General features: G+C 42.4%; 7 protein-coding genes and 1 long non-coding RNA gene across 21 annotated transcripts; 2 read left to right on the plus strand and 6 right to left on the minus strand.

The window, feature by feature from the left end:
* Nucleotides 1–16,155: 16,155 nt before the first annotated feature.
* On the minus strand, nucleotides 16,156–122,313 carry XYLB (xylulokinase). 2 transcript variants are annotated; one of them, XM_075082271.1, is made up of 19 exons: nucleotides 122,154–122,313; nucleotides 98,880–98,962; nucleotides 97,913–97,982; nucleotides 96,419–96,499; nucleotides 94,613–94,699; nucleotides 93,272–93,400; nucleotides 91,945–92,010; nucleotides 89,514–89,586; nucleotides 84,055–84,173; nucleotides 82,792–82,873; nucleotides 81,747–81,787; nucleotides 81,222–81,337; nucleotides 78,692–78,807; nucleotides 76,299–76,372; nucleotides 74,855–74,951; nucleotides 30,902–30,960; nucleotides 26,673–26,760; nucleotides 24,341–24,435; nucleotides 16,156–16,440 (listed from the first exon to the last, which is right to left on the minus strand). In XM_075082271.1, exons 3-19 carry the CDS (start codon nucleotides 97,922–97,924, stop codon nucleotides 16,357–16,359), a joined length of 1,419 nt encoding a protein of 472 aa, XP_074938372.1. In that variant the 5' UTR covers nucleotides 97,925–97,982; nucleotides 98,880–98,962; nucleotides 122,154–122,313; the 3' UTR covers nucleotides 16,156–16,356. The 2 variants fall into 2 exon arrangements, with proteins under 2 accessions (XP_074938372.1, XP_074938371.1); XM_075082270.1 differs by lacking the exon at nucleotides 122,154–122,313 and adding an exon at nucleotides 100,811–100,907.
* C2H9orf152 (chromosome 2 C9orf152 homolog) lies at nucleotides 111,422–117,508 on the plus strand. The gene is made up of 2 exons (XM_075082278.1): nucleotides 111,422–111,650; nucleotides 116,385–117,508. The coding sequence occupies exons 1-2, from the start codon at nucleotides 111,422–111,424 to the stop codon at nucleotides 116,954–116,956; spliced, it is 801 nt and encodes a 266-aa protein (XP_074938379.1). The 3' UTR covers nucleotides 116,957–117,508.
* A 28-nt stretch (nucleotides 122,314–122,341) lies between the features above and the next one.
* Nucleotides 122,342–139,017, plus strand: NUB1 (negative regulator of ubiquitin like proteins 1). 3 transcript variants are annotated; one of them, XM_075082268.1, is made up of 16 exons: nucleotides 122,394–122,468; nucleotides 124,556–124,595; nucleotides 125,898–126,017; nucleotides 126,100–126,261; nucleotides 128,298–128,356; nucleotides 128,940–129,010; nucleotides 129,873–130,055; nucleotides 131,580–131,668; nucleotides 133,047–133,153; nucleotides 134,019–134,205; nucleotides 134,555–134,662; nucleotides 134,825–134,977; nucleotides 135,947–136,093; nucleotides 136,369–136,464; nucleotides 137,205–137,397; nucleotides 138,333–139,017. In XM_075082268.1, the coding sequence occupies exons 3-16, from the start codon at nucleotides 125,901–125,903 to the stop codon at nucleotides 138,494–138,496; spliced, it is 1,836 nt and encodes a 611-aa protein (XP_074938369.1). In that variant the 5' UTR covers nucleotides 122,394–122,468; nucleotides 124,556–124,595; nucleotides 125,898–125,900; the 3' UTR covers nucleotides 138,497–139,017. The 3 variants fall into 3 exon arrangements, with proteins under 3 accessions (XP_074938368.1, XP_074938369.1, XP_074938370.1); XM_075082267.1 differs by lacking the exon at nucleotides 124,556–124,595 and having other exon boundaries at nucleotides 122,342–122,468; nucleotides 125,900–126,017; XM_075082269.1 differs by lacking the exons at nucleotides 122,394–122,468; nucleotides 124,556–124,595 and adding an exon at nucleotides 122,700–123,062 and having other exon boundaries at nucleotides 125,900–126,017.
* A 2,133-nt stretch (nucleotides 139,018–141,150) lies between these two features.
* WDR86 (WD repeat domain 86) lies at nucleotides 141,151–166,140 on the minus strand. Of its 6 annotated transcripts, XR_012658814.1 has the most exons (8): nucleotides 165,360–165,573; nucleotides 164,574–164,885; nucleotides 161,668–161,809; nucleotides 159,188–159,620; nucleotides 149,650–149,785; nucleotides 146,200–146,272; nucleotides 144,692–144,795; nucleotides 141,151–142,651 (listed from the first exon to the last, which is right to left on the minus strand). XR_012658814.1 is itself a non-coding variant. In XM_075082274.1 (7 exons), the coding sequence occupies exons 2-7, from the start codon at nucleotides 164,734–164,736 to the stop codon at nucleotides 142,433–142,435; spliced, it is 1,197 nt and encodes a 398-aa protein (XP_074938375.1). In that variant the 5' UTR covers nucleotides 164,737–164,885; nucleotides 165,840–166,140; the 3' UTR covers nucleotides 141,151–142,432. The 6 variants fall into 6 exon arrangements, 5 of the variants coding, with proteins under 5 accessions (XP_074938375.1, XP_074938374.1, XP_074938376.1 ...); XM_075082274.1 differs by lacking the exons at nucleotides 146,200–146,272; nucleotides 165,360–165,573 and adding an exon at nucleotides 165,840–166,140; XM_075082273.1 differs by lacking the exon at nucleotides 146,200–146,272 and having other exon boundaries at nucleotides 165,360–165,569.
* A 16,939-nt stretch (nucleotides 166,141–183,079) lies between these two features.
* On the minus strand, nucleotides 183,080–191,091 carry CRYGN (crystallin gamma N; the record flags this gene model as incomplete). The annotated part of the gene is made up of 3 exons (XM_075086263.1): nucleotides 183,080–183,279; nucleotides 188,805–188,950; nucleotides 190,747–191,091. Coding segments are annotated over 3 exons (627 nt in total), but the record flags the coding sequence as incomplete, so codon positions are not given.
* Nucleotides 191,092–200,904: 9,813 nt separating this feature from the next.
* On the minus strand, nucleotides 200,905–243,856 carry RHEB (Ras homolog, mTORC1 binding). Of its 2 annotated transcripts, XM_075082279.1 has the most exons (8): nucleotides 243,480–243,856; nucleotides 223,842–223,913; nucleotides 216,951–217,018; nucleotides 213,579–213,661; nucleotides 209,272–209,328; nucleotides 209,124–209,171; nucleotides 208,485–208,566; nucleotides 200,905–201,432 (listed from the first exon to the last, which is right to left on the minus strand). In XM_075082279.1, the coding sequence occupies exons 1-8, from the start codon at nucleotides 243,529–243,531 to the stop codon at nucleotides 201,340–201,342; spliced, it is 555 nt and encodes a 184-aa protein (XP_074938380.1). In that variant the 5' UTR covers nucleotides 243,532–243,856; the 3' UTR covers nucleotides 200,905–201,339. The 2 variants fall into 2 exon arrangements, with proteins under 2 accessions (XP_074938380.1, XP_074938381.1); XM_075082280.1 differs by lacking the exon at nucleotides 209,272–209,328 and having other exon boundaries at nucleotides 243,480–243,779.
* A 7,457-nt stretch (nucleotides 243,857–251,313) lies between these two features.
* Nucleotides 251,314–482,873, minus strand: PRKAG2 (protein kinase AMP-activated non-catalytic subunit gamma 2). Of its 5 annotated transcripts, none has more exons than XM_075082282.1 (16): nucleotides 482,494–482,873; nucleotides 411,655–411,726; nucleotides 400,138–400,417; nucleotides 326,792–327,006; nucleotides 303,982–304,069; nucleotides 283,642–283,751; nucleotides 269,641–269,722; nucleotides 268,069–268,127; nucleotides 264,701–264,746; nucleotides 263,817–263,871; nucleotides 261,807–261,933; nucleotides 260,940–261,105; nucleotides 260,569–260,606; nucleotides 257,556–257,702; nucleotides 255,088–255,181; nucleotides 251,314–252,427 (listed from the first exon to the last, which is right to left on the minus strand). In XM_075082282.1, exons 1-16 carry the CDS (start codon nucleotides 482,590–482,592, stop codon nucleotides 252,396–252,398), a joined length of 1,710 nt encoding a protein of 569 aa, XP_074938383.1. In that variant the 5' UTR covers nucleotides 482,593–482,873; the 3' UTR covers nucleotides 251,314–252,395. The 5 variants fall into 5 exon arrangements, with proteins under 5 accessions (XP_074938383.1, XP_074938387.1, XP_074938384.1 ...); XM_075082286.1 differs by having other exon boundaries at nucleotides 400,060–400,417; XM_075082283.1 differs by lacking the exon at nucleotides 482,494–482,873 and adding an exon at nucleotides 424,861–424,914.
* Nucleotides 482,874–497,861: 14,988 nt separating this feature from the next.
* Nucleotides 497,862–503,960, minus strand: LOC142053862 (uncharacterized). The gene is made up of 3 exons (XR_012659347.1): nucleotides 503,870–503,960; nucleotides 501,829–501,861; nucleotides 497,862–500,239 (listed from the first exon to the last, which is right to left on the minus strand). It is a non-coding gene; the product is annotated as an uncharacterized LOC142053862 (long non-coding RNA).
* Between the last annotated feature and the right edge of the window lie 9,555 nt (nucleotides 503,961–513,515).

Below are 513,515 nucleotides of genomic sequence, written 5' to 3' on the forward strand. Positions count from 1 at the left end.
CAGACCTGGGTCTGGCCAACATCTTGATCAATCCCTTTGATGAAGGGTCGAGAACATGCTTGTGAAATGTATGGTGGGACCCAGCCCAAAAAGGGCGCGAGTGCTTGAGAGGAAGGAGCAGAATTCAGACAGACCATGACCTGACATGCAACTATCTGAAAGAAGCAAGAAGGAAATCCAGAGAGGCAAGTTCAACCTCCTGCCCTCAGGAAGGACATCTCCAGAGCACAGGCACGACAAGAGGTGCTGGTTTATTGTCCGGGGAGCAGGCAAAAGGGCCACAAAGAGCCAGCAATGAGAGCAGCATCCCATCAGAGCTGTGGGATGTGCTGACTTGCGGGGTACACAGGGAGGCACATGAACCCACCATGGCATGGTGGGGTGATAACCCCCAACCTTCCCACTGGCGGGTTTGAGGGCAGCCCCATCCCTCTGGGCTCCCTATCCAAGACCAGGGATGCTTCCTGCTACCAGGTGAAGGCACATCCTACAATTAACCTAATTTGTTCTTTGGCCACTGTGGAGTTTCAAGCAGCAGCTCTGGCTTTGGGACCAAGCCAGCTTGTGCAGAGGAGACCCCACACGTCCATGGCATGGATTTTAGGGTGGTCGGTGCCCTGCCCCTCAGTTAGCAGAAGGTTGCGCACATACAATGAGCATTTAAACGAGGGGAAGGAGCCATCAAGATGTACAAAGCCAAATCTGTCCAAACCTGTGCAAAAGAAGGCAGTGGCGCAGAGGAAAGCAATCTGGCACCCTCTAGTGTGATGCTCTGAAAAAACCTCGTCCCTCCTGCACCCTTCACCATACCTCAGCTGCATCTTTCCTCGCAACCACACAGGCTGTCTGTGCCCGCAGGCTCAGTCTCGTCAGCCCTCTTTAATTGCCATCCACTGTAGCAAGACACGAAACTCATTAGCGTGAGCAGCATCGTGTTACGGTGAGCCTGTCAGGCCATTTGTGTCCCAAGACTTTCAGCAGGCACAAGCCTGATCTGCAGGAGATGCACAGCCCGGGGAGGCTTTGAAACAGACTTTCAAAGTTTTGCGGACATGGTGTGGCTGAGACCAATGAAGTGCCAACGCCAGGACACTGGGACCACTGTCACACACAGCACCATGTCTGCGGGTTGAACATGAAGGCAGACATGTCCCAGAGCACGCACTGGGAAATGAGATACATCACTGTTTGGCAGCATTAAGCCGGGAGAGAGCAGTTTCAGGAGACTGCATGACATCTGGGGTGGGACATTTGTATTAACAGAGTCTGAATCACGCAAAAAACCCAAAGGACTGGTCAGGGTCTCCCAGCCCAGCCCAGCCCCAGCGGCACACACAGAGCTACAGCTGCCTGAGAACATTTTGCCTTTTATGACTTGGCTCTCAAGCCATTGGAAGAAAACCAGCTTTCTTCCCTTCCTAATCACCTCCATAGTCCTCCAGTGAACTTTTGGGTAATGTATGCTGTGTCATCAAAGCAGCGCTGCTCTGTGAACGGGAAACAGGCACCCGTACGTTTCTCAGCATGTAAGTTCACATTAACATTGAACCCGAGGAGCCAAAGCAGAGCACAGGCAGGAGGAAGTCAAATATCGCCAAGCCAGAGAGCACCGTCCCCTCCCAGGGACGGGGACCACTTCCACAAACACTACTGAACAAAACCTCCTCCTTTCCCAGGGGTTTGGGGTCAGACCATGCAGCTGTGGGACGGTAGTTGGCGGCCTGACCTTCAGCGCCTGGGATGGTGTAGGTGGGAGAGCTGTCCCAGCAGTGACTGACCCTGTCAGAGACAGGACAGGGCCAAGCCCCAAAAGGCCATAATAGATATTGCTACTGGTACTGCAAACACAGTAATGTGAGTGTCCCTGTTGACCCTGGAGAACTGGCATCTAACCAACCTTTGCGCCGCTTAAGGTCACCCCTTCTTGTCACATCATTCTGGCATTTTTACATGTCAGAGGTTTCTATGATCTGCATAGAAATGGGTGTTTTGCGTTTGGTTTAGAGCAAACTTGTCACCCCAAGAGAGTCCTCTGTCCTTACCCCTTCTACCATGCTCTTCCTTGTCCTGTTAGCCCAATACCAAAGGACCCTGCTCGGGTAGGAGGTAAGACGGCGCCACGTGTCTCCTGCATCACCTCTTACACTCCCCACTGCCCTCCTCTGGGTCCTGGGGTTCTCTGCATCACCCTGATATTTCCCATGAAAACCAGCTGCTGGGAATGCAAGCCATGGATCTGGCTCAGCTCTGGTTAAAGCTGGATCCGATTTTACAAAACCCATCTTGCAAGCAAGTTCATCTATAAAGAAACACAAAACCTGGGATGTTTGCCTGGCCCCTGAAACAAAGGGGTTTTGCTACAGAGCTTAAATGTTTATTGCTAGTTAGTTTAAGAGAGGGGGAAACACAAAATCGCAAGCTGAGCCAGGATCTACTCATGCTTTTGCGGGCAGATCAGCCAGTGTATCCCCTTAATGACCTTTAAAATGCATCTTGCCTGTCATGCTAAATTGCGTGGCCATTTTGTGATGTGGATACATGTTCACAGAAGACTAAGCTGAGACCATCCATGAGACAGATTGCTCTCAATTTATACACATATTCTAAAAAGTGTGATTTTTCTCGCATAAAGATGTAAGATTCCATCTTAAAATCAACTTCTATTTTCAAACCATAGACTCACCAAAAATGAATATACTGAATTCAGCAAGCTAAAGTTCTCGGAGAGGTGACTCAGGCCATGTTCAAGACATCAGTTATGACCAGATCGCCAGCCCCCATGAGAAACAGCAATTTTTTTGGAGGCAGGGCAGGAGGATAAACATGAAAGTAACTCCCATGCACTGGCCTTCCCACTTGGAAACCACAGTTTCCTTGACACGTGCGATGCTTGTATCTTTTTGGAAAGCCACAGAAAGATACAGCCTTGCCATAAAAACATTACAGATGCAGTGCTTCATAGGACATCACTTTAAAAACAGGTCTTGGCAAAATGCAATGAGGATAAGTACTGCCCTCCCCGCTGCAAACCAGGCTGATGCTGCTCTGTATCCTGCCTGCCACAGCAGGAGCCTAGGGAAGAGTAGCAAACAGATGACTCTGAGAGTATAAAATTGGGTTGCATTTTCTAGTTATGCACTTACAGAAAACACAAAAGGAAGAGAAACAGGGGCCCAGGCACCATACTCGATCTACGTTGGTACAACAGTGCAACATCATGCTTGTCCACACCTACAGCTGTTAAGTGCTACCGCAGTACAGAAACTAATACAGTAATGCCCAAATCAAATGAGACATCTTTCATCTTTCCCCGACCGTCCCTAGAAGTTTTCAATAAGAACTGTTAAATGAAAGCTGGAGGGCAGGTCGTTGCTCAAGGTTAATTGATGCATCTCCTTCACAGTCAGTGAAGTTGCCTCTGGTGAGGGCTCGGCCACCAGATCTCAGGAAGGTTTGGACAGGGGCTGTGTTGGTGAGAGCAGAGTGAAATCAGTGACAAGATAAACAGCCTGAGCTGAGAAGCTGAAACCAGCTATCAGCTAGAAACAGAATAGAGTATTTGAGTTGGAAGGGACCTGCAACGATCATCTAGCCCAACTGCCTGACCAATTCAGGGCTGACCAAGTTAAAGCATGTTATTAAGGGCACTGTCCAAACGCCTCTTAAACACTGTCAGCCTTGGGGCATCGACCACCTCTCCAGGAAGCCTGTTCCAGTGTCTGACCACCCTCTCGGGAAAGAAATGCTTCCCAATGCCCAGTCTAAACCTGCCCTGGTGCAGCTCTGAACCATTCCCACGTGTCCTATCACTGGGTGTCAGGGAGAAGAGCTCAGCACCTCCCTCTCCACGTCCCCTCCTCGGGAAGCTGTAGAGTGCGATGAGGTCGCCCCTCAGCATCCTTTTCTCCACATTAGACAAGCCCAAAGTCCTCAGCCGCCTCTCATAGCACATGCCTTCCAGCCCTTTCACCAGCTTCGTTGCCCTCCTCCGAAGGCAATCAAGGACCTTCACATCATTCTTAATTTGTGGGGCCCAGAACTGCACACAGCACTCCGGGTGAGGCCGCACCAACGCTGAATACAGCGGGATAACCACCTCTTTTGACTGGCTGGTTCTACCGTGTTTGATGCACCCCGGCACGTGGTTTGCCCTCGTGGCTGCCAGGGCACGCGGCTGACTCACACCGAGCCTGCTGTCAACCAGCACCTCACCGACCCTACCTCTCAGCTGGGAACAGAGAGGAGTGTGCAAGCAATGGCATGTACCTGTGTTTGTGCCATTAGGGAAAAAGTTTTGAAGTTAAAGCATCATTTCTTGGTTTCCAACGATTAGTGAAACAAAGATAGATTTTTCTCAATATCCCTATTTCCTTATTTTTCTTGCTTGTTCTTTAGCCATTACTTAGTCCAACTCAAACTTACTGTTAAATGTACTCCCATCAATGCTGGTCAACAAAGCATTCAGGCACCTGCTTAACTCAAAGCAGATAACTAAGGTGCATTCAGCAAAACTCACCCATACACCTCACTTTTTTTTTTCTCTGAATAGGGGCCTTCCATCGTTTCAAAAGCTGTATTTCTTTTCAGCATGAAGTACTGCAGCCGCAAAAATCAATGCACTATGCTCCATCAGTGTGCATCTGTCACTCAGCTCCCAGCACGGGAAAAAGAAGAGGCATGCATAGAAAACACTCACACAGCCCCCTTCCTTTAAGAACAGCCAAGAGTAAAAAGATGCATAATTTAGCAGAATGGTTTTATTTGTCTATCAGGTTATTTTAAACGTCAGCTAAGGTTATGTTCTTGTCTTCAGTTGCTGCTGGGTGTTCCTTCAAAGTCATTCTGAGTCACTGCTCTCCGTCTTCATTTGCTGATGGGCCCCCAGGTAGTGATGGAAACATAACTTCCCTTGACATGGATAACCTCCAATAAAGGAGCGACTTCCCTTTTGAAGTGCTGATTAGAATACACGAGGGGAGGTGGAAGGGAAGAGGAAGGGGACCATAGCTCTTGAAAAGCAAAGAAAACGGGTCACATCCTACTCTCTGCTTCTGTGGCACCAGAATCACTCCAAGCTATTTGCAAAGCAGCGAGGAACTCATTAGGCTGCTGCTAGGGCTACTGATGGAAATGCAAATCTTCACCTACAGTACTTTATTCCACAGCAAATGAACAGCAGGGTGAGGAAAACCAGAAAGCTGTAGCCTCAGGTCCAGGAGTCCAGCAGACTGAAGTATCATCTGTGTTCTTCAGATCTCAGTCCAAAAAAACCCCAAGGTCTGACTTCACTCAGATTTTCCATTAGTTGCATCAACACTGACTTTAAATAAATTCCTCCAGGTTTCCATGAGCCTGAATAAAGGAGGATTGGATTCTGAGTGTTCAGTAAATCAGCCTCCACCTAGTGCAATATGAAAGGGCTGTGCTCAAAGGGATACAGTCCGGCTGGCGCTTTGCAAGACCAAGGGAAGTCTCCTCCAGAGTCGAGCTTTTGTTTTGGCCTGACATAAGACTTGCCAGAGCCAGTAATTCTTTCCATTATCTTCCATTGGCTTTGGATTAGGCTGCTTATAGTGAATTCAGCTTTGACTGCCCAAAGTGATACTTCATGAGATCATCTCGCTCAGAAAGCAGGTAGAAGGTTTCCAGAAAAATCCTGCCCTGGTCTTCCAAGGGATCCTGCTGAGACAATGACTAAGTCATTGCGCTGGTCCCAGTAAGGCTACCTGCAGCTGGATCACACAGCCAGGGGCTTCCACTCTCTAAGAAGGAGCATTAACACCCCCCCATCCTGACCCCTCAGTAGGGTCTGCACTCGCTGTCAGATACCCATTTTCCACACAGCGCCAAACATTGTCATTTACACCCATAAAAAGCTGAATTCAGCACTCTTTCCATAAAACGGATCATGAACCCTTAACACCACTTGTCTCTCCTTGGAATAATAAATTATGAGGCCAAATGGCAGAATCATTATCAGTTTCAATATCCAGTCATAAATAGTCTTGTAAGAACACTCAAATGATGGTGTTTTATTGCGTTAGATATCACTTGCTATTAATTACAGCATGAAACTTTTGTACTTTGATGAAAAGCATTTTAGCCAGCTCAGTTATAAATTTAAAACAGACTTAAAAGTCACCTCAAGTTGTGGGTTTTTTCTTCTCTATAGATCTGAACACAAAATAGCATTTTATGCTTGAAATGACACAAAAGTAAGGTTTTATAAAAGCTATTTTATCACTCACACATTCAGCTTTAGCACTTAGAGCAAACTAACAGTACCCATGGCTATTTTTTGCAATAACATTGTTGGCAGCTGGATTTCACTGCTACAGATACTTCGTACTTCGTTTGGTTTAGTAGGGGTTTTCTTACTAATAATGAAGTGGTGTTGTGAATCGATGTGATCTAGTTTACGTTTCTGCCCTGTCTCTCTTGTTTGGATCATTTCTGCTTCCTTCTGTCACTGTAACTCACCACGCAGGACAGAAACACAGCTGGTTGCAGAGCAAGCCTGGCATTAACAGGAGCTGGTGGGTTCAGCCCCTAGCAAATCTGGGATACCCACAGGACCTCCCATACAGAAGTCAACATCAGGGACAAGCCAAGGGAGTGAGGCCAAGACGTACATTTTCAAACAATTGTGGGATTAATCTTCAAATTGGCAGGATGAAGGGATTCAGGCTGTGGCAATTTAAGTTGCTGTTCCTGTGGAACAGGGTACCAGCCCGTGGCATTAATCACATTTTACGTTTGTTTGCAAAAGAGATTATTCCACCCTTGTTCTGGACATGGCAACCTTACAGCCACTGCAGCCAAATCCCCCAGAGACCAGAAATTAAGACCTCTGCTCAGCTGAACAGCAGTATATCTATTATTAAATCCAGACGGATTGCTATCATCCATACCTGAATGTACAGTCCCAAATCCAGATGCACAGCACCAGCTGTACTGGCTCCCATAGATTTTTAAGTAGATTTGGAGAAGACATTTTGCTTTCCTTTCCCAACCCTCCATGAGAAATTATGGGTGGCCCAGTTTTTAAACTATTCTCATAAGACCTGGGAGACCAAAGTTTGGCTTTTGTCCTGCCAAATGCTCTCCCTTTGCCCAGGGACACAGGAAAAATGCCCAGCTTCTCAGAAGTATGGTGGGAATCTGCTCAAGCTTAAGACAGCTAAGTTTAGGAGCCAAATTCCTGTGACAATCAATGGAGATCCGGTGACTGCTTGTCCTCACGTTCCTGGAGACGACCCCCCAGGAAGATTTGCTCTGGAGATGACCCCCAGGAAGATTTGCTCTGTAGCCTTCCTGGAGACAGAAGTGAAGCTGACCAGTTTGCAGTTTTCTTGGGTCCTCCTTAATCTCTTTGAGGATGAACCTAACATTAGCCTCTTCCCAGTCACTGGGGACCTGCACAATCATCACCACCTTTCAGAGGTGACAGAGATCGGTCTCACAATGACATCAACCAGCTTCCTCAGAACCCCTTGAACACACCCCTCTTGGTCCCACGCACCCGTGTATGCCAATTTTGCTTCAGTAGTCCCCAGATTGATCCTCCCCTACTAGAGGTAGCACCTATCTCCCCAAAATTCTGCCACTAGGCACAGAGATAAAGAGGCTTGACAGCAGACCTGGCCAGTTACAACAAAGGCAAAGAGCACCTCAGCTTTTTCCATGCCCTTTGTCACTAGGTTGGCCAACACATTCAGCAGCAAATCAATATGTTCCTGATTTCCTTTTTCTGGCGGTTCAACTATAGAAATCCTTATTCTTGCCCTTCACACCCCTCACCAGATTCATCTCACTTTTGGCTTTTTAAATTTCATCCACCTTGGACCATATCTGAGATCCGAGGACAAGCGACATTCTGCAGGACTCATCAGCACCTGTAAAAACAGATGTCATTGTCGCAACTCAACTGTTGCTTGAAATGGTGACCATTTGCTTTTTGACACAAAAGTGAGAAATTGAAGAAAAACAGTCTAATTGCTCATTTAAGGCAGCCTGTTCTTTCCCTTCTGCTTAGCCAGTTAAAACCTCATTTGACAATCTGAGAGTTTAGCTCCCAGTGCTCTTGCTTAAAATATAACAGATGGCCTCTAATAAGTAAATTGAAAAGTGCAAATAAGGTTAAAACAATTTTTCTTTATTGAATATCATTAACTTCAAGGCTGTCCACTTTAAAATGCTAATTAAACCTCACTTCCTTTTGCAGGGCTCTAGTGAAGAAAGATTGCCGTGGGGTAAAATCCTCTTGTTTGTAGTGGACTAACCCAGCAAACGGATAGCAAACTGGGCTATTACATGTCCCAAGCTTAAGAAATTGAGTTGGAAGCTTTCCATTCATTTCTCCCTTCCATACTAGTTCCTTCCCACAAACCAAACAAAGTCAAGAAGGAAATTCAAAAGAGGCCAAGTGTGAAACCCTGCTCTGTCCATGTGGCAAACAACAGTTTCTCTAAAGGTCACTTCTAGTCCAAACCAAATGTAGTTTTCAGCACAGGATTTCTGACAACGTGTTATAGCCTTACAAAATGTCATGCTGCAGGTATAGGATTCTACATTCCTGGCACCACACACAGAGTACAAGAGGTCCTTCAGCACCTTGCCCCCACATCATTCCTAATTTCCAGTTCAAATTTATTCCCAATCAGTATGTGCCACTTGCTCGTGTGCCAACATTGTTCTTTGGCTTGAGTAGCTTTCCCCCTGCTCTTTATCCCCAACCTGAAGGATTTATACTGAACGATGGTATTGCCTCCCAGCTTCCACTTGCTAGGCGAAGCAAGCTAAGCTTTTAATCTCCTCTCCTAGGACAGCCTTTCCCTTCCCTTGATCAATGTATGAGCTGTCTTCCCCAACTGTTCCAGTATTAATTCTTCTTTCCCGAACACAAGAGAGCAGATTTGCAAATGCCCTCTCAGACCAGATCTCACCAGAGCCTTGCGCAAAGCAGTGCTCCCATCTCAACTAGAAAGGCACACAGGTAAGATCATGGCCAGATCATACTCACAGTTTCTAGTCACTGTGTAAAAAAATCGAATATGTCAAAATCTTTCACTTCCTCTATCCCTGCTAAAGGTTGAGCTCCCAGTCCGATACAGGTTCAAAAGGCACCACAACTCAGTCCCCAAAGACAGCCTCGTGCTCAACTAAAAGCAATGGGCAGCCACCTTTTTGGGCAATGGCCTCAGGGTGACAGCACATCACTGGGAGCAGGCAGCTCCCTCTGGTGGGTTTGACCCCAGTTCCCAGTTTGCAGGCCAGCGTCCATAGGCTGGAGGAAGCTCAGGGAGGGAGCAGTTTCCGTGTCTCCTGCGATCTTGGGCTGCTGTAGAGGAAAAAAGCAAGATGCATCAGGCCAGAAGAAGGGGAACCTGAGTGAGTACTTGGGACTCCTCACCAAGCAATTCCCGAGTCCAGATGCATTCTCCCTCCCCCTCTAAACACACGATTCTCGCTCATCTGAGAAAGTAAATTTACTTTGTCATTTAAAGATTCAGAGTATAAATTACAAAATACAGAACTTGATATAAATTACCTGCCCAGTCTCACCTCAGTGATTTCACACATAGACAATCTGGCTAAACAGCAGCAACCCTTACCCCAAAATACTCGTGCTATGGACAATCCAGTACTGCCTGTCCAGTGACTCTGACTCACAGCAACATTTCTGGGCCAAGAGAGAAGGGAAAGAGTTCCTTGACACTTACTCTGGCCTTTACAGCAAGCACTTGCCCCATGGTGGCTCATGTCTTTCCCTCTGGAAGCCCACAAACGATAAGGGTTGGCTACCAACAGGCAGGGGAAGTTGTTAGCAACACTTGTTTAACTGGTCCATTTATAAAGCGCGGCAAAACCACACACAAAACAGATCAAAATGAAAAATCTGTATTCACAGGCAAACAGTAGAATGAGTCTATGCTGAAAGGCTTTTGGGAGAGTCTGCCATGCTGCAGACATGGTGAGATGGAATCAAACGCAACACCACAGCCGTATCTTCTGAGCCAAGGGTCTCTGAGAAAAACGCTTTCACAGCAAGGGAGGTCTTGAAATGCAGCTTATTCGCTTATTCATTCCGTTGAACTGTCTGACCAAATCACATTTTGGATTAGCTTCATTCAACATCTTCTCTTCCCTCTGCTTGCGTAGGCATTTCTTCTAAGGGACAACAGTGGCAGGGGCCAGAATAATTAGGCTGAAAATGGAAATTGGGAAAACATATTGTCGCCTTTCAACAACATCCTCCATGATCAAAAGGGTATATACAACTGTCCTCAAGTAGGGCAGGAACCTAGCAAAGAAACAATACCAGGAGTGACAGGGGAATGTCCCATCCTAACCTAACAAGCTATGGCAGAAGTGTGAAGAGATGCTCTCAGGAGGCATAAGCTGTGATATCAAACTTGTGTGAGAGACCTTTGCTTCTTCGTTGTTTTCTGCAACATGTTTTATTTTAAGATAAAAGTCCTCAGCTAAGAAGGAGCTCTGTTTCTGCTCCATTTCTCTCTCTAAGCCCTTCTGTTATACAACATGGCTTAGGCTATTTTTCAAGAAGAATTCCATCTTCCAATACACCAGTACTTATCAGATCTGGAACGGAGCTGAGGTTTCAGGAGGGTAGTGCATACACGTCAGTCAGAGAGTAAATATTGTCTCTGAACAGCAAGTTGAACAGACCTTTGTTTTCCTGTGCAATGCTTGTCTAAGTCTTAAGGGAGCTGTCTTTCACTGAACCGGGGTACTGAGCTTGCAGGCATAGCACAAACGCCTGAAAGAGTCCAGCTTGAAGGGATAAACACAAGCAAGGGCATGCAACAAAAGGACAAAAAGCAGGAGTGTGAGTAACAAAGCTCCTGACCTGTGTCTGCTGGATATCACCACGCAGGTGTACAGAGAGGAGTGTCTGAAGGGAGCTGGGGAGGTCGATCTCATGGATTTGACAGTAAAACAGAGCAGTCCTGGAACAAGTAAGCTTTCTAGCTGTACGATGGTAACTGTGGACAAATGGGTAACTTTTGGACAAGATGATCTCCAGAGGTCCCTTCCAACCCCTACCATTCTGCGATTCTGTGAAATCTTGTCTCCAAAGTTGAGACCAGCTTTCAAACAAGTCTTCAGGAGTTTTAGCACAAGAAGAAAAATTGGCTTTTTCTGTCCTCCACACAACCACCCTTCTACTCAGCAGGGAGAAATGGCTCACTCAGGAGAGAAATCACCTGATCTGTGGCAGACATCTGCCACAAGGTAAGTTGAAGAACAGCCAAACAATTAAAGGCCCTCCCCTTTTATTCTAAAAGGAGCCCATATGAGAGCAGACACAGATATCTACACTGGTCAGATGAATCCCACACCTGAGTGACCAAAGACTTTGTTTGGCTTATGAGATGCTAAAAGAGAAACGACAACCATTATTTAGATAATTCAATTAATTATACCATTAATTAGATAAGGTGTATTAGAGTACTAAGGCACAATATACCAAATAAAAGCAGAGTTAATCACAACATCTTAGAAAGAACATATCACAAATACCTGTCTTCTAAAGAGCTTAGAGCAAGAAACCTTGTATGCAATTGATAATATCCCCAGTTGTTCTAATGGGCAGGCTGACGCATCAATGGATGAGGCAACTTGGTGAAAGACTGAAATCAGAGATCATAGCAGCATCCATAAGCAGCGACAGCGGCTCCTTACCCCTCTGGTATGTGCTTCAAGAACACTGAACAAAATCATTGAGTTCCCACAATGGTTAAGCCATTCCCAGAAGTCTGGGATCACCACTGAAGCATCATTCTGTTTGTCAAGGCCAACTTTAAGAAGCAACCGAGGAGCAGAACAAGTAAAGCAAAACGAATTTTGGGGCTGGATCCCAGAAGGAGACGAGGTCACGCGGGAAAGTGTCACATAAAAGAAGTTCTTAGCGTCCCGCAGAAGTGGAGACAGCTAACAAGGCAAGCCATGTACAAGAAATGGTTGTATCTGCTGCAGGAGAGGAAAAAGGGTTCTAGGGGAAAAAAACCAAAACCTTAAAATCCTACACTCTGGTAACATAAGCTTTGATGACTGAAAGCTAAACCACTTGAACTGGCTAACCCAAGAGGCTTGACCAAGGCCGTATCAAAGCACAGGAGTGAGCAGGGGCTGTAACTGTTCTGAATGTCCCAGTCAAAGATGTCTTACTCACACGCTTCAGACACATGCTCAGAAAAAAGCTGGTTATCAAATAAAAATTCATCCCGAGTTTCTTTGCCTTGCACATCACATTGTGATTTTGTCCCACACAAAAATAGTGTAAAATAATAACAAGAGAAGATCCTTTGGTGCAGATACGATTTTGTACCCAATTTGCACAAGTATAAAACACCATACTAAAATTTCAAGCCACATGGAATCAGGACTCCAGTCACCTTCAGAGAAGCTTCTTAAGGAAACACTCCTCACGGGATATCAATCCCCTGATACCTGAGTAAATGTCCACCCACCTTCTAATCATCCTTAGCCATATTTTTAACTTGCTTGCCCGTTTCAACCCAATTTTAACTGAGGGTAGAGATCTCACCAAAATCAAAATCCTAAAGACTACATGAAAACTCAGCAGCTGGGGAGAAGAAAAATCCAAATTAGCAACTTTCTGGTAGGGAAGGGGTTATAATTTGGCCCTGTATTCATGACAAGCACCAACAGCAGACATTTTAGTTCTCTAAAATGTTACTGCCTCCTTCCCCCACCCCCTAAACTGCAAGCAGCAGTCTGGGGACCAAGGCAACAGAAATATGGATAAAACAAATTATTTGTTGAAAGATTTGCTTTGGTTTTTTGTGGCTTGTCCTCTGCTGTGCTGCTCTGTGATCAGTGGTGGTAGCTACAACTCCAGAGTAAAAGAAAGCTGAAGAACAAGGAGGTCCCACTGGGATCGGACATGCCAGTATTCAGCTCAATTACTTATTAAAGCACCGACAGAGCATAGACTTTTTTCAGTACATTACTTATTCAGTCAGAGCTCCAGCTCACTCAGACTGATCCCTTAAGAAAAAGCAAACATCTTTTCCTGTTTGTTTCCAGCTGCATCACAAAAGACTTTAAAGACTTCAGGCTGCAAAGAAAACTGTTTACCTTTGGGTCATGGTACACCAAGAGCTTGTGGGTGAATCCAGTGCAGCTCCGATTGACTGGTGAGGGCACAGGGCCATCGAACTAAGGAAGCTGCTTGGATTTTACCATGTAACTCCACGACCCACCTCCAACCTAGAGTGGCTTTGCTTTCATGCAGGACAGGAGCTGCAGGTGAGACAGCGATGAACAACCTCCTTGCAGCAATCAAGGTTTTCTTTCCCAAGAGATGAGATCAATTTTCCAGCAGATTAGTCTAGACTAGGAATAGTTCTGCAGGTCTTTAAATGTCTAAACAAGATGGGGATGCCATGTTGCTCACCTTGAAGAACAGTAAGGTAACTTATGGGGAGGGAATCAACCTCCATCAAATATTTTGAGGTGAAGGTATTGGCTTGCCTTTAGATTTCTGTTAGCTAAAATGTTAATTAAGTCAGTAACCTCTCTACTCCAGACAACCAGCATAACATAAGGTAGACAAGCTGGCAAAAGACCACGTGATTTTGGAAAACAAAAGGCACCAGATCCTTCCGTCACTGTGCCTTGTGAGAGCAAGAAGCCTGTGGCTCCTTGGTAGGCTAACATGCATTACTGGGAAGACAAAAAGAAAAGAGTCGTGGAAGTCTTACAGCAGCATTTATTCAAAGGACCTTTCTAGGGGGAGATTTATTGAGCCTTATTCTATCTGACACCAGTCAGTGAACATGTGCAACTTTGGTGAGCTGGAAAAAAAAGAGCTTGTCTATAAATTCTTATACTCCAGACACCATTCCTCAGAGGCCAGCCCTAATAAACCCATCACCACAATACTATAATTCAGTGGTGCTCAACTCCTGGCCCTTCAGAGCCTTGCATTGGAGTCTTTTCTCAGGGACTCCTGGAGCAATCACACAGTGCATCAGCTACACTGAGGAAACAGTGTTTTAATGCTAATGTTGGACACTTCAGAGCCCCAACCCAGCCCAACAAAGAAGGAAGCGTTCCTTCTCCCTGCCCAGAGAAGAGCTCAGGTCCAGAACGCAGTTAAACCATCTAGCCAATATCCTACTAGTACCACATAACACTCTGCTAGGAGCCAATATATTATCTAGAAATGTTCTGATGTGTGCTATGAGCTGGGAAGCATCATCTTTAACCTTCTTCAGCTGAGTAAGAAATTGACCCCGAGTCTCCCATTTCACAGGCAAATAAAGCTGCAAAGCTACAAGAGACATCAGTCTTCTCACTCCGATAAGCCAAATAAGCTACTCAAGAAATTGTCACCACAACTGCACAAAGCTAAAACACCTCTCTGAATCCCTTCCCTGTGTGGTTAACCTTGATGTCAAACCAGTAACTATAGACTAATGGTGATGGCATTGCTGCTTAAACTAATAGGCATTGTTTAACTTGCATTAATGAATCCTTCTGTACCTCTCTACAGCCTTGCTCAATGACAAAGCAACTGCTGACGGTGGAGGCCTGTGAGAAGTATTATACGGTTTAGCACTGTACCTTGGGACCCAGAATAATAAGCACATAAAAGAGATAGATGTGTATTTGTAATGCCACCTTTTAAAGCAATTGCTTAAAAGAAGCCTGCTTTAGAAACTCAGAAATGTAATTCTTGACCTTCCTGAGTAATCACGCTAATATCAAGAGAAGTTATAATTATTCGGGGGGGGAGGGAAAAGGCACTGTTTGTACTCACAAATGAAGCACTTAAATATAAAAAGGAGAGCAAAGGAGGAACGTGCCCATTCCCCTGCCACTCCGGAGGTGAGTCACAGCAAAGGGGTCCCCCCATCACCGCAGAGATGCAGCAGGGACAGGGAGAGTGCTCCTAGGCCACTGTAATGTGAAGAATCCAAATTTGAGTCACCCACATCCAGCAGGGATATAATCCAGCTTGGAAATACTCAGTAAAGAGATCCTCTACTCCCTGCAATCCCCTGGCTTACGCCCTAGGCACACTGCAACTTCTACAAGGGAAGGAAGAAAGGCTTCAGTCACTTTCACTAAACAAGTCTGCTTTATTCCCAAAAGAAATTTCATCCTAAGGGAAACACACTGGCCCTGCAGAATGGTGCAGTAAAGCGTTCCCACTTGCACAGGGTGATTTAGGATGTTCATTCAAATTCTGTGACTTCCGCACATCTCTGCAGAAAGATCTCCTGACTTGTATTTTCTCTAAGATTTTCTCAGCCAGAGTCTACTTAATCTGGACCAAACCAACTGAAGTGGAAGAGTACCAGCAGAGCAAGACCAGATCTGCTCAGGATCTCCAAGAAACAAACAGGATATTTGTGATATTAAAAAAATGCCAGTGACCTTCATGGCTTGTTGGGAGCAGAGCCCTACTCCTACAGTCACACTCAGCATGACACAACGAATTTCATAGCCATGACACCTCAAGGAGAAAAGGAAAAAGCATAACCCCAAAATGGTGTGCAGATAAACTGACTCTGCTGTTTGAAACAGAAACAGGTAAAACTTCCCACATTTGTTCCCTTCTTTTCTTTTTTACAAAAACTGATGTCAAAACATTGTGCAATGGCGTCCATATCACATAAGGCCTCTGTGCTTTCCACAATTTATAAAATCCAACCACCTCATCTTTTATCACATAACAGACTTTCCATAGTGTCACGTAACAAGAATTCCCCTTCTCTGAGGATCCCAGGGAGTCTTTAAAGACTTTAATCAGCCTTCACACCACAAATCTCCACATATTAAAGAAAGATGGGATTAAGTCAGCGTGCTTATGCTTTCTGTTGGTTTCCTATAGGCAAAGATATAAACATCGACAAGTTACAGATGTACAGAAAGATAGTTTCAAAAGATTTAAGCAGGAGAAGTTGTGAAATTAAGATACTGCTCTAGACAGGTATGCAGAGAGGCTGGCATGCTAAACACATGGAATCAAAGCTGACAGGGATGGGTAGAGTGATTCACTTAATACAATGGACTTGACTTTGTCATCCAGCTACTCCAAAACGGCAAGCACGATCTGAAAAGTACCCAAGAAAAATTGAAGTCACAAGCACACAGAGCAACATGATGCTTTTTTAATCAGGTTTTCAATCACAACGTAATTTTTTTCCACCAACACGCTCAAGCACAGACGGTTAAAAATTATTTGTCTACAAAGAGGAACAAAATGATTTAAACAACTCCAGTAAATTCTGAGCAAATCTTTTCTGATCTTCTCCTTGGGAGTCCACTCTTCAGCCGACTTATAAATTTTGTTTGCTTCTATTCCACAAGACAAGAAGAGGTTGGGTTGCAGATAACCTTCTGTTCAAGCTCAGCGTATCTTTTCAGAAGTGGACGATAGAGCTAAAATGGAAAAAGAAATATGTCTAGGTTGAAAAATTAGATTTTTAATTCACACTGCAGTTAAAAATCATCTTCAGACCTGAAAAACGCAGCATCTTCACAGGCAGATGAAGGTTTAGGGTTTTTTCACCAATTTGTTCAAGAAAATGCTGCAGAATCTTCCTTCTTCAAATGTCACAGTCCGTTTTACCATCTCCTTTACAGCTTAATTTTATGACATGCACAGGTTGTTCTTATTGTGGCTGTGTTCTTGCTATAAGCAGAAGTCATTACTTCCAGAGGAAGTGGCTCTGCTAAAGTCACCTCTCCCAGTCTGACATGCCCCCTCAGTAATAGCTGTCCTAATCACCCAGGCAGAACTCCTGTCCTTGCCTCCCTCCGTTACCTCAGGACGGATCAATGCCTCTGTCCCCTCCTCCTCTGCCTTGCTAATAAGCACACTGCCACCCCCTAGCACAGTCAAGCACCACCATCAGAAAGGTCCTCCTTGGCCAATATGCTGACCAGGGCCTTCTAAAATACACTTTGCGCTCCCCCTCCCACCCCTCTCATACTCCCGTATCTATTTCAGCTTCTTCTCTCCTTCACATCTTTCACAGCCACGACTTTTCCCATCTACAATCTGCCCCACGGCCAGGCTCCTCCCTCCCTGGTCCCAGGTCCAGGGGGACAAACAGAGACCCAACTTCTTTCCACAACTACACTGAGTATCTGAGTAGCTTTTTTTGTATTTCCCTAGCTAGAATTCTCCAGGAATTTTTAGATCCAGAATTGTTACAACCATAAAAAGCAGAATCAAGACTCAAATGTATTCAAAACCCCAGATTCAAAGACGCCCTATGCTTTTGGATACGGGTGAGACTTATGTTGGGATTTCTTTCATTCATTACTTCTTGCCCCCGCTTTGCTTCATATTCATCAGAGGACAAATTGCAGAAGATGAGCTGCCTGTATGTGACCAGGTTACATAGCAGAAACCCAGAATACAGCCTAGCCCTACTGCTGGCTCCAACCCAAAACTGTACTTCATCTAGATCTTGGAGATACACCTTCTTCCTTATCTCCTCTTTCCGGTCTTAACTGTCCATCTAATAAAACCAGTAGTTTGACAAGCCGTACCAGTACAGCTTCATGCATTTGCTGGCTCGAGCACAAGGAAGGGACTGCCAGGAGCCAGAATGGGGTCTGGTACAGGCTTGAGCACTCCTCAGGAGGATGCCATAAGGTCATATCCCTGCCGCAATGAATCCTAGGGGCCGCCAGTCTAGTCTACAAGCCCTCTGCACTGATGTTATTCATAATCAGGGCAGTCTCACTCCTGGCTCCAGGTTCAGAGAGGTTATAGAGCCATAATGAATCATAGCCAGTAAACTGAATTACTGCTCTCATCAATAAGCGAGATCCAGCATTTAAATGCATTTTTTCCTTTTCCAGATAAGAGCCACAGCCAACAACTGTATATGCATGAAAAATTCAGGAGGGAGATGTTTCAAGTGTAAACTATGAGGCCATAGGAAGAGACAGGGTTGTTCTTGCGCAGTTTTACGTACAGCCCTGCAGTCACCTCAGTGTCTCTAACAGCCACACTTTATCAGATGAAATTTAAAACAACATCAGGAGTTTGCAGTTTTCTCATCTAGGAAATAAAGAATTAACATGCTTTGGTCTTGTGTTTCAGTTGTTAGCAAAATGTCCAGTTTCTGTGTGTGTTTCTTCCTGAGCAATAGTTTCAGTCTGAACAGTGAAACCTGGAGTTATCTCTTCATTCCCGCTTCCACCTTCCATAATGGCAGGTGGGAGCAACTTAACGGGCAAACTCTGCAGAAGCAGCCTGTTATGATCAACTCCTCCCTTTTACCAACCATACGTTACAGAAGTTAAAGTACTTTTCTTCAACAGATTAAGTATATCAAGGGGAAGAAGAGAAGAAGCACCTACAGCAAATGAAGAGAGACACTGTTCAGTAGCCAAAGCCTCATCAGGACACTTTTTAAGCCTACCTCACAGTGACTAATTGAAGCTTGCAGCATCCTAAACTTGCACTGATTAAAAGAGAGAAACCAACTCACTCCTCTGCAACAGACTCATTCAGTGACCCCGGGCAAGTCATGTAATATGTATGTGTCCCAACTCCTCTTCTCCATAGGACAGTGACACAGAGATCCATGAAGACTTATGTAGATTTATGGGGTTAGAAAATAAAATGTACCACTGTTGTAAAATGCCACATGACTCAGCAAGGCATTTTTAACTAACTACAGGAGGGCCTTGGGGGCTCAGTGAAGTACACGTATATATTCTTCCCATCTTCCCAAAGAATATTATTGCTCCCACTTCTGCTAAATACACACATCAGAGTAAACAAAATACTGAGCAGGCCACTATGGCTACACTGGGAGTATCAGTATGTCAAACAAAACCAGCTCCTTTATTCACTGAACCATCTATAATCAAGCCTCGCTATTTCTTTGCTATTCTGTAAATCTGATAAATCCTAGGTGCTTCTCAGCAAAGATTCAGCACAACAGAGCTGCACTGGTAAGTGAGCTCAGCCACTAACAAAGGAGGCTCCATATAACTTACCCAGCAGTATTTTTACCAAATACACAACAGTGCATTTACGAGAAGGCTGGGAAGTATTATTGTTAATATATCACTCGAAATTAAAATGTGTCAAAATAAATGAACAACCACATTTATTGATACAGTTTCTTTTCCTGTTTATTGGACTTAAGCACTTAGCTTGCTAATTGAGAAACCTCAGGCATTTGCAATAAGCTTCCCAGCCATTAGTGCAAATGAATGCTGCATTATGGACCATCTGAAAAAAATGCAAACAAAAAATTAAGAACATTCTTTGTACTCTGCTCCTGTTCATTTGAGGTAAAAAGCAATGCAGTTCAGAGGGCTAAGTCAAAGTTTAAAATTCCTCTTCCTCAAGGAATTTGGTTGTAATACCACCAGTACATCATGGCCGATAAGTGCAGCAGTACTGCAAGCTTTTCCCAAGCAGTATTTTACATGTCAGCTTGACACCAGCTAAAGTTCGGGGCCAAAGCAGTGCAGCTCCCATGAAGTACAGACAAGAAAAGCCAAACTGCACCGACCGAGAAGATGGTGTGAGCGCACACACAGTTGTGCCTGTGAAAGATGCTCCTCCACGTCTGCCGCCACAGAACTGCCTCTGCAGAACCTCGGGCAACTCCTCCTAAGTGATTCCAGGAGCTTTTTTCCTGAGGCAATTATATAGATTTATTTTATAATTGAGGTCTAAAGGGAATAAAGAACTTTCAATGATGCATAAAAACTCAAGAACATAAATTCCCTCTCTGTCACAGCCTCAAACCCAATATATCAGACCGCGATATTTAACAGAAGTAATTACATGTATCACAACATGAACCTTATTATTGTCCATAATTTAATTGTCCTTGCTATATTGTGGCCTTTTCTCCTGCTTACCTCTGTAGCTTACTCCATAACATTAGCTGTACTCTGATGGCTTCATTTACAAACCCTAAACTTCTCTCCTGGGATAATTTGGCCACACTCCAGCAGTCCCACAAATAACTAAGAAAATGCTCATGATAAATACTGCATTATAACACAGAATAACTTAACCTGCCCTCCCTGGAAAAATGCATTCAAATAAATGTTACCTTGCTCTCTGGTCCAAATCAAATATGTCATCCTCAGACTATATCTCACCATAGTACCAGCCTATGAACTCAATAGGGCTTTTACTGTTTCTTGTACAATGTCTGAGACAATGAGACACTGTCCCTGCCGCCCTCCAAAAGCAAAACCAGCTACAAATTATTACTACAAGTGACAATCCACATGGATCCTTCCATCTCCAGCAATACTGTGTTAGCCAGCGATTGGAGCAATTCACAATTTACAAATTACAAGGATGATGCTGGTGATTATCTAATTTTAATCTACGCGAGTACATTTAATCTACACTGAATAGATTAAAATTAATCAGTCTCTCACAAACACTTACTACTTTTGATAGGTTCCTTTTTTTTAAACCAAATTCAAATTACTCAAAGACATTTGCTTAAGAAATCAAGAGATGCAGATGCTTTATTTTTACATCATAGCAGTTGTTCACCTTTCTTAACAGAAGGAATACTCTTAAAGCAGAAAGAATATGGTGGTGTCCTGAATACTCTGAAGACTCCTCCAAGGAACCACACCTCAAACTGTCACTTTATTTACTTCCGATATTCATTCTGCAAGCCTACCTTAATCAGTTTAATAGGTTAAAAAAATATTGGCTACACAAATCACCTTAATCAAACTCCCATCAATACCTATTAAATTTTTGTGGTTGTATTATTATTACCTGCTTTGCACTAAATTACCAACCTAAACCAATTCCAGAAAACAACCTCCCCCCTCCAAAACCTAACTCAACAAAAATATCATTATTTAAAATCAATAAATAGGTCATTATAACCTTCCTATGTAATAGGGTCACTTCTATAAATCCATCTACTTACAAGGCAATTCACCAAAGTCAAGAAAACCTGTTAGGTCTACATTTTCTCCTTCTTGAATTTTTGCAGGATTAATACATCTCAGCAGAGTCAATAACGCAATCAAAAATTTCACATCCAGAGGTAGTGAACTGCGCTACACCTTCTCCCCACAAAACTTTACACAACAATATCACAATAAATCTGCCAGTACATCATAGGCACATGGCTTGTATAAACAGAAGTGATCAACTCCAGATAATCATGTTCCCTCTCATGCTTTTTTGCTTAATTAACCAACTACCCTACCATCACTACAATAGAGCTGAATTCTAATGCCCGAAAAATAGATTCTTTCTGTCTGTTAATGTCTATTTCTTGCTCTAGAATCTCCTTGTTATTTCTGTCACACTGAGCGGTTCTGATTAATCTCTTTCCTTGGGGGAGAGAGGAGGCTCCAAAGAGGTGAGCTACGTTAATTTTTGCTATTCTGAAAACAGGGGAGAAGGATTCATCAGGTTAACCCGCAGATGGCTGACTTCAGCTAGCCTGGGTAAGTACGTGACCCAAGACTATCACCATGATGGTTACCACCAGAATACCTTATGATCTGTTTGGGTCTTGACAGAATTAGAAAGAAGCTCAAATTGGGTGAGCCCCCCACATCCCACAAATATACTGTGAAATCAGGTTCAACTAAGAGACCTAGGGTCATAATGACAAAGAGGGATTTATCTGCTTTGAAATGGTCGCTTCCAGGCAGGATGGTCTGCTGCAGGGTAAAGTCACATTTTTGCCAGACAAGTTGGACCTTACAGGACCTCGGTTTCCACTCATACCTCATCACCCACCACAAGCTCCATGTCTCCCACCTTGTGACTTCATTTTACCCACCCATCAGCTTAATTGAACCAGAAGATCTGGTTTGTGTGCCCTGCTTTTCCTTATTAAAATCACACTCAATATCATAAACGATCCTTCAGCAACCAAAGAAACACTTTTTGCATTTTTGGTTTCTGGAAAGCCCTACTGTGTGCATAAGCCTTGGCAATGAAGCTACATCAAACTGTTGTTTGACCTCTGTCTGTAAGAGGTTTTCCTCCCTCCAATGATCTAACACATGTTGCCTCCAACCTATACCAGGAAGAAAGGATGAAAACAGAGCAGATTGCTGTGTTACGACCTGTTTTTTCTCCACCCTGCCAAGATTTAGCTGTAGCCGTCCAAAAAATGTAGAGAAGTGGTCTGGGGAATTTCACATTGGTTAGCCAGACTCTTTCAGAAGAGCTCCTCAGTGAGACAGAACTTAACCTCAGGATGACTTTGAAGTTTATAAAAAGAACCGTCATTTAAGTGAAAGGCTCTAACCTCAACAGAATGAAATTGGAGGGACAGGGAGATGCAGCTCTGTAAAAAACAGAATCAAACTGACTCATTACATTATGAATTTTTACCGCACTGTTCATGCTAACACGCTGTATTACTGACAGGCCCTCTGGCTTTCTGCAGTTTCATAGCCATGAAACTAGCCAGGGAATCCACCATCAACTGCAAAATTATAAGACAGGAAGAAAAAAAAAATGGTGTTGAATACGTAATTGCAAGATGCTGCTTTAAATGGAACGAAGCTGGCAAGCTAAGCTAAAGCGCAGGAATGGTTATTCCTTCACATGCTGTTTGGCCACTACTTTCTCTATCATTCACTCCTATCTACTGGGGCAATAATTCACTGCTGTACATCATTTAAAACCAATAAAAAGATGTGCTATGAGAGCCAGGTCTAACCAAGTGGAAAAGGAGAAGAAAAGTATCGAGAGGGAGATAATTAACTCTTTTAGCTTCCAGGCCATTTTATGCAGACAGTAAAATAGAAAGAGGTAAATGAATTCCTCACAGATCTTTCCAGTGAGGTTAGCTTGGCCCCTGCAGGGGTACAAGGTCCTTGCTGCTCTTGCAAGGCCCCTGTGAGTGACAGCTGTATTCCCTGCCCTTGAGTTTTATAGCTGAAGCAGCACCGGGGGGTCAAAAGCAGGTCTCTGAGCACTCTCCACCTCCACACAAGCCAGCACGGCAGCTTTTCAGCAGACAGCATTTTTGGGGGGAACAGGGCAGCAGCGTGAGGTTGAATCAGACACAGGGGAACTGCTCCTGAAGTGTATTCCTTGCGGAAGGCTTCAGCTGCAACACACATGACACAGGCCATTGCTGTTAATTACTTTATCTTTTAAAATGAGGGGGGAAGGTTGAGTAAATGAGATCAGATCAATCAAGTTTAAATTATTCAATGTCTTAATATTTCTGAAGGGGACTTCTATTCGATTACTGAGCTCCTCCATCTCAGTTAATAATTAAATAATATGCTGGCAGGCACAATGCAGCATGATCATTTCTATTATTACTCATGATGATATCTGGTGCTCCACTACACATGTAGCTGGGAGTTAGTAGTTTTGGCAGATCATTAATTTCCCAGTTTAAATAAAAGCTTTGAAACCTTGTTGCCTGTAGTTAGGGCACATCGAAATCTCATAAATGGAGAGTGTAAGGCTGTGTTGATGTAAAAGAAGTTTCTGCACGGCTGAAGACAGAGTTGCATTCACCTTTCATTATTTAAACTTGTGTTCTCTAGGAATCTTGCTATATCGTACTGTTTATTTATTAGGCTGGACGTTCTGTTTCAGAAGCTGTTGTAAACTAAGGCCTTTGGCACCTGATAGCGAGAGGTGCCGGGTGGCACTGGAGAACCTGAGACAACCATTCCTTCCTTGGTTTTACAGGAGCTAGAACCACATAGTTAGCAACAATGACTACTTCTCTTGCTTCATCTACGTTCCCCATAAAGCACAAACTTCGCCTTCAGATGCGCTGAAATGCCCAGGATGGGCATGGTACCGAAGACCTGTGCCTACTGAATCCTCCCAGCTGGCACGCTTTCCAGCTGGGAGCTACAAGTGAAGAAATACAATTGCTGACCACTGTTTTAAGATCAGACAGGAAGGATTTTTGCAGATGTTTTCCAAGAGGCCAGAAAGCATCATCACCATACCTCTTCCATGCTGCTTGCTGTAAAAAAGTCAAGACTATTTTGTCAATATTGTCAGTTACAACCTGACTGACCTGTAACAAAATTCAACCTATTTTATAACTTTTTTTCTGTCCCTTAAGGAACAGATTTTGCTCTCTTTTCACACCCAGTTAGGAAAAAGTCACTCTCACAGACCTGGATGAAGCAATCAGATTATTGCATCATTACAATACTAAAGATTTCCCCAAATCAAATCTATCTTTACAACACAGAGTAAGAATTGTGTAACCAAATGTTTCTTAATCTATTTTACTGGAAGAATCAGTAAACCGCTACATTTTGAAGCGGACAGGAAATGAAAAAAAAGCATAGTATTCCCAAGCTTGCTCACCTCCTCAGCCCCAACGGTTGGTGTAACAGCCAATCTAGGCTCCGGGGCTAATTTCACGACATCAGCCAAGGACACATTCGTCTCAGCTACAAGCCCTGCAATGAGAATCACAATCCTGATCAATGTAAAAAGCACGATGAGGGATGTGCCTTGACTCCTTGGGAAATTAATACATTATATTGATCTTCCCTGGTCAGGTCAGCATTCAGGACTGAAGGATAAATGGCAGAAGATCTTACATTCCAACGCGCTAGCCCGGGAAGTGAGGACTCTGTGATTGAGTTTTCACCAATCACTCAATTTGTACCCTGGAGAATAGGTAAGCAGCAGAAATGCTACTCAACAATATCAGTAATTATTTATGGTTACAACAATACAGTAAACATCAGTAAAAATATGTGGAAGCACAGGATTCAAGGACAAAGTGTGACTAAACAAAAAAAGAAATGAAAACACTGTCAAGAAAATATACTACAAATTATTAAATATATTTTATATAGGGAAGCAGAATAATAGGGGAGCTCTGCTGCTACAGCTTTTTGTTTTGTAAGCAAATTGCAGCATTTCAGGAGTTCCTTGTTACACCTGCTAAGAACCCCAGGCTAACCACAGAACACCCTACTTGTAGATGTACACTGTAATATTATTAAGGAGCCCTTGCCATCAATATTTCATTTATATTAGCAAGTCTTCACTTTTACTCGATTCCTTTGCCTGGCCAAGAGTGAGTCAGCTGAAGGCATCAATCAAAAATGCCATTTAGAAACACACACAGCAAGCCCCTGGGGCTTGGCTGGCAGAGTACCTGAGCTAAGGAGTCACTCCATCTGCATGGCATCTCAAATCTTCACTCAAATGCTCTGTCAACCAAGCCTCAAGATTTCATATGCCAAACTGGCAGAGGGAACTCACATCTTCCATACATATGAAATAACTGCACAAACTTTAATGATGGCTCTACATTTTACATGCATTCACGGACAAGGGATTTGCCTGCAGCATTAGGTGCTGGGAAGCTTCTGGTGGCTTCTGAAGCAAAAGGAAAAGTTTGAGTACAGAGAAAAACAGTTTGGAAACTTGGCCCCGAAGGTGGGAAAATGGTCCCACTGTGGCTTCAAACATACTGATAACCTAACAGTGCTGTTTCCACTGTCCTGAAAAAGCGTACTTTGCCTGACAGAACCCTTGTGTCTTCTCTGGAAATAAAGAAGAGACCGTGCTGTGTGCAATAACACAGCGACTCAAGTTTTGGCTGCACAATTTTCTGTGCTGTTTTCAAATGCAAGAGAGCATGTAGCCTTCAGATGCTATAATGTGACAGCAGAATTTGCTTCTAAAATTAAAACTTGGCTGATTTCTTCTGATGGCTGATGTTATCTTGTCCATGCTTGTTGCAATCCCATGATCTTACATAAACTTGTAAAGAAGGTATCAATTTCTTAAGGTCCAAATCCTAAAGCTTCTAATCAGAAAAACTGAGGCTAACAAAAGTTGGCCTAAATAAGGACTTCAGAAATTGATACACATTTCTTAATTTGTTTTGCTGTAAGACACTAGAAACTCTTCGAAAATACGTGAATAAAATCTCCTGCCTGGGATCCAACTCTTAAATGACTTACGACCCATGCTTAACATACACCTGCATGCATTAATAGATATCTTAACACCTTAAATCTGGAACTTGGACTGCTGCATTACAGGGAGTGATGTAGTACAGCAACCAAAATGACTGGTCAACTTAAGAGTATCCCAAGATTTATGCTTTTACAAGAGAAAGTGCATGCTCGAGCGTGGAGCCCAGGACACCTTGCATATCCTTCTTCTTGATATTTAAAAGCTGGAAGATACATAGGTTTAATAACTTTTACTCAGCCAGCAGTATTACTGGTCCTGTTGTCCCTGCCCTCCCTGATCTTTGCGAGGATTGACCTCTTGTTTGGTTTGACCATTTCAGCACTCCAGTTTACAGCCTGCTCCACAAACCGGGGCAGCAGGCTATACCAGCAGTTGGCTGTATTCTTCCACAAGCAGCATGTGAAGGTAGCAACTCAGCATATTAAGGTCCTAGACCTTCCCCTGTCAGTATCAACAGTTTCCAGGCCTTATCCCTTTGTTTAGAAGCAGCCACCAGACTTGGTTTATAATGTAAATGTTACTCTTGGGCCTGATCCAAGTGCACTAAGAGCAAAAAACCTCTCTTTGACCTGAGTGACCTTCCAGTCAGATCCACACAGCTTTATTTTCCCCTTATTTTCAGTAATGATAATCCCAAGTATTAACCAACTGAAATTAAATGCCCAGACTGCTCAGAAGTATCTCCTTACAGTCTTACCATGAATTGCTCTGTAAGCACTTCCTAAACAAGCAGAGTTGGCAGTATCGATAGTGTACACCGGTGCGTTGAACACATCAGACAGGACCTGAGAAGTATCAAAGCATCAGTTATGCACGTCCATGAAAGGCAAGGGATAAGCAATCCCCTGTCACTGCTTAGGAAAACAAATAACTACCATACATCCCAGCCAAGCGTTTGGGTACCCACATAAAGAAGCACCACAGGCAACAATGAGTCCTGAACTTGTCACACAACAGGGTATCGGTAAATCTGAGCTAGAGATGTAACTGCAGCCAGGAAACAAAATCCCATTTCTCTCCAGATCTCTTTATTACAAGTTCAGAGGAGTCTGAGTTCAAGCATTGTCTGTCTCCCTCATAAGCGTACACAACCAGCCCATGCCAAAGGCTTACATCAGGGCAAGGTGATCTGGTCAGGAACCAACAACTGGTGCCTGTTTTCTTCCATCATATTTATGGCTGAGCCAAGTGGGAAGGAAGGAGAGAGGAATCAGTCATGGCTCCTCAGTTCTCAACTTTGATAAAATAAAAGCTCCAGCAGTATGAAGGCCTGCTAAGCCTGTCTTCTTCACCGCCACCATTCCCATCATATTAGGGTTAGCAGGAAGAATGACACAGGAGTTGATTATACATTCTCTACATCTACCAGGAATTTTCCTGTATTCGAGGCATCCTTAGCTGTGAAGATACACCACAACACTTCTCAAACTGATTTGAGCAATACAAAGAAAATTTTACAGGCAAAGAATTTGTTACAGTATCCAGCAGATGGTAAACGTATGTGACCACACATCGTTCTGCACTGAAATCAACACCAGGCATCTTGCATTCACAGAGGACATGTGCTCTTCCCCACAGTGTAGGTTCAGGAAAAGAGATACAGAAGGGGAAAAATGAAGACATATTTGCACAGGGACATGGGAGGTTCAATAACTCTTCCAAAAACATCGTCAGCAAAGTCTTTCCATTTTGGTTTCATCACCTCTAGGATTGCAGGTATCCTTCAGGCTGAGCAACACAAGAGGCAGGTAACAATTCAGATTTAACTTGTGCTGGTTTTATTACTTTTGCCAAAGGGAACAGTGTATCATCCAATTTACATCCCTACAATCGAGTCTAAAATAAAGCCAGAGTGTCCAGGAATCCAAACCATTTGGATTAGTGACATGCAACCCTGATCCAGGAATTTACAGCCCTACTTATCACGGGCCCCAGGGCTTCATAAAAGATGACTAAGAAATTCAATCCATATATGCTATAGAAAAAGTACTATGTGACATTTCTAAAGGATTTTGCCTCTTAAAGTTTGTGGGGGATCTGCAAAATCAAGACCTTTGAAAATCTCCAGTTTTCATAATTTTAAACAAAAGTGGCTGGTTGCTAACTAGAATCCAATGAAAGCCTGAGCTTATATTATACACTTAAAACATTCTCTTCTGGTACAATAGCCAAGTCAGTATTGCCTAACTTCACTTGCAAGCAAGCACTGAGCAACACATGAGCTCCAATGCTAGAGGACAAATGCAAAATTAATCATGGTATCTATTAAAAAGCCCTCCGGAAATGATACGGTCAAGAAGTGCTGGTTCACTGCCCATCCTGCCAGTCAATACTACCGTATTGTTTCAGCACATTCCCCATCTGCCTCTTCATCTCATCTCTAATAGGTATTTCTTGTCTTAAGCTTGAATTGTACATTCCTTTGGAAAACAGAGGTTGGTGGGTTTTTTTGCATCCCGGCAGAGCCTTATGCAATGCAGCTCTACTCTATACTGAATGCTAGTAAGCACTGCAATACTACAAATAACTACCTTCTATGCCACTTCATTATAAAATTAAAATTATTCAAAGTTCATACATTTAGTAAGTCATATGAAGCTGTTGTCTCTCGTGAATAATTTTAAAAGAAACTGTTAGAGGTTTTACTGTTAAAAATATTTCACCATTTTTCACGTGGTCATTAATCAAGCACCACGTATGATGCAAAAAGCTTCCCAGAACTGTGAAGAAAGCTGCCCTACTACATTTTTTTAATCAGATTTTCCAAAGTTGCCTCCTTTGTGGTGTAAAATATAGGAGTTACTGAATGTTGATTAATTAAATGATAGTCTTTTGTAGCCCTGGAACAAATTATCCAAAATTGACCATGATAAGGGTGGAAGCTGTTATTCTTCATGCAACTGATACAGTTTCTGAGGTTTTGATTAAATTAAAAAGGAGGATCCAATTAACCAGTGATTGAATTAAGTGGATAACACTGTATTGATCATATTATTTTAAGACACTTCTAATGAGTTTTAAAAGCAGCTGTATCGTTACACATGAAGACCAAGCATCACAGCCACCACTCTCCCATCCCCACAATTTTTCAGCCATGTATGTTGCAGAATTACATGTTATAAGAACATTCAGTTCTCTGCCCTCACTCCACAGCAAGGAAATCCTCCTGGCACCTAAATTTGAAATACAGCTTTAAAAACAAACTCATCTATTAATCCAATCTCTTTCCTGATGTATTCTTAGTAGAATTACTCCAGTAGGGACCAATGTTTTAAGCAATTAAACTATCAGTTGATTTTCCAACGTCAAGTTCCTAAGCAAAATAACCAAAGCAGATGAAGAGAAGTGACATCTATAGGCAAAACATGCCAAATTTGTTGTGTCCCAATCAGCTGTACAACCAACAGTTATACAAACATGTGGTTTAGATGCTTTAGGAGAGAGAGAGCTTTTTGGTCGGAGTCACATGGAGAGGACAAGGGGGAACAGACACAAGTTGCTCTTGGGGAGATTCTGACTGGACACCAGAGGGAAATTTTTCACAGTGAGGACAGTCACCATTGGAATAATCTCCCCAGGGAAGGGGTTGACTCGGCCACGTTGGACACCTTTAAGATTCGGCTGGACAGGGTGCTGGGCCATCTTGCCTAGACTGCACTCTTCCTAGAAAGGTTGGACTAGGTGATCCCTGAGGTCCCTTCCAGCCTGGGATCCTGCGATTCTGTGATTGGTCTTTGCTCTTCAACCTCCATTTATTCCAGCTCAGGTTTTGCAGAGGAGACAAGCTTCCTTTCATATGATTGCAACTGCCAAAGAGTACGGTATGTAGTTGAGGCTGCCCTGTAGACTGACAGAAAGGGACTGGCATCTCCAGAAAACAATTCACTCTCTGTTGACTAATTTCAGTACCAGGACTTAGCCCAAGATTAAGACAGGTGCCTTTTGTTGTAAACATCTACCCCCAGACTCAGTGTCTGCACCTTTAGTCAAAGGGGGGCTTGTCAAGGCAGTCAGTGGACTACAGAAAGCGCTTTGGCTCACCTGGAGGGAGACATCTACGTCTGATAAGTGAAAACACCATCCAGTTTTCTCTGCGCTGTAACTGACTGCATCTCCCCTGACTATTACAGGATTGACAGATCATATACAGACATCACATCACAGATGACTGGATTCAGGCAAGACAAATCCCAACCCAGATGCCTAGTTCTGTGATAGCAAAAGCCAGGTAAGAGGCCTCTCACCATTCATGAACAACGCTTTGCCATATCTCAACAGGCAGAAACAGAGAGCATGCAGTACTCTGTTCTCAAGAAGACAGAAGAAGGATCTTAACTAGGGCTCGATGTGTAGCAACAGCAGCAGAAGAGGAAGGTGGAAAGAGGGAGGACAGACTACACCAAAGTGTAGCCTCCGCCCAGTATGTGACACAATACTAACAAGTTAATAGATACTCAAAACAACAAGGGCAGGGTTTGGGGGTCTGTTTGGGTTTTTTCTTTGTTTGAGGTGGGTTTTTCTGAGTCTTCAGCACCAGCAAAATCCCCCTCTAGTTTAAATCCACGGTCCAGCTTTGACCTGAATGACAAAATCTACAAAAATCTCAGGTATCGTATCAAGCCTCTTCTTGATTTCTTTGCTGATTGATTTGATATAAGTGATGAGACCTGGAAATCACCAGTGCTTCAGATACACGTCCATGAAACTACTCGAGTGTAAAAAAACCTTTAAAGTTCAATACAAAAATCAGCATTGGGCTAACAGTTTCCACACTAAACCTGAAGAAAAGCCCCCAAGACCTGCAGCAATTCACAATCCCATATCCACATCTTCCTGTGCAGCTGCAGTGATTTGGATTCAGCACATCGAAATAAAAATGCAGATGTAACTGCAAGTTCAGTTCAAAGGATTTAATTTTCTACTTACCTGTAAGATCTTTTTATTATGGGAGGCACCACCAGTAGCCAAGATCCTTGTTCTGGGCACTGCAATGCAATACAACATATAGATCAGACTGAAAGTGCATATTGTTAAGATTTGCACTACTGAACCAAGCAATGAGAACAAGGAGGTGGGAGTCAGATGGTCTGGGCTCTCTCTCTCTCTGTATCTCTAATTTACCTTCTGTAAAAAAGGAGATAAGACTAATTACCCCCTTTCCAAGGCACATTAGAACACTTCCTTAGAAGAGGCAACATAAATATTGCAGATCTATTATTATTATAGGGCTATCAAAGTCAGGGAGATTTGCAGAAGAGATATACAGTAAGAAAAGCAGAGTGTTGTTATACTTCAGCTCTGGTTTGAGGTCAGATTGGTTTGCCTTATAGCTGTATATATACAAACTGACAGATAACCTTTAAAATCAGCAGTATTTTCCAAACTTATCTTCTCGTGATGTTCACAGTCAGAGTTCACTGAAACCTGGGCAATCCCGATATGCTTGAATGACAAGGAAGTGTGTGAAAAGGTAATTAGAGATGGTCTAAGTCACCTCAGTAAACTAAAAAAATATCTGAATCTTCATCCAACACAAACCCACAGCTTTGGGGGTGTTAAAAAATTATCCTGCATTCTTTAGTCCTTAAAGAAAGCCACCCTTCCTTCTCACATTCCTGAATGTCTGCCCTGTGCCTCATCATTTATTTGTGTGCATGCTCCTCTGGAGCACGGCATGCAACAAGCCATACATCTATCTATAACCACAATTCAGCAAGGCATTATGAATGTGAGTAGTCCAAATGATCTGACTGAAATTATTCAAAGGCCTAAAACAAAATAAATGCATAAATACATTGATATCATATATTTTAAAAAATCTGAACACTTTATTACCCTTATTTATGACAATAATAAGTGATACCACCATGTATTTCCTCCCAAAAGGGGAATTTTACTGTGGTTATTGTTTTGTTACCTTAACCTCCTTTTTAATAAAAGCTAAAGATAATTTATTTCTCACAGGGCAAAGTTGGTCAACTTATACCCTACATAACTTATTGTCATTTACCCTTTCAAGTATCTTAATGACAAAAGCCCTGAAGACAGATTAGAAATAAAGAGAAGATGTGGCTCACCATGCCATTTCTAGACCCACAGCCAGGTGCTCAGGTGGAGTCTAAGACCCAGACAAAGCACTGCATGGGGGACCCTGTTTTCCTGATAAATTTAATTTTATTTTCCTCTTTGGAGGATATTCAGTGATGCACAAATTGGGTTTTAAAAGCCATTAGGATCTCTGTCAATGTCAGTAAACAAATAAAACAAACAGCAGAGTGATTCCTCAGGGAAAACAAATTTCAATTATACCAACACAGAGTGACAGATCCCCGCCAAGATTATCACAACAACATAATAGCACAGAAACCAGTGAAAAATAACTAGTAAGCCTCTGTTCCTAGAAACCAAACTGAACTCTAAATGATCTGCCTAGTAGTCACAATTCTGTCTCGCTAAACTCTGCTGCAAACATAAATTCTTGCAGAACTACCATATCCAACATGAAAACACCACACTTCAGAGACAGACAGCAAGACAGAATAAGAAACAAAACATGTTTGCTACACTTCACAGCAGCTAAAACCAAAGAACCAGGCATGCTTGCTCCTCTCTCCCTTTTCCTCTGGAAAAGGGCTTAATAAACTGATGGTGTTAACAATCAGGAAAAAGTGGTGGACAATATGAAAGTGGTAAAGCCAAACAGCAACCACCCCTGTGAAAACTGCAAACATATCTTGGCTCAGCTGCTCCTTGCTCTTCCATCTGCATGCCAGCTCTGTCTTAGGGGTTCTGCTCCGCAACTTTACAAATGTTTCGGAGCTCTGTCAGTACATATTGCTGCCTGCTCGCACAGGCACTGTAACTGATGGGCCAGGCAGGGCTGATTCGTGCCTTCTAGCGGACTCCAATGCCCCTGCAACAGGTAAGATTTTTGCCTTAGGAATTGAGGACTGGAGAGGAAACTTCCTCCTTGGTAGGTCAAAAGATTTAGGTTTTGGGTATATTATCCATTTATGCCATCACTGTAATTCAGGATACTTCTATATAAATATGTTACCATAAGAAAAGTAGGGGTGAATTTACAGTGCATTAGCTATTCGATACAAACCACTCACAAGTATGCATTCACCTCCGTATTATTTGAGTTAGATATCTACAAAGAGGGCAAACCGATCTAAAAGTGTTTAACACCCATGTTAACCCAGACTAATTTTTTCATAGCAAAATACGAAGAATTATTTCAGTATATAGCTATCCTTCTTGCTAAAAGAAACTAACTTAATTTGCACTCTGAAGTTTCTAATGTTGGTTGGACATCTCAAGCTCTAAATTGGATCAACTCGTGAGTACGAACACACACAGATACACAGTACAAAAAAAACCCAAACCCTAGGCTGAAGCTACATGAAGGGCAAAACCATTCGTTCTCCTCCACTTCAAATAATTAGGAAGGTTCGCTCCACCAAAACACATCCCAGTAGGTAACAGCCTCGTGAACCTTAGCCATCGCTGTCTGACAACAGAATCTGACCCACTGTACTGGTGGGACTGATCCATCCAGGCCACGTGGAAGAGTGATCTTTGGTGAACCCGGTGTGCTGCGTTTCCAGAGGCAGCTCTGCATAGGGCCAGAGCAGAGACAACAGGTTGAGTTTAAGTCACTTCTTACAGGTGAGGGGTAAGTCCCAAAAGAATTTACCTGATTTTGCTGAATTTTAGGTTTACCTCTTATTTCAGTCTCTCTCTGGGAAGCAAGGAAAATGCATTGATCACTGATTTCAGGGATTGTCTTTTTAATGCCAATATTGTATGCTTTACTGAACGGTGGTCATTTGCTCTGAGATGTGTAATTGGATACATCTTATAAATAAAGAAAGCAAGCCCATCATTTATGTATACGGGGCATTAACAGAGACATCGTTCATCCATCACTAGCAGTGTTATCAGCCAGCTGTGTTTGAATCTGTCAGGAGCTACCATTTATTCCCCTATTGCAGCGCACAGAAAGAACTTAAATACAGTGTTACTGGAAAAACAAAAACAAAAAACCCAAACCAACAACTGTAGCAAACATAATTCATGAATTCAATTCTTTGACAGTTGAGAGAATCAGATTTAAACATCTTTTAATTAAAAGCTCCCTGCATAGTACCTAACCAACCAGTTTATTTCCTTCCTATTTAAAAATTAATGATTTTTTTAGGGAGCTGATACAGAATTTTAACCCTATCTAGAAAGATTTTGGAGCTGCACCTGGCATGGTGTTGTCCTGCAATATGCACATCTTCTACAGTTCTATTACAAACTGTGGAAGATGTCAACTGATCTAATGAAATTCAGTTAAAATAATAATTCCCAGTGGATGGAAGGAGGGGAGAGACTCAAGTACGGAAGTTCACTTATGCGGGAAGACTGAGCATAAGGCACTTTCCCACACAAGGCTGAGAAGTCAGCCCACTCCATGTATGTTAATACTCACACAACAACCCCCATTCTGCCTTTCACAGAGACCCAGCAAGAACTGAGTGACGTTAAAGTTCATCTCCTGGCTCTTGTTTTCAGCCAAAATATTGCTTTCATTGAAAGGCACATAAGGAAAAAAAGAAACCACCGTCACTGAGAAGAGAGAGAATGAACTGTGATTTGTGCTCAGCTGCTGTCAGTGGTCCCAAGAAGACTGAAGTCCCGCATCACACTGTATATACAAACACAGAACTGATGCCTTTCCGGAAAAGCAAGCAGATTAAGCAGATTAAGACATGAAGTAGAGGGAAAACCTAAGATTTTGGAAAGTGCAGGCTCAAAGAGCATTGCTCAAGTCTGTTCAGCACGTGAGACAGTGGAACCAGTAACCCAGGGTGAGTCTCACCTAAGCAGTCCAACATCCCCTCTAATGGCCTTGGCCATAGCTATTAAGAAAAATAATCACATAAGCAAACTCGGATCAATCACAAGGTTTGTGCTCATAATTAGCATCGAAGGTCTGCTGCCGCATCATTTGTGCAAGGAGACTGGAGGTAGAAATTCAGCCTCCTGTTCCACCAGGGGTGGGGTCAGCTCAGACTGCTAACAGGTCCGGATGCTGAAATCGATGGGATGACTCCTGACCTCAGGGCTTTTGGATCTGGCTATATTTCAACTGGACGGTAACAATGTTCCTGTGTCAGTCTAGAAGTTTGCTGGCTCATGCACCGCAGAGAAAGCAGAATTCGACCTTCAGTTTTGAGGCGAAAACTCTTCATTTTTTTCATCTAAATTTTTAGCACTACACACAGCCCTGGTTTATACCCCACACTCCAGGCACTCTTTCAAAACTGACTTTCAAAACTCCTAAAAGACATTTCCAAGGCTTCATCCAAGCAACTTCATAACGTCTTTTCTCATCACAACTGAATCCATAAATAAAACAGAACAATAGAACATGCATTCAAAAAGCAGCTGATTATGCTCATGAACCCACACCAGCTATAAGCATGATTGCGAATAACTGCAATTTACAATTTGCAAGCAACAAGAAAAGTATCAGCCCCTCCTTTATTTCTCTGATTAGCTCCAAACACTATAATTTCAAAAAAAGTATTTTCTAGCTTTTCATTCAAGAAAAACAAAAATATGATTATTTTCTCCCATTTATAAAACAAATGTTCCAAAATTGTCCTTCTTGCATATTAACTCTTCCAAAATTCATGCTAATCTTTCTTATTTGTATAAAGATTGTGAAATTAAACACCTGCTATGGTAAAAGGTTTCTCTTGTCCATACCCTTTTAAATATGAAAATGTACAAGGTGCTGAGTGCCCTTCATGTCCCTGTGAGTTCTAGGACTGGGTCCAAAGGCTCTTGCTTCTCTACCTCATTGTGCTGCATCACTTACACCATTTCCAAGTACTTAATAACAGAGAAAAAACAACTGCCACAAACCAGCCTTCAGCATATTAGACAACATCTACCTGATTGAGGGAAAAATAATGTAAACTGGAACAATTTTTTTTTGGTTTTTTTTTTCTTTTAGACCAATACAACTGCCGAAGTGAATAAATTACAAGCTTGAAGATAAAGATTCAAACAAATTCAGCCACATTTACAATTCTAAAAACAATACAGTAATTCATAAAAGCTATTCAGAAACTATTTTTTATATGTGTTTCTGACTTTCACTTTGAAGCATCAGCTAATTTATTACAGAGAAAAACAAGACATATTTGCCATATAGATTCGCTGTCTTCTTACATATAAGCAAAGAAGTTTTCATATTTCGGAACGTGCTTTAATTTCACTGAGGGTTTCAATTGCATAAATGTGTGTCAGAAATAGTCCAGACATAGAATTTATTCTTATTTTTTAAATGCAGTGCCTGGGGAAGAAAAACAACTTTTAAGGATAGAATTGATCATCAGCCTCTGAGGCTACAGCTACTATCATACCAGCTGTAATTCAACAGGGGAAAAAAGCCTTGATTTTTTCAGCAGCAGTGACAAATACGGCTAATATTCTCGACATTTATGCCACTTACATAGATAAAGTCTCTACAGTGATGTAGGGGAGAACAGGCGTGATTCTTCTTGCTCACACTGCTGTAAGGCAAGAATAATACCACTAAAATGAGTAGATATGCACACACACCCAAGTAAAACAGTACGAATGGTATCCGTACTCAAGACTCATATGCCACTGGCAGTCTGGGTTGCCTTACGTTCTCAAGCAACTTCTAATAGCACAAATTGTTCTTCATGAAGATGCCAAATTTGGCTTTCCTACAACCTTGCTTCAATAAAGACAAAACTTTGTATTTCACAACCTGAAGCTTAAAGATACCAAATCACCTAACTCTGAAAATCCTTAGTCTAGCTCGCTTCAGATATGAATTTAAAATTTAACATTGACTCAAAGCCTTCCCGTTTTTGATGGATTTCAGAAAAAGTAAATGTAGAAAAATGTGCATAAATGCTCTCTTAACAGCACCTTAAATTACTGCAGACCACCCAAACAATACACAGAGCCGAAGATGTACTATAGGAAACAAAAATCTACTCAAGATACAACCCCGCTGACAATTCAACTTCATTGACTTCCGCAGTTATACAGCAAGGAAAACTTTGGTACATGAATGGTAAAGACTTCTTTGGGAACAAGCAGATCAATAGTCATAACACTGTTATAACATATACATTGACACGCTCGCAACAAGAGCTCTGAAATATTTGCACTTCTTGTAGAAATACTGCAGAGCTGCAATTGCTTATCAATTTGCTGCCTTTTTTTTTTTTTTTTTTTTTTTTGAGACGCAGACATCTATTTGACAGAATATTTTGATGAAGCCTGGGATAAATTCCAGTGGTAATGTATCAAAAAAAATTCCCCAACTCAGCACTAGAGTTTACAGCAAGGGGGGAAAAAAAAAAGCAGCAGATTCAGACCAAAACTTTTTGTACATACAGGCTGAATATTTTGGGAAAATATTTCTGTGAAAGCTTTTAAGGAAAAAGATGGAAAACGAATTAGAAGGACGACTTAAAATCTGGTTGGTCAAGACTAAAAATGTACTTGGGGAAAAGTCCTCTCCTGAAGACATTACTAGAAGTAATTTAAACCCTTGCTGTCTCTAACTCGTGTATTTTCTTTGTTCTCAATTAATTCCTTAAAGAGAAAAGAAGTAATATGTTTAATAAATTGGTACAGTAAAATGGGTTTGTGTACCAATGGAAGTGGCTTACATGAGGTTTAATTTTTTTATTTTTTGGCCACTCAAAGTTTTCCTCTTTTGTCACCTGAAGTTTGGATATGGCAAGAACTGTGAAACAAGAATAGCGTGTGTTGGGGAAAAATACTAATCACCACAAAAACTATTCAGCAGTTGTCCAAACATCCATAAAGCAGCCAAGGCTCCAATTCAAGGCTTAACATAACAAAGCACAACCTGCTCTGATTTGCTCTGTGCTTCCACAATTATTCATAGACTCTTGGCAACACCTCTATCTTCACCTTCCACTCCTGAACTCCTGTCGTTCAGCAAATCAACATGAAATCTGGAACCAATGGGACAAATTAACTGATTCTCAAAAGATATTCTGAAGCAGGTGATACCAAGCCTGAAAACAAAACCTAGAGCAGATCGAGACGGGGCATTTGAAATCTAGCCATCCAATACAGCTATTTAATAACCTACCTACAGAGAGCTCAAAAAATGTAAAAGGTCAGAGTGGACCATTTGCTTCAACAAGATCACACAACTTTCACAGAGCGATCCCACCATTCAGCCCAGCTCTGTATTCACTGAACTACAGTGATCTGAAGAAGACACAGAACTTCAGCTGAAGGACTCAAAGTGACAGAGCATTTACTGTGCCTACTGGCTGTTTTCACGTTTAATACCTTTGAAGTTAAATCTATGCACTTTTCCCATACTTTATAGTTTTATTCTTTAAACTTCTAGTCACTTCATCTTTGTGGCTTTAGCCTTGCAGTTAAAACATTGCTATAGAATTGGTTTTCCCCTTCACGTGTTGGTACTTACAGACCACTATTAAATTGCATCTTGTCTTTTTTTTTTGAAAATATTAAGTTCTGGTACTCATTAAAAGGCATAATTTCAAGACCACAAACCACTGATGCTTAGTGCTGCTGGTATACTACCAGTACCTAGCAGAAATGTCTTCACCACTGAAACCACTATCAAAAAAAGAGCAGAGATAGTAAAAGCACTAAAAATGTCTACCCTAGAAGCACCTGACATGGCATGTTGTCAGTTTGCCTACCGAAATATTTAGTAGGAAAGTGCCAGTTTATAAAAACTCCTGATAAATTGCAGAGAACCTTGCACTAGAAAACTGCCCGGCTTCTTGGGAAAGTGTTCCGGCTTTGGAGGTCTGTAGCTCCAACAGACACAGGCCTTGCAGAGTCCTGTGGTAGGAGGTCAGGTGCCCCGTGGTCCCCGTCGCAGGAAGCCCCAGAATTCAGGAGGGCTCTGCACTGAGCTACACATCAGTGCCTCTGGGAACCCTGGAAGAGCAAACTTACAATCCCTGCTGCTCAGTTCCCAGGACTGGAGGTGAGACATTCCCCCACTGACAGGAGCATGCAAGATGTTCCCAGTAATTGTTGGTTGGTTGGTTTTTTTTTTTTTTAAAAAAAAAGGTCCACGGACTAAAACCGACATTTTTTTACATGTTCTATTGTAAGCACTGCAGCACAGCTCAGTATTTCCTCAAAATACACATGAGAAATTCGTGACTGAAACTCAGCAAAATATACACCCTCCCATGGCCATCATACTCTGATGTGTATAATTACCACATGTAGCTTTACAGATCACACATCGGTAAATAATGCTTGCTACTGAGTCATTTAGAAAAGAAAAACTATCATTGTTTCATTTTTAAAAACTATTTGTCCTCATACACAGCAATATTCAGCCTTGCAAATCTTCTAACAGAAACAGAACATTGCATTGGCAAATCAACATGACGTCATCCATCCAAGGTTAAAATGAGAAAAGCAAGGAAGGAGATAAATGAGCCATCCAAGGTTGCACAAAATCAGTAGGAAAACCAAGAACAGAACAAAGGCCTCTTCATTATTTAGGTCACAAATCCATTCGATTCTGCATTAGTTAATCTGCAGTCTGTGGATCAGTAACAAGACGTGTCCACAGGAGAAAATATAATAATCAGCTGCAAGTTCAGCATTACCAGGATATAATTAAAAGGTACAGGGTGTGATGACCTGACCTTGAATGCCACTTGAGTGAAGAGAGGAAAGAACATCCTACCCAGTATTTTAATCTTAGAAAAAACCAAACTGCCACAAACTTGGGGAAAAATCAGTCTGGGATCTAGATTTGCAAACCAGACCTCTACCAGATCTCACAACTACTCTGCTTCCCTCAGGACCGGTCTTTGGATCTTATCAACAACATTAACAAAGGCCTCTAGAAATGCAACAGAAAAGAGTCAAGGCCCAAGTATCATTTCATTTTTGCAAAGGATAAGCCAGGTGAAAAACAGAAAAGAACTTACAAAACAAGGCAATTTGGGCATTTTCTTTACAAGATTTTTCAAAAGAATTATTACAGCTATTTTGGCATCTACCAATATTGCCTGTAGCTCTTCTCCTAGTCCTGTAAGACTTTTTTGTGTTTAGTGTTAGTGAAGAATTTTTCTTCTTGATTTTTCTTTTTAATACCTCCTACTCCTCTGAATGGAAATAACCTACAGGTTGTAAAGCACTTTGCAAGAATAAAATTAATTGATAGGAGGGTGTACCTGCTCACAAACCACTAGGCTGAGGTAGCAGAAGATCTGTTGATTTTGTTTGTTCAGCAAAGTTCCTTATGCCAAAAGGGAAGCCATATATTGAGTAGGAAACATCTGCTCCTTTTTCTCTCTAGAAACTATACCAAACTTACTAGCAGGGGGCGAAAAAAAAGAAATCACACTGACCTATATGTAACTGTAGTGGGTTACTTCACTCCTCTGAACCTCCTTCTTTCTGTACCTACAGAATACAGCACTGGGGACTCCTTGTACCAGTTGAGGCTCTGAGCACTTCTAAAGTGTTCTGCTTTCCAAGTGGATTATTTATAAATGAATTTTGTGACCTCTGGCAGGCTAGAACTAAACAGAGAATAGAGTTTTTCCCCCTTTAACTGAAGAAGAAAGGCTACAGAAAGATGAATAGAGAGAAGCAATTAATATTTCCTAATAATTGTCATACTGAATGGGAGAACCACTACGTTTCTCGGGGTTTCTGCGCAGAAAGGTTCCAGGTAACTATTCATTCACAGGGCTGGGTTCATGTAAATGGGATGCTGTTGCCAAGCAACTATAGGTGCTAAGGAATGAAATACAGTCTGCAGAAACCTAATAGCCTGGAGAGAAAAAGAACTACAATCTGAGATTTATGGCATATATAAAAGGAAGAGAGTCATTCTCCCACACAAAAAGAACACAGATACTTTATTATAAATGTCCTTAGCGTGTTTTTTTAAGGCATAATTAAGCAATAAAATCCCCACTCCACCCCAAATCAAACAGGTAAATTTTTTTTTTTTATGTTTTGTTCATTAAGCTTTCTAGAAATAGATCTTGAGAAATTAGCTACCAAGATGAAAGCTAAAATTTAACCCAAAGATCTTTCTTTTTGTATGAGAAAAACATTAGCTATACGGACAGCACTGCAACTGCCAATCAGCTATCTACTTTACCTTCTTATGTTTTTATACCATGCTCATTAACATTACATCTGATCATCAGAAATTCTCTTTAAGCTTATTAAGATTTTAAAATATTTTTAGCAAGTTAATTAGAATACATTAACAGAGCTCATCTGTGTTCACCCATCATGCATATTTTATTTTATTCAGGCAAATTGCTTTTCAATGAAATATTAGACCGAGGAAGGGTATACTGTTGGGTACTGAACAATACAACCCTTTAGTATAAACATCCACTCCCAAACACCCTAATAACTTCATGCCACTGGGAAGTGGGAAGATCTTCTGATGGCAAAGGGTTTGTTTTAGTGCCTGCCCTTACCACGATCCCCTCCAGCTCAGGTGTGGGTACACAGACCTGGTGGATCCTCCTAGTACTCGAACCATCCTTAGCTGCCATCGTGTTCCCGTACAATCGAAAAAAGTTAAAGCCGCCAACAGACCATTGAAATGGGAACCAAAGGTCCAGCTAAGGGGAAGAAAAGAATGTCTTCAACCCCTCACACTGTAGTTCAAAGGCTTTTACAAATTTGGGTATGGTGGTATTGTTTTCTCCTGCTGACAGTCTCTGAAGACATCATTTGATCTTACGGCAGGAGCCCACTTAGACGCTCTGGCATGGTGTGGCACAGGTTCCTAACAGGCAGAGGTGCACGTGGATTTGGCAGAACAGCAAGAACAGCTCACAAAGAACAAACCTGAAATACCCTTTGCTTTAGCTAGCATTATAAATTCCTCCCTTTAATGTGCACTAAATGTCACCAAATCCAATCACATAAAATTAAATAATGGTTTTAAATAACAGGAAAAGGGAGACAACAAAAACTACCTTGGGGCATTTTCAGCATGCCACTTGAGATAAAGGCCATCAATGGACACTGAAAATTAACTACAGTACTACTATAATAAGACATTCCTCAAGCTCCTGCTATACTTTCACTCAATCCAGTCAAATATGACATCTTTGAAATTGTTCCTTCAGACTCCATACAGCCCAAATCGTTCCTGTTTAAGGAAGGATGGAAAATCACAGTAATTTCATCAATCATTCTCAAGTTAAGCAGTTACTTTGAGAGATCTGCAATAAATAAAAGGATGAACAAAGTTTGCCAACCTCATGCTTGATTCAGATTTTGCACTCTCGCTGCATTTCAATTAACCTGCCACAGATTGCAGAGCTGACATATTTGATTTAGATAGTAAAGAAAACACTCTTTAAAAAACAACAGGTCTGAAGCTTTTGATGAGTGATCATACAATCCATATCAAAACACACATTTAAATCTCAGTCACCACACATTTCATGATCTGCATCATTAACACTGTCTGGTTTGAGGGATTTTGATAATCTCTTTTACAATCTATAACAGTTCTTTATCTCCCAGGCACTGATGCCTTTTAACCAATGATCATTATTTAGGTATGCTTTGCGCCTGTAGCCTTCCCTGAGACATTAATCTCTTCAATTCTAGAGGCTGTTCTTTTATAAACCACTGCCATAGTCCCCATGTTTTCTCCCAGTGACGAACCCCCAAACTGGACGAATTTCATTTAGCATTTGGGGGAACACGTCAGCCATGCTGGCACAGGGAAATTTTAATCACAGCTGGGCAATTCTATGGTAAGCCCTTCCAAAGGCCATGAGAAGAGAACCATATCAATGGGTGGAGTCCCTTTTCTCTGAATAAATCACTAACGATTGCACTGAATCCAAAACCACCCTGTCATAACCTTTTCCTTCTATTTATTAATCTAATCAAACACCAAAAGCATAAGCAGTGGTCTGCTCTTTCTCCTCAAGCTTGACTGAGCAGAAGTTTTGCTTTTTCGAGGAATTCTTTGCCTTCAACAGTTGGAGCAGTGATTTCACCTCCCTGCCATGGAGCTGGAGTCCGGTAGCTGCCCTGGCCACAGGAATCAGCCGGGATCTCTACTGTACACTCACGGCATGCTAGGTAACGAGTCAAACAATCCCAACAACCTATTTGTTGGCATTAAAGAACACAAACTGCCTTGCTTTATTTTGTAACATTTATGCAGAGATATGTCCTATCCTAAGGAAAACACCCACCTAGAAATCAATATAAATTTCTAGTAGTATCCTAATTGCAAAGAACAGGGCTTGAATGAGCAGTGAAGGCAAACTGACATTTTAATGTCACTTTGAGTGACCAAAGACACTGAAATATGTTTACAATTAAGGGTATTCACTAGCAAAAGGAAGGGGGAAAGTAAAGCATGACTACCAAACAACAGTAAAATAAAACGTAATTTAGCAAAGCACATTTTGCCATTGGCCTACCCTGGTGTGCGCTCATTGTTCCTACAATGGAAACAGTGACTCAGTTATCCAAGCCAGCACAATTTTAACAAATCCCTATAATGTCACTGCTAGAGCTGCATCTATAGTACAGCTACGCGCAAGCTCACCTGGCTCAGGATTTTAATGAGAACCTGGAGCTCTCCACTGCTTACAGAAACCTCCCTGTTAACCCAGCCACCCTCAGAGCAGCTCAGACTGTGTTATCCACCCCAACCCCTAACTTGGCTAACTCTCCAAAGAAGTCTCAGCTACCTTTATTACACAGCTGCAAAAATGCTCCTGCCCATCCTCTTTCTCTTCCCCTTCTCCCAAACCCAGAGCACAGAGGGCTCATGACCAATTCTTTTACTGAAATTTTCTTCTGCAGAAACCAAAACCTTTCACTACTGAAAGAAAACCCAAACCCATCTAAGTATGGAACATCAGTGAATAGCCGCTGACAGTATCAATTCTTTTTTTTAAGTAAGTTTTTTTTAAGTAAGAGGCTACTCACATCTTCCTTTGAAATGGCAAAAGGACAAGGTTTTCCAGTCCAGGTACATCCTCTGGGTACCCAACATGTGGTTCGCCACATACACCAAAATACAGCATATTCTTTGAGTCCCATTCACTACATTCCAATCCTCGCATAAAAGAGCAGTCAACAAAAATGCACGTCTTTTCCCAATTCCTCACAGTTAACACATTAAGTGGCAATAAAGGGTGCAATGACTTTCCAAGGGCATGTACCTGTTTAATTATTCAAAAGAAAATTGACTCAGGCACCATGGTATGAAACACTAAAATATGCAAACGAAGTAAATTATGGGGGAAAGCAACAAAAGAGAGAAAAAAGGGATCATGGTGAGAGGAACATATGGGAGCAGATTCTGATCTCCTTGTGTACCTGAGTTTCTCTATATACTTGTGTATAAGAAGAAAAGGTTCTGAAGTGACAGAAATTATTATTTACTCATTTCACTACTCTGACTAGGGTCTTGAAACAATCTAACCATGCCTAGAATTCCTAAGAGAGTGTTATTTTCACCTATATACCTGAAGCAAATTCAGAAAAAGGAATGTTTACACCTTTCTAGACAATCAAATCTTACTGCTGGGAAAACACTTGTTTCAACAGAGGCTGTATAGAACAGAAGAAAATATGCAGGATCTGATCCATGAGTAGATCCTGTTTATTCTAAATTAAGGGCCTGAAATAACTCACTAAAATAATAAGAACAGGTTAACAGAAAAATATCCTAACACCAATTCCAGTTATTTGTCCATAAGACATGAATATCCCATTAAAACAAAGAGCATTTGATTTTAGCTTGGACCAAAGCAAATGTCTTTCCAATCAAGACATCCAGTGAATTGAATGTCTCTTGTAAGCAGGTGCTACTGTGTTATATTTTCATCCAAACTGCTGAGAATAAGCTAGAAGAAAATGACAAAGTAAATTGAACAAGAAAGTGTCTGATCTTGATGAATAATTCAATGATGCAATGCAACAAATACTGATTTTTTTTCCTGGTAAAGGCAGTTTACAACTGTCCTTTGCTTAGAAAAATGACCTTCTCTTGGTAATTATGTTTTTGTCTTTAGGCACTGGATGACAGTCTCAGTAATGCTCATGCTGCCAGTTCACAGCTCTGTTGCTGATCTCAAAGCACCCCATTCCTGCTATATCATCTAATCTTTTTTCAATAAGATAACCGAACTACTGAAGAACTTCACTGTACTATTAGGCACCCTGATCACTGACTGTTCTTTAGCTATTTTGGTCACTTTTCTTGGACCTTAAAAAGCATGAGAATATCTTTTAATAGAGCTCACAGATTCACAACCTGCACACGGGCATGAGCTGTAGTAACTGCAGTGTGATGATGTACTAATCAAGGCAGGAACGATGCCATCAGCCAGGAATATGTCAGCCCAGTGGACACCTAACAACTTCTTACAGCATCAGGGAGAACCTGGAAACTAAGGATTTTATGACCCACATTTAGGATTGTCTGAGCTCCAACAGAAGTACATTATACCTACTTTTGTCTTCTCTCTGTTAACAGGCATTAGACTAGAACTACAGCTGGAAAGCAGGATTTAGGGCTGTTGGATTGTATTTCTGCCGTACACCATCAATGATTTATTGTATTACCTTGGGCAACCTTCCTTCACCCTTACAGGTAGAGCTTCTACTTTTCTGAACAGGTAATATTAACATTAAACCTAGTGGAAACATGATTTAAGAAAGCATCCGCAAGGAGAAAGGGAATAAACTCCCTTCTCTGTAGCCAGGACTGACAGAACAAAGCCTGACAGCATTAAGCTTTGACATGCAAAAGTTAGATTTGTTGCAAGAAAAGCTTTTTAACAGTCAAGATAGCAAGACATAGGAATTGGTTAACCACCACTCCCATTCCCCAAGGAGCTAACTGATGGCACAGACAACAGTGCGAACACAGACAACCATCCCTCTTCCCTTATAGAAAAGTTCCTGTGCAGCCAGGGCTGCCACAGCCACAGCTCCAGAATAACCGTGGCCATATAGACTAATGAGAAGAGAATTTACTTGGGAAAGAGCTGAGGTGGATGCCAGTCTCTCTTCCCAGAAGAATGTCTTTTATCCCTGACAATTAAAAAATACAAATGAGGATTCACTTGTCAACCTTGTTGTGTCCACAGTAAAGACTGAGTCAGAAGAACCCCATCACTGGGGAGGTGGGCTCAGCCTGATGATCTGATGATCTAATACCCAGAGAGCCAGAGAAATCTTCCCTAGTGTTGTGGTACAGCACACTGTATTCAGGTCTTCCTGTAAGTGACACCTGGCATATAAGCATTAAAAAGGGACATACTTCACTAGGAGATCATGACTGAGAAAGGCTCATTTTGCCTTCTTTCATTTATTCTTTGCTAATTGTGCTCTATCTCTTTCTTGATGCATAGCCTTACCGTAACAAAAATATACAGCAAAGAATCCAGTCTGCAGTAGATTACCAATCCAGCCAGAACAACAATAACAAAGAAAAAAGCAATTAAGGAAAAAATTAACCCTACAAAATTTGTGATACTAGATGTAACCAGTAGGACTGGCTTAAATTCAAGTAAGGCCACAGGCTCTCAGGTGCATATTTTCTGTCCCTCACAATATATCAGTATCTCTTGCTCATGAATACTCAGATTACATTTGGCTAGTTGGCAGCACTTCTTAACACCTAACAATCTAATAAAAATATATTTTTTCTCTGTGCTAGACAAATCTGCCCACCTTCAACCTCTGCTACCCATAAAACACACTATTTATTCAAGTACCTTTACCCTGAGTGTAATTAACCTTTTCAAGGTACAAAAGCTTCTGTGCCTCTTAAATGAACAAAGAGCTATTAATGAACAAAAAAAATTACTTTCCTGATCAAATGTTTAATACTATTTCTGGGAATACAGAGTATAGTATTACTACCTACATATTGTATATAATACAGTAGATAGCTCATGCATCTCCTTCCAAAAGGTTCCTGTTTTCAAAGTATCATTGCATAAGACTGATTTTTATACACATGAGGATACTTCAGTCAGGTTACTGCAGATTTACACTGACAATCAGAAGCAGAATGACACGATCATGAAAAAGAAAAGGCCCATTTACCTTAGTTTCAAAGTCAAGGGGTGAATGTAAGAGGAAAACAAGATTAATTTTATTTTATTCATTTCAAGGTTAAACTGCAGGGAACCTTAATATCACACACATGGACATAAGTTTTCAGTGCATGGTCTGTGAACTCTTGGCAGCCCATAAGGTAAGAGAAGCAGGCTGGTTGTCAAGGAGACTGGAATTTACCATATAAGAGGTCCAGTCCCATACTGAAAAATTTATGGAACCTACAAATTTTAAGTTTGAAAATGAATGACCAAGAGGAAAGAAGGCAGCATGTGAGTGGCTTGTATCCTCCTTTTCCTAGTTTCTTACAGGGCTGAGAGATCAGAATTGGATTGGAAGGCTTGAATTCACCAGTGCCACACCTCATCTCTTCTGTATGGACGCTTTACATCAAAGCAAATGTTGGCTCTCATTCTGTATTTTTAGCTGTATTTTAAATGAAAAGATGCACTGAATTCTGCAGTAACACAACTGTTGATCACACTGTTTTTGTAACAGAAGTCCTGTCAGATATTTAGCCTTAGTTACCAAAAACTATCTTCAGGGAGTACAAACATTTCCCCTCTGGCATCCTGTCAGTCACAGCAAATCTGTAAATAAACTGTCAAACTCCATTCCAATCATTCCTGAATCTGCAAGGGGAAAAAGTAGTAAAATTGGTGCAGCTGGTTGTAGTCCCTGTAGAGCAGGGCTGATTTCACAGCTTTAATATGGTTCACTACTTCACAGCAAGTCTGATCTGATATACAGCATGCAGAAATGAGTGACACCTTTGCTAATCATTTTCTTAAACTTATCACATGTGGAGGTAATAACACATGCAATGACTTTTCAAGGGCATGGACTGGTTAATTTTTCAAAAGCAAATCGGCTCCAGTTCTGCAAAATTAAAAATCCACTAAGACACACTGTCAAGCTATCTAAATTATGGAGAATCATAAGAAAAGGGAAAAACAAAGCTCTGGTCATGAGAAAAACAGTGTTAGACCCTCTTCTTATATTGTCATATGCAAAGCAGGAATACAGCAGCTGCAAACAAGCCAAGGATCTGAACAGACATGGCGACTTTAGCAAAGACTTATTAAATAGAATGAGAAACCCTATGTACTATTACCTAGAACATATTGGCACCCTTGTTCTATAATACATAACTTACTGAGTAATTCTGAGAGAGCTGGTCAAGAATTCTTCTGCAGGATATTTTCTGTTGTACCATGATAGCTAATCAAGGAGTTTTTCAGGGCCACGAGAGAAAATGTGCAACAGAAGAAAGATCAGAAAGAGAGCGGATAAACACTACCACCTCACTGCCTGTCGACTCACTTAAGATGTAAATCACCTGATTTAGAGCAGAGACAGAACCCGAACCGGGGTCTGCTTTATCCCACAAATTTTCCTTCACCATCAAGTTATACAAAGTCACACTGTCTCTCTGGACCGGTGAATATTTCATAAGCAGCAGAATGGCCCCAAGCAGGAGACAGACTGATTCTAAACCCAATAGCAAAGACACTGGATTGATTTATGTCAAATCTGGGTTCGAGACTCATTTCTGTTATCAGTCAGAAAAGGGACCTCAGTCTCAGTCTCCAAAAGGAGATGCATCCTTCATGTTTCTTCACAAAAGCCCCCTCAAATGTGACTTTAATTATGAGACAGTTTGAAAAGAAATTTTGAAAGCACTTCATTTCTTATGAAACAAAAATGCAGGTATTTGATTGCACATGCTTACTCCATCTCCCAGCTCAGGAAAGCAAACTTTTCATGGGAATAGCTGAAGGCACCGTAGGAAAGGAAACAGCACTAAGGTCAGTATGACTGCAACGAGTTTGAAGGTGAAAAAAAAAATTAACATCACCCCCTTAATTAGGGTTGCCATATGTTCAGATTTCTGCTTTCATGTTTTATTTTTTGAGCTCAAATTATGACTGGCTGAAAAGAGAGGAGTACAAAACGCATCAAGATTTACCATATGTGCCCTGGCCTCCTGACACTACATGTGTCAGAGATCTGACATATCAGAGACATCATACTCACCATGCAAAGGCTACATGGCCTATCAGCTACTATTTCCTTCCACGAATTCCCAGAAGAAACAATGGGATCCCTACCCCACATCTTCCATTTTCCTACCACACCGAAATCCAAACCATATGCTACAGAAGTTTTCAGCAAAAGCAACAATTGCTGCTCTCCAGGATCGAGTGTCAAAGTGGTTTATTCTCCTCTACTTGTATACAAGCACCTCATCCAAGGTGCAAATAAACCACTGTGAACCTGAAAATGTCAGTGACCCTGGTCTAGACCCCTGTACGTGTTAGTGTACAGGGTCCTTAGCAGATCTTTTTTCTCAGAATTAACCCCAAAAAAAGAAATCTCTGGGCCTGAATCTCATTTCCCATATAAACTCCCTAGTCATTATAATCCCAGTCTAATAATAGTCAATTCATCCTCAGAACACTCTTAACAGATAGGAATTATCATCATCCTGATTTCAGATGTGAGAAAAAGATACAGTGAAGATACTCATCTAGATGAACTAGGACTGTAGGCCAAGTGTCAAAGCAGCACCTAAACTGCACCACCTTTTCATTGTGAACTACAGCCAAGGCTTTGCTTTAAAATCAATGCGACATCAAAATCCAGCCTGTACACTTCTTTCCATCCAAAAAAGCAACATTATTTCAATTTCCAATAAGAAAGCAAATGATTTATTGGATTGTACTTCCAGTATAAAAAAAGGAATGACTTTGCATACAAAAGTTTCAGCCCTACAGAAGTCCGCAGGGAAATACAACGCACTCTGGCAAACAGCAGAGCACAACACCAACAGCTCATGACATGAAATGAACCCAAAGATAACAGCTGACAAAAAGGGGACTTCAAGCAAAAAGAATGCAATCATCCCAATGGGAGTTGCTCCAGAGCACCTGTGCTAACTCCCCTGCCAAAAGTATTTTGAACTCTCTAATGGCTACAAATGATAAGAAAAGCTATGATGAGAGAAAGTCCGTGAGGCTACACCTGCAAAGTGAAGCATTTTTAAGAAAAATGCTTCAGATACCAAGACGGAAGCAATTAAAACCCAAAAGAAAAATGTGTACTGCTGTCTTTGTTTTACCCAAGCTGAACTTCCCCTGCAATTGAATCGCTGGCTCGCTGGGGCAGCTGGCTGACATCCTGAGCCATGAACAGGAAGAGCTTGTCTGGGAAATCAGCACAAACTTTAGGCTTGTTTGTTTGGAAACGAGCCCACACGTAAGCACACACACACACCCACACACACACAGACCAAGGTCTAGAGTGTTTGACTGCAAACTAATGGGACCTGGTGATAAAGGACCGAAGTTCCCAACGCCATCTTTGCCTCAGTCTTTACTGCTAAGGTTCACTATCAGGAATGCCAGGTCCCTGAGGCCAGTGGGAAAGTCCACAGCAGAGAAGACTTACCCTTAATGGAACAGATCAGGTTAAGGAACATTTATATAAACTGAACGTACAGAAGTTCATGGGACCTCATGGGATGCACCCATGAGAGCACTCTTGTTTATCTTTGAAAGGCCATGGCAACTGGGGGAGGCTCCTGAGGACTGGAAGAAAGCCATTGTCACTCTGGTCTTCAACAAGGGCAAAGAGGAAGATACCAGGAACTACATGCCAGCTGGGCTCACCTCAATTCCTGGGAAGATGGAGCAAAATGCCCTGGAAACCACTTCCAAACACATGGAGGATAGAAAGGTGATTGGCATTAGTCAGCTTGGCCTTCTAAGATGAGATGACTGTTTTGGTTGATGAGGGGAAAGCAGTAGATGCCTTTTATCTCAACTTTAGCAAGGCTTTGGACCCTGTCTCACACAATATCCTCCCTGACAAACTGATGAAGTACAGATTTGATAAGTGGACAGTGAGGTGGACTGAAAATGGGCTGAGCTGCTGGACTCAAAGGTTGCAGCGAGCAGCCCAAAGTCCACCTGGAGGCAACTCACTAGTGGTGTACCCCAGAGGTCAATACTGTTCACATTAATGACCTAGAGCGTATCCTCAGCAAGTTTGCAGATGATACAAAACTGAGAGGAGTGCTGATACACAAGAGGGTTGTGCTGCCATCAGCAGGAGCTCAACAGGCCGGAGGAATTGAACAACAGGTACTTCATAGAGTTCAACCAGTGGAAATGCAAATTCTGGCACCTGGGGAGGAAATGCCCCATCCAGCAAGTATCAGCTGAGGTCCAGCTGGCTGGAGGTCATCAGCGGGAAAGCAGCTTAGCAGAAAAAGACCTGAGGATCCTGGTGTCCAGCAAGGTAAACACAACCCAGATATGTGTCCTTGCAGCAAAGAAGGCCAACAGCATCCTGGGCTGCATTAAAAAGAGTGTTACCAGCAGGCTGAGGGAGCACTACTCAGCACAGACAAGACATATCTGGAATACTGGGTCCAGCTCTGGACAAGAGAATAGAGAGACATGGACATACTTGAGTAAGTTCAGAGAAGGACCATGAAGACAATTAAGGGGCTGGAACACCTGACATACAAGGAGAGGCTGAGAGAGCTGGGACCATTCAGCCTGGAGAAGAGAAGGCTCACGGGGGATCATATCAATGTGCATAAATACTTGATGAAGGAGAGTAAGACAACAAAACCAGATTCTTCTCAGTGCCATCCAGTGACAGAACAAGAGGAAAAGGGCACAAACTGAAATAAAACACTCCTTTTCAACATAAACTTTTTTTTTTAACTGTACAGGTGATCAAACGCTACAGCAGGCTTCCCAGAGAGATTGTGGAACCTCCATCCTTGGAGATACTCAAAACCCAGCTGGACACAGTCCTGGGCCACCTCCTCCAGCCGGCCCTGCTCTGACTAGACAGTCTTCAGAGGTCCCTTCCAGCGTTAGCCATACTGTGATTTTAACTACTTTTAGCATAACTCACTAAACGTAGCTGTAAACAGTGTAAAATACCCTGGAAGACTACTTTGCAAAATCATCCTAAACTGTGTGAGAAGTTAATTTACAAAGATCCATTTTTCATAATCATGGAATCACAGAATGGCAGGGGTTGGAAGGGACCTCTGGAGATCATCTCGTCCAACCCCCCTGCTGGAGCAGGCACACCCAGAGCAGGGGGCACAGGACCGCATCCAGGCGGGGTGTGAATGTCTCCAGGGAAGGGACTCCACAGCCTCTCTGGGCAGCCTGTGCCACTGCTCTGGCACCCGCACAGGGAAGGGGTTTGTCCTCATATTCAGGTAGAACTTCCTGTGTTCCAGCTTGTGCCCGTTGCCCCTTGGCCTGGCGTTGGGCACCACTGAAAAGAGTCTGGCCCCATCCTCTTGACACCCACCCTTCAGATATTTATAGGTACTTATGAAATCCCCCCTCAGTCTTCTCCAGGCTAAACAAACCCAATTCTCTCAGCCTTTCTTCACATGGGAGATGCTCCAGTCCCCTGATCATCTTCGTAGCTCTCTGCTGGACTTGCTCGAGCAGTTCCACGTCCTTCATAAACCGGTGGGCCCAAAACTGGACACAGGACTCCAAATGTGGCCTCACTAGGGCAGAGCAGAGGGGGAGGAGAACCTCCCTCGCCCTGCTGGCCACACTCCTTTCCATGCAGCCCAGGACACTGTTGGCCTCCTTGGCCCCAAGGGCCTGGTGCTGGCTCAGGGTCACCTCGCTGCCCCCCAGCACCCCCAGGGCCTTCTCAGCAGAGCCACTTTCCAGCAGGTCAGCCCCCAGCTGTGCTGGTGCGGGGGGTTGTTCCTCCCCAGGGGCAGGACCTTGCACTTGCTCTTGTTGAATTTCATAAGGTTCCCCTCGGCCCAGCTCTCCAGCCTGTCCAGGTCATAATCATATGTTCTAGTCTGTACAGACAAAAATACTAAACTGCATGTAAGAATCTACTTTGAAATACAGAAACTAAGTACCTAGGGAGCAAGTAGTCAGAACAAAACAGAAAACTGGGCATATGCCTGTAATTTAAAGTGCATCTTCAGTAGACTTAATGAAACCAGGAGAGAAAAAGCTCAAGATGACAAAATCACTCAAGAAAGCACCATTATGAAGGTAATTTTTTGAGTGGTAAGTAATGAAACTCTTAGGGACATGACAGTCATTTTGTAGACCAAAAGTTTCTGAACGTAGCCATCCCTGCTTTGCAGGAGCCTTTGAGCCAAGTCAACTGATTTCAATGGGAATTGGATGGGACGATAGCGCTACAGCGCAACTTTCAACTTGTGACAATATAGTCCTAAAGACTTCAACAAGAAACAAACACATTTAAAGCTGAAGACCCCAAAGATAGCTAATTCACAACTATACAATTGAGATCATTTTCTATCCCCCACTATAAAGGGAGGAGATTCCTCACCCTTTTCAAGTTCCTCATACAACATTTCACCAGAAAAAAATGGTACATCCCAGCATGCACAACAGTATGTTTTTTTTCAGTGAGGGAAAGGAGGGCAGAATACGCATAAAAGACATGGCTAAATTAATTTTGAGAACCTCCTGATTTTAAAGTGCCTGGTATTTAACACTGGTAACTCCAGGGAGGAGAGTTACCCATAACTTTTTAAGGAGGAAACAAAAGGAAGCACTTGGATACTGCAGAGAAACAGACAGACAGATTTACTTGACATGCTCTCTAGAAGCCCTGCAGGCTTCATCAGCAGTACTTGTAAGGCCTTTGAAGTGTAGCTGTTGCACAGCTTGTAAGTCCCCTCCTCCGGAGCTAGTGAGCTTGTGGTGTTATAAGCTACTTAAGCTCCTTAGTCTAGATCTAAGCAAACAGCTTGATGCACTTACAAGCTTCTCTCCCTCTTATTCTGAAGATGTTAAGCTGCTTAGCTTACTGTCTTCAACTTTCAAATTCCTACAACCAAATCCTACCCGTACACCCTGCGTCCACCTTTATTAGCCTGATTCTCCCCTCTGCTGAGGATTCTGAGTGTCTTGTGTCCAGTCAACGACAGAATAAATTATCTTTTTTAGCTTAGTCCTTCCAAAGTCACAGCCAATACCTGAATGCCTATTGCTTTGGGCACTACCACTCTGCATTTTCAGTATCCATAGATTCACTCTAAATCAAACATTTTATCTATTCCAACAAATCTCTTTCATTCAATAAAGTCTATTAAATATTTTCGTTATGATTTTCAAAAAAATTCTACACTGGTATAACTGTTCTCACAAATGTGAGCTTTTACTATTAAATCTTGATTCAGTAGGAACTGCAGAAGCTTTTGGAAGAAAGGTCGCTTATATGGGAAAGATGGTCTTCATCTAAATCAAGCTGGTATCAGAGTACTGACATTTGCAATTAATAATGTTAAAGGAGAATCTTTAAACTAAGGAGTGCATTAAAGCTGGCACAAATGGACTTGACACATTTTCTAGGGCTGAAATCATTACAACTTTGTATCTATAAATAAAAGATAGGGCCGACATTAAAAAATCTGAACAAAAAACCACAAAGAAGAAATAATTCTATTGTAACCATAGCACAAAAAATAAGCTACTGAGCCAAGCATGGAAGTGCTGCTATACTGATACTAGAAATCTGAAAAATAAGATAGAAAACCTTAAAATGCCTAGTTTTCAATGAGAATATTGACAGAAGCAGCATACTGGTGAAAGGCTGACAATCTTTACATGCTGTAAAATAAAAGAACAAATTATATTGCAAAGAGACAGGAAAACCCCAGCAGCGAGTGTTGCTATACATTAATGAAAACCTGAAGCCAGAGCAGACAAACAAGTTCATTGTACCAACTTGTAACATAATCCATAGGGTTTGAATACCACATCAATATTGGGACCATACAACAGACCGCTTGCGCAGAATTAGAATGACAACTAAAACGCACACAAAGAGATTGGAGAGACTGTACGGACAGACAATATAGTAACAATGAGATCCTACAGTTCTCTCTATATAAGTTAGGGTAAACACAAAGCTCACATATATTTTATGCTACAATTACTCAAGAAACCTAGAAAAAAGGAAGCAACTCTGACCAGGCTTACCTTAAGGAGAAAACTCATGGGTTCAGAAAGCTACTACAGAAGAACCACTTTGTAAGAGTTACCGTGAAGTACTTAGATACATTGGTCCATGAAGAGCCAATCAATCAAAATAAATAATCAATCCAGAGCAGAAATACATCGTTTCAATGAAGTAAAATAACACAAAGAGGAGAAAGCACATTAAAAAGAAATTAAAGGCAGCAGCCAAAAGCCTAAAATGCTCTAACTAACACTGAGACTGTTCAAGGGCAACGTATGAAGATGGTCTTAGTTTGGGATGTATTGGAAGACTTGTCCCAGACTGAGGTTTCAACAAGAGATGGTTAAGAACAAATCAGTTCAATAAATGAGAAGAAATAGATAAGATCATATGTTATGCACGCAAAAGTTTCATGTGAATCAAGTCCTAATTTGTTGAAGTGTTATGTGTGGAAAATATAACCTCTTGCTTAAAACTGGCTTAGTATCAGAGGCATGCTGGTGACAAACCTGACGCCAGTTATCAAAATGGGCTCCCAGTTGGACATGGGGAGCTGTCAATAACTGAGATCCATACTCAGCTAACTGGCAGGAAGCTCTGCAAAAAACAGACTCATTAGATGCTTTTACAAATGTGAATTAATGGGGGAGACTCGGCGCCTTTTGTAAGGCAAAGTCCTGCCAAACAGATCTCAAAAGGAGTCTCTGACTCTATTGCTTTACACAAGCATAAACATGGATTTCCGACAGTTTTTCTGATGAGGTCCTTTGCCGAAGTTTCTTGCAGAAAGAAGGCTGCCACAGGACGAGAATGGAAGTGGTCTTAGGAATTAATGATCTTTTTTAAAAAGAGATGAAACAAGAAGTAGAAGTGATTGGTTTTCACAGTTGCTAGTGAAAGGCGATCACAAGTAACGTAAGAAAGGGCAGAGAATGAGATAACACAGCAAACCCAAAGAGTTACAGAATGTCCTCACGATAGAGATGGGGTAAGAAACAAAACGGCAGATGAAATTTGATGTTGATTAGTACAAAGTAATATACATGGAAAGAACAGAACTAATTTGCACACCCAACAGGCTCTGAAGTGTTATCTTTGAGTAAAGCATGGTAAATTTTAATAATTTCATTAAAATATGAGATCAAAACTCAAAAATTGAAAAAGCAATTACATTAAAATTTTTATAGAAGGAATAAAACCAGAAACAGCATTATGCTACCTTTTAAATAAAAGATTAGTCTCTGTTTGAGTACTCCGTGCACCGCTGGTCCTACATCGTGAAAAGGACATAATAAAAATGGAAACAATACAGAGGCACAACAAGGCTGATCAAAAGATGTGGGACCACTTCCAACGAGACATGAGTAAGTCTTGATTGCAGTTCTTCAGCCAAGAAAAGAAATGGATACGGGGATACCAGAGGGAGGCCAGCAGAGCACAGGCAGTCAGCAGATGATAAATACAGCATACCTATTCACTGTTTCTCATAGTACAAAACCTACCGAGGAGCAAATGAAATTATCAGGTGACATGCTCAACACAAACAAAAACTAGGGACTTCTCACACAATGCACAGCTCAGCTGAAGTAATCAGTGCTACAGGATACCATGGGTGCCAAAAACCTACATGCTTTTAAAAAGTGATTGGAGAAGTTCATGGGAAAAAGCCCATCAACAACTGTTAAATAAAGAAAGCTCAGGCTCAGGAAGTTGCTAAACTGCAGACTGGTGGAAGCTGGGAGGACAAAATAGCTGTTCAAGCCTTGCTTCTGTATTAGTGACTGGCCACTGTCAGAGGAAGACTCTAGCCTAGCTGGCGCTTCAGCCTGACTCAGGATAGCCATTCCTACCCTCACCAAGGGCAGCAAAACTATTTCAGCCTTGAGCACTCCTCAAAGAACCTCCCCTTAACTCTGCCACTTTGGAATGAAAGCTTGCAAATCAGGTCAAACCAGGGGTGGTCTAAAAGAATTCTCAGTGGGGAAGACACACCTTGCATATTTTTCCTCTCCCCATCACAAAATACATGGAAGTATTTTACATGGAGTGTTTAAAAAAATCACCATCAAGCCAACAAGTAAGGCAGCTTCAGATCTCACTTACAGACATTTGATTGTACCAGCTCTAAATTTCCCAGCATAACCATTTTCCCCCAAAACATGTTTGTTTTAAAAGTTATGAGAAGACAAATATAATTAAGGTTGTAAGACTTTTATCATAATTCTGGAGATTGCAACAATCTTGACCTTTTTTCCCACATCCTAATGCCATTTCGAATTAATCTTCTCTGTTTAACAAGAGTTATCAAATGCCACATAGCATGTAAACTACATCTTCATTGCTGAGAAAATATCTCTTTGCCGAACATTATTTAGGTATGCATTTAAGTTTCATTGGCCTCACAGGTACCAAAACATTTTCTTGCCTAAGGCATTTCTAATCCTGACAGCATCAAGAGTTAATGGGAGCTGAAAGCCTGTACTTCAACCCCGAGACTTTCAGTCCATAATATCCTACCCAAAGGGTGGCTCGTCAAGATGCTGCTTTGCCTTTTCCACTGTCATGAAGGGCATAACACAATACAGCTAAAAGAGAAACACAATACAGCTAAAAGAGAAAGCATTCTCTATTTGTCAGAAGTAATTAAACATGTCACTGACTTTCTGTAAAACTCAAGAGCCATCTGGGAAAAGAGCAGTATGTCTCCACATCCGTCTGAGTGACAAGGTCAGAGCATCCCTCACTTCCTTGGTTGCATCTCCATCACTGACTGTGTTCATCATGCTGTAAATTAATCTGTAAAAATTTGGATACAGTACCTACTGTAATTAGCTCTATCTGTCCAAAGAAGGCAAAACGAGATGGGGTGGCAGCTGAGGGATCCAGTTGGTTCGTGGCTGCAGAGTGACAGAACTAGGTCAATACACCAACTTTATTCAGAAGGAGAACAACATAAAATTAGCCTTGTCTTGTTACATTTCTGAGACAAGGTGTCAAGACCTTCAGTTACCAAGAGCCCACTCATAAAAAGAGTTATATTTATACTCCATCCTGTGAAAATTTTCTTTTGTATGTCCCATTAGAAACTCTCATCTACCGATTTATGGACATTGTCTCACATCCTTCTGCTGCGCACTTCAGCAAAGAGCACCTCAGCAGGCCACCATTAGGTCCTCCTGAAGCCTCCTCTTCTGCAGGCTGAGCAAGCTTAGCTCCCCCAGCCTCTCTGCTCAGGGCAGGTCCTCCGGCCCCCAAGCATCTTGGTGGCCCTCCACCGCACTTGGTCCAGTTTATCAATGCATTTCTTGCATTAAGGGGCCCCAAAGCAGGCACAGTACTCCAGATGTGATCTGATGACTGCTGAATAAAGGACCGTAATTCACTTCCCTCAATTGCCTGGCTGTGCTGCTGTTGATACAGCCTGTATGCCGTCAGTCTTCCTTGCTACAAGGACACATTGCTGGCTCATTTTTAGCTAGACCTCCCACGTCCTTCTTAGCAGAGCTTCCCCCTAGATTCTTGTCAATGCAGGGAGTTTATGTGCCCCAGGTGCAAGACTTGACATCTTTCCTTGTTGAATTTGATGAGGCTCCCGGCAGACCATTCCTCTGTTTAACATGCAACTCACATGATTTATTCAAGTCACAAGCATGAGCTTCTCATCATCATATCAGAGGATAAGCCTGGAGATAGAGATGAATGTGTAACACAGGATTAGGTGTACATTGGGTGAAGTAGTATGATGCACGGCTCACCTCTTTGGCCTTTTCTCATCATATCGTAAGACCTTTCTCAATGTTTATATCCACAGTGACTAACACACTGCAAGTCTCTCCGCTAATAGTTCTCTGTTCTGAGAAACTTGGCCCAAGCCACACGTCCCTGTTTAAGGGATTTTTGCCAGCAATTGCTACACATACACTAGGTCACAAATGACACGACTCCGCTTCCTTGCTGGCTCTCAGCAGAAGGTGAAAAATTAAAGCTAGGAATGTAGGAAACCACTTCAGACCATGCTTAAACACAAGTAGCATCACTAGCATCAACAAGCCAATGAGATGACAATGTCTGTATTTAAATCTAGACACAAAAATTTGGCCAGACTAGAGATAAAGCCCATTTATATAAAAATATAGACATTTTCTTCTAAAGGTGCTTTCTTAAGTCAGAACTGGGAGTGATGGGTGGGGAAGCTTTCACTGCTGCTGTCTGGGCAGAACCTGTTCTGCAACTAAAGAAGGAATCGCAACTTCCACAGCTGTTGATCCTGTTTTCTCTTGGTTTTTGCTTGCCTTCCGTGAACTTTTAAAGCAGACAGAAGCATTTCAGGACTGGCTGTCTGAAATGGTAATGCTAAGTGAAAGAAAAGTGAAGGAAACTTTTTTTTTTTACAAAAAGAGTCTAGAAGACTTTCACAAATAAGTTTGAGGGAGGGGGTATCACTAAACTGACAAGTCAAGGAAGCGCATGTATTTGTACTACGTAAACCCATGGATTCTTACAGATATCAACCAAGTGTGTCTCAAGGTAAAATAATTTCTGCCACTAATATCAGAATAGCAGGACACCTATGTAATTTAAACACCAGTTTTAGAAGCTTTAGACAGCCTTTTCACTAAAATAAGCATTCCAAAATAACTTCCCCAGGATTATTTACTGAAATTATTAACAACGTTTACAAACTTGTATATTCCCTTTGAATCCTTGTCACGACTAACATATTAGACAAATGCTATGCTTGCAACTTAGAAGCACTTGTGCTTTTCATGCATGAGTGGCACTAGGTTAGGAAGAGGTTAATGTGTGCAAACACAAAACGGCTTTGGCAAGAAGGAAGAGGAGGAAACACTGCACTTCAGCTGAAGAATATGACATTTCAGCACATAAGGATACTAAAACATCAGTTATTTTCTTTCTAGGCAGCAAGGGAAGTGCACTGGTATATGCTCCATAGCTTGGCAAACTGATTGAGCATTACAATTTTCAGAAAACATGGAAGGGAATAAGGGAATAATTTCTCAGTACAGTGTGGAATTTGGATGAACTGGTGTCCTCTAAGGATCTGGAAATGTCCTTTTTTATCTCTCGGTTACAAAACAATTTTAAACATGGTAGGAAGGAAACAGTTATTCCCATCCTGTTCTGTAGCTGAACCATGAATCAAGACCTGAGGTGTCAATTTACCCTCAAGAACCTTTTATTGCAGTTTAATTTACTTTTCCTCCTACGTAATCCCGGTGTCACCTTACTGTTTAATATTGAAAGTTATTGACAAAGGAAATACTGATTCATGAAAGTGAGATTTTGCTCTAATGTATTCATGTGAAAACAAATGAGCGTGTACCATTACATGGTTCTTCCTCTTGCTCACATTTCATTTCAGCCGTGACAGAATTTCAGATGGGGTGAGTGAATCCTGCACAAATCCTGCAGCAAGTTTTCCCAGTCGTGGGCCAACAAACAAATGTGATTTCAAAGACAAGTTTCATCCTCGGTGCAACAGGAATTGTCCTTGGAGTGTAAAAGGGCACGACCACTTACAGACTGAAGCAGAGCTGTTTCTGAAATTATGGTATCTCTTTAGCTTGTTTCCTATTCATACAGCACGTTCTGCTCCACAGGTACATATTTGCTGTTGCTTAATCCTGATTAAGATTTATATTCTAATCCAGCAGTACCTATCCTCACTATTCATTGATACTGAGCTTGATTGCCAGGCTGGGTCACAGCCTGCAAACCACCTGAAAACAGTCTGTTTTGCAGGAGAAAGCAATACAAGCTCCTATTGTGCAGCACGGTCAAACCTTAAAGTTCAGTATCAACACACCCTTCCTCCATGCCAGTGCTTCCAGGACTTCTCCTTAATTTTTGATTCCCATTTATCTACTATGCATTGAAAACAATGCAGTGTTTGCCTCTCCTGGATGCAGAGATCCTCATTCTTTGCAGATTGCTGCAGTGCCATGCCATTCAATTCAGTTAAGCAAGTACAAGATGATGCCATTGCAGCATGGTGCTAGATGGCCAGAGGATCATTCTGGAAGTTTAGTTATTCTCCGATCACAGGGTGGCAAAAAGACCCATAAATTTGGAAGAAGCACCTGAAAACATCTACTTAAGAGCATTTTCAAAAATCTTCCAAAAGAGAAGCCCAAGCAGTCAGCCTCAAAACCACAAGATGTCTCCTGCAAAGTAAAGATCTCTGTTTGCAATCCAGAAACTTCTCATCTGCACACCACCAGTGCAAGGAGGCACTCAATAGCTGGCATCGCCCTCACCAACAAACCCAGCACAACACACAGGAGGTATCTGAGCTACAATGGTCTCATTTTTGGTCCAGACATAGAATAGGGATTCTGATGACGATGGGAACGGAGTAGCACAAATAGACGACACTGACAGACAAAAGTGTTTCAGATAGACATCCCAGAGCCACACTCCAAGGATTTGTGCAACGATGGTCACGGGAGGATAGCATCAAGAAACAGAAGAAGCATTTTGCTAACTGTATGGTAGCAGCTACTGAGCAGTCAAATGCATGAAACAAAGCAATATGGCAAATACTATCAGGTCCTCATCATGATGCAGAAAAGAGGGATTTTTTTCACTCATTCCAGTAACTAAACATTATCACAGAATCATAGAATGGAAGGGGTGGGAAAGGCCCTCTGGAGATCACCTCGTCCAACCCCTCTGCCTGAGCAGGCACACCCAGAGCAGGGGCACAGGACCGTGTCCAGGCAGGGTGTGAAGGTCTCCAGGGAAGGGACTCCACACCCTCTCTGGGTAGCCTGTGCCACTGCTCTGGCACCCACACAGGGAAGGGTTTTTTCCTTATATTCAGGTGGAACTTCCTGTGTTCCAACTTGTGCCTGTTGCCCCTTGGCCTGTCGTTGGGCACCACTGAAAAGAGTCCAGCCCCATCTTCCTGACACCCTCCCTTCAGATATTTATAAGCATTGATAAGATTCCCCCTCAGTCTTCTCTTATTGTCTCTCTCAGTGCCTTCACAGAACCACTCTGAGTGACTCTGGATGCAGGTTGATCCAGAACTTACAGAAACTGAAGAGGAGGAGGAGAAAGACAGAGAGAGAGTAGGGAAAGAGGACCGGTTTCCACTATTTGAAGTAGAATGGGCAGAAGTTTCTCTCGGCACAAGGTGAGAAGATTGACACACGTGCTTAGTGCCTTGTCCTACTTCTGCCACATGCTTCCCCATAGATACAGACATTGCAAATGACTTAACCCCAGCGCTAGAATCCCATCTCCCAAAGCCAGCTAGCACTTTGGATATACTAGCTATGCCCACCACATTAGCGTATAACAGAACAGCCACTACCTCACAAGCCTCTACCACATCAACTCCAAGAGTTATCCTGCCAGGAAAAGGTTAATCACTGACTGAAGCCAAATCAGTTTTACTCACATGGATGATTATGAAGCTACTAGTGCCATTTACCTCACACACTGGCAGAAAAAAAAAGTATGCACATACAGTGAAACCAGAGAAACTGCTGTAAACATCAGCTGTCACCACTGCTCTGTCAGCCTCCCACTTGCACGGATTCCTCCCCAAAGCCTAACAGTGCCTTCCAGAAGGTTGTAAAGCAGGGATGAGGTCTCATGTTTTCTCTCTACACCCTGCTGTAAATGCAGTGCAGCCAGAAGCAGAGGCAGCTCATCCACTTGCGTTGGACACGTGCCTTGACACTGCTAGAATAAATTGAAGTGAGGAGCATGCTGAGCTTCAAGTATTTTATACTACTGTACTGGCAAGCTAAGAACACTTCTGCATGGGGGCTCAACAGGACAGGCAAGTTCTTCCACACTATACGATAATACAGTTCCTCTAGCAGCTCATACAGCAGCTCTGGAGGACACCAGAGAAACCCTTCCGTCTTACCCAGAGCCATTCAGCACCAGGACAGGTGCAGTGTCCAGACACAAACCAGCAACAGCTCGTGAATGTGGGGCAGCCCTGCAGCAAGGCGCACCCTCGGTTACAGTGTCCTCTCTCCGCTTGGGACTGTCACAGGGTAGCTACGGGCAGCTCTGGCAGCTAGTTTGCTCAATTTCACCTTCCTGAACGGCTCCTGAGGAAATCAACAGCTTAAAAATTTAGAAAAGGAGTTTTACACCGATGGGTACCTTGACTGTGCACAAAGCAGACAAGCCCAAAAAGGGCGCACACATTTTTATCTTTCCTACCTAGATTTCTACTGATTTTGGTCGGTTTAGGATACAGAGTTTTATAAAGATATAAACCAAAGGATAAAGAACAACTTGGAATAATCTAGTTCTGATACCTAAAGAGACGCTTCATTTATTTTGGATGTTTTAATCATATAGAGAGATATATCATGTGAAACTAGCATTTTCCTCGCTAGCTACTACTATTTCAAGTTAGCACAGCAGAAGCCACTGAACATTTATTCAGGTGAACTCATGTATGTAATGGAGTTGCCTTTAGCAACCCTCCCTCGCTCCTGGGCCTCCTGTGACTACGCTACCTAAAGTTTACATTTATCTTTCTCTGATGATCACAGCTGGGCAGGATTTTAAAACTTTAAGCTAGAAAGCCTTGAAGCCTGCATTGTACACAGTGCTAACAGCCCAAACAAAGAGGCAAAAGCAGCAAGAGGTTTATTGTAATACTGGTATTTTCCAAGCTCTTATCGAGCAAAGCATTTAATCTAATGTATTACACTTAATGAAGAGTCAGGAACTTGTACTGCAAATAACAGATCAGATATAATTAGAATTTGTTCCACACCACTAGCCTACATATATCAATAAAAACAATAACCACATTGGATTTTGGGCTCACTTCATTTGCATTTCTTAATTTAGTGTTTAACTAATTTAACAATAGTAATGATTTAATTCAAATTAAAATCTAAGGAAAATAAAACAATTTTAAAAAGCCATTAAAGATTTCATTAAGTTCCATCTAAATTAATATTAGCTTTCTTAATATTTTCAGTAAATGATTTTTTTCTCTCACCACTGAAACAAACATGACGCTTCCTCTGTGCAGTCAAGCTTTAGACAAACCTTGTTAGATTTATTGGTATTATTTCAAGCAATTAATTAATATACATTAGAGTTATTTAGAGGAAAAGCACAAAAAATAGTAGGAAAATGGATGAAGCTGTTTTTAAAACACTGCATTCAACTTAGATAATTGTTCTTTGAGCGTTTTATGTGGAGCTCTTATGTATACACTATCCATTAGATCACATTTCACATACATTTGTGGTATTGCTCCTAAAACCAGATGCACGTGAGTTACCCAAGCCACAACAGTTTTACAAGACATTTTCTGCATCTCCACATGTAGCAGTCACTTGCACATGAGTGACCACCCAGAGAAAATAACTCGTGTCAGAAATATGTCAGTTATAATAACCAAAAGGTTTCTGTAAATCTCCAGTATTGCCTCCCATCTTCTAAATGATACAGAGAAGTTATTTGTATGATATAGGCATTACTATATATACCTATATATATATAGTGTGTGTATAAATACTTCATATACATAAAACTTTCTTGTTTTAACCAGTAGAATACAACACATCCTACCCCAGTCCTCAACATATTTTTGCTTTTGCAGTCTCCTGGAACACGCAGCTGATTTTGAGGTGATGGAGATGCCATCAGGCCAGAAAGGATGTACAGAGGAGGAAGATGCAAGAAGTCAAACTGAGACCTCTCTAAACTGGAACTGCTCACTCTATCAGGTTAGTCCTTTGGTTAAACTGAAAAACAGTTAAATGGTCAGGCCTCCGCGGAGCTATCTAGCTCATTTTCAAGCATATAACAAGGGTTGAAAATTAGGGTTATAGTCCTGCACTCTTCTGGTTCTCATGATTGACCTTTATTCATGCAAATGGCAACACTGAAATCAGCAGGAATGCCCTTGCAGTGATTATGCTTGTAAGTAACAGCCTAGATAACATTTAAAATTTGCACTGACCTGTATCACAGCTCAGAGCAGCTACTGTAGTTAAAAGAATTTATTAATACCTTTAAGTAATGAATAAAAAACAGGAATTTAAAACACAAAAATAAATAAGAAGCCACTAGGTCCTGAGTACTTGCAACTTATTTAAAAAGACAATTCTACCTTTCCAGATAGATATTCCAGCAATTTTTTTATTCTAATGTGTCATACTTAAAGACAATGGCTTCAGATAGTCACCTGCATTTCAGTGGGTACCAGTCTTTTATTTTCACAGACAAAATTAGATACGAAATACGAAGCTTTGTATCACTTTCTCAGCAGCACAAGTGTTCACTTGCAGGTAAACTTAAGTCATTTAACAAGAAGTGCACTTAATTTGAAGAGATTACTCAAGCAGCTCTCCACTTGTGCATTTGTATTACCATCATAATTAGAACTACTTCAAACCAACAAAAAGTTCATTTTTGACCAGAATAAACACAGAGGAACAAGATCAAGAGCACCTTCAGTGAAGAGGGTGAATGTTTTTGAAAATATCCTTTAAAATCCCTCCAGCTCTGAGACCCGTGACCACCTTCATTCCAACGCTAGTCACAGGGCTGCTGCTACACAGGCTAATACATGACATTATTTTCTGCTGTTCTGTATTTTTTAAGATGGCCACTGAAAGGACTGAAATACTTTGCTGATTTGTAACAATGCTGAGAGCCCTCTAGCTTTCCATAATTACTTCTTGAGATACATACCTGGAAATTGCTATGTACAGATAAATATTGACATTTACTTGTTTCGTAATAGGTACCAGCAAGGGAGAGGGAAGGAACTGAGCGACCCAATCCTGGAAACACAGAGGCGGCAGCCAAGGATGTGCTGGAACAGAGCCCCAGAAGCCTTCCTTCAGCACACAGATACCTCCAAGATCCAAAGCCCTCTACCAAGAGCCCAGACTGGAAATGTAACAAAAGTAATCTTAACCTGTTGAAAACAAGACATGAGAATCCCTTGAAGAAAGCTGCTATCAATTATGACTAGATAGGTAAGTTGACTAGATAGGTAAGGACACTGAAACTTTACCAACTTTAGGCTAAGGAAATTGAACGTATTTCCAAGTCAGTCCACTTGGTGTCCAGAATAATAGTGGCATTTGATACTACTTCTATAACTAATATACACTGTTTAGTATTGTTACCTTTGGTAATATTGCTGCTTTGTAAAAAGAAGGTATTCAATATTATGTGTTTGCAGGCATCAAACACCTTCTAGTGGAGTTTTTCAGACAGAACATTCAGCTCATTCAAATTTCTATGCAGCCATTCCTTTCCCTTAGTGTTACTGCAAAACTGGAAATACAAAAGCACACAGGTTTGTATTTTAGAAAGATGCCGGCTGATTTCTACGAACAAGGGCTAAATGAACTTTCATCCACCAGAACTTCTGAAAATGTCTAATAATTACGCATTTCAGAAGAACCAACTGAAGCAGGCACACCCAGAGGTGAAACATTAAGAGTTACGCCACACTTTAGTAACATTTCAGATGAAGATTGGCAAGTGCAGTTTTCTGCAGTAAAGGTATCCTCTAAAGATGTATTTCACTTTGCAGACGCTATCAAAAATAAAACCACCACAAACCCATCCTTTGCTTGTATGTATAGACACACTTCTATTTTTAATTTCAAATTTCCAGCTTTCAGAAATTTCTTGAAATTTCTTATTAAGCTTCAAATATTGTCAAATGGAAGACAAATATTTTAAAACCAACAGAAGTGGTAGAGAAGCGTCTATTTTTAAAGTCACTCTACTTGAGTAGTAACTGATGTACAATGCTCACAGCACTCCTGAGCTTAGTTTTACTTTAAGTCTGTCTGATGCTGTACAATCACAGTAAGTGCAGTTGGAAAAAGACAATTTCAGATTCTAGCAAACTTTTTCTTTGTGTTCTTTCATCCATTCTTTAGATTTTCCAACTAGGAAAAGTATAGCACTGATGAGCTGAATGCCACTGGAAGAGACTATCAAGTCCAGCCTTTTGAACATCAAAAAGAAAAATTGTATCACTTTCCAGAAGCTGGGATCAGGAATTTCAAATCACCTACCATATCATTAAGGGACTTCAGTCTGTGGATGTTCTAATCCCACTCTTCCAATTTTTCTTCTTTAGGTCAGTCCTGTCACTAATCCCAAATTCCAGCCTCCAAGTGCAAAGCTAAAACATTTCTGTTCTTACTCAGGTCAGAGAGAGAACTTTAGAAGTACATACTGCACTTGAAGCTTATTTTTCATGAACTTCCCATCCTTTGCCGCCCTTTACACTTGGACTAAACTGACACTGTGAAAGCCTTGGGGCTGAGGCCTGCCATTTTACATGCTCCGTGCACACCTTTGCTAGTGCATAAGTTAGACACACCACATACAGGCTAAGTAACATTCTAGTTTAAAGGTGGAAAAAATAATACACTTCATGTGCATTATTGAAAGCCAGGGGACAGAAATAAGAAAAAAACCTGCCCAAATTAATTCTTGCACATGTGAAGAGAATTAAAGTTATATAAGTAGACAGCAAAATTCCCCTGGTCCACAGACGTGTGAACTTTTACTTGGTGTTTACTTAAACAAGAAGTATTGGGGGTGGTTGGTGATTTTTTTCTTGAGATAATCTGAGTAAGCACTGAGGAACCCTCCTCTGGAAATCACAGTCTGGATGGAACCAAAGCTTTAGATACTTAAAATTGTTTTTAAAACATAGACAATAATCTCTTTTAAAGCAAGACAAAACTGTCTTGCTTAATCTCACGCAACAAACACAATCACAGCTGAAAATGACTGTACATGCAGGCAAGTGGAGTAGGCAGGGAAAGAATGACTTATCTTGCAAAACTCCTGTTAACACTGAAAAACCTCCAGTGTGGGTTGATGCAGTTGAAAGCATTGAGACACTTAGTGCTCAGAACTGATGCATAACGTGAGATGCGTAAAAGAAGCTGAATCACCTTAAACCAGAAGAAAAGAAAGACTGTTGGAGGGACTAGGGAACCTTGGGAGATCTGATTAGAGTTCATTAACAGGCCTGTCACATTTGAGCAACAAAAATAAAAATACAGAAAGACACAGGGAGAAAGATTTTAAATAAAAAAGTTGTAACATTTCACTAAGCGTCAGCTAAGGTAAATGTAGTATTTTACAAGCAGAATGATCATCAAAATGGGGCATCATTTACAGTGAAACAGCAGCTGCTATTGGTATAAATGATTAATACAAAGCAATGTATAAATAGCTGTGAATCAGATGAGCTTCCTAGCAATGGCATCGCTTACAGATTCCCGTGTGTCAGAGACAGAATGGACCACACTGATCCTTTGAACTCACGCTTCTATGATTCTATAAATGATCTCTTTGGACCAGATCACCTGCTTTTAGAAAAAAAACCATCCTATTTTCAGAACTGCCAGTGCTAAAGAATTCACTACACCACTGTCAATTGCTGCACTGTTTGATTTCAGTTGCTGGTAAAAATCTGCACCTTGCTTCACATTTGAGGTTTGCTCACCTTCAGCTTCCAGTTATTGAACCATAATGTTTCTGTCTGTAAGGCTCAAAAGTCCTATACTATCACGTTTCATTTCTCCAAGCAGGTACTTATAGACTGCAAACATGTAACTCCCTTGCTATTCTAAATGGATTTAAAACTATAGATCAGTCTCAAAAAAACAAGTGATAAAAAGAGATTTATTAGATAACCCAACTGATCTCCAAGTCCCCAGCTTCTAGAGATCCACGGAGCTCTAACAAAACCAGCCAGCTAACAGCCTGACTGTTTTTCTGAATACTACTTGAACAATACATCCACTGAAACGCTCATAAACAATCTCTCGTAACATCAGGGCACAGGAATTGAACCATTTACATACTTGGTCTTTTGCTGACCAAACATTAAAAGCAATTGTTTAAACAATGTCAACATTTTATCATTGTGTCAGGAAAGAAAGACAGATAATACCCCTTCCAATCTTTTTATTAACTCTTCAGATTTTCTGTCTTCATTGTGTTTCCTGTATATGTGTAACAATCATAAAACAAAATAAAAGCAAGACAATAGCTGCTGCATGAAAAATTCTAGAGCACGTAAGCAGCTTCCTTATAGCCCATTAGGTCATTTCCTTCAGAGACTTTTTATCTAACCCTTTTAAAAATTAGTTAAACTAATACTGTACTCTCCTGAGCCAAGTAATAATAAAAAGCCCTTTTTGTAAAACACTTGGTATGGGAATTGGTAATGAGCTAACCAACCCTTTACTCCAGATCACTGGCTTGAAACCAAGCCTTGCTTCATCATGCCTAGAAGGCTCTGCTACGTGATAAAAGTCTGATATCTGTGGGAAATAAAAGGGTATACAGTCACGTCACTGGCAAGGTATTGCCCGTCTCACACTGGCACTCTTATCAGCCAGAAGTTTCATCACAAAATACAAATATCCTCTGCAGCAGAATCACTGCCTTATCTGGGAGGAAGATCCTGACTTTGATGAATTTGAAAGTACTTCTTGAGCCAAAAATATAGGCTTAAGATCTAATGGCAAGCGTGATATTTATGGTGTGTTTGTACCATGTACCGAGTGGTATGCTCTGCCCCATCCCAATTCAGATCTGTTCCAATCTGACCATTACCGCTACTCACTACTATTTTAAACAGAGGACTTCAAAATCCCATCAAGGGCACTGTCTTCTAATTATTTTTAAACTGTTTTCACTCACTTGCTGAAGCACAAGGCCTCTAACAAAGCTGTCACCCTCATGCTGCTGAAACACCATCAGCACTCTTAGCAGCAAACAGCAAGAGACAAGCATGAAGCCAACACAACATTTTAGTATTGATTTCTCTAAGAAATTTAAATCCCGTAGGGCATAAACATCAATTTAATCTGTATGCAGCTACAAAATGGCCTCACTCACAGTGTTCCTAATTTCAGCCAAAACACTGCTACAGCTGGAGTAGAAACACACCTGGCGGCAAAGGCAAAGGCAACTGACGGAACGAGTACTCCAACATTCCTCATAATTTGTAAGAGTTTTGGAGACTACAATCACAGAGGCCGGTCAGTCAAAGACAACCACCAGGAGAAAAATCTGTCTCATAGCCTGACACAAAGCCACCCCCAGAGAATCCCAAGGATCAGTAACATCTAGCCTTGCCAAACCGGAGAGCCACTTCACCCTCCAACAGACCAACACTTTGCTGTGAAGTGACAGCCTCGTGCCTTGCCTTCGGGTCTCTGTGCCTCCACATGACAACATGAATGATGAAACACAATCGCTCCACATTATACTAATTGGTATTTTCTGAGCTCCCCTCGCTCCATCTGACTGCCTCCCCTGCAGACAATGAGCCACACATTATTACTACCTTCAACCTGCTGAAAGGAGCATCAGAAGAAAACACCCCCTGAAGGAAAAGGAAATTTGGCACCTTGGAGTTTGCCCTCATGTAATCTTAGACTGAGTTTTTCAGAAGATAAGTTCCCACTCTAACCACTGAGAAGTCAGCCCCAGCACGCTCTGACATTTCCCTTTTTTTCCTAGCACTGCAGGACTGCTGTTTTGTTTAAGGATGCATCCTGTCATATATGCAATCAAAAAGATGTCCTTTCACACATTTGAAACACTGGTAACATGTAGCACTTAAGGAAAAAAAATGGTTCATTCTTACACCAGTGCAAAGCCACAGGCATGTCTGTGTCACCCCAGCCAGTACTTAAGCACTAAGTACAGTCAGTAGAATTCAGGGCACCAGGGTTATTTGCAAGTGATGGATTTATGTACGTTAAGAAACTGTAAATTACATAATAAACACAGACGCAGGATTTTATTGACAAAGCTTACGCTGTAAAATTTGGCACCTTCTATCCATCTCCCCCTGCTGATGACAGTTAGGTGGCAGAATCAGATTCCTAAAGGTATAAATGTGAGGCGAACGGCGCATCAGGTAACACGAGTACTATGACCCACTGACAGGAAGCACGTGAAGGCAGAAAGCCCTGTGCAAAGCTAACAGCTGCAACACGGACCCCACCCCAGATAATCAGCCTACCTATGAGGCAGGATTTATTAATTGCTGCTGCAGTCCCACAGAAGCTTCTTTAACTCAACTCCAGCACACACCTGACCCAGTATATATAGACTTAGTGCTCAGATTACCATTGACATGGTTTCTATGCCGTAGACTGGCACAGCATTTAAGTATCCATTGACTACATGTGTGATCAACACCAGAACCCCTGCCTGTGTGCTGTTTTCCTTCGCCATACATACCATACATCACGGCAATATTTACTTCACCCATCAGTGGGCAGGGGGCTAGATTTTGCTCCCACAAATAACCAGTTTTGTGTGTGTTTACCAACTTCACTAGGTCCAAGCAAGGACCATTGCAACGTTCTCCAGTCAGTGTCAGTATGAATTTTAGGATTGCTTGGTCAGGAATAGAAGCAACTGTGAAGCAATCATCAAGATTATTAAAGTATATACTAGCAGATCAGTCTGAACCACTGACAGCTTTATAGCTGCTGTAATCACCTGTGTCACTGAGCTGCAGACACTGTCATTTCTCTACAAAGTTCCTATGGGTTTGACTTCAGAGAGTCCTCAAACCACACAGCAAGCGTGTCTGTATGACTAGCCTCTGAACTCCAGTTGTGAGTTTAGCTTTCAAAAGGGGATGGCTGCAAGCAGAAGGAGGAAGTGACAAAACAGAAGGTGTTTATGATAGAATCAAAATCCAGGAAAATAAAGGCAGAACAGCAAACCTTCACCTTATCTACATGAATCTCTGAATCGGAGGATGTAAACAACAGGGGCAGACCAAACTTCACTTGTTTGTTTCTAGATCACAACGCTCTATGCACCCCTTAAGCACATAAGCAAAACAGGATACAGGGTGTTACTGAATGATTTCCCCTGAAATCTGATTGAGAAAGATTAGAGCAATTAGAACACAGCAACACACACTTTTAAAACCCTTAAATCACGATTAATGAAAGGTTTAACTTTTCTCCTAAGGATCATCTGGTGACTCTGTGCCATTTTCAAAACAAGGCTGACACACACATCCCAGGCTCGAAGGAAAAAATCATGAGACAGAATCCCCTGCCCTCTACTGGCACACGAGCCACACTGAAGCCTGTGCACATGCCTGCAGGCAAGCACAAACAGCACTTGAAGAGCTGTTTTAAGAGTTTTTTTTAAACTATTATTTGTAATTTATGTAAGATCTATAATGTACCAGACACATCAAACTGGGAACAAAACCTCACGTATAAAACACTCTTTCGGCATCATCGCACTTCCTCCTGCAGCGCTAGCTAGACTGAGGATTCAAAATACTGCTCCTAGCAAGATAATATACTCATTAACTGAAAGTAAATTCTAAGGGATTATCTAATGTTTGTCATGTTCGCAGTGCATAACCAAGAACTCTATATCACAGGGGGTTTTTTATTTATTTATTTTCACAAGATTCTCTTCCACGTACGCTGCTGCTATTCAGATTGCAGTCATCCAAACTGCATTTCGCCCAAGAATAGAAAGGCAGGTTCAGGACTCTGCCAAAACAATTTTCCAGCACCTTGGTGCCAGAGCTGGGGAAATTCTTAGCCAGGTTTCTGACTCATTTGCACCACTGAGATGGCACCACACAAACCTCAGGACACCACAGCAAAGCATTTGTTGTGACTGACCGTGTCACTTCCATTTCTGTTACAGACCAATTTAATAGTTGTTATCATGTAACTTTCCAGATCTAGTGAGCAGCTATTACTGCTCTCCCATTGGTGTAAACAACAACAACAAAAAAAGCCAACATTTACACTGCTGTGATTACATTTCTGAATGTAAATCAGCCTGATTCCTCGAAAAATCAAAGTAAATTCCCCATGTAGACAAGCCCTAAAAGGGATTGAATAAACACAAGGGTCCTGACTGTATATTTCATCCAAAAGATAAATAAGCTTTTAAATCACACTAAAAACAAAAAGCAGCCTGAAAAACAGCAGCTATTAAACAAGAGAAAGTCTAGTAATACCAGAGTAATTCCCACAATGCTCATCCATACCCTGAAACACATTCAGAATACATCCTGTTTTCAGAGCTGTCACACAACAAATGCAGATGTAAGCCTGCCATCGCTACACAAATAACAGAATATGACATTTAAATAATACCACTATGGAAAAGTGGGAGATGCATACAGCTGACACCATGTACAGCAGTTCTTTTTTTAAAGCAACTCATCTGTTAGCTACCAAATAGCTTGAAGACCCTTGGGATGCAACAAAACAAAAGCATACAAGGTTCCAAGGAATCTACAGGAACACAATGCAATCCCACCCATCCCCTTTTTATTGTAGACATATATAGCATTAAAAAAAAAAGTTTTTAAAGCTTATTAAGCCACATCCTAAAACTATTTAGGTTTTTGGCTGTCCTACTTAGTCTAAATGTATGTACAGATAATTTCTACCTGTTTGTTTCTGTGTCAGAGTTGTCTGATATCTTAAGCAATTCTTCTTGCACTCTGGTGTTTGTCTAACCCCTGACATTTACAGAGTGCAAAAGTATCTTCAGCCATGCTCTTTCTAGGCTATCTAAGCCAAGCTTTTGGTGCAGCAGAATCTAAGAATGAAGGATAAACAGGTATTTTAAATATGATCTATGTGAATCTCTGCCTGTCTCCATAAATAACCTCCCCAAATAAACATGGTTTCAAGTATATAAGAAAATATATTAACAGGAAAATCTTTACAGCATAAGTTTATGAGGCGGTGTTGCCTGTGATTTGTTCTGGTACCTCCATACTTTCTCAACTTTCAGCTCCTGGAGTTTTCTCTTTGGAAAAAAAAAAAGTATTCTGTCCTTCATGATCATGCCTGGAAGTAGGAGTCAAGCAATGGCTTGTCAAGGAGGAGGTCAGCATGGGCTTGTAAAGGCGGGGGTCAAGGTGTAGATAAAAATAATATGATTTTTAACAATACAACATTGTTAAACCCTCAAGATGAGTTAATTACGTACGATTGAAGATGCCACTGGCTGATACATTGGCAGAAAATGCTAATAAAATATCTTACCAACTTGCCTGTATTCTTTTTGTGGAATTGCACAGCTAGTAATGATCTCATCCCACTTCTATAGGTAAAATACTGGCTGATTTTGTTGTTCCAATATGCTAAAAACTATTCATATTATAAATTCTAGGGAGCGAGATCTCTTGCTTTCTAAATCACAAGACAGGGAAAAGGCTTCAGCTTTATGAACAGAAAACTGAGGTCAAGAGGTAAGTGACCAGCTTATGGCAGGTCCAGGAACTGAACATAGATTTCAGATTTTCTGTGCTTTAGGCAGAAGGCTGGTCATCTTTTCACTTAACAAGCTATTGAGGCCCAAACTCTTATTTTAAAAATGGCAATGCAGCTCAGTAACAATAAAACAGCAAGAATGCTTCAAAAAGGAGTCATCTTAAAGTTAAACCATTGGTACTTCTACATGATATCTATACAATCGTAGTTAATATCTGCAGAAACTTGCCCCCAACACACCATCAAAAATTTTTCCATTAATTTAGAATTCATACCAGTTTCTGTATCCATCAGGCAGGACAAGAATCACAATACTGACATTACTGTCTGGATGACTCCTTGTGTTTGATCTCTAGTGCCATTAGCTCTGCAGCTTTTTCATCATACTTACTGACTTTGTATCCCAGCTTTTCAGCATGAATCCTCTTGGCCATGAACTGCCCTTCAATCAGTGCTCGTACTTCCACCTCCTTTGGAAAGTCAGAAACCTGTATCAAAGAGGGAACGCATTAAGTTAACAAGCATGCAGTATACAAGACAAGCTGGAGACTGGTTAAAAACACAGGACATTTATAGTTGATTATCCTTGTCTTCACCCTGAAGTTTGCTTTCAGCGAGGCCCAGTTCTTCACTCATACACACAAGATGGACCTAAAGACTCATGACAGGGACCACAACCCATAACCTCAGTGCCGTTGGCAAATCAAACTTGAAATCAACACACGATGGGAAGAGGCTCTAGTGCAAGTTCAAAACTCTTCTCTACGCATTTCTCAGCACCAAAGGCTGCTTAAGAATCAATATCTCAAAAATATAAAATTAAAGCAAGTAGATAAAATTTAGATGCATTAAGCAATATCACAAAAGTTTAAATCTATTTCTTCTGCACAAAGGTGAAGCTATGTAATATTTTCATTAATTTATTTAGTTGCTATATATAACATTTTTCTGTCCCTTTGTCAACCAGAATATGACAAAGGCAACAGAAGTAGGAAAATATTGAACTACAAACATATACAAAGAATCTTTCAGAAGAAGTTGAGTTTTTCCATGCACTACAGTAAGTCCCTACAACTCGTGTAACAGCCAGAAGCAATTAAGCATTAATTTAAACAGTAAGCATTTAAGGGACTAGTGCTGCACTGCAAACACGAGATGGTATCAATCTCTATTCATCTAGGTGAGGTCTAATCGACTGGGAGCCATGACTGATCAAAGACATCAGCTGAGTTTCAGTACCACCCAGAAAGCCAGACATTTAAACAACATCCATTCCTCAACAGAAAAAAGAAAAAAAGACACAAAAGAATTTTTCTTTCCATAACATAATTTCTATTTTAATTCCAACTGCGCTTCAGCTTGCATTTACCTGCATACCACTATGTAGCTTGTAGGTTACTCAAGACATGCAAGACAGCAAAGATAAAAGACAAAATATTATAGCCCAAAGTTTCAACACATCTTTATCTGTGTGTCTGAAACTTAGAAGATGGGGACTAAGTCATTTAAGTATACTAGGCTCTCAATAAGCTTAAAGTTAATCCCATTTCAAAAACAGCATTTGTTTCACTAAATCCACATTTTCCAGTAAAGGAAATATTTCCTAAAAAAATACCGTATATGTTACAGTTCAGACTTTGCACTGTAGATACACTGTAGCTACAGACTAAATACCTCCTTACGAAAATCATCCCAGGGACTCGCATCGATAAATTAAACTTGAAAGCAAGTATCTCAGAAGGGAAAAAAAAAATTTAAAAAAAAGATAATGGCAGAGACTTCAAGCGTTGACAGTTCTCATTCAAGGTTTGAGATGTTAACTAGATTATTACTACCTTTTGGTTGTCTCTGTTGAATCTGTGAATCCCAACTGCTTCAGGGGTAATTTCCATCACATCAAAGTAGAAACCTGCATCAAGGAACATTAAAGAGTGTCATGTTTGCTCCTAGCTCAAAGTTGGAACCTTATTTCAGCACACAGCTCAAATGATAATAAATGTTTATCGCGTATTTGGAAAGACATTTGAGTCACCACAGTCTGTTTCTTAACTAATTTCAGTCCACACATTTATCGAATATAACTACTTTCAGTTTCCAAAAATGTGGATGAAAAGCATGTCTGGCTGTGGGCATCCAAACAATATAATAAACAAGCCTACAGAAGAGCACGCATCCACCAGAACACATGCATGTAATATAGATAATATATAAATACATCTCAAGAAAGTTTCAGTAGGGCATATGCAAGGGTGAAAGAAAAAAAAATTTAAAAATTATAAGTTAGTGAGAAGAGCACAGGAATACGGGAACACTGCATGCACTGGATTAGATTTCATGAGCTTATTGGGGAACATCAGATATTTTAAGTCATGAGACAGAGCTGGTCTCTGAAGAGTTTTTATGAGATCTGAAGTAATGCAGTAACGCTTTGTAGACAGCTAGACAAAAAGTGTGAAAAATATTTGTGTTGATGGCAAGAAGGGTTGGTCAGAAAAGATATTCAAGAAAGGAGACAAAAAAAAAAAAAGAAAATGAGGACAGAAAAACTGAACAGAACAGCTAAGAAACTAAGGAGAGGTTCTAAGGTTCAGATCTCTGGAACAAGAGTATGCTGTCCTAGCAGCCCTAGGAATATTAGCCAAAACCCAAAAATGGTACTGGGCCTTAGCACACAGAGGCTTTTTGGTTAAACATTCTGAAAACCTGCCAGTAAGCAACACTGCGGGTTACAGATCTGCAGGCCCAAAATTTCTATTCTATAGCCCAAAATTTCCTTTCTGACCCTGTTGCCACATTGAGTCTGGCAGATGAGGTCTTCAAGTAATCTTGTTTTACCAGCCTTCCCAGGTACCTCCCAGATGCACCAGGACCCTCATCTGTTCACCGCTCTCCATTCTCTATTTGCCACCCCTGTTCCTCCCATTCTCCCAGCCTCACTCTAGCAGCTGCCTCTGCCCATCGCCAAACCTCCATAGCCTCCAGGGGCACCTTCTCACACAAAAGGAAACAGAAGAAACAAGTTATACAAGGGAGGGTGCTTAATCAGTCATTTCTTTGCTCTGCTTCCCTCGGGAACTCAGATAACTAATATTGCTGTACTTTAACATGTATACTATAACTTCAAGTAACCCAGAGGTTGTCTGAGCATGCAGGTTACTGAGGGTGGCTTCCACAAAAAATCCATTTTTGCAGGGGACTGAGATATCCAGGTGAATATGCCATAATACAAATTTTAGAACTTTTAGGCAGTGTCCTGGTACGTCCCTGAAATCAGTAGAAGTATTTTCATCAACTTCCACTGTTTTTAATCTGTCTAAAGGGGCTGACTTCTGGTTTTGGAATAACTTCTTCTCGTTTGCTGAAACACCTGAGTTGATCTGTCTTCTAGTGAAAGGAGATTCCCGGTCATTTTAAGACTCCACAGAGACTGGATTTGTCAAACATAACAGAGCTTCTAAAAATGAAATCAGTGCTAACCTCACAGTGTCAAGAAACTGTATCTTAAATTCACATTCCTAAGGAATGAAGTCTTCTTTAGCTTAAATATCTACATTTAAAAACTTTGCTACCTACAGGTTTTCTATATCAATTTTAATCGTATCAATTCAGATCTAGTATGATTGCAATGATTTCAAATCCACCTCTGTAAAGGTTAATTCTTCATCTTCCTTACACATATGCTCACCTTTGAGTAACTTTTTTCAGAACTATATACACCACCAGTGAAATTTTAAACTGTAGGTAAGAAAATAACTTAAAACTTCAAATACATGGGTTTGCTAATATTTTTAAAGTATTCCCATCATACTTTTTTTATTTCGTTCACTTAGCATAACGTGGGAGAAACAAGAATGGAATAACACTGTGACAGACATTGGGGAAAATGCAGGAAATCTAGGCACCATTTGATATTACTGCTTTGTTTACATGCACTGAACAAGATTCTAGAGTCATGGCTAGAGATCAAAGTCATTGAAGGTTGAGAAAGAAGTAGTATGAAGTTACTTGATCCATTAGGTTTTGAGTCTCCAACAAAAATAAACTTTAATGAAAGCCTCCTTCAGAAATTACTAGTTTTAAACATTCTACAGTGAAGATGCTACTAACACCCTCGCAATGACCAAAAGAGTTAACAGTTCTTGGCCTTTATCATGACCCAAGTAAAAACCCCCACAAAACCACATATCTAAGCAAACCCTGGAAATCCCAGCCCTGCTAAGGCTCATACCCAAGTTTCCATTGTTTCCAGCAACAGTAGATGATAAAGCTTTGGCGAATTCATCCCAGGAGCCTGAAGCACAGTCATCTCTGATCCTCTCCCTCATCAGAGAGCCATTCTTAAAACTGAAACACACAAACATACCCTATGCATTGTCCAAAACATTTGGCTCCAGATTTTTAGAACAATTTGTTTTACTCAATGGTGAAGTTTATTGCATCAGCTGAATACAGCTGGGCAAGCTAAAAGAGACAATCATTTCTGTATTATGGAAAGAGATGGAAGGAGAAAACCAGATAAGAGAGAAAACAAATATTACAGGATGTGTTGAGGAACACAGTGCAGAGATGCTGGTACACACCTCTCCAAAGAGTGGGCTTAGACCCAGTCTGGCAGGCCATGCTAAACCCAGGTTACCTCCAAACAGCTAAGACATCTCCTCAGAGCTCCATGCACAGGAGTTGCAGCCCAGTGCCTGACATACTATGGTCTCCTGGAGCTCAAGGCATTGGAGAACACATGGCACTGATGGAGCAGCAGCAGGAGCTCTGATTCTGCTGGAGCTGCGTTTCCACACTGTGCCAGCACTCCCATAAAGGGCTTCACCAAGTCTGGTGGCACCCCGCAGCCAAGATGAATACCTATGTTTGGACTATGCACAGATGAACCTAGTAACTGCTTTAGAGAGAGATGCTCTGTGCTGTGGCTGCAGAGGTAACTCTGCTATGCATTGTCAGAAGTACTCTGACACAGCGCTAAAAAAATCACTCTGACATCACTCTGCAAGGAGGAGCAAGAGTGTTTCTACACTGCATTTATGATTTCAGGAGCATGGTGCCAGTATGGAACCAGCTTGGGTCCAACAAGACTTATGAGGTCTAGCTCTGTGCCAGGATCTGGCAAAGGAAAGCACCACAGCTGCATCTGCATGGTTCTGGTCCAGAGCCAGTAAACCATGCTGTAAAACATCAATCTATTCAGTGTTTATGGTCTTTGCACCCTTTTTGCAGTCACCTCCTTTGCTTCCTCTGTGAATATAACACACTTGCAAAATACTGCAGCACTGGACTTAGACCCAGAGGAAAGCAGTTTGAATACTCTCCAGCACAGAGTTATCAGAGCAACTCAGCAGGAAAGGCGCAGAAATATCCAGAAAGAGGGCAAGGAAATTATTGAACTTGCTCAGTAGCAGCAGCTGAAGTTACTCGAGTTTTCTGTACAAATACTCTGCCTGGTAGCTCAGGCACTCTTTTCCTAGGCACTGTTTTCCACTCTTAACCCAGGTAAGTCCCCTATTAATTCCATTATTTTATAAAAAAGGAAGCATTGCTGCAAAAGGGGCAGTATCAGGGTAGAAATGGTTAGGCAGGGAGAACAGGAACTCCTTATATCTGCACAGCTGCAGAAATATCTTGTGTTCTGAAAGGCAGGTTTGGCCTTCTGCACATGTTAAGCTGCAGTAAAAGAATGGCAATACAACAGTTATTTAGAAAAATGCCTCTGCCTATATAGGAAAAATGCCCTTTCTATTACAAACAAATTGTTTATACAGCTTTTACACAGCAGAAGTGGGAAAAATACTGGGGGAAAGAGAAACTTGAATGCAAAACTTCAAAAAACAACCAACTGCTGAGAAATCATACTATGAAACTCAGTAACTTGCACTTGACATCGTGCTTTTGAACTCAGCTTCACAAGCACTGTTCCCACTGTCATCTACAGCATCCTATTGCTGTACAGGTAAGACTCAACATTACAGTTAAAGGGTGGATTTGAGCTTTGCTGAAGTTCTGAGTTACAAGCGTCTACAATCCAGGGGATTTAGTCACAAGATTTATCTGCATATTAGCTGTAAATATTTGCCTAAGCACGATGACCTGTTTGGGAAGTTTCTGCCCTGAATACAGTGACTCAGTGAAGGACAACGTAGCTTCAGGCCATCTTTCCACCTACTTGGCTGGCAAGGGGCCAAACAATAACCGGAATCACAGCGTCCAAAAGCTACCATGAGGATCATTCTCTCAGCTGGGGTTCTTGAGATCTCAGTATTTTCCACATGCGCAGCCTAATGTGTCCCTGAACAGCACTGATTATACTCCTCTATGAAAACGGAATCTTCACCTGCCCATTATGTCCCCTCTGGACCACTAGAAGAGCACAGAAGTTACACAGCCTGGTCAGGCTTCTGATACTTCACATTATTATATTTCAGAAGATTGTTATTCCTGTACATTAAATGTATTACCTTAGATTCATAGTGAACTGCCTCTATGTATGCATAAAAATAATTTCAGCTTTTTATTGCCATGAGAATTTATCCTCCACAAATCTGCAGTTTCAGTGACTCCAGGAATAGGAGTCACTGAACAATAGGAATGCTATAACGTTGATGCAAATGTTTCAGCAGTAGATTGCCATATACCGTACAGAATGCTGAATGTTCTATTCATTATCATTTTGCAAAAGAAATAAAAAACACTAACACAGAGAAAGAAATATGTTATTGATCCCAGATGTACAAAAAAATAAATGACATTACCATAAAAGTGCCATATATGTTTGAGAATCAACAGGATTGCATAGGATATGACCTTCTAAAGCAGGCGTTGGCTCTTGGATCCACAGAAACAATGTGTCACTTGTGCCAAGGCTAATCTGGAGGGGAAAAAAAAAAGAATAATTGAAGCGTTATCACAATGTGCATGGAAAGCAATACAGAAATTAAATTAAAACCATTTGTTATTACCACTAATTGTTTTTAAATTACACATTAAGTCAATTGGATTCGTGTTGCAGCTAGCTCTGACTTCGGTTGTCACGCCTTTGAAATACATACTAGATGGAGACTGAGGTTTTAATGTCTGGAGCATTAGTTAAAAATAGTCACAAGAGTTTACTTAAAATCTTTCAGGCAAATTGATAGAAATAAAATAACTGTGAATCCAATAAACAGAAAATCAACACCAGCAGATAAATATAACTGATAACCTACAGCTATTTTACGTTTCATATATTCCATTTATTTGGGGATACGGACATTTTTCAGGAGTATGTTTTGACTTACTGCAATATCTCCTTCTCGAAGTCTCATCCCTGCCAATGATGCTGAAAGCAAAGAGTCAGAACACCAGATAAAAAGTTACTTGTTTGATTCAATTACAGCGTGCTGCATGAGACATCATAATACATCGCATTCACCATCCCAAGGTACAATATAAATGCAAATATGCCATGGTGGCCTTGGCCTACGCACTGTAAAGGATGGGCAAAGCATTTGGGTGAGGGAGTGATTTTTAACAGAATCAAAATGCTCATGACAAAAGACTGCAGAACTGTGTGATTCTCTAACATTTTATGCATGCAAGTTCTAAATACAGTGCACCCTTACTTAACAACACACTTCAAGGGAGAAACACTCCCACTTACACATTTATTGGACTACGCTGGATTTAAATCTCTAGAAAAAACTTGGACTTTTGGGAAATGCAGAGTTTAACCATCTCCCAGAATATGGATGTAAAATATACCATTATGAAGCCTCCATCTTGATTCAAACCTGCATATGCCTTTGTAATAAGGGTAAGTATTTTATTTTCACAGTCTTGAGAACAGACAACTTTGCTTGATACTGAAACAGTCTCCAGGATTCCAAAAACTTACCCTAAATTAACTCCTTCCCTTATACTGAGATCTATCAGTCTGACAAAAGGAGATGTCTAGTCCTTCAAGAATGCCTATGAGGTCTACCCCCACCTTTTTCCTTGAAATGATACAACAGCAACTTTTAAATTCATATTTTCTAAGTTAAAATGTTAGCAGTAAGAATAGTTTCTTAGGGGCAGGCAAACCAAAACTGAAGTGATCAAGAAGCAAATGAAGTCACCTCTATTACTAGGCAAAATAGAATTCACTTGTTGTACCCAGCTTATCCAGGATGCCTATACCTCAGAAGAACCGGTGATGAAAGGCTGTTGGAAAAAGGTATTTACGCTGATAAACACGATATTCTTTCACTGTATAGGGAGCATCTGAGAATCAATGAGATTGACTTGGAATTTTAGTAGATACATAATCATCTCCACAGAATCTTACACATTTAATCATCTCACCTGGATTGTCTCCTGTAAATGCTACTATTTTACAGTCAGGGCTAAACCCATAACGCTGATTATAATATGAAGAAATTGGCCCCTAAGAAAAGAAAGAAAGAGAGAGGAAAAAGAGCTCACAAAATGGAAAGGAATCTTGCAGTGTATGACACAAGGTATTGTAACATAGGACTGAAAAACCCCAAAGCAGCTGCAATAATCATTTCTGTGTATTTAAGGTACGAATGAATATTTTAAAGATTTTGAACCAAATTTTTTTTGCTGTTGAGAACCTCACAGAAATACCCTCAGATCAGATTTTGAAATAGGTTAAGTAAATAGTAGCATTTCAGCTTTGGGTCTCTCTTCAGTTATTCACACCAAGTAACATAAACACATCCATCTATTTTGCACACATGAATATTAATACATAGAAATTAGAAATTCAATGCAAACATAAGCGGAAACACAACATTAATATCCATCACAACATCAAACACTGGAATATGACCCCTATTATTTTAAGGGTCAAGAACTGTATTCTTTTAAGCTGCATTTGATAGCCACAGATTAAAAGCATGTAAAAAATACAAGGGCATCTATAAGGATTTTTTAATATGTTCATTACAGAAGATCAGCACTGAATTCAGACGGATCAGGTGATGAGTATCTACACTCTCTTACATGTGCACCAACTAAAGCAATAGCTCTTTTTGTGCTGGGTGGTAAGACTAAATTCATTTACTCTAAGAGATGTGCAGCATGATTTGATTTCACTATTATGCTACATGAACTGAGGAGCTTTAAATATCCCAAATTATTCACAAAGATTACCTCATTAACTCTACAAACAGTTTAAAACAAGGCCGCTGTTAAGAAATGCAAATGTTGGGCTCTGTTTCTGCAGTAACAAATACTGTGCACAGTTCTGCAGTGACCAGGCGTTTGTGGGCACGAGGGGGGACCCTGAAGATTCTTATCATAGGAGTGTCTACCAAAACTCTTCTCATCATAGCCCAGGGCACGCAGGAATCCAATGATGATCCATGATGAAAGCTACGGCAGACATCAGCTACCAGTCAGTTTTCAAAGATGTCTGTTTCTGCTCTGGCATACACATTCACAACACACCTGGAAATATTAAATCAGGCAGTCTAGCTCTGAGGATAACTGTGCACGCATGTTTGCGCGCACACACAAATACGCTCCAAGAAAGTACTATTAGCAGAACTCTCAGCACAAAGCTCAGTTTGCTGCTTACAGCTCACCTAGACAGGCACATACCAGAACTGAATGGGATGGTACAGGGCATCCCAGTTTGTCCTCTAATCCAGGTGCACAAGCATCAAGGCAGGACCCTGACCATACCTTTTCCCAAATCTGCAGCAAGTTCATACCAGAACCTACAAGACAGACAAAAACAAGAGGCATGTATCATTGAACACAAGACAGTACCGTAGCAGAAAGTTCCACCGCATTACAGGCAACAGAAAATTTACGGATGCATATTTTACATTCAAGGAGAATGGTTACATCTCTTCTAAGCATAAAGGATACCCATGATTCAGTCTCTGGAGAGCTTTCACTTGTAAAGGTAGCAGAAAAGGCTTCTCTGATGCACAATGAACTAGACAATTCAGTTATTCCCAAATTAAGAGCAAAAAGAAGAACATGGATGCCTCCCCATCAGTTCCTCCCCAATCTTCCACCTTAGACAAAGACTTCATTACAGCAACTTAAGGTGATGAAGCAATGTCACTTGAAGGTGCATTGTGTCCATCTGAGACCTACCAACGACGGAATTCCCACCGGGTGATATGGCTTTACACGACTCCCACCTTTGAGTATCATATAAGCACCTAAATCCATACTGACTAATCCTTCCCCATATCAATGTTTCCCTCTTCAGAGATGACAAAATAAACGTTTAGAAGTTAAAAAAATAAAAAAAAGCAAGAGGTCAAATTTTCAACTGTACCCTTTAATTCTGAGGCTAGTTGGGAAAGCCCAGCTTTGAATACCAAAGTCATGATTTTCAGAAATGCTGAACAGCCCAGCTAAAATCCACATAATGTACTGAGCACGCCACATCCCTTGCTTATGTTTCTAAGAAGCCTTTAATTGCACATTTCATTAAACTTGAAAATCTGTATGTGTTTCTGGTCAGTACTGTTCAGGGGCACATTGGTCTTATTCTACATTAACATTTTCATTTCAAAGGCTGTTTAGACCATGACTTGTTTATCTCAGAAACACAGCCAAATTCGCAGCTGAGCACAGTGGAAAACCTGAAGTTTACTTAAATTCAATATATCTTTAAACTTTTAAAACACAAAGACAGTGAAGTTGACCTGACTTGCAGTATCTGTGGAATAAGACTATGCTTGCGATGCTGAGACACAGCAGAGGAGAAGGGATGCAATCCACATCTCAGCCAGCACATCACGAAGCTCCAGCAGCACTCGTTTTGAGGGGCACGCGCCTGCCAGACACTACTGCCGGTTACGTGTGCACTAATGAGCCCACCCTGTCTATTCCCAGCAGCGTTTTTTACATAGCCTTAACAATGAATTTTAAAATGCTTATAAATAAGGTATCTATCTGTGCAGTCTAATCCCAAGCACCATCAGCAAGGTCTGGACCTAGCACTTCACACAGTGTTATGAACAAAAAGTGTTGCGCATTCAAGCTGACACACTGCAATAACCCAAGCCAAACAGTAGGATATTTGGATTATATTTAATAACATATAAAATAGAATTAAATATATTAAATTTAATCAATCCCATTTCAGGTGAATTAAACACACTTAAATTATGCACTGGTTTATTTGGCCTATGATGCAACAGCAGGAATTTGACAGAGCATAAAGTGCAACCCACCTCCCACAGGCAAAGGGTGCATTTCCCTTTTCTGCTGTCAAATCTCTACCACCCACAGAAAAGGAAAGGCGGCAAGGTTTATTCTGGCTTCTGTCAGTTCTCAAATGAGACCACTCTTAAATCTAGCCATCCCCTCCTTCCAGGGGTAAACTGAGCCCAGCATCACTGTCTGCACGTCCCGCAGGCAGAGGGTGTGAGCACCTTCATGTCCCAAGCTCTCGGGCATAACAAAACTTTCTATGAGGAAATACATAATTCTATAAATTTTCCTGGAAAAGTCCCTAATTTAAAAAGCCAAGAACCCCTTAACTAAATTAAACTAACCAGTGAGTAACAGAAACATTTAATAAATATGAATTTTACCAGAGAAAGGTTAGTTGTTCTCTGCTTTTTTTTTAAAAAAAAAAAAAAATCATTCCCCCGCTCCCCCCGCAAGCCTAGAGAAACATCTAACTAGTATCCTCCAATGCAATTTTGCAAGATAAAAGGACAGCCTCCAATCTTTTCTGCAGAAACTAAGAAAAACTCTAACCTTTATAACTGAAAAGGTCCAAGTTTGTATTACACAGAAACAATACTTCAGTTTATAGACGGGTAGATATAGTTGCACAAAGACTTTCATATGCCCTCAGAAAAGAAAGATGAGCTAATTTACCCAGAAACTCACTTAAAAGATGTGAAACAAGTATTTTACAAGAACTATTAATCTGTTGGCCTGGATTCATCTTATCCAACTATGGATGTTTGCATGAGAATCTCTAGTCAGTAGAGATAAAAGCCAGAGCCGAAAGCTCCCTGGAACCGCTTCTCTTTCTCCTTTGATGATACAGGGAGTGAGGCACAGTGAGCTCCTCACTCAAGCACCTCCGGTCATGATCTACACTGCTAAGTTTAACATATCAAGTAAGTAATAATCTGAGAACTAAGGGGGAAAACCCCAAAAATCAAAGGCAGCCCTTTGACTTGTCACTCCAAATGGATACCCCATCAGCAATGAAGGTCAACAGCTGAGGCCACAGTCTGGTACGGACTGAGGAAACGGTCAGTACGTAGATGAATAGGATTCAGTATTTCACTGCAAGCTTCACCAACTTTTAACATAAAATGACCAGGAGCACAATCAGGACTTGCTAATATTTACTACATATACAAAAGTATATGTGCCTCAATTCTCGGGGGTGGGGGGGAACCAAAAAACTAACCAATTTCATTACAAAGACCAAACAATGGGGACTAACTGGTTTTATTAATCAACAAACTAAAGATCAATATCTGTATACATTTATAACCAGTTAAGTGCGTCTGTATTACAGCACTCTGGATTGCCTTTTCAGTGAGCTAAAATCATAAGCAGCGCAACTCTGCTGACACCACACAGGCTACGTTAGGAGTAAATTCAGCCCACCGTGCTTCCTTTTGAAACAGCCTCAGTTCAAAGCATCCTTGTTTGATAGAACAACAAAAACAAGTATGCTAAGCTATGATTTGCCTAAGGCTCTTAGAAAAGCATTTCAAAAGATAAAGCTTCTCTAGGTCAAGAGCTGAATAGCTGTTCTTTAAGGTGTCTTCTAAAAGAAACAATGCCTCAAGTGTTCGAGTTGTTTAGGTCCCAAATGTATCTTACTTTTAACATCTGCACAATATAAATGAAAATCATTCTTCATTCCACCAGAATGTAATTTGATTTTTTTAAAATCAATCACCCAGGGTGCTCAGCCATTCATGAGGAGTGATTTGAACCTTACGAGATTGGACCTTTAGAAAGAAAAAAAAGAAAAAACCTGAAACTGAATAGCACATTTCCTACAATAACCTGCAAATTTAAAGAGATAAGTTATTGTGCAGAGCTAAACAATTTGACAGGGTCTTTTAAAGACGATATGACCTGAAGTTAAACCTACAGAAATGAAGAATAGGTCTATTACCTGAACATTATTTTGAGAGATGCATTTTAAACTACAATATACAGGTGCAACGTAAAAGATCAAGTGAATTGCAAGAAATCGTAAATGACAAGAAAACAAGTTTTTCAGCTGGATACAAATAACTACTGCATACATTATAATTCTATTTTATTACTGGAATTAGAATTCTCTCTCATTACAGTAGCAGAAGAAAAGAACGAACAAGACAAAACAGAGCTTACAATGCCAAAAAATCTTCTGTCTTGTAAAGAGAACTACAACATCCTGCTTAGTTCTCTTATCTTTTTTCACACAAAGATTTAATAATCTTACATGCTATGAAGAGTAGATAACAATTACTCAAGTTCCGTAAATATCCAGAGGTGTAACAGCACAGGCTCTCCTAGAGATGTTTGAAAAATGCAATACATTTCCTAAGAAAATTTACCAATTATGCAATTTTTCATTTTCTTTAGCTTAAAATGTTTCAGTTTTCAAACACAGAAATTTTCATGTTCTGATGTTGAAGCAGCATGGATTTCCCCCACTTGCTTCCAAGTGGAAAAGGCAGAGATAACATTACCCAAAAAAAAAAACAAACCAAACCCTCAACCCCAAAACTAAGATTTTTTTTTAAATGCTTTTATTTTTAAACGTTGGAATCAACATTAACATTTCACTCTTACTGAAAATAAAAAGTCAACATATTTCTTTATCAGAAAAAGTACCCTGAAGAGCTCACCATCTCCCTTTGCAGTGCAGTACATGGAGCTAGCTCTGTGGGTTGCTGAGTGGCTGAAGTGCTTGGTATTTGGGCCTACTGAGGAGCAAAGTGCGAATCTCCAAAGAACTATTGTTGCCAATAATACACAAAAAAAAAAAATTTAGCTGTGAAAATACACGGCTAACAGACCAGGATCAGAAGATAGATGTAATAATCTCACAACTGCTGCAAAATAAGCATGGATTGTCTTGCAATTTTTAAGGTCTCAAGTATTACTGGGAGATCTGATATTGAATAAGTTGTCCACTAGCTAAAATTGAGGTGTCGTCCCTTCTCCTGTGAGCTTTGATGGTACAATGAAGGAGAAAAAATGAGCTGGTCTTAACACATAGGTGTCAACTATGGCTCTACAATGCAAAATTCCCTTAGAGAGCCTTGTTATCTAACCTTTCAGCTCTGAAATATATCTTCTCTTAGTTTCAGAGCAGGAATCAAAAATGCTATTTAGAAATAACAGCACAGCTCCCAGGAAAATGGTTTCCTTTGTAATTGCCATTTTAAATTGCCATTTAAAAGCTGGATAACTGAGATAACACACAACAGAAAAGAGAGACACTAGCCTTGTCACTTTTTTGTCTTTGTTATGATGAATAGAGAGATATGGAAGGTTAAATTTCTTTTTTTTAACTCAGTTTAGGATTTTTTTTTGCTTGGTTTATGCTTTTTTTCTCTCTCCGGTTCATTTTGAAAAGATATTTCTGTTGCAAAACCCACATTCTGTTTAGGTGGGGGGAAAAAAAAATCACAATAACATCTTGTTCACATCCTGTGCAACTCAGAGCTAAACCAGCAAAACTAAAGAACAAATACCAGAACTATGAAGTCTGGCTTAAAAATCCACAACTTTTTCACACTTTTAAACAGATATTTCCACATTCCTTTACACATCATAAAGTAATGAAAAAAAGGTAAAATTTCATTTAAAAGAATTTGCTGCGGATCCATTTTGTAGAGATGGGAATCATAGTATGATTGAGATAAATAAGCACAGCTGACAGCACTATCAAGAGTAGCAACAAACTGAAAGGAATAACTTAGCTTAAAATCTAATACACTTGTCATTAAAAACTGAAAATAAATAGCAGAAACCTCGTCCCCCTTTTATATAAGGTGGGGATGGAAAGGAAAATTTCCATGTTGAATTGTTGCTCCAAGAAAAGCTCACACACTTACCATCACTGTAATCGATGGGTGCATAAGCTCCTAGGAAAAGGGAAGCTGCAAAACTACTAACCAAAGAGATTCGCTGAAAGAAAAAGTGTGAGATAGTGAGTCCCATCAGTATTCACTTCAAAGAAAGTAAATAATTAAATAACTGGAAGCAGCAAATGTTAATAGATGCTTAGCGTTAGGCACAGAAAGCACACAAAAATACGCCTAGAAGGATTATTCAGTTCTATCTTGCTGCCTAAGTAACACTGGAGATATCAATCTAAAAGTAACCCCATGATAAAAGCTGTTAATAGCTTTGCATTCTAAACATGCAAAATACTCCCAGTATATTAGCATACCCTCTGTTATCATGAATTAATTCACAACTTCGGTGTATCACAGAACCTCATTTCAAGGAAATGCACTTACTAAGAAAAAAAATCAAAACACAACTCCCCCTTCCTGTTGACAACAGGGGAACTGCCCAGAAACCATGCACTGGGCAACCCAGAGCACAAGTCTGCAAGCTTTTTAGCAGCTCTGGTAAGGCTCTACTGGCACCTTTACGTGAACTCTTACCTTCCTCCCAGCTGAGACCCCAGACCTCCCAGGAATTACACCCACGAGCTGGTAATAATCAGCTTTGAACCGAACCACTACCCACAGCTCCGTCTCAGGGTATGCTCCATCAATGCATTAAATCCAGCTGTAGGGCTTCTAACAGCGGCCCAGAAATGCCCTGGCCACAATACACAATGCACTGATCCAACACAAACTTGCTTCCACTTCAAATCTGCTATACGGACTACCAGGTTAACCTGCTACCACCAAGCTTTCTGCAGGATCAGGTATCATCTGATCCCAAGAAGCTGGCATAAAAGCTCACAAATTCCTTATTGTGTGCTCTGACTAATTCAGAAGAAATATAAATGTCACCCAATAACTAAATCTCTATTGGCAGAGTGAGGCAGCAGGGACAGGTTTCTTATTAAAGATCACAAAACCACTGCTTCACACAGCATTCAAAGACGGACTATAACCAGGGCTCCACAAGGTGGTTGTAAGGGCCAGGAAACTTAATGATGCACTTGCTCTTCATGCATCTCTCCCCAAGAATATATCACATTGTGCTCAGACAATGAAGGCCTACCTTCTGCGGTGCCCCAACGGGCACTAGCTGCCTGAAATGGAAGGAAAAGGATGAAGTTAAACTGTGAATCAGCCAGTTTAGCAAGCTGACCTACAGAAGGAGAAATATCCACCTTCCACGCCACTGAGACTGCCAAGCTGCTACGTACTTCCCGAGTGCTCCCAAGAGCAACTCTGACATAGAGACATTTTGTGCTTGAACATATTTTGCATACCCTTTATTGCTAAAAGGTGCCACTGATGCAACCAGTCCTCAAAGTCCAAGCTTGGTCTGACCAGTTCTCAGTTCCACAGACCCAATTCCCCTCCACTAATGCATTTTCCTCCAAATTTAGCCTCAAGCTTATGATTGGTCTGTATTAGTGTTCTGTTTCACCCCGTCACTGACTAGCAATAGAACATGTACTTAGAAAGAAAAAAAAGGAAAAAAAAAAACCACTGTCCCACCAAATACAGAGTCAACTTTGCAACTCACTTCCCCATGAAGTCCCCAAGCGGTCCAATTTTAAAAGCCACAAAAAATTATGATTAATACGATCAAGAACTGCAGTAAAACAGAAACACGAGCAGCCTGACTTCACTGGTCTGGATGTTTGGCATATTCTAATCACAGGGCAGGGACCCTTGTCTCATTCACATCCTGTTTGCGTGGAGTTTTCACCCTGCTTCAAACCACAGCATTTCACATCACAGCTAGATGCAGACTCAATAAGCTGAAACAATAATGGAATTGAAAGCTGATTTCTGAAAATTAAAAATCAGAAGGAAACCAACTACACAATGCATTTCATTTGTAATAATCGAATCAAAGAAGCTCCGCAAGGGAAAAACTATGAAAAAAAGTCTAGAATCGATTGTAGGCTTTTTCCCGCACACATCCACGTGGGTGCCGGCTCTGTACAGCAGAGCAATCACATTTCTGCACGCAGACGGCCAGTTCTATGTGTGAACATTCCAACTGTGTGCTTAATTACCCACTTGCGTTTGAACTGCTCTACATACAATTTATTACCACCCAAATGAAAGTCTATTTTTTAAAACTTCTTCCACAAAGGTGAGATGCAATGGAGCCCGCTCTGTTAAATGTAATGTTCAAGACAGAACTGATGCCTGGTTTTTATCTGCCCAATGACTAGTAATTTAACAAAAGCAAAAATAAAATAATGAAAGTTATAATTTTAACCTTAAAACCAACACAAGAATCAAAATACTCTTTAGCAAAAAAAGTCTGACATCCCCCCAAAATTGATTTTAAAAGATTTTCAACCGTGTTTTCCAATAAGTGTATTGAAGTTGAGCCAACCTCAGTTTGCATGTAGACCTCAGGATTCTGGCTGTAAATCTTTGCTATCTGGTTTCCTGTAAAACGCTAAGAAAGAAATGCAAATGCTTAGAAACACAAACCTTAAATGGAGTCAATAATCATTAACTCTGTGTAATGAGTTCAGTACATTGCACTTTGGATATTTAATTTGCCTGATGCGTGATGGAAGTCAGCACACAGCAGGCAATCTGCACTAAACAGGCTATAACGCATAGTCTCATTATGGGAATCTTGCTCACCTTTTAAAAAAAAAAGCATGTGAAAAGGCATTACTATCCATAATTTACATTTCAGAAATGACAGTTCAGTGGAACGAATCACACTTATTCTGTGCACAGGAAACAGGACAATTCAAATGCTGCCTTCAAATCCTTGAAAAAGTTCAGGCTACCCAACCTATGCATCTCTGAGGCAGGTGAACTGGGAGCAAAGCAGGAAATTTCCTACTCAAGCCATTCCAGCACAGGCTAATAATAGTTGTAAGAATAATTATTTTTCATCTATGTATTATATCAAATAAGAGGAAACTCCTAACACTGAAACCTTAACTTTAGCAAGTTAAAACTACAATGTTAGTGATATGCAAAGTCTGAATTCAACACTGGCCATAAACCTTGCATGGCGATTCCAAAACAGAATCAGCAGTTTGGGAGGTTAGAGCCTTATTCTGCTGAACAAGCAGTAAGGGTAGCCAGGTGCTGAGATGCCTGGAGGGCAGCCGCACTCCCACTCCATAACTCACTGTCACAGTTAGGAGAGAGGGAAGAGCCAGGAAGAGATGAGGGACAGAGTACTCTCTGATAACATCCCAAACTTCTAAAACTCACTTCTCTTAGGTCAACAGCTGCTTGTTAGCCTTCAAGGAACATTACAAGGGCAATCTTTTAATTGCAGAAGTAACCTAGAGCAGCGATCCACAAACGGGGGCCATAATCCCAAGTAAACCTGTAACGCAAACTGGATTGCCATCCCAATGGAAGTGTGGTGGCACAGGAGCTCCCAGGGGAGATCCAGGCCCTGAGACTATACAGGTAGCCACCAAACACTAATTTGGGACCACTGGCCAAACACCAACAGCTCACCCCAGCTGCTTCCTGCAGCAAATTTCCAGCGTCTGCCTAATTTCACTTTAAAATTTCCACATCTTCCTTTGTGAGACTACTGCAAAGCAGTTATCACTGGAGTTTCTTCAAAAACTGTCTTTCATAGTTAATGGCTGATCATTGCTGCTATAGTACCACTTTAATGGCAGAATTGTTTCTGTCACAAGATTCTGCTGAGGACTTTCTTCCCATCCATTCCTTACCTCATAGGCTCGAGAACCAGTGATACTCGCTAGGTGCTGTGCTCCCCCCACAGCTCTCTCCAGAGCGCTGCACTGGGAAGCTGTGCTAGAATCCATCCAGACGGGACTGTTACTGACAGAAAAACAAGCCTGCAATGAACAACATCCTTTATTAGTAAGTCTGATCTTTAAGAAGTGCCTGCTAGAGTAATAGCGATACAGCAGACCTACGTATCAGCTCACAGTTCAGTTCTCTGATGTACCTTCTGGTCTCCCCCCAATAACTACAGGAAAATGCATATTGGGCAGCATGTTGGTCAGTGGTGAAAGGTTTAACCCCAACGTCACACCAGAGGGAAGCAACAGGCTTTTTCTGCTGTTACGTGACATAAACTGGAGCACAATGTGCACTTCACGTACCCTGCAGCATGATGTCTCAGTACTCTTCTGTGGTAGCCAAAGCCCCGGGGCCCTTTTATGCAATTTTAGCCCCACCTTTTAGAACTCCCCTCTAAACAATTAGATTCTCTTTCCACAGCTCTATTAACAGATTTGTCTTTAATGACAAGCATAACCATTTGGAAACGCAACTGGGGCTTAGTACATCACCAGAGAGCATTTTAACTCCATTTCCATGAGTTCTGCACAGATGAGGTATTTCCAAAATTAATCATTTAACAGATCAGTTACACAAATGTCTGTCTCTCAATAAACAACTGTCCTTTCTGATCTTGAAGTAAAGAAGGTAAGGGTCTTCAAGAGGAAAGCTGATTCCTCCCTACTTTTATTTTTAAATAAAAGTTTGTCAAGTGTATGTTCAAAACTTACCAACGACACACACACACGCAAAATGTCAAGGTTCAACAACGTACTTGTTAGGAGTTAGTGTGGGCACAGCATTACATTTCCATCCTTTCAGAAATAACTAAACTGGTCTTTTTTTTAAATATTAACATACTTAATATTTCAAATTTTTTTGTATTTTCTAATGAAATTGCAAGCACTGCAAGAAAACTCAGGTACGATAGCATTTTTCACCACAATTTTTTGTTAATACATATAAATGAAAACTGAAAAATATACTACGTTTCATAAAAGAACAGGCTGTTACTCTGATGCAAAGTCCACTCTGATGCCCACTGGCACCTGTAAGCTTTTAAAGCTGTAGATACTGTCACTCTGGAAAAAAGGAGACATCAAAAGCCCTGGAGCTGAAGGAATAACCAGCACATTTCACCTTATGCTGCAGGAGCATGCAACTCAGCCAAACAAGAGGAAGGGTTTGCAAGGAGAAAAGCACGATGTAAGGATCAGAAAAAGGACAGTGCATCTCTCCCTTCAGAGGTCTTTTATGCACATTACCTTTAGTGATTCATGTAAAGGCAGTTCAGGTGATGCATTCTTTAAAATTTGGATGCTTCCTTTTTTCCAGTACACACTCCCATGTTGCTGTAGAAAGTACAGAAACAGAAGTTGGAGACGCCCTCCCAAGCCATGAAGTTCATATCCTGATCTGAATTTCAAACTCTCAGGGGCAGGCAATTCTCTCCAAATTAGGACCAAAAAATGCACCTTTTCAAATCAAGTGCCTCATTAAAGACTCTAAGATTGAGCACAGCATATATTAACCCAGAAAATGTAGGAGTCAAGAGACAGTGATGATTTTGAACTATAGCAACTTCTAGTGGGAACTATTATTATACTGCTAATGGCATTAGATACTTCTCTGAGTGCTCTTTGAGCTGTAGCCAGGGCTCCACTGTTAGTTCTGTGCTATTTCAGCTTAGCCCCAGATTCTTCAGTTACATGCCTGCCCCAGTCACCACTAACAGACTGCATAATATTGAGAAGGTTATTTAAGCTCCATCTCTCAGGTGGCTTCCTCAAGCCAGGCACCCCTAGTTATGCACCTGCAGGACACCCTAGGCAAACTGCAGAGCACCATCCAGTGACCCACTAATAGTTCCAATGACACCAAGTGCACACAGAACCCCCTGGGCACAGAGTACTTGACCACAGTGCCATCCAGATCGTATTTCACATCTCTCTGCCATTTCTGCAGACAATCGAGACCAAGTTTGTCCCTTCTTTGGGACAAACACTGGCACATCAGTGCACCTCTGCAGTGATCTGCAGCATAAAGACAAGGTTCTTCAAAGAGGAAAAGGAGAGACAGTGTGGGTTGGAAGGGGCAACGAAACGAAATCTGTTCTACCTGAAAAAATTTGATTATAGCACCAGCTCGTTGGAGGATGGGTAAAATAAAGGAAATGCAATTTGGAAATGCACTTCCTTTTTTCATTTTTTTACTTGGCAGTCCCTAACTTCTCTTTCACTGAAGAATTCATAACAGAGCCTTGATACTGGCTATAATTTTCAGACACTTTGCTCAGACTTTCAACTGAAACCAATGAAACATGGAGATCAAAGCAAGAGTTTTGATTAATTAGTCCCAGATACATCAAGATGAATAACCTAAACCTCATGTGTCAGAATTAGCTATCGCTTTGGTGCCGTCCTCACCCTGAATATCATCTGTGAAAGTTATAAGAGACTTCCTTGTTTCACCAGAGTACTAGCAGACTGCCTAACTGACTGAATGTCAGGATGGGTTTTATAGATCTCAGAAAAAAATGCATTCTGCACTACAGGCTAAATCATGGCAGCATCTTTGTCATTTCTGCATCAAAGACTATCATCATTTGGTTTTTGTTGTTCCTAGACAGATCTCTACCCTAGCCAACAAAAAATGTGTTCAACAGGATGCCACTATGCCTTGAGCAAACTGCACGTCTCACTATTTTTCTGTCCCATTTCCATAAGCACCTGGATAAGCTGAAATTCAAAATGACCCCAGTCATTTCAGAATCTATATGTACAAAGAATTTAAACAACAGGAAACCAACAAGTTCTGCATTATACTGATCTAAACGACTGCATCGTAAATCTCATCCTCCACTCCCACCACCTTCTAACGATTGCTTTGTGTGCTTCAGATTTTAAGCTCCCCTGTGGAATGTGTCTTTTAATGGATACTTATATAGAAGCTTTGGTCTTGATGTCGTTATGGTATTCTGCAATACAATTATTTAAATGAAACTTATCACTATACCTTACAGTTTATAGAAGAAATATAGTAAGACTGATTTTTTTTCTTTATAAACTAACCTGGCCAGCACCAGACAGAGCTCTGACTTGAGAGAAGTTAAAGCCCAAAGACTTCATCTTTTCCAAAATCATATCCAGAGCCTACAAGAACAAACAGAATCAAGAATGACTGTAACGAGCTATCAAATTATGCATACTCACAATCTCTGGAATTAAACAGTAAATTCATGTCATCACTGATAAGAGTTCATTGGCAGATAATGAAGAATTAGCTAATGACTATGGACTTCTCAAGAAGCTGCATAAATTAATTTACTAAGTAAGAGTCCATAAAAGAAAAGTTGAATCACACAGAGGAAAATAAAAAAGATCCTTAAATAAGCTGAATCACAAAGATCCATTCTTTGAAACCTAAATAAGAGGCAAGAGTTAAAGAATTCCAATTCATCAAAAAGCCTCTTTTAGGAGTGCCAGACACAAAGCAGATTATCTTTTTCTGTTCTTACTTGTGGAAATCTATGAAATCTTAATGGGGTGCACCCTGCATCCCATCCTACAAGATGTTAGGTACCCTCAATACCACTGCCCTCAGTGTCAGCTGAAGACTTAGGGTCTCTTTAATGTAAGGCTAATTCAAGTGAATTTTAGCACTTGAAGCACCTAGGTTAATTTTGTTCTTGCCATATCTTCCTGAGGTTTAAAACCAAAAATTACCCTATCTTTACACAGTGTCATTCAGTTCAGCACTTCTCAGACTATCTTGACCTATGGACCAATGAAAGACTTCAAAATTTCCCAAAAAGCATCACATACCTGTATTATCACATCATTAATTGATTAATTGCAAATATTCCTGTTTGTTATCGTTCAAAACACCAACTGCAAGCAAATTTACCAAACTTTTGTCAGCTACTGTGGATCACCAGCTGGGGCTTCTGTGACCTTTCAAATATCTTAACTATACAAATGACACTAGTAAGACACATGTACATAGTACCGTGTGTGAGCAAGTGTTGCAGTGAAGCAAGGAAGGCCGTCTTTAAAACAGAAAAGAATGTTGTATTCCAAAATAAATACCAGTCAAAGTGACTGGGAATCACTGAATAAATTGCTCTTTAACCACTTAACATTTGAGACATCATTTGATTATCAAAGCTTATTCTAAAAAAGATTGAAAACCTGGATGACACAAAACCACAGATTTAAGCTAGGCAAAGCAACAGCTGCCCCTTTTGCATATGAAACAAGAAGATGAGGAAAAAAAGAATAGTCTTTTTACAAATGAGGGAAAGTCAGGAAAGAATTAATCCACATACATGCTATAATAGTAGAGAGTGAAGAAACAAAACCCCCCCTCAAAATGTTAGCAACTTCCACTACCTTTGTCAATAACATTAATATTTGCACACAAAAGACACAATACCACTTAAAAGAACCAGAATACAAGGCAAAAGACTATGTTGATTTGAATGATGAGTTTCCCTATTGTTTGGAATATATTTCCATTTCAATAACAGTAAGGAAGAAGTCGAACTATATAAAGCTTGTTCATACCTTGACCCACATCAGCACGGGAGAAGTGACTGTCAGTCTGTCACTGTGAATATAGACTCCACCTTGAGTCCTACAGAAAAATGGTATTTTCTCTTGGTAAATTCAGCAATTTTTTCCCCATAAAGCAAAATTCTTCAAGTTTATTAATAACCAAAGAGAGAGTACAATGCTTTTGTGTTAAGAGCAAGGATATGATCAGTGTCTGAAACCTGAAAAAGTGAATGCCAGCTCCTAGGAGGTGACATAAGAGATGCTTGACCCAACTGCAAAGGAAATAATTTGCAAGGAAAGGCTCGGATCCTGAAGATCTGTGAAAGACTCCAATGCTGATACTGCTCACTGGTTCCATGTAATTCATAGTTATTTCTAAGTTTCCTGACTGTTACCATTAGTGGCTTGAATCTAGAAGATGAAATTCAATTTTTGCTGTTAAACCACCAAGTAAATAAACGTACTTCACTGAATCTTGTGACCGCGAAGGATGACACTTGTAAATTCTAGTCTATTAACTGAAGTAAACACATACTGCCATCCTACATCCTATTGTGAGGTTTGGAACCACTGAACTTGTCTCCAAATGCCTTTTACAAGTTCCCTCATGTAATTTACTTGCTGTTATCATAGCACCCCACCCTGACACAAAGGTGGTGCTTACTTCTGTGTCCCAAAAAGAAACAGTCATGTCCACAAGTCTGAAGTCTCAAAAGAAAAAAAAATTGGTTGATTTATTGGTAATATTTTAGGGTAGATTTTTTTTACTTATTTCCTTTTGGGAGTTCTTGCCATATTTACCTACCAAGGAAGGCAAGAGTATACAGCACCCTTGCCAAGCATGAAACATGAACATAGCATGAACTTTTTCCATGGCTCCACACATATCAATGAGAAATAATACGGCAACAGCCCCCCTGCCCCGATCCCCAAAGTTCTAAATTACAGTATCCAAGTAAAATATAAGAAGTCTTACTTAAATTCCGGAAGGTCTTTATCAAAATGAACATTATCCTCATAAATGACTCTCAGTTGTTCGTCAATAGCAATGACTTTCAGCTAGAGAATATAAAACAGGATGTTAACAGAAACTAACAATAATTAAATAGCACCAATAACTCATTTATTATAATTCAGTTCTCACAGATGAAATGGGAAAGAAGATCACCTCAATCCATACAGCTCATTGAAAGTATGGCCAGAATTTTACACAAAACAAGTTATTGTGTGAATTTCCAGCCTGCCACCTATTCAGCAACATGTACATTTCTTTGCTTCTATTTCCCCCCCCATTTTCTGTCTCCTTAATCGCACAAGATTGAGATGCAGGCATATGCTAAAGAACAGCAAACAAGCGTCCAGGATTGTATCTTCCACCATGGTAGCCAATTTTTCAAATTTCTCCCAAGAATACAGTATCTTACATTACAGGTACCATATGACCTTTTTTTTCCATACCTCTCCTTTTTTGCCCCATCTTACCAAGGGCCCTAACAGACACTTAGGATTCCTTGAGGGCCTTCCCTGCTCCCCAGATGGTAAGTCTGGCAAAGTTCAGAGGGCATTATGCCAACCTATTCTGAGCTCCCGCAACATATGGAAGGCAACACCCCAGACGGGTAACTCCATAAAGCTGAGCTTTCTTGTAAGCACAAATTGGAAGAGTATCACAAACTTTCCTCCTCTATCTTCACTCAAGTTCACCTAGTACATAAGAAAAACATGAACAGCCTAAAAGAAAAGTGAGAAGGGAGCTCACTTTCTGCACATATTTCAACAAGGGAGTGTGTAATCTGCTGCTGAAAGGACAAAAAAAAAAAACCTACAAAGACTAAGTCATCTCAAAGAGTTGTATTCAAATCACAAGGCCATCCCCATTTAGGAGTGGCTTACATCAATTTTAGCTGTACTGATGCAGGGCCACAATTTATGCATTGGCACAACTCATTACCAAACCTGGTGCCCTGCGCTAGCTTAAAATTGACTCTGACCCACTGCAGCTTAATTGGCTTTCTGCTTGCAGCATGGCCCCTCAGAAAAACCCTTTATCAACCTCATTTGGGTAACCTGGATGTGTCTTTCCAACCTCCCAAACTTCAGCACAACCATAATGAAGGCATTTATGCTCATATGCCTATTGGTTAAACATATTCAGGCTCACGCACAACTTGGGCAGCATTTCTATTCGCACCGTGGCAATGTCTGGTATGCTGACAAATCAAAATTTCAAGAAGCAACCTGGGCACCCAGGTTCACAATCCTACTAATCTTGACTGACACGAGGACACTACATAAGCTGGACTCAGGTGCAAATCCCAGCTCCCAGCCTGCCCGATGCTGCAGGCAGAGGGGTTTCCATGCAGTCTGCATGTAGAGAAGGGCCACAGCACACCTTTCAGGATTAAATGCATCCCTACCTGGATGGGGAAGCAGGATAGTACATGAATCCTACAGCTCCAGGCAAGAGACAGGACAAAGAGAAAGGGACAAAGGACACACTTATGAAGGCGAAGGTAAGGAGGCATGTGAATAGCAGACACACACAGTCACTGTGGCCCACCGAAGCCTTAAAACACCTGAAGCACTGGGAATTATTTTGCAATAGCTGTGGCAGGCTGCTGGCACCCTGCAGCGCCCAGCCTGGCCCTGCTGTAAGCGAGGAAGCCCTGCAAAGCAAAGCCGGCGCTGGGTGGAGGAAAAGAGGCGAGGAAAGCTGCTGGGGAGGAGGAAGGCCTGGTCCCTTCCGTGCTGTGGGGCAGGGGGCCGCGATGGCGGGCCTTGCCTCCGGCAGCTCCCCGGAGCCGCCGGCGGCGCCAGGCGAGCCCCGGGCAGGCCCCAAAGCTGCCCCGCCGGCCCCGCCGCGGGAGGGGAGAGGAGGGACGGGGCGTGGGGAGGCGGCCCGGGTACCTGCTGCGTGCTGAAATCCCAGCCCAGGTAGCAGGGAGCGGCCATGGCGCGCCCGTGCCCGCCCGGCCGGCCCTCACCCTCGCCCCGCCGCCGGGGCCGGGGCCGGGGCCGGGGCGGGGGCGGCTTTGCAGGCCCGGCCTCCCCGGGAAGGAGCCGCCAGTCCGGCCCCGCGAGCGGGAGTACCGGAGGTAACGAGTGCTGAGCGCACACGGGGCCGGGCGAGCGGGAGTGATACACACACACGCACACGCACCCCCACCCCTCACACGGAGGGGCTTGTGCGAGAGCTGGGGAGCGGGGAGGGGCTGGGGGGTCCGCGCTGGAGGCTTGGGCGAGAGCTGGGGAGCGAGGAGGGGCTGCGCTGGGGACTTGCGCGGGAGCTGCGGAGCGGGGAAGGGCTGCGCTGGGGGCTTGGGCGGGAGCTGCGGAGCGGGGAAGGGCTGCGCTGGGGGCTTGGGCGGGAGCTGCGGAGCGGGGAAGGGCTGCGCTGGGGGCTTGGGCGGGAGCGGGGAAGGGCTGCGCTGGGGGCTTGGGCGGGAGCTGCGGAGCGGGGAAGGGCTGCGCTGGGGGCTTGGGCGGGAGCTGCGGAGCGGGGAAGGGCTGCGCTGGGGGCTTGGGCGGGCCCGGCCGCCGCGGCAGCTGGTGACGGCCGCAGGGACGCGCTGCAGCGCGGCACCCCCCGGGCGAGGCGGCGAGGGGCGCTGTGGCAGCCGGGCAGCGACCGCCCTGCACACGGAAGCGCAACAAGAAAGAGCCGAATTCGAACCGCAGCCCAAAGGGATTCGCAAAACTTTCATATTCCGTTAATACGTTCCAGTCCCCTTGCGGTATCTGGTTCGCACAAACACGCCTCTGCGGTATTCCATACAAAAATGCAGAATTGTTACTTTGGCTGGAGTTTTGTTTTGAGGTTTGCTCTTTTTTTATTACTTGGGAGGGTTTGGGGAGGTTTCTAGTTTTTGCGTTACCTGCCATAGCATGTGACAAGCTAAGTGGAATTGCTTAATCAAAAGAAGGCTCATCTAAAATGCTTTCATTCCGCAATCAAGGCGGTATCTCAGCAGAGCCTTAATGAAGGCAAATAGGTTTTGCATGCCCAGGGTCTTAATCTGTCTTAACAGTACAAATACTTAATTTGAAATGCCCTTTCAGCTATAAAATATTACTAAATTTTGTCATATACCAAACATTCTAAATACGTTTTAAATATTCCCAGTGATTTCTCAAAGCCCTAACTCCCATAGGTTTATAATTTTTAATATTTCTAGTTATTATTGCAAAGAAAAACCTTTAAAACATTAATCCTGAAGATTCTCTACCTACATTCTAATATACTTACTTTTAAACAAATCATATCACCTTTGAATATCCTGTATTGAGAGTACCTGTATGAGAAGTGTGATCACAAAATCTTTAAGTAAGACAGAATTGAAATTAAAGTTGTCTGAAAAATATTTACAGTGTAGGAATGCTTTCAAATGCATCATGTCATTGGCCTGCATTTTGGAGTCTAATCCTGCAAATTTATCTGAATAGTCTGCAGCCAGGAAACATCCCCATGAAGTAAGTGGAAGAACCAGTCCATTTAAAAATAAAGGTATTGTCACCCAGTTTGTGGTTTGTCGTCTTTAAATCAGATGGCCACCAGGCAGTGGTGGAATTTCCCTGCCCCTAAGGAGCTCTTGCTGGATGGACCTGTCCTGAACAAAGGTCTCACTTCACCAAGAAGCAGCTGTGAAAGCAAATAAAGTTTTTAAAATGTTACCAAGAACTGTTTCCTTAGTGTGACTCTTGCCAGACAACAAAGGATCAAATAGCACCTAGAGGCTGTTTTTTCATGGATGCAGACCTTGGCTGGTAAGCCAGGGAGGGGAGGCTCGCTCTGCCCTTGGATTTGCAGCGCATTCCCTGTAAACAAGTTACAGATACGGAGGCTGAGGCTTGAAATGCTGCAATTTTCAAAATAGAACTACTCGCAAAAATGAAGAGAACTGAAGTCAGTTCTGAAGAAAGCCATAAGAATGATAAATGATTTCAGCAAAAGAGACATTAGTGGATTTTTAAAAAATTTTTAAAGGAGGAATGGGTTAGTAGAAAGGAAACAACAGTTTGTAAGTAAATAAATCTAAAGAGGATGTAAGAATCAATTATATTCTTCTGCAATGAGATTGGAAGAATAGTCCTGAACAGCAAGAAATACTTTGCTTTATGTAGCACAGAAAAGTTGGGGCTGGAATAACTACCCCGGTGTTATCAGATCTCCTTAAATTAGGAACAAAGGTGCAAGACAAAAGGGTAGGAGAATCCACTCAAGGACAATGGGAATGTTAACGTTGCTACTTTCTCTAGAAAAACAGGGAAGAGTGAAAACAGGGAAGTTTGGAGAGTCGTTGCCTCACCCAGTCACTCTGTTGCCCATCCCTCCATCAAGGCAGCGTTCTCTTAAATTTAGTTGTTTGTGTACAGAAAATGTACATTGCTGCTGGTTTTTTGCATTAAAGTTTATGCTGGCAGATACTACCACAACCTCCAAAAATGTTTCCTGAAAGCAAACAAGGTTTAGCTGTGCAGTTACCAATGAAGTTACAGTCAGGTACTAGTGATGCTTTAGCACTTACAAATGCAGAATTTCCAGAGGGGATGGACAAAATGCCGTTTATAACTGAAATGTCACCACTGCAGTTTAACAGCTTGAGGCAGAGCACAGATTAATCGCTCAAGACACCCAGAGCAGGGTAAAGGGAAAAGCGAGTTTATTCCGCTTTTCCTATTAACTAGTTTCTGACCTGTTGGAGAAGCAATACTTCCATGCTCTCCTAAGCCCTTGGCTGTTTGATAAGTTACAACTAGTATATGAGTTAATGCTCTTTTTCTTCTTCCCCCACTGTCAAGTTAATTTCAACTGCACATTCATTGCAAAACATAAATTATTTTAAATGCATTCAGATTTTTCAATTTATATTCTCACTTCAAGTATCAAAATCTGCCTCTGATCTCAGCTGCACCCTGATATAAACTTAGATTTAACTGCATTCTTCAGCTTTACACAGGTGAACTCCTTCAAAACCGGTGACAGCCTAGCATGCTTCATTATCATCACACCATCTTAGATGTGCCAACAAGCTAGAGAACAGATAGACCAGACCTTTGATATAAATCAGGATTACTACATTGACAGTAGTCCAGCTATCCCGATTTATACTGGCTACAAAATTTCATGAGATGTTACAGGAAGTAACAGAAGTCCATGGGCAACTACAAAGCTACCAATCCTTTTGCTTCCAGCAGTAGATTTCGGGCATCTAACTACTTATTTTCAGTAGCAGGGCAGCCAAGTATTTCTAAGCCCCGAACAGGTATTTCACGTTTGTACATGAGCATAGGTTGGCATAGAAGACACAGTGGGACAGGTAAGAGTCACTGCAGACAGACATCAGTTATGCACATGCAAGACAACCGTGGCAGACTGTATTAGACTTATGCCTGCTGGCACCATTATCCTTTTCCCAATAAGAAATCTTGTGGCTCTTTAATTAGCTCAGAAACATTATACATACTAAGCTGGGTCAGATAAACACCAGCCTATTTGCCAAGTAACCTGACAGTCATGTGCAATGCTGCTAATTAGGTGGGAGATGTTTACAATGTTAAGCCCCAAGTAACACAACAACACATTAACACATCACCTTGAAAAAAAATCTCTCAGCTTGAGCACTAGACCTACCTACTGGAAAGGTATCAGAACAATGACAATGCTCTAAAGGTCATTCCCTTTCTACTTAGCATTACAGGTACTCCGTTATCGCAAAATCACCAGCAATGTTTAACCAAGTACTGATAATATAAAATACCACAGTACCATAAATAAAAGATGAAGTTGCCGTTCTTTTCTGTTGAGATGGCATTTTAACACCAAAAATATTTTCCTTTCCCTAAATATGCGCCTATCTGTTGAAGTTACTTCTGCACAATTTTGTGGCAGCCATTGTGTTTGTCCATACCTCCAAATGCTGCAGAGAGTCTCATTATTCACTCTGTAAGAACAAGTACTTGATGTTTAAAAGCAATGGATCGCGGTGGCTGTTGGCCACTGTAATTTTACTGACTGTACTGTGAACGGATGAAAGTATGTGTAAAGATCCAGCAAAAGCCCTAGACATGGGCTCCACAAGAGGAAGCCCAGACCACAGTGTTACATGGAGACTGAAGACATAGCTTATTTAGGTATAGTAATTACTCCACATATTTATTGGTTGATTTAATTCTTGACACGTGCATATTCAATATCCCAGGTGCAGTACTGCATTAACAATTAAGGCCCTTTACAGAACCCTCATGAAGAATTGGTACAGGATTCCATATAAAAGCATACACATGCACATGAGCAACGGGTACAAGAAAAGAATTTAAATGATGTCTCAACTACACAGTCTCAATTGTACTGCCAGGTTCATAGGTATGGGTCAATTTGCAGCTTTTATTTAATCATGCACAGAAAATTCTCCAATATCATTTCTATCCAATTCAACAGAACATGTGTTGACTTCAGCGGGTACTGAATCAGGCACTGTGGAACTGTATCTGGTTTTACATACTCTAGTTTAACAGATGTGATTTCATTGACTCAATTAGGCTACTAGTGATTATGAAGTGCAGTACAAATTCCTCATGAGATCTCTGCATGGAAGTGAAGTGAAAGATGTTTCTGAATAGCAAATTATTTTTAGGATACTTTCCTCCCCTGCACAGATTTCAGGTCCATATTCATTCTCACAATAGTAACAGTACTTAACCATCCTCTTTGGAGGACTATCTTAACTTGACTCATTTGCAAGGCTTATTAAAGTTAACTTATACACTCGGCAGATTTCCTTGAAGATGAATACTGAAGTGGTTTATGTCCTAATGCTCAAAAGCAAATATCTCAGAAGCAAGATGCTGTCATCCAGATAAAACTTTTCATTAACAACAGATTAACCAGTTCTTTCATGCTGTACTTGATTCTTATCAAACTCCACTTACAGATAAGTACATTTTATTGATTAAAAACAATCAAAGATAAACTCATTCCTACTCAAACAATGCCTGAAGTGGAAACTAATAAGGGCCAAGCCTTGCACTTTTCAGCACCATCCTGCAAGGATCAAAAATCATTTTGCAATCAAGAATGAATCAAAATCACATAGTCTACAGGTGGAAAAATCAAGGCACAAAATTTATATAGCTTATCCAATTTGCTTTACACCCTGCCTGAAACTCTCCCAGAGTTCCTACATGCATGTTATGTCTGTTGGGAGAAAGAACAAACAGGCTGCTCTCACCTTCCCGAGTGGTAGCCACCTCCCAGACCGCTAGCCATCATAACTTTATGGATAGGAAACTGTCAGAGAAGTAGCTGGTGTGGAAAAGATTCTTAGGTAGCAGTACCAGAAATGTGAACCCTGCTTATCAATAACTGGAACTTAAGGCATCTGTAGGATCAAGGAAGCTTCAATGAATTTCCAAAATCCTCTGAAGAGGACTATTGAAGGCCATTCAGTTCCCCCTCACCCTCTTCTCACGGACAGTTTTATGAGGTCAAAATAGAGTACACCTAACCATCTTGTTTGTCACACTAACTTAAGAAACCCGAGAACTAAGAAGGAAGCAAGGGAAATGGTAAGGAAAGATGTCAGGGTTCATTTGCTTAAAATCTAACTGGTAAATAACTTCAGTTTCTCCTTAGACTTGCCTCTGCACACTGTCACTTCTAAAAGAGAATCTCACAAGTAATCAGTGGGCAAGGACAGCAGAACCACAAAATTAACAACGACTCCTGACCCTAAATTTTGGATGCTGATGGTTTACACAGAGGGAGTAATAATGCAGACAGCCAACAGAGTGGGGGCCCTCTAGAAGAGCAATTTTCAGCATTTCGGTTTATTTTCCACAGCAAGTAGCACTCCAAAGGAAGGTTACTTAATCCTCAGCACCAACAGATTCAAGACAGAACAGAGTCTTTCTGAGGCTCTCTCAGCATTGAGAGAATGCTGCTTATGCCAGGCACAAAAAACACATACAGAACATCTGCTGCATTTAACTCCTCGCAACCAGCACAACTCGACTTAGATGAATCCAGTGATTTCAGCACGACTGCATTTACCATCCCCAAAATAAAACACAGGATATGGTTCTGCAAAGGGAACTGGATAGCACCAAGTTCTCAACACGTGCAAAGCTAGATATGCGAGTACTAATGGTGAAGCACAGGATAATTGGTATGAAACCCTCAGTGCTAACTTGGTATCCTCGATTTAAGCCTTCACAGCCACCCAGGCAGAGCACAGGATCAGAGATCCCAGAGCTCTCTACGGGTCTGGAGCAATTTGGAGCTTCCTATGGCTCCCATCTCAGTCTGGGGACACCAGTGTTTTGCAAAACCCCTCCCAGTCACTAGGACTGGATCAGTGGTACTGGATTCAGTCACCTGGGAAACTCAGGGATCTCAAGAATAGAAATTTGGCAAGCCTGTGCTAACCAGGCAACCTTCTCAGACCAGCTAACAAAAACCATACCTGATTTATTTTTGATATATAGATATATTGATATATACCTACATACACACACACTACCTAATTATATTTACATAACGCCCCCAAGGGACAAAAGGGGAAAGTAGAATACTATGAAGGAAATGTGAAGGTGGACTACATACGACCCAAGCTCACCAAACCTTCAGAGGGACCTGAAGGACAGCTGGGCCGCCCTCCCTCTGACACACGTGAACCCTTTATGTCTGTAAGCACATGAAAGGTTAGATCAGAAGAAACTTCTCAATATCATGATGAAAACTTGCATCGTAGGCTCCTTCATCCCATTAGCACGGACATGCAGGGAGCACCAAAAAATAATCTTGTGTCATCAGAAGGTCCTGTGCTCTAACTGCTTACACCAGTCCCTAACCGTGGCATGCTTTAAGATTGTGCTTTCAAATAATAGAAATATGTGTGTAAACAATTACTACTGATTCTATGAATACCGTCTGAAATCCAAATAATAGCAGCCACCCTGTTTCCACCTTTCTTTTTGTTATGACAGACATTTCCTAACCATGAAATAGTCACTTTCTAACACTTCAAGACTGCATTTAAATTAAAAAAAAAAAAAACACTATAGAAAGCTAGAGAAAGGGCATTGTCACAGTAACTTTGATTTTCTGTCTCAGTGCCAGTTACAAATCTGTGGATATTTGTATTCTATCTTTGTAACCTGCATGAACAGTGTTGGACATGTCTATAATTCTGCACATAAACAACATGAATAATCATATATATCTCTGGTCCCAGGTGTGCAGTAAAATCCAGTGTTACAGGAAGTACATTCAGACAGTTAACCATTATGAGCATTTTTAATTATCTTTAAATCAACAATTATTCCTATAAGGTCCTCCAAACATTTTTTTAATAAAAAACTAATTTACTACTCACAAATTAATTAGTATGAGATAAAATTAGTTCCATCTTTTTAAATGAGATTTTGCAACCAAGGTCAAGGGCAGTAAACATCTACTTCAAGTTCTAAGAGCCATTGCTTTTGGATTATGGAGTATTCTCAAATTTTTTTGCCTCGAGGAAATGAAGAATTGCTTCCATTGTGTGATGGAAGAACAGACTTAAGGGAAATATGGCACTTCAGACTTCAGTGGGTAATCAAACGAAAATCACTCATAGATGACGTTTTTGACAGGAGTTTGTTCAATTAAAGAAAGACAAGTTTTTACACAAACCTAATCATGGCAATATATTTTCAGAACCTATAGTAGTCTTAGGAAATATGTGTACCAGTGCTAGGGAATGGCTCGACTGCTTATATTCCTCAGCAACCCACACGCCGAATGGGAGCCTCTAACATTTTAGGAGCAAGGCAAAGATAGTCATACCACTCCAATAGTGCCACCTGCTGCGTATTTTAAAAGTATACAGTCGTCTGCAGATCCAAGTAACTCAATTTAAAGAAGCCTGAATGATTGATTTAAACAGAAGTCATAGCTTTGTGTGTATGTATGACAATATGAAAATTAAATTATTTCTTTTTATTAGTAATACCTAAACAGACTGGGGTACAAAGGAAGTTCTTCCGCTATGGAATAAGATCAGAACCCGCAGGGAATCCATTCCCCAGCTTCTGTCAGTGGCTTAACATGGATTAGTTACATCAGCTCACTACGCATCAAAACCACAATTAACCCTATGTACTTTGTGATATCATGTAGATTAGACCAGCAACTCATTTTATGAACCATATTCATCATTTGCAATCAATTGCAAATTATTCACAAAACACACACAGGTATACATGTGTGTGTAATACATATGTATTTTATATGTGTGTTTGTGTAATACATATATTACACACACAACGTATGCACCTTGATAGCAAAGCATATGCACACAAACACATACACACACGCCTCTTGAGACTGAATGAAGATGCCCTGTTCACAAGCTTTCCCTGAAAAGGAAGCAAACTGCAATGTTTATGGGATCGGCTCAGCAAAACAAAAGCTAATCCTGTGCCTGATTCCAGCGATCTGCTGTACCAGCTGGACTCGTTCACTTCATTTCACTGGGCATCTGGTTTCTTTTCCTGCTTACCCATGCAACTTTTTGGAAAGAGATTGCCTTGTATAATCCATTTGCATAACTAAATGTGATGGCTTTTCCATGATCCTGAAGGAACGGTACAGTACAAATAATTAATAATAATAAATTCCGATCAGATACAAACTCATACTTTAAATGTTTTTCTAATGAGAAGTTAAGCATACATCTTTTACGACAGAGCCTATGTTTCATGTTCAAGATGCTATCCCGGTAATTCTTTCTGCAACACATAGTCACGTTGCACAAGTCACTTTCACAGGAGGTCAGCGAGTCAAACAGTGTGACTGGAATTTTAAAAACGTCGGGTAACTTTTATGACCATTAATAATGTTTGTATTGAATGCCAGCTCAAACTGTAACGAGGTTAGTTAAATCTCCTGCCCCAATGTATAAACCAACTGCCTGAAGGTCCAAAAGAGGACTCCATGTGCCAACAACTCAGAACACTGAACAAACAAGGCAACTGAGGTACTCCTTTCTACAAGTGTTTGTCACTACTGAAGGCTGAATATCAAAGTAGATCTACCAAAGCCATGATACATCAGAACAACTCCAACATGACACATGCTTTTTCCAGGGTCAAGACAGAAGCTAACTTGAAGAGTATCTACAGTGCCTGACAAAGTATTGATTTTACTGTTCTTTCCCTGGCTAGGGCAGAAGACGACTGCAGTTGAGGTAGGCAACAGGATCTGCAAGGCACAAGCATATCGGGAAGGCAAAGGCAATTATTAAGTGAATTACAGCAGACTTACACATGTGAGCCTCCTGAGCCTTACCAGAACTCTATGCACTGCATAACTAGAGTCTTGTCACCTGCGTACGCTCAACTTCCAAAGGGATTCCAAGATCTGTAGGATTTGATCCTGATTCAGTAAATCATTTATGATGCAAATCATTGCATAATTTCTGGAAAAATACAGCACACCGGCATTCTTTCCACACCCTGCCCCTTCACAATGTTTTTTTATGCAACGTTTTTCATTGCAAGAGACGTAGCAGATGCACAATTATACTAAAAAAAACTGTTTAACTGCATTATTTTTTCATATACTACTCTCTTGGGCCCTTGCAACAGCATCAGATGGACATATTTGAGGGAGAGAAACTTGCAGTTCATAGTCCAGACACAGTCTCGTACTTTGATATGATCAAAAGCCATGTATTTTTAAAATTTTTGCCTCATTGTTAGATAATACTGTAACATGTATGGTAAGTTTTAAACTGTGGCTTACCATGTATTTGAAGAGTTTGCTCAGCTCTCAGTAAGGAAACGATTACTTCTACAGTTTATTTCATTTTATAGAAAGGCAGAAAAACTGAATGGGTCAGAGTAAGGCATTCCTATCTCCAGCCTCCCAATTCCAAGTGCCATTGGCACGTACTGTTTTGACTCTGCACCCAGGCCTGAATACTTTTAACACATTCTTAAAAGGGAGCAATAAGCACAAAATTATTCAGGTATAACAAATCCTCCCTCCCACTCCCCTCCCCCAAGGAGTGGCAGCAAGAATGAAACTGGATGAAAGTTAAGGAAGAGAGGGTGGAGGGGAAAGACACAAAATACATGGAAAGAAACTTGCAGAAAGATTTCCCTGGTGGAACTACTGTCTTGGGGAGGTCACCATGACAGCAACCCTTTAAGAATTAACATTACTACATAAACCAGTATTACCCAGCCCTTTGTGCACCTGTGTTCAATGGGGTTTTACATTTCACTGTTTTTTTTGGCAAAGCTTCATATGCTCACTACCTTAAGTCAATATTAAATCCAACTATCCAGTTATAATCATGAACTCTGCATGCAGTAGCTCCAGACGCACTGCATTAGAACAAGCTGACTGAAAACCACAACTTCACAGTGAACCACGCAGCTTCTAAAAGAAGTCAGCATACATAAAAGAAAATTACTTCTTCATTTAGGAAGATTTCAGATGCTTCATACTCAATTTACTTCTTTGCCAACACAATGAAGAAAACGTCCTGCTTCTGCATGACTTTTTCTTCCTTGTTGGAACAGCTGGCGAAGGCTTACAAATACATGACTGGTATTTTTTTAGTGACTCATACCTCAGAGCAACAGGCTTCAGATCATGATAAGCAGCCAACCAAGATGGATGTAAGCTTACTTGAGGAGCAGTATGACCACATAAAACAGAAGCAAAAACTGCAGTCACACATTATTGTATTTAAAACAGGTATGCTTATATTTAAAAGAATTATAGGAAACAATGCAAATGTAGATGTATAGACTAATGCTTTAAATCTTGCATAACTCCTAGCTTTGTTCTTTTTATGCTCAGCTTCAACAGAGGTACAAAGCGAGTTCCTTTTCTGTCATTTTGGTTTTTCGTTCATTTCACTGAAAGGTGGTCTTATGCTTACATCAATTAGCTTCACGGCAGTGAAACACTTAAGGTGAATTTGAAACAGATGAATGTATTTGAGATAAGGTCAGTAAAGTAGAATTATAAACATAAACGGTAACTCTTACAGGAGCCACGTACTTCATGTCTACCATCAGTGTTCTTTTGCAATGTATCCTGTAACATTTTTGCTCTCTTGAATGCTTCTATTAGAACAAGCAAATCTGGGTCTTCTGCCTCTTTTTCCCTTCTTCTTTATCTGCGTAAAGAAATGTGTCCTACAAGACTACAGGAAGCAGTGGCAAATATCAAGTGACTAGTACAAGTTGGGGTTTTGTTAAAAAATAACTTATACTAAGAGTTATAGCGGGTAACTAAGATAGAAGCTTTGAACAATAGGTCCCATTTTGAAAGTGTTTTAATGGCATATTGCTTGGAAAGTACAGAAGTAGAAAAACAAGTAATGATATGTATCACTCATCTACCTGCTACGTCAGACAGATTTTATATAAGAAACTTCCAGATATTTTAAAGTTTTTAGTTAGACTGCTGCTTACAATACTACACTGATATATTTTCATCTACTTTCCAAGTTAAAGTGATATTGAGAACGCCAAGTCAATTAATGACATTGTCTTCTGAATTTAATTGCAATACGAAAAACATGCTTCATTCACCTCTCATAATAGGATTTAGCTCAACAAATGCAGAACTTAGTTTATTTCATTCCTTACATTTTCCTCTATATTTTTCAGCAGTTCTAGATTTTCTGTCAGATTATATCATCAAAACAAATTAAAAAGCACACAGTTATGAACTATAGAACAGTTTCTCTTCTTCAACATTCTTTCATCCAAATGGCTAGAAATTCTTATATTGAAATAATTTAAATCTCTGTGAGGAAGATACATATATATACTCACACAAGCTTATTTTATCAGGTATGAAAAGGCAACTAACTTGAAGACAAAAAGCCCATCTAATCAGCTACAGCAAAAATGTAAGTCAGTTAAAGAAAGAATGCAGACGTCTGTATTCAGATTAAATTCAAATGAAGCTTCAGATATAATGAATGTAATCAGAGCAGAATTTTTGCAAGGACACCATTTGAAGATTAGAGAAGAGACATAAGAAAGTAGGACTGCACAGTTTCTGGGAAGTTTAAAATTCAGTAGGGCTGGAAGTTCACATACAAATATTTCCATATACATACACATAACCCAAAACATTCACAAAACCACATAACCTACTGCACTGAACTTCTATCTTTAAACAACCTGTGTGGAAAGGATTAATATTACTGTTAAAAGGAGCTGAAGTTTGGGGGTTTTTTGTTATGCTGAGTTCTCAATGTCCTGAAAGTTGATCTTACACATTCCTGTGGAAGCTGGGAAAACCTATTGTGTAGCTCAGCACTTTGAACCTGTTATATGCATCAGTTTCCACGAGTATGTCAAGCAGAAATTAACACTGCTATATCGGGATAGCCCACTGCCCTACACTGCTTAAGTTAAGAGCTTAAACTACCCAGAAATTCCACCTAGTACCAAAAGGCTGTCCATGTACGTACTAGGACTTTGTACTGGCAGCAAATTGTTTCCCTGTCTAGGGGGTAAGATTATGGCTGGGCTGGGAATGGGACTACAACAACAGCACCACCACAACCCCACACATACATAACACAAACCTCAGAGACCAGACATAAAAACTTTGTGAGATTCAATCATAATGGAAGGAGGGCACCTTTAGTCCCTCGTGGTCTTAAAATCCCTGCCAAAGGTCTTTATTGTAACTAGTAAAACCCTAACTTGTTTCTGCCAGACAGACAAGCTGTCCTTCTGTGGTACCACAGGGATTTTGAGCACTTCAGGTTTATTGCACCACTGCTGGAATGTTAACTCCCAAGTTTCCTTGAGGACTTTTAGCTCTGTATGTCACTACCTGATTGCCAGAGTCACAAAATTGCGGACCTTTAAACAGAACTTAAGATTCTCTGACTTCTCTAGGTTTTTCACTGGTGGATTAGTAACCTGAAGAAGTCACCTGAAACCAACTTTCTTCTGTTCCTTCCCCAATACATACAGCCATGCTCATGCTTCTGCCCATTCCTGATTATTTGAGAACAAAGAGCACAAGATTTGAAAGTCACTAGCGAGGGGATAGTACAAAAGTGTATTCATTACTTATGGGCTAAGAAGCTGAAAAAACAGTATTTACTTTAGGAATTAAATGGGAGCATTCAGCAGAATAAACACTGGGGCTCTGACTGCAGAAATCTCTTCCAAGAATTTCCCAAGCTAACTTGAAACAAGATTAACTTTTGTCACCCCAGAACCTTAGAAGTATCTGTCTATAATGACAGCATATGAAAAAGGCCAAATGGTAAACATCCCTGCAACAAGGCCACTATGCACATTAAAAAAAAAAAAAAAAGAACAAAACAAACAAAAAACAAACAACAGACCAAATATCTGTCTAATTAAAGCTTTGTTTAGAAGCGTGGAGAGTGCTGAATGTGTGTTAATTTAACACACAGTGGTTCAGGACTCTCACATTTCTAGACGTTATTGCTCAATTTTGTGTGCCGCACCTGTAGCCAAGGAGTCAAATCAAACCTGAACTCAAAACCAGTCCAGACTATTAAAACTGGACTAGATGCATTACTTTGAATTCTCTGATCAACTCAAGCCAGATCACAATTCTTCTGATGACCTGTTCGTAAGGTTCAAGGTAAGTTAAGGTTCAAGATAAAACCTGATGTTGCCTATCAATGCCAGTTCAGCCAAGAGCGCAATTACGTCCACAAGAATATGCCAAGCTGCATCACCTCAGAGTTTCTCAGTTCGTTCTCTCACTTTTTCTCTCACATATGCAGAACGAGCAGAACACGAACAAGAATCTGCAGAACACAGTGGGATCTGTTTTGCGAGTGGACTTTTCGCAGCCACCCAAGCTTAGCTTTATCTTCTGGATAAAGTCCAGTCATAACTTTGATTCTCACTGTTCCATGATAGAGAACTATGTGTTCTTATCTCTATGGATGGCTTCACCCCAGGAAATTCTGTTAGCACACTTCAGCGTATAGACATAGCACAAACATATCCACACTTCTGAGCTCTGCATGCGCTTTAGTCTCCTTTCTCCTGGTAACACTGCAGGAGAGCAGATGATGTGAGCTGACAGAGTTCTCACTCCCAGAGCCATGCTGCAAAGCAGCTCTTATCAGATCAACCCTACGTGGCCAACCCAGGGAGCAGAAAAAAATCAGTGCTGGTGGTGTTGCTTCAGCAGTGGGAGCCAAAGACAGCAGTGAAAGCCCCTCCTTAGCCGAAGCCCTGTTGTACAGGTTCATTTACTGCAAGTAAATCAGCCAGGTCTGACATCTTCAAATAGTTCCTTATACAGATGGTATGAAAAGCAGTTACAAAGGGGGCGTTGTGCTGTTGTTTTTTTTAAAGGCAGCATCCTGTTTGAAGGAGCTTCAAATTCAGGGTTACAATACTTTTAAAAGGGCTATTTGAATATTCTGTTTCAGAATATCACCAGCACTCTTCTATGTCTACTTTTTTTCACTTTAATACGCTTCATAGCTCATACTGCAACGGACACAGTTCCTATAACCCAGCCCTGTAAATAAGGTCAGCATTCTGCACAACTCCTACTTTAAACTGTATTTAACTGAAGTGTATTTCATTAATACTTGCAATGTCAACAGCACTGTTTCTCCTTAGTGTAATGTTTCTATTTATAATAGTTCAATTTCTCTTCATTTTCATGGCAGAGAAAGCCAGTCATGTTCAGTAATTTGAGGGCTGCTACATGTAATTAGAGTAGCATTAGCATTTCTGTCCCTAATACCTTCTACATTTCTAACAGTAACTTTCATACTGACCATATCGTCTCTCACTTTTACAGCTACTCTATGCCATTCATGGAGCAAGCACATTTTAACTCTAAGCGATCATTCAGGCAACACTAGTGTGATAAGCCTCTTTATACCATTACAGTGGCTACAATAGCAAAATTGCAGTAAAATATTAAAATACAAGCCTATATGTTAATGATCCCTCATCAAGAAGAAAGAAATTCACAATTTGTTTCATCTAGAAGCGGTCACGGTATTTTTAAATTGTGAATACAAGCTTCAAACAGTATCAAACAGCACATTTTTGTCTTCCAAATCACAGCACCTGCCAACACATGGGGCAAGTCCCTGCTCACCTTAAGAATTTTTGCTTACAAGAAAATAATTACTGAAAGTCAATTCTCAGTCTGTGTTGTTAATGAGTCTTAAGAGTACTGGTTAGATCAATATTGACTTCATAAATCTCCATTCTTATTTGACCAACCCTAGGGTACCATTTATGTCCTCAAAACTGCAAAACCAAGCATGAAATATTTCTACTCCATAACCTGGCATCAGAGGAACTTGCACTACTCTCAGCCACAGATGGAAAGTACAGAGAAACTCATCTGTTAAAGCTCTTCCATTGAGTTTATGCCACAGAAATTATACCCTTAGTTTTTGCCACCACAGTAATGTGCATATATGAATTTCTCTTGTAGGTGAATATGAATCTGTTCTCCCAGAAACAACGGTCAATGCTGTTTTAATTAATAAAAAAATTAGTAGACCAAAGTCATTTAGAGAACATGTTCCTGTCAGAAAGGTCAAACTGGAGATGACCAGCAATAGCAACGTACAAGACAACTCACCATGGCGTACCCACCTGGGAATTCACCGCCTGGGGCAAGCCCCTTGTCAAGGGGTTACCTGGGATCTTTCCCACTGCAAGGACAGACCATGCAGTTTTGACAATCAGAGACCGATTTCAAAGGGAAACAGCACACTGCAACCCAAGGAGTCAGATGGAGCCAGTGAACTATCTGTGCTCAGTCATCTGGGAAGTTCAAGCATGTTGAACAGTTTCAGCAAAGAGAACGGCAGCAACTTTTCAAGCACCTGCCAAAAGCCTCCTCTGAAATCAGCCGCTTCAGCAGTCTGGACACATCAACATATTTCTTCTACAAAATGCATGCCAGACTGCAATAAACTGAACTTTTACCCTTTCCCTAATAAGAAAGGGCCAAGAATTTCTGAAGCAGCAAGAAGGCTTGGATTATATGTCTCACAATGAGGACATTCAGTAATAAATAAAACTTACTCAAAAACTTGACTAAAAACAGCAAAGTAGTCTTCCTAGTTACACTGATTGACCTGCTGAGGGTCTACTAATTTTATTAGCCAAGGAAGATCCTTACTATATGATCTGATGTTTTACAGTACAGTGTAAAATGAGATGTTCTCATGAACATGCTGGGCTGCAATGACAGATACTCACTTCTATTATCTGAGACATAAGAGCCATTTAATCTTTTTTTTTTCCTATTTTCAGATTAGTGATTTTAGAAACTAAGATTTTATCACAGAAATATTGGAAATATCTGAAAGAGCTATAACAAAGACTAGTAGAACTACTGATGAAGCAACTAGGCTAAATTTCAGTATGGTGATATTTGACAATAAACAAGTAACAAATGAAACAGTATTGAAGGTGATTGGTACACTTAGCGTATGATTTCATCATTCACTTTCCTCGAAAAAAAGATGTTCAAGATACTTTCTGATGTGTGTATTTTTAAGATCAATAAATAAAACCTCTGCTTGTTTCTATTGTCGTTTTAATGGGACTTAGCAAATGTCACCTTTGTCCTACATATAAATTCTATAATAACATATTGTTGGTTCCCATCTATCCCCAGTATTTCATCAGGAAACAGAAGTCTGAAATACTTACTTAGCTCCCCAATACCATATATCAACATTCCTTCCAGAAGTATAATGCAGTTTTCTGCTGTTACAGCTGTATATGCACAAAGGGGATACAACCATTTCAGCTACACAAATATAACTGTAGTAGTACAACTACTTTTTATAGATAGGGTTTAACATTTTCTCTCATGGCACAACTGCACCACAAACCTATGCAAGTTTTTAAAAGTGACTAGTTATTCCTGGTCTCCCCTCCTGCAAGATCTTTAGAAGAAGACCCTCTTTTGTGGGTGCTTTTCAATGACAAAAACATGATCTATGTATCACCCGCTTCTGGCTGCAAGTATTCAGACAGGGATCTTTCTCAAATGTAGGCTTCAGAAAAACTGGAGACATGAAATTTCTCCCCCTTTCATTTCAAGCTATACACCTGGCAACCACTGGCTCTTCTGAACTGTTCCATATCTACCTGAGCCCTGAAAGGACAGCAAAATGAGGATCAGGTGGACAGCCCACAAAGCCCTTCATGATCTGTGCAAACACACATCCCCAGTTACCACCATTGCCTCAAAACCACACCATCCACACACACAAAAAACGCGAGCAAAGAAAAAAAAGACGCCAAAGATGCTCAGCTGTGGTGTATGCCCTTCTAGACACAAACTCTTCTCAGCAAGAAAAATAAAACATCCCCTCATAAGACATCTTGAAAAAAGAGTTAATACCAATATGCAAATAAAATCCTGTTGTCAAAGAGATAGCAGTGTTATCATTTCTAAGAGAAACTACTATTTTCTTTGCATCCAACACAACTTCAAACCATTGATCCTTCATACAATTCCACTGACTTCTGTTGTCCTTTATGGAGGATACTATATCTGGAGATGTTTGCACAGGTCTGTCAGAGCCTGCACTTCCGCTGAAGGACATTCACAGCTGTAAGTGTACCACAGTACTTTGTTAGGTCCACAAAAATAGAAAAAAAAAAGAGGGAATGCAATGCTATTTTAATCCCTCTGGGCAAACATCATTTCCTCTACACCACTCCACAGTTTCAGACCCAAACTCTGTAGTGTCCCACACCAATCCAGCCACCACCAGCGGGTAGGTAGGCACCTTGTCTCCTGGAAGTGACAGTCCTTAAGACAGTGCCAAAAAGCACTAGCTAGTACCACTAATGATGAGTACACAACAGTAACTCCTCAAGAATTCACCATTCATCCTCAATAAAACAGCAGAATCATAGAATCATTTAGGTTGGAAGAGACATTTAAGATCATCAAGTCCAACTGTTAAGCTACCACTGCCAAGTCCCACCACTAAACCATGTCCCAAAGCACCACATCTACATGTGTCTTAAATCCCCCCATGGATGGTGACTCAGTACCTTCCCTGAGCAGCCTGTTCCAATGTTTGACAACCCTTTCAGTGAAAAAATTCTTCCTAAAATCTCATCTAAACCTCCCCTGGTGCAACTTGAGGCCATGTACTCTTGTCCTATCGCTTGTTACTTGGGAGGAGAAACCAACACCCTATCCACGCCAGTGAGGCCACATCTGGAGTGCTGCGTCCAGTTCTGGGCTCCCCAGTTCAAGACAGACAGGGAGCTACTGGAGAGAGTCCAGCAGAGAGCTACCAAGATGATCAGGGGACTGGAGCATCTCCCTTGTGAGGAAAGGCTGAGAGACCTGGGTTTGTTCAGCCTGGAGAAGAGAAGACTGAGCAGGGATCTCATCAATGCCTATAAATATCTGAAGGGTGGGTGTCAAGAGGATGGGGCCAGACTCTTTCCAGTGGTGCCAAATGACAGGCCAAGGGCAATGGGCACAAGTTGGAACACAGGAAGTTCGCCCTGAATATGAGGACAAACCCCTTCGCTGTGCAGGTGCTAGAGCAGGGGCACAGGCTGCCCAGAGAGGTTGTGGAGTCCCTTCCCTGAAGACATTCAAACCCCACCTGGACACGTTCCTGTGCCCCCTGCCCTGGGTGTGCCTGCTCCAGCAGGGGGTTGGACAAGATGAACTCCAGAGGTCCCTTCCAACCCCCACCATGCTGTGATCCTGTGATGTACTTAAAAAAAATTCATTGTCCTTTGATATGTGGTATATATTAGCTTTCTATTTACTTGTCTTGCTGATTTGTACTCCTGCCTATCATTATACTGGAGTGTTATTTTTGTTATATCTCCAAGTCTGTGGACCACAAGAGAACCAAATAAAGCTAAAGGAATAACTGAAAGAAAAATCCCATGTTAGCAAGAGGCCACTATTAAAACTATTAAAAAAAATAATTCACGATCATTTTGTCTAGCTACTTGCAGTGATGCACTTGACATTTCACCGAATGCAACTTCAACCTTTAAATCTTTTAAATCATTATCACAGAAAGTTTATAACCTTATCTAGCCGCTTACCTACTCTATAAACCCATTCAAACTAAATTAGCGATATTATTTTCTGCTAATATTTTAAAACTGATTTCAAAGTGCTTTGAATTAGTTATCTTAATTAAACATGGACCTTGAATACCTTGATTTAAAACTCAGCGCAGGTTTATGCATGGACTAACTCCTTTGTAAGCACTTTCATACAAACACTTTGTCCTTTCCTGAGGGTCCTCTAGCATATTACTGTGCCTTGTACCGACTGGAACTTATTTAGAATAGGCATTTTGCCTTCAGAGAGGTCTTTCAGTTTAATTCTCAAGGACATTATGGAAGAACAATTTCAGTAAATTTTGATTTGTTAGTGGATTAGTTTCAGTTTTAAGAAAAGTTGCTCTATTTACATTTCAAGAGACTGAAATATTACACAGGCACATTTTCTAACGATAAAATTATTTTTTTTCCTAAAGCAGCCATAGTAAAAATGAAACAGGAAAAACATGAGAGAAAAAATGAAACCTTCAAATATTAGAAAGCCCTAGCTCTCAAGGGCAACAGATTTTCAAAACCCTTTACTGTTAGCTTCTTCACATTTGGAGATCGTGGGACAGGAACTTTCGTCACTCTGTTGCCATAGCTTTAGCTAAGTTTCAAGCAATTAACTCAAGAGTAAACTTGTTTTTATGGCAATCTTATTTTATCAGTAAGCAAACTTGACTGATTTATGCACACAGGGAGCCCAGATTCTTGAAATTCTGGTTCAGTGTCTTGTTCAGAAGCTCACAATACCCCTGACGTTCCCATTTCCAAAGCTGCAGTATGCAGCACCCCCACCTAGCCTGCATGACTGCCTAAGTAAAATGTTTTACATAAAGACAGTCCTGGAAGCCCATCCATTCTGGAATAAATAATACTCCAGTGCAATGATTTCAGTCACACATCAGAGCAGTTAGAATAAAATCCCTTTGCTGTCGGGACAGCTGGTCACAGGAGTTAATTATTTCAGGTGTAACCCATTAAAAGAGCACTTATCTCTTTTACAGGCACCAAAATGATTGCAGGAGCAAGCCTCAACCCTTTGAGGGCCCCCCATACAAATGCAACATTGAGCAGCCTATATTGTACAGCCAAATGTCTGTGTAGCCGTATACCCTCTCCCACTCTAGGACATCATGGGGCCTAGAGGCGACACTCCAGCACCACCTCAGCTTGAGGTGGGGTTTAGTACCAGGTTTTACACACACACACCCCATGTATTCTTCCAGCCCAGTCTCCAAACCCAGGTTAAGTCTTAACAGACCCACAAGCAGGCAAGAACCTGCCCACCACCCCTGAAGGGGAAATGTAAGTGCACATATGAAAGCTCGCTCCAAACACTGCCCTCAAAGAGCACAGTGAAAAAAATCACACGTTGATCCTCCCCAACGCCTTTCAGAGCACCTCAGCCCTTTGGGAGATGCTCCCCCTCAGCCCCTTTCGCCTCACAAACGGAGGGGCTGCAGCTGAGGGGTGGCTGCCGTGCCCCCCACCTCCTCCAGGCCCAACCCCTCCTAGGTGTTATCCTGAAAAGCACATTCATTTGCTTGGTGTGCAAAACGCCAAACTACACACAGAGCACAGGTATTTAATTTAATTCTTTTTAGGACCAAGATGGGTGCTAGGTGGTAACTCCACAAAGCTAGCACACCATGCTGAGAAATGATTAGGCATTTATACAGTTAAATGTGTCAGTCACGGCTAATATTCACACCCCTCAGCTAATAATTGGTTAATTTCTTTCTCATTTCAACTAAAAGGTACAGCTCCCTTTAAATTTACCACATATACTCAGAGGGTAAGGGTCTTATTGGAGGGGTGTTCTGGCCTACAGGTGTGATTTTCAGCATTGTAATGAGGATAGTTCACCCAAAGGACACTTAGTTTTTGTTCTTATCCACACCCCAATTAGTTGTTCTCCTTGACTATACACTTTATCACCCAGTTCTCAGCACTTTCTGAGGGGGGATGCTTGCTTTTATCAGTCTCTCCGCTCTCTTCAAGGTTATAGTCATAACAAACACTTCCCTATCTCTCAGCTCCCTTCTCTGGCCTCCAAATTCTGTTTTGCAAGGCTCACATGTTCATTGTTATTAGTTAAAAGAAAATTCTATTTTCTTCAGGATCTTAAAGGGATACTCACTCAGGTAGCCCAGCACCTGAAAGACAACCACTACCACGACCCCGCCACGTCCCAGGGGACGAGCACGCCAGGCTAGCCTATACAGCAGCGACACACAACCAGCGAAGGCTTCGCCTCCAAGTGAGGGCAGGGTGCTAAGATGGCGGCTGGAGCGTGGCTTCACCCACGTGACCAGCACCCGTTTTTCCCCGCGCCTTCCGGGCTTCCGTAGGACCCTGCTGTTTCGCTGGCGGCCGGTGTGAAGCGCCGCGGGTCCCGCCCCTCGCGCCCATCCCGATCCCGCCTCCCGGAGGGCGAGCGGTGGCGGGTGCGCAGGTAAGCGCCTGTCTCCCCTCAGCGGGGGCGGTCCTGCCGGGGGCTGAGGGTAGTGAGGAGCGGCTGTCTGGGGGCCCGAGCTCCCCTCGAAGGCCGCCTGGGCCCTGAGGCCCGGCCTCGGTGGGTGCCCGAGGGCTGGAGGCGGCGGGAGCCCCGTCCCGGGGGTGTGCCGGGGGGCGCTGCTCCGCCCGCCCCCTCCCCGCCGTGTCCTCTCGGCCTGCTCGCCTCGTCGTTGCCTCCTCAGAAACGGGGGCTGGTGGCATCAGCTCCGCCGCCGCCGTGGGAAGCTCCCGCTGCGGTTGCCCGAGCGCTCCCCGGCCGCGGTGCTCTGGAGGCGCCTAGAAAGGGATGGCGGCTTGTGGCCGTGCCTAAACATCCCCTGTGACACCGGTGCCTGGTGGTCTCGGCGCTGTCGCGGCAGGGGAGAGGCTGGATGCGCACTTGAGGAGGCCCAAAGAAGCCCCCAGGCCCCAGGCTGGGACTGGCAACGTTCGGGTTTCCGTCCTCTCGTTGAGCTCCTGGCTCGTGGGGTTTTGTTGCTTCAGTCTCTTACATCCCTCCGTGGCTGAAGGAGGGGTTTCGTGGTTGCACCAGGTAGCTTTCCTCCTTGTTTTTAGGAAAAAATGATGTGTACTGCTTTGTTAGTAAACCACTCGGAGTCCTCTGTTCCTTCCCTCAAAGCTTTGGGTTTTGAACCTTATTTCTGTAATTGTTTTCTTTTATGTCACATATAAAACTGGCTTTAGAAAGTGACATTTTTAGTTACAGGAGCTCAGTCTTGCATTCAAAATGTTTACTCAAATTTATCTTGAGAAAGTCCCTTTAATCTCTTAACTGAAAGTGAAATTGTGTCAGGAGCGCTTCGGGTGTTGGCTGATGTAAAAATAAGTCCAGTGTTTATGCTAAGGATTCTCTTGCAATTTAGTTGTGGTGAAATAGGAACTTAAGATAAATGTTAGAAGTGTTACATATAAAATAATAGCTTTTGTGTCTGTGAAAGCACTTTTTTTTTTTAATAGAGGGTTGGAAAGAATAAGCTTAGTTGGAGACTCAGGTGGTATTTTCTGTTTTAATAGCTTAGTAAGAAATAAAAACATGGACGATGAGTTTATAAATGCTTCTTGTATTTACAATTCGTAGTCTTAAGTGTAGGTTACAATTTCAGATTTTTTTCCTGGGTGCTCCAAAGCCATGGATACCTTTTTTGTTTCTTAACGTTAAGTGGAATTATAGCTATAAAATGGTTCTTCAGTGTAACCTATCAGTGTGAAAATGATGGTTACAGGTTGTTCATGAGGATTTCGTGGCACGTTTTGGAAAAGGAGAAAGCTGAGTTAGTAATTTCAACACAGTCTTTTGAAAATTGAGCATGTTTGTTGCTTCCTGCTTTGTAAATGCCGTGTTTTGCCTTGGCGCTAAAATAATAACATCATCCCAGCAAGAAAAAGAATTTCTCTCCTAGTTTGGACAGACACTATGCAAATTATAGCAATTGAGCAGGAAGGATTGTTAAACTATCCACTTGCTCAGTCAATCCTTCTGACTCCTCTTTAGGAGAGACTATTGTCTCTGCAGCATTCAAAGGTTCTTTGTAGCTGGCTAAAGCTGGGGTTGAGGTAAGGCTTAACAGTAAACTTAGCACACATTTCATGTTTACCAGCGGTTTTTTTTTGCTCTCACGTAGTGTTTTTCTGTGCAAGGAACAGTCTTTGAAACTTGAAAAATGCATAGAAATATTTGATTCTTTTCTGTCCCCTTGTCTCCTGAGAGCAATGTGCTAATAAACAAGAATGAGAAAATGAAACCATTCTGAAAGAGAAGTATTAATCAAACTTGTATGCCAACCTTAGTGCATATATTGCAACATTTTAAATGCTTTTCTGTATAAATTAAAGGACGTCATCTTCCATATGATTCCCGGTTTCTAAGAGCCAAAAGTCTCCCATGCTTTAATATGCACATAAATTTTCTTTGGTTTTTTTTCTGTTGAGATCACTGCACCTGCCTTTGCTTGCCCTTTCTCTGCCTTCCCTGTTTTGTGTCTTGTCTTTGTTTTAGTTTTGTTGGGTTTTGTTTTCTTTTTTCAGGGGCATGCTGATCCACTCACAGTGATTGCTACTTTCTCTGAGCTGAATGAGAATAACTTGTGATGAATTCAGCCTAAACTTCTACCTGTGAGCCAGGGAGCTGCTCAGTTCAGCTATCTGTCATATTCTTCCCAGTGATAGATACTTTAATGCCTGGGGCAGATTTACAGTACGCTTCATCTCTGATCTCAGCCTCTGCACTTTATGTTGCTTGTGCTCTGTGCCTTTCTAGCTCTGCAGTGGGAAGAGCATCTCCTGGGCTATGAAAAGTGGCACGCTCTTACCCAATCTTTGTCAAAACAGAATTTTACAATACTATTTTATGATACTGTTAAACTCGTTTGCTTGAGAAATGGTTGAGACTGGGGAGGGGAGGCATAGCTCATTGTCTGCTCTTTGGACTCTAGCTGATCTCACTTTGCGGGAGGGCAGGGAGCTTTACCTTGTGGTCTTACGGTGGAGCTGGTGGTTCTGAGATGTTCCCTCCTGACACTTCTGTCCTAGAATCATCTAGGTTGGAAGCCTCTAAGATCATCAAGCCCAACCATTAAGCTACCACTGCCAAGTCCCACCACTAAACCATGTCCCAAAGCACCACATCTACACATGTTTTAAATATCCCCATGGACGATGACTCAACCCCTTCCGCAGGCAGCCTGTTCCAATGCTTGACAACCCTTTCCGTGAAGGAATTTTTCCTAATATCCAATCTAAACCGCTCCTGGTGCAGCTTGAGGCCATTTCCTCTCATTATATCTCTTCTTACTTGGGAGAAGAGACCAACACCCACCTTGCTACCTTCCTTTTTTCTTCCCCTCTCCTCCCATCCTGTTTCTTTTTTGTGCTTAGCTAGCAATAATTCATGTTCAACCATCCAGTGGCATAGACAGGCTGTTAAAGTAGGGAAGTGGAAGAAGCAGGAAGGCAGAGGTACAGCAAGGACATGTTTTAGAGGTGGGGTGGATTGAGCAGCCGTGTCCAGGGCAGGGCAGAAGAACTGAATCATGGATTTTGATGAATTGGCACCTTCTGCAATTCCAGCTTACATAAGGGTCAAGAAGAGGTTTAGTTTGTCTTGAATTGACAAGGCCCAACACAGAGGCTTCTAATTACCCCTGCTCCAATCCAGGTTTCACCCCCTTTCCGACTTTTTATAATAGTTTGGACTCAGTTTCCCCTCCCCACCAAAATGCATGGAATGCATTTTATACTCAGCTTTTTTTATGCAGAATTCCAAAATGTCCCTTAGGCTTATTGAAAAAGTACAATATCTTAGTACAGGAAAGCTATATTAAAATATTATTTTTCTTTCTTTTCCTTTCTCATTGTTTGGTTTTTTTTAAGAATGGCACAGAAGAAATATTTAATAGCAAAACTGACAAGTTGCCTAAGAGAAGAGAAAATTCAGCTATGGAAACCACCATATACAAATGAAAAAAAAGAAGCTGGTAAAGAGATGAAGGTAAATAATATCTGAGTTGATGTCATGCATCTTCCATGTGGTACTGCTGGCGCATTTACCCATTTGCTTGTCGTTTCCTTAGGAGCTTGTACAAAGATACTCAACCAAGCTGAATATCAATGAGAACGATACAGAAAATATGCTTGAAGAAATACGGTGTAAAGCAATTGAGCGTGGAACAGGAAATGAAAATTTTAAAGTGACTGGGATTGCGAGACTTGATATATATCTGCCTCGTAGAAAAGTAAGTGACATTGCGGAAAAGTCAGGATAAGTAGCTTAGCTTTGATGGCCTTTTGAGTTCCCGATATGTACCTAGTGCAAATATTTTAACTTCAACTTTTTCACCTCTTTGGTATGAGATCTGTGTTAGGTATATAAAATATGGGGGGAGGGGGAGTTATAGTGTATTTCAGTTTCTCAGGTATGTGGGAATATCATGGCAGAGGAATGTAGTATTGGGAGATCAGTAAATCGCAGGATTTCATGAGAAATTATCTTTCATTTAAGAAAAGTAGATTTAAGTGTTCAGTTTGATTCCTTGTGATGTAACTGTTCATATTAGCCGTAAAGAGCAGATTTATTTCTTCATCTGTAGAATGCAGGAGGTTGAGTTAGCATATGAATATCACTATATTACCAGAGCTCTTGGTTGAACGGCAGCTTTAATTTTAAAAAAATTTCTCTAAGTGCAATAACCAAATTGAACTTGGTGTCATCTCAGGCCATGTATGGCTGATGACATTGAAAAGAACTCGTTTTGCTTTTAACTGTGGCAGTGTGTTCTTACAGTGATGGCATTATTCTTGTGTAACTATTCCAGCCCAGGCAGCTAACTAAACTTACTTCAGAATAGGTGCGTCCAGTGTTTGAACTTGGAAGTGAGAAGCAGGATTTTCTCTTGTGATGGTACTCATCTGTTCTCTTCCAAGTCAGGCTCCTAAAAGCATCACAAAGATAGAACTGAATTAAGCCTTGCCCTTTTAAAGCCAGGCTTCAACCTCTGTTTTCATGCATAAAATATGCCAGAATAATGATGTGAATCTAAGTAAATCAGTGCCAGACTGGTCACCATACCAGATTCTGCGTCTACCTCGCACTAGTCAGCTAAACACAGGTAGGGGACAGGCTGGCTGCTGTTTGATGGACGTCTGTACTGTCAGGCTGTTAGCATTGGCTCTGGTGCAGTTTAGCCCAGACCCCCTGGTATCCTGCTGAGCAAGGCCCAGGCACGGTGGGAGGGCTGACACGGGCCAGCGACTGATCTCCCATGGCACTTTGGATACAGCTGCTCTGCTTTGAAGGTTGAGAGGATTCAACCACAAGGATGTGAAATGTGCTATGCAGGTTGGTCACAGGACAGAGCAGGCCCTTGATGAGGTTCTCACTAATACAGAGCCTCTTAACTGGGAATATTTCACCCTTAAAAACAGTCTCTAGAAAGCACAACAGCAGTCTCCACTCACTTCCTAGTTTTGATCAAGTGTAGGAGCAGCATCTTCCCCGATGCTCTGTCTTCATCCTCTCTGATAACAGTGAAAGGGAAGTTCTTCATTTAGGTGCACTTCAAGGTTGTAGTCGCCTCACCAGCAGCAGAAGTGAATGTTCACTCTGGAAAAGGGCGATGCTGGGTTTAGGTTTGGTTTGATTTTTTTTCTGGGAAAAATCTTACATAGTAACCGATGCTTCAGAGGACTTTTTTTTAACTGAATACTCGTAAAAACGCAACACACAATCATAATCGTTCTCTCTTCTGTAGTGAAAAGTAATTACCAAGGAATGTGACGGGCTAAAAGATAGAAGGTGTTAAGTGATTGCTGTTCAGTTAAAACAAACACATAATTTTATAATTCCTCTTTAAAATGCTACTGGGCATAGGGGAATTAATTAATTGAAAATTCTAGTTTATCTAATCTGGGACCACAGGCACTAATAGGAATTAATCATAATTTAGCCAGTCACAGGTGAATGGCATAATTACAAAGCAGAATTAAGATTGGAAGTGCATAATTAAATTAGTCACTTAAAATTGTTTGCTTCTGAATTTAGATTTATCAAATTCTGAATATTCTGCTGTTATAATGTTTACTTTTAGCAAGTACAAGACTGCCTACCTGGAGATTACTAATATGTATGCCCAGCCATAACCCTGTTAACATTATTATTATTAGAAAAAGAAATTGTAGTTGTTGTAAAACAATTAAGAAAATGTCAAAAGTATCTGATAGCATGTTTTTGTCCTTCCATCCTCTTTTCCACCTCAAAATATAATCGCTACAGAGCAGAAAGATCCAACTGGAAATTAACCTGTTCGCTACAGGCAAGGAGCTCAGATCACAGTAAGTGTAATTACCCTTGGTTCTTCTCTAATGAGATAGCATACTGTCGTGCGGTACCTAAAAACAAACAAAAGACAAGCAGAGCACACTCTGTTAGATTTAAGCTTTTTGTTAGCATGTACATTTGTTCAGTATGTCTGACTAGGATGTCCAGTGTCCCTGTACGGGAGTTCTTCAAAGTGAGCAGCTGTGGTTTAACAGGCAGAAGCTGGGAAGTTGCAGCTGTGGAAGAGAGTTCTCTAAATCCCCAGCAAGTACCTGAGAAGGCCCTAATGATCAGTATCCCAGATCTGTAACTGGGCAGGTCTTCTGAACATTGAACACTAGCTTCTCTTTCTTTCGTGTTTTTTAAGCCTAATGAAATCAGATTCTTTTCTGTTTTGCTTCTTCCCTTTCTATATCCCAGATTTTCCCCATATGGTATACAAAGCTTTCTGATGATGTTATTTTACTTCTAGCAGCCTTTTATAGCAAAAATTTTAAGCCAGTTACGAGCATACGTATTTTTAAATTTTATCGCTATTCTAACAGAAATACTGTGTAGCCGAACAAATATATATTCATGGGTGAAATTATTTTACAGGATAGCACAGGAACATGCCTTGAAAGAAAATGCTATCAAAATAATCATAAATAAGAAGCAGCTTGACCTGGGTATGTATCTGTAGCTGAGTGTACTTTTATGATAATTTTCTAGTTTACCGAGTCTCAGAAGAAAAATTTCTTGCAACTCTGTTAGTTTCAGAAATTCCTAAGGAATAGCAGTTCTGTTTGTCAGGTTCTGCTCTACAAGAAATGTAACAAATTATAACGATCAAAATTCTTAGATAGAATCAGAGCAATTATAGGAATCCTGTAATGTTGAAACACTGAAAATGCATATTTAAGAGAAACCGTAAATTTTCTCAAAAACCCATATTGTCATACTGCGTAACAGCACATGTAAAACCTTTTTTTAATGCTTTACACATGTTCAACTTGTCAGATGTGTGTTGGGAAGTGATGGCAACAGCTTTCTCTATTGATGGCCTGAGCACCTGACATCTTTATTTACCTTAGAATGTGTCAGAATTAGAGCCATGGACTTGACGATAGCAACTGAGATTCAGTTCTGAGTTCCTCTGTACCGTTACTGTTGTGGTGTAGGATCCTGGACGTGTTGTTCCAATTTTTGCCTGAAGATCGAAGAACTGAAATAGAAACAATCATATTTTTTTGAATGTTTTGAAAAAAGCAATCAAAGAAACATACCAGTCACTTAAAAAGCGCTTTTAAGATGCAAGTCTGATTTTAATTTCTGAGTTTCTGCTGAATATGTCAGTGATTGGCAGGGGTTTTAACTGAGTTCTTGGGTCTAGTAATTACTGTAGTTCTTTAGTAGAGTACCAATAAGGCAAGGGGCTGTTTGGGTTGTTTTGTCTGTGGGTGTTGTTCCCCTCCCCGATGGCAATACAGTGTAAAAGGTCTCTCTTCACAAAGAGTATTTGGATTGTATTCATCATACTGCATTTTGCAGGCAAAACCCTTGAAGGCCAGGGTGTAACACACAACGCAAAAGTGATGGTGCTTCAGCTGGAACAGAGTGATGAGGAAACTAAAAGAAAGGTTCAGGAAGAAGAACTTCAATGCAGGAAAGAAAAAGAAATAAAGGACAAGATGCAAAGAACTAAGAAGGGTTTGGAAATTCTAGCAGAGAGAGGTAAGGCAGGGTGTTGGGGGTTTTGGGAGAGCTGGAAGTGGAGATGGGCATTCATTAATTCTTGTGCATCAAAAATTATCTTCAGTGGACTTTCAACATAGAAGAGGGCCTGTACCATGGCTGGGTTTCAGGTTATACTTTTCTAGGTTTCTACCTACTTGAAAACTGGATTTTAGGTTGACTAAAACTTCCTCATCTACTCCAACTCTTCTTACACAACTAGAATCCTAGAAAACGTTTGGCACTTTGAGAAGGATATGATATGAATCAGTTGTTACTTAACTGGCCCTTGACGGTTAAGGGACTGACAACTCTTGAGAACAGGCTTTAAATTTATTGCAGACATAAGCACAGTGCAATAATGTATTATAAGTCGTTACACACTTTTTTGTAGTTGACCTCGGATATGGCTGTGTGTAACCATGGTTTCATTGTGCAGAACAGCTCACTTGTCATTCTCATGTGTAACGTGGCTGTTCTGGTCTCGTTGCATTTGATGTTTATTGCTGGCAACTGTGGATTCAGTTAAAGGGATATAGTCAATTTAACAGTAATTTTTCAAAAGGAGGTTGTGTTTGTGAACTGCATAGCTAGACAGTGAGTTTAAATCATTTCTGTATTTTCTTGTTTCAAAAATGCACAAATGAGAAACTGTGAAACTGAGAATGTAATGAATCCCTGCCAAATGCAAAAATACCTGAAAAAAGCTTCTTTTAAGGGTCAGTGACAGCCTGTTTCTTACTATAATATCAGATTTTGAACAAATGAAAGAAGTGATTCCTTTTATGGATTTAAGGGGTAATTTAGCCCTAGATCCTGGGTAGGGCCTCGTTAAAGTATTTACCGCTACCTGTCAGTTACAGCACAATGACAGAGCAGAGAATGGAGTTCGTAATGGGCTCGCGGGCTGAAGGTTCTGTGTGAAGCGGAAAAAGGATTGAACAACCCTTTTGTTTCATCTGAGAAAAATTGCAGAGCAGAGGCTTTTAATCTCAGCAAGCTCCTGCTCAACTGTCTTTTGTTTATGAGAAAAGCATCTTTTCATTTTAAATCAGATGGAAGTGAAAACAAAATTGATAGTTTGGTTATAAGCATTAAAGATGTGGGGAAAGGAAAATACTGAGCTATGTTTTTCCTCAATTTTATCAACTGTGCTCAGTCTTATTTTACTTCTATGCTTTATTTGATAAAGCATTTCAAATACTATATCGTGTAAAATGTAGGTGTTTTGTCTTCTGCAAAAAAATTCTTTACAATCCATGTAACTTCTAATGTTGTGTCTAAATTTCTGGGTGAACAGGGCCTTTCCCTTAGTGACCTCTCTAAAAGTTCCTCATGTTTGTCTGATAAGGGCCATGTTTGGTAGGTCTCTCCCAAACACAGACACAGCCTTTATAAGTAAATCTGATTTTTTTTGTTGATGTTTACCTTTTTGGTTTAACCATGTACTTATTGACTTACTCTTGCAACAGCAGAGTTACTCAGTGATACTTAAAACTCAAACTGCCTTTTCTTCTCTTTCAGAGGAGTACTTGGATCCAGATTCTGTTCCATACCTAGATATAGCTAATCAGACTGGAAGGTCAATTGAGATTCCTCCTCAAGCTAAAAAAGTAGGTAAAAGTATCTTACAAAGCTTCTAAGACAACTCTGTAAAGCTTGATTCATGAAGCAGTTCAAATATGGGATTGAAATTCAGTTGGCTTTTTGGGGATGTAACCCTGGGTCCACTAGATGTTTGCTTAATAGAAATAATTCTGAAACAAAATTTAAGTAGACCTCTACAACTGGGAACACTTCAGTCATCTGGAGACGGCCCTCTCATTGTAGGGCTAATCTTGCACCGAACCCTCTGTGGTCCAGCTCTTATTTTTGTGTTTTAAGATGAGCTTTAACTTTGTTATATCCTAGCACTGATTTTAAATTTTGGGTGCCCCAGAACAGCATGAAAATAACTTGTTCATTAGGCCTCAGTTTCAGTTGGAAGCTCAATGAGTGTTGAAATCTTTTGCACTGTGATTCCTCTCAAATTTAAATTCATTTGCCTTTCAACAAAGTTCCACATTCTCAACTGAAAATATCTTTGGGTGTATGGATTGGATTACAGTAGGAGTGACATACCTGATGTTGGCTGCTGAAGCAGAAGAATAGTGATAGATGCTATCTTTTAAGATGGCTGAAGATAAATAAAAATCTTTACAAGTACTTGGAATTACATCCAGTAAGGAAAAAAAATACCTTAGGAAGAAATGCGCAGGCCCCAGAGCGTGCCGACTGCTGCCCTCCCTCTTCTGAGGCACGCTGTGTTTTCTGCATCATCTGGAGTTCCTGGATGACTGGAATAACAAACTGTCCACTCTCACAATGCGTGCTGTCCTGATGAAGTACTGAAAGTAGTAATTCACCTGAAGAGTTAAAGCATCAAATGTTCAAGTGCACAGGATTTCATCATTATTAAACGTGGGTGAGAAGAAATATTGCGGGTTGTTTGTGTGCAGAAATATTATTTACATTTCCATTTGTCATACTGCAGGAGCTAGAGTGTTTTCCTGCCATGTTCAACACTTAATTTTCAGTTCTGAGGTTTTGCAGGAGGTGAATCGTTGGGTTTTACAAGATAGTTGTAATAGCAAAGCAAAAGAAATTTGATGCTCTTGGGAAGTGTAGCACCCAGAAAAATGCCTAGCTTTCTGTCGCTCATTATTGAAAATCTGGGGTTGCAATCGTAAAATAAGCTTGGTGCAATGTTTCATGTGTCAGTAACATCCGTTGCTTTTAATTAGACAATGTCTAACACTAGTAGATGGGAGAAAAGTATGAAGCGATGTGAAATAGTGCTGCCCTTACAGAACTGATCCAGTGGTGGCGTTCTAGGAAGAGCAAGGGCTCTAGTGGGTTACCTGGATTATTTCTTTTTAGTTACAGAAGTGAGCTGGGGAGGTGCAAAAAAAAAAAAAAAAAAAACCAACAACTCTCAATCTGTGTTTCTAGGCGCTTGTGCTGGCAATGGGTTATCATGAGAAGGGCAGAGCATTAATGAAGAAGAAAGAATATGAAATAGCCCTGCCATATTTGTTGGATGCTGATAAACACTTCTGGTAAGAACCTTTTTGAGCCCTTGTGTCTCTCTTTACTGTTAATCAAATACAGGAGCAGTATTCTCTCTACCTGTGCATATAAATCAGAGCCTCTTTGCTGGGGATTACAGCACACACCCTCTGCAGATGGGAAACAGCAGACAAAGGCTCTGACTTCCGGTAACAGGTGGCTTCGTGCAGAACACCTGAAATAGATGCTGCCACTGGGCAATTTAATCTTTCATATCAACGTAAACAGAAACTGTCAATATTCATGTATTAGGCTATAAATTGCATTGGCTTGAGAGACAGTTACAGATACTCTTGCAATTGCTCCTGTGAAGTAATAACTTCTTGTAAAAGGTGGAGCAGATAGCTGAGGTCAGTAATAATACCAGGGTTTCTGCAGGTAAACTACTTCCCTGTCAGCAGTCAGAGCCTGAAATTGCTCTTTTGAGATTCCCCAAAGTAATGTTGTGCCCATCTGTTTCTCATCTGTGCGCACACGCAGGGAGACTGGCACAGGGCTCGGCATGTTCACATGCACTAAGGAAGACAGTTTCTCTCTCCCCCCAGAGATTACACAGGGTTTAATTCTATTCTGCTTTTAAATAGATTCTGTCTTAAATAGTAACAAAATAAGTTATGACTACTGTAATTCTTTGAGATACAGTGTTATCATTAGTGCCCTGTGTATTACTGAATGTAATGGGAGATCAGCTCTTTATTAAAGTTCCACTGACACCAGTTTGCTACCTCGAATACGAAGCGGGTCCTTTCTTAGATACCTGATCATGCGTATTTCTAGCATGTTGTTTCATCAGTGTTAAAGTGCAGAAAACTTAACCTCTCCCAAAAACCCCAAAAGAATTGTTTTATTTTCCAGTGAGTGTAGCGCAGAACTGCTGAACACCGTTGATAATTACGCAGTGCTGCAGCTGGATATAGTGTGGTGCTACTTTCGCCTGGAGCAGCTGGACTGCCTGGATGATGCAGAGAAAAAGCTGTCCACAGCGCATAGATGCTTCCAGAGGTGCTATGGGGAGAACCATGAAAGACTTATTGATATCAAAGTATGCTGGTTTTGATTTAATTAGGGTGGCTTTTTCTTTCTACGTATATTCAGTTATTGTTCAAGTATTACAAGACTGGCTTCTGGAAGTTTAAAGCCTGTAATCTAGTTGTGCAGTCGTCAGCAGTGAAAGCATTGGGCCTGACACAAAGGTCATGGCAAACGTGCATTTACATGCACAGACATCATCAGCGTGTTAGATCGATACTTCAGCCACATACAAAGCATCACATATTAGCGGCTATGTCGTCTTTAAATGTGTAAAGTGTTCTGTTGGTAATGAATTGATGTTCTACCATATGCTTCTACCCGTGTGCCCCTTCCCCTCCCTTGTTTAAACAATTCTTTAGGGAAGCTACGGTCGTGAGAAGGTTTTATTTCTACGGCTTTACCTCCTTCAAGGGATAGGACACTATCACAGTGGCAGGGAAAAGGAGGCGGCTGAGTACATTCAGAAGGTAGGACACCGTTAGGTAAAACTTTTGAGCTGTTTGCACTAGCTCCTGCGTTTAGGCTCTGTCTTGCACCTTCTCCCTGTTTTGCTTCCTCAGGAAAATGGGGAGATGTTTCTTTGTTAGTGACAGTGCAAGTGGTACAATTTTTTTCCTTCCTATACGCAGGCATCTCGTTTATATGAAGAGCTGTCCATAGATCCTGATAAAGTTTATCGCCTGTCACTCCTGGGATTCTCCGAACAGGAAGCCCGCCTTGCCCTGCGAGCGTGCCATGGGAATGTGGAGCACGCTGCCAACCTTATCACCAACAGGAGAGAGGTATGGTGCAGTGAAAGAATTAAATCGAGGATCGTATTAGTTGGGGTGTCCATGAGATCACGTCTTTTGTGACTAGTGCAACATGGTGCTAAATTAAGGACTTCGACTATGCTGCTTTGGTACTGTTAGCGTCACAAACAGTTTGACATCTGTTGCCGCAAGTTGGAAACCAAAACTTAACACAACAGGGGAAGCTCTGTCCCAAAACAGATGGGGCAAGAGAGCCAAAGACCTGCGGTTGTACTGCAGAAGTGCATAGGAAGACTTTGCACCAGCGTTTGCTAGTCAGCAATGCTCCATATAGGAACAAACCCACCACGATGGAGCTCTTGCCCCTGGGCGTGGCTGGTGTGAAAGACAAGAGGCTGCACAACGAAGTGCTACAAGGGTAACTGTGAAGCTACACCCTAGTATGGCTTTGGGCTTGGAAGATCTGGGAGGGGAGAAAGATTTTTTTTTTTTTTTTTTTTTAATGCTGAAGTAAAAAAGCTAAAATGAAGTGAAGAGAGTGTCATCCAGGTCTGAAGTACGTTTGGTAAGCTGAGGTGGTACTTCTGGACTTCAGACAGCAGCATGTAGATGGAAAAGTCAAATGGCTGAGAGAAGGGCTGAACAGAACTTGTTGGCTACATGCCCAGTTCTGACTGTATGTCCTTGGCAAGTCTCGTCTGCAGGTCCATCTGCCAAACGGGTTTATCACTTACCGCACAGGGCCTATAATAGCTGTGACAGCACAGGATCCGATCCGCAGAGACCGCGGAGCGGAAGTACGGCAACAGTGCTCCCTCATGGAAATGCAACTTTATTTAGTAACAAGTGTCTGGCAGCACAGGCTGTATTAAAAAAAAAATTCCCTTTTCCTCAACATATTCAAACTCAAAGAAGTAAATCCAAGAAACCCTGTGTGCGTAAGGGAAGGCTGAAGCATCCCCATGCGCAGAGAGCTTTGTAATGGCTGTGTTCTTGCAGGAAAAGGCACAGATAAGGAGGGAGGAGAGAGCTAAGAGAAGGCAGCGACTGGAAGACATAAACACCTTGAAAAGTATGGGCTATTCAGAGAGAGCTGCTCAAGTAGCTCTTCATAATACACAAGGAAACCTGGACCAAGCCTTTAAGGTAAGTGATTTTCAAGAGTAGTGCTTCTGTGCAAAAATCCCTTGTCTGCTTTTTTTATTTATTGTGTAGCAGAGTGTTATCTTCTGTAGTCTAGATTTGTCCGTTCATAGCTACGTCCTCTGAACTGTAATGACTGAACTTCCACTTCCTGACCCAAGGATATCCTGTGACTTGGCTGAGGGTTGCTTCTACCCACTACTGGGCTAAATGCATGTCCTGCCGAGGACTGTTATATTTGTATTTCTCTATTCTGATCCCTCTCTGTTTTATTGTAGTTTATTCTCGACAATCCAGAGTTACTGTTGGAAGATGATGATGATGATCCTGCGGCCGTGGACCAGTTCCAGGTTTCCCAGGAAAGTATTGATCATGTAAGTTAGACTTTTTGCTTTCTTAGGAGTTGGTAGTCTTTGTGTTTGAAGGTGTAATTCAGAAACACCAGGTATTCCTTAAGCAAACTGTACAAATTTTCTTTGACCACGTCACTCAGCTGTCACACTTCCGCTGTCTGGCATCTGCCTCTCTCAGTGAGGTCACGCTTAGGCTACGATGTAACCCGTGTGTACTTCCTGCCCTTTACACCAACCTGTCATGCACCGCTGCAGAGCAAGTCTGTGCACTCTAACGCTCTATCCCAAAAAAGACAGCAAATGAGAAATTCCTTCAAGTGTCTAAACATGGCAGTGAACAAGGGAAAGAGCTGGAGTGCATCTTTCTCATCGCAGGCTGTCTGAAAAACTCCTCCGCAGTTAGTGTGGCTCCGTAGTCAGTGTCAGATAGGCAAGAACACTGTATTGCCTAGAAAAAGTAAGTAGCACATGCTCGCTCCTGATAACACTGCAGTGCTTTGAAGTTTCTTTTTGAAAAACAGAAAAAGAATTGGTCTGCTGTTAAACAAGAGGCTCTTGATTCTGCTTCACATCCCCATTTCTTTAATTGGTTTACTGGAACAGTTAACAACAGTGCAGTGACGAGTCAGTGTCCTGGAATTCCTGGCATGCAGCGCTTTCCTCTGCGAGAGGGATGACTGTCAGATTCCTGTCAGATCCTGGTGCTGGATGAGCTTGCATTTCTCCAGACTTCTCTTTTTATTTTTTCCCCACTCCTGTAGCTGATGTACATGGGTTTCAGCCGTGAGTCGGCAGAGCAAGCTTTAAAGGTCTTCAAAGGCAACATCCACGTAGCTTCCCAAACCCTTGCTCATTATGGGGGAGTTCTTCCTGCTTCACTGCAGCTGTCTTCAGAAGGGTCCAGTCCATCAGAAGAATCGGCTTCATCAAAAGACTCACCTACAGACTCTGCAGGTAAGAAACGCTGCATACAGCATGCAGAGGAGAGGGAAGGGGGAAGGCTGTTGGCTTCTGTACAAAACGATTAAGTGATTATTTCTGCTTAAATACCGGCCAAGGGCCGCGAGTAATGCCCCAGACTACTTTTATTAGTAACGTAGTTACAGGCAGGGCATCCGTTACCCCGGATAAGCTATAGCCCCGCAGTCGGTGACAGCCACGTACGGAACCGTAGGGGTTGGCCACAGGGAGTGCGTGAGATGGATGCGTCCCAGGAGAAAGGGGTAACCCTTTGGAGGCGTTCTGGGAAGGGCTGGGAGGAAACGGCTGCAGAGTGGGCCATGGCTTTGGCACGCCAGGCAGGGGGCCTCGGCTGTCTGCGTCCGTCCTTCCCCGGCGAGGAACATGTGGCCCTCTCTAGCCCACAAGCAATTCTAGCTTCTCCTGCCTGACTGGACTTGTTCTATTGAAAAAGAAACCAACCTCTCCCTACCTGTACTCCTTCAGAGAGCAAGTACTAAGTTGCTGGAGCATCTTCCTGGCACCTGCTGCTGATAACGATGATTTTTTGGCTTGCTAATGGCCAAAGTTTATTCCAAACCTGTGCTATACAGTCAGCTGATTTGACCACGTACTTCTTCCTTGTACCCCTTATGTGGTAGAATTGTAATTGATACTTGCCGTTTAGCAAAAACTTGTGTGTTGTTTCTCTCCCTCTCTCCCTCCACCCCATTGTTTGTCAGAGCTGTAGCGATCCCCGCTGTACAGCGAAGGGCTTTCCTACAGCTTTAAATTATAGGCCGAAAAAATTGCCGTATCCTGCAATATCCTTTGCTGAGCTGCTTTAACGGAGGTAGTTTTACAGTAACGGATTTGCGGAGCAGTCACGCAGGTGAAAGAGGGAAAGTACCAACTTCTCTGAATTCACTGCTGCTTTTCTTTGCTGAAAGGTTCTTCGGGTTCACCGACAGATGAAGACATGGAGACTGATGCAGTCAATGAAATCCTAGAGGATATTCCTGAACATGAAGAGGATTATCTGGATTTAACGCTGGAGGAAGAGGAACAGATCATTCATGAATACTTATCCTATATACAAGTACCACAGCATTAAATCCCATTGCATCTACTTCAGTTCTGTGTATTTACCTTGACAAATTGAGTTCAGATTATAAATGCACCTTCAGCTTATCTCTTACTAAATGCCTCGGATTCAGTTAAACTATAGGTGGAACACTTAATTCCTGCTTATTTATAAATCTGCTTAAAGCCTACATTTGTGATACATTGTAATTTATCGTCATAGCAGAAGAATAGAAACATTTATTTTCAGAAGAAAATTTAATAGAACTAAACTATATTTTTATTGTGAAATAAGTTAATTCACTTAGTATTCAAGTAAAGAAGCATTTCTATACCATTTTAAAATACCAGCTTTAAAAAAAAAAAGTTTGTAAATCAGAAACGAAGTTCCTGAGGTTATGGAGGTATCCACTTACAAACTGTTCTCCTTTTCTTCTGAAAGATTTCTAAGGGTCACTTATGTATCTGTTGTGCATGGATCCCTACTGTGTTCTGCTTGTCACTTCATGCGGGTGTCACACAGGCAATAAAGGTAACTACGTGCTGCTTCGGCTTTTATCTCCCATGCTTTGGTTTTAAAAACCAGGAGGAGCTACCTGGCAGGGCCGTGACCTGTGGAGTGGTGTTGCCCTTTGTAAGGAAGTAACCAGTTTCCCTGAGCAGCTCCTCTTAACCTCTTGCAGGTGTGTGGCTTAAGACTGACGGATTTCATGGGGACTGCAAGATTTTCTCTCATGAGCTGTTGAACAAAACTTGGCTCACGCACCGACTCAGTAGTTGTACCCACTATTTCTGGAGAAATATTGGGGGATTTTTTTAAATGTGTTTTATAACATCCTGTTTTCTATGTTCCTCTACACTGGGAACAGAAGTTCCCCTGCTCGTCAGCTTTTCTTAAAAACAGTTTATTTCCTTTCCATAACTTCAGTCTCACAGCAGAGGGAGCTCATGCCCTGCCTGCTCCGGGCACGGTGTGGGAGCTGGTGGCAACAGGGGAACTGGAGCAATCTCCGCTTATAGCCAGGCCTAACAACAGCTGCTGGAACACGAACCTTCATGTGCCACCTTACCCAGCGTTTATCAGTGGGGAAATGGGGGCTTGAGCTGTTGTTTGGGCAAGCGTGATACTGGAGGAAGCAGAGCTTTGGCCTGCACAGTGACTGCTGGCTCCCAGTGGACGGACTTAACAGGCTCCAGGAGTGGATTCTTTTTCTTTCCCCCAGCTACCTTAGCCAGGGGCAGCAAAAACCAGGCAGTGATGATTATGTCTGTCATACTTCGGCATCAAGGCAAGTGCTATAAAAATTGAGTAGTTTTGTATCTCTTCCCAGAAGGCTGAAGCATTTCTAAGCCAGGAGAAAAAAAAAAAACATTATAGCCTGTTTCTCTATAGGAGAGTGCTGAGGAACCACGGGGTAAACCAGAACATAGAAAAGAACTGAAAATGAGAGAAACAACGTGGTGGACATAGTTTTAACAAGAAGTAGGTGGGAAAAGCACAGATTTATTCCTTCCTTTAGCCAGCGGGGTTCCCACTACTGGCATCACCTTACGGCAGCCCGTAGGCATGCGCTGAGGGCCGCGTTGAGCTCTACAGGCAGTATTTGTCTTTGAAGTGGCTGGCAGAGCTAAGGGGCAGTGACGTCTTCAGTGAATGTTTGTCCCTGGGGAATTTAAAATTAGCATCTCAATGTGCAGCGCTTGTTGGAGGAGCCATTCCTCACTGCTGTAGTTCTGTCAGCGCTGCCCACGAGTGACTGTGCGTGCAGTTTTTAGTGAGCAGCGGGGCAGGAAGCAGTGGCTAAAAGTTTTAAGCTGATTTTGACCATGTATTTAAAGACAGTGCGATATGTTTAGCAACAGCCAGAAGTGGTAATGGCTCATTAATTCCACTCTTTATGGGCTCTATGTCTAGTAGATCCATTGGTTAATTACACACGCAGCTGCTGTATGGCCAGATAAGCTCTCATGGCTAACATACTGTGTGTAAAGTTTTAAAAAGTGTAGCCCAAACCATCTGTGCAGCTCTGTCCATCTCTGCTAAAGGCCTCCTCATAGCATCGACCTCATAAGCAAAATAGTGAGCTGCAGAGCAAGCTGTCACCCCAGCAACCGAGAGCCACCATCTCACAAACGTTTCCCACGGGCCCAGGACTGAGCTGTGATGACAGTTTCCAGTGGAATTAAGTCTACGCTATGCAGATGACCTCCCAAATTAGTGTCTCTCAGTAGGCGTTTAACATAATTAAAGGAGTGTTTCCTCCTAGCTGCGGAAACCTGCCAGGTAAGAGCTAGCGAAGCGGCTCATCAGGAGAGGTGAGCAGGGTACGCAGCACCACTGACGGACCCGACCCACTGCCGCAGGGTTACGGGTTCAGCGTGGGGGGCTTCGGTGCTGCCACAGTGAGCGCTGAGCCAGCGCGTGTGGCTCTTCGTCATCCCCATTAAGGCCGGGCTTTGGATTGTGGCTGGTCGCTGCTTCCCCTCCGCAGGGGAACTGAGCTCTGGTGGGAGGAGGACAGCTCCACGGCACGTCTGACTCCAGTCCCAGCAGTGAGGGAAAGGCAAGAACTGTTTCCAAAAGCACTTTCTTTTTCCCATATTCCATCCATTCTTAACTGCTGTGCATCCGCAGCCAGCCAACTCCCCTCTAAAGGCGAAGAAAATAAAAAACTAGACAGTTAGTTGTCTGTAGAAGCCACATGTTTATTAGTCCATTCTAAAAAAAGATTACAGCATTTTTATCTTGCTGTAGTACAGAATAAATAAAGCCATAAAAATAAAAACATGTGGTTAGATATTTTTGTATTGGTTCTACAAAGAGTTATATCTGCAAATAGAAAAATATAAGAACCCTTGTTCATTCATGGCTCAGTGGTTATCAGAGAGGGATGAACCTGGAAAAAGCCTGGGAGAACTTCTCTTGAGTTTGACTGCGTAGCCGATGCTGCTACCAACCTGGCAAACCAAGGCCGGACGCAGCCTTGTGAGGAGGAAGGAGAACGAGTCTAGAGCACCCCAGAAATCGTCCCATTTCACTCCCATCTCCCCTGAAAAGAACACGCAGGCGTGGTGCCTAATGACAAGCTTCCAGCTCCTGCCATCCCAGGATGAGGCCCTTCCCAGGAGCCCATTAGGAGTGTCCCAGCTGGGGAACCGGCCCTAGGGTAAGCAGCAGTGGGGAGCGCACACCCCTTGCAGCACGCAGGCCACATGTGAGGCCGTTGATGCTTCCTTTGCTATTTGTGAGAGCATCAAAGGTAAAATAGGAACCCGCTGGGTTGTTAGGAGGAGGACAACTGCTGTGCCTTGGCAAACAACCGACCTCGGTACCAAAGGTCTGAGATTTAGCTTGCGCTCTAGCTTATGTTTTGTTAAAACAATAATTAAATTAATTTCTGTCCTCCTGCTCCCAACTTCCCAGACAGGTGTCCAGCCTGCTTTAAACTCCTGCTGAGCCATACCATCCTGTGCTAGTTGGTCTGATCTGCAAAAAACTGACCCAAAGGTCAGCTGTGAAAATGGGATTCGTCATCGTACTGCAGGGCACCTTTCAGTTCTGCATTCGGCCGAACAGAGGGCATGCGAGCGGGCAGCAGCAACAGGAGAAAACATTTCTCATTTGCTACTAGACAGGCAGAAGTGTGCAACACCTCTGTGCCACAGGGAATTGAAAACAAGCAGGCCTAAGGTCTTAATTACACCCATACACACGCACACACAGAGGTACATCACCAGACCCGCACTGCTGTCCCTCCTGACCCCGGTACTGCTCAGCTGAGAGGCATCTGTGGTGACAAATTCTGGCCTGAGCCTGTCTGACAGTTGCAGAGACTCCAGGCTCCTGAAAAAGAGCTTCAAGCAAAGCCACTTCCCATCTCTTTCCAAGTTCGGGTTTACATGGACACAGTGGTGCAGAAAACAGAAGGTTCAGCTTTGGTCACTGATGGAAAGTCTGTTCTGACAGTCACATTAGTTCAACGGCCTCATGTTCCCCATTTTCTTGCTGTACCATACAGCCGACTTTATTGTTGAAGAGACGAGACAGACTTCCCTTCTGAGAGCTCCTGCCCTGGGCAGACCTCTCCTTCTTCAAACGCCGCTTATTTCTCTTGCATATTCCCCGGATGTCCCAAATCCGTAGTGTGCCATCGTGGGATGCCGTGTAGAGCAACTCATTGTGGATCTGGAACAACAGGGTCACATTTAATACCAAACCGTACGGCTCGGAATCGGTACAATCAAACTGTCAAAAATCAGAGCAAACACAGCTTGATCCTAACACTTAAGGCCCGACAGCTCATTGCAAGAGCCAGTATAAATTATCACAAAAGCTGCTGAAGTGGGATGAGACATTACCAAGTCAGGACTCATTTCTCAGCCACTTCACAGAGCCATAAAATATAAACAGCAAGAGTTATTTATAACCTAAACACACTAGAAAAGCAACGGGGAGCTAAACTCAATGTCAGAGAAGGCTGTAACTGGGAATTTCTGTGCTGGTTTTGAAGACAAAGCTTAAGGAGGCACCAAAATCAGCATCAGTGGGCAGCTGGGGGGTTCGGGAATGCTTTCCTTCTCACGTTCCTTCTTCCTTTGCGGTAGGTTATGGGTACAGTTCCTCCTTCAACATGTGGTGTTCTTCCAAACCTGCAGTAATTTAACCGTGATTCCCCCCTGTAGTTTCATTTCCTTAATGAAACGCTGCTGTTAGTATGTTTCCAGTTGTCCTCACCCCACCCTAGAAGTAAGCTGTCGGTCTTGACCATCTTCCCCTTCCTACCTCAGTGTGTCGGCCACGGGCGCGCGCAGGCCCCAGAGGCGCGCCGTGGTAGCAGCAGGCAGCCCGGCTTACGTCAGCATGAAGCACCACACACGCGCTGCACTACCACAGTCCCCTCACCCATCCTTCATCAATATACTTAAGATGATATTAAGGTCGCCACTTCTCACTCACTCTCTCTTCCCACCAGGATTTTTTGCCCCGTACACTTGGAAATGGAATTACAAAAAAAAAGAAAAAACTAAACAAAGCCAAGCTTTGGGCTCGTCAATACTTAAGAGCGCCCAGAGTGATTATATCAATTATCACTGATATATCACCCAGGTGACCGGCTGCTACACAACCAGCTGGTCAATACCCAAGAGTTTGCAGTTTAAGACCAACCAGGCACTTGCTAATTCAGAAAAATATACAAAAGACAACCATATTTACAACTCTGTATGCTTGGGATCAACTCCAAAAGGAATTTTATCTCCTCTCCCTTTTCTTTCGACTGTCATCCTGCCAGAAATTCATAGTGTTTCACATTCTTAACCAAACTCCTCCTCCTCCACGCAGGTTTTACTGAGATCCTGATGCAGGGAGGTGTGGATTCTTGAATGCACAAAGCACCCAAGGATTCAAACCTCCCCCCCCAGGATTTGTTGCGTGATACTGGTCTTTGCCTTGCCACTAAGGATTACTAATTCCTCCCCTTTTAACTTTTAAACGCCAGTATCACTTGAGCCTAGACAATATGGAAGCAACTTTTCCGGGACTTAATTAACTCTCAGAAAAATTTTACGCCAGTGGCAGGGACTCTTCCATCTGTCTGGTAGGATGTGGGTCGGACATCAATACAGAGCTCCTCTGTCACCTTTATGCCTTCAGAAAGATAGATCCCGACGGTGATATTTTATATAAACCTTTATACACAGGGTAGCACATGGAACTCACCACCGGCCCCTCACTAAGATCAGAAAGGATGGGAAGCAGTTGCTAGGCTGTTGAGGGATGCCATGCCCAGGGCGGGAAGGGGTATAATGCTATATATTATCCTGCCTGGGTAAGGCGGAAGCTTCTTTTCCACCTGGATCATTGCAAACACATATCATCAGTGTCTTGTAACAGAAGGGGTCTCATGAGGTCAGAGTCCTTTCCCTGGCTCTATGCAGGATCAGTTACATCCCTCTCATTCCTTATGGTTGCTTGTCTAAGCAAGCAATTGACCTGAGCAACCTCTGACCACAGACGCAGTGTTGCCTCTGGACACTGCTTCTGGTTTCACTTAATTGAGTTTGTCTAAAATTGCAAAAGGAATATTCAAGTTTGCTACTTTTCGTCTTACCCCAGAACAACATCCAACGCAAGACAGGCAGAACAGCTAGCCACAGCAATTCCCCACAAAACAAATGAGGGAGCACTCAGAAGTGAGAAATCCCAGCAAAGAAACCCCTTCCTGACCTGGATGCAGTTGATGATGAACTTGTGCCCTCGAAATATCTTCTGCAGGACACCACTCTTGGAATTGAACGCTCTTGCGCAGGCGTCACCACTTCCTGTGAACACTGCAACGCAACCACATAACACGGCGCATGGCCAGATGTGAGCAGCCACGTAAGGTTGGTCCACGTGAGTTCAAAATGTACCTAAAACTAGTTCACAAAGGAGCACGACGTATCATTTTTAGGCTTGATTCTTTTCTTGGTATAACAAGTTCAGATCATTTTCATTTCGCTGACCCAGCATGCTTGTTTTCATTCATGTTTTTCAAAACACTGAACTGCCTTAAGCCTGAAATTCCTGCATACATCAGCATTTCACTCCACACGCACTTCAAATATCTATTTCTGCTCTTCTCTTCCACGTACATTTCCCTGCCTAAACACGCCTCAATAATTCTAAGCAGGCAATTTATCTCAAGTCTGCTCTTAAGGATTGCCACTAAGCCTTCCATTTGTTTTACCGTTGTTATTTCCAGGTTTCCATGCAGTACTACAGTATCTTCATCACCTCTGCTGCTGCATCAAGCAGAAGCGTCTGCACAGTGGAGCTGCAAACCGCAGTAACAGCCTTCTCACCTCTCATACTCATAATAGGAATTTGGCCTTAGCTTCATTAAAACATACCCTTTTTTCCCCCCCATTTTCAACCATAAGCTTACTCTCAATAGGTATGGCTGTCTCTGTTGAAATACCACAGTTAAATCTTCTGTCCTCAGAGGTGAGTGGCATGTGTAGACAGCTTAGCAAAGAAGCTTTATAAATTCTTTCAGTGTGGTAGATTTCTTCAGCTAAATCCTATAGCTTAGGATCTTTGCAAGCATTAGAGCCTTTAAGTGACTCAAGGCCTGGGCTATAATCTCTGTTTCAGTATGGCACAGAATTATTTGAGGGGTTTGGCTGTAACTCTTGCATTCTGTGTGCTGTATATTGTACCTGGCCTACAAGAAGGAGGGGGCGGGGGTTAAGTAAATTAAGCATGACCAGGGATTTTGGCTGTTCATCAGGTTTCATTCTGGTATCGTAACATGTCTGAAGAACAATTTCTCAACATTTCAGGATCTTCACATCAGATCCCCAGAACTGCTGCATCCGGAAACTGTAAGGCGGTGTTGAATATTTAGATTTTATACTTAGCAATGTGCCCAAAAAGGAGCACATTTGCGTGCTTTAAGGGTTACGAACTGTCTTCATAAGCACTCACTTTCCTTCACTTAACCCAAACTCCTCAAGTTTATCTAGAGATAAATAATTCAGAGCTGCAAAAAGCAATATATTCGCTGCTCCCTGCATTTCACATCTTTGCAAAAGCCACTAGCATGGAAAGATTTTTATAAAACTGAAGTGCCTGAAGACAACAGACTCATCTTTTGGGAGAAGTCAGGCACTGGATTCCTGAACAGCGGTGAAGAAATTATCATGGCAGTGAATTCAGGACTGCAAGAAGAGACAAGAGAACAGGCTACCTACTGCCATGAGCTTTTCAACTTCAAATCAAACAGCAGGAGGCTGGGTACTTCCTGGGTACACCTTGAAGAAACATCTGGATGTGGAAAATCAATGTCATTTTATACGGGCCGCTATAAATTCAATTGCCAACACAATCCTGAAAAAGCATCGCATCCCGTTCTGCAAACAATTAACAACAACATAAAGCAGGGAACAAGGTACAGATTTTTCTCCCAGTGAATGGAAATCACTTAATGCTATTACACACATGCAGGGAGTAGGAACCAATTAAGAGCCGTTTTCACTGTGCAGCTGTCAGTTTACTTTAGCTACTGCTATCAGGATTTTGCTTTTGACAGCCATCCTTTACGTCTTTTGAACTGTCACTCTAGATTTAGGAAGTCTCTTTGCACCTCTGAGTTTCAAAGGAGAGCTGTTGATCTAACCCAGACTTAGTATTTAAATATATGCTTATGTATACCACCTGTGAAACAAACAAGCAACAAAAAAAACCAACAATTAATTTTTATTTCTTACTTAAATTTCAGAGACCCTTGGGAGGGAGAACAGGTTTTAAATGTTCCCTTGGAGCTTTTGCAACATGAAAAAATATAAACCGTATTAAATGGTAAATGACTGTGCACATACTGTAGGAGAGAAATAAGCAACACAATATCATTAAGTAAATTAGATTGAGAACCAGCTTTAATATTCCCCCTGCTATTAATTATACAAGCAGACTGAGGAAAGCCACTAGAAACACATTCTGATGATTTAAAGCATAGCTCACAGATCTGTCAGGACTCCCTGTACAATACAAAGCCATTTTGGAAACACATACATATTTTTCTTCTCCTTCTTCTACTATATTTTCTTAGACCGTAAGCTCTTTGGGGCAATGAGCCTTTGGGACCTGATCAGACAGATCTCAATTCTGTTGCTTGCTAACAGAAAGTTACTACCTCTCAGCTGAGATTCTTTCCATGTTTTTGGGCTGGTGCAAGAGTGATATAAACCACAATAAACATAATTTACACTGAAGTGTTTTCTCTGCATTTCTGAAACAGCGAATGGAGACACAGAGCTGAGCTGTCCCGGGTCAACAGCTAGAATTCTAAGCTATGCTAGCTCCCACATTTGGTGTTCAGTGAACTGTCTTTGACCGCTTATTTACACAGTATGTAATAGTTTCATTTCAATTAGAATTACAATGTATTACAATGTACAGTATATAAATTCATTTTTAAGGGGGAATTTCCTCCTTCAAGAACTGAAACGTGTCTAAATTCAATTCATACAAGACCCTAATTTTTTCCATGACATTTTTTCTACCCTTCAAGTGGAACAATTCAATTCTCTCTGTTTGATGCTTTCAGTACTTTTGCATTTGATTTAAAATGAGATCTTAAATAACTCTGTGAACACTTCTATCTCACTATCAGGATGTTCTTCACAGGTCTGACTAAATGCAGCAATATTGCTTGCATTTTGAGGGGAAAAAAGAGTGTTATGGAAAAATAATGTATGTGTATGGCAGGAACATGGTGGTACGATGAGGGGGAAGAGAGAGAATGCTGAGAGCTGATGGGGGTGGCATCAGATAATGAAACTTTTGTTTGAGCCTAAACTTTATGATAGTTTTAGAGTCTGGTCAATTCCATACTGGTTGCATGAAAAACAGGATCAACACTGAAAAAAATGCAGCTCTGGAGGTCTCATTAATGAAAGAGACAGTCCCTCCATCTCCCACCCAGACATGAAGAGTCCTCACGAGATCAGGCCAACGTCAGCTTAGCACAGTTATCTCACCTTTGGGTAGGCTTGATTAATTCAATGCTTTGTTTTCTACCTTCATAATTAAAAGGAGAACACACACACACACAAATCAGTATTTCGCCTGCCAGTGCCCATCCTGGATTAAAAATTCTGGTTCATTTCTTCTGCCCTACCTGTCTGCATCTGTGAGCAATAACAACTTCAGGGTACAGCGTAAGCTCCTACCCTTTCCCCTTCCATTTCAGCCTTCTAGCCAACTGCAAAAGCTGAAATCAGCAGAAATCATAACCTGCAGGAAGGGGAGAGTGGGTAGTTCTGCAACATAGGTGAGGAGAGCTGAAATTAACCATAAATTACCATTACTATTTTAATGGAGAAAAGCAGTAGTCTAATGCTGAAAGGAAGACCAGATAAAGGCTTCCCGATTAAAATCAAAATCTACCTATGGGCTTGGTTACACGTTAAGTTTCCAAACATAATTAAGAATTCAATTCAGTTACTCGGCTATAAATGTGGTGAGTCAGCCACGTCAAGCATGGTGCTAGAGAACTGCCATTAAATTGTATCTGCCCGTGCAGGTACGACTCTCTTCTAATGTGTGCCACCTTGCATTTGCCAGCCATTGAGCACCACCATACTGGTGATCTGCCAAGAGAGGTATCAAGGCGCAAATAGCAACCGTTCATTTGGTGTTACACGTTGGTTTCATAGCTGAGGTACAGAAATGGAAATCAGAAAAGCACTGCAAATTTCTAGATTAGCTTAAGACAGGCATTGCCATCCTGGTTACCCTGAAGGAGAGAAGTTCTTGCTTGGGAAGCAAACGAAGGCACATCAGGTCTAACGTCAGTGGCAGAATGAGACCAGGATGACACAACGAGAGGTTCAGGCTGATACAAACAGAGGCACAGTCTTGCAACCCAACCCAGAAATGCATAAATGACATGCAGAAGGAAAGCCAACCAAGAGAGGGATTTAAAGAAGGAGGTTTCACGGTCAGAATATACTGTGATGTTAACAATGGACAGCTATGTAAAGATACCACTATTAACAGGAGTGTTGAAAGTAGGGGAACTGAGTCCCAAGCATTAGTACGGCAAGCAATACTTGGCTACAGCAGAAAGGTGGCTTGGGGAACAAACATATGAAAGAGAACAGAAAAAAGGGAAAGGACTTGTGGAAAATTAGTCTAGGTCAGAGTCTGAACAGGAAGCATAACTGTTAGAAAGAAGCAGTGAGCATCTGAGATGTGATTCTGGTTTAGGACAGTCCATTACACGGTACCTACAAGGCAGCAGAGGCAGGCAGAGGGCTGCATATCCGGCAGCAGCACTTGCTGTCCCTGAGTACGCAGCAGAAGCAGACTGACAGATATCAGACTAGCGAGGCTAAACCACAGCTATACAAACAACCCACAGACAGCTCAGGATTTAAGCCACCACCCTTGGTAACAGAAATAAAGCAACTGCCTCTTCATTTGCCAGAAGAGAGGGGTGGAAAATGGAGGGAAGATCTAAGCTTCCCACAGGGAGTAGCGCAGCAAAGTTTGATATTGAGCATAAACATGCTGGAGTTGAAAAAAGTGACAATTTTGCAAGCCTTCAAAATTATAGTACTCTCTAGTAAAAATCTTTGATCAAAGACAAACATTGAAAAGGAGACAAGGGATTGCTGAACATAGGAAAGGCAACTTACAGATCCCAGCGTGGTATTTCAAAGTGCTAACGCTGTGTTTGTGAGCCTTGTACGTTTGGATTCGCTCCCCAGTGTCTACTAACCAGCACTTCACTGTCCTGTCCGCGCTTCCTGAATACAAGTGCCGATTCACTAGCTGAAGGGAAGAGAAAAAAACATCAGCAATAATCTCTCAGGCACGTTCACGAGAGAACTGCACTGAAGTGACTCATCCGAAGTCATGGTTTCCAACTCAACAGCCTTTTACAAAGAGCAACAACTACACCTCGAAACAGAGAGATGGTGAGTAAAACCAACCTCCCATTCTTCACAATCACATCTCCCGTTGACTTCTGGGCCTTAGAAACAGCTCCTACATTTCAGAAGATAAAAAACTTAAGCCCACCTTCTGGTGCAAGCAGGCAGGATTTCAGTGAGCTTTGCAACGCCAACCCTACTTTCATCATTAGTTACATTAATACACCCTCAAAAACCACCCTGCAGTGTAGTGTCTGCAAAGCATATTTCACAAGAACTCTTATTGGATTGTAAGTTTTAATGACAACAAAAATTTCAGAACAATTTTGAGTCACAGAAAAAAGTAAATTAAAGTGCTGTGCAACATAAACCAGGGTTTAACATGATCACTCTGCACAAGGTCAGTATTTGGCAACACTAACTCTTCCTTGAAACTGTTTTGTATCTGCGTTTCCACAAGACTTTTTAGTCTGTGTTATCAAATGATTAAATAATTAACTATCCTTACATAGGCTTCTAAACATCTTCAAACAGATTGTCTTCTGCTGTGTGTTTAGAGCAACTCTAAACTTCAAATCCCAAAGAATGGTGCCTCATCACACGAGTTATCCTGCGTGCTGTGTGAAAACACTAGATGTGGATGCTGGGTTTTATTTCACACAGGGAGAGAATGGCAGAGGGAAGGATTGCAGATTGGAAACAGAGAGGAACTAATGGACCTGTGCAAGACTATAAAACTAGCCAGTACACAGGAACAAACTACCCAAAGCCTGGCAGCTCAGCAGGGAAACCCTCCGCAATGCAAAGAAAAATCTTGCATTCCATGTCCATCTAACGAAAACAAACTAAAGGTTTTGACAGCCATCACTGCGTACGGCTCTGACTGCATACTCCTCCAAGCAGAGAACTGGCCCGACTCCTGCCACCAGAAAGCAGTATCATGAAGGCAGCCAGTCATCGCACACTCTCGCAGCAATCTGCAGGCTGTAGTTTGAGGTAAGTTTCACGGATTTGCAGCAATCTCTGTATCAAAAGGATGGAGAGACAGGAGGGAGAGCCCTGACCCCCCACAAAGAAACAAAATTTGCATAAGGACTAATAATACCACATTACCCCCCTAGACAGACAGATCAGAAGGCTCAAGTGACCAGCAAAGCACTAACCCCTCATACTGTATCTGTAAGGCTGAAATGTTTTTCATGGTTTCCCATCTCCACCCCCATTCCCAAAAGCAATCACCCCATTCCCAAAAGGCCTACATGAGCTTTGCACAAAAGAACATTTGCACTGTGAACATGAAACAAAAGGTATTTTCAGATACAAAGCCTTACAGTGATGGGACTATGCTAAACCACGTAAGGACTGTATGCAGGCAGACGCAGGTGATCACTGGCCGCAGCTCCCACCAGCCCAGCTGGAGCAGTGCATGCCACACCTCCTACCAGCAGAACTTGGCCCATGGGACAGTTTTCATAGCTAAACGTCAGGAGCTTGTAAAACACGTACCACTGTTAAAAGCCAGCGGTACTTTGAAATGTCACATCCTATTACTTTCAAGCTGTTTTAGCAATGGCATTAAAACTACATCTCAGGAAGGAAAGAGAGGGAATGACCAGCAGCACTAACAAAAACTGCAAGCTATACAGTTAGTCTGAGGAAGGTAACCTGACTTTTAATTTCCAGGCTCAACCTGAATGGGTGTGAAGAGCACTGTCACATTGCACCTGCTAAATGGAAGAGGTTGCTTTGAGTCGAGATCCTGCTGCATTGTTCTTGACCAAGTCATTGCATTTCTTTTTCAGACACCTTGCTAGCAGTATCAACCCACCCACTGAACAAGGGAAAACGCTAACTTATAACTTCCTGCAGGTAAATGCCACTGCCTTAACAGTACATTATGTTATGCTGCTTCATTTCTACATTTATGTGGGTGTAGAAATGCTGAAGTGAAACAGAAAAGCTGGAACTTGCCTAGATTTGCTAATTTGCTAGATATAAAAATGTGTTAAATGACGTGGGCTTACTCAGGTAATTTATAGCACCAGGATCATAAGAGCTATAAAAGCTTCTGAAGACTGGTCAGAGATCTGGAGAGTTGGCTGACACACCAACCACCTTCATTAAATTCAAAGCCTCTGTGCTACCCAGGCTGCTGCATGACATACTTTTATGCACCTTCCTCCCCCTCACCAGTTTAAGCAGGTGAGCACAGTAGCAAAGGATTCCCAGCCCTGCATGGAAACAGAAATGCTAACCAGTTAAACAATCTACCAGATGTCATGGACTAACCCTGCAGCACAGCCAACAGCAAAACCCAGTACAGGCTCTGGCTGTCACACAGCCTCTCACTCCCATGGTATTTTTAAGACACAGAGCATGAAATAGCTATTAGTGGAGAAGTCATCAAGAGCTATCAGCTCAGGTCAAAGCTGCAAGTCAGATCTACCTGTAGTGATATGATGCAGGCATCTTCTCATATAAATTGATGTAGATATCTACCGCTAAGCCTCTTTATCGTCACTGTAGTCTAGGGCACGATTCACCTCAGCCTGAAGCAGATGTCTGAAACACACTGCACCTTAAAACGCACTCTTTCTCCCCTCTGACCAGGACAGCCTTCTTGGTTGTAGCCATCTACATCAATTTAGGTGATATGACTCCTCCTTCACTTGACTAAAGATAGGTCTAGTTTACAACTCCAGCCTAAGCCACAGTTCAGATATCTGTATTTAATCAAAATAATAATAATCAACACATACTGTTCCCCTAGCCAAAGCACCTTACAAGCAGGCCCCACACTCTGTGTAATATAAAATAAATACCTTCCCTACTTTGCAGACGGGGAACCATGATATAATGCAACTGCAGTCCACCCAAAAAAGGACTTGAAATTCATAGCATCCTAACTTTTGACTGCCCAAATCCCAGAGCGCAGTCCTGATTTGGGAGGCTGATCCAGGCTGCAACCACCCCTTTCTACAACGCACTGGAAGCATTATGTGCTTCAGGGCAGTTGTGACAAGCAACAGTGCACAGTACCCCTGAAACTGGTCAAGAGAGCATATAAAAACCAGATGAGACTCTGTCCAAGAAGAGCAAGACAGGCACCAATCCAATCTGACCCATGTCAAATCAGTGTTTCTACTCCAGAGCCTTCTTTCAGCATTTGCATCCAAAGGGCGTGGCTATGCCCCGACAACGCAGTCACGGCAGCCTTGGGTCTAGCTCGGCAAGGTCAGACACACTGTGCAAACGCCCTCATGCTGGCTGGGCACAAGCCACCTCTGCTGTGGAAGCAGTGGAGGTCTTAGGATCAGCCAGCAGCACAGGTCCTTGGCTCCTGTCATAATTTTTCTTAAGTCATGACTGTATTGAAAATGATCTAAAGAGCCCAATAAAGAGAGACTGTAACAGTTCCCCTGCCCACTTCCAGACAGGTCGCCAGATGACTGATTTCTAGTTAGGGCACCTTCTGCTGGCTCTCCCTCTAGGACTCTTGCGAACCTCCTTACACCAACTTGGCTTCTCCTATCCAGCAGTTATGGGACCCTCCAGATGGGTTCAGCCTGCCAAGGCCATTTAACCCAGATCTGCCAGTTCTGTTAGACTACCAGGCAAAACAATATGTTGCTGTTCCTTGGGTTAAACATCCCCCTGACATGTTAGGCTCAGCAGATCTGTCCCCTCTCAGGAGCTGGACCAAGTATACTGACTTCTTCACCAAAATGCGAGATCACGCTGCAGCTTCGGTGGGAGCTAAGCCTCCCCACTGCCAAGACAGGCACCCATTTTTGTGTATGGGCATCCAGGTGCAGTCGTTTTCAGCAAATACTTGTGGGCTAGGTCCTCAGGTCCATAACTACCAGGCTTTTCTAGCCCAAAGTCTCCAAACATTTACCCAATTCCGTAGGTCGCAGTCCTATTGTTATTTTTAAAATGTAATTTTCTTATGATTTAGAAGGAAAAATGTAAAATTTCACTCAATAGACTTTTCCAGATATACCCAAGTCTTTCGACACTTGGTTTAAAAATGATCAGTAGAAACAGTTACATATTCTAATCTGCAACTGCCTGGAGAAGCGGTGATATTTTCAAAGCTGTATTTTCCTTGGCTGGCTTTTGACCACTTCATTCACTTTGGCTAACTGCCCAACAAAGCTCCGGACAAGGAGAAGCATGGCAAGGCAAGGACACCTGTAGCAGAGCAGACAACACAGAACAGATTTGCAGCTCAGATACTAACGAGCTCAGTGGACATTTCAAACCCAAGTAACTTAGAAGAATTAAAAACTTGATGACAGTCAGATGCTCAGTTCTAAAGCCTCAGCCAGACAGCAAAAAGTCACTGCACTGATATCTGTAATTCTGGACTGTTAATTTTTCTCATTACTCTGGAGAACTTTGCTTTGAACCAGATGAAACACTGAGACACAGGAATGGAGCAAATTTGTCTTAATCCTCAGGCCAAAGTACCAGGGATGTACCATTCCATGAAAATGTTCAGTCAGACTTGCTTGTGAGTAGCAAAGTAACAGCGGTAGCAAAATACAGGTTGTAAATGCTGAAGCAGTTACAGGTTTCATTACTAAAAAAATGCCAGTTTTATGCAACCCTGACCTTGGTTGCAGCCCCCAGACACACCGCACTTTGAATAGACTGAATGATCATTTCTAGGCTTGGTCTATCAAGACAATCACAAACCTATTGCTCCACAAGCTTGGCTGAACTGAATATATGCAGCAGCTTAAGACAATTTCTACCCGTGTGAATACCAAAAATATCTGCGAAAGATCTGTTCAGCAGGTATTTGAACCTTAGAGGAATGGACTTTGCACTCCCAATTAACCTTTGCTCTAAGAAACAATTTAACCCTCATCCAAGGAGAGGCAATCGGCTCTCCAAGCAGATGTGGACACATGCTCTTTCTGAAGGTCACTGCACTCAGACTGGCTCCCAAGAACTTCATGAGGAGTTCACATCAGCAGGCACATGTCCCATTACCAGGTTGTTCTCCACATGGGAGTCGGCATTCCTACAACCCACCAGATGGGTCTTCTGTTCACAGCCACACTTTTAAGTTAAAAATCACCAACTTGGACCAATCTCAAGTTACAACTATGTAAGCCTTCGGCCGAGTTGGATTTTCAGGATCCCATTCAAACCACATTCATTTTAATGAGCTAACGAACTCCCTGTGGGCAAGAAATTGTTTGCGTTTTTTTTTCCTGAGAATCCATCTAGAATGAGCTCTCTGCTCTGGCTGTTAGAGAATATTTTTCAACTTTTTTACTGCAGTGCAAAGTAAGGATCCTAGAAACACGTTTCTTTTCTACAGGTGTTGTACACATATTCCTGTAATTCCCATCTTTATCCTCTGTCGAATTATGCAACAAATACAAACACAAATTACAAAAACTATGTGCACTTAATTTAACTGGTGTGACAAGAAGGAAACTCTGTCCCTGTGACCACAACAGTTAAGCGTATAAACGGAGTTCAGGCAACGGTTTAGTTCAAAGCATTCTTTTCTTCTAGTCAGCTTTAAAAGGCAACTAAAGGGAATGGTCCAAACAAAGGATCTTTTGCAGGAAAACCAGAAGCAAGACCTTGCCCACACATGTTCATTTAAAACTCCTTTTGCAAGAAAGGAGTTTTCTTGCAAGAATACTTGCTATAGGATCCAAGCTAAATTCCAAGCTGGATCATTTCTCTCTGCCAGCTTTTGGCAGCACAATTTTGATAAATACTCAGGGGCAGAACAATTGGCTAAGGACAAAGCAATCCTTGTGAACAGTTTGCAAAGCTACTTTGGAGACATTTAGGAAAACATACACAAGTAAATATTTAAGTCAGGGTTATTCAGCCTATTGCAGGCTGTCACATCAATGAAAATGCATGTTTGATTATTAATTGCAAATACTGGTCTTCAGCCAGGCTCAAAATTTTTAAGTGGAAGAACTAGCATGAGCTGCGTGACTACACTCAGCCCACCCTTGCTTCTTCCCATCGCTTCCTATAAAATCTCATCATTGGCTCTTATACGAAGAGGGAGCACTCAAAACAGCTGCCGTCCCTTGCCTGCCAAGCTATCAATGCACTGCAGGAGAAACAGTGACAAGTTCTGGCTGCTCCACTGCTAGTTACCTTTTCTGACTATGAGATTGAAGTAGCTGAGGCCGCCAAAGCACCTAGCATGCACACGATTCCCACTGCAGACGGAAAGTCTCCTGGCAAAACTTCTGTCAGTCTAATTTAGATAGAGGAAGGAAAAGAACAGTGGTGTTAGAATAAGCTGGTACCTGCAGCAGAACTACTTTGCCAGTAGACCACATGCAGTCAGTTCAGCCGGTAAATCACCTTCAACAGCCTGACCCTGGGCCAGCAGGACAAGCCCTGGGGAACATCTGAGCAGCTCACCCTCTTCACCCCACTCTCTAGGATCACCAAGGACAGGGGAAAAGGGAAAGCTAAAAGCTCACTTACGCTTTCTGCTCTGCCATGCTAGATTAGAGTTGCTTTCGGGCTCCTCTAACTTATGCTAGCTGGCAACACCACATAAAGGATCTTAGAGCAATGGAGGAGCATTCAAAATCCAAACATGCCTGTGGCATCACCTCTCTGCTTTTCATACACCAGCACTGAAGGAAGCAAGGTGGAAAATGTGGGTGTGCTTTATGGGTATCTACCCAGAAAGGCTCCTTCAAGAAGCTCCAGGAATTTCCATTCACTGCTACAGCGACACTATTGGTATTTACTGGAAAGTAAGGGGAGATGACTGGAACAGTTCAGACCTAATTTGCAGCAATTTAGAACATCCTGGGGCATTCCTGTTAATAACAGTACTTTTTAAAGTTGGGGAAAATATGGTCTCAATATCCAAATTTTTTCCTGATCTGTGTCCAGAATGAGAGATCACACTGAACATTTCTCAAACTTTTTGAAAGGTCACCCTCCCTTAGGGATCTTTATCTGAATAAATAAAATGAAAATAAGTCTTTATATTTTCCCTTCATTCTCTCCACAAAAGCATTAAACCACCCAGAGAGCAGGTAACTACCTTTAATAGCTGGTACCAACTCAGTTCCTCCAGGGCAGGACAGTGAAAATCTGGTGCAATTAGCAGCTCACTTCTGCCCTGAAGAAAATGAACTATTGTCAACAGTTAGAACTGTCTGCTGGCTACTGTGAGCAACTCACAACTACCTCCAAGTCCTTCCTGACCCCCAGTTTGAAAAATACTATTTGTTTGAAAAATACAACCCACCACCACGGATCGCAACACTGTCACTAAGAAGCCCTAGGCAAAAAAGGCTCCAAGAGCTTTTTGAGAAGAAAACAAAAAAATTTTAAAAATAAACACCTCTATTCAGGAAGTTTCCCTTCTGTTGTAACATCTTTGTATGGATTCTGGTGATTGACCCCTTTCTAAAAGAATGAAAATACCATGTGGGCTGTGCTGAGAGGCAGCCAAGTGGAACAGAAGGGCTAGTGTTGAACCCAGTAAGGAAGAGGGAGGAATTAGGAGAGATCGACAGCCTAAAGCTATTCAACAGCAGTACAGTGACTGCTTAAGCCGGGATACATTTTAGAAGCCTAGAAATGAAATGCTCTCTGTGGGGGCAATATGTACCTCAGCTGGACTCTTCTAGCCTCAAACATCAACTGGTGATGAGAGAAGTGAGGGGCTACCAGTTACTCGCAGCTAGAAGAAGATTTGGCCAGGACTGTTGCCAACACAGTCTTGGCAGCAGCAGTCTCGTGTACTTTGAATTGTTCAGGTTTTCCAAATAGATGTATTGGTTTTGCTTTTCTTCTCCCCTACATGAAGTACTGTTTGTTTAAAACCATTGTTTAACTCTGTGCTCACAAGCAGAGAAGCATTGCTCATTCTTGAGCATTCAAAGAGCGTAATTGAATTTCCCAGGCTTTTGGGAGAGGGTCAAGCCAGTTTTGTGTAACAATTTTAGCAAGAACCCAATTAAATTAAAGCAAGCTCTGTTGTTGCCAATCTGTGCCTTGGAGAAGGGTCACAATTAAACAGCGAAACATAGCGTGACACTAAGAACAGCAACAGATTTACTTGAGCATCCTCAAAATACATTACCACAATATCATAAAAACAAGCTTTAACACTGAGAATTTACCCAAGCAAGACGAACATTACTCCTGGGCAACATGATTTTGTGTGGCTTTTTTTTTTCTTTCTAAAACTGAAGGAAAATAGAATTCATCCAGTACTATCAGGTTTTTAGTCTGCTAGTGTCAGCTATGACTATCTTCTTTAGAAACAAAGGCAACATTTATTAAACAGCTATTAAAAATACATGCTGTTGCCTCTGTAAAGGAAAACTTATGGACGACAAAGACAAACAAGGAGAGTAGTGAGAAAAATTATTGTCATTAACTTCAGTCAGACACATACAGTTACAAACATTTAAGGTTTGCTGACCTGAAAGTAAGTTACAGACCATCATACACCCTTCTTTAGATATACCATTAGCATTTTCTGGTGGACAGTGGAGTACAGCGCCTAACCTCCTTCTCTCCTCTGTGTCATTAACAAACCTGGCAGCATTCACCAGAAAATACTGCAAACAGAAAAACAGGGTATAGTTTTTCAGGTCACATGAAATTTTTTCCCCTCTCTCCTTCATCATTTCCTGATTTCTCTCCCCCCCCCCCATGCTCTACTTCACTTTTCCATATTCTCTGCCCATTTTCTTGTCTTGGCCATCTCTTTCTCCCTTCCTTTTCTCAAATTATGTCTGTATGGTTTTTAAAGCAGGATTTCTTTCAGCTTTATGCTTTCCTATTATCTTTTGCCCACAGTTTTGGGTTGGGTTTGGGGTTGGTTATTTGTTTTTTTAAGTTAGCTGGTTTACTCTGAATTTTTTTTCCCCTCCCCTTTTTAAGTTATCTGACCCTGTGTCTGTTTACTTTCTCAGGTTATTTTTCTTCAAAGTCTGGCGATCTTGTGCACACAATCCTACTCCCATGTACAGTCCTCCCAGCAAAGCTACTCATCAGTTTCAAGACCTAGGAGGATTTAAACAGACACCGAGCTAGAAGTTAGACAAGGATAGCCACTAGAAACCAAGGGGACATCAGAGTTTTTTAGGGAAAGAGGATTTGTCTCAAGGTCACAGAGCACTATTATTTTGTTATTATGTGAATGTTTAAGCTTACCAGTTATAAACCTCTCAGAAGAACTTCTTTATGAATGAAAAGACAATTGAGACCCACAAGAGTTAGGACATGGACACCCCCTTTGAATGGCTCTTGAAGAAGCCTCCATTCTTACCTCTAGGCAAATTACTGATCCTTGATGTTCTTTGAACACTTTCAACTGCTCACCAGTGACAATATTCCACGTTCGAATGGTGTAATCCGTGCTGCCAGAAAACAGCTCCCTGTTTGGTGCGTCAAGTATAAGGCATAAGACAGCCCCAGTGTGTCCCAGCAGAGTCTGGTAACAGCGCCCACTGGACACCCACCAGACCTTCACAGTGCAGTCAGTGCTACCTGTCACCAGGAGGTCTCTGCTCACTTTTTCCTCTTCCTCCTCTTCTTCCTCCTCTTCTTCAAGAACATCCCTGGAGGAATAGTGAGCTAGAGTCAGGACACAGTTCCGATGGCCCCGGAACTCCTGGATTTGTTTCTCCTTGTCCACGCTCCAACAGCGGGCCGTCCTGTCATAGGAGCCACTGAAGAGATAGTCTTTGGCAACCAGGATCCTGCAAAAAATGCAGTTTGCGTGAATGAACAGTATCATTCTTTTTACATAACCATTTTTTGTCACAATTTCAATGCCAAGCACGCTGAAGTTAGAAACAGTAACATGAATACAACATACATAACCCCAATTCAGCATCACTGTTTAATACAGATTATTTATTAACTTCTTTGTTGGTTTTCCAAACACTTCCCTGTTTCTACTTTTAAAATTGAGAGCCCTTATTCAGGTACATTGATGCAGACTTTTTTACACTATCGCATTGTAACTTTGGGTGTTTGTGTTTTTCTAAAAACTTTTACAGCAGCACTATGATGTACTTTTCGTAAGTTACACATACTAGCTAAGGATTTGTGGTGGGGTTTTTTTAACAAAAAAAAACCCTCAATAATTATTTATTAGTATTTCTTTACAAATAATTATTTATAAACTGACCTACGAAAATAGCTTGGAATTAAAATAACAAAAAGAATACCTTCCAGGTAAAAAGCGGTGTGGCCAGAAGGTCGAGGGAGGTTATCCTCCCCCTCTGCTCTGCCCCAGTGAGGCCACATCTGGAGTGCTGCGTCCAGTTCTGGGCTCCCCAGTTCAAGGACAGGGAACTACTGGAGAGAGTCCAGCGGAGAGCTACCAAGATGATCAGGGGACGGGAGCATCTCCCTTGTGAGGAAAGGCTGAGAGACCTGGGTTTGTTCAGCCGGGAAAAGAGAAGACTGAGGGGGGATCTTATCAATGCTTATAAATATCTGAAGGGTGGGTGTCAGGAGGATGGGGCCAGACTCTTCTCAGTGGTGCCCAACGACAGGCCAAGGGTCAATGGGCACAAGTTGGAACACAGGAAGTTCCACCTGAATATGAGCAGAAACTTCTTTCCTGTGAGGGTTGCAGAGCAGTGACACAGGCTGCCCAGAGGGGCTGCGGAGTCTCCTTCTCTGGAGACATTCAAAATCCACCTGGATGCGGTCCAGTGTGCCTGCTCAAGCAGGGGGTTTGGACGAGATGATCTCCAGAGGTCCCTTCCAACCCCTACCATGCTGTGAACTGTAACTGACAGTGTGCAGAGGTAATCATCTTTCCATCATCAAATAGAGAGAGTGCAGGAAAAAAATATACACCTAATGTCACTTAGCCCAGGATCTCAAAAATGGTAGAGCAAGAGCACCCCACTTATTCCATAACTGAAGAGCAAATCAGAGATTTGCTCAAGAATTTAACTTACTGGGCCTCCAAAATAATGAGTTGTAGCTGCAAAAATATATAACAATAGAAAAATCTCTACAGTTCATACTTCCAAACCAGCAATAGGGAACATCAGAACCTGTCTTCTCTGTCAGCTGAGTTTGGTCCTCTGGAACCTTTCAAACTGGCAACAAAGTCATATGAATAGGGAACACATTTCCCATTTGCTGACTCAAGCAAAAATCAGGCCAGTGCCAAAATACAGACAGAGCCAGCCTTCCTAACTATTTACAGAATCTAGCTACACATCATATGTGTTTTGAGTTTAGTAAGGAACAAAAAAACCCACCCACCCACCAAAAAAAAACACAACCAACCAATCTTTGACTGCTCTATTTATCATTAATTAAATCCAGTCTGACTATTATGAGGCACTTCCAATTGACAGGCCAATCAGTCACGCACAATCAGTTCAATATTAAACTTCATTTGCACAAACAGGGATAGTCATTCCAGAAAAAGCCCTGACTTTATCCCTCTTACTGACACAAAGGCTTGACGTGATGTTTTTAATTCTATTTATCAAAAGCATCTGTTATCAATTGAATAATTTCTTCTGGAATTTCATTCCTAGCCCTGGATTCAATTCCCCTGCTGTGTGCCTTTCATTTCTCTCCTGTCTGCTGTCTATCGATGTGTCAGCACTGTTGCTAGGAAAACTAATCATTACAGCACAGAACACGTGTAGCATGAACTCAAAGGTTTACACAACGCATTTTATTAGTGTAGTAATGGAGAATTGCAGTAAAATGACAATATACGTGATAATAGATTACAGTAACACAAGGGAAGAACTCCACAGAACCAACCTGTTAACAATTGATGTGTGTCCTCGGTAAATGGCCAGGCACTGACCTGTCATCACATCCCACTTTCGAATGGTATGATCTGCACTACATGTGAAGGCAGCCTCATTTTCTAAGTGGCAAAAGGTGATGTAACTTTCATGCCCTAGGAATAACAAAGGAAATAAATTCAGTCACTGCACATGCAGGCAGGACAGACGAGTCGAGATCTTCACCTTAACTAAAAGGAAAATACAACAAACAGACTGAAACTCTCATTTTAAATGCACCACCATGTCCTTCACATTTAATGATCTGTAAAAAACACAGTTTTAATTAATAGCAGAAAACTGTGCTTCACTGATAAAAGGATTTAGTAAAAGAGTAAAACAGTACAGTTCCACCAATCAGGTAGATCGAACAGTATTATAAAAACATAATGAGCTACATAAATATCATATAATAAAACCCAGACTATTGAAGTTTAAAACCAATAAAACGTTGGCTTATTTTTTTAACAAATAAATGCTTTTGCTTTCTTCTTCTGAAGTCAGGATAAAAAAGCTGCATTTTGACCGAGCCCATTGATTGTCAGGACACAAACAGCCCTAAATTAAAGCATGAAACTATAAAAAAAGAAAGCGACATGAGACTTACCAGCAAGTTTGGTTTCATTGTCCAAGCAGAATGAAACACAAACAAAAAAACATATCTGGTAAAAAGTCAGCCAAGACTTTCCCCATTATGACTAACAGCATGAATAAACCCCACAATTTTCAAAGTATCAGTATACTTTTAAGGAAGTGACACAGAAAGAAAGAGTAAAAGCACAATTATTTGTACAGGATTTAGAGTACGTTGGGATTCTACAGTTACAATAAAAATAGACACAACCGCTACTCTAAAAATTTCATGCTGAAAACCAAGTTAATGCTAGCAAAAACGAATCAATATTACAACCTTAGGCTTTTGTTGTTGCTTAGCAAGATGTGTCATTTTTCTACTGTATCATTAAATGCACCACATTTAAAAAAATCACCTTAGGAATCAAGTCCCAGCTTTGTCCAAGATCTCTTGTGTGCAATTGTTGTCACCTATCTAATCATTGGGATGGTATTATCTTTCACTCTTCTGTTTTAATTATTTAGACGGTAAGCTTTCAAGATCAGAACTGTTTCCTCTTAAGCAACTACCACAAGAGAGCTCCAGTCTTTGGTTGAAGCTGGTGGGCCCTACTGGGATTTAAATAACACTATTCTCCGAGGAGGAAAGAAAAAATGTAAGAAGGACAAATGTGATTAAAGAGAGACAGATGGACAAAGACATTAGAAAAACAGAACCATGTTGTAGAATAAAGAGATGGTAAAAATACTGAGGGAAAGCAGACTGCCCAGTAAAACACTTTGTCTCACTGACTGCAAAAAGCAGATTCTACTACAACTCCCGTAGTTCAAAAGCCTTGTTGTAGTTCAAAAGCAAACCAGGATCCACGTTACAAACACACGTCCTGTTTCCTCTTAAGCAAATTCACCAGATGCCAAAAATTAAAGAGATGACCCAGGCTATAATCAAAACTATACTCATCCTCACATTTTTGTGAAGACTTTTTGCAAAATGGGACAGGTTTCAACCACCAGGATTTTTCTCACAGCACCATGTAATCCTGCTCTGAGAAGATCAGAAAAGCATCTTGGTTACTGCAGCAAAGTCTGTCAGTCAGATTTTAACCATCAATAATACTTGAGCCACACGAAGGACGCCAAAACCTTCTGTGGCAGGCACGGTCTGGTACTGGTCTGGTCAAAAGCAGCTACCACGGAAGTCTGTTGGTTAGGCTGTGGTGGAAGCTTGAAACTGTGTTATAGATACAGGTTTATTGTAATTATAGCTTGTATGATACAAATTCACACAACAACTGTGTGCGTGCATAAATATAAAATACATACAATTATCTGATTCAACTGACAATTCACAAACCATCTAGCCAAGCTTCTTTTGAGTTACCCCAATTACTCTAAAGGGCAGATTCTGAATATTGTCCAATATATTTCTCTTTATAGTTAAAAGTTCATTAGTGCTTTAAAGGGATTTCTAAGCCTAAAGCAAATGCAGTGAGTTCTCCAGGAGCTAGAACCATGGCAGGATGTGGGGAAAAAAGACAATACTCCATAGTTAAAAACAAGCAAGAAAACAAACAAACAAACAACAGCAAAAAAAATCACAAAAATGTGATTTCTTCTTTGGGAGAAAAAGGATCAGAAATTCCAAATTTAAGAGCTTTCTCGTTTTTTACGTCATCGAAGAGAAAAGAATATCAGTGAATACGAATACAAACGTGTTTAGTCCACATCTGACTCCTGCATGACTGTACTTTCTACAGTTTTTCCTTTTCAATTATTGAGATGCTAGTCTAAGGATAATAAATTTTGTTTGAAATGCAAAATCAATTTAAAATGAGAAAGCCTAGCAATTAACATTTCTAGGTGTCAAATGTGGGGAAACCCAGCCTATTTAGTAAGGTTTCTTTCCAGACTTCTGGGTCAAGAGGTTTGAAGTAAAGATTGTCTGGAAAATGAGATGATTATCAGGACATTAGAAAAAAAAGGGAAAGAGAGAGAGAATAACAAAAAGTCCAGATGTCATCAGGGTGTAAAACAGAGGGCTTCGGGCAAGAGACACAAGTTAAACAACTGCTATGTTCCACACCCTGAGATAAAAGGATCCACGCATTCAGTAGCGCTGGTAACCTGTTTTGGATTGAAACAGCTTCTGCTTAACGTTACTGTAACCAATACTCAAAGAAAGCACAAAACAAAACAAGCATGATTTTGGCTGCCCAGCAGGCTGCAGCGACTAAAGAGACCAGAACATGCTGTGTGGCCTGTGCCAGGCTTTAGACTCAAAAACTAGGCAAAAAGAAGCTATTGTACCTTGGAAGTGGCCATGGCACTGGCTGTCGGCAGTGCTCCAGAGCCGCGCCGTGCCATCCTCGCTGCCCGTGAGCAGGCGCTGCCCATCCGGGCTCAGGCTCAGCCAGTTGATGCCTCCTTGGTGATCTGTGCAGACCTTCACGGCTGAGCCACTGTTCCCCATCCTGCCGGCCCCAGCAAAGGCAGAGGCTGCGGGTCAGATCATAAGCGCTGCGCAACCCCCAGACCGTGCTCTGGGCCTCCAGCCGTCTCCCACCGACCAACTTCAGCCATTACCTCAACTCCGAAAAATCATCAGGGTAGTCCAGACTCCTGCACAGGGACACAAAGGAGGAAGAGGAGGGCACGTTAAATCATTTCATCTCCCCCGTGGATACATCACTGTCACAGGGTGTGCTGAAGCCTTCGAGTGCCCCTTTCTCCGCAGGAACCGAACCCCTACCCTGGAAGACGGCCCTTCAACCACAGGCTGACGGGTGCGCCTCCTCCACGGGCACAGAGGTGCCTCCTGCCCCTTGGAGAGGACCCAGCCTGGACGGCGGCGGTACCGCTACCTGATGCCCTGCTGTGAGGCTGCCGGCTTCTTTTTAAGCCATTTCAAGGCTAACTTGGGGCACGCTGAAAAGGCGACGCCTCCGAGCGAGGGAAGCCCAGCCTCAGGCGGCCCCCGACGCCCCGAGGGGCCGACCGCCGCGGGGTCACCTCAGTGGCCCCCAGCCCTCCCCGCCCCGGGCTGCCGCCATCCCTCCCACACGGCCCCCCGCCATCTCCGCCCTCAGCACTTACTCATCGCCCCGGACGCGGGCCCGGGTGCTGGTCTCCGGCGGGACGATCCCGCACTCACCCTCCGGGGAGGGGGATCCTCCTCCCGCCGGGGGGGGACCGGAGCCAGCGCCGGGCCGAGCCCTGGACCCCCCCCCCCCCCCGCCGCCGCCGCCGCCGCCCTGCGGGGAGGCGGGAAGGGCTCCCCTCCGCCCCCGCCGCCGTGCCCCCCCTCAGGCCACCTCGGGGCGGTTCCCTACCCCCAGCGCCGGCCCTCCCTCCATTACCTCCCCCTCCATGTTAGAGCCGCTTCCAACAGCGGCCTCCCCCAGCCCGCCCCGCTTCCTCGGTGCTACCGCTCCCCGCCTTGTCCTCCCGGGAGGCGGCCGGCAGCTCTGCCCCTCCGGGACGGCCTCCCCCCGCGGCAACCCCCCTTTTCGGGGGAAAGGGGCATCCCCCACGCCGCTCGCCGCCCGCCTCCCCAGGGCTGCAGCTGACCCTTACCTCAATTCAGTCACCCGGCGGTGAGGGGGGAAGAATTGAGGGCCGGAGGGTCTTTCCCGGCTGGGGACCCTTTAATAACCGCACTACAACCAAAACATCCCCCGGCGGAGTCCCCAGGCTTGTCCCCGGGGGGAGGCAGCGCTTCCTGCGGCACGTTTCGCCCCCTCAGGCTGATGCCGGCCCCGCGGCGCGGCTGCGCCAGCCCCGCCGCCTCAGGGCACCCCCCGGGGGCACCGGCCCCGCGGCGGGCTCCCCGGCGGGCAGCCGCCGATCCTCCCCGGCTCCCCAGGCCGGTGCCTCCAGGGAGGACGCGGAGGCTTATGCTGCCAGGCTGGGGGCTGGCTCCGAGGGAAGCCATTGCCTTTTGTTCCTTCTCTCGAACCCTCCCCCGGCCAGCTCCCGCCAAACTTCTCCTCAGGAGCCCCCCCGGCGGGAGCCCCAAACCCCCTCTCCTGCTCTGCACCTACCCGAAGTTTTTTGGGCTGTTTCTTGTTAATGCAGCCCCTTTGCTCCGTCCACCCTCAGTACCCCATGGGCTGGTGGTGGACCCCCAGGCTTTGCGCTGCCCCAAACCGCCTTGCCAAGGGCTCCGACATGGCAGGGTGGCTGAGTGGAGCTGCTCCAAAGCGGGGCTCTACTGCCTTGTGAGTTGTGCGAAAATTGGGCTGAAAGGGTCCTGTCCCACCATGGCATAGTTAAAGATACAAAGGATAAATCCACAGAGAAAAGTGACGTGGGGAGGCCGAGAGCCCCCAACAAGGCAGCAGCAGGGTCCAGTGTGGATGCCCCCCATAAGAAATGGGGAGCTGCAGCTAATTTGCTGCTAAAAACATGCTGGCAGTGGTATGACAAATCATGAAACCCGCTTCTCCTGAGTCCTGCCCCATTTGATCAGAAAAGCACCTTATGTCAAATTACCAGCCTCAGAACGAGCCCATGAGCTCCATTTCATGCTGTCATGTTCAGTATAGGGGTTCACCAGGCGCTTGCAGACATTTAACAAGCCATCAGCCCTGCTCCAGCACGATGTATTTCAGTGCGTGGGCTGTACAGAAATGCATGCGTTAAATGGATACTTCTTGGGATATGTTATTTTGCACAGCATATTCTGGCAGAGGCAAAACAGGCCTAATATGTCACACCCAATGCAAACACGAGGTGATCCCAATTCGGCTGCCTGTTGTAGCCATGAAACCATGGAGAAGCTTGCAAGACAGAGCTGTTGGGCTGCAAATTTGGGTTTTGCGAGGGTCAAGCGGAGCCCCGTGGCATAGCATTGCCAGCCAGCTCTTTTCTGAAGACATGCATTTCTGCACAACCCCCTGCGCATTCAAGAAATGACCGAGAACTTTTGGTGTGAGATGTGAGCACTGGATTTCTTCCCTCTGAAAATCACATTATCTGTGGAAAGATATTTTTTTGGACATGGAGGCCTGGGAATCGGCTGCTCTCAGGGAGTGTCCCTCACCATCTGCTCATACATCTGTCAAATCCACTCACAAACCCCTGCCCAGAGTCCTTGTTCGGGAAACTGTAGGATAGATTAGCACTCCTTTTTGTTTTCCTATGCTGCAGTGATGTGAACGCAAGGGAAAATTCAGACGGAAGGAGTATTTTGTTAGGTTAGAGGCAGGTATGTGCATTTTAAACACACGAAGTTTAAATCTCCAGGGGAGGCTGAGCTAGAGGGGAAGCCCTGGGCCACAGCTGCATCGGCTGCAGGAGCCCATGGAGCAGAGGTTATGCTGTTCTTTCCTCCCTTTTTTAAAGCCTTTTCAAGGTTTTTTATTATTATTTCAAATTAATATTTCCCTCCTGTAGTGACTGATGAAAGCATCTGAGCTTTTCAATATTTTCACAAATATTTGTTTTCTTGAGTTTTTACAATATTATTTTTCTATTGGTTTTTATCTGCTTCCATTTTAGATAATTTTTATTACATTTGTGTATCCTTTTTTTTTTAATCGTAATGTCATGAGGAAAGCAAAAGAAAGTTATCTGCTCTTTGATCTTGCTTCTTAGGGCCCAAATCCTGCAACAAATCCACCTTCATCCAGACACCCAAGGACATGCAAGTATGAAACTCAGGATTGCCGGTACACATTTCACTTGTCATTCTCCAACAATTTTCTCTCAGCTATGTACATAAATACAGACATGTACATACACAGATGCATGAGCTGCTCCTATAACATCCAGGTAAATATAAAACCTTGAGAAGGCATCTAGCTTTTTATGGCTAGATTCATAGTACATATTTTGCAGGATCTAGTGGCTATTACTAAGTTTGGAGCCAAGTTTAAACTCTTCTGGCAGTCACCAGGAGCAAGCGAAGGATGTGGAGCTTAGATCAGCTACATTGTCTTTTGGGAGGGGAGAGGAGTGCCTCTATGCTTCACCATGGACTATGCCAGTGCTCCAACATCAGCAGGTTCCTAATTCTCTTCCATTAAGTAGGATGAATTGGGACCTTTGTCTTTAAAACATACTTTCATTCCTCCAGTGGTTCAACCCATTCTTACATCTCTGATCCAGAGACAGCCCAGTGCAGGGAGATTCCTTAAATCCACACACCCCCTCCCACCAAGACAGTAATGGTTGGGTGCAAAAGCCTCTTTGAGCAACTTCATCCCAAATTATTTGTCTTTAGGCTCACCTGACAGACCTTCAGACATACAGTGTAGGCTCCCGTCCTGCTGGAGGATTTAAGTCAGTATTTACATCAGTAGCTGTACTGATGTAAATGCTGAAGAACATTTCCCTTGATAAAATTTCCGTAATGATGCAAATGATTTCAATAATGTTATTGATGCTGTTTGGGGGGAAGGAACACAGGCAGCTCCTCCACGTTCACCTCCCCCTTCTGGGCCCTTGGGTATCTGGATGGAATTGCAATGGTCTTTGATGGCCAACAAAGGCTCTTTTGTTCTGTCAAAGAAGCAGAGCCAATAACGCCCCAAAGAAGTCAGCACGGAGAGCTCCGCTCACCCAACCAAAAACAAAAGAATAAAGTGTGCAGCAATGCAAATTATCTTTTTTTAGAGAATTAACCCCTTCCATCATCCCAACCCTGCTGCCTTTCTACAGAAGGACCTTTCTGGCTGCCAGCATCATTTCACTATTGCTCTGCTTCAGGCTGTCAACCCCAATCACCGTCAGAATTGCTGATAATTAAGTATTGCCTCCTCTTTCTTCACCTCAGAAAATTGCAAAAGCCAGCTAACTCTCTTAAAACTACTTTCAGGGGCCCGGAAGATTGATAGTCGCATATCCTGCACTGACCCCCAGCCTTGTTTTTCTTTGGATCAACCACATTGCTATAGTCAATGAGAACTGTTAGCCTCAAAAGCGTGTTACATGGTATCTCCAGAGGCAAGGTTCCTCACTGAGCAAACCTAGTCTACACTAAGAAGAGTTAAATAGGGTTAAATTTTATTTAAAAATTGATCCAGTTTCACTGGTGCAATGTAAATAAAATTTAACCTTAAATAGATTTAAATGTAGCTTCTACTGGTTTGATTTAATTCAAAACATTATAAACATCTAAGTAGCTTCTCTTGCATTAAGAGTTGGCATTGGTGAAAGCAAATTGATTTTATATGGATTTAATTATCAACACTTGAGCAGATGTAGCCGTACTCTGAAGTGAGGATGGGTGAGCAGAAATCAGCACAGTTTCTTGAACAGTATGTGACCAGGTGCTGCTCCACAGACCCGGCAAGTGCTAATGCTCAAAGGGAGGGGTGAAGCTGCCCTCTCCTTCTCTTCCCAATGTCCTTTGGTAAGTCCAGTAACAGCAACATTCAACTTTTCCTGGCAGAGCCATACTTCAGCTAAAAGATGGGCACGGAGCTTTGTGTTAAAACGCCACATCATAGCATTGTAGGATAAAATGTCTTGATTTCCCAGCCCGATGCCACAAGTATGAGGACAAGTCAATGGGAGCCAGATAATTCGCAATTCTGAAAGGAAATACCTTTTAGGCAACATGTAATCAGCCTGTGGAACTCATTGCCACAGGATGCTGTTGTGGCCAAGCATTTAACAAAGAAATTCTCTAACAATTCATACCGGTGGGACTTTGCCAGCCCTCAAAATTTATCGTAGACCACCGTGTAGCTCTAGATGCATGTGGGGCTTCGCACCCCAGTCACAGTGGAGGGGAAGACTGTGACCATGCGCTATGTCTAGGCTGTGTGTAATATTGCTTGGGGCCTCTTTGAAAGCAAGGGTTGGTTTGATCCACAGACCAGCTGCAGTCTTCTTGTCATTGTAGTGTCTACATGTGGGACCATGTGCTCTTTAGAGCAACCCTCTTGCCAACCACATTAGAAGACCTGTTTGAGTACACCACAGTTCCCTTCCAGCCTGTGAGCTGAGGCTTTCTTCCCATGTAGGCAGCACAGGAGGGATGGCGTGTGCCAGCACCGCTCACTGTGATGCCTGGTGCAGTGACAGTTTGTAGCAGGAGTGCTGAGCCAGGCTTCACAAAGCCCTAACCTATAAAGCACCAGTGTGTGAGGCAGTGCTGGGAATAGGACTGGAGAAGCACATGTAGAGGTACACAGACAACTGTGGCGTTGGCAATTGTATTAGGAAACACAAAAAACTGTTTTGGAAGGTGTATAGACTCTCCCCATCTGCCTGCTCTGGAATTCCATGCATTCTCCCAGGGCCATCCAAAAGCCTTCAGAGGCTCTGGGCAGAGTGCCTGTATGTGCAGTGCTGCACACCAGCTGAAGTTACCCTTCAGACCCAAGTCAGCATCGCAGTTCCTTCTGACCCCTCTACAGCTGGCCTCTTTCACAGGCAATACAGTTCTTCCTTTCCTCATATAAGTATGGCTCCTTTGCAGTTTAAAATGTCCCAGAGTGCTCAGAAGTCTAGCTTGGGTATAAACATTCGGCAAATTTCCCCTAGAGGACAAAAGATGGTTGGAAACTGACACGTAGCCTAGGATTTCTTGTAAACATCAACAAAGTTATTATGGCTTTTAAGCAGAGATGAAGCAGTGTTTCCAAACGAGTTCTTTCTGAAAATATTTGGTTTTCTGGGCTTCCTATGCTGCTGCAACAAGCATACCTGTCTGCAAAACCTATATACATTTCTGCTGTCCACTGCTGCTTTACCTAGGTGGATGGACTACACCTAATCAATGTCAGGAGTCTGAAAGCCAGGGATCTGACAAAATCAAGTGGTATCCAATGACCTAATGAATGGTTAGGTGATGGTAATATTGCTGGTTGATACGAGTGGGGTCTTAGTACCTAACCCCACCATCAGTCCCCAGTGGCAATGGGAATTTAGCCATGAACTCGGAGGGGGCAGGGAGGGGATTGCATTAACCTTTTGCTATGATGAACTAATGGCTTAAAAACACTGCTGTGAAGGTATCTTATCTCTCTGGGTAAGAAAGCAGATGCAGTTTCCTAGAAATTTTTAAGATGCTACATGCCAGGAAATGTAAGATCTCACGGCAGCTGTTTCAAAGATTACTGGAAACAGCTTCCCCCTTGCATAGTCTGGAGATGGCAAGGCCCTTCCATCATGTCACTGTGTAGTGGGAACTTTACTGCATAATTCAAAATTATAAATATTTACAAAATTGCAAAATAATATCAAAAGCTCATTTTACCCTGTTCCCTACTTCGATGGGAGCCCTGCTGTTTCTTCCAGACGGTAAGTTGGCCTCTTGCCCAGATCATATATCTCTTATGACAGGCTCCTTAAGGACCAAATCTAAATGGAAGCCAAAAGAAATATGTCTTACTAAGTGACACAAGGGTAACATTCTGAGTCTGATTCTGAGCCCATTTTAACAGATTTTGCACGGATACAACTCTGCTGGCTTTAACAGCATTAATCCAGATTTGCACTGATGCAAGCAGAGAGCTCCAGTGCCTTTGACATTGGTACAAAAACAAATTTCTAAAAATGCTGAAGTTGCAACCAGTGACCTAGGCAGTATTTTAACAATTGCATTCACATCTGGCCTCTGGAAGATTTGTCAGTTGTTTTTCTGCCTCGTTGTTAGCAGAGCCAAATCGCTATGCTACCTTAGGTAAGGGGGGGTGGGAATGTCCATGATCTCTTACAGCTCCTCACTGCTAAGAGGGTTATATGAACAACTGATGAAACCCCACTGACTGAAGCGGAAGAATATTCTACAGCCTTGACTGAGCTTTGCACAAGGCTTTCAGGGCCAGCCCGCCCCTGCTCCTGACCCAGGTCCTGCAGGAATTGCAAAGCTGTTCCAGGAGGTCTGAGAAGGGCAGGGAAAAGCTTCAACAGTGTCGCTGTTCGGAGAAAATAGTACCATCCCAGAGGATGTCAAAGCTTCTGCTGGCTCCTGTTTCTCTGCCAGAGGTTGTTTAGAGCCAATGCTCTTCATTGTTTCTCTCTATCAAACGCCCCAGTAATTCTTGGTAAAGAGGACACCAGGGTAAGCATTCAGCCTACCATGAGGATTACTAGCACCTCTGAAGTTTGAGCTGCTCCAATGCAGCATCCCAGGTTGGAATCATAGAGAAAATATTCACATGATGCACCTATTCTTTTCATTTGGCATTTCTTTATGCTATTTATAAGGTGCATTTTTCTTGGACCTCACAAGAAATGTGACTCTGCCATCTCACATACTCTCACTGTTAGGACTGGATTTTACTTCTATCTGATATAACATAGGTTTGCTCGGGGAAACTGTGTGCTGCAACAGTCTCCGCCTCTAGCCACCAGAAATAATGTGATGCATAATTTACGTGAGTTTGGGCTCACCAGTGGGCACGGTCTGTCTCTTTTACTTATTGCCGTTGGGCTGAATAGAGCTGGAACACGCTGCAGCAGCCTCATCAGGCCCACAGTGCCACAGTCAAGCAAAATCCTACTGAAATCAGTGTCACAAAGAACGTGCGAAAGTCTTGATGGTGAATGTTGTTCTCTTGGGGAGGCACAAAATGGCAGCTGTGGAGTAGCGTGAGGAAGCCTGATGCTGTGCACTGATACCAGCATGACAGATAAGGTAACGGGATATCAGTCTGCTTTCACTTCCTGCTCATACCCCACGGCTTGTTTGGTGAATAAATCTTTCCTCATCTCTGTTCTCCTTTTTCCCTCCCCTACCAAGTTTGCAGCAGTGTTTGTCCCATTTGTGTTTTAGGAAAGCACCCCCACTGGAGTCCTTTTCTGTCAAGAGGAGAGAGTGCAATTTAGCTGGTCTGTAACTGCCTGTTTCCATTCATTCCTGAGGTTTTCCAGCTGCCCACAAAAACAATGCACTGATACACTCTGTGCGGACTTGAACCACGTCCAGAGCAAAGGGTTAGGTGGGGCTGGGACATTCGGGGAGTGTTCTTTGTCCTGGAAAATGGAGCAGATACCGGCACGACACAGTCAGAAAGACAATGGTGGAGGGGCAGGCTGCTGATTCCCCAGCCCACACATGGTCCATGCGCCAGATTTCGGGGTCAAGCATCCAGCTCCTTGCTGGGCAAATGTCAGGAGCACCAGACTTGAGCATCTAAGCACTGGGAGGAAAAACAAACTGCATTCCAAGGGGGGCTGGTGCTGCACTTTCATGGATGCAAAGTAGACAGATTTCATCAGAAAGGGTGTAATATTTAGTTAATTTTTTCTGTTAAACTCTCTCTCACTTCTTTTATCTTCCTTCTTTTTCATGGAGAGGCATAAAGCGAGTAATAAAAAATGCTAACAGCACAACTTCTTGATTTATACCACCACCAGATCTCAGGCAGAACTCCCTGTTGAGTTTGAGGGAACAGCCTGATTAAAAATTGATGCCACAATATGGTCTGTCTTAGCAACAACACTCGCAAGTGAAATTCATCTAGGATATAAACTGTGACATTTAAAATGACTGTTGGGTGAAACTTGACCAAAAAAAATAATAATTGGTGTGCGCAGCTCTGGGGAATAAAGGCAATTGCCGTGCCACTTTATGGCATATCACGTGTGAATCACTGAAGCTATTAAGTCTTCTGCTGCCTTTTTCCTGGCCTTAAGAGGTTAACTCCTTCCCAGAGCCTTTCACTGGGGTGGGAAATAAGAACCGCGTGCATGTGCCACAGAGCTGTGTCTGGTCTGGGTACACGGGCAATCCGGATTTCGTGGTGTTTGCCTGAGAGACCCACTGGAGAGAATAATGAGAGGGTTCAGAAGAAGAATATTCTTTCTGCCAGAAGTGGTCTTTTAACCAGGCCTTTGCTTATTTGTTGGGGGAGATTACTCACAGGGTCACCTGGCAGAAATGACTGGAAGTTATGAAAGAAAGGGCCTCCTGCCAACTATTTAAGAGAAAGAGGGAGAAAAATGGAGAAGAAACAGGAGAAAAAGCAGTAAGTTGGCTGCAGGGAAAGGGTCGTTTTGTGATTCAGAGGAGAAGCCAAGAACCAAGGCTGTAAAGGGAGGGAGAGGACCCTGGGCTCCTTAGAAGGCTCAGTGCTATATTCTGGTGGCATTCAAGCATAACTTGAAACCTGAGTCAAAGAAAAAAGGCACAGGCATTTATACATGTCTTATGGAGCCCTTATGGCAGAGGTGGAGCTCTAGGAAGGCGTGAGCATAAAGTGCCGGGGTGACCTGGGGTTCAGCATTGCTCCTAGAGGTGTAGGGCGACTGGGCTTCCCCATCCCACTTCCAAAGAGGGGCAAAGAAAGCCTGTGCTACAAAACCAAGACCAGGAGGCTTAGCCGAGTCACTCACTGGTTGTTAGTCATTCACTGCGCCCAAAGAGGTTCTTTGAGACTGATGAAAGGGAGGGTGCTTCTGAGATATCCCCATAAATCTCAACCTGGGCTGTTGTCACGACAGCAGGGACCTTCTGGGGCCAAGGCAGGGCAGGATTCCAGAGAACTCGGCCTTAGGCACGCCAACAAGGAAAGCTGTCGTAAGGCAGCAGCGATGCACCCACTGAGATCCAAGGACAATGAAAATATACAGACCCAGCACAGTTCCCTGCAGCTTACACCACTCTGACAAAACATCTGCTCACCCAGAATAAAGTCCCTCCCCTATTCTAAGCAGATACCGTTCCCTCTGAAATAGCAATAGGAGCTGCTGCATCTGCTCACACCGTGGCCAGGCTGCAGCCCCAGGAGGATGAGGCCTTAGCTAAATCAGGCTGAGCTGCCTGCTTTATCTTACACTCTCCTCTGCATAACTTTTCCTATTACACCTCTTTACACAGGCGCCAAACCCCAAGCAGGCAGGAAAGCCATCCAAAATTCAGAAGAATTATGACAGACGCTCAAACATCATGGGGTTTTAGAAAGGTTATTCATTTAGTAAAAAAGTAAATGTGCAAATCAAACTCTCTGGCAGGATTTGTGTGATGATAATCATGCTGATTAAGTGTTCGAGCTTCAGGATATGCTGGGAACGGCACTAGGACCTAGAAAATAACCACCCCATGATTTTGGAAGACAGCTGCAGGCTCTTCCTGTTCTGCTCTGTAAGTGATCCATCTCCTCTCACAGATCTGTTCATTTTGGATGCAATTGCTCAAAATATGCATTACTTATGGTCATACAGCTAAATACAAAGGGGACTAGCAGTTGTGCTGTTAACCCTTCAGATCCCCATTAGGCCTAGCCGTGCACTGAGGAAGCAAAAGATTCAGACCCCAGTTCTACCTACTTTGATAAAGCCAAATCAGTTAAAATTGCTAAGGATATTAACCTTAGGAAATACACTTTTGCTCTCTCCTCTCTAAATTTGGCTATGGTCTCTGTTACTATGTGCTAATGAGAAAGGTGTTTGTTCTGATTTCTGTGTTGGTGGCAAAAAGGAGAAGCTGATCAAACCAATGGCCTTGGTTCCCTTCCAGCCTTAAATTTGATATACTATTTTCATCTAATCAGTGCTCTGCAAGCGTGTTAGTGAATGTCTGATTTTAAGGCATGGAGATGAATTCCCAGGGAGTTACAATGGCACAGAAGTGGCGGGAGGAAAGAATCAGGAGAGAGGAGATACGGTTTACCTTGGTTGGCTGCTTTGGGACTTTTCTCCCCTCTTCCTCAAGCATGAGTGTCACAACTAAACCACTGAAATGATAAAAACAATAGTTACTTTGCAGAGGTGCTAATGAAATCTGCAGTCTTGGAGCTCTTGAAGAGGAACAGAAATGTGAAGGATGACTTTTAACCATATAGGAAGATATATGCGCTGTGGGCCAGCTATTTGGCTGCAGTAAGTCGGTGCAGTTGGGCTAAAGAAACTTGATTGAACGGGCTTGCTCGATGAGCCAGTTCTGCACCAGGCTCCTAAATCAGCCAGTGTCCCTCTGGGGCAGGCTGCAGTAGCCAACGCACAGCTCTGGGCCTGTCCTAATTCACACTAATTGGCACTGACTGCCTTCGACGCTGGGTAATCACATTTTGCAACTGGGAAATCAGAGCTTCCCCGTCATTGCTGCACCCAGCAGAAGTCAAGAACAGCAAAGGATTGAGACTGACATCTCCTGACATAGTTTTGGGTCTTCTCCATACAAGCTTAAGTGCTCTGCTGCTTCTTTCGAGGGGCGATTTGGACCCAAATGGAAAAATCACTGATTTGAATGTTTTTGTTATTGTTATTACTATTATTCTTACTATTGTCATTCTGTCCCACTAGGGAGGTGCTGGGAAAGGAACATCTTCTGTAAGAAATCAGTGCAAGCTTTGAGAACCTGGTAACCTGTGCCCTCCCTGGAGCTTCCATCATCTTGACAGCAAGTTTGTGCTGAAGAGTCAAATGCCAAATTAAACGGAAAAGGAAAAGGGAAAACAAAATACCCAAGAACTGGAACAAGGGAAACTCTGTCCGGTACTTTTTTCCAGCCAAAGAACTCTTGAACAGCAAACTATTAGACAAATCCCAGGCCTGGGGGTAGTTACAGAGGTTTTTGCATTCCTACCGGAATTTTTTTTTTTTTTGGTATCTCCAAACCTGTATTGGCTGAATGCAGCTGAAAAAAACCACCATTCAGTGTAATCAGAAGTTTTCCCAGTATCATGGAAGTCCCTATTTCTGATGGGATATGAGATCCTTAATTTTCAAGGGAGCTGACTGTTAAATATCATTTATTAATAAATTGTAAGAAAGGAAGTCTGAAATCTTTGAAATGCAGAGTGCCAGCTCTGTAGTTAGACCTGCACTGAAACGATAAATTCCAGACGTCAAAATGTGTTTGCCTGCTTTTTTTTCCTTTCTCTCTTTTTAAAAGGTAGAAGACAAATGAATCTGGCCCCAAACCCCAGTGAAAAAAGAAGCTCTATTATTTTCAGAAAAATAATTTCAAAGGGCAAGTCAATAATAGCAGGATACACACAAAATAAAACCTTTGGAATCCTGCTATTATTATTATTATTATTGTAGGTTCAGATGACTCAAATGTTATTATTTTCTTCTTGCATTACCAGCCAAGAAAACCAATGACAACCACATAAAGCTCTGCAAATCTCAGCAGTTTTGATTCCCACTTACAGTACTGGAGCAGCTGCTGCACTCGCATAGTTTAGCAGGTCAGCTCTGTGTGTGGACTGGCCCACACTGTGCTTTGTCTTCTTGAAAACTTTAGCTTGATTTAAGAGCAGGATTCATGTACAGCTTCCCCTGCAGAGCTAAACTATGCTTGTAATATCAGGCGTGCTACCATGTCAGAAGGGGCTTAGTTATGTGCTAGTACCTTATGGCTTATAGAGCACCTAACACTGGTTCATGTACAGGTAAGAAAGAGACTTGTTTTGGTGGTGGCCACCTTCAGGAAAGTATGCAAGGAAGAGGTCCATTCCAAGGACACTCTTTTGCTATTGCTCTCTCTAAGCTCTTGGTTTCCAACAGCACAAAAAAAATGCAAGGGAAAAGTCGGCTGAAACCACAGAGTCTTGCCCATCTGTGAGTCAGGACCATTCACCCACCTTCCCACCACCGTGATCACGGGGCAGCAACGTCACAGCTTAAAAGCACCTCTCCCAAAATGTGAATAAACCTGTGCTGACTGTGAGCAGGTTGTCTTGCCTGGTGTGGTGTCTTGCAGGGAAGGAGCTGCACTGCCCTATTACCCCGTCACAGAAGATGAGCAATGCTGATGACCACTAGGAACTACTCACATAAGAATACAGCTATCTTAGTTTATATCAGGCTAAACAAACCGAGTGGCAGCACACCAAAACTGCTGCAATGAGCTAAACAAAGCTTTTAAAAATGCATTTTTTCCATGGAAGTAGCAGGGACTGATCCTTCACCATCCCAGCCGTTGGAGTATGCTAGCAGGAGCACGTGAAACCATTCTGACGGCAAGGAAGAATTCAGTGCATTTTGGACTGTGTGCGTGCAGGTGTGGATGCCTACACAAAGTGCAGATTTACCGCAATCCACCAGAGACCATCATACTGAAAGGAGGAATTTACATTAACAATTTCAGTATGATTTCATGTTTACTTCACGCACAGTTTGACTGAGTATACTGGTACATTCCTCCATATGTTAATGTGCTTAAACCAGGGCAGCTTGACTTGATTACAAACTGACTTGTGACGAACCACATAAAGGTGGTCACCTGTCCATGGAAAACATCATGCACCCGTTTGCTCTTTTTTCAGTGTTTCTGTTGCTCCATGGAAAATTAACACACATTTTACTTCTTTTCCTCTTTCTTCCATGTGTTTGTTTTCCTTCATAGCCACCAGCAAATATGGGAACAGCTCAAATTTTGTGAGATGTTATTGCACCTCCTCTGCTGATTGAATGGTTACGCTTGGAACACAAGGACACCGAGCTACATGAGTCCCAACCACTGGAGGCTGATTTAACTGAATTTAACCTCGCCAATAAACCAGGTGATTTAAAATTAAAACCCGAAACAAATCACCATTTGCAATGCTGAAGATGCTGACCACATCAGGCAGATATAATCTGATTGAAGGACTTGTTAGCTAAATCAGATTTACTCCTGGACAAGAGTTTGAGCCCATGGATAGTAAAAATTTCAAAGCCAAACCTGCTTTACCCAAGTTATGTTTTTCTTGACTTTAATACAGCAGGGAAAAGAAAGCTAAAAAACAAACCAGGCAAAGAATGGGAGCCAGGATATCTGTCAGTGCTTCCAGAGTACTAAGATGTGTCCCCTCTACATTTTCACCCTGTCATTGTTTAGGCTTTAACAGTGATCATGGCTCTCCTGGTGCCAGAGGTCAGGGATGTCCTTTGAAGCTGTTGTTTCCTTTCTGCAACCAGTCAAAGAGGTCACTGTTGAGCAAGACTTTCTACTTAAAGAACTAATAAAACAGCTTGAGCAGACACCAAGCAATGAATGCCTTTTTACCAGGTCCAGAGAGGTGTCTCTGGAGCAGGAGAGAAGAAAGCACAGGAAGGTGTTGAGCGTTGGGCAGCCTCGAGGGCAGGATAACGCCTCTTGAATTCCCCGTGGAAGGGAGGTGGCTCTGCAGCCCATTCGCCGGTGTAAGCTGTTAGTAGGATTCAGTTGAGCTAGGACAACAAACATGCCAACAGTGATCAGTAGGCAATTTCCTCCTCACCTTCACTATATATACACGTACTGGGTAGCATAGCAATGCAAAAGTACTGCAGTTGCTCAGATACCTTCCAAGGATTAATCTGAAAGATACTCCATCAAATTCCCACATTATCCTGCTGCAGAGAAAGGGCATTCGTGTATGCAGGCATTCTGGCAGGAGCTGTTTGCTTTGGGGCCAGATGTAATTCAAAGTTATTCTGAATATTCCACTGCAGCAGCCCGGCCAAGCCCAGTAATGCTGATTATTAGGGCTTTCCTGGTTTTCCAGATGGAGCTGATTTAATTTAGTTCTTTCTCCTGTAATTAATAACTTGTCCCTTTTGTTCATTTTTGAATCTTTGTTTTATCTCTAGCGTTTCATAGACTAGTTTCCAATTTACACAATCCATTGCTTGCCTCCTCGGTGCACGTAGCAGGACTCATTCAGCCATACAGCTTAATGACGAACAGCTCAAATCTCTGCTGCACAATCGCGCACCTACCTCACATCAAGCTGGCATTTTTGCCATTTGTATTTTATATGCTGTAAACTCACAAGTCATACAATTTCATACTAGAGCAATGTCAATAGTCTTTAAAAAAAAAAACCTAACCACTAGCAAACATATGGGATCTGTACGTTCTGTCCTTTAAACAAGTGCAGATTTAGCAAAGAGGGGGAGGAAAAAGGAAGAGAAGGAGAGCCACATCCCCCTGCTGCCAACGCAATGCATGTTCCTGCAGCATCAGTGTTTGGATTAGGCCCATGGCCACCCTACTTAGGTTTCAAATCAAGAAAAAATAGATGGAACTCAATTCCCCGCTGCCAGTTTTTAGCGATATTAGACTTCTGCATACAGAGGAATTTTTAAAAATAATGTTCACATGAGACTAGCTCTTTGCTAGTGTGTTCGTAAATGGGATATCAGGTTTTAATAAATTATGAGTATTTAGTCTGTAGGCACATTACAGACGTGAAAAATGTGCTATAGGTGGCTAAAAGCTAGGTGGTTATGAACAGGTTTTCACGCAACAGCACAGATTAACCAGGCTGCCTTTTTTGTGCTTTTAACTCCTAGCACGCAGTAGGGTTCAGCCCAGGACTGGGGCTCCTAAGTACTTCCACAATTTAAGTGACAAACATTAATGTAGTAGAACATATAAACAAACGATGACTTTGAAGTGTATAGATGAAGTGGGCTCACACACAGTAGCTGTATGTTGGAGTCAGCCTGTACATCTGTGTGTACGTGCGCAGTCCCACGTAGCCCATTAAGGACGAGGAGGGATGTCAGTGGGTCCCTCTAAGGGCTGCTCTGCACAGAGGGAGGTTGAACCACTGCTGTATGAAGCCATACAGCAGAATAGCTGCGATATCACAGGTCTGACCCCAACATTAGTGGGACAGTCACCTCCCCCGGCTGTGTGCACCAAGTGTCGAGAAACCCAGGTGTGTGGATTTCTGTGCTTATGCTGTGGTTCTCAGGGGAATGTGAGTGATGGTTGTTCCTTATTTTCTTTTCTTTTGTCCTCCAACTACTTAGAGCATCTGGGATTCCAGTGAGTGTATATTTTAAAGCCTTTGTTTCTTTAGCCTTCATGCTGCACCGTGACATTGAATGTGCTTCAAATGAATGAAAAGCCTCCTTTAAAACTAGTCACAGTTCGATGCCTGTCTTTCTTTGGGACCACATTTGGGGTTTTTAACAGATTAATGGCCACAAGGTCACAACAGAGAGCAATGCATATGCCTGAATATTAACTTTTAAGAGAGTGCATAGAGCTCAGGAACTGATTAGAGCCTTCATGAAGCAAGAGCAACACTAATCCTGGAAGGACTTCTAAAATCTTTCATAAGCTGCATTTAATTAAAAGAAAATGAAATACGCAAAAGTTGATGCACGAGTTGTACATTTGTGCATCCCACTCAATGAATGAATCATTTCCCTGCCTCCTTCTCTGACACAGAAATACCCTGCAATCCATTAAAGATGCTTAAATATTTTTACGGCTCCAATGGACCACATGTCCCCACAAACCACCCAGGACATGGCCATAGTGGGCCAGAGCTTTCTGGTGCAACTATAGCACTTCTGCAATGACCTGGGTAGAGGATGACATCCAGACTGTAGACTGTCTACAAGAGGCCATAATTGCTTGTATCACTCCGAAGGCAAACATCACCAAAACCATTGCTAACTTCACAAAGTAGAGTGTTTTTTCTATTTCCATACCCCCATGACACATAGATGGCATATGTGCATCTGGGGCAAAGCTCAATCGACGCAACTCTACCAACAGCACCACTTCATCACGGGAACAACACGTGTCCTTCTCACACAGGCCCAGGCCCAGTTGTTACCAATTGCCCCAGTCCTGTTACTGGTGGAGAGCCACAGGGAGCCAAGAAGCTCTAACTGGAGAGATGAACTACAAGGTGGATGAGTGTGGACTGATTGCATGGCAGCCAGATCCGGTGTGAGACTGGGATGCAGTACGGGACCAACCAGCCCCCTGCCCTAGCACAGAGCACAGACACCTGCTCCTCCCGATGGCTCTGTGAAGGGCAGGAGCCCATTGCAACCCACAAAGCAGAGCAGCCCTGAAGGCACACGCGCCTCATCCTCCCGTGTGCAGGGGACCTGTCAGCTTCTCTCACATCCCTTTGAAGGGCTGGGGACAGTGGTTAGATCAGCAGCCTTCCCACTGGATTAACACAGAGCTTTGCAGCTCTGCTGGCACCATGCCCATGCCTGTCAGGACCTATCAGATGTCCAAACCTTTGGAGCTAATAGAATAATGGAGTGAAAAGAATAAAATTACCCCTTTCTGAAATAGCCAGAAACACTCTTAGCAAATACTGAGCACCGCTTATGATTTTATAGAAAGGAGGCTACCTGACTTTTGGGTGCTGAATGCAAGGAGAAGCACCCAGGCTGTCGTGGATAGTCCGTAGCTGAACGGCCAGAGCTGTTCCCATCCTGGCTGCCAAGCATCGAATGGGGTTTGGGGACACCAAAACCACTGGGATAGACTGGGAGCTCCACAGGGGCAGAAGGATGGGAAGAGGGTTGTGCAGAAAGTGACAGTGCTGTGGCTGTTTTTCTTTGCAGCCGCCCCCTCAAAATGTCATTGTCAGCTGAAGGGCTTATGAATCAGGGAGCAAAGAGAAGATTGCTCAGGTTTTGTGCCTTCAGGGAATTTTTGTTTTGAATGTATTTTTTAATGTGTGGTGATTTAAGGTCAAAGTAACTCAGGATGAATGATTTCTATCACCTTTGCATCAGGACCAGCATGTCGTGCTCAGACAGACCCCCCACGAGTTGGTCAGGTCCTGACATGATCCTCACATGTCTCCTCACATGGCACGAGCAGACCCTCTGACGGCTGGGCGCCTGCGCTCATAATGCATGTGTGCAGCAACGTGACCCCCCTCCAGGCATCAGGAGTCAGCTGGGTCCATCATGTGGTGGCCCTGGATGGGGCAGAGTGAACACGTGTCAGACCACAACTGCACCGGGGAGCACATTCCTGGGTCTGCTTGTCACTACCAGTTCTGGCCCATCACCCCACCAGGTCCTCCTTGTAAATCACTGCAGGACAGAATTTCATAGCACCTAAATCAAGCTTAGAAAGGTTGCAAGTCCATTCCCTCTTGAACTCATGCAACTGATGGAAAAAAAAGTACTTAGAGCCAACAGCTGGTGTTTAACAATTTATTCCACGGTCAGTGAGTGGGAAGAAGGGTGATGCCTGGTCTCAGCAAGCCATCGCTGGTAGGATGAATGCCTCAGCTAGTAGTAGTTGATGACTCTTCTGATGGACTGGACGCTCGCACTGCGCCCCTGCCATGCATTGAAGCTGCTGAACTCGCCCCGCTCCACCACGTACATACGGCCTCGGTAGTTGGGCTCCTCGTAGAGCACCCACCTGAGCAGAAAGGGAGGGTTACTTGGGTCCCAACAACGTGGCCATGCGAAGCAGCCTCGTGCCCACATTGAGTGGTTGCATTTAGGCACTGCAGTACTGCAAACTACCAGGGCCCAATGGTCCCTCTGCAGCCCTGGTCCCATCCTGTGCACAGAAATACCCCTGGTGGAGTTAACTGCTGGTGCTTCCCCCCACCATTTCCAGCGTAGCCTGGCAATTACCCACAGCCAGGTTGGACCTTGCCTTTAGAATAAGTTATTTTGGGTTACACCAGCAATGAAGCCTGGGACCAGGGGCTCCTGGCTTCACATTGCTGTAGGAATGGATCTCTCTGAGCTTCACTGTGTGTAACAGAAACAATTTAATAGCATCTCATAGTGCTAAAGAAGGACATGAGTCTCCTCAGCCCCTGGATAAACCTTTTTTGGACTCTAAGGAAAAATGTGCAATACTTGAAATATGTTGTACCTCTTTGAACTGATTAATTAGCTATGATGGGAACCATATTTAATAACTTCTCTCTTTGTTAGTAATTCTTAATGGTCTCTCTTTGATGCTTTCCAACAGAGAGCAGGACTTGGCTCGGATATCTTCACTTTATCTCAACACCCAGACCTAACTATGACTTTCCCTTGGAATACAGTCAAATAGATACAACACTCAACAACCTTGGTGACTTTGGCATGCCTGAGTTCTTCACCTAGCCTGGCTATGTTTCCTTAGCATGCCTTTCTCCGTTTGAAGGTCTTCAAGTTAGGAGCAATCCTGATGGTCAAGAGGGACAAAATTTGCTGCTCTTCTCTCCCTTCACCCCATTAGCACACACTGTGCCTTGATCTTAATGTGGTCACAAGTGTCATCTCTTTCCTCTATTTAAATCTCCCATGCTTTTTAACCAAGGTTTTTCGTCACTCCGATGGTTTTACAGTCAGGTTTCCACCCAATAATTGCTGAACTGCTCATCTCTGCCTCGTTTTTCTCTTCCCAACTTTTTAAAGGGTTTTATAAGGATCTCTGCTGCTTATCGCATCCAGTCACTCAGCAATGACAACAGAGCACAAATGTAATCTTCCAAATAATTTGGTTTCTGTGGTTTGTCTCTTGCCAGGAATTCAGCTGTGACATCTGGGCTGGGACCTACTGTAAGTGGGATTTCCAGGGTAAAACTCTTTTAAGTGCTAGATGGGTGAAAGACTGCTGGGCCCCCAGGGTCAGGCAACAGCTGGTGAACTCAGATCAGTTTGACCCAGAGCAAAAAGCTGGAGTCCTAGGAAAAAAGTTGTTTTCAAAACCAGCCACCCACAGGCATTATTAAAAAAAAAAAAAAAGGCAAAAGGCTAGGGTATTTAGTGGAGCCACCTAACAGATTCCTTGACATGTTTGGATTTATTTTGTGTTCCTGAGAGGACACCAGGTAGGAGCACGGTGCGTTCCTTCTTCCATCTCCCTGTGCACTGATAGAACAGGCACATGGAGCACACCCCTGCCTGGTGCCCTTCTAAACCCTGCTGCCCGTGCTCGCACAATCCTTTTCTGCAGCATCGCTGCAATGTGTTCAGCCAAGCCATTTGGATCCTGAGCCTTCCTGCAAACACACAAGTTCACTCCTTGGCACTTTTTGCAGCCAGTTTATATCTGAAGTAGAATTAGCCATGTGCTCCCTGATCACATAGCCTGATGTGCACTGTCAGAGAGTGTGCCTAGCTCTTCAGCTTAATTGAGAACAATTTATAAAATTATCCTCCTCTAGACACACCCTGGCCTTGTTCATAAGGCACTCATGGCTTCCTTTTCTACCGCACCCCTTCAGTTTATATGCACCTCTCCATAATTTTGGGCCTCTTTCTCCGTCAGTTCACCATCCCTCCCTCAAGCACTCCTGAAAAGAGCTCCAGATCCCCTTTTCTGCATTGTCCATTCACTCCCTCCTGCTGAGAATACCCAACATTATTGAAAATACTGCACGATGGTAGGACAGGCATGTTCACAGGGCGCTGCTGTGAACACATACCAGGACATGGTGGTCCTTCCCGCTCTGCTTTGCCCTAGGGTATTTTTCAACAGGTGGACCCTGGGGAATAGTGCAGGGGGTAGAGCAGCCCTCACAGCCACTGTCTGTCCCAAGACCTCTGCGTTTCTTGCCAGACACGCGGTTGATATGTCTGCACAGTCACGGGGAGGGAATGGGACAGGCCTTGCAGTAGATGGAAGCAGACTGCGTGGCCTGGTGTGGTGATAAGAACCACTGGCTTGTCCCTCTGCTTAGGGAAAGGCTGCAAAAAAAAAAAAAAAAGGAATAAAAGGAATAGCTGAATGCTGGGAGTGAAGTGTATTGGCAGTGCAAGGTGATGAGTGAAGACTTGTATGGCTTACTTAGCTGTTCCTTTATTGCCTAAAATTTGCATTCTCTGAGACCATCAGCGAGAGAGGAAATCAAGTCAGTCGGGAGCCCAGGGAGGTATTAAAAAAAAAAAGACAATCCTGTCCTCAAGCCCAGAACGAGAGAGCTGATCCAGGCACAGAGCACGCAGCCTTCAAACATCTTGGTGCTGTGTTTCATTAGCACATAAACCCAGAGGACACGGGAATAAAACTCGCATAGAACCAGTGCAAGCCCTGTAAGCCAACACTGGCTTTTCGTGCTGAAAAAAACCTAGCAGGGAGTGCTGCACCTTCAGCCTGAACCAAGCGGGATGCTTTCAGTAGGGCTCGAGGTCACTCCACGTAGGACTCGAGCAGTGCCTTGAGCAGCTATCGCCTCTGCTGAGCAATAGGTAACGTTTATTGAGCAGCGATGTTTGGGTAGCTGTTCTGGTTGATATTTCACAGCCTGACTGCAGAACATCTACCAAATGCTCATAAATGCTTCAGCAGAATAAATGGCTGGTCTCGTTCCTTCAAGTTACGTCACTGTAGCTTAGAAAAGCCCTTTTTGGGGTATTCGCTCCTGGACTGTAAAACAAATTCAGCTTTGTAAAGTTGTTATTTCTAAGCAGTCCTCTGTGAAGTGGCTGAGGCACAAAGGAGGGCAAGAAGCACGTGTCTTCATCTAAAGCCAGATGATACCATATGTGATACCAGAGCTGGCTCTGCCCGTGGGATGGGCAAAAGCGCTTGCCACGCAAACCACAACAGCTTCCGAGGAGGCGGTAACATCTCAAAACTGCTCCAAAATAGCAATCTCATTTCCAGCATGGTTTTAACAGCTTTGTCATCACCCTTTCTGGCTGTGTGGGGTAGCAGTCGCCAGCCCCAAAAGGGCAGCGGGGAAGGTGCTGGGCACCCTCAGCCCCACCACGCACCATGCCGAAGTTTCTCTCCATTCCCATGTTTCCACCTGCTCCATCATCACTTCCCGCAGGCACGGACACCCCCACAAGTGCGGGCAGCAGCTTTTTAACAGCACGTGACACCATCCACGGATTTTGAAGGGGAAGCAAATATTTCTGTAGCCGACAGATGTCATGTTGCGGGAATTAAGGGGAACAATCACAGAGCGAGACTTCGGCGGGCAGGGAGCTCAGGAAGGCTCTGCTTTACACCTGCTTTCAGCGTGCACAGGGTAAACCAGACCTGCTTTCGGGCTGGGCATGTGTTGCAACTCCCCTCATCTCCAGTGACCCCATCTCCTCCGTTCCTCAAACGGTCAAGGATGGGTCCTGGGAGGGCTTTGGCTGGCTGAGCCCAGCACCAGCGACACCTGCAGCACCTCTGGAGTCGCTGGGCTTATATGGTCCATCCAAAGGAGAAAAGCGGTGCTGTAGGGTCCCTTTCTCCTCCCTGGTCTCACCTCTCTGCTGCAGTACCTCCTCCTCCCCTCCCTCATCCTGCGGCCTGGGGCCAGCAGGTCCCTCTGCACTGTCCTGCCTTTTATTGGCCTTCACAGATCCTTCCACACGCTTGTAACAACTGTCTTCCCGGGGTCTGAATATAATGCTACAAAACTCAGCGAGTTTCCTCACTGTGCTCCTCTCAGTATTTTATTTTTTTCTATTGTTTTTATTGCTACACGAAGCCTTTGAGCAGTCATGTGATGGTAACATAAACAGCCTAGGCTCCCATGCAAGGGAAAGCAAGTTTTGCGCCCCTTATATATTTTGCGGGGGGAGGGGGAAAATCAATCTGAAAATTTTAAGTGCTTGAAAGTTTCTGGGCAGCTTCCCAATTTCTCAAGCTCCAGGCTCTGCTACAGGGACACGTGTGGTAAATAACTGTCCCTAAACTCTTGCCAGAGTACTCACAGGCTCGCTTTCTTGGCTTTATAGTGTTGGTACTCAAATGCCTTTTGCTTCAAATGCTCAGCACTAACGGAGTCCCCAGTGAGCACCAGCCATTTCTTCCCATTAGGAGCTGCTAGCTCTGCTCCTTAGTTTTAACGAACTGCCACTGCCTGATCATAAGCCTTTTATTTTGGAAGAGGAGGGGTCTCGGCTGAATCAGGAAGGGTCCTGCAGGAGACCCGCTGTCAGGAGCTTGGGCAGCAACAACCTTATTCCTATTCTGGGAAAAAATTGGTGTTGGACAGAAAGGGTCCAGCATCCCACACCGGGTGCAGGTGAGATGCACAATATCCAGTTCAGGGCAGGCAGAGAAGAGCATTTCTGTGCTCCCTCCTCTGCAGGGGCTCCTCTCTGCCCTGTGCCTTGCTCCAGCCACCCTCTGCCTGACTCTGGGAGGATTTTATGGCATTCCCTGGCTCCCAGCACACTTGCAGTGAAAATGCAAGAAAAAAAAAAGAACATAAAAAGGACCGACACCATTGAGAAAATGCAAATTGCCACCCAACGGCAAGAAAAAGGCAAAGCTGCCGTCCTGTGAGGGTTTCAGGAGCATCTGCAGGGGCAGGAGGATGGGGCTGAGCGCCAGCAATGCACCTGCAAAGCAGGTTCACAAGGCGCCAAGTGTGACCCAAACCCCCATTAGGGTGGCTGTGCATCGCCACCACAGTTGCCCCTGTCTTTCAGAGGCAGGATTTAATTTTAAGCTGAGACTCCGCTGCCTCATTCTACTGTCCAAGGAGGAGGTTTCTGGTGTTGCATCAAGCCTTTGTGAAGCCACTTGCAAAGCAAAAGCCCTGACCTGCATCACCTGCAGCCATCCACCTGCCCCCCCCAAAAGCCTCTGCGCAGATTTTAAAGAGGTGTTTGGAAATACAAAACAGAGAAATGAAAGAAAGAAATTAAAGAAATGAAAGAAAAGAAAAAATAAAAGCTCTTTTTAGGCTTCTCGTTTCATTCACCTTAAAAAGGTGTCGCAGAGCTCTGGTAGCTTGTGCTTAGCCGCCACCCTCCAAAAATCACGCCCCTTTGAAGCAGCTCTCAATGGGCAGGCACCAAAATTCACCTTTACACTATAGGCTTAACTCACATTTTTAAGCTTTCTCCAAGCCCTGCCAGCATCAACAGGCTCTTCCACAGTGGGGAGAGTCTCTGCAGCTGCCTCAGTCCCCCGCGGTGCTGGGTACGAAGGGCGCGGGGCAGGGAGCACCGCAGCGGCCGCATGCCGGGGCATGCGTGGTTACTTACGCGCCGTCACCGTACACTTTGAGGGCGTTGATGCTGGTCTTGTCCCAGCCTTTTCCCTGCAGGAAGGAGCAATCTTCTGTCAGCTCCAGGCTGGGACCGCTAAAATGGCTCCCCTCAAATATTTCGATCCTGTAGTGCTCGCCATGCTGTGGACAAAGAGATTCGAGTCAACCAAAAACAAAAAATGCAGCAAATTATTTATCCAGCTTTTGTAAGACAAAGATGAAGACAGAGGGGTGCTTTGGAAGGGGAAGGTGAAAAGCAGCCCAACACCACCAATGCCAGCACGCACAGAGCACGCACAAACTTGTGCCACCTCTCACCCCACCACGCCAACCAGAAAAGCAGCCAGAAAAGCTTGTCTCTGCACCCGGCTGCACCTTCCTACAGCTGCCATCCACGTGCAAACACATCACTCGGGGAATGTGTTGTGCTCAGGCACACGTAGTCCCTCGCCTGGCTGCAGAACCCCCCCACCGCCCCATCCTAAATACAGCATCAGCTACGGCCCCGGCTTTCCATGCACTCACACAGCAAAAAAAAGATATATATCTGGAGTGCAAAAAAGGTACCCTATGTAGACTATTCCCCTATACTAATTTATATTGCCTCCAGTTCCATGCATAGCTGCTGTTCCTGATGGGAGATGAGGTGCCTTTCTTCAAGGAAAAGCAAGGAAGGGAAGGGAAAAGAAAAGGAAACTTTTTGTTGCTGAGTCCTTGAGGGCGACACAACGTAAATCCCTCCAGGGAGATTTCTGCAGCCTGCGGCACAGGTGTGTGGGACAGAGCGAGCTGAAAGGATATTTTTAAGCTAAACTCAAAGAATACCGAATGTATTTTTCAAATAAACAACGTCAAAGCACAAGAAGGGCGGGCCGCAATGCCAAACCCCTCAGCAGGTGGCTGCCGGCAGCAGCCGAGCAGACACTGTGCCTGAGCAAACATTCCTCCGGGAATCCGTGCTGCAAAATGCCTCGAAGCCCTTGCTGGCATCTCACAGGGAAAATCGTGGGCCAGGGAGGGAGGAGCCTGTCCTTGTGCCGGCTGGGCTCCGGGGCCCAAGGCAGAGCAACCCTGCATGTACGGACCGTGGAGTTGCTTCGGGAAGGACGTTACAGACCCAAACCAAACACGTTGCTGTGCTGAAAAGCAGCTTCCCGGCCGGTAAGAAACCCCACCATCTCCAAGTGGGTTCGTCATTGCCCCAGGGTCATCAGTGATAGGAAAGTCGAATAGAAAGACCTAACCCAGATTAATTTTTCTTTGCTACTTTTTAATCTTCCCAATTAAACCTTCTTCCAGGTGGTGCTTTATAAAAGCTTCATAAGGGGAGGGCCATCTAGTATGGGAAAAAAATGGAATTACTTTAGGATTACAGGGCTTTTTTTTGCAACAGCAGAGAATTCAGCTAGAATTTGCTAGGAGCAGCCCAGCTGCCCCACGGGTCTCGTTTGGAAAGCCCTGGGGCTGCCCGCTCCTGCTCTGGGTACATGGGGAGACCAGGCTGCCGGGGCTCAAACTTGCCTTGGGGCAACAACCATCCTTAATTCCTCCATGAGTATTTCATAGCGACTCACATTAAAAAAAAAAAAAGCATGCGACGCTGGCAGGACCTTGAAACCTCATCTGAAATAACACGGGCAAATCCCATCCCGTTAAAGCTGCTGCATTTCGTGCCGTGGGAAGAAGGCGACATGCCTTCTCCTGGCCAGCAGGCACGGGGAAACCACAACTCGGCTTTGTGGCCGGCGCAGACTGCTCCAAGGGGTGACAAACCTTCCTTGGGACACCATTTACTTCTCAATGGGATGTATTATTTCTAAAAAGTGTAGACTTTTATTACACTTAATGATGGAGCTAATAAAAAATAATGCCCGACAACAGCTCCGTTCCACCGATGCTCCAGCCGGGAGAGCGAAACGCCAGCGGCATCCACTCACCATCCCGATGGGCCGGCAGGAGCCCAGGTGGTCGCTGCGGCTGTTCCAGCGGTAGAAGTTGGGGTACTCGCCGTGCTCCAGGACGTACTGCTGCCCTCGGAAGTCAGGGTGATCAAAGCATACCCAAGCCCCGCTCTGGACACAGATGGAGTTGACCCGGTTGAGGAGACCTCGGTCCTGGAAGCTGCCGCAGCTGCCACAGACCTCCAGCTTTCTGCCTGTGAAGCATTTGCCTTCGTAGAAAATGATCTGGGGGGAGGGAGGAGAACGGGTCCGTGGTGAGCAGCAGGGGCACGGCTGGACCCCTGTTTCGAGCAGATGGGAACCACTTGCAGATGCATCATTTTAGGGTGGTTTGGGGTTTTTTTTAAGCTGCTTTCCAGCAAGAGGAGCACAGCATCACTGGCATTTTTTCCTTAAGAACCATATTTGTTTTTCTGGGAACTCAGCGCATCCCGCATTTACGACACTTCTCGCCACCTCATGCTCACTCACGCATATTTCCAGCAGGAATGTTTAAACAGGAAACTCTGCTCCCAAAATGCAGCTCCTTCTGCCGCACCCTCCCCGGCCCTTCTACCAAATTTACTTCTGGTATCGTCACTCATCGCATCCTCCGGGGTATTATCCTAACCTAGTCCTTCAACCCGGAGGGTGCTCGGGCTCTCCAGTCCCAGGCTGAAAGGGGAGCAGTTGGGTCGTTACTTACTTTTCCTGAGTATTGAGACATTTTCTGCTGGCTGCTATTCAAGACCAAAAGCGGGAGCCAAACCAAAACCGCGATGGACAGGAACGTTGGACACCCCGCTATATAGCGGCCGGAGGGGGGTGAGACGGGGCGGGTGTCGCGAGGGCTTTTTAACAAAGCAGCGGGAACCGGGGCTTTACGCTTTCCTGCTTCGTAGGCAGAACTGCGGTAACAGGGCCTGCTGAGTCCAGGGTTTTGATTTCGAGCAGACGATCTGACAAAAGATTTGCTTGGCAGGGCTTTGGTTGATTAGCAGTGCACATTTACTGCTCCTTTTTGAAGGACATTTTTATTTTTTATCTCTTCCCCCTCCCCCTTTTTTTCCTTTTCCCCCTCCCTTTTTTCCTTCCCCCCTTTTTTTCTTTTTTCCCCTCTTTTCTTTTTTATCTTTTTTTTTCCTTTTTGTTTTCTTTTTTTTTTTTTCCCCCTGGAACAGACAAGGAGTAAATAAGGAACCAGCAGCAGCTCTGACCATGGTGCGTAGTTTCTCTGTGTTAGTTTTGCTACTTTTTACTGTTTTTCCCCAGCTGCTTCTTGCCTATTGCAGTGTGGCAGCCAAAAGGAAGAGTCCTGGGAAGACTCCTTTCCAGAAACACATTGCACTTCATCCATCAAAGCATTGTTTTCTCAACCTTTGAACCTCTTTAAATGGCATCTCCGAAAGCCAAGGACCTAATCCCCTCTGAAGCGCAAAGGTTGGTCTCGCAAACCCACTGACGTTATTCCTGAGCGTCATTTTTATGGATGTTCCAATCTTTCAGCACTGAAGCACCAAGACACAGATTTAAGTCAGGATTAGAGGGATTTTTAAGCCATACATTGACCATAAAGTAATACTGCCCATATAGCTGCAATTACGGCTTCAGAGTCTGGCCTCTCAAATGCCAGCACAAAGAAAAGCTGCTTCATATCCCCTTCTTTTGTGTCACGAGAGCATCCAGAGACTTTAACTGTCCTGTTCTCAGGACAAACAGCAAGGGAAAGCCCCAGCCCATAAAGCCCATCAGGTTATGTTAATGAGTCAGGCTAAGAAGAAGTACAGGCAAACGCACGGGGGTGACCCATGGACCAGTGCGCAGAGACGTACCAGGGCACCACGTTAAAAGGAAATTTTTCTTTTATGCCATTTAATAGCTCTGGAAGAGACTTCACACCCAGCTCCCACTCATCAAATCCTCCACTTCATCACCCATGCGGCCCCCATTGTCTCCCCCCTGCCGCTGCCACTCTGCTCCCTGGACCATCAGGTGCACACTTTGAATCCGAACCCTAAAAACTCATTTCTTGGCAGGTCGCTCCCATCCGCGCGCGTGCCAGCAGCCTCGCTTGGCAACCCCGCTCTGCTGCCTTTGTTCACTGCTTCATTTCAAGATTAAAGACCATTTGGGAAGAAAGGACGTCATTATTAAGGCTTAAACGTACACTGCCCTGTCAATTAAGATGTAAAAGTTAATAAGCGTGTGTGCGCACACACGTAGGCTGAGCTGGAAGATGATGCGTTGACTGGGATGCACTGGAGGAGGAAGAGGGAGGTGGCACATTGTGTTTGGAGGAGAAACGCATCCTTCAGCTGACACAGGTAAACCTGCCCCGGCATCACAGAAACACTCTTTACGTTTGTATGTTCTGATGGGAGGCAGGAAATCATGAAGAAAAGCCTCATCTAATAAAAAACCCCTACCCAAACCCTCACTGAAATGCTGGTGTTATTTTCGAGGTGCTAAATCCATCACCAGGTGGTGTGAGAAAAGTAAGTGCTGGAAAGTCCCACTTGGAAGAGCAGCAGCCGCAGAGAGGGGCATCAGTGCCATCTCTAAAACCAGCCCTTCGCCATGGCCTTGCACTTGGTGCCCTGGGAGGGAAGGATGAGACGTGTCCCTCTTCCGAGTCACGGCTGGGAGCACCAGGGTGACAAGGGGGCACCATCATTGGCGTTGGGGCCCAACACTCCCAGCCCCTGAGGCTGTAATGGTCCACACGCTCTTTGCGTTGGCTGTGAGCTGTTTGGCGCATGGAGAGCAAGAACCACAGCATCCACGACAAACTGGCCCTGAAGTACCCAGTAAAGCAAATATTACCACAGGAGGAGTTTTTTCTGGAACCACAAAAGCTGGTTTCCTCCGGCTCTGTCTCATGAAGGGATTTTCCTGTTTCTTCTAAGGTGCGAACTTTAATTAAATCTGCAAGAACTTGAAGTATCTGAGGCTTGTGCCTGGCTGTTAGATTTTTTAGAAGTTGTCCAGCAGGTTCAAAAGCTATTTTAGGAAAGAAGGAAGGAGGGTGTGACAACTTTATTCTCATTTCTTTGAGAAACCACGTTAAAGATATGAAACAACAAAGGGCCCTTCTCTAGAAAAAAGGGAAACAATGGAAAACAAGATCATTGAAGAACTGCAAACCCTAATTCCTGGGGAAAAAAAACCCTTCATACCTTGAAAAGGATGCCCATGGAGAAGATAAAAGAGCAGCCTGAGGAGCCTGTGGCCACTAGCAGCCTTTCAAGCACGCGATGCTGGAGCAGACCTTGCCTCCCACTCGTGCCCAGGTGCAGGATCGCATCCAACCTTGGTGCCCCAACTAAGAGGATCATGGGCAGCCCTCCTCTGCTGTGGCTCTTTAAAGCATGAAGCATTGGAGACATGAACTTACAAGTTTGAGCATTAGGCTTTAACAGACAAAACCCAGAAGCCTGAGATTTTTTTGCGTGTCTTGGTTTAGGGGGAGTAAGAAATTGGGCTTGGTGTCCGCAGGGGTGGCTTCAGGTTGTGCTATCCCTGAATGCCTTTGCTGCCAAGAGGCCGAGGAGTGAGATTGTCAGAGACTATTTGCTCTGAGTCCAGGCCAGAACCAGGAGGGTGAGAAAACCTGAACACATCAGCCACACAAGATGTCCATGGTTGATTTCAAGTCCATTATAATCCTGCAGTTCCCTCCCCAACAAGACCAGGGTGGGAAAGACTCGATGCCATGGGACACCATCAGTGCCAAGACCAGTCACACAGATAAACCCAGCCATGCTAGAAACCAGAACTCAACCATACAAACCACCCTGCCTAGATAGATGCAGTGGCTCCTGGCCATGACCCCGGTCTCCTCCCTGCCTCCCACCTACACGCAGGATCTAGGCACAACTCTTGTCCTCTTACAAGGTGATTTCCATTACATGCCAATGGGTTGTGAGCAAGATCATGTCAGCATAAATAAGCCCAGGCTGGGTGGTCTTCAAAACACATCCGTGAGGTGCCACCACCTCTTCCATGGGGTGTTACATAGGATTTATGGGAGTGATTTTCCATGCAGCTCAGACGACACTGGCCATTGCACGTGTCTGGCCCAGCAACATGCCTCGCAATAATCTGCAGTGTTAGGTGGTGCTGGCAGAAGGATGCTGCCAAACTACCTGAGTTAAAGTAGGAAGATGCCAAACTCGCCCCTTCTCTGACACAGAGATTTCAAGAGAGCAGGGCGTGACTCCTGGAGGTGAATCTTTGGGATTGGCCTCGCTAATGCTAACAGGAATATTTCTGAGCAGAGGCCAGGCAGGATTAGCACTTTGCTCAGAGGTACCTACCACGGCCAGTACAACCCCACACAAATAATAATTAAGTGAGCAACAGCCAAGGAGTTGCACCGCATTCTCTGAAAAGGCCACGCTTCAGCTTCTGGAGGAGCTTTTAGTATTTGCAAAGCAGTGAAAGACCCGGCACAGGAAACACCTGTATCTCAGGGCTTTCACAATGCCATCAAATGCCAGCTGGCTCAACAGAGCTCAGAGGGTCGTGGTCAGTGCGGCAGAGTCTGGCTGGAGGCCCGTCACTAGTGGTGTTCCCCAGGGGTCTGTGCTGGGTTCAGTCCTGTTCAACATATTCATCAGTGACCTGGACGAAGGGACAGAGTGTGCCCTCAGCAAGTTCGGTGACGATACCAAGCTGGGAGGAGCGGCTGATACACCAGAAGGCTGTGCTGCCATCCAGCGAGGCCTGGACAGGCTGGAGAGCTGGGCCGAGGGGAACCTCATGAAATTCAACAAGAGCAAGTGCAAGGTCCTGCCCCTGGGGAGGAACAACCCCCCGCACCAGCACAGCTGGGGGCTGAGCTACTGGGAAGCGGCTCTGCTGAGAAGGCCCTGGGGGTGCTGGGGGGCAGCGAGGTGACCCTGAGCCAGCACCGGGCCCTTGGGGCCAAGGAGGCCAACGGTGTCCCGGGGTGCATGGAAAGGAGTGTGGCCAGCAGGGCGAGGGAGGTTCTCCTCCCCCTCTACTCTGCCCCAGTGAGACCACATCTGGAGTGCTGCGTCCAGTGCTGGGCTCCCCAGTTCAAGACAGACAGGGAGCTACTGGAGAGAGTCCAGCAGAGAGCTACCAAGATAATCAGGGGACTGGAGCATCTCCCTTGTGAGGAAAGGCTGAGAGACCTGGGTTTGTTCAGCCTGGAGAAGAGAAGACTGAGCAGGGATCTCATAAGTACCTATAAATATCTGAAGGGTGGGTGTCAAGAGGATGGGGCCAGACTCTTCTCAGTGGTGCCCAACGACAGGCCAAGGGGCAACGGGCACAAGTTGGAACATGGGAAGTTCTACCTGAACATGAGGACAAACCCCTTCCCTGTGCGGGTGCCAGAGCAGCGGCACAGGCTGCCCAGGGAGGCTGTGGGGTCCCTTCCCTGGAGACACTCACACCCCGCCTGGACGCGGTCCTGTGCCCCTGCTCTGGAGCAGAGGGGTTGGACGAGATGATCTCCAGAGGTCCCTTCCAACCCCTGCCATTCTGCAGTTGTGATCTTGCTTTAAAAAGCTCACAGATTTCTTCACATACCTCAGTCGAGATACTTCCAGCCCATGGAGCAACCATGGGTCTTAGCTCCCTCCCATGGAAAATTTTTTGGCTCGCTGTTGAAAAGGATGAGCACATCTTGTGGGCCACTTCAGAGCAGCAGCCCTCGGAGTGAGAAACCACCCTTATGACTCAAGGAAGAGTTTCTATAGTAAATCCACGTTGCTGCATTAGACCTAGCCCACCTCATGCCATTTGCCAAAGCACTTATTTCTGCTGGTGATGAACCCATTCCCAGTGCCTGGGTACGCCACGTGCTGCCTCCCAGGGCTCCTGGGGAGGCAGGTTACGCTAACTGCAGAACATCTCTGCAAACCATTCAAGCAGAGAAAGGCTCTTCCAACCCACACACTCACTGGCAGAATACATCACCTGTTGCTGGAAATGGGAATCAGCTGCCAGGCAATGGTTTTGGCTTCAATGCATTGTCTTCACCATGGATGCACCAACACATAGTCTCTGCAATACCTGTACCAAGGGTGGCCATCCCACACTCTGACCCACCACCCATCCCGTGCCACCCAACACCTCGCGTCGCCCCATGTGGGGTACAGACTCCAAAAAGCCTCTTTGTGACAAGCAAACCCTGTCACAGAATGACAGTTCGGGTCTGGCCAGGTTCCCGCTAGGAAAAATAGCTCCTCCCCTTGGAGCTGGGACCTCCTGGTCAGGTTTAGCCAAATACCTGTTAGCAGCATTACAGAGATGGATGCTGAAAAAAAAAATCTGCAAAAGCTTGTTTTCACTAATATTCTGTCCAAGGATCAGTATTAGTGCAGCTCATCATACAGCAAGCATCTGACTGAGATGGGGCTTGGATTTCATTTTGGAAAACATCAGAAAGGCTGGGGTTTGGGGTGAAACCTAAGGACACCCAAGAAAAATCTGGATGCTGAGGACATCCATCACCCAGACCTAGTTTAGCCATGTTTCCACTGTGCCCGTAACGAGTTGAAGGCATCTGTGCAAAGGTTCTCACTCCCCCTCCCCAGCTGTTAAAGGGGAGTAATTTTGACCTTATTAGATCAGGTTGTGGGGATTAGTCACTATTAGCAAAACGCCCTGAGGATGAGCAGTACTGTTTACATAAGGACTAATCGGAACCTGTTGATTTCTCCTTAAGAGGCTACAGCACAGCAGTGCTCATTAGCAGGATAAGCCTAACGAGCCCAGGTGCATCGTCACCACCTGCACCGCACTCTTACCGCGCTGCACAGCGGCCTGCGACATCTGCATGCAGAAGCAGCACAAATGCTTTAGCAACAACGGTGTAAAATTGCACATTTATTTTAAAAGAAGGTGAAAACACAAAAATACACACCATGACATAGGCTACCCATCTCGTTTCGGGGCTGCTGCTCATCTTGCACTTCAAAGCAGACTGTTGCAAGCTGGGATAGACCCAAGTGGTGTTTTATGCTCACCTGTACCAGAAAAAAGGGTAACTGCAAAAGTTGTCCAAACTTGCACCCTGGGAGTGATCAAGGACATCTTCTTGGCAACTCCTCTGTTCAAAGAAACCAGAGAATGGGAAGCCTGAAGTCTTCACCTCTGCCTCCAGCACGGCAGGGACTTCCTCAGCAAAGCCCATTTTCAGCCCACGCTCCTCTCCCCTTGGTTGAGTAATGACATAAGGCTGCGTGGCCCAGGTACTGCAATACAGCTACTGCAGACACAAGGGAGCAGTAAAAACACTTTTCCAGCTTCTTTTCTTCTCCAGGGTGCATTCACCAGCCCTTGACAGAAGCTGGGAAGAAGCATTAGGCAGAAGACTCCACAGACCCAAAGCAGGGCCTCCAAGGCTTCCCTGCTGTAGGGTTAATCAGGCAGGGATAAACTTTGCGATGCATAGGAACAACAACAACAGGGAAAAGAAGGATCATGCATCCACTTTCTGCCCGCAGCCCATCCTCTATTTGCTGAGCTGCACCAGCCCCACCGCTTTCCTCGTCCTCAGCATTTCCATGCATGGTAGAGGCTGGGAGATGGGCAGCGCCGTCTCTTGGGCTCAGGATACTGAGAGCTTTCTCAGTACTCACGCAGCAAAGCAGGGAGTTGGACAGGAGCAAGACAGGAGTGATTTCCAGAACAGTACATTTTAGATCAGCACAAGTCAACGGGAGTTTAACTTGACTTAACGGTGGTTAAATTTTGCTCATTTCCTCAACAGGTAAAGGATCTTTGCACTGACACCTTTGCCAGTGATCACCCCTTAAGAGTAAGGCTGGGCCCTACTAAGTGTATATGAATTTCTTTCTAGCCTTGGCCAGAGGACTTACTTCCTCATGACTTACCTTTTACTCTGTGCACCATTTATTGCAACGCCTCCGAAGGATCAGGGCAGCTGCCAGGCAAGGCTATATAAATTCATCAATTCCAGGGAAGCAGCAGTTTGCTAGATACTGATTTCTTGCCTCTGTACACAACGCAGGGTTTCCAAGATTGCCCTCCACCCCCTTTTAGGGCTCTCATGGTGAAGAACCTAACCCATGCCAGGTCTTAAGTCGGTATAAGGAAACATGAGGCTGCCCCAGCCTCCGTTAGGCTCCAGCTGCTGGAAGGTGCCATCCCGAGAAGCCAAGTGAAATGTCCCTAGAGCAAAGGACAAGCAGTTCACTGATCACGCTTGACCACATACTTCATCAAAACTGCAACACTATTGCACACGGCTGGTCTTTAGATCTTATTAGCAGAGAAAGGCCTGGAGGAGTGGAATAATTTACATTTCTTACTGGATGAGCCAGTAACAGGAGAAAGGAAACAACGTATGTTGATGAATTCAGTTCTTCAGCTATTACAGAAAAGACAAGAGCAGCACGTGCTTCTTAGTGCTGAATACACGAAGGCTTGGAAGTTCCCATTGCAAATCATCCTGAGAACCTGCACTTGTCTCTGAGCCCTCCTGAAAAGCCTCACCGCTGGAAGGCAGGGCCCTGATTACCTCAGGACTATCAAGTTGCGCATTTCCTCATCCATCCCCTTGGCAGCTGGCACACTTCAAGCACCGATGCAGCAGCTATTTCAGGCTTCAGATTGATCAACAGTACACATGCAGCCACTATTTTACAAAAAGAAAAAAGTTTGAGTAAACATGGGCTGTGAGGTTTCTGGTATTCCACAACTTCTGCCTTTTGATGTAGACCCCATGACGTTGTGTCCATGATGCAACACCAAAGACTTTGGCCATGCAACAAGTCATCCCCCACCTCACAATCAGGCAACGAAGGGTACTTCCAAACAGATGCATATTGCCCCAAGTTCCACAGAAGATTATTTTCTGAGTCCTCAGCCAAACTACCCTCCTTTCTGTGTGGCAGGTTCTTGTGAAGGAAACCTGCTGCACAGCCCCGGATCAGCCTGGTTCTGAAATGAAAGCCTGTACTGGTTTCCCAGAAGCACTCCGACTTTGCTGAACTGCAGTGATCTAGCACGTGTGACCACCATCCAGCTACAGAAGCTGTATTTGGCACAAGGTATCAAAAGTCAGATACATAAACAAGCTTTCAGAAACTTCAGGGAATATCCTAAATGGAGGAAAAAAGGCAACTTTTTTTGCCAAGCAGCTAGTTAATATTTTCTTTGGTCACCATGAGATTAAGTTTTTCCATGTACATTGTTAATTGAGGGGTTTAGACAGTCCTCTATACAACATGAGCGAACCGCTGTACAATAAATGAAGAGATAAAATGTGCTGAATTTCTATCTTTTAGCACAGACCGAAGTGCAAAAGCTAATTCTGGTTGCAAAAACACTGCAAGCTTCCCCTCCGTTTTACTCCTTCCAGAAATCAAGTTTTCAAATGGACACAAAAATGCATGAGAAACACTTCATTTAATTAAATGATCCCCACATCAACCTCATTTGTTTCGGGGTTTGTTTCACTTTTAAATACAAAGTGGGTTAACTGCACATTCTTAAAGTATAGAGTTGGTATAGTTTGTTTGCAGACTGACGAGATTAAGGATTGTTAAGCCTCTAGTCCAAAAGCCAAGCAAAAGCTTGCAACTGGTCAGGGGAAGCTGCCAGAGCTGCACTGGGACCCTGACACTGTCAACAGCCAGAGGCCAGGAGACCACTTGCCTCCACATCAATTTGTTTGGGACTTGCCATTTGTTTTAAATGACATTTTCGTTTTCTTCGCAAGTCTGTGCTTGTGACCTGGATCAATCCACTCCGTCCTGAAAGCGTTCCTAGTTGCAAGCCCATGTGAAGAGTCTGTAGCACGGATGAATACCGGCCCATTACCTGGGCCAGATCTACCTACCCTTTACTCCATAACTCTTAGTTAAGGAGGAAAAACACAGCGCAGGCTGTCTGACTGGAAACCCAAGCCTTCCCTTCCAGATCAAAGGTGTCACCTGTGCCTCCTTCCCACGAACGGGCCAAAGCGCCGCCGTGCTGCTCGGCCAGCCGGGAGTTCTAGTGGCAAAAATGGTTCACGACCAACTTCCCAAAGAATAGTCAAACTATCGACTGGCTCCAAGGATCTCACGCCTCCTCTTAAGGTCACAGCAGGTGAGTATTTTTCACAAAAAGAAGTTGATATGGAGTAATCAACAAAAAATTATAAACAGAACATAAGGTTTGCAGCTGTTTTATTTACAAGTATACATTTAACACAAAGAAACACTGATATCCAAGCCTAGTTAATAGTAGTGTAACAATATGCATCATTTTGATGATTATTCTAACCAACAAACTACACTGAAAAATTAATGCCAGTAAAATTCTTGGTCATAATATTAAGAAATACAATATATAAATTGAAAATATGATTGCTTAAAATTTGAAAATGGAAGTGAAGCCATTTGCACAGGAGTCAGAGTTTAACATAATCTGAAGGGAAAGGCTCCAAACCAACTGTTTATCTTTCAGGTTAACAGAAGAAAAAAAAAAACTTAAAAAAAAAACAAAACAAAACAAAAAAGAAGCATAGTTTATCCTTAAAGATAATGGGCAGTTTTGCTTCTTCAGGTAGAATGTATTCCCAGTGTTTCAGGTTTTGCAGTGGAATTACATTACTGAGCATGAAGACTTCCCTTGTGAAGCTGCCCCATCAATTTTTTCTGCCTCCAAAATTATCCTCTTAAAAACATCAACGGCAGTCTGCAAAGAGAAAGTTCACAATTAGTAGGTGAGAAGAGACCGCCCACTTGCAAAACAAAAAAAAATAATTAAAAAATGCTAGCAGTTTTACTGGCTACACCAAAGGATAAATGCACGTCCAGCACTTATTCCAAAAATCAGAGGGAAAACATGGTAATTTCAGTTCTGAACACAACTTTTTGGAAGAGAAGCGTAACCCCTTTCTCCACAGCGATCCTTGACTATTTTCTCTGTCGCTGCAGGGAAGGCAAGCTTAAACCAAGCTACACTCACAACAGAGCTGGTAACTGTAATTCGGCTTTATTTTAAATCGTAAGCTTGTGCTGAGTGACTGACAGCATCGATCATTTTGCATGCTGTGCTACTCCAGAGAATAAACCAATTCATTTCCTCTAAACAGTCTTTAAGACTCCAAGTAATTACAGAAGGCAGCAGATTTTTCCGCTCTAAACACTGACTTTGCACAGCCCAGTGTGAGGGTTACTTCAATATTCCTGACTTTGTCATCTTACCTACAGGTAAGGCCAATATTAGACACGGTACAAGGACAGGAGGGGAAAACATCAGCCAAACTAGCCACTGTCTAATATTAAGCAGTATCCATTGATAGAGTCCTTCTGAGAGAAAGGGGCTTTGCATTTTAAACAGCTTGAACCACAGGGTAGCCATTGCCAACACGGTCAGGCTCACACAAACATCCTGGATTACTGTATGGAACATGCAGGATTGTAACAGAGTACTCTGCAAAATTGCAAGCCCCACAGGCACTACGGGTCTCTCCGCTCCGGAGGGAAGGCAGCAAGGACTCTCAGAGGTGTCGCCACTTGTTCTGCTGTCAACTCCGCTTGGCCTACGCCGAGCCTCCTTCCTCCACACGGAGCACAAAGCACTCTGGTGAAAAGGCTCTCCTCTGCTGAAACTCCAGATGACGAAGCAGAGCGCGTGGGCTCAGAAGGGCGATACTGCCCCAGACGCACACACTAGTGTGTACGAGTTAAAAATCTCAGCATAGAAAGATATAATTTTGTGTGAAAATAAGTTTAACTGAAACAGAAACACTAAGAAAGGATTCAGACTGCTTCAGTGATTCAAGGAAAAGGAAAGGACAATTTCAAAGGAAATTTTATGGAAGGATTCAATTCAGCATAGTTTGGTTTTTGGTGGGGTTTTGTTTGTTTTTAAGGATACTGAAAGACTGGGAGAGTGAAGTGTCTGGGACAACATGAGGAATGGTACTTGTAGTAAGTACCTTACACTGTTAATCTAGTATTTTCAGGATTCACTCAGTTTTAAGGGTTTCATAATTGTACACTACCCTCCAACATAACATGCAGCATCTGAGATTGCCTAGAAATAATTTAAGATGACTAAATCTATCCTACAGTCAAGGACAAGTCTGAAGTGCTTTTTTCTTCTCTACCGTATTTTCAAGCCGAAGATTCACCGAAGACCAGTACTTCAGCATGTGAATCTTTAACTTGGAAACGGTCTGATCGTCTCAGACATGCCGTTTTAAGTTTATCTAACCTCTAGCCATCCGTTTCATAAATTCCAAGCATAGCTTATTAAGAAGGAAAATGTATTCATTATATAAAAGCAGTCACATTACGAGAGAGGATAAAAAGGGGGTTTTGTTGGTTTTAATCAGCAGGCTGAAGAGCACCCTGTGATTTATGGCTATGTATTCTGACCTGGCAGATGTTTTTCTGCCTCTGCAAGGTGTAATTCTTAATTGGATCACTTCCAAATTAATCCTATTGACTAAAGCAGCCCCACAACAACCTTAGAGCAATCTTAACAAGATTAGACTGAATTTTAAAGTTTCCCATATTTACGCCATTTGTGCACAGTACTATCTCTGGAACTATTTAAAATACTTCATCAGCTGGAAATAGAGTATTCCTCTGGGTAATGAAGTGTCCCTGGAATCCCAGCTGACTCTGGCAGAAGTGGCTCGTTAGGCCAGCACTATACAATGCACTTGCTGGGCAAATTAGACTCAAGAACCATGGTCAGGACTGCAATTGCTACCAAACCAGTACCCTCATGAAGAGCTTCCCTTAATCAAAACTTGGTGATGTACCAATTCACAGATGCACTGCACCAACATTCCCTACTTGGAACTGACATTTTCAATGGTTTAATTTTAACGCACAGTTCTTAATATTCCTGCTTCAAAGCATCTATTAAAAAAATACCAACCCACTACAACTTACTCTGACAACCAAGAAGCTGTATATTCTCTGTCAAAGACGTGCTGTTTGAAACACACAGATGTAGGAGTTCGCAGGGCTTGTTAATTCATTTAACAGAAAGTATGTATTCACTGAGGTTTAATCTCTGTCCTACAGTTAACCCTTAGGAATTTGTAATTCAGCCCAAATACGCTGAAGTACTTTAGAATGAGCTTTTAAACAACGCAGGAAGCTGTGTTTTCTGACAAGGAATAACGAACACAGCCAGACTTCGTACGCATCTGTCTCCATATGGTCCAATTATAGAATGTGGGTCACACCTAGCCTACAGAAAGCCATCTGGCTTTCTTCTACCTTTCTCCCCTGAGGAAGCAAAATAGATGTCAGCCTAGGCACTGCGTGCTGCCTAGAGATCCTAGCGCTGTGCAAGAGACACCAGAGGCTCAACTGCTTCTGCAGATGTGCCCCATGGCGCGAGCGGGACAGACAGCTCGGGAGGTGCAATTCCTGACTCCCTGCTTGCGCAGAGCGAACGCGACGCCAGGAAGGTGCAGACACCCAAACCCAGCCCACAGCCTCCAGGAGTCGGCTCGTCCTCTGGTACGCTGTATTTCTCAACTATGTAACTGTTTTGTTCTTTCAAAGAGGGAACTCTCAACTAGTTTATCTTGGCACGGAACTGGGCAAAGGAACTTGAACAGTAGTCAGGTAAGGAAGGGAGGTTTTCTTTCCCCCATCCTTTGCTAGTCCAAACACACTCTCCCAAGTAAACATGTCAGACCCCTGGAGGGGGGGGGACACAAAGCTCCCAAACCACTTTGAAGGGCGTACTGAGCACTGCATCGTCTGAGCTGGACAATGAAGTTACTCTTGAAAACGAAGCAATGCTCAAGCAATTGCTTTTTAAGAGAGCTCTGTTTTGGTGAGAAGTAGATTATTTTGCTATTTCCTTGTTTATCTAATGTTTATCTAATGAATTTTGCGTAACTGGATGAACACAATTTGGCTGCTTGTTACTCCCTAAATTCTTCCAGTGAAAGTTGGCTCCCAGGTTCAACTGGGTTTAAGACCAATTTGGATTCTGATTTTATTTGAGTTACCACTTTATTGTAGCGGGATTAAGATGAAGTATTATACTATGGCTTAGATGAAACAGAGTAGGAAATTCCACATGAAAGGCTCAAAGCTCCTGAAGTTAGCAGTTCAACATATCTGGTAATAATTAAGCAGCTTGAAAAGATATGACAATAATAGCCCAGCAGTAATCTGAAAGCGGTCTTTTCCATTAAGTCTCAGAATTGCCTTCTCAAAGCCCAGGGATCTCCCTAGACGACTGATACGTTGCTGATGAGCAGGCTCCTCTGAAAGCCCTACCAGGTCACCCTTGTCTGGAGAAGCTGATACATAGCCGCAAATGTATTTGACCTTGGGAACTCTTGCCAGCTGCTACCATTTATCCTCACCACAGCTTTGATCTTTGCCTCTCTCGCTTTCCATTTGTTCAAAGCCATGCTATTTCTGGAATGTGGTACCCTTTGGTAACTCCTGGCAGAATAGGACTAGTTTGCTAAAGTTCATCTATAGAAGTATTTCAGTTGCCCGATATTGTAGGGCTTTGCTCCTAGAACTCTCGCAGATGCTCCAAAAAGGATTATTTTGTTTTTCTAAAATAGGAAAAGCAGGAAGGGAGAAGAATCAATGCTCTCCCACCCCCTTTTATCAGGAAAGGAACCTTTGCTATCAGAGCCTGTTAAAGGGAATACCGTCTCTGGTTTCAGCAATTCTTTGCAAACAGAGCTGTTATAAAGGACAGACCACATAGCTGATCGAGTTTGGTGTAACCCCTGTAGCAAGGAGACCTACTCTCCTTGATATTGTAAAGAACATCACATACCAAAACAATTTCAGACCAGCGTACTAGAAATTGTCATACTTTTGCTCCACATCCACCAAATACAGGTGGCTAGGTTTCAGAGAGAGGGGACTAACAGACTTCCTCCCAGCCAGGAAGGTTTGATCTCGCTGCTGAAGTTGTTAAGCTCTAAATTCCCAATCCAGTCCAGCTCATCACTTTAAGCATCAAATCAGCTTTCTGTAAAGCAGAGTCTGATGCAGTTCTAGAAGGAGTTTACTTAATCTTGATAGGCGAGTTACATTTGCTGCACCAAGCCAGTACAGGGGAAGATTTTGATGAACCTCCAAGAAAAAAGTGCCAACAGACTTTTTTCCAGTAGCATTCCCTTACGTAAGGTGAATGTTCAGTACCAGGAGAATGACAACCTGCTTTGTTACCAAGTTTTAAATAGCCCACTTTTTCCCTCCAAACTAGAGACAGTTTCAGAGTAAGAGAAGATAGTTACCCCGTCTTGACAGATGTCTACGTGCCAGCTGTTTTGATCCTGTCAAGCTGGGATTTAGACAATAAAACCCCACCTGAGTTCAGAAGCGCTCCTGGTCTAACTCACAGGAAGGGATGCTACAACACCTGGTGCCTCCTGTTCCCCCTAGCACCTCACAGCTCTAGACTCCACGTTTTGCTCTCAAAGCCCAATCTTCCACCTCTTCAGAGGTCAGCATTCCTCCACAACCGTTTGTGAGAAGACTAAGGCAGCTGCCCCAGTTTTGGGCTCCTTCACACTTTCTTCCGTACATCCCAAGCCTCCAAAGGAAGCATGCCAGAGAGCCTCAAAGGTGGTCACATGCTGCGGGCACCCATCTCAGAAGTGACATACGATCTCCCAAACTTCTGAAGCCAGACAAATTTACCAAGTGTATTATGTAAGAGGCATGAAGGAGGAATTTGTGTTCAAGCACCTGTTTCTAACAACCTGCGTCTGACTCCAGAGGGACAGAATTTACAGCGACCTGTGATCGCTATCCTGAAGGATCCTGCTGAAAGGAAGGCCTGGTAAGAACAACTCTTGACAGCAAGAATGAATACTACTTCTGATTTTTTCCTGGTATTTGTACAGGAATGTACAAAATTTTGAGTATCTGACATAAAATTGCCATTCTGATTTCCCCAAAGGCTATAAAGTTTGCTACGTAAATTACAGCTGGCAGCATAACTTGATATAGATAGGCTGAGTCTAAGGAGCAGACACAAATATACGGCAGTCAATGGGACTTTGTTAGTGCAGCAATTTAATATGCAAGACATGCCATGCACCACATAAAGCTTGTAGCTTCCTTGCATAAATACACCCTTTTTTTTTCTTGAACCAAGGACAATACAGACTTCAGTAAAGTTATCAGTAAAACATTCTGCTAGATATGAATTGCTACACTGTTACACACTGCAAGCACATGCTTAAAGAAAAAGTGCACAGGCAATAGTTTTGCCTAATCCAGAAGTATTAAGTTGTTTAAAATAAAGTGGGGAAAAATCAGATGCTTTTAACTGGTCTATTCTTTATGCTGTCAGTTTAGTTTCCTTGAGTATGCATTTGAAGCTTTGCAGCATAGAGGGAAGATATTGAGAAATTTCATGCTTTCATCATGCCCATTTTAACAAGGTTAATGCAAGTCTTAGCAGAAACAGAAGTACTGATAAACTAACTCCTAGTATTCCATATCTGGAGAGGAAAAAAAAAAAATCCATGTTTTTCTTCCAGGGAAAATCCAACTTTACTCAAGTTAAGTTTAGAATTGTTGACAACAGACATCAGACAAAAGCTATTTGTTTTTATTTTGGGCTTGCGGGAGAGGGAAAGAAAGGCTGCCTAAACAGGTCCTGCCCTAGCTACAGGATTGCCCTGTTGATTGTGCTCATGTTATCAAGGAGGCCAAGGATGTGATATGCTAGGTTAAATATGAGACAGTGTAAGTGTTTCTTCTGCATAAGGACTCATTTGTTTAAAAACTAGCCTGACAATGTCCTCTTAACCTTATTATATGTCTGTATTTTCAAAAAGCAAAAAGCTTTGATGCTGTTGAGGCCTATAGAGAGTAGAAGAAAAAAAATGGGGTGTGTGTGTGTGTGGGGGGGGGGTGTGTGTGTGTCAGGAAGACACCACTACCAGCCCAATCTGCAGCAGTTATCCATTACTTCAGACCCAAACTAGGAGGCTCTTTAGCTTAGATATGCAAGGTGTCAAATCAATGACAAAGTATTATTAACAGCCACAGGAACGAGTTCAAATACCAGAATGTATTTAGGAAGCTTTTTAAAGAAAGTTAGAGCAACCAAGATTAAGATGTTAAATAACATATAATTAAACACTGTCCTGCTGTGATAGGAAACCAACAAGCGTAAATGTGTGTGGGTTACATTAGGTCAGATTGTGCAACTTCGCTGCAGCTGTATCACAGTGGTGTCTGACAGCCTTGGCTGTATTCTAACATTTTTCTGTTGGGTTTGGTTTCGGTGGGGGTTTTTTGCTTTGTTTTGGGTTTGTCTGTTTTTTGGGGGGGTTTACATGTGTTTTTGTTCCCTCCCCCCTCCCCCCAATTACACATCACATTAGGGAGACCAAGCCTTGCCTGGCACCTTAAAACATGAGGTTCATCCCCACGTACCAGCTCACTCCTCTGCAACGGTAATGACCTCCTATTTAAGGTAACTGCAGCGCATCACAGACCCTGTTCCACCTACCACATGCATTTGAGTTTCAGTTTGTCACTAATTGTTCTGCTGCATTCAGTGAAGCTTAACTTTCGGTTCTTCACTTCCTCCTTCCATTTACAGTTGCATGGAAAAAACTTGCATACATAAACCTGAACGCAGTCATTTTGTTTCCAACCATCTACACAAAATATCTGCAGAGTACATGCAAATATTTTAACCTCCTTTATTAAGTGAGATTATGAGTCATTCCATTACATTGCTACTTGAATCAAATGTTTTAGATCTGTTACCTGATTTTCTTTAGCAGAAGATTCCAAGAAAGCTGCATTCCAGGATTCTGCTAAAGCTTTCCCTTCTTCATAGCTGATCACCCTGACCAAAGGGGAAAAAAAAAGTGTGTTTTTTATAACTTGCAAAAGAATTGGAATATGATACGTCAGGAAAGTCCTCAGAGTACTGAAGCACATAAATGCGTGCAATAGGAATGTTTCGTGAAGCCTGATCTGGAGCATTTGCTTTTGGTTGCTGTCAAATATGCATATTTGTACTGGGCCAGGTAAAACCGCTATGTGACCCCAAAGAGCAGCCGTCCCAAAGTATCGCTTTGTTTTCATAATCTGTAATATAATCTGGTATTTTACAGTTGTGAAAAATACACTTCTGTTGATTGTTTGCTGGGTTTGGGTGGGGGGTGGAGGGGGATGAGGGAGTGTTAAATGACCATCCCTGGAACCTTACAGCGAAAGTCAACGTTACAACAAAAGTTCACGGCTCCTAGTTCACATTCTGGACACAATTCCTTTGCCAGTACCTTATTTTAACCTACAATTTGATGTTAGTTACAGAAAGCCAAGAACAAAACTAGCGCATTGAAGCCACAGGAATGTCGGCTCCTGTCTGGCATTTCACACGTACTGGAGTTCACATACCGTTCCATATGCAGGTCTTTTTTATTTCCAACCAGCATAATGGGTATTCTGTGAAAGAAAGTTCAGAACTTCAGAACAGTTATAGTATACTGAACAAAGTACTAGTAACATGCCTGCAATGAAATGAGATGAAAGTGTCACTACTTACTGGACTTTTCCCACCATATCCAATAACTTGCCATGGATAACTTTTATCACTTCAAAACTGCAAAATAAAGGGATGAAGTCACACATGCACTCCAATGTTTATCCTTAATACCCAATACACAAGCAATTAAATGCATATGCAGGTTGCTGTGTTTAAAACTTACTCTATGTATAGTGGCAGAACTACAAAGATGCCGAAAGTCTTACCGATTCGCGTGCAACAGACAAAGCGGTCCTAGAGGCAGCAAAGGCTAGCCTACGCCTACCGTTACCGCCTCCCCAGTTGTGATACTTGCAGAAATAACGTTACCCACGGCTGATGCATCTAACACAGGATCACTAAGAGCCCCTCCCACCTCCCATCTGGCATGTACCTGCAGTAACATATTTAACTGCTACAGTCCAACAACTCTGGATGAGCATGTCAAATTAAAGTAGTTTCAAAGTATTTAGTTAAGCACACCCCAGCTTGAAAGAAAACACTTTTTAAAATAATACTTAGTTCATACAGAATTATTTATGTGAAAGCCAAAAGAAGCCCAAATTCTGATTTTCTATGGAAAGTGAGTAAATTTCTCTGCAAGATGGTATAGAAACAGTGGTTATCCAAATACTTGTCTGTCCACCTACCACGTGCGTGAAGTTTGGATGACGGGAGATAAGCAGTACTGTGAAATACCGAGAAGCCAAAAACCTCACTAACAAAATCTACTGCGTTTGACATTTAGTACTTCTGAGAACAAGCTATAAACAGGGTTGAAAAGCAGATGCTGTGCTCCTCTAATTACAATATGGTACAAATGCTGGTAGGTGAAGTGCACAACTCAGATTTGCTTTAAGAGAAAGGCACAGGTTCACAGAAAAGAGGCATAATTTTACAACAAAAAAAGTGACCGAAACTTTTCCAACTTCCAAGGTTGTTAGCTACAGGCAGCGTCTTGACTTGCACTGCATTTCAATTAGAATTGAAACTCTTAAAAATAGAGCAGCACTCAAACATACTTCCAACTCAGAGCTCTCAAAAGAACTGGTGTCTAAAAAACACTATTCAAACTCTTTGCATCATTAAACTCCTCACTTTTGGAACAATAAACACTACCATATTTAAAAAGGATTTTCTGTCACATAGGCTATTTTGTCTGACTTTAGCAATAATTTTTGAGACTCAGTAGAACACAATACTTTGCCATGTTCAGCTAAAAGTTTGAGTATATCCTATCAAGAAAATTAGTTCTTTGCAAACAAAAGCGTGACTTAGTCTGGCGCAACTCACTGTTAGTAACTCGAGTACTACACTACTGATTACATAAAAATGTAGAATCAGCGAAGGACTTTATGTTTACAAAGAGCTTATGCTGAAAAGGTATTAGTGAAATTCTGGTCTTGAGAACTTGTCTTGGACTTTCATTCTTGTAATTTTTTCAAAAATAAAGAGTTAAATAGAGGTTGGTTGTGACAAAGTTGAGAGACATTGCTACATACAGTCGTAGGTGACCCTGCAAACTGAAACAGGAATAAAAATACTATGAAAAAAATTGTGCTACAGACCACAAAACTGTTTCTCAGTCTGAAGCAACAGGAAAGATCTAGCGTACTAGCCGCAGGGTAACTGAATCACTAACACAATACAATCACCATTTCCTTTCCACTACTGTTAGGCCTGCTGTTCCCAGCACAGCTAGAAAAAGCCATGCCATGGCACAGCACCCCAGCAAGCCCCCACCTGAGGTTCCAGTGCACAATGCTGCAAGGTGTTCTTGTTCAACTCAGGTTCCTCGTTTCCCAGTTCTACTTATCTAGTCTAGTTCACAAGCTCAGTTTTTAGTAAAAAGACTAAGAATAGATAGCTGATGTTTGTTAACAGATCGAGGTGGAAACCAAAAGATAACTGCTACTTAAACTCACAAACCATTCTGACAGAAACAAGTTGCTAAGAACTGCCAAGAATTAAATTGGCTTGATCAGATCAATTCAATGTTCTAGAAAGCTTTCCAAATTCACATGGGTAGAGGGAGCAGAGCAGAGTTTAAGACAGGCATTGACCAATCTGAAAAGAACATAATCAAATCAGTTGTGAAACAGCAAGAAATCTGGAGACCGTAAGAGGTCCTTTCCAGCTGTAACAAGCAAATAGGGTTACAGTGAACAGCTCAATGTGTGGAATACAACAACAAATGATTACTAGCTGTCAGATAAAGGCATTACACAAAATCATGGAACCTAGTAAGATACAAAATTGGAATTTAATTAAGTTGAACTAGAGCAAAAGCCTTCGAGTAACCTTGCTGCTGAGGACCTGGGAACATGAAAAATATAGGGCAATAGCTTTTACTCAAGTCCCATTTAAACTTCCCACTGGAGGCTAGCAGGGAAGATGATAATTTTAAAAAGGCATTTCTATTAAGTTTGCTGTCAAAGCTTTCACCCCTGCTGGATCAATACTCAGATCAATATACACACTTTGACAGAAGTCAAGAGAGATGGTGGCTGTAATTTGATTACCTGGGCAAGTCATGTAAGCTACCAGAGTATTGTGGAAGACCTTTCGTATTGCCTAACACTGTCTTGATACAGACCATAAGGAATTGAACAAGACAAGATCGCTGATACTTTGAAATTTGAAGGAAGGAACAAAAAAAACTAGAAATGAACAGATCAAGACTAAAATACTGATGAAAATATTATCTACCTACAGTCTTAACTTACCTTGTCCTGTTAATATTTTTGCCATAATTTGGCTTCTATTTTAATTGATTGAATACTAGCACTGAAAACAGATTTTCATTTCTTTATCTGGGCTGCTAAGCTCAAGACATCATGAGGCAACAACTGGAGTAGCTGAGAATCAGCATGTCCTTTAGCTGCCAGCCAGGGAACGGCACAAGCTGCAGAAGCCTCCAAGGATCTATGCTGATTTTAGTCAAGGACATTTTTGTCCTCACAGTACCATTTACCAACGAACATTTTTCTCTTCCCTTTAGAAGTGGAGGATTGTCTACCTAGGGCTGAGTATACTAACCTCCTATTTCATATAAGTTATTCATCACCAACAATGAAGCTCTGTTTAAAAAACAAGAGGTCAGGTAGTCTAGTATCTCCAGACACACATGAAAGCCTAACATCTGTTGCATCTCCTCCAGATCACATGTGCTCACCCTTCACTGTTTCAGAACTAAAGACGAAAGCCAAGAATGAAAGAAGGACTGCCAAAACCTGTTCAACATTAAAGACCTTGCAAGCAACGGAAATTTATAGCCAGACCATATCCTCTCTTTGAAAAGCACAGAAGAGCCAACAGGTAAATTGTCCTACTTTCATTTTATGACGGTCTGCTAAAGAGTGCTTGGGGTGAACGATTCTGTCTGATTCAGAGGAAAAGATATGGAACGCTTCAGCGCTTGTAAAAAGCTGATCAGCTTCCTTGCAAGTAGAAGGGAAGCAACTTCTCTCCTACTTGAAGAGAGAGAAAGGCCTAAGGTCTTAATCATTTTACTCAAACAGAAATTTTAAAAAATAGGATTATGTTGGCTGTCATAACAAAGATGCCGTATAATACTAGAAAATTAAGATCTATTAAAAAATGACCAGTATTTAAACAAGACTACCAGATGGAAAGGACAAAATAATGGAAGATGACAAAATCTTACGAAGGCTGAGATGCTTCTTGCAAGTAATTGACTCCAGCTATGACAGACACTGTCCTTACGTCAGAACGGACTGCAGCCAACAGCAAGGATGAAATAGATACCCTGGGAAATTTTTCAATTAACATATTTGCTGCAGCATGACAAAAGTGAGTCTGCAGGCCAAAAGTCACCTATTGATATAGTGTTATTTACATCATGGTTAACCAGAACAATCCAAGCCAAGAAGTCAAAGAAAACTCAGTACTGTAACAACCTACAAGGCTGATGGACCAATCTAGCAACTAATTAGGTACTTCACATAAATGAACAGTGCCCTTTTGGTTCATATTTAAGTCTGCCTTTGTATCTGATGCTAGAGGAATGAACTCTACTTATTCTTGAAATCATTCTATGTACTTTTACTTACACCTCAAAAGAATGTAGTTCAGCACTGACTCCTTTCTCACATGGTACCTTGCATGTTAACCTATAAAATATCTGTGACATTTGGATCTGACGGGAAATTTCTGTGAACCTTTTTTTTTTTTTATTTCCATTATATGTCTATGGGAGAGATTCAATGAATTAAATACATGTAAAGAAAATACAGCAGAGGCAGGAGGCGAACCCAGAATGTATCTGGTTAATATCTGAACCAGAAGAACACAACAGATTTTATTACCTTTTTATTGACGTGACTGAATAAACAAGAATGTAGCCATTGATGTCTATGGAGTACGTCTGAGGAAATATGGAGTATTCATCCTGTAGAAAGAATATTGCAATTAAAATTACTTGCTGCCACACTTCAGAACTCGATGCTAGCAGATCACCAGTGGTTAAGTCAGCATATTTGTAAGACATGAGGTGCAGGATCATTTTGTATAGCTAGTACTTTCAGAATTGTGTTTTTGGGTTTGTTTCCACCGTCCTGTTCCCCCACTCCTACCTGTAATGCCAGATGTGGAATCTTTACAAAATTACAAGAAAACTGAGTCAGTCTGTGTACTCTACAACTTGATCTACATGTTTTTTTGGTTTATTCCCTCTAAGACTACGGATCAGCTAAAGCTATTCCCAAATCCTCTTATCCTGGTTAATTATCAGTTTGTATTAGTACAAAACATCCACTCTGTCCTACCACTAATTAGCAATTACACCTCTTATCTTGCTAGCGATACATTTCAAATTCCTAATTTCAACAGCTGATGACAGGATCTAGCCATTCATAACTTCCAGTGATACTGATCACATCTAAACTACCTAAGGGGTCTGTTAGGAAGTGAATACCTGTGGCTTACTAATGAACTAATGCTTATCAACTGTAGATGCAAGTATTATAGTTATTAGTTGCTTTATGACAACTCGAAGTTCACACTATATGGCAAGTCTTAAATTAAAAAACAACAACACACCACCAAAAACAAACAAGAAAACACCCCGCAAAAAAAAAAAAAAACAAACCCACAACCCAAAATACCCCAACCACCCCCCTCGCCCCCCAAAACCAAAACACAACAGAAACTTAATGACTGAATTTGTTACCCCTCTAGAAAAGGAACTGACCAAACTGGTAAATGAAACAGACTGCAAAAAATGCAACACAAATACTATGAATCCCATGTTAAAAATCTAAATCATTTGAATAGATGTGCCCAGGAAACACTTCCATTTTGACAAGAGCCATACTTCTTAACGTATGAGTTCTCAAATTTTTAAACCTATGCCTCTTAAGATGTTAATTTTAGCTTAAGTTCACAGAACCTCTCTGTACATTGTCATGACTGAACAGATGGAGCAGTGCAATCACACAGCTTAAATCTAGACAGCCAAAAGGAATCAAACTTCCGTAACTGGCAAATGAGGAAAAACCCTTTATAAATCAACTTCACAGATTCAGCCAAAAAAGTTTGAAAGCGTAACACTTGGCAAAAATGCCCTCATTTGCCTTTGTTGCTACACACTGAGGGCAGCCCTCCCCCACATTCGCTGAAACGCCAAACCACCACTTCAGTTGGCCGTGTAATCCCAAAGTCAATACAGAAGGGATCTGAGCCAGTCTATGTGTAAAACAGGTGAAAGTGCAATTCTGTAGTTGTTTGACTTTACCCAGAATTTCTTAGGATTGCCCCAGCTGGAATTTGGTGTTAGGTAAGACTTCCTTTGGCACTTCTCTTCTGTGATCCTGTACCAAGACTCCTGTTTAACTGAACCACGCAAATCTGAATAGAAAACCATGACAGGTAAAGACGCATGGGACAGAAGAGGAGTACCAAGAAAAGTAAGTGCCGTAACGTCAACTGTTTCTCATTTATTACTTAATTTTTAGCTTGTTAGGAGAAGGAAGAAAAGCTGCTCTGCTTCCTGGAACTTGTGGGTCAAATTACAAACTTTGCCAAGTGATAAAAACAACGTAGGCGTAACTTTTCAAGTCAGAGCCAAGTTTTCAAGTATATAACAAATCTACAATATAATCCTTGCTACACAAGGACTCCCTATGGATCACTAAGTGAGACAGACTTGAGAAAGAAATCTGTTCAAGCCACACCTTCCGTAACCCAACATTCTCTTTCCCCTCTAACCCTGTGAGCCAGAACTCAAAGTTCAAGTCATTCATAAGAAGAATCAAATCTGAAAATAACTACAGGCTGGGAAAGAAGTTATTTTGGTTTTACAATACTGTACAACATTAAATCAGCCCTGAAAATAAACATCAGTAGAAGTATGTTACCAGTGAAGTTACACAGCCTTCCCAGGCAGTCATTTCTTCCTTAGAGAGAAATGTTACTTTTATCGCTATGCTGCAATTGGCGATGCACGGCAAGCACACTTATATTGGCACAAAGTGAAACCTATGGAGCTTGCTCTGCTGCTCACACTTAACAGCCTGCCCATCTCATCCCTGCTCTCCTCTGTGGAACGTTTCCCCATCAAACAATCTTGCCCCAGCACATGTCGCCAGTATTGTGTTTTTAATCACTTCAGACACCTCTGGCAGATTATAAGTGGATATAGTGTTGCTGATTAGCACCACAAGCTGACACCCTATAAACACAGTATGGTTATTCTTAAGTCGTGTACTTCTCTTCAAAGAAAATGATCAAACATACCTAGAAGGTTACAACCCTTCTGAACAGCGTCCCAGCTATGAGCAAGCATCCTGCAGCTTTAAAGTTATTAAGTACTGGCAGCATATTTTACAACACTAAGATTGCTTAACACTACACATAGTTTGGAAAAACCCAAAGGCTTAAATATCAGAACTCACAGAAGGTAAGAACATGTAAGCAATAAAACGTTGAAGACAAAAAATACAGGGGACTCTTCTGGTTTGGAGGTTATTTTTGTTTATTCTCTTTTTTAATATAGAGTCTTTCAAAAGGCAGCGCATGGAATGTGCACTGCAAGTTCAGCCAAGCAGCACTATACGATGAAAACCTGTACTTCGTGAAGCTACTGACCATGCCACAGGACACGTGTTCACTGTCTCCTCCTGCGCTCCCCGTCATTACATGAAGCTCAGAAGCATGCATGAATCATTACTTAAAAATGTAAACAAACTGCAGTAGTTTGTTGGTAACCTGGTAAGTACTACCTATACGCACTTCTGTCTACTCCCCATGAGTATTTCATGGATATAAGTCACGGTGGTATAGCTAGAGCACACGAAGAGCAAAAAGTCATGGAAAACTTCTCTATAGTTTACTGAAGTGATGTTTTCTATCTAAAGCAAGACTGCTAGTTTAGTCTGTAAGTATCAAGCAAGCTACTTATGAACTTCCGGTACAACAGAGTCAGGGCACTTCCTTCTTCACTTTTTTAGGCATATGTTCAATAGACAGGAGAAAAAAAAAAAAAACAAACCAAACAAACCACACCAAAAAACCCATTTAACTAAACCCTACAGAAACATTGCTCTTTGGTGACTAAATGACAAGGCAGAATAATTTATGTTAAACTTCAGTTTTGGGCACATGTACCAACTTAGCTCTACAGGAATATGAATACTTCTCTTAACTCTGAAGAAAGTTTCAAAGAAAGAATGATAACTTACTTGGCCAGCAGTGTCAACAAGCTGAAGGTGATATTCTTGGCCATTTACTGTGATCAGTTTTGTAAAAGCTGGAACAAATAAGAAATACATACACATTTCAGAATCATAAACAAGGAAGGGATCAGAAGCCACTCATCTATGCCATTGTCAGCCAAGGCAGTAAGAAGAACTTCACTTACAGGCTTTAAAGTAGCAGTAAAAGGCTAGATCAGGTGGGTGTACTCTTTACTAGCATATTACAGACCCAAAACTCAGACATTTACTTCAAAATTTCAGATTTCAGAAGATTCTCACACTGAATGCAGCAGCTTCTCCTTTACTTACTTAGAAATGCACGTAAAAAGCCTTTCCTTGTAGGAGACTTCCAGGCAACCACAATTTGTGGTAATGCAAGACACTTAAATACAATTAGCATCAAAGCTAACTCTGAACTTATTATAGGACATTTTCCTCAGTTTCCAAGCAGTTTAGCAAAATCAATTTCCTAAATGTAATTACCATGGGGTAAATTATCTGGATTAAAAAAAAATTTGAGGGCTAAACCACACACAGCCTGACTTATGAATATACTAAACCTACACAATGAGAATTTAGCTAGAAGCTCACCATGATTCTACCAGCCTATCTAGTCCTCAGTCAGGAAGTACATTCAGTCCCTGAAAGGGCTGAGCACTGCTTCTCTTCCTCAGATTCACGAAATGCCAACGCACCGTGAGCCGAGGAATCATACTGACTGTTCGTATTATGTAACTGCAAAAGCAAACAGTGTCGCAGCTCTTGTAGGAATAACGTACTACCGAGCACTATATGTACCAACCAGAGCACACAAACCTTGGCTTCAGAGCTTTGCCTTAGTGTTGCACTCAAGACACAATTACTGGGCAGTACTGATACGTTGAGTGAAATTTGTGTTGTCCTCTGGTTGAGGTGGTTTTCCCCAATACTAACAGTCCTAAGAAGCTTCATCTTTCCTTGCAGTGATGAGCAGGGAAATCGCTAATACTGCAGTGACCTGTTCATCATACTCTAAATTGTCCAACAGCTTCCCAAAGCTGCAAAGCTGAATGTTCTCAATCCCGCTGTGCAGCCCCCTGCCTACGCCTTCTGAGTTTTGTAAAGGCTCTCCTAGAAGCTGAAATTCACCAACTTTCTTCTTCCCCACCAATGCCTGTTGCCCTGTTGAGCCTCCACAATGTGAGCATTATATTGAGTAAGTGGGCTGAAATATCTGAAACTGGAGGTTTCAGCCCACCTAGTGAATCAAAGCACCCTTTTTAAAAAGAGGAATAATTCAAACAGCAAAGCCAAACTAATGCAGAGCGTCTAAACAATGTAAAGCGTACCTACAGCTTCCATTACAATACTGACAAGGGCAATCTGAAGTGGAGCCTCAGAGAGCGAGCTCCTACCTTACCCTGCCCATCCCCCGAGAAAGCTGCTTTAGCAGATGTGTGTGCAAGCTGCTATCAAGCCACTGTCTGGACGCTGTTGTCAGCGCTGCGCAAGATTTTAGGGTCATGAAGCAAGAATCCACAACAGCTTTTTGCCCTGGGTGAATACTATGGTGGGGACAGAAGCAATCATTTGAACAGATGTTAAGATGCAGCGTTGCTATATACAGTACCGCTCCTTCAAATCAGAGGGAAAACAGACTCATCTGGAGAGGTACTGCATTACCGGGTATATTAAAAGTAACAGTCTCTAGTCTCTTGACACTTCACGTACACATGAAAGCACTCTGCAATCAAAGAAGCTTCAAGAGCCTCATGAAGTTAATATTTAAAAAGGGACAGAGACAGACGGCAGCTTTTTCAGACTATTCTAGAAGCCTAGAATAGACCCAGCAAAGACATCACCATCATCAGTAGTGGAAGCGGAGTGTGACAGAGCCGGGGGAAGGGAAACAGTGGTGGCGTCACCACAGACTGGGTGAGGAGAACTGTTAGTTCAGTGCAGAGGCTTGTAGCACTAGGAACAGCCCACTGCAAGAACACAAATCTGCTTTGATGCAGTCATCATTAATGACTCCCGTTTCTTTGCTGAAGCTTTTAAAAAATATTCCTGGTAAGAATTTACTCCTGGGAAAAAACTGGAGCTCTATGAAATGCTGTTAGTGATTCACAGGTCCCCTTGATCAAGAGGAAGTCTTTACTTCCAATTCCATCAGCTACCAATCCTGGGACACATTGCCTTCTGCTGTGCCCTTGAGCAAGACAAACAACCGATAACACGATCATGGCACAGTATGGCTCTTCCTGGTATGACAAGGACAGATTTCAGCAGACCTGAACAAACTCTGCAGTCCTAGTCATAATGTTAGCACCTGTGAAACACTGCTCATCAGCAGAACCATGGGTAAAGCCTGTTATAGCTCCCCGAAGCACACAGATATCAGAAAAGTACGTGCTTATAGCTTGCAATGCATAACTCGAGTGTAGCTATATGAGGAAAGCTGCAATCCCCACCTTCACCTACAACTGTTTCTAGTTCTGATGCATTGCTGAAACCTGGAGAATTCAGTGCTGCAGTGAACAGCACAGCACCAAACAGAGCTATGCACACAGTTCAGGGTGCAGCAGTCAACAGCTGTGTTGCACAGAATTAAAGCCATTTTGCTGTCAGAGAAAGTCCTGGTAAAATTAGATGCAGAGCACAGCCCTGAATGCTGCTACACTTCAGCAGAAGTGTAACTTATGTGGCAACTCCATGAGCTGCTGCTGATTGTTACCATAAGATCAAGTATATTTCAATTAGACTAACATGAATGAAACGATTTCCACATGCAAGTCAAAAGACAGCTGCTGTGAAAACAAGACATTTTAAGAAATTAGTACCAGGCATATGAACGCAGACTTTCAGATCAATAGTGACACTTAGTAAAGGTATGAGAGTGGTGTAACATTATTCCCACAGAGCTACTGGCTGGTGGTTAAATACAGCCACCTTGTAAGTGTTCCTCGGTTACTACCTTCTGCATCCCTTTCTTCTTGTCTCCATTCTAAAGCCAATGCCTATCACTAAACTGCCAGGACATCTTTTACAACGCTGAGATGTGTAATGCAACAGAGCTATTTTTGATATTTCGCAGAAGCCTCATTTCTACCCCTTGAGAAGGCTGCTCACCAGCAACTCCTGGGAAGAAGCATACTTCACCCTTCCAGTGCACCTGCCATGAAATACATGGACGAAGTTTAGCCTTAAAGAAGCTTCTAGCAGACCCATCTAAACCTATAGGTATCCCCTCCATAACTACTAGGGTGCCTCCAGCCCCTTTCCCTCCTCTGATACGCTTCTAATCACAAGTGTATTAAAACACATGGGATGGAGGTAGGAAGCCCTTGGAGGAAGACTGTTCCTCCCCTTAGGGAGCTACTGAGCCTGTTTAGGGGAGAAAGGAAGACAGAGAGCAGCACAGTGCTAGAAGCTTCTCTGAAACTGCAAAGAAAAGCAGAAAGCAGACAGGCAGGCCTCAGAGGAGCTGGAAGAAACATTTTTTGAGACTTGGGCAGTCAGTCAGCTTTTCTGCAACACAAAACAACTGAATTAATGGTAATCAGAAACATCCCTGCAAAGATGGGGGTGGGGGCAGTTATGTCTACATCTTCATTATCTATTCCATTTGACCTATTTGCTTTGAGTTCCAAATCAAGGTTCTAGTTTTTATTCCAGTAAAATCCTTGCGTTTTAAATTGTTCTGGTCTTAGCTCATCTGAGCTACTCTGCCTTCAGAGCCTCACCCAGCTCAGTGTCCACACAGACTCCCTCCACACACTCCTGCTCTGCAAGGATCTTCCTCCTCTTTCCAACACTCCTGCAGGCAATCATTCTACTAGTTTCTCAACCTTCCTGTCTTAAGAATAGCTCCCATCGTGGTGTCACTCCTGTCGGGACATTCAAGAAGGGAAATTCTATTTTGCTAAGCAATTAACTCTCACCTCTGCTGCTGCCACGAAATGCTACAAGTTACTCTTCCCAATACACAGATTTACTAGAAAAAACTAAATTCAGCATGCTCAGTAGCTTAAATAAATTAATTTTCTGGGTCTAACGCAATAGAAGCGAAGGGTGAAAAGCAGCAGCGAAGTGGTACTGACTTTGTTAAACACTAAGTGAAACCTGATGCACCTTTTTTCCCCCCTTTACTACTTCCAAAGAAGGTAGAGATCTTTACACTGGAGAAATGAAACTACTAGAATACTAGGTCTTATTCCTATTGCTCAAGTCTTACATGCCATAAAACTTGGTCCTGTAAGAGCTTAACTATAGCTTACCTTCTATACAATTTAGCTTTAGACTCGATTTTTGTGCAAGTTTTACTATTTGAAGACAAAAATTATAAAGATTAAGCTACCAGCAGCACTGCAGCTTTCTACCCTTTCATCAGTGCTGGCAGGACACTGTAATAAATTATCAGTAACAATTTTCTGGAGACAAAACAGAAATCACATAGGCTGGACTATTCTTTACCCTGTATATTTTGTGACACTAATGTAGACTCAGTCACTAGATGAAATTAAAAAGGTTTTATAACCTGCTAAAACAAGCACTGGAAAAACACAGCGTTCTCCAACACCGCCCCTAGTACAGGAATCTGGACTTCTCAACCCCTTTTGCCAGCATCGTCAACCAGATTTGAAATTACAAGCTAGGAAAACAATAAAAGAATTCATTACCTACTTTGTCATATGACCCTGCACAGAAGCAGAAATATACAGCTGGGAGTGTCAAAAGACTGGATTGATCAAAGTTTTATATTTGGAACAAGGATTTTAAAAAGATTAAGAGCTTAGGTCAAAAGAATGGTTTAATACTAATCCCATCAAAACTAGTTGCACACACCTTCCTTAAAAAAAGATACCTTCAATATCTTTTACATTTTAGTGGTAAGTTTGAAAGTGTTATCTCCTCCATTCTTCACAGAAGCATTTTTAAAGAAGTCTCTCCATCAGGCCTTACAGGGCTTAAGGATGGGACAGACTTCCTACTGTTTTGAATCTCAGGGCACATCTTTGACGTTTTCAATCCCTACTCCTCAGCAGAGTGTTCTGATGCAAGAAAGGCCCTTCGATTCTCTACCTTTCAGAAAGCAAATTCCTCCAGCAATGCCGCAGCTCACAAGACTTTCACCAAGTGAATAATGCTGTTTTCCAAACAAAGAAGAAATCAAGTGATAAGTTGAAAAGTCTTAAGATGCCCCTGCCCAAGAAAGTTTTCATGGCCATAACAAGCTCAGTGTTTAGAATACAGATCCTTCAAGCAGACTACAAGAGTCAAATAAACGCAGAATTCATTCAGTGTATTTTCATATAGTTAATAAATGCTACCAGTGTGAGACATACAACTATGAAGTTACTAGCAGTTACAGACAATAGGTTTCTATGGACAAGAGCCTGTAAAGGATGAAACAGGCCAAGGTGTCAAAATCTTAAAAAAGATACAGACTCAGTATTTTGGAGGGATTTTGACTCCATGTTTCTCAAGCTTTAATCATTTCCATATACCTGCATAAAACTAAAAGATTACTTTAAGTGATTTGTATTTATATTGCACAGACAGTGAAAAATAACGTGTCCCAACTGATACTAAGATTTAAAATATAGAAGCTTAATCCCCAATATTTTGTCAGCAGCTCTAATTAAAAACAAACCTTATTTATAATTCTAACAAAGTAAAAAGGGATGATGGAAAATGTTACTATTAATGACATCTGTATAAGGACTAACAAATCATTCAGGTCAAGGGGCAAATTATCCACCCTGGCTCTCTGAAGCAAATTTAGAGCTTCTCAAAAAGTAGCATTTGAATTTTAGTTCTAAGCAATAAAACAACCCCGAGTAAAATATGCTGAGAGCTACTGATTTGTAATTATTACCATATATACCCAAAAGAAACCTTGTTCTGCTGGTCACTTCATTCAAAATTCCAGAGTATCCCACAGGGTCAACATCCTACTGCACAAATTCAAAACAGAAGAAACATGTGCTACCCCTGCATTTCAGAAGTCATTAAAATTCAAGCACTCCAAGGTTAGGATCACGATATCAAGGTTTTATTTGCCATGATTAACGTCAGCCAATAGGACCAAGTTACTCAGCCTAGCGCCACAGTTGCTCAAGTACTTTACGGCTACTGCTAGCTCCGAAAGCGGTGGTTGGACTGTAACAAATACCAAGTAACTCGCCTCTGAAGTAACTTGTTGCTTTTTGCAGCATTTTTAATATTAGTATATTTACCTACCTGCTATGCTAACTATTCACAAAGGCACTATATAAAAAAAATGCTAAGAGAATAAGAGACACTTCAGAAGTCAGTTACCCAGTATTTGCAGCAAGCTGCTTGCGTACCAGGCTTGTTATCAAGCAGCTGGAAATCAGTAATTTAAAAGACTATCATGTTATTGTGGCCACAGCATGTCTAGCTTCTAAGGTAGTCATTTGCTCCTGACTGGGATGGCTGGCTTTGTGTTCATCGGGATATACTGATCAAATGAGACATTTGAGGCTTTGGAACACTTCTATGTAGTGGCACATTTTCATATAGGTATGACATACTTAATTTGAAGTGGCCTGACTATATTAGTGGAAGTAGATGTCCAACAGCATACATATAATACAAGAATGAGATGCATTTTAGTCAGATTGATTTGGTTTTCCTTCATTTATTGCTGAAAGACAGTTTAGCTGTTTGGAGAAACAGGCACACAGTGATTTCCATGCTGAAATACTGTAAACTTGGTAAGTTTTAGTAGTCTTCTAAAGCAGTGCTTAACAGTTAATTAATGAGCTTTAATGCTAATGTGTAAATGCCCACGTAAGTAATATGTATAACCACAATGGCTTCTGATAAAAGTTAGTTAGGTACAGAAGAGCAGCTTGAAAGTGATTCACTTACTGTTCTCTATGGTTGGATCATATGAATCAACAAACTGTCCTTCCACAAACTGAATCGTCAGTGAAGATTTTCCTGTAAAGCAAGGAAAAGGTAATTTGTATTGAAACAATTCCATCAGGCTGTTATCACTTTACACTTACCGGGAGATACACTAATGCTTTTATAAGAGCCAATACGAGCTTTGTATGCTTCATTTAAACATCTACACATGACAACCGACCTATTTTTAAGTTAAGTGCCTATTCCTAGTAACTGGGTCTTCCAAACATATAAGTAGTGCAACAGCTACTCGGCACATGTTCGGCTTTTGTTTTAACATAGCATAATTTAGGCGCCTCCTCCAGTATAAAACAAATCTAAAAGTAGCAGCGTCCAATTCTCATAAAATTAAAATTTAACAAACTGGTATATTTGGGAAGGTTTTTCTGTCAAGAAGCAAGGAAAACTAGAGAAAATGTTCAGTCACTGCACAGAAAACTAGGAACTTGGATGCAATTACCCTCCTCTTATATTAATCCTCTCAATGCCACACTACAACAGACCGGTGGCTGCTGTATGTTAAGCATAGTGATTGAGAGGGCATCCTTGCACTTTTTTCTTTTGAAAGCAATTTGACTGCTACCTTTGCAGACAATATTCCCAATTTCAGTTATGCTGATCTGATCACACACACCCCAATAAAGTGTAATGCAAAATGTTGCACTTACTACCAGACTGAAAAAATGAAAACTAATTTAGTCTTGAAAGATTTTAAAAGATGGTAAAAGTGAATCGTACACATTGACCATAAAAAGCACCTCTAAAGCTCTGCAATTGAAGACTTTTCAAAGCAGTACTGAAATCTTAACACGATTTCCATTACAGCATATCTTCTACATTTGGGAATCGACTAGATCCTATTACATTATGTTTACTGGACAAATACACTCTTACAAAGATTGCCAAGTGCCTTAGCTGCTTTTGGACATGAGCATATTCTCCATGCTCCCTCGTACTTTTCTCATCAGCAAGAAGCACAAACAAAATACAACCCTGAGCTCAAATTTAGACTCAAGACCATCCTCCTCAGTGGAAGCCTTTCAATGACATCAGAAGTCACCAACGCTGTGGATGAATTTGTTTATAGTAAAACTATTTTCAACAATTAATTGCTCTGGATAAAGATTTCCCACTTGCAGTGCTTAGACCATGCTATGTTTATACTCTGCTGTAGAAAAAGTTATTTCCTAAGCATTCTTTCAGGAGATACTAAAAATCAGTTTTCCATTTCCAAACCCCCCATTCTTGCTTCATCATACAAAGCTCTTGACTTACTCACATTTGACTTTTATTATTATCAGCACACTTAGCAAGTCATTTTGTAAAAGACATTCTAAAAAAATGCGAGTCAGACAAAGTACAAGGATGAAGGTGATGCAAGGGAAGTTTGGCTTAATATTTCTAAGTACATGTACAGTCAATTCCTTCATTAACTGCGACACTTCCAGGATTTACTTCTCCAGGAGAAGGAAAAAATGTTACCCAAGCATCACCATTTGGGGATTATCTGACAGCCATAACCTTCATCAAGTCACTGCTTGGTTTATTTTAACATCACTGCACAGCTCTGCCATGCTTATCTCTTTGCTGTCTCCTATCAATCATGCCAGTTTATTCAGGATACAATGCTAAAAAACCTAGACGAACCCCAAAACGACCAACCAGCACACAACCTTTTAAAAGTTGCTTTTTCTCAAATCAAGTTCTTAGATACCGTTTTCTGATACATCTAACAGCACAACTACAGGCATCATACTGTGCATGAGTTTACAGAGAACATTGCACTTTAAGCTGTTGCTCCAGCATGGAGAGGGGCGGGGGAAGCAACGATGCACATCTGAAATCATCCTAATAAGGACAGACTTAGAATTGAGACTATGCATCCCAGCAACTTTCCGAAACTGTGTATTTTGGACACCACTTCAAGAGTGAACGAACCTTCAAGTTATTTCTTCTTCATCTATAAGCTTATGAAGCTGCTAGCCAGAGTTCATGCTTCCAGATCCTTTGCCAATACCAGTATATTAAGCTCTCCATTTTATAACAAAGTTAACTATTTCTATATTAGGCTGTTATGTATCTCTAAGATAAGAAAATCTATGTTAAGCACAGATCATCACTGAACATTTTTCCTCCTAAGAAGAGTCCTAAACTGAAAGACTTGACTGCTACCGTCTGTCTGTGCTAAGTCTGGAAACTGAATACTAGAAAGAAGTCGGAGCCAACAGAAAATGCTGCATTTAACATCCAGCTGTATTAATTACTGCTTTCCTCCTAACAGTGAAAGAGGAGGAAACAAAAACAGACAAAACCAGCTTTCCAACACTCTCCTCCTAAATTCCTCCAAGCTTTGTAACAAGCCTTCCAGTAATGATGTGTTTGTGATCACAAGAGGGTGCCTCCTTTCTTAGATGAGCCCCGGGAAAGCTCTCCAGTCTTGAATTCAGCCACGTGCCCCCTCGGGATAGGTGCATGCAACAGTATCCCACTAAAGCAAGGCTTCCAAAGGGGACACAAGGAATTTAAAACCTAAGTCATTAACACACTGCTACCTCATCTCAGCCCAAGCCCAAGCAGCACACAAGACCACATAAACAACAGCTTGGCTTGAACTTTGTCCCAGAGGTTTTATTCCAGGCCTTTGACCTATGCTTGTGGACAGCGAGGAAAATTAAGTTGACAGTTTAGCTCCTATCACCTCTTTCCCCAGAAAGATCAGGCAACGTTTTCAGAGAGAATTACAACATAAACATGTTCTGTGAGGCAGGGGCCAAGGAACTGCAAGCAACTGCATTTACTGATGTGCTAACTTTATCTCAGAGTACTGCAAGGAGGAGAATGTGGGGAGACTCTGCAGCCTAGATGCGCATACATCGCTAGCACACTTCAGCCTAAAAGGATGAGAAAGCCTGACACCAGTAGCAAAGATTAGATTAATTGGTTACTCAAGGGTGCATACCTCAAAAAAGGCTCAGCCCTAGCATGCCCTCATTTGGAACAAACACCAAAGATTTTTTTTTAGTTTGCTAAGCTTTTCCTTGTAGCATCCTCCACACAGGTACTTTTAGCATATCCACTGTTCTCAATTATTAGGAAAATAAACATCTGTTGAGACCGAAAGGAAAAGCGTCACGAGCAGAAGCAAGGCAAAGTCTGGGAAAGTGATTCACTAAACTGATGGAGACCTGTGATTTTAAGATGAAAAAGCATTTACAAAATCTTACTGGATAAGATTATGGATTAACCTTTTGACTATGTTCAGAATCACAGAGCTCAAAATTACTAAGAAGAAATAATCAACTAAGGGCAACACAGTAACTCCTCCAGCTGTACTTGCTGTGGTAACTCAAAGCACCAGATACTTTGTAGCAGAGGAGTCCGAGGCAAAATCCTCCAAGTTTACTGACTCTCCCTCTCCCTGGAGGAAAGGGCAGAAGGTAAAGGTTGGAGGAATGGGTTTTACAGGTGTTTAGAATACAAGTCCCAGGTGGCCAAAAGCTCAACTCAAGTCGTCCAGCAGTACCCAAAGGGTATTTGCATAGACAATTCATTATTTACAATATTACATGCAAGTGGTAAAGAAAAGAGTTTTCCACTGTCAAAACAGAAGAGGAACAGGTTTTCAGACAGAAAGGCATTTCAAAAAATAAAGCTGTCATATTTCCACTCATACAACAGACCACTCACTACATAAAGTGGAACATCCCATAAACACTCTGACTAGTGCAGTCATAGCACATCAGTTTCAAATGCCACCACAATTGTCAAGGCAAAACAATTGCCAAATTGAGTTTTTACTCATGCTTTTACTTCTTGGACAAGAGCTTTGGTATTTAATCTAGCCTTAAAATTTGAGCTGTAAACTAGGCAGTTTACCAAGAAGCTGACTGACTGAGCATGGGTGGGCTCATGAAGAGCTGGCCTCCCTGAAGAGGCCATGCCCTCTCTTCGGTGCACCACCACCTGCCTGCTATCCCTATCCCACATCCTTATTCCCCTAGCAGTAAGCAGAGGGCAAGCCCAGATTAAATCCTCATCTGCAGCCAACTAAACCCAAACCCAGGAGATAGAAATGATGCAACTGGCCGGTGAGCAAGTCAAACAACAGCTCCACAAGCAAGGCATTGTGCAAGCTCGATTCTGCAGCTGCCCTCTAACGTGGCATCTCCACGATGACAGCCACTGGCAACACAGTGCAGTTTATCTCAACAGGAAGAATTTCTCAATACTCTAAATCATCTGCACAAGCAATCAGTAAATAGTTTGATGGGGTCAAGAAAAACAACTACTGAAGAGCTGCAATTCTCCATTCTATAACAATTTTAGATGCATAGTTTCTTAACCCATCTTCTCCCATTAAAATGCCTGCTTATGTACTTTGCTTAACTATTAAACACTTAACAGCTGGCAGCATCTAATTCACTCCTTCCACAAGCCTAGCATCTTACCTAAGTTAGTCTGTACGTAGATCTACTCAGTCTTACCTACAGAACAAACTAGTTCAGGTTTTGTCACAAAAGGGTTCAAGAAATTTCATAATGAAATGCTGTCAGTCTTATCAAATCAGATAAGACTCACTGTGTACCCAACACACACTACACTCAATTTACTATGCTTTGCAGAGATGAAGTTTTCATACTGAAAGTTACACTCTAACATGAACATTGGGACCTTTATCTTCTTTAATTCAGAACACTAAGATGCAGAAAACGGAGACACCAGTGTTTCCACAGTGCAGGTTATCTATTGTCCTCAGAGCACAGAAAGGGACAGAAAAACTTCTTGGAGCAGATGCAGGTTAACTGGGTAGCGAAGGGAATTACAGCATCACTCGAACAAAAAACTTTTCACAAGATAGCAGATGATCTCAGAACCCATCACTAGCTCACCACTCATCTGAGGCTTCATCATTAACAACTTTTGATCATCAATTAAGATTTTTCTTCTCCCGGATACTAATTATGGCTATGTAGTTGCTATTTTGCTGTCCACTGCTATGTATTTTGGTGAGTCATTTTAATGACTATAAAAACAATACATCTGGGTTAATAAAGAATTCTGTTTCTAAACCTCTGGAGACAGTGATACAGTAGTTTGTGTTTTACTCAGATGCAACTTAATTCTACTATTAGACTTTTAATCACAAGTAATTATCACTCATAAATGTCTACTTTGAGCTGTAGATTTATCCATTTTATAGTAATTTCCTTGTGACACCAACACTATGATACCAGGGTTAAAAAATTGTTTTTCTGATGCTTACAAAGGGAACCCTTGCTGACACACAGAGCTCATTTGGTGCCCTTACTTGCATGATACTCATGCTTGATTTGCAACAGAGCAGTGGCACTCCTCCTCTCTTGAAGTGCTGTCTGAGCTTTCTGAAGCACAGACTAAGGGATGTGCCCTTATAATCCTGTAAGAGTGAAAGTTCGAGGACCTCAATGAGACATCTTTTGGTAGTGAGGGGACTCAAAACCAGAAGAGACCTTCATGACAAACCAAACAGAAGTTCAGCATTTCAGGACAACACGAGCTCTTTTCCAACTTCTACAGCACTCTATCCCATTGCTACAACCGCTCCCTGCCTTCTCCTGATCTATTTTTATATTAGGATATAAGGAAACATATTTGGCAGTCTAAGGCAAAGTATCGAAGCAAGAACCACTCCTGCTGTAGAAGAGGAGGTTCACGTGATGGTCTGTAACACCAAGAACACAAGCCTGCAGGGAGAAAAGGGCACATGCTTGTTTCCCTTCCTTCTGCATTGCACAATCTTCTTGAGGTTTATCAAAGGTATTCCTCTGCAAGCCAGAAGAAATCTGAGAGGCAGTCATCTAGAAAGGAAGTCAGATGGCTTCCTTTACTTTCTCCAGATTTCAAAGCAGTCAGTCAAACTCACAAGCATATTTGCAGGCCTTTGCAAGGTTGGCAGCAATAAGCCTTCAAAACACAAACCAGGAAGTCCTAATGATGCTCTCCAGGTCATATTTTCCATAAGAAAGCAAGAAGAGACCATGTGCTTTATTCCCTGATGTGTAACAGCAAGCTTCCTCCATCCTGCTGCAGTGCTCACCCCACAATGTTCACTTGCATTTTGCTGCAATGTGTTAGATGTCCAGGAAAGTACATACAGAAAAATTCCATTGTTTTGCTGCAACAGCTTAGTTGCCAATTCCAGGCATCCATTTTGTCCCCTTTTAAGACAGTAACTTCAGCAAAGGATTGTCAGAAGAAATGTTTTTGTTATTTTAGTACACAGTCCAGTTACCTCTGCTTGTTACCCTTGTTGGCAGAAAAGCATGTGCCACACTTTGCCTGATATTTCCCTTTTAATGAGGTAAACCAATTTTAATTCCACATGTCTACTACCAGTTGTCAGAGATGGACAAGCAGTTACAAGGCTTAAAGACATCCAGAAAACTTCTGGGGCACGCACCTCACCTGGCCATGGTAGACACGCATGGGTGTAGCCAAAGCACTTTAAATAGGTCAGGGAAACTACGTCCTGGGCTTTCCTAACTACTAAGGAAATTCAGTCACATCCGAGACACTCTAGCAGTATTTGCTCTGATAAATACCATCCTCTGTATTCCCTTCTGACTTCCTGCAGAAACTGTGCATCCCTGCAGCACCTTCTCACCTCCCTCCCCGCAGCACCATGCCTAAAACATTTCAGATGGCTGTAGAAATTCAGAAGCAACTTGCCTTATCAGGCATGTCTGCTAGCCTAATTAGGAAATGTATTCCTGAACTAAAAAGTTAGGACTTGTACAGGGAAGCTTATTAAGCTTAAAGATCAGACCCTAATTCTTCAGTTTACGACACACTTAGAGGGAAAGCGACTGAACTTTGTACTGATTTCCCCCCAAGGAGGCAAAATTCAAGTTGTACTGCTGGGTAGTAGCCAAGTCCTCCCTCCCTACGCACACACTTCAAGCAGCTAATTAGGTATCCGAATAAACTTGACCTTTCTTTGGATCATCGGGTACGCACAACATGAAATGTCTCTGAAAGATACTTTTAGTAACTGCCATTGTTTCATCATTAGACCAGTTTTAAAATGCTGTGTCATTAGAATAAAATGTGCACTCCCTGCTTTAATGCATTCCCCTTTTCCATCTTCGAGGTTTTAGTTTCAACACAAGGGAATGAACTCCCAGTTTCTAGTCAGTTCTTTCTTGATGCTAAAGATCACTGGGGTGTACAACCTAAGTTACCTTTCTGCAAGAAATATCACAACTAGCAGGTTTTAAGCACTTCAAGAAGCAGATCTTTCTGACTGCAGTTACCAGCACCAGCTCTCCATCCGCTGCATAGACACTGCCTTAACTGAACTTGCAGTACAGTCTAATTTAACAGCAGACGCCAATGAACTCCACTCTCAGCATACCACACAGGACAAAGCAGCTGTTTCTGTTTACTGGGGGTTTGCAGCCATCATTTTCCTTTTTTTCTTTTCTACACAACTGGCTGAAGTTAACACCAGCCACATTAAGTTACATGATACTACTGACCCCCTGGTAAAGCAGTGTGCCATCGAACAAGCCAGGGAGCACAGGCACAAATTAGGATTTTAAACTTAACATTTCTATTAGAAAACAGGATAAATTCTTTCTTTCACTGCAAATCTCACTTATGTTTTTAGACCACCTCATCTACACCAATAACAGAGAAAGCTTTAACAGCACAGACCCCTTACCAAGACGAACGACCTCAGTCTTTCAACAGAACAGTACTGTTTCACTGAAATGCAGGTCTTCCTTTATAAGGATCTTTCTGAGGACTGCAGCCATACCATTGACTGTTGCCAATGCTGTGGCCACCATACCTCGTAATTGCTTACAACTACCTCCAAGCAGAGGGCTAAGTCTTTGAAAACATCAGTGAAATTTTCCTGGCATCATTTTAAAAAGACAAGTCTAGGAGCTTGACCCTGAGTGTATCATAACGCAAGTGAACTGCTGGAAATGCAGCTGAAATGGTGAGAAACAGTCCCTCTTGACAGCACTGAAACACATATAAAAGCAGGGCCTCAATGATCTTCTTGGTATTGCAAGAACAATAGTAAGAGATATCTTTCTCTCTTCCTTGTTGTGGGATGACAGATACCGAACAACATCCTGACAAGGGTAATGGTAATATGCCCTCTCTTGGTAACATTACCAAGCAAGTAGTGTGATATAAATCCAGCAACTCTAAGAAACTTCTGCCTCACTCTGACAACATGTCTACAGAGCTATTTGCCAGCCTGGAGCAAAACCTGAACATATTACTGATTTGTTCCAACAACTACAGGCAGGCTACTTTTATAACGTATTAAACATATACATCTCAATCTAACTGCATAATAATTACTAGACGATCTTAGCAACAAAAGGCAGCTTCAGCCTGCAGTGCTATACCTGACTATGTAAAAGCAAGTCAATGTAACAAACTCCTCATGCCCCCACTGATGGTCCAAAGTCTGATGAACCCAATGTCAACAAATGCCAGCAATGCACGTGGCAGCCAAAACCTGACTTTCATGGAAAGCGTGCTGCTACTGGCATCAACATCAGCACAACAGCACTATTCACCTGCCATGACCTGCACTGCTGGAAGCTCCCAAAGCTGCACGAAGCATCAGGAACTGTGACACCAACCCTGACAATACCAACATCTCTTAGCACTAAAGAGAGAAGGTGGTCTTTAGGGATACTGGACAAACACTAGTGTTGACTCTCTTCCACCAGTGGAGTAGGACATGGTCAAATCCATCACACTTCTGTCAAGAGATGCAACTGAGACTGTCTTGATTAACAATCACATAGCTGAGCCTTGACCACTTTAATTCTCCTGCTGTGGATCTATACGTAACCATGTCAGTATAAAAAACATTGCTAGAGCATACTAGGGTTCTTGCCTGTCATGACAGCCAGCTGGCTTTCTTACCTTCCTAACCAGCATATATCCATCTCTTCACTCACAAAGTACTCCAATTAAGAGTTTTTGGGTAGGCATCATACTTTTCTATTCTCAGTTTTTATACTATGTAGTACAAAAAGACGACAATACAGATCTATGATCTTTGCAAGGAAGAACAAAAAAAACTGCAGAACAAATAGCACCACCACCACCCCACCCCCCACCTTGAAAATAGCCCAGGGAGATAACTTGAGGATGACATTTGCAACCTGACATTAAACTATTTTTCCATTTAGACTGTCTTTCGCAAGTGAAGTGTCTTCCAGCCAGCCCAGCTCCAGCACCTGAGGAAGCAGCTGCCAAGAGAAGCTGGATTCTTCACTTCCCAGCACTCCACTAGCACAACTACACAACGTAGACAAGGAATTAAGTATCAAGCTACAGCTTAAGGCAACCTAACTTCAGGCCAGCCTTCAAGAGATAGATAGAGCGTGCTGCTCTATCTGCTGTACAAGTCTTTGCATAACAACACAAAATTCTCAAAATGTGATAGTGATTATTATTCTGCTATTATCCAGTTAAATCATAAATTAATCCAGCTAATTTTAAGTTCAAGTCTATTTTAAACAGTGTATAAGAAATTAAGTACGTCACATCTGCTTGGCAGGAATGAATAAAATGTGAGCTATGACAGGCAAATAGGTCAAGGGCCAAGATTTACCACAGGTACAGCAAAGCCTTTCAGAAGTTGCTTACCTCCTTAGCCTGGCTATTTGTGGGATAAGCCGTATCTTCATTTTTGGTTTCCACACTTCCATTCTGTAAAAACTGGAGAGGCATAGCCCAACTTTCCCCACAATAAGCTGCCCTTAAAACTTGGGTCCACACACCCCTTCTCATAATGTCCCTTTCCCTCCTTGCCAAACTTCACCTTTAAACCCTTTCAACCTTAGGGATGTACAGCCCATGCCCACATAAGCAGCCGGATGACAAAATGACGGGATGTTTATATGACCTTCAGAAAAAAGAGACTTACATCCTACAGTTTCATCATTAGCGATAAATTGTATATCAGATAATGTTTTTTTTTAAGATCATGATCTTTTGCCTGGAAATGCAAAGAGAGAAGGGGTCATCTTATTCTTCTATTCTACCAATAACTTACACTTGTTCATAGTGGTTGGTTAAGATGAATGCACAACGCAACCTCAGGCTTGGGAACACCATCCAAGACACTCATCTAGCAGAAATTTCAACAAGCTAGTCATTGAAACTGTTCTGGCAGCTTCACTTTAACTCTACCTCTGTCCTACCACCACACTTAGGAATAGAAGATATTTTGCAGTTGAGGAAGGAGGAGCAGAAAAATGGTTTAGGTGTCATAAGACTCCTTGATACACTCTGTATGAAGAACATGATTTTGAAACGTTCAGACAACTTCTCATTGTTCCGAGCTTTACTGCTCAGAAGAACTTAATTACCTTACGTTTCAACCATTTTTAGACTCAGGTTTAGCAACCACAAAAGGTTTATCAAGAATTTTGACAACCTTTCTCCCCAAACATGAAAAAAGTTAAAATAGCACAATTACTACTTTTCTTCAGGATTTATTCACCAGTGTGAAACCATACGGGTGAAATAGAGCTTCTATCAGAAACAGACACGTCCAAGAAAGCAAGGCAGAATAAGGTACTGCAGCAAACTAAAACATGGTGCTTGTTGATACACGTTTCAAAGCAGAAACTTCCAGTTCTGACTCAAAATGGTAATTCTGAAACAGATTTTAGAACACCAAAAAATTGTTATTAATGGAGGACCCAGCCTTAAAGCAAAATGCACTTTACTGGATTAACGTCAAGGGCTTGACAGTTTTGACAGTTTGTAGGACAGATTTAATGGAGTCTTCCTACATATTATGCATCCCAGCTTTTTTGCATACAGCAAGAGTACCTTTCAAGGAGGTCATACATATTGAATGAAGTTTTGGCAATACAATCTGACAAGCTGTTGAAGCTAGACAGATGTATCCCACTAACTCAGGAGACAATGTTGTCAAGAGACACTTTCATATAATTTCATATTACGCTTGCACATGCTCACACCCACACACTGAAGACCACTTATGTATTCCCTCTTTTTCCAAATGAAAATTCATTTAACTCAGTACTCCACAGAATACAAATAACTAGCTAAGATTTGTCATGCATGCTGTATTGGTTGCTGTAATCCAAAACACCTAAAAACATCGATAACCACTCCAGAAGTATTAAGTCCTCATTCTTAAAGACTTCAGTGTTATATTAAAAAATAAGAGAGCTGAAAGGAAACTTCACTGTTTAAACCATAATCTAAGAGGGAATTTTTTTGAGTCCATATCTCTAATACAGAAGCACTGCAACTTTTCTGAACAAGTCTCCAAGTGTCACACATTAGGGTCTTTCATTCCCTAAAAGACCTTCAGAAACCGCTCTACCAAAAGGATGTGGGCAGGCTGGAAGGGGTCCAGAGAAGGGCCACCAAGATGATCAAAGGACTGGGAAGCTGCCATATGAGGATAGGCTGGGAGAGCTGGGTTTGTTCAGCCTTGAGAAAAGGAGGCTCAGAGGGGATCTCATCACCATGTACCAGTACTTAAGGCGAAGCTACAAAGAAGATGGAGACTCCCTTTTTACACGGAGTCCCATGGAGAGGGCAAGGGGGAATGGACACAAGTTGCTCTTGGGGAGATTCCGATTGGACATGAGAGGGAAATTTTTCACAGTGAGGACAGTCACCCATTGGAATAATCTCCCCAGGGAAGGGGTTGACTCGGCCACGTTGGACACCTTCAAGAGTCGTCTGGACAGGGTGCTGGGCTATCTTATTTAGACTGCGCTCTTCCTAGAAAGGTTGGACTAGATGATCCCTGAGGTCCCTTCCAACCTGGGATTCTGTGAAACCATTCATTTAGTCTTATGCCTCAAAAGATTAATCTTTGGCCATTATCGACTAACTCTTATGGATTTCATCCGAGTGAAACTACTATAGATTTCCTTCTCACATTCAAGTCAAATTCTCTAATTCACTCAAGAAGTCCCATAAGAAATTGCAAGCAGTCTTCTTCCCTTTGGCAGGAGCCCCCAAGGTTCACAAGCTATTCTTTGCTTGTATCCTGGTTTCAGCTGGGATAGAGTTAAATTTCTTCATAGTAGCTAGTATGGGGCTATGTTTTGGAGGTTTGCTGGAAACAGTGGTGATAACATGGAGATGTTTTAGTTGTTGCTAAGTAGCAGTTACACTGGTCAAGGACTTTTTCAGCTCCCCATGCTCTGCCGGGTGCACAAGAAGCTGGGAGGGGGCACAGCCCGGACAGCTGATCCAAACTGACCAATGGGATATTCCATACCATATGACGTCATGCTCAGTGTATAAAGCTGGGGAAGAACGAAGGGGGGACATTGGGAGTGATGGTGTTTGTCTTCCCAAGTAACCATTACGCATGATGGAGCCCTGCTTTCCTGGAGACGGCTGAACACTTGCCTGCCAATGGGAAGTAGTGAACGAATTCCTTGTTTTGCTTTACCTATTAAACTGTCTTTATCTCAAACCATGAGTTACCTCACTTTTACTCTTCCAATTCTCTCCCCCGTCCCACCAGGGGGGAGTAAGCGAGCGGCTGCGTGGGGCTTGGTTGCTGACTGGGGCTAAACCACGACAGCTTGTCCAGTCTTCATCTTGATTAGCACATCATGCTTGATAATCCAAAATATGCGCTTCAGGAACTACCTTTTTCACCATTGCCTCATCCCATAACCTTCATACAACTATACTTAAAATTTGCACGTACAGTGATCAAAGTGCATATGATAAACTGAGGAAGAACCAGTGCATCTAAACAGATTAAGGAGTTGTGAATCATTTCTATGCTGCAATAGTGTCACTAAATACTTGAAACTAAGGAAGGAATCAACCAGTATTTGCTAACAATGTATATTTTGTAGTATATCTTAGCAAACACTAAAGATGACTCTGAAAGGCAACAGAGCCTTCAGATTTGTTTCCACTGGTTTTCAAAATAGGGACGCAATTAGGGATTCTGAACGCCTTGCACACTGTAGTCTGGACTTTTGGCTTTGCTCCACTGCAGCATCTTTACTACCAAGAGCTTCCAGAAAATTCCAGCAGATATCACTTGAAGCATCACCTGAATCTGAGGGCTTCAGAACAAGGTTTAGACTTACCCCAGGTCAAATATCTTATTTTTCCTCAATTCTGCATGAACTGACTACAAAGGTTAACCAAGAATCTTGAAAAACTTGATTTCTTCATAGTTCCCTAACACACAGTTCACCACCTTAACAAGGCTTATCTTCTTCCATCAAGAGAACTACTCTGATTCAAAAGGCCCGCTGTTGAAAGTTTACAAAAAAGTATTCATGCTGATCTGGAGAGGCAGAGTAAAAATACTTACAGATGTGGTTTCATAACAGGTCTGCTGAAGTAAAGTCTACGCAGCCACAAAGAGCCTACTCCACCCTCCCCCAAATAGCTCACGCTCCTGACCCTGTTCCCTCTGTCAGGGTCTTACTTGCAGGGCCGACCAGCTGAACGATATGAAAACTTTTCCTTCTGGTTGCTTTACTTTTGAAAGACATAAATTCTCTGAGCACGCCAGTGCCAGCGCCCGGGTTGGGGCAGGAAGGTGCAACTTCCAGCCACAGCCCAGGATTAGCTCCATTTGTGCCAAGGGAAGCCCCACCCAACATGGTTCATTTGCATCTGCCTTCATTACATGGCAATCAGAAAAGTGGCAGAGGCATTTGAGAAAAACTGCACCTGAAAGCCTGCTTCAGCACCCTGTTAAAGAACTGCCTCAGTTTACCTCCATGATACAAATTCAGTACAAGCATCTTTTCCGCAGAACGACAATTCCACTGTATTTCCTAATTCTCGATAAAACAAAAAACAATCTTTAATGGCCCAAGTTCACGAGGTCTCCTAGACAACGTATAATGTGGATTTTCCCCACATTATTCCCTTTTTTCCCCATCCCACATACCCTCATTCGCAGGATAGCTTCCATCAGTGTGCAAAACTGTACAGGAAAGCAAATATCCTGACCAGGGTTGGAAGAGAGAAATTTTAAGCAACAACCACCCCCCAAACTCAGGAAGCACATTTCAATTTCTCACAGTATCAAATTCACAACAAATTCGCCGTTCACTTCAAATATACGCCTTGGAAAACAAAAGGAAGCCTCTCAAGTCCTTAAGGAGACAGATACATGACTGACAAGGGCAGCTTCGTGTTTTACATACTGTGCTTCATGTCTCCAGCTTCCGATTTAAGATAATTTGGGTTGACACCAAGCAATTTTGACTCATGCAGGATTCACAGAGCTTGAGTGCATTATGAACATCCCACAGAGAAGCTGTTTCGATTTTTGGACTGAATACACAATTAAGTCGAGCAGTTTTTACAATACGCCCTTGAATGTCACCTTCAGGAGAGCTACAGGAAGTTAATCATAATTGGTAGCTCACCACGTTTTAGCCTGCTCTTGTAATCCCAAACGCGTGGTTATGCTAAGTTTCCACAGCAGTGCGTACCGCAGAGGTGGTTAGTTTACCCAGAACCTACACTTAAGGCAGTGTAATATATCTAAATGAAGAGCTTCAACTTTATATAGCTTATAAATTACAGGATCTACGTTTCATTTGGTTTCTCCCGTCGACGTTAACTCTAAGTTGAGTAATCAAATACCAAAACACTCAAATATACAAGCAAAACCTGCAAGTGTTGCCATTAAGAGAGATCAGAGTAGGCAATTTAAGAGTTAATCCTGAAACAGTGTCCTCAAATAACCCTACCGTGGCTTGATATTACAGCTGAACATGCTGCCTCTAGTGCTTCCAGCTACTGCTATCAAATGTGCTGTAGCAACTTTCACTGTTGGAACAGCGCAGTCGCTCACACCGAAATGCAATTAAAGCTGGCATTTCCAGCCGCATTTCAGTCCCCTGGTAGCTGCAACCTTTCCTTTTAGCAGCATTGCTGCACCCTGGCAGAATGAATGCAGTCCTAAAAGGGGAAGCGCTAGGAAAATAATCTTGGCACTTAGGAGGGACTCAGCAAAATTTTAACCTTAGGTATCAGCTGGATCCTGAACTGCTCAGTTTTCCTGTTACATCACAGGATTTCCAATGTTGTGGACGCAACCAATTCTGTAAACCAAATTACAGCACATGACAGCAGTAACTTCTCTGTTCCTTCTTTCTTGACATTTACACGGGCAATTTATTGCCTGCTAAAATTACCACTTCCCTCTGTCCAATATCAAAGGGATACCTTCTCTGGGGGCTATACTACTGTGCAAACAGATGCCATCTTTCAGAAGCGAAAAGCAAAGCCTCAGCTCCATTTTACAATACCAGCCTCCTAACATTCATATAACTCACGTTTCCAAAACCAGTAACTACATTTTGTCCTAACAATTATTCTTATTATTTACACACATATATATACAAAAAGGCTCTCCTTTTTCTGCCTTCCTTGCTTTCAGACAAGGGGAGAAACATTTTTTTAGCTTAATACAGCCACCTGGAAGCCTTCCCATATAAATCTAACCTTGGCAGATAATTCTGTTCCACCATAGGTTTTTTTGCTACCTGCATGCCGCAATCACAGACCATGACTAGTTCTGCCTGCAGTAGGGACTGCCCTCCACCTACACACAAAAGTTGATTTATTTAGCTGCGGAAGAAAACAGGTAAGTCACCACTAACCTAACTGGGTTTCCCCCTCAGAACTATAAACTGACCAGGAGAGCATTTTCAGATCACCAGTCCACATGTGTAAAATTCAGAAACAGAAATCCAGTTTCTGCAAGTATGTCTGTAATACCAGCGGCACAAATACAAATCAGGCTGAGATAGCAACCTATGACTGAAGCAGCTGATCTAAAGAGCAAACACCTCCCTCCTTATCTTAAATCCATCAGTTCAATATAATATAGAGAATTCCAGTAATGAGCTGTTTTACAAGATGATCTAAGGAAGCTCTTCTTTCACACAGGCATTTGTGGTCTTCTGAATTTACATATTTCTTTCATAAACAAAAAATAACCAAACTGAGCACAACGCATTTTGGACAGCCATATGCTGCTTTTTAGAGTCGCTGTTACTCCAAAGATATTTAGAAAATCTTAGTCTTGCCTGATATATTTCCATGCAAATCCATTACTTCCAGTTGTATTTGGGATATATTAAATTATGACCAAAATACAAGTATGAAGATTCTTTTTTTGAGGCAGTAACATTTTAAAATCTTACGCTTCATGCACAAGACATTTTTCTAGAATCAAATCTCAAGTAGCTGGTCCACTCTGGTCACTTATGAAACACCAGTAAGCAAAGTAAAGTTCCTCCCATCATGAAAGTAGCAGATTTGGGGAGGAAATCCATATGACTTCTACCCAGAATCTCACCGAGACAAGCACACTTACATAATGGAATTTAACTTTCTTAGACCAATTTGGGCCTGAGCAAAACCCAAAGGAGACATTCTTGTGCGATTTTGCCTAGCATCATGCCCCAACCTGTATGCCATATCTACACTTAATTGGCCTTCCTCTCCAAAAAACAAGTCCCGAAGTTCCTGGCAAATACTGTGTCTGCATCTCAGAAAGTAGGTCTGCCTGGGAATTCATGAGGCTTCCACTGTGATCGCTCCTGTCAGCAAAGAATACTAGTTTCACATATGAAAGGGTGGTGTTGAAAGATAGAGGGAGTGTATTCAAACAAGCAGACTCCTGAATTTTCTATTCTGAGAACTATTATATCAGAATACCACTGCCAACCTCTAGTCTATCTGACAACAGCACTGGAATAAGAGTAAAATTTAATGTAAGTAAACGAACCAAGGGCTTTTAGCATGAAGCCAGTACAAGATTCACACTCCATTTCACAAATCCCCATGGAGGACATGCCTGCCCATTACTATACACACTCATAACCCAAAAGATCTGCAAAATTGTTGAATCATCAGCTACAGGGAACAGCTCACTGCTCGAAACATGTCATCAAAACCTGGTTATTTCAACATGTAACTGAAAGAGACACAGGGAAAAAAGGTCACCATTTTCTGATTAGCTCCATCTCAAACACCATACAGAGCACAGGGAGAGGACACAACTTCACAGAGCAGGTCACCGAAGCATTTATGCTAACCTATAAGACTGTAAACATTTTACAACTTGCCAGAGTTAACCTCCCTCATTCCAGGGTCAAGATTAACGTAAATGGCAAAGCAATGTAGCACCCCAGTTATAAAAGGGAATTTAGAAAACATTTCCTTACAGTCCTTCCAATTTTGGAATTATTCCCCACCTTAACCAATATTAGCTCTATTCAATGTTGCATTTCCCCCAGATGAAATGCTCTTAATTTTCTACCACCCAAAAGCTTGTCCTCGTAAGAGATTAAGTCCTTCACTACTGAGGATTCAAGTAATATTCTTGCAACATAACACAAAGCAAGACTTGCTCAAAAGCTTCTCTGAAGCCAAACTAAGTCGCTATCCTGCTAGACTTTAGGAGGCATACTACGATAAGTTGAGGACCCAACTTAAATCTCACAGTTTAACTTTCTTGTTTGTCTAACCTCTTTACAAGAAGGAAGTAGGACCCCAATGACCTGTTTCTACTGCTTGGACTTTTACGTAAGTATTTGCCTAGATAGTTAACGCTCCCATATTTAAGAAGAGTAACTTTGCAGTTTTAATGCGCAATACTTTTACCTAAGAGGTAACACAGAATTGCCAAGGACAATGAAAGGAAAGTGACAGTAAACCAGAACTTTTTCCCTCTTAACTGTATGTTCATACAACTTCTAGCCCTCCTCATAAAACTGATCTTGTCCTATTGAGCCTAATACCGCACTAGTCTCAGAAAACTTTAGCGGAAGAAGGTCAATAGTAGGTCTTAATAGACCTCGGGTAACTTTTTGTCCACCCTTTCCATACAAGTGCTACTGCTTAAAACATCACTGCCCAAGTAACAATACTATACTGTTTCTTCTGGTTTTCCTCAACTGAGTATATACCCTTCTATCATCCGATTTTTTGACTGCTGCTTGTCATTGTCAACAGACGAAAGACCAAAGCTCAACACAGCACCCAGTCCCCATCACAGGCTTCTAAAGGACAGAATTTCAAGCATTCCTCCTTCCCACTTACATTGCCCATCGCTTGTTTTCACCAGTACTCAAAGACAAAAAGAAAACATAACACACAAGACAGGCAACGAAAGGGGCCCCAACAAGTGGTGTCAAATATACTATGCAAACTGATCAATCTACTACTCACTGCTCCTTTTAAGGACTAGACAAATTCACCATCCTTTTTACACCATCCTGTCTCAAAGTCAGGTTGCATTTACATACAAAACCTAAGAAACAGCTCTGCTTATTTAGCCTTTTTCTTGATCTTTAAAACAGCTTTTTTTTTAAGGGTTCTTTCTGCTGAGTGCGTAACAGAGAGATTACCGATTTAGCCACTACTTAAATGTAAAAACCTGTTTTACAGAAGCACGTTATCTCTCTGTAGCATCACCTTTTTTGCCCAACCACAGACTATCATCAACATTGATCTACGCTTTTAAGTTTGATCGACTAGCATAGCTGTACTATGGCTTATTCCCCTCCGCTTGAAAAGCCCAAACACTGAAACATCTAAAACTGTTTTCCATCAAAGATGGTGAACGTAGGAGGAGAAAGGATTACAGGTGTGGGCAGTTACAGAACAAAAACCCTGTCAGCTACTCTAGGCTTGGGCTGGACGCTTCCAGGAAGTTCCTCCCCGTGGGTTCGGGAGTCCACGCTGCGTTGTACCAGTAGCACCGTGCAAGAGCAACGCGGCCCCAATACAGCCCCACGGCCTTAACGAGAGCAACTGGCACGATGTCGGCTTCGCTACGTTGCTGATGCAGATACGAACTATCTCTATGGAGAGGGGAAAAAAAGGCCAGAAATGGGAACAGATCAACCTGGTTTCCTCTCCATACTGCAAAATTGGGCTGTAAAGCCGATGCAGGGGCGCGTTTGGAGGGTGGCAGATCACAGCTTCCCTGAGCTGGCAGGACTGGGGCGCTCCCGGTCGGCACCGCATCCCTTCGCGGCCCCAAGGGCTGTCACGACCCCCGGCCCCGGGGGCGGCAACAGCCGGTGTCTGGGTGGGGGGGGGCACCCCGGGACGCGCCGCCAGTTGCACACCGACAGCCCTTGGCGGGGCAGGAGCCGCCTCTCACCCCGGTTTTGCAGCGGCCGGGAGCGCGGCGAGGATGATGCGTGTGTGAAACTTCCTCCGAGGGGCCCAGCGGCCCCGCAGCCCCGGGCCCGCAGCGCTCTGCGGCGCCGCCATGGCGGGGCCCGCCCGGCCGCCCTCCCTCCCGCCGCGTCTGCGCGCTCCCGGCGGCGGGAAGCGGGGCGGCCCTCCCTCCCCGCCGCCGCCGCTGCACCTGCTGCCGCGGGGGAGGGCGATGCGGCGGGGGCCGGGCCGGGCCGCCCCGCGGGCGGGGGGGCGCTGCCGAGCCCGTGACGACCCGCCCGCGCCGGGGGTGGGGGTGGGGGTGGGGGGGGAAAGCGCCGCACCCCCGCCCCAACGGCCCACCACTGCCCCCCCCCCCAACCCCCCCTCACGGCGGCACCCCGCGCTCACCCACGCTCCGGTAGCCCAGGATCGCGATCTTGCGGGACTTGGACGGCGGCATCTTCTCCCCGCCCGGCCCCGAACCACATCAAGGGCGGCAGCGGCGGAGGAGGCGGCGGCGGCGGGTGGCGGCGGGCGGGTGACGGGGAGCGGGGCGCGCCGCCAGCGACATGCGGCGGGGGGAGGCGGGGGGAGCGGGGAGGGGCGGCGGAGCGGCGGGCCGACCGCACGGGACCCGCGGCGCCTGGCGGCAGCAGCGGCGGCGCCCGCCCCACGTGACCGGCGGGCTCGCCAGCCCCTCACGTACCTGTGCGTCACAGCGTCACAGGCCGGAGCGGCGACCTCACCGCCGCCGGCAGCCGGCGTCAACCACCGCCAGGGGAAAAACTCGCTGCGTCATGCCTTACCCCTCCCGCCCGCCGATTGGGCGGCGCCGCGGCAGCGCCGGGCGGTGATTGGCCGGGAGGCGTTCAAAGAAAGGGGCGGGGCCATGCGGGTTACGCCTGCGCGTTGGGGCGGTTGGTGCTTCCCGCGGTCCAACGGCCGCCGGGCTCCTGAGGGCCGGCAGAGGGGGTTCCGTCGCCCGGCCCCCGGGGCTCCCTTCCGGGCAGGCGGCTGCGCGGCCCCCCATGCTTCGGAACCGCTTCCTTGTGAGGAGGGCCCCGTTAGGCGCCCGCGCCGCCCGCAGACCCACCGGCTCAGACCCCTGGAAAGGGTCAGCCCGCCGGGCTGCGGCGTTTTATTTAAACACCGTGTCAGTGTCTCTTCAGAGCGTTCCCTGTGCGGGCAGATAAATGGGGTTGTTCCGGGAAAACGTCGGGTCCGAAAGCCTGTGGAGCGCCGCCAAATGCGCACGTAAAGGGAGGGTGAGGGGTGGAAATAAAGCGTTACCTGTGGGGTCTCTGCGGTGGTGAGTTTTAGACTTCGAAAAAAGTGAGTTCTACAGGTGCTGGTGGTGACTTCAGCACTTAATGGATGTAGAGTTTAAGGGAGAAAAGCATGAGAAACAGGAAACTTGCCTTTTTCCACACTTACCGCTACTTACCTTGCCAAAGTTTTTGGTAGTATTTACCCGTTCCACGTTTTATTGAAAAATGAACACTATTTAGCAGTAAAAATCAGGTTTTTTATGTGCATCTTGTCTTTTTTGGGCGTACACCCCTCTATCTAGCATCCAATTATGCTAAGGTACAACTGATGATACAACTAAACCAACCTAATAGCTTGATGATGTTAAGGGAGATGGGGTTTTCTTCTTCCTGATCTCAACTGTTCATTCCCACGTACTAGTATTCATCTAACCTGGTAAGAGGGCAGGGAACTAAAGCAAAACAAGGCTGTTTATACACCAAAGCAAGTTGCTTTGGAAGAAGCAGACAAGCTTTAAGGAAGTATCTGTGGTGTTTGGCATAGTCTAATTGCACGCTTCATCTTCTGGATGAGAGGATCTTGAGGGCTAAGTGCTGGTAACTGTGAAACAGCAGGTATGACGGCCTTTAGTGAATAGGTATGTGATGAAAAGATAGTTATTTTGTGAGAAAATGGGGAGGGGGTTATGTACTTCGTCAGTGATGGCTGCAGTGGATGTCATTCTGCATGCTCTTTCTCCATGTCCAGCCTCTCTTCATAGAATCACGGAATCATTAAGGTTTGCAAAAGACCTCTAGGACCACCAAGTCAACCATCAACCCAACACCACCATGTCTGCTAAACCATATCCTGAGGTGCCACGTCTACGTGTGTTTTTTTTTAACACCCCCGGGATGGTGACACCACCACCTCTCTGGGCAGCCTGTGCCAATGCCTGACCACTCTTTCAGTGAAGAAATTTTTCCTAATATCCAATCTAAACCTCCCCTGATGAAGCTTGAGGCTGTTTCCTCTCGTTCTATCGCTAGTAACTTGAGAGAAGAGACCAGTACCTACCTTGCTACAACCTCCTTTCAGGTAGCTGCAAAGAGCAATAAGGTCTCTCCTCAGCCTCCTCCAGACTAAACACCCCCAGCTCCCTCAGCTGCTCCTCTCAAGACCTGCTCTCCAGACACTTCCCCAGCTTCATTGCCCTTGTCTGGACACGCTCCAGAGCCTCCATGTTATTCTTGTCCCGAGGGGCCCAAACCTGAGCCCAGCATTCGAGGTGTGGCCTCCCCAGTGCCAAGCACAGGGGCCCCATCCCTGCCCTGCTCCTGCTGGCCACACTATTGCTGACACAAGCCCGGGGGCTGGTGGCCTCCTTGGGCACCTGGGCACTGCTGGCTCATGCCCAGCCGGCTGTCAGCCAGCACCCCCAGGGCCTTCTCTGCCAGGTGCTTTCCAGCCCCTCCGCCCCAGGCCTGTAGCGTTGCATGGTGGTGTTGTGACCCAAGCGCAGGACCCAGAACTTGGCCTTGTTAAACCTCATACAACTGGCCTCAGCCCATCAATCCAGCCTGTCCAGGTCCCTCTGCAGAGCCTTCCTGCCCTCGAGCAAATCAACACTCCCGCCTGACTTGGTGTCTTTTGTGAACTTACTGGGGGTGCACTTGATCCCCTCATCCAGATCATTGATAAAGATATTAAACACGACTGGCCACAAAACAGCCCTGGGGAAGCCCACTCGTGACCGGCCGCCGACTGGATTTAGCCCCGTTCACAACTCTCTGGACTCAGCCATCCAGCCAGCTTTTTTTGCCCAGTGGAGAGTTCACCTAGGGAGTGTTTTCCGCTCCCTACAGTACAGATTCCCACTTCACTTCAGCTCTAGAGTACCACACTGCAGTGATTGGTGTAATCCTACCACATAGATGGATTTGGTGGGGCTGAGAAATGAGTAGCATTTAGAAATCCTGCCTTGGTTACCAGAGCGGTCTTGTTCACAGCTCTCTGTGAGGTGTGGAGGGACAGCCCTGCCCGATGCAGACAACTGCATGCCTTTTTGCCTTGTGTGTTGTAAAAGACCTAAGTCTGGTGTTCAAAAGACATGAGGATTGCAGTAGCCATCATCCTGCAGGACCATCCCTTGAGTGTAGCTCTGCAGCTGTGCTGTCATCTTTGCACACTCACCCTCTGGAACCATGGCGTGGTCCAAAATTTGGGCTATTTGCTGAGCTAGGCGACTGAAAAAACTGAGAGGAGAGTTACCTTCCAATGGCATAAATGGCTTTGGTAACATAGGTGAAGTTTGTGGTATTTACGCTTTCAACTTCCATATCCTTTCAGGTCTTGGCGTGTTTTATTTAGGCGCTGTGCACTCTCCTAAAACCTAAGCTACATTGTCTGAAAATACGCTCAGATCTTTCCCCAAGCTCAGAGCGGGGAGTGGTAAGCACCAGTATTTTTTTAGAGCTTGTGGTTTTGCTCCCTCCCTGACACCCCACTTTTCTTGATCAGGTCTTTTCCCTTACTCTTTCTTATCCCACACACCTTTTGCACCCTTGTCTATTTATTCATCTTGTTTCCGTTAATTTGCACTTGTTTGCTCCCGACTCGTTTAGGAGCTCACTACTGCAGGGTTTCTGCTCCCCCCTTCAGCTGCTTCATTTACTGCCTCTAACGGCAAGAGTTGTCCCACCTTGGGATACCCTCCGTGCTTCCTCAGCCTGTGTTGCAGCAGGAACACAGAACTCACCCTCCCTGGGCATGGGTGTGTTTTAAACTTGCAGAAGAAACTATGACTTTCTTTTCTTCCACTGGTTCTTCGGAAAGAATTGGCTAATAATCCATATTCCCTCAGGATCACGCAAGTGTTTCATGCTATCTTGACTGGGATGCTCAAAATACAGGAAAACACGTCTTTCAGTGAACTTTGTCATTTCTCCACGTTCTAGGACGTGGCGATAGGGCTGAGCGGCCTCTGGGAGCACTCTGGGATACCGCTGCTCAAGCGGTAGCAGCAGTGAGAGGATCTGGATGGTGATAAGGCTGTCATTGCATTTCTCCTGCCCAGGTTAATCTTAAACGCTTGCTGGAGTGCTGTGGTGCAGAGGGAGAGCGCGCCTTTGGCGGTGAAGTCTGTCGTATATATCTAATCAGGGCACTGCGCTTTATTCGAACTCTTACCGTTTATATGTTTAGGGCTGAAGAGCTTCACACCCTCACCAAGTGGCCCTTCGCTGAAATTCTCTCCCCCTCCGACACTATAAGTGTGATGTTCAGGTTGTGATTTCCCAGCGCAGTGTTCCGCAGCAGCGGTAGCGGGAGGGATTGGGGCTTTGCCCCTGTGCAGATCCCTGGTCCTGCTCCAGCTTCTGCATTTTTACAGTGGTTGCAGGTTGTGCTGCGAACTACAAAGGAGTTCGGAGAACATTGGGACAAGTGACCTACACGCCACTCCTCCGCACCACCTGTATTCCAGGCCTGCTTTATACCTTGCTTTGCCAGATACACCTTCAAATCAACTGTAGCCTTCGCATCAGTTCAGATGATAAATTACATTAATTTTATTGTGAGTGAGTTCAAAACAGACATGGTCAATGAATGCCACACATCAGGTAGGGCCCAGGTTCTGGAAAAGAGAAAGTACCAAAATAGAGGGGGGCAAGCACCAGTTGAGTGCGCGTATGCAGCGAGATTGGGAACAGCCGTCGAGGGGGGCTGAGAAGAGGGGATGTGTCTGATTTTTGTTGCCTGTATCTGCTTTGCTGTGGTGGAGGAAAAGCAGTGATGAATTTAATGTAGTAAACATAACTTGAGAGTCAAGTACTTTTATGATAATACAGATATTTGGATTTGATAATCCAAATGCAGAACAGCTCTGACTTGTACGTTCAATTTCCATAATGGCAGTTACCGGTGTAACGACCTGCTCTGTCCTTCGGCAAATCAGGACCCTTCCGGGGAGTTTTTTGCAGCGCGCCCAGCGCCTGCACTGGGCACGCTTCCACGCGTGCAGCACAGACGCTGCCGCCCACGGAGGTTACAAAGTACATTCAGTTCAATCTCATGCTCATTCCTACTCTCTCCTGCATTTTCACAACCATCGTATTTCCCAATATTCAGTTAGAAACACTGGTGGAAGTATCAGTAGGAAAAAATTAAGGAACTAATTTGGTGTTAGACGGTACCTGCAACTCCAGTCGCAGGGGCTACTGACATCACGGGCTACTGCCGCGCAGGTCCTGGTACACAGCAGGCAGGGACGAGCTCTGCTGATGCTTTTTTCCTGAAGGAATGAGTGTGATGTACGAGTACAGGTCACCTCCTGTTCTCCTTCGCTTCAGTGGGAGCAGCCCTGCCTCTTCATAAAACAAACAGGGACTCGGAAAGTGACGTTCCAAATTGCATTTGAATCAAGATGTGAAGTTAAGAGTAAAGAGCAGCGTCTGCAGAACATTCTTCTTGCATAATATGCATTATGAGGATAAAAGGGTAGTATTAAATTATTCAGAATGTTTTCCTCCTAATAAGTGTTCAGTATGGGAGTGTAAGGGGTGAAGGGTCATAGAAACTTTGGAAGTAAGCTGGCTTCTAAAACTGACTGGAGAGCTCAGTGCGAATGGTTCCACAGCCTGCTCTGTGAGAGGATTAACCACGCCTGGCTTCACTTCCAGTTGGACCAAAGCTGAAGAGACTCCAGCTTACTCTAAGCTCTCTTGGAAGATGGCAAGGAGTGTTCCCAAAGCAACACGGAGGCTTGGAACCGCCTCGGTCACAACCCTCTTGTCTGCTGTGAGAACAAGAGCTCAGGCCTCGGCGAGCAAGGCTGGTTCTTTCTGGGTTACCCAAACTTTCTCAGCAGAATAACATTTCTTAGTAAGAGAAGATGATAGGCCTCGGATGTGCAACATTCGCAGTTCAGTTCCTAGTAAACAGCAAATACGGCCTGTGAGAGCTTAAAGATCTTGGACCTTTAAACTGAAAGGATTCCAGAACTAAAACAGGAAAGTGTTTTCATCAGTCAAGCGATCAATGTCAGCAAAGGACAATTTCTCGAAGTTAGTTCACATCATCTCCAGATGCTGAAAAATATTGAGGGCTGAAGTCTACTAAGAAACATTTTCTTACACCTCAACAGCTAAAGACATACAGAGTAGGTAAAACCCAAACTTATTCTGCTTCCTTACACAACCAAGAAGCACTTTAGAATAATTATCTTTCCCAGACATCTCTTGCTGGGCATGGAGATGTACAGGGAAGCACAGAAACCAATCACACGTTTTACAGTCCTGCTGGTTAAAATAGAAACTGTTTCTACAGCGTCCCACATCCTCAGGAGGGAAGATATCTGCGCTACTGAGCAGGCTTTGAGCAGAGCCCCGGGGGGAAGCCTGCTGCCACGGCCCAGCTGCAGCACAGCCCCGCCTGCGGGCAGCACAGGAGCACCTGCAGCCGCTGCTGTGGTCTCCCATCTATAGGTGCTGCTTGCTGCCCGTCCAGAGGGGGAAAAAAAATCATAGACTCATAAATGTGCAAGAACTTGATTTTAATGACATCTTTTTCACACTTTTCCATGGCTGAGGCCCCTCAGGGGCCATGTGACGAGCCCTAGATCAAGGCTGTAGTTACACCGTCATTTTAATTGGGCACACACAGCACTGCTGCTGCGTCACCCCTCCTTTCTCCACCCTCATTTACTTATTCCCGTCCCTCCCTTATGCTGAAACAAGCATTTTTTTTCTAGCTCTGTAGTAAACTGATCTTTATTAAAAATGACATGACTTTTTTAGTTTTGTTTATTGCATCAGCACTGGTGCTTGTGCCAGTACAAGCAGAGCACCTTTTTGATAGCACAGCTGCTTTTTCAGGCTTGTGGAGTTATGCTGCAATTCTGCTTCTTGCACATTCAGAATTTGGAACTCAGGTCCAGAAAGGAAAGGTGGAAATTCTCCAAGTACAGTTTTGTATCACCGAGACAGCTGCTTTCTGTAATTTTGCCAGTCCTGTGTCCACCACACGTGAACAGCACTGGTAATATTATTAAAACAGAAAGTCAAATGACCCTGTACAGAAAACTGCAAATTCATTCTGGCTTTCTGCATACTAATTTATGCAGACAGGCCCAAAGCTGTCTGCATGGAACAGGGCCAAGAGACTTCATGCTAACAAATAAAGTGGGTATACACACACACACACACACACACACACACACACACACAAAAAGTATCTTTGGCTCAACTCTTCATCATGGGGTGGCATTTGCAGGTAGTACTGCTGACCACTTATCCTCATCTACCACACATTATCCCCTCCACAGACCCCACAAAGAATGAGAGCCACTATTTTTAGTTTCTGTCATTGCTGGGGAGATGGGAGTGATAATCAGAGCAGTGCTGATGTAATCTCTGATGGCAGCAATCACCACCAGACCCCGAGGTCGTGGCTGTTAGGCCAAAACAGCTACTTCAACTCAACACCCTCCAGAATTACGGGGAACAGAGTCAGTATTTACCCAGTCAGAAAAGGTGGTGGAAAAGACAAAGTTTTTAACAGAGTAAGAAGCAAGGTAAAGTCTAAAAGAACAGTTCCCATGATGTACTGCAGGAATATTTTTATACCTGAAAGATGCCAGTAAGAAGAAATTTTTCACACATTTAGTTCAAAATTTCAATACTTCTAGAAAGCAGAAAAGTTCTGAAGGGTTTTTCATTATTCTTCAAACCTCACATTTTATAAGCAAACTGAAAACTTAACTTTTTACCTCAATGTTTATAAATGGAAAAATAACAGATCAATTTATTGCCATTATTCCAGTACAGTATTCAGGCTGGAAACCCGGTATGAAGTACTGCCAGCATTATTCCATTGGCATGAGCCACCTTTAAAATCGAAGGAGAACAAGAATGGTTCTATACCTCGTTTACACTAACAAAAATGCCCGTACATCTCTACATGCAGAACAACTCGGCAAGAACTGCTAAAACCAAACTGATGTTGTAGGGTTTAATTTCTTCCATCTACAAGATTCTACAATTATAAAAGTCTCATCTTCAAACTTTACAGTACATTTACATCAGCAAACGCCCCGCAGCCTTCCTCACTCCTCCACTTCTGTACAAACCATATACAATAAAAAGTTTTGGGCTTGTTGTACAAACAGCGTTTTACACTTTAATACAGACGAAGATGTTCTCCGGCACCTCATTCCCTCCGTGGCGCCTGTGTGTTACAGTACCGAGTGCTCTCCATCCATGCTTCTGACATCTTCAGCTCAAGCAATGTGGACTGTTCAACAGCTTCAGCAACTCCAAGAGTTTTAAATAATGAGAAAATCTACCACTCGTTTGTATAACAATCAACAGTTTATTAATGGATATGGTGAAATTTTAGCTATCCACCAAAGATGTGTAAAAAATTGTCATGAAAGTAAAAATAAATAAAGCTGTTTTTAAAATCAGTCTTGTTTTACATCTCGGTTCAGAATGCAACATTGAACACAAAACTGTCATTGAAGTTTTAAAGAAGTCTACCGATATTCAAATTACAGCTTTTATGACAAATCTAATGAGAACTGAAACTGATTTGGTTTTAGGTTTAAAGACTTTCACATTCAAATACAGTGTCTCGTTTAGCACAATACTTCCTTTGACAGTGATGGGCAACAGTGATGACATATTGCTGTATTTTGACATAAGGCACTATGATATGAATATGCCATACACTTGCCTTATGTCACATATATCCATTGCTGACCAGTGACTTCTGTCAAATACAAAATGAAAAGGTTTCAGAATACAGTGCATTTTAATGAAGGACATCATGTGAAGTCTTCCAGCAAATGTTTTGAAGACATTTTGAAATACAAGCCTACATTTTAACATAAGCTTTTGTCATGCTGCTTTTTTTTTTTTGCGACATCACTGGGGGGAATAGACTCATCATCCATCACTAAGTCCCAACACACATTCTCAACCATCCTGCTCTGTTCTATTGCAGTCACTGTTCTTGAGACAAACTTGACCCAGAAACTTTGTTCAAGTTCTCCTACAAAGGCGTGTACATTCACAGCAGTCATTCGCTTTCATTCTCCTTTTGTTTGGCACCTGTTAACAGAAGAGGAAGGCACGCGTGATTTCCTTACGCACGTAGCGCTGGGCTGCGGGAAAAGCACGGCTCATTCCGAACGCTGCAACTTTGTCCGACCACGTCATTGGAAGCTTAGTGCTGGAACCATTTGTACAGAATACGCTGTGGGACTGCTAAACGCTAGCGTGAACAGGGCGAGGAAGGCCTTAGACCATTATTGCGTCTAACTTCATTGGCACAGTGGTCTTAAGTAACTCTTCTGGGAAGTTCCTAAAAGCGGCTTTGAATATCCTCCCCAGCACAAAAATTAAAACAAAACAAAAAACACCCAAAACCCCAAACAAACAAAAAGCTGCACCCCAAACCTGTCCATCAGCTTAGAAGCCAAGCTTAATCATAACAGCCCCCAAAAATGAAGTCCTGCTTGAGAATAACGATGTAAGGACTCAGTTTAACTACACTGTGCTGAAGGACCCATTTTTCCTGGCTCAGAGGCAGATTCTGCTTACAGGAAGGGATCCGAGAGACCTGTTCAGCAGGACCATATAGCATCTTGCCTCTTCTCCAAGTACTCAAACTAGCCACACGCTGGGCAACGACTGAACCCTATGGTGAGTTTGGCTTCAGCATCCAACCCTAGAGAGCAAGCATCTCTTGCCAGCAACCTGGAGTTACTGCTTGCAATGTATAACCAAATACTGAAAAATTCATTAACACACATCTGGTTTTGCCATCACAACTGATAATTTTTCCCCCCTAACATAGACTGGTCTTAATTCCTGCTAGTCAATAAATTTTCCATTCCAGTCTGTGAAGAGAAATGGACACTTTTAGGGCGTGATGTATCCGGTCATTCTTACGCACCCACTTTTAAGTGGTAAATCACAGTCCAGACTCTACAAACTAGATCAACACTGTAGCCATCCTCACTTCATGAGTCTAAAATTGGGCAGCTGCTTGTGGAACTGCAATCTAACACCCAACTGCTCCTAAAAAAATATTGCTTCCCTCACCTCATCCCTTCCAGTGGCATAATCCTGCCCACTCTGTTGCTCTAACCCCTGTACTCAGTACTAGACTCTTCTGTGAGCCGGTTTGGTGTGCCAAACTGAAAAAACTCTGCAGCTTTTCTGTGGCTCAGTTTTCTGTTATATTAGATCAATGAGTTTCAGCAGCTCAGAGGGATCTCATGAGCGTGAGTGCTGCCACACGCTAAATGCCAGAAGCATATGGCCCAGAGTACGGGAGCAGGAGCTGCCCTTTTTAATTACAGAGCACCATTATATCAGCTCACAGAGTTGCAACTTAAGTGTCCATGTAATTCAAGTATAACAAAGCTCTTGGTTTGTCAGTACCCAGATTAATCTTTTCTGCCTAAACTTTGCTCCATTAACAAGTCAGATCTACCCTTCTTGAATCCTTCCACCCTCCAGTCATGGGGGAAACCACCTCCTCTGCCTGGAGGGGCACCGCCTGCCTGTCATTACGCCTCCCCCTTAGAAGGGACACATATCCCTTCGTTCTCTTTCTAGGCCACAAGCCCATTTGATCCAGGCCTTTGGGCTGATTTCTCATACCCATCCACACCTTTCAGCTGGGTTACTTGCTCTTCCAGGTCATTAAAAGGAACCAGATACACTGGCATAATACCTCCAGCAGCATCACTGATTACTTCTTTTCAGAGAAGAAATCTTGCTATTTTAAAAAGCTACATTAACTTAAGAGAAAGACTTTCACGTCATCACGCTATCTGTCAGTGCAAGTAAGAGATCCCAGTTAAGCTCACATTTAGACTTTCTTTTCTGAAGGACATATCCAGCTCTGTTTGCTTAGTCTGATGTTTTTTGAGGCAAAATTGTAATCCTGAAGACATCGTTTGTCTTCCTCACAAAGCCAAAAGAGGGCTTTGCTTCGGTTGTTGTGATACTGAAGTAATTTATGTGGTCAAAGTGAAGTTACAATTCAGAACATAAAGCAGGTTAGTAACTTGGGCAAAACTTAAAAAAAAGAGAACCACAAAAAAACCCAACAGACGAACAAAAGCCTCCCATAAAACCAAACCACCCCCTCCCCCTGCAACCAACCAACATAAAAGTAGCCGAACTATTGTTGGATACTATTGTTAAAAGGAACCCAATCATGTTTATTAAACGCTAGAGACTTCTACTGGAATAATTCTGGTGGCCTGGGGTGACATCTGACATTGTTGTGCCAACCAAAGCCCACAGCACAGCTGGACAACTGCAGGGCTCCGAGGAGGTGGTTCTGCAGAGCTAGTGGAGAGCACAGCTGCACCCACAGTAGGAGCACTGGCCAGAGTACAGAAATTCAGGAAGGTAGGGAAAGCTCCCTGCTGTATATGTTGCCTATACAGGCAACATTCAACTTCATTCTGTTTTTTCTGTTAAAACATTAATCAAGACCTTTTTTCTAAAAAGATTTAGAGACAGCAGTGATGTTCGTGAAGCTTCTGCATGCATTCCTTGGTGAACAAAAGACCGACAGTTAATATTTTGTCATCTTTTTCCTGAAGAGAAATGAAAAGTGTTAACAACTATGATCGAACAGCTACAAAGGCTGAAAATCAGAAGTTTGCCATGGTCAAATAAATTAAAACCAGCAGGGCATACCCACTACCAAACAATGTATGGCAAAGCTCAGAAGGCAACATCCATACCTGCTGGTGTGAGTACCAAAGCTTGTAGAATGTCAGAAAGGGAGATGATACCCACAATGCTATCTGCTTCATTCACTACCACCAAACGATGAACCTGCGAGCAGGGAAAATAGTTTGAGATATTTGCCTGATTTAAAATAATAGCTAAAGCAAAGAAAAAACAAAGAATCTTAAAGTAATGCAGTATGAAGATAAGTAGAAAAAAAAAAGAATGGTTCAAAATGTTAGGGATACCAGTCTCACACAGCAGTACAAACATGCTTACCCTACATAAATGAAAACTACCGAATGTTTAAAAAGCACACAGCTCTCTGACATGGCAACAAAATCAGATTTGAAGTGACAGCTAAGCCAAGATCTAGGTCTGTAAAATACTTCTGCTCTCAAAAAGTGACACTCACATCAAACACTTTTCCCCCCAACTTACAGGCTCTGCCCAACTCAGCCTCCGATCTCAAAAAATAAGATACAGTAATAAAGTGAGCCTTCCTCTGAAAAATACTGTCTCAGAGAAAGGCACAGCATGAAAACTTGCTCTATCTTCACACGCCCAAGTTGGTTTTAACCTAATTTTTCTTGTAGGGCTACACAACTGAAACTGAGTGCCAGGTTGGTTTTAAAACGCTCATTTTGCACAGAGACAGAAAAAAGATTCAACTTACCTGTGCAAACTCACTGTAGAGTTAACACACACAAGGACAGAACTTGGAAGAAAGATTTATCAACAGTAACACTGTATTTTTAAATAATGATTTTATAATTACAAATCTATCCCAGGAAACATTTTATACTACAAAACTTTTGTCCTAACTCTGGTGAAAGTAGGTGGATGCTCCTACGTCCTGAGGGCAGGCTGCAGCAGCAGAAGACGACCGCAGAGCCCCGAGAGTGCCCTAAGGTCAGTCCTGGCACCAGAGTCCACTGCAAGTGGGCACAGAGTTGAATAACCGAAACCTGACAGCTGAACCAGCTCATAAGGAAGTGTTCCTAAAAAGGGTGTTGTCAAAAGTTGGGAGCCTACTACATGTTTACTTTTTATCTAATTGAATTCTCTCTCTTCACTATTTTAAGTTAAGGTAATCAGATACAATAGTGAAGAAAGTGAAAAGAATTTTTCTTATCTTCTCACAGACGTGATAGCAAGAAAGCTGCAGTCTTGATTTAATAGATATGTTAATTTATGGTTGAGGTCAACCACTTTGCTAGTCAGATACAAAAAAAGAGGAGCTCTACATTATTTGAACAGTCATACCCACCTGACGCAGGGATGAAAGGAGGGGGGAAGGGAGACAAAATATTGTTGCATTTTCTTTTTGATGAAACTATGTTGGTGATATTTTAGATGGGGTTATTAGTTCTTGTATATGCACATATTTAATAACTTTATTCTTCTCTCAGTGTAATGAATTCAAGAAAAATGGACAATGTAATGGTTTCATTTCCAGTACGATCAAGCACTCCTCTGGCAGCTAAAAATAGCTTGTAGTTTTGACTGACTAATTTTTACATATAGTCTCACTGTGTTTTGACTGAACCAAAGGGTAGGAGTTATTCTTAAAACCCAAATGTCTAAAGCTTCTTAAGATAGTAATAAAATTACCCAGATTTGAAATATCAGCAATGCTAAAATTATTCACTTTCAGGAAGAAAATCAAGCGGATGCAGAAAGTTACATGTAGAAATTGCCTAATGGCACTTCTAAGGGTTATTAACAAAGTGGAAATTTTACTCATATCAAGTATATGCATGGTTACAGCCCTGAAATGGGGAAAAAAGAGATCTTGTAATTGAAGAACTTAAAGCATCTAAATGGGGCTGGGTGTCACCTCGGAGACAACTGAAACTGGTAATACTGATTTTCTTCTGCAGAGAGGCATAACAGGGGAGGTAGACCTACATACTTATTCACCCCTCTGTACAAGAAAGTTCCCAGCACTAACAAACAAGATACACAGCACTGAAAGAATGGAAGGCACACAGATATATAATTTCCAAGAGCAGTTAGTGAAGGCCTCTTTACAGGAATTTATTTTCTGGCCCTGTTTCACAGTATTTGTATGAGAGCAGTGCTGGACCCTGTATGCATTAACTAATTGTACCCATTAAATTTCCAATATGCCAATCAACCCAACTATAAGCTGGAGTTTAAATACTTATTTGCCTGCAAAACTTGTGGCAGGCTTTGAAGAAACTTGATTCTTTTGAAGCTTTGAAATCCATTCAATTAATGTCATAAAACAGAAATGCAAATAACCAAGTATTATTGCAGATGTACTGTACAATATTTTGCACATCCCTATAAGCATCTATAGTAAGTCTATAAAGCAAACCGATACCAAACACATGTAGTTATGAAAAAATACTTTCACCAAGTAACCAAAATAACTTAGGATAAATTTACACTACTTATTAGTTTGGTGATACAACTTTTAACTTATAGTAAAGGGAAAAACAGAAAGTGAGCTCACCTCAGCCTTCACTATTCTATCCACAATGGTCTCCAGTGTTTCCAGCATACTACACTTTACAACACCTTCAAAATACTGAGAACGGTGCTGTAGGGCTTGCGTCACCGTGATATCTAGGTTATTATATGTTTTTTCAGCAGCAAGATTCTGGGCAAAAAAAAAAAAAAAAAAAGACCAAGGCATATAAGACATCTCAGTACTTAGTGATAAAGTACTCAAAGTAAATATTTTGGCATCAAGGAGATACAGATTTCTGGTGTAAATTGAGTCTATTCTAAGTCACACACTAAACAAAGCAGATGCTCTTCAGCTTCAGTTTTTGGGAAGTCAATCACGCAATTATGCTAAACACCATATGACAGACTGGGTTAATTGATATAACTTTTGTGATATGCATTAGGCCAATGAAAATCTTACTTTGCTATCTGATATTTGGTTTGATGTCACTCATCCTGCCATGAGTAGAAAATATAAAGGTAAAGTTCTACAGATTTTAGAATATGCAGAATATACCAATTTTTTTTTCATAGGATAGGGGAGGACACCAACTGCTCTGCACACCACCCATGAAGTAGATCTTAGTGGAGACCCAAGTGGAGAACAAATTAAAGATTTTCTTCACCTTTCTTATTTGTGGGCTCAAGCTCCCTCTCCTGGACTGTACTGGCACTGCCATTTGACAACAATTTGCATGTGTGTATATATGTATTTTAATATGTACTATAAAAATAATATAAATGAAAACGTATCCCCACCACTGAAAGGAGGAAGAAGTTGAAAGCTAACAATCTCAACTTCCATTTTAAGAACAGGACCATGGTTGTAGCAAGACCACCAGCAAAAGCTTTCTTTGTAGGTGAGACTGTAGCAATATTTTGAGTGTTGGCAATCCTGGCCTATTGATTTTGTGCACTGAAGGACAAACAAAGACATATCTTTAAAATGAAAACACTGGACCAAGCAATAAAATGAGATTAATTTTTGGCTGGAATATATTGTGATTGGTCAAGTCTTTGGATTGACCTACACTGAATGTGACAAGATAGGTTTGAGATGAGATCATGAAGATGAGTTATCTAAAACTGCTTATAACTAATTCCTGATGAAGGGCATTAGGAGAACACAAAAAGCCTCTGCAAACTGAAGTCACCCTACCCCCAATAACCAGTGTAACATAAAGCTATTTATATAGCAACACACCATTCCCAGTTTTCTCCCATCAAGAGCCTGAAAGTGAATTCAGAACTGTATTAAAACAAAAGACATCTATCAACTTAGCCAACTGTATATACAGGCATCACTTAAAACACGAATTTAACGAAGCACATTAGCCACACTGTTTTAAGTTAAAAATCATCAGTTGAATCTTGCAAATTCTATGTTTATTGGAAGATCAGATTACACATTTCAGATTTTTTATTTCTTTTAACGATTGAAGATCAGGTTGAAGCAGACTGATGAAAAACTGGAAGCCTCAGAGGTGATTATCTTTTAAGAACAGAGGCTAGCAGGCAAAGCAAATGTGGTATTGCGTACCTTCAAACTGCTTTATTGTAGAGATATTAAAGAGTATATCCACATCCAAACCCAAAAGAGGTTTAAGGATGCCATGCCACCAAGAACAAAATATCTTTTCCCCCCATTTAATAAGGAAATCAGTATATGAGGAAAATCTGAAATAATCAATAGGTGGCCTAACTTTCCCATGTTACTAACTGGGAGGAAACAATTATATCCTTAAGCCTTTGTGGTAGGTTTTTTGGTGTCCCGTCCCTGTCCCCCCCCGATCCCAATACATCATTTTTCCAAAGAAATGATCCAGCATCTCTAAAAATCCTACAATTTTTGTTGCCCCATCACTTAAAATGGGAAAAAGGGGTGAAAAACATAAGGAACGCTCTTCCTTTTGGTGCCCTTTTGAAAAAGGATGGGTAATAAACGAAATGTGTCCTGCCTCAAAGTCTAATGCAGACAAAATAAATTGAAAGACTGAACGCACCAACTGTGAAATTTCATTGTCTTTGAGGCATTAGATCACTTTCGTTACAGCTACTACCTATTCCCTGACCAGCCTTTATGGCAGAACAGGATCTTGTACAGCAGAGAATCCCAAAGAACAGAAACACAAACGCCCAGAAAAGACAGGCAAGAACAGTGACATTGCAAAATTTTCAGTAGTAAGAGCACTGTTTGCATCCAGAGATATTTATAAGCTTAAAGTATTTCCATTTGGGACTGTATTTCCGAAAGCATTCCACACAGCACTTCAGATACCTAAATTCTGCATTAGCACTAGCAGGCTGGAATAAGCAACTCGGGCACTTAAAATCTCAAAAAAATAATGTAGCTATCAGAAGTTCCAATTGGAAGGCAGGTGCATATAGCTGGGAGGGGGCTGGAATAAAAAACCTAAGTACATTTTTCAAGTTTCCAAAGACCCCAAGAATAGAAGAGCCCTTGCTCTCTGAGGCTGGCAAGTCATGGCATGGATCTGACTACACTGCTGTACTAAGGGAAAGCCAGAAACAGCAGCCTGAAGTAGATCTCAGTCAGAAGGAATACAGATGCTATACTCTGGAGTCAGAGACTCACACAACAGAATGGGCCAAGTAGTTTTAATTCACTGAGAAGGTCAAGTTGTACAAAGTACCCAGACTGCATGAAGAAATCCTCATTCTCTTGAAAACAGACTGTGGAATGGCCATGGCTGGGAAAAAAAAGTCCAAACTCAAAAATAGAAACAAACAAAAAAACGCCTATGTCCTCTTTTTGTAATAGTACAGCCAGATCTAATCTTGGGTAACATCCAGAGCAGTAGATGCCTGTGTGCAAGTAGTATTACTAAGAATAGCTTAAATTATAAAAAAATGCTGCGCAGGGTGAATTGAATCTGGTTTATTCAGTTTAACGAAAGCCTAAGAAACAAAATAACCAAAATTGACATATTAACAAATTAATTTGTGAGTGCTTACTGCCTATAAAATATTTAATAGAATTTAAGAGATATACTTACTATTACATCAAATTTGGAATAAATATCTACAACTTTTCCTGAAAAGAAGAACAAAAGTTAAAGGGCTTAAAATACAAAATTAGTTTTCTTGCTTCCTGCTTTCATGTGCTATCTTATAATTACACAGAAAGAAAACAGACAGGTCAACAAGGAAAGATGGGAAAAAACCCCAAAGAACAGAAACCATGAACATCTGCCAAGTCTATGAACCTACATCTTGCATAAATATTTCTTTATATTTCCTTTCTCCCCCCACCTTGGATTTTTTAAATTTTTAACTCTTTTTTTCCTCTTCCCCCCACCCCCATCAAACCAGGGTTCAGCACCATTTACCTTACCACACTTTTGTGTGCAGAAGACCCAACACGCACCTGACTCATCCACAACAGGTAATGCTGATATCCTCCTCTCTACAAATATATTCAAGGCTTTAATGATAGGAGTGTCTGGATGGATGAAGGCAATGTTGTGGTAAGTTCCTATTCCAAGTTCATCCAGATTCTTCTTCATAAAGGCAGGCTTTGGCATCTCTGACATCTAGAACAGTCAGAATGAATATATTTACCGTGTGGTGTTCTGCATCTACCATGTTTCCACATGATCAGTATATATTAGGAAATCGGTATTCACTTATCCATCTAGAGACTCCAAATGATTGTTACACATCATTACAGTAATCTGCTACTAAATTAACATAAAGCCAAACCAAGCTCAAATCTAGAAGCATTACTTCTGTTCAAAGAGGCTCTAATTTAAGATTATGCAACTAAGTTTTTTCCTTATTTATTTTTGTAGTAACCCATCACCTAAGCTATGTCATTCCTACTGAAAATGGAGAGAGAAGACACTAAAACATACTATACACTGAATGCTTGTTTTGAGCTCTTGTTGCTTTGTTTGGCCTCCTATTTGTTCCTGTGACTGACTTAAGCTACAGTGAGCAACGATAACCTTGTCTCTGGGAGACAGTTCTTTTTTTTATTAATATAAACAAGCTTCTGAAGCTGAGTAGATCTTCCAGAAAGGACAGAAAATTTAGGTTTCTTCAAATGACTAAAACACAGTAATGCACAGGTCCTAAATCAAGCTTTAATTTCTCTGTTGTCAAAGAGACACACACAGACACAATGAATATGAAAGTTTATCACAAAGTTTCTGTACTAAGACTTAAATTACTTAAAGATGTCAACTGAGGGGAGATAAAATCAGTTCAGCAAAGCATAACTTCAAATACTTACAAAAAGCTGGAGGAACTTGAGGATTCTTTTATGGGTAAGTATATAAAGTGCATTTCCACTGACAGGATCTATAACTGGCAATCTGTGGATTTTGTTTTTGATCAATGAATATACAGCATCAAAAAGGCTGAGGAGAAAAACATTAATTTTTTTATCAATTCTAGCTGACAATAAGTAAAGTCAAGTGATATATACACATATTTACAAACCCCCATGAAGTACACATGACAAGTAATAATTTGCATTATCTTTAATGTTACAGAAAACAGAAGTTAAGGGATTTCAAATTGTCTTTGCAGCTAGTAAAACACATCAACAGCATGCTCATGAACAACTAAAACCAGTAACAAAATATGATGGAAAGTAACTTTTTGTGATAGAAAGTATAGCGGAAATATTCCTTCACAAGTGTAAATTGTTCTTCCATTGAGTGCTGTGCTCACAGTAAGCCTGCACTCAGAATGGATATTTCTGTTCAGAGACAGACAAACAGTGAAAGACAGGTGTTCTTGTGCTTAATGCATCTCAGTCACAAACTTCCATAACGTTTTCCAGGAAGAGCATTTTTATGGATAAGTGCATCTATGCAATTAAGCTAAAATTATCTAATAATTTCACGGAATTATCATTGGGGATTGGCAAACAGTTATTCTCAGGAGATCCAAAACATTCCTCCAGACACTACAGACTCCAGTCTAGCAGTGTGCCAACCTACGTAAGTCTGCTCTTCTTGCATTAACACTTCCCCCCCTCCCCCCTCGGTCCTAGTAAGACTAGGATAAAACAGCTGACCACCAACTGCAATGAATTAGTAAGTAATAAAGTTAGTAAAACTTTGATAAATGCCTACTTGCTGAAGTAGGCTGCTTCTTATACACAATAAACTCTACGTTCTGAGTCCATTACAGGTATTTACTATCCCCATTTGAGACAGGTGGAGTCAAGACTCCCACCACTGCACTGTAGATTCCCCTCCTGCAGTAAGCATTTAACTACTCCCAAGTGCTGCCGTCTGACTGTCACAGAACCCAAGTCCATTTCTGGACCAGGTCTTAGGCTGACTTGCTATACGCTTTTATACATGTCTTACTGCATCTTCGTTATTGTGACACTTCTCTGGCTCACCTTTGAAAGCAATGATACTAGTTTGTTGTCTTAATGATATTCTTTGGAACTAGATACCGTTCAAAATACGTTCCTTATGACTTAATTGAATGAATTATTCATTACTTAGTGGCAATTCTAATGAGGATACAGTATATCATTACTTGGAGGTAATCACTAGTTTCCTTCACCAGTTTCCTTTGGTCGGGCATAAGCAATCCCATGCCACAAACTGAAGCGAGAATCAGAACTTTAGTCTCCAGTTCAGCCATTAAGTAGTACTCAAGCTGTTAAGTGATCAACTAAAGCCCTCTCTCAAGTTACCTTTGGTAAATAAGGTCTAATGGCAGTTCAAAACCTATTTCTTTAAAATTCCATCACGAAGAAAAGGACAGCCATTTATATCTTAAGGAACACAACCCAGTAGTAGGGCAGAACAAAACACACAGATCTTTCCCTTAGTTAAGAAGTTACTTGCACTGAAAAGTACTGTAAGCTTTCAATTACTGTGATCGCTGAGAACAAGGACAGCTGATAGGCCCCGTACAGTTTTTGATTTTCATGAATTGAACATGACTTGCAGGCTACCTTGAAGGGTTATCATGTTGCCTTTTTTGCATATTTTTTGGCAATTAATTTTGACCCATGTCTAGTTCATTTACCAGAACAGTTACACTGATAAAATACAAAAAGTTAAACTACAAATTTATTCTCTTTGGATCATTAAATAAAGTCCCCACTTGCAATAAAAACCTCCCACACCTTCTTGATTATATTGAAAGGCAGTCCTTTATTACTGTATTCTATATTATAAATTGTTTCTTATTATATAAAGGTGTCTTAAATTCAGTGTTGAGATGGAGTTAGTTTATTTCAAGTTAAGCAGACTGAAAAACAAAATCCTACCTTGCATCTGGGGAGATGTTCACTAAAGGTTTAAACGTCTCTTGTAAATAAAGCTCTGTGTATATAAATTAATAGACCATTACCAATTTATATGAAAACATTAGCATTTTATGAATTCATACATGCAAAATTAAGTGGAAGAAAGAGAGCAATAGTTCTTTAGTATTACTTTAGATATTCTACCACTTATGCACATTCCTCTATATTGACATTAAGAACGACAAGTTTTAAGTGGGACTAAACTGATTTCCACCAGGGGTCACTGCAACAACAGCAAATAATTCTTTACCAGTTCTTTTTCCAAGAAGGTCTGCTGCACAGAGTACTTCTGTATATTATTTCATGGCATATAGGTTGTTTGTTTGTGTGGTTTTGGTCGGGGTTTTTTTGGTTTTTTTTTTTTTTTTTTTTTTTTACATAAAGCTTCCTCCCTGCATTCAGCACTTCTGATCACACCCAGCATGTTCTATGAATTTCCAATTGCATCATGCAATTCACTCAGGCATAGCTTGCTGCTCATCCATCAGCTCACTCAATACATAGGGTCGTCTAGTCATCCTGCACCCTGGCTCAGACACATTTCCATTCCACATATACTCATCAACTCTACAGCCAGACATGTCACCTTAGTCCAGTTTCTTTTTTATTTTCTTAAAGAGCAAGATGGCGCTAATGAACAAGTGGCAAAGTAGGATATAGCCCAGACCACTCTAAACCACATCAGGCAGGAAAATAAGCGGCAGGAGCAAATGGACAAGCTTTTTACTATTCCTGCTTTCATTAAAAAGTATGTGGCACACAAGTAAAGTCTATGATTAAAAATCCACTATACTGAAAATCATTAGAACATTTTAAATTATTAATCAAGTAGTAAATATTCTTACCCCTCCAGGTTTCTATCTTGTGCTCCTCCAATTCATAAATCTGAACCTACAATGGGTAGATGGAAAGTTTAGCTTTAAGTATTAATTTAACCCCCCAAATCATTAACAGTATTATAAATAACTGAATAATTTCCTTACATTTCATTGCAGGCAGTCTAACAGAGGAAGAACAGTCCAGAATAACATTTCTCGGCAATAACAAGAGGAAAGGGTGCAACCCTGCTCAGTGCAGAGTACCATACTGGACCTATCGTTTCAGGGGACAGGAAAGATCTTCTACCAGCCTAGGTTTATAGTCTAGATAAATTCTAGACTCAAAGGCATCTCGTCAGTAATTTATCTCACCTTAAAACAATCATGCCAGAGTAAACCCTCTGATGATTCCTCACAGATCGAAACAAATAAAAAGCTTACCCTAATCACTTCTTAATGCTAACAGCGATGAATTTTACTGTTACTTGATTACAAACAAGCAAGAGCACTTGGTTTAGTGCTCAGTTCAGTCAGAAGAACACTGTAGTCCCCCACCCCCAAGTTTAATCTTTTACTGATGTTACATTCTTCAAATGTTTCCAGACACTGCATCTAAGCCATGCATGCTATCAGCATTTCTCCTGTACCAGCAGTGTTGCTCATCTGACCTGTATTCGGCTGGTCCTGGGAACCAAACAGGCAAAAAAAGTTACACAAATGTTGTTTTCTGCTGGTTTAGCTTAACTGGTTCACAAAAATGGCAGGCAAATGATACTGGACAAAGGATGCAGCAAGTCTGCGCCTTTTGGTGGCAGCTTATCATCGGATCAGATTGCCAATACCATCAAACATCTTCAGGAGTCCAGTCTTTGAAGTTTAAGGTTTGGCTGAACTCTGAAGTTTGGTTTAAAACAAACCAAAACAGGTGCAGTCACATCACCAACTTCCTGCTGTTCAGCAGCTACTTCAAAGTTCTTTGTCAAATGATTGTATAACCTCCCTAGAGCAGCTCCTTCCATCTTGCTGGTGGTTTTCTAGAGATGTTTCAGATGTGAAAGCTACCCTTCTCTAAAGGTATCAAGCTGCAAGCCAGCCACTTGTAATAGCAATTGCGCTCGCTATTGCCTTGGCCAAAGGTGCCTGTCACCCCTCACACAGCTCTTCTGTGTCAGGTGCCTCTGGCAAACGCTGCTGAAACTGAGGAGTTTATAGGTGAAGGGTAGAAGTCTCAACAAAGCCTACTACATTTATCTTTGAGCTAAAGGAGCTCTGGAACAGGCTGCCCAGAGAGGTTGTGGAGTTCCCTTCTCTGGAAATATTCAAAATCTGCCTGGACGCGTTCCTGTGCCCCCTGCTCTGGGTGTGTCTGCTCAAGCAGGGGGGTTGGACAAGATGGTCCCCAGACGTCCCTTCCAACCCCTGCCATTCTGTGATTCTGTGAAAGGAGACTACACTTCAATTACTCTCCGGTATTAGCATCCTTTGAAGAGTATAGGGGAATGTTAAATTGATATACTGTAACTGGACTACTCAAATATACCATTTTTGGATGGCATAAAAGATACTTGCATAAGTTAAATCATCTTTTAAGGCATTTGACAAAAAAAGGCAGTTAAGGCAGTGGAGTGCAGTTCAGAAGATCTACTGAAGTGATCAGAAGAATAGGGGGCTGCTTTAGATGCTGACAAGATGAGGCTAAACCTAGTTCTTTGACCACACTATAGGGAGAAACTACCACAATGTTCATCAATCATTTAAAGATATTATCTAGTACAGGAACAGCAACATGCTTCACACTGTACGTGACATGATGCATTTAGAAAGAGTGACTAAAATACTAGAGTTACACTTTCAGCATAATGTTACCTATTAAGACTAGAGCATTCCCTTATGGAACATTATTTTATTTATTTTTTTTTTAATAGAAGACTGCATCAATCACTACAGTCAAATGTTGTCACTTCTCAGCTCTTCCTCCTTATTGCTGCCATTTTAAGCACAACCTATGGAATAGGATATTAGCGTAAACAGGAAGGATAACTATTAGACCTTAGGTAAAGTTATATGGAAAAATCGGTAGTATTGGGGTTAAGGGTCATTACAATATGCAAACTGTTTTAAGGAAGTTACTGGTGTGCAATGACTTTTCATTTGCTTCTCCTCCCACCCCTTGGAAATAATTATTTTTCTTTTTCCCCTGGGGATTTAACAGGAAGTGCACCACACTACACCAACAGTAGTGCACCACACTACTGGCATCTGACAAGAACTGCACTATGAACTTAAAAAAATTAACATGAGCTTTGAGAAGCCTAATACATCAGATGTCTGCTTCATCCAACTGTGGATTTTTTAGCTAACAGAACATAGCATGTATGTTTTAACTGGTAGAGAGGGAATTGTGATTTGACGGGAACAAGAAAGGGATGTAAATGTTTGTATGAACATGTAAGCAAGAGAATTTCATCAACTGACTGCCAATGGGAATTTTAAATTAAAGTTAATTGAAGTCAACAGATCTCCAACCGATTGTGTAACTCAGCCATGTAACCAAAATATTTGCATATATTTAACTAGTTAAACTTGTTTATTCTATGCCATCACTCCAAGAACAGAGTAACCTTTTCATGCATCCGAGCCTTGGCAAGCTAGCATTCTGCTAATTCCACATACTCCTTTCAGAATAGCTCTATCATAGTTATGAGACAAAGATGATTATATAAGCATGTGAACACATAGCTACATACTTGATTTTCAAGTAAAATCAAGTTTTTCGTGTAACTAAGACATCCCCCTATTCTCCCCCACTCCCGCAAATGCTTCTTGGTTGGTATTTGCCATTTATATAGAGCTCTGATTACTATTGAAATACGTGCTTTGAAACAACCTGAACACAAGTAAATACAGTGATCAAGAATCAAGTCTTTCCTTTTTACTTTTTCTATCACATCTAGTTTTTAGTAAGTATTTTAAGCCAGGTCCTTCATCCCAAATGCATTAGTCATCAGTTGCAACACTAAATGGAGCCTTGTATCCAAAACAAAGGCTACCATTATGGTAAGTGCCACACAAAACATAATAAAGGTAGTACTCATTAAAGAAATTCCTCATGTTTATACACATATAACTGAAGCAGGCAGATTATGTTACCTGCCCAAGCTCATAGGACCTTCATGGCTATAACTGGGACTGAACCCAGGTATCCAGATATCATTTTGTTACCTTGCTCACAAAGCCATCTATCTTTTCTTGCAGAAAAAAAACTACAGCAAGGATACCCATATGATATCTAAGCTTCCAAAGACTTAATAATACTTATAATCAATCTTTGTTTGATATTTCAGTTTCTGTACTGTATGGCAAATGATAAAAGTATAGCTTCATATCATACTTACCATTGGAGACTTATAGTATCTATGCAGTATGTTAATGAAATCTGTAATTGTTAACATTCCTGTAACAAGTGAGATATAAAAAAATTCTTCAGATCTATATGTTAAGCATATAAATTCCAGCTATTTTCTCTATTAAGTTATATATTGTGAATATAAATAAACATTAAATCCATGTAACATACTATTTGTATTGGACTAATCAACAGCGGAATTCTAAAAGTACGTATATTCACTTTCACTTTGATACAATACTTCAGAATAAAACCACACATCTGAATTAATATTAAAAATCATAACCTATGTGCTTCTCCTCTTCTCTCAATCTGACCCAAAGAAAACCTTGAACACCCAAAAGCAGGTCAACAAAAGACCAGGGGGTTAGAATACTTTTAAAGGTTGGAGACCTATCCTTGCCTTTCATTTTCTTTCCAAATAAGACACATTCTCATTATGTACTTGCCAAGTCAGGCAGGCTCTCAGTCTCAAATGAAGGAACTGTACAATCCATTTTCTTGAGTATTGCTTATTAAAGAACTTCATTCAATCATTTCACAGTAATCCTCAACATCTGTACTGAAATGTGACTTCTTTAAAGAAAGAGACAGTACATCCATAGTACATACATTTAAACTGCTAACACCAAACTATGTAATATAATATTGATGATTTAGTTACCTGAAAACACGATTCTTTTTTGAGCTTTCAAGTTCTAAATTTGAGAAGTAATTGCTCTCCTGTTTACTACTCTTACATTTAAAGTGAAGAAACTAAGAAATGGGGAAGGGAAAATTTAATCCTGAGGTCAGCTTTAAGTCACAAGAGCTCAGTTACAGACAGAAGGTGAAATTAAATGTAAAAGACATACAGCATTTCTCCAATGTGTTGCATGAAACTACTGTTCCTCCTCCCTTGGATTTAAAACATTTTAACACATGCTTTATAAAAGTATCTACCATTCATTTTCAAGAATCTTCAATCTATATTCCAGGTCACAAGAAGTACATATAATATTTGTAACTGCCACTATGACCCTGTTTTCTAACTGTAACAGAGATCTAATTGTAGAAGATTATTGTTGTGGCAATTAGTTACATGACTTTTAAAAAAGCAATATGTTGGTCTAATGTTTTCCTCCCAGTATAGGACAGACCTGTAGCATTCAACATCAGTTCTGGTATTTAAGGATTTCTCAAGTGCACCTTATTGAGGATGTGCAGAAAAAGACATGTTTGTATAGCAGGTATATTAGGATTACTGTAACATTAAATTCTTCTTTTTATAGTTTCTATTTTCAAAGGGGTTTTTGTGACTCACATTTTGAAATACACAATGAAAGGCACATATTATGGACCGAATTTCAGAAGCTCAGGACCTAGAAGAACCATCATGATTCTCAAAGCACAGTGACACTACAAAAGCTGGCAACATTTCACTCCTCACAAGGAGGAAAGAGAAACCCTCTGCACCAGTGTATCTGTAGGATGTTTGGCCATGCCAACCCCAGACCACCTTCTGCAACAGCAAGGCACCCTGGAAATTCAAGTAATCCTGAGTAATGTTAGAACTACTTACCTACAAAACTCTGTTTTTTACTCTCCCACAGTGGAGCTGCTCTCACACCATTTGCCACCAAGGCAAAAAAGGCTTTCTTTACCTGCAAAAAGAATGAACTACTAAAAATCTTTGCTCTTAATTTAGCATACCAGACACGAACAGAAGGGTTTCCCCAGTTACTAGGATTAAATGCACTATAAACAGGTAGCTGGTATTCAAAACAGAACAAAAACCACCCCCTCCAAAAAAAACCTTACGCCTTTAACTTCTGAAATGGTTAAAAAGCTTAGAAAAAAGCATATCGAAACCAGATCTGTTTTTGTTTTGTTATGTGACTATTCTGTGTGAAAGCCTCTGATGAAGTAGGCTGATACAGCTGAAAAAGGTACGCTCACTAACCTCAACTTTACTCCCGTTTGATATTATCCATAAAAGTTATACCCCCCCAATCATGACGTTGAATAAATCTGTAATGAAAATAATTAGCTCAAGTGTCAAGTTTATGGATATAGCTTAACGTTTGAAGGTTGTGCTATATTCTAGTTAGTGTTCACTACAGCACCAGTTGTAATAAAAAAAAAAAAAAAAAAGACTGAAACAGTAAGTCTCATTTCCTCTCCAGCTTTTAGACTCAGGATGTATACCAATTAAATAGTCTTTACCTAGAAAACACAATACAGAAGTGATGGCTCTTGTCCAGGCCTTTACCTGGCACAGAACTAGGACATAGCCAGCCTGTATCTCTACACCCATGAAATCAGTCCTCAGTCTAAATAACAGAAGCAGCAATTGCTTGACAGTTGCAATCTGAACAGACCACAACTACACAGTGGTACCTTAAGTGTCTACATTATGTGCCAAGGGGCCCCTCTCCACAGCAGAGTCAGCAATACAGGGCTTCGCAGTCAATGGTACCAGCATCCAAAAAGGTAGGGGCAAACAAAAATGTAGGTAGAGGGGAAAAAAACCCAGCCCCATAAGTCTGCCATTGCTAGCTACAGCCTTCTTGGAAAAGTTTGCAAAGCCATCCATATGATAGTCAGTGTCATAGGAAATTGGACAGAACCTCCATATAGACACTACTTAGTGTTACAATGTAGCAGTTTAAATTTCTAGAAGTTAGTAACACTTCTACTCCGCACCAGAACGCGTCACCTCGGTCTTCACTTCAGTGATTTGCAGTGAGCATTTTGAATACCTGGAGTTATCCTACTGTACGTGAACTCCAATATCTGACATTAGACTTCTGAAAGGAGTCTGTATTTCATGTGACCTTTTTGCAGCCCGAGTGCTTTCTCTCTGACCATGAGAAGCAGCAAATCTACTCTCCTGACCTCAGCAGATGACAGTTTTCAAAGCTGCCTCCTGACAGATGCTTCTGTCATAACATCAGCGGGGGTCCCAGAGGTATTCAGCCACCACGCTGACACAAGCGGAAGTCAGGTACAACAAACAGTACCAAACCCACCACAGGAGCATACTAACTCATGAGGAAGACTGAAACCACAAAGAAACCCTCCAGACAGCCACATGAAGTGTTCCCACACAACAGCATCACACTTACAGTTAACGCAGCAAAAGCTAACAGCAGTGAGCTATTTGGAGAGCACATATGAGACCGAAGTGAGTTCACACAAACTCCACCTTGAGGCAAAATAAGTTCTAACTATTCTTCATCAAAAAAGAGGAAAGTACACTCAAACTGCCTGAAACTGAGAGCTTTCAGCTTTGATATCTTTCCATAATAACAGCTATCACTTGAGTTAACTGTCACTGTTAACTTATACCCCAAGTCTTCTACAAGAGTAAGATGTTCAAGCTGTATCAGAGCAAGAAGGTAACAGCTGATCTATTAAAGCCAGGGGGAATTTTCCGTTCTTTCAGGTAGTAATTATGCAACAAAACTCCTCAAGCAAGTTTACAAACCCTCTAACTGACAACCTGGAAAAGAAGCAAGCCCACAGCAGAGAGCCAACTATAGGACTTCAGGCAACCTCAATTCTTGCTATTACTTCTTTCTCATACACAGTAGCAGCAAAGAACACCACCTAGCAAAACATTCAGATTGGCGAGATGGTAAAATGAGGTATTATGTAGATTCAGAAATTATATTTTGAGAGAGACAATTCCAGAGAAATACTAGGCAAGAAACTGAGCTTGCAGACAATCCAGAAGGGAGAGAAAGTTTCTTCAAAGGATCAGTGCTTGCCCTGATTCTGTTTGATGTATCTGCAAGTTATTTGTCTCCAAGAATCTCAAGAATCTTCAGTTAGATACCATCTTGTCTTTTGAAACTAGACAGAATTTTTAAAAACTGAGGACGGCTGAACAGATACAGCTACTGAGATAGCTCAGACTTACATCCTGACAAAGAGTTCAGCTTCGGTATTAGGACATTAAACATTTGATGTAATAAATCCAAAATTTAGTAAAGAAATTCTTAAACTCACTCCTCCTAGACCACAGCTTCACTGAAATTCCTGTTGCTTACTTCAGTTTTATAGTAGAATGTGTTATACAGTTACCTTTTAAATAAAACAATTTAAGTAAGGTAACTACAAAGAAAAAACAACTTCATTCTTATTTACTAAAAGAGCTTGCAAGCACAAACATACACTCATCCACTCACACTTTCCTTCAGTTTCTGTGGTTTACCAACTTCAGTTGCCCAAAGTGCTGCTTGGTGGCCAGCCAAAGCACTGGGGTGTGGAATTGGGCTGCCATCCAGCATATTTAGATGTTTCAGTGATGTTCATGCAGAAAATACCCACAATGACCTTCCTTTCAGATTATATATCTTTCGTAGCCTTTGAAGATCTCTGCCATGTCCCATCATCGGACCTCCAACAGCGTTGTTATTTCTCAACTCCACCAGAGTTGCTCTTTCTCTGATCTCAAGTGTTGGACTGGCCTGACCTTCACAAAGCCATTGTTCGCCAGCCAGATCCCATAGATTGTTGCTGTTCAACACCACGTACAAACATTCTGTAAACAAAACACTTTTGTTCTTGTTAACTATGTAGTGGTCCTAACAAACACAATGAGCCATTAAAGATGGGAGGGATTAATCTGCCCGAATTTGGAGGTTGTTCTGATATATACGCTGACCTTGCATATTCACCACAACTCTTCATAGCCAATCGGAAAAAACAGTCATTTCTGTGGCATGACTCACCAGCCTTACACAGATTAAGCTGCATCCCACAGATGCAATTTCCTCCCTCACCGACTACAAGATGTCTAGACATTTACAATTAGATGAGGAATCCTGCTTTATGTGGCTACTTGTCTTCTCCAGCATTCTGCCCCTTAAGTAGAAGGGTCACAGTAGCAAAGGAACACAGTGACTAAAATCCTACATGTATCATAGATCACCTCAACAATAGGTGCCCACCACAGCGAGCAGAACAGGAACAAGCTTTTTTCACTACAGGAACTCATTACACCAACTGCGAATATGCCGAATAAAACAACAGACTAATTTAGGTTAGACAAGACTTCTTGAGATCATCACTTCTGCAGACCATTCAAATATTTCCACTGTAAGTCCAATATAAGTCATTACCAAGAAAGACTGAGTTAGACCCACACATAGGAAACCCTGTTTTTCGGGTAGTAGAATATTTGGAAAACCTTGTCCCTTATGGTTAACATGCTCCAAAATAGCTTGATTATTGGGCAGCAACACCAGAAACAGTGGTAGCAAACAGAAGATTTCACCAGAGCACAGAAAAAGGTTTTCCTCACTGATCGGAAATAACTGAAAAGGACGCTCCTCATTATGATATACCAGCCCAGTAATCTTACAACCCCTTACAGAAATGCTCTCTCAAGTAAACATCTGTGAACGAGGGAAACATCTGAAAGGAAAACTGAAGATGAGCTTGTTTCCAAAAATTCCATGTGTCTACAAACGCACACTTTTATCTTGTTTTACCTAATGTTATGTTATGAAAACTGTAATTATGTGCATAAGTGACCAGTGGGTTTCAAACTTGTCTTCCAGGACCGTCCCATAAGGTAAGGAGTGCGACTGCTGCTCTTGCAATCCCAGTTCCTGGTGCTAAGTAGTCAGCGCTGAGTAGAGAATGCTACTATGCTGAAAGACACACAACTCGGCACCATTGTCTCAATGCCAAAGGTAACTTGGAAAAGCTGGAAGGTAACAGAAGTAAGAAACATAGTTATGGAACACCTTCAGATACGCCAGTACCAAGCAAGAAGATGATGTAAAAGACTAGTAGCATGGACATTGTTACAAGATCTGCCAGAACTTCTGTGATATGGCTGCCATCCAAGGGCAAGATGATAAACATGTCCCTGTCTTGCCTCATCTTTCACTGTATAAACCCACACGAGGGCATTAGCTTTACTTGCCTGAAAAGCCCCTAACGTAACCCAAGAAACGCCTATTTTATCAGATCAGAATAGAAAGGAAGGAGCTACTACTTTTATTTTTTGGCACAGAGCTCCCATCAAAGCAGCATCAGACCCAGCTGATCCCTGACACTTATCTCGGATTCCTGATAGATGGATGCTCAAGGTGAGCTAGAACATTCATCATCCTTTTCACTCGATAAGTTGAAAAGTTCTCAGTCTTGTCTCATGATGATTTTTAAGCACTACAAAACTTAGAGGGAAACCCCCCCCCCAAAATTCACAGTATCAAACCCAAATCTTTCAGGCAATCACTAAGAAACAATAATTCATCCTAACAAAACAAAATATAAAGTTCGATATGCAGTCGAAAGAAATTGGCAGGAGGAAGACATTCAGTCTTAGCAAACTGGGTAAGAACAGCTGAAGAAGTACGGTAGAAGGTTAAAGTCATACCTGTATACTCAAGTCCTCCAAGTATGAAACAGCAAGGCATGGAGTGCCTTCTCAATGGGTCCCTTGTAAAGGGGAAAAAGTTTTCCATTTTCAAGGGGTAACAGTGTATGTATCTTCACAATATAAGCGAATATGACAAAGTCACTCTAGAACACAGTCTTTATTCTCACAGAGTAAGAAGGCACACAAAAAGTTACCCCAAGACTTAGAGGCTAGACACTTGCATTTCAATATTTCTTACTAAGCAAGATGACCAAGAGTAGTACCACTGGTCTTTGTTGTAACATGAAAACCATTAGGCCTCTGCTGTCACCTTTGTACTGCATAAGAACTGGGCAACCTACACTTTACTCCCTTGGTTTAAATGTGTTTGAGCTGACTGAATCCCAAATTCTTTTGTTGTGAAAACACGAGGAATGGGGCAAGAGTTTCTTGCCCAACATAAACAGGACTGTATTTCTTTAGAGTAGCATGGCAAGTTCTCTGGCCACCCAAGTCTTGGCAGATCTCCAAGAGAGGAAAACAAACAAAAAGAGCCTCAACCACTGTGTAGTCTTCAGATCCCAGGTAATGCAATATGGTCCACTGGAGAAGACCAACCACCCAGCTTTTCACCTGAACAGTGGCTTGTGATACAGTATTTGGGAACACAGACAAAATACAAAGCTGAAAATACAGTACAAGCTAAGTATTCTCCAAATACCAAGAGCACTTTTGCTTTGAAGCAATTCACATCCAGATGGCAAGGACATTTAAACACCTTCAGTTGAAGAGACGGTAATCTTTGCAAATGCAAGATCTGAAGCAAAAAAATTTCAGGGAGATGGATCAATTTTCCAGAGAATCTCCACATCAGCTTTCCAAGCTCTCAAGAGGAAACTGGAAAACACTTCTAACTTGTGATCGAGGGATAACACCTGCTATTGGGAAACAGTTAAAGTTCTGGCAGGAATTGCTCTCTTTTTCAGGGGATCATTAATTGTTTTGTCTTTGTTTCTAAAAACATGGACAAGAAAACATTAGGAAGGATAAACATTAACTTGCAATCCTTTGTTTGTGTGTTTGTTTTGGGTTTTTTTTCCCCTTCTTCAAATAAAGCTGTAATGTCCAATCCAGACAACTTTTTAAGTTACAGAAAGCTACAGTCCTGTAAAGAAGTTATTTTGAGAAGTTAAAAACATCTTTTATAGTGCATATAGTAGTTCAGTGTTTTTATAAACTGGCTTGTCTGGAGGGACTAAACGAGCATGCAGGACTACAATCAACCATCTGAGCCTGATGACTGTTGTATTCAAATTCATTTTCCAATTATTTTCTTCTTTGGTCTATGAATTTGGTAGAAGCATTTCCTCCCTGAAGGACTATGCCTGTAAGAAAAAAGGCTACTTAAGGCCAAGCAGGTCTTGATGAGAAGAATTTCCTCCTTAGCACTCCCTCAAGTAGAGAAAAAATGGACAAACGTGTTATTAACCGAGAGGCTACATTTGCTTTAACATCTGAACAACCCCAACCAACTAACATCCAAAAGCAGCTCCTCTAGCTTGTGTTTAATTTTGGAAAGCTTCCATGAAACCAGATCAAAATTCAGTTCTCTTCTCCATTCATAGGAGATGGAAAGGGAACACTCTTGGTAGATGATTCACTATGCACTCTATGGCCATTAGTAGTACAGTTTAAGACCTGACAGAGTAATAGCCTTCAGACCCAAGCCAAACCCCAGAAAGCAGGTACTGTGTCCACATGCAGAAGTCTTCCCCACATCACGTCCACATGGAAAGTTCCGAACCCAGCTGAGGACACCAAACTGAGACCTCAATGGATACTCTATGTCAATGTGCCCATATTGTAGCTGGCAATTAAACACCAATTAAGGTGTTGGAGACAACACCACATGTGATTTAATCAGGACCTCTTCTAGATAGCCACTGGTCCATGATAACAGTCAATTTTTATTCCACCTCAATAAAAAATAAGTATCTGCTGATACTTCTGCCTGCTGTTTGAAGGGAGTCTCAGCATTCTAGTCAAAAAAAAAAAAACCACAGCTCTGTTTTCTGGGGCAGGGGGGAATCACTTCAAGCCACAATTTCTGCTGCTAGATTTCATGCCACAATGGGCTGAGAGCAAGACATTAGGTAAGCCTCATCAGCAGAGCCACTGGGACCAGCTGCATTGGGAAGGATATAGAAATTCTTTCACAGATTAAGATCTTACCAGAAAAAGTGCTGGTGGGGCGGGGAAGGCAAGAAGAATTATGCATGACTCTCAGCCACACACAAGCACCTTACCTACACCTTGTGTAGACCAAAACATTTCTGCTTAATTGGTACAATGAGCTCTTATTATCTTCCTCCAAGATCCAGGAATGAATGCTTCCTGTTGGTTTTGAGAGCTGCAGAAATTAAGCTCTTATGCTTGTTGTGTACAAGCAACAGGAGCAGCTCTAAAAAAAACAAACCACAAGAGTCTTCCCCTGTTATGCTACTGATTTCAGCCTGATCTCAGTGAAGGGAGCTTTTATGTGGCCTGCTCAACTGCCTCAGCCCACATGCCAGTTACAGGCTAAATTACATTATTCTCGTACAGTTCTGTGGGACGGGTAAGCAAGGAGGGGCGTTCACACTCCTCAGAAATGCAGACAGTACATTAGTTTAAATTTAGCAACTTTGATGAGAAAAAACCTCAAAGCCAATTAAGGAACAGACAGTCAATCCTTTTGTAAAGCTGTGAGAACTATGTTGTGACAGCAGACCCAGAGTCTGCTGTGTGTTTCTGGAAGCAAAAGATTCTACAGCATTCTTCCTGGAAGTCTGGTCTATCTCATTACCTTGGAGAGAGGCAACACCCCAGTCAAGAATGACCTGGAGGGAACAAGAATAATAAATCCGTTTACTGAATAGAGTCAGCACAAGGAAGAGAAATACAAACCTCTTCCACTTCTAATGTGGAATCCATTGCACACTCTGCAGAAGTTATATTTACTTCCGGCTTGTTAAACCACTAAAGAAGTTTCCAGAATATTGTTCCAAATATTTTTCTAGCTATGTGGTAGGAAAATAAGTATTTGAGGTCTTACTAGAGTGTGACAGTTACTGACAAAAGCCTACATTAGTGGTAACATCTGGTCTATTACCAGCTTAGATAATTTCATTACACAGAAAGGTTAAATAATCTAACCTTCAAGTCAGAAAATTGTCCAAGATTTCTTCATGATATAAAAGGATCTTTAGGATTTAGTATTTAGATATAAAAGGGTTTTGGGATTCTGAAAGCTTATTTTGATGACTGTTTCCACATAAATATGATTTTTTATTAGTTTATGAAGAAGTGCTGGACAAACACTTTAAAAAGAGCTCCAAGGTCATGGTGGGCAAAAGCTATACACATTTTAGTATTAAAACATAAATTCACTTCTAACAGTTATGAGTATCATTTAGCCAAAGGTTAGGCAGAGCTTTGCACACCACAAGATCTTATACAAACTTCAGAAGACACAGCCACTACATTTGCTATCGTACCATTCCTGCAACTATTGATTGCTGGTTGATACTGAGCATGGAATTCTGTCTTATACTTACCTTTTACATTCCTCTTGGAGGGTTAATTGCTCTGCACTACAATATAAGCTAATCCTTCTCATCTTTATGTAGGCTGGGCAAAGTCAAAACAAATTAAGTAATAAATTTGTTTGAAGGCCAGACAAAAATCTGGCCTTAAATAAGCTTATAGAGCTAAGCTTCAGAGGCTGCCATAAACTAGGTAAGAGCCATTTCCTTTAAAAAAAAAGCAGACAGAATTCAGGAGGGTGGGGAAATACATTGGTCTCTGAAGAGAACATCACAAAGTCAAATGTATACAGTAACAAGGAAAGTCACATTAGTACTAGAGAAAAGTAATCCAACTGATCAAACGTGAGCGGAGTGTTATATTTTGTTGACATTTGAATTTAATACAGGAATTACTAAATTTCCTGTTTTCCTTCAAAGCACTAATATCAGTTTCAAAGGCAAAGAGGATCATATTGCTGTGTCACTCTATGTGCCTGATACAAGTTAAACCAACAAACAGAATGTAAAGGCAGATCTGGATGTCACCTTATTTCCCCAGACCACTGCCACATTAAATGCCTTAACACTTGCAGAGTACTCAAATACCGTGCTGAAGACACAAGCTGGTAACCAGTAAACCTGCATTCAGCTCAGTGCCTTCCTGGAGTCTATTATAAAGATAATCCAGATTCATCTATTTAATAATTGGGGTGAAGAACAATAATAAGTGAATGCTCATTCACAGAGTAGCCCTTTAGGGGACAACCCTCCTAACCCCCATCAAAGGGGCTGTGAAGTGTTTGTTCTCCTATCGTTTGCATCTTGGGAGATGTGCAAGAAATTTTAAAGAAGTTTATCCACTATGAGCTGCACACTGTTGCAACTTGCCTAGTTTCCCCACCATCCAGAGTCAAATTTCCAAACTTCACAGGATAGCTCATAACATCTAATTGTCTCTTGACTCCCTTCCTGGTCAGATCAGGCTTTAAACAAGTTTATTGAAATGTGCTTCAAGCAAAGATAGCATCTTCTCTGGGAAGAGCAAAAGGCTGGAGCTTGTCACGAACAGGAGTATTCATGGGTCACAGGCAGGGGAAAGCCACAGCACTCAAGTGGAGTTCAGTATGATTCTATAAATCTTTATGAGGAGCAAATACTTACAGGCTACATCTGTATTAGTAAGTTAAAGGGATGAAGGAACAGTCCATTGTTGGTCTAAATCAAGAGACCTGTGCCAGCCAGCACTCTCCCAGACTGTATCCGCGACTTCTCAGGGTTCAGCACAGGCTAGGGACCATTTTGGGTCGGCAGACTAGATGCAGATACTCTGTTTTGGAGGGAAATACAAGCTGAGCTATACTAAGGCAAACTGAGCTGTGCCAGTTGGCCTCAAGCAGGTAAACAGACTTTGGCTCAGTACATTTTATTTATTATGGATGTTGCTCAAGTCTGTGCCAAGTGACACATTCTCCAGCTGCAGCACAGCACAGTTCTCCCTTACCATATGATCTGACACCTAATGGAAGTGCATGAGATAACCGCTGCTTTCACAATAGCCAAGTGCAGGTGCCAGTTGCACAGGTGTATTCCTGACATGGAAGAACAGATAGGTGTGCTAGCACTAGAAGCAGCCAAGATGTTTGGTAGCTGCTGGAAGCGAGAGGCCCCCATGCCTTCTGACTGGGCATAAGACTAGAATATAATACATTAATAATTTAATGAAAATAATACAAATAATAAAATAATAGGCAGGACTGAAGAGACTGTCAGCCCATTCCTGCTTCTCATTAGCTACTATTTCTGCTATTTAAGGCCTTCTTTCTGTTTCCAGTGTAATGGCACCTTACCATCTCCTCTCTTATTCAGGGTTAAAACAAGATTCACAAATCTTTACACTAAATCCCTCAAAGACATTGGACTAAACATTTACTTTTTCATTTACTTTTACTGCTTCAGCAGTATGACTTGTGCCACATTATATAAGTTAACATCTCCAGTTTTCCCACAGCTAGCCACAGTTTTAGAATACTTTCCACAGTATCTCATGAATAATTTACCAAGGTAGAAACATGTGATATGTGCTATGATTGCTGACCAGTAGAGGGAGACGAGATACTGTAGTCACATAAAAATCCAACAGCAGAATACTTCAAAGGATGCCATTAGAACACACCGCAGATCCATTTTTATTTCTTTCTTCCATTGATTGCTATGAGCTTATACTAAGGGATGCAAAACATGAGCTCTTATATATTCTGGTTTAGCTCTAGAACTATTAAAAACCTGAAATCAAATATTTGAAGAGCATTTTCAAGGCATTAGGCTTGTTTTGCTTGTTTGTTTTCTAAATTAGGAGAAACACTTACTTGGGTAGGGGTGAAACAGATCCAGGAAAGACAAATGTATGCAAAATTCTCTCAGCTTGAGAGGATTCATGGACACTGACCATTTCAAAGCTGTGTACCACATTTATAAAATAAGCACTGGTACAAAGTCCTGAGGTACTGGAAATATGTAATGCATACATTAAAAATGAAAACACAAAGAACATTCTAGAAGTTTAGTTTGGCTACCCTTATTAGGTAAATTCTCTACCAGGTACTTATTTATCTGTTTTAAAAAAAGGTATTCTACTTTTATATTCCAGACACATGTACGTGCACCAGCCACACTCCTCAAGATGAAGAAATATAATGTGTTTTGAAGATACTGAAGACGGAACATTAATACAAGGTGATAGGTAAAGAACTACAAAGGGAAATACTGAAGAGGAGTATTAAGAAGACCTCTTAGCAGTGTAGCCCAGGGTGCACATTCAGATGAATCTGTTTAATGTTTCTTTAAATAACCCTGTAATTTACTAGCTTTGTGAAACCTGCAAAGTTGGAAGACAGTGCTAGTGCTGGAAGAGGACTACTGCTTTACAATAATATTATGACTCTATAAATCAAGAGTAATGAAGCTAGGATTAAACATAATGCTGCAAAGTCCAAAAAATGCAGTTTGGAGAAAAAATGCTCCTCACCAGTAATCCAGGTTCAAGATACTGTCATATAGTAGAATCTGAATGACTAACTACAGACTCCCCTTCTACCACCACGGCTTTCAAACACCTGGAGAAGCAGACTGAGAATATGACCCCATGATGATAGACCAAGGCATGCCTTGTTCTTCTCCAGTTGTAATCCATGACCACCATTACAGATCCCAAATGAGACGTGGATTTTGGTGGACTGTTGGTGAAAGTTTTTCCATTACCATTAAGTTACCTGTTTTCCTTTATGGTGAAAAATCACAAGTTTCATTCACTTACACTTTACTTCTCCAAGTACTACCTCACACTGGCTTACCAACTGGAGATGAAACTCTAACGTCTTTACATTAATAGCATTATCTCAACACAGCTCCAGCAATGAAAACTGGTATCTGCCATGATTTTATGTAATTCATCAAGAGGTCTGGGGAACGCAAAAGGAATGGGTGACCTGCTCCAAGGGCCCCAAGACTAACTGGTTCATAAAAAGATGAATTTTCCTTATTCCAATTGCAACAGTGACCAAGCTCAAGCCTTTGACCCAGGTGACCACTAGCAGCTGAGAACAACAGGTTGTGGGTCATGCCAACAAGCTGCAGGTAACAACTCCCAACAGATTATCTTGTAGCGTGAAAATAAATATCCCCTGGAATCAAAAGGAAGCTACGAGTATTTGAGAAGAGCTGCAAGAGTGACAGTAAACACTACCATCAGAAATCTGACCTTTCAGGTCAAAGTAGTCTGAATTCTTTAGTCCAGAGTTGACAGTCATTCTCTCTTTTAGGCAGAAAAAAAACCTGCAGAACTTTTTCCCTCCAAGACTGTGAAAAAGTCAACACAACCAACCCCTCAAAGAGGCAAGGTTCTGAGAGACAGAGAAAGAAATCCCTCTAAAGGAATGTGGCAAGAAGTATTCATCAGTACTGTATCTAAATGTGACAGTCTTCATTAGAGCTTACAGTGCTTGCACACAGCCCATGTGACTGGTGGAACACAAGAGCAGATGCAGCTGAAAGACTATATCAAAACAAGAAGTGGAATATACAAAGAAAATCTCTGTAGAGCTGATATCTGTGTGCTTGAAAGGTCTTGCTCTGAGACTACAGGCTACCGTTTTCCACCTCTAATCACAGGTGAAGTGTCATTTCACTACAAAATCCAGTGTCCTGTAAAGCACATGGAAGAACCCTAGGGAAATAAAGGCAACTGTTCCATTGATACCAAGGTGCTTAAGGATCAAAAATTTCTAGAAGCCTGGCTTTCCGAGTAAATGAGGAAATAATCTGACACTGGTGACCAATTGTTACTTTCAGCATTGCCTGCTTGGCTACTGGATCAGTTAGCAGCAGGAAGTCCTTTGGCACATGGGCAGATCTTAACCACAGCCCTGCTCAAGTTTTAACATAATACTCATACTGGATAGGATACTTACGTTTATGGACTCAGCCAATGTATGAGAGGCAACACACTGAAGCCTCAGTGTGATCAGAGTCTTAAGAGAACCAAGAGATGAAGGGAACTCGCTCACTAGCGAGATGCTTGGATAATTGAAGAGTCCCGTGTTGAAGTTAAAGTTTCTTTTTTTGTACTCAACAGTAATTGCAGGTCCAGTGCTTTTGGCCATGCTGTAGAACTCGAGAAAGATGCTGTTGGTCATTGTACAAGTAGACTAATACACGTGCAGTACTCTTGATCCACCTAATTACTTTGCCTTGTTGTGCAATGTTAGGCTTTCCAACTTTTAGATCACAGCACTCAATCTAGCATTATATATGATTAGCTGATACACAAGATGGTTCTGTGAATGTTTTAGGACTAAGTATCTATTACATGGTTGCCTCTGACTGTGGAAAGCTGAAGTCTAATTGAGCAGTACATTCCAGACCAAAATTACTTAATGGGCTTAGTTAAGACAGAATTGGAGCATCTTTAAAAGGAAAAGCACACCGAAACAAAGACCAGAGCAAGCCAAAACATACCAATTGCAAAATCCAGGAAACAAAGAGAAAGCCACAGCTTTCTACCACACTGCAGAACAGATCAGTCTGTTTCTATAGCAGGCAGCTAATGCCTTCTTTTGGCAAACAAACTCTTCAGACAGAGCCAACAGTCTACCAGATGATTTACTGATTAAAAGCAAAATGAGAAACTGAAAACAAAATTTTTCTGGAGAATGTAATAATTTGCGTAATTAAGCCATCCATTTTAGTCCTAAATTGTCTTAGCAACATAGTGGGAACAGGCTCAAAACACCTGGATGCTCTTTAGCTATTGCACAGGGACTTTTACGTAAAGTGTCTTCATGTAAATTCTGATAGCCATGAAGAAACCAATATAAGTTTGGGCTTGTCTGAAAGGTTTTTAGTGATTCCAACGGCAAAACAAGTTACATCCTCTCCTTCTGTTCTGCTAAGGAGTCTTCCCCCAGCTCCTCCTCCAGTATAACATGAAAGATACAGTTGAAGCAATATGGGTTTGTACAGTCAAAGCACAGCAATATAGGAGAATTTCTCTTCAAGAGATCAAATTTCATTTAATACTCAGGAAACACTTAAAAAAAAAAATGAACTGCAAGCAAAGGCAGACTGAAAGGAGAATACTCACTTGTAGCGTAGTGTCGAAAACAACAAGCTTGGAGCTTGTTGGAACAATGTCGTAACACTTGTGTGACCTCATGAATCGCACATAAATGTCACTTTCCGATTCTTCAAGTGCTGTAAGTAAAAACATTATGTTGCTTTATTTAAGTAACCATTAAAAAAAAAGGTAAAAAACATGCCAAATCAACCTAATGCCACTGCAGAAGGGTGACCCTAAAGCAAAACTCAAATTCACACTTTCAGATCTGGACAGACAGTCATAGTTTTTACACTTTGCATTTCAGACTCATCTTTCCTTTCAAATTAAACAGAACAAAGACAAAACGCATTGTTCTTCCTTGATGAGAAAGGAATTCCATACTGAAAAGTTGTATTTAAAAAAAAATAAATCTTGTTTTTCTAACAGCAAGCTATTGGAATATGCATCTGAACTCCAGTTACGTACAGAGGAAGCCAGTTTGAAACTTAAGTAGTGCCTTGCTTGACTAACTCAGGCACCTGAAATTACTATTTCTCCAGTCTCATCGTTCTCCAGTCCACCTTTCACTTAGTAGTTTTGTATTTTCTAAAGGGGCAGCAGGCAAATTTTGTAACTAGTTCCATTCTCTCCACGCTACTTCATATATGGCATCACAAACATTTTAATTACAAAAGCAGGATCCACTTTGCTTGAATGGTTTTAGCATGGCATATCTGTAGCAATGACAAACAATCCTGTCCATATTAACTTAAATTTATGTTGCATTTGTCAGAGTTTAGATGCATATGCACACATTCCTCAGATCTCTGAGTTTGTTTTTTTGTTTTGTTTGGGTTTTTTTGTTTGTTTTTAAAACAGTTTGACCCTCCATTCTTTGCAGCAGGTATCTAGAACTTGGTAAAGGTTAACCCCTCCATCAGATATGTACCCTTTGGACTAATAATGGACAGAAACTTGGTCATATGTTAAATCTTTGAAGAGTAGATGAAGAAAACAAACAAAGTATCTTGAAATACCTACTGATCATCAAAGAACTTCATATTTGGAAGCTAAAAATCTCAAAATCCTCATTTGCTAGATTGGTTCAAAATCAATCATCTAGCACTGGACAAATTATTTGTCACTTACACAGAGTGGCTCAGCACAGCTTCTTTAGCCCAGTTCTACAGAATCAAAGCCAGACCTCCCCTGCAAGTGGCTGCTCAAGGACACAGGCACAGTCCCTTCTACACACTAAGCAAGTCCTTCATGTCCAACTCTCATTACTCTTTAAAAAAAGAAAGAAAAGGAAGCCTTTTCCCCACTGAAACACAAGCAATATGAAATAGAAGTTCCACAGGAATACAGAAGAGAGTCCAAATGAGAGGACACAGAAGAAAGAAAATAATTTTTTGGATTTATGTTCCTATAAAGGTCAGGACCAGAAGTGAAAATAGCAGGAGCTAGGAAAAATTGATAAGAGATTAGGAAACCACGTGAGCAAATTGATAGGGAAAGGACTAGGCAGACTTGGACAATGCTGGTGAGAAGCAACCCTTATGAGATGATCCCAAAGGGGAACCGGTACTGACTCACCAAGGGCATGTACAGAGAGGTTAAAAAGGGTAGTTTGGGACAGAGAAACCTTTACGTAACTCCATGATATACTAACATCATCCTCTAACTTCTGCAATAGCATAAACAGCTACAGTCTGTATGAAATTAATTTAATGACCCATGACAGAGTGAGTTATTGGGGGTTTTTTGGGTTTTGTTGGGGGTTTTGGTTTGTTGGTTATTTCGTTTTTAAATACCAAACTAGAAGCAGGGAGAGGATGAGACACTAAGCATTAAAAACAATATTATGAGAACATTGAGATGACATAGCAAGAACTCTGGTCTTTAGGAAGTTAAAGTTGCTTCTACAACCACAAATGCAGTCCCTCTGTGCAGTATCAAGAGTCCTTATTTACTCCAATCTCAACTTTTTCCACAGGAGTACATGGCAAGAACTGCACTTGAACTGGTAAGTCAAATCACCTGTAGGTAAGACTAGCTACTAACATGGTCAGTAACCATTAGAGAGACACTGCACTGTCATGTCTTTCCCCAGCACTACAAAAATGACAACAGTCAGCCTACAGAACAGGACAAAACCAATTCCTTCCAATTTTAGTCCCTTTCATTAGCCTCTTTCATTAGACACATTCCAATTGCTGCAGCAAGACAGACAGCGGTGCAACAGTTCTGAATCACCTGCAGAACAAGTCTGTTCACCATGCTGACTGAAACAGAGGTTCTCCCCTTTTACCAAGTATCCAGAAACTACTACAAGTGTATGTACCCAGGGAAGTTACTATTCTGATTCTGAATCTGTACTTCCTGTTGAGTCTGTAGCCTTAACAATGTGACTTTATAAACAATTAAGTACCCTACAGGTAGAAACAAGCATAGGAACACCTCAAATATAGTTGATGAACTACAAAACAGTAAACTATTTTTAGCTGAAAAAAATACATGCTCTTAGTAGAGAACATCATTGCTCATTTTAGTCTTGCCAACTTACCAACAGTTATGCAAATTTAATTATCACAATAGCAATCGCAGTACCTGTGAAGCAGGACACATTGCCAGGTTTAATCAGGAAAGGCTGTTAACAGCAGCCACAGCTAAGATCTCTGTATTGGCCAGCACAGTGAAAGCGTGTTTATAAACCCTGCTCTCACTTACCATACAACCCTACTCTCCAAACACAACTTCAACTGGACCTCAACAACCCTCACCCAATTCGGGTGCATGGGATTGGATAGGTGCTATCTCACCCTGCGTTGCCTTTTAACTCAGAGGAGACACCACAAAGCAATGCTTCCCAAACTGACACTGGAAAGTTTTAATTAAAATTATTCAGAAGCAAGAGATAGTATCTGTAAGCACTGCTTAACACCCATATAAACAGCTAGGAAACTCCAGCAGGATCTGAACAAGGATCTAATTGTCCAGCTGGAACTGAGGTTTATTTCTACAGAAGACCCTTATACTATAAATAAGTACAATGCACTGCTTTATTAGTTACTAACTAAACATGCAAAACATAAGCAGCACTGATTTAACTCATATGTCCTACATGACTTAATCTGAAGTGCCTGTTGGAAGGGATATTTAAGACCCTCTAAAACCTTCAACTATTTGGGATTACTAAACAGATGCTGTAGCCTAGTTCTTTGTACAGGTATGGTACATGCATTATGTATATACAGCTGCTCAAAGGAGAAAAGGTCTCTCAGGCTGAAGGCTTGGCACATCTCAAGGATGCCCTCACACCCATATTTCCTGCACAACACAAGTGGACAGGGCATTGCTGTCTTCATAGTTCCTCTGGCCTTGCAGAGCACAAAAGTACTGCTTTTGGTTGTATCCAACCACCACTCTGCTGCAAGTACAAATAATCAAATATAAACACCCTAATCTCCATTAGGATATTTCTACTTTATTACCCAATTTATTTTCTAGTTGCAGTCTTATTTGTTTTTCTGATAAGTGCTCATCCTTTCTGGTTACTGTTAAACTTTTGTAGTCTTATCCAGTACCTGCAAAGCAGTACTCCCTTCAGATGGCCAAGAACAGATGCCTTTCAGCGTGACTTAATCTCACACAGCCTCTCCATGTCATCTCTGATCTGCATAGACAATCTGCCCAACATGTAGGAGCTATGAATATATATCGGCCATTCTTCCACCACAAAGTCAGTAATTGGTGGACTACATGAATGTCTGCATCTTTGTCATATCAACAAGAGGTGACAAAAATCTCTGCTCCTGCTTGAGGAAGTGACTTAGGTATCCAAGATCAGATTTGCCTAAGATGCCTCATTTGCAGAAGCCCCAGTTACACTAATTTAATACTTAAGATGTCCTAAGCTGTGTCACACTGACAGGCCACAGAGAAGGACTACACGCTACAGCCCAACTTCTTAGATCAGGGACTTCCTAGGCAAGTCCTCCTCCTCAGAAGCCAAACTGGAGTCACAGCTGTGCTAAGCACCATCTGTCCTTTACATTCCTGTTAATTGTATTCCTTCTCCCTTGGTCAGATGCCCAATGTATGCCTTTCTCATATTGCTTCTGCAACAACTCTTGGAAGGAGGGAAGATGGAAAGATGATTACGATCGCCCTGGCAAGGCAAAGGCAGTTGCAGATAAGCCTTATGGAGTACATTTGCTTAGCATAGGTCTAGACCAAGACTTAGGACGCTGCCTCCAGCCAAACCTCAGCTTTCTACAGCTCATGATCTGGTAGTTGGCTCACAGACAGAGCAGATTCCCAGCAAGAGGCATCTTAATCTAGAGCAGCATCAGGGGAGAAGAAGAGTCCACTAATAAGTAGTTGAATGTGTATTTCTATATGGTTGTTCACCCAAAGTTTATTTCTTGAAGACCCATCTGCAAGTTATTTTGCAAGTCGACATCCTCCATGTGCACCCCCACACCTTCCCCTCTCCCCAAGTCATAGATGAAGGCAAAAAATCCAAATCCCCAGTGCTGTTTTCTGCAATTTTTAATACAATACAAACAGAAGTCACCTGGAAGGTTACAAAATTTGACAGTTTAACACCTGAAGTTGAGAGTTTTGTCATACAGCCTTTTACAGAGTAACTTATCTCTCTACAGTAGTATTTTATTTAGTCCTGCAGGTAGAGGTCCTTTAAAGAGCAGAAGATCAATCTATTTGTATTTCTGCCACTGTGCTCCCCAATCTTATTCACTTAAGACAAAATGATTGTTTTTTAAATTCCGTTCCTTTCTCCTGCCCTTCACTGTAACATGAGACATGCTTTAATTTATTTTCAAGCAGTAAATATTATTTACAAAAACACTGCAGTTTGTTGTTTGTTTTTTTTTTTTTAAAACAGATTAACTATTCAGCGATACTGACTCAGATTGCAGTGGGACTTGGTACTGAGTATAATTATCTATTTAGAGAGCTAAGGTAGAGCTATCATCTGAATACTCCTCATAAATGAAAGGGAAACTTCTGCAGCATTACTGAAGCCATTTCGTCAGAGATCTACTGAACAGATTCCTTCAGTTCCACTCATACCTTTGCCACCATGCAGGGTGCTTTTCTACAGTAGCTTTTCCCTCAGAATTTCAAAGCCTTCAAAAGAAGAAAAAGAACAGGGAAAAAGAAGCGCCTGCAGATGGTGTAGGACATGCAGTAACACATATGGGCAACACAGACTGAAAAGCTTCTAAATACTGCAATACAAAAACCTATAGAAAGTTTCTCAGCAGTGTTTACTGCAAATCACAGGCTGTATTTCTGTGCTATATTCATACTGGGCTGACCCAACAACGACATCCTGGACCAATCTGCTTGGAAAGGTCATGATTTTGTATTATAGCTGTATTATGCTCCCTGTATTTCTGCACTGGTGTCCAGTCACATTTCAAATTTATTCTGTGGTTCCAGGAGCATTTGAAAGGAAGACATAGGGTTCCACAGAGACTGTTTTCTCTCATCTGCTTTAAAAGAGTTAATTCCACCACAGACCACAATCATGCTGCTGCAGCTCTCTAAAGCACCCCCGCTCCTCCTCATGATTAGACTGAGAGCTAGTAGCTCTAGTAATTCTCAAACATTTGAAGAACACAAAGAACCCTTCTTATGGGCCTAAACAAGTATTTGTATAACTGAAATTTCTAAGTTTACTATGAAATTAACTGCCAAATTTTAAAAACCCTTTAAAAAGCAGGGAAAAAACAGCCAATAGGTGTATGTAAAAGTATACTCAGCTGTCTAGCAAGGTGAACAACTTAGAGGAAGACAGAAACTGCATATATACACAACAATTCCACCATTCCCCTGATCAGAATCGGACTGGGAAACTATGCAACTTTAAAAGTCTAGAGCTTTCCTGAGCAGCACGAGCTAAGCACTCCCAACACTAGACTCCAGCTGAACTACTATCAGCACAATCATCTCTCCTCAGCCAGTTCAGATGGTGGATAAAAGGCAGTGGGGAAGGGAGTAAAAACGTACTTTTGTGATATTCTCACATGTACTAAATAACCCAGTTACTGGAAAAAAAAAATTTCAGTTACTGCACACATGCATATCTGTACTTCAGGTTACTCCAAGTCACACTCTTATTTTAAAAAAGCCAAAGAGTTAGGTTGTATATCACATTTCAGATGCTAAAGAATTAAAACGTTACTGTTAGAGATAAAAGATATCTTTAATCCCAATGTTTACCACAGAGCTGATCCAACAGCAATACATTAGGTGAAGTTTATTGGCATAATTATACTGATAAACTTCCCTAAATAAGGTGTTATGCCAACAAAAGCATTCTACACTATTCTCTATTGCTTAAGTAAAATAAGTCTTTTGTTAACATAGAATAAAAAACAACTTAGAAATAAAAAAAAGACAAATGCATTATCATCACAGTGATAACAGGTACATGAAAAACATTTCAATTCATCCATCTTAAGCTGCAATTGAAAAGAGAAATTTTTCACATCCCTGGCCAACACTCCTCTGTCAGCAAATACAGACTAACTCTACCCTTTCAAAGGCCAGGTCTAAAGATATGGCTCCACAGCAGCATAAGCAGCAGCACAGCACAGCAGCAGTAGCCGCTGATCCCTCAGTACTGGCTGTGTGGTTCCATTCCCTTCCTCAGTTTCTGGATTTATACAAAACTGTTCCACAAGTTGGCTGGGAAAGCTGAATTTGCCACAAGTTATCAGCTTCCTGATAGTGCCAGTCTTAGGTCTACTCAGCTCCCATATCTAGCCATGTGGCAAGCAGATTATTCCTGCCCTTTCCTTACACTGGAAGCCATGCAGTACAAGGACACCATCCTTGCTGTGGCAGCTAGCCATTAGATCAGCTTAGCTATGTCAAATGGTGCCAGAAGACACCAGGGTGACTAATCACTTAAACAAGCCAGCACAAGTTACCTTCTCTCCCTACTGTTACAGATAACCCTTGGCAAAAAATAGAGTAGGTAAGAGACATCATTAACCTTGTAAATTGTTGTTCTGCCTGTATTTTTATCTGAAAATTGTCACTAAAACCATCTGTAAAGTCTCTGTTCATCCCCAGTCTGAACTTACTGAGTTCCTTAATGTCCTTGATAACCTCTCCAAGAACTTTTACAAGGCAGGAGATGGTAGTAGTTCTAGTGTAAGTCATTAACACAACACGCCAATAGATCTGAAAAAACATCCAGAATGGGTATAGTGGATCCACTCCAAGAGCAACAGTGACACTACATAACAAGAACGACAAACTTTTCCTCAGATGTCTCTACAAGCTCACCAACAGTCCCCAAAACATAACTTTTAAGGGAAATGGAGGCATCCGAATGAAGAAGCAACATTCCAAGAACAAGGTTTCAGGAATCAAATGCTCAGGTAGGATTTTATCAGCATTCCTCAGCTAAGGGACAGAGAGGAACAGATTCTGAAAAGAAATCCAGGACTACACCGTGTACAGTATGTTGCTGTGATCATGAGCAACAGCTTTACTTCAACCTACCTTCTAAGAGAAATATGACTAATTTGTTAGATTTTTAGATAGGTTTGAATGATACACTGACAAATTAAAATGTACATGGTATATCCTGTGAAAAGCACAGGAGCTGCTTTTCATGGGAAAAGCATGGGAAAGAACATGAAACTGCAATTTTGTCACAGAATAATGCAGTAAGAGGGCATGGTTTTGCAGTCTGCTGAGCTGTCTGCTAAAGAGCCAAGAGCACTGAAAACAGTGGACAAGAAACAAGACACCAGAAGCTGAATCAATGTCAGACTTGGTAGGAGAAGAATATTAACATAGTTTAAGAAGGGCAAGCACAGGAAAAAAAAAGTGATGTTGTACTGTATCATTTCATTTCTGTTTATTCAAGAGGAAGCTTTTCCCAGAAAAGAAAAGCCCCAACCAAAATAACCACCCATGTAATCAGTCACAGCATAAGACCAAGTTGTGAGAGAAAAAAAAAAGGATGGAAAAAGTGGGAAGGGATGGTTACAGGGATGCCTGCTCTAAGTGGCAGGCGATAAATCGTCAGTAAGTTTTTAGAACATGCTTGGCACAAGTTTGTTGCAGAGATTGCAACCAAGGCTAGCAAAGGACTACTTCCAATTTTAGAGGTGGAAAAAACCCAAACAGGTTTAAAGTCTAATACATAAGAAGTCATATGATGACAGTGATAGGAGTTGAGTATTCCATCACAAGTTGAAAGGATTTCAAATGCAAGAAACCACAAAGAAAGGATGTAGTGACAGAGACAAGATTTTGTTTTCTGAAAGCTGCAGAGAGCTATAAAATATCCTGGCAGACCACACATTAAACTTACACAGCAGCATTATTCATGCAGCCACAGGCTATACGATACAGATGTTGCAGATTGAACATTTCCCACCCCGATCCAAAGGAACGCGTGAGCTGGCAGCTAAAGCAAGCTTTTAGCAAGTTTACAGGTGTAAGATACTCTGATACAAAGGAGCGATAGGAAGTATGTATAGAGATCTGCATCAGAAGCTTCTTCAGTGATCTAAGATTAATTCAATTACATATTACAACATGAATACATGACGTGACAGGAAGAATAGCATTTTAAAAGGAAGCATGAGCACACAGGGACAACGTTAGCATAAGCAAGCTCTCCCCTGCTAACTGTTCCTCATCCTACAAATAGGAAGAGGGCCTAGAGGTATACAAAATAAGGGGAGAATAGGTAAAATAACAAGTAAATAAAAACGAAAAGAAAAAGTAAGCACACAGTGTCTTGTCATTCAAGTCTTCAGAAAAAAGGTTAATCATTTCTAATAACAGTAACAAAAAAAACCTATAACACATCTTAAAACAGTTCAGGAATTATATTTGTATTTGCTTAAGATACTTTCAAACATAACATTCAGGACTGCTTGCATCTATGCTTTTTTTTGCACACGTTTTAGAATGTCTTTTGAATTCTAGAGTTTATGCAACTGCTCAGCCATTTTAGATCATTACGGTCATTGAGATGTTTTCCCCCTTGTCACAAGGAGTTGCTTGATGCAGAGAGAGCAGGTTATTATGTTCGTAAACAGGAGTCGCCCTAGTTAAAGAACAACCATTCCTGAACTCTGCAAGTTCATGAAGAAGATACAGTACCAGTCAAAAGGAAAGCCAAAGAAATTCAAAACCAATCAGAATTCTTAGGTACCTATCAAAGCAAGTTATTAAAACCAGTCTATTTATAAGCACCTAAAGCAAAGAAGAAAGCCAATGTGGTTGTGTCAAGAACAGAACAGTTTTTTAACTCGGTTATAAAATGCTCAGCTGGATAAAAAAAAGAGTGGACGCAAAATTAACAAACAAAATGAACAAATCACAGTACACCTGAGACACTGATTTCAAAGCAAGCCTGGATACTACAGGTGGAAAAGATACAGTAGAATCACCACAAGGTAGCTGCGTAGAAATCAATCCCAGCTGCAGCCAGACCAGTAAGAGGTCTTTTTTTTCCAGTGGGTTTGCAAGACTGGATGACAACTGTGTTTTTTAAAGAGGATATGAACTCCAGTTCAAGCTCTTCTCAAAGTTGGAACATTTGGAAGGTCCATCTAATGCGAATCAGTGAGCGCAGAATAGCATGCAAGTTCGTGCTACATGTAGAAAACTAAAGACAAGTCACTCTGGAAGAGCTTTTACCAGTACCTTGACATTTCATAGGGAAAACATTGCAAGAGAGTCTCAGAGGATTGGGACTTCATTTTATTCAGCATTCTCCTTAGTGATCTTCAAAACAGAAATAGAACATGCTTCAAAGAGTTTGCAGTAAGAGTCAGAAATGGCTGCAAGACTTGAAACCTCATCTCTTCAAACTGAATTTGTAAGTGGTTTGGAGTTTACGTGATCTTTCAGAGAATACCAGAATCTGAAAGGAATGCTCAATTGGATGAGTGCAAATTAGGGGAGTGACTAAATATCAGTACTACTGAAAAAGAACTGCTTTGTTATTAATTTGATATATTACAGCAGAATTAGGGAAGAAAAGGCAGTTTGCTTAAACCAAATAACAAACAAAAAAAACCACCCCAGCTGTTAGAGAGCTATTAAAGCATTCCAGAAGCTGGTTAGACAGAACAAAGCAACCGTAGGACATTGTACAGTCTCCTTCCTTTAAGGCCTCAGACATGGCATGAGGCAAGTGCCCACAACTGCATAAGCACATCCTACTTCAGTGAAGAACAAAAAAGGTTATTAGTTCCTGAGAATACTTCAAAAGAGCTGCTTTTCTGGTTTTGAGGCTTAAATATCTCTGAAGTTCAGAAGTAGCCAAGACTTGTAAGAGAAAACTGATACAAATAGCTGCCTGAAACAATGAAAGATTCAGATTGTGTTTCAATCTTCCCTGTATTCATAGAACACTTCAAAATCCTGCACTGAATTTTGTTCCTCATTTTTTGGAGTTAGTAAGTCCTGGTAAATAGGCTGAGAGGTTAATACTTTTTTACTGTAGCTCTCCACTAGGAGTGCAGAAAATCAAATTATTATGTGAAATCTGAGGCAGACAGAAAAAGTGATGAGCAGCTTAGGAAACTTCACATTCCAGTGCTAATCGTAGTAACTCTGAAGTTTCTTGTCCAGGCAGGCAGAGAAGCTTATTTGTTTACAAGCAAGAGATGCCTTGTTTAGGGACTAACTGGTAAAAAGTATCAGAAGTCCAACTGAATGCTTTTGAAACAGCCCAGTATCACTTAAATCTACTTTTGGTCAAAGATTTGTGCTTTGAGGAAAGCTGCATCACCATGATTTTGTGAATAGAGGTAGCTACGTCAGCCTGCAACCTAACAAGGCTTCTAAGATTTTCACCACAATAAAGAATAAGTTGACCTGAGGAATTTTCTAAAACACATTCAAGATCTTGCCTTGACAACAAGCACTACGATTTTTCCCTAAGCATCCCAAACAAAGATCTAATTTAAGATGTCGCCTGTCTGGAATGCAGGCATGTTCTTCAAGATTGCAAGACGCAGGCCACAAAAAACAAGAAACTAAAAATATTAAGCCTCTGAATATTAATATCAGCAACCATATGCTGGAGAGTTGAATTCAAGGAAGGTCTAAGATATGAGATTAATGAATGAATAAACCAGCCTGTATCCTCAGTATCCGAACTGCAAGACTGGTAAACAATTTGAACTTTTGCTATTTATTTAAAGCAAGCATAAGTCCTACTACATACACAGTTTGCACATGCTTTGGAAAAGAGATAGCCATTTAAGTCTTCTAAGAATTAGTTTAAGATTAAACCTAAACAAGCAGCTTAAACAAAGTATTATTCACAAGACAAGCATCTTCACAAGCCACAGCCATATCTTTGCTGAACAGGCCAAGTATCTCATCTGTAGGAGATCTTCCACTGAAGACTAACAACCTAAACTCAAAGCATCTTTTATATAATGCTTTAAGGAAGAAATAATTTTTAGGCTTAAGTCTTAAGGACTTTGGACTATGTTTGCTGGAGAAACGGTTTTGTCAGGTCTAATAAACTGTTGGTCTCAAATCCTGAATGACTATTTAAAATATCTTAACATGAAGCTTCAGTGCTTACATTTTTATTTATCTCTAGTCTCCCCTTACGCATTTCCTCTCCTTCCCTCCCTATGCAGCCAACATTTTCTAAATAGTTATTATTACTATTTCTTATTAGCATTTATGAATCTGTATGCACACTTTAACAGATTATGAAGGGTGCTGTTTCAGTATACCACTTAAGAGGTTTACCTAATGGCAGGTGTAGCTTAAAGCTACACAGAAAAAGTATTAGCAGTTTCCTAACTAAAGCAGGCGAGATCCAACACACCTTCAATACAGTACATTCAGATACAATTTTCTGGAACCTAGTTTAGAAATTCTATTGATCCATTCTCCATACCACAGAGAGAGAGGAAGATCACCCAAAGCTGATCTTCCTCTGAACTCACATAATGTCTATACAGAGCACCATCGGGATTTGTTGTTCGGGGCTTTTTTTGGCTTTGTTTTGGGGTGTTTTTTTTTGGTTTGGGTTTTTTTAAATTTTTTAACACTTTTTTCTTTTTTTTTTTTTTTTTTAAAGAGTAACTGACTTAAAAATACTAGGGAGTTCAAGCAAGGCTATGGCAGGAAAGATACATGCAACTGCCTGTGTAGAGCAAAGCATTCACCTTCTACACTTCTACACATTCAGAGGCTTCTGTTAAAGGCAACCACGCAATCCCTTTCACTGACTGATCCCGCTCCATCCTGAAGTGATTCAAAGCATTAAAAGTCTTTCTTACAAACTCACTTCTACAGTAACTATGCTGGAAGTTAGAATACTATTTCAAAGCTTATACAGGAAGAGTTTATATCCATTTGTTCTTGTGCCAAGGTTGTTCTTCAGTTAATTTTCCTCCTTAGTGTTTACCCCCTTCCCACCCCTTACAGGATGTTTTCATACATACAGTGTTATCACATCCCTTCTTGGCTTTCCTTTTACTAAGATAAATGAGCAAAGCCTTTTAGTTTCCTCCTTTAACACAAGTTCCAAATTCCTGATCTCATGAATGGCCCCTTTCTAAGCCTATCCCAGTCCGCTCCCTTCTCCAGCACCTCAGATATCTTCTTCCTCTGTCTGCATCAGTAGAAACAAACTAAACAGCAGCAAATACCACCACAGTGTAAGGGAATGGCAGGAAAAAAAAAAGTTTCATTCTGTTTCTTGAAACACCCAGTGTCAGAACAAAATAATCAGTCACAGTGCACAGAGGAAAACAAAATAATGTCAAGAACCCCACCCTAAAACAAACAAACAAAAATCACACCACAAATAAAACCACTGGTCTACAGCATATGAAAACTGCTTCTAGTCAAAACGTAGGAGTGCCATTTAACTTCTGCCACAGTCAAAATGGGCAAGTTCACCAAACTGGTTCACTTAAAACAGCAAAACCCATATAAAATTCAGCAGACGGTGAAACAATCTAAAAACAAGTTAGATTTATTCAAATAGTATTCGAAAGCTACCTTGAAGATATGCACCTCACATTCAAAAACCTCTTAGATGTGGTTCACTCTTATAAGGATAGGGTTATTTATGCTTTTCCAAGCTCCATCTAGATGCCAAGCTGGACATCCAAAAGTCAAATTCACCTTTGCTCTAACATAGTTATGCTTGTATTTGTATTCAACTGCTTTGGTTATAAGTTCATCCTAGTCATTGGTGCAACCCTTCCACAGAAGGACTTTCCCCTGAACTCCCAGATTTTCCTTTTGTCAGTCTTCTCTACTCATAGAGCCACTACGGTAAAGCCCACCACAACACACATCGAAGCCAAACGGTCTCAGTATGGAGAGGTACATTTTGTTTCAAGACGCAGAAACTGTTACGAAAAACACTACCATCAATTCCTGTACTTATGTTAGAAATGTTACAATCCTTAGGATGTTTCAGACTTATCTACTTCCCCCCAAAATCCATGCAATGCTAGTATAGTTGTAAGTTCTAGAAGTCAAAATATTTGAACCACTAAAGTAATTGAGACAGCAGAAGTGCCACCCAAAGCGCAAGCTCCTAAAAAAAAGCAGTATTGATGTAAATGACCTGACTTAAAGAAAGGCTCCACAGACAAAGCTCTGATCATCCACCCTCAAGTTATCAAAAACACATTACAAAAAGGCCTATCTTAAAGGGCAGTCACAACTGTTGCAAATGATTAGTAAGCAGAAGCATTTCTTATGATTGTTTAGCAACAGCTAGATTGAGCCAACTTATGCAAATACTCCACTATCATTCTTGTCACATTGGCATTACTTCAGTTTAAACCAAGTCACCTTCATTTAGTACTCAGCCATGCCCCAAGGCACTGCGTTTTTCAAGAGTACTGCCTTGACGACAGCCAAATTTAACAGCTGAGGTTATCAAACTACCACGACAATAATATTGTTTCATCTATACTCTCTTCCCTGCACCTGCACGGCACTGGCGAGGTCTATCAGACAGAACATTGCAGACAACCACCTAGGAAGTTCCTTGAGGAAAAGACTATAGTCACCTTACTCAATCCTGGCAATGCTCAGCAAAGCAGTCACAGGCAAGTAACAGCATCTTGCAGTCATCTGTAAGGCAATACTGATATTGTCACATCTTGAACGTCTATCGTTACTCAAGCACACAATGCTATAAACGCAATACTTCCAAATCCATGGGTTCTCAGGACACTTGGAAGTTGAGATTATAAAAAAAGCCTTCCACCTTCTAACAAGCAGTTGTTTATCAACTGTGATAATCCACTAACAAGCCAAACAGCTTCTGGATCAAGGAAGTTCTGCAGGGAAGTTATTAGCAGATTTGACATTGTCCCTCATCTGATGCAGATGAAAGTGACAGCACTAGCAAGAGTGGCTAGTGAAAGTTATTGTACAACAGTCCATCACACTGGCCACCAGATACCAGCATGTATGCATACACCCGAAGCAGTAATGTCTTTCAAGTATAGGAGAACACCAGGTTGTCTTCATATTCCTCACAGATAGCTGCTGGCCAATAATGGCTCACACTTGGAAGATAACATTTGCAAATCATGCAGGTGCAACACTACCTGGACACAGTCAGCCCCAATGCTTCCTGTGAAACCATTTTCAGTTGCTTGCTGCTTTGCCAAAGCAATTACATGGACTCATTGCCCTCATAAGCATTTTTCCATAGTTTTTTTCTAGGAAGTCTCAGCCCGAATGGTTTCACTGTTTCCGAGAACAAGTTAGGGAACACGATTATTTTGAACACATTAAAATTTTATGAAAGCTTTTCCACCAAGAATCTGCTGCATCCCCCAAGATCCAAAGCAGAGAGTTTTAGAGCACGCCCTGTGTATCTTTTGCTGTACTAAAGCATCGCTTCCCAGATAGGAAACAAAACCTTTTAAGCCTTACCAGAGAAAGACTGCATGCTTTAGCTGCTGTGGACTGGTTACTTCCTAGTCAAGACAGAGTAGGGCTTTCCTCACTGTAAGACTAAATACCATGCTAAGAATAAGAGAGTCCTATCTTACACAGGAGCAGGAGAACAGTTTGGATGGCTCAGAGATAGTGAGCGCTGGGCCGACAGGAACCACCACATGCAACACTTGTACAGGCCTATGTGCGGACTGCGGGAACAGCCTTCAAAGACAACAAAACTCCCAATAGCTTCTTTTGCACTGCTCACTTAAAATTTTATACTTCTAATTACCTATAATTCTATACATAATTTTAATCCCTCAACTTTGAACACCGAAATTTCCAGGAGGTGGGGGGTGGGAACCTATGATGTTGCTATGTAGCAAACTGGCAGCCAAAGGACAGGAGGTTGCCTAGGACAGCAGGGCACTTGATCATTATTTCTTGCGTAAACTAATAAAGCTGAACATTGGAATACTCGGATACGTTATCCTTTAACAACACTGGAAAGTGCATCTCAAGAAAGCCCATCATCCCAGTGATATTCTGTGTTGCAGAACGACAGAAAATATAAACTGAGTAAATTCAATGGAATCAACAATTGTCTATAGTTTCAGCTGCAAGTGTTCTGTGTTACTTCAGATCAGAGAGCCAGGTCAAAAAGCACTAAGATTTTTTTTAGTATCTGCTATTGTGCCTCTCATATCACACCACGAAGTAACTCTAAAGCAGGAAGAGAAAATAATCCCAAACTCTAAGACCATAAGAAGTCTATCACTATGAATCATCATCTCTGCTTAATAATTTCTTGCTACGTCCACTTGGGATTCTAATCTGCTGTGGAAAAGTTCACGTAAAACACCCCCCATTATTATCACCATGTACCCTGATATCTCAAAGCACACCTTGTGGGCAAAATGCTGTTTCATTACTTCAGAGAGCATCAGCTTTAACAATCACATAATGAACGTTCATTATAAATGAATTACAATTGCAAAAGAACACCTTAACTTTACTATCTCCTAACCTGAGCACTTGATCCTTCAGTCTTAGGAATTCAATAAAATCTAGTATGCACATTGACATGCATTTTATTACAAGCTTCTTTTAACTATTTTTGGCCCCAAAGTGACATCCATTTTCATACCTTGATTCAGTTGACAGAAGGAGGCTAGCAATCAGGAAGAGCTCAATAACAAACTACTTTTGATAAGAAACAATAAGAAAATCTGCAGAGCAAGGAAGGAATGACCCAGACAGAACAATTAGTTAGGAGGAGGTGCAATTACTGGTGAAAGTCTCTTTCAGGAGACAGCCAGGAACGAGCATATGACAGAAGAGATGGATGATACAGGAGTGAGATGAAGGCCAGAGCATTACTAGGAGAGATTCCACTCTAACAAACTGTTTATCAAATAAATGTCTAAATGCTGTCTTGTGCAACAATCCAGAGGAGTAGAGCGTTCAAGAGCGAGCACATCAGCCCCATGACACTGATGACACAATTGCTGGACGTGCTTTGCAGAATTCTTTTTTCCAGACCAGGAATTAAGCACACATACAGGAGAACCCTGCAATTAACTTAACTGTCTGCAGGAAATACCTCGGAAAGACTCCCCAGGTTAGCGGATGCCACAGAAAAGTAGTTAATTCTGCTTTCAGTAGCTACTACTCTATTACCCAAGCTAAGCAAATGGAAGAGATTAACATGGATGACAGCCAACGTTGCAACAAAGCAAGTTTCCAAAATAACATGCTAAAACTGTACCAGTTAAATCAATACAATTGACAGGCATGCAATCGCTTCTCATTTTCTACTCTAATCCAGTTTCTCCTCTCACAGCACAGGTAGCTGTTGGAACACAACCACTTCTGGAATTCCAGCTTAACAAACTAAAGCTAGTAAGTGTAAATTGTTAACTAAAACCCTTTTTCATATTAGATCTTCAGAATAATTTCTCCTTGCTCTTTTCCAAGCTCATTGTATCCTCCATAAAATAAAACCCAACACCACCTTTGACACTGATCAGAAGTGAAAACCACCTTAATATAGAAACATGACTGCACAAACACTAGAGCTGAACAAGCAAACCCACAGTATGTATGAAGACAACCAGTTTTTGATCATTTATATACATTCATGAGAGGTCTCAGCACTAACCTATTTCAGGCTACATCAAGAAACTCCACACCCACCAACAGGTAGCTTTCATACTATTGGAGGAGACATGGGTAGGTCATTCCCATCCAAGGAATACTGAGCAGGATGAGTTCAGAATATTTTACTCTAGAGCATCTTTCAGTTAAAAAGAGACTCTGGACTTCTTTAATGAGAGTTTTTACTTTTCCACTCTGATTGCTCTAAGGAAAAGGTCCTTTCAGGAGTCCTAAATAAAATAAATATCCACTGGCCTATCCAGTCCTTCTCCGCGCACATCATCAGCCTACTGCCCGTCCCCTCCCACCTGTAGTGCAGCTGATGCTGTTTAACAGCATCACACTAAGATATGCTCTTACACATCACAAGAGCAGCATTAAGCCAATGCTAGACAGAACTAGTGACAAACAATAAGAAGTTGCACTGATCCTAGAGAATCCAGATAGATATATGAAGTAAAGACATTTTAAACCAGAAAGACGATCAGCACTTCCTTCTGCGGCTATAGCATCATGACTAATACTGTCCACACTAATTATGTAAAAAATAGTTTATATATGTTCTTTGCATATAAGGGACATATATGAAAAAATTGCCCTTTAGTTAACAGTACCATTTTATTTAGAAATCACATCATCAGGCTAGACTCCGCATATTTCATTACAGTACTACTTAGATTATAGATCTTTCTAGTACTGTTTTTTCAATTTAACCCTCTTAATTGGAATCCAAATTAAATGAATGCCTTCTGTGCTTTCGAATTCTCATTTGTGTAACCTTTGAGGAGAATGACAAACAAAATCCATTTCAGCATGCTGGATGGTATTCAATACACACATTGAGCCTTATTTTTCAGCTCTTTTTATTAAGCTCTCTGTTTCAAGAAAACTGCAGCATAATTTGATACACAAGACAGTTAGCAACTGTTGATGGATACAGAAATCAGAAAGCTAGCAAGAGGAAATACTCAAAAGTAGAGGCAGTCAGAAAAGCAGTTTCAAAACAAGTTTCAAATTTCTCACTTAACTAACCGTTTTAGGTATCAGTGGAGAGACCAAGTTTGACAAAAGATCATCAGTTACAGTGTGACTACAGCCACTTCCCAGGATTTCAAAGAAGTTTCTCAACTTCTGATCACTTACTATTTGCCATCCAACAAAAAAGTAAACACCATCAGATGTCATTTTACTCCCCCACCCCCAATATCAGCACAAATACAACTACAGCAACTAGTGCAAAAATTTAGGTCACAAAACATGTACTGCAACTAAGCTGCTGCATTTCCATCTGCATCTCAATTTCCTTCTATAGGCCTCCTCATACAGAAGCATTCTGGACAGTAAGTTTTCGCCTGACATTCACACTCTTCATTTTACTTACATTTTACCTTCTGAATACCGCACTCTACATCCTTTTCACTTGGCTTTAAAATTAGGCATAAAGCCAGGTTTCATTAAGTGTGAAAGGCTAGGAAGGCAACTGCTTCCTTTCCAAATTCACATACTACTTCAAACTGGTCACAGGTTTGCTATTAGGCATTGACAGATCCCTGAACTGCTCTTACCCTCCCAGCTTGAGTACCCACAGACAAAGCCTTAGTCCTCAAGCTAAATGAATTGAGACACAAAGCAAAACAGAAGCTTGAAAACCAGGAAAAAAAATGTAAAACACTACCAAACTTTCTGAAGAACCTAGGTTATCTTATTGCAGTGTTTTAGAAAACACACACAAATATTTAGTCTAATTAAGCAACTCCTAACAATACTATGTTACACTGTTAAAATTGCAAAGGCATCTAAAAACTGATGGTGGTTTATTTTTTTTTAATCCTAGACATCCTTTTCAGGTATCTAAACTTATAAGCTGTTTAAAATAGCTTTTAAAATGGCTTAACTGTTAGTGATTCAGCAGGTTTTAGGATCTCCTATCCAGCAGTAACAAGCTTTATAAAAAAAGAAATATGTAAGTCAATAACTTTCTAACTCTCCGTAAGCATGAAACGAAGGCCTAATTAAAAACAGTTAAACAGTGAGAGGGGGGAAAAAAGCTACAAGTTAGCACCAAATCCCTTGCACCAAATATGCATATTTAATCATGTTCAGGATTCACAAAGGCACAGGTATTTCATTGCAATTCAAACTCTGTCTGGACTTCTAAAAAAAAAAACCACGCCAACAACTTAAAGAATCCAGTTGTTAAGACCTTCCTTTTTCTCGCACACAGAAAGCTTAAAATAAAAGGTGTTACTTTTTCAGACCAGCCCCACAACTGTGGAAAGCATGCTAGTAACCAAGAAGCTGGCTTATTAGCATACCGGCTTAGATATTTTTCACAGAATGACTCAGCCTACTATTTTCAAAGTTTTCCTTAAATATTTGTCCTATATTTTACAAAACGAGTTACCAACTACAGAAAAAACCCACATCCCATTAAGTCTTGGCCACTTTACAATACTGAGCATAGAGATTAACTATGCGTCCACATTTGCATCCACTAATCCAATCATTTCTGAAAATGAAAGCTCAAGACACTCAATATGGATCTTTCAGAGGTAAGCGAATGCTTTGTGCAAGTTCGAGAAGAAACGTTCATGCTTCTACACGGCACCGTTTAGCGCCTACAAGATACAAAAACTTGCCAGGAGTTTCCCTATCAAGAACTGCACTCTGTTAAACTGCAGCTCTTAACAGGACAGCTAAGAACAGCGTAAGAGAGCAGCCACACATGGAAAATTTAGTTTACAGCTGGCCGCTTTAATCGGATGTGTGCATATCCATACGGCGTAGAAGCTTTCGCTGAAAAAGCTTCCCATCATTGCTCGCACCTCGCTCTCAAAGCCTATATTTGGTATCGCAGATGTATTCGAGGAGAGTGAGTGTTCTGAAGGAGGAGGCGGGGATGCCAGGAAGGTCGCCTTCCCCCCGGTGCCGGGGATGCCGGCGACTGGAGCCGCAGATGAAAAGCCCGCACCGCCGAAGCGGCCGCGGCCCGGGAGGCGCGGACACGTCCTGCGTGGGCATGTCCTGCGCGCGTAGCCCGGGCTGCCGCCGCCGGGACAAAAGACGGTAGAGGGATGGGGAGGGAAGGCTGCGACCCGCCCCGCAAGGACACGGCCGGAGCGGGCGGCGGCACCGCCGGGCATGGCGCAACCCCCCCCCCGCCGCGGGCGGGAGACACCCGCTGCCCTCCGCCGCCCAGACCCCGCCGGGTGCGCCGGCACGCCCCCGGACACCACCACACACACACCCCCCCTTTCCTTGAATTTTTACCTTCATCTTCGAGCTCTAGTTTCTCCAGCATCCCTTCGGAGGCGGCCGGGAGCTGAGAGGGAGCCGGAGCTGCTGCCGCCGCCGCCGCCTGCGGGAGGGAAGAGAGGAGAAGGAGATGAGCATCCAGGCGCGGACTCACCGGCCCCGCGGCGGCATCGGAGTAGTGCGGAGGGTGCGGTTCCCGCCGAGCGCTGAGGGGAGGGAAGGCGGCCGGGCGGCGGCGGCTGCCCCTCGGCCTCCCACACACGCCCCGCTCGGTGCGCGCCGCCGCTCACACACACCCCGCGCACACTGAGGGGGGAGGAACCGGGACTCGCCCTTCCTCCCCCCGCCGCGGCAGCGGCGGCTGCGCCCGGCCCATTATTAACCCTCCAGCCCCCGCGCTCCCCCCGGCCGTGCCTCCCGCAGGCGCCGCCGCTCCCCGGCACGGAGAGAGCCGCCGGTGGCGGCCCTTCGGACGCACGGGGAGGCGGGCGCCCTGTCGCAGGACAGCGCTTCCCGCCACACCTCGTCGCCGCCTCCCCCCCATACCCCCCTCCAGAGGCGGGATTGGTACGGTCCATTTTGCTGCAGTCAAGCCCGTTGGTCGGCAGCGGGAGGGGACGGTAACTACCACTTCCGCGCGCAAAAGGGAGGGAGAGGAGGAGGAGGGAGAGGTTTCCTGCCCCAGGAGCTCTGCCAGGCCGACCGCCTTTCGCAGCCCGCTCCGCCGGCTGGGTCCTTCGCCTGGCTGCTTTGGACTAGAGCGATGCAAGAGGAGGCGGGGGGGGGGGGGGGCAAGCCCTCCGCTCCCCCCGCGAGACGGAGTTGGTATGGTCCTGCGCGTTCACCTGCAAGGCAGCGGCGGGGAAGCCGACGGTTCTACTACCCGCCGGGGGGGTGGGGGTGGGGTTGAGAGGGTTTCCCCCGTGTGTGACAGGGAGGACAGGGCGCTCCGGCACTGGGCCGAGCCGCCATCCCGGGCTACCCGCTCGTTTCCACTCAAAACGTTCGAGAAGTGACATTTCCGGATTAACCCAAATGTTAGCGTCTTCCACGACAGGCGCGCCTCTGTCAAAGCCGGTCCTAACCCTGGGAGCAGCCTCCTGAGGCGGAGGGAGGCGGCCTGGCGGCTGGGCGCCCTCTTCATAACGCGTTTCAGCTCCGCCAGCGGTCAGGGGGGCTTGGCCCAGGGATTAGCTAGTGACATTCCGGTTCACATTGTGCAGCAGGTCAGACCAGATGATCCTAGTTTAAAAATCACACTTGAAGAACAAAAAAAAAAAAAACCAAAACCGCTGCCCCACCATTGCTACAGAGCTGTTCGCAGGCGTGCCGGGCGTGAGGTGGTGTTAACGCCCGGAGCTTGCCCTCAGGCACCTCAGCACACAAGCTGAGTTCAAGCTACTTGCTCTTACCAATGTTTGTATTTTTAAGACTTTTAAGATTTCAATAAATACTCTAACTGACCAGCCACAGAAGATACCAAAGCAGTTTGTATTAATTTAAAATATTTTAAATATTTTCAGCCTACTAATTAAAACTGCATCCCTCACTCTGCCTGCAGTCTCACAATTTGTTTAAACCAATTTTGTAACAAGCTGCTGATCATGGTGTTAATTTTCCTCCTTGCTTTGCATTCTAGCTCCTTTTGGCTTGTAGGCAGCACAGCGAGTCAGAACAGGAAACTGATGCAGCTGAAAACCAAACGCACCAAAAGAAAAGATTGTTTTTTATCCAGACCAGTTCCTGATCTGACTCCCTGCGCAGTTGTACCAGCTGCACTGGCACAAGGAGTGCCAAGAGCAGGAGTGACAGTGGGACCACACCTTCTGGAAACAACCCACTCTTAAGTCTGCTTAAATCAGTGGTGAAAACAGTGTCTTGTTCGTTGTGACACAAATTAGCAGATTCTTAGATATTGTTTCTCTACAAGCTCTGCCTGCCATTTTACAAAAGGATTACTGATTAAAGATGGGGAAAAGATCTGCCTTTCAAAAGACCTATAATTCCCACCAAGATGTTATTACACATTGTAACATTTCAATATCTGCTGATTGTGACTATTTGTTCTACTGCCACAAGAGGTTTCTGTTAACTATAACCAAGGGATTTGCCTAGATTATGGTTTAAATATTTGCTGTCAGAGTGTGTCAGGTAACCCATTTTAACTGTTTGAGATACCCAGGGCAACAAGACAGTATATGCTTTGTATACTGAATACTGCTAAGCAAAATAAATTTTATATATAAAAGTTTACACAAGAAATATATGCAAAAGCAAAACCACCTGAATATATTTCTTCTTCTTTCAATTTGTATTTTACAGGGGCATTAGTTATGCTGAAAAACACAGACCTATAGCATAACCCCAATGCAGAAGCTTAATACAGCAGTGCCTGCAATCTTTGTAGAGGCAGTGTAAAACAACTCAAGGTTGATACAACAGCAAAAGTCATAAAAAGGCGGATGTAAACAAAAGAGGTTTTAGGACTTCTGGGAAGTAAATTTTAATAGGTAACTGCTTACTTTGTCTCTGCTTGTTTTCTTTAGCTTTCTACGGTAAAGGGAGTTACTAACACTCTGTAGGAGTAAAATCAGTCCTGTAAATGATATATGCACTTATCATGAGTATGTTCAAGCCTATCTGATCATCTAGGAGTCCTTTTAGCCCTATGTCCTATTGAAGGAATGCCATTATTTTCATAAGAACATGCAAAGTGTTTAAATTGTAGGGATGGTTCAAGGGATGTGAACAGCAATTAATATCTGCAGAAGGTTATTTTGATGTAGTTTCCTGCCATCTCTCCTCCATGAAATAGCAGGAATGCATCCACTGGGATAGAGATCATTCAGTGGCAGCCATCAGACAAGCTATATCAAAATGCTTTGAATGAGATTCATCTCTCCTGAGCCTAGACACCCACTGTGTAGCTTTTCATATTGAACAAGTTACCCTAGGCTGCTGCTTCTGCAACCAGTGGAGAAACAAACATTTCTAGGACATCATTCATGTGGCCTGTATTAGCCAACTACTTGGGATAAAAGCGTGCTGGACTCCAGTCTCTGTGCAGACTAGATCTCTACATCTCCATGTGGTCTCAGGTTCATTCTGCTTAGCTGAGCTGCCTGTAAGGGAAGGTGAGGGGAGGGAGCCAAGAAACTACAAACTAGTCAGTGTGACTTTGATTCCAAGACGGCTAAGAGAACAAATACACCCATTTCACGTAGTCAGAGGAAAGAAAGATCAGTAACAGCCAACACATACAAACAATGCCAAGCCAGTCTCAGTCGCTTTAGTGAAAGTCTTGTGGTAAGCAGACGCAACAAGAGCTAACAGGACTTTTGATACTGTCTTGCATGACACTCCTGTTAGCAAGCCAGATAGTCTAGATGAAACAACTGCTAAAGGTCACAACAATATTCACAAGGAAGGTAGTAAGGTTTCTTTATCTAACTGTAAGGGTTTAAGAGAGGGTTCTATAGAGGTCTGTGTTCTATCTAGTATCTTTCAGTGTTTTCACTGATGTCTTGATGAAGGAATAATGCATTACCTGATCACATTTTCAAATGACTCAATGCTAAGAGACGCTCCTCTTCTAGGGATAGCCTTAGAACTTAAAATAATCTTGAGAATTGCTGCAATGCTTTGAAAAACAGGATGCACTTTGATATGGCTAAGTAGAGCATGTTACACAACAATCAAATGCAAAAATAAAATGGGAAAGGATTGGCTTGCAGCAGTGATGCAAGGAAAAGACCTGAGAATGAACCTAAATGTCAGACAACAATGTCAGATTCTTGGAAAAAAAATCACACCATCTACAAATGTGCTATAGGTAAGACATGGAGAATCTATTCTACACATTCCCTCATTAGATGCCGTCTGGGATACTGCATTCAGGTTTGGGCACTGAACTCGAGAATGGATCGAGAGTCCAAAGAAGAGCACCAACAAAGATCTAGGAGTTCAGAAAACATGACCTGTAGAGAAGGACTTGAAAACCTCCTGGTTTCTTAGTCTAGAAAAAGAAAAAAAAAAAAAAAAAAGAGGACTGATGGAAAATATAACAACTGTCTCCAAATATAATGTGGTTTTGCAGGCAGGAAATTGATAAACTACCTTCTGGGTCCACTGGCTATGGGATAAGGAGTTATCTACCCAGCCTTTAGCAAGGAAGTCTTAGGCTGGACTTTGGGAGAACTTTCTGAACATGACAACAGTGAAGCACCGGCACACTTTGCTGAAAAATCTGTAACATCTCTGTCACAGGAGGCTTTTAGCAATAGGTAAAAAAACCACATTTGTTGGGAATTATCTACGTATAGTTGATCGTGCTGTGGGGGAAAATGAATTTTTAATGTACTTTCCAGACTTTTTCTATTGTTTCTATTTTTGTCCAATCTTTAGAAAAATATATTTAGGCTTAGTATGAGAACTCAGTGACAAGTCTTTATGTGTAAATTTTGTACAAAAGCCACTTTACTAACAATCTAATACAAATGTAAATTTGCTTTGTGTCCCCCCCCCAAAAAGCAGCCTTAATCCTAAATTAGAAAAATTCTAAAGCAAATATTGTTTAAGTAATGATAAAGATTACATATTAGTCTTTGACGACTAGGTAAGAGTGAAAAGAACAACCTAAAAAAAGAAATGCTGCTGCAAATCACAAGTCTGCGTGGAACAGGCTTATTCAAGCATTGCAACAAAAACATTACCTGCGCTTTATTTAGAAATAGGCATTTCCAGGTAAATTCAAAGCTGCCTGTCTCAAAGCTTTTCCTGACTTCTCTGCTCCTCCTTTCATTCTGGTTGATGAAGGCAGGGACACAGTACCAATGTGCTAGGAGTGCCACCTGCACAGCTTGGAGTTCAGCAGTAAAACTGAATGCCCTTCCAAGTACTTCAGAAGGAAAAAAAATAAAAGCAGGTACCTTATAAAACCTAATGGATTGAAGAGCAACAAGAAGGAATTCCCATCTAAATGCAAATCAAGGCAAACCCGCTTTGAATGCAAGAGTAAACTACAAATGGTAATTTTCCCACCATTTGCTAGTGCTCCTTACTACAATTACAGTCCTGTACAACTCCAGTAGTTAACAGCTCTTCTCCTGATGAGCTGTCAATGAACAACTTACAATTTTTCCAAATGTACATCACAGAGACACTTATTCTGTTGCAATCTTTTCTTGCAAAATTAATTTAAAACACTTACTGCTTATTTTTGGTTTCATTTAGTCTGGTTCATGAAGTGGAAAAAGACACAAGTCATCAGAAAAGAAAAGGTTTCATCTGATGGTTAAATTGTAAATTAAGCTCCTACTTGTTTTCTGCTAGAGTGTGATAACTGATACCAGTGGTTAACGACAGCTGAGAACACTAGAATCAGTGGGGCTCAGATTAGGATCCCATCTTGGATCCCTTCTGCATTTAAAAATGCTAACTGTGTGGGGAAAAGGCTGACTGGGCTGGCAGCCCAAGACCCTGTTAGGTGGTTAGAGAACATGGTCAGTCCACGTGAAGAGCTGGGCCTGGTTCTGATCAACACCCTCCTTATATCGAAAAGCTCGGAGTGAACAGAGCAGCTGGGCAGGAATTGTAGTTTTGACCATTTATTCTAAGGAATCTCTGTTCCAGCACCAAACAAACTAGTAAGGAAGGGGATGCCTCATGCAAAATACTGGCTTTAAGGTTTTTTTCTTCCTGTACCTGGAAGGAATGCAATAAAATCTGCTCTAGTCTTAAAGGCTTTTGAAATACTAGATACTATAATCATATCAGGGTGTAACATGTATAAATGAAGGAGGTGACAACTCAGAGATTACAATTTGTTTAGAACACTAACCAAATCCTGTAACAAAACCCGGCATAGAAAATGCACTCCGTATCGGCACTCTATGTTCTCCACCAGCCCCTTACTGGTGCCAGGTCAGTGCTCTGTCACTAATCTGCAAGGCCCTCAATGAATTAGAGACACAACTGTCCTGCAGAAGGTATGAAAGTGACAGAGCAAGTGTATACATTCTATATATCTTTCTAATACTCTATGGGAGGTTAAAGGTGGCTCTAATGGTTTCATTTTAAACCAGCTCAAACAGAGTTTGCCATTGGATAAGAACTATACCCTGAAAGGATTTTTTTCTTCATCCCAATATCATTAGAATATGAATTGCCCAGTGGTCCTAAGCAGGAGTCTTTTGACATGGAATACAGATCAGCTATATATTGCTTTTACATTTTCGACCTAGTAACTAGCCTCCCACTGCAGGTATCCTCCCACATAACAGTTGCTATAGTATTAATTACTTTACAGAGTTAATTATTAGTGATAAGCAGTCACAGTTGGAGACCTTTAGTAGGTTGAATAGATAACATACATGGAACAACAATGAAATTTAGCTAAATCGTAAAATAAAAAAAAGGAATACAGGAGTGCATCCAGCACTAGGACAGATGATGAAATGGACACCTTGCATTTTTCCTAATCATCACTGCAATTACAGTACTGAGTGTTGAAATCTGTTTATCCTGAAGACATGTGAACTGAATGTGCAGAGTCATTTCACGTTTTTAGTGGAGAGCCCTTCCTAAATATTTCTGTACGGAAATGAACTTGCAGTTTTAATCCCAGTGAGTTCTGTCACTGACTTAATTGAGAAAGAGGATAAGATTTACAAAACTTCCTTTGATCTAACATGAGAAACAAAGAACCTGTCTTATCCACGAACAGTGTCCTGCAGCACCTCACACTCAGAAAAAAAAAGGTACCAGTGACCAGAGAGTTAAGCACTTCTAAAAAATAAACTCCAAAGGATGTAAAAGACCAAGGAATAGTCTAGATCCCCAGCTACGTTCCTACAGAGAAGTCAAGGCAGAAGTGGAGAAGAGGCAGGATTTATTTACACAGCCTCTAATCTCTAGCTGTGTGTCTGATCCTGTAGCAGGCTGCAACTCGGATAAGGCAGAGTTCTGGGTCAAGAGTATCAGAGGCATTCTCTGGCCAGTATTAATTCCTCAGATGTAGAATATAGGTGGAGTCAATATTATCAGCGTGACACGTTACTAATCAAACAGCCTAACAGTTTAAATTCTGTCCTTTTGAACACAGAGTTCAAAGAAGTTAAGTACTTGTGAGAAACCAACCCGACTCTGTTAGGAATACCGATGTTACAAGCGTGCTACCTGATTCTGCAAATGCAGGGATGCCACTTACTGTTTTAAACTATCCCAGAGTTTTCAAGTGTTCTCATCTTAAATGTTTGCTATCATATATGCTAAAAAAGATACACTTTAGCTGTTTTCACACATATGCTTGAGTGCTCCTTGGTCTCTTTGAAATAGGACCTACCTCTTATCACAGTGCGGGGCATGGTTGAGGGTAAGGGGAAATTATTGCTGGAGAGAGCTGCAGTAATCAGGAAATAAGCATGATTACAGTAGATATTTTGTTGTAACAAACATGCATTTAAAAAAAACCCCAAAGAACAGATTAAGATAATACTAATGGAAACGAACAGGTAAGCATCCACTAATTTAAAGTGAATGGAAGAGTAAGCGTAAGCCCACATTTACCTGGGTCTTGATTCACTAGCATTAAATACAGGATTATTTGTGTTGGTTAAAGTTAAGCACTTACTTAAATACTTCAGCTGGATTGAGGCCAGAGTGCTGATGAGTAATCTGCAGAGCAGAGGCCACTGAGAATAGCAAATTTGAAAAAAAAAATGCTGAGAGCCAAATCTGATTTAAATAAACACATTTACTACACACCATTTGCTTTCTTTATCTTAGTGTTATATTTCAAAGCCTTGGTCAAGGATAGTGACTTCACTGTGCAAACATTACACCAGCTTTCAGTGATGATATTTTTTAAACTTAAAATGAAACACCTTTTCCCTAACAAAGCCTGAGGTTAACTGATACCACACTTTGGGCTTCAGTAAACTCTGCAAAATTCTAGTAACTGATTAGTATCCTACCATTAAAATGTAGTTTTCATGATCATCATCAGTTTTGAAAGGCTGGAAGCAGATCTATTGAGCCTAGATATTAGGAAGATGATGCAGGTCAGGGTTACGAGGGTGGTTTACTGAAAACTAGAGACAACCTTCAGCTCAGAGCTGAATCACCCACAATCTCAACAAAACTTTTTCAAGAAATTTACATAGACCTGGACTGCACAAATAATTCATTCTGTGGCACGAGCTGTGCTAAGAAGCAGGTAACTGCAGGCTAAACATGGAGCAAATGAGCTGTGCTATAGGTGGCCACTTTCTGCAGAGCTTGTCATGACTGAGGGTGTCAATACTCAATAGGACTCCAGAAGGAGTGTTTGAAAGCTATCTCAAAGAGGCAGGCAAAAGTCACAGAATCACAGAATGGTAAGCATTGTAAGGGACCTCTGGAGACCATCTTGTCCAACCCCCCCTGCTCAAGCCCCTGCTTGAGCACACCCAGAGCAGGGGCGCAGGACCGCGTACAGGCAGGTTTTGAATGTCTCCAGGGAAGGGACCCCACAGCCTCCCTGGGCAACCTGTGCCCCTGCTCTGGCATCCACACAGGGAAGTAGTTTTTCCTCATATTCAGGGCGAACTTCCTGTGTTCCAGCTTGTGCCCGTTGCTCCTTGGCCTGGCATTGGGCACCACTGAAAAGAGTTCAGCCCCATCCTCTTGACACCCACCCTTCAGATATTTATAAGCATTGATGAGATCCCCCCTCAGCCTTCTCCAGGCTGAACAAACCCAAGTCTCTCACCCTTTCCTCATACGGGAGATGCTCCAGTCCCCTGAGCATCTTGGCAGCTCTAATGAAGTATTTTTCAGTGCGGTTCTAAGAGGACATTAAACACCTAAGAAGAACTACCCCGTAGTACTCAGGGGCTGTGTGTTTGCATTAGATTTCAAGCCCACCCCACAGCTGACAAACTCTAGGCATGAGTGCCATCAGTGGCCCCACTAAAGCTTGTAAAGTCTGTTACTTCAGAGTAGCTACTAGGATGCAGAGACAAACCAATATATTAATAAACTTCCTTCAACACAGAGCCTATGGCTGACTTGTCATCTCCAAATAAATTAAAATTTGACAAAAAGCTGGTTTTCAGATCACTGAATCTGTGTAGCTTGAGGAATGTAACCCTTTTCCTGAATTACTTCCAGGTCTACTGCTGATCACTCCAGGCCTAATATTTGTGTGCTGCTTCTTTTTTATTGTTATGGACAAAAGAAATCTGCAATGATAGCAACACACAATGGATGTCTTCCTTCCATCATGCACGCTTTCCCTTTTGACAGCCTCTTAACTATATCCTGCCATCATTTCAGGTACACTACAGGTGAAACCAGATAGTCCTCTGTACTGGTTCTGTGGTTTGACACCATCTGGAAGGACTGAAGCAGGACTGTGCTAGGCATGAAGCATATCAAATGTCTGAGCTAAATGTTTTATGACTACAAACAATACCATAAAGAGACATGGAAATAGTGGTAAGGCTTTTCCCTGTATTCCAGGAAGCAGAACTGAAAAAATTCAAATTAGTTCCATGCTAAGGACCAGGGATACACCTCCAGCAAACCTGCCACCATGCTCATGGTACTGCAGAGCTTGTGGAGTTGCGGATACAAAAGTGTATTCATGGGCAGCAGATGCTTATAGTGTGGATATGGCAAACACTGGGTTCGCAAGGACATAAGCTTGGATGCAGATTCAGTCTGTAGCTAAATGTCCGCAAAGAGCTGAAATTATTTCTTGACATGCTTCCCTAGGCCTCTTTGTTGTAGTTTATCACAGGCTCTCAAAATATTCAACAGCCTGTTTGAGAATACTTCTATATTAACACAGAGTGGTACCTCCCAGTTAGCAGTGGTATGAAAACTGGCTGTTTAAATTGTCATTACAAGGTAAGGTAATAGTTGAGTCATAAAAGAATCTAGGAGGGAAACTGCTGCTGGCTGGGCAATCCCAAGAGCACTCTCTAACCTTGGCCTTTTGGGTTAAACATCGGAGCTTCAGCTTGATTGCTCTCAGGAGATGCCCAAGTAACACCTTGTGAGGGACAGTATAAGACATTCCTGCAAGAAGGGGAGCTGATTTGGCTTTGACATTTCAGTTATATTCATCTTTACTTTGTTTTGATGATATTTTAAGCTCTTGGGAAAGGCACACTGAGTTTGGAATAGATGCCTGGCTATGGATCTCTAGAAAAACTGTAGGTATTTATTTAAGGTCATTAGTAGGCTTAGGTAAACATTACATTCATTCATGGTTTTAAAGTAATTTCATGGCTAACTGTGGTAAAAAAAAAGTAAAAATGAGCAAGTCTGCATTACAGTGCACAACATCAAGTTTTGGGCATGTGTGTGTATTTACTAATCCTTATATAATGTATAGGACAGAATGCCCTATGGTAATTCTTTGAAAATTATTCGTTCTTGAGAATGCCTGAACTGTTTTAAAGGAAGCTTTAAAATAAACATAGAACTCATAAGAGTACCCTACTTTACAGTCATCTTTTGTGTAAATCTTGATGTGCTCTGAAGACATGATAGCTTCCCATACACAAGTACAGTCTGCAGTGTAACAGCCTGGTGCTACAAACTTCAAATACAACACGTGCTATCTATGGTTAACTTATCTTAAGCCACTTGCAGCTCCTGTTCTAGAAATATCTGAGTTCTGCAGAACTTTTTTGTGTATTTATCATCATATCATCTCTTTGACTTAGAGAAGTGTTACCCCGTGTTTTTTTTATAAATGGGAAACTAAGGCACTGAGAGACCAAGCGATTTAGAGTTGCGCAAGTGATCTCAAGGCAGATGGTTGCAGCCAGCTCCCTCTGATGCCTAAAGCATACCCTAGCTGCGGGGACTATATTCTTCTTTCTAAATTATCATTTTCATTAAAAACTCTGCAGCTTAAATGCTCCTTGAATTCCAAGATTTCTTCTCTAAAAAACAGCAACAGCCAAAGGCCATGAGGAAAAGAAGGAAGGTTGAGGAAGGCTTTCTTTCCTTCAAAATGTAACCTCTGTACCTGTAAAATCTTGAATGGTGGAAGAAACTACTTGGTGACCAGTTTGTATTATGTCCTTTTGTCCCATAGCCATGCTCGGTGGCATCTTGCTGTCTTTTTCTGAAGACATATTCCATGAAAGAAAGTTGTGCAGTGTCTGTGGAAACTATTCCTCACAATGCTCCCTAAGAAGTGGGCTTTGGCAGCACCCCATCCCTGTGTGCAGCAGGTCTGTTGGATGTACTCTTGTGCAGTCATTATCAGCATGCTTAAGGGAGAGGGGCTGGAGAGGAATCTGTCATCTTCTTTCATAAGCCATTTCTTCATCAATATCTGTTTCCATTTATGTAAGGAGCTGGATACTGAGGTAGTACACACCATGAATGTTTCCTAGTAAAGACAATCCCAACACCCAAAGCTTGAAAGGCCAAATGCACAACAGCAGGAAGATAGCAATCTTGCAGCTGCTGCTCTCCCTGCCACTCAGTGATCAGCTATTTCCATTGTCACCAGGAGCTCTCTTCTGATTCCCAAGCTCTTTCCCTCACTTAGTCCTTTCTGAACCTTTAATGTTTTCCCCAACTTGTTCTTCCATCCTCTGTCTGTCCATCAGCTTCCTTTCTCATCTTCAGTACTTGTGCTAGTCATTTGAAGTGTTTTAATAGAAAGTAAAAATTGTACAAAGACCCTGATCTAGCAGAGTGACTAGGCATGCACATAGCTTTAAGTGCTCTAGTACTGTTGTCTCCAACAGGACTACCAACATACTTAAAATAAACCACACATTTAAGTGCTTTCCTGGATCAAGGCCATCATCACATTGGTGTTAACCAAAACAAAACAGCACCTGAGATTCAGCAACCTAAATACACAGCAACCTCGAGCAAACTCAGTGCTGTAACCTTCAGGTTACCTTTCTTCAGTGCCTTCTGTCATTGCCTGCTATGTTATGGCTACACCTCAAATCTATTCTGCAAGCATATACTGGAAGTAGTGCTTCGTAACAATCCTGTTTAAGCCAATGCTTTCTTAAGATTTTAGAATTTGCCCAGCCTGTTTTGCTAGATCAGGCTCTTGGGCAATAAGGTCTTCAGGGCCTATTTATTTTTCTGCTTGAATCATATGCACTCATACACCACAAAACAGTGATTAGTAGTAGCTTTTTGTTCTGAGGTACAAGGAAGAAGGCTTTCTACGAACCACAGATGCCCTTGCTTGTGCAGTTGTAAGTGAAAAAGTATGATAGATAAAAATTTCAGAAGTCTAAGGTAGTAACTGTATCACTGGCAATTTACTGTAACCTTAAACATGCAAAAAGTCTAAATTAAAACCTCCCCTCTTGATTTCTGCCCCCTCCCCTTATTTTGCTGACCTTCTGCCTCCATTACCTTTTCTCTTTTATTCTCTGTTGATTACTTCACCAGTTTACACTTCAGTTTATAAAGCCCCATTTGGTAGGAGCCTTGTCTTTTGTTAATCATAAAATAAGATTATGCATACCTTGGGCACTGTACAAATCATTATTGTCTTCCTACAAACGTCTTCCACATGGCCCCACCCTCACTTCCAGCTGAGAACGCTGTTGTGAACAAGCTCAAAGAATAAATATTTTGCATTCATTTCACCAGCACAATGGAAACATTTTTCCAAGCTGCTGCCAAGATGGTATCTAGTCCTCTTCTGAGTCAGCAGCCAATGCAGCTGGCTTTCAAATGGCCAGACTTGCTTGATTATAATCTTAAAAGAAAACAACACAGACACAAGCTGTATTTTTAAAGAGCTGTATTGCTTTCCCCATGCACAAGCAGGTAGTGACACTATAAAATAGTGAAGTGGGAGGGGGATAATATTGGACTTGCCTGTGGCAAGCTGTGGAACGACACACCAAGGTCAGAGGGACGGGGTGCTGGCGAGGGCTCTCAGCCTGTTGCTCTGAGATGAGCTGGCTACACTGCAGCACACCTGAAGTCTTACGGAGATGAGCCAGGGGCTTCTGAGGTAATAGGCAACAAGGGAATACCAGTGAAATACCTCAAAAGAATTAAGGGGTGTTCCTCTAAGCAGGTGGCATGGCCGACAGCCCAGCTGAAGTGCCTCTACACTAACGCACACAGCATGGGCAACAAACAGGAGTTGGAAGCCACCATGCTGCTAGAAAGCTACGGACTACTTGCCATTACTGAAACTTGGTGGGACAAATCCCATGACTGGAGTGTGGCTATCGATGGCCACATGCTATTCGGACAGGACAGGTGAGGAAGGAGGAGTGGAGGCGTTTCTCTCTACATGAAGAAATGGATAGAGTGTGAAGAGTTGTCTCTGAAGAATAGCCACGAGCACATTGAAAGCTTATGGGTAAGAATTAGAGACCGGAGCAACAAAGGGAACCTTGTGGTCCATGTCTGCTTCAGGCTGCCCGATCAAGGGGAGCCTACTGATGAAGCCTTCTTACTCCAGCTACAGCATCCTGCTGGGGGACTTCAACCACCCTGACATCTGCTGGAGAAGTAGCACGGTGAGCTGTAGGCAATCCAGGAGACTCCTGGAATCCATTGAGGATAACTTCTTGAGTCATGTAATAGACAGCCCTACCCAAGGGGATGCAATACTGGGCCTGTTGGTCACCAACGCAAGTGAGCTCATCAGTGACGTCAAGCCTGGGCTGCAGTGATCATGCACTGGTGGAGTTCACAGTCCTGAGGGATATAGGTCAGGCAAAGAGTAAAGTCAGGACCCTGAATTTTAGGAAAGCATAATTCCAGCTCTTCAAGGAGTTAGTCAATAGGAGCCCCTGGGAAACTGCCCCCAGGAACAAGGGAGCACAACAGAGCTGGCAGATCTTTAAGGATGCTTTCTGTAGAGCGCAAGAGCTCTTGATACCCAAGTGTAAGAGATCAAGAAAGGAAGGCAAGAGACTGGCATGGCTGAGTCGAGACCTGCTGGTTAAACTAAAGGGCAAGAAGGAAATGCACAGGCAGTGGAAGCAAGGACCTGGGAAGAGTATAGGGATGCTGCTCAGTGGTGTACAGCTGGGGTCAGGAAGGCCAAGGCGCAGCTGGAGCTGAACTTAGCAAGGGATGCAAAGAATAAGGGCTTCTACAGGTATGTCAGCCAGAAAAGGAAGGTCAAAGAAAGCATATCCTGTGATGAGCAAGACTAGCAAACTGGTAACAATGGATGAGGAGGATGCTGAGGTACTCTTCAGCAAAACAGCTGTTGTCTTCATTGCCAGCCTCTCTTCCCACACCTCTTGAGTGGATGGACTGCAAGAGGGGAACTGGGAGAGCAAAGTCTTTTCTCACTGTAAGAGAAGATCAGGTTTGTGACCACCTGAGGAACCTGAACATATGTAAGTCTATGGGACCTGATGAGATACATCCCAGAGTCCTGAGGGAATTGGCTGATGTAGTTGCCAAGCCACTCTTCATGATATCTGAAAAGTCACGGCAGTCAGGTGAGGTCCCTGGTGACTGTAAAAAAGGAAACATTACACCCATTTTTAAAAAGGGTGGAAAGGAAGACCTGGGGAGCTACTATCCTGTCAGCCTCACCTCCATGCCTGGGAAGAATGGAACAGATCCTCCTAGAATTTCTGCTAAGGCACATGGAGGTGATTTGAGGCAGCCAACATGGCTTCACCAGGGCAAGTCCTACCTGACCAGCCTAAAGGCCTTCAATGATGGAGTGATTGCATCAGTGGACAAGGGAAGAGCTACGGATGTCATCTGTCTGGACTTCTGTAAGGCCTTTGAGACGGTTCCCCCCAACATTTTTCTCTTTAAACTGGAAAGATACAGATTTGATGGGTGGACTGTTTGGTGGATAAGGAATTGGTTGGATGGTCACATCCAGAGGGTAGTGGTCAATGGCTCGATGTCCAGATGGAGACTGGTGATGAGTGGTGTCCCTCAAGGGTCTGTATTGGGACCAGTACTGTTTAATATCTTTATTTATGACATAGACAGTGGCTTTGAGTGCACCCTCAGCAAGTTTGCAATGGCACTGAGCTGAGTGGTGCAGTTAACAGGCCTGAGGGATGGGATGTCATCCAGAGGGACCTGGACAGGCTTGAGAAGTTGGCCCATGTGAATCCCATGAGGTTCAACAAGGCCAAGTGTAAGGTCCTGCACCTGGATCGGGGCAACTCCCGGTATCCATACAGGCTGGGGGTTGAAGGGATTGAGAGCAGCCCTGTGGAGAAGGACTTGGGGGTACTGGTGGATGAAAAGCTGGACATGAGGTGGCAATGTGTGCTTGCAGCCCAGAAGGCCAACTGTGTCGTGGGCTGCATCACAAAAAGTGTGGCCAGCAGGTGAAGGGAGGTGATTCTGCCCCTCTACTCTGCTCTGGAGAGGTCCCACCTGCAGTGCTGCTTCCAGCTCTGGAGTCCACAGCACAAGAAGAACATGGAGCTGTTGGAGTGGGTCCAGAGGAGGCCACAAAAATGATCTGAGGGCTGAAGCACCTCTCCTAGAAGGCCAGGCTGAGAGAGTTGGGGTTGTTCAGCCTGGAGAAGAGAAGGCTGCGAGGAGACCTTATTGCGGCCTTTCAATACTTAAAGGGGCCTCATAAGAAAGATGGGAACAAACTTTTCAGCAAGGCCTGTTGTGACAGGACAAGGGATAATGGTTTTAAACTACAGGAGGGTAGATTTAGACTGGATATAAGGAAAAAAATTTTACTATGAGGTGGTGAAACACTGGAAGAGGTTGCCCAGAGAGGTGGTCTATGCCCCATCCCTAGAAACATTCAAGGTCAGGCTGGATGGGGCTCTAAGCAACCTGATCTGGTTGAAGTTGGAGTAGGTGACCTTTAAAGGTCCCTTCCAACCCAAACCATTCTATGAAAATATGAAAGCTGGGGGAAAGAAGCTGTACAGAAGTGAGTGTTGTTTGTGATGTCCCCCTTATTTCTCCCAATTCCAACAGTTTATGTCATCCAGTCAGAGGAAGGGACTGGGCAATGTTGTGAGGAAGTGAGAAAGGAATATCACTCCTTTATGTTATCCATGTCCTTTTGGTATCAACCAGCTCTTTAAATTCTTTAAAGCTCTGTTAGCTATGAAAGACAGTGTATCTAAAAATACAATATAGACAAAACTGGGCTAAGAGAGGTGAAGATGATGAGGAATTCATAGAGTTCCCTTCAATAAGCATTTTTTGCTTATTCTTAGCTGTATTTTCCCTCTAGTCCGATACATAAGCAGGCATGGTGCAACAGAACATGTTCAAAACTGTGCATCTATCCTCCATTCTCATGGAAAGACTTTGGTCTATAATCCGTACTGCTTTGTGAATAAACAGCCTAGATGGGAATAATTTTTTGTTCCAAAATTGCTCAGATATAGCTGGTAAGAAACTGTCAGTGATCCTATATTAAGCTGCAGCTTTACATTAAATCAGAGAGTACGTGTCCAGCTTCTAATTGCTAATAGAGTCTTACGAGAAGTTCCGACCTTCTAGCAAAATAACAGGCTGCTATTAAATTAACAAGTCTAAAATTCAGAAATAAACTGCACCATGAGAAATCAGTTCAATGGGTAGAACCAAGCTGTCAGTCTTAAAGCACCCTTTTACATCATGTTAGTTGTCAAAAAGACACCTATTTATATAGACACATGAGGCCAGATCCTTTGGTTTAGCCTTTTTATATCACGCATTCTGCAGGACTTAGGGTGATAAAAGTAACCTAGTTTTAAGCCACTAACTTTGTCTTTAGGATGCTGGGGTCATGATTTTGGTACCAATGTGTATCTTAAAAAAGACTCATTGATACTCTAGTTTTAATTGCCTTAGCTACTTATAGCCTTATGAGAGCTGTCAAAGCAGCTGGGAGTTGATTGGACTCAGCATTCTGGCTATTCATCCTTTCCACCAAGCCCTTCTCCTTTTGATCTAGGACTAGGAGGAACAGGAATTGTAGGACTTCATGCCATCAGAATAAATTCTCCACTGAGTGAATCCATAGATAGTTGATTAAATTATCTCTGTGGCTGCAGAAAAAGCCACAAGCTGACACAGACACACATTTCCTTAGGGCAGAAAAAAGCGCCGACTTTATGCAATACAGTTTCTCTGCATCCTAAGATTGATTGCCATGAATCCGAACACTGCGACCAGAATACAAATACATCAGGAAACCAGTGTTTCAGGAGGTTCTGGTTGAACATTTTTTCTTCTAAACCAAATAAGTAGCTTTAAAAAAAATGCAAATTAGCCAATAGAAAATGGCTAGTAAGATGTTTGTTGCATATTTTAAATACTAAGAGGGGAGGAATATACCTAATGTGGTCCAAAAGATAAGACTAATAGGAAAAGGTGAAGTGAAAGAAAAGAATATTCATAAAATGGGAGCTGTAGTTAAAAAGAAGTGGTGTGGTATAGCTGAAGCTTTCTATTTTTGTAATGTTCAGTTCCAAGTGAGTTTATTGGTTGGTTTATTCTTTATGTCCCACTGAATCCCACTATGGACTTTCCAACCATATTAAATAAGTCTCCCATGGTCCTATATTCTATTCAGTGGAGCCACCATGATGCTCTGTCAAAGGAGACTGAAATAAAATCTGGTGGGCTCAAGACATTTTTCCATTAAGATGATATCTAATTGTTCATCAAAAAGCTATCCATTTACTATTAGTTGCATGCCGACATGACAAATATTTACCATTTTAAAATTGAACACACATTCACATGGACAGCAACAGTTCCCATAGGGAGAAACGTTTAAACAATGATGGCTTGTTATGGCGCATAGGATCTATTAGGGAACAGAATCATCTCCCAGAAGGAGTGCTGATACTAAGGCCCTTAAAACTAGCCTGGGCACAACAACACTGCAAGAGCTTTCTTCACTGGTAAATGACAGCCTTTCTGGCTCTAATTTCTATGATCAGTTTACTGTAGTGTAAATCAAAGCTGAATCACAGTAATGTCTTGGCACTCTAATATATTGCCTTAAACCACATGAATGCTGAAATAGGGAGTTCTTGTACATTTGCAGACTGGATTCCTTTTTTCCCAGCCTGTTGGTTGGTTGGGTTTGTTTGTTTTGTTTTCTTTTGTTTTTTTCCTAAGACAACATCAGAATCAAAGAACATTTTTCTGTTGTCTTCATCAGATTTAAATCTCTTTAATCAGCCAGCTAAGTTATGGAGCTCTGATAGGTGGCATGGCTTTTCGGAGAGAGCCAAACTGAAGGACCTGCTGCACACATCCTGGCTCCCAGGCTCCTTGCCAGCAGCAGGGTGTGATGTAATAGCTTTTCATGCTGAACAAGTTAACAGCCCTGGTTTTGAGTTTACTACATTTTGGCTAAGAAACAGCATGAATAGCCTTGCAGGGAAGTGCTACTGTCTTAACAAGCAGGTAGCTGCAGAAACAGTCTTGTTTCCTTCTCTGTATCTAGGACTGGAAGAGGATCCCAGCTGTACATGACGTTTGTCCTCTTCCATAATGCTGGAGCAGCAAGGACTGTGTAAAATGGATACAGACCAAACTCTTTCAGTCCCTCCTGTGTGCTGTATCTGCAGTTGTAACAGGACTTGCTCACTCACACAGCTTAGAGTAAGTATCTGACTACCTTCTGGCTGAGATGCCCTCTTTTAAAGAATGTTCTGCAAAAATACTTGGCTCAGGAGTTATTTGGAGAACAGTGATTAACTACACTATCATATGGAAAGGGCCATTTGTGAGCACGTTCTGCCTTTGTCACTTCTGAGCACAGGAAGCCCCAACCCTGTTTTTCACCAAAAGAGGACTCAAAGGCCACTCCTCAATTTGGAGCTAGCATCTTCTCTCTCTGGCCTGGGCTCTTCTTATGCTGGGAAAGGGGAAACCCATAAGGGCCAGGAAATTAAGTACCACAAAAATTTTTGTGTTTGTGGGAGGCAGGGAATACTGCTATTTTTGCAGTGCCTTATGCATCAGTGGAAGAAGAAAGGATGAAATGAAAAGGATACAACCGCATTGAACTCAACATACTACTTTCCACTTCAAAATGTGGGCAAAGCGGAAACAGGGCAAACATGTTCGTTATTGAATTTTCAATCTCTCTACATTCCTTTCATGGTTAGTAATGTCACATTAGAGAAGAGTTATCATTTACCACTTACTGCCTGAACGTTATACAGTCCAAACAACACAAGGCCAAAGTACAGAGTCATGAACTGTACTGTGAAAAATCAAATTGCTCCTTCCCCATTTAATGCAGCGCGCGGTAATCTTTTGGTATCGCTTTGATCTATTATCAGCTGAATTTTTCATTATAACCCCCTCACTCAACCACTAGGAACACCTACATACCCAGAGGAAAGCCTGTATGAGCTGCTGCAATGGTGTGTCACAGCCCCATCACACCTAGCTTTGGGCACCTAACAGAAGTGCCTCAGTTAGAAATACGACACCCAGAGTCACTCCCTTTTTCATCAGCACAAAAGGCTGTTCAGCCCACTGAAGATCTGATTCATCCCCTGCAAATGCCTCTCTGTGGGATATAGAGACAACTAGAGCTACTATACTCCCAACTTAAGCAGCTCAGATAGGTTTCTAAAGTTAGGTGGGATAAATCCAGACCTTAGTGATTACCACAGGCATCCATTTAGCATGAGGTTAATTGCTTAGGTTTGTGTATTGTGTTGAGATGATACTTGCTGAAGGAGGATCTCCCTGTCAGGAACTGGCTCCCACTTTTTATTCCCCTCACCAGAATCTAAGGCTGAAAAAATCACATCAAAATATACACTGTTCTAAGTGCTGCTAAAACATGAAAGGTTTTGATTACATCTGCTGGGAAATAAATATTTTTATTCTTTCCTCCATGCCTTCTCTCTCACTGGACGGATTTAACTGTTCCACACCATGGTCTCAGACATATATAAAAAAAATACACAATCAGTTTCAAATGCAGTTAATTATAAAAACAGCTAAGATTAGGTCCAAGTCCTGGTACTGGACCTTCTGACAGTTATCTGCTGTTCTGTGGGTTTTTTAAATAATAATTCCGGGTCTGGGTCCAAGGGTTCCTTTTTGCTACTGCAATATATATAGCAATCATGAATTGTTTATAATAGCTCTGGGATCTCACACATTATCATCACTAGTTAAACAATGTAATAAGTAAATGAGATTTAAGTTGACAAAGCCCTGTAGATAAGAGTCAACTTCTCATTTCAGATGTCAACATAGAAGCTTCCCTGTCATTAAACTGATCATCTAACAGCATGGCCACTATGAAACCATTTACCATATAATTTATAGTATGTTTTTAAGATAATTGGAATTGTTATGACAAGAAATGGTGATCTAAGTACACAAGAAATAGTTTGCCTTTTACAGATTTGTTTATGGCATGTGCATTGTGAAAGCATGTATGTATTAACACATAGCTCAGAATAAATGAAATGTTTGAAATACAGTACTCAAATCAAGAATGTTGGTCTACCGCTGTCATATCTGCAAAGGAATGCTAGGTAAATAACTCACAGGGATCGAAAGACACAACAGTTCTGAGTGAACAGCCATCAGCTTCAGATGCACGCCCTTCCGCAGAAACTTAACCTTTCTCTCCTCTAACAGTTTCTCCTGCGAGAAGGCCTGGCAAATCTCTCTCTCTGGTCTCTGTTGAAAATTAAACATTCAGGGCTTTGTTCCTCACAGATCTGTAGCTGCTGACATTTTTTCCAAGTAAACCAAAAACTAATGATTCACTGGCAGCCCTGCACACTCGCGGTTCTCAGATATAAACGAGAATAGAGGGTACAAACCAAGGATAATCAGGCACTATACATCCTATATTTTTTTATATATATATATTCATGTCTTTCTGTATCTTCTGAACAGGAGATAATTGAGTCCAACATACTGAGTTTTCATCCAGACCCTCACTTGTACATATGTACAACCACAACAGTTGATATGTACTTGCTGAGACTTCTGTTTCTGTATTCTGGCGCCTTCTACTCAACTTCAATTGTCCAAATCAGCAAATAATTAAGAACAAAACAAACTTCTTAGTCTGTTTCTTCAGTCTGTGGAATGTGCTAAGATTATGTTGTTTCCCCATTTCTATTCTAACAGGTACAAAAGCCTCCTCTGTAGCTGCATAACACAGATAATCACATTCATATGCAAATAATACGACTGAAAGACTGAAACCTACAACAAATGTTTTTCGTGTCCTAGAAGCCTTTGGAGTTTCTTAATTTATGTATCCCATGACTACAACTTACGTGGAAAGGCAGCGAGTTGGCCAGAGAATAGTTAGTGCTGGAGTTTCCTAACTATAAATGTAGGATTAATTTTATTTAATACTTTAATTATTTACTTTTGCATAGCAGCAGACCAAAGTCTGTATTTTGCAAGGAGACTTTGGCTTGCTTAATCTAGAAAAAACAAAGGTTGACTATAGGTACAACAGGATGTAACAAACAGTGAATGAAAATGGCTATTAATTATAAGAGAAAATGGTCATAACCTGTCCCTGAAAAAAACTTTGATTAAAAATCAGAGACTTCCTAACCATTAGAGAAGGGTTCCCCAAAACAGGGCATGCATTTTACTGGGTGCGTGTGAACAACTTGAAACTAGTATGTGAATGCTGGTCCAGTACCTAAGCACTTGCAGCAAAACAGTGGCGGCTGCTGCTGTGGGGGTACCTAACACAAAAGCAAAAGGGTTTTGGGATTGCTGTGTTAGTGAATTCAGATCCCGGAACAGCTTTCCCATGGGCGAGGGGGAGGAAACTTCCTGCTTTTAAATAAATCAGTAAGAACTGGAATGAAACAACTTGTAGTCGTTCAGCAGGGAAACGGACCTCATGCACTTTTATATCCTTTACAGTTCTAGATTTCTAGATACAGTGAATATCAAATATTTTATATTTGAGGAAAAAGAAAAAAAAAGAAGAAAAGCTGGGGAAAGACAGATGGAGGGTAGTGAACGCTGGTGACAGGTCACAGTTGGCTAGTTCCATCAGGCAGGGGAATGTTGAGTGGAAAGATAGTGAATGCAAATGAATTAACATGAAAAAGAAAGAAGGAGCAAACAGGCAGATGAGCACAAAAAGAGAAGAGCAGCGATGCCTCTGAGGCTTAGGCTGGCCAAGGGAGAGGGGAGGAGGAAGAGGGACAACAGCACGCGGTGCAGATGTTGCGGTGGAGAATATCAGAGACTGGAATTCAAGTATTCCCAGGAAGCGCTGAGTTCATGCATTCCCAGGAGCTGAAGAAACCACTCTTATGAAGACACCTCTACTACGTGGGGGGCAGGATAAATACCCTGGTAGTGCTGCCTTCCTTTCTCTGCTCTCTGAGCTGGGGCAGAAGGCATGATAGCAACTAGTGCCATTAGTTACTGGTTGCCTTAGTCATCTGAGACTCCAGAGGCAGCAGGAACTCAAACCCCCTGCAGCTCATACTGCAAATTTCTTTTTGATATGCTCTCCTTGGCTGCTAGCTCTCTCATCAGCTCTTCCTAAGGGAGATAAAGACAATCCTAAATAAAATTTGATCTTCCTCTAAAGCAGCAGCTCAGCAATGTACGCTGGGATCTGGAGCCACTGCAAAACTCGCTTGAGAACAGTGCAAAAATTAGTTGCTTTTCGGGTAAATCAGAAGGGGAGCTACCACCTTTGGATTCCTAGTGCCTTGTCAGCTGAATACTGGGAGAAGCTGGGACAAGTCTGAAGTAAAAGTCCCATGAAATTGTTCTCGTTCTGTTCCGCAGTATGGACACACACGCTCTAGCCCATCGGTTGTAATACAAGAAACAGTTAACACACAACCCAGTACTTTTTCCCAGTGGAAAACCAGACACTTGCTTTACTTACTGGTTTTGAGGTAGCACAGGGAGCTGGTGTCATGATAGGAGGCTTGGCTGCACTTTGAGATGGAGGCAAAGAAAATCTCTGCCCTGTGTCCGGAGGTGAAGAACAGTGAATCCGTGTTTCTAGTCTCTCAGGCTCGTGCTTATAGGATTCAAGAGGAAACGTGGGCTGCTTGGTCACTTGTGTTGGGGTAGATGGAGAAGAGGAGAGGCCAGAGGCTGCAAACAAGAATAATTACCAAAGGTCAGTTCAGTTTTACACTGAACCTGTATTTTTTCATCACATTTCCCCAGACTAAAAGTATGTATCTCACCACCTCGTTTATGAAAGGGAATTGCTCTGCTTTGCCATCAAAACTCTTAATCATTCAACTGGTTGAACCTCCCGATCCATTTACAGGAGGCAAAGTGGCAAGGCAAGAGCACTGGAGGTTTGTGTTGCATTAACCTCCTGTCTGACTGCTTATTTCTAAAATGATCATCAGCACTGGTATGACTTTATTGTTATAATTTTAATACTCCCCTGAGTCTCAGGAATACCTCTATCTCATGGCAAACGGCTCAAGGGCTTTAATGGTTGTTTTTTCTTCTTTTTCATTATTTTAACAGTATCTCAGCCAGCAGTTAGAATAAAATTAGGAGCAGAGGCAAAAAGAAACAGGGCATATTTCCCATGAGCCTCAGTCTGCTTTCTGTAAGGCTCCTGGCAATGCCTTTATACAAACCAGAATTGTTTTCAGCAGCCTTTGAGGAGAAGGATTATTCATATCTTTTGCTGAAAACCAGTATCAGCAGCAGATCACTTCTCTTGTGACCCTCCTGGTTTTATTGGACAGCGTATCTACCCCAGCTGTATTTTTGGTTACGTTCTTAGGGCAGTTCTGAATTGTGATCAAACAGATCATTTAAGCTATATTTATTATCCATTTAAGAACCAGCAGACATCCACAACCAATTAGAAAATTCAGGTGACAACATCTGTGTTTCTTGTTGTATCTATGTGTACTTCAGGAAACAGGACGGTTCTCTTACGCCATTCGAACAAGTGTTTGAGGACATAATAATGCATCTTCATGGTACGTCGAGCTCATCTTCTCAGTGTGAGCTTTCAAGGCTCCACCAGAGGTTTTTGCGCCAAAGATTTTTTCCCTTTCAAACGCTTTGCATTGGTGTACACGCAGCTGCCAGTGGCCCCTCCTTTCAGCCGGGGTAAAGTGCATCAGTACAAAACACTTTATACTCAGTACATATTGACCTTTCAGTGTCACATTTCACCTCACAGACAGCGTTTTCGAAGAAAACTTTGTAATGTTGGAAAGTAAGAATAAAACTCAGTAATGACTAAGATGCTAGACTCAGAAGACTAGAAATCCAACAACTCAGGGAAGGATCTAGGACTTGAAGAAACCATTACTCCTGATGTATCTGGGGAAGAGTTACCCTATCTTATGATTAAAGGAGTTAATGAGGAATTTAGGTAACTGTTCTTTAGCTATCATTCTTCATTGAAAACAACCTTTCTTGATGCCTTTTGAATATGAAGAGATTTAACTTTAAGAGAATAGAATCACTCATCAAGAAACCTGCAAAACAATTAGGCTCTAACGTGTTTTGTTTGTAGTGGTTTTCATGGTGCAGTGTAATGTATTTATTTCTTTCGAAGAAAATCCTAGCTCTCACTGAAAAATTTTAGCTTTGCTTGAATTAAAAAGGACCCCCTACTCAGTCTTCCTCTTCAGTCCTTTCCCAAAATTGCAGCTGCCCTCCAAGGATTTCCATTTCATTTCATAAAGAGACCTGCAGCTCTGCCAATCAAGCAGCATTGACCACAGATCCAGCGCACACTGGATGCTGGAGGCAGATAGAAATGTTGGCTAATGTGACATGCCACGGAGTGGGGCAAGAAGAATAACCCTGGTATTTTGAATGCCCTCAACTTCTGCTGATTTCAGTGGGGCTGGAGGGCGTTCCACATCCTGAAGGATTAAAAGGACACCTAACTTGCCTGTTCAGTTTTGCTTACAGACAAGTTTACATAAACAGTTCTGGGGAAGATGCTCTTATCTTCTGTGTTTTTATGGATGTACAAATGCTTCCTAAGCACTCAGACTGGGGTGTGAGGGGGATGGTAGCTGTAATTGATGCAAATGTAAAACCACGAAAAGGGAGAAAAACACCATTAGATCTTAAAGTCTTGCTGCTGGGATGTGTTCACTGCGTGCTAATGTATTCAGCAAGTCTTCAAAAAACACTTCCAGTATCAACAAGCTCTGCCAAAAGAGCTATTACCCAACATAAGGAAACCACATATTCACCGTCCTGACAAGGCTGGCCTGCCAAGCATGGAGGACGTCTATAGGATGCAGGAAGATGTAGATCAAAGGAGACCAAGGAAGTAACATCGCTTACATCCTATGAAAACTATTGCTACCTCTTTATAGATGTGTAACAGCACAGCTGGGACAGGCAGTGCGGTTCCCATTTTATAAGAACATTCACTGGTGGTGAATGCCAGCCTTGGACATTTGGCGTGAGTTTTTATGGATGAAGAGCATCTGTGACTCCAGCAACTTTACTGGCAGCACTCTGAGCCTTACGACTCTCTGTTTCAACTAGGCGCTTAAAACAAAGTACCGTGAGGCACACCCTAATACAGTTGAGATTAAATTTTTCTGTGACTCAGTTTCCGTGAAGAGGTGGAGGGAAAAGCATAATTATTTTGCAGGGTATTTGATTAAATTATGTAATTAAGCTTTTGAATATTTGGTATTTAAAAGCCTATCTCGTAGCATTATTGTGGTATCTATGTTATTTACATTTGTACAATACTGAGATTTAAGGAATAATCCCATAGGATATGTTAAATATTTTTGTGATTATTAAAACAAAAGACTTTTGGCTGCAGTGATACAGCTCAACATCCTAAACACCACAAAGGATTTTATAGAAGCCTGCCACATAAAAGAATGAAAATCTGTAATAGATCCCCAGACCAAAATCAGTTCAGGAGTAACAGAACTTTGTATTAACTTTAATCCTATTGGACTGCCATCTAAACAGGCAGCATTGGTGTAAATATAAAGCTCTATGTACGTGCAGTAGCTGACCTGTTCTACTACAAGCGAAGCCCATTGAAGAGGCAAGATACAGCTTCATCTCATGGCTGAAAACCGTTCATTTCAGAGAAAGTACGCATAAAATAATTAAGCAGTGAAAACTAGCCAACAATTATAGAGTCTTCTATAACAAAGCTGAAAAAATTCAGTATGTACTTAGGATTTTGGAGAAGAAACAATCTTTGAGATTGGCTGCAGACCCTGCCTGTTCTGGTAACAAGATGAACTGATATGGCAAGTAATTATCTTTCATGCTAATGTTTCTTTCATCACACAATTAAATGCATAATGAAATGTGATATTTTCATGTTAAGAAGCTAAATAGCTCTTCCTTTTTCCATAATATAAACCAAGAATTTTAAACAAAAAAAAAACAGAGAGAAAAAAATCTAGCAGATCCATTACTGTGTCACAAACACAAGGTTTTGTCCTGTGTTTTCTATTGGTTGGCCCTGCCCAGTTTTCAAACAGTCCAGTTTTGCTTTGGTCTGATTCATCCAGACATTTCCTTTCTGGGGACAAAACAAGAGCAAAAAAAAAGGATAACTTTGTGGTCTCCATGTTGATGAATCATCAGTCCTAATGTTTGCGTAACTGAATACGCAGATGAATATGAATATTCATAAGAATATATGACTACGTGGTGCAAAATTGCATTAATGTAAAGAAATGACTTTTGTGTTATAGTATAACTTTACTCAGAATATGTATGTGAGATCCTAACAGAACTAAATAGCGCTAGTCTTAATTGTGAGCCGAATGGGGCTGTCTCCGGTTGCCTTCTCCCTGCGACAGCGCTGTCTCTGGCGGCGTGCAGCGACGGCCCGGCATTCGGTTCTGTGCCCGTATCTGAGCACCTTCAGCCGGGATCTAGCCACACCTCACAGGTCGGATGCAAGAGCCCTGAGAAAGCACTGCCGTAACGGCAGAGCCCACAACTTTGGCCCAAGTCAGCAGGCAACACGCGTCACAAACGTACAAACCAATGTTGCTACCTTAACTTGTTCTTTTAGGTATGTGCAACTATTTCTGTTAAATAAAGCCCTTATTTTGCACGGCATTAAGTTCTCCGCCCACTTGGGTGTTCTGATCCAAACGAGCCTTCCACCGATACATAACAGGAAAGGACAAAGCACTCCGTTGTCATTCGCGAACTCCCAAGGGACGAAGGGTGGCTGCCCCCCTGAATTTCCTACATTCCCCAGGTGACACCCACAATTAGTTCTGTCACCTACATTTCATGCCTGACCTGGCAGGATGCATCTGGTGGTTTCTGGGAGGAAGGATGCTCACAGCCCAGTGATTCCTGCCAAAGCCTCCCTTTTATATCAAACCTTTTCCAGAAAGAAAAACCGCCCCTGCCCTCATGAACTTTTGGAGCCACCTGCCCACAAATCATGCTGCTCGGGATTTCAGGGATGTGCTAATGCTCCTCTACAAAAGGCTGGCTTCAGGAGGTTCAGAATAGAGTCACACTCCCCTGTCGAGGGCCCAAACGATACAGCCAGCAGTCTGCTCTCAGACTTTGCTTTTGTACTGGTGTGCTTAAGATTAAGTTGCTAAAACTGGTAATAATTACTGAAAAATAAATCCCTTTTGCACTTTACCTCTTCCTAGGAACCACACTTCAGTATCCTCTCGTCCGGCACCTGATCAAGCAGATAATACCATTGCTACCATATAAAGCTGTTGCTAAAATAGCTTTCCAGGTTTTTATACAGGGATATATTCATTTACCATTTAGACTGAAACTTCTCAGAAAAAAAACCAAAAGGAATTTCCATTTGCAGTGGCTCCATGTGACACTTTTTGTCTGACTCCTTCCCAGGACAACGCTGTCCTTTCATTACCATTCTTCAGCTGGCAGTAAAACAGAGAAGGCGGCAGGCTGTGGCTGCTGAATTTTAAGTAGTTAGCAGCACAAGTGAATCTGAGTTTAGCTGGCTGTTCATCAAGCTGATTCACTCTTCAGACACACTACTGCATTAATTTTGACACATAAGCAAATTGATGCAAATTATGTGAAATGAAGTTTAATGCTACTTAATGGCTGTAAAACTATGAAGCCATAAGCAGGTAAATGGCTACTGCCTGTATCTATTCAAATAGTACAGGGGATATTGACACTAAATGTTGTAAAATACCTGTTAGTTAGAAAAAAATAAATACAATTAAGCCTGAAAAGTAAGATTAAGAGTTATTGTGCCAAAAAATATGACAGATACCGCCCTGGAAATTTCCTGCCGCATCTAGCATTTTCACTTACGCACCAGTTCAGGATGCCTTCCACCCTACAAGAACTACAGCTTCTGTTGTTGAACCATAGAGCCTACAGCTGTGATCAGCAGCGCATCACTTGGGTAATGGCCGGGCCTCCCAGTCCTTCACCTAAGCTCCCTGGTTCCGGCTGAGCAGCATCTATCCTGGCTGCATTAGTAAGCACATTTGTTTCAGTCTTACTGAAACAACTCCATGGCTGTTCACGCAGCTGGTACACCATTCAGTGGGAAGCTTACTTGTTTCCAAAAACATCTTTGAGATTTTTTTATTAATCAAAGGAAGAGTAAAATACACCCTTTAAGTCATTAAAATATCATATGCTGTCTGGAAAGTTTCACAGGGAAATATATATTTTTGCAGTAAAAATCTAATTTCTTTACATTAGTTGAAACATAGTAAAGGAAACCACTCTTTAAGTGGTCTCAGCCATGGAAGTACCTGAACCTGAAAGCACCAACTTTTGCTTTAGACGCTATTTCACTTTGTAAAACCTCAGATGAAGCCACATCAGTTTCCAGGGCTCAGCGCATTTTTCTCTGCTTGTGGTCTATTTACATGCCCAAACAACACTCATATCTGTGGAATCTGCAATGTAACACCTTTTCCTCGTAAAACTGAGAGAATCAGGGAGCTGAGGAGTTTAATTAGTGAAGTTTTGAGAACTGGTCTTCTTTCTGAAGCTCTCAAGGCCCCTTTATGAAGTAAGGCTGATCAGGAGAAACCCTTTCCCAACGCTGCGTCCTTTAAAGGGTTTACTGCAGATTTCTCCCGCACTGCTAATTAGGCAGAGGATCCCCACCTTGCCCAGAATTGTAGGTTTGTTATCTTACATTTATTAAATGTACATGACAGATCTGGAAGGACTTGACACGTTATGTCAATATGGCTTACAGAACATAACTGAAATAATAGTATTCCATTTCCTTAGAGCAGCTTTTCAAATACCCACCACCTGGGAACTGCAAGCAGCCTACACCACCAGTCTCAGATAAAGGGGGCTCTGCAGGCCCTGGGACGTTTCCGTTTTGTGTTGTTCTGCCTTGTCAGAGAGCACTGCGAGGTTCTGGATAGGTTATGAAAGCAGTCATTGCCTCTGCACCATCAGGCTGGGTCCGTCTGACAGGCTCCTGGCCACGGGGGATCTACCCTGCAGAGCTCCCCTCGTCCTACTGCACAAGCACCCTTGCAGGTGGTTTCTACCTTCTCCTTCTTCCAGGCTTAGCACCTTTCTGAGATTGAAACCTCCACAGCAGCCTGCATTTTCACACTTAGCTCTTAATAGTTAGTCTCCCCAATGAGAGGAGTTTCATCACTTTCTTCTTTCATTGCCTGTTTTCAACAGACTTGCATTTTTCCGTTATTCAGCAGACAAATTTCTATCAGAGTACATGACCTGATCAGGGGCCTTGATTGTCAGGAAAGAGGTGGCTGTCAAGGGCTGTGAACTTGGGCTCTTAGGCCTATAGGGAAGCTGCAGGAAGTAGTATATAGGATCCAGAGATGTATACAGTTATGAATTTGTTGCTTTAAAAGCAACAATACATGGGATCCAAACACAGCAAGCAGAGACCAGAAATCCTGGCGTAGAGCATCCCTCCCAGTGGGCTTTTTCTAGTTCTCGTTGGTAGGAAGGTTCCAGTCTGGCCCCTAACTCCCAATTTTCTGCCACTCCTTCTCCTTTGACTCACAAATACTAGAGAGAATAGCATAGGCAAATAATTCATAGCAAAGGAACAGAGATCAGCCATGAGCTTGATGGCAAAGAATGGCTTTTTTTGGTTTTGTTTTTTTTGAGGCAGCCAAATGCACATTCCACTGCTGTTTGACAGCCTGACGTGGTAAATGAAGAGGTCCTGGTAACAGTTGGGATAGCCACTGAATAAGTGCCTGAGCCAGGCACGAGCAATTAGCTCAGCAGGTTAATTATACGGAGAGACTCAGCACCAAGACTTTACCAGATGCCGTACGGCTGTGGCCAGCATGTACTGTCAGAAACTCAGGCAACACATACCTTGCCAGCACAAGTGCCAATGACAGGAGTGAAGCATTAGTAGTGATCCTCAGGAGGTAACAGCACGGGGGGGAAGGATCCTGTAGAACCCCATGAGCAGAAGGAGGAGGTTTGATCATGCATGAGAAGTGCACAAGAGCAAGGAATGCTTTATCCTTCTGTGCATCCGTTACCCACAGGTTGTGGGGCCAAGAAGCTTGAAAATACCAAATTTTCACTTTCTGAATCACCTGGCTAACTTTCCAATCCTGCCACTGACAGCAGCGCAAGAGGAGTTAGAGAGTGCCACCTTCCACATGGTTCCTGTTGTACGCAAATCCAAGATTGCCGATAAGGGGATATGACACGCTGCAACCCCTGCCCAGGGGTAACTGCTGGGTTACAGCAAAAGCTAACTGTGCAGTACTATGATACCAATCTAAAAAGTCACTAAAATGAAAATCAACCACTCCTGTTCATTCAAACTGTGCTGGAAAGACACATGACATCCGTGCAAACGCCGTTTCTTTTTCTGATCCAAACCAGATGACTAAGGAGTGTAAGCCAATCCATGCAAATAAGCCACGTGCAACAGTTGGCCCTTATTGACATACTGATAACTGCTGGAAGAAAAGTCTCCTCTGACTTCCCAGCCCCGTATCAGCACATTAGCCGGGCATAGCACTATATCACATGGCAGAGATTCACATGGTCGCTTGTACTATGTGCTGGTTATAGCCGGCTGCTGTGAGAAACAATGCCTACAGCAGGACTACTTTATTTACTTAATACACCACCTGGCATTTAAACTTTCACAGAGTACTTTGTGTTCAGAGGCTTTAATGAAATAACTTTTGTTTTCTATTTTAGCAAAGATGTCTGGCTGCTAAAGCTAACATTTAACAGCTTTTTCCACATTAACCTCAGTTGTCCTATCTAGGCTTTCTTTGCTGTTTTGAGACAAGCTTACAGAAAGCTGCACACTGCCTGTCTTTGGTGACACTTCAGTGGCCAGCACTGTCTGTCTCACCATCACCCTGTCCTCTGCTAGAGGCTGCTATAACTGCCTTCTGCCCCGGCACCCTCTCCCTGGTTTTGCACAAAACTTCTAAACCGCTGTTGCCATCATCATCTTTCGTGTTTTGCTTCTGGTAGCACCCCCTGTGTGCAGCGTGCTTCACAAACATATAAGATAACACAGGCCCCGACCTGAAGGGTTGACATCTTGACAAGTAAAGGAAAAGAGGAGGAAAATTAAGGGGGAAAAAGTGGGAGGGGAAATGTTGTATGTACAATGTATAAAGACAAGTTTGGAAGTAATTACTTGCTTGTTCTGATGCTTAATTTCACACTTATGGATTTCATACTTAATCATTGCACTAAATGTCAGCTTTTTTAAAAGCAGCTGCTTGGGTGGGTTGCAGAACAGGGTAAGTTGTTGCTTCTCCTATGATTTATGATATGCTCTTCCAATGTAAGTTTAAGAAATGAGGGAATTGAGGCAAAGATATTCCTAGCTTGCTTGCTCTAAATCAGTGCCTTAACCATGTACCTTACTTCTGTAACATGCTAAAGCAGAGGAACACCCCGTGGAAACTTAAAAAACCCCAAACACTTTACAAGTATATCATTAGAGTCCAAATTAATGAAAAGAACAGTCTAAACCCGAGCCTGCAGAACCCCACTGAAATCACTGTGGGTGATTTCATCTGCATAGTACATCTAGTCTCTGTGTAACCGAGACAGAATATTAATGCTCATAAAGACCACTAGGATATCCATTTACAGCGTACGCATGAAAGCCCCAGGGCTGGTGCCAGGGGAATGCATGCGGTAATGTCGCACACAGCCACAACTGTGCAGCAAGGCAAGCGTTTAGACTGTGCCACTTTCCGAGGTTCAGAATAACTGGATATAAGGCTGTTAGAACAGAGACTTAACAACTCAGGTCTTGGGACCTGCTCTCTATTTCTTATCAGCTTATACTAGCCTCAGTTTCCTACTCTTACAATGAAGAAAATAGCTCTAGAGGTGCTAGTAAAGGCATCAGAGTTACAGCTGGATTGCAAGTCTTGCAGCAGAGTTTTCTTTATTTTCTGCAATGCTTACAAGGTTACTGAGGTGAGAGTAATTAAATATCTGCCAAGTACATGAAATCCTCAGGAAAGCTGTAGCTAGAGAATGAAGCCATAATTTGCAATTTCTTCGCTTCTGAAAGTAATGTTTTTCAAACCCTCCCTTCTTCTCTTATCAAAAGAACAAAAAAATCTCCCTCATTCTACATCTTTTCAAAATTCAACAGGAGTCCGAGCACTGCTTCAGCCTGTGACATTTGCCTCTCCCCACTGTGTCTGACTCAGTCTTCTGCCTCATCATAATTCCTATCTTGCTAACCTGGTGATTAATCTTTTTGTGCACATATGGGACAGCAGAGACGGCACAGTGCTCTCTAGCACACCTACCAAAGCCTTCTGAAGAAATAACTAATGACTTCATGGCTCTTGTTTGACTGAAAATAAATTGCTATGGGCCTCCTCCTGCTCCTTATGCCACTTGGTAGTATAATTTCCATTGCCTTCATTGGTACTGGATCCTGCTTTTGGCTGAACACTAGTGCAGCAAACGGCTGTTATTCTCTAGGCACTATCCTGCTCAGAGACTAACCCTCTCCTTGCCGTGAAATGATCCACACAGTGCTGGCTTTCTTCTGCCTTTCACAATCGGATCTTGAAGAGATATAGATTACAACTAACCTCAGACCTCTGTCCTGCTGGTTAGTTCTAATCCAGACCAGTTTTCTGATGCAGTACAAACACTTGTCCCAGCACAAGTATGGGGGCAGCAGGAAAGGGCCAGGAAGAAAGCGGAATCACTTTGTACAGTGGAATCGCTGGTTTATACCACTTGAAGTGTACAGTTCTTCTAACTGTTCTTCTAACAATTGCTCTGAAGAGAGTTACCTGTCTAAGATGTGGCTAATGGCACAAAGGAGAAAAAAGGGGGAGAAAATGAAGGGAGGGGGAAAGGGGGAGAGAAAAAAGGGGGAGAGAAAAAAGGGGGAGAGAAAAAAGGGGGAGAGAAAAAAGGGGGAGAGAAAAAAGGGGGAGAGAAAAAAGGGGGAGAGAAAAAAGGGGGAGAGAAAAAAGGGGGAGAGAAAAAAGGGGGAGAGAAAAAAGGGGGAGAGAAAAAAGGGGGAGAGAAAAAAGGGGGAGAGAAAAAAGGGGGAGAGAAAAAAGGGAGAGGAGGCAGCTGCATAGCCAGGTACCAAAACCACAACTATATCAAAAGACTTAAAAGTGCCCTGAACTGGGATGTACTTATCTACCACTGGCAAGCCCATGCTTCACAAGTATGATGAATCAGTTACCATCTTATTTCCTTCTCCCAGCACAGACACTGGGTAAGGGTAAAGTCAAATGAAGCCCTGTCCTCTTGCAACGTTTCTACACACTCCTACCAATAAAATAAGCACTGTCAGGATACCCAGCAATGAGATGAGGCTGAAGAACAGTGATATCACTTCTGTACCTCAAAACTTCAGCATGGAGCCAGGAGGTACCCCAAGAGGCTATCAAGGTGTACTGAAAGGTATGTCTACAAAGTTTTAGATGCTGGTGTTGCCACAACTGTGCAAGTCAAACACACTTAGCAGGCATGCAGCATGTTCAACAAAGCCATAAGCACTTGGGCCCTCCTACTTAAAGAAAGAGTTAATCCAGAAATGAATCCCTACTTTGTTAACAAAAGCCTAAAGGGAACTTCAAACACATACCTGGATAAGTATCAGTCACGTGAAATGAACGAACACTCACCCTGGGATATTTAATGGTCCTGCCATTTTGGAGGTCCCCTTAAACTCCATCATCTTATTCTTCTTGCCTGTGCATGAGTAAAATTCGAACTCGTGGAAAGGGACTCAACTTCAGTGACGTCCATTGCCATGGATCAACTAACACTTGGCCCAATTCTATATCTCTGTTGCCAAGTGTTTATAGTGACCACACACATTTCTGATATTTCTGCATCCACCAAATGACGCAAGGTTGGCCTGTGCTTTCCTGTCCACATATGCTTTCTTGACTCCTGAGCTACCTCCTCCTTCTGCAGATGAAGCATCTCTCCTCTCCTCTCTCTGCTTCCTGCTAATATGTTAAATGCAGCACTTCAGGTGCACTCGAGGCTGATGCTATTTGAATAAGTTAGTACTGAAATACTAGGAATAGTAGATATTCCTCACACATTTCCTTTTTTCTGGTTATTTCACCTTCTGTTTGCAGGCTGATTTAAACCTTCCTCATCCACTTGCCTACTCACCAAAGCACCTGCAAGACCAGCCCCCAAAAGGACACCCCAGGGTGGCTTCCTTTGCTTGGCAGCACAACAGGTTGCAGCTGATACCTCCTCTTAACACCCAGCTCTGCGGTGCTGCAAGCATCTGGCAGGAAGGAGCACAAGTGCCCTTCAGCAGAACATGCTTACATTTTTCCAAAGGGCTAGCCAGGCAATTTTCCTCTCCAGGAAATCCTTCCCTTCCCTTGTCATCCAGCCCCAGCTTCACCCCACAGCCCATCCCAGGTCACTATTACAGCATACCTCCAGCACATGACAGCAGTCACATTCCTGGCTTGTTTTACTCCTCAGAGCTGTCATCCTGCTCTAAAGTGTATGAAAACAGTAGGAGCCAAAAGGACTCAGCATGTTGAGAGTGAGTACCTAAAGAGCAGACTCTCTGGAGCAGGGGACACCTTCATGCCAGAGATTTCCCTCACTCAGTAGGGAAATCCAATCTATTTAAGCAGATCCACCTTTGCCCTTTCATTCTGCCTTTCACCCAGTTCTCATCCTTTTGCAGGTGTCTCCCTAAGGCCTGGAGACTTTGGTCCCATTCCTGCACACCAACATCAGCTGTGGGCAGGCAGTTCACACTGACACTCCAACTATCCTCGCTTCACACTCAAGTTAATACTCTAAAGCGGGGTAGGGATTTCACAGCCATTGCTTCAGTCCTCAGACTCAGGAAGGCTGAGCCATGTCCACTCACATACAAGATGGCTAAGTGACAAACCCAGAGGACTAGCACACTTGAAACTGCAGAAGCTAGGCAAATCCGGCAGCCGTAAAAATCACGTACAGCGAACAGAGTACTTGGTGCTTCCACTACATCAGGCAAAAGCTCAGTGCATCTCCAACCAGCTACATTTGCAGAGGCCCTTCCTCCAAGTTTGCTACCTCTCTGACCAGGACAAGGCAATATCTGAAAGCTCAGACATAAGAGATGCAGACAAAGTCTATGATATGGATGTTATATATACTACAAGGGGAAAAAGCAGAAACAACTCCAGCTGGCTAACACGCCTCTCCAGAAGCATGGAGAGGTCATAAATATCTGAAATCAGTACCTCCTTCCCTAGACGGATCAGTAAGAAAGCTACATCCATTACTACAAGATCTGCATTAGAGAACAACTTGTGGGCAATGATCTGACTGTCTACCCTTTTGTTTTCTGTAATTCTACGATGGTCAAGGAAAGGAAATGTACTGAAGACATCTAAGCCCTTTTATTTAAGGCTTTAACCCCTCAAGAATCTGTGTGCACAGGCTGCTGCAACACAGAAACATAGAATCACTAAGGTTGAAAAGACCTCTAGGATCATCAAGTCTAACCATCAACCCAATACCCCCAGGCCTCCTAAACCATGCCCTGAAGTGCCATGTCTACAGGTATTTTGAACACCCCCCAGGGATGGTGACTCCACCACCTCTCTGGGCAGCCTGTGCCACTGCCTGACCACTCTCTCAGTGAAGACATTATCTCATATCCAATCTGAACCTCCCCTGATGCAGCTTGAGGCCATTTCCTCTCATTCTATCACTAGTGACTTGGGAGAAGAGACCAACACACTACAGTCTCCTTTCAGGTAGCTGTAGAGAGCGGTAAGGTCTCCCCTCAGCCTCAAAGTTGCTTTAAACTCAAAACAGCCCCGGCAGAGCTGCTGTAATGCTGCTCTTCAATTCAGAGAAGATGATTATTACAACCTCCTCCCCGCTGTCCTGTCACAGCTGCAAACGGACAGGGTTCAGAGCTTCAAACCAGGAATAAAGTACATTCAACCTAAAACCTTCTCAAGAGCAGGACACCTCTTCACAGGACAAGTGTGATCTCGGCAAGAGGAGCGGGTGCTTCCCTGCCAACCTGCCCCGGCCCCCCACGCAGGTCCGTGTGATGCCCCGGCAGCCGAGCAGGGTGCTGGTTATGCAAGTACTGACTCAGATGTCATGGAGCAAAGCCAACACCGCAAAGGCCGCGGTGAACAACTGTCAAATGATAAAAGATTTGAGTCGCTGCTGACTGAAGCTGGATTTAACCTAGCAGGGAAAGGCTTTGTATCTCATTACCAGCCTGCTGTGCCAGTCACTTCCCTCCCCAGCTGCACTCTTTTGACCTCATTTCTGAAAATATATTATGAGCTGTTTTCTCCTTGTAATAAGTAACTATTGCACTGGAAAGCCGGTCGTTTCCAGTTGTTAAAGCAAGGCAGTGCTGCAACATGTTCCTCGAAGCACAGACAGCTCCGGACAAGAGCATCACTACCCCAATCCCTGCATATCCCCTAGATACCCAGGACTCTCATTCAGAAAGCCATTTAGGTTCAATCTGCCTCCACAAACAGACCATGACAAGTTTTGGGGCACTTCTGCAAGTAGTAAACTGCTATGTATTACCCCAGTTTACTGAACGCTGGAGAAACTGTATTTGATGCCGAGTGTCATCTGCTGCTGCTCAGTACAGAGGAATCAGTCAGATGGTGAAAGACCAGCTGGTTTTAAAGAGCCATCTGGATAAGGGTTCATGGCTGATAGCTCATTAGCTGAGCCAGGTCTTGCAAAAAACAGTCGAGAAAGAGGACTGGTGTCCAGTCCTTCCAGATTCAGAGGACGTAAGATAAGGAGACTCTACTTGCTGAGAAAACCACATCCTTTGCTCTCCTGAGCCTCTCTTTTTTCTGACAGCTGATTATGTTCCTGACACCTCCAGAAAAAAAGAGGATGATGCTGCAGAGACAGCATGAACATATGATCCTTAACTCCTACCAGCCAAGAGCTTACAGACCGACTGCAAAGAACATCAGGAAGTTCTCTTATGTTCTCCTCGCAAGAGAGGACAGGATAGTACGGAATAATGCTCAGGGCTCTCCAAATGTTTCCCTAAGACTTATCCTTACAGGCTCTTGTCACACCAGGGGGCTTCAGCAGTTCATTTGCACCACTCATTCCACCACACTGTAAAGCTGTGGACTCAAGAAGCTTTTTTTTTCCCCCCTCTTTTTTTTTTTTTAAACTATTGCATTGATTAAACACATATACTCTGCCAAAGTTTCGCCACTGTAAAAGCAATTCAATCACTGTTTTGTGGAAGGTAGCTGGTATTCAGCTGACACTTTTTTCTTAAAGCATCACCCTGAAGCTCTGCTGAACTTGAACGGGATCCAGCTTGGAACAACTCAGCTGTACCAGTGTTAGTCCATGGTTGGTACAAGCTGAACACCAGCCCAGGCCAGATGAGACCTCTGGACTATCACGTGGCTGGCCACTAGCCTTGCAGAGCTTATGTCCGAGGTATTCACACTATGTGGATCCAAGTGTGGGATCTCTGACAGTGGCTGCCTTAGCCCTGTCCATCCCAGTGATGCAAAAGGAGCACTCAGCCCTATTCCAAGAGCAGATTGTGCCAGGATCTGCCACCCCACAAAGTCCTGGCATTTGGGTGAAAGCAACTTCCTTCCACAGATTTTAAACTTTACAGGGTTAGGACCAGCAAACACAGTTTTTGGAGAGGGCACTGACTTCCATTCAACTGTGGTAGCAGCAAGATGGCATTAGGTTTAAACCAAGACGAGACAGGAGCTGGGTGTGCTGGTACCACTGGTACCGAGCAGGCAGAGCAGGAAGGCTGAGAGCTTGGGAACTTGGGGGCTGCAGTTTCACCAAAATTATGATTATTTGTGTTACTCTGTGCTCTGAGTGTATTGCTTCATCTCAGTAAACAAAGCTGCAATGAAATTAAAGGGCTCTGGCAGCAAATCAAAACTATTTAGTGTGAAGGAAAATAATCAGACCTGGATAGGGGGCTTGGGCACAGCTGGCCACAGGAGGAGGTGAGTGCTACAGAAACAAAAAGGATATCAACCAGAGTGAGCTTAGCCACTAAAATGGCCAAGATAAACAAGGCACAATCTGTGCTAGTCCCTCAGCACTATGCAATTAGAAAAAGGATCCCTGATGGACATAATTATGTAGCTTTGTCATTGCTGAGACACAACGGCGCTAATCAATGACCTTGCTTCCCTGTGTCCTACCAGTGCGAAAGTGCTCCCAGCCACTGCACACCTACGTACTATGGCAGCGTGCAAGAAATGGGTAGAAATAAGTTCATGCAGGAACAACAGAACACATTACTCACTATACTTTGTTTCATTGCTTTGATCTGTCACCTGAAATCAAGCAAAATCCAAAAGAAAATATTCCCAAACTTGTGCTTAAAAAAAATATATATCACATTGTTGTCATTCACATTGATAAATCCTTTTCCATTTATCTCTTGTTGATGTCTAGAGCTGGAGTTTTAATGACATTTTACTCTGGCTCTGTTTTCAACACCACTGATGATAAATACATGCCAGCAGCCGGCTGAAGCACCAGTTGCTGCAGATCCAGTGTCAGAGTGTGACAGACATGTGGACGGTTACTGTAGATGGGGGAACACGCAACCGGGGACCCTGTGATTCCCAATCACGTGCCATAATGTGATCAAGGAAAACTGGATCAGTCCTTCCCTCAATCTCCTTCCTCTCCTCCTCCCCTTCCCTAAGGAGCCATTGGCTTTCCTCTCTCGCTCTTGGAGCCATTTGGTTTGGCTGACACTGGGGATTTACCCAAATTAAATTGAACCAAGACAGGAGAAATGTGTGCTGAACACAAGGAAACTACCTGCCAGCAATATATATGAAGCAAAGGATGCAGGAAATGCCTCAATATTCACAGCCACCCGTGGCCACTTCATCCCTTTTCTACTTAGGTCTGGGCTCTCCCAGACACCTTTCAGGCACATTTAAAATCTTTAGCCAGGGGCTTTCTCTGGGTCCCCAGAAGGCTTTCCTTCCTTTTTACAGAGCAATGTTGCTGAGGAGGGTGAGGGTCCCCTTTCCTGCTGCTTGCAGGCTTTTTTTTACTGTTCCCCCATTTCCGGAGCAGCGCTCTGCCCAGTTCTCTTCCCCATCCCTCCTCCTTGTCTGTTGATCCCTCCTCCAGCACCCAATGAACAGGACCCAAATTCAGGACTAAATTTGGAAATAATCATGCAATTGTACTGGCAGAAAACAAGTATCTTTGTTGACATCAGTAGCAGAGACAGGGACCTTGCTGGGAGCCAGGTGCTGTCCTTGGCAGGGATTTCTTTCCCTCATGAAGATTACGGGGTCGATTTGTGCTGAAAATGTTGACTTTGCTATGTCATCCTATATCCTCGTGGGGATTACAGGACCTTACTAATAAACCTCCCCCTTCCCCTCCTCTGCTGGGACTGTACCTGCACTCAGGGTGCTTCTGCTCCCAGGATTTGCTGGGACAAGGGTGCAGGAGCATGGCATGATCTCACCGTAGCCCACCCTGCAACTGGTAGCATCACCTACGCATGAGCTGGCCTTGCCAAAGCACAGGAAGCCGGATGGCTCAAAGCACAGAGCCAGATTTCTGCAGATCCCAGGAGAATTGGCATCAAATACAAATATGTCCATCCAGCTCTGCAACAGTTATATCATCCCAAACTACTGAGCGCTTTGCAGAAAAAAATATCCAGAAACCTCACGATAGAGCTTTTACAGTGGATTATTAACCACTATCCATGTCCCTTCCAGACTGCAGTTCTCTTGTTCTGTGGAGAGGAAGTTATTGCCAATACAACTGCCTTAAAACATGTGGTAAAGCACGTTTTATCTCTTAAAAGTGGTAATACTCACTCAGAGTGAGTGGTGCTCAGAACAACAGGTATTTTTAAAGACCAAAGCCAACATCTGGTGGTGGAGGCTTTGCTAAAGCAACATGGAGTCATGATTCAGCACTGAGTTCTTCCTAGGTCAGTTCTCCAGCCACAGAACTATTTAAAGTGTCCGTTTACTGCAATAAGGTGGTTATACCTGTAGCACACTGCATATCAATTGATCAAACTGCAACTTCAAAGGGGTCTCAAGTGCTTGGAAGCAGCAGTACGGTCAATTAATAATGTAAACCAAAACCCAACAAAGCCAAGACATCAGCAGTTGAGTATATGGGGCTCTGCAGAAATTAGCTTCCATTATACTTAATCAGAGCAGCATCTCTCATTCCCCTGAGAACACCAATGCACTTTATCCCTTGAGCTACACACTCACTTTTGGAGTCAGACCCATTATATCATTTATATTAAATATGTAGAGCATTATCCGCAATAAGCTGTAGACCAAAATAACAACCTACACATCTTGGTTTAATAAACTGTGATTTATATGTTCCCATGATTAAAAGTTGCTCTTCAAATAGGGGGCATAAGCACAAACCAGTCCATTACGTTCCTTTTCTGAGAGGCCCAGCAATGCCATTAGCACATCCCCGTCCCTCAGCAGAGACATGCATTAATTCATGACTTTTCCTGGGCGGGCAGGGCTGGCCGAGTTCCCACCGTGCCGAGCTGGAATGCGAAGCTGCCCCTTCCTGGCAGGCTGCTGGGGTCAGCCTCTGCCATTGACTCAGCTGCCCCTGTTTGCACTTCAGTTGTTAATCGGACCCCTCTGACACCATGGGGATGACTCCTGCTCAAATATTTGGCTTCACGAGAGGCCAGCTTGCAGATAACGTGTAAAACAGAACGTGGCACAGAAATTCATGGGAAAAGCACATGCTTATCATGATGGTAGCACATGGGATGTCTCCATGTTTGTAACGTGGATAATCGTGGCTTTGCTTTTGATTTTGTTTTTTTTTTTCCTAAAGACAAGCTTTCTCAGTTTAGGGAGCTTTCAAATCTGATCTGCTTTCCATCTTCTATACATTTCATCCTACGTGGGTAGCGAAACAGATTCTCATTTAACCCCCGCTTACTCCAAGTGTCAGCCTGGCTTCCCAGTTCTCCCACACGAGCGCGAAGCTGCAGCGCACAGGCCTGCACTGCAGGCAGAAACAGATGGTCTGACTTTTATTGAAATGTCATGAAACCTTCTTCCTTACATTAACATCTGTAAAACATACACATTTCAAAAATAAAGCGCGTACACTGTTTTAATTTCCCTTTGCTCCAGTCCTACCCCCAGGGGATTTTTATGCCTTGCCTCTAATGTAGACCTCATCCTTTCTGGGTGAGGATGCTGGGCTCCATCTCCACTCCTGTGCCGAAGCCTTAAATTCTCCCCCGCCATGCTGCTCGAGTTGAGGGTGGGTTTTTCTGTGATTTCCAAACTGAGCTGCTGCCCTTGTTCAACACTTCTCCAAAAAAATTCCCTCCGGGATTCACAGGGGGTCATTTATACATCAATAAGCCAACACAACTAATCTGGCCATGGATTCCTAGGCTGTGTGGATCTACCACATGCAGAAGGGAAGACCATTGTTTCTGAGTAGCGGAGCTGCTGCTGGCCATAACGCCATAGAGCAGCCAAGCTGACCTTGCTCCCAAGTACCTTGTTTTGCTCAGGGTATGTTCAGACCCGCTGGCACAAATGCTGCATCTCACACTCTGAGTACGGTATAGCAACACCAACAAGCTGTTCCCCATCTAGAATGTAAATATAACCCAGCATTTCAATAGCTGTGTTATTATAAGTGGCCTTGATATGGCCACAGCAGAGCTACCAAAACACTGGATTAGACGTAGCTGTTTTACAAGCCGATCCAATTTTAACTCATTCATTTATTGGCATCATGCGCAGTTCAGCTACTTTGCTTGAACGTTGCACAACCAAGAAAAAAAGCCAATATTTCCAAAGTACCATGCCTAAAGCCGTGCATGTGAAGCCAATGTAACACAACTCTGATAATGAAGCTAACTTCTGGTTTAGATGCTTGATTTTCCGTTGATATGTTCCAGGATTAAACAAGCAAAATTACAGTGGAACTACATAGCTATTTTAATGCCTATAGTCCTACTGTAACGAACACAACATTTATATGTACTTATTGCATTAATCAGTAATAGTGGCTTCAAATGCCAAAAAAAAAAAATCACCAGCTAAACCCTCAAAGTGCCACGGTATTTAAACCTATAAATGTCAGGGTTCCTATCTGCATTTTCTTTTTTGAGATATTAAGTCTTCCCAATGTTTCTCTACACCCAGAAGGGGCTATAAAATTCCAAGGAATAAAAAAGAAAAAAGCTTTTATTTTTTCTTTTCCTTTTTTTTTTTAAAGAAAGAAAATGAAATCTTTTATAAAGTAATATGATTCCAGAAGCCAGAGACATCAGAGACTATCTATTCAGTGAGTAGCAATAAATTTAGACTTGGCAATTCTGATTCATAAATTGCTTTTAATTTCTTCTATAATTTTTACATGCATATGAAAAAGAAATATCTCAACTTACTCCTGATTTGTACCTACTTACAAAGCAAGTATTTATGAGCTATGATCACAAAAAATCACTGATCACAAATACCTGTAGAATGTTTCATGGAAGTAATGGTATCGGTGATAAAAAGGAGCGACATTAAAGAGGATACCAGCTCCTCCAGCAAATAAACTGATTCCTCTGATTCCACTTCCCTTTCTAGAAAAGCTAGGGACATTTCTTACCTAATGCACAGCAGTGATTTATGACTTGCTATGTGATGCTATGAATGCATATCAAGCCTCTTGAATTTTACACAAAAAATATTGGAGAAATGTAAAATAGACTATTACATCGTCTGAGCAACACTGAAATGTGTGCTCCATGTCTCCAAAACTGATGGAACAAGTGGCCATGGACTAATACGTTTAATCATTGTTATTCATAAGTGAAGCCATACTTCAGGAGAGGGGAAATGGTTTGTGATTGATTCCTTTTCTCATTTCACTCACAGACAAAGGCCTTGATCTGATTCCCAATAAAAATCAATAGAGAGAGACTTCTAGTGAACCCTACCTAGACTCCAGATAAGTTAGCAACTTATTCTACGTGTCTGCTCATGCAGTCCCTGCCTCAGAGTAACTCATAAAGAAAATCGTTCATATCTGACTTGCACAGTCTTTGCCACTTTTGCTACCCAGCATTTTAAAATTCAAAAGAACTTAAACTACTGTATTCAGGGTCAGGTTTTTTCCCCCCTCCTTAAGTATAGTTGGTCTTTTCCATGCATGCATTAGGTTTCTATAGCAATGTCTGTTGTTACCTAGGTTATGGCCAGGGATAGTATTTTCATTTGGCTGTGACATTCGATTAATTACCAGACTTACAGGCCAACTTCCAGCTGCCTGTGCCTGTGTGTATTTGTACATGTGTACACACGGACATCAGCAAATTAGGGAAAAAAACCCATCATAAATTAGCTTTTTAGAGCCCAGATTTGCAACCATTACATGTAACAACCCAGGCTGGACACTTTTCAGGTGTCCTGTGAATATACTGAGCCTCAGAAGAGTTAATTTTGGGGACTTTAACATAAAGCCATGCCAGAGAAAGAGAAAAAACCAAAATCATTCTTTCCGATGTCAGGAAAGGGTATTAGAGACACTGAAGTAGAAAGGCAGACCCAATGCCTATGATAGTAAAACAAACAAACAAACAAACAAAAACCAAACAAGCATCACCAGGGGAAATAGAAGCATTTATACACCAATAAAGTAGAAAACGAGACAACACAGTTACAGTCCCACCAGCCAGTACAAAGAGCATTTGTGTGCATTAGTGGAACGACTATGGAATTCAGCTCCGTAAGAAGTCAGCAAGACGAATCCTATAAACAGTGGAAATACTTTTAAATTCGTCAACATGTATTGAACCGATTGCCACTATATGTAACAGCGCTGCTCAAAATCCGTATCACCAAATGCACAACAGAATGGGGCTGTGAAGGCGCCTCCCTCATTTCACAGCTTCGTTGCGATGCTTTTCCATGATTCCTTTATATTTGATTTTACACGCTCACACAATTCCCAAACTTGTCTCAATGCCATTTAATTAATTGAAATCACTCCTGCAGCCTGAGACTGAAAACTGGATGTTGTAATCCGACTCGCTTAAATCAAGATTATTTCAAATGTGTGCAAACATGATGTCTGGTAGGTGTGCCTCCCTAAATATGTCAAAGAATAATCTGTGTGCATGTCCAATTGCCAAGCCACGTGGCTTGGCAGCCTTGCTGTAGTGGGATAAATATTACTCCATTCAACAGCAAAGAGAAACCCGGGCTTAGAGCAAGCCTGGGTGAAGCACCCTGAGGTTAAACCTCTGATTTTTATATTTCTTGCTCTACGCTGAGGACTTAGCACATATTTTCATTTCACGGCCAATCCTGTGAGACACGGAGGCCTCCATAAAACCGGGCAAACGCAGTTTGGGGAGGGCAGGACACAGAGAGGCTCCGCAAGGGACACCGGTGCCCTCTGCAGCAGTGAGGACAATGGCAGAGGTGGGCTAAACCAGCCAAAGCGTGGCCAAGGGCCAGAGCTCAAACATTCCCCTTCCCCAGCAAAAGCCTTGGGTGCTTGTGCTCCCGGGACACAGGAGCAACTTTGCCTCAGCAAACCTTTTTTTCCTTCCATCAGCTTTATGGATGCATTGGGTCCATGCCGGTGGGCTGGGCGACCTGAGCAGCCACAGATGCTCTCACAAAGGGGTAAAGAGAACCACAGCCGCTGAAATGCTCGTCGTGGCCCTGGATCCTCTCTGCTGCTGTGGCTCCACAGCCCACAGAGGGGATTCTCCCCTTTGCTCCCTCCAGATAGGCTGTGTGCAAGCCTGGTTTACAAGTTACAGAGGTCTCGACAGAGACTGATAATGTATTCTTAGATCGAAGAGGCTACCAAAAATCCTTAATGGAAATCGAGCAAAGCTGCTTGTGAAAGCAGTTGAAGACAAGCTAGTGTTTGCCAAACACCTACAGATAACTGCCAGGCTCAAATACTCCAAACAGTACCAAGAATTTAACATTCAGTCATACGAAATGCTGAAACCCAGCCTGCCAGACTGCCAAACCCTGTGTTTTTAACAAGGGTTGGGAAAAAAAAAAAAGGTTAAAGTAACTCTGCTGGTTTTAAACAGTGGAAATGTGGGAGAAAAAGTGCGGTTTGATGCTTTGCAAGCAGGGATGTAAATTCAGCTCCTGTTACATCTTCTGTGGGGAAAAAAAGTGTAACAGTAATCCCAGGAAAATGTGATTCTCGAGTAAAAAATAGCTGTATATTTCTGCCCTGAAGTGCCTCTGCTGATTGCCCCTCTGCCTCATCCACCCCCACACCTGTATTTCAATATTATCCCCTATGAAAAGCTGAATTCTGTAATGATAGGACAGATGCTTTGCTCCCTGTCCTGTCTGTAAGACAAGGTTTATGCAAAATAAAATAGAAGTCTTTAGAGCTGATAGAAGTAGTTGTTGTTATGAATAGTCCCTCAGTGAGTTACTCACATGAAGATGCATTTACTATGATTGAAAAGCCAGGCCTAGAAATTCTGCTGTGATTTTTAATACAATGAAAACCTACATTTTCTTACAGCATTAATAACCCACGGATACAGAATAACTCACTGAAAAGCACAGTAGGTCATATCATTAGATGGTGTATGCCTGGTCTACCACCAGTAACTTGTGTACAGCCACAGTGCTTTAGACTAGTTTGCGTTACAAGTTAAAACACCATTTCTTGACCACTTCTAAGATACTGTGCCTCATCTGGCATATTATTTGGGTTTAAATCATATGACAACAGGAAAGCCTAACTGCATATATTTTATATACAAAATAAAACCATAGGAGCTTGAAAGCCTACAAGTTTGTGATCCATAGCTCATGTGTTTCAGGTTCCCGCCAGTGCTCAGGCACCATATGAGCTTAATCCATATTGTCTCTGGACCCAGACCGTTCAACTGCTTTGGAACAGTCACACTCGGTGTATGCCGAAACAGGCAGAACAGGAAACCAACCCAGAGGCCCCACCTGGAAACCTCTTCTATCAGGAGATGAGAGGCTGAAAAGAAAGAAGCTGTACGTCAGCTAATGAGCACTGACAGGACCAGTTAAGAATTTTATAGGTGGATTAGATGGTGAGAACTCACCCATGTACCTTCCACAGCCCATTAAATCATTAGGATGAAATACAGGGAAATAGAAAGCAAAAAAAAAACAAAACCAAAACCCAACCAACTTTCAAAGTTTCTGCTCCTTTCTTTCCAGTGCTGGGAGTCTGACATTTCCTCCTTCTTTTCAGAAAAGTCTCAGAAAGCTGTTTTCTGGGGAGAAAACCAGTTCTTGGGCTTTTTTTTTGTTTGGTGACACATTGCATTACTACTTGTTCTGCCAACACCTCCTTTCCAGAAGTCTCAGCACGCCTTTGACTTTTGGACTCTAGGCTGTACATCCTGCCTCTCCCTCAGTGACTGCATCAGTAAAATAAAGTCCATGAGCTCCAGCACAGCTGCCTCCCCCTAAGGAAATACCCATGACAGAGGACACTGCATTTCCAAACTCCTTCCCAGAAGTGCAGGATGATCTGAAACTCACTAAGGATGCAGCAAAGGTTTACATGGGAGAGCAAATACTGACTCTTTTTCCAAGAACCTTACAATGCATTGACCAGCATTTCATATTCATCTCAGATCAATGAATCTTCAAACCATCATCCTATATTAATGTGCATCAGATGGTGATAGCTTAGATAAATTAAATGAGAGAAGATTGATGGCAATGGCAAATTTTGTGAGATTCTTGCAAAATGAGGCTCTCCCTCCCGATTTAGCAGTCTTGCTAAACGCAGCCTCGCAGTAGGGAGCTCCGACTGCCAGGGGTTTTGCCAGCTGGGTAAAGAGAGAGGCTAAGGAAAGCACTGTAACTTGGACCTGACACCCAAATCCATAGTATTACTTTAAATAATTGCCCCAGTGCACTGGGCACCCACTGGACTCATGGATTGCTGAGGATACCCTGTGCCACTGAAAATTGTTCTGGCATCTCTGCAGGGCTTTAGCAAGAGAACTGCAAGCACCTGAATGGGAATATTTTTATGTGATTTATCCAAGATCACTCAGCAAGCTCTGATCAAGGAAGAAAATCTCAAATCTTCCCCCCCCCCTCCAAGCAGTATGCACATTACACCCTGATCTGATACGGCAGTCCTAGTCATCTGAGATTCAGCAGTGTACTTTCTTGAGCACCCGTTTAAATCACGTAACAGAAAAAAATCTGGGCAAGCAACATGCTGACTGCAGTAAAGAGCATGTCTGTACCACAACCAAGAGATGTGAAACTGCAACCATACAGCCTGCCAACACCTTGGGGTATTTATGCAGGTGGCTGGCTGAAAGCTCCCCGCCACAGGGTTACCTGGTTTACCTAAATTAAAGCCTACTCTGTACACCTGCAAGGTGGCTGTATGTGATCGCACCATGCCAGAGGCAGACACGCTCACACAGTCCATCAGATTTCCTCCAAGTGGGCCACCTAAGCAAATTAAAAATGTGCTGGTTTCCTCTCTGTGTGTTCAGCAATATCTGCCATCATTGCAAAATTAAGGATTATTCCATGTGTCCCTTTGGTTTTCTCAAACACAAAACCCAATCTCACATTTAAAAGGCTGCAGTACCCACAAAAATCCCAGTCTGCCTGAATTGCTCTGCTTGCTCTTACTCACCCCTCTCCCTTCTGACGGAACCAGAAGCTAGTACAGAGCAGTAGTTTGCTTATTCTGGGCTTTCCCAGTCCTGCTGGTTTTCCCCTTTGCTTGTGTGGAGTCAGAAGGAGAAAGAGCTTTAAAGTGGGAAACAATCCCTGTGAAAAATATCTGGAAGATATTAAACCATTACAGAACTAGAAACAGCTTTTCTGTCCTGAGTATCTGGACTCCAAGTTGTCCCTTTAATTGTGAAATACACAAAAACCAGTGCACCCATCTGTCAAAGATGGGCGACTGCAATGAAATCACAAGGGGTAGATGGCCTCTCCGTTAATGCTTTCCATCCTAGACACGTTTCTACAAGACAGCAGCAGTGGCTGTTCAAATAGGGCTGGCCTTTATGAGGATGAAAGAGGTGCGAGCTCATCTTGGAGGTAGTGATGCACTCTCATTTCAAGGGAGACCTCATTAATCTTTGTCTTTACCTTTCTTGCAGAACCTAGCTGCAGTTTTGGTGCTCAAAATCTCTTCCTGAAATAGAGAAGCAAAAAAATATGCAATTTTCAGAGCTATCGTTGATGAGGCTTTAACAGCAACAAGGAAAGCTGGTTGAAATCCTGCCTGGCCAAAGCGTGGCTGCCAGGTCCTCTTCCCTGCATCCTTGCAGGGCAGCTGGAGGAAGGTGCTGTGAGACACCAGAAGCTGTGTAGGGGTCGGAGCGTCCTCAACAACCTCTCCAATGTTTCAGATCCCTTACAGAGGCTGCACATGGGACTGTAGTTCTTAGGCTGCTTGGCCCAGGAAGACATCTGGATCTCCAATCCTTCCCACTGAGCTCCTCAGACTGGGGCAAGGACTGTGGATAAGGCATTAGCACTAAAAATGAGCCCTTTTCAGTAACAGATTGTGGAGAGACCCATGCAGCTGACAGCAAAGCATTTGGGTGAGCACACAGAACATCCAGATGTTTCAGTCTTTTCAAAATTCTAAAAAATCTCTTCTCTGAATTTCCTCGATGAAGGTGTCAAGAGGCAATTGAGAAAAAGAGTCTAACAATAAGGGACCCAACTGTGAATCCACTGGATGTGAATCTGTAATGGGTTTGCATTCATGGAGACATGTACATGTGCAAAATGTTTTACACATGAACTACTACCATGCAAGTCAGTTCCACTGTTTATCTCATTCCTCTTATATGTTCACATCTAGTTCCTCTTCTGTATATGTTCCCATGCTCAGTCAAGGTACTGGGTACCTGGGACCAGACCAACCACAAGAACATAATCCCACTACGGTTAATAGGACCAAATGAGTCAGAGCGTGTGATGTTTCACAAAGCTGAACCCATATAGTGTTTTTGGGAGATAAAAATAATCTGAACAAAGTAAGTGAACCAACTAAGATATTCTCCATTTAATGCTATAGTTAGTCCTGACTTGAAATAATGTCCTTTCCACAAATGGGTAAAGGTAAAAAGAAAATTTACAAAAGGACTTAATTATTAAAGATTAGGTAAATTTTAAAAAAGAACCTTCTACTAACCAAAATATAATCACTGTTCAGCAGGAAGTCAGTGTTTGTCCCTCTTCATAAAACTATTTCAACTGGAGAAAAGAGCAAAGACCTCTGCAAATGCACCTGCCCATGTGAAACATGCTGATGGGAGACCTGGAGATAGTTACATGGATGAAGATAACTGAGCACAAAACGTTGCCTTTGGATACGCAGAAAGAAAACTGACACTGGTACAGTTGAAGACATCCTAGAGCAAATCAGCCCCTGGGTTACTTGCTTTGTAACCCAAGCAGGAGGTACAGTTTGCCTGGCCTACCCTCAAAAGCCTTCTCAAGCAACAAGGAGGGCAAATGAGTTCTGTGATACAACATGCACGAGAAAAAGTGGGGGATCAGCAATGATATCTTAAATAGGAGCATTTGTTCCATATAAACTACACTGTCGAAGGTGAGCCAGCCAGTAGAAGTGTCTCCTTCGTCTGAGCAGAGGAGTGCAATTTGAATTAGCAAATTTAAAATTTCAATTCTGGTTTTGATACGGAATCCATCCTGGCTGAATTCCTTCATCTTTCTCTGGCTCAGGCTCATCATCTTCTGTAAAAAGGTGGAATGAAGCCGGAACATGCTATTGCTATCTCAGACCATATTAGATTATAGCAGATAAGAGAAAATGGATCATAAAGACTCTTTAGAACTCCTACAATAAAACTGCTCAGTTAAAATATTTAGGCAAAATTTGTTTTGGGTAAGTAACACTAAAAATGTTACGTGTATACCCAATTAGTGTTTTTCAGCCTCTCCTATTATTAACACCAGTCCTGCTACAGTCCCTTATGACATCCCCTTGTTACCATCTTACTCTGTTGAAAATGGACTGTTTGTGCTCCTTGCCCTCTCCTGCACAAGCTGTCTTCACTGCCACTGTTAGCCAGGATTTACTATATTTGATGTCTTCCCTGTGAATGGGAGCAAAACCAAAAAAGACCTACTGACTTGAGCAGCAGCAGCACCCCCATGACCGAGCTGCAGCCTCCCCGCTACAGTTTGAGCGTCACCAGCAGCACATTCCCCACTGAGCAAAGCAGCTCAGCTTTAAAGCATCTCTTAATCTAAGGTAGAAACTCCTGTGTGTGAGTAGGAGTCAACCGGGTTGAAACTCAAGCTACCAGTGCAATGAAGACAACTCCGATTTTCATCTGCTACAGTAATTCCACTTCTTGTAAGAACTCATTTTCCTGAACAGCCTCTCATAAGGGGTTTTAAAATTGCATCAGCCAGATTTCTTTTGTCAAGTCTTTTCTCAAGGTTCAAAAGAGGTCTAGGAGACTGAGGGCCAGGAAGGAATCAGTCTGCATCATCATATCACTTTCCTGCAAAACATTGCATTTGAATATAATTCAGTTATTTTGGGTTTACACCCTTCACAATGGCTGAGTAAGCAACACAGAGCTGAGACTTGTACTTTCGTGGTATCTTACTACATTCGTCATCTCATATTTCTGTTTAACAAGAAGGCAACTCCTCAGTGTCTTTTATGAAGAATATTATTGCAAAGAACATAATCAGCTTTCCCTGCATCTTCTTGTCCTGAAAGGTTCCTTTTGTCACTAGATAATGGAATAAATCCAAGATTTCCATGTGAGTTCCTGTTTTCAACCATCAGCGAACAGTGTGTTCTCGTGTCTTAACTATGTGCTCTTCAAACTGTCTCCTAAATTGCAGGCATTGAAGCTCCCTTTGTATTTCTTATTCTTCAAGATGCCAGTTAAGCTCGGATGAGCTCTGACACCTGCCACTTAAACACAGCATTTAGTATGGGCTAAGCAGTGAGTAGGTTTGGTCTGGGATAATAAGCCTGAATTTTAGAACTGAAAAAGGGATACAGACCTGTCCTATATGCCTTTAGACCTGCATATAGCATGTTTCTTCCATCTACCTCTCTCAAGTTGTAGTTGTGACAACATCCAGCTTTTCACAGCAGGAGGGTCTATGCGTTGGGTCATGTAACCCAGCACGGGACAGAAGTCTGCTCCATTGCAGGTGAGCTGGCACTTAATCTAGCTTTCAGTTATCTGAGACATTAAAACAGGCGGAACTTTTGCCAGCTCAATTTAGCTGATTAACAGCTTTTGGGAGGAGAATGCTCTTAATGTATAGAGCAATATAATTTTACGAATACAGGTAATTATTCTCCAGGAATGGCTTAAAATTATATACATTAAAGAATAGTTTTGATAAGCTATGTCTGCCCTAGGGTGTATGTCAGGACAGCTCTTCTCACAAAAACCTTTAAAGTGAACAAGTTCTACATTTCAAGTCTCACCTATTTCTGCCTCATTTTCTTGCCACAGCAAGAACAGACACCGGGTATGGGCAGGGGCTGAGCACGGGGACTGAACTGCAACCCACCGGTGGCTTACCCATGCCTTTCTCCTCCTCCAGGCTCCATGGTAGCCATACGGGCTTGCGATTAAATTTAGGATCAGTCTTTGCTGAACTTGTCCTACTCATCACTTCTAACTTAGCTTTTATCTGCTCAGCACTTCACACCTCCCCTCTGCAACGTCAGCCTTTTGCTTTCAGTCTCTCCTTATACCTCGATAACTGTGATGCTAATGAGAATATGGGAAGATAAGAGTCAAGGAGGATTTAGACAGAAAAACCTGAGGCTGGCCAGAACAACCAGATGACAGGCAGATTGCTTACATAAGGAATCAATAGCAATTTAGGATATTGAGGCAGTATGAGGATCACAAAGAGATCCTCCCTCTGTAGTTACTAGTTACTTTCACAACAACTTGATAGGATTGATAAATATTATCAGAATTGTACAGACAGAAAAATAGGTTCTCTAATCCCAATTACGGTCTCTTCATCATAAAACTGTGGGTCTACCTATACATCAGCAATTTTTTCCCTTTTATACATACATCTATATGCCTCTATTTGCCACATCACCACACATACTAACTGAATATCGTTGTACCACCATACTGGAGCAGGTCTAACCAGGCCATGGAGGCACCCCAGTGTGAACTGGCATGCTGTCGGGGAAGTGCTGCTCTGAGAGCAATTTGCCCATGGATATAATGTATCAGGAAGGAAAAAAATCCCAACAAGTCATTTGCACATATAAGGCTTTTTTCCTCAGCTAGAGGAATGCAAATGCCATGCAGCCTTTACATTGTCTCCAACGGTTTGCCTTATTATCACATCTCTAATTCCAGTTCACACAATCCACACAGCACTTTCTTATTATGGATGTGCTGCTGACATGTACAAAGACTGATTAGATAGTTAGGCACAAGCCGAGGAAATAATAAATATACACCTCCACTTTTCAGAGAATCATTTTACTATAGGCTCTTGTGTGCAGAATTGGATTTGTCATCATAGTTTGATTTCTGCCCTTTCTTAGCAAAAAAATTTCCAGCTATTGAGTTAAATCTTCCAGACAGACAAATCACATCCTAATATTTTCAGGTTTATTGTTTTGCCGTCTGTTAGACAATGAACTATTCTTGACTATCCTATTAGGTCCTGAGGGAATGGCAGGAAAATGTGCCGGAGGGGTTTAGGTTGGACATTAGGAAAAGGTCCTTCCCCCAGAGGGTGGTGGAGCCCTGGAACAGGCTTCCCAGGGAGGCATCACGGCACCAGCCTGGTGATATTCAAGAAGCACTTGGACAAGGCCCTCAGAGACGTGGTGTGAATTTGGGGGTGTCCTGTGCAGGGGCAGGAGTTGGGCTCGATGATCCTTGTGGGTCCCTCCCAGCTCAGGACATTCTATGAATCTATGATTCTACTACAGCTTCCTAATCCTATTAGTGGGCCAAGAAATGCTTTTCCCCTTACGTACACATCCTATCTTGCCGATGTACCCATTCCTTGTAATCAGTATAGGAGAAAACTAGACCACAAAGGCCAAGCACACTTCTTTTCAGGTAAGCAGCCACTTGGATGGCCAAGAGAAGTCTTCTGGTTACATGCCAGAGGGGTCTGGCTATGAGTGGACAGTCTTCATAGGTAAGTGAATGGGTTGCAGAATAACAGTAGCCTTCTCTTGGAGTGACCTATACTGGTAAGGCCCCAGGGTGGCATCAGTGGTGGCCTTGTCCTGTCCAACTGGTCACTTACAGGCGGTGCTCAAAGGCAGCTTCACAATACAGAGGTGCAGACTTAGTCCAGGCTATACGCCACAATAGATGACCATGGGTTTCTACCGACCAACCTCAAACAGGACTCAATAAAACAAGAACAGAGGCAGAAAAGGCTGATGAGCTTGATCAAAGGTACAGAGTAACTCTTCACCTTAGGAAAAGATGACTGCAGGATATGACAGAGGTCTGTAAAATCAGGCACGGGATGGAGATGGCAAACAGGCAAGGGAACATCAGAAGAAAGTAGCAGGTAGGAGGCTCAAAACAAATACAGTGAAATACTTCTCATATATCATGTTCTTAAACAGCAGAACAGGTGCTGGTTTAGGTGATAGAGGTTTGGTTTTAAAATGCAATTGGACAAGATCATGGAAGAAAAACTCATCAAAGTCTACCAAACCCCAGCTTTAGCTCAGGACAGGATCCACAAAGTGCTGGAGGCTGGGAGAGCGTAATGGGAAACAGCCTCACATTCTTGGCCTTTTCTTATACTCCTCCCTATACCTGTGTTGCTGGCAACTGGTGCAGAAAGAGACTGGTCTGGATGGATAATTGGACTGACCTGGTACATTTGTTCTTGCGTTCTAATTGAAAATGAACTTCAAAGCAGTAAAAATAGTGGTGAAACCTCACACTCAGGAAGGTGCCTTTATTCTAGTGCCATCCACATTATGATTACAGTAAACCATTTAATTTTCTATAGCCTAAACTATACCATTTGTAAAATGATACTAATGGTACTCATCTTTTAAAGATACTTCAAGACCTACAACTAGGTGAATAAAACAATGACAAGGAGTTACCCATGTTATTAACCAAAACCTCTCAGGCACAGAAGTGTGTCAATATGTGCTGGTGCTCAAGTCCAGATAGTCCAGGGGCTGTGACAAAGCCTTGAAACAAGATGTAAAAAGACATCAGGCATTAAATCTGATTTTCAGAAGCACCAACTACCACTGAGTATTTAATGCCTTTTGAGGTCAAATCTTTCTTTTTGTGTTTATTTTGGAATCTAGAACAGGAGAGCTCAGGCTGCTGTTTTCAGAAGCGTGAAGAGTCAAGTCCCAACCTACATGGCCTGTTTATGGTTACACGATGTGGCAACACCAGTGACAGGATCAAACCTGGTGGATTCCTGATTCCTATCAGGAAAGAAGGTGGGGAGGAAAAAGCAAGCTGGAATTGCACTGCCAGCAATGCAGAGAAGATGTATCCAAGTCACCTTTAAATACCACACTTGGAATAGCCGTGTCAGCACAGCTGCAAAACTTGCCTGGGAAGCAAGGTAAATTACGAACTCCATTACAGGGCAGTTTGGAAGCTACTGTTCTCCTTTAAATCGGCTATCAGCTATTTTAAAGTTCGCTTTTGTAGAGTTATTTGACCTAGCAGGGACAGCAGTAAGGCACGCTCATGTCTATGTGGTCACCCAGGGTTGAGGCAGTGCCGTGAAGCTACATTGCCAGCGGTTCAGCTGCAATGAGACTCATGCTATTCCCCATCCCTGCACAGAGAAAAATCCCTCCGCTACTACAATTTCTTCAGCCTAATTCTTTTGTAGTTTAAGCTGACATTCCCCTCCATGTTTGTAGCTTCATAGCTCGAATCTTCAGCTGAGAGCAAGCACCAAGCGTATCATTCCAGGTCCTGACTAGCCACCAGCTCCCTCCAACAGAGAAGCAGCATCTCTCGATCTCGATCTCGATCCCAGACAGTTTTGTAATTAAATTTTAAAGACTGCTGCTCACTTGTGGTTTTTTGTACTAAGCTTTCATTTCAGCTGGCGGCTCACTCCCATAACAATAATTTCTCTACAAATCTCCTCAGCGAGGATTAGTTTTGTCAATCTTAAGTATTACAGTTTTTCTTTATTAGTCTCCTACATCTTAAGGTTAGTTTACGCTGTTGGGATTTCTTGTAGAGAACTTGCTGCTTCGCTTTGTGCTCTGTATCATACTGGTGTTTATTTTGGAAAAAAAATTGTAATGATTTACAGTAAGACCCTTGGCTTACAACACTTCGGTTTTAAGTTCAAATAGTCTTCACATAGTCTCTAGTTTTGCTGTTACCACTGCCAGGAAGGATCTCCATAAAGTTTTAAAGATGGACCTGGCTGATAGAAAAGAAAACTGATATCCTTTTAGGAAGGGAGAAAATAAACCCAAATCCGACAGCAATAGAAAGTTGTCACCTGCTCTGGGGTAAGGAGGAGATTTTTATTGCAGTTCAGTGGAAGAGGCATCTCTTTAAGAGATAGAAGAAGCACTTCTAACCATCTTGCCAGGTAAGTGAGGTAAAAATCTGTTTATCATCATGGGGAGACTACCAGTACTGGGAACTCAGCTCACTCCTACTGCAAATTTTGCATCTGTGTCAAATCTGCTGCCAGGCTGAAGCTGGGAGTAAAAGCACTAAACTATTGCTGGCAATAAGTCCTGCAATTTGGGGGGAATTTTTGCTTTTTGGTGTATATAGTGCTATTACCTCCAGTAATGGTAACTAAGACCTCCAGGAGACTCATCTGTCTATAAATGCACAAGTCTTTGAATGAGCATGTACCCTGACCAAGGTTTATTTGCCCTCAGCAGCTTCTCATTAATGGCTGTGTATTAGTGACAGTAGCCAAACATGCACACTGAAGAAGCTCTTGCTCCCCAAAATACAGTGACAGAGGGCCTGAGTCATGCCTGGGGGAGACTTATGGGCTTTGCATCACTGGACCTTTTCAGTGAATGATTTTCTTCCATTTGAAAGAGCTACGTTTCTACTTTCACACCTCCATGCCTGCTGTTTGGGAACGCGCTTAGGGTTTCTAATGCCTTTGCAGTGCAGTTCCTTCACAGCTCCAAAGCTGATTAAAAAGAGCACCCAGGGAAGAGGTGAAGAATATGGGTCAGATCCCGAGATGGTGTAAAAGCAGTGGATCTCAAGTGAGGTAAAAAAATGTAATAAGATCTAATTCTACTTTTTTTTTTTTCCTTGTAATAATATGCTTTAAGCTTAAAAAGAATGGTGGGAGTTGGGGGTCAGCAGTATCTCCCACCCTCCCCCTCGCCAGAGGTATTCTCCTGAGATGGTACATGTTGCTATCGGAAGCTGGTTATCTTAGTTCTAGGAAGGTGAACTAAACATAAAAAATACAGTTCATAACACTAAATAAAAATAAGAATCAGAATATACAGGGCAGGGGCAGTTAAGTGCCTATACATTTCAATATTAGCTATGTCTGCAAACTGTCAGCCCAAAAAAGGTCATTAAAATAATCTGGCCTTTTATGAAGAGCAAACTCTTGTTGACTGATAATGTTAAAAACATGATTCTAAGTTCCAGCCATCCCTGGAAGCTAATTTAACCCTTTCCTGAGCATCACACATACTGCCTGTCATATATGAGCTATCTTCGTGCAAATTCTGTTCTTTTCCCAGCAAAGGCATTTTCAGTTAATTCTGTAGCTCTTTAACAAGCTTTTCATCTTGTTGCTATTTTGCTTTCACACTTACTGTCCTATCTTCACAAGGATTTATTCTATTCACTTCAGATGTAAGCACTAGCTGGGTTTGGAGGAAAAATAAGATCAAGTATCATTTGCACTTCCCGTGCAGAGGACCCTGTCCCTATCAGGTGCCAAAACACTCAGCTCCCAGTAACTTCAACATGAAAGAGCTAACAGCAACCAGCTTTTTTCAAGTTTGGGTCCCTCATAGATTTCTGCAGATGCAACTAGCAATTTCGTTAATGAGTAGGGATTTTGATAACTTACTTACAAGAGCACACAGAGGTATCGGGTCTAATGACAGAGCTGCAGTTCTGCTTACTCAGAAGATAAGAACCCTTACATGTCTTAACCCACCCCAGCAACATCCCACAGGGTTTTCAGCATCCCCTCTGTGCTGGGTGATAACTGCAAACACATCCCTCTGATAAAAAGTAATGTGTGCCCGTTGCTAATGCTTCAAACCCACTGACATGGTGGGGTTTCTGGATTAAATAGATTCCCCTCAAATATTTGTTTTACATGATAGATTATTTATAAGAGGTTTCAAATGCTCCAACCTTCAGTCAATAGCCGACTCTACAGCCCTCGCTATCACTGCCCCTTTTGATTTCCTTCGGTTTTCTTTCCTTGAGATCAAGGTGATCTATTTTTAGTTCAGGGACTGGTTAAGTGAGGAGTTGCTATAGTGACAGATAGCTGATACAAACCAAGTCCCACTGCAATTCCTCCAGCTGGTAAATGAACGTTACCCAAAGTGGGGCAGGAGCCGGGGGTGCCCAGACACTGCTCAGCTCAGGAGGGCATTAATAACCGCCCAGGACTCTCGAGGTCACGCTTGAAATGGCCAGGAGGCAGCCTGGGTCATTTTTGTAGGAAACACACATCTTTCTGCCTTTGTGGCCCAATAAAGGAGTCAGTATTGGTCTTAAGCTTTAAGTGGTGGTCTCCTTCTGCTGGTCTGCTGACACAAATGAGCTGTACAATCAGCCCTAGCAGCCTGTACCTGAGAAGTCACGCAGTTCTTGAAAATTTATCACAGAACCATAGAATCATTAAGGTTGGAAAAGACCTCTAGGATCAAGTCCAACCATCAACCCAACACTACCATGTCTCCTAAACCATGCCTTGAAGCGCCACATAAGTACATCTTTTAAAAACCTCCAGGGATGGCGACTCCCCCACCTCTCTGGGCAGCCTGTGCCAATGCCTGACCACTCTCTCAGTAAATAAATTTTTCCTAGTATCCAACCTAAACCTCGCCTGATGCAGCTTGAAGCTGTTTCATTCTATCACTAGTAACTTGGGAGAAGAGACCAACCCCCACCTTGCTACAACCTCCATTCAGGCAGTTGCAGAGAGTGATGAGATCTCCCCTCAGCCTCCTCTTCTCCAGACTAAACACCCCCAGCTCCCTCAGCCGCTCCTCTTAAGACCTGCTCTCCAGACCCTTCCCCAGCTTCGTTGCCCTTCTCTGGACACGCTCCAGCACCTCGAGGTCCTTCCTGAACTGAGGGGCCCAAAACAACACACCATTCAAGGTGTGGCCTCATGAGTGCCGAGCACAGGGGCACGATCCCTGCCCTGCTCCTGCTGGCCACACTATTGCTGACACAAGCCAGGTGCTGGTGGCCTCCTTGGCCACCTGGGCACTGCTGGCTCATGCCCAGCCGGCTGTCAGCCAGCACCCCCAGGGCCTTCTCTGCCGGGCAGCTCTCCAGCCACTCCTCCCCAAGCCTGTAGCGTTGCATGGGGTTGTTGTGACCCAAGTGCAGGACCTTGCACTGGGCCTTGTTAAGCCTCATACAGTTGGCCTGAGCCCATCAATCCAGCCTGTCCAGGTCCCTCTGCAGAGCCTTCCTGCCCTCCAGCAGATCAACAATCCCATCCAACTTGGTGTCGTCTGCGAACTTACTGAGGGTGCAGTCGATCCCCTCATCCAGATCTTTGATAAAGTTATTAAACAAGACTGGCCCCAACACTGAGCCCTGGGGAACCCCGCTTGTGACCGGCCGCCAACTGGATTTAGCTCCCTTCACCACAACTCTCTGGCCTCGGCCATCCAGCCAGTTTTTTACCCAGCGAAGAGCACACCCATCCAAGCCATGAGCAGCCAGCTTCTTTAGCAGGATGCTGTGGGAGACAGTGTCAAAGGCGTAACTGAAGCCCAGGTAGACAACATCCACAGCCTCTCCCTCATGCACTAGGCGGGTCACCTGGTCATAGAAGGAGATCACGTTGATCAGGCAGGACCTGCCTTTCATAAAGCCATGCTAACTGAGCCTGATCCCCTGTTTGTCCTGCACATGCTTGGTCAAAACAAGAGCAGCTGTATGCAAATGTTGAGAATTGGGTGGGAAAAGATGCACAGTCAGGATATTTGCAAGTTCAGCTTTTCTTGCAATTGAACAGCTGAACATCACAGAAATCATAGAATCATAGACTGGCTTAGGTTATGTTGGTTAGAAAGGATGTCTGGAGGCTGCTTCTCCAATCTCCCACTCGAAGCAGGTCTGGTATCAACCAAGGCCAGCTGTAGCTATGGCTTTGGCTAGCTGAGTCTTGAAAATCTCCCGGGATGGAGAGGCCACAACCTCTCTAGGTTACTTGCACCAGTGCTGGACCATCACCTTGAGGGAGTTTTTGCTGACATCCAGTCTGACGCCTCTCAGCTACAAGCTCCTATTTTATATTCCTTCTTTTACCATCTGCCACCACTAAGAAGAGTTTGGCTCTATCACCTTTGAAACTGCCCTTTAGGTAGTTGCAGTCTACTTTTAGATGGTCCCTTAGCCTTCTCTCTGCTGGACAAAATATCCCCAGTTTCCTCAACCTCTCCACACAGATCCCAAGACATCTGCTCCAAGTCCCAAAACATCTTGGTAGTTCTCCAGGGAAACTCTCTCCAGTTCCCCAGAATTTTTATGATGGTGGGGGGGTGGGGGTGGGGGGGGGGTGGGGGGGGTGGGGGCAACACACCAGAAATAGGGCACCCTATTCCAGGTGCAGCCCCACCAGCACTCGGTGGAGGGGTATAATAACCTCCTTTGACTGGATTGATCCATTCCTCCTGATGTAACCCAGTACGTGGTTCACCCTACTGGTGATGACAGCACATTTTTGGATCATTTTCCAGATGATATCCATGACAACCCCCAAGTCCTTCTCGCTGGGGGTCAGTCATCAGTGCCCAGCATGTACTGCTGCACGGGCTCATCTCACCCACCATCCATGTCACTAAGGAGTGTTATCAGTCCCTACACTGATCCCTGGGTGTTGACCATCCCTAAATTCAGATATGTCCCTTGGGAAAAGTCAACATTTTTCCAGCTTCTCATCCTTTCAACTCAGTCCTTCTCTCAAAGAGGCTGGTACTGTCTTCACCTCCGAACACCCATCCAAGTTTTGTTGCCACTATTGCAGCAAGAACATCTCTGTTGCAAACTTTTCATCTCCCTCATGTCTCCAGCTGACTTTCAATCTCATTTCTCCCTCATCTGTATTTCTTAAATTGATTTCTGTCCTATTCTTGCTTATTGTCTCTAACAATACTATATACAAGCAGTGGAGATATCACAAATAATCTATTCCCCTCCAGGAGCATCGGCTGCCAAGAAAGGCAGGATCGTTGCAAGAATCCTGCATATGCTATCGTAATTCTTGCACTGACTGAAATAAAACTGCAGGTCCAGATGGGCAGGATCTGTTAAACAATCCGGTGACTGTAGCTCTGAGCACGTCAAAAGGGTCCTTGTTACCCCAGAGAGAACACAGCACGGGGAAGCAGCTGTTTTGCAATGCCTGGAAAAAACTCTGAGGAAACAACAGGACGCTCGTAATTAATTTCAGCTAATCCTATTATCCCTCCTCCAGCTTAATCGCCCCAACTTTATCAAAAGAGGAGCAGAAAAAGGACAGGACGGGAACTCTTTGGTGCAAGCGTGTGATGCAGTGCTGGGCTCCGTCCTTAAACCAAGTAAGGCTGCGTGACCTTTCTGGCACAGAGAATTCAAGCCTCCAAGCCAAGCCTGCCAGACACACAATGATATCTCACAGAGCAGCCATTCATCTTTCAAGACCTAAGCCTTTGTGTTTCAGTATGACTCTGTAATGACAATAAAACGGCTAAAACAATTTTGAGGTGTTAAATCCCACCGCTCAGAGCCCTTTTGAGTCCTTGAACTGCTTTTAGGTTGGACAAGAATGAAGGTGAGAGTAGAAAACAGCTGAAATCTGGTAATTCCTGGGATTTGCTGATCCAATAAACCTGACAAACTGCCTTAACAACATCTTTGAAATTGCACTCTTGGCAATTCACTGAAACTTTGAGCAAGGAGTCAATAGTCTGAAACATTGATTTCTAATTAAACAAAAGTACCCACCTACCTAAATGCTACTGTCAAGTGGAATTTTAGGCTGTGAAAACATATCTGACCTGGAAATTTGCTTTTAAAACCTGGCAACAGCATTTGTAATATAGATGCATGGGAGTATAAATAAACTGTCATCTTGCTTAGCCCATTCAAATCAAGTAGAAAGTCAGACCAGGATAACAGCTTCTCATACAGATATTCTTTGGAAGGTCAGAGCCCTTGAAAAGTACAAGGAAAGAAGGTGGAAAAAACACCTGGGGCAATAAGGATGAGAGTGCAATTTTGATCATGCATGGAAAACTAATTCCAGTGATTTTTGGCACGTAGGTTGTGACCCTCCAGTGTTCAGCATGAAGACACTCCAGGCTGCATTCTTTAAACTGAGATGTTATGTATGAAAGTCTTATCTACACTATGGTCTTTTCACCTCAAAAATGAATCAGATGATAGTTAATTATATCACAACGTGACTGATATAGTTTTCAAGCCTTATACATATCAAAAGTCACCTGGTACCTGAAGGTAACAGAAGTGAAGGATGGAAAAGGAAATCCCGATAAATACATAAATATTGTCTGCTTTCAGAAACAGCTGGTGTCTGCATCCACTTTCACTCACAGTAGGTACCCAGCTTCCTTCTGTCTCGATTTCTCCTTTTCCACCTCAATGAACCCCTCCTCATACCTGCATTTCACAGCTTTACCTAGATTCAATCCCAAGATTTGCATTTAGTTTCTCTCTGTCTTTCAGAAATAACATTCATCCCGCTGTTCCAAACGACGCTATTGGAATAGCAGCAGAATTAAGATATCATCAAGACAGTGAAAAAATGAAGTGTCTATGATGCTGCTGTGCCTGGGGGAGAAATACCTGCACCCACAGGGACCAACAAGGACCGTAACCACACGGACGCCTCCCAGATATGAACTCAGAGTTCCCAGGTGAGAACTCTCCCTGACGAAAACCTGTACAGTTTGTAAAATAGCAAGCCAAAAGGGAGGCTAGCCCTGCTGGTCTGACCCACCACACTGCTGACAACAGCACATCAGTGCTGAGTAGTTCAGTCATTTATAGCAGTATTAGTATTTTTGATCAAACTTTGCAACGAGATGCACAGAGCTGCCTGGAGCAGGACTGGGAAGAAGCGTCCGTGGGCAGATCGATTTGCAGCACCGATCTGTAAATTTGTGCCTCAAGAGAACATATGGTATTTTCACGTGTATAACCTGCCACAAAATATAACTTTCTTTGAAAATAAATTGCTTGGGGAATTTGCGTTCTCAGATAACTCAGTGTGAGAGCAAAGAGTCTACATCTTCTTTAAGCCCACAAAGGGCTGCAGTGGAAGGATGCTGCTGGGCCCTGCATCAGGGAGGGAGCAAGGGAAGAGTCCAGGGCAAAGCACTCTGCTCTATTTCAATTTCCACCAAATCAGTGGAGGTTTTCTGGGGTTTATTACTATCTGAATTTACCAGTACCTGCTTGAAAATGCCTTGCTGATTCTATCGTTTCATGGGCACAGTCCTTTTCCCCCCATTCAGAATGCTTTAAAGCTTTGTACCAAGCTGGGATGCGCCAGAAAGCACAGTGACTATAAGGAAGTGGAAAATGGCAAAATAAAAAGTCTCAAACATTTTATCTGGCTCACCATCAATTTTCTCCTTCCTGACAACCAGCCATAGAAATTTCACAGCTTCCAGGTTTCTGAGCTCTCTGTAGTACAAGATTAATCAGTAATGATCAGCAAGGGCTGCACATTTTCTAAAATCACTGTCAGCTCAACAGAGCATGAAAACCAGTAGAGAAAATCATTAACAAACCAAAGCTGTCTCAGTTTCTCATGCCCAGTCTCTGATGCTGGTGGTTTTAAGCTGCTTTGCAGGAGCAACAGGATTTTGCTCTTTCAGTTCATTTACAGCAGCAGCTGGAACATGCAGTGACTCCTTCACTCTCATTTATTTCTCCAGAAATTGTTTTGCCATGGTTTCTCCCCCACTGCCTCATAACAGAAACATCCCACCAGAATGATAAAAATAAATATCTCAGCTCTGGTCCTCCCACAAGCAGCATCACCCACTTTGGGGTGAAGTGCCGGATGAGCTACAGGTCCCCAGGCTGGAGGAGCAGGAGATCAAGTCCTGCCTCCTTTTGTTATTGCTTTTCTGTCCTCCTCCCACAGAGGACACATTCTGTCCCTGTTCCCAGTGCAGTTATCTGCAACCTGGCTTGTGCCAACAAACAATGGTGTGAGCCAGGCTGAGTATCCTCTGGGTTCCATTTGCACTCAGAGAGGTCGTGGACCACCTGCTCTTTGGTTTGGTGTAAGTCCTTGCCCATGGACTGCTGTCTGAGCTGGTTGCATCCCATGGCACGTTAACCCTTACATTAACATTAACATATAGACGTGGCACTTCAGGACATGGTTTAGGAAGCACGGTGGTGTTGGGTTGATGGTTGGACTTGATCTTAGAGGTCTTTTACAATCCTTAATGATTCTATGATTCTGTAATGGTCTCTGTGGTTATCATTGATGCAGTCACCACATCTCTGCTGTTGGGAAGGAAATGTACGATTTCTTCACTTGACACACGATCACACTCACCTCCAACTCCAGGCATCTGGGAAGGATCATGGCAAGCGATGGAAGAACCCCCTTGAGTTTTTGACTGAGAGGGGAGGACATTTACCCTTGGGTTGAGGATATAAAGATGCTCTAAAATACAGCACTTCCCAGATCTGCTCTAGAGCCTTAGCAGCCCTCTATCCCACAGCAGTTAGCATGGACATGAGATAAAACATGTGCACTGAGTGCCACCAGCATGGCTGCAGCAAATTATGGAGCAACTTGGGCACAAACCCCTGCCCTTCACACCAGGACCACCTGATATGTGTACATGGCAGACTGAAGCATGTTTACAGGTGTATGTATTGGGGTCTGAGCCATTCAGAAGGCTCATTACTAATTTAGTCCTAGTTTGCACCTAATTATAACAGCTGGCAGGGAAATTGTCCTCAAGAGTGTTGTTGAGGCAGGGCAGATCAGGGGCCGAGGGGCAGCACTGAGGTTTGCTGGGAGCCCCTTGGACCTGGATTGTTGGGGCTCAGCTTTGGCCCCTGCTGATTAAAACCCACAGCAACAAATCCCAAGAGGAGCAGAGTGGGCATTTCCATGCAGCTAAAAGCCTCCAAAATCAGCAGTTTGAGGCTAAAGGCCTGGGCACAAGGCAGTGCCAGGGGTCATGGCAACCATGTGTGCTGCAGAGCGGTTCCTTTGCTGGGCGCTCATGGCTTGGGTAGGGAAGAAATGCTTTTAACATTATACCTTTTGCATGTGTCATTCAGTCCTTCACAGAATAGATGGTGTCCTTTAAAGGGCAGAGCAATTAGACTCACTGGGGCCAAAACATTGTCCCCTTCAGAAATGCCACAGAGCCTATCTATTTACAACACACTGGGCCGCAGCAAGTGCTGGCAGGCGGGGAAGCTGCCAGCGACCCTGCACAGGCAAGCCGCAACTGCAGTAGGAAGGAGGAAACTCTGCGGTGGTGATCCAGAGGTTGGAGAAATTTGGGGTAATTCCAGTCCTCAGCCCTGCCAACATCATATTGCATAAATCAGCTTCCCTGCTCTTTGGTGGATAGGTTGAGCTTTGAGGTCTCTCTGTTGGCTGCTCCTCTCCCTGAGCAAAGCTGCAGGCCCTCTGCCTTTCCCCCACAGCTCTCCCTGGTCTCGTTTGCTCCTGGTGCTTGTTCATGCTTTTTTCCTTCCCCTGTCTGTGTGATCCCTGCTTCTGTTTGGCCATACTCAGGTCTCCTCTGCTGTTCACTTGGCATAAAATGACTGTAAGGCTCCAAAACCAGGGAATTACAGTGACGCTCATCCTCAGCAATGCCACCCTCCACTTCTCTACCAGGATACGAACCTCTTCATCAGTGCAGAGGAAGGATGGGGTCTAGCTCAACTGATACACAGAAGAATGTACTACTTGATAACTTTAGCAGCAGCAGCCTGATGGTATCTACCCCTGGGAAGACGAGGAGCTGCGCTGGCCCAATCCTATTTACAACAAGGAGGACTCTTCCTTAAAACACTTAGAGAGATGGCCAAGAAAAACCAGAAATTCCAGATTCAACTAGTCCAGGTGACAGAGCACCCCTTTCTGGGGTATCAGGGTTTTTTTTGCCTCTTCTTTCCTTTTCCACCCCTTTCTGAATATGATCCAAACTCATTCAGCAACAATGAGGCTGCAGTGGCAGCACAGCCGTCCTGGGAGAGCTGGGTGGGAAAGCCCATGCTGGATTGCTGCCATTCATTTCTCATCCCTGATGGTAGATGGCAACTAAATGACATGCGCCAGTGTGTGATCAAACCTGATGAGCCACCAAGTCTGGTTTCTACCAATGCTCCTGCATGCCACAAATACTGATCATAAAACCTGCTGAGCACCGGTGGTTCCCTTGGGAGCTGCTCAGAAAGTGTATATGAAGGCCTAATAGCTATGAGATACAGATAAAAGCTGGAAAATAATGCAAAGCTTTTGTTTTGACATTTCCCTGCAAATAATTAAGGCCATATTTTTGGGTTAAAAAAAAGACCAACCAACAAACAAGCATTTGCAAGTGCATTAACCTGTTTCTCAAAAGGAATCCAGACTCCGCTGGGATGGCAGAGGCAATCCCCGCAGCAGAGCATCCAAGGAAGGCAGTAACCCAGACACGTCCTGTTTACTTTTTCCTACTCTGGTGACTTGGTAGTTCTTTGTTCATGATGGAAATGCAATGCAGGGAGCTGACCTGATCATGCTTTTACAAGAATGGCAGCTGCAAGGTCTGTAAATACTGCGCAGAAAACTCTGCCTAATGCTTGCTGTGTACCACTGGAGTGGGCTACAGAGCTGGATTAATGGGAGTGCGGATAAGGAGGACCACATTTTTCAGCATTGCTGGCATTATACTTTCAACTGTTTTTTATAACTCTTTCACAAACATTACAGCTCATATAGCCAATACTTCTGGTGCAAAACAAATTATTTTCTCTGTGGAGGAAGATAAGGACAGGGTTTAGAGTTAGACTCTGAGGAAGACTTGCAACACTATGTTTGGTGCTTCCAGTGGTGAATCCTTTTGCAGATGTTGGCTATTCCCATCTCATTGATGAAAACACAAGAAGAGGGTGAATTAGTGGCTCAAAATGCCATTAATCACTCAATCAGCAAATCGTACAAGTGTTTCTGCCTAGGTAAGAATTTAGAGATTTTAATTAGAGATTTGGGAATAAATTTTACATCTGGGTAATCTGTAATCTAAATACTCCCCTCTTCTTGCATAAACTCTGTTACCTCTCTTTCTGCATCTTGCTGACACTGTGAAACACCAGAGACCTGGGTCATATCTCATTCACATCATCTTGACCTTACTACCACTCCAGCAGAAACCCTCAGACGGATTTAGGACAATGCAGAACAAGGCACAGTAGCTTAGATTTAAAAATACTTAACTGTACAAAACAGGAACAAAAGGAGAAGCATTTGCATAAAGGACACCTTGAAAACACCACAACCGACCACTAAATAAATTGCAAAATGTTAAATAGTAGAAAAGTAAGCTTTCTGGGCAGCCACCCATCCATCAATAGCAACTCCCCATCACTAAATCTGTATGTACCTCTCCACACCATACATATGGTCCAACACTACTCATACCTTTGCCATTCTGCCAGATTTAACACAGTGACTCCTGACTGGTAGACAGTAAAAAAGAGCCTTGCCTACCCTTTGCACAAGTCAGCCTCTCTAAACTCTGCCTTATCTGGCTGATTCAGTGTAACATCAGTTTTAAACCTCTTAGTCACAGGACAGAATCTCTCAGCAGCACTCATGGTCTTCGGGGAACCACAGAGTTGTAAAACAGCTACCATTAGTCCATATAGGAAATTAATGCATTAAACATTATGTTTCTCCACTATTCTTAAGAAAAACAGCCAGACCCTGTTGGAAAACCCCTTGTCTCCTGGCCAGCTGATCCCTACATGACACACACAGCTCAACACCTGTACTGGAGTTAATAGTGGCTAGGAAAAGATTTGATTAATGGAGAACGGTCCCTAGCTGCAACTCAAACACAATTATATTGATAATCGCAGTATCAGAAAGATATGTTCTTAAATGCTTTAATTATCAGATTGACATACAATTTTTCTTTATTCAAAATTCATCTTTAAATATATGGTGTTAGCCCTAACTTAGCATTTAGTTACTATTCTTCAGTTAAAGTAACATTAGTCAACAGCCCCTTTTGAATGTATTTCATAGCATTTACGGTAAACCTACCCGTAACCTCTCTTTTTTCCCAAAGATTGTATCTGATGTGTGTTACAGGTGTCAGGTCAGATGTTCATCTCCAGTGCAACCCAACATATAAATAACCTCCACACCACAATGGGGTGATTCAATGAAATTGGAAAGCACAAAATTGTTGCTCGATAATTCTCTATCCCCCACTTGCTGCCCTTTCCCAAAGACCAATGTCCCTCCTTTTCAGACAGGTAACACAGAGGGTCCCTACCGAACAGGCCATGAGGATCGGACTGGCATCTCGCCGAGCTTTTGCACTGCTCCTTTCTCTTCTTGCTCCCTCTAAAGCTACCAAAACGCTTCATGAGCTGCAACATACGCTCACGCGGCAGCAGCTGTCGGTCATGCCCAGGACTGAAGAAAAAAAGCAAGGCAAGGTGTCGCTTACATCAACAGCCCAGGTACAATAAAATAAAGCACCAGAAAGACCGTGTGGCTGCAAAAGAAGTCCAGCTCACCGGCGTTTCAGCTCTGAGGCACTTGGTTTTGGTCTTCGTGGACAGCCGCTCCGCAGCAGGCTGCCAAACCTCACACGCCAGCCGCTTCCAGTCTTAATTCCAGCGTACAGTAAGTCGCCTGCAAGTATCTGTGGACACAGGGAGAAGTTCAAAGTCTGCCCAGCTTGTAGCCACGGAGCTGTTATCCGTCAGCCGTCAGAAGCCTCGGAGACCAAAGCACCGTTTTCCAGTGGATCAGCTCATGCGGAAAAGGTCAGGAACCGCCTGATAAGCTCCCTCATTTAAAAAATGCAAAGGAGCCGCAAGTCCTCTTGAAGGGAACTGTCATGTGCAGCACGGCATGATGACTCTTTAAAAAGGCTGTAAAAGGAAACCATCCCTGGACAGACAATTCCTGGCAGCACACATCCTGGGCACACTCGCACCATGACATGACATCACCCAACTATTTTGATTCATGTGTGCTGGATCTTCGCAGCGACAGCATAGTCCAGCTGCCTGCTGATGAGCTCCGAAACACCCGACCCTCTGCAACTAATGACTAATGGATTAATGGGAACGAGCTTCTGCCAATTCATAAAGAGAAGGCTGATACTTTCTGGAAACTGTAGCCAGAGCAATGGGCTGGTCTTTCTCTAGCACGGTGCCCTCCCCGTGCTACACATATATATATGCTCTGTGTAGATTGCTCTATTCAAATTTGCTGTCTGCAAAGCAAAAGGCACCCAGGACAGCTGTTTGTAACACAATTGAAATCCACCTCGTGGTCTTTTCAATGAGGCAAACATTCACAGGGCTGTTGCTCATCCCAACCAGCCAGGGTGTATTTTGTTAGGCTCCGAGTCTGTGCATTTAGAGCTGTTTACTTCAGGAAAGAGTTGAGCAGCGTAGGCTAGATCTTGAGCAGCTGGAAAGGGGTACAAGCACAAACTAAGGCATGATCAAACTATTGTAGCCAGCCTTCCTAAGATTACTCTAAACGTTCTGTTAAATCAGAAGCATTTTTTAAAGTCATAGAGCACCAGCCTTTCCTCCGGATATCATGGGAACTTGAGGCTTGGATGTTTCAAAAATCAAACCCTTTATGAGTAATGAGAGCCTTTTCTCTTTAATTCCTAGGAGGAATTAAAGGCCTTAGCACCTTTTCCCTCTCCAAAGAAGCATGCCTTTTTCTTTGTGCCCATTATTGCTCCTGGGACTTAATATCATTAGAAAGGAAAAAAAAAAACCATCCATGAATACTGCAGAAAAAGACTTTTATCAACACAGATTTCTTGCAAGCTCTGGCCTTTCAGAAGGTTAGCTGTCACCAAGGCATCAATGCAAGGATGTGCTAGGAGTTCAGGGACCCCGAGTGAAGGTGCGGAGATGACAGCAGGTTCCCCTGCCATCCTCGATGACCAGATACTTCTCTTGGTCTACCCTATGGTGGACATGGAAGAAGACAGTACAGAGGGCACCTAGTGACCAAAATAACCAAATTATTAACACGACAATTATCTTCCAGACTGGGGTCTCACTAAGATCCAAGTGAGGAACCACAGTGATTAATTTAAGGCTCTTCCCATCCTTTCTTCTCCTGGCTTGTCCTACTGCTTTCTTTTATCCCCTTCTTTGTGGTCCTAGCCACAAGTTTCAGCCTTTCATATGAAGATCCTACTGCTTTTCACCAAATAACAATATTTTGCATAAAATAGCCTGTCAGCACAGTGCTTTACAAAAGCCCCTTCCCCAGCCCATCCCTTGAGGGTCACTGTTCACCCAGTGCAGAGAAGCAACAGGTTGAGCAATGAGAAGTGTTCAGGGACTGGCAGAGTAAAGTGTCAGCGTAACTTACATACTTGTTTTAACATTGTTGTAGGAAGTGTCAAGCTCTTCACATCCCATCTGGCCTTGTGTGACCACCACATTTACCTCTGCAAGCTTCATCTTCACTGTCCCTTCCCTTCATTCTGCCGTGCTCATGCCACCGCAACTGAGGCAGTAACTGTAGTGGGGCAAGCTCTGGCTCTACCCATAAGCACGTGTGACGGGCCAGCTCTCAACCTATTTCCACGAGACCCATGACCTTCACAGTCTTTCCTATTTGAAAAACTGTTCCTGAATAGCAAAACTGAATCTTCCTTGCTGCAATTTAAGCCTACTGCTTCTTATTCACCATGCACAGGGAGAACAGATTGTTCCCTTCTGCTCCAGAGCAGCCCTTCATATATTTGAAGACAGTTATCCAGTTTCTTTTCCAGTCTTTACTTGGCCAAAGACACAAGAAATGCTGCCTACAACACCAATGCAATCTGGACCTCAAGTTTCCCCTCCTTAGAAAAGCATTCCCTATTCTTCAGTGGCCAAAGGACTGCTGAGAATGACTTAATGTTGTCAGAAACGAACAAATTTAAATCCCCTTTTAATGAGATAAGAATTGGTATTGTTTCAGCATGGGAACAGCCTCCTTTCTGATGGAGGCCAAGGATAAATAGTAGCTGATGACCTTTGCAAGCAGGGCCATTGCACCAGGGGGGCTCATTTCCCCTTATTAAGGAAAGCAGCAAGACCCTGATGTTCCATACAGAGCTACCAGAAAACAAAACACTGTTTAACAACTGACTTTCACAGTAATTTGTTACAAAAAGCACTAAGTGCTTTGAGTACAATCATTTTATCTCCCACAGCTAATGGTCTAACAGATACTAGCACATTTACACCAGATACTACATCTCCTTAATGATTCCAGTGGAAGGATCTTATAAAACTAATAATAAAAAGCTGGGCTTCAAAGAGCTCCTTTGGGCCACCTACGTTCTGGAGATTGAAAACACAAATCCCTTCCAAACAACCATGAAATGGACTCTTGTCAAGATACTTCAAAGTCTCCCAAAATAGTTAGAGCATATTATGTTTCTTGGGCTGCAAAGGGATAACACTGTCCCCTTCCAAAATCCATACGTGGGCTCACTCTGAGAGGTACCAAGCACTGGACAGCTTAATAAAATTATTTGGGGGAAAGGAGCAAGCAAACACTGGCATATGTGTGTGAAGTGCTTCCCTAGTCCTGCTGTATCTGCTAAGCTTGCTGAACCTGAGCGATTTCACGGCCTTAGAGCATCCTCTACGCTGACAACTCATCAACCTGCCTCCAGCCCCACCACCCTCTTGCCCCAAGTCATCTGCTTCTCTGACGGTTTTACTTTGATGACCTAGTGTCAAGTCCAAAAAGAAAAGCCTAAAAAAGGCTCTAGAGCTAAAAAAAGACCTACATCTCAGGGAAATCTCCCTCACACCAGTTCTTGCCTTCACCCCGTCAGCCACCTGTGTGCCCAGCCACCCAGCAATGTCCTCCCCTGCTCATCCCAGCCTGCCATCCCCTTAAACCAGCTGTTGGTTTTTTTTAAAAAAAGGAGAGGCTGGAGCTTAAAAGGTAGAAAAGATAAACCTGCTTCTCTTATATTTTTCACTAATTCACAGGGCCACATAATGAGAGGAGTCTCATGGCAGGAATCATCTCCAAACCAACCTGAAAAAGACCCATCTGTGGCCGGGCTCCCTCTCCTCGATGCTTCTTTCTTTTCAGTTCTCCATCTCTCAGGATAACCCCCTTCCCCCCAGTGATTTAACATGACTCTTCAGGCACAAACATAACAAAAATCTTCCTTTCTCTGGAGGCAATGTGAAGATTTGCTCTATGAGATAGAATTGGGGTTTGAGCGTTCAGATTTGGTCACCAGATAGGAAATACGGAAAACGCCATTGCACCAGCCAAGCGCAGCCATCATGGGGTGTCTGACCCAGATGGCAGAGTTTTGAAACACAAACTGATTCATCCGTCTCATGGAAGCGTAAGTTCTGTGCCATGGTGAAAGTACTTTAAATGCTGAGATTTTGAACTATTTCCTCACTTGCCTTTTTAATAGGAACTTTAACCTGATATACAAATGCAGCAGCAGAGTGTGGGGCAGGCAATGGGGACCACTTAATCCTATCAGGGTTTATTCTGGTGTGAAAATGGAAAAAACCAATACTTTTCTCCTTGAAATTTAAGAGCTTATTTAGCACAAAACAGGAAGGCTAAAAAGAATATGCGTCCCCTTAGTGAAAATTAATGCTATAGCTGGCTTCTGACTGCAAATCAGCAAAACCAAGTATTTCCCTTTCCTCATTGCTGAGAATTTTCTTTTTCAAAATCCACAGTTTTTGTCATTGCTGAAAGAAATAAAGTTCACTCTTAGAAGGGTAAGGCACGAACCAGGTTTGCATTTTTACATGGATCACTTTTCTCTGCCTTGTCCTACTTAAAAATTTCCCTAAATTGGAATTTTTCTAAACTTCTCTTCTTATACAGACTGATGTTGGCAAAATTAAACAATTTTTATCACCATCAGTGCTGCTGGGCCACTCTTACAAGCCTTACAGCACCAGACTGGTTTTTAACTGCAACTGTATTTCATATAAATAGCTAGCTTGAAAAATATTTCAAAATAACATGCAAATAAATATGTAAAAGAGATGTTTGCTCTAAAAAAACCCAGTCAAGACTACAAGTGATGCAATGCACAGTAACAAAAGCCTGTTTTGCTCAAACACTGTTTGGAGGCTGGCTGAACAGAGCATGCAGCCTGTGTTTTCAAAGGGAAATACAAACTACTGCTTTCTCCATCTGGTCCAAGTCCAGCTCACACCCCATAAAAGAACTGCAAGTTTATGACTCCAAGCTGGGCTCAATTACTTCCCATAATCATAACCGAGTGTTTCACTGTAATGAGTTTTTGTCTTTATCCCCCCTTTTTCATACTACTTCATGCTGCTTTCACTGTGTATTAAGAAAGATTTCAACCTCTGAAGCTGTCAGGCTGGCACTGAATTGGTTTTGAAAAATTTGAAAGTTTAATTTTACATCTTTTTAGTGGTCCCAAAGGTGCACACTAGATTCCCCAGAACTCTTGGTAAATTACTTATAAATTACATCCTGGCGTCTTTGTGATGTTTTTCTATCCTACCTTTCCAGAGGTTATAATACGAACCAGCAGGAATAGGAGTAACAGCAATGGTAGTGTTGGTGTACTGGCAATTCCTAGTAAGAAAAACACTGTATTTCACACTCAGAGCACTGAGAAGACCCAGAAGACCGATAAGCTGGGACTGATGACTATGATCCTATCCAAATGATAATTTTATAATTTCCCCACATCCTACTAATAAACTGTGGTGCATATGTTTCGCTTCTTTAGCAATTTCAGTTTGTGCTGTGAAAAATGGAGCCGTTCTTACATACGCCACAATCTGGCTGTGCTCAAAACAGCAAAACAGTATTTGATCCAGCAAGCACAGGATGTCTGGTGTGACAACACAACTCCTAAAATTTAATAAGTTCTCAGCTGAAGGAAAACATCTCAGCAGTAACTGCTACAAAAAAATAGTAGCAGCAATAAAGTTCCTTAGAAGTATTTTTCCACTTATGCTTTTCTCATCTCTTCTTATTATTCTTGCTTCTATCAAGTCTTTCAACCATATCCATCCACAAAACCTTGAGAAGGAGATAGGATTCACTGGAACATCACAAATCTGTTTTTCATCCTCTTCTTGTTCTTCTTTCTTTTCCGCTTCCTCACTTCTCATGCAGGGTTGGAAAAGATTAAATGATGCTAAAGTTGTAATGGGCATTGTAGGGCTGAACAAAATATCTCCTTCTGTTTAAATTAAAGAAAAAGTCTTCCAACCAGCACTGAATGGGTCGCAAACTGAATGACGGCAAATTAATAAAGCCTGAAATTACTCCAAGAAAGTGGTCATATTAGGGATGGTCAGTACCTGAAGAGTGAAATTCATGTCACTGACCATAGCGAACACCCCAAAATGCAAGTGCACCACGACCCCACAGAAATACAGTCCTCCACCGATTCTGCCTTAAGAGATTTATTTGGAGAGATGATGAAAACTCCACTGAATTAGCAACAGTTTGCACTAATCCTCAGCTGTCCTTGGACGTCAACCCTACACAAACCCAGCCAGCATCCCTTCGTTGCACAGCCATAGCCACCACATTTGCAATTCAGAAGGTAGTAAGAGCATTAGCAGTAAAAAAGCTTCACACGCATTTACTGCAGTTTTAACATTCACACTGGCACGGTTCTCATAAAATGCACCATTGGTGACCAACATACACCTTGGAAGCAATGCCTTCATCCTAAATCTAGATAGGATGATGAGGTTTCAAAGTAATTTCAAGTTCTGTACCCCTCTGCTCCCCACTGTGAGCAGATACACCTGACAGCTAAAGCCAAGAAGTTTGCTTATGCATGAAATAAGACAACAAAGAGGCTCCTGACTCGGTATTATTATTATCTACTATTTTTGGTTGAAAATAATCTTAAGTGTTCCCTAACAATAAAAAATGCCAACAGTGCAATTTTGCAGTTGACAGTCATCCCACAAATGACCCATTCCTATACCACAGTGGATATAATAAAGACCTGTACTATCTATATTATACACAGAAAATTAGAGACAGTGGTCAGCAGCAGCCTATTAGACATGTGAGACAATGCAGAAATGCTGACTGAATAGAAAATTGAACAACACGTTGAAAAGCTAAATGCTTAGCTAATGCTTGAGAAGCCTTTCTCATTCCTGGCTCCAGTGACTTCACTGACAAAGTTCTTCAGTGATGAAAGAGGGACCTCACTGGTTCAGCTGCAAGAAAGCAGCAGCTTCCAGAGGAGTGAACCATTCCTTGTGAACTCGTAACCTCAAGTCTGCCAAAGCTCAAGGACAAAGGAGTTTGCATACGTGTGCTTCTCCTGCTCTTAGCTGCTGTGATGGTGCAGGAGAGCCTGAGGCCCACGATCAGGTTACCTATTGGGGTATCTAATGCAGGTGCTTACACAGAATGGACATTTTCCATGAACTATTGCAAATGTTGTTTTGTTGACAGTGAAAGCAGGGTCTTGTAGCATTAACCAGTGGTGAGCTGAATTGTTCACTGAACTCAAACTCAAAGCTCACAAAATCCAGTGACTATCTGGGGTATCCACAGGAAGGGCTTTAACTGCTTATTATATAGCTACCGACAGTATATTTACATGAATGACTAAGGACGTCGCACAGGACTGGATCTCAATCTGATGAACTAAACTCAGGCGTAATGCCAAGAGAGGAAATTCCTAAAGGATCACCCAACACTGCATTGTCATTACAAGTGGGATTGCTCCAGCAAGAGGATTACAATACAAAGGGAGGAATCCACTGTGCACAGACAGGGACTGCACTGAAATCCAACCCCCTGCACAGCCTCTTTCCATGGCAGCCAGCTCCCTCAGTCTGTTTGTTCAAGTCACCCCTAACAAATACGGTAGACCTTCATCTGGTCATTAAGAAACACTACAAGGCATTTAATAAAAAACCCAAGCAAGATCTCTCTTTGCTTTCTACCCTTACTTTTCCTATGAATTAATGATTTTGAAGCATCGTTAATTGCAAGCAAAAGAATAAACCCAAGTACACTGCATACTTTAATGTCATAATAATTGAACAACTGGCAAACCAGCTCTGTTAACTTCCCAAGATAAACATCCCGGGAACCACCACCAGCTAGATCTCATATAGCACCTTTTCATCTTCAGCAGAAGGGAGGTAAGCACCATGGTTTGTAGTTCCTTTGCACAGGGAGAAGTGACTTTCCAAAAGTCCCCATGCAGCAGGCTGGCACGAGGCCGGTGAGCAACAGAACAAGACAGAGGTCTGTTGGACTCGACAGCTCTGCTCCTTCCTTTGCAAGAGCACGGCATACTGTTCACACTGCGTTAAACCGCTGTGTGCAGGAGGTGCCTGTCTCACATGCCCCTGCTCCAAGGAGATTACTAGAATTAGTCACCCAGATTATGGAAGATCTGCTAGACCAGATGGGAGCATAGAGGAGGAAACATTCATTATCACATACATGAGGTCTGGAAGAGAAATAATTCACAATCTTCCTGGTTTCTCTTTCCAGGTTGTTTTTTGGGGGTTTCTTTTTTGTTTTGTGTTTTTTTTTTCTTTTTAATATTGTTTTTGCACCCAGGTCAAGCAGCAATTCTGTTAGCAAAAGAAAGTTTACTGACTTCTTAAGAGAGATGAAAGAACAGTGAGAAAGACAGACCCTGCAGCTTACTGAGATGGTAACAGAGGTACCTTAGAGATCTGCCCAGGGCACAGAAGGGATAAAGACCAAGCAAGTGGATATATAAGGGAAAACTGGCATGTTTTAATGTCTTCAATGATCTAGAAACCAACCAAGCCCCAATATTTCCCCCTTTTTTGGTGATTCTACCAATCTGTGTAACTTGCAGAGGGGTAACTTGGAAAAAAGCATCCAGCACATCCACAGCATCCAGCTGGGAAGCTGCTGCAACTGCGGGAGCCAGAAGCCTATGACGAGAGTGATTCAAGGGACCATGTCAGATGGCTTGGGTGGTAAAAAGTTCCCTGTTCATTCACTGTGCAGGTGAAAACACCAAGTACTGTAAAGTTCAGGGTTGTTATATTTAAGACTGCATGAAAAATCTCAGTGGGTTGGCTGGGACCAACGCAGACATGAACTAGGGAAAGCTTTTTGAGTCTTTATGCCTAGATGACAGAAGGGCTGGAAACCTGGGAGCTACAAGGCAGTAAGAGAATATTCCTGGAAAGGGCAACCCTGTCAGTCGGCACACACAATACATGGCAGGATCAAAAATAGTCTGAAGCCTTTTCACAACTGCTAGTGATGAAGGAAGAGACTGAAAAGGCTGTCAACTCTGTCCTTGGGGGCATTGCCTGAACGCCAGAGACCGAGTGAGGAAGAGGCAACACCACGATAACTCCTTGCACAACACTTCCTTGGTTATTCAGGTTTTAGGATGCCCTTGTGAATCAGAGGGCAGGTGCCAGTGCTCAGGCACATCCCAGCTCCACACAGTTCTCAGGCTGACACTTAATTTGCAGCCAGCACCTTCCCCTGTTCACTTCCTCAAAACACATCAAGCCTCAAATTGAGGAGAGACTTCTGGAACCATGAAATCTCTTTTAGTGGTGACTTACCTTAGCAATGCATCGGGCCAGTTACACTACTATTTGTACCTTATAAAGTAATTTGAAAATGATATAAACTAGTATCACAGATGACCAAAACTTGTTGTACAGTGCCATCAGATTCCCAAATCTTGTCGAAGGTCATCATCTTGCAGTGACTTCAGTGCTTAAAGTAGAAAGCACTCTACCAAGTAGCTTTAACATCATTAATCAGTTTAAATTCCAGACCAAGAATCATAGCAGAAACTCAGTGTTATGGTTACAGAGCTCTGGATATATCCAGCAGCACAAAGCCCAACTCTTGAATTTCTTGGTCTGCCCCAAAAGTATCCTGCATCCTTAGTCCTTCACTCGGGCATCTGTATTTTCAGGGGCAAATTTCTAACACAGTCCTAAGAGCTTTTCCTAACGCACTCTGATGCAATTCAGGCTTTCAGAGTCTGAGAAGGTTGCCTAAAAAAGCATGCAAAAACATATCATTGTTACAGACTGAATGCTTTCATTATTATTATATAATACATATTCACGGGGAAAAAAAAACCCCAACCTTCGTCATCACCTTGGCAGCTAGCAATAAGGCCTGGCAGGTCTGACAGTCAACTTATTTGCAAGTGTGTCACTGCAGCAAAAAGTATTAAAACCTCTGTGCTAATAGACATGAACAAAAATTATTGCTCCACGCTACATATTCCTGTAAAACAGGTAGGTTGCTTCCAGTCATAATAAAATACCAACAGGGCAGAGGAGGGGAGGAAGGAACACTGAAATGGGGCTGAGTAAGGAGTTTAAAGACTTTGGTTTTATTCTCAGCTCTGCTTCCGGGCCACTGCATGACCAGGGATAACCCAAATCAACTCTGCGATAGGATCACATGAAAACCTGTCTTCAGATGCTTTGTGTTACTGCACTGCAAGGGTCTCATGCTTAGACCAATCCCTTTTCTACCCCTATTAACCAGAAAGATAATTCAAAATCTTGAAGAAAACAAAGACATACAGCAGGTGAAGTAGATATTTGCAGTGACGACAGGTTTCTGGCTTTCCTTCCTTTTTATTTGCTGCCTACATCCATTACAAGCCTATGTGTTCAAAGGCAAACAGCAAAATCCCCATGTCTTCTGGAGTTGCTTGAAATAGGGTAATGCAATCGCAGGGTGGAGAGCATCAGCCCCCATCCCAAGTGATCAAACTCCCACCGGCCTCAGTAGCACAAGTCAGGCTCATTGCCAGCAAAACTGAGCTTCTCAATATGTCTTTATTTCAATTTCCAAGTGTTTTGGTGCTTTTCCTGCACAACATGTTAGAAGACATAACAGGAGCTCCTGCATCAAGTGCAGCACTGACAAGGAAGGTCGTGCTGGTCTTATTCTGAGTCACCCTCAGCATCACCAGCCTAAATCAGCCCCTTCAAATTCCTCCTGCACCCTTCAGCTCTCCCTATTTACAGTCACCTGCTACAAAATTCGCACTCTTAAACTAGTAATTAACAGAACTTCACCAAAACCTGGAGAAGATACGGTCACGCACAAAGCTCTGGGGGAGCCGGGAGCAGCGGGGGATGCTCCTGCCCCAGCCTTTACCCTCCTTGCCTGCACAAACCTGCCACATCACAGCCGGCACAAATCTGGTGTGGGAGAGAAGGCGAGGGGCACCAGCAGAGTCTGAAGGACTTTCTGCAGCTTAGCAGCTCCCCCTGCATCTCCTCCTAATGTGCTTAGCTACTTAGCGAGCAGCAAGCTAAACATCTTCATGTTTAGCAACAAGTTTTACTGCATTTTTGTGTTACTTGAGCTTAATGATTGGAAAGCTCCATGTGTCTTAACAACCTTATTTTTTGATTGCCATCACAAGGCACTTCCCAAGGTGTTGCTTTTGCTCCAAGAGCACAAAATGTGCAGCTATGCCTGGGGAGTGCTCAGTGGTCCCTGCATTGGTTCACAGTGAAGAACAAGGCTGGCTCCTCAACAGAGTTTTAACTTCTCAGCTCAAGAAAAGGTTCAGCTTCACTGTATTAACACTTCCAGTGCAAAAATAGTTGCATTTCAGTAAGTGGACACAGCAAACTGGTGTCCTTTCTTTACCTACCCTGCAGCACGGTCCCTACAGCCACGTGGTGCTGAGCCTGTCTGTCCCACCTTACCCCTGTAAGACTGCAAATGCAAGGGCTTTCCCCCTTCATATAGTAACACTATAAGTGTATTAATGAAGTTGCTAACCTCATTTAGCCACCTGGCTTTTGCACCTTGCAAAAAGAACTAAGAAAGAAGAGGTGGAGGCTTTCTTAGCACAGCAAAGGGCTTCTCTAATCCTGGACCCTATAGTGCAGCAGCAGAAGTTGCTTATAAACAGCTTAACCAAATGCGATCCATTTCCTAATGCACAGTAAGTTTCTGTGTCCAAGGAAGAGGATAAGAAACTCTGAGGGGACTGAAGTGCCAGGTTTAGAGAGAAACAAGGAACCACACACTTTCACAGCCATGAACTCCTCAAAAGTTTTTTCCCTCTGAATTTTTGCAAGATGTGCATGTGCTACGTGCTGCTGAGCCTCGCAGCTGCTGGACGGATGAGAAACTGATTTCTAAGAACTTCAGTGATGTCAGGCATTTTCTTTTTTTAATGTGACCATAAAGTGGCAAAAGCTGTCAGCAGCGCTGGCATTAGCTTAACAAGAAATGGTGACGTTGCCTGGATACTGAGTCCCGCTCTAGTCTAGGATTTGCCAGCGTGTCTGGATTTGACAGCGGTAACTCCTTGGGATTTTAGTTTTTCTTTAATATTCTGAAAGCCGTGCAAATACCCCTCCTTATTCAAATCCCTCCTCCCCTCTCCTCCCCCACTTTTTGGCTTTGTAAAATGCAAACTAATTCCTTGACTGTAGTAAAGCCATAAAAAAGAAGCCGTAAAAATATTTTTCTAGCCTTCTTTTTCCAAGGTTAATCTTTTCAGTTATATAAGCACTTTATAAAATAGCATGGGGAAAGTATATGAGAATCTGTTTATGTGATTAAGCCTTGGCTCCTTCTTTACCGTGGCCCAATGGCAGCATTTTAAGCTTTGCATTTGCCACTGCCGAGGATCGCTCAGCCGTCTCTCCGTGACCTCCAAAGCGGAAGGCAGCAAGATTTAACATTGTTTTTCACGGAGTGCTTACAGTAAATTGTTACTGGTGAGTATCCATTGAGTCTTGGGAAAAAAAAGAGCATTATTAAGTACCTGCTAATTTTTCTTTACAGTGGGTGGATTCCAGGTTTCCACTGATGGCAAAAATCCAGCTACTCCAAAGGGAAGCGAATTTTCCCCAGTCTTTCCCCTTACTGCTGTCCTGCTCCTGATCTGACTTGTGCCTTAGTGTTTGAAGAAGCAGTTCTGGATGCCAGCTAGTGAAGTGCTGTAGTGTTTTATTATCTTTTATGGTAAAGAATTTGGAAGGACTTGAGAGAGACCTTCAGACAGAAGCAGACCAAAGTGAATATACAAAATACAACACAAAACTCCTCTTCCTGGCAGCTACATGACAGAGAAATAAAAAATCTACTACAGATCATTTTTCCAGTCTGGTCTCTGACACGGTTCCTAAGTGAGGAATGATGCACAGTGATCCTGGTGCACTGCAGCAGCAGAGTTCAGTGCCCCGCAGGGTTATTTTCCAAAGGAAATGATGCACTGTTTGGACACTTTCTTTAGTGCCACTTGTTTTATTTACTGAATAATGTCACAGGCTTTGACTTTGCAAGCAGCCAACTCTCTCTTCCAACGATCCCATCCCAAATGTCAGTGCCCCATTCCCGCAGAGCCCTTCTGTTCTGGGGAATGACTCAGTTCAGCCACGCTGAAGCAAAGGGCATACTCTCCTGCTCCTTGCAATTGCTGCTCCAAAAGAAAAAGCACGTGTCATAACACTGAACATCATGACAGCATCACCTCCAGAGAGCAAATAAAGCTTGAATGCAACAAGAACATGTACCACAACCTTGTAACTCCTTCCAACAGTTGCCAGTGACAAAGCAGTGAACATATAAAGGTTGGACTAGATGATCCCTGAGGTCCCTTCCAACCCGTGATTCTGTGATTCTGTGATGTGAGGTTCATCTACACAGCATAATTCTGTTTCCCATCTCATTGCAGCAGTAGCAGACATGAGATTTTGGACGCTGTGCCAGCTTTGACAGCTCTGCAGGGAGAAGACGACACCTTTCTGTCATAGCACTCTCAATCCTGCAATTTAACTGCTGGTAAAAAATCCACATGGAAAAAGTATTGATGCTGTCAAAAAACAGACAGAAATCTTCAAGCAGGAACAAGCCCTTAAAAATACCACATCTCCTCAACTTTAAAACTGGAATGGACAAAGCGATATGCAGTGGAAAGAAAGGAAAGGTGGCGGTGACTCAACAGTCTCATTTTGTGGCGATGACTTTTGCTGTTGCCTTCTCCAAGCCTCTTGTGGCTGGAAACCGTAAGAACACGTGGATGTTTGAAGATGCAAAAGCTGGTGGGTGGAGGCAGTGCCAGGATGCTCCCATTGAACATGCACAAGTGCATGAGAAAAACACCTCTTCCCAACTGCACACCTCTTCTTAAATACAAAATGCAATAAAAGAGTGAAAAAGATGGTGTGAATCCTGAGGATCATGCTCTCCCAGTCATTCTTCCAAGCACAGGCGAGACCCCCGTACCATGGCAGCTGGGCCCCTTCTTGGATCTCTCGGCTAAACTAGAGCCAGACTATAGCTAAAGGTGCGGCACAGCTGGTGCAGGTCCATGCTCTCTCGGCATTCCCACTCCCTCAGTTTGTAGATGGCCTCCCCAGGGAAGCAGCTGCACGCAGCATATTTAAGTTTCCCGTTCTGCAGCACAGCTGTCGGCTTTGTAAGATCCTACAACGACGTTCACTCTCTCCGTATCCCGGCTTTCTGAATGGAGAGGATATGGGGGCTTTCTGTGATTGCCACAGTGGCTTCTGGCTACTGCAAACCAGGCTCCAGCCACTCCATCTCAAAGATTATCCCAAAATGATGGGTCAGTTTAACAGCAGTGTGACTTCTGACTAGCGCTTATCATCAGCATGTGTGACTTTAATGCAATTTAATTGAGAGACATGCCTTAACAAAACCCATGCCAAGAAACTGCAGTTGGAGAAAGAGCTGACCTAAGGCCAGTTTTCCAAGGGCTTTCACTGTCCCCCTCCTCCCAGTGCAGCCTACCGGTGCTGCACAAACTCTGCTGGGTCACTGAGGCGGCTGCAGCCACCCAGATCTCCTCCAGCCCCTGCCACAGCCACAACTAACAAGGTGCCTTACTCCGAGTTCCACCCTGTGATGGCCACATGCTCCTCCAGCAGCATCCGCCAAGGTTGGGGACAACCCCGGAGTAGCACCACCCTTGAGTCCTCACCAGAGCTTGCTCTCTAAAAAAAATATCTGAGATTTCACCTCCCTTCACCACCCTTAAACTCCGTGGCTAAAGGCAAAAGCCATGGGGCCAGGGACAGAAACCTCCCTGATGGCATCTCCCTTGCACAGAAGCTCCACCCCACCCTCACCTCCCCAAATCCAGGGGAATCTTGTCTTTCAGGGTCTATCTGGCTGCATGGTTACGTGCTGCTCTGTTACATGGAGATGCCCCACATAACAGCGGGAAATGAGACATGGTAATTTCTTTTTGCGTTTTTGTACCTTGATGAGTTTTACACAGTCTTCGCTCCAATGGTCTGGCAAATATGAGCACAGAAATCCACTTCTGTCAAGCAAAATTGAAGGAATTATGGCCCATCACAAAGGAATACCAAAGCAATGGCTATTAATTAAATACAGTAATGTAATTAAGAAAAATGCTAAATCTCAGTTTCTTTCTTGGTCTTTGTTTCTACAACAAAGACAACCAGGGAAAAATAAAAATGTTCATACAATAGAGTCCCTATCAGTTACCCCATAGCCACGGCTTTGACCATTTCTCTCAAACCAGAACATCTATCCCTGCCTGTCTTCTCTTACCACTAGTAAGAATTTGCTGATAACCCACATATTTTTCTGCAGACTGGGCTTCTGATTCAACAAAATCTAGACAGCTGTACAGACTGGTTTGTGCTAATCCCCAACATTTGCTTGAAAGCTTTCCATGACCGCCAGTGAACAAACAAGATGTCAGATAGGAGATAATCTTCATTGCTTACTATTTACCTTTTTAAGGAGGGAAGGGTCATCATTAGGCTTTTGCCAATGAAAGTGCCTTTAATTAATTACATCAGAAGTAAGGGCTTTCCTCTGGCTTTGAAGGACAACACCAAACACTTAGACGCCCATGAAGAAAACTACTCCTTATTGCTTACCACCTTCATAGGGGTGACTAGAAAATATTGCTGAAATTAGCCAAAATATTCCTTTTTTTTCTTTTCTTCTTTTTTTTTTTTAGTTAAGAAGGTCCTTATTTTTTTTTCTAAGTCAACTGGCTTATGTGTCTCAGCAAGGATTTATCCTATTAACTTCAGGCACCCGAGTCTGAACATTGTGCCACTGTGTTCAGAGCCCAGTGGTCAAATCTTCCCCTGTGTCAATCTGAGAAAGTCAGAGGTAGTAAATCAGATGTGTTTAAATACACGTAATACTGCAGAATTTGATCTTCGCATGGGCAGAAGCTACATTTTAATTAGCTTCGCTGGAAGGAGCAATACTTTCTTCTAAAAGATTAAAAACTTCAGCTACCCACTCATCTGAATGTTCACATCAATTCATTCTTGAGGTTCGCTGTCCAGAACAAGTTTAGGCCAGTGCTGCATTGCAATCAAGCACCGCTGCTGAGGACTCCTATGCCAAAACCCCATTTTTATTACCAAGCGATGCGTTTCAGCCACTGTTTGTGCTTCTTCTCGTTCAGAACTCCTTCAAGGTGCACCTAACATGGCAAAGCTTAACACTTCTCTAGCAAAGTCTACTTTCTACAGGTTGCCCAGAGAGGTGGCAGATGCCCCATCCCTGGAAACATTCAAGGTCAGGCTGGACGGGGCTCTGAGCAGCCTGAGCTAGTTGAAGATGTCCCTGCTCACTGCAGGGGGGTTGGACTAGATGGCCTCTAAAGGTTCCTTCTGATCCAAACCGTTCTATGATTCCCTGAAACATGAAGGAGGCAGGCATTTAATATAGATGCTAAACACAGAGTAAGTAACACAGGCACTGTTTGCCATGTATAACTACTCTCATTTCAGTATTAAGCATTAGTTCATGTGCAATTCTTTCACCTCCTCTCCAGAAAGTCTTGACCTTCATAGTGTTCAGATGTGGATTTTTTATTTTGCATGGATTAAATCCAGTTTTGGCCTCTGGCTGCTCAGCACTACAGGGGGCACATCCGCATGTAAGAAGAATTGGATCAGCTGCATAACTGCAAAAAGTATCATCCTGTTGGTGTTACAGGTTTCCAAGCACAGTTCACTCACCATTAAACAGCTCCGTGAAAAGACCGTGAAGATGGAGAGTTACGGAAGCCTGGTATGAGGTTAAGCAAAAAAATCTGACACCAAGCCTTCTGCCCAGCTCAAGCAAGCGGTGAAGCAGATACACAGGGACCCTGAAACAAAATGCTCAGGAACCCCAAATAACGGTGTTTGTTGAAGAATATATGATTAATGGCTTACCTCCGTGCACCTTCCCCAGCAGGAATGAATTGTGTTAAGGTCTGTGCATTTGTCAATGCAATTAAACATCTATCTTGATATTGAGGGCCATATCCTGACCTGAGGGCAATGGCACACCATTCTAGGATGAGGAGAGAAGTTGATTTCCTGAACAACTGCTGAAATTATGAAATTAGGCATGTCAGAGGGAGGGATGCTTTTAGCCCCTGCTGTTTGAATGGGTTTAGAAGCAAAAAAAAAAAAAAAAAAAAAAGACAGAAAGTCAGCATAATAAACAGTCCTTAGCATCCTGCTCAAAACCTAAACCAACGCATCTCCAGGCAGGCAAGGCAACCCCGGCCTCTCCATACAGCAAGGAGGAGCAGCAGGATGCCCACAGGAGGGCACCTATGTCTCACAGTTGTATAGGAGCACCCAGGGAGATGCGGTCTGGGCTTGCACAGGGCGGCACTGTCTGGTGTAGCTACTCACACGCGTTTGTCACTTCAGTCCTGTGTCACACACCTACGCAGGGCTTTCAAAGCTGCACTTACATTTCAGGCTCTGAGAGCCATAAGCAGCAGGAGATGTTGCAAGACGCAAACTACAAAGAAACCCCATTGCAAACTGCTGCAGTTTTCTACCAATAAAAGGTGCTTATAGGAACCCCGAGGAAAGCTTCAAAATAACGAAGAAATTGAGGTGTTTTGATGGTTGATCATCAAAGTCACCGACTATTTGTTTTGCATATCAAGTACACACAGAACAACATTTTTCTATAATCTAAGATAAGAAATTTTTAAAGATGGAGAAAAGTCTTCAAGAACTGGGTGAACTGTGACAGAAATGAACATAGCAGAAAACCCATGAAAATAATCTTTTTAAAAAAAAAACAACCACAAACACCAAACAATCCACAACCCATTTTTGTCTTAAAACTAAAATAAGAAAGATTCTATTTAGATTTCATTGAACACTTAAAGGCCCATGCTAGAACCAGCAAGCCCTGGAGGGAGGGGAAGGCAGTTAGTCTATTGATCCATCCTAGAGATCCCAGGCACAGGGACCTTTGTAAGCTCACTGCTGGCTCAGTGGTTTAGGATTGTCATAAATCAGTTTCTGACATTTGGACCTTTCCAGCAATGCTCTGTAGATGCACTGGTTTAGCTGTTCATCTGGATAACAAGCTCTAACATCCAGAAAGTGGACCAAAAAAAACCAGCCTGGGGAGAATACCAGTTACAGATTATTGCTCGTAGCATACAGGTGACTCTACAGACTAAAACCTTCCCTTCAGACAGGTCGCTATTCAGGACATTAGTCTCAAAATTCCATTCACTACCACATTTTAACTCAGTGCAGCTTCACACTGTATCCACCATGAATCCTCATCTCGCTGCCCCATCTTTTGCACTTTACTTTGTAGAGCATCCACCCATGCCCACGTAGAAGGACAAATTATTTCAAATGCTGGCTGGCAAAGCACAGACAGGTTGACTGAGCATTTTACAACCCCCATCATACAAAACCAAAAACGGCGCAAACGAGGGAGCATGAATTGCCAGGTAATATGCATGTGTGTGCCTGTGACTAGCAAAACGCTTTTATGAACCTGAACGGGGCCTTCTGCAAGGTGTCATCCTTCATTATGTCGCACACTGTGCCAGGGAAGCTTGTCAGAAGTCTTGCTGGATTATCAAAGCACCTGCAATAACAGTTACTGGCTCCTGATACATGTATTATCCCATTAAGGATACATTATTCATACAAATTTCTTTAACAATTCTGACGGTTGAGAACCATTCATAGGTCAACATCCAAAAATTAGACACAGACACATTTTCTGACATGGGATGAAGACCTTGCCTATCCTCTTTTTATTTTAAACTAAGACTTCTAGCCTCCTCCAGCTGACATGTTGATTATTTTAAGAACAATAAAATACAAATCAATTAACTCACAAGGCTAGAAAAAACTAAACCAATTAATTTTAATAAGTGGGATCACAGAATCACAGAAACCCAGGCTGGAAGGGACCTCAGGGATCATCTAGTCCAACCTTTCTGGGAAGAGCAGAGTCTAGACAAGATGTCACAGCACCCTGTCCAGGCGACTCTCTTTGCTTTGGCCAAAGAAACATAAGCTTCTAGTATAAAGCGGAGCTTTATAGACGAGATCTGTGCTTTTCCACATCCCCTTGCCTCAGTAACAATCGACCTGCATTTAAATTTGCTGCGTGCACCAAATGGGCCAACGATGATGCCGCAATTGGATGATCACTACGCAAGTTACTGTAAGGTGCTGCAACCCCCGAATGAATCAAAATGGGTGCTACAGGCTCTCCTTGCCCGATTCACAGCTCTGCCAGTGACTGCTGGATGTGACATTGAGCTGAAGCAGATGCTGGAAGATGCTGTGATGGTTTGTACCAGCTCAGCTGTGAGACTGCAGTGTCTGCCCATGCCTATTTCTCACAAAAATGAACTACTAGAATTAGGAGAGAAACATCTTCCCTGGAAGTCCATAGAAGAATTAAAATGATATTTACTGTAACAGAAGTTGAACTGTGTTCCCAGAGCTCTTATCCTGCTAAGTCGTGCTTCTTTCTGTATTAAAGTTTTCTCCATCACCTCTGCCAAGGGCACATTACCAAATCACTGATGGTTCCTAGCCAATATCAAATGTGAAAGGCCCTTCTCATGCTACTCAGCTAGAACAGGAGACTAGGCAGGCCTCTGAAGGCATTACACAAAAAAAAGGCCTATCTCATCTCCCCATATTATTCAGTCACTACCAGATGTGGTGATAATTAGGTGCACAGGAGGTCTCCCAGCAGAAGTGGCTGCGGAGGCCTCCTGCCTTGCTTGGAGGTGCTCAGTGCTCTGCCCAACCCACCAAGGAGCCTTGCTGGTTTCTGAGTCCCTGTGCATCCACCCACAGTTCACAGCCTTGCAGCCCAAAAGAGGTCTCAGTTATCTTCAGCTGGCTTTATGGTCAATGGGAAAACAAAAAACACAAGTGAAACCAGGGAACAAATCTAGTCATCCAGGCAGGCAAGTAGCAGAGTCTGTGTGAATTCTTTAAAACTCTCTCAATCCAATCACCAGTTACCACCGGGGGTCTCCTTCCAGATGCTTGCACGGCCTCAAAGACTGCATAAAACAAAGGCTTATTTCCACAAGGCCCATAAATTGAGACACAGGAGTGATCAACGCCTCGCCCTGATAACTCTCACAATGCATGGCAATTTACCATCATTATTATGGTTTTAGTTTCTTTTTAAAATGAATGTTTTCATTCAGTCCAAGCTCAGACAACATTCAAACTGACCCAACAAGGGCTGAATAAGAGCTACAGGGTGATGGACCAAGCCTGGGATTTAACTATGCTTTACTACACATACTATATTCCCCAAACCATGCATTTTTCTGTCTTGTGACCAGGTTCTTTCATTCAGTATTTTTCCAGATCAGAAATCTGACTGATTCAACATTTATCATGTTGGTTCAGACCATTTTTGAAACATTTTCCATGAACTTTATCTAAGAAGCTGAGAACCCGTGATATCTGTAAAGCATGGATCTGATACCTTAAGCGATTAATAATACTTTAGACTCTAACCACATACCAGAAGAGCTCGGACGCAGAAAGCATTTTCAATAGGATTATGACAAGCATTCACTAAGATTCAGCTAAAGCAATGTGGTTAACATTAAACGTGTGAACAAACCTACTAAAAAACCCAGGATTTCTCCAGCAATTGTAACCAAATACTTGCTGAGGGACCAAATTCTGAAATAATTGATTTAAATGGAAAGTAGACACCTAAGTATGTTTGAAAATCTGCTTCTACATGTATTTCTGGATTTTTAAACTACAGATGGTTTAAAAAAATCCAACCCACAACCACAAAAAAAAAAAAAAAGACAAACCCACAACTTATTTCCAAATGTTTTCCTGTGATTAGACAGCTTTAGACTTCAAAACTCTCTTTAGCTTTACTGTTGCTTACATTACTACCTGTGGGGGGGAAAAGTCACCTACACATGAAGACTGTCTTTGCAGACCTCTCTTCTCAAAGGACATGAAGGGGACCAGCAGTGAAAGGCCACCAGAGTTCATCAACCTTTGGAGATGTCCAAACTGTAGTTTCTATTTCTCCTGCATGCACTAAGGTCTTGCCTATACATCGCGAAAAATAACAACTCGGTTATTATGTAAAAGTCTGATCATTTCTAGTGTGTTCCATAGTCTAAATCCCAGCAAAGAAATAGAAGATGGGAATCAACTTGGCCACAGGTCTGTCCCATACCTTACAGATGAAAGTTAGAGACTTAAAACCTTCCTTTATTTTTTTTTTTTATAATTGCATCTAAATCATTAGCAATTTGAAGACAGTCTGAAAAATCTTTCTTGCCTTGAAAGAGTGGTAAAGAATATAAAAGCATACTGGATGTACTCTGCCTATCGAGATAACACTGGCCATGGAAAACTAAGGTGAAATGGGAAGCGCATTGAAAGGTGTCTCCACATAAACTAAGACCACTCACCACGGGTACATTTTAACCAGAAAAATCATCTGCTGCTGACAGCAGATGTCAGTAACTGGCAGGAGAAATGGTGCTGAATGCAGCTGGTCTTTGGCCATGCAAAGCTGTGTGTGGCACCAGCTCGGCTGCAGCCGTGCTGACACGTTGTCTGCAAAGAGTCATTTTTCTAATGTAGACGAGACCAAAATGAACTGTGTCGGTCCCCCTGTTTGCCTCTGCAGGCAAAACAAGCTTAAAAAATTATTATTAGATGGTTTGCATAGCAGTACTGGAAAACAAAACAAGACAAATGGCTCTGCTCCTTTCCTAGGTTTTATGGGATGACGGTGGAAGAGCCCACACCACCCTCCCAAGGTGAACCTGGACTAAGCAGCCCTGTCCTTCCATAACCAGCTCCCCCTTGTCCTGCATGGTGAGGGTAGTCACAGCCAGCAAGCAAAGCTTCCCCACGACCTTTCCCTCCAGCATCCCACCCTCCTGCCCATTCAGAAGGCAGGGAAACTGTGAGCACTGTTGAAAAACTGAAGATGAAACTGGCCTCAGCCATCCAGCATCCCAATGCAAGTTATAATCGTCGGTTCTCTACAGCTGTGGTCCAAAGGCTGGGAGGGATCAAGACTATGGGATGAATTTATTGATTTAGCAAAGAAAAATCCAAATATAGACTCCAACAGCTGGCATGGGGGAGGACATCCCCTCGCATGGCACCAAGTGTCGCAGGAAGAGTAACGGTGAGAAATAGCTTGAGCCAACGGTACATGAAATGCTTGCTCCTGGCTGCCAAAGCTCCACAACAGCCTGTCTCGGACTAACCCCCACTTCACTGCAAGTTGTCATCTAAATGTCACAAATATGGAGGAAAAACTTGGCGGGAAATGAATTTCAGTTTAAAGATTGAAGAAAACCTTTGGCACAGATCAGTCACAGTCAAGAGGCCTTCAAGGGAGCAGAGCTGAATCTGGCAACATGAAACCCTGCAGGATTTTCCCCATTTCTTCCCTGAGTTGTTGGAAATGAGAGCTACTTGCTCCATCTATGGGTAAAAACTAGTACAGTCATAAGCTTTTCTTATAGAGGGCATAGTCTAATCACAAGATGTTCTCCAAGAAAATAAATTATTAGAACGAATAGAATATATTACAACCTTTCTGTATTGCAACCCACAATCTTCTGAAAATACTCTCTGGTCCTTTATTATTGGAGCCCCAGGAGCCCTCCTGACGGATTATTTTAGGCACCAGAGTTGTTAGTATTGAATTTCAGAAGAAGAAAGGTTACTAAGAGAAGGCAGAAAATTAAAACTTTACATTGAAATACATTTCCTTCCTCAAATATAGTGCAACTTCACTGTGATTGAAATCTGACCACCAGCTTCAAGGTGTTTGAAAGCTGCCTAGTTTTTTATTCAAGGATCCGTAAACAACCTTTAATTCTGAGCTAAATTTATCTTTTGATTCAATCCACCACAGCCCAAAGCTTTAGGTCAATGGAAACCTTTTAATTGATTTCCTTTGCTGTTAAAACTGGCAGCAGTGTCAGTGTCTCATGAGTATTGCTGTTACTTGAACTGATGGTTTTGGAAGGGGAAGCAGGGCTGGAAAATGCCCTGCTGTTCTTCAAACAGGGTGTTTGGCCCCATGGAAAAAACTACATTTTAACGACTTAAATTTCATACAACCATGTACTTTTAATAAAATATTCAGGATACTTGATTTTAGCCTATCTGCAGACATAGCTCCCTCATTTCCACTCAGTAAAATAAAGCTCCCTTCATTTATTTATATATGTATTGTCTCTAAAGGAGAGCTCATGCAAGACCATGGAAAAATGTAATCTGAGTTGTGTTTTCCCCCAGTGCAGGTCGTGCTCCGGTGTTTATTTTTGATCACTTCAGTCTGCTTTACTGAGAGTCAATTTGTGCCACTTCTTCTTTCTTTTAGCATTATACCTGCCCACATAAACTTGTATACAAGAGAAATGCACTTCCATCACAGCCAAGACTCAACGACATCTTAGAGCACCATCTCCCAAGTTGTTCCTCATGAGAGCAGCTCAAACCTAAGACAAACTGGGAAGTGGTTCCACAACACCAATTTTGAAGTCACTTTTCACAGCACCTCAAACTTCAACTTGCACCCTTCAATTCATCCTTTGTTCCTGTTGTCCCTGAATAATATCTACGATAACGGAGTCAGGTCTGTAGAAGCCTTCTGCTAGCTACAGGTCGCTCCACTCACTTTTTTGTATCCAGTCATCTAGAAATAATTAAAATGTAATTGTTCCATGTTCCACAGCTGCTCACGTGCCCACGCTGATGGGTAAAAGCCAGGTGCTGAGCTCCACTTCTCATAGAGCAAAGTCTCCGCTTGCAGAAGGCACCTGGATCTGGGAAGTGTAAGGTGGGCAGCGCTGGGTAGGACTGCATCTACAAGCTTCATAGTGTGGGAGAGTAGCACTAGCAAGTCATCTGCACCACCTCAAAGCCAAGCTTAATTCATCCCAAATCCATATTCAGTTTTCAATTATTGGTATAAAAGTGCTGTTGTAAAGAAATTCTCAGACAAAAAAGAAACTAAAAAGCTGAGAATTAAATTTCAAAGCACTTGTACAGAAACCCAATGCTCAAAGGTCTGTTTTGGACTTCTCTGCGGTGAACTTCCCCAACTGAAGGGGCTGCACCGGTGGCCAAGCACACACCTCACCCAAAAAAAAGTCCAGGAGGGGCCTGAGGTGGATTTGTTGCCTTTTCAAAGGTGAGATGCTGGACGTGAAGCCCCAGCCAGCACTTTACTGTTTCGAAGCTGTACTTACAAAATACCTGAAGTGGCTGGCGGCCAAGTACATGTTGTGGGCAGGTATTTTTTCCTTTCAAGGCAAATCTGGTGTCAGATCAGAGCTGTGGGGTTATGACCAGATGCTGAACTAGGGTAACCAAAGGGAAAATACACAAAGACAAGCTTCTGGCTATTGCCAAAACAAGTGATACAGTATTAAAGATGAGCAAAAGGTTTAAACTCCCAACATTAAGTGGAAAATATTTTAAGTCTCATGTCTGCAAATCAGTTTCTGTTTCAAACTCATCCTACCCTAACCATTAATACCCTTCCTAAACTGCATATATTCAAAAGACAAAATAACTTAGCTGGGAAAAGAGCAACTACATGGGAAAGAAAGTGCTGTGAATAGCACACATAGCCTTTAGAATGAAAACAACATAGGAAGAAGTTGCTTCCAAGAAAAACAAGGAATATGCGGAGTAACAGGTTAGTCTGTGTTTTGAACAATGTGTGGGAGGAGGAAGTGGAGGGAAGACTGGGTATGTTATTTCAAACAAAGACAGCATATACTTCTCTCACATGCTGCTCCATAATGATAGGGAACAGAGTACAGCATGGACTCATTTCAGATGAAGTGGGGAACAAAAAGCCCCAAAGACCCTGTGAACTCTTACCTGGTGCTTTTTTTTTTAATTACAGATTGCCTGGATAAACTACAGATTTGCTAAAAATCCAAAAGGAAGGTTCCAGAGCAGTTTCCCAGACCAGCCAAGGCTGGGAAGGACCTCTGGAGGTCTCTGGTCCAACCCCTGCTCAAAGCAGGGCTTCACCTTTAAATTGGGGTTCTCAGAGCCTTGTCCAGTCAACTTATTAAAATCTGCAAGGGCAGCAGTTTCCCCACTCCAATGCCTTATCACCCCCACCAAAAACTTTCTTACACTTGCCTGGAGTTTCCCTCGCTGCCTCCTGCCCTTTTGCTGGGCATCCCTGAGACGCCCGGCACTGCCTTCTCCACAAACCCATTTGGTAACTGAAGAGAGCAAAAAGGTCATCTCCTCCTTCAGCTTCCCCCTACACCGTGTGTGTCAGCCCCTGACTAACGCAGCAGCCCTTTGCTGTCCCTCTTGTACTGGGAAGCCCAGAATCAGACCCAGCACTGCAGATGTGTCTCACCAGTGCTGAGCAGAGGGGGAAGATCATCATCCTTGACGTGCAGGTGATGGTCCTCCTAGTGCAGCCCAGCAGAACTAGTTTTCATTTGAATACTATTAGCCCCAGCTCCAGCAGGGCTGTAAAGTCAGGCAAGCACAGCAAATCCACCTGATTTCAATGCACTCACAGTATCAGAATCGATAAAGCAACCTAAGTCCTATCTGCTTTTAACACAGGTATTCCAAGTTGTTTGAGAAAATGGGATTTTAATCATGTAGGCTGTGACAATTTTGAGCAGTGAAGCATTTATGCACCTTCAGAAACGTGGAGCCACGTGCTGGTTTATATCTTCTCAGAGCTCTTCAGTGCAGCATCTGTGCAAGGGTCTGAGGTATCGGGTCTGAGGAGTCTCTGAGAAGTCTTGTCACTCAGGAAATGACGTTCAGGCCACAGGACTTTTTTTTTTGAGTGGGACGTAACCAATTAACCTAGTGCTTTGTAATACATAGGGTCATTCTTTATTCGGAAAGTAGCAGAACACAAATTTTTTGCTTATGAAAAACTACATAATACAACAGAAATGCTAGCCCATGCATTTCCTGAAGCCCTGAAAAGATTTTTTAAAATAAAATCCAATAAAATTTAATTAAATATAGTAAACCCTAACAGTATAATTCATTACTGACACGTTTAGCACTTTCTGAATGAAATCTACCTTAACATGGTCGTGAAGGGTATTTATCTGCATTTGTCTCTCCATAAGAGAGCTAAATGCTGTGAAAGCACATGGTAAGAAATGTTTTGCTTTGCAAAAAGCTGCAGAATGAGCTTTTAATTTAATTAATTTAAACACTGATTTTAAGAATCACACTCTCTCCAAGAGGCTGTCCCTCCTGCCATAAGAACAAAAGACCACAAACACCCAAGCCCAGCACAATTCCTGCAGCCCTCTCTGGAGCAGGAGCAGCAGGGTCATGGGTATCTTCTGATGGCTCAAAAATAGCACGGCCCCATTCCAAGACTGTTCCTGCGACAGTGATGTGACCTTATCAAAAGGATTTTGCTGACTACTAGAAGATTCCTTTATTTAATATTCTGTTATACCTAGCTAGGACTTAAACAGTGCTGTTTTCTTGGATAACTTGATTAAAAAGTCACACGATGGCTTTGCTATGCAGTGTGTATTGCTGCTATTCATGCAGCAGCGAGCCCTTCTCTGTGTACTCAACCAGTGGCATATTGCCTATGCAATATTTAAACTTATATGGACTAGCAAAAAGAGCTTAAATGGACTTTAACTATTGTGAGGCTTGAAAAAGAGAGGAGCCTAAAAAGCATACTTGAACTTTGGGCAGTGAAGAATACATGTCCTTGAATAGAAATGCTGCCTGGAGTCTACTTCAGAAACACTGACTCTCCTACTTTCAGTCTCCTTGAAGGAGTTTTAGAGAGAGGCAAGGACTGGAAAAGATGCCATTTCAATTAAGCTGCAGCAGAACTTCTCATAAACGTAAAGAAGAACCCTATATGGGTTGGTATAGCTGTGTTCTTGTGCACAAAAGACGCTATGAAATTACTTGTTCTGATTAAAACCAATGTTTTTAAGGGAAATTCTGATGAAGAAAAACAAGAAGGTCCCTCTATGCTATTTAAAACTCACTGAAAGCTATCAGTACGTTGCAGGATACATATAGCTAAACATATGTACGCACATCACTGATTCAGTACCTGCATTGTCACAGAAGATTTAACAGCAACTTATCAATGAGTTATTTCTTTTGTTCACAGAAGGAAAACTTGCTGTGGTCTGACAATCCAGCACTCCCAGTGGCAAGATATTATTCCTGTCTTTCCCCTGTAACTCTGTCCCCTTCCCACAGCCACTAACCCCCTTGGGTAGACCAGGTTTGGTTTGTAGATCAGCACTGGGAGCATTTATTTAGCAAGAAAGATTTAAAATCAAAGCCTTTTCTCAATCCTGCTCATTTCTGAGCCCTATTGGTGTTTTAACCCATGGGCTGCTGAAGAGCTAAAATTTGTGCCTGATATAAAGCAGGCAAGTGCTCTGAACCATGGAGGTCTATGATGCCTTTCATATTCTAGTAGAGGAGTTCAAACACTCCCCTAATTGTCATTTGTTGGAAACACATATCATCTACTTCTACCCAGTAAAGGTCTCTTTCCTCCCACTACAATAGGGGAAAGAATTATCAATTAAAAAAACAGCTTCAATTCTCTATGGAGTCTAGAGAAGTAAGCCTCCCTTAGTTTCCGAGATGACATCCTTTCTGTGCCCACCTCCATCACAAACCCCATGAGCACCTCCAGGTGCCCTCAAGCCCTGGCGCTGATATCCAACCAGTCTCAGTGAAACCACTCAGGAAATCCCCAGCAGACCCCCACTAATGTGGACGCAGGATTGCTAAGCAAAGCTTTGAAGCATGATTTCCCTCCTCAGCCCAGCGTGGGTATCTGTGGCTCTGCAGAGGTCACACCCTAATGGCCAGCATGTCAGAAACCCAAAACACATGGTCAGTGAAAGTGATAACGAACAATTAGCACATGCCTCATCTGCACTTACTTCACTACCGCAGGTAAAGAATGGGCCAAGCCCAGAGGTACCGTGTATCTTCCTGAAATAACATGAGCAATTTCTTACTTTTTCTTGATCTGGAGAAAAACTTGATGCCCCCAGGAGAGGTAGACGGGTTAGAATTGGGGGAAGACTCTTTGGAGGAGGACCTGAAGATCCCACTGAAGCTCATTCGGCGTGGGGAGCGTGGGGGAGACTCCTGGTAGGGGAAGGGGAACACTGTTTTGGGTGAGCCGGGGCTATGTTTGGATCTCACAGGGGCAGAAACTGGGCTGGAAGGTCGGTTCTGGAGCCCTTTTGAGAAAAGGCCTTTTGAAGGACTGCCGGCAGAGTAGCTTTCTTCCACCTAAGGAGGAGAGAAAAAGGAAGAAAAAAGAAAAATCAACATTCATTCCATTCAGCTCAGGTCATCAGGATCTCTGAACTTGTCTCAACACGGTCAACTCCTGTTTATTTGGGTGGTGGATTAGCCAGACCTCACCTTCCCCAGCGCCTGCCTGCACTGACATGCAGATGTGTGGGTGCCACCTCTCTGGACTCCGTGCTGCCCCTTGCTCTTAAAGATGTCCTGAATTTCACAAAAAATTTCAGCACGTGTGCATACGTACATTTTATTATCACACATATAATGCGGGATTTTCTTTACTGCTTTTATTTCCGCACATCCCTCTTCCTTCCCTGGACAACTGAAAGATGACTGGCAATGAATTTATTTAAGGCAATGAATGATTGCCGTTCAGGAAACACAGTGCCCCAAAGTCTTCCTCCTGAATTTAAGCACCCATCTACAGTACGTGAATCTCCATCACATGATGCAACAAGCACCTGGCAGGTCTCTATAGCACCGGCCACAGCCACAACTGTGGGATTGCAACTTCAGTCCCAAAAAGACAGGAACCATTTTAGAGTGATGATGTTCCTCCTAATTACCCTGTTCCTGAGCTTGGGTATGACCTTTCTAACAGCTGTATCTCTTCTGGGACCTATGCTGGCTTTCCAGCTAGCATGAATGTCTGTGCACCACATAGAGCTGCACTGTGTGGGCTCAGGGGACAAAAATGCAGAAAAAAAAAACAAACAAAAGGAGCAAAGTTGAAATTCTCCCCACATACAATTAACAGAAGCTGACCCAAAACCTCTGTGGGATTTACCTGTGCCTGGGCTATATGTAGACTTTATTTCCTTCTGGATGCACAAAGTACTTCTGTGAGTATGAGGCTGCTTTTATAGCTGGGGGCATTTCTCACGAATGAAGGGCTCTGTTCCTGGCAAAAGGCAGCAGTGGGTTTCAGTTGTCCAGGGAATGTGAAAGCAAAGGCCATGGTGTATGTGCCCATGGGCACGGTGTGCTGCTGAGTTTCAAGCCCTTTTCACACCTGCTCCTCTCTTCCCAGTTATGCAACACGAACCAGGAGGTATGAGCACACGGCAACCTCTGCCTGAGAAGATGCTACCCAATGCATGTCAGTCTAGTTAGGTATGGGCGCTGTTGCCATGAGACTTACGGTAGGGAAAAAAAAGCATCTTTTACTAGGATGACTTAGATGAAAGAAGAGATGAATGAAAGCCTCAGGTACATATGGCCTCCTTTGGGTCAGTGAAGGGCTTGTGTATATGAATCCAGCTAAAAATGGTCAGCTGAGTTTAAAGCACATATGCAATTAACTCCCTTTTCAAAGCAATGTTTAGCCACAATTCCAAAACACTTGTAGAAATATGTTCAAGCAGCACGATGGCCAAACAGCTGTTCCCTCCAAAACACAGGGTCCCACTTCTCGTAATCCTTTCTGCCTCCTGCTTATGCACTTTGCTTCAGCTCCTCTTTCTACTTGGAATGGGGCAGAGCTGGAATGGGTCCTGCTCCATGGGAACTGCAGACGGACCTGTAGAGGGTGTGGACTCCCATTTGGAAAGGTTTCTAACCTAAAAGGCAAGTGGCCTTTGGTCTGGGAGACGGACACAAATAGCATGGGCCACTAGGAGGGGCACAGAGATGTGCTGGCACAGCACAGCCGTGGACGCCCGATGAATTCTGCTCTGTGCTCCTCTGCACAGCACAGGGATGTCTGGCAGGACGCACAACCGCTTTTTGTACCTGCACGCTTATTTTGACAGCATGGACAAAAATACCTCAAAAATATACTTGTCCTTTTGCAGAAGAATTAGAGGAGCAGTTGTCCTCAAGGGGAAATTTTTGGAAAGGATAAATGAATTCTAACTGAAGCACTGGGTACCAAACACTCTGACAGTATCTATCAGAGAAGAAAAACAATAGTGTTTCAAGATTAGTGCAGTGGGCTGAGCCTCACGTTTGCCTCCCAGCTCTGCCACAGATACTGTGTTCAATCTTGAAAACTCATTTCGTATTACACATCTATTTGCCATGAGGACTGTATCTCTTTTATTCCCACTCTAAGTCCTCTGGCACACAGACCATCTCCTGGTGAGTATTTATCAAGAATAATAGGGCATAATCCCTTGACTGAGACCTGGAATAATAACCACACTATAAGTAAATTAATAAACAAATAGCACTTTTGTCATGGGTAAATAGTCCCAGAGCGGTAGCTTTTTCATAAAAGCTCATTAACTTTACTAAAATATCATCTGTAAATCATCTGAGACTACTTATCTGTTGTTCTCTTCACAACTACATAGTCCAGGAAACAACGAAGTAGCGCAATGGCACCTCCTTTTGCATAGTAATTTAAAGAGGTCTGTTGCCAAATCTACTGCCCACAAGTGGGAAGTAAGAATATTTCCAAGTTCATTTTAATGATAATACCAATCTGCCACTAGTACTGGATGGTAATTTCATTATAATTTTTCCTAAAGTGACAAGCCATGACTTTTGTAAAGCTAGGAGAAGGATATCATTCCGGTCCCACCCTTAATATTTCACATTATCTTTTTTGCACGGTTGGTTATAATGACACACTGATAGGAGACGCTTTAAAAGACTATGATATCCTCATGAGCTACAGCAATTCTAGAAATGTAAAATGTCAAGCTACAACTTGTCAAATAGTACCAGTATTCCCTTGTACACACAAGTCAGACACGAAAGCAAATGGTTCTCAAATTCTGAGCAGAAGCAGCAAGATATTTTTATTTATTGCAATCACAACCAGTTGCTTTCTCTCCATTGTGCCAGACAGATGAATTAGTTAATTGTCGGAGCACCAGGGGCACTCTGCTAAATACACATGTGCATGCCACTAAATTAAAGAAAATTACTACATCGAATCCTTCCCCAGCAGCTCCACGCGTTAATTATACGCAGGTTACACCCACCATCGAAGCAGATAAAAACCTGTGATTTTGCTTTGGAATCAGAACAGGATTGTTTTCTTAGAATATTATTTGGGGCTAATGGATTGCAAGTTTTAAAAGATGATTAGGCGCTTCTATGAGTAAAATCAGCAGCAACAACAGTTATCACAGTGTATATAAAAGTCACAAGGCAATGTTAATTTTTATGCTTCAGCTGGGAATGCAAAATGTGGAATAAACCCCACCATCCTATGCAGATTTGGTGAGACAACTCCAGCAGTGGTGCTGGAGGCAGGCTACGCAGCTAGATGGATCACCAGCCTGCTCTTCATGCTTTTTGGACTCATTTCCTGGAGCTATGACAGGCAGGTGGGCACAAAACTCCCACATGTGCTTTGGAAAGATAACTATTCCCCCAGCTGAGCTGTAGCAGTAAAAAAAAAGGATCGCATCCTGGTTTCTCACATTAATAACCCTTGTACATCAGTTCGTGTTAGTCCAGGAAAAGCAGTAAAGTGAGAATGGGCAGAAATATGAAACACACCTAATAAATGTATGTGGTGATATGGATCATTTAATCCTGACTGAATAATTGGCTTTTTGGAGATAAGGAATCTAAACCCACAATGCAAGTACCATACAAACGAATGCACAAATAAAGTCTAATCAAACAAATTGAAAATTTCCTTTAAGTATGAAGACTATTCACCTAATTAAAAAAAAAACAACCAAAACCAAAACAAAACAAAAAAACCCCAAACCAACCAACCAACAACAAAACATTCCCTGTGTTGGCTTTGTGCAGAGCATGTTTGGGATCTCTGAGCTCTATGCCTAACCTTGGACTCCTTAAACCTTAAAACTGGTTATGTTGGAGAGAAACACCAGCTCCTGACTGTATGTCTGCAGAGAACAGTGCAGCGGGAATAGGGCTAAATTAACAGCTCAGTAATAGTGCCAGTGCAACCCTACCCTCAGCCTACAGCAATGTGCTCCCTGTGAGGTTAAGCAACCAAGCAGAGCCCCGTGCTACAGCAGATGTGCTCTTTATAGTGACTGACTCCACTTGTTCAAGGCTAAACCAGTTACCTTGCATCATAGTAAGTAAATATATCCTAAAATGCTGTAAGACACTATCAGTTTCCATGCTTCAGATCACAAAAGGATCCTCAGCTGGGGACCAGGGTGAGACTTTGCTCTGTTGTATATACCAAATAATCTCAGGCAGGCTCCTAAATACATCCAGAACTGGCCGCTGTTGAAAATAAAGCAACAAAACGAGACATGTCTCACAGTGCTTGGCATCAAGCAGACTTACTTTCAACTTTTTGAATGAAACGTAAAGTGATAGCTCAGCACTTGCTGTGAGGTGGGCAGCTGTGGAAGGTTTCAACACAAGAAATAGCACCCTGAAGGCTGCCCCAGTCATTTCACCTGGATGAGGGAATCTTTCTCTCTTCTCATCTCTTCTTCCTTTCCCTTAGCTATGCACATTAATGGCTTAGAGCCATTCTGTGATGGGCCAGCAGATGCCCACATCTTCATTTTCAACAGGCAAATTCCTACATGACAAATTCCCAACATAAACCACTACCATTCCCACACTACCCCATACCACTGAATGAAACAGCTGGACACAGGCTCAAACCGTTGAGCAGTTGTCCTTATGGCGTCCTTGCTCACTCACCATCTGATGGGGATCTAGTCCGTGCCATAAGCACTCCCCAGGTGCTGCCTGGGCTTGGGGAGAGCACAAGCCAGGGACAGTCCCAGGTTGCACATGGCCACCCTGCTCTAGTAGGTGCAAGAGTCTGGCTCTGCAACAGGACTGTGGCCAAGCCCTTCATCTCTGGGCCAGAGAACAGTCCTTGACCTCTTTTATTTACTGATATGGTTGACACATCCCAAGTGAACAACTTTGCATCTTGTGCTGTTAAGAAGGTCAACTAGATCTTCTTGAATAAGGTCTTTTCCTATGACAAAAAAACCCCAACCTCTCTTTCACCATCATCAAATTGGGTTAGTATGCTTCTATTTTTCACCTCATCCTTACTGGTGTAGATCAGTTCAAGGACTGAGCTTGGGGAAACCCCACCAGTTCTGCCCCTCCACCCAACAGACATCCTTTCAATACCACCCTGCCATCTTTCCCTTCAAATGTTTTCTTACCTGACTTGCAATTCTTGATCTTATTTTACAAGAAGATTGAAGTGCACTATATTTAAGCACTACCGTATGATAATCGGGGCACAATGCACTAAGAGACCAAACTATTCACACTTCATCACAAACTAGTCTCTTGCCGTCCACACACTATCCATCTCAGTTCTACCTCTTCTCATTCACAGGCAGAAATTTTCCCAACATTGTCATTTTTTTCCCCATGCTTTGTATCAAAAAGCTGATCCCTCCGTTTTACCAAATAAGGTCCTCTCTAAGAAGCCATTTCTGCTCCCAACCTAGAATTTAAGGACCACGTAACTGCAGGGAAGAGAAGCGTCCTGCCAAAGCAACATGGCCAGAAAAATGAACAAGCTGTGATGAGATGACCCTGACCAGGAGCAGGCAGAGGCTGTGTTGGAGCCGGGGAAACCCAGGCACAGCCTGTGTCCCTGTCACAGCACCTCTTTGAAGCCATCTCCCCTGCTCCCCTGCCAGGGTGCTCCAGCAAGAGGTCCCCTCTTGGGCACACAGCATTCCCCAGAGGTTGCCCTCCCTGAACAACCTCTGGCTCTAGTTCAGTTTCTGGTGAATTTAGATTAATTTTTCAGAACAGTCTGAAAAAATAACGTCTGGAATACGAATAGGCTCAAGCTAAATAGCCTTTCAAATACTTCTGGATTTAAGTTATTAGATGCTCCTGAGCTCTGTTCCTTTTTTCTCCAACTCTGAACAGTTAGGACATTTATGGAGCTTTTGAGTTCTGTTTGCTTTTACAATGATGAGTTATTTGACCTTTATTTTGCCTCTACACTTAAAAAAATTTTTGAAAGGCAAGTAACAGAAAAGGAATCGCCTCCCACCATCCTTGACAGGGACAGTAAACACAATTAGAGACGATACACCAGATAGACAACTGCACTTGTTTCCTGCCCTTGCACTGAATCCCAATAAAAAAAAGCCCTTTGATAAAGTTAATTGGATGATTCTTTCATTCTGCTGGAATAAAAGAGCTCACAGAAACACAAGAGCTGACTTCATTAGACTGAAAGGTAATGAAGGACTTACTCTTTCAGGCACCATGTGGTCATATTCACCACCATTAGTTCCCTTGGCTCTGCATGAGCGCTAATCATTGAGATGTCAACATATTTTACAGAATCAGAGATGTCACTTCCCAAAACTAAAGTACAATGACACTTCCCCAAATTAAAATACAATGGGATGTGGCTGGCTGCTCTGGCAGGCTCTGAGAGCCCTGCATTGCTGTACAGATGGTTGGGGTTATGTTTCCAGCAGCAAACAGGGCTGCTCAAAGGCAGAAGCAGGCTTGAGGAAAGGTGAAAGCAGGGTTGGCTCCTGGTCCACTTTCCAACCCTTAACTACAATTATTTTAAAGCAGCGGATGGGAAGGAGTCATGCATCGGCAGTGCAGCAGTTGGCACTTGTGTCCTTACCCTGAGGCTTGCTGCATCCACTGCAGGTGCCCTAGGCCCAGGCACATCCAGGACATGCTCCCCATCCTCACTGCTCATAAAGAAATGGACAATTAAAAGACTGGGGGAAAAATCAGTCAAAAGGATATTTATTATCCAGTGAAGGTGGGGCCAAAAATGGCATATATTTTGCTTCTCCTCCATGTTCCAGGGGTTGCTCATACAGTTCCCTGAGTGACTGCACAAAACAAAAACAATACTGGGACCAGAAGCAGGACAAAGCAATCCTCAAAGTCCTTCAGTATTGGAGTCACTCATCAGAGGTTTTCTGATCCTAGTTCATCAACGGTCTCCTGCATTACTGGTAGCAGAACTCTGAGTCAGGGCCAAATGCAGTCATAACAAAACTTCTACTTTTCACCCTATTCCTTTGTTTGTACATCCCAAAACCAAACTAATCCATTAATCACCATGTCACATCCAGAAGCCATGTACAGCTGATTACCTACAATTATTCTGAAAAATCTAATCAAAGCTTTGTGAAGGGCTTCCCAAAAATAAAGTCTGCATTATTTGCTCCTAGGTGTATCTGATCACAACTGAAATGGGCTGTCTGTTCACAAAATATGTTTTAGGTGATTCAGGTCATTCTGCACTGGAGACTTTCCTGCTCAGAATTTATCACTCTATTCCCCAACTTTTGTATGCATTACAAATTGTATCAGTAATGACTCTGAATTTCCTTCGAGTCACTGATAAAGTATGATATAGTATAGCAACAGAATGTTTTGTCTGCCTAGAAACAAAATTTTCCACTAATGAGCCTCAATTTATTTTATCAGCCAGGTTTTTATTCATTTACAGGCTCCATGTTTTTTCAGTATCATTCCAGTTTCTTAAATCAAAATGCCTTATGCTATTTTTTTTATATACATGACACCGACGCTATGACATTTTTCAATCAAATTTGTAATTAATTTACACCCCCACATTTGATAAATAAGAACGCTTTGCCATTATTTCCAATCCAAATGAGTCTATTATAATAGCATCATTAATTACCCAACATTAGATAGTTCCTTGTTTTGCCCAGGACTAATGTTAGACTGACAAACCTGTAAATTATCCTAATTGCAAACATTGTAAATATTAACACAGTAATTCCTTTTTTTTTTTGCAGTCTTTTGGAGCTGCATCTCTGCTCTAAGATTTATTCAAAATCAGCACTATTCAGAGAAAGCTGTGCCAATTCATTCAAGGGTGTTTTATCAGAGTTGTTTGGATTTAACTTTAAAATGTCTAGCTTTGGCATCTTCTGCTTTAAATACACTTCAGTCATTAATACGAGTCGCCATCATCATCTAAGATAAATACCTCACCAGCTTTTTCCCCTTGTAAAGAACTTTTAATGCACACTTCTTTTCCAAGCTTTCCTCCATATTTTTATTATAATTCTATTATTTCCATAAAGGAATGGATCAGTATTATTCTTCAAACTTCTCTTCTTCCTCCTCTTCCCTCCTCCATCTATAACTTGCTTGCTGCCTCCCCATGGACAATCCTCTTCTTGTGTCATTTTCATCTCCCTAATCATTAACAATCCTGGGCTTTCAGCTGAAAGCAATGGCTATTGGTTTCCTATAATTTCCACACCTTATTCATTAACCTACATTTTAGATGAAGGATCTGTAAGCATTCAAGGTGCTAAGATCTCTAAAACTGATAGAGCCGGAATTATTTTCCGGATGATGCTCCACATCATTCATGATTTTCCAGGCCTCTAAAGTGCCCCTCTTCCACTGTCTTTTCCCAGCCCGAAGAAATCCAGTAAATCTAATTCCTCCAGGTAATCCTTCTCTATACTGCTGTATTTAATGATCCTCTAAGGTGACTCTGCAAGATGGATTCAAGCCATTTCTGGGGAGTCCTAGCTTTGAGCATGGGGCAAACAGCAATGTCAGTTGTTTTAGACAAAGCTACCAGCACGAGTATTAAGGCACTTTGTCAGGTAATAAGAAGGGCCAGAATACCTGCCACAGGCACAAGACCTACCTTTCTCCATCACATCACACCAGAAAATTCTACGCAAGGCTTCAGAATATTATATTCTCCATCTTCAGCAGAGGAAGGTGAAAACTATCCCTAACCCCTTTCTGCCATCAGTTATAAAGGACAGAAGAATACACCATTTATAGTAGTGGCCATGTTAATGAGAAGTGACTAAGGCTAAACTTCAGAAAATGTGTGTCACATTCCCACTGCTGTCAGAAAATTCCTATGTGAACCTTAAAAAATAATTCTGCATTTGAGTTTCCTTGATGTGTAACGAGGATTCTTGAGAATGAGAGATACTTGCATGGCAAAGTGCAGAGAATCTGTGTGAAAAAATGTTAATTCAGTTTCCAAAAGCCTTTCACAAAGAACAGGAGAATTAAATTAATGGGACGTTGGAAAGACAGGTTGTGAACCTTCTCCACCTTGATCTATAGCCCAGGTGACAGAAGAGTTAAGTGTCAGAAGAGAGACATCCCTGATGAATTACCCGTCTCCAACATGACTGGTGAATCAAAAAGCCATGCTACTGATGAAATACTGACTTTTAATATACAAAAGTTACACATCACACTGTGATTTCTAACTTGAACAAAGGAAAAAGATCTCACTTGAAAGTGAACAGCAACTTGGGAACTTCTTTATGTAGGACCAGCAGTGACTGGCGAACATTTAGTTAGAATTAAATACTGCAGTCTGATGCTAGCCATCATGCACTAGCAGCGAAGATTCCACCCTTCAAATTGAGGAAAACGATAATTAGGATGAGATGTGTGGCAATAGATTTTGCTAGTTGATTTCTTTCTTATCAGGAGTTGGGGACTGCCAGTGTTTTTTTACCCCTTTGTCGCATGTGTTGAACGGAGCTCCAAGTACGATGTTAGAAAAAAATCTGGGTGTTATACACTTGATCAAAAAGGCCAATTAAAAAAGCAGTTTCAGATGTTAAGCTCCAGTTGCACAGTTATTCCAAAGTTAATTGCACTTCCATAAGCAGAACTTGACCCAAGCCTGGGGAAAAAGACCACCATTCACTGAAGCTGCAAAAAGGGGCAACTACTGAAATGTTCTTCCAGTCGTCCCTAAGACAAGCACTCATCGAAAGAAAGTCCCAAGACCAGTAAGAGGAAAAACACGGGCGTCATAAATGGTAAAGTGGGAATCATTGAATTATATCATACCACACATGAGCAAGATTAGCTTTTTTCCTTGTATTTTTTTTTATTCAGGACTGAGATTCATGCAGCTTTCTCACCTTTCTTTGGGAAAAGGAGGTGATAAATTGAAAAATCAAGTTTTGGCTAGAAACATCTGCCTTCTTCCAGCATGACCATCCTTTCCAAATACATCACATTGTTCACTTTATTCAAACCCACTGAACAAGCACCGTTTGGTAACACTGTATGTTTTAGCTTCCCTGGCATCTAGAAGAGTTCCTCTGCGTCAGTAACTCCTATGTCAGTCTTAAAAGGTCCAATGCAGAAAAGAGCAAGGCCAATGTTATAAACATACCAGTCACTGATGGATTGCAGATTTTTTTTTAAACAACTGTCCTTCCCTGCGAGGTGCAAAGGAGTAGAAATTTGTGCTGTCAACAGAGCTAAGTTATTATTGTTCTAGATGCAGATTAGCTTCACTAAGGAGATATTTATTGCTTCACCTGCCTTGAACTATAACTGCAGACTCTTTGAAAAATGGCTTGTAACAGGTTTAATCTTCACAGAGGTCCATAGCCTTGTAAATATTGCCACAAGTCAAGCTGGTCTGCTGTGTACCTATAGGTCAGATTTTGGGGTTATCTACAGTTCGGAGGAGAATCTCTCTCTTTCGCCAAGCCCATAACTTGGCTGGTAGGATGCCTATGTTTAGCAGACCAGCTTGTACTTCAACACTTTGTGAAAATGACGAGGCCAGGACCTGAAGATGACAGATCCCACCCACAATTTTTATTGCTTTGAAGTTTGTGTAGGCTCTGTATAACCGTCCCTAACGTCATCCATTGAATATGCACGCCTGACCATTTTAAAGCAAGCAAACTCTGTGAATGTATTAGTTTAATTTAATAGCAGACCATCAGAAAAACAAATCATAACAATGCGTCCAGGATTACCTTGCGTTCATCTCACATCGAGCAGGAACCCTTCCACCTTTTTTATAGGAAGACTCTACTGCTGTGGCTTCAGCAAATGAAGGCAGCTCATTTTGCCAGTGCCAAGGACAGACAGATCAAAGACACTGAACAGTTAAAACCTCTGTAGCCAGAGAGCAACCATCAGGAGGCAATTCCAGGAAGACACACCGACAGCCACAGACACCTCTGCATTTCTGGAGCAAGACCACAAATTTTCTTAGCTAACTATAATCCTGAGAATGCAGTTATGCAATTTTCACTTCATTGAATTACTACAATGTTATACACAACATCTGCAGTATTTAAAGCAATACCACCAGAGGTTGGCATCGTTTACAGGTTATACTGTGTAAGCACCTTCATGGTAAGGTCTGCAAAAGTCACCGTATTTGCTTTAGTGCATCGCTCTCAACAGGTTAATGGTATGGTAGGAAAGATTAAAATCCCAGGCTATTTAAAGCCTAATAAATCATGTTTACCACCAAGGGACTCAACCACTACAGAGAAAGTGAAGCATTGGAAATATCCTACCTTGCGAGAAGCATTTTTGTCTGTGCTCTCCACATCACCGTCCAAGAATGGCATGGCAAATGAGCTGAGATCCTGCCAGGACAGAGAAAAAAAATTGATGTCCTATATTAATGTCTTCTTGCTTCCATCAGAGCATCCCATGATTGTAGTCTCTGGTGTTATTTTGAAGTGCCCACTGCTTTACCCATAGTGATTGTTGGTAAGCAATAGCACGGGCTCTGGTCATTCTCTTTGGCTGCAAACTCAATGGCAGAGGTAAGTAACAAGGAGTAAATATGGAGCAGTGCTTGCGCTACATCACCATGAAAGAGCACCTTCACAGCCAAAGCCTAAAGTCCTGAGCTAAAACTTTCAAGGGAAGGTGCTCAAAACCCACAGAAAGTTCCACAGGAAATTATGGTTTAAATATAGCCACTTGCACAGCAAATGGCCTGTCTTGCCTTTAGTGGGGTGTATAATCTTAGTTTAAAGAGTATTTATGGCAATAAACAAAACCTGAATGAGATTATGTCGATGTTTTGAAAAATGTGTAACATATATAACAACGGGGGAGAAAACCGTCACACAGTGCTTGGGGAGGAAATAACCAATTCACTTGCACAGATTGGAGAGGAGCACCCAATTCTGCATGACTAAAGACAATAAAGCCATAAGAAAAGCACACATGCTCATCTTTAACTAACAAAAACAAACTGCAATTATATTCTACCTCCTGCCGTCTGTTCTGTTTATGCTACTTCATGTTCCAGCCACGGGGTTTTTAGAGCTCCTTTCTACATGCATAAAGAAATTATGTTAGTGTCAAGTTTAGCATCTGTTTCATCAGAAAAGTAGATAATGAGTAATTCTGTGACCAAAAGCATGGGGTTGCCTAATGCTGTGTGCTGAAGAGCTGAGTTTTGGATCCCAAATCTTGATCTAAATGTCAGGAATATCTCCCCAGCGCAGAACCACCCAGATGCAAGGCATCACCCTTTCCATGTAATGATTCAGTGCTTCTCTACCACCACATCTGCATCCCATTTAAAATAGTTCAAAACATAAATGAATGTTTCACATAAACCTAATTTGAGATTAAATAGAGCTTAATTAAAAATTGTCACCGTCCGGGAAGTCTGCAAGGCTTTCTTGCCTTCAGAATTCAGAGCAGCCACAGGTCTAATCACATCACATCGTATGATCATGCTAAATCCAAAATATGCTCAAAAATGTGTATAGCTCAGGCAAAGTCCTTACAAGTGTTTGAAAATATTCTGGTTACATAATGAACAACAAAAATAAGGAACAAAATATTGAATTACTGGAACTGAAGCACATGGGAGTAATTCATGCCAAGTTGGAAAGAAAAAAAAAAAAAAGAAGCAGCAGCCAGGCTTGGCCAAGCTGGCCCCAAACCATTAGGCTCCAAACCAAAGGATTCATGACAAATTAGTATGCTCCTAGCTTTATCTATGCAAATTCAATGGGAACTATCTACAAAGGCCCAACTACAAAGCACCAACCCAACTATATAATGTCACCCTCATTGCCACACTTTGACCTTTGTGTTTTACATCACCTTCATTTGCAAATAAAAACATAAGGAAACATCTCAAAAGCAAAAGAATAGGTGAATTTGTTTGGGATAGATTTTTGCTGTTATAAAGATCTGACAGAAGTTGAACTAGACACCGCAGGACCTTAGAGAAAAGCTTCTGTATTAATTTGCTTATTCTTACAATTAGTTAAGACCAAAATGACTTAATGTACTCCATATAAAAATTATTCAGCCATAAATGGCATTTATAAACATTGCCAATAAATGGATGATGATGATTATTATTATTATTATAACTACTTCATACGTTACTGCAAAACTTAAGCGATGAATCTCCTTGAGGAAGTTTAAGAGCCTAATGGAAAGTTACACAAAAACATACCCCCCCATGTTTACTTTAATTTAGCCAAAGGATTTACCAATATTTTCCTCCACCCATCTTCAGTAGTGAAGAAGCTGGAATCTGATGTGTGCTAAGTCATTTTCCATGGAATAAATCAAGGAAAAAAACCCTTTTGAGCTCCACATATTAGCATCCCTATATTGCTACTTATTGTAATACACAGGGAGAAAGCCTGCTGTTCAGGAAGGCTGGAGACTGGATGGAAGAAATTGGGTTTAAGGGGACACACTTCTAGTAATCAGGGTTGAAAAAGCTGTTCAGAAAGTCTAGAGCAGCTAGGAATGAAACCATAACTTACTTTTTTGAACAGAAACCTTCAAAAACAGGAGGGGGTACGTAGGTAAAACTATTTTTCTAGGAGCTAAATTTCAGTTCCCAGTTACAATTCCAAGGTTAGAAACATGTATATATCAAATTCTAATGCCTAAAAGTATCCTGAAACCCAGCTAATTACGATATTCTAATTTGTAACTCTCAGCTATCATGCAGGTATGCCAACTTCATCTGTCTTCACATGCAGAACAGGAGACCGCTACTTTTAAGCAGAAATAACTGGAACTATATCTCTCTGGACAGCATGAGACCCTTCTTTGTTAATAAAGTGCTAGAGAACATTTCTAACAGGATAATAATTGTACTTTTAGTCCTGTGATAAAGTCTGTAATTGTAGCTGCTACCTAACAATTTTTTCATCTTTCACTTCTTCCTGGGATTCTACATGCAAAGACATCCATTTACAGAAAGAAGAAATACATATATCAAACATCAGGCTGCAAATACTGCTCTCTCAATTCCAACCTGTTGCTTAAGCAAGGAAATATTAGATGCATGTATCTCTGCAGAATACAGAGTAGATATCTTTCTTGTGTTCCTCTTCATCCAGAAGCACATGTGATGATGCAGTTGATGATACAGTAACTGTTTAAAAAAATAAAAAATTCCCTACTCCAATAGTGTTGCAAAACACCACAGTACTCTTGACAGGCCCGTGGTGCAGCCCCAGCTCTTACCACATATTTCACTGCTTTGATCTTATGCCAACTGATACGCACTGAAGGCTCGCTCTGCCTTTAACCTGGGGTTGAAACCATTCTTAGACAGCTTTCTTGCTCTCCAGCTCTGCTTTACTGTGCTTGGAATAAGTGCACTGGAAAATCACGTGGTTCTGGAGAGACATTTTAAAAACTCCCGCCAAAGGCGTACAGTGACGTGTTGGGACGAGGAAGTCTTTCTCATTTGAGACTGCAGAGCTTTGGCTGAAGAACGAACGGCATCACTCCCTGTGTTCATCACTCCTGTATTATGTCCTTGGATGGAGAACTTCTGTAGAGACCACAGTCTGTGATCATCCCTGTAAGGAGCAAAGGCCACCAGAGACTGCAGCTCCTGGTGCCGCTAACCTGGAATTAAGAGTATGCAAAGTCTGTTTGCAAACTTTCGTTAGCTTCCCTGCCATGCTCCCATTCCTTAGTCAGTCCTTCGCATCGCTCAGTGCCGTCTGACAGCCAGACATCACTTCTGCCATGCCCAATTAGAAAACATGACCTCTTGAGCAGTTTAGATTTTCTTTACAGCCACAAAGACGCTTCAGATTTATTTTGTTTTCAATCCACTTTTATTTACAAGAGGTTACCATGGCAACTTCTCTGATATTTGCTGAAGAATACGGCCCCAGGGATATCAAAGCTTTTTCTGGAGGACAGCAGAGCTGTGACACAGCAGAACCATGGCTCGGTGTCCTGCCACCAGCCAGGCTCCCTCCTGGGGAGGGCAATCTCCCACAACACCTACTCCACAGGTGATTTTCCAGGACTATTTTTTATTGATCGCACAGGAGGGTAACGCATCTAAAAAAGCAACTAAATTGCCTTTATAATTTTTAACAGGCTTGTCTGCTGCTTTAGTTTTTGCAGAGTATAAGTCACAATAATTCTGTCTGCATGTGCACTTACCTTCCCTACCACTTCTTTCCCTATTTCCTCTGGGGGGAAACCAGATATCTGCAAGGTTACAGATTCTTCACACTAATTTCTCCTCCAAAGGTGAGACTAGCTCTAAGGTGATTCTTGTCTGGGTAACCCCTACATCTAGAGGGTGATCCTTCCTAATTCCAGCTCTTTTTCCTTTGACAACCTTTACATCAGAATACTTGGGATTATGTGAAAAGAAGGAATAATAAAATTTTTGTTCTTTGGTATCCTGGGAAAGCAAAGAATCTTTTCTCAGAACTGTTTTGGAGAATAGGAAGGAAAACCACATTTTAGGATACAGAAAGCAAATATACTGGCTGGCAAAGCATAGCCAAATAGCAACAGGAGCAAGATCTGGTTAGCCAAGCCATTTTTCACCTTTTCCAGCCAGGTTCACTGTTCCTTTCCTTACTGGGGAGGATTCCTGCCAAAAAGGCTTGCCCAGACATGCTGGTCTGGACGCTGCTGCCTTGGAGACCTTGGTGTCAGAAGAGGGCTTCCAGCAATTCTGTTGTGGAGGCTGCAAGCTTAAATAACAGACCACTAAAGCCTTGAATCCAGTAAATGACACAGAATAAACAGGATTCTTTTTTTATTATTGTTTTGCTTCAAGGCTGCTTTGGCAGCCAGGCTGATAAAGCTTCTCTGCAACGGCTGAAGCCAAGGAGCCAGCAAGGCACTCTGGGGCATCCTGTGATTGACAGGTCAGAGACCAATGTCCAAGGTATTTTGGGTGCAAGTAAGACCTTTTTATGGCCCTATTGAGCAGTGGTCCAAAATTTCAGGGCTAGGTATCAAAAGAATATTTCACAAACAGCTCCCTGCTGCCATGCTTTGCAACTGTCCCTTCAAATGCAAGACAGGGCCATGAACAACATGGTCGGGTGAAGACCTGTACCCATGGTGATGGGTCCATGACCCATGAATGGGGTAAACTCTTTGGCAATGTTTCAGAGGTGACTCAGGTCAGAATGGCTTCACGGCAGCCCCATGGCCCATCTCTGCTGAAAGGCTGGGGTCCTCAGCTCTAAGCAACTTCAGAGTCCTAGCGTAGGACTCCGCAGTCCTGAATACTGATGGTGTCACCTGCGAGACATTTTTCTGCTTCACTAAGTTCTATATATGTGCTAGGATTGCACCAAATTTAAGGATGTGAAATGCCTGCCAGACATGACAGTCTCTTTTTACAGCATAACTCAAGCAGGAGGTGACACTTTAGTAAGACAGCTTTTCAATATGGGGAGACAGCTCCTTTAATAAAATAAACAAAGAAAACAAGCTACAGAGAAATTAAGTTGAGTGCTGACAAGAGCCCTGATCTCACAAAAAATTGCCAAAAGCTGCACTCCTCAGCATCACACCTAAACAGGGCGCTTGGGGTCTCCTCCTCTGCTAATGTTACTGAGCTATGAGCACTTCAACTATCCTACCAAGGACAAAGAAAGTCGGGACTTCTATTAACATTAGCTGTGAATGTCTTCTTGCAGCTCAGTTGCACAGCAGCAGATTTTTTTCTAGATCAACCTTGGATTTGTACCTATTACAAGCCTACGTAAAGCTCTGAATAGCAAATAGGCTACATATGCTAATAGCCTGTGAATGGAATCCAAAGTTTGAACTCTGTGGAATAGAGGGCATAGCTTGGTAGCTCTGACTGAATAGAAAATTTTCTTTTTTTGAGAACAATCCTATCTGGAAGCCTTCGGGAATTTACATCAAATAACTCAATTATTGCACAGGAAAGATTCAAAACTGACTTACACACGAATTTCTGTCCTTTTGGTTTTGTTGTTCTGATATACTAGTCATAGTATAGTATAATAAGACTTGCTACATTTCTTTATTCCTCTAGGAGTCGGTTGCTCATTGCTTTGCTTTTCTCCCTCCCCCATGCCATCCAGACTGCAGCATGTGTTTTGGAGACAGATATATAAGTCGTACTGTGAGACTGAGGATGCTGGTGACTAAGTCTCCGTATGACTCAATGGGAGTGGGCAGTAACAGATGTACAAAGCTAGTTAGATTTGTGCAAGCCAGCATCGTACTTTACAAGGCTATTCCAATTTATTTGTTTGCTATTACTTTTAAGGCTATTCATATTTAAAAAGAACAATTGAGTGCATCTGAAGAGTCTGACATGGTAGAAATGTGATACAGAGGCTTGATTTTGTCCATGGCATGAAGACGCCAGAGGCAGCATAGTCCAGGAGTCACCCGGGTGAGTGTGCAGGACCAGCTGTGCTCACTTCGATGTCAAGGTGGATACAGCATCAGATTTGAAATAACAGAGGGCAAATCACCCTAAATGACATGGGAAATATTCAGTCCCAAAAAGGCAAAATCTAAAAAGTTAGGGAGTAATGGCTGGCTGAAATCTAACCTAGATCTCAGTATGAGAAAATCCTGATTCATTTGGTGATTATTCAATGTCCTATATCAACAAACTTGCAAATGAAAACTTTGCATAAGAAAACCAGCCTACATGTAATTTAAAGGCATTTCTCTCAGCTGCAACTAGAAACAAGCAGAGCTGCTGAAGTCACTTCTCCCCTGTTCTTACCCACGGGCCACCCAGCTTGGAATGCCACCACTTGGTCAGAAATTGCTGCTAAAACTAAGAATTTCAAGGGGAAGGGGATGAAGAGAGCCAGGAAATTAATAAGTCCTTGATATTTCCCTGAAAACAGCTGTCTTCCAAGCCGTTCCTCCTGAGTTCCCCTGATCATGGGATACTGTTGGCCTCCAGCACATCCTTCTTCATTTCTAAACCTCTTGATTGATCCTGACACGCATTAATCTCCAGCAGTCTACTGCAAATACACCTTTTTTTCTTCTAAGGCTGTAGACAAGGTTCATCAACAAAAACTGCCAAGAGACTGAGAGTTGTTTTTCATTTTATTCTCAGTCTCAGACTTAAATCACTAGAACACATTCCTACACTGTTCATGGAAAAAACCAAATTTTCTTTCAAGCTTTGTGCTCTCCTGCCAGGAGGCACCACCGTATCTTCTTGGTGATTCAGCCTTTGCAGATGAGCTGGGCACAGACAGCCAGGGGTGGGATGCAATCAGTTCTGCCTGGAGCCCTATCATGTTTACAGTGTCTGGAAAGCTCAGGGCTATATAGAAATGCTGTGATGGAGGGTACTACTCTCCACCTCACCAGTAAATCCCAGACAATCATTAGGGGCTCTCTGACAAAGCCTGAATACGATCCCCATGCACACGGCAGCCTGGTTTGTCAGCGCCCCATGAACCACACAGTGCGGTGACTGGCAGCATGTTTATTACAATGGCAGATGGACAACTTAGCAAACGTGTAAATAACAAAATGTCATTTAAAGAAAAAAAGAGAGAGAGAGAAAGTGAGAGAACAGCAGAGAAAGCAAGTCAGGGAGGAAAACAAAATTTCTCAGTATTCCCTGTGACACCACGATCCATACACAAACTCGTTATTAAGTGCTATTCCTGGGTGCTCAGCCAAAGACAACTGTTCTCTGGTGAGACATTTCCTCCAAGAAGCACCCAAAGTTGAGAGGCAGAAGGTGAAAGCAGAAGATAACATACCTCAGACCTGGAAAATGTGGTCAGATGAGTGACGAGGGAATTAAGAAACAACAGAGACAAGACTACAGGAAAGGACTGCAGGAGACTGGAAATGTTACCCTTCAGATGGCACATACTCAGTGCTAACAGAATTGCTTTCCAATACTTATACGGTTGTCTTACGTAAACAAGACACAGGATCCCAATATATTTGCAGAGAAAAGCACGCATTTGCTATAAAACTTAACTTCAGCCACAGTGAAACAGCAAAACCACAGGAAACAAAAGATGATTTTGCCATAATGTAATGAAAACACTTGAGAAGCTGCAGCATGGGGGCAATCTGAAGGGGATGCAAAGCAAGTATCATCATGAGGCTTTCTAAATCATCTCTACACTTCAGCTACTTTACAAGTCACTGTGTTTCGCATTTTTATGTTTTTCCCCACTCCCTATAGGCCAATCTCTTCGAAAACCATTTCCTCAAGGAAGAGTAAAACAAAACAAAATCAGAACTGAAAACCTCCAGCTGATGGCCTTATCTGAGAAGGACTTGCAGGGTTCTCCCTTGCATATATATGACTAAAAAAGGGGATGTTCACACTAGGCAGAAAATCTCTGCCATAAATACTTGGATGGCAACGGTTTTTTCCAGTTCACTGCATTTAGGAAGACAGCTGCCTGTTGCCTCCTCTTTATATTCTTTTTGGTTAATAACTGTGAATAATCTTAACAATTAGAAGAAAGCTTATAGCTGGGAAGCCAGGCAAACAAGGGACCTGATCAAGTAGTCCCTCAACTAAAAAAGAAAGGAAAAAATGCAGAAGCAAGGCGAAAATTAGGCAAGGCAAGGAAAGGAAGAACAGGATGGCTCTGTGCTTGGTGTGCTGAAGATCTGAATGGGAGATTAAAGGGTACAACACATAGAGCCCACGATGAGGGCAGACTCCCTCTCGATGCTTTCCTGCCACATTTTCCTACGTCACTCTGCAGCTGCAGAGAACAATTCCATGGCTACAAAGTTTACAGGCACTTTGCTACAGTTTTTCTTACAGTTTTAGCACAATATGTAAAAAGAGAATAATATATACACTATGCTTTACTTCATAGGCTAAACTATTATTTTTCTTTTCTGAAAAGAACGGATGTCTTCATTCTTCATGCTCTGAACTCCTTATTTAAAGGTGCATTTTGCTGAAGCTGGCAACATAAGAAGCCCTCAAGGATAGAAGAAAGCTCAAATTCTCAGAGATAATCTAGAAAACGTTATCACATTCATAGTACAGTACTCTGCATTAATCCAGCTTCTAAATCCATCGGGTCCCACCCTTGGCTTTCAGCTGAGAGATGCTGAGATTTGGTACCATTATTATTTTCTCCAGTTAGCGGTGCCATGCAATACTAATAAATTGCATTACATCTTTCATCCTGTGGGAATCCAAACTGCATGTCCAGTCCAGAATAGCTTCATAACTGATGAGACTTCCATTGCCTGCTCTGGCTTTCTGGTTTACATCTGGGAAGGCATCAAGGTTGGGATATCTGTCACCTAACTTCAGCCACCCAAAACACTAGTCATCTACCCCACAATATTTGTCCAGCCTAGAGAGCAGGGACAAGCCAGCTTCTCCAATGGACAATGTGCTCCCATTCCCCTGGTACACGAGAGGCTAGATGACTTGCTTAAACTTCGCATGATCCAACATAGGATAAATGAACCCTGCCTCTTACCTCTCCCTCTTTACTGCTATAAAGTGGGAATAAAATAACTAATTTTCCTTTTTTTTCCCCCCCTCTTTTAGAAAACAAGCTGTCCAGACAAGGAATTGTACCTTACTACAGGCATGTCTACACGGCAATCACAAGCGTGGTTTACACCAGGTCGCCTTCACCCAGCTCCACACAGCACCGATAAAAGTGTAGCCATGACAACACACGGGTTAGCGTAGGCTGCAAAATCCCCGCGGGAGGCTAAGTAAATACTCCAGCAATTTAGCTCACTTCGAGCTCCTCGCTCCCACCGTTGTACAGCTGTCAGGACTCAGCCGGGCTAATTTAAGCCCAGCTTCAATCACGTCTTTGCTTGCAGTCTAGACACACTATAAGCATCCATACAATGAGTAGCACAATGAAGTCCTAAGCTCTGTTGGCATTTCTAAGTATTACTAAAATGTACATTTTCTTTACACAGCTTTGGCTGCTGTGGAGAAAACAGGGTTAACTCTTTGACAGGGGTAAGTGCCTGCTGGAGTGAAAATGAAGGAGCCGCTGTGTCCAACTGAAAGAATTAGAATTTAAATTTTAAGAAAACAGGCCAGCTGTAGGACCTCTGAGAAAAACATGTTTGTTAAGAGAATTGGCACGATCTAAAGGAAAATCCAAGGGATAGTATCTCTCGCGCTTCCAGGCCTCCGCACACCAAGCCCTGGCGACTTGTTAAGACCCTCTCAAGGGATATGCTTCAAAAAGCATCACAGCTCTGCTCAGAAAAAGGTGTTGGAAGACACCATTGACCATCTCTGGAAGAAAGATGGATAAAATGTTTACCCATCTGGAAAATCTTGTGATCAATGAGACAAATGGAAAAACACAACAAAGGGATTACTCACTCTCACTTGAAAGAACCATCACTGAAAATAAGTTTTCACAGTGGGTCCAGTTTGGAAATAATCCTCATATGGAAAGGGAAGGACAGAAATAACATGCACTGAGTTTTTTTCTAATTACTGTACATGCAACACAAAAATTTTAAGGCAGATATCTCCCCAAATAAGCTGCAGGCTTCTTTCAAGGGCTATGGCTTTCATGTGTGTCTACTATTTTTTTCCATGAATTGTTCCTAGTGTAGATATAATGCAGGAAAAAAAAAATGTTACTGATGAGCCATATTCAATTCTGGCTCCTTTAGTAAGAGTCTTCTGATTTTAACCATCTTATTCTTCATGTGCCCATTTAAGCATCACAGTTACAATGAATCTTTCTGAATATGCTGTGGAGAAAAGACAAGCAAACACGCGTTCAGGTAAATCCAATTGAAAACTTAAGCTCAATATCTACATACATACATTGCCAAAAGTAATTTCTGCCCTCTGCAATGGTTTTGAAACCCAGCAGACATTGGTGAGCAGGCAAATCTGCATTTGATTTGGCTGGCAGTTTGTGCATCAAAATGTGTCAAGAAGCTTTTGATCCTGCTCAGAGACTGTGGGAAATGTTTCCAAGTTAGCAGGATACCCTGGACACGGTGACAGATGGGCAGAGTACGAGCCCAGCGCGGGAGAGGCCATTTTATAACTGGCTGTTGCTCCAAGCCATGTGGCAGACAGTCCAAACCTATTCGTCACAAAAAAATAAAGCTCACACTGGAATTACCAAACCAAGGCACGGGGAGACCCTCTGCCTGCGGTTCACCCCAGTACGGACACCTGCCCTGCCAAGGAGCGTCACCAAAAACCTCCCACAAAAGAAACAAGCACCCAAGCAGGAAACAAAACTTAGCAAAAGACAATGAAGCCAATTTTTTTTTCTCAAGGTGAAATTAAATCAACAAGCAGGAAAATTTAATTCACAATAACATTTTTTAATTCTTGTTTTGCTTTTTATTTTTATAGAAAAATACTTTTTTTTCCTGACTACCAAAATGAAGTTCATGCAAGTAATACGACCCTAAACTATATTTATTATTTCTATTTCATCAAGAATGTTAATTTCACCTATATTTATTAAATAGCTGTACAACTATTAGTATGCATTTAAATCCAAGTTTTAGTCACATTTATTCTGAGTAATATTAGGAATGGAACTTGGACTTAGAACCCAAATCAGGCATTAAAAGTTGTTAAATACCCATTAGAAAAGTGTCTTCTACCTCAGAGGAAGATAAGTTTATCAAAATATGTATCAGTTCTAAAGGCAAAAGCATTAGCACCTACAGTGAGAAACAGAAACAGTGTCACGGGTGACTAAGTCCTCCCAGATGCAGATGTGCTACAGCTCATCTCACAGGGCATAATTTTCTTTACACACATAGAAAACATGCCCTCATAAAGAAGAATATATATGCTAAGTGTATATAATCATATACTGTGTGTATACAGACAAGATAACAAGCTCTCACAGTTTTTAAATTCCCATTTCTTTTAAATTTAAGATGATTAAATATTCCTTGGCTACAAATCAGCTCATCACTGGACCTGCTTGGGTGGCCAAACATGATGAAATGACAGGGATTTTCTCTTCCTGATGGAAAAACCAGTGGCTGTTTGCAGCCTGAAGCAAACTCTGGCTACAAGTGATTTGCACCTGCTCTGTGGTTTGCCTTTAAAGGGTTGCAAGAATATTGCTTTTAATTCTCCTAATTTCTTTTTGATGAGTGTCAGACATCCTAGTACAGATTGATGGGGTGGGTTTTGGGGGGGTGGGTTTTTGTGTTTATTTCAAACTGTAGCATCTTTCAAAATAAATAAATTCTTATCCCACTCCCAGTACCAAAAATGGACCAAACTGAAGTGCAACACTCCCCTTTTGCTGGGTTTCCCGCTGCCTCCCTTTGGATCCATGGTTGGCCTCATGTCAGCAGGATCCGTTTCGTCCTCCTGCCCGTTGTTCCCTCTTCCGACAGATGCTCCTGCCCCCCAGACTCCCAAATTCAGCAACTTCAAGTTTCTCTCACCTCCCAGGGCTGCTCGAAGTCACTGCAGCCTCTGCTTTCCAGCCTCTCCCAGACTCACGACTCTTCAGCCCATACGGGGGATAGAGCTGAGGGTGAAATCTCTTGCCCAAAGGCAGATACGCTAATGTCTCCTGTGGCCTTTAACAGCAGCTAAAACACAGTGACCAACAAGCAAAACACACAAGATGCTGGCAAAATACCCTGCATCTTGTACTAGAATAAATTTCAGTTGCTATTCACCAAACCCCTCCCATCACCCCACTAACGGAGCACCTTTAAACCCTTCAGGCTCCAGGTCTGATCCCAGGAAAGAGCCAGCCTCTTCGTTATTGGACATTCATTATCTCACAGGTCTATTAATTGCAGCGCAAATTGCAAGTGCTCAGCATTAAGTCTGGTAGCAGAAAGGGAAAAAGGCTTCATGGGTTCCTCTTGCATGTAATAAGCATCTTTATCCTGACAAATCTCAGCAAATATCGAATTAAAATCAATAAGTGAAAGAGGAGTTCCTGAAAACCTGTGATTTGGGGTTTGCAATGACTACCCATGACAATTAATTGCCCAGCGGTTCAGGCTGCTCTGAGATGAGCAGTATGAGAAACCAGGCATTGCAGGATGCAGAGACCAGATGGTTTTAGGCTGAAATTAAATAAACACCCCCCCAAAAGATAATGTCTCTTTCCAAAACACTAAGGAAAAGTTATGCCAGGGGGAAAAAAAAACCCAACAAAAAGAAAACCAAAACCCAAGCTACATTCTTTAACTAGATAAAAGAACATTTTGTTCAGCCTTGGATTATCTATTGTAATTAAATGCTCTAAAAACAGGACAACAGCCCTGTGCCAGCCCTGCATGCAAAAGAGACAAAACGCGATGAAAAAGACCAAAACACCCGAGAACCGAGCATTTCTTACACAGCCTGCAGAATGCCTGCCTCTTGGCAGAGTCCTGCAGTGCACTCAGGCTTCCACCTAAATGAATGCAAAACCTATTCCCCCTCCCAAGAGAAATAAATTTAAAAAAAAAAAAAAATCAAACCCAAAGAAACCCACAGACAATCAAGCCCCGTTCTGACTTACAGGTCTGAAAAATCCTGCAGTCTGGCTGGAAACGTCCATTGAAGAACTGCATTCAAAGCTTTTCCCTAAAGGCAAGCGCATTTGAACATCTCAGGCTCTGCTACTGAAGCCGATGCTGCAACAGATGGGGACCAGGGCTGGGTGTGTTCCTCCTTCCCATCGCGGCGCCGCGAGAGGATGGCAGGAGCGGTAGGTAATGCAGGAGAAGGCAGGCGGTGGTTTTCTCCCTTGCTGCAGGCTCCCTGCCAAAAATGCTTTAGGCATCACAGGATTCGATTACATGACTGCAGCAACCTGTCACATTAACTCTGATGGGGGCCAGCGATGCGCACGGACGGTACAAGCAGGTAATTAAGCACCGTATTGGGTGCATTAGCTAAATGTTGCGGGTACAGCAGGGAAGTTGGAGAGTTCAAATAACCACAGACGTTTTTAATGTGATCAGAAGAGAAAAAAGGTCCTGTTTTCAATAGCAGAAGTTTCAGATAACTGACACTGCGTCTGCACCGGTATCGAATACTTGGGAGAAGGCAGCACAGAGCAGCAGATGCATTTGCAACTGCTGGAGTATCTGCTGCACCGTAACAGCCCTATTCCCCGCTTAACCACAAGTCCACTTTGTAGCTGTACAAAAGTCACATTATTGCTCCGGGCTTAAGTTTTCCCATCTGCAGCATGAACAGAGGAAGACTTAATTGACTTTGTGATTTATTATAAAGACCTCACTGGGAAAACACAATGTCTGAGCACAACGTATAACATTACTGTCAAAGATAATAGGAGATATTTTGAAAGGATATTACATGAGCAAGCGGTAGCAGAGCAGTGCAAACTCTCCCAGTAGGAACTGAGGGACGGTGGGGATCTGAGTTTTCTTCTTCATCAAGAATTATTTGAAAAATCCCTTTTTATAAGCACATTCAGCTTTGCTTATTCCACCAAACCACCTTGCAGTGTCCTTTACTGGCGAAGAAATCACTCCCCAGACTGCGGACCATATCCTTGGCCAACACACTATCAAAGGCTGCCACAGATGAGGTCACCTCTGGTAGGAAAAAAGCTAATATGAAGGCAGAACGATCATCTCTGCAGCTTCCAATATTTTATCAAAAGGCATCAAAAAACTTGTACAATGAACTGACACCTCTCTGGAGAAACAGGTGGCCAGATCCTGAGCCATGAAGCATTGCCAATCCTTTCTTGGCCATTTTGAAACAACATTTGTGATGATGTATTGAAATACTTTTTAACATGGAGGGTTTGCTTTAATTAATGGCTACTGGTCACTAAAGCAGTAGAGTGAGGTGGGCTTGGCCTATGCATCACTCTCAGTCTAGTTATCCCATTCATTGCAGGACCCTGCACCCTTTGCAGCCGGATGCAACAAACACCACCCTTAATTCTATCTATCTAGATCAAATGATAAATGTCACTGAAGCCAGGCAGTACATTTTCTTCAGCAGCAACAGAGGTGAGGTCCAGATGATGCCCCTCGTGTGCCAGGTGGAGAGCATGTCCTAGGAGATGGCTGCTGCCCTCCCTTCCCTTGGCGTGCTGCGTGCTCTTCCATCTGATAAAACAAGTCCCTTCAGAGCAAAGAAGCCAAAAATGGTCCACATTTTTCACCCATGAAGGGTAGCTATTACTTGAACGATTTTAAGACAAGCTCAGTGGCAGCCTTTTTTAACAGAGAAATGAACAAATTTTTAGCATTTAGAAGGTTTTTCCCCAGCTAAATGAACGTTTTATGCATGCAGAATATACAAATAGTTTAGGAAAATAAACAAGCTTCCTCTTAAATTCTGTTTCAGGGGTACCAGAGAAACCAGTTAACCGGCTGGAGCAAGAAAACACATTTGCATCTCTCCTACTTTAGCTGTAGGAGAAAGGAAGGCATCTGTGCCTGACCTAGAGAGGGCAAAAGGGAAGATTGCGTTCATCTTGGAATAAAAGAGGTCCTCCTACAAGCCAGACTGCAAAGCAAGGTTCAGCTCAAATGCCTCCTTGTATTGCTAACTCAAAAAGATTATTCTGATTAGAGAGCAGATCAAATAAAAGGGGTATTAACAGCCAGAAAAATGTCCCATATCCCTAAATCATCCCTTTCAATTCACTCACAGGGCTCAGTTTGATATAGCCAATTTCAAGAATCACCCAGACTTACTAAGGTGGATTTTTAAAATTAATCTTCAAAACCGGTTCTGGTCTCAAAGTCAGATTTGGCACAAATTCTACCTCGAAAACATGCCTTTTCCTCCCCCACCTTTGGATAAGGAGTACGAAGCAGGAGAAACAGATTGCACAACTACATCTCAGATAAGCAGAACAGTTAGTTAATGGTTTAGATACCATTTCATAAATATTTGCTGAACTAGTTTTTGGATTCTGTCCAGTTTTTGACATCCATGAAAAACATTGAATAATTTGCCATTTTCTTTCACCCTTCTGGGATGAAAAATAGGCAGAGGCGGTTTATTGTTATAATTTCTTACCATTATTTAATGACTACTCACATTTATGTCGATGTATTCTGCCAAAGAAGCCCAAGCTATTCTTGAGTCTACAGGCCTGAGGTGTCAGAATCACGCTTATGTAAATATTTATGTATTCTTTATGAAATAATTGAAACCTCTCTTATGACTGAAATATTCCTAGGTCAAATACCTGGGCTCAGATGTGGATGGCTAGGCAACTAGTGAAGATTCGGCGAAAAAACAAACTGATTTCTGAAGAAATACCTCATTTCAAATTGGGATTTCAAGTGTATGTGCTCTGATTTGAGATTCTGAGGCCCAGGACTGAACTGCAGCGGCCTCGGTGACAAAAAGCAGCAGTGAATTAGTGTACAACATCTTGCACAAGATGGTGCAACATGTAAAATCACCCAAAAAAAATTTTTAAATTATATTTTCAACTGTACCTTGTTAACAAGTTCTAGGAGTCCATATGAAAAGGGATCAAAAATCCTAGCAGTTTCCTTATATATTAAGGACAATTGATAAGCTTCCAGAAAATGCTTTATATAATCAACTTTCCATGCAAATAGGTTTTTCAGATTTCCTAATTTTTTTTTTTCAGATTCTTAAGTCTCTGCATTTCATGCTCAGCAGTCATTATTCATTTTATAAATATGTGTCTTTAAAAAAATTTCATTTTGGAGCACTTCCAGATCACTCACATGTTTGGACTGACCATACGACTTTCACACTTTATCAGGCAGTAACACTGGGGAAGAACAAATCATCAAAACCCACTTGTGCCTTTGACAGTGAATCACACACTCACTTATGGTCCAAAGAACAAACTATGAGGAAAGCAGATTCATGATTATTTTCACCAGTGTAGAGCTACAAAATTACTTGTCCAGCTGAAACAGAGTCAGTGTTGTACCAGCTGTATCTTGTTTCTCCATTTGAAGAGTTTAACGATTCCAGTTTGCAAAAATTCGGAGCCAGACCCTCAATCAGCTTCAGATTCGGCTGCACACAATTCCTGCACAATTCCCCTGAGCTGTTCCAAAACACCAACTCTATTTAATCTTTTTGGTCCAAGTACAAGCATAAAGTATCATAAATTTCAAACTGTCAGTACAGCAACCTTCCACAATTTCCCAGCGGAGACTGAAAATGCCTGCCTATTGGTTGGTGTTATTTATATTCTATAATTTTCCACAAAGATTTGGTGGTTTTGTAAATACTACATAAATTAGATGATTTCATGGGGCCTGTTTCCATTATAGTTTCCCTGTTCTTACTAAGCAAGCAGTGTCATGAAATCAATGGAGCTACTGTCTGTGAAGACACCACTTAAAAACATGGCAGCATATAGTGATTACCGAAGCACATGGTGAGCCAGAGCCCTGCGTGGCAGGACAGGGCATTTGTTCAATGTGTAATTAAGAAAGACTTTTCATATTTTTACAAGGAACGCAGGCATGGTGTTCATGGTTGCCCTATCCTTGCTCCAAATGAGCACATGGAGCAGCAACCAAAAGCAATACACAATACAGATGTGCACCACAGCAGCCTGCAGCCAAGAAGCCAATGCACTTCAGAGATGCCTGGGTGAGAGAAGCAACTCCTTGAAGGGCAGGAAAAGTGACAGTAGTGGTTGGAAGACCATCAGAGCCCAAGGCAAGAGAAAACTCCTGAACTGCACCATGAACTACACCAGCTCTTAGTAGGGCATCCAAAATCAGCACCTCAAGAGTTGATGTTTGCCAAAGGACAGTGGTGATCTGCAAGGGTTGGAGAGGGGGGGTACAAGAGAAAAAAATATTAAGCCCCAAGAATAAGAGGTAGGGATGAACTGTGGAGTCCATCCCCCCAAATCAGGCAAAACTGGAAATCAGGGTGGCCAAGATAGAACAAAAATGCTAAGAGAGATGAGTGGAGACAAATAACCCATGAAAACAGAAACCCAGTTTATTCCTTTCTTCATCTCAAACAGTCACAGTTTTTTCTTTGCAATTTTTCAGCATGATCTACCAAGCAATGAACCAAATAGCTGGGATTCCTGACTCACTGTTGACAAGCCAGAAGGAGAGCATCCATGTGAGAAACACCAAACCCCAGTGAGTAAGTGCTCATCTCTCCCAGGGGAGGGAGCAACCTGCAAGCCTCTGCAATAAAGGTGGATCACACTGTGCCAGAGATGCCTCAGCCAGCTCGGGTACCAAAACCAGGAGAGCTACATGCTTAAATTAATACATTCAGTTCTTCAGCAGGACTAAAGCAGAGGGGATTTTTCATATATACCCAAATGCAAATGATACTGAAATCGTTAGGTGTTCATACAATGACAGTATTTCAGGCTGCACAACAGCAGCCTTGTGCTGTCCTCCGTGCTGACCCTTCCCACCACCTTTCCTACCTTGTCCCCCTGTCTACAGCTACACAGATGGGTGGACACAGCCTTTTTCCTGTATCACAGTGGGGAGTAGAAGGCTGGAGGCACTCCTGAAGAGGTGCCAGCACAAAGCTGTGCTGTGTCTGGGGTCAGTGGAGGTCTCTGAGCAACAGGGAAGAATTATGAGAGCTGGGCTGGGACACAGCATCAAAGAACTCATGGAGTGAAGGACTGACACTTTGGACTGTAATCCTCTATGATGGGGCTGAAGTCCCTCAGGTATGTCCTGATCTCCATGAAAGAATAAACCAGAGAGCAAAATTAATGTCAGAGACTTGGTGGTCCTTTATTCAGTCTTGCACAAGGCATTCGGAGGGGCTGTGACACTGGTATCAGTGATGCTCTGGGAGGTTTTGAATCAGAAGTGTGCAAAACTCAAGAGCAGCAATTGGTGGCTCAGTATGACCTGAATTACACCCTGTGGACCAGCTCAGAGAGTCCAGCGCTCTCCTTCTCTAAAAAAGGCACTGAATTTTAAAAGTCCTGAAAGAGAGGAGATGGGTCTTACCCTGATTCTAGCATACCCCTTATGGGGTTGGGCGAAAAACACCCTTGTGGGACAGAAATAGTCTCACAAGACAACAAAGAAGGATGATACTGCAGTATCTAGAAATGGGAGAAAGCCACATGGGAGTAGGAACTGGCGGGTTAAGAGTAAGAGTTCTAACCACAGGCTTCAGTGTAAAATCCTTGTATATCTGTGTGCATACCCAAGGCTCTGTATTAGAATCTATGAAAACATCTGCAATATCACTTTCCACCTTCACTGGTCCCAGAGTGGGACCTCTAAGGACCAGCACGTCCATGACGACACGGCAACAGGAGTATGGATGAACAGAGATGCCTCAGCTCTGCTGCTGCCTCCGTGATCCCTCTGCCTTGGGGCTGCTTCATGCTCCCTCCCTGGGCAATGTGCACTGCTCTTGGGGCTGAGGCAGCAAGGGCAATGGGGGAGTCAGTTCCAAAAAAGCCAGGGGAATGGGGCGGAACAATGAGGCAGCAAGGAGAAAAAGGTAATTGCAATTAGCTCCACATAAAACTAGCCACGCCTGAACTGTCTATAGTATTTTAAGCTCGGCTTAGTGTTTGTGGCTGAGTACATATAACGCTACAGCACATCTGCAGCTCTCTGGAGAACCCTAATTATTTACCCAAAAGAAAACTTCCCACTACAATAACACCACAGCACGAGTCTCCGGGAATTAAGATGCTCTTGCATGCTGCACAGCATGTTTTATTTTCTTTGAACCTCATGACTACTTGTCACTCATCTTAGGACTCAGTCATGCTGGATGTTGAGTTATTTCATTTAAGTTGTCCCCGTGACTCCAGGGCACAGGTAAATTACCCACATACTCACACCTTTGCACAGCCTGGCTAGGGACGGTATGTTCTTCATGTTGGGGAGTCTGGGTTTTCTAAAGCACTATGTGCACGTAGCAACTTTGCTGTACGCAGGTTTAAAGTATGCAATAAATAGTAACCATTAACTCTGAATTGAAGCAAGAGCCCACCTAGAAAAGGATAAAGTGGCTGCCTACATACAGTAATGAGCAGTTAAAATGTCATCAAAAGTTTAGAAGCTGAAGTACAAAGATCTCTGCTGGTATTAACTGGCTCTTGAAAAAAAAAACAGAGGTAACAGCACCCCACAGCATTTAAAGTAGGTCAGCATTGCCAGAAAAGAAATACTTTTTTAGTAACTAGATTGTGATGCAAAAACCTGACACAGAGTCACAAAATCACCATAAAGAATGCAGTAAATATATCTGTCAGCTTAATGAAAATGAAGTAAACCAGTTGATCCACTCATTTTAATTTAGAGACATGCAGCATTTTGGGGCCGAATGTAATGGGTATGAGTGACATGGACATTTGTAGAGTGGCATGAACAGTTTAAGAATAGTTACATCCAGAATATTATGCTAGTTCCTATCGGAAAGAGCAGTCAGACTTTTAGACTGTAACTGCAGATGATCACAGGGATTTTTGGAATACAGACGGACCATTTACCTGAGAGCCAGGCCATTTCATCTGCTGCCACAACACCTGTGGGTTGCCCAGCGCTCAGGGGAGGATGCTCCAGCATGGGCTGGGGCTGCCGGCAGAGCAGCCACGCGGGAAAGGGCTGGTGGTCGGGGCACCCGGCTCCCCTCCACTGATGCTGGAGCTCAGGGACCTCTCATCAGAGCCACATTCCCTCCCCAGAAGGATGCAAGGTGCTTGGAGGCAAAGCTCCACTCTTTTATTGTGGTGTCCACTAGCACAGTGGAAGCCATGTGGTAATGAGCTCTGAAATAGATGCCTTTTATGATAAAAGTTCAGTGTTTATTTAACAGGCAGAATCTTGCAAATAGCAATTCTGGAAATAGGATGCACCTGGTGAGTGTGCACTTATTTTCAGATTAAATGTTTGATTTCCACCACAGGGACTTATTTGAAAAAAAAAAAACAAACAACAAAAAAACAACCAACCAATAGACAAGAGCACACACAGAGTTTAGGTTTTACTTCCTAATTTGGCTATGTCAATAATTTAAAAGAAAGAAGAGTGTACTCTTGAAGTCTCTGACCACAGGCAACAGCACTTTAAATACATCCTATAAACAAAATATGCCTAGACAAAAGTGAACACAATTTGATTTTAAAGAACCCAACAGAAAAACAACCAACAAAATTTTAAAAAAATAAACACAAGTACAAATGATCATTGAAGAAGAAAAGCTTATTTCCTTAGTATTCTGTTTTTGTTTTGGCTTGGTTTTTGTTTGGCTTTGTTTTGGGTTGTTTTTTTACTTAAGATAACACAGCATTGCACCAAGGCAATCACTAAGGCATATATAAAAAAGGTTTTTTTCACTCAAAAGGTTCATGAAATAACTTTAAAGGGGAAGCCTTTTAAAGGCTGTAACCTTTACACCCTACAAAGAAAAGGGTATAAACTGTCACTGGATTCACCTTACTCATACCCTGATTTTGATCAATAGGAGTAATAGTGTGTGTGAATACAAATACCTATCTGAAAATATACACATATAGATACAGATGCATATGTAAAAGCTAGTGTTGCACGTGAATATTTTTAGGTCTTCCCTCCTCCCATGGTCCGTACTCCCTGTTACATCTATATTTTAAGTGATGAAAGATGGCTTTGTGGTTGAGGCTGGCAGGGTATCCATATTCTGTTCCCAGCCACCTCTTGGATAAACTCCATCAAGCCCTGAAAGCTGATGGGTCTCTCCTCTCAATCAAATCTTGGCTAGGTTTGTTTAAGAAGAGTTCAATTTTATTTTTTTTAACATACCTTGAGCATTTTCATAAAACCAGGGAAAAAAAGAACTATTTTTTAAAAATCTTTGTACATTTGACACAGTATTGGCCTAAACCCACGAATAAAATAGCAGCGACAGCTACAACCCACACAGAAAGCATCACTTGTTTGATTGTGCACACTGAAGTCCTTTTCCACAGGCACCCAGGCTTCTAGACATGCCTCAAATACCCCACTCTCACCTGGGGACAGCACTGCAAGCCCCAAACCTGCTGCGTTCAGCAAACTGGCCCGATGCGCCATCTGTGCACTGGCAGGGCTCAATTCAATAAACGTTACTAAATTCCTCTCCCAGTTCAAACCTTGTCCTCCTACCTAAGGAAGGGGCATACCATGTTATTAATAATTGTACTGTCAGTGTCTTCCAAGGGAGCTGAGCCACTGTATGAAGAAGAAAACACAACATTAAAACCTTTCAAATTAGCAGGGGCACAGAGGCTGGCAGGGTACCAGCAGCATTTCCAATCCACTGGTTTCATAGCCTGGCTGTCTAAGTTGACACTTTTGCCTTCGAAATCCCCTTCTAACATTCGTGTTCATTATTTATTATTTTCTGCACCAAATACGGGACACCTCTACCAGTCTATGTGAACTGGCAAATAACCTACTAACATTACCACATCATCTGGCCCTCTCATTTTCTGCTCACAAGGATTTCTGTCTTTCAGGCTTTCACCATTTCCAGTTTACTACTCAACAGCCACTTCTCATTATCAACAGACACAATCCAGTCCACCTACTTAATTGAAGATTCCTGGCACTTACTTTAATTCTCCCAGGATAGCACTTACGATTACAAGGTGTGCTAATATGAAAATCCCACCAAGAACATTTTCATTGGCATTGTTAGGTTGTAGCCATCTGAGATTAATTTCCATCTGCACCTCACTTCAGGGAAATCAAGCAGTACAGCTGAAGAACCAGCCCTGAAGAAAGCCAGAAGTAAGCAGAGATGTCCCACTTTCATATCTATCATCACTTCTAACAAAACCAACCCCTATACTTATGCTGCAAAAATACTGAAGGCTGCAATCAGAATACTAAATTACGTTATATCAATTTTAAAAAGTAACCAATTTGATCCAACATTACCCCAGTCAAAGAATAGTCCAAGTTGGAAGGGACCTCAATAGATCATCTGGTCCAACCTTTTCTGGGAATGGGAGCCTAGATGAGATTACCTCGCACCCTATCCAGTCGCAACTAGAAAACATCCTGGCAAGACCATTTCCAAACCTCAAAATACCACTTTGTTATATCACATCTATTTTAATCACTATGTTACAGTGCTGTTTGGATAACATGTGTCTAAAAGCTTGCCGAGCTTACAGAAATCACCCCGCAAGTGCCCAACCGCTTCCCTCCAGCTGTCAGCACTAGATTAGCTTCTGAACAGGAACAAGTCCCATAAACAGCAGGATCATCTGTTTTGAAGGTCGGAGACTGAAATCTTGTTTCTTGGGCAACATTCAGTAATTTAAAGCACATTCTTATATGTTTGATAAAATGTCTTTTCCTTCCTTTTCTAGTATTTATGAGTCTATACATGTTTTCCAACTGCAGCAGGCAGCTGGTGGTGGATGCGGGTCCCAGTCCCAGTCTCTAAGCTGACTACCTGCATGACTGGGGAAAAGTGTGCTTCAGTCTGGGCATCTTATTTTCTTCCACTGATTTATCAGCAAAAATCACTTTTCTACACCAGGCTGTGCAGCCCCGTTTGCAAAATGCAGGAGTATCAATTTAGAACAAGGCAGAATGCCACAATTATTCTTTATTTGTATTTATCATGAAAAAGGAAAAAACATTAATGGTCATTCTCACAACTTTTCTGTATATCGGATCTTTTTCCTCACCTCTCTCATTTCTCCCCTCCTGGCTGTTCTTTCCTGCTTCTTTAAACTATACGCTATTCGGCTATACTGCCTTTTTACAGAATATTATACAGTAAAAAGTGTCATTTAGTGTGATTATGATATAAAGATAATAATATGGCATTAAATAAGCAGCATCAAAAACCCTGAAGAAGCATTTGGTCAGGACACTAGGAATAAATGTAACAAACAGCACCTTTGGATCTTGATCAACAAACAGCTAGTGGTTGAGGGCTATGCAAACCACTCCAGAAAGTCTTTCAACCTTGCCCTTGCTGTTGGACACCTCTGCAGTGCTCCTGCCAAAGATAATTCTCCCCTACAGTTCATTACCATATTCTGAAGAAAGAATTTTATTTACTTTAGAATATGTTAATTACTACACATATGTATTATTAGCAGCACTTTTTTCAAGAATGCACAAGGTGTCAGCGATTTTGGAAGAAAAAAAAAAAAAAAGAAGAGGAATCACAGCTACGAAATACTCCTGGATTGCCCTCTCCTAGCACTTGAAGGGAAAACATTATGAGTGTGGCATAATATACCAGCTATAACATCCTGAAACAGAATAAACATTTCCATCCTCGTACAGCTTGAGATATTTGTTTCTCCAGGACCGCTGCCTCTCCTCTTGATTGCAAAGCAGCTTTTGAAAACAATTTTCCCAGTCCCTCAGCCTTCCACTCTAATGCTCCTGAAATACCCACGCTTAACAAGTTGCAGGAGGTCCTCAGGGACCTCCTGCTGAAACTCTGACAGCACACAGACGTGTAATAAACTGGCTTCCACATCAGCTAAAGCTTTTTTACACAAGGGTTTTCTCTACAGAATTCAATCCTTGGTGTTAGAGCCTGATTACCTCTCTCAGGACTGTCAGAACAGATTTCCACTAAAATTTTATCAGCAGACACTATTTCTGGGAAAGGAATAAGAGAAATATCTCTAACTTTAACTTTGCAACGTAGTCTTTCATTGCTTTTTTAAGCTAGACTGTGAAGTCAGATTTTTGTGTAATACAGTGACAACATCTCAAGCATCAGTAGATACAGAGCTATTTTCGTTTATTTTCTCTAGGGCAGGAGGAAGGGAAGCAGAAAGGAACTGGGAGAAGAAAATGAAACTCTTATAAGTGCCTGGAAAGCACCATTTCACATGCTAGATTTCAAGGTCATGGACGGAAGTGACCACTGACTGGGACTGTATTTAAATGTAATATGGAGCTTAATACTGTGCTTATTTTTAGGCAAGAATAATTACTATGCCCTGTACTTTACTATTCTTCTGTACAAACTAGTTCCTAACAGGCATCCTGTCCAAAATGTGATCCAGGGCAACTTCTAACATTGACAGGAGTGCTGTATGGTGCTATATGGCCATATATAGGAACATCAAGGTCTGTTATTTTTTCCTACCACCACAGAGATATTAGCAGTGCATTTCCAAGGTAGAATTTCCTTCCCCAGGGCCAACTCCAATATCTAGTCCAGCCAATGATGATCCAGGTATTGTGTCAGACTCTAGACTATATCCCAGCTGGAAGCCAGCCCAGCCAGTACCCCCAAAATCTCCTAGCCTTTACTGATCTGTCTGTGATAACTTTAATTGTGGTCTTCCAAGCCAGAGCTTGCCCAGACAAGTGATTCAGAGCCATCCAGGGGAAACTGAATGCCAGGAACATCCATTAATTTATTACATGGCCTTCCTTCTCCCTGGATCCATAACTCACCTCAATTTTACAAAAATAAATAGGTTTATCTAACCTAGTGCTAGAGTTGATGTTCATGTACAGAAAGGACAAATGTTATGTTCCTGCATGGACTGAATATTGGATCACTGGGAGAAGAAGAGGTGATTCGCACACTCAAGGTTAAAACAAATGGATGGGTTTGGGACAGGAGGGAATTCCTCTTCTTCCTTCCTTCCTGCCCTGATGTGAAAGTGCTTTGTTTGGTTGTTTTTCATCTTTTTATGTGTGGTCCCTTTTCCAGGGCCACCTGGGAAATTTATCTAACAAATTCTTCCTGCCAGGAAAGTAAAGTTCAAAGTAAAAAGCTGGTAGCACTCTTGATTACTCCAGCCCCTTTCCTATAGCACATTATGCTGGTGGCTTTTAGTTTTCATGACAGGTCTAAGCCTTGGTATTGGAAGCTGTGAAATGTGCTGTGGACTGTTGTGTGTCTCTGTGTATAGGGTGTAATAAAAGTTCTGTAGATCCCTCTAGCATGAAACCTTTGTTGATGGCTGGTACCAATGCTGACAGACAAGCACCTCTTAGTAAGAACTGGAGTTATTCTCATTGAAAAAAAGCAAGCAGAGCACTTCAGGGACGTATCTTCAAGTTTCTGTCTCTCACACACATATACACACCCACAATCTGCTCATTGACAACAAGTGCCGTTGCAGACAGATCCTTTTAAGAAGCTCAATTTGTTGTTCTAAGCAACCACCAGATCAGCTTGTTCCTCCAGATGTAACCACAAGCATTCAGCTGCTTAAACTAAGGTCTCAGGCCAATTTAATCTCTTTTTTTTTTTTTTCATTGAGGAAATGAGGTAACAGGACAATATAGAGCAGCCTATAGCGATCTTACCCCACTACTAAATTTCTTCAGTTTATGAAAATCACTAAGAGGCAGTTCCTGTGTCAGCTACTCAGAAAGCTGCAGAACAAGTCAGAAGCTCTAATACCTTACAAAACTAGTTGTAAAGTCATAAACTTGATGTAAGGCTTCAGCTACAGCCACATGCTCAAAACAGGGTTTGCATCTGAATCTACTATTTGGCAAATCCTATTTTAACAACCTGTTTTAAGTTGCCTTTAAGCCTAGCCAAACTATAACGAGAAAGGGCAGAAATTTTCCAAAGCCACGTCTGCCCCAAACAGGAACTGGCTGGGGAAAGTTCAGCCAAAATATTTAAACCATTTCTAAAAAATACTGCAGAAAATATGTCATTTCTGTACAAGAAAGAATTTTCTGGTGAATTTTAGATGGAGATTTCTAGCTCATCGTTGGTTTGCGTCAAAGAGTTTTAATTTGGCAGGGCAGACTGCCTCAGGCAAATATTTCTGTTCTTCTTACAAAAATATACCTAAAATCAGCTACTTTAGACAGGGACTTTGACACTTACACTGGATAAGCACTGGCAGCAGTGGGACTGAACAACTGACATCCTCAAAAGAAGAAAGAGAAGGAGTATGAGAGAATTTGACCAGACTAGATAGTAAGTAGTTATGGTGTCTGGAAATATCTCAAAATAAGCAAGGGATTGAGAGGTAGAGAACAGAATCACTTGATTCTTGAATTTCTTGAGGACAAGAAAACACTTGCTACACAGTGGGATTGAAATTGATTTCAGACATCCACAGAATGAGAACTGTGATTAAGAAGCAATCACGAGGTGGAGACAGTGTTTAAATTCATAGGACAGCATATGGATATGAAGGGTGGCATTCGGTTGCCTAAACAGAAATCCCAATTGCCAACTGAGACAACAGAGAACAAGACACAGGGCTGACATCTGTCACAGCATCTACACATGACCTGTGCTCTATAGGAGAACACTTCACCAATTTGCCTGGCACCCTTTTGCAGGAAATATGTTATTCTTCTTTGTGATTGACATATCCTCTCCAAAGAGAGGAGAGCAGCTGGTAGCCCAATGTCAGTATATGTGCCAACAAGGAAGCTGAAAGCCTGGCAGGGTACCTTAGCCCAACTCCAATGCTATATTATGGGCTTATACATGGGTATCTTAAAGTCCTTTCTTTTCTACACATGTTGTACCCAAACATTTCCTAACTTTTGAGGCACTGACTTTGTAACCTTACCAATATTCTTTCAACACTTCTTGCATATGCTTATATAAAATCCTTATATATTCATTGGGACTGGGATAGTCAGAAGCATCTAATGAAATTCATACAGATTGTATTTGATTTGTAATAGTCAATAAAAAAGCACCATGCATACATCATGCACAGCATGTTCTCTACTGACAGGTATCTTTGCCAACTAAAGCAACCCCAGAGCTAGTTTTCCCTACCTCTAAAGACAAATATGGTCAAACAAATGGTTTCTGAAAGCCAATAGCAAGGCAAGATTGCCACTGACAGCAAGGCTAGTCTAGCTTGATTTCTCTGCCTCCTGTTTCTCTGTGCTTAAGGAATGACCCGCTTAAGGTGACCTGCTTAGTGGATGAGGGGAAGGCTGTGGACATTGCCTACTTGGACTTTAGTTAGGCCTTTGACACTGTCTCCCACAGCATTCTCCTGGAGAAGCTGGCTGCTCATGGCTTGGATGGGTGCACTCTGCGCTGAGTTAAAACTGGCTGGATGGCCGAGCCCAGAGAGTGGTGGTGAATGGAGTCAAATCTAGTTGGCGGCCGGTCACAAGTGGTGTTCCCCAGGGCTCCGTGTTGGGGCCTGTCCTGTTCAATATCTTCGTTGATGACCTGGATGAGGGGATTGAGTGCACCATCAGAAAGTTTGCAGATGACACCAACCTGGGTGGAAGTGTTGATCTGCTGGAGGGCAGGAAGGCCCTACAGAGGAACCTGGACAGGCTGGATCGATGGGCCAGAGCCAACGGTATGAGATTCAACAAGGCTAAGTGCTGGGTCCTGCACTTGGGTCACAACAACCCCATGCAATGCTGCAGACTTGGGGAGGAGTGGCTGGAGAGCTGCCTGGAGGAAAAGGACCTGGGGGTGTTGGTTGACAGCCGGCTGGGTATGAGCCAGCAGTGTGCTCAGCTGGCCAAAAAGGCCAATGGCATCCTGGCTTGTATCAGCAATACTGTGGCCAGCAGGAGCAGGGAGGTGATAATGTCCCTGTACTCAGCACTGGTGAGGCCGCACCTCGAGTACTGTGGGCAGTTTTGGGCCCCTCAGCACAAGAAGGACCTCGAGTTGCTGGACCATGTCCAGAAACAGAGCGTGTTGTGACAGGAGGTTGTAGCAAGGTGGGGGTTGGACCCTTCTCCCTAGTAAAAAGTGATAGGACGAGAGAAAATGGCCTCAAGCTGTGCCAGGGGAAGTTTAGGTTGGATATTAGGAAAAACTTCTTCACCAAAAGAGTTGTCAAACATTGGAACAGGCTGCCCAGGGAGGTGGTGGAGTCGCCATCCCTGGAGGTATTTAAAAGAAGGGTAGACGTGGTGCTTGATGATATGGTTTAGTGGTGGACTTGGTAGTGATAGATTAGTGGTTGGACTTGACGATCTTAAGGGTCTTTTCCAACCTTAACGATTCTATGAGTCTATGAATTCAAACTCACTGAGAACTCTTTATGTAACCTATGAGGACCAAAGAGGAAGCTCGAAGCACCGAAAAGGTTAGTGAAGAGAACAACTGGAAACACATCCATGTTTCACACTATGTTAACCTCAAACAACTTGTGGTTGAAATCTCAAACATAAGATCAAGAATTCAGGCCCCAAACCTGATGCAGATATTTGTTATTCACCAATCCGTGTGTGAAAGAATAAAGAAAACCCTGCTTTTTGTACTGCTGTTATAGCTGTTTACTTTCTGGCGTGAGTATGCAGTTCCTGAGATCTTATAATATATTCTGTAACCACAGGGCTGCAAAGGTTTGAGAACTTTACTATACCTCGGGCCAACAGTTCAACAAACTACAAAACAAGTGTTCGGATCTTCAAAGAGAAAGAGGAAGGAAATCAACTGTCAGCTAGCTTAAAAAAAAAAAAAAAAAAGAGGAAAAAAAAATACAGATTACTTATTGCTTACCAGTTTACTTCAGAAAAAAAAAACCCAAAGAGCCTATGAGACTAATCATGAAAGGGAACAGAAGCTTAAATTTTCCCCCTGCAAGGGGACACTGTATCTTTTTCAGCAGGGATGGGCTATGTGGACTTTCACAGAGCCACTGAAGGGCAGTCTGTCCCAATCCCTCTTCTGTTGGGTGACCAACATATAGGCAGCTCCACCACACTAAGTAGCACATATATGGGTGCTTCTTCACATGGTCAGACGTATCATGCTCACACAATGAGCACCAAAATTACCTTCTCAGGTCACTCAGGTGATCCGACACACCACAAATATAGGCTGAAGAAGCCCTTAAGAAAAGAAGCCGATTAAATGTTCTGCCCGACTGTATCCAACTGTATTTTTGCCACCTCTGGCCTTAACTGTGGAAAATACTTGAGATGTTAAATGTTGGTGACCTACCCAAGGCTAGAATAAATCATGCATTTCAGTAAAGGAGAAGCTAAAAATCTTCGGAAAGAAACAACCATTACTCACACATGCTCATTAGACAACTGCAAGAGAAAAATATCATAACGTTTGGTTTACTCTGCATATCCCAATCTGGGGATACAGGACTCAGCCAGGACTTACCTCTAAATTGCTCTTCACATCTCTTGTGATCATGGGAGTCCTAGACACAGAAACTGAGGTCAAAAAGATCTTTTCTCTATGCTTCCCTTGCTGATCTCAGACAAAGAGGAGGAAGATGAAGCCTGCCTGGAAAGCATTCGAGTGAAAAAGAGGCACAGAGATACCGTAAGAGTCAAAGAGTAGGGCAAGAGAAGGGGACAGATCAGCAAATAACAGAACAGCGTGGAGAGACATAAAAAAGAGTGCACATCAATACAAGCAAGAGAACAGGAGAATACAGAGATATAGAAAAATGGCACTGCAGCTAGAAGAATGTCCATAGGAATGGACAGGAAGCAGAGAAAATATGAGGCAAATTATAAGGGATGGAAAACAAGAGAAAAGTCAGAAACAAGCAGGTCTGTAATTTCACAAAAAAATTGAGTTATAGGTTTCTGCTGTATGTATTGTACATACAGAAAGGTTAAATCAATGCCATCTCAGCAACCTCAACCTTTTAGGCCCAACTTTGTAACTGTACAACATTTCAGTAGGAAGTTCACAGCTCCATGCCAGATCCCCCAAGTGGGAATGCACAGGTGCCCTTGGAAAAACAAACCCACAATATCCCTAGGATAATGCCAGTGCGTCATCCTGAAACCGTCCTAACACCTAACATATTCCAACTGATTTTGATATTCTGTTGCTGTTTCTTCTGACCAAAACTTTCAGATTTGTTGCTTTCACTGAAGGAACAAGATGAGATAGAAAAACAGCAGACAGAAGCATAAGGCCCCAAGACCAAATCAGGATTTAATTTTCTCTGATTTCTCTTACCTCCCTTTTTTTCCTCCCATATTTCAATTGCCTTATAAATCTCTCATGGTTCTTACAAACTTTTAAAAGATGTATTACAGAACTCGGTTTTGGTTTTGGGGTTGGGCTTTTTGTTTGTTTATTTCTTTTTTTAGTATTTCTCAATGATTTGAGAAATTGTATTATTACTTTGGGAACATGTCTTCTCTTCTAGGTTACTCCATCAGCAAGCACATATTTTTCCCCACAGTGGAAAAGCAGATGTCTCCAAGCAGCATCATACAGGATTTTTTTTTTTTCAGATATGAAAGGAAGTTATTAGATTAGTGATGCCACCCTTGCCTTAACCAATAGTGAGTACATAAACTGGCTTCGTCTGGTTATGATGCACAGCTGTTTACTAAAATGTGTAATTTTAGGGAGTACTTCATTTTATTTTGCTAATCTATTGATACACTGCTATTAATTCAGCTGGCTAATTTTGGCTTTTGCCAAACACATTTGCCTGTGTTTCTCATTACCACTTCTTTTGCTCCCTCTTATTTCTGTTCTTCATCATTTTGTTCTGCCAACTAACAAACGTATAAAATGCAAAGTCCTGAACATTCATCCTCATTAGATATCAGTTCCCCATCTCTTAGGCTCAAACTCTAGTTTCAAATATAGGATACAATTTATCCCAAACACATCCTAAAATACACATATTCCAACACAATTACATCTTTTCTCTGTCTCAGTGTTGTTCCAGCATAGGTCAGGTCTATGAAGTAAATTTTGTGTTTTGTCCTTCAGGGGCTGAAAATTAGGATTATCCTGCTTAATCTCAGTCTTTCTCACCACTGCTTCTGCTAAAACCTCAGGCTCACACATCTACTTCTAGAGGACTGTGAGGGGAGAAAAATCAACTGAAGCGTGCTGCTCCCCAGACACAGGTCTTTCCAAAGAAAAGCTTTGAAGAGAATTGCAGCCTGGCCCAACATACCATTGGGAGCCCACACAGAGGCATTCCCAAACAAGCATGTTTCCCTTCAGTCCATCTCTTAGACTTACCTACATAAAAGCTGAAAGGACACTGGGAGTCTGCACATCTGACTGGACCAAAAAAAGCCCAGGGAGTTATCAGCTACTTAAGCTGGGCTCACCTCCAGTTAGTGCCTGCCAACAGCACAACAAAACCCTGTGCAGCTCCCATGCAAGCTGTGTGTCAGGCCTTCCCAGTAGCATCCAGGGGCTTCTGCCTTCAGAGTCTTCTCAGGGTCTCCAGGGAGTGCTAGAGCAGTTCTAGAATACCTCCCAGTAATTCGAGGGGTTCTTTTTGTATCCTGATGAAAAACTAACCCAACCAGTTGAATTGGTCCTCACAAAGATATATCCCCATACACCATTTAGTCTCATGTAAACCAACAGAGCAAAACCATTCAGAAATGACCACATTTATAATTTTCTCCAATCTGCCAATAGCTATTACTGAAATGCTCTCAGAATTTCCCTGCCTCTTGATGGTTGTTTAAGCCAAACACCATAGTAAAGTTATAGATGAGAAAAACAAGACAAACCCCCAATCTTACCATCCATATGCACAAAAACAATCCAAGCTGAGAGAGAAACACTTCAGGCACCCACGTAGTGCTTTATAGGCATCATTACCGTCCAGAAGTTGAGCAACTGAGATTTGTACTAACTATTGTCTGAAGACATTTCTTCTAAGATCTACAAAAGGAAGTGACAATCTGTAATTTATTTTTCTAAGTAGGAATGTAGCAAGAGTACAGGAAAAGGACAACATGATTGATAGTCCATATATAATACAATATGTTTCACTTAGGACATCTCAGAGCATTGTAACTAGTGAAAAATGAAATATTTTTTTTTGCCAAAGAGCTATCACCAACTCAAGCCACAATAATTGTAGTTTCAGTTGAAAGAGTGCAGGGTTAGTTTAGAGAACACAATTTAATGTTATCCCAAATGATAAGGCTCTTAACCTTTGCTAGTGAAAGAGCCAAACCAGCCCAGAACAACACACAGTGGACCTCCCAATGACTGATGACTCTCAAGTACTATTTGCTAACAAATATCAGGCATTACTACTAATAGCAGTCAAGAACCTGCATTATATTGCCAACAACAGCAATCTCCACAGGCCATGTTTCCCCACCGATATCTGTTAATACTTTTGACCACAAATAGCAGCATATTACATAAAACTAAAGAATTATTCACATCAATTATAGCAACTAAGAATGACTCTAGGAAAAACATCCTACCTTACTCAAGTACCTCAACACCTTAAAATCGTAATTTGGTTGTCTTTGTTGCCTGTCCCACATTGTTGTAAGGTTTTTGAGCAGTTCCTAAATAATGCCACTTTCAAGCCAAAAGGGTCTAAGTTCTAGAGGTAAGGCAGCCCAGTAGGCAACCCCCAGGGTGCTGAGAGCAGAAAGAAACTCTGAAGCCAAAATGCTATTCAGAAGTTTGAAAATAAGTTAGGAATTTCCCCCAGAAAAGCTCTGCAGCAAAGAGGTCTGGCCGAACTGCTGGCTGCCAGGCAAACATGAATCTAGACGGCTCTTCAGGGGACAGGCAGCAGGCATTCACCTGCTGCCAAGGAACAAAAAGGTCTGCTCCCATTCCTGAGCTGCCAACAGGCTGAAGTAGCTTTTGCAACACACAGGACAAATTAGCATGAAAAAGAATTTCAACAAATTAAAAATATTATGAAGATGAAGGCAGAAAGTGGTCACAAATTAGGATTTTTTCAAGCTGCAATTGATTTGCTTGTTGTTCTTCAGTTATTCTGGGTTTGTAAGATCGTTACTATAAATACACCCACTAAGGCACTGCAAAGCTGCTCACCTGGTATTCATTTTTATGGACTCACATAAGATATGTAGGCCAAAGTTTAACACCAAAGTTCGGAGAAATGCTGGTCAGGTTAATAAGGAGTGAAGTTCACAATAACATGCAAATAAAACTTCTCATGCCTAGAGAGTTCTACAAACACTTTCTAATTCATCTTCACAATAGCTCTATTGATGAGATAAGGACAAATTATCCTCCTTCTTAGAAATGAAGGAAAGAAAAACAGAAAGTCATTTACCCAGAGTCACTGCAGGAGCGAGCAGGAGCTAATGAGCTTTTGATCTTTAGTCACGCACTAGTCGGCACATGTGTTGGATCTACCCGGGCACCGTTTCTCACCGCAGCTACCAGATCCGAGGCAAATCCCTCATTGCAAGGTCTCTGCCTCTGTCAATACTGTCAACCAAATTTTCAACAGGAAGACATGGGAATACTTTCTAATGAAACAGTTTGGCAGCGAGATGAATTAAAGACTGATTTTCCTTGCAGGCTTGGCACATAAGTCTCATTAAAGTTAACAACAGATATGAGACTCATGTGCAAGGGAAAGCGATTAGAGCCTTAAATCCAATCAACGTCGGGTTTACTGCACTGTTCCACTTCAACAACTTCTTTACTGCCTACACTGACGCTGCTTTCCCAAGGAAGTTTATTTGTACTTGCATTCTTCTTTCTGCAGCAGTTTTGCTTAGAGAAATGCAAATATTCTGTGTTCAGCATTGCTAACAGGGCTGCCTCAATGAGTAAAAATGGTCACACCTGGGTAATTGGAAATGTGAGGATTACGGACTGTTACAGAATTAAGGACTTCAAACAAAAGTAGAAGCAAAGCTCGTAATTCAGTGAAGGCTGAGAACTGCCCAGAGGGATGAAGATGTACACATGCTCCTTATTTCTTTGTTTGACATGGAAATAAACGCATCAGGAGATTTTAAGAAACAGCAACTTTATTGTTGAGCAGCAGGATTCCACTTTCAGAGGCAGGATAGCCCATCAGTTCATATCTCAGACACAAAAATATATACAGTTAAACTAGTGTTCAAACTAAGATCCAAGTGTTGTGTTTGGTTTTTTACCAAAAATATCTAGAATCAACCCAGGGAAGGACTACACAATGGCATTTTAGCTCCACAAACCCCACTTTGCCTACCAGTAGAGCACAAGGCTGCTCTTCTCCCCACTACCCACCAGAGCTCCTCTCTAGGTTTGTTTCCACGTCCCAGGCCCGCCAGGTCACAAATTGACAGACAAAGCTGTCTTTTCAAGACCCTTACTCTGTTTACCTGGACTCAGTGAAAGCTTATAAATGGCATACGCAATTTACACAAGAATTAAAAAATAAAGCTAGTCAAGAAAACATGTTTACACACAGATGCTGTAAGATGTCAGTGTGGACATAAATTAGGGAATATTTCTAGAGATGTACAATGTGTTACATGATGGAACAGTCTTAGATTGGCAATAATACAAAGCTCGGTCATTATTAAGCACAGACAGAGAAAAAAAAATGTGTACGGAAGGTTCTCAAACATTCCTGTCGCCAAAGGAAATAATGCTCAGCTCTCCACCAGCATGAGAAGCACTTTCTGCCCACTCAAATCATAGCCATACTGTCACCTGTGTGACCACCAAGTTCTGCCGAGGAAATCTTTAACAATTTTTTTCTCAATTTCTATACAGGCAGTAAACAAAAGCATCAAAAAATATGTACATTAAAATATATATAAAATAAATATGACTGCATTGGCATTTTTTTTCTCTCCAACTGGTACTTTTCATCATCCAAATGAGGGAATTACAGAGCAGGAGGCACAACTCTATTCTATAATTTAAGATTCTTTGGGGGGAAACAATGAATTACTGCAGCTACCCAGATGAGAATAAGATAAATATCTTACATGGATAGGTCAAAGAATAAATCACAAACTAATCTAATTTAATTTGAAGCAGTAAACAGCCTCTCAGCCAAGAAGAAACAGCAGATAAGATATGCCTTGAATTCTGTAAAGCTTCTTGCACTGCCACACAGGACATTCTCATAACCAAATGAGAAAAATAAGGTGTAGGTAAGAATCAGAGTGACAGTGCTCCCTCTCACAAAGCCCTCAAAAGAGGAACTAGTAACCAGCAATGGCTTGCCACTAGGGCTGGAAGACTCCTGCATAGCATTACTGTTGGCCTGGTTGTACACAGTGCTTTTATTTATTACCTTGATAACAGATTAGGGAAGATACTTCATAATAATCACAAAATAATTCCATTTACAATTTCATTAATAATTTCATTTAGACTGCATGAGGTTTCTTAAGGACAGCAAGAGTAACCAGTATGATCTTGCAAACTGAGAAATGATCCTCATCTGTGAAATGAAACACTATAAACTACAAAATGTAGAGAAAGGAGGAAGGAAAAGCCTAAATATGAAGCAGGGAAAAGCTGGCTATTAGCCAGGTTGCTAACAGGGATAACTACTTGAGGATGAGTCAGTGACACAAACTGCTGCAAAAAAGGACAAATGTCACAATGGGTAAACTAGGAGAGCTGTCAGACAGCATTGGAGGCAAATTTTCCACTTCATAAGACTTTTGTGAGTCCCCTTCTATATCTTGTTTGTCCAGAGCATCTTCAAAACACAGTGCCCCTAAAAGGAACAGTCCAAAGAGGAAGAGGACTATAAAATATGGTCTGTATGTTGATAGAACTGGGGTTTCAAGACTAGGAAAGACAAGACAAGAAATAACATGTCAATGGTCAAAAAATGTAGCAATTCAGGACATGGTTTAGGAGGCATGATGGCGTTGGGCTGATGGTTAGACCTGGTGATCTTAGAGATCTTTTCCAACCTTAATGATTCTATGATTCTATAAATAGTCTCCATGGGAACTAAGCCAAAACCAAAAACAAATCAACTTAATTGGTGAAACACTGGCACAGGTTGCACAGAGAGGTTGTGGAGGCCCCATCCCTAGAAACATTCAAGGTCAGGTTGGACGGGGCTCTGAGCAACCTGATCGAGTTCATTGATGATCTGGAAGAGGGGTTTGAGTACACCCTCAGTAAGTTTGCAGATGACACCAACCTGGGTGGAAGTGTTGATCTGCTGGAGGGCAGGAAGGCCCTACAGAGGGATCATTGGGCCAGAGCCAACAGTATGAGATTCAACAAGGCCAAGTGCAAGGTCCTGCACTTGGGTCACAACAACCCCATGCAACACTACAGGCTTGGGGAGGAGCAGCTGGAGAGCTGCCTGGAGGAAAAGGACCTGGGGGTGCTGGCTGACAGCCGGCTGAGCATGAGCCAGCAGTGTGCTCAGCTGGCCAAGAAGGCCAATGGCTTCCTGGCTTGTATCAGGAATAGTGTGGCCAGCGGGAGCAGAGCAGGAATGGTGTCCCTGTGCTCAGCACTCGTGAGGCCACACCTCAAATCCTGGGTTCAGTTTTGGGCCCCTCAGGACAAGAAGGACCTTGAGTTGCTGGAGTGCGTCCAGAGAAGGGCAATGAAGCTGGGGAAGGGTCTGGAGAGCAGGTCTTATGAGGAGCGGCTGAGGGAACTGGGGTTGTTTAGTCTGGAGAAGAGGAGGCTGAGGGGAGACCTTATCGCTCTCTACAACTACCTGAAAGGAGGTTGTAGCAAGGTGGGGGTCGGTCTCTTCTCCCTAGTAACAAGCGATAGGATGACAGGAAATGGCCTCAAGCTGTGCCAGGGGAAGTTTAGGTTGGATATTAGAAAAAACCTTCTTCACTGAACGGGTTGTCAAACATTGGAACAGGCTGCCCAGGGAGGTGGTGGAGTCGCCATCCCTGGAGGTATTTAAAAGAAGGGTAGACGTGGTGCTTGATGATATGGTTTAGTGGTGGGCTTGGCAGTGATAGGTTAGTGGTTGGACTTGATGATCTTAAGGGTCTTTTCCAACCTTAATGATTCTATGATTCTATGTCCCTGCTCACTGCAGGGGGGTTGGTCTAGACGGCCTCTAAAGATCCCTTCCAACCCAAACCATTCTATGATTCTATGATTCTATGAATTTGCAGGAAATAAGATTTAGGTTGGACACTAGGAATAATTTCCTGTCAGGATGGTGACAAATTTTAAGAGACTACCAAGTAATGCTGCAGAACCTGCTGCTTTGGAAGGTGCCATACACTACTAGTATGGGCTAAGTACTACGAACATCTATCAAAAACAGCTTAGCTAGAGGTGGCCTGATTTTGTTAGCTTTAGAGGCTGGATCCAAGATCTGTAATGTCCCACACATTCCACTTTCATGGAAAGGGTGGTCTGGGTGAGGGTGGCCATAGCACCATCTCCTCCTCCCATATGGATTCAGCAGAGGCAGCTCTTCAACCTGTACATCTGTCTGTGTGCAGGACCAGGATGAGAGAGTTGTTGTGGGAACACCATGTGCTGCTTAAGCAGGCGTTCCCTCTTTTCATCGATCCTGTTGGCTCTGTGTGACCTATAAGCCATCCATGACCTCAATCTAGTCTAGCTACACCCATCCTGCTTTAGTGCAACAGGCTGGACTGAGAGATCTCCTAAGGTCCAGGATGGGAAGCCAATGCTTCCAGAAGGTGTGTCGCAGAGATTGGGCTTAAGACTTTGGCTTTGATTTTATAAAGGTTGAATCCATTCTAGTTTCAATTGTTTTCTCCCATAACAGACAATATAATTATGAGCTGTCTGATGATGCACAGCAGGAATTAAATATAGTTTTCATAACATTAGACCTGGCTCCCTTCACCACACATCACAAATGGAAAGAAAAAGATATATTTGAATAGTCCTGGTCTTAAGTGGCTCTAATAGCTCTCTCACATGCTAATCTTCAATATATTCTTACAATCACAAAATCTTCAATAATTTCTTTTCCTTTCATTCACTGCTTATGTATTCAAATTATTCATGCTAGAGAACAGCTTTCCACAAACAGGATTCTATGCAAAGCCTATAGTTTTCAAGAAATTACATAACTAACATAGAAAATAACCCCTGAAGCACATGAACAAACACGTAGATACTGATATTCATTCTTGCTTGTTTCTTCAACCACATCAACTCAATTTTTCCTGTCCACTCAGAACTTTAACTGAGATTGGTAAACTGTGGGTTTTAGCCAGTTCTCTGCTCCCACAGTGAATGGGCAAAGTCTTGTAGGTGCCAACTTTTTTGTCTCTCAAGTCCTCCTGTCTGCACAATCCCCTATTCTTTGGCACTGGAAACACGGCATTATTTTGGCAGAAACTGCACCTTCCCTTCAGCAAAACCCAAGGATCATTTTTGGGAAAGAGAGCTCCAGAAAAAGTACAAAGTTTAACTCACAAACAAGTCAAGTAGATTTTCTGATCAGGTCTTCTTTTATTCCGTGTTTACATTGCAAAATGCTCCAACCAGGCTAAAATCCCACCCAAGCTGTTCACCAAACACTTCAGCTACATCTCAGCACTCTTGCAAAATACACAAGCACTTTCTATTTTGCTTATAGTGAGAACGCAGTACAAAAAGTGCCCATAAAGTCAATCACAAATTCAAGAGCAAAAAGTGTCCTGACTCACTAATGGTCCTCAGCCAACACACTCTTCTCCGACCAGCTCCATAAGTCCATGAGAAGATGAAGACTGGAGTTGAGAGGGGTGAACTGGTTGTCACTGTACTGCAACACCAAGTCACACCGTTGTCCTTGTTTCCTTTGCTACTTAGCGATTTTTCTTCATGGGCTGTCTGGGTAACACTGCTGAAAGCAAAAACACTGATGAAATCCCTGTTCCACCACAGTGGGCTTGCTGTGATAATATTTATATAATAAATAGGTGCTGAGAGTGCAAGGGTGAAATATGACCCTGTCACGGTATGACATTTAATAATTAAGTTTTGGAGTTTCAGGATATAGAACCATTGTCCTGATTAGTGCCAAAGCAGTAAAGACTATCTTTAAAAGTGGTTTATTACGAGTGCAGAAGTGAGGAATGAGAATTTAAAGCAGCCTAAAATGCAAAGCTTTCATTTCAACAAAGTTTTTGTTCCCTTTGCTTTTAGCTGGAGAAACACAGGCATGGTTTACAGCAGTGCCTGGCAATTTAAGGTTTTCCTTCAAGTGCTGACACTCATAATGCAAAAGAAAAGCCACATGACTGATTACAGCCTGCACTCTCTCTGGAAACACAAAATAAAAGAGGGATGGGGGAAAAAAAAAAGCCCAAACCTTCCTGTTTAGGTGGAGTTCAGGAGCTAGACAAAGAGATTATACTGTTACATATGTCCATCTTTGCATCCCAGACTGACGGAGACACTCCTCAGGGCGACATAAAGGAAGGCCCAGTGCGGTGACAAGTCAGGCAGGTAGAGGATAATGGGCTGGCAGTCATGAAAGCATGACATGCTTCCTTTGGTTCCCAACTCCCCACATATCAGACACAGATTTTAACTCTCTGGTTACCAATGATGGATGCCAGAAAGTGGCAGTGAGTGGCATGGTCACCTTCTCATTTAGAAATGGGGCCTTATTTCCACCAAACAAAATTTGATCCACTAATTTCTAATTCTGGTCATCTCTTGTTTACCAATTATTGTCTTACAGTAGTCCTTGGGGACATCACCACGCCTAATTAATTCTTTTGCTCTGAACTATATTGACCTTTATAGAAAAACACATTACTTCAGAGAAATTAGAGAACAGGCTCTGGGTAAACTTTACTATCCCATTTGGTTTTTTGTGTGTGTGTTTTTTGGCTTTTTGTTTGTTTGTTTTGGGTTTTTTTGAGAACAAAAAGCAGATTTACGGTCTGAAACTTTCTGTACCAAATTCAAAATTTTAAAATATAGGTCAAATTTGCAGTTTAAGGACCTTAGTTATTCTTTTAAAACACAATCTATGTTTTCCCACAGTTATCCTATAATGCATTATACAAGTAACAAGTCTGACGGTACAAGGGCGGCTGAGAAAAGAACAAATTTTCACCATGGCATTAAAGACTGACAACTGCTGGAGGCAGGTTACCAGACTTAACTGACAAATTATTTCACCTATATTGTTATTGCAGGTGAAATCCTGCATTCCTAAGTATGTTAGACAAGCCTTTTCACAAACCTCTTAATTTGCCACTTGAACCAATTCCCAGACTGGAACATTCAACTCAAAGTAATATAAAGTTAACCCTCACCAAAGAAAACTCATAGCTTTAAAAAGATGTGCTCTACAGCAAATTTAGCTTGAGTCAGATACTTGCAAGTTCATTCAAACCTGACTGATCTTTTCAGATGGGAAGAATTGAAAGGAAATTAAAGGTTAAAAAATGATTAAGATAAAAATAATGCAAATGAAGAAGCCACAAAGAAACAGGAGCTGCCAGCCAATTATTTTTAACAAAACCCAAAATACCAAGCTATAACTGTCAGGTTGAAAAAGGCAACTTGTTAAACTAACAATATAGATTAATTAATAGAACCAGAAAGTTTTCCTTAACTGTTCATAAATTAAAATGTGTGTGTATAAACCTGCCCACATCAACAGCAATTTTACTCCTGAAATAAGATGCTGTTGTTGGGGAGTATAAAGTCTTCCCAGATGTAGATTACAATTTCTAAATCCTGCAAGACTGCATCATCAAGTAACAGGACATGGAATTAAGAGTCATCTTAGATCTGTCACTGACATACTTTCTGACTTTTATTAAGTCATTTCTCCTGTGTCTGTTGAAGCCCTTCCTCAGCTTTGACCATAAATAATATAAACTCCTCAGAGCAAAATCCTTCTTTCACTGGATATCTATACAGGGTCTAGCACCAAGAAGAACCAGGATTTTACCTTAATGTAAGCAAGCAACAAAGAGAAATTAATAAATCCCTCAAGGCTGTTCTTCCCATGTAGTTTGATTTCTGCAGAGGCCAAGGAATGATATATAGTAATTTCTCCACTAATCCCAAGGATTTGTGTTTGACCTGTTGTGTCCCTTCCACTGGTAATCTCCCATTTTTAATGTAACTGGCACTGAAGCCTCAAATACATTAGTTACAGGTAGAACATCTGATGAGGAATTTCAATATAAAGCAAAAATCCATCTTTCACTCCTCCATGAGGGCAGAACTCAAAAACAATCTGCACTAGAAAGACTATCTGATGTACTGTCACCTGATAACTTATAGTCCGTGTTTGACAAGGATCTACTAATGCTTATTCAAGATTTGTGCATGATTCAAGATCATAAAATAATTCAAAGTGGAAGGGACTTCCAGGTCTCTAGTCCCTCCTCCTGCTGAAAGCAGGGTCAACAGTGAACTCCAACCAGGTTGCACAGGGCTTTAGGCAGTCTTGCCTTGAAAGTCTACAAAGATTCATTATCTTTGATGATCTGAAAGAAATGACCCCTTTCAAAACAATACAGGAGCTCTGGCCTCAAAATAAAGTCTTTGTATGATACTCTTCTAGTTCACTCTGACATGGAAACATTTTAGTGTTGTACTGAAGATGTTTCCATCTGACCTTCTCTCTTTTAGCCCAGAAGGCTCAAAACACACCCGCAGTCTTAAAAACCCCAGATGTTGCACTGATGATAGAGCGATATTCTGGGTCCACGTAAGCTGGAGATGGAATTTCCTCAGGTTTCAGCAGAGCCAGTCCCTGGCTACAGGGCCCCAAATGTGCAGAGATATGAACCCAAACTCAGAAATTCTTACTTGGAACTGTGGTTGATAATTATATTCATTTTAAGGAGGCAGACTGTATTTTCAGCAGCCTGCCCGTTTCTTAACCAGCAGATGAGTCTAAAAGGCATTTCTTGAAGATGCAAAACAGGACCATAAGATCAGAGGATTGTTCAGGTTGGAAGGGACCTCCATACATCTTTATCCCAACCTCAAGCTTAAAGCATGGTTAGCTATGAGGTCAGTCCATGGGTTTAAAAGAAAAATATACCCACACAATCAGAGTGACTCTACAAACACCACCTACTTCAAAAAAGGAAAAAAAAAATAATTTTAATTCAGTATCATCTCAGTGTTTGCAAAACACATTTGGAACATTCCGTTTTGGTTGTGCAGGAAAACAGACAATATTGGGTGGACAGTGAATTGTTTTGGTGTTATATAAAACACTGTTTAAAAATCCATATGACTTCAAAGGGAAATTACACAAAATTATAGACCTAGGGTGAAATTCTGGCTCTGATTAAAATCACTGGCAAAGATCCTATTGGCTTGACCACTGCCAGGATTTCACCTCTGATCTGAAGTGCCCATGTTTTACCATACAAACCCACACATGCAGACCCAGAAGGATCTTACGAGTGCATCTTTCTGCAACAATAAAGCCTGGAAAACTTTTTGTGATCTCCCCCAGAGCTGTGTGTGGGTTTTGTCTCATTTTTAAGATATTCTCTCTTCCACTGTAGATTTTTCTTTCCATACAAATTAGGAAGAGTGTGTATGCAAGCAAAAACAATGGAACCGTCTGGAAAAAAAGCTGTGAAACAGATTTTTCTGTTCTTTCAAGCCATGGCTTTAGGAATAGCAAGAAGGACAGAATCTTACTGTCTTTCCCACCACTGGTGAAGCTGGAGAGACCATACTCCATCTTCAACAATGGCACAAGGGTGTTCTCCTGACACACAGTATCTTGCAGAGCATGCTTTAGAAAAGCACCCGGAGACCAGCACAGTGCCTGTGAGACCCAGGTGATCACAGAGGTGGGAATACTGTTCACATTGGCAATTCTGCTATCCACGTTCTCCTTTGTAATGACCACTCACCTTTCCCACAAGGGGAACAAATCCGTGGCTGAAAAAAGTCTAAGAGCAATCATGGAAGTGCCATTAATCATTCTTTGTGCCACAGATAATGTTTCACGTGGAGACCAGCAGCCCAAAGGCAGAATAAAAACAAATTCTGATGCTGATTCTTACAGTGTTTCCTCATTCCCCAGGCAAATCATGCTTGACTGTTCCAGTGTCCCCTGCACCAGCAAGCTAGCGAGCATGAGGCCAAAACCTCTACATATGATCAACACAGCCAATGGAGAGACACCCAGTAACCACCTTCCATGCTATTCCAACAGAAGATCATGCACAGCTGTCAGTGCACAGTTAAAACTGTTTGGTACAGCCCCCTTGGATGCTGTCTGGGGATGCTTGCTCTTCCCAGCAAATACAGAGGTTATGCATTATCATATACTCCTCCCTGCCAGGTAAACCCAAGGAATCCCAATTTATTTTGGCAAGAAGCATTGCTGAAGTCCATCCCAATGCCACCAGTCATTTCACTCGTGCTTCCAACACGGCACTGCACTTCAGTGAGAGGTTTCCCCAGCTAAAAATTAACATAATGCCGATTTACAACAAAAGTGTTGTGACAGTTAACTGTGTAATGCTTGTAAAGACCTCTGAAAATACAAATCACCAGAGTGTTGAACTGTTAACCTTGATCACTGTTGCTTACGCAGAACTTTGGGTTGGGGTTTACAAAGGCAAGAGAAGAATAATTGTAACTTGTCCTAAAAGCAAAATAGGAAGAAGTGGAACACCCTCAATTTTGCTCTCATAAAAAAACGCAGTCACTTAGAGCAGCCTGAAGATGCTGAGATTGCCAAGCTCAGTAGCCAGCGTACTAGAGTGCTCCAGCGAGCACTAAGCACACAGCCCACAAGAAAGGGATCAGTTGATTCCTGCCTCTCAGCAGCACACAGACAAACAATACAGTTTCCCAAACATATCAGATGCTCCTTCTCAGACTGGCCCAGTGACAAACCCTAACATGGATGCAACTGAAAAGCATCAACTTGGGAAGATCCTCTTCCCAAAACCACAACTGAATTTTGTCATAAGGCTTGCTTTTGTAATCCGCTACTGTCAGGAATTTAACGCAGCAACAATAATTTAAATTCTGGGGTTAATAAAAAGTATCAGAGTCTTTGATAGAAGTTTTTAAGTTTTGAGTGTTTTAAATACAAGCAGCGTACTCTTCTGTGCACAGTGCAAACACTACGTGACTGTTACACTGCTGGGCTGTGGAAGGAGAAGGAGAAATAACTGTGCTTGCAGGGAGACAGGTGCTGTATTACTGTGTGCTCAGAACTGATATGCAAAATCCAACAAAACTTCTATGTGAAATTAAAACCCCTGTAATTCTGTAAATGTGTGAAACACAGCACGTGAAATAGAGACAGCACTGGTCTTACTTTTGGAGAAGTTAAGCAACTGCCTAGTTTCTTCAAAAGGCCTGTAGGATCCACAGATGGTTTTTTTCCCCTTCTCAAAATAATCAAATCATAGACTTAAATCTACCACAGACATCTTGCACTATGAACTCTACTCTCCAAAAGTATCGACATTGTTGTACTTATAATTGTCCAAACAGATGAAAGAGCTAAATAACAAGAATAATCCATGTCAGCACAACACAAAAAAATTAACCTACTGCTAGCAATAGTCAATAATTTTTTTACCTTGATCATATCTCCCTAAAGAAGGAAGCACTGCACTTTAGAGGACCTCAATACAAAGATGATCAGAGTTGAGTAGTTTAGGTACTTCTGCAAGTGAAACTGTGGTTCCTGCGCTGATACTGAAAAACTTTTGCCAGCTGTAGCAGCAGAGCAAGCTAATTTCTTCAGAGGATGAGGGTCTATTAGCTTAGACCTCTTTGGCTGAACACACTGTATGTGCTAATCAGTATTAATATGCTAGTTTCAGCCACTATTTCTTTATTTGGATCTAAATGTTCAGAAAATCAGCAGGGATTTTTTTTTTTTAATCTTGCTGCAGATGGAAATTTCCATACTACAGTTCTGCAACGATTGTAAACAGAAGACTGGTTTCAACATCATCAGATCTTAACCCTTTATATAAAGAACAGTGGCTGAATAATCTGTAGGGAAGGGAGATCAGGGCAATCCAACAAGAGCTGTGTGCTAAAAGGAGGAACTGAAACTGAGAGCTACACATCTGCTCAGCTCCCCATTTTTAAACTGTAACAAAAAGGAAAAAGGTAAAAGAAAAAAAAGATAAAAAGAAACAATAGGTCACTAACTTTGCAGTGCTTAACACTTTATAGTTAAAATCTGCATCTGCTCCTTAATCTGATATGATATATTAGCTTGCACATGACAAAGTAAACAGACTATAAGAAAAAAGCTTGTACAAATTCTACAGGACTCCTTTCAACTCCCTCACCTCCTAGTTCAAGAGGTAGGCACACTTTTAATACCAGATGACTTGATTTTTGAACCATGGCATTCAAAATTTGACATCTTTAGTCTTTTCTCATTAACCTGAAGAGTGAACAAGGACAGAGTATGCAGCCTAAAATACCAGCTTTCTCATTCACATTACCAGACTCAGGTGTGGGAGGAGAAGCAGGTGATACTGTGAGCTTCTTCCATCCATGGCCAGCGCTCACCGCCACCCTGGGCCTGGCCCAAAGGCCACCCCTCCATGCACCATATCTCTCCAATTTGCTGTAAGTGCTGGAGTTGCAGCGACTCTGCTTCCGTCATACCTTTAATAGAGCATGTTTTCCAGAAATACATGTACACAGGAAAAGGAGATGGGGTTTCTGAGCTTCCAGCTCTTTTCCAATGCACAGCAGTTGATTTTTAGGCTACTTCAGGATTTGCCCCAATCTTCAGCCATCAATGGAGCAATTAATGTTTCAAGGATGTACTTATATAATCCGGGTCTAAGTTATCTGACGGATAGATTGTGCCTGCCATGCTTCTCCATGGCCGCAGCCAGGCAGGTTTACTTTGTTTTCCCTCTAAGGAAGAATAGAGTGAAAAATAAAATAACAGTTTTAAAAATCCCAATATCTAAAGAGCTAATGAATTTCATAGTGTTTGGGGTTAAATCCCAAATTCTAGGTCTCCCTTAAGGCTTAAGTTATAAATCAAACGCAAAACTGTCAAAACCTTGCATCACATCTAGGAAATCCAGGCAAATATTTCAAGTTTAGAAAACACATTTCAAACCCCTGATATAAAACTAAACTGGTTAAGAAACACACATCCCCCAAGCACAGATGTTCCAGTTGATGACTTCTGTACTTCGTACCGAGAAGTGATCCAGCTGAGGCAGGCTTGTGCAAAGTTTGCAATCTCCGTTGGAGAGGATTTCCCCCAAAAGTCTCACCTGAACATTCCCACCTTTTCTAAGATTTACTAGACTTGTTTACTGCCTGTTGTTTAACACGATATTCCCACAAAATCTTTTTGCTGTGCTGTTACAGCAGCCTGAGAGAAACCAAAAGCAAGGTCCAAATGTTTAAGCCTCCTTCTACTTCTAACATATTTTTGCCACCAAGGGACTATCTTTTTGTCCCTATAGTTCTACATCCACTAATTAAAGAGCGCATCTCATCTGCATTGCAACTTTAACCTTGCAAAACCAATCAACCATCTATCACTTCTGAACTGAAATCTGTGAAGTATCATACCACCAATAAAACCAGGTATTGCCATGTCCTTTCAAAATAACATTAATCTTCTCCCTCACAGAGGCATTTCCTTTTATTTTTTGCTTAAACTGGAGGGAGATGAAAAGCCTGGACTTTTTTGAGTACCAGTTCCTTCAGTTCCTTGTCTGAGTCTGCATCCTACATATAGCTGTTAATTCATATTTATTTGACCATTTGACTTCCTTTTGAGTTCTGCATATCTTACTTGTGGGCCTGGTTTCACTAAACTGGCAGCGATCACCGTTAAGTTAAATGGTGTATTTTTATGCACATTTACATGGATACATTTTGAGACTATTTTTATTTTAAAAAAATAGTGCTGCACACAAAAATGGCTACTTTCATACACATGTGAGCAGGGGCTATGGTTTGCTTCTGAATTATTGCATAGATTTGAACACATGCTCTGAGAAAAGATCTGTAATTGTTTAGCGGTTGGGCTGCTGGCAGAATTCCCTGCCTGGGGCTGTTTTTATAAATAGGCCTGAGGACAAACAAACAAGCTACTAATAACAAGTTGACTGTTCTGTTTTGAAGCAGCCCTGCTTTGTGTTGTCCAGCACACGAGAAGATCAGATGGCAAATATAGCAAAACCCGTGGCAAGAAGTAAGGGTAGATCATGCCAGGAATCAGTGGCACTTCTATTTCTCTAAAATGCTAAAATTTCAGTTCACTAAAATAAGCTTCATTTGGGGGAAATACCAAAATACACAAGGCTGTGTATGGCTGTGCTGTTTCAGATCTCCATTTTGACTCTTACTAGGTAAAGTAAAGAAGCCAGGTAAAATGGCTTATTAACAGACGTCACCAATTCCAGAAAGCCTGGTGAATGCCTAAAGCAAGCTGGTCTTGCTTTTTCCACCAGTTCTTTTCACCATGTCCCACTCGTCACTACATCAAAGATCCAGACAATCCCCAGAACACACTGTCTGATCTTACAAAGTTCTCAGATTTGTCACAGGAACACTAAGGTATCTCATCACAACTTTTACTGGGAGCTTCTCTTTCCATAAGTAATCCATTGGGTACTTAGCCAAGAGCAAAGGTCAGATTTTCTGCCATCTCTATTTCAGTCTGTTCCCCTAATCTCATCACACTGCAATTTTTTTTACTTGCCTTCAATGTTTTGTGAAGATGATTTAGGCTTCCCAGCTAAATACTCAAATCCATTTGTGGTCCTTCAGTACCTTTCTTTGAGAAAGACATTCTGTCTTGGATATCTTTCTCTGGTATATCATATACTTCTTTCTCTTTCAGTTAATACGTACAATATCAGTAGAAGATATTTTCACCTTTGGCCTTGGAAGCTTATTTGTTACTAATCAATGGAAGCCAGAGGAGTTTATATAGGAACAGCCCATCCTGATGCGGTAACTCTTCCAAGCAGTGCAGCTATAGTGAATTATTTTGGAGGAAGGTAAGGAAAATTAGGCCCCTTACCATTTTCAATTTCTCTTCTGTTGCTTATGGATCTTATCTCTGTTACTTGGAGGATGATCTTCACCAGCCTCTATTGGCCCACAGTTCCTTGATGTAGACATCATAATATCGCTGCCTGCTGCCCATTGTCTGCTAAGCTTCCTCTTGGAGGGGCTTATTTTTTCTTTCCGTAACTGCATTTTTTGCTTTGTTTTGTCTTTTGTATCCTCCTTGCAGAGCATACTTTGTCCCCACAACCCTCCTCAGAGACTTAGCAGCTCTCTTATCTCTTTCTTTATGTCATTCAGCATTAGCAGCTTAGTCTGCAAGAAAACAAATCCTCTTTTTTGCTGATAAGAAGAGCCACTTACGCTTTTCCTTCCCCTTTGTTTTCTCCTCTCTTCGAAGGGAAGATCTAGCCAGTTCTAATGCCACTTCATGAGATGACGCAGGCAAGAACATGAAGTCTAGTGTCCCATACGCAATTGCTACTGAGGTGAGCACTTTCCTGATAATACCCAGAAACGATGGAGTCAGCATGGATTAAGGAAACAACGAAGCGCTCAGCATTTATTGGCAACACACTGATGCATTTCAGGGTATGTGCTGCAGCCCCGGGAGAAGCAACAGTAACATGTCCAGCATGGATGAAAACTCTAGGTAATAGTATAAAACCACATTTGTCCAGAAGAAAATCCTCTCTGATAGAACTACTTTGGTCCTAATAGCAGCAGAGCAGAAAAAGGAGCTAGTAGGAATAACAGTCAAGAGAGGAGCAGCTGATTTCTCTCCAGAATCACCAACCAGAGAAGCACGGTTCCCTTGGCACAGCAAATGCCATGCAGCCCTCCCAGAGAGTGCCCTCATAAATCAGCTTTATTGACATGAGATGTTTTGTACTTGGTTGAATTTCAAATGGTCTGCAGTCTGCAACATAAAACTATCACAGCTTTCAGCACAGCATAATTGCTCAGACCTCCACAGGATGGTGGTGGGGTGAACAGACGCCGAAATGGACACCAGCATCCTCTCAAGGGGATCTGGATTGGGAGTTGAGCTAAAGGCAATGCCGGGCCTGGGGCTAGGCAGAACCTGCTCTCTGGATAAATGGACTACTACAGGGCTGTTAATCCAGCAACTTTTCCATAATCACTAAATCCATAGGAAAAGAAAAAAATAATCCTTACTAGAGCATAATAAGCATTACCAAATAAATTGTTTAAACATTTCACTACATGGGTTTACATACATGCAGACAGCTTTGTTCTTGAAATCGTGCTACTTCTCAGCAGATATCTAACAGCATGAGAAAACCCTCAGAGCACCTACTTACACAAGAAGGGGGGAAACAACATCCTTTTTCAGCTTTAATGAAACCAGTTGTTTCTGCTAGTTTCTGCCGTCCTGCTATACCACAGCTGCTCCAGCCCCACCGTCAGCTTTAGCCAATTGTAAGTCATCAGTTTTCAGCACACAATGCAGCTGAAAGCCAATTCGGCTGGTAGCACTGCTGGAAACAAGTAATTATTTGCCCAGATCTTGTATTAACCTCTTATTTCCCTTGAATATCACCACTGAAAAAGGACAACTCACATGCTGCAAAGACACCAGACAATACAGATCAAAAAGAGGGCATAAGAAAGGGGAGAAGGGAATAAGCAAAGTTTATAAAATGTAGCAGAAAGAAAAAGGAAACAAAGCATTAACAATTATTCCAAGCATTATCAGCTTCTCAAGCCATGTGGAGAAGACGCTGAAGCAGAGTCTGAGCAACTGCTTCAAATGGGCTCAGCATCTCTCAAGAACCGTATACCCCATCAATAAAAGAAGTGTGAAAACCAAGCTACCCTAAGCAGAGGGAGACTAAAGTATAAGCAGGCTTCTCTCCAAAGGTCATGTTGTTTTAGCCAAACCATTAAACATCTGCTCATCCACTTGCCCTAATCACACTCTCTACTGTAAATCTAAAGCTCTTAGAGAGCTACTACTGCTGCAAGGATGGCAGAAGTAGGCCTAACTAAACACGTTTAATTCTGTCCTAACAATTCTGTCAGATAATTAGTTTGTCTTCCTGCACTAAACTGACCTATTTTCACTCATAGTTCTGCAACAAGAGGTCTATAGAATATACAACCTATAGCAAACACAACACAAATACTTACCAAACATAACCCCTGTTTTAATTTGCTATAATTTGACAAACTTTGGCAAATGTTCCCTCGACGTACATTTTTTTCAAGCTAAGTTTTAGCTAGAGTCAGGATAAAAAAGGCAAAGTTAGAAAATGAAATTATTTGTCAAATTAAAAAAAAATACAATATTGAATCCAAAGGATCTATCACGGCCACTATGACTCTGAAATCTGGTAGGGTCTCATGGGGTAACACAGATTTTTCTTGTGCCATCTCTGTGAGACTCTGCCCAACTCTGGCCTAGGAATAAGCCAGACAGCTGTGGGAGAGATCTCATTTTCTTAGTAAATTCTACCAAGATTTAGTTTGTACACAGCAAACCCTTTGTTACTCCCTGTGCATCCTCTTGCTGTTTCTCTTTGCCACGTTGGACCACCCAGTTGCCAGCTATCAGCTGAAAGTGAGGATCAGTCTCATTTGCCCTCTCTTGCTGGCATCCCAGGCAGCATGGAGGACAACATGGAATTTCAAGTCCCTAGTGCAAAAAGAAGCAATAATCTTTCCATGGAACAATTTACTAAAACCTTGGTAAACAACCTCAATATGTTTAAGCTAAGCCAGACACCTTGGTGATGATACCAAGCTACTGGCCTCGCTCCCTAAGAGCGGGACCAGACTATCTCACAGGAAGGACTGGAAAACATCAATGAGTGGAAGAACAGAAATCAGGTTAATTTAATCAATTTAATTTAATGAATTTAGTTGAATCCCTAAATTACCTACTTACACACTGTAATTTTGTCTAAAACTTGAGCATTCAACAGATGGATAGAGACAAACTGAAGACCTGTCTAAAAAGGTTAACTAGGAGCTATCATTGTAATGCTGCTATGGATAAAGCACATCTGATTAGAGCATGCATCAGGAAGTCTTCAGAGCAGATAAAAAGTTTAAATACCATATATATACACACATATATATATTAGCACTGTGAAAGCTCACCTGGAATAACGTGTACAGTTCTGGTCATCTGCTTAAGGAAGGTTAATTCAGCTGGGAACAGGCACACCAAAAGCCTATTCTGACAACGAGAGGAACACAGGAACTCTCTTGTGGGAGGTGACTAAAAGAGCTTGACTCGCTTGGTTTCACTGCTGACAGCTGAGAGTGTGTACAATCATCTCCAAAGTCACATAAGGTGGATAAACACCAACATGGGAGAAGAGGGTTAAAGGACACTTTGTGGGTGCAATTTGAAAATGGAAACTGATTGTGAATAAATTTAGGTTGGAAATTAGGAAGGGAAAAGAGTGAAATTCTGGGGGAAAGCTCTAATTAGAACAAGAAACATCACTACTTTTCAGACTGATTAAGTTTATTACAGGGGAGATATGATGGGGCTGCCTACAGGATTTTCCTACAGGAGAAGGAAATGGAAATAAATGGCAGCTTAAATAAGGCTCCTTCTTGCTTTATGCATCTTCTAGAGCAAGAAGGGAAAGGAATAATAATTATATTTCTAGCATTTTTTTTCTAGGCTCAAGAAGTTCTGCTCCTATTGTGGAGCCCCAATAGCTGACAGATCTGCAGAACAGCAACAGTTCAGATGTCTAATAACTGGAAGATCAGGAAGGGCTGCAGACATCCAGAAAGGAGTCATTCTATGTATAATGTGACGGTCAACATAAAAATATAGGATGATTCGGAAAAGTTAATTCCGAACTGTTTTCCAAATCTGGAAAGAGACTGTTACACAACATGTGGCCACACGTCAGAGCGCGACCCTTTCAGTGTTCAGAGTACGCCAACCACATTCTTTTGCTAAACCTGCATCAAAACGTACTAAACTTGTCATAAGAAGTCCTTGCTCCCTAGTGCCATGCTTCTGGTCCTTCTCAAAAACCTTGCATCAAGTGTGCTGCAAGGATTATATGCAAAAATAGACATGGAAACATGGGTGTACACAAGCACATACACACATACATATATACATGATAAACATGGGATACTACTCATAAAAATGTATCATCTGCTTATACAAGAGCCTCAAATGCCCCAAGTTTTGATGAAGAGCTGTATATTGACTCCAAAGGAGAATCAAGATGATCCTATCTGTGCAAATTCACCAACAAGCAGAAATTATCTCTGTAACCTACTGAATAACCTAGAAAAACAAACAAGCAAGCAAACACTATTTCAGAGAATCTGAAAGAAATTTATGTTCAATAGATTTAAAAAAGAAGCTCAAAAAGAGGAAGCAAAAGCTTTAAAAGTGAAATTACAAGTAAAACAGGACAGAGAAAGAAAAGGGGGAAAAAAAACAAACTTCCTGAAAATAGATGGGAAAGGGAACATAAAAATATATAGCATTGGTATTTCAAGCATTTGACCAGCCACCACCATGATCCCTACTTTCACCTGTCTCAGCCACCTGGAAGACTACTTTTATTCCATCTTAATATAACCAGACCTTTCTCCATTGGGAGAATGCTGAACTGATTTGTCACCATCTTTCCAGGTTCAAACCACAGTTCCCACGGTGAGGGCGTCCTTCACAGCATACGCTCTTCGTCAGCTCTCCCAAGGGCTTAGGGAACAGCTGCCTTTCTAGAGGCATCAGCTGCTGTAACTTTGGGATTCTGGTGACCTGTCTTTTAAAATAGTGGGAGTAACTTCCGTTGCTCCCTCAGCAGCGCTTTTATGGAGCCAAAAGCCTGCGAAAACACTGCTTGCCCCTGCATACAACTCGAGTAACAAAAAAGCAGCTGTACTCAGTTTAAAGCAAGGCTATGCTTTCCCACCCCTTATTTAACACTGGCTTATTTTCATCAGCCTTAACGACAATGAATGACAGAGAAAGGATGTTTTATGGGGAGCCATCGGTTCATGGCGCTATCTGATTCTGCCTCAACTGGGTCAAATTGACTTAATCCACAACTGAAGGCAGTAAATCTATGGACACAGGAGTCCGGCATCACAGGTAAGTTCCTGAGACCAAAGGGAGCCTCATTACATTTGACTTTATATATTAAAAGCTCCATACAGTCAGTGTAGAATCAGGAGTAGAGTGTGTCAAGACATCTACCAGTGCTGAATTACCTAGAACAGTCTGGCTTTAAGCATGATGGTCTTTTTAGTTTACATATAAGACTAGGGAGCCATTGAGCTCTACTTTCCAGCTTACTGTAGACTTGGGCAAGTTACTTGTTATATTTTTGCTTTCAAAACTTTAAAACAGAAGTAACGATACTTCCAGGGCAACATGGGTATTATTACTTCAACCATTTCTCCTAAATATTTTTAAATTTGCAGAAGGAAGGAGATGGAGGAGGGCAGGGCATTAGGGTTATGATGTTGGCTCTCTCACCAGGCTTTCTTTTGAGGAGAGTTTTAAAACAAATACTTGGATCAAATACCCCATCAATAAAAACCTGGATGTCCTCCAACAGTCCACTTCTTTGGCAAGTTCAAAGAAAGCAGGTCTCCCTGTGTTTAAGGTGTAACTGAAAACTTGAGTGCACAAAAGGTTGGTATTAGAGAGTACGTTTGTCTGATAGGAGCTAGAGACAGGATCTACAGAGGATAAACTGAATAGCATATGGATAACAAGATGGGACTGGCGAATATCAGGATCTTGCGTGTACCCAAGAATTGACAGTCCAATGACTGGTGATATTTTACATTTCAGATTCAGAGTAATTACGGCATTGATATTACTTCGTTCCCTAGAAACACCTCCAAACCAGGGCCAGTGCAGGCAAAGTGCTACAGAGGCACTTGAGTTTACATGGAATGAACAAAACCATGGTTTTCTCTAGGCACAGAGAAGTAAACCACTTGTGTCCATTCAAGATCTCACAAGACCTTCCTTTAGGAAAAGAATTTTGACTCCAAACTCTGTTTCACATATTGCATTTTTTGGCAACGTCCTCCCTATCAGATATTCCAGGTGAAGTAGTTTTCTTGAATTCCTGCATAAATTTTCCTAGGACTGCCAAGCACCAGTGAAACACCTAGTGATCTCTGTCCCAGATCTATATGTGAGTCATATATGGCAAAACATGACTTCTAAAGCACTTCAGAGCTTTTCATATGAGAACATTTGTATCAGTTCCAGAGTTTAATCCACATACTAACTGCCAGAAGGTCAGTGGGGTAAGTGCTTGGTTTGGACTACATGCTCCCTTCAAGATCAAGAACAAAGCTATCAGGGTGTTAGGGTCAAGACTGCCATGTTTTATGCTTCAAGGATATCCTCTTCCTCTACAGCCCTGACACGTGGAAGGAGAAGCACGGCTGGATCCAAGATAAAGCAGACTTGTGGTTAGGAGGTTATACTGTTGCTTGCAGTCTGGCTAGACTTGGCTTTAACTACCAAATTGACTATGTATTTTTAGACTGGTGAGGAAATGAGACGTTCATGACCTGATTCAGAAACTAAAGCTTTGGGCAAAGTTTTGGATGAACCTGTTAATGAATTACCAGCAATAGCTGAGTTTATGTTTGACTGAATTTCTATGGTCAGCTTAATGAATACATATACTTGGAAAAGACTTAACCAAAATGAACATTCATACTCACTCTGCTTTGAAGTTATACATAAAATATACAAATATGTCGCACCAGTCGCAGTTGCTTTACATGTGATTTCCCAACGATAAAAAGTCAAGAGCAAGAAAATGTTATAGGTTATTGCCAGAACATATAATTAAATTTCCTTCCCAAAGTTATAACCTCTTGTGCAGCCCAACCGATGTGCCAGAACAAGAACTCCAGCTCCAGCCATCGGAGGTAAGTCCTGTCCCTCCATTGTTATCACGTATCTTTTTCTGAGCAGTTCTGTAAAATGACACACAGTCAGACTCCTGGACAGCAGTGTTGAAAAGCCTGAATAACAGAATATCCTAGAAAGGAAAATATGAATGTCTTAAGGCCTATTTTTAATTAATTACCAGATGGAAATTAACCTTTCTTGGAACTTAGGGAAGCTTCTCAGAAAAGTCAAGTTTTCTTCAGAACTGGTCTTGTGTGCAAATTGGGACAAATAAAATAAGGGTTTTTTTCTATTAAATAGATAATAATGAATTCTGACACGATGCTCAAAAAAGAAAACAACATCACCTAAATCACCATGATGATTCCAACAAAAAAAACCCTAGCCAACTACAGGTACTACTCACAAAAACCCTCATACACTATGCAAACTTACATAAAATTGTTTGAATTTATAAATCTTCGGCCTGTGCACAAAGGCATACTTTATTTAGACAACTGTTATAAATCCATACAAAGTACAGGACTTAGCCTTATAACTGTCTCTTGATCTCTTATAGTTACCAGGCCTCTATTTAAATAAAATACGGTCTGTCAGAATTCTGTTTGGTCTTTTTGTATTTTGCCTCTACAAGGGGGATGTGAAAGAGAAAGGCTGAATGTATTTATTCTGGTCTGGGCACCTTGCCAATACTCACAAAGATATTTTAGGTTTTCTGGCTCACAGTGAGTTCAACCTTTTACCTGCCTCCCCTTTTAGATCGCTGGAAGAAACCACAGCTACAGAATTACAGTTGTAACACAATCAGAATAGCAGAGCGGGTGAATCATAGCATTAGCCATACATTACCACTCTACTCTGGTTTTACTCTCCCATCTCCATTGCAGATCTCTTATATCAGGCTTTTTACGTAGTCCTGTTAGATGTGGTAAGATTTGTGGTAAGCAGCACTATTAAGGTTGTCTGCAAGGAGAGAAAACTCTCAGCAGAACATCCAGAAGAAACTTAGATGTTCGTCAAATTGAATTATTGCAAAATTGGAAAAAAATACTGATATTTTGGTGTCCATTGATGAGGTATTTACTAGTATACCATACCATACTTGGCTCATTTATACTACATACACTCACAAGCTTTAGGTAGCCCCTTCTCCCTCCCTCTAACCTGCAGAGAGCCATAACAAAATCTTAACATTTTCATCTCATGCAGAAATAGCGCCTCCAGCTCCAACCCTGCTGATGACAGTGGTTTCAGTGATGACAGGGAAAATATTCCCGCTAAGGCAAGTAACACCAGAATCACACCAGCATATCTAGTGGAAAGCAGCTCATATAGCTGGAAATCTTTTTCCAGCAGGTTCAGCCACTCCCTGCTCTGTGCTGAACAGGTCACTGAAGCCAAAAACCTATTCTTTAAATTCCCTAAAATGCTAATTGTGAGTATCCTCCATGAAAGTGCAGGAGCCTTGAGGCTCCCATTAGCATTGAGTATCCCACCCTTGGGCAGCCAAAGTAATCAAAACTTCTGGAAAACCTGATATTTGTCCCTAAAGTTTGCCCACATCTCAGAGATGCAAACAAAACTAAAAGTCCTTTCCATAAAGACCAACATGGAACGCTCTAATACTGACTTTTGTGGTCTTTGCATTTTGTGATTGTGATGGGGTTTAGAAAATGTATCTAGAGATAGCAGCTAGTGGTTTTGGCTGGGGGGATACTGCTAAGGGAGTATTATTTGAATGGAGGTTAAAGTGCTTTCGTAAACCACAGGGTTACAAAAATAGGAACACTTAATAAAGAGAAATCTGGTGTAAAAGCTGGAAGACTGGGAAGAAGATCGAGAAACTAAGATCTTTTGGCAAGATGTTCAAAATCAGTCTTAGTCAGCAAAGATGTTTAGGAGATCGCTGTGAAATGAAGTTCCCAGCCCAGTGCCAGGAGGTCGGATTTCCACACTACAATGATAAAGATCTTCAGTGGTAATTGCTGGAGGGTCGATCCTGCCTGTCAAAATAGCGCCACAATGGACTGCTGTGAGGAACTTTATATGGTGAACAGGATTCGCGCTCTGAGCCATGATCAGTCTTCAGGGCTGTCCTCATAATTTTCACAGCACTGAATTTCCATAATTTCAACTAAAAAGGGATAAATCTAACTCCTTGGATAATCCACCCTATCTTTCTGCATTCTCACTTTTCTGCAATGTTATCACCAATCATATTTCTGCTGCTAAAGAGTTTTCCATCTTCCTTAACGCTGTTATCATTTTCCATTTAAAACACACTCTGGCATAATCAGACTGCTTTTCAAGATCAATCAGGCCTGGTAGGAACAAGTATCTGTCTTGGAGAGAAAGCAAGTGCATTGGCATAATCAAGTTACTAATGATAGGTCCATTATATAATCAACAAATTGGTGGTTTTGCCGGCTATTCCCTTTCCTCTTGCCTCCATAATAGTTCTGGGTTCAGTGAGGCATTTGTGATTCATTTAGTAAATGGATAAAGTAAGCATTTGGATTTTTACCAATTGCGTTGCATTGTGCTGATTACTAATTGCAGCTGTTGTGTTTCGCTGCAGAAATATCTACTTTTCAGCATACGTATGATGATCTTTCAGGCACAGATGAACGTGCAAGTGCCCTGTGCATTGCTTGTGCTTGCTGTTTCCTTGATGTAAGGAGTCTTTTCATCGCCAGGGGACGATGACCAGCATGGGCTGGTAGCTTCCCTGTGTAGCTAAAGTTCCAATGTGTGATAAAGTATAAATCTATTCATTTTACCTTGTGACTCGCATTAACTTTACTAACTTAAGTTTCAATTGCTCATACTTTCATATAGCTCCCATCCTGTAGGATAAAGCTTCATCCTACCAAATGGTCATCCCGTCATCGCTGTCTTTACCTGATATTTTTCAGAGTTTAAGAAAAATACAGTGTAGGTATTTCTGCACAACAGTTCCTGAGAGGAAATTCTGATTTTCATTTTGAATAAAAAAACCCAAACATGTAATTTAATTCTATTTTATTTATTCTATATAATTGATCTACAAAGCACTTCAGCTTCCTTTGGCTTAGATAACAGAAGGAGAGTCACTTAAATATTTAACTCCACTTCAGCAGAGTATATTTTGAAATGCCACCAGCATGTTACATTATTAATTTATTTAAATTTCCCATTCTTAATATTTAGGCAATACCAAATAACTAGAACCAAAAATTAACAGATAACTTCAACCTAGGTCAGCAGTAAATTGCCACTACCTGTTACAATTCATGGCTGCTGACGTCCACATCCCCAAATAGCCAAGAAAGCCTCTAGAGGTAAATAAATAAAAAAAGAAACCTTCTGAAATTATCTGGCAGGGGCAGAATAAAGCAGAGGATTCCTGTTGTGGGAGTTCTCCTGTGTAACATGTACATTCCCAATGAGCAAGCCCAGGCATATTTGTTTTTACACAGTCGCTTCCACACCAAGCCACATTTCTATTCCCCCCTCCCTCCTTCTGCTTTTGTATTCCATCGTCCACATCAACAATTAGTGGAAGTGCCTGGCTGTGCCTGTTCGCATTGTTCCCAGATTTTTCTCTCCCCCAGTGAGCTCTGAAGACCATGCATTATTTGACATGACATGACTTGGAGGCCTTCTACAACAACGGCCGTATGCAGGGAAGCAGACAGAGACAAAAAAGAAGAAAGTTAGCTCTGGTTACAACTATCTGGGACAGTAGGACTCAAATTAATACGCGTTAATCTCTTAGCACAATACCCCAGGTGATTGGACTTTAAATTACTTAGTCTTCTAAACCAAAAAAAACCCCAAGCCCCACCAGAAATAAAAACAGCTTAAAGGTCAAGATACAAAGTCAGCTCGTTGTTCTATTTGTTTTGTGACATTAAAACACAGGATATGCAATTGAAAATAATCTTAGTACAACTAGAAACTAAATCCAGATGGTTTAACATCAGGAAAACGTGTATTAATAACATGTTTTTTTTCCTGAAATAATTAACTATCTATTGCATTTTCCATCACAGTTCATTTCTCTGCAACAAGAGCAATTTGCCAGCTCGTACATACACACTGAATATGTTCAGTTTATAGTAAACAGCTGCACACAGGGCAGCTTCCCTTCACACACACCAGCTCTGCACTTGTGTCCTTTCATGTTCTTTAAATTAACCTAGCCAAGTGCACAGAACATTCAGGACCATAAAACATAATCAAAGGTACCTATTGCTCTCCGGAAATGAACTCTTAGAAAAATCTTCTCTGAAAATGGATGTTTCCTTAGAGTGTATACTTAATATTTCTTCTCATTTTGTTGCTAAAGTCCAGAGAAATTAGATTTTACTGTTCTTCCAGGAGAAGGCGATCCCCAGACATATGTCCCCAGATGTTCAGCCTGTGTGTTCCAACACTCATCTGTTAAAGTGCATATACTGATCACTGCCATTGATACTACCAGCCTTCGCTTTTACATGTGTGCCTCTTTCTCAGTTACTTCAACCCAAACACAGTCAAGGCTAAAAGCTTGTTTTACAACTCCTTTGTATAGAGAAATTTCAAATACTAAGTTGGCTACTCCATCAGCTTCTTACTAGCCTGTGCCCTCCTGTCTCTCTCCAGTGGCCTCAGCAAGCAGCAGCCCACAAAGCAATATTGACACTGACCTGCAGAACTTCAAATAACTTTACACCCAAATACCTCTGCTTCATAAACATGCTGACAAAAAGTACATGCAGATCATGGTGGTGAAATACATTTTTCCTTTTAAAACATTTATATTTGAAAGTACATTTGAAATAACTATCCACAGTGAGTCTGAACACAATAAATGCCTACAGTAGTTCTCAAAATTTTAGAAGTTTACACAAGTAATAAATAGATAAATAAAAATCCCTCTCCAATGATGGAGCTTTTTCTCAAGCTACATTGAACAGTTGAAGGGAACAGAAAAGGATTTCTTTCTGCAGTCTTTATCATATATAGTCATATATAATGTGATCATATGTGGTCGTTCTCAGTCAAACATAAGGTCGTACATAGACTTCGTCATGTGTCACAACAAATTGCACTGCACGAAGTATCAGTATTAGTTTCAGTCTTTATCATCAAGAGAACAGCTGCTATTTATCTCTTCCCAAATTCCTTCCTAGTATTACTTTCAATCTCTGTTCCATAAAAAACAAGCTTCTGACTTGGGTTTTTTTGGGGTGTTTCTCCCATTTTAGCTATCAGGTGTAAGAGAATGTTAGTGGGAGCGGAAAAGTAGGAAAATCAGCTTCTGTTTTGTCATACAGGTATAAGTAGCAGAGGGGGAAGAATGGCATCTTGAAAGCTTGAAAGATGTAAAGCTCCATTTTCAAATATATTTAAGGATATCCTGACACAAGTGGACTAGTAGAATCTTCAGATGCTGCAAAGGGACCCAATGTACCTACATTCTTTTGAAAATCCCATCTCTCTGAACTACTAGGCTCTTAGCACCTATTTTTTTTTCTAAAGAAAGAAGAATGGCATTTCAAGTAAACTTGAGTCATCTAGTCATCTGTTGTTCGCAGATTTTTGGATCTCAGATTATAGACAGATGGACATCAAAAGTGAATGAGATACCAAGGCTTACCAAGTTACCACTGACTTGTTTTATCTGACAATGTACACCATGAAAATAAAACATGTTGGCTAACTAAGATAATGTAAGTTATCATAGTTAGTAATAAGATGTTGTAAAGCATTGTGGTGGGCAGGAGGATGCATGTAGTCTGTTAATGAAGCCAAGTGGTGAAGAGCAGCTTGTTTTGCCTTGGTAACTATGAGGAAAAACTTCTTTCCTGTGCGGGTGCCAGAGCAGGGGCACAGGCTGCCCAGGGAGGCTGTGGGGTCCCTTCCCTGGAGACATTCACACCCTGCCTGGACGCGGTCCTGTGCCCCCTGCTCTGGGTGTCCCTGCTCAAGCTCTCCCTCCAGAGATCCCTTCCAACCACTACCATTCTGTGATTCTGTGAACTATTGGTTGAGGTTCATCAGGACAGCTGATGAATACTGGGTGAAAAACATTTTTGTTTTACTAAGTAAAGGAGATTAGTCCACTACTGTAAGGCATGTTTCCTCTTTTACTGGCTTCAGTGTTTTACAGCTAAAAATCAGAAATTCATTTAACAGCAACTTTTGCATGCCAACTGATGATGCCTCCACAGGTCTGCCACAGTGAAAGGAGCCAGAACTCTAAGTACACAATACAGAAAAAAGAATTGAAGTAATTGCAGTTTTTGAATTACTGGAAAAATGCTGGCATGTACCCTCCTGCCACCGCATAGCTTAGAGCGCATACAGTCATTCTCAAAAACATAAAAAATATAAGGAAAATGTATAATTAATCATCACCCATCTAAAAGAAGTGTATTAAATTAGCATTTACCTTTAACACCAACTAGGTAAATAAAAGGGCAAAGAGAACAGCTGAATAACATCTTCTACCTCCTATTCATTTCAGGCTATAAATCTTATGTGTATGAATAATGTTGGCTCAACTTTTCAGGCAGCAAAAGCTCTCCATTTTCCCAGAAAAATGTAGACTTGATCTAGCATTAGTGGAAGGAGTATCCAAGAAGAATAGTGTTGAGACCATGCTGGTATTCTCTCTCCTGCACTAGCTGGCAGCAGTATTGGGGAATGCCCAGCTCAAGCAACTAGAAGGACAAGTCAGCGGAGTGCAGAAATGGAGACAGGATGCCTGCAGACTCTTTGGAGGGTGCTCGTTCAACGTGGCTGGTAAAGTGCTGTTGTTTCAGATGTCCCAAACCCCATCTTCTTGAGTTTATAGATGACTACATGCTAAATGGCTGCAGCTGCCTTGTTTCAAGAACTCTACAACTGGTGTGCCACCAGCTATCCAGAAAAGAAAAGACTAATGTTTCCCAATTTTCAATAACAACAGGAACCACATGGAGGGTGTGATAATTAGGCACGCTCATTGAAGTACCACTTTTAATGCTGGTAGTTAATACAGTCTCCTCTAATTTATCTGATATCCTTAATCCTTGCTTTTCCTAGTCAGACTGCGAAAACAGTCCTAAGTGTTATTTTTGGACACAGCATGACTATCTGTAGACATTAGACTGGAATCCTTTCACTTCATACATATTTTCAAAAAGCAAAAGGAAAAATACTTTCCATCACTGCTGACTTAGGTTGAGTTCATACATGGATCCTTATTGGACAAAGAGCATAGGAAAAAGGTTGGGCTTATAGTTAAGATAAGTGAACTAGGTCTCAAGACTTCATGAAACCAGCTGTCACACTCCAGTGCAACACGGATGAAGTTGCTTAAACTCCAACCATCTGCTTGAATGTCAGTACTGCAGGGGCAATGTCATTTCCTCTTACCTACCTCCTGTCTATAACATCTATCAAGGCTTTAAGTTCTTCAAAGCGTTTGTCTTTGCTGACATACGTGTCCTTATGCATGCATAGACACCTAGCTCAATGGCATTCAGTCATGGATGGAAAGAACACCCCATAAGGTGTTTCAGTGTGGCAGACTGATACTTTAAAATTTTATTCTTTGTGGATCTCAAGCTTCAGCCATTCAGCAATGCAAAGCTTATATCAAGGACTCTCCTCTGCCCAACCTCAGGCAATACAGCAGATAGAGATTCAGACAGCTAGGTGATGATTTAGTGTTCCTATCCTTGAACTGTCTTTCCTCATGCCTCTAGGTTTAGATCACACTTCCAACACAGAAGCCATGATTAATACTCCGTAACAACAAATCCCCCTGTAATTAATTTATGCAAAAGGAATGACAACGCGTGATGAAAACCACATTCCAGAAGACGCAATGCTCTACCGAGAAGCTGGCAAACTCCCATACATGTTGTGATAACACTGACAAAGCACTTTTTTTTCCTCTCTTCCTTACTGTCCCTTTCTTCTGCAAGCCTTGGGTGTATTGTGCACCCAGTTTCAACTGCCATCTCAGAGCAGGCTCTTCCCGTCAGTCTCTGCACTATATGGCCAAGTCCAGTTTCACTCCCCAGATGGACACGATGCTTTTGGGACAAGATCCAACTAACTGTGGAGTTAAATTCTACGTGCCTGTGTAGTGGCTGAACAATATTTAGTCTCGAGGAGCTTTTGCTTGCCCAAATGCATTGCTTCCGAGCTGAAGTGTGCAATCTCCATCCTTGGACATATTCAAAAGCTGATGGACACAGTCCTGAGCAACCTGCTCTAGCTGATGACAAGGTCAGCAGGAGGATTGGACTAGACAATCTCCAGAGGTCTCTTCCAACCTCAACTATTCCATGATTCTGTAAAAGTGCTTGTTAGCTGTTACACCTTTTAAAGGCCACGTCACCAAAAGCAAGACAACACAAGCTTGGCAAACATATTAAAAGCACAACTATTTAAAGGCATAGAATAGTCCCAAAACTGTGGAAACCTGTCAAAGGTTATGGCTAGGTAATAAAAATAGAATCATCATGATATGCTTCAGGATTCTGTGCATAATTCCAGGTGTCCTTCCTATTTTCCATGTAGAATCCATTCAAAATAAGTGGCATGTAAGTAACAATCCATTTCTTCCACTAGTCAGGCTATAGGCAATGCTAATGGCACGTTTTTAGCCCATCACGTTCTTACAGCTAGGCCTTTTCTATGGAGAACTTGTCTTCATTTAAGTGTTTCTTCATGCTTGGATTCAAATTTTACCCCTATTCTAGCTCACCAAGTATTGATTTCTCTAATTCCACAGAAAATATGATTCCAAACTCTTCCAAAGGAACCAACAGGCACGTAGCTTCCACAAAGCAGATCCAAACTTTGGTCTTTTATGAAAGACCACTAGTAAGTCTACAAGTCAGGAGGAAAATCCTGTGTTTTGTAGTGCTGTAAGCCAGCACTCTGGCCACTCTAAGTAGCTTTTCTTTCTTCAGCTTGGAGAAGAAGAGTATTTTCTTATTTTTGTTGTTCCAGCAGCATTACTGACTGAAAATTGCACAATGCCTGTTGTGAATAAATGATGATAAAGGCTTCATAATGTGGCAGATAATGCTTGTAACACACACTTTTCCTCCTAATGAAACTCCAGATCTATGAATGTGTTCTCCAGCAGCTTAAAAAAGGCATATAGCTCTATCACTCTGATGGCAAAAATAGATTAAGTCTTCAGCACATGACATAGGTTCTGTTTTTGGAGCAGAAGGTCACAGGCACCCTTTGCAATAAGGACCATAAGGTCTGAACAATCACAGTGTGTGATATAAATGACAACCATGAAACACATATTGCAATGCATTTGCTGTGCATCCCAGTAAGTCATGCTTACATAATGTAATTTACTGTCATGCTAAATTATATGAAAATTTAAAGGACGCTACATACCATTCTATGAATCCTCAATGTCAAAAACTGAAGTACCGTGTAAATAATGCTTTCATGATTTAAAGATTTCATATGGAGTTATATGCAAAAAATTTAAGAGAGTCTTACAGAAGCAAACATTAAATGGAAGCATTATATTCCAGTTTCTACAACTACCTAAAGAATAAACACAAAAATCATTCTGCAGCAGAAGTTGTCGTGTACATCGCTGTTTGAACTCACTGCTAGTACTAGAAATAGTTCAGTAGTAGCATAGCACTATAACACCAAACCACCAATAATATGTGTTGATGGCACCTTATATTCATGCACATAAATAAGTTCTCCTTTCCAGGAGAAAAAAACATACTCCATTCAAGATACATTCGAGCTGCTTTTTTTCTTTCTGACTTTGAAGACATGCATAACTCTCCCTATTTGTTAGGCCCTAACGCTTTCTCCAGTGTGTCTACACTGCAAAAAATAGCAGAAAATTGAGACAGCAGTCCTCTGCAACCAGATCAGGCCCTGAAAGCAGGCTAATTGTCAAAGCCTGATGATCAGTCCAGGGTAACATAGCCCACAAAGGGGCTATTTCTATGCCAGACAGACTACTTCGTGACATCTCCTGTCTGCTACTGATGTCTTCCTTAGAATCATAGAACGGTTTGGGTTGGAAGGAACCTTTAGAGGCCATCTAGTCCAACCACCCTGCAGTGAGCAGGGACATCTTCCACTAGATCAGGTTGCTCAGAGCCCCGTCCAACCTGGCCTTGAATGTTTCCAGTTTCCACTACCTCTCTGGGCAACCCATTCCAACACTTCACCACTGTCATTGTAAAAAATACCCAGTCTAAATCTACCCTCCTTTCGATTAAAACCATTACCCCTTGTCCTGTCACAACAGGCCTTGCTAAAGAGATTGCCCCCTTGATGCTTCATTTCTCATGTAACAAACTCTGCTTTTTCATTATTCCCTAGGCATGGGATGCCTTTTGATATAAATTCAGCTCTTCTTCAAACGATTATATGTGGTACTTCACTCAACATGAATGTCCATAATTTGGTCTACCAACAGCCATGCTGACACAGTTTTGGTTCCTTTCTATTCCCAGTAGCCAAGACAAGACAGCACGCAGGCACACCAACCTACTTCCATGACTATCTGTACATCATCAACAAAATGGTTGTTGAACCCTGTCTTCAGGGTCAAATTCTGCTTTTGGTCATATCTGAGGAGCACCCTTGAATACAATGTGGTGCCCAGGTGAAACTGGGCATAAGCTGAACCTTGCAGGTCTGTGAAGAGGCACTGGAGCCTCCCAGGTAGAGATCACGACTTTCCACTTTGCTCCTGATCCCTCTAGAAGTGTGACATTTTCTTCTGTTTCAGTAATTCCCAATAGAAGCACAGTGTGAGTAACCTTCCCTGAGGCCAAAAGTCTCACCATCCACATTTCTATGAGGTTCCTTCCAGATTCATGACATTCCTCCAAGGAAATTCACATTCCTCTGACCCCACAGACCTCACAGGCTCACAGGTTGGATGAGACCGTTTAGGAGTGGAATCTCCTACCAGAAAAAGTGATGTTTTAAAGTACTTTTCAATATGCTGATGATCAGTTTGTGTTGTGCTTTAAAATAAAAAAGACTAAGAGCTTCCTTAATTACAGTGGCAGCTATTATGACTGCAGACATGAATCCTTTCATTTTCCTTCAGAGAGATTCAAAGTGCAATCTCAACACTCCTGAGGAAATACCTCTTGCTCTTTCAGATCCTTAATATATCAGCCCTTTAGGGGGGAATCCAAATTTAAACTTCAAGGCCACAGAGGCTCAGGACAACTCAGAGTCTGCCCTATGAGACCAAGGGGGAGGACAGTTGCAGATTTGATTTTAGGGAAACATTTCTCTCTCCTTTGTTTCCCTCTCCACCCACCTCCTTTTCCCAAGAAAATATTTTTTTCATTCCTGTATCACATTGGAAGCTGATTCCTTCATCCCCTTTGAATGAATTAACCAGCCTATTCCTCGTCTGCAGCTTCCTAAAGTGATCCCTAGACTGAAGTGCTGGTCTCAACAGCCCACCCAGCAATTACCAGGAGACAAGAAGCACCCTGCAAAAACTGTGGCAGAACAAAATGATTTCACAGTGATTTATTAGGCATGCAGCCATTAATGACTTTGCAAGTGTGGAAAGCAAGATGGAGGGGCAGAGCCTGAGCCAACACTAGCTGTCAGAACATCATTGTCATCTATCGGGTAAGAAATATTTAAGCCATCTGATGTTTCAGCCTGGCATCCCGACATAACAACAGGCCTGGAAACAGCAATAAATTTGCACACTGAAGAGTCTGTTCAAAATCATAGAGGTTGACAAAGAAATGGAAGAAAGTGTGCAGAGGTGTTTGTCTGTGTAATATTGAAAATAAAGGATCACAATCTCCAAGAGTGTCCTTCTAGTGCATCAACTCTGTTGTCAGGGCTGAAGTACCAGAGGCAACAGCCACTTCACTGAACTGAAAGATGTTTTTATGTTCATTTGCAGATGTTATTTTTGTCCTTACTGTGAAAAAATCTCTTTGTTCTTTTGAATAAAAAGTCACCTTGTGATGTACTCGGGAAAAATCCAAGGAAGTGCCAAGGTTCTGCAATTTCCACCTGCTGGGAGCAGCAGGTGCTTGGCACTTGCCATGGCGAAGCTCTTGAGACAGGTTCTGCCCTCAGTTGCACAAGTGTAAATACAACATATCTTTGCTGGCCCTGACTGAATTATCCCAGATGAAATTCAAAGTAAGCAAGAGCAGAATCTCTCCTTTTTTCTTTTTTTTTCTTTTTTTCTTTGCAGCAACACGGGATTACAATGGTAACGTTAACATTAGAACAGATCAATTTTGCAAGATGACAAAAGAACATACTGATCTCACTGCTGTGAGCTCCTACTCAGCAGACAATTGCATCCCATCTTAGAAGAGAGTTTTAAAATGTTCAAAGCAATGTGCAAGCATTAACTTCTAATGGCTTAAAAAGGAATTTTATAATGCTAATGTCTTTGTATTACAGATGTGATGCATCTAGAGAACAAAGGTTTCTGTTCGAATCTGTTGCAGCTTTCAAAGACATTTGGACCAGAAAGTTCCATTTAGGCATCTCTAATTTCAAGACTTCAGATGAAAGTTGATATGACCTCTACTTTACAAAGGCTCCTGCAATTATATTATCGTCCATCTAAGTTACTAGTTTGGTGGTCAGTTGTGTATTTGCAAAGAAAACGACAAACAAAACAAAAAGTTGTTCAATCAGTCCAGCAATTTAGCACATACTTCCCTGCCACGCTAACGGAACACAGTGGCCCCCACTTTACTCTTGGCTACTGAATGACAAGTTGAGAGCAGCTAGGAACCCCAACTGACAGGAACTTAGTGGTCTACCACTATTCCCAGAAGCAAGGGTTGGGTACCACCCACACGTGCCAAAGGAGACTGAGCACAGAAAGAAAGTGAAAATAGAGTGTTTCCAGAATTTTTGTATCGTGTCGTGTTCTTCCTTGAGAAGGATGTACCTGAGAAATGCCCTGGAGTGTTGCAAGACACAAAACCAACTTTCTTAAATGGATCCATTTTTTCCCACTGTCACAGGCAAACCCCCAAAATAAAAATATGTGGGAGAGAGAAGAAAAGCATACAACTTTCTTTTCAGACATGCCTATTATTCCACAATCCTCCAACTTAATTGTAGTGTATTTTGCATTATTCACCTTTTTTTTGCACAGTACTTCTCATTACTTTTTCAGTCAGCATTTCCACGTGACTAATAAATATGTTTTAGGATAGCCTGCATCACAACAGTACCTTTCTGTCCCTGCTTGCTCTTTCAGAATTGACTCCTCTCTCTCCTCCTACTCAGACCTTGTTAGTCCTTCTCTTGTTCCTAATTTGAAGATCTCAATGAGCAAGAATTACATGTCTCAGCAATAAACATGATCTCACAGCAAAACAAAGAAGAGGATGAACAAAATTAAAATTACTGTCTGGTGAAAGCTCCCTTGACAACTACAGCTACACTGACAGGCGCCACTGAAATAATAGGAATGATGCTTCAAAACAACAGCCAAGAAAACGTTATGAAAGAGAAAAAAAAACAGTCTAAATGGATCTTTTCAAATGCAGATTCCACTGTCAAATGAGGAGAATGAGAAAAATGTTCTTTCTTATGGCACAGTCATATTTAAGCTCTGCCATCTAAAAGAAAACCACCAAAAATGCGAGTACAACCTGGAAGATCGTGGGCCCAACAGTCCATTTCAGGAATGCTAGAATGATGCAGAATGGAACAGAAGGATTGTATTCTGGGGAGGGAGAGGATGGATGCAAGGTGTTGTCTCATTACCAAATCTTGAATTACTTCCAACTGGGTGAACAATAAAACTCCTGTCAACCTCAGTGCGATATCAGGCATTTGCAGGCTTGTATCTGAATGACTACCACTGCCTAGGTGACAAACTGCATAGCAAAGAAGCCAAGAGATTAATGAACATGAAAAATTATGGCCCACTACTACTGATGTTCCATCCAAGACAGAACTAAGGCAACACTCACGAAGAAAGGTTGTCTGTGGACCTAGGGAGGCAATTAGGAAAAAGCGTTAGCCTTCCTCTGTCAATAATGCTTAAATGCAGACAAGTTACTCAAGCACATTTTCCACTTTAGCTTCACAGCCAAAAAATGGGGAAAGTTGCTGTAAGTACTGGTGTGGTCAGGGTTATCTGGTGGTTGGAAGGTATTTCAAAGCACCTGTAAAATCCTGCAGCAACCACAGCATCTCCCAAACTACCTTCAGCAGGCAGAAGATGCAGCTTCTTGGAGCAGAGGTGGAGAAACAGCTGCACAGAGGTTCCTGGCTAGACTGAGTCGGGGGGTGGGGGGCGATGGAAAGAGATGGCAGAGACAATGCAGCAGGGTGGAAAGGAATAAGGTGCACAGGGTGAGTGACGCTTTGGTGTGCTATGTTTGATTTTCTTGGTATTTTGCATTCCTATTGTGAAGCACTACTGGTAACATGGCAAAGGTTATTGCCTAAAAACACGCATCACAAATGTATAGACAACACCCATTTTAGCAGAAACAGACCCTTTTCTCCTAGTACTGAATGCACTCAGAGCTCCAGAAGTTTGGCATAGGCTCCTGGGCTTGCATTCCTCTCCAGAGAAAAATGAAATCTGCAGAAGAGCCATGTAATTCTCCTCCATTTTATTCCACACGCTCAAGACACCTAATAAATTTGCTTTGACTTCTTATTCTTCCCTAAAACAAAGGAAAAACTTAGAACCAGAAATATCTTTTTGCTCCCTGGTAGCCTGGCAGAGACATGTGTAGGACTGTTTCCCACTTTTATATAATGAGATTTAAAAAAAATAAATTAAAAGATAAAAACAAAAAAAACCCCAGATTGCACAGAAAAAAGATATAGGGCTCTGCCATTTCTTGCCAGAAGCTCTGAAAGCAAAAGCACATCGCAACTGAGAATAAAAAACCTCAATAATTACACAGATAACAAGAACACCCTAATAGCAAAGAAAAACAATAATCAAAGTTTTGAAAGGCATGTAAACTCTGAAGACGGAGCCAGCCAGCCTTTTAGTGCTCACTGGGAATAGAGAGAAACTTTCAGTCTGAGGTTATTCTGTTTCTATATACTATAGTTTCTAGCACGTTTCTTTATAGTGTGAATATACAAACCAAAACAGAGGCAGTGAAGAGACTGCATGGCTCACTAGTCTGCTCCACTATGGCAATACAACTGTCCCTGCTCTTTTGGCAATAAACAGACTGCTTGTGTCCAAATCTGAGCAAGTTCTGGCTTCCCCAGCCCGGGGAAGTTCAGATATGGATTAGTCTTGAGAGAAGGAAGAGTCAGGTTAAACACTCGGATTCAGCCACGAGGCACGGACAGTTCCCGGAGCCAAACTTGGGGATGTCAAGACCAGCATTTGGGGGGTGAAGCGATCTTTTGCTAAAGCGGACTGAGAGTCTGCGGGCGAACTGGACGAGTCACGCCGAACCAAACCCTCAGCCCAGGGCAGGGAGCAGCGGTGCAGCCGGGGTTATCCTCGCTCCTCCGTGCCACAAACACGGCGCCCGGAGCTCCCAGCACTGCACGGCGGAGGGCAGAGGCCAGGGCAGCCCCCCATGCTCCAACCACCCCAGCTGCGGAGGACTTGCTTGTTGCAGGGGCTGCACCCCCCAGCCCAGCATCCCCCGAACTCCGGACCTCAGCGGTAGGAAACCTCCCTCCCTGCACTACATGTCAGAGCAAAACATGCCCCGGCGCCCGAGCCGCCCCAGCTGCGGAGGGGAGGAAGAGCCAGGAGATACTTACGGGGATGTGCACTCGCAGCATGAGTTTCTTCTGGCTGGAGCTTTTCCTGCTGCTGCTGCTGGAGGCATCTTTCTTCTTGTCCATGGCAGTGCTTCCCATCCCTTCACCCAGGCGTGGTGCTGGGCGATGGAGCTGGGAAGGGAGGCTCCTCTTCCACCTCTCCCCACCGTCCCACCGGCCGCAGTTACTCCAGGCTCCTTATTTTCTTTTTTTTTTTTTTTTTTTTTTTTTAAATGGCCTTAGGAAATGGGGGGGGGGCAGTGGGAGGGGGGAGGATGGGAGAAGCAGAGGGAAGGGGAGGAGTTTCTCCAGCTCCGGCCTTTAATCCCAGCAGTGAGGTGTCGGGGGGACCTTCTCAAGAGCATGAGATGCCCTTTCAAACGCTGCTTGCTTTCTCACTCTTCCGCCCTTTCAAAAATATCCGGAGCATCCTGGGGGGGTGAGAAAGTTTCCTTCCCCTCGCCCAGCCCGGCCGCACTCTCCCCGAAAGAGCGGGGGGGCGGGGGAGACAGCAACCCAAAAACCACCCAAACGCCACAAAAACCCGAGAACCGAGAAGGGGAAGGGGCTGGGGCGAGGCTCCCGGCAGGCGGGCGGGTGTCCCGCGGGGGATGCGGGGCTGGGCGGGCGCTGCCCGGCGGAGCCCCGCGGGGAGCCCGGCCGGGGCGGGAGGAGGTTCCCCGGGCGCTGCCGAAAGCCCCGGCCGCCTCGCCAGGAAGTGCAGAACGAGCACACGCCGCCGTTCCCCCGCGGCGAGCCCCGCAGCCCTCCGCGGGTGCGGGGAGCGCCGCAGCCCCGCCGCCCACCCCCCCGGCTGCCGCTCGCCCCGGGCCGCCCCGCCGGCCCCTTTTGGGGGGGGTGGGGGGGGGTGAGAGAGGAGCTGGGGCTGCGCCCGCATCCCCCGGGGTGCTGGAGCACGGGACTGGGCGAAAAGGCTTGGTTTCACCTTGCCAAAAACGCCCAAAGGCGGCGCGGTTCCTTTCCCTCCCGACCTCACAGCCTGATTCCGCACCTCCCTCCCGCCCGGATTTCTCCCGGTCGTGCCCCGAAGGAGGGTCGTTCCCCCCCCCCCCCCCCCGGAGGCAGCCCCTTCCCAGCCCTCCGGGCCAGCAGCGACCTTGCGCAACCCGGCTTTGCCGAGCCCGGCCCGGCCGCCGCGGCGGCCCCGGGATGGCGGCAGGCCCGGGGCGCGGCCCGGCCCCCCGGCCACAACCACTCCCGCGCAGCAGAAACCCCAGGGCTGCCCTCCCCTTTGCTGCCGGGGAACTTATTCCAAGCCCAGGGGGCCCCAGTCCACTCGCCAACATAGGTTTTTCCGCTCCCTCCCTCCAAAAAGCCTTCAAACGCGAACGGAGAGTCAGGCGAGCAAAAAGAGGCAGTTGGCACCCGCGGGCGAAGGATTTGGGCGTTACAGAGTATCAGAAGATGAAAAGGTTTCAGAATCCACTTCACCTGTGGCCGCGTTTGGGAGCGCACCGCGGTGCAGCTACTGAGCGAAGCCGTGCCAATGCCACCCCTGTATTCGGGGCTGAGATTTTTGGACAGCAAAGAGAGAGAGATGTCTTTGCCTTAAAAGAGGACGTGGTTTCCATACGTATTGAAACAAACATACACTCTGGATCAAAATGGGAGCTTCTGTTTTCGAAGTGACCCTTCTTCCCTTGACACGCCCTGCACCATTTTACACCGCCTGAATTTGACAACTAGACCGAGCCCGCTACAGCCACATCATCTAAACACAAAGTTTCACTGGGATCAAAGTGGTGCGCGTATGTATTCACAGAACCTACACCATAATTGCCTCTAACAAATCATATGGGATTCTATAGAACAATGATTTATAAGCATTATGGGGAGAAGGGGAAGTGTTCTCCAGGAAAATCTTATCTTCTGAAAAACTATAGGATTACGATGGCTATCTTCAAGAAATACAAGAATTCAGATTTATTTCCCTCCTTAAGGAATTCTCAGGATTTAGCAAAGCTAGGTCAGGTATAGAGTCTGTAGCTCTTCTCTGAAACCACACAGAATCAAACAAAAATAAATTCTTTAACGTTATACATAACTGTCCTATAGGTTCCCACAGGACATCATGGAAGAAAACACCCAGAAATGAGACTGCGGGGGTTAACAACCTTGTCACCGGATCACAAAGGGTTATTAATGGCACATGGGCAGAGGAAGCAGAATTCCCCCAGGCAGTAAATGGTGCCTGGGGCAGCCTGGGAGCCCCCCCAAAAGAGAAGAGTGGGTCTGGAACACCCCCTTTCCCCCAACGTTTATATAAACTCTTCTGCCAATGAAGTGCTGCTGCCAAGGAAAATGGGACCAACAATCAACCCCTTGAATCAACAAGTGAGAAAATTACTAATAAACATGCCTGTCAAAAAACCGGCACGACATTTTTCATTGCTAGTATGGTCTTGAAAGTTAAAAAATAAGGGGGGAAAAAAAAAGGTAGAATTTCTTTAGAAGGATTTTAGCACTATTTTAGCACTAGGCATTGTAAGGAAGCAGATCTCCTGACTGTTCTTTATTAAATTAACAGACATGTGAGGTAGAATAAAATCTACCATATATTCCTTATTTATGCTGAATTGTTTCCTACAATATTAGAATTTATTTTCCACATTTAGTCTTTTAAATCTAAATTCATTCCTTTTCTTCTTGTAGATTATTTATATGAATAATAGTGGATAGTGTAAAATAAGCTTCAGGAAGTAACATAAATGAAGTATGACCGAACTCGTAAACATAAAAAACCCCACACAAATGAGCCTCCTCCTCTCCCCCCCGCCCATGATATTGCCTTAAGCATATTTATAACTTAAATAGTACCACAATGTGGGGTTATTTTTCTCCTTTATTCCTCTAAGATCCCATATATGACCTTGGATCCTCCAGTCATATTTTTAAACTTTTCATTGCAGCTCTGAGGATTAGAGACACATTTAAAAGAAAAACAAAGCCAAAATCCTCCTACAGCTGCTAGACTTCAGGACTTTGACTTCCCATAAAATCAAGCGTTAATATGACCCTGCTATAAAAGAAAGGATTCACTAACTATTTCAGACAGTAAGGCATCATGGTTTTATCCTTCATTTTTTTTATCTTCTGGGAACAAATGCAGCCATCATATGAACAAGCAACATCACCAATACTTCCAAAGAGAGTCAAAATTATTTTTTCCACATTAAAGCCTGTCAATTTGACTACTTATACAACCGTGTTTCCAGAGGCACGTAAGCATCTAAATTACTAATTTCACAGACAAATGGGTACCAAAATACTTTGGAGAATATCACCCTAAGTACTTAGAGGTTTCATGCACCCTCAGGGAAGGCAGCAGAAGAGGATCTCAAACACACCAGCCTCATTTTGCTTCTCCTTTATACCACCCAAGTGCTCCCCATTACCATGTCACACCTGTAACTCAGCAGAAGCAGCACGTGCATTTTGGACTACACCCCATCACAGGACTTGCCCCAGTTGTTCCTTAAATACAGGCTGAGTCAATTTTTCCATGATAAATTCCCAGAGTACATTCCTAACTTAATAAAATAGCCATAAAACTTTGCTTTGAGCCTCGGTTGTATCAATTGTAGTTGCCATAAGTAAAATAATATGTCAGCAGCTAACTTCTGTGCTGGAATTTCACATGCAATATGCAGGGATTTTTTTTAGACTTTAAGTTAAAAAGTCTGTCTAAAAAAAGTGGTGCTTGGGGAGAATTATGTGAGTTGCTGGTGGTTTATAAATCTTTATTAAAACCAGCATTTTTTGCTAATGCTTTAAAGTTTGTTGTTAGTCATATTGCCAAGCACTTATATATTTTATTACAGAAAAAACCCCTATCTAAGAAAATACCTATTGTTCTTTCTCTTCAGACTACATATATTAATCTTACTGTGAGCATTTCATGCAGATTTTTCACAGATGCGATCTGTAAGTGTTTCACAGCCACCAAAACCTGCAGAACTACCATTTTTGGGTACTAAATTTTCCACTATAAATAATGCCTGTATTACATCAGGATAAATATTGTAATTTCTCAACCACATTATTTCTTACGTATGCGTATACATATATTCTTACTTGGACTCTCAAACCTTTATTAAAATGTCTCCAGGATTTAAAGACAAATTCTTGAAAATCAATTTTTTTTTAAATCTGGGTGCCCAAGAACTTGTCTGGCTGTTACTGGTAGCTGGTATCCCAGAACCTGTTATGCTTCATCGCTGCTATTTTTCTCTTTATTTTCTTCTTATGCTAACCTTTGTCCACGTTGGTCTCTTCAGTTCCTCCTCTGTCTGCTTCATATTCCTCCTCTTGTTCTCATTCTTCCATTTTTGTTCTCCATCTTTCTCTGTTCTCCAGTTTGCCGCTCACTTTCCTGAGCATGCCTCAAGTAAATTGTTCAGTTTCTGTTCAAAACAGTTAAGAGATTGAAATTGACCCTGATGCGGAAGGCTCCTTAACTTAATCAACAGTACAATGTGATTATCACAATGCAGTATCAGGATACAGTAGTCCATGCACAAGTCTTTTCTGTAGAGGCCAGAGAGGACGCACACCCCTATACCTGTCTGCCCCTACTCATACTCTCACCGGCTACGTGCTGATGCTCAGCATGGTGCAGGGAGCAGTTTTCAAGTCAAGCAGAATATAGTCCACACGAGGAAATATCTGCAGACAGCTAAATTGTATTGTTTGCAATTAAAATGGTCTTCCGTGGGGGAAATTTGCAGGGGAAATTGCAAGCCTGCCAGGAAGGCCTAACTGGCTGAAGTAAGGTGAGATAATGAGAGCAATGAGAGAGGAACGTCTCATCCCCAGAAGGTCCCCAGAACATAACAGCAGCAGCAAAGACTGACAAATGTTTATGCTGAAGGAGAGAGGTTGTGTGGTCAGGCGGCTGTGCTTCCTCTCCAGGCTGTCAGACGCCTTCTGGTACACAAGTGGTTACTGAAATAAATTCTCTCTCATCACCTGAAGCCCAGTAGCACACGGTGCTGTTTTAAAGCTGCGTGCTCTGGTTGAGCCATTCTGCCCTATGGTGCTCACTTTCTTGCTCACACCATTTTTGCTGGTGTGCAGGTCACTCCACAGCCACTGCGCTGATTCACTCACTGAGTCAGCGAGATGTCTTTTCATCCGGACCATAACGTGGAGGAGAGGAAGTGAGAGAGAAGCAGTTTCAAAGGAACTTTCTACGCTGTTTCTCTAATTTAACCTGACTGCTAATTTCTTTCCAAAGGCAGAGACAGTTTTCTGAGTTTTTTTCCTAAAAGTGTGTCTGTTGCGGATCTTGTGCGTCTTGACAATTGATCCCAGCCATCACAAAGTTTCAGAAGTCTTCAACTGAAATGAGTAGGCCCGTGCAAAGGATTCATTTGGTAAGTAGAGAGCCATAGCATGGTTGGCATGGGCACTGGTGCAAGGATTGGCAGGAGGCTCCCCGTTTTGCCAGATGCAGTGTTTGCCTCATTATCTCCCAGCTTCATGGCTCCACAGCCATAGCTCTCCCGCAGCTGCCTGCATAGTCCATAGTACTGACACCACAAGAAGAGATGCAACCCCAGTAAATCAGATGGGTGTATGACGATGTGACCTGAACCATGTTGTGTGGTTCACATTAGTGCCAGCACTGTACTGTAGACTGTTGTGACAGGTAAATTGAGTTTCTCATTTGCACCTTGCAATTGCAAGAGTTGCAGTTACACTATAGTGTAAGAGTAAGATAAGAATAATACTCTCAGTGTCATCTCTGCATAGACAGTAAGTGTCTGGGAGACCTGATTAGGTACAAACATGAAAAACACATTTTCTTTTTTAAACCACAACAGCTTGATAAAAGACCTTGAAGCTGATTTCTCAAGGTTCACACAACCTCTGTTGGTTCTGAGAGCCAGGGAGAGCCCTCCAATGATCAAAGTACCTCTGCAATAAATAATATCTTTTTTAAAATGTTGGTTTCTATATACAAAAGAATTTCCATTAACTGGAATGACGCTGTTTAGCCTTAAGTTTTCTTAGTAGTAAAGAACCACAGAAGAAATGGACAAAACCCTGTAAAGCATCTAATTTCCTCCTTCCTGACACAGGAAAATTTCTTTTGTATTTTCTACTGATTGTGATTCAGACTTTCTGACTGCTAGCCAGAAACAATACTTGGTGGTTTTGATTTGCATATATAGGCCTACAAGTTAGACTTCCATCAAAATTTAATGTAGCAGATTATATGCAAAACCAGTGGAAAGATACTTGTTTCCCATATAGCGCAATTTTTGTCAGTCCTGCAAATTAACACAGAGAAGTACAAACAGGCCTCAAAAGGAGTCTGCCTCTCATTTTCTTTTCCAACAGTATGCATAGCGCAGTACATTAGCTAAAAGAGCATTTAAAGGAGGCAGAGGCATATTTCTACCAGATATGTGTGGGCACAAGAACAAAAAGTGTTTTCAGCAGTAAAAATCTGAAAATACTTCCATGTTCTTCCCAGTGAACTGGGAAGAATTCAGAGAGCTGAAGAATTACCAATGCACTTTCTGTGAGCCTTCTCTGTGTGATAATCTCAGAATTTATTCCTTGGCATAGAGTGTGTTGGGCCTCAGACAGTAGAGTAGGCAGTAACAACGCTTTCCTTCTGGAGCAAAGTGGGTGAGACTGCCCCAGAACTTCAGCCTGTTACTGCTTGGTGGTGCAGATGTAAAAAGAGGTGAGGTTTCCAAAAGCAATCATAAGCAGTCCATTCCAGGATGGTCTCTAAGATCTCATAGAAAATAATTTTTGCATGTTTAGCTTCAAATTTATTATGCTGCAAAGTATTGGTATCAAGGTGTCCTGGAACATACCTGTAGCTGTGTTCCCCCACTTGACCTCCACCCAAGGCCAGGGCGAGGCTCTGTTTAGGGAAAGCAAAATTGCACTTACCAAGAGTATTTCCCACATAAAACAATTCAAACATGTTTTCTTACATGGTATTAACTAATAACAGCAAAGCACCAGAAATCACATTATGTATGGAGAACAAATGAGAAGGTGGTCATTGATGGATGAGACAGAGGAGTGAATAAAAAAGGAAGAAACCCCAGAATGATATGAAACCTCACCTGCACAATGGCCTCCAGATAATCAGAATACACAATGAGACTTTGCTTGCCTACACAGCTTGGCAGGACCTATGGATCTCACAGCATGTATGCAACAAGATCCAAACATCAGAAAAGTATGAGAGGTGAATGGCAACTTCTTCTTGTTTTCATAAATAAATTTAATTTCTCTTGTACTAAGAGGATAGTCTTTCCAAATTAGTCTTGCTTGCAACAATGCCAACACATTATTTAATCCCCAGCTAGCTGTTCTAATTAAGGTGCTGCAGAAATTGTTTTTATGCTTTTCCATGCGTGATGAGCACAGGCAAACATGATGAGCAGGTGTGAAGTGTGCATTGATGCAGATCCAAGATGCCATCTCCCCAGAACAAAAGGTGACATGTTGGAAAGGTTGCTGAGAAATAGTACTTTCATCTGCACTAGCAAACCAAACAGCATCAGGGTACGGGCCTGAGCACTGATCTGTGACTGACTGTATTGTTAAATTGTTCACACAGTCTCTGCTGAGTTTTGGCTCAGGCCAGCTACAACTCTCCAAGATACTGCCAAAGCATGGTTCAGGAATTAACACCGGTCAGGGATCGCTCCCAGTAGGAAGCTTGGACATGGCTGTCCTGTCTCAGAGATAAGAGTTTTACTGCAAGCCTTGCTGTACCAGTTGGCCTCAGGGCAAGAAAACCATCTGAGGTCTGCATCAGCTGCGTCAGGAGGATGGAAATGTTCGATCCTGGCTTCCCTACATCCATGGGCTCTCTGCAAACAAAACTGAAGTTGTGCCTCAGTCTTCTCAAGGCCTGTCAGCAGACCAGTTCCATAGGAAGAGACAAACACAATGCCCTAATACGCTACTACTGTTTTCAGCAGAAAATGACAGACACGAGGAGGAATGCTCTTCACATTGCGCTGAGGTGTATAATGCTGCAAGGATCATAATTATTAGCAAATCATTCTGACTCATGAATGGTGATGGATATATCCAGTTAAAGACTGTAGATTGTGCATTACCATAGCAACAATGGAATTCCAAAAGAAGTATGTATTTATAATGTAGCAAGTGCAGGTTTAACACATTACATTTTTCAACTCAGTCTGAGATTCCAAAGCCAGGAGAATAGCTTTACATATCTCCACCAGTGTTAGAAAATGGCAAAATGACAGTAAGTGAAGATTTATGGCAATATAATTTTATGTCAGGAAGAACTTTTGTTTTGAAATATCTCAAAATAACTGTAACATTTTTCTGAAGATGATGGTCTAAAATCTTATCAGAAGAGTTTTAGAAGGAACGAATGTCTAGAGATGACCCTAGTACATAAAGGTGCTCCCATCCCTATATTGAAAGAACTCCCAACAGATGTTAGTTAGCGTGATTTAGTGTAGCTTCAATGAGATTGATATTCTTTTCTTAGTTAAAATTTTGATTATGTCTTGTTATGCAAAGTACCTGAACTTCAGAGTCTTAAATGAAAAATGAAAAGCCAACACTAGAGATGTGTATAAGCTCAGTAGATACATGTAGGATAAAAGCAAGTTAAAGAAAAGGAATGGCTCAAGGAGAAATTCTAGGTGTTGGAGATAGAAGACAAAACCAAAAAAACCCATCATTTTTTAATTGTGTCCTGTCCCTGATGAAGAGGTTATAGTTGTAATGTTTCTAATTAGGGCACAAAATAACATATGAAAGGCACAAGGTACAGTTAACATGAATCCTCAGAGGTATGCTGGCCATGCAATCAGAGTATTTTCTACTGAATGTCCCCCATAAAATGAAAAGAAAACCAATTAAAAAAAAATAGTTCTTACCTTTGTAAATGGTAACTGATAGGTCCCCATTATGGACAACTTAATTACTTGCAACAGAAAGCAGTCAGTCTTCCCAGCCCTCTGGCTACTCAGCGTTGTGGGGAGAGCACAGAGAACAACAGTCTTGAATTTATGTTATTTTAAGTCAAATTGACTTCCCCATTTGTGCTGTTTACTCCTTATTCAGCAATCAGCTTAGGGAGTCAAACAAACAGAAGTAACCAGCAGGAATATCTCTTGTCTTAGCGAATGAGAACACGGTCAGAAGCTCACACAAAGTGCTGGGGAAGGGTGGAAGACAATAGGAAGTATCGATACAGTGCAATTGCCTGCAGGAATCATGAAGGGATAGGATACAAAAGACTTGCTTGGAAAGAATAGATGTCAAGGTCACATCCAATTCTACAGACCAAGGAAGTCACACTTCCAACAGTGAGCGACAGGGTCAGGTGCTGGGGAGAAAACTGGCCAAGAATCAATGCAGAAAGCTCTCCCAGCTAGAATATGTGACAGACAGCTGCCAACCAGACTGAAAGAAAGGCAGCTTCTTAGTAAAAATCTTGCAAAATAGCATGTAAAGAGTTATAATAAAGTCATAAAATGCCCTCATGCCTGCCCTGAGAGGTCCCCACCTACAGACTAAGAGCAAACCCAAAAAGGAAGCATGTGCTTGAGCGTAACTTAGAGACACAGATCATCAGGTGTTTATTTAGCAGGAGAATTGGTGGAAAGTTAAAAGGCTGAAAGGACTGTAGCATCCCCTTAGCATCACTAATACAGGACTCTTGAATGGAGTGACATGAGTGGACTGAGGCCAAGCAAAGGGCCATGTCTCCTCCTCTTCCAGCTCCTTTCCCTATTCACAGAGCAGCTAGATCTGGCAACGCTTAATCATGAACTAAAATCCTGCAACAAAGCAGAGCTCCTAGTGTGAAAAAGTGGTACTGCTGTATGATAGAAGACTAAAATCAGCAAATACTTGTATGAGAGGAACAGAACCTACATACTGGAGGAGAATGAATAGCAGGAGGAAGACTGAAACAAGAACATTAAAGCCCTGTATCAGGTGAGATGCAAATAACTTCTGCATCTGTTTCTGCAAGCATCTCTGCAAGCGTCCCAGAAGACAGGAAATATATAACCTGGAACTTATGGTTTTTTTAAATATAAATTTATTTTCTGGTATACATAAAAATGTAGGTGGGAAACATGGGAGACTTTCTAAGCGGAGTGAAATTTGTTCATTATCACTCAGCATTACTGTAGTCCACAAAAGACCCATTTCCACTGGGAGATGATCACCAGGTGAAGGGTACCAAGAGTCTCAGTGTTCCACTCCAGTGTGTCCTGGTAAGCAGTTATGAGACCACAAGAGCTTGGGTGAAAGGAGGGAGAGAGCAGTCATTCTCCTGTCAAATTTCTTCCTGCCCATCATCACTACTCCTGATGGCTTATCATGTGAAGATTTTGTTTTGTTGCACAGTAGTAAACACTACCGAGCATTATTATCTGAACCAATAGTAGAATTATCAGTTATTTAGAAGTATCAGAATTATGAATATCTGAACTTATATTTAATACCTAGGAGATTATAATGGCAAGCATTTTGTGCCTGGGAACTCCAAATCTGAAATGTAACACATCTGTATTTTGACTAGCATATACTACAAGAGTAATTAAATAATGTATAACTAATTAAGGATATAGAAGAACCATCCATATGTAAAAATCACCACAAACAGGTCTAATTTTATATTAAAGGCAATGCCAAGGCAAAGGTACAGAATTTCTAATATACAGACATAAACATATGTGTGTAAGTTCCATATGTGTGCATATTTCAAACCAGCCTCAAGCGTTCACAGAATCACAGAATGGCAGGGGTTGGAAGGGACCTCTGGAGATCATCTCATCCAACCCCTCTGCCTGAGCAGGCACATCCAGAGTAGGGGCACAGGACCGCGTCCAGGCAGGGTGTGAGTGTCTCCAGGGAAGGGACCCCACTGCCTCCCTGGGCAGCCTGTGCCACTGCTCTGGCACCCGCACAGGGAAGGGGTTTGTCCTCATGTTCAGGTGGAACTTCCCGTGTTCCAGCTTGTGCCCGTGGCCCCTTGGCCTGTCATCTGGCACCACTGAGAAGAGTCTGGCCCCATCCTCTTGACACCCACCCTTCAGATATTTAGAATCATTGATGAGATCCCCGCTCAGTCTTCTCTTCTCCAGGCTGAACAAACCCAAGTCTCTCAGCCTTTTCTCACAAGGGAGATGCTCCAGTCTCCTGATCATCTTCACAGCTCTCCGCTGGACTCTCTCCAGTAGCTCCCTGTCTGTCTTGAACTGGGGAGCCCAGAACTGGACACAGCACTCCAGATGTGGCCTCACTAGGGCAGAGCAGAGGGGGAGGATAACCTCCCTCACCCTGCTGGCCACACTCCTTTTAATGCAGCCCATGACACCGCTGGCCTCCTTGGCCACAAGGGCACGGTGCTGGCTCAGGGTCACCTTGCTGCCCCCCAGCACCCCCAGGGCCTTAACAGAGCTGCTTTACAGTAGTTCAGCCCCCAGCCTGTGCTGGTGCGGGGGGTTGTTCCTCCCCAGGGGCAGGACCTTACACGTGCTCTTGCTGAATTTCATGAGGTTCCCCTCGGCCCAGCTCTCCAACCTTATGGTGTATCAGCCACTCCTCCCATTTTTGTATCATCAGCGAACTTGTGGAGGGCACACTCTGTCCCTTCTAGGTCATTGATGAACACGTTGAATAGGACTGGACCCAGCACAGACCCTTGGGGAACACCACTAGTTATGGGCCTCCAACCAGACTTTGTGCTGATGATCATGACCCTCTGAGCTCTGCCATTTGGCCAGTTCTTTATCCATCTCACTGTCCACTCATCTAACCCACAATTCCTAAGCTTACCTATGAGGATGTTATGGGAGACAGTGTCAAAAGCCTTGCTGAAGTCGAAGTAAACAGCATCTACTGCTTTCCCTTCATCTACCCAGCCAGTCATGCCACCATAGAAGGCTATCAGGTTGGTCAAGCATGATCTTGCCTTGGTGAATCCATGTTGACTACTTCTGATAACCTTCTTTTCCTCTACATACCTGGAGATGACCTCCAGGATGAACTGCTCCATCACCTTTCCAGGGATGAAGGTGAGGCTGACTGGCCTATAGTTTTCTGAGTCCTCCTTCTTGCCCTTTTTGAAGACTGGAGTGACTTTGGCTACCCTCCAGTCCTCGGGCACCTCTCCTGTCCTCCATGATCTTTCAAAGATGATGGACAGTGGCTTATTGACATCATCTGCCAGCTCCCTCTGCACTCATGGATGCATCTCATTGGGGCCCATGGATTTGTGAGGATCCACTTTGCCTAAATGATCTCTAACCCAATCCTCGACATCCATGGGGAAGCCTTCCTTTCTCCAGATTTCCTCTCTCACCTCTGGGGGCTGGAATGCCTGAGGACCAACCTTAGCAGTAAAGACTGAAGCAAAGGCGGCGTTAATTAATTCTGGCTTTTCTGCATCCTGCGTCACCAGGGCACCCACCTCAGTCAGCAGTGGGCCCAGTTTCCCCAGTCTTTCTTTTACTACTAATGTATTTGAAGAAGCTCTTCTTGTTATCCTTGACATCCTTTGCCAGATTTAGTTCCAAGTGGGCCTTGGCCTTCCTCATTACATCCCTGCATATACTGCCAGTGTTCCTATATTCCTCCCAAGCAGCCAGCCCCCTTTTTCACGTACTCTAAACCTCCTTCTTCCATTTGACTTTCTCCAGAAGCTCTTTGCTCATCCATGCAGGTGTCCTGTCCCCTCTGCCTGACTTCTTCCTCATAGGAATGCACTGATCTTGAGCTTGGAGGAAGTGTTACTTGAATACTGACCGGCTCTCTTGGATCCCCCTACCTTCTAGAGACCTAACTCGTGGGATTCTTCCAAGCAGGTCTTCGAAGAGGCCAAAGTTGGCTCTCCTGAAGTCCAGGGCTGTAATCCTACTTGTTGCCCTGTTTCTACCACGCAGGATCCTGAACTCCGCCATCTCATGGTCACTGCAGCCACGGTTACCCCCAACCCTCACATCCTCAACTAGACTTTCTTTGTTTGTTAGCATAAGGTCCAGCAGCACATCTCGCCTCATTGGCTCCTCCACCACTTGTGTCAAAAAGTTATCCTTGATGCTTTGCAGGAACCTCCTGGATCGTGTATACCTCACTGCGTTGCTTTTCCAGCAAATATCAGGGTGGTTGAAGTCCCCCATGAGAACCAGGGCCTGTGAGTGCGAGGCTACTTCCATCTGTCTGTAGAAGGCCTCATTGACTTCCTCTTCCTGATCAGGTGGTCTGTAGCAAACGCCCACAACAGTGTCACACATATTTGCCTGCCCCTTAATTTTTACCCATAAGCTCTCAACTTATTCTTCCTCCATCCCTAGGCAGAGCTTGATAAATTCCAGTTGCTCCCTCATATAATGAGCAACTCCCCAGCCTCGCCTTGCTGACCTGTCTTTCCTAAAAAGCCTGTAGGCACCCATGATAGTATTCCAGTCACGCGAGCTATCCCACCATGTCTCTCTAACTTCAATCAGATTGTGGCCCTGTGACTGCACACAGGTCTCTAGTTCCTCCTATTTATTCTGCACGCTGTGGGCATTGGTGTACAGTCATTTCAGAGGTAATTGAGCACGCAAGTTTCCCTGGAAGGGTGCATGAGGATCTGCTACAGCCATACACAACCTTGAGGTAGCTGGTCTTCTGATTGTCATCTTGTGAGGCAGCTAAGGCACCTTTGTCGCTGCTCTGGTTGGCCTGGCTTATTCCCCTGTTGGATGTGATGGCATTAGCATTGCCACCTTGGACCCCTCTTCCTAGGTCCTTCAGTTTAAAGCCTGTCTCATCAAGTTGGCCAGCCTGATGCCAAAGAATCCTCTGCCCCTTCTAGACAGGTGGATTCCATCCATTCCTAGCAGGCTATGGTTGCTGGGGAAAATCCCATTGTCATAAAAGCCAAAACCCTCACGACAGCACCAGCCATGTAGTCAAGAGTTTATTTGCATTATTTGTCTATTACTGGCTGCCCATTTTTCTCCAACTGGTAAAATGGAGAAGATGCCTTGGGCACTGATATTTTTCACTTGCTCCCCCAGGGCTTTATGGTCTTCCTTGGTTCTGCCCAGGCTCTGGCTTATAGCATCATTTGTGCCCACATGGAATAGTAAGAGCAGACAGTAGTTTGTGCTCTTGACAAATTGTGGCACCCTCTCAGTGATGTCTCAGATCATAGCTCCCAGAAGGGAGCAAACTTCTCGTGACTCCCCGTCAGGTTGGCAGATGGGCGCCTCAGTGCCTTTTAACAGAGTCACCCACTACTAGCACTCGTCTCTTCTTTTTACGGTATCCACTCTGTGCTGCTGGTACAGTTGCACCTTGTGGACCTTGCTCGTGAGTGTCTGCAGCTGTTAAAGCTTCATATCTGTTATTGCTAGCGATGCTGGAGGGTGAAGACTAAAGTGGAGCCCTGCTTTTTTGGGTCACCAGGGTCCAAGGTGCCTTGTTCTCAGTGGTTTCTGCTACTGGAATGTGGTTCTGAAACCACTTACCTATCTCTGCCTCAGCTCCACTCATACTGCGCCGGCTTTTACCTGTTTCCTGCAACTTGGCCACCTGATGCAACAGATCGTCAACCCGTGTACACCTTGTGCGGGTACTTACCTTTTCACCAGGAGAAGGGTCTGGGCACTCGCTGCAACTTACTGCCTGTACTGAAGCCTCCTTCCTTACCAGTTCCGTCTGGGTGGAAGCATCAGACATCGCTGGGGCTTTCTCTGTAGCAACACTGGTTTTAGCTCTGAGGTGACTGCCCACCATTTTGGCAGAGACCTAGAGCACTTCTCTGCGCTGTGGACCCATGATCAGGGTGCAGCACCCTTCCACATGAACTGCCGTGCAAACTGCCGCACCATGCCCTAGTCGCTCACACTCCTCAGGGCCATTCAAATCTCCCGTGGTTGCTCCTGGAAATGCCCAAGCCGTGTCAGCCTTGCTTGCGAGAGCTGCTGGGACCTGGCGGTTACTCTGCTGTTCCTCAGGCTTCCCTGTCTCTGGAAAACCCCTTGTCTGACCCAATCTAGCTCCCAGCCACGGGACTTACCATTGCTGCTGCTACATTCCCCGCCAACTCATACAAAATTGGCCCCAAGGTAACTATATTTTCTAGTGAGGAAGAAGTGTTGATATTTTTTCGCTGGAAGCAGGCCATTAATTACCAACATTGGGGCTAATCCTGCAATCTTATCATAACAGAAGTTTTGTTTTTATCAGGACTTCAGGATCCGTATTAAAAAAAAATATTATCTCACTGCCAAAATAAAATGCAAAGTACTTGGTACAATGTGCTTGATTTAATGGAATATTCAGATTTGTTATTCAGATGCCACTCTTAGGTACTTGATACTCAGAATTTACTTTCTGGTGTTTGGACGAACAATTACACTATTCTTCAAATCCCTAAGGTTTGCTATCATTCAACTCAGCAGCAAGACTTGACTCCTGGGAGTGGAAACTTGGACATTTCTTTTTAAGCTGTTTGGAGATGAAGGGACAAATTTTCCCATTCATCTCTTCAGAATCTGACAGTAATCCCTTAGCAAAAGGCTTAGTCCTACCAGAACACAGATGTCCCATGAAATTAGGGCAACTTCAGGAAAAATATTTTTAGTGCAGTCTGCTCATTAGCACTAGAAGAGAAGCTAAGGAAATCCCAATACCCAAGCAAATATATACATATCAAAGTTCACACTAACACTTATCACTGAATCACACAAAAAATTACAGCTTCAATGGTAATGTTGAGTGAAGGATACCATTTTCTTATCTGTAAAAAATCATGTCTCTAACTCTTTTCACAGTAAAGCCGCTTCATTATATATCCTCTGGGTAAGCAATCACTAGCAAAGTTGATCCTGAGTACTGTATGCTGTTTTTTTCTTCAATATCTACTACAAGAGACCAGATATTTCAAGTCACAAAAGCCAAATTAAAACAAACTCCCAAAACTGAAGAATTGCTTTAAGCAAATAAAAAGCTCTTGGTATCAAAGAATCAGTGGGCAGGAGGAAACACGTACTTTCTCCTTGAAGAAAACTAGAAGAGCACTGGAATTACAGATTTATAAGTTCTTCCAAAAGCACCAGCCTGACTCTGAAAGTGTTCTCACCTCTAACTCAAATCAATTAAGCTGAAATCTAAAGTTGACACAAGAGAAAATGTAAAAATAAAATAAAAAAAAGGCAAGTATACATTCAGTCCAGGAATTAGAAGAAGCTTCTTATATTTAAAAGCAAGCAAGTTCTGAAATGGATTTTCAATGAAAAACTGGGTGGGAAAAAAACAACCACAAAAACCCACAAAAAACCCACAAACCTGCAATATATTAATGAAAGGGATTATATACAATACGGCGTGGGTAATAACAGATGACTGGAATATGTTCCCACACAGGATGTAAACATTAATCTCAGAATTAGGCCCAACAAGGTATGACTACCAAAAGATCAGTGTCAGATTCACAGCTGGATACTACAGCTGAGTCTGCCCTGCCATTATGTTGTTCAGATATAGCCCCCAGCTTACCTCTTCTTCACTGAAAAACAAAGTAACCCTAAGATCTTGGTGCTTTCAGGCTAGAAAGCCTATGTTGAAAGCACCACAGATTAGCTCATCTATCAGTCTTGTTTTGAGTTTTAAACTGAAATTAAAGATTTTACTAACTTGAGTGAAAGACCATTATTTGCTTAGAATAATGTGGATAGAAGCTAAACTATTGAAACGCTCCAAGTCCTCTGAAGTTTTCCCAGAATATATGTGCTTGCCCTGAAGGAAAGGCAAGTTCTCCCAAAATTCACTGGGAAAGGATGAGAGTGACTCTTTTTACCATAGTCCTACGGGCTGTGAGATAGTTCTGAACATTATAAGCCTCTTTCAGAGGTCCTGGCATCTCCTGGAAGTACCATTAAGCCTGGAAGGTATGACACCACCATGAGCGTAGCAATTCAGAATGACTTCTCAACCAAATATCAATTAGCCTGGTAAAGATTACTGTAATGAAAGTAAATCTTTTTGTAATAGCTCAGAGTATTTTAGGGAAGAAATAGTCCTGTGGTATGAAGTCTTTGGAAGCAGAATACTTCTAGAGCGCAAGGCAATTCTAGTTGGACGAAAAGGAGTACAATCAGTGAATAACAAAAAAAAAAAGCACAAAAGTTAAGGAAGGCAAACAAGTGTGGAGGCCAAATCAGTTCTCAGCTGCCACTAGACATGACAGTCCCAGGCTACATGCCCTCTGCCACTAGTATTGACACAGGAATGCGTTGCCCTCTTTGTCCCCCCAAAACACTGCAAGTCACTGAGAACTGAGCTTCTCCTCCAAGTCAAATGTCACAGTTAGGCTTCAGTTTTATAGTGGTTTGCAGACACAGTTGTGTAAATGCTGAGCACCTTGTGGAGCCCTCAGAAACTTCCTGAAGCCAAATGCTGAACTTGTCTCTTGTGAGTAACACAAAACCACAGACCAGTCTTTTCATGTGCCTTTATCACATCAGATCTTCAACTTTTTTTGTAGTCTTACAATGAGCCAAAGTAAACCTATTTTTCATACATTACCTTTAATGTATTAAAATCTACACTTTCTCTTTTGTTAGAAGAGTTTTGGAGCCCTTTGTGGTAATCATTGATAATCATTGCTCAACATTTTAAAATGTGCCTATTTAAACTTGGTATGAGCACTCCGCAGTTTTTTTTTTAGTGTCCCTCCAAAGTGTTTGCATGCTTTCTGCAAAGAAAATAAACAGAACAAATATTATGGCACCACAAGTTGGTCAATTATTAGCCTTTGCATACCCAGATCATGGCCTTTCTTTACAAGGACACATGTTAATATATAATAGAAGTGTATTTCTGTTCTTTTTTAATTGATTTTTCAGACACATATTGCAATCTTATAAGGTCAGCTGGAAAGTAAGTTGACCAAAGAGAGGCCTTTCAGAAAAATGAGCCACTGGCCACACATAATGAGAAATACAACTGGACTAAACATACGAAAATGATTCTCGTTTCATAGCAGTCCCAGGCTGGCATTCAACATGTACCCACCAGCCTCACTTAAGTCTGGATGGTCTTAAACTGTGATTCTAACAATTCTCAGATCAGAGATATGTAATAAATGTAACGGGCCAAATTTACAACCCGCTTTTTCAGGCTACTGGTGCCTACCACAGCTGTGACTATCCCTGTGAAGATGCAATTGCTATTTAATATACAATCATCATTTAATATACAAGAATAATTTTGAGGACATAGAAATGTTAAGTGGGGAAACAGCAGACAGGTTTAGTCTGATTTTGTGCATAAGAAATGAAGTGGCAGGGAACCCGAAATGGCCGGGCAAAGTACACACAGCAATCAAAATTTTTGTGGTTACGTTCAGAGACAGAACTAGGAAAATGTGAGAAAGAAAGGTTTTATTCTGAGATGGATTAAGGCAAGTCAGAGTTTTGTGAACAAAATATTCCTAACATATTGTCACAGACAAAAATGACCAGAGAGAAAAATAGGTGGAAAATTAGGGAATGGTGGCCAGACAATAGCAAACTGACTCACTCAGCTTGAAGACAAAGACTGAACCAAGGGACCAGAGACCAAAAAGTAATCTGGACTCACCTGGCTCATTGAGGGACCTTTGATAAGATAAAGAAAATTGTATCAGAACAGTCCAGTTCAACCTTCAACAAACTGCCTGAACTTTGTACTCTTGTATCAGATACAGGCAGTTTTAATGCAAGGAGGACTGTATTACAGGCCATCATACTGTGCTAAGACCATGTTTATTCTGTACCAAGTTCAAAATCTTACAGAGGTAAAAACACCTGAAAAAGGTTACACCAGAGGTGTAAAGGTATGAGGACTGTACACTCCTATACACAACTCTGCACCCAAAACCAAAGAACCCTTGAGTGGTACATTCAATATATCTAGTGGCTAAATTCTCCCACCTCCTTGCTAACAGAGGTGTGAGGGGCTCAAGCAGAAAAAGGGCTCTGTAACTAAGAGCTCCTGAAACTGTCTTTCTAGAAACTCCATTTCTCAGTTTTGCCATCCATTTACCTTCACGTATCATATTTAAATTCCTAAAATGAGCTAATTTCAGCTGCATTTTCAAATGGAATTATAATAATTACTTATTATTTATGAATTGCACATTATATAAGTTATGTTTTGCAAAATTTAGCACCTTTTCTAAAGGAAAAAAAAACCAAACCAAACCAAAACCAATTAAAAACTGAAGCCAAAATGTGTTCTAATCAAAGTGTACAACAGAAAAATTAATTGGGCACTTTAAAGACAGTAGTGTACAGAAATTACCTGATCTCCTTCATTAACATGAGTCCAAGTGTCCTATCGTAAGAGATAAGAAGGGAAAGTGTTAGCAGGGTAGGTGACAAGACAGCTTGCTTTAGGCTAGGACAGCCATTCCAGGAGACTCTGAGTAACCTCTTTATCAGTAGAACATGAAAGATGTAACTCTAAAGTTTTCTAGGGCAACCAAGTGTGATATAGACAGCAGAAACTAAGCAGTCTGCCAGCCTCTTACTGCATGACATGTTGGAGCAGCTATGAAAGGGCTTTATTGCCAAACACAACCATAGTGACCCATCTTGTATCTTTTTGTAATTTTCTCCATTATTGAAAATCTTGTGTTCTTAAGTGTTGTTTTATTCCTAAATCCTCCATAGCGGTAAAGCAAAATCTACACATCTGACACATGAATACAGCATTCCTTTCAGTGTCATGAATCTATTATTTGGTGGGTGAATGGCAAACTCCTGCAATACTTATCGCACACCACTTGTGGGACTCCCACCAGTCATGAGTGGTATCTACCACTGAGCTGCAAGGTCTGAGCCACAGGCAGACAGCACAGGTTCCTGGGGTGAAAAACAACTCTTGCTTAGCAAGTTTTAGTCCAAGTCTCCTTGGCAAGCAGTGATGTAATGGAGGGGTTGGAGATTTAGGGTCACACTACAATGCTATTTTTTAAGCTGACAATCTAAGTTACATCTCAACTCATACTGGTGAGATTCTCTAATGTTACATATCTCATGTAATACGTTAGTGAGATGAAAGTGGATCTAATTAGATCCAGAAACTTGACAGGAAAACCAAGAAGAGTCTGGAACTGACTGGGTAAATCTAGGACAGAAGCCTGGATGAAGCAAATGCTTTTCTGTTTATATTGTCTTGGGGGTTAAAGTGTGTTTATGTGCAGTTTGGCATAGCTCCACATGCCTTATGAGTTTGTTTTTCATTTTGTTGCATCAGAAAAAATCTATATATAAACCTGGAAACCTGAGATGCCTATGTTTCTTTTAGCAGTATGGACCTTAACATGGCCATATAATGCATTGTACATGCTATTAAAGAGTAAAGCTTCTGTTTCTTAACAGCTGTGAGGCAAACCTCAAGAATTTGATTAGTACAGACAGACAGGTGTGCAAGGAACCTGGAATAAGAATCCTGAGACCTCTATATTAGCTAAAATGCCTCCTAATGGCAATCTGAAGGCCAACATTTTAAAGTAAATTAATCATTAACTTACTAATACGGTTATCAATTACGTTTTTCGTTCATTATTGTTTGCATAAAAAACCTAAGGCAGGTCAAGACTTACACACAAATGCGTTACTTGGTACCCCAAATTGGGTGATGTATCTGCTATTGTACCACATTCCCTATCTTCCAGTCATGAAGAAACCAAACTGGCAAAATAACCGAGATGCCCACTGTCAGTTTTCTTACAAGCAGTTAGAAGATGTCTACTGCCATATCATTTAAGACCTGCATTTTGAGAGTACCATGTGCTCAGAGTTTTGACTGCAGTAAGTGGGAGCTACAGCAGGTCTCTTGCCCCCTGTCCTCAGCATGGACCCCATCCCACATGGTTTGTTCAACGTCACGGACATTGGTGGTCTGAGGCAAGAACAAAGAAGCCAACAGGATCCTCCCATGTGGGAATTTTGTCCAAGAGAAATCTTATGGAGGTTAAGTTCTGTGCTACTGTTTTCTCATTTGTAACCCAGGGCTTTTCAGTCTTCCCTGTTTCAAAGTGCTGTGGAATGATGAAGGACTTAACAGATATAACATGCCACATATCCATGAAACATTCTCTGGGAGCCTAACACAATCAGACAAAAATGTTCTAAAAAGTCATAGCTGGAAAAGCAAAGCTGTCTTTTCCTTCTGTTCTGAGACAGCTTTGGCAGGAAGGGATATACTGAAGAAAGCACACAAGAATTTTCTGCTTTTGAACATGGAAGAAAGTAAGAACTGTGTTACAAGAACATTGCATTATAGAAGTACGATCTGAGAAAGCACACGTCATGCGGTTCACACAAATATCACTGACCTTACAATTTCTCCTGGTTTTGTTCAGGCTCTCTCCTGGACAGCACGTAGGACACGAATGATCTAGTATCTGCAAACAGATAAGCATTTAATTCCAGGTGAACACTTTTTCCTATGGAGAAACCAACTGAAGTCAGTGGAGATCATTGTGTACACAAAAGCATGGTAATTGTAGTACAGCTACAGCATTAGGCTTTTGGATTCTACTTTCAGAACTGTTCAGCATATTACATTGCTCTAAAAGCAACGTGTAGCAGCTAAGGACAGGCAGCTAAATGATTTTAAAATCAGGCCCTTAGCACCATGTTGTACTGGACCCTTCTGGCTTAAACTCTGCATGACAGGGCAATGTGTATTACCATTACTCTAAGGATAATACTCTAAGGTTCTCTCTTCTGCCTGCTTTTGCCAACAACGTTGGCTACCGAAGGCTTCAGTGTAAAGGAAAAAAATATCACACAGCTTACCTTCTTGCTTCGAACCCTGCATCCCTAGAACATGCAGTTTTAAAGCAACCTTTTGTGCAATACACAAAATAAAACAGCTGGCTGCCCAGAAGGCCTCACCCAAGACAAAACAGTAACAGTCCTTCAGTTAATCTACCTCCCTGGCTCAACCAGACGCCAAGGAACCCAGAGCCTCCCTGACTTCTGGGAAGCAAACAAATATCCTAAAATGCCGTAGGTCAAACCATCTTACGCTTCTTTGCTGTCTTTGATCCATAGCTGTTAGGGAACTGCTAGTCCGCAGACTGATGGCTATTGCTGATACGCTGGTGGCAGCGCTAGCTGGCAGGATGCTGTCACTGCTAGGATCGTGCCATTCCTCTTTACACAGCAAAATGAAATCACCTCCCAGATTGCATTCCAGAAAAGGCCAGGTAGCTGAAATTGCCCCTTTGTAAAAAAGGGCGGGGGAATAAAAAAAGGCAAACAGGAACGTGCGTGTACTTTGTCGAGGTTCTTTTTGTTGTTTAGCTAAATACTTTTGGTGTGGTGGAAGCAAAGAAATAGCCTTGGGCTAATACCTGCAGATTAAAATGTGATGTTGATCACTATCAAAAGTACTTTGTGACCTAAAATGAAGCTCTGAGTAATCATCACAAGTGGCAATACGCAAACTGATGGATTAAACTTCTTTAAAGCATCACAGTGACTTTGTCAGACAGAGTACCCAAAACTTAAGTTCCACTTTAACTCTGACAGGTTAAATAGTTTTTACTTTGCATGGTCTGGCTTTCTTCACAGGGATGGATTTCCGTGTTATACGATGTGATTTGATGGCAGTGTACCAGCAACACTCTCCACATTTCTCTGCTCTTAGTAGCAACTGCTCTCACCATTTCAGTCCTGTGTTTCAGTTATTTATATGGATCTCCATTACTAGAAAAGCAAGATCTCATAAACCTACTTCCCATCACTCCTTATCTCTCTTTCCTGTAAGTCAAGAACATCTTCTTATTCCCACTGAAGAGCTGAGCAATGGAGGCACAGTGAGAAGTGATTTGTATATGACAGTTGTTGGTCTAAGAAGAAATGGCATACATCTACAGAAATCCTGGCTGGAAGCCAAACCAGATGACCATGTTTGAACCAAATCGAACTAAATTAAATAAGGGCTTTCTGCAGCACTCAGCACATTATTTATGCCTTGAAATAGCATATCTGTTTCGCAGATCTTCCCATCCAATTATTTAAAGGCTTGGTCCAACAGAGATAACACACAAAATCTGACTGTCAAAAGATCTGCTGCCAGCTGCAGTCACCTGCAGGGACAGGGAAGAAAGACGTGTCTGATGATAGCATCAAGACTTTGGCTGCGACTGTTAAGCTTCATAAAGCTGTCATTGTTTGAAAAGTGATGCCTGTTCCTTCTGCATCATGATGGAACCAGCAATGATCCATCCCTTGGATTTTACCCAAGGAAAGGCCAAAGAGAAACGTGAAAAACAAAGGAAATGAGCAGACCGCTGTTGCCTGCTTCTGCCCCCAACCACAACCCACACGAGCTCAGTTTGTTGTTTTGGCAGGAGAGCAGGCACTGAATAAGCAAGAAGAGCTGAAACTGGCAGAACAGTCAGAAAAGTATTTAGAGTTGTTTATGTATGAATGATTGCAGGGTGGGAAGGGTAGACATCTCCTATTTGGATAGATCAGGTAAAGCCCTGGGGGCAGCGCTGAAAACAGAGCCCTTTGCAATCAGATGAGTAACATGATCCTGGGCTGCTTTCTCTTCTCCCTCTGTGCAGTCTCCAAGTTTTTTGAGCTTTGCCTTGGAGTCCTATTGAACATTACATTCGCAGGCATTTGTTAAATCCTGCTATAGCCCAGAGAATGCCTACCACTTTAATCCTCTTTATTAACAGCTTTCAAATTTTCTGTGTTGTAGCCAAGGTTCACTTGCTGACTCTCAGTCTCAAGAGGCCTTGGAATATTTATATGGTATATTTACCTCCCTCTGATTTCATTACAGGAGTGATACTTGGCACTTCTATACTACCTCCTATGAAGGGACAGGCCCATCACTAGTAATATAGGTGTGACACCACCAGCTACGCTTAATTGCATGCAAATTCTGAGTAGTAAACAGGGAACCAGTCTAAATGCAACGCCCATTTTGCACAGCTAATAACCTGACTGAGAAACTGCTATTTGAAATGTTCACCATCGCATTTGTTGTGAGGATTATACCCTTTGTAAACACAGCCACTGTGGGGCAGCAATACATAAGCACTCATGAATGCACGCAGAAGGTTAAGTGTGCTTTGCATTGCCCAGGGCCCTGATGAGGCTGGTAAGCGTTGTTACCCTCTGCCCATGGACAAGGGGTTTGATACAAAGGTTAAGTGCCTAACACTCCTTGCTGTAAGCATATTCCCCCAACCAGGGTGACTTAGTGCCTTGGGAACCATTACAGTTTTTGAAGATAATGTTGAGATAAGGCAGCACCAAAACTGCTTTACATGGTTTATATATCTATTCCGAGAGATGTCGTCAACAACTCATAGCTTGAAGATGTTTGAACTTCACTTGCGCACGGTGCCAAATTATACATTCTCAGGAGGATAACGCCTACATGCAAACAGGCAAGTTGCTATTTGCTTTTGCCATTTTCCCAGAGGAAATGATGGTGCCAGACAAGTGTGAGCAGCCCAACCTCACCTGGTACGTCTGGCTTTGTGGTTTGTAACTCTGGAAGTAAAAATGATGAGCACACCCACTACACTTTGTGTAATTGCCCAGGGATGCAGAAGGGTGACTCTAATCCAGGAGAGCATGAGATCCCCTTGCCAGATCAAGTCTCCAGGCTACAACACACAAGGCCTTTCCAAATCTGAATCAACGTGTTATCAGAATTTCTCATGTTCCTCATTGTCCTGGATTCCTAGAGCGTTCGCACTCAGCCTAAATGTAGATTTGGCCCAGAGCTGAAGAATGGAGATTGTAAGTGATACTAGCTTGATGATGAAGAGATAACTATTGGAGCTCATAACAACCACTTAGAGACATAAATAAGTTAAAACAATATAGAAGCTATTTTTTACCAAGTTGGGATTCTTGCCGGCAAAATGAAGACAAGGAGACCATTAAAACTGGTTTGGCCAAAACACAGAAAACTCTATCTACCTACTTGCTAAAACCAGGAAATCAGATGCTATAGTCACTCTTGAGGATTAATTTTGAGCCAGATCTCTGACATTAAGTACCACTGTGCCTCCACGTACTGTGACAGCCTTTCTCTTATCTTGCATTAGTTATTTGACAGACCAAGATTTCTGATTTTAAATATACTCAGTGATGATTATCAGTTTTATTTAATATAAGTTGGTTACTGAGCAAGAAAATAATCAATTTTAGTTTTCAGCTTATCTTTGAAATACATAATGCAAGAATTTTCTAAAACTTTCTTTGCCCTCTAAGCCTAAATCACAAAATTTGCACTTCTTGCTAGACTTCCGCATGAATTGTCTTGCCAGGTCAAATAAGCATATGAAATAGATTCACTTAATGAGCTTGGATAAGAGGGGGAACAAAAGAAGAAGAAAAAATACAACCAAACCTCCCAATAATTGAAATTCGGTGTTTTGATTCTTTTTCTGTAGGTGCCAAGATATGAGAAGTGGGCATTGAAAAGATATCTTTAGATAAGCCCCACCAGAGGTAAGAGTTATCTATTCTACACTAGAAAGAGAGCTAGCTTTAAGTGTACAAGCCTGAATGTCAGAAACAGCCTGGACATGACAGTATAGAGCTCTCTGCAGGTTAATTGATCCTCTTTCTTTGCCGGGTGAAGACACAACTATTAAAATTAGCAGGGTAATAAAAAAAACCCAACCAAACAAACAAAAAAAAAACCCATTAAGAAAAAACACTAGAAGATAGTTCACTTTGTCTCTTTTTTTACTTATTTTTCCATTTGACTCTTGTAGGATGAGCCATCATTTTATGTTACATGTCAATTAGCAGCAAGAGCTGCCCTGTTCCTGACTTACAGTTTTCTCCCAGCTTGATGTGACAGATGGGTGCTGTACTTGGAAAGAAAATTTCTGAAGTTCATAGCTAAAAAGCCTCTATTTTCTTGTGTACTCAGGAAATATCTCACACACATGGAAAAAGATTATGTTTTTGGTTTGGTGTTTTGGGGTTTTTTTTGTTTTATGTTTTGACTAGTATGGGAAGTTGCAAAGCATTAAAGATGACTAATGTTTTATTCTGGAAAGGAAGAATTTATGTTACTTTTCTAACCAACCAGCTTTGTATCACCCTCTAAAAGGTAAAATAATTGCAAAACTTGATAGAACTGTACGTGACTGGTTATCAGAAGAGCACATCTGTTTTAACTTCCAGTTGAAATAGGTTAAGAAAGGGAATAGTCTGAGGAAGATCCCCACGTCCAGTTCCTTTACGACAACTTCCCAACACTCTAATGAGTTTTTTTAATCACTAAATTGTACATCGAAACACATGGTGCAGTGAACTTCTGCCAAAGAAAGTGGTGATAAAACTGGGAGATACAAATGTATCTCCCTAAACGCGTTCAGGCTATTCAACGCGCTGCTTCCCCAGTGCACTGTTGTGGGGACCCACCTAGTGAAAGTATGAGGAATTGCACCAAGCCAAAAAATGAAAGAAAGGGAATATTGAGCCAAGGAGGCGAATAATTGAACAATATAATTTAGAAGCTTCCAAGTGGTGAAAAATGTGGCAAGACAAGAGAGACCACAAATTCCATCAAAACTACAATCGCCATCTGGTATTACTTTGCAACTCTCAGATAACTTGGTTCCATAATACGGTACAGCAGAAGCTTGCATTTAGGAGAAGGGATAATATATTTTTGTTTAACTTAAATTGGTACAGAGCCAGCAGACATATTTGGGACTTACGCTCAGTATTACCAGCCTGAGCACTAACAAATACAGGAGCTGGGCTCTGTAAAATCAGAAGAATGGTTTTATTAAAAGAACACTCGACGATATTTCACGTTCTTTTTTAAATTATTTTTTAATTTGACTTTTGTAGGATGAGCCATCATTTTACATATGTGTCAAATCTTCAAGGTTTTATTCCTCTGACCACAAGGGTGGGAGGTTTTCATTACAATGAAAGCTGAAATTCTTACCTTATTTCTTTTGGCAACAAAGGCCATAAGACCACCACCAGGATTGTTTGGTTTACAACAAATTCTTACGTAATGAAGTGCTGCAAATTTTGGTACAACCAATATCAAACTGTTCAAAGGGACTTCTCCCCCATTTCCTCATTTCCCTGTCCACACTTACCTAATCCACAAGAGAACCAAAACTTTCTTAAGTAATAAATCTCCAAGATATGCAGACATTAAAATGAGACACCTGGCTAAACCACTGGTATTTGATCTTAATGACACAAGATTATATGCTCTTTTTCCCATCACAAGGGCATACAAAACGGGTAGAGATTTAGTATTCCTTTAGTATTCAAAATAGTTTGTAATGCCCTTTCTGCTTGAATAAAGCAGAAAATATATTTTGTTTTGCCATCTGAAATTCCTCCAAAACAAAGTTGCAAATCCTAAATATCCAGTTACAAATAGCTGCGTTGTAGTGTAGGAATCATCATATCCCCCCCCCCCCCCCCCCCAAACTCTTAGAATCACTTGCTTTTGATTCTGCTTGTCTATACATTTTTAGCTCCACATGGTTTATGTGACTTTATTAAAGAAAAGTCCTGGATAACCAACCCCACAGAACCACTTGCTAGCATCTTGATCTTCCATTTAAGTTTGGAGAAGAGCCATACCAATTTAGAGGCAAGAACAGAATTCTAGTTTATCTATCCTAATTACAATTTTCTTCTTCTCTCTTGCCAAGATTACTCCAAGAAAATCCTGACTCTTCTAAATCCTCCTCCTGCCAACCAGCCTAATCTCAGACCTTGAAAATATTTTATTTCCAATTTTTCTCTTTTTATCTTTTTCAAGATATTGCTTCTTATTAGCATTTCTCTAACAAGTGACACTTCACCTGAAGTTCTACCTCAAAACTAGAGCTCATGTAAGGGTGTGTCCAAGTAGTCAGAGCACTGCTACTTGGGAGTCAGGGACTCTTCCCATGGTCCTGGACTACACAGAAACAACAAGGCACACAGGCCATACTTCCTTCTGCCTGCACAGCCACTAGTGCCTCTGAAAGAAAGGGAAGCACGCATTACTGTTAGAGCACTGGTTCTTTGGAGCAGTGATTTTTTACCCCAGTAATAGGAACAGAAAGCCTTGCTCCATTAGGCCTTCCTCTTTGGCTCGGCACCTTCTATTCCTCCCTTCTTTGCTGAAATAGTTGCTTCACTCCTGTCCCCTCCTTGCTTCTCCTTCCTCTTCTCAGTACCCCAAATAAGTAGAAATTGCTGTAGAAAGAAAAAAGGGTGTATTGTCGCTTGTGGTGACTGGAGTTGAGACACATGGCTGCAAGGGCAGGTTTTGGGGTCCCATCACCCTCACAGTGCTATGGAAGAAACATCTGGGTGAAGAACGAGACTCCTCTCTCTGTGGCCCTCCAAAGCCCCTCCAAGACTCCCTTCCATCTATAGCCTCCATGAAATGCAGCTGACCCCTTCCCTGCCTGGATCCTCTAACTGCTGCTAATGAAAATGTTACTTAAAATTGAGAAGCTTACAGCTAATTCTGCTTACTGTAAATGGTAGTTAGATCATAAATGGCACTGCTATCAATCCCTCTTCTGCAGCTTTGTGGCCTTCTGTAACTACCTTTTACCTTTTACACTTTCTCATCCTCTGTCAATACTTGGGGTATTTTATCCTGCTCTGACCATGTACATCTCAAAAGAAATTAACAGCAGAGGTTTGTAACACCAGGGGGCATCTCACAACTTGTACAGAATGTTATGCTATCTCTTGTACAGCACAATGTCTACCTAGGACAGATTTTAGCAGTATTTTTCTTCCATTTTCACCATTTTCCTTAGGCAGTATACTTCTTTCAGAGCTTGACATTTTCAGATAGTGCAATAATGGTTTCCTCCAGTCATTCATTTCATTGCCTACTAATCCTTCACTAAAATAATTAAAACAAAGGTCATATTATTTGTATTACAGTTTTTTAATAGGCCCCAAAATTACCTTGAGATTTTTAATCATATACAGAATCACAGAATGGCAGGGGTTGGAAGGGACCTCTGGAGATCATCTCGTCCAACCCCTCTGCCTGAACAGGCACATCCAGAGCAGGGGCACAGGGCCGCGTCCAGGCGGGGTGTGAGTGTCTCCAGGGAAGGGACCCCACAGCCTCCCTGGGCAGCCTGTGCCCCTGCTCTGGCACCCGCACAGGGAAGGGGTTTGTCCTCATATTCAGGTAGAACTTCCTGTGTTCCAACTTGTGCCCGTTGCCCCTTGGCCTGTCGTTGGGCACCACTGAGAAGAGTCTGGCCCCATCCTCCTGACACCCACGCTTCAGATATTTAGAATCATTGATGAGATCCCCGCTCTGTCTTCTCTTCTCCAGGCTAAACAAACCCAAGTCTCTCAGCCTTTCCTCACAAGGGAGATGCTCCAGTCTCCTGATTATCTTGGTAGCTCTCCGCTGGACTCTCTCCAGTAGCTCCCTGTCTGTCTTGAACTGGGGAGCCCAGCACTGGACGCAGGACTCCAGATGCGGCCTCACTAGGGCAGAGCAGAGGGGGAGGATAACCTCCCTCGCCCTGCTGGCCACACTCCTTTTAATGCAGCCCATGACACCGCTGGCCTCCTTGGCCACAAGGACACGGTGCTGGCTCAGGGTCAACTTGCTGCCCACCAGCACTCCCATTTTTTTCCAGCACTACATTTTTTTCATGCTAAAATAAGGAGTAAATTTACAAGTAACTGCACAGCTCTTGGGTTCTGTATAGACCAATTGGAACACTTATTTTCTAATTTGTTTTCATCCTTTATTGAAATCAAGTTTACGGTACGTCCAAGACTTACATTTTAGAAACACTGCTTTTGGTAGCCTATCCTAACACATTTCCCTGGTGAACCACAGGTTAGTAATGCAACAATAAGTTTGTTGTTGTTGCTGATGTTGATTTTTTGTTTGTTTGCTTTGGATTTGCCTACAAATCCTAACGAGGTCAGGTGTCCTTGTTTGTAGTGATACATAATTGCCCAGTAAGAAACTGTGTTTGGCCACAAATGCTTCTAATCTAGATAGCTAAAATAGACACAGGTTGTGGGGGTAACAATTTTATCAACATACTGTATATAACAAATGAAGACATCAAGCAATAAACCCAGACTTATGGAGGGAGCCTTGAGGGACAGTCATGTCTCCTAATTCTTGTCCTCTCAGCTATAATTTTTCTTCAGTTTCTCACATATGCATAATAAGATAGAAAGCACAACTACTGTTGAATTTCACGCATTCTCCTTCGAAAAAACAATACAAAGATGAGGTATACTGCTAATATATCTGAGGCCTCTGAAAAAGAAGAATGATTTAGGAGTTTTTAAATGGTTGTCTGGCTGTTCATGATTATTTTAAAGGTGTAAAATTTTTTTAGGGTGGGTTACAGAAACAGCAGACGAGAATGACACATTGGAGAGGGAGTGGAAGAAAAAGGGGTACAAGCCCTGTGATTCTACAGGATAGTAGGAACTGCCCCCAGTTGGTCTCAATCAGCATAATTTCATAAATCCATGGGAAAAATAGAGCTAAATAGAACTAAAATGAAACTATGAATATTACTGGATAACCATCCTTTGCTTGCTACACATACTTCCTTTTTATGCTTTTCTCAGTGCTAGGAAAGTGAAAACCCCATCCTTGAGAATGCAGAAGATGAAACTGTAGTATGAAAAAAAACCAAAGGCTCAGCATCCTGTTGTACAAGAGGTATGGGGCTAGAGGCTGAGGTATCTTTTGATGAAAAATACCAGGAAGATTATACCCACTATAAGAAAGAATTATCAAAAAGGTACTGTACAACAGAAGTGCCACAACTCAGGCTTGGAGTCTTTGTCTCAGTTTGAACTCTATCTAACATCTGTTTACATGACATAATTAAAGGTTTTGATTTCCATGCTTCAGGAAGTCTGAATTTTGCTCACATACTTACCTATGAAAATTACATTTCAGACATTTTCATCCAAACAGGAAGGTAGAGTGATGCAACA

The sequence above is a fragment of the Phalacrocorax aristotelis genome, chromosome 2 (assembly GCF_949628215.1).
Source record: "Phalacrocorax aristotelis chromosome 2, bGulAri2.1, whole genome shotgun sequence".
Classification (NCBI taxonomy): Eukaryota; Metazoa; Chordata; class Aves; order Suliformes; family Phalacrocoracidae; genus Phalacrocorax; species Phalacrocorax aristotelis.

Bases quoted from the DNA above. Each gene is read 5' to 3' on its own strand.
- XYLB (XM_075082270.1), bottom strand. From the start codon at position 100,855: ATGGCCGCTCCCTGCTACCTGGGCTGGGATTTCAGCACGCAGCAG. The intron at 96,500-97,912 runs GTATGAACAAGC...TTGTTCTTGTAG, and splicing joins CCGTGCTGATGTGGGTCAAG to GCTCTGGATATGATTTTGGA. The intron at 94,700-96,418 runs GTTAGTTTATAA...TACTTTCTACAG, and splicing joins CTCTGTCTGGTGCTGGCCAG to CAACATGGGAGTGTGTACTG.
- PRKAG2 (XM_075082282.1), bottom strand. From the start codon at position 482,592: ATGGGAAGCACTGCCATGGACAAGAAGAAAGATGCCTCCAGCAGCAGC. The intron at 261,106-261,806 runs GTAAGTATTTGA...TGACTGTTCTAG, and splicing joins TCAAGTTCCTCCAGCTTTTT to ATGTCAGAGATGCCAAAGCC. The intron at 252,428-255,087 runs GTATGGATGTTG...TTCTGTTAACAG, and splicing joins TTTGGTACTCACACCAGCAG to GTGCCAAACAAAAGGAGAAT.
- NUB1 (XM_075082267.1), top strand. From the start codon at position 125,901: ATGGCACAGAAGAAATATTTAATAGCAAAACTGACAAGTTGCCTAAGA. The intron at 136,465-137,204 runs GTAAGTTAGACT...CCACTCCTGTAG, and splicing joins CCCAGGAAAGTATTGATCAT to CTGATGTACATGGGTTTCAG. The intron at 137,398-138,332 runs GTAAGAAACGCT...CTTTGCTGAAAG, and splicing joins CTCACCTACAGACTCTGCAG to GTTCTTCGGGTTCACCGACA.
- C2H9orf152 (XM_075082278.1), top strand. From the start codon at position 111,422: ATGAAGAAAACGTCCTGCTTCTGCATGACTTTTTCTTCCTTGTTGGAA. The intron at 111,651-116,384 runs GTATGCTTATAT...TTTCTCTTGTAG, and splicing joins CATTATTGTATTTAAAACAG to GTGAATATGAATCTGTTCTC.
- RHEB (XM_075082279.1), bottom strand. From the start codon at position 243,531: ATGCCGCCGTCCAAGTCCCGCAAGATCGCGATCCTGGGCTACCGGAGC. The intron at 209,172-209,271 runs GTAAGTAGTGAC...TTTCTTTCACAG, and splicing joins GATATGGTGGGAAAAGTCCA to AATACCCATTATGCTGGTTG. The intron at 201,433-208,484 runs GTAACAGATCTA...TTCTCTTTGCAG, and splicing joins CTTCTGCTAAAGAAAATCAG to ACTGCCGTTGATGTTTTTAA.
- WDR86 (XM_075082274.1), bottom strand. From the start codon at position 164,736: ATGGGGAACAGTGGCTCAGCCGTGAAGGTCTGCACAGATCACCAAGGA. The intron at 159,621-161,667 runs GTTGGTTCTGTG...CATTTTTTGCAG, and splicing joins CACACATCAATTGTTAACAG to GATCCTGGTTGCCAAAGACT. The intron at 142,652-144,691 runs GTCAGGAAGGGG...CTGTTGTTCCAG, and splicing joins TCATCATCAACTGCATCCAG to ATCCACAATGAGTTGCTCTA.